The sequence below is a fragment of the Manduca sexta genome, chromosome 18, assembly GCF_014839805.1.
Source record: "Manduca sexta isolate Smith_Timp_Sample1 chromosome 18, JHU_Msex_v1.0, whole genome shotgun sequence".
Classification (NCBI taxonomy): Eukaryota; Metazoa; Arthropoda; class Insecta; order Lepidoptera; family Sphingidae; genus Manduca; species Manduca sexta.
Window position 1 is genome coordinate 1291450 of NC_051132.1, and position 566071 is coordinate 1857520.

General features: G+C 35.4%; 7 protein-coding genes across 9 annotated transcripts in view; 2 read left to right on the forward strand and 5 right to left on the reverse strand.

Annotated features, from left to right (window-relative positions):
• Nucleotides 1-5806, reverse strand: part of LOC115451629 — a 16594-nt gene extending 10788 nt beyond the window's left edge. Inside the window, exons 1-6 of one of the 3 annotated variants that reach the window (XM_037439842.1) lie at nt 5677-5806; nt 5359-5553; nt 4349-4471; nt 3270-3369; nt 2633-2730; nt 2115-2254 (exon numbers count right to left, since the gene is read on the reverse strand). In XM_037439842.1, the coding sequence (XP_037295739.1) occupies nt 2115-2254; nt 2633-2730; nt 3270-3369; nt 4349-4471; nt 5359-5442 (545 nt within the window). In that variant the 5' untranslated portion in view covers nt 5443-5553; nt 5677-5806. Of the gene's footprint in view, nt 1-2114; nt 2255-2632; nt 2731-3269; nt 3370-4348; nt 4472-5358 lie in introns of all 3 variants that reach the window. The other 2 variants (XM_037439841.1, XM_037439843.1) reach the window with 2 other exon arrangements.
• Nucleotides 5807-14419: 8613 nt separating this feature from the next.
• LOC115447622 (alpha-2Da adrenergic receptor) lies at nt 14420-401360 on the forward strand. The gene is made up of 7 exons (XM_037440030.1): nt 14420-14576; nt 118054-119100; nt 233439-233582; nt 392466-392615; nt 393695-393798; nt 396771-396909; nt 397227-401360. Exons 2-7 carry the CDS (start codon nt 118564-118566, stop codon nt 397803-397805), a joined length of 1653 nt encoding a protein of 550 aa, XP_037295927.1. The 5' UTR covers nt 14420-14576; nt 118054-118563; the 3' UTR covers nt 397806-401360.
• Nucleotides 361865-363607, reverse strand: LOC119189685 (ommochrome-binding protein-like). The gene is made up of 2 exons (XM_037440031.1): nt 363070-363607; nt 361865-362727 (listed from the first exon to the last, which is right to left on the reverse strand). Coding segments are annotated over exons 1-2 (849 nt in total). The 5' UTR covers nt 363072-363607; the 3' UTR covers nt 361865-361880.
• On the reverse strand, nt 363610-364871 carry LOC115447623 (ommochrome-binding protein-like). Its single transcript, XM_030174780.2, has 2 exons — nt 364789-364871; nt 363610-364514 (listed from the first exon to the last, which is right to left on the reverse strand). Exon 2 carries the CDS (start codon nt 364499-364501, stop codon nt 363611-363613), a length of 891 nt encoding a protein of 296 aa, XP_030030640.1. The 5' UTR covers nt 364502-364514; nt 364789-364871; the 3' UTR covers nt 363610.
• Nucleotides 401361-411975: 10615 nt separating the features above from the next.
• On the forward strand, nt 411976-416857 carry LOC115447621 (26S proteasome regulatory subunit 10B). The gene is made up of 9 exons (XM_030174778.2): nt 411976-412212; nt 412677-412796; nt 413085-413221; nt 413798-413896; nt 414078-414227; nt 414472-414595; nt 415350-415560; nt 415980-416145; nt 416727-416857. The coding sequence occupies exons 1-9, from the start codon at nt 412107-412109 to the stop codon at nt 416802-416804; spliced, it is 1191 nt and encodes a 396-aa protein (XP_030030638.1). The 5' UTR covers nt 411976-412106; the 3' UTR covers nt 416805-416857.
• On the reverse strand, nt 416833-425362 carry LOC115447620 (TGF-beta-activated kinase 1 and MAP3K7-binding protein 1). Its single transcript, XM_030174777.2, has 7 exons — nt 425112-425362; nt 424360-424524; nt 422599-422704; nt 420932-421043; nt 420453-420596; nt 419885-420041; nt 416833-418799 (listed from the first exon to the last, which is right to left on the reverse strand). The coding sequence occupies exons 1-7, from the start codon at nt 425246-425248 to the stop codon at nt 418241-418243; spliced, it is 1380 nt and encodes a 459-aa protein (XP_030030637.2). The 5' UTR covers nt 425249-425362; the 3' UTR covers nt 416833-418240.
• A 2674-nt stretch (nt 425363-428036) lies between these two features.
• On the reverse strand, nt 428037-429387 carry LOC115447624 (transcription factor BTF3 homolog 4). The gene has a single exon (XM_030174781.2). The coding sequence runs from the start codon at nt 429211-429213 to the stop codon at nt 428695-428697; it is 519 nt and encodes a 172-aa protein (XP_030030641.1). The 5' UTR covers nt 429214-429387; the 3' UTR covers nt 428037-428694.
• Between the last annotated feature and the right edge of the window lie 136684 nt (nt 429388-566071).

A 566071-nucleotide genomic window follows, 5' to 3' on the forward strand; every position in this document is an offset into this window, starting at 1 on the left:
CGCTAAATTGATTCCGAAGCTCGTAAATGTGATCGTGTTATGGGCTATAGTGACGACGCTATCCCCGAAGGGGTGGGCAGAGGCGCTAGTGCCTCCACTCGGTGAATGTAACCTAAATAATATGTTGAAGCTTGCAAATTTTATAACGATTTTTGGTTTTTATTTTAAGTGAAGATATTTAATTTTAAGATTTTACCATATAGGAATAAAAGTGCCCGCAAATTCACCGCTAAGTTAGTTAAATTCAAAGATATTTAACTAAAATTTAGTTATTTAGAAACGCCCAAGTATAAAAAATACTGAATAAAAATTTTTTATACAGTCACATAATGGACTTCGTTATCCTTTACTAGAATGGCTACTTAGTGTCTCTGAGCTCGAATAGTTTGAATATTTTTTACATGAATACCTATGATTAATGTCTATGTAAGTTTTTTACCTTTCTTTTCAGAATAAACTGCTGCAGTAATAGAGGACCTACCATGTTCATGAATGCAAATGACTCACATTAAAACTTTGTGTTAGGTAACTTAGGTATTGCGTTTAAGGTTAGTCCTAAAACCCTACTTGCCAGTATAAAAAGCAAAAACATATTCTTTCGCACGCGTTTTGTAGAAGCAATTTTATAAGATTACAAAAATACAAGATATTTTCAGAATTAATATTTTATTTATCCTAAGTTATCGTTGACGCGTTTTTCTTTTTTTTTGCCTGGGATGATTGCTGTTACGGCTAAACCGATACTGGTAGGACTTTTAATACAAAGTAGATAATTTTTCAGAGAATAATGTATACTACGTTGGATCTTGGAAAATATTTTATTAAGCCAGGGAGTCGACCGAAGGTAATAATAATATATAATGCAAGTCGTGTTTTATATTATACTGTCCCATTGTTGGACACGGGCTTCTCTACTATTGAGGGTTTAGGCCTTAATCCACCATGTTGGGCTAGTGCGGATTGGCAGACTTCACGTACCATCGAAATTCTTATGTAGTAATCTTAAGTATAGAGGTTTTCTCACAACGCTAACGCTAACGTTTTCTATATAAGCTAATTTAATCCATGAAGCATCGGAATGTTTGCCGGCAAACATGACAGCTACATGACATTTACGTGTGTCACGGGAATATAACCTTATATACTACATAATAAGGTGACACGCGTAATGTCATGTAGCTGTCATGTTTGCCGACAAACATTCCGATGCTTTAAGTAATAATTAAATATTCTCAAGTACCTTGACTTATCATAAGTGCAACTATGTTCGCCTACGTGATGAATAAAGCATTTTTTTTTTATAACGCTGAAGCGAAGCATATCTATTTTTAACGCACGTTACTTTGAAAAATTAGAGGTGCGTATCTTGGGTTTTGAACCTGTGGACCTTCGCCTTAACAATTCATATAATCCCAACTAGGCTATCGTGGCGACCAAAGCTGGCTAACAATATTTTCAGAGGCTAGATGTCAACGCTAGAAGTAAATATTCTTAACAGTTGACTCTATCTTCGACTTAAGTCAAAGTTTTTTAGTCTGAGACCCAGGCGAAACACGTAACAAGACTATGTCTGGCAGCCATCCAGGCCTTGTTTTAACACATGATTGTTGCAAAAACGTTTTTGCGACGATTTTCGTTGGCAATTTGTTTAGTATACTGTAACACTGGCGAATATCCAGTACTTACATTGTTATCGAAATTATGTGCCGTATCATTGCCTCGTGGGTATGCTAGTTTTTGGTAGGTGGGCTATTAATCGTGTTGACTTCGAGGTTAAGTCATTAAACACTTGTAGTTCTGCTCGGTTAGTCTGGGACTATTGACAGGGAGGCGGTTAACCTTTTTTTTATAGCTTTCGAATGACAAGACGAGTATACCGCTCGGCTGATGGTAATTGATGCGATTGCTCATAAACAGAAGAAAAAAACATACAGAAATTAAATTACAAAGTATTGCGTGACACTCCACTGCGCTCATCACACTGAGATATAAAATTTCAAGCCTGAGTTTTTGCAAAATGATTAATGATTACACTACATTAGAACGGGATAGAAAAAGGTGGAAAAGGTAATGTAAATAACAACTTATAATGCTAAGGATAAGAGTTAATTCACCTGTCTTGCAGCATATGTTCTATCTCTTCCCTTATCTTCTTGTTTTCGAACTGGACAGCGTTGAACCGTAGCATTGCCGTCTCCAGCTGGTTTTCAGTGGAGACTAACCGGTGCTCGCTTTGGCATCTTCTTTCGTCTAACTGGGAAATAGTAATGTATTGTCTGCTAGCGGCGTTAATCATGTGAACTTTTCCTCAGTAATAGACTTATTAGGCCAAATAACCAGATAAACAATAAAACAGTCTTTTTTGTTGTTCTGTGTTTAACAGAAAGGCCGGTTAGATCAAGAAAATAACAAATTACGACAGGCAGTCGCACCGCCAAGCGCTAAAAAAATGTATGATTGTAAAATGTAGGTAGATATTGTAATTTTGACTTTTCAGGTGACCAACACCTCAGTCCACCCCGTGATCATGAAGGCTGCAAAGTCTTTGAAACATCGCGAAATAATTTTTCGCGTAAAACCGCGATAAAGTCCGCAAAATAGTTTTATTTTAATGATTGATAAGTTATTTTACCTGTCCTTCCGTGGTGTTCGCCAGTTTCCTCAAACGCAGCATTTCTTTGCTATTCCTTCGCAGCAGTTTGTCGATCTGCTTCATCATTGTCACGCCCTCTGCGGAATTGTTTCAGTGCTACATTTTAATTATAAACTTAAATGGAATGTTCTTGTATTTTTCACAATACTTATATTGAGTGTTGTGACGTATTTATCATGAGAGAAAGTAGTGGCGAGCGGTGAAATTTTAAAGAGACCTTGACAACATATAGGCACCAATATGCTAAATGCGGTTTGCAAGTCGTTCTAATGGTAGTTAGACTTTACAAAAGAGACGAAAGGGAAGCTGGCAGTAATCGAGTTACATGAACCCATTGCCAATGAAGGGAAAGCAATAGGCTTTTCCCTAATTAGTAAAAATCAAAATCAAAAGTGTGTGTTTAGGACCTAATAGATGATTTTTGCATAAAGTTTCCCTTTTGGTTAATTAGTAAAATACAAGAAAACAGGATATTTCAAAATACAACTCCCAAGAGAATCCAAAATATTATATAGGGGAACAGTTTCTGTGGACATTTAGGCGGAATCGCGTGTAAATGCTATTAACTAACATAACAATGTAAAAATAGATAAAAGCAGTATACATAGTAATTCACCTTCGCATTCCACCTCTGATTTAGTTCTTAGTAGCAAAGCATTGTTCAGGTCGCATTTCATTTTTTTATTGTTCGTCTTGTGAGCTCCGGAACTCGCTATCTGAGGAATTTTATTCAATTATAAAACGTAGAGCAAAGATATTATGATGCTTGTGAAATAATTAGTAGAAAGAATAAGAGAAATATGTTTTTTTTTATTTATTTAGTATATTTGCTTGTCTGCGTAAAACTTAAGCCTTCTTTATATTTCTTACTTTTATAGTTTGTAATAACCGCTTATAAAATTTAAACTATGTGATTTTTCAGGATGACAATAGTCTATATGTTAATTCGGTATATTATCTATTTGTATTCCCATAACTATTCCCAAACGTTTGGATGTTTGTTAGAAGTAAACTTAGAAACAGCTGTACGGATTTGGATGAAATTTGGCACCCATATTGCCTAACACATAGGCTAGTTTATTTTTAATAAGTGACTATATGGCGTCTTATGGTGATTTAGATACTTTTGGAGTGATTAAGTGCTTGACACAGGCGAAGACGCGAGCAATTCCTAGTAATGATATAAATAATGTTAGATCGAATATCTGGAAACAAATGCCCCTTTATTTGTACTTGAACCTGTGTCCTCACAGTGCGATGCCCGTTGAGTTATGGCGCGTCCTCCCAACTATCGATTCATCTTTCTTTAACTTACTATTTGACAATTTATTTGAATGGCGAAAGTTGTTTTTGGTGAAATATGAGGTTATAATGAAGGGTAAAGATTTTTTTATAATGCATGAAATATCCTCCCATATATAGGTATACAATGTTTTATGTTCTTTCTATTGATGGTAATGGTAACTTTGCGCGTCATATTTTGTTTTGCTAATATTATAAATGTAAAGGTTTGCGAAGATTTTTTCAAATGTTTGTAAGAATAAAGGCAGTTATCACTAAAATATTCGAATTTTAGTTGCCTCTAGATAATGTCCCGATTAACTAAAATTACACGAGCGGAGTTGCCAATACCTAGTTTGTATAATTTTATTAATGTAATCCGAAGTTTAAAAGTAGTAAGAAGCAAAATGGAACCTTCAGATCCTTGATGAGGTTGATATATTCTTTCTTCAGGTTTCTGAGCTGCTGGTCTTGTCTCTTAAACTGCGGATGGACGCCCATCGAGCGGTGCAGTCTGTCTGCTTGCACCATACGGACCTTGGACAAATGTTTACGTGAATTGACAACTGTTTAGTATGGTGGGACTTTCCCGCCCTCACAGCCACCACTACAACTCCTGTAAGTCAGGATCAGTGGCACGCATTTTATGACACCGAGCAGTGAAGCTCGGCGAGTCTCAGGGAAAACTAATTTGTCATTATCCCTCAACGAAATTAATTAAATAGAAAGTTATGGAGGAGTTGGAAATGATGGTTTGGTATGGTGAGTTAGATTTACTTTCTAATAAGTATTTATTTCTTTATTATTAAGACTGCAAGCACATAAATGATGTAATAGATTTCAGAATTGCAGCAGCGTTTCCAGAGATTAGCAAGATCAAATCATTAATAATAAGAAGATAAACCATTGAAATAAACAAATTGTTTTGGGATAAAAAGTAGCTTATAGCATTCAAGGGAAATATAAATTCGGATAGAATAAAAAAAATAATGTTTACTAATTTCTGTGATTAGCGTTTTCAAACAAACTCTTCAGCTTTATATATTAGTATAGGTTATTAAGTATTATCGGTTATAGGAGGTAACATAATTGTAAAACTAAAAAGATTGTAAAATATATAATCCCGAAAATTATTATTACTAATATTATGTGTTGTAGAAATATCAATTGTATTGTTTAAATAAATTAGCATGAATATGAATATTAACAAAACAAACAAAACTTCATACTGCATGGACCCTTTGCGACTGTAAGACATTACTATTAACAAGATTCGTTCACATATATTTAATATCAATGCATCCAAGACTGTACTACCATCATGGGAATATACGATGTAGATCACTTTACATCACGTGTTCCATTTATCCGTCTGCTCACCTATAGAATAAAATATAAATCAATTTAATATAAAAATGTCTTACTTGTCTCTGCAGCCTTAAATGTTCGTCCTCCATCTTCTTTATAAGATCCAAGTCATTATGCTGGTCGGCCGTGATTGTGTCCATTATAATTAAAATTTACGAAATTAATATAGAAATTCGTGTAAATTTTCCCTTTACAAAATATTTTGACGCGGCCCACTTGATTTCATTTATCTGTATGGCTTCGAATGGGTTCTAGGAATTATGGAATTTTGTTATTTTTTAGGTTTCTTTGACATTTTAGAGCGCGTGTTTAAGTCTGTCGAATATTTTATTCTTATCTTAATTATGTAGTAAAAAGGCAAAAATGTAAATTACCAATGAAATGTGGAGAAATTTGCGTGTATTGCCCGACTGGAAATCGAAACTATAATTTTCTAGAAAAGTTGTCGAGGCAACTGGCGCTTTCCTAGTAGTGTAGTGTTTTCTTTAGAACGAATTGACGTCTGCGCGGAGTCTTATATTTCTTACGTAATACAAAAACTCGAACGACTTCTATAACAAAACAATACTTAAACGAGTTTTAGAAACAATTAAGTTAACTGCTGATTGCTTCAAAATTTCCGCAAAAACTTTAATAGTTTTTCTTTTAATTTCTTTCGTATTAATGGGCACATGAAGCGAAAGTTACAGCCGATTACATTGAATGATGTATTCGTTAAAATATATATAATACTGGTATATATAATTTAAAGGTGTTTTAATAAAAAAAAATCTAGTGTTTGTGAAGAAGACCTAATTGGTTAAATTAAAATTGATAATATTTAAATCTACCAATTAAAACTATTTATATTTCAGAGACAATGGTCGCTAAACACATTACATAGCAAACAAACTAAACTAGGAAAAAAAAAACAACCGCACAGCATTCCCGTCAAAACTTATAGTTTTTTTTTAAAGAAATCGGTGGCAAAGGAAGCATTCGGCCCAGTCGGTTTAAGATTTGATGCTTATCCTCGTAGATTTGCGCTAAGTGGAAAAATAAAGGTGGCACTGTTTTTAAAAGTGCCGGAGAAAACGTTTCTTTTAATATCGTTCAGATACAAAGGCGCTGGACGTAGTTTAAAGTCCTTTTGTACGCGCAAGCGACAAAATCTTCATTGTTATGGTATAAACACTTATTTTAGTGTTTAGTTAGACGCCTGTCTTGGGACCTTACTATTATATTCACGTATTCAATATGTCCTAATCGCTTTAGAATTTTGTGACGGCAGTACATTATGATGGTTGTTTAATGCTAGCCAGTCAATAACATCTTTTGAAAAAAGTGTAAATCCATGAATCAGTCCTTCTGGCAGTATTGATTTTGATAATTAGCTTCGTAGAATTGTGAAGCTAAACTCATTTCATTATTCGGTCAAATTATTCTCGCGTAGCTTATAATACAAATAGAAATATGTTATAACCACGTATTCATAATTTGAGTCTCCACAACTCGTTTATGAAAAGGCTTAGTAAACCATCAATATGTTGTAAAAAGATTTCCAACAAAGACACGACGCATCGATGCCGCAAGCGAAATCTTTGATTACATTTCCAAAATTAACTTCATATTCAGATTCATTGATTTTATCTGATTTTTCTTGTATTTTTATAGCTAATATGTCTAGGCTTTAAGTATTTGTCATTTGTCTTTTTAAGTAGTAAAAAAAACGATTTAGTGTTTTAAAACAAACTGCCTGATATTATGCTATACATTTACTAGAAACTACGTAGATACTTATTGATCACGTTTTGTGTTCCCCAGAATGGAAATGTATTTCCGTCCTATAGTATTGTCTATGTTGTCAAAATGAAGTTTTTTTTAAAAACTGTCAAGTAAAAATAACATATAGTTTATTTATAATTTTCGATTTTAAAATGATGACACTATGGTAAGGGTTGAATATTTACTGTTGATGCAAGCGGCCCGTTGTAAATTTTAACTATAGCTTACAGTGAGGTAAGAGCTCGTAATGTTTATTATATCCTAGCAAGCAATAGCTATAGTGTCGCGGTTTCATGGGCTATCATCGTAACAATTTTATTGGCAACTTTGTTTTCATTATCTAGAACGTTCTTGATATTGTGATCGATGTGGAAGATGATAGGGGAACTTTTTACTGAACGATGAGTCCAGTAGGAATATGGCGTGATGTTAAACTATAGGGGTTTATATTATTATATAGAGGACTATTATATGACTATTATATAGATTCAAGAAAGTTCACGGGATTTTGTGCTGTTTTAATTCGGGAGGAGATTGTTAAACTTATTTACACCACAATAAAGGAATGAGCGAAAATCTCGACTGATAGCATAAGCTATGTTTACCAAAACAATACAATTCTGAAGAAGTATTTCTAATTAAAAATTCAAATTCGTCAGAAGCAAATGGACTAACATTTTCCCACGTTATATCCCATGACAATGTTATAACTTCTAAATCCATACGGGTTAATAAGAAACCATTTACTTTGACACGGTGCCTTCGATGTACAAATTTCTTCCCCTTATGTCACTTCAAACCTGATGTCATTCGCGCAAGCACTTCTCGTGACAATTTAAAAATTTCCACAAAATGATTCGTTTTGTAAAATACGTACATTTTCACGTAAAATGTGATATCAGCTTTATAAGCTGGAGTTAATACTTTCCTGGGGACTCAATGTCGTGGATGGGGAAGCTGTCAGCGAGGGCGGGAGTCTCTCACACCGTCATGTACTTAGCAGACAGTTTTTTTGTACCTGGCATTGTAAAGTGACTTTACACCTGATATTAGGTCGATCAGAAAATATGTAACGCTTCGTGGTCTTTTGCAGAGCTCAAAACCTGAATGTTATTATATGTTGTACTTTGGACTTACTTAAAAAAATACTAAAACAGAGATTTAACTTTTCTTAAATCTAAATATTATTTATTTTCAGTCGTGGTGTTAAAAAAACATATTTATTTCGTTAGCAAGTGTAGGTTACATTTCAGATAAAGGTATGAAGTCTCCTCTTAAGCAAAATAATTGCTTGTATTAGGAAATTTCACCATATTGTTCATCATATTTTTACTCGGTACCTTAGGAGTCCCGCAAAAGTTAACTTGTTGCTCAGACGAACTACATTACATATTACGAATACTGGTAATATTTGCTTCAACAAAATAAGGGATCATAAAACATCTCTGAATTTTTAAATTTCACAAAGAATACACACATCAGTTTAGAAATGACAGAGGAGTGTGCCCTTGGGATTTGAATCTGCGGACATTCGTCTCGGCAGTCCGTTACACACCCAACCAGGCTATCGCTGCTTTTATGAATTATCGCTTGCTTTAACGGTGAAGGAAAACATCGTGAGGAAACCTATGTATCTCAGAAGTTCTCTAAAGGAATTTTGAGCGTGTGTGACGCCTACCAATAGGCACTAGGCCAGCGTGGACGCCTGATGTCTCTTAGTAGTAAAGAAGATTCGTGCCCAGTAATGGGACAGTATATAATACAGGGCTGATATTATTATTTTAAATTTACTCATCATTACGCATCGGTATGACTGTAGCCACACAGTTCTTTGCAGAATTTCCTTTCAGAATCGCTCTGTCCTCTATAATAGCTGCTTGAACCGCTTATGTAGTCACATTGATTTTTTATACACCGATTTAATATTCCTTTGTGTTTCAAATTAGCAACGTTCTTTCACAAAGAGGAGTCCTGTGGGACTTGTACTTGGAATTTTATTTAATCGGATTAATCTGTTCTTCTTTTGCCTGCTTTGGTGGTCTAGATTGTGGTATGATTACCGTGAGGTTTCGGGTTCAACCTTTGAGTCAGATGATAATATTTGGTTTTTCTGTTCAGTATCAACATTATATTTATGCTCGATACGACGATAGGCTATTTGGAAGGATAATGGACTGCCGACTCGAATGACCAAGAGTTCACAAGTCAATGGCACACGCTTCTGAATTTTCTAAAAGTTATGTGTATTCTTTGTGAATTATCGCTTTCTTAAGGGTAAAGAAAAAAAATATGAGGAAATTTGCATATCTGAAGTCAAATGTGTCAATCCACAGTAAGTCAGCGTAGTAAACTAAGGCCTAAACCGTCTGATTAGTAGTGAAGGCTTGTGCTCAGTAATGACAGTAAATAATACACACCTGATATTATTATAAGGCGATAGGCTTCCTCCCTATCACATTATAGAACTTAATATACATAATGAAAAATGAATACACTAGTTGCCCCTCCGCCTGACACAAGTGCATAATTTTTACGCAATGAATAAACGGTGTGGGGATGTGAATTGTTTCAATCTATTTGTTTTAATAAAATTTGATCTTCCTTACATTATGGGTTAATGTTTCAGGTGGTAGGTCATTATTCTTGCAGCTAAATAATATGCTCCGTTTCTCTAGTTTGTTGGAAATTTAAATTAAAAGCCAGTTTAGGTGATTAGCACTATACAATTATAAAAAGGTTTCGTTCGTGGTAAGTACTTTTTCCCTCAGAGTTCGTTTTCTATATCTTGTACCTATAAGGAAAACCACGCACGCCCAATCATGTTATTCGTATCATCATTCAGTTGTGCAAATAAAAATTTCTAGACACAATATGTGATCAAATACTCCGGATATTTTGGAGCAATAAAAATATGGATACCGAGGAACGATCACCGAATAAAATTCAAGATAGTAAAGTGATGCCGTGACTTTGCTATCGTGTTAGGCTTTATGAAGATATTTGAATGCTAGTTAGAAAAGACAGAAACGACTGCATGGAGTTGGATGTCCTCATATCACAAAACTTGTATTATCTAGTTACTTTTATCCATTGCTCGTGGCGGGGTACTTGTGTCCTCCTGGATAGCGATCACCCTACATAAGGTGTAAAACATAATGGCCTATGTAACTGTGTAGCGTACTGGGATCTTATGCATTACGGCTTCAAACAGGTCTGCATAATTATTGCGACTGGCGAGGTATAAACATATTTCGCCAGTTACCACTTTTCCCAGGTGTAGTGGGGCTACTTTGTGGTGCCCGTGATAATGCATAATGAGAATTTAATTCCCAAGAACTGAATCATGGACAGAAATGCATCTAAAACCTAGCAGATCATTTTTGAAATTATAACACATACACAAAGAGAAATACAAAAGTAAATATAATACGTATTCACCTACAAAAGTTACAATGGGACTGTACCGAATTCGGGAATATCAGGGATAAATCCTTTGTAAGATCCCGCGGGAGTTGGGATGCAGGCGATGTACTACACGCCCCCGACCCACCTCTTTGCTCCTCTATTGATGCATTCTGGATTTCAGATGATTTAAAATGTTGATGGTACACTGGTTATACACAATTCCATTTATTAGTACAGGGAATTGTGTCCCAGCTTCGTATTCTCTATCATTGTAACTGAGAGACAGACTTGGAATACTTGATACATCCAGTTTTGATGTAAGTTCGTGATATAATCAAAAAGCAGTTATTTTGTTCCGAGGTTATCGAAAGCAATTTTTTTCGCAATTACTAATATTTTTTTATAGAAAACTACATCATATAGTAACAGTTTCCAAGTTGAAGAACTAAGAAAAACGAATCCGTAGTTTCAGAAATTTGCGCTAACAATTCTATGTTCAGTATCATATTGATATAGAAATCAAGCAAACTAGTAGGTAAGGTCATTTGTTTAGAAGTGCTCATAGCTATCCATAGGCATCGAGAACGCGATAGAAATTTAGGTAAAACCAAATATTTATCGCATTTACATAAACTATGCAACATAATTATGTGAACGAGATTAAGGCTATTCATTTATGTAAACCTAAGGCTAATAAACATCCACCGTATGATACATGGAAAGCGATCCTTACGAGTAATAAGCATAGACCGTTTTCGATAAAAACCCAAGTCAATCATGAAATATTTAATTTAATTATTATATTATATTATTATATTTGCTTACAAATATTCTAAGCAATTAATATTAGTACCGACAAGCTCGCTGAAACTTCGCGATGCATTGGAGCCCTAATTTACTCCGGTAATTGTCACTGCACTTTACGTTAAACTTAAGATGTTTGCTTTTATTTGGCAATTGTGTTCCTAAGATCTGTCGTCAAAGATATTGCCCTGTCAAAGATTTAGTGACTTGTTTTTTATACAAATATGATTTACTTGGGTAAGTGCTCATTAAAATTATAAGCATAACTGTCAAATAGCAACAGAGTTTTCATATTTGCATGATATTGAAATACTTCGACATCCTAGACTCGTTCCGTATTCTAAGACAATAGTATCAAGTTTGAAACTAACTATACTTTTAATGTCTTTGGAAATAATTTATTTTCTACTAGCTTTTGCTCGTGGCTTCAACCGCGTGAAGGAGGCATTTTTTCCGACTTACTTGATATGTATCGTTATATTATGATCAAATTACACAAAATCATTATAAATTGTAGCCTCTGTGTTATTCCGATGTATAGCCAATATTACTGTAAAGTTTCATCCAAATCCGTTCAGTATTTTTTTCGTGAAAGAGGAACAAACATATATACATACATCAATCCTAACAAACTTTCGCTTTTATAAGATTAGTAGGATATTTCCTATTATTTTAAATATACATTGCGTTGTTTATAGTATATAAAAAATAAGCATGTCAATTCCAGGATGTTGAACGTTGGACCGAAAGATCAGTGACACAACGTAACGGCAAAGTTACCCCTAAACGATAGTTGTAATTGCACTATCCCATAAAAAAAAAACCTAGTAAGATTTCCGAAATACACTTGCTACGTCTAAGCAGGCCCGTCTAAGCAGGGGTCGAATATCGATCTCTCGTTTTTGTAATATTGATGCTATTCTTTGCAATAAATTCTGAGGTAGTTCTACTCATTCTATATAATGAATGATATACATTATCATCTTTTAGCAATTCTCTTGCGGCTACGAACAATCTAGTTGATATTTTCTGTGTAATTAACAATGTAATCTTCGTTTTCGGCGACTTCAAATGTGGTAACAAGCCAAAGTAACTTTTCGTTGTTCAACATTGTCACTAATGATTGAATGAATACGTCTCGTGGACAAAGTTCAATACGCTGTGCGTGCAAGAAGGGTTTTGAAACGTCTATGAAGCTACGTCTCCGTGGTCAACACGCCTTAGCGTACATTATGATCTATTTAAGCATCTATCTAACGCGTAGGTTCAATCACGAATCGACAGACGTGGACTGTGCAGCGTGCGTAATGGCCATTAAGATGCATGCTAATAAGCAATTTAACGCTCCATTTATGGTTATTAACTTGCACAGTTTATTTGAATTTAAATAATTAAAATGCATTCGAAGTGAGATTTTCCATTTACATTACAATAGCTGTTTGAATAAGTCATTGTCTGTATCTTAGAGGTGCTGGGATATGTTTTAAATATTTTAACAAAACAAAAGTTACTGGCTGATAAATTAAAAAAAAATCTATTGTATTTGCAATGTCTATTTCTGCTGCCAAGCGGCATTGTGGAAATAATGTAATTCCGGCTGGAAGGACATTGTAGCCAGTTTAATAATAGGGTATAATGAGAATTAATGTTTCAAGTTTATAGAAATTCAGTGTCCTACAGTGCTTCGTAATTCAAAGTTTGGTTGTTGTTCTGTTTATGGGCGATAGTAAAATTTACTACCAGGAGTAGTGATTTTCCAATGTCACGATAGATTTTCGGAAGTTAACTGATTTCAAGTGATCAGAAATTTCGACACAAAACGCATCAAACAGGAAAATAAATATTTTTAAATTGATTCTCAGTTTGAAAAAACTAACATGAGGTATCCGACATTCAAAAAAAAAAAAGAGTATGACGTGATACTGAAGATTACACATTCTGTTCGATATGGTGATAGGATTGCTTTACACATTATGAAAAGATAATATAAACTTGGCAATAGTTACTCCAACTGCCCAGCTCTTCGTGAATAAAAAATATATGTATGTAATATTTATAATTTGTAATACTATCACAGATTACACTTCATACTGGTTAATTGCACAATTTAACCAAGTCACACCGGAAACATACAAAAGTAAACTTCCGGAAGTTAACTTCGATATTTTTATTGGAAAACTGGACTTTCCACATAAAAATATCTAATAACTCTTTGTATCTTGTTGAAAAAACTTTTTAACCAATTAAACGAGGGTGGTTGAATGCATGCCTTAATTCGTCACTTCGATTGGGCTAAGTTTTCGCGGGCGCTGGCGGGGTGGCCCGGGGCGGCGCGGGGCGCGGCGGGGGTCCACGCAGGCGCCACTTCCCGCCATTTTCTCAGTGCGGGGATGCCAGCTTTCCGCTTAATTGTACGGGTTGCGGAGATTATTGGGGTTCAATATTTTCCCGGGAGTTTTTGGATAATAATTATGAAAATTTACCGGATTTTTCAAAGTTGGTGTTCGATTTAAACGTCGCTGAAATGATTGTTACGATGTTGTTATAACTGTCTTCAAATAGAGAATAGTTTTATCAGTCGATGTAGGTTGTGAAGTTCTAAGTATGATTTGTAGGTTCCAAACCCCGAGATGTGTGTTATGTCTAGGTTTGACTAAATGTTCAAAAGAAGATCTTGATACCAGCTACTCGATTACTCGTTAAATTATCCTACATACATTTTGGACATTAATTGACAAATGGATTAAAGCGGAACAGTGAATCGAAACCAGTTGAGGTATATTTATAACATGTAGTGAAAGGAAAAGATTTAGTACCTACTATTTATTTTATACTCTGTTATGAATATATTCGGATATATATTGTGTTCGATAAGCACAAGCTTGACGTTAATCTATATAGTCAGTTTCTAAAAATAAATGTTAATTACAATGAAATCGAATTATCCCATCAAATTCAATCAATAACGCCGAACGATAATTAGATTACTAGTTAAAGGTGCCAGCATTTTCTCAGTTAATTTTATCAACTCGAGTGGCACGTAACTTAATAATTAACCGCAACCCTAATTCCCCACAATCTTGCCGGGTAATTCTCGCCACCCGTGCTGGCAACACCACTCTCCAGACCGGCCAGTCGTTTTGGCGCCGTTCTCGCGTGCGGTCCACGCTAAACGCTCTCCCGCGGCGACATCGTGTTAACATTAAATTATTTGTGTCAAGTTATTATTTCAGTGTATTGAACGTGTTGTATTGTGTTGTAGTGCCTTCCTGTGTTGCGCCGTTGGATGTTTGTGTTGTATGTAAGTATGTTTTTCTCGCTGTATGTGTCCAGACGTCCCTTAGACTCGCGATCTCCGCAGTTCTTGTCTTCTTCGCTCGTAAATAATGCCCGTATGTAGGTTACATCTGCAGATTGCGCCCTTGTTGTGATATAAAAATATATTATCAATTTGCCTATTATGTAGTTTTTTTGCGTTCACAAAACTCGAGAAAATTTTGCGTAAATCCTTTAGAGATGTTGCTGATTTGCACATTAAAAAATTAGGTCTTTTGAATTCATAACTAGAATGTAGGTGAGGGCTCATTGTGAAATTGTCTTATTTTTCCAAAGTGCAGGAGTGACGTCAATTCGTCGACTGCACTGTCGAAAATGTAGAACGACTGAAACTTAAACTATATTGTTTTTACATTACTATCGTCAAGTAAAATATTGGTGTACCCGCAAATTATCTTTTTGAATAATATATGCGGTTCTTTTATTAAATATTTAAGTAAGACTATTTATTTTATTCGTATTAATTAAATGGATTCAATGACTTTAAGTGCACATTGATAAGTTCGCAAAATTAACATCGAAATTCAGTTTGATTAAATCTGTTATAAGAGTTTAAATGATTAATGTCTGTAGATACCTGATATAATTCGATTTCAAAACCTTTATACATTTTTGATAATGTTTTATTTAAAATATTAACAATAGAAATTACATGACGTGTATTCAAAATGTATTCAATTATTATCATTATAAATTGATGGATATTTTGTGTTCAATTTTAACAAAATGTCAGAATGATAAGGGTTTTGCATTTCTTGTCACTAACGTATGATGACTTCCAGTTCTAATAATTCTTTCGTAATGATATAAATTTTTCTTTGATGCGCTTGTTTTCGTGGATTTCACCGAGAAAAGAAATGTGACAACATTGGCCCCTTATTATTAAAATAAGTTTAATATTTACGATTTAACAAAATCTAAGGATATATTTTGATATTTACATTCCTAATTTTTAATCGCATATTTTGGCATTTAAAAAAATAATGGATTTGAACCTATGTAATTTAGTTTCCCATCAACTTTTATCGCAATTACAACGTTATCATGTTAACTAATGATCTGACATCCAAACTAGGTATTCATCTAGTAATATGTCAAATTCTTAGTAAAATACTCGAGACTAGCTTCTGCCCCACCTATGTTTAAGTTAATATTATCATGATTAAAAACCTAGACAGTGGTACAAAGGGATAATGTATTCTTATTACTGAAAGAATTTTCAGGAGCAATGCCATACATTAGTGCCTTTAAATTAAAAATATTTCTACAACTTTTAGATTTCTTATTTGAAACTACGAGCACTATTCAGATTAAAAAATCAACTTGTTTAAAGTACTGAGGTAACAAACAAAAAAATATATTTGAATTGAGAACCTCCTCCTTTTTTTGAAGTCGGTTAAAAATATTATGCTATAGTTTTTGATAGCAACTGCATGTTTGACTCTAAATGATGAGTGAGAGTGAGAGTCGATCTGGACGGTTATCCACTATCACCGTTTTGTGTTTTCCTGCCACCAAGCGTCAGTAAACGAATACAGGTTGTATAATTAGCAATATAGTTCTAATCGTATTGTGAGGATAATGTATGAGCTGATGGGTATTTTTTTTAAACTCTTTTCTTACGCCTTCTTTACTAATAAAATTCAGATAATATTTACACAATTAAAAAGCTTTATATTATCTAGTGCTATCGCAAACTTATTCTGGGAATAGACTTATAAGTAGGTGAAATCATGAGCAGAGGCTAGTAATTAATAAATGTATATTTACAAAAAAAGGTTTCCCAATGAATTATTTGTTTCTTAGCTAAACTATTTTGGCTAAGATACCGTACACAAGTAGCTTGTTACAGAATTCAACGAATTTCATAATAATTGCGGAGGTATTTCCGCTGACCTAAAATTCTATTACTACAAAGGAGCTCTCGACTAAAGAAAAAGTATCTATATTGTAGCTAATTTGACGTGTGATGGTAACTTTATTGCTTTTATATTAATTAAGTTAAATCGACATTATATTGGCTGTAATATTTTTATAATATCTTTGATCTATACATTGGTATTATGAAGGTTATTCGTGTAATATCTGAATAAAATTTTGTATAAAAATCATAATTGGAAGGCTCACTATCCCTAAATGAAATATGTACCCTAAGTAGATCATTTTATTTGGTTTGAGACTTTCTAAAGAAAATTGACGCAGGCGGAGACGCGAGCAAAACTTATCTCACTATAATAGTATTAATGCGAAAGTTTGCGAAGTTTTTGTATGTTGGGAGTAAATGCGAGACTGGTACGGATTTACGAGTATATGCAATTCTTGGTACGCATAGAGAATGTCCTGAATAAATATAATACTATGAAGTCTGCCAATCCGCACTAGGCCAGCATGGTGGACTAAGGCCAAACCCCTCTCAGTAGTAAAGGCCCGGGCACAGGGCTAATATTATTATATTCTATTATAGTTATCTCAAAAACAGTAGTAGTATGAAATATCACACTTTGCGGTGAACAACTGAACGTCAGAGACCTAATTATCTAATATTTCACATTAACATGCATAGATGGTCATCCTCTGTGTAGTGGGCGATGACTTGTAAACGTGAGGCCACCGGTTCGATTATCGTACTGAGAACATCCACGATACGGCTGTTATCGTAGAAATTAGATGTCCTGTCCCCTGTATTTTATTTGGTTTTCTCAATCATAGCCCAACTATGCTTGTACACTGCTAAAAGAAATAAATAAGTCATTGTTACAGTGTAAGTTACAGAGGTAGAACGAATAAGTCTTATTTTAGACGTATTTGTCTAGAATATGTAAAGAGTTACACACATATATACATAAACATAAAGCCTCTCATCCCTGAGACGTAGGCAGCGGTGCAAAGGAACCCAGTTTTCAACCTATTGTTCCTTCTTACAAGCGAGTTTATACTGACCATAATTTCCAGACTCCGGGCATACTAAACAGAAAAACAAAATTTTTCATTTTCCTGACTCGGGATTCTAACCTGAGAATTCAGAGCGGTAGTTGCCCCGCGCCTGTAACTACGCCACTTGCCTCGTATGTAAAATTATTAAAAATCATCGCAAGAAAATGGTACAAATATACTGATATAAAATTTAGATCAATCATAGTATTGCTGACGGAATAAAACCTACCTGAATATTTCAGTGGTAGCTTCAAAGCACGTCGTTCGGCGAGCGGTGGATATTCAAATATCGGAAGCAACCCAAGTGGATAAAATATCTCGAATGGTGTGTCGTCATGATATTACAAAGATACAGTTATGCTACTAGCCTTGAAGTAGCGCTGAGTTTGTTTCGCCGGGTATTTTTTTATATGTTCATGGCAAAATGATCCCACTGCACTGATTAGTGAAGAAGAGTCCAGATAGTATCGACTGACAGATGATTTCTGTCGCCAGTTGATACAGTTATGCCGCCCCTTTGAAACCATGCATTTGTGTTCTTAGACAAGCCAGGGCTTGATCGTAGCACAAAGGAATCAAGTACAAAAATATTAAAACAAGTTTTAAAGTATAAATCTGGTGATCATCAGTATTTTTGCCAGACTGGTGAAGGGTTCGTATTTATCTCGTAAGAAGGTTATATCTCATGGTTCTCTTTATGTAACGTCCAACCAAGTCTATTAGTATTGTTTGGATCACATATGTAGGGCGTATATTCAATGCTTTGTGTGGAAAAGCATTATCTTTTCAAATTTAATTAGTCCGCCTCTTTTGTTCGCCGTAGGTGCGCGTTTTTTAATTCTCATTCAAAAAATAAATAAAATTGCATCGGATTTCAAAATAAAAGATTCTTCTTCACCATGTTAAATGTTAGCTTACGAGATTTTAATATAATTGGTCAGGCTGTTTGACTATTTTGGTAGCATTGCGTACATGGTGCGACTGTTTCTAGTCTAGATTTCTGGCTCGTGTTGAGTAAATTGATATTAGGTGTTGAGTAAATTGATTTTGAAGGTCAGATTGAAGTTTAGCATAGTGCCCGGTTAATAGTAATAGGTACCTTTTGACAAGGAAAATGTGACTGTTACACCTCTGCCTACCCCTAAAAGAGGAAATGCTTGATGCTATCCGTTCATGTCTAGTTTTTGGTTTCAAATAACCGCAATAAAGTCTGTTAATAGTTTTATTTCAACCACGTAACCTAATTTAGACGACCTCTTATCTCCAATGTATAAAAAACACATTGGCTTAACATAATCATCATCTTCAAAATTTTTCTTCCCTTGCTTACTAACGATGGGATTACACACCCAAAAAACTCAATTTTCACAAATTCCAACAATAATCTATTTAATTACATTCCACATTGTCAAGTATCAAGGCTATTGTACTGCGAAGGCTTTGGGGGATTTGAGAATCCATTTAGTTTTACATCGAGGGACCAGGGAGGGTAAAGGAAGCCACCGTCCGATATTAAGTGAAACCGGATGTAATTGACCTCAGGGTAATGCTCTGTTCAAAGCAACAGGGTACTACAGTGCAGAAAAATGTGAATGATTTTTAGTCTTATGATAGGGGATGGTTTCAGGTGAGATGGGGTTGGGTACAGTAATATCCAGATACTAGCTAGCTTAGAGATTTGTAAATAACGTAATTTTTTCTCAACTATATTGTTAGTACATGACAAGTAAGGTGATAAGGAGATGACAGGTAAAAACTCTATTTGTATATGTGTTCAGTGTGGGATGCAGTAATTACCTTTCTGCGTAACCGTCAAAGGATAAATGCGTGAGTTTATGCAACTGGTCTCAGTATTATTAATATTAATTTTGATTTATGGTTTAACAAGTGGACTATGGATTATATGTACAATTGTGTTTTTAAATTTATATCCGGTTAGAAGGACCAAAATATTTTTGGTAAAAAGTTTTTTTATACATAAAACACACATTTATAAACAACTTATTCATATCCGGCTCGATGAAACACAAACGTTGATAAACAGTATAAAATTTTTGTTAAATGACTAGAATTTGTGTTTCATTCCCATCCACTGTTTATTTAAGTGAGTTAGGCTATCAAATAATTCGAATATGGAAAACTTTATAATTAAAAATGGAATACATGCCAATTGTAATAAAAAAATATTCATGCATCGAACAAATAAATCCATGGACATAGAAATGGATTGAACAGTATCCATACAAATTCAGCTTTATAAAAATATATAAAGCGATTGTACAATACCTGTCTCATCGCTGAATTCTCTGATTTTCTAGGGGTGATTTTAGAGAAGATTAACGTCTGAGGATGCTGGGTGTACAGAAACTGACTCGTGAAACTAATTTATCAAAATTGTACGTCCGGTCTTTGGATAAAATTTGGCATTTTTTTTTTACTTGTCGTGTACCGCATAACGGAATCAGTCTATGTACATACAGTTTTAACTGTCCAGCATAATGATGTCTACTTGCGAGGGATAAACATCTCTTGTTAGTCAGCATTCTATCTGAACCCCACTCTACTTACCACTAGGTACAGCGTGGTGACTACGTCGTGCCCTTAAAAATAAGACATCCAAATATCGAAGAGTTTAAACATCTTCTCAAACTTTACCCATTATAATATTAGTAAGAAGTGAGATTATTTAAACTAACATAAAGAAGTTTAGTTTGCGAGTAGGAGGTAATCTTTGAATAAGATATGATTCTTAAAATTCTTTCACCAATGAAAATGCTATGATCTACTTTTTACTGCAAATTTCTACTTGGACGGTGCTGTGAGCCAAAACAAGCAATTCATAATTTATGTGATTCAATTTCCTGTTCAGATTATTGTGCTCGTGAACAATAAGAAACTGAGATATAGTTTTAACTTGCAATACTGTTGCATCCCAGCTACGTCGGACCTAATCCCGAATTATCCCGGCTGCTCCTGCTATTCATTCCATTTCAGTTGGAGCTCGCTTCTTATTTAAACTTACATCTGTATGAGAGAGATTTTTTATTTAACCAGCTTTGTTTTGCCGTGCTTGGAATTTTTAGCTTAACGTAAGCTGGGGTTGACAGGGATGCAACTGGTGCTAGAGCTTATTTGGTACATCTATAGACAATGCTATAGGTATGTTGCTGTTTTTGTTCTGAGTAAGGTTCTAAGCGGCGATAGCCTAGTTGGGTGTGTTGGGAACGTCCGGAGGTTCAAATACCGAGGACACGCCTCTGACTTTTCTAAAATTATATGTGTTTTATTTATGAATTATCGCTTGTTTTAAAGGTGGAAAAATCTTACTTTTAGCTTACTTAAGATGCTCTCTATAGAAATCTTTTGACTAAAAGCAACCTTTAGTTTAAGTGGGTAAGAAGAACTTCGGATATTTAACTTGAAGGTGTAATGTTCAACGATTATACGCGTTATAACAGCTGTTCTGTAAGAATGTCTTAATACTTATTGTAATTCTAATCCGTATTGCCGTCAACTGCTAATGTGTCTGTACTTCGGGGCATAGCTGTGATAACCGTTAGCATTAAAATGGTTTTAGTACCCCACAGGACTCGTAATGCTGTTTAGGCTAGTATGTTCTTGCAGCAATATATTCTAGAAGCATTTATGCTAGGGTCAATATTTGAATAGTTGTATACTCATGTGGTTTGCTTCACGTCCGACAAGTTTCAAATTAGCAGAAGTCAGCTTGCCATGATTGTTTACGCGATAAAAATAGCTTACCGAAGTTATCGCGAGTTATGCAAGTCTTCATCTAAAGGTAAAAATAAGGTTTGAAGTCGTTGCTTTACAAGTTAAATGTCATTTCAAACGCTAGTCGGTACGCTCGTGTGCATCTAACAAGTACAAATCTATACGAGTATATTAATACATGATGATAACACTTTGTACCCTTTTTAAAAAGCATTGCGCGTCCGAAGCAATGTGAGATTTGGAGTAGTAAATGTTCCTATAGAGAAGGAGCGCAGAAAAATAAAACATGAATTCAGTGGAATATGATGTGATCCTACATTGTCTATTCGTAACTATTTCGAGCAGCGACGCTTCTAGAAGCTAATTATAGAATCTGCTTAAGTAGAAACATTTAAAAAAGTCAATTGACCAATACAAAACTAATCCAAACATTTTTACTATTGGATGATAGAAACCATCAAACTGTATCCTGAAAGCGTGTTGACACCAGTTACTTATTATGTAATTTTTCTAGAAATTTCGTGTTATCCCAGAAAATGCATTCCTGTCGAAATCCTGTTGAAAAACTTCTGTCTACTAGGCTTCAAATGATCAGTTTCGCAGTTAAAGAAGTGACAGTGATTCTGTTAGCATTTATAACGTCTGTCGATTGATTAGCGCTGTTGGAACAAGTCTGTTGCAAATTGACCTGAACGTTGATGGCGTGCCAAAAGGCGTAGAATCTGTGTTTGGCGGAGCCGTGCCAGTTTGTATAACATGAAGTTTCTGTCACAGGCCGATGTAACCGATGTGTTTGGAGAATGTAGGCATTCTTTACTTTTTTTTACGTGCACAGCAATACGACCCCACTGCATCTGATGGTAAGTGGAGTGGGGTCCAATAGAACGTCGACTGATGAGAGATGATTACCCCTTCGGCAGTCGACGGAATTATGTTGGCCTGATGGAACTGGATATACACAGGATTCTGGAAAGCGATACACTTACGTGGGAAGTGTCCCGCCATAGTGATGGCGGGAATAAAACCTTGGTCGATGGTCGCTATCCGAGCGGATAAGATATATCCTACCACCAGCAAACAATGGACATAGCAGTACATAAGGCAATGAGAGAAAACGTTAAATTTGCAAGATCACCTGAAGTTTAAGAAGAGCCATAATAAGATAAAATAATCTTTGGGAAAAGATTGATTCGACGATTCTGGCCGTATGTGTTAAATAATACTAAAATTGTAGGTGCGGTGCCTGGCTTTAAAAAAGGGTTAAGAATTATCGAGTGGAAGGAATTCTACTTATTCTAGCTATGGAAAAGTTACTTATTTTACCTACATTATAACTACTAAAGAGTTTTACGGGAATCGATTTCAAATTTAATCGTATTGAAAATATATCCACTACATAAACTGCGCAAGAATCAAACCCAAACTGCCGCTGACCATCACCCCTACAACATGTCAACCCTCTCAACTAGAAAACACCGTCCAAAATCCAGGGCTTTAAAAATCCCACGAGGTCCGTAATTAGCCCGAGTGACCTATTTAGAAGATTGGGATTTGACCTTGACAAATAGATTGCGGACCCTGAGCCGGCTTACGGCGCCGGTGATTTATCGCGGGGTATCAATCTGTACGGGGGTAAGCACGATACGATGCTCTCACAACATAAATAACGATTATAAAAAGTCTTGCGAAGGAAGACTTTGTTCGGTTAAGATTTTATGTCGGTAAATGGATGGTTAGTTTTAGCTTATACGTTACTGCCTACCCGTTAAGGAGATACGTGTTTATGATAGTCACGATTAGACGTTGCGTAAAACTGGATCAGAATAAAGAAGCCTGCCAAATCTCAAAAATTGGTTGTCATCAATTGTATATAAGCTCACGATTTTACCCGAAAGGATTAGGCAGAGACGCAACTTGGCAACTTAAGCATTTAATTTTACATAGCCGAATTAAAGAATTAAACTTAGAACTTGTCAAACTTTTCCATTTTTGTATAAAATAGACTTTGTTCATACAGTAATCTACTTTAGGCCTAACTTATAATAAGGACCATGTCGAGCGTACAAAAACGGTGCTATTTATTCTCAGTATGATCTTTATACTCAAGTTTAAACAGTCACTGAAATTACCACAGAGATTATGGGTTGAAATTTGTGGAATGGAATTCCAGCCGACGCGAAGGCGCCGAGTTGACAGTGCCTAGTAATTTATTACAAATTCTCATGACTGAATAGTTTCTTAGTAAAACATTAGCACTAAATACAGACCTAGGTATATAAATTTGAAGTTTCAATTGAAATGTGGCGTCTACAATGGCATTTTGATTATTATAATGTTGGTATTAATTTTGTGTTCGAAATTCAAACAATTGTTTTCCCGCGTGAGAATGCAAAGGAATCTTAAATCATACAGCCAATAACGTTGATCTATATTCTTATATTTGATATCTGTTTATTAATTTGAATATTTATTTTATAATTATTATCTATATAGCTATATTTTGGTGGGAACTAGGTAGTATTTTTTTGCATTTGAATATCTCACATAGAAATTAGGACCTAAACTTGAGAATTCATATTTCCATAAAACCAAAGTGACTTTGACTGCTAACATTTGTAGAACATAAACTCACTAGAAATATGACTCAATTACAATAATGCAAAAATGCCCATAAAAACATTTCATGTCTTTTTTAAAGCAATTAGTCTTGGTTAAAATGAAATTAAGATAAGTATGAAGTATTGCTCGCAGACGTGCTCGTTCGTATAAATATACGAATTACACGTTCAAACTGGCTATTTACTCTTTGTAATATAATTATGGTGTTTCTGTGGTGTGGCTGTTTTATTGAAAGTCTTTGTATTTACGTAGTATTCAGTTTTGAAACTTGTGGAAGTTGGGATCAGATCTTGAGTAAGGTCAGTGGGCCATATTCCGTCTACAGGCAAATCCGTCTATTTTCAATTACGGGCGTTCTTTTCGAAGGACAGCTCCGATTGCCGTATAGGTAAGAGAGTATAAAAATCTCCTATTCTACGGCCGTCAAAACTGTTCTTCTTTAGAACCCTCGTGATTGCAAAAAAACGGATATACCTCCGTAGATAGAGGCAGAGACGCAACCAGGGCACCCACTTTTCACCAAGTATGTTCCGTCCCATAAAGTGATAGGGGATGAGCCTATCGCCATATCGGGCATATATTCAAGACTCCGGGCTGACACTGAGCAGCAAACGTCACTTTGCCCGACCCGGGATTTGAACCCAGGACCTCAGAGCGCTGCCGTACCGCACATGCAGTACAACTACGCCACCGAGGCAGCTATAAATAGTACAAATTAGTTATTTATCTAAAGCATGCCCTAAACTCCCTAACAATGTTTGTCTGCATGTTTGCACGATCAATACATCCTTGTTACTCCGCTATTGTGCCCAGATGTCAACCGGCCTACTTGCCAATAGGGCTGGCACGCGCCTGAAATTAATTATTCTTTGTTTTCGAGATGGGTCAGTTATTGTGTGAGATGAAATAATGTCATGTTAATTTGGGACTGGGTCAGATTGGTATAGTGAGAAGATGTTTTGTGATAGTGGAGTAGATAATATCTATTCTATCTATATTGTTTTAGAGTCGGAATTGTAACTGGGCGTGTCGGCATGATTTCACTATCTTGCTAAATTTAATTTTTAGAGCTATTATTAATGTGAATGATCGGTTATTGTTTGAAGTAATATAAATCATTGAATGGATTCAGATACAATTTTACAGAGTTAGGTCAAATCGACCAAGACCACTTTTTATCCTTTTGATTAAAAGTTCTATAGTCGATTTAAAAGTTATTAGATTATGTCCGTATATCATTTAGACGCTTATTCGATTATTACTCTAGTAATATAAGCATTAAATTTCAAATTAATTCGTCCATATCGCCTTGCCTTGCAAAAATTAGCTACCAAGGACGAAATAGTATGATATACTCGGTTAGTACCTATTTACAGTGGTCAGGTAAGAGACATCGTTATAACATCACGGCATTTTGGCATCTCTATTTAATCCTCAATACGCGAAATAACTACCTCGGCGACTCAAAAGCGAAAATATCGTTTGTAACTAGAAGGAAGCCCGAAATGCGAGATATTTCAGTTTCATACCGTTTTACGTGGAATTCTGAGTTTGTTCACGATTTTCAGACGTGGTTTCGTTGCACGATACATAAACGTCCAGAGGTGAAGATTATTTCGTTGGAAAATGGACATGTGTTACATCATTATATGTTTTCGAAACGTCGCGTCGAGAGCGCTCGGAAACCTTTGAAATTATGTTATTTCTAAAGTTCTTTGCTCTATTTTTAGTTTTCGAATGTAGTTTTATGTTTGATAAGGTTATACTAGTGATGCCCATGCGTTTGTTGGGATTTAGTAATGTGCTTATACATGGCTTTTAAAAAAATAAAAGATTGACACTCCGTCCACGAAATTATGACGGTCGCGTGTCTGGAGACTGGGATGTTTTGGCTTCGATTCCCCGGTCTAACAATATATGACGGTTTTAAATTATTTTCTCCGGGATTGGATCCTCAAAGGATTTCAAGTAAGTGGTCATCAAAAGGGATCCAAATAGTTTCCGAAACATATATTAAAAATATTGCGCTGACACAATCCAGTGGGAAAAGAAGGCCAGGTGGATAAAAATACACGGTTAATTGGTTGTTCACCTTATAACAACTGATATAACAATAACAGCACTTGTACCAACAAAATACTGCTTGACACTACAGAGCCACATTAACTACGATCATTCCATTTGTTGATATAGTACAGTATCTAAAAAAAATAACCCTTTATATTAAAATAAGTTTTAAAATTAAGTACCTTTGCCATCGCAAACATGTAAAGTGCCAACCCTAGCTTTCATTTGTCGATAAATAAAGCTGGAATTACATGTGCGGACGCGACAGCGACTGTCAACTTTATCCAATGTCGCTGACTTTATACAGCGCGTATCGGAAACGAGACATTACCTTGTCATAAGGTTGGCAACACACCATGGGGAAATAATCTTTGTTGATCCTGCAGTTGAAATGTGCATTTGGACGTGGCTTACAATATTTCCTTTGTATTATTGTATTGTATTATAAAAATAATATTGCTTTTATATTAACATTCATATAGGAAGATATCTATTTGTCAAGAATTCATAGCTCAACCATTAAACTGATTTTGATAAACGCTCGGAGTAAGTGAATCCTGAGAAGGGTCATAGATTGCAGAGTTTTTTATTATTTTTCTCTAACCGTATTCTCTGTCGGCGAAGTCGCGAGCAAAAAATTGCACTAAACAACGGGAAAGTAGGATTGTTGGTTTGTCCTTTCATGCACCAACGGACAAACATATGGCCGGCATATTTATGACGACTAGCGAGGGATAACCATCTATCAGTCAACACTCTACGGATCCTATTCCAGTTATCATCAGGTGCAGTGAGTTACTTTGCCTTGCCGGTATAAAATAAATCGATTTTTGTGTACACAGAGAGATAAGATTTTATAGACGAGAGAGTAAACATTATTATCTGATTCAGAAAAGTACAAAAACGCCCTGAAGTTAAGCGACATCTAGCTTCAACTTTCGTTACCAGCTAGTTCCTAGAAACAATAATTTTGTCGCAATCGTAATTCTAAAGCGGTCAACTCAGTGCCATACGATCCCTGTGGGACTCTTATTCGCGGAAGAACTAATAAATATAACTTATCTGATATATGAAAACCACGCTTTAGCCAGTTTTATAAAGTTTATGAATGATGGCTTGGTTTGGTACCATTATTATACAAAATAGATGCGAAGAAACTGAGTTGTTATCTTATGGCTTAGGATGGATGATCAAAATTGTCTGCATTCTTAACCCTCATTCCTTTTCTGAGCAACGCAATACAATTATTGTATAATTGTAAAATGTAGGCAGATATAGTAACTTTGACTTACATGATGACCAAAACCTAAGTCCCCTCGTGACCATGAATGCTGCAGTCTTCAAAACGGCGGCAAAATATTATAATATAAAACACTATGATAAAATCCGTAAAAATAGTTTTATTTCAATGTCTAACATTCGCACAAACGTAAGAAATCATTTTGTTTTCAGGAGGTTTCATATTCTAGGCAGTTAATGTGACGTTCATTCATATTACCTGAAAACCCATACCTAGAGCGCAGTGGCTTTTCAAATATTTCGAATTCTCACACGCGGTTCAGGAATATATACTTCCAGTGTATTTTCTCGTTATAGCATAACATTTAAAAAAGTCTGTAAGATAATGAAGGTGTCTCGTATGCTTCTGGTGATTACCCTAGTTGACATGACATTCTCAAACATACCTTTAAGAATAATTCCTGGTAGGTAGCCCTTAGTGTACCCTGGACCTAACTTACGTTCATGGGCCATAAAATCACCTTTCAGGGCAGATATAATTATTGCAAAGGATAAACATCTCTCTTTAGTCAACACTATCTGAATCCCCACTTCACTTATCATCAGGTGCAGAAGGCTCACTTTCCCTTGCACGTATATAAAAACCACACGCGTGACAACCCTACCTCTCATTTGTCGTATAAAGCCGGATTTACATGCGCGGCTGATATCGACTGTCAACTTTATGCAATGTCTGATTTTATACCGCCCGCATCGGAAACGAGACATTAGCTTGTCATAAAGGAGATAATACACTGTGTATTGCCAAGAGAGCCGGTTTCTGTGTCCAATTTAGACTTTATTTGATCGTAAGTTTTCGATTGTAATAACAAGGCAACTAAGTCGTATTTGGATTGTACGAATGATCTAAAATCGAGCATTATTTTGATAGTATTTTGTTTTCGGATACCTTTGTAGTTCTTATATTTTCAGGTATGTAGGGTATGTTCATTATATTTCAGTAGGATTCTTAGGAATACAGACTTACATTTGTTAATTCATAGAGAGTCCCGTGAGTCTAGGTCGAACTCGCGACTTCCATCTCTTTAGTCTCTTTCAATCCCCACTATACAGTCTCTGTATCACATAAATAGAAAGTAGCAATAACAAAGGGCTTTTAGAATACGATTTTCATATTAAACTGCAGGATCATAACCCCTACACTTTTGCAAGTTCATCTTTCTATCCTCTAGTGTATTCAAACTTTCTTAAGCCTAAATTAAACCATAAACTCAATATTATTACAATTAAAAATTTCTAACAGCATAATTTCCGTCTTGACCTCAACCTTTTAACCATTTACGGGACAAAAGACAGAGATAAACATATTACCCAGTTAGCAACTCGGCACTATTCCAGCGTTCAACTTATTTTTAATGCACAAAGTCAAGACGGTCCATGAAGAAGTTTTAACAATGTCCCCCCTACGCCCCCCAACGACCCTCGCCCAGATATCTTTTTTTACAATTACCACTAATAACTTTTCCCTTTATATTCCAGTGGGGCTGTGTTGGCGAAATTCCGGGAATGTCGGGAATTTTTATTGCTATTTTGGATTGGCAATTAAAACATTCTTTGAGTTGTGGTTTGTTAGTTTTGTTAACTGTCTTTTTTATTTTAATAAGACTTGTGACTATCTGTAACGTGACTTTGTTTGTGTAACGAACGTTAACTAGTAAAAACAAAACCATAAAAGAAGCAAAATTTATGACAGTAAATTCGATATTTCGTCTTTAGATTTGGTTCCTCCAATTGTTTGATAAAAAATGTCATATTTAATTTGATAAATAATTATTTTGGAACCCGCATAGAAACAAAAATGAACAAAACAAAAAAAAAATCACGTCGAATTGATAACCTCCTCCTCTTTTTGAAGTCGGTTAAAAAAATCGTACAAATAATAAAATATGAATCCAATATTTTACTCAAAATTCTAACCAACATTCAAATGTAATTCTTGAATATTTATTTTGGTGATTAAGATTAACCTTACTCCTTTTACATGCTTATTATTGCAGCACCACAAAGCCTCAAAGACATTATCACAGTCTAGTCAGCTCGAAGTAATATACCTCACTTCTAAGCCTATCACCCTATAATCTCCGAAAACAATTACATCCCTCTACCTATATTCAGAGCGATTGAACACCTAGCCAGACGTATTAGCACTCATCAACAATTGATTTGGTATTCCGTCTTTAGGGAAAAATTTGCATAATAAGGCTCGGAAGAATGATTTATTAACCCGCCACCCCAACGACACTGCGATCGGGCGTTGTAATTAAAACTGTCTTCCTTTGTCTTTGAAGTCGCAATTCACACGTCGATATACCGCAATTAACGTTTTTATGCATTTGAAAACTATCGATGGGGATTTATTAATCAATGTAATTTTGATTGTTGTGATTCCAATTTCAGATAATGTACAGGTCAAGGTAATTATGGGTTTACGAGTCTTGTAATTATGGGTTGACTGGGGATTGACGAGAAATGATTACCCGTCGGCAGTCGACATAATTATGTCGGCCTGTTGGAACCGGATGTCCATAGGCTGATCCCGGAATGCAACACACTTACGGTGGTCACTATCCGGCTGGATATAAAATATATCCTAACAGGAAAATTTTAAGAAATTTATCATTAATTAATTTATTTATTAAACATTAATTGTTATTTAAAAATATGACTGGTGTTACTGCCTTTGCAGGGGTGGCGCTTATTTTCCATTTATTAACATAAATATTTTTGTATTTACGTCACTGCCTGTAACTACATTTCGTAAAACTTTCCATTAAAAGAAACAAACAGGTGAAGTACTCGTAAAAGCATCATAACATAATTTATATGGACATTAAAAAGACAATCAAAAATTTCACGGGCTGGGGAAATTTGTTGGGAAAAATGATGGCTGCTAGGCAGGGCTAGGGAGTGAGGTTACAGTGAGGTCGACCTCACAATTAAGTTTGATTGTATTAGTATAAAAAGTAATTCTTTAATAAAACGCATGAAAGAGCGGCAATCATTTTTAACTGACTTCAAAAAAGGAGGAGGTTCTCAATTCGACTGTATGTTTATTTATTTTTTTGGTGTTTTTTACGCGATTACTTCGCCAATTTCGGACCGATTTTCAAAATTGTATTTATCTATTTTAACTAGTAATTTTAATGATTAATGTTTAATCTTTATTAGGCACCGACTCCAAAATTGGTAACCAGTATATAGGTAATGTTAAATTATTTTTAATTTAATTTTGTAAAAGTTTTTATTAAAGTTCCAAATTATTTTATGACTGCTTCGACATAAAATTATTGTATTTAATATATTTTGTTTGGTATCTTTACTAATTAATTAATTACTAGAAAAAAACAGATTTCTAGTTATAAACTTTTATTTCTTCAATGACCAGTATTTCATCCCTGCCCTCTTGAGGACGGAACGAAAATGATTCAAGCACAGTGATGCTAGTCTCATGTCTTGAAGTGTAATGAAACTGCGCCTCACCTATTTATTTGAGAGTTGAGGACCTACACGTATTGGTGGCAAATAAATTCTCTTAAATACATTTACTTTCACCTAGTACTAAAAACGTCACAAGAAAGCAAAATTAGCAATGTCGTTTACTTGGACGACATTTTTGTTCTCGTTTTAAAACTAAACTACTCAAGAGATTATGAAAAAATCTTTGACACCAATCTGAAGGCATTTTTTTAATAAAAAAAGACCGAATTCCAAGGTAATAAACTTAAAAAAATATACGTCGAATTGATAACCTCTTTTTTTGAAGTCGGTTAAAAAAGTACGTACTTTCTGATCAGTACATCGAATTCACTTAAACATCTAACTATATGCGTTTCCATTTAGTTATTTATTTACAAAACGTTGCACTCAACTGAATAGTAACATGCACTTTTTAATTAAACCGCAAACTTTAACTGTTTTCTCTCAGTATGTTCAGTTAAACCTCTATCACCTGTTTACTTAAACTTTTTAAACGTGAGGCAATTTAATGAAGCCCGGCGACTTAATCCGGCCCTGTGTCGTGAAACTTATTTATTAAGCACCTGAGTCGGGCCCAAAGTTTGGGGTGGCCGCACCACTGAAACTTTTAAGCGAAACATTTTATTTTTGTCGCCGACAGGGTAGCGTATGGACTTTTTTTAATTAAAATTATCTATTGCTATTGTAATCGAGAAAGGATGGGAATATGTTTGCTTTTTTAATGCGTTATACCGGGTTTGTTAGATATGTTTAATCATGTTTTTAACTCTTTATGTTGAGTTTGGTCCCATCTTCCCATCTGTTTTTGTCTCAGAATAGTTTTCTGTATTTAGCAACCTTTTTAAGTCGCACGCAGTACGGCCTGCAGTGAACCGTGAAGTGCTGAACATTGCTACGTTGTGGTTTTATTATGATCAACACTACAAAATATAAAAGTCATGCTGTCAACTATAATAATAATAATAATAATAATAAGAAAGCCTATGATTCAGTGCCCCATACTTGGCTCTTGAGGGTGTTGAATTTGTATAAGGTTGGTACAAATTTATGCACCTTACTTGGGTCATGTATGGGACAGTGGACCACTGTTCTCAGATATCCAGGTGGTGTGATTCCCGCTGAATGTGATGAGCCGATTAGGATCAAGCGGGGTATATTCCAGGGTGACAGTCTGAGTCCATTGTGGTTCTGCATGGCCCTGAATCCTCTTAGTACTCTTTTGTTGGATTCGGGGTTAGGATACCGTCTACGGAGAGGGAGTGAGCCTATATCTCACTTGCTTTACATGGATGATCTCAAGTTGTTTGCATCAAAACAAACCGAATTGATTGAGTTGTTAAAAATAACTGAAAAATTTAGCAACTCAATCAATATGCAGTTTGGTGTAGATAAATGTGCAGTTATTCATGTGAAGCGAGGAGAGGTTGTGGTCTCTGATGACATTCAAATCTCAGAGACTGTAAGACTTAAATCCCTTTCTGAGACGGAAACCTACAAATATCTGGGTATGCCTGAGGCACTGGGTATTGTGAGTGCAGACGTAAAACAATCGGTGAGGGAACGTTTCTTTGGCCGCCTGAGAAAAATACTCAACAGTTTTTTTATCGGGTGGAAACAAGATTCGCGCCTTCAACGGTTGGGTTATGCCTGTACTCATGTACTCTTTTGGTATACTCAGATGGACTCAGACCGAATTGGACGCCCTGGACAGAAAGGTCCGGACTCTACTGACTGCACATCGTATGCACCACCCACGTTCGTCAGTGATGAGATTGTACATCCCGCGGAAATGTGGAGGCCGAGGTTTACTTAATGCTAAGGATTTGCATAACCGCGAGGTGTGCAATCTTAGGGATTATTTCCTTCACAGTGAAGTGGGCATGCATAGGATTGTAGTTATGGTGGATAAAGGATTAACCCCGCTTTCCTTGGCGAAAGAGAACTGGCGGAGACCTCTGGTATTGGGTATAAGGGAGCGCAGGGAAATATGGAAGAGCAAAGAATTACACGGTCGGTTCTATCGGGCCCTTCATGGACCTGATGTGGACCAGCTTGCGTCCGTATCTTGGCTACGTTTTGGTAACCTCTTTGGGGAAACTGAGGGTTTTGTCTTTGCAATTATGGACGAAGTTATCAAAACGAACAATTATAGGAAATACATCCTGAAGGACGGTACGGTCGATATTTGTCGGGCATGCCATCGTCCTGGTGAATCAATCAGGCATGTAATTTCCGGTTGTTCGTATCTTGCTAACGGCGAGTACTTGCATAGACACAACCTTGTAGCCAAGATCATACACCAGCAAATTGCTCTTCGATATGGTCTTGTGTCTTCTGAAGTACCATATTACCAGTATATACCACAACCAGTTCTCGAAAATGATCATGCAACGCTGTATTGGGATCGATCTATTATCACAGACAGGACAATTGTTGCCAATAAGCCTGATATTGTGATAGTAGATCGATTGTCGCGCCGGGCAATACTTGTTGATGTCACCATTCCGCATGACGATAACCTTGTTAAAGCCGAAAAGGATAAAATGTCTAAATATTTAGACTTGGCACATGAGGTTACCGACATGTGGGATGTGGACTCTACAATTATTGTTCCGATTGTCGTTTCTGCGCATGGATTGATACCAAAGAGCCTCGACCAACATCTTCGGAAGCTCTCAATTGGCCGTTGGGTCGGAGGCTAGATGCAGAAGGCAGTATTGCTGGACACGGCGCGCATTGTGAGGCGATTCCTCACTTTGAATCCCTAACCGCCGGTGGCCTGGGTCTTGCGCTTCGCCATCGGAGGGTCATACATTTTTTATATTTTTATATGCATGTTCTTTTTTTTTTTTTTTTTTTTTTAAATGTATATGTAAAAATGTAAAAAAAATACCTTTCAAATAAAGAGAATTGACCATAATAATATCAGCCCTGTATTATATACTTGCCCACTGCTGAGCACGGGCCTCCTCTACTACTGAGAGGGATTAGGCCTTAGTCCACCACGCTGGCCTAGTGCGGGTTGGTAGACTTCACACACCTTCGAAATTCCTATATAGAACTTCTCAGATGTGCAGGTTTCCTCACGATGTTTTCCTTCACCGTTAAAGCGAACGATAAATTCACAAAGAATACACACATGATTTTTTAGAAAAGTCAGAGGTGTGTGCGCTTGGGGATTTGAACCTGCGGACATTCGTCTCGGCAGTCCGTTCCACACCCATCTAGGCTATCGCCGCTTTTTTCTACTATGCTCTTAAATAATTATTAGTAATTGCATGAATACTCTCTATGTATGGTTGTCTCAGTGGCGTAGTTGTACTGATGCGCGGTACGGCGCCCTGAGATCCTGGGTCATAAACCGGGTCGGGCAAAGTGATATTTGATTTTTCTGCCCAGTAACAGCCCGGAGTATGAAATTTGTGCCCGATATGGCGATGGACTCGCCCCCTATCAATAAATGCGTTATATGTGTTTACTCCCTATGTCTAGTAATGTATTAGGTAATGATCTAATACATTTATTGATAGGTAACACTTACCGGAACGAAATACAGCATCTATTCCAATATCAACAACAAATACTTTCCGTGCTCGCCAGACCAACACTAATTCTATCTTCCTAATGCCATAAAACTTTAAAGTAGTAAAGGCAACGCTACGTTCCTACTTTGTATAAACAAATTGAATTGTGTTACAATTTTCTTTGGATTCTGTTGTCGAGGCCACGGTTCCTACTACGTATTTCGATAGTTTGAATGACATAGTGTACCTTTATGTTAATCTTGTTTTGTTTTCTAGCTTGTTATTTGCTAGTGCCGGATATTTTGCTGGCAGTTCATAATATAAGTCATAACTCGATTTAGTAGAGGTAGTCACAACTCACAAGTAAGACAGGCTGATAATAGATGATTGATGAACTTTTGTCAGTCGATGATGTTTGAATTTTTTATTTCAGTTTATTGCCCATTCTTTCCTTTTACAAATTGCTTTCCAATCTGGCGATAAAGAATCGGTATTTCAAGGGTTTATAATTATTTGCATTTATTTTAAATTATAAATCATATAACAAGAACAGAGCACATTGCACTGGAAAGCATATTTGTTATAGGTCCATATACAAATCATAATTTAGGATTACCACCTCTTTAGATTAAAGACTAGCGATAGCCTAGTTGGATGTGGAACGGACTGCTGAGACGAATGTCCTCAGGTTCCAATCTCAAGGGCACACTTCTGACTTTTCTAAAATTATGTGTGTATTCTTTTTGAATTATGGTGCTTACTTTTGGTGAAGGGAAACATCATGAAGGAACCTGCATAACTGAGCAGTTCTCAATAGGATTTTTGAGGGTATGTGAAGTCTACCAATACGCAATAGGCCAGCGTAGTGGATTAAGGCCTAATCCGTCTCAGTGGTAGAGGAGGCCCGTACCCAGCGATGGGTCAGTATATAATATAGGGCTGATATGATTTTATCATTATTATTATATATTATATATCTTCAGATGGCGGATAAAAAATTCAATGCAACGATCCCGAGGTCCCAGCTAAGACGGCTTCCTACAATTGTTTGCACCAATAGAAAACAGAAAAAAATATGGTAATTACTCATCGTAGCGACAGAAATATCACATATTTTTGTTTTCTAATAGCGTCAACGATTGTAGAAAGGTGTCTCGGCTGTAGCAGCCAGTATACTAAACTATCCATGATATTGCAAGTCATAGCCTCATAGTTCTAATGCAAATTAAAAACGCGTTGTTTGTCCAAGCCCTAAGACTAACAGTTCTACTAGGTTTTGTTTACACTAAACTGCTTTGTTACAGTTTCTGTTACGTGTTGTCTATTGTACACGAAAATTGTAGCATATTAAAATGGTTTTTGAAGCCATTGTCTTGAATGACGGGACGAGGTCGCTTGTTTGGTAAATGTATATACATTCAGCAATACTTCGTGTTTTAGTTACTAAAGTCTTGGTAACTGAGATCTGTATCCTATCATGTTTAAGGTGATTTTGCTTTATTATTATAATGGTATGTTCGCATTATGATAACGTATATTTGCTGGTGGTAGGATATAATTTATATCTGCCGAGATAGCGATTATACACGAGTTGTTAAACCCTATAGCGGCCCACATATGTCGCGTTCCGGGATCAGCCTGTGTATCCGGTTTCAACAGGCCGGCACAATTGTGTAGACTGCCGAGGGGTAATCATATTTTGTCAGTCGACGTTCTATTGGACCCTACTCTACTTGCCATCAGGTGCAGTGGGGTCACTTTGTCATATAAAAAGATATATATTAGTTAAATCTATTTGCAGTACTTTATTATTACCTTACAACATTTCTTTCACTACCAGATTAGTGTGCAAAAGAAATGCCTTTTTTATTATATTAACAGTCACATCAATATTATCTAGTTCTCCATCCATTTATTTTGCTTTTACCTTTGAATATTTATCAGTATTATATAAGGGGTTTTGATTTGTGGTGATTGCTTGAATAGAGCTTAAATTAGTTTTTATTCTAAAATGGGTTTCATTCCCTATTTAAATAACTTATGACATAAATCATGTCAACCGCTGAACGAAAAATGAGAACTGTACCTTAGAATATTAAAGTTAGGAAATACCATTTCCAACAAAATTATCAGTAATTGTCCACTGCTCGCCTCTGTAAACCGTTAGCGAGCTAGTTAAAATAGTTGTCTAACTAGAGTCCGTGCAACTTCTAGATTATTCGATAGTATACCTATTCCACTGAATATAATGACAGAACGGAGCATGAGTGTGTTATAGCTAGAGTGGTAATGAAGCCAGTGCTTGACGGTAAATGATGAGATGTAGGTTCTGAAATGGCTTTCCTTTTGTGGTCCGTTCCCATCAAAAGTCGATGACGTTTTATCCATGTTTTTCGTGAATTGTTTTAAAAATTTTCTGTTGACATTTAAGGATAGGTTTACGATCGTCTAGTAGTGTGGACCCTGGAAAAGTTATATTCTAGAGTAGAACTCGATTCCACATTAAGTACGAAGACTATATCTTTACTAATATATAAAGCTAAAGAGTTTGTTTGATCGCTTGTTTGTATCTCAGGAACTACTAAACTGATTTTGATATTTTTTTCAGTAATATGAAACTACGTTACTTCAGAGTGCTATAGCATTCTTATCTTGGGAAAATTTTTAATCGGGAAAACCTTTTTTACGCCGGTGTATTTGCAGGCAAAAGCTGGTATATTATTATTATTAAGCAAAGGAAAAATACTAATTATAAATTACATATAAACTCCCAATAGATCGATCTGGAAATGTATAAATATGCACTGAATATAAACGTCTCCCCGTTCCAAGTATCTGTATTATACTCGATGTAATTGACAGGTTCTAAGAAAGACATAATCAAGGTAAAAGTAATTATATTTATATTTGCCTCTAAATTGTATCATGAAGAAAACTAATCGAAAATTGAAATTCCCAAAACGACACAATTTTTCTACAAATATTTCACTAAAGTTAACAATTGAAGCTAAAACAACAGACTCGTAGTACCGGCCTTGCGCCAGGGTTGCCACAACAGCGAGCACAATTCCAACGAATAATTGACTAAAGTGTTGCCAGCTTCAATTGCTGCGAGCTCTTTAATATTTTATAAGGCTACTTTACTCTACGTTTTTACTCTAAATTGGCGTTTTTTGTGGAAATGGCAGTGTGGAAATAGTTCCCTCCGTATACGTTTTGTTGGACGGTTTTAGAAATTGTGTTTTAGTGGTTAATTTTTGTTTGTTTTTAGACGCGTACAACTATGGACTTTAACGTAACCCAGACGGAACAAAATGAATAACACTAACATATTTAGTTTCGGTGCGGATATCTAACCTGTGCTTTTTAGATTTTAATGCCTATATCTGCTATATATAGCGGTATTTGCTATTATATGAAGTCTTTAAGATGAATTAAACAGAATATGGTTTACATGATTTCCTTGTTAATCTAATCGTAGTTCATTCATCATCATCAGCCACACAAAGTATATCCAAAATATATCCAGACGGACCTGTCGAAAGTGGCTAGCATTCAGCCTGATCCTGCGAACTGTATCAAGTCGTCTGTCTACCTTGCATGTGGACGTCCAACGCAACGTATTTCATTAAAATAAGTAAAAAAAATCTATTGTATTAACTAGCTAGGGAATATATTATTGAACCATTCGGTACTATTAAAATAGTTTTGACAGCCCTGAAGGAGGGCCGAATCCCAGGTCAAGCAAAAATCGCGTTAGATTCGAAAAACCGCAAGTTGTCGGGGACTGGAATTTGAGGTTAGAGTGTCCTCTATCACACATCTATTCGACAAATTAGATTCAAATAATCTCCATCTATTTGATTAATTTTATAGGATTAAAGAGAGGCTTGTGGTCTAAGAAATTTTACTGTTCAGTGACATAAAAATGCGTGGTCCTAAAACGTATAGTCTGTTACATGTTATTAAAAAAACAAAGGGATTGTTGAGTAGCTTATTTATACAGTAGCCACATTACTCAGATTTTAAATTGACAATTTGAGATGTTTATCTCTACCTACTACTATTTAAATTTAACGTGGGTGGAATGCAACACGCTTTTCAAGTATGTTGTAGGAAGTATTTGCCTTAGTTTGATGACCTGTGGCTACCACCAACCGCCTCTTGAGCAAAACCTAGACAAATTACCGCTTGACCAGGAGTCAAAGACTAAACTTCAAGGAGACCACAGCACACTTCAACGAGACCTTACAGGTCATTGAGTCTTATAAAGCATGATAATTGAGAATATAACAGCGACCACTCTATTATATTAGGAGAAATTGGCATAATTAAATGAGACCCGAGGCCCTGCACAAGTTGCAATTATTTATATTCAATTCTATTTCTACTTTTTTTCTTATGCATTCGTTCGTTTTTACTACGTAACTTTTTGCTAGATGTTGCGCTATTTATATATTTATTAGCGTCAACGATTGTAGAAAATCTTGTTTAATGTCCAAACTAAAGAAAAAGTATAACACTAAGGCAAGTGAAGTCGATTGAAGCAAATAAATCAGGTGCAATATTTACTTCCCCTGGCTTCATACAAAAACTGTTCATAAAAATAAACCGGGAAAGTTCCAAAGATTCCTCGGCAGGCGAGGAGTTTCCTCACTTTTTCAATTTATAACCTTAAATGAAGGGGCAAGTTGAAGTTCAAGTAGTTTTCCCGAGGCGTTAATTAATAACTGGACGGTATCGCATCCAATTCACAGTTCGGGAACACTTTGACGTGTCATCGACTTTGTTTATGCTTGGTAATGAGTTATGTTTTAATTATTTTCTTTTTTGCTTTGGGAGTTACTATCCTATTATCCTTTATATCAATTATAGCTTATAGAATTAGGGATAATTCTTAGTGCTGGTGAAACAATTTTTATGATTTAAAGTACTTAGTATTAAAGTTTTTTGTGCTGAAACAAACAATTCTTTCGTTACATTTAATAGTATTATACGTATAATAAATGGTAGATAAAGATATAATTATAGTATATACGGTTCATCAAATACTTCTTACTAATTGATTGATAAGGGATTATCAATCGCTGTGATTATATAAGTCGCAAATAATTATTTTTTTTGGGTAATAATATAGTTCACCTAAAGTTCATTAACTAAACTTATAAATTAATAAATCTGTAATAATTTAAACCCAACAATAACTAAAAACTAGCCAATTACGGAAACCAATCAAAATTACGATCTCACACTAGCAAATTTAATTGATAACCAAAATAGCCAATTTGGTCGGAATTGATACAATAATGGGAAGGTATTGTATAGTTGATACGTCCGTGAGGCTACAATAGCGATCGTAATCTTGATATAATAGCTAGTTTTCATTCTAGATCATTAATTATGTATTGCGGATTAATTGTACATGGGTTTTAGGGAAGATGGAATGCGGTAGAAATAAGCTTCGATCCCCGGAAAGGTATTTTTGCTTCCTCGAAATTTTAATATTATTTTTTAATTTAATTTGACGTGTATTGTTAATGGTAGATGATTAAACGTTATCAATGTTTTAAAAACATTCAAACTTGTTGGAAACAATGGGTCCGTTTTTGATCTTTTGAAATATTCGGTACACAACTGATTTGTTTTGAATACATTATGCCCATAAATGTGAAAGTATGCTAAAATTTGATATAAAACTACTGAACGGTTTTGGATGAAACACGCATAATGCACGTCTTGGATTATTATATATGTCAAGAAACCTTAGTCGGCCTTTACCTTCTTGCTGGTTGTATGATATATTTGATATCCGTCCGGATAGCGAAAACCGTACACAAGGTGTTAAAACCCGTCAAAGTGGCTCACGTAAGTGTGTCGCGGTCCGGCATCAGCCTGTGTATATCCGGTTCCAACAGGCCGGCATAATTGTGTCGACTGTCGAGGGGTAATCATCTCTCGTCAGTTGACATTCTATTGAATCAGATAGTATCAGGTGCAGTAAGGTCACTTTACGGTGCCAAAAATCTATTACTTGCAAATCATTGTAAATAAAATTTAATTAATTACATACTATGTAAGCCCAATATCGGTCCGATTGTATGATTGGTGGCGTCGATTATTTGTGGTCGGATCGCGTATTGATGGGTTGCGGGTTGCGGCGGCTTAGTTCCACCGCCATCAATCTGGGGGCAGCGGGTTGTGACCCGCGGGTCATTATGACTTGTAATTAACGGTCGTTCTCTTTGAAGCTATTTGGTTTTGTGTTGTGTCAATGAAATTTGTCAGTTTGTCCATGAATGTGATAGATTTAATTATTGAATCAAAGAATTGCCTATAATCTATAATAGTTATTGCCTAAATTGAATCGTGTCTTAGTCCTAAGTCTCCTAAATTTGCTTTTATTTATTATCGTATTATCGTCCAATAATGGTTATAATTGTATAACAATAGTAAATTCGCATTGTATTATTGTTATATTTGCAATAAAATCTCTGGCTGTTCTATTTACCAGTAATTAATCAATGCGCACATTATTATTATAATTATATATATTTTTATTTGAGTGTTTACAAATTAATACGTTCAGCATTTTCGTTCTTTGCTTCAACATTTTTGTCTTTTCGTTATGTTTGCATGTAAAAATTTGAGTATTCATCATATAATTTTATAAATGATATGATATATTCCGAAGTGTATCGAGTAATGATAGACAATGGAATAATTACTGGGTATTACAGCTAACATCTTAGAATGTGTTCACTGTAATAGCGCTTTGTAATTCATTCTGTTTTTATAATCTACAGATGCAACAAGTTGACAATTCTATATATAAATTGGCATTGGGAATACACAACGGGACAATCTGTTACCAATTTTTTATTTAGTCACTAGCTGGTTCACTTTAAATAAAATGCACAACAAACGTACGTAGCTTCCCAGATATTTAAAAACAAACCCAGTTGTAAAATCCCAATTAAATGGAATAAATGCCTTCAAGAAGATCGAAGGCCTATGTTCACCAGTGAACTTTATGTGCTTGATGAAGATCATCGAGATGTAATTGCTATTGTACTGCTGTATATATGTCTGATGTTTTACTGTTTATAAGTTTATGATTTATGTCTGATTCTAGAAGAGTCATGGATGCGGAGCGGGCCTTAAAAAATTAATAGTATTGAGAAAAAAATGGGATATCTGAACTTATTGAAATCTCTGGCCATATGAAAGAAATTGTCGAATTTTGTTATCTGCAAAAATCACCATACGAAATGCAGCAGCAATTTGTCATTTCACAGCAGTTTTCTCAGTCACCCGTTCTCTAACCTCAATCATTATTCAATACCTCACAGCTTGAACACTATTATTTCCATAAACATTATCCATTCAAATCCAAACCATAATATTATCATAAATAGACTTCACTACCGCATATTCTTTATAGTAAATTAAAAACCAACCCAGAGACCAAAGTAATCTTCATTTCGACGAGCGGGTAGTTTCTCTGCTGATCCCGAGGGACGCACGGGGTAATATTATCAGTATTAAACGAGCCGCTGTCAGGGTTTCGATTGTTATAATAATCTTGAAATTATGCGAAGGGGAGCTAAGGTTCTGCGCAGACGTTAACTATTGTACGAGATACAACACAATGGTACTAATGAATTATCGATGTGTACTTTTCATAATTTGACATGAGACTGATAGATATTATAGTAAAAAAGAATCAGAAGATTACCAAAGACGACGTCTTGTTGTACTCTTTTGTTGTAATGTTTGACAGCGTCTGCGTGTTGCTTAAAAATATTTTCTGTTTTTGCAGAACTTAATCTTAGGGCGAATGGTTTACTGATACGTCACACGCAATAAAACAACCGTACTGTTCCGTTGCTAGTTTATTACTGAGTCAATGACAGTGACATTAGACATACATTCCATTCCTCCAACATTAATTTGGAAATCTGCAACAGAACAGTCAGACATACTTAAACAATATAATACAATAAAACTTATAAATATGGCTTGTAATTCACAGGGTTCTTAGGCCTCTTAGAGCGCCTGAGGGTAGTTGTACCGGAGTGAGTTGGATTAATATCATCCTGTGGTACTTCCGAAATAGTACCACCAGTCTCCGAACTTTCACCATTGTCCATATCCCCTTTATTCAATTCACTATTATTTCTACTCGCCACAATATTTTCATCTGGCGCGTAGGACATCATGTCCCTTCCCTCCTCGGCACCTGACTCTGAAACAGATGCCGAGGACGGCACAAACGCCGACGGCCATTGCCGGGGGGAAGTACTATTGTGGAGCGGATCGGACAATGGCGACTGCAGTGGAGATGGAGATGCTACTGACGTCGGCAGTGGGTTTAACACTTCCCCGTTACCGCTTTGATTCACAGAGTTACTATTAGTAACTGCACTAATAAATTTTCTTATCTAATCTAAATGTCTAATGCAGCTGATATTATAATCTTTAAAATAAATTTCAAACAATCGATTACCTACAATTTTTCTTACAGTGCCTTCGCGCCAAACACTCTTCCTCCCAATAAACCACCTAGACCACACCCGGTCACCCACTTGGAAACATCTATTACGTTTTAATATCAATTGATCATTTTTGTTATAGTTTTTATTTTGCGGTAGAATTAAATCCAATCTACATCTTAAATCACGCCCCATCATCAACTTAGCTGGGGTGACACCTGTAGTACAATGAACTGTGTTTCTAAAATTAAATAAAAAGTTTTGTAATTTTTTGTACATATCTATCTGGCACTTGGATTCTAATAACGCACATTTTATCATTTTTTTACACGTTCTGACCGAGTTCTCCGCTTGGCCATTGCTAGACGGGTGATATATAGGTGAAGTTATGTGTTCGATACCGTTAATTTTGCAAAAGTTATAAAATTCGGCGGAACTAATTTTAACATCGTTATCAGAGACAATGACGTGGGGTACCCCGTATCTAGAAAACATTTCTGAAAGTTTTTGGATAAGTACATTTGTAGTAGTGCCTCGATCCATTAGCACACACTCCAACCATTTGGAAAACGCGTCGACCACAATCAAGTAAACAGTCTGTCCTATAGACATATAATCGATGTGTATACGCTGCCATGGGCCCAGCGGGCGTGGCCAGGACGCGGGCGGCGCGCGCGGCGGTGCAGCGCGCACTGCGGAGCAAGCAGTGCACGCGCCTACCCATCGCTCGATATCGGCGTCGATTCCGGGCCACCACATCCTACCACGGGCAGCGCTCTTAGTTTTTATTATCCCAAAATGTGACGAATGCAACTCTTTTAACATTTTTTCTTTGAACACAGTCGGAATCACTATTCTATGGCCGCGGAACAAACAGCCGTCAATAACCTCTAGATCTGTTTTACACTGAAAAAATGGCAACATCGACTTACATGTAATTTTCCTTGGCCAACCGTTATTCATATACTTGATTACCATTTTCAACGTATTGTCCCTCGCGGTAGCTTGTTTAATGTTTTCGAATAGAACCGGCTCCACGCTTGTCTCTAAGAAGAGAAAATGCCTAGAACTTTCATCCTCCCTCTCATCCATTACGGGTTCTGATATGGGGGAACGAGAGAAATAGTCTGCGATTTGATTATTCTTACCGTCCACGAATTGTACTTTATAGTTGTAAGCAGATAATATAATTGCGTACCTTTGTAAGCGTAAGGCAGCCGTGACAGAAATGCCCTTACCTTTACCAAAAATAGAGAGCAAGGGCCTGTGATCGGTTTTCAATATGAACGGTTCTTGTCTACCATATAAGTATTGGTGAAAATGTTTAACTCCATAAATAATTGCCGTCGCTTCTTTTTGAATTTGGCTATAGTTTTTTTCACTTACCGATAACGATCGAGATGCGAAAGCTATCGGTCGCTCGCGGCCCTCGGTGTCCGGGTGTGCTAACACAGCGCCGAGCCCGCTTGGGCCTGCGTCCACCGTCAGTAACAACGGTGCGTCTGGTTGAAAATGGGCCAGCACACGCTCGCTGGCCAGCTCGCGTTTAACGCACTCGAAAGCCTCCTGCTGGCTTGTGCCCCACTGCCATGCTGCGCCTTCGCGCAACAGTTCGTGCAATGGGTGCAATATTGCCGAAGCTAATGGAATAAAATTCCTATAGTAGTTTACTATACCTAGGAATCGTTTTACTCCTAATACATTGATGGGGGCGGGTGCTTTTAATATCGCTTCAACCTTAAATGGATAAATCTCAATCCGTTTCTATCTATTACGTATCCTAAATAAGTAACACTACTTTCAAAAAACACACATTTATCTTTTTGCAGCCGTAATCCTGCGTCCTGTAATCTACGCAAGACCTCCCGCAACCTTGATAAATGTATTTCTGTAGTAGGACCCGTAATACAAATGTCATCGAGCCATACACTGACACCCTCCAACCCTGACAATAGTGTTTCCATTGCCTTTTGGAATATAGCCGGTGCATTCGCTAGACCATAAACTAAACGACTATATGAAAATAACCCTTTGTGTGTATTGATGGTGGTTAGTTTCAGAGATGCTTTTGATAATTTAAATTGATTGTAGGCATTACTCAAATCTATTTTAGTATATCTTTCACCACCACCTAACTTGGAAAATACCTCTTCTATACGAGGTAACGGATATCTATCTACCTTCAAATCCTTATTTAACGTACACGAAAAATCCCCCGCTATTTTTAATTTACCGTTTTCTTTTAAAACTGGTACTATAGGTGTAGCATAATCGGAATGGTTAACGGGCACAAGAATTCCTAGGGAGACAAGTCTATCAAGCTCCGCACTAACTCTATCTTTTAAGGCAAAAGGTACTGGTCTTGGCTTAAAAAATTTTGGGGTTACCTTATCTTTCAATTGCAATTCGACCTCAAACTTGCTAAAGCAGCCTAACTCGTCTTTCCAAACGTCCGGATATTGATCCAACAGTCGCTGCACTACTTCAATGTACTTGTTATTCAGACATGGATTAATATTGTTATTAGATGTTGCAAAGTAAACTTTAAATTTAGCCATAAAATCACGTCCCAATAACGGTGGGCCTCCGTTTTGTATAACATAAATTTTAATGTCTTTACACAGTGTAGAATATTTTATTTTTGCTACAAAATATCCTAGGGGTGTAATACTATGGCCGTTGTATAGACACATTTTGATATCACTTTTAAGCAACCTTGATTGTGAAAAATAAGACGAATACAACTTATCTGAAATAACTGTTGTGCCCGAACCCGTATCTAACTCCATACACAGTTCTATATTATTTACTTGGACGCAAATTTTAACCGGACTATAGTTAACATACCTTATACTAAAGAGTTCACATTCCTTACAGTCATTTTCTTGAGTAGGCTGAACATTTTCCGTAACAAAGTTATTTAAGTTACACTTTGAAACATCACATAGCTTTTTTAAATGGCCTTTTTGCCCACATTTTAAACACTTATAATTTTTAAATCTACAATTTCGCGCATTATGATTCTTTAAGCCGCACACTGTGCAACGGAATGCGACGTCACCAGCTCCATGACCGCGTTGGATCGCGCTCCCACCGGCGCGGCCGTCGCCGGCGCAGACGTCGCCGGCGCGCGTTGTCCTACCCGCGTGGAATACGGGCTCGTCCTTAATGGTTGTAATGCCGGTAGCGATGCCAGTAGATCGCGCCGCGCGAGCTGCCGACGCTTTTTGGGCAACTTGTAACGCCTCTCCGAAAGTCAGCTTCCCCGAGTCACACTCAAAAAGTCTATCACGTTCTGGGCCTAACCCGAAGCCTAGCACGAACCGGTCACGGAGGAGCGTGTCCAATTCAGTGCCAAATTCGCAATACACGGCTAACCCTCGCAGCCGTGCAGCCCATTCTTCGATGCTTTCACCGTCGGACTTAATCGCCTCATAGAATTTTTGCCCTATCAACGAACGTAGACTTTTTCGGCGTAAAATGTCCATCGAGTAATTTCACTAGCTCATTATATGTACTTTCTTCAAGCTTCTTAGGATAAACGAGGTTTCTAATTAGACGGTAAGATTCTTCCGATAAGTTGGTCAACAACACTGCACTTTTGTGGCCGTCTGGGATATTATTTAACACAATAAAATGCGTCAATTGTCTTTTGAAAACGTCCCAATCGTGAATTTTATTATCGAAAACATTTAAATTCCCGATATAATTCGACATTTTGCAAAATGCGTGGGTAGTTCGTCCTCGTCGCCAATTGATACGTCACACGCAATAAAACAACCGTACTGTTCCGTAGCTAGTTTATTACTGAGTCAATGACAGTGACATTAGACATACATTCCATTTACCATCTTCGATCTTTAGATCGCCAGCGAGAAGGAATACAAAGGAACCGCGGGTCGTTGGCATTTGAGGAAAAGCAGTTGAGTTTGGGAAGAAGGGGTGACTTATTGGGTCTTTAACACGTTGATTGTTAGAATCGCGACAACCACTTCAAGTGTACTTTCTAAGGCATTGACCCGTCGGTCGAATCGGCCCGTTCAGTAGTTAAAAATAAGTTAAAGTTCAAATATGTTTAGCAGCGAATCTCTACTTTAAATTCGCTCTATTTTAATCTCAACTTAAAAACAATCAATAAACTTTTAGAACAAAAAAATTTACGTAAGGAATTATTAGAATTACCTACAACAATATAGTAATGATATCAGCCCCCTATTATAGACTGTCCCACTGCTAGGCCTCCTCTACTACTGAGAGGAATTAGGCCTTAGTCCACCTCGCTAGAGCTGGTAGACTTCACACACTCTCAAAACTCGTATAGAGAACTTCTCAGGTCTCCTCACAATGTTTTCCTTCACCGTCAGAATTATCTAATTAATTCTTATAACACTCATTTATCTGATAAATGAACGTCGCCTATAAGCGGCCGATTCCGCTCCGGGACGGTAATAGTACATTGATTATGTTAATTAAATAGCCAATTAATTCGTAATTTCGCCTATTTTCATAATTCACCCGAATTGCTAGCGTTGTAAGGTCGTTTTTGCTTTCAATTAGAAAAATATTTATGCTGAATTTGTTTGATTTAGATTTATTAATTGAGAATGTAATTAAATTATTGGCGGCGATAGCCTAGTTGGTTGTGGAACGGACTGCCGAGACGAATGTCCGCAGGTTCAAATCCCAAGGGCACACACCTCTGATTTTTCTAATAAATTAAGTGTGTATTCTTTGTGAATTATGGCTTGCTTTAACGGTGAAGGAAAACATCGTGAGGAAACCTGCATACCTGAGAAGTTCTCTATAGTAATTTCGAGGGTGTGTGAAGTCTACCAACCCGCACTAGGCCAGCGTGGTGGACTAAGGCCTAATCCCTCTCAGTAGTAGAGGAGGCCCGTGCTCAGCAGTGGGCAAGTATATAATACAGGGCTGATATTATTATTATTATAATTGAGAATGTGACTTACAGGAGTACAAATACGAGTGTGATTGTTTCTGTATCTTTTTTTATACGGGCAGGGCAAAGAGACCACTGAATCTGATGGTAAGTATATTAGGGTCCAGATAGAGTGCCGCTCGATAAAAGATGGTTACTTCTCGCCAGTGGAGACAATCTGTATCTATTCTTTTCCCGTTCTAAATTGGGGTTAACGCAATATATTCTTTTCATGGTGCAAATACGATTTGGTTTAGTTTAACAACCAGCCGCTTGCCTGACATCTCATGTCTTAGAATCCATCTCGGCCAAATCTGAAAAATTATAACCATCATTAATTGCCTTGAGAAGCCGAGTATCGTATTAAGTAGACAAAACACAAACTTCGACAAACTGCTGGTTGTAGGGATAGTAGACGGTAGAACCACGTGGGCAAACACCTACCCGTTGGTCTGATCAAATAAAAAATATAACAGAACTTCCTATTACCAATGCCCTGAGGAAAGCCGAAGATAGGAGCGCTTGGAACAGTCCGTTATTGACTCCGTCAAAAGCTTTCAAGATGGATACGATCTTCAGTAATAAAGAATACGATTAAGAAGACTCAAAACATATAACTCAAAATTCTAAATTTAAAAAATAGCATCAAAATCTGTCCGGCAATCTAAACATACAAAGTCAACTTTGTAAGAACCATTTTGAAGTCAATTAATGATACACAGTCCCACAGGTGCTGATTATGCATGATCCAGGTGAAGTTTACAACTTTAGGGTCTGAATAATGTTCTAGAATAACTAACTTATTCATAGGTAACATTTACCCGCGACTTTGATTGAACGCCATTTGAAATGCAAGCAACTTGAGCTAAGATTTTGGCTTGCAACTACTTAATAACCTTTGGACTGGTATTGTTTGGGGGAGATTTTGAAAATAATTTTGAGACCTAGTTTTTTTAATTTTGTGTCAGTTTGTAATGCATCAGTTTGTATTGACGTAATGACAGTACTGTCAGTAAATATAGTCTCATTTATTGCATCACTCGGTACTTCAAATTACGTTACGTACGTACTATTTCTTATGTTTACGCGAATATTAGACATCGAAATAAAACTAATTTTTGGATTTTATCGCGGTTCGCCTCGTAATCATGAAGGCGTTAGTCTTCAAAGTTGGGAGATAATTATAATATAAAAAATAATCCGAAAAATAGATATATATTTTTTTTGCAAAACGCAATTATGTGTTAATGAACCTGCGACTGCTTGTTTTATAACTAAGTAACGGCCCACCGCTCTGCGTCGCGAAGCCTCTAATATGTAACATCCTCGAATTAACAGTTATAATTTAACTACACCGAGCACCCTTGGGCGGAAGCCAGGAACCCTCGCCAAACATTAAGGATGGAAAATCTATTTTACACGCCAATTGAAATCCCGCTCTCGCACCCCTATCAATAATGTGACGTCACGAAATTTTCTGCACACTCTGTATAACGACCGTTACTTATATAGATTGAGATTTATGGAGCCTTTGTATTTGGTAAAAGGAGTTAAAAGTTATTTATGCTCGCGGCTTTGCCTGCGTGAGAGTTTTCCAGGATAAAAGTCCCGCTATATATTTTTCCGGGATCGAAAGTGGTCTGTCTTTTTCAGGGTTTTAAACTATCTTCATACCAAATATCGATATTTCTTGGGTTGTTTTTGAGTTTATCGTGTTCAGACAGATGCAGTTGGCGACATTGTTTTATAATATATATTTGTTGCGGAACTTTAACCGTTTACGCAGTGGACGCAGCGGGAGTTTTCAAAAGGAATAAATTTTGCAACATTTTTCATTGATGCTACGCTACTATTGGTCATAGTGTGATGTTATACCCTATAACCTTCCTCGATAAATGTGCTATCGAACAGTAAAATATTTTTTTAAAACGAACCCAAAGTTCCTGAGATTAGGGCGTTTAAAAAAACAAACAAACCAACTCTTTAGTTTTATATATTAGTATAGATTTCTTAGAATGAGTTCTGTTTTCAAAAAAATATTTTTTTATAAAATAAATACATACCAGTGTCCCCCGTTAATACTCTTAATAAAAATGTGTAGATATAAAACAGAATTTTCATAATTATTATGTACTGATGTTCTTTATTTGAATTTTGACAATAAATGTCAGTTATTTAAAATTATCCATCGTATTTTATTAAATCTCGATGCAATATGGCGATGAACTTGATTAATGCAACCGATATGAGTTTGATCCTGAGATAAATCGATTTTGTTTGTTTTCGACTGTGGATACTCGTGATTTACTCGAAGTTGTGCCCTATATGACGTAAGATTTTCCTTCTACCGCGTCACGGGACAGAAAACGGCGAACTGTAGTCCTTTGTTTACCTCTTCAAGTATAAGCAGGATTTTTATATGTTAAATCGTTGTTAGTAATTTGTTTAACAATTTCTCATATTTTATTTACTGACTCGATTTTATTATAGTACGACAGCCGTGCTGAGGTCTCGGGTTCGAATTTAATCTTGGCGTTTATACTCCGTATCAGCCTGGAATTTATGAGTGATATGACGATAGGCCCCCATTTGTTGCGCCTCTGCTTACCCCTTCCAGGATAAAATGCGTGAGTGACTTAATTATATACTTACATTAACAACAATAACATTTACATTATAATACAATACACGTTGTTTATTTTGCTTCAAAATATAATCTATTTCCTCAAACGATCCCGTAAGGTATGTTATTGATAAATTTATTTGACACGGCAATTGAAAGCGCTCGAATCGACCCCTATCAATAACGTGACGCCATGAAATTTTCTGCACACCCGTACAGGGAACGGTCCCGTAATCGTTTTGTATTTTATAAATAGCAAGGTGTAGCTGATTCGACAGCTGAAGTAATGGAACCGTGTTGGACTTGGCTGGATACGATATTACAATATTGCAAAGTTATGTTTGGATTTGTAACGAGCATTGACATTCTATAGACACGAACGTCCATATAAACTATTTGTTCAAAATCTGAACTATAATGGCGACCGAAACGTCACTGTTAAAACCTATTCTTCACTTGAACAACGGGTAATTTTACTTATTTGACTAATATTTTTTATTCAAGTTTACACTTAGACTCGAGTTCTTATGTTATGAGCGCCACTTCGTAGTCCACACGTTGCCAGTCAGTTTGAATGGATTGCAGTTCAATACATTTGAACACAGTGAATGTTTGGAACGCTAAATCTAGTACGTAGTACATATGTATATACTTATAGATGGTAACGAGTTAGACTGGATTTGAAACTCCATGCATAGAGTATTTGTGTTTTTATTCCTTTTTTGAATTCTAATTAGTGTCAAGCATATTGGAACAACCTAATCGATTAATTTTTGTTCCAAATTTAAAAACATATTTATCGATATTTTCAAAGCGAATATACAAATTTAAAAAAGGAATTCCCTTTGTGATCGAGATCTTAATTTTGGCCGTTAGTCGCTGTATTCGAAATCAATTCATGTAACAATATTGTTAATTACTTATAGGTCTTGATCGCTACATTAGAACCTAGATCATAACTTTACTAAGCCAAATACAAACGTAACAAAAGCCTTAAAAGGGTGAGCGTTTGGAACTCTAGACATTTTTTCCACCGCAAAGACTGGACGCAGACAAATGACTAAGAGTAATGAGCCGACGTTTATTTTCGGATATTAATGGTGCCTTATCGAACACTTTAATTAAACTATAAACTGGAAACTTAATGGAATGGATGTTCTGGAATTGGGTAAGGTAATACGGTACCTAGAATTAGTCTGATCATTCTTAAGGGATACAATGAGATTAATTTCTAATGTATGTCTAGACGGAATTTTGTATAGTAATATTTATAAAATAAGATTTTGACTATTAGTCAACGTAAGGGTCATAGGGTTCAATTTTTTGTGCCATCAGAACGGCACCACGTTGTAATAGAAGATATTCGTAATACATACTTTTTAAATCTGCAGTCAAGTTTACTTTAAATTGAATTGTTTAGTGAAAACTATTAGATATATCTTAAATTTTACGCCATATGAAACAGATCTATAAAACACCGACAACATTGAGTAACGCAATAATCGAAATACAAAATTCGGAGATTATAATATCAGCTTTGTATTATATACTGTCCCACTGCTGGGTATGAGCCTCTACTACTGAGAGAGTTTAGTCCTTAGTCCACTACTCTGGCCTAATGCGGATGGGCAGACTACACACACCCTCAAGATTCTTATAGGGAATTTCTCTGGTGAGCAGATTTCCTTAGGATGTTTTCCGTCACCATTAAAGCAAGCGAGGCTTCATAAAGAATAATTAGTCGAAAACAACACGGTTTTACTCACGTTTAAAAAATACGTTTAGTAAGTAAAAGTACTCACGTTTCATAAAGAATACTTTCATTACTTCAGAGAGTCAGAGGCGCCTTTGGATTTTGAACCTGCGGACCTTTATGTCAGCAGTACGTTTCACTCCCACTCCATACACACTATCGTCGATTTTCGATATTTAAGCTAAAATAAAACCGTTAAAAATCTAAAACCAAGCAATAAAAACTCATAAAAAAGAGTGTCGAAAACAAAACAGCGAAAGAAACACCGAACCCCGGGAATTAGGTGGATTAATTGTCCCGAAACAAAACAGACCCGCCCCGTGTCACCCCGACACCGGGATTGCTTTTTTACTAAATCTATTAATCAGAACGATACGCTATCAATTAACGTGTATTTAGGGAAAAAGGACAATTCAGGGCCCAGATTTGGAGAGCATTTTCGTGTAATCCGCCACAATGGGTCAGCATACCCTCATAACTCATTACGCGTAATAGGTTTGTGGTGTCTCGTGCTGGATTGATTTCTACTTAGGCTTGTTGATTTTTAGAATAACCTCTATTGCAACTGTATAGACAGGGTTTTATGACAGGAACGGCAAAGTGACCCCAATTCACTTGATGGTTTGGTCCAATAGAATGTGATTGACTAGAGATGATTGTCCCGCGATAGTCGACACAATTATGCCGGCCTTTAGAACCGGGTATACAAAGGCTGATCCCGGAACGCGACACGCTTACGTGGGCTACTATGGTGGTTTTGTTTTGTTAAGGCATAATTTTGTTTAAGTATGTTGCACGATAGCCTAGTTGGTTGTGGAACGGACTGCCGAGACAAATGTCCGCAGGTTCTAATCCCAAGGGCACACACCTCTGACTTTTCTAAAAAAATATGTGAGTATTCTTTGTGAATTATCGCTTGCTTTAACGGTGAAGGAAAATATGTTTAGGAAATCTGCATACCTGAGAAATTCTCTATAGGAATTTTCGAGGGTGTGTGAAGTCAACCAATCCGCACTAGGTCAACGTGGTGGACTAAGGCCTAATCCCTCTCAGTAGTAGAGGAGGCCCGTGCTCAGCAGTGGGACAGTATGTAATACACAGCTGATGATGATGTATTGCAGTGGATTAGAAGCGCCCCGTACTAAACTAAACGACAACGTGCATATTTAACTTCGGATAATAAATCGCTTAACCATGGTAATAATAAACTCAAATTATTGCGAGTCGAATACTCTAAGTTTTTGAGAAACAACGTGACCTAATTACATTACTAAGGTAAATCTGACACGACCCAAGAAAATATGCCCCTGTCAAAATAGATTTACTTGATTTAGCGTGATAAAGGCAGACTCGTTACAAATCTCACCCGAGATTCTCGATGGAATCTAATTATGATTTCTATACAATTGAAACAAGTTACTTTCCTGATGACCAGCGACACCACTGTTTATGACGAATAATAATAATATCAGCCCTGCATTATATACTTGCCCACTGCTGAGGACGGGCCTCCTCTACTACTGAGAGGGATTAGGCCTTAGTCCACCACGCCAGCTTAGTGCGGATTAGTGGACCTCACACACCTTCGAAATTCCTACAGAGAACTTCTCAGATGTGCAGGTTTCCTCATGATGTTTTCCTTCACCGTTAAAGCGAACGATAAATTCACAAAGAATATATACATGATTTTTTAAAAAAGTCAAAAGTGTGTGTCCTGTGTGTGTGTGTGTGTGTTTGTGAGGTTATGACGAATAGTAGCTTACAAATACGCACATTCACGCCTTTTATACCTGAAGGGGTAAACAGAGGGGCTACTGGTGCACCAATTTTCCACCGTGTGTATTCTGTACTATGCGAAAGGTGGCGAGTCTATCTCCATATCTAGCCCAAATTTCAGACTTCTGTAGCATCACTCGAAGTTGAATTAAAATGACTGCATGTTCGGCGTTCTCAGACATGAGATGTTAAACCTTATAATGCTCCAAATTGTATTGATTATAATGACCTTTGAACAGGAACCTAAAAATGATTGTAAATTACAGCATGGCGGAAAAAAAAAGCAGGTGGTATCTAGGCAGGCAGAGTGCTGCTTACGTTCTACCACCATTCCTACCACCTAAATAAAAAGAGAGTAATAAAAAATACTTTATTTCTAGCTTAAATCCTTTTTACAAATTGACTCCGGTAATAGCGACCTAAATTCGTTGTTTAAAAAGAAACGTGTAAGGTTAATTCAATGTCCTTGATAAAGATCCCAATTCCGTAAATAAGGTCACGGGATTGCATTGTAAATTCCCCTGGCTTGACCCTGGAGTAGCGGGGTTTGTGACGTAAAATTAACATGTATTTTTGAATCTGTGGTCCGGAATCGACATTCGGCATGGGGCGCTCGCAAATGGTTTCGTTCATTCTTTATTTCGGTGTAGTACATTTATTATTGGATCATATTTGGCAGAATTTGATTTGTTTGTATTTGTATTAGATTTTGTTCACGAATCAAAACGCGTGATAGACCTTTTATAAATAATCTGATATAAAAAGTAGCCTATATATCCAGGGTTTGTTCTAAAGGTTTCTGCGTTTATTTCTTAAAAAAAACAAATATTTTTATAACCTTTCGCATTTATTATACTAATTAGGAGAGGCCGAATTAAGTCCTTAATATGCTAGAATATGCATGAAAAACTGGTAAAATATGAATGCAAACTTCAAAATATGCAACATTAATAAATGAGAACAAATTGCCTATTAGGCTTTTTACATATTATATTCCACATACAATTTATACGTTTAATGTTTACTTTCGGTTGTATAATTGTACATGTGTTGCGTGGATGATACGACTCTCACGCTTAGATCTCAGTTCGACCTCTGGGTTAGGTGATAAGCTGACATTTAAATTCTTGTCTGTGGCAAAGGTTTATTCACCCAATTAATAGGAAATTTATAGTTCAAATTCTGGATTAATTTTGGTTTAATGTACTCAATACAATCTTGAAAACCTTCGAGATTTTCTAGATACAACACTAAAGAACGAATTTAATAGTTCGAGATCTTACAACCAAAAAAATTCACAACACAAGCCATAAAATCCCGCAATATGCGCTAATAACACGACTCGAGCAACGTCCATACATCAGTGGCATTAAATTCTCGAATATTCCACAATATTTGTCCAGATGAAGCCAGTTCTCATTACTCTCATACAAATTACATTTACACTGCGCGCATAAATTTCGCGGCAACAGTGCCTGAATTAGGTGACTTTCCCGCGTCAAATACCATTACAAACGTGAATGGAAGACCGGCAATGAGTGAATGATTGAAGTGTCAAATGGCTTTATGTGTTTATAAGCATCGTAAAGCAGTTAAGTGCTATTGGATGAATGAATGGAAATGAACAAGTTATTTAACAAGAAAATACAGTGTCTAAATTTAGAAGTCAAGAGCATTATGATGAATTGATTCTGACAAATGCATATTTATTGTAAGTCGACATTATAATTTGTACATGTAGTCACCACGAGGTGAATGAAGCGTAGTCAGGATGAAAAACTATATTTAACGAATAACTTTCGCCGGCTGAATGAATGAGTTGAAAAGTTTATGCATGAACGAATGAGTGAATGGCAATATTATTTTCCGTGCTCGCCACTGTTCGTGGTGCATTACACGCCGAGACGAGCGCAAATAGTCGCTCTGTAACAAAGAGTACTAGACAGCATTGGCGTCTAATTTTGTTTTATGAGATTACAAACGAACAGCGCGCGAAATGAGCTAAAAGGAGTCATAGAGCGAGTGAATGAATGTGCGAAATGATTTTAAGCAAATGAATGTGAGTTCGACGGAGACCGGAGTATTTTGTAGTTTGAAGTTTTGTGGGTAAATTGCATAGCATGATGCTGTATCTTTGCATTGTCGACAAAGAAAGGTAATCTATACATATTATAAAACAAAGTCCTCTTCTGTCTGTGTGTATGTTATCGATTTTCTCAAAATCTACTTAACGGATTTTTATGTAATTTGTTATGGAGACAGTTTAAAACCCCGGGAAGGTTATAGGCTACTTTCTATTCCGGGAAAATATATATCAGTACTTTTATCCCGGAAAACTCCTTCACGCGGGCGAAGCGGCGAGCAAAAGCTAGTTTTTACTTAACATTACATATATTACTATCTGCTTTGTCTTCGCCTGCTCTCTTCAAACGGTCAGTAAAGACCCGAAGATTTGTTTCACGAAGTTTGCCAGCTCGCTACATAAAACAATGATAGAATAATATGTGAAGTAATCAATTCAAAAAGTTATTACAACTATCTACACTAATAAATTAATGGATTAACCTTAATTTTGTTTGCGATAGCTTCATTTAGTAGCAATATTAATGATATTATTTCATTTATCGGTTTATTTTATTCGAGTGTTGCGTATATTATTTGTAGGTGACTGAATAGTATATAGTGGGTCGTACTGCCGAACTGCCTTCTGGTATCAGCTGGTCAGGGTACCATAATTCCAGGGAACCGCGACAATTCTCTTGTTAGTCAACATTTTTATTTGACTACGGCTCTCACCTGTATGGTTTCAATTCCCAAGATGGTTTATACTTATCGTTGTTCTTTTTAAACATAATTTGCGTAAAAGTAAGTCAAATTATTGCAACTACCCAGCTTTTAAAACAGTTTACGATCACTAAAAATAACGCCTATTAAGACAAATTAACAATCAAAAGTAAAACAATTACATAAACTTTATGGAAATTGTTTAATAATACTGGAACTTTAGCAGTTACCCAATATACGAGCAAGGATTCGTTTAAACTACCCTCGTATAGCTACAGCAGCGCTCTAAATCATATTTATTTGTTCATACAATAATTACAGATTTGTGCAAATAATGACGCGGTGGGACTGATCATATTATCGATTTCGGCTTTGGCAACTAATGTTAGCAATTTTGGTATTATATGATAATATTCTGTTCAATCGATTTTGATTCTAGCAGAAAGGGAATTTTGAGTAAGCTTAAGTCCTATTGAAGGTCATGATTACATTGTAATTGGAATTTTGAGTATGTTTAAGTCTTAATAAAGGTCATGATTATATTGTAATGTTAACTACAGAGGAACCTTCTATATAATATAATTTCTTAAATTAATGCATCGCTAGTGTATTATCATTTAATTGTGTTTTTACTGTCCTGAAAGTGACTTATCTCAAAAAGTGAAAAGTGATAAACTAGTTGCATGTGCAACGGACTACCGAAACGAATGTTCGAAGGTTCAAATCAAGGGCACACCACTCTTTAAATGATGTGTATTCTTTGTGAATTATCGATTGCTTTAACAGTGATGGAAAACATCGTGAGGAAAATGTATACCTGATAAGTTCTCTACAGGAATTTTGAGGGTGACTGAAGTCTATAAATCCGCACTAGTCCAGCGTGGTGGACTAAGGTCTAACCCGTCTCAGTAGTGGAGGAGACTGGGGCCCAGCAGTGAGACAGTATGTAATACAGGGCTGACATTATTTTATTATACCTAAAGAGTGTCACTAACACATTTCAAAAGACGACTTATTATAATGATTTCGGGTTTGATATAGAGGTATAATTTACAGATCGATGTGATAGATTAGATAAATATTCTGCCAATTCTCTGGTTGATTTGACTTATCGTTTTATCTGTAATTTACCTTACATCGAATTAGAATGAACAAAGCCTAATATCCCAAGATAAATGTGTTCAATTTTAGTTAATAATTGGCTCGTTGCAGCTGATCAGAGTCCTACTGCTGAGACTTTTATCGAAGTTGGCTTATCATTGTTATTTAATAAAAAAAACTATTTAGTATTTAGTTATGCGACATGTTACATTACAGCGGCTTGATCAGATACATAAACATTTTAATTATGCTGGTGGTCAAGGTGTTAATCTCGTCATAGTGGCCCACGTAGTGTGTCGCGTTCCGGGATCAGCCGGCCTAGCATGCGCACGACGACAAAATTTTGTCGACACTTTTTCTCGTGATTTTGTCGTTTATCTCTATATGTCTACCGACACTAACATGCGCGCTCATTTTCTCGACTTGTCACGAGAAAAGTAGAGAAAAAATTAATGTTTTATTAATCTGTGGTATTTTTGTCTACAAACCCTAACATGAGCAAATAATTTTATCGTTTTTTGACACTCGTAAACGAGATATTTGTCTTCTTTAATATTGTACGAAGAGATAAACCGAGAAAATTATCAATTTAATTTATTCGTTAAAACGCGATGGTGGTAATTTACTATAGTAAAATAATATCGATATACGACAAACGAGAGGCGTGTAAAGTGGAAAGAAGACATATTATACTTAATTGATTTATGATATCCATTTGCTACAAAACGAATGGCATTGTATATTAAAGAAAAGTTTGCTCCCGATTTGGAGTCTCAAGCCAAAGGCATAGCCGTCCGTTTAAAGGTAATTGAATATATTTATTACATACTTAATTACATAAGTAGCTGAGTTTAATATCAATTGAAGTATTTTGATTTATAGATAATGGAATCATTTTTAATTTTTTTAGGTGAGACTCGTGAATTTTACGTGCAAGGTATGTTAGGGCTCTTAGATTGTACCCATATAAAAATATTACCTCCTAATGAGCCACAAAGTGCACAATATCAAAAAATGAGGAAGGATGCCTGCGACACCAAGGTTCAACTGGTAATGTACTATTAAATAATTATTAGGGTTAATAGAAATAAAAAATGAATGTACTTTGAGAAATATCTTCACAATTAATACATAGCGTGTTACCTTTCATAAAAATGAAATTAGTGTGCCAACTAATGAGGTAATAAGAGCTATTTAATCAGATTAATTGCAGTTTTAATTTTGTTTATTTTAATACTACTAATACAAATGAGTAACTTGTTTTACCATTATGTTTTGCAAAACTAGTACCTATATGTTACCAAAAAAATGTCACATTATGGATTCAAACAGCAAAACTCTTAATGTGAATGCCAGGTATCGGAGAAGATACTATTACTATGCAACTTAGCAATATAAACAAACAATATCTTGCTTTATTTCTTTATTAAAAACTTCATTTACACTGATTGTATACTGATGTACTTAACAATAATGGATATATTGGTTATACACTGTTTCAAATTGTTGTTTGACTATATTATTTTACCACTGGTACAACTTCACATTATATTACTATTGTTAAGTAACTGTAGGTAATGCAGTATTTTATGTTACAGTGTTCCAATGGAGGAAACTATTATAAATGACCATCATATATGAGAAGAACCTGTGCACTTATCAGTACCTGCAAGCGTCTCTCAAGCAGGATGACCTCAATTATAATAAACAGATATTTTCCTATGTAAAAATAATCTATATTTTATTATATTTACATTTTAAATATCAAGATAGTTTTCATTATCACAACAAAATCTTCTACACAAATTTAGGCAATAGAATATTTCATAATAACTTGTTATACAACAAATTTCCTACAATTACTGTAATTCAATACTATGAATAATTTCAAGAAACAGAAATTGCACTCTCAAGTAATTGCTGCAGTTTACTTATATTATTAATTTCCTAAACCTGTATTTTTTATCTAGTGTATAAATAAAGATACCTAACAAAATATATATACTTACATGATATTAAGTATTAAAAAAGGAAGTTTTTTTAAAAAAACTGTTTATAAAAATACATATTTTCATTAAATTATTAAGTTCAAACCGAGCAATTAAAAAACGTTTTAGGAGTAGTATTTGGTAAGCTCTTCAACATGGTGTTGGCTGCTGGGCTAGGGACATTCCAATGAATGTGGAGGGACTTGATGCACGGAGCTAAAACAAAAAGAAAATATATACTTACTTCATATTTTAATAAACACTATTACTAAAAAACATCAATTACCATCGAATAAGAACAAACTTGAGCTTTGTAGCTGCAAAGTTCAACTTACAACATTGGTGTTTTGCTAATAAGGTTATTGTTTCACTATACTTACATCAATTGGGTATTTTGTGAGGCCCAAAGCCACAGCCATCTCCTTCTCGATTGGACTACTGATTCCATTAGGCATTATGTTACATCGTTCTCACGGCGGGGCGTAGTCACCCGAGTTAAAGTCCGGCTTGGGCACCATATACTCGTACAAATAATTGTCTTGTTAGATTTAAATTTGATTTGTGTCTTGTTACTTCGTACTCCAAAATAGTGCGGAGCTGTTATTTTGTGTTAGAATCCTTATTAAGTATGTTGTACAATATATTAATTTTGAATTTGTTTCCTTATTTACGTTTTTTATTTATATTATGCTCTTTGTTATGACATAAACTGTCACATAAAACGTCACAAAAACCATAATTGGATCATAGATCTATAAAAATTGAATGAACTAAAACCATTGTAGCTATATTAGAAAATAAAATGTTTAGAATATATATTTCAACGGCAACATCGGTTTGTCTTCACGAGTAAACTTATGTCTTCAACGAGGAACTTGTCGATCGTGGTGCGCATGTTAGAGAAAACGAGATATTAATCGACATCGACAATTTGTCTACTCTCGTTCTCGAGATATCTCGTGATGCGCATGCTAGGCCGGCAGCTTGTGTATATCCGGTTCCAACAGGCCGGCATAATTGTGTCAACTGCAAAGGGGTAATCATCTCTCGTCAGTCGATATTCTATTGGACCCGACTTCATTTACCATTAGGTGCAGTGGGCTCACTGTCATATCCGTATAAAAAGATAAAAAATAAATGATGTACGATGATTTAAAAATAAAAAGAAGGAATCCATATGTTGTGGCCTGTACAATATTTTAGACCGATATCTTTCCAATCACCCTTTTTCTTTGTCAAAAAGTTCGGTAATGTTCAATACTAGCATTTGGTGCTTCACGAGTGGTAACATTGGCTTGTTTACCAAATACAAGAGACAGGTTTTACCGTCATATATTACTGAGAAAAATAAACTTTGACGCGCGTCAAACTACAATTTCCTACGTGTAGCTCCCAGGAGCGGAGTCGTGACCCCACACTCGACAAACAACTTGGCGCGAAATAGCATATCCTTAGGAAATTTTCCCGAACAATTTTCTCGTGTTCCTATATCTTATGTGCCTTAGGCAGAGGCGGACTTCCAGGTTGTCAGAATTTCACTAAAATATTTTTAGCAACTAGTGTGACTATATCGACTAAATAGTTAAAATATTATAATTGATAGAGTCCTCATGATTTTCTATAAACAGTAACTCCATCCAGAACTTTTAGTTACATAACACCGCATTCCGTAAGGATCACAAGTAGCGCATGCAGAGATACCTCGTCGCTCTGAGACATTAAATTTTTCTTATATTGCACTAGGTTTTGCCCGCGGAATCGCCGCCAACAACGTTTTTCCGAACAAAAAATAGCCTATAGCACTTAGGAGTAATGTAGCTTGCAATTAGTGAAAAAAAAATCAATATCGGTTTAGTAGTTCCTGAGATTAGCACGTTAAATGTAACAAAACAATAAACTCTTCAGCTTTATATATTACTATAGATAATACTTTGAAGTTGTAAGTTACACGTATAAGTCTACTGGAATTATTTTGGCGTTTTTTATTGTCTCTGAAGGCAGTCGAGCAAGCGAGTTACCTGATCGTAGTTGGTCATCGTCGCTGTCCGTCGCATGGACGTCGGAAACGCCGAAAACACATCTATTGAGTTTCAAACCAGCATCCAATCTGAGGACTTCGTAAAAAAGACAAGAGATCTCGTATCTCGAAGGTCCGAGCTCTGCAGTCCGCCTCTGTCTAGTCCTCGTTTCTGGGTCACGGACGGGCCCCGCAGCTTACCGATTTTGACAAACATTGTCGTTGTCTACTCGTGAAATTGTAAGCAAATATATAAGCTATTTTGTATGAAAAATTTTTGATTCCCTTGATACCGTTACGTTAAATTGTATGAGCGTCGTACAAAGGTGGACTTTGAATAGTACTAAAGTCGTTAAGGTTTTGTGCAACTAGTAAAGTATATGAGCAGCTGTAAAGCGAAACAACTCGCTAGGTGATACGCGTTACGCTGTTAGTTGCCTTGGTATCGCTATATAGGGCGGTATTAATATGGTACTAAGTATCGCTCTGAAGTGTGAAATCAGCTGTGACGTTGTCGTTACAGTCAGCCTCTTAATATCGTCGGAATTTAACAAATATCAATAACGTCACGAATGATATCTTAAGTGATAGGATATGACGGATTTCGATATTTGAGTTTTGTTTATTAAACTGCGCCGTCAACAGGCGCTTAAATAACAGCTCAAGTTTTCTTTATTAAATAGTTCAAAATTAAAAACGTCTACTCAAGATCCTACTCAACGTTGAGATCGATTTATTAATATGGCCCCTAGCATTACACATATCGAAACACCACTCTGAGGTTTTGAACCAGATGTTTCAATCTGTTGCTTAGGGTTAGAAATAGACAAATCAGTTAACCATTATTTTATTAATTGCGTTTTTTTCGGGGCACAGCATAATGATTAGGCCACGGTATTTAATTGAGAGTAATGATAAAGTAGCAACCTTCAAATAGCTAGCTTAAAGCTAGTTTGCCTACCATCAAATTTAAAGGTAGGTACCAAGGTATTCTTAAAAGTAATCACTTATAGTAATTATCAAAATAATTACCAATAGCATTGTAGTTATCCTTGATCATTAATCATAAAAAGGAAGGTAATTTCAAGGCCCACGGGTGTCCAAACACATACTATTAATTACTCGATGTAGTGTAAATACTGAAATATTTTTATATGAACAAGCTATCAACAGCACGCCACGCTCGCGGCCAAATCATTGGAGTGATGCGAGTGTTCGTGACAAAACTGAACGCGGAATATGCTAGATGTAAGCATTTTTAACTTTTAATTGTTATTCGGTGTTTATATAGGGTAGATAAACTATAAAAATTCTAGTTATTTTCTTTTTGTAGGGGGTAATATCTACATTACCAATTACGAATTTTAGAATGTAATATACAGGTATTAAAATTAACCTATTTTTCGGTATTTGGCCAACCTTGCTTTCGTCACCCCCGTGACCACGAAAGCTACAAAGAGTTCGAAACGTTGGGAGAAAATTAAAATATAAAAACCGTGATAAATACCGAATAATAGGTTATTTTTAATGTCTAATAATAATAATAATAATATCAGCCCTGTATTATATACTTGCTCACTGCTGAGCACGGGCCTCCTCTACTACTGAGAGGGATTAGGCCTTAGCCCACCACGCTGGCCTAATGCGGATTGATAGACTTCACACACCTTCAAAATTCCTATAGAGAACTTCTAAGATGTGCAGGTTTCCTCGCGATGTTTTCCTTCACCGTTAAAGCGAACGATAAATTCACAAAGAATACACACATGATTTTTTTATAGAAAAGTCAGAGGTGTATGCCCTTGGGATTTGAACCTGCGGACATTCGTCTTGGCAGTCCGTTCCACACCCAACTAGGCTATCGTCGCTTATTTAATGTCTAACATTCGCGTAAATATAAGAAATCATTATGTAGGATGCTGAATTAGGAGTTATATCAGTATCAAATATTACTCATGTTAATTCAGACTTTAAAATGAAATCAGTTGGAGATATGCAGCTTTTGGTGCACGAGTACTTTGCGCTTGGCAGTTTTTTCCCCTACAAGAAAATTACAATAAAATAGTTCACTAATACTTCTTCTATCACTCTTCATGTCCGTTACAATGCGTTTAAAATGTCTTGCATCATAAAAGCCGTTCGGTTTCCCGCCATTTCTCCGTTTGGTCCTCCGAGCCGGATGTTTTGGCGCGGCGCCAGGCATAGCATAAATAAGCTACCCTTACCTCGTGACCGTTTAGATTCTACTAGCTTACCTAGAAAGCATTTAGAAAATGGAATTCTATGCTCAACTTGATTGTAAATTTATGTCGCTGCCTGTGTTGTATTATTGACAAAATACATTAAAAAAATATTTGGAACTATGACTTTAGGATTTTCTGTTAAATATTAGTTCGAAGTCTGGAATTTGTGCCCAATATAGTGACGGACTCGCTCCCTATCACATCATGGGTGGGAATACACACGGAGGAAAGTGGGTGCACCTGTTGCGCCTCTGCCTACCCCTTCGGGGGATAAAAGGCGTGATTGTGTGTATGTGTGAAACAAGTGACCTGCTTGATGGTAAGTGACAAGATTCCTATCGAATGGTAGCAATGAAAAGCAGGCGATTTAGATACACCATCACCTACCCTTTACTCGCATAAAGGCGTAGTGAGTGCAAAAAAAATAGCTGCTGAATATTGTTCCTTATTTCGCGTATGCTTATATTACTTCAATGTAGGTTCGGCACAATACTTATAACCATGCTACATAAGGGCGTATGACCTTCCTGCCTGACGTTAAGTCTATGTCACGTCGGAAAACCGAGACAACGCAAAAGTTTAATTAAACTTAAAATCATCTAGACAGATCATTTTTCCCGTTCAAACTTAACATCGATAGCGAGTTGCGAAAGCGATAAACTTGAACTGAGTGCAATCCACTATCTGCACAATAAACTTCTTTACTTAAAACTTGGTGTCAGGCGGGTAACGATAGCACCCGCGGGTAATTCAACTTTATGATGCAGAATTTACACCGCAAGTTGATTTTGAATATTTTTTCTATATATGTGTTTGTTATGAGACGAATGTCATAGTGTCCTTTCGCAATTTTTTTGTTATTCAGTATTTATGTATTATGTTATCTACTATGGTGGGTTTTAACACCTTGTGTATGGTGGTCGCTATCTGGGCGGATATAAAATATATTCACCCACCAGCAAAATTTATTAGGTAAAAACCTTTTAATATTAGATAATATGTGAATACACTGGTTATACTAAAATATATGACGTTTCAAAGGTAGCTACCATTTAAATTACTAGTATTTACCACGCGTGAAATTAATACACACGGTAATAATTATTTCAAATGAAAATCTTCTGGTTTTCTCATAGGCTACATACCACACTATTTAGTTCCTAGATTTAGATGTACAAAAACTATACTATAGGTAGTTTTGTCTACAGCACGCATAGACCTACTCAAACCATCTTATAAAAGAAATACTCGTGTAAACTACTCGATTCCAACCAATTTTGACAGCCTTCGCCCCAAGCGGGGACAAAACCGAGGCTAATTGAACTCACGAAGCCTTTTCTAATTCAAGAATTCGATAAATTATGAAAATTGATACACGAAATGAAAGAATCCGTTTTGGTTTTGTATTAAAGTGGTTTGTTTGTGCTAATATTATTGAATTTACATTTCAATAATTTTTCGAGTACGTTTCTTTCAATAAAGAATTATTTGTTTTTGGTAAATTGTCTTTGTTGTTTAAGGATACTTGTATAGGTGTATTGTGATGAGTATTTCTGTTATACTCGAGCTGATAGCTACGAATGAATTAGATTTTGTTTAATTAAAATAATTATACGTGAGGTAAATGTGATACCAGCACCATCCCGGACTTTAGAATGATACTGCATGATTAAATCGCTGGTCCATTATTACAAGTTCCTACGTAATTGTTTATTTATGTTGAAAGAATAAAATAAAAATTGTCATGTTGGCAAAAATTCAAAAAGATAATTAGTCATGGTTCCCTCTTTATTAATCATTTGAGACTATGGGAAATTTACTAAAAACAACATAGAGTTATGTGATATATACTTCAATGTGCAAAAATGTAATAAAAGTCCTTATAATAGTGAACCAGCAAAATGTTGAGGAAAATAATATCCTATGCTTAAAATTGATGGATTGTAGACCATGTCGGGCGTGAGCTAGTTTTGACGAACATGGTTTCCGGATGAAGACCGCATAATTACCATGTCTTAGTAATGGGCTAACATCAGCCACCAGTTCCGTTGGTTTTAGTGGATAATAATCTTCAATTAGCAGTCATTAGTGACTGACCTTCGTTAGTTGTAGCCGAAGCCGAAAGTTTGCCCGAAACTTTGTAATATTTATTGTTATGATTGACAGGTGTAATTATGGATGGAAATGTGTTGATCGAAAATAGAAATATCATTTGTAGTTTTTGGTAGGAACTGTCGAATATATTTTGTGCCATAAAGTATAGTGATGGTACACATAAACAAAAATTCGTGAAGATTATTATCAGTATCCTAGTAAATAATTAATGATATAGAAGTTATTAGAATTTATTTAAATTTGCGAAATATTCAGAAGATATCATAATCGATGACTACTGATAATTCTTATATTTTTTGTTTTTTCATGCAAATATTTTTTCGGCTTCCGCTTTCGGCGTCAGCTTTCGGCTTGAGTCGTGAGAATTCGGTATGCACTGCAGTACACTAGTGATAATTAATTGACATGACGGACGCTGACCTGCTATTGCGGATTAAGGCATAGAATATTCTGTTTTCAAGTGAATACCTGGCGGCATTTATATTAAAGCTTGGAAAAATGTAACCGCGTCGAATCGTCGTGAATCGTGATTTTAACATTGACAAAAGACGATATTTGTAGCAGTATTGATAATAGCTCCTCTTGACTTTAGAATAACTAAAGATCAGAAATTATATTATGAAGTATTTAATATTGCACATTGTAGACGATTGAATTATAAATGTTGCGTATTTTTTTACTACGGGGTTTACAAGAAAAAATCTCATCTGAGAGTAAATAATCACCAGACCATCAACTTGTTGCACGACAAACAAACGGTAGCAACGAGCAAATATTTCCTTTAATACAATTAATATCAAACATAGTTGTGATAAAAAACATATACATTCCATTGGTTTCATGCCACAGTAGTTAATGCAAAATAGATTTTGGTTACATTCAAATAAATGCCGGTTTAACACGTGAATAAATTTGTAATTATGCAGAAATACGCGCAATTTTCATACCATAGGCGTGCTGAGAGTAGATAAACTGAAAATTATCAATTGGGTTTTATTGTAAAAATATTTTCGGGTTCAATCAATTCAATCGAGAGTATGGTGTTACAACACTAATAAAATTGTACGAGCTATCATTTGGATTTATAATTGAGTGCAGTAAGGCCACGTAGGTATGTTTCCCTTGCATACAGTTCCGATTTAGGTTAAATCTTAATATCCGACCTTCGAATTATTTTGAAGAAAATTTGTGTATGTGTTATTATGATTTCACGTCAAAAGCCTGTGGTAATAATTAACATGAAATACACATTTACTTTCATCGAGTAAGAGTATGAATAGTAAATCAATCGTTTAAAAAAATATTGTCTACTCACACTTACGTGGGCCACTATGGCGGGTTTTAACACCTTGGATACAGTCGCTATCCGGGCGGATATAAAATATATCCTACCACCAGCAATAATATGGAAGGTTTAAAGACCCTCGGGTACATGTCTCAACGGCAAGACATATGTTCATTGTATGTTACAGAAAAACTTCAAATTGTTATACAATTTTCGAATAGTTTTAAAGGTAAACGCAATGTTTTTAACTTGTTTTTATCAGGTTAATGGTCATGGAAGGTTTTGTGTATAGTACTTCTTACTAATGTTACGGTGGGGAAAGTTAAAATTTTCCGAAAGAGAACCCGATATAACATATAGATACTAATATGCAAAAAAGCGGCGATAGCCTAGTTGGGTGTGGAACGGACTGCCGAGACGAATGTCCGCAGGTTCAAATCCCAACGGCACACACCTCTGAGTTTTCTAAGAAATCATGTGTGAATTCTTAGTCAATTTATCGTTCGCTTTAACGGTGAAGGAAAACACCGTGAGGAAACCTGCACATCTGAGAAGTTCTCTATAGGAATTTCGAAGGTGTGTGAAGTCTACCAACCCGCACTAGGCCAGCGTGGTGGACTAAGGCCTAATCAGTAGTAGAGGAGGCCCGTGCTCAGCAGTGGGCAAGTATATAATACAGGGCTGATTTGATATAATATGCATAAATGCGGTCTGCAAATAGTTGTAATGATAATTAGATTCTATATAAAGGGAAACAGGTAGGAATCGAGTTATATGGACCCTTGGCCATTGTAATGGTATAAGGACGAAGTTCTTTCGAATTATAATAATAACATTGACGTATATTCTATAGACACGAACGTCCATATAAATTGTTCAAAATCTGAACTAAAATGGCAACCAAAACGTCACTGTTATAACCTATTTATTCACTTATATAAAAATAATTTACTTATTTGACTAATATTTTTCATTCACATGCAGATTTGCACTTAGACTCGCGTGTTTATATTATGAGCGCCACTCCGTACAAGACCAAAAGCATCAATATTGACACCATGCTAAAATCAGTTTGAATGGATTACAGATCAATTCAATTGAACTAAATGAATGTTCGGAACGCCAAATTTAGTACGTAGTACATATATATCGATGAAGATTAGGTAATAAAACTTAATACTTTACTTTTAACGTTACATAAATTGTGTTTGACTTTAAATATATCACTTAAAAACGAGTTTAACCAAATGACTAAGAAATAGTCACATATATTACTTTTAAAAAACAAACTCACTAAAAAAACCTAGTCATTGCATTATTTGTATTCGCTAAAAACAGGAACGTTTAGACCCTAAACAGTTATTCTTTAAAAATGTGGGATATTCCGGGACAAGGAAACCCTTTCAATTCCCTTTGTTTTCTATGGTCCAAATCTCCGGGACCAATCCGACCTACGTCACGGGATGGGATAACGCCCTAATTTAACAGAGTGTGCAGCGATTGCACGCATTCATTACTATAATGGGAATTTAAGGTCTTTGGTTTGCGGATATGTTTTTTTTAGATTAAGATAGGTTAATACAAATGATTATCAGTGGATTTATTTTGCCATCAGGACGGACTTTGTTAATCTGTATCTTATAATTGAAACAGTCCGATGTCTACATTATAGATATTAAAGAGAAACTAATATGGCTGTCTTTATTGGCGGTGGCAGCAACAGAAACCAAAACAACAGTTTGTAGATTTTTTTTAATTTTTTATGTGTCTGTATGTTTGTAAACGCATCACGTAAAAACTACTGCATGGAATTGAATGCAGTTGTCATCGATGTATTTTCAGATTTCTAATTTAAAGACAGAAGCTCCATTTTATGCCGAAAAGTATAGAGCGGCAGCTTTATCCCAAAAAATTGATTTCACTCAGACAGAGCCGCGGGTAAAAGTTAGTTAATTTACAAAATGACTAACACCAGTTAAAACAGAGATAATTTCGGTCTACGGTTATTCCAGCCGACTTTATTATTTGCTGTCAAAAAGTAGCAATTGTAATACAATGAATATACATACCTAATGAGCAGCTATAGCCTAACTAGAAGTGGAACAGGCACACACCTCTGACTTCTATAATATTATGTGTGTATTCTTTGTGAATCATCGCTTGCTTTAACGCTGAAGGGAAACATCGTGAGGAAACCTGCATACCTGAGAAGTTCTCTATAGGAATTTTGAGGATATGTGAAGACCGCCAATCGGCACTAGGCCAGCGTGGTAGGCTAAGGCCTAATTCCTCTTAGTAGTAGAGGAGGCCCGTGATATAATACAGGACAGATATTATTATTATACCTAATAACCTTCTGATTCGAGAAGAAACACTAAAAATACTGACTTCTAAATCTTTTTTTGTTGAGGCTATGATTGTAATTTTTCATATTGCATAAAATAATCAAGAGTTTAATGAAATGAATATTTGCAATAGTATTAGTTTCCGCGCAGACTCTGTCAACTTATTGGATTGCATATGATACAAAATGGCGGGTTTGAGCCGGGATATGAAATTGAAAGTAGCATCAAATGTGTTCGTGTTCTAAAAGCTGATGACTAATTGAGGCTATGTCAAATAAATTAAATTGAAGCAGTTTGTTACGTTTATGTTAATTTAAGGGATCGAAATATTGACGGCTTGTTGACGTCATTTGTGTCAAGTCTCTGGTGCAACAATGTGACAAATGACTGCGGGGAGCATGACCTTTATATACTCAGTAGCACCTTCAATATCAAATATTAATCTGTCTTGCCAGCCCGAGCTAATTTCGTTGTTTACTTTGTACTGTCGTCGGTTATAATATAAAATATCTGTAGTTATATAAGCGCCTTAATAGGGGGAATTATTATTTTATAATTATAAAATATTCTCATTTACTTTGACTTATCATAAGTGCAACTATGTTCGCTTACGTGATGAATTAAGCATTTTGTTTTATTTTAATGACTTACTAGACAAATAACGTAATAAAACTTACATATAACCTGAGATTTGAACCCCGGACCTTCCTTATCTACAAACCCATACCGCAACAAGACCAAGGAATATAAAGATACCATTCTTCAGACACTATCCTAGAGTATATATCAAAAAATAGTGCCAACTACGCCACACTCGAGTACCACGGGTCTTAAATTAACATAAAGGGTCAGAATTTATATTTCCCGACGCCGTTCCTGATATCTGTACAAATATTCTGAGAACTCTTCCCGAGATATGGTGTTGGTGCGCTATTTGGAACACTATTTGGGGGGAATAGGGTTAGTTTTGTTTTGCTCTTTGCTCTTTTGATAAGATTTTTACGAGATTCTAATAATTTTGGATTGATGCGAGTGTTTGTGGGTCGTATTTTATGTACTGTAAGACGGGTTTTTGACTGACTGTAAGAAAAGGTATTGTTAGGATTTCTTAAGGTTACCTTCAATCCATATTTTAATATGTGTAAACGTAAAAGTAACTCTGTCCGTCTGTAACGCTTGTACGGCTGAATCATTGAAACGAATTTGATATCCTGGGAAAATATATAGCAGGACTTTTAGCCTGAAAAAACTTTTCCACGCAGGCGGAACCGGTGAAAAAGCTACTAATCTATAATTTTGAATAAATTAAATGTTGTTCATAGTGCCTTTGAACGTGTGTTTTTTGAACATAATGAGGAGAAGAAGAGGTAGTTCTTTCGATGGCTCCCTTTAATTGTACAACAATTACTTTACGTTCAACTCCGAAAGTTAGCAATAGCCCACATGTCTACAAAGTAACTATCTTCCTTTAAATCTATTTATTTCGTACAATTGTTGTGAATATTACAAACGATTCTTCAAACTGCGTTTGTAATTATCAAAATACAAACATTAAAGATTATAAAACAAGCTTCAAAATATTATTTGCTTGTTGGTGAATTAGACCTTGTGCGGCGATAGCCTAGTTGGGTGTGGAACGGACTGCCGAGACGAATGTCCGCAGGTTCAAATCCCAACGGCACACACCTCTGAGTTTTCTAAAAAATCATGTGTGTATTCTTTGTGAATTTATCGTTCGCTTTCACGGTGAAGGAAAACATCGTGAGGAAACCTGCACATCTGAGAAGTTCTCTATAGGAATTTCGAAGGTGTGTGAAGTCTACCAATCCGCACTAGGCCAGCGTGGTGGACTAAGGCCTAATCTCTCTCAGTAGTAGGGGAGGCCCGTGCTCAGCATTGGGCAAGTATATAATACGGGCTGATATTATTATAAATTAGACCTTACGTGGTTAAAATTAGGCGTTTGGGATACCCTTATAATTTGCACATGAAGTATATGGGTAAATGAACAAGCCTTTTACGAACTATAATATGTAAATAGACTTAATTACGTAGTTCATGGAACGGCCAGTTATAACCCTTAATTACTTATTTGGTAATGGAGAGTCTCATGTGGCGTACTTTTGTATATAATTTTTATAGTTACAGCAAAGAGACCCTATAGCAACTAAGGGGAGTAGGGTTCGGAATGACGACGACCCATCGACTAAAGACTCCTTGCCAGTCGACGCAATTATGCCGGCCTGTTTGAGAACTGAAGGACCAGACAAGCGAATCACTCGTCCGAAGTATGCGGTAAATGAATAGTAAGAACTTTGATAATGGACTGCAAGGTGCTCTGAGGACGCCATTGTAGATATAATTAGTAGCTCTTCGAAACATTGCATACTGACGTTTAGCGGCAAAAATGCACAAAGCGTAGCCCTCATCTATGTAGATCTTTTTGTCAACATGTCTGAGGATAGTATATATAGGTATACAGTATGTGTTTACCGAACAATACTTTGTAATTCAAGGTGTTGGATGGTGTTTCTACTGTTAGGCAGTCGTATCGGCATCGGCAAACTCGTCGTGTCTTTTAAAGCAAAAAAAGAATTACCGCCTGATTCCACAATGCGAATCAATACTACGGAAGGTTTTCACCATAACGGTATATCTAGTCAGGTATAAAATACATCAGGTGTCGAACAAGCAGTACCCGGTCATCCATAAACCAATGCGAACTCATCTAAACGAAATATTTGTTTAAAAACTCAACCTAAGCAAACGTAAACAGAATACAGTTTTACGCATCGATGTAAGCCACGGGATTCGGGTGAACTGGGGCCGTGTACTGAGTAAATATTTTTTTTATTAGCTTTTCCTTGCTGCTTCAACTGTGTGAAAAAAAATCCGGAATAAAAGTCCCACTGTATATTTTACCGGAATGAAAAATAACTAATGTTCTCTCTAAAGTCTCAAAGTATCTCCATACAAAATTTCATCGAAATCGGACCATTGGTCGAGCTGTCAAACCGTAATAGAGATACTTTCGCATTTATTAGTACGAATGGGTGAAGACTGCACAGGTCAGCATACGTACCATGGCGTAAACCTTAGAAAAGAAGACCGTGCCCGCAGGACAGCACGGAGTTTGTATTTATGTATGGAAAATTTAATTAGAGTTAAGAAAATAAACTCGTAGCCTCTCGGGTTTTGTAATATATCTAATATGGCGGTACTTATGATAATGGAATGGTGTTACGTTCATTCTGTAAGTGTACTTAATAAATAAGTAAAATAAAACAACCCTTTAATTTTTTGCAAGTTTTACTGGGTAAAAGTTAATTCTTTTTTTATATGTATAGGTAATTATAATTTTATTCGGAATTTGTCTACTATTTCATCTTGAAAGAACTCCTCCACAGGTAAAGACCTTCCAACAATTACCAATATTCTCTTAATTGTGCTATTTCAATCCAGGTTAGACCTCCTATTTTGTTTATGTCTTCGTCGCTTCTAGTATAAGCCTTCGTTTATTTCGGTTTCCTTATGGGCCCTTTCATGTTGTTCCTCTTTAAGTTCATTTCTAGCCCTAAAGGCGTGCTAAAAGTCCCGTGGTTGCACTTCTTCTTAATTAACTGCCTTTTAATACATAAAACATAACTGAACGCCAGCCAAGACGTTGGTAACAATGCATTTAATAATAAGAGGATAGCAGCTTTAATTACTTGAAAGACGTAAACCAGCCGAAACAAAACACGTGTTGCTGTTTTAAGCCAGCAATTACCTCAGTTGATTGCAAGAGGCCCGTGGGACTCCTCTCAATTATATATGGATGAAGCGCCTCGTACTTAAATCTATCTTTCTGGGTTACTTCTCTTGGGCTTACCTTTTTCGGGGTAAGTACTAGATCTTACTGTGTCAGTCGAATATATACTTAAGTATACTGTTTTTAAATATTAATTAACATTATTTTCTTATACGACTCAAGAGAAGACTGTTAGAGGTAATTATTACAAAGTAGACTCTCCCAAAAGAAATCGAAAAATGGCGTTTATATTGAGAAACTGGATTTAACATCTAATGCCTCGGAATAACGAGCGCACTATGTAAATGCAATTCGAAGTTGAACTTCATGAATTTCATTGGTGACGTTGGTTGTTAGTTCAAAGTGTCATCTGACTAATATTATTCACCTAATATTACTATAATATAAATGTGAAATTTTGAGATCAAGTTTGGTTTGTTAGAAGGCATTTAAAACCAATGAATTGGTTTTTTGATGAGAATTAGAGCAAGGCCTAGATTAATTAATAAAAATATCAGTCCTGTATTGTATACCGTCCCATTGCTGGGCATGGGGTTCTTTATTAAATAACCTTTAGGTTAGATACTATTTAATACGGAAAGAAGTTAGATGTAGTAGCTTGGTAGTGAATAAGGCTTTTATGTCAAGCAGAGATAAAATAATGAATTTCGTTTTTATTTTACCTAGCGGCGATAACCTAGTAGTTAGTGGAACGAATTGCTGAGACGAATGTCCGCAGGTTCAAAACTCGAGGGCACACACCTCTGACTTTTCTAAAGTTACGTGTTTATTTTTTGGGAATTATCGCTTGCTTTAACGCTGAAGGAAAACATCGTTAGGAAACCTGCATACCTGAGAAGATTTCCATAATAATTTCAAAGGTATGTGAAGTCTACCAACCCGCACTAGGCCAGCGTGATGGACTGAAGCCTAAACCGTTCCAGTAGTAGAGGCCGTACCCAACAATGGGACAGATAATAAAAAGCTGATATTATTATATTACATTTATTATAAACTATTCCACTAGACCCCACCATCCTCTACTAGCAAGAGGGATAAGGCCTTCCGTAAACTAGTCTTAATCTTAAAATTGCACTATATATCTTCGGGTACGCCGGCAATACGCAAATTAACATCCATCATAATTTGATCCTCGGTTCCGCAAACGTTAATTACAAAGTACGCGGAACCGTTTCTTCGGTTGCGCCGGTGCGTGTCCGGATTGCCGGAAGTATGATATCGGTAATTCAAGTGTGATAAGGGCTATTCCCGGGGGCGATCGTGTTGCATATTTATTGCCCAGGCAATAGGGGTTTAAATCTTCCTAGTTTTGATGCAATATGAGTTTTATGAACCTCTTTTGAGTAGCATATTGGTATGTCAACTGATGGTCAGTGGTGATATTGCTAAATTAAAAGGAGTCTAGCATTTGCGGCTACGCACGCTTTGATGTTCGTCTTGGAATATTGGTAACTAACCAGTTACTAATATTTTACCTTGTATCACATAACCAATGGCATTAACCAATGCCATTGGTTATGTGATACAAGGTATTTGAATTGAGACATTTGCCACGAGTCAGGGTAGCGATACCAAAATTCTAATAAATTGAAATAAACTAATTTTGCTGCCTTGATGGCGTGTTGTATTACGGTAGAACTGCAGTGCTGACGTCTTGGATTCTATCCCCGGGGCGGGGAAAGTGTTATCGGGTTTTTCTACTTAGTATCAGCCCGGAGTCCAGACTCCCAACAGACAGTCCAAATTCCCAGGAATTGTGCCCGATATGGCGATAAGTTTGCCCCTATCTCGGCGGAAAGTGGTTGCACCTCCACCTCTGACAATCCATTCGAGGATAAAAGACGTGTGAGTGTAAAACCAATTTTGTGTAATAATATAATAATATCAGCCCTGTATTATATACTTGTCCACTGCTGAGCACGGGCCTCCTCTACTACTGAGAGGGATTAGGCCTTAGTCCACCACGCTGGCCTAGTGCGGATTGGTAGACTTCACACACCTTCGAAATTCCTATAGAGAACTTTTCAGATGTGCAGGTTTCCTCACGATGTTTTCCTTCACCGTTAAAGCGAACGATAAATTGACAAAGAATACACACATAATTTTTTTTAAAAGTCAGAGGTGTGTGCCCTTGGGATTTGAACCTGCGGACATTCGTCTTGGCAGTCCGTTCCACACCCAACTAGGCTATCGCCGCTTCAATTTTGTGTATTTGATTGATATTTTTCTGCGTTTCTGAAGACTTCTATTTTCTAATACCGTCTTAGTTATTGTGACTTTCAGAGCAAGGTTCATAACACTATTTTATATTAGATAAACCATCAACCCTCGCAAAAAGACACTGTTAACTACCTAAGATGATCAAAAGAGTATTAAACATCTTTCCAATAGAGAATATGGTTGGAAGATTGCATAAGTCTGTGATCTAATTAAATATTTAATTAATATTGCCAATATATTCTGTATGCATTACACGTAAGTAGTGTCGCGAGCTCGAGCTAGTGGGTTTATATTTCAGTAGTTGTCAGTTAAATTCTAATATTTGCGAAGACATCCCGCGCGCGGCTCAAACTTGAGTCAACACGCGATTAGAAGCACGACACAGTTTCATTTTAGGCTGGATGTGTTATGACTTATGACTTAAAAATATACTGAGAAGGCTTTATATTTAGATCGAGAATTGATTGACACTGGACAAACGCTGGTTTGGTTTCAAAATCACTTGAGACTTGTTTATTTATTTATTTATTTATTTGAACAGCCAACAAAACATACACCTTACATAGTTTTTTTTAAGAATTCGGTAAGTAATTTCTGCAGTGCTGTTTCAATTACAGGCTGTCACAGTATGAACATTTTAAATACATAACAATTAACAATTGGCTGCACCATAAGTGCAGTATATTCTAAATATAAGACTGAATATAAAACTAAATTTAGGTTTCAACAAGCGAGTTCAATATTTTCTTATTTAGTTATTAATAAGTTGTTGTCCAATGCTTCGTTCTGGTTAAATACCTTTCACGGTATAAAAATAATGTGTACTTTTCCGAGATCACTCGTAGTTATATGTTATTGCTATGTTTTGTATGCTCCCGGATAGCTACCACCTTACACAAGTTGTGAAAACCCTCCATAGTGCTCCGCGTAAGTGTCGCGTTCCGGGATCAGCTAGTGTAAATATGGTTCCAACAGGCCGGCATAATTGTGTCGACTGCCAACAATCATCTCTTGTCAGTCGACATTCTATTTGACCGTACTTCAGTTACCATTCGATGCAGTTGGGTCACTTTCCCGTGCTTGAGGAAAAATATTCAAATCCAGTCAACGATTTCTGTTATTACGTCAAAAAATATCCAAGCATTTATAATGTAAGTCAGAATAGTAAAATTTACTGCTCATTTCTTGGCTTGCAGCAAATATCCGTTAAAAAGATCTCCAGTTGACTGTCAAATAAAATGTAAACGAGAGCGGTTTATGATTACATGGTTGTAACTTGCAGTCATAACTTCAGGGGCCTTATTCTCTATCCCGCACGTTATTTTGACAGTGCGTAACAAGCATATAACACAACCCATCATGTTTAGTACTATAGAAATTTGGCTTACAGAATACCATTCCACACACATTTCTCGAAGATAACATGACACGGCCGCGTTACGCGATTTCACTATCATACAGAATAAGGGCCCAGTTATGAGGATTAGTACACGAGATAATATGGTTTGCCTTTGGAAGTTAAGGATAGGACGACTGGGTCTGTTTTTAGATACCTACTGAATTTCTTGCTGTAATTAAAGTGACGTAGTTGGGACGCAAAAGATTTTTTCCATATATTATTAAGTGAAGATAATCTTTATACTCTTTAAGTACATTGCGAGTATAAAGGAGTATGAGGTTTGGCATAATTGAAGTTCATATAGAATGCAGATAAATAAATGTATGTATGTTTTACAAATATATTGAATTCGTCGCTCGACTTTCAACCACTAATATATTTTCAATTTGTGTGGTGTTGCTACTGTTGAGCAGCTGTGACAATTACTCTTGAGATTAAGTGGTTGTATAAACTCAGTTTTCTAATAATTTGGTATTTCAACGAGTTGAAAGCGTCTGAGTGATGCCTAAGGGAGGGGAACGTATGCATTTCTCTAGCGTCATGGTTGATAAAGCCATTAGTAAGCATCTACTATCATGACCCATTTGCTACTTTGCTGCTATACGAAAAGCACATCTGGATATCCAATATAATTGGCGATTTGTGGGCTAAATAACTGCCACAACAACCTCGTAACAAGGCGCATTTTTCGAACAGTTTCCCGCGCAATTATTTTTTAAGGTTATGTTCACATATTTGCGAAGTAATACAACAAAAAGCAACCAAACAAAATCCCTCAGAGGCTATATCAACTGTAACTTTATAAAAGTAGAAGGAATATTGAAAAAATAATGCCCGAAATACCTTTACCAGTTTTAATAAAACTGTATATTTTACCCCTTTTCGTAGACGCGTATGTTCCTTCGTTTTTTATTTATCACAACTTTGCATACGTCTAGCCGTAAAATAAAAATATGAGCGTATTTTACAAAGAATTCTTGTGTTTGAATTGATGAATGTTGTAATGTTTTTGCTTCTTGTAGTTTAATATTAGTGATTACGATTGTAAATGACAAAAGAATCTTTGTTTTTGCTTTTACCTGTCCTTATCTAACAATTGAATGGCTGCTTAATGCAACACACTTTTCGCTAATGCTGTATAAACAATTTGGAGTTGTTTTAACTGATTACTACGCAACATTAATTTGATAATCAAAATAAATATATATTCTGAACCTTGAGAAAATTCACAAGGGCAGCCTCATGAATTACGTCAGTAAGTATTGTCTTAAATATTTACTTATTATGAAATACCCCATATTGTCGCAGAAAGAACCAGTTCAACACAAAATATAAACTATATCGAAACGCTTGACAAAATGGAATTCCTAAAGTAATTTTGGAATATTGGCCACGATATCATATGAGAACTGCCGTTCGTTGTCCTTCCAAGGAACATTGTAATCGAGGCGTCATTGGCAGAATGCCCGCATGCGTACTTTCCTTTACAAATAAGATGCTAGTATCTGCTCCATATCTGTCATTCATAAATTGCCGTCACTTAGATTTTATTGGCCTGCTCTATGAATAGCCAATGAGGTTTTTTGTTATACATGTTATATGTCGAACAGATTTATGTAGTGGATGATTGATTATAGAAATGCATGGGGTAGCCCATAATATTTATTTAAGATTATGCAATTTTAATGGTCTGTTCTTATTCGGGTTATATAAGCATGTATTTGGCTGAGTTATATGTAAAAGAAGTTTGAAGAATATTTTTGCTGCATCCAAAGCGTAAGTAGAGTTGATCAACCCATTTAAAACTTTTCAAACAAGCGAATAAAACAATGCGGGTAAATGTAGGCTGAGTAAGATTTGTAGTAGCTTCCAAGACTCCGCTGTTTTAAGATCATCGGAATGGGGTAAGTTTTTGATTAATAATAGATTGAGGGGAAGTTGGTTATAAAAGTACTTGAGGTCAATATTTAGGGTAAGTTTGGAAGTGGGTCAGATGTTAAGTGAATGGGGTAAATTATCGGATTATATAAATATATATAACACGGATCACCTCACTGGCTTTTATGTTATACCGGTTTTAATTATTTATGTCACGTGATTAACCCTTTGGGAAATTTGCAATGCACGTATTAATCAGAGATACGTGGTATCATGTCTCTTTTGTCTATTTTAAAACAACATAGCCACAACACAATTACTTGGCCTATCACTTTAGTATGAATGATTTGGTAAAGTACAGAATCTACTTAAATTCTTATATCCAATGCAGTTTTAGCGGAGTCATTTTATGCACGGTGTAAAAGCCTTGCTACAATATGCGAAATCGACGTTTCCAACCGTCGGTGCCATTTTATTAATTGAAAACGGTGCTTTCAGAATAAAAGATTAAAGAAAATGCGATCGCGATATTGTCTGTATACATTTCAGCTTCTATATAGTACTATTATAACCGAAAGTATCTCAACTTTGCAGAAATAACGCTTATTTTGAAGGCAATATTTTAGATTTCTTTTTTTATATTTTTGACTATTTAGTCAATGGATTTAAATTGAAATGTATCTCGAAGATGCAAGAGATCTATTGCGAGTTTTGCTATAATTACATCGATTTTGGTGGTTAGTAACCTTACTATCGTTCTTATATTCATTTTACTTCCTTCCAAAGCGAAAGAATCGTTTATATTTTTAGTGCAAGGTTTTTATTAGCTCGTCTCTCTAAACCACTGTCTGGAAGTAGCATACCATAAATAACAGTCACTAGGATGCCAGCCACACCGAGATTTTGTCCCTTAATTGAGTTTTACGAGTTCAGAACGATGTACCACTAAGCTAAAATATACAAGACAAAGAAAATAGAATTTGGGGTAAATTAGTATGGTTGGGGTAACAGTCAAATTATATTAGGATAACTATTGGAGATGACCGATAATTGTTATTCTCATCATAGTTGTTAATAATTGAATAGAAGCTCAAAGTAGATTGCTTAGATGAAAGGGAATGGAGCTGTTTAGGTAATTATTAGTTTGCAAATTTGTAAATTTATATTACTCAACTACAATTTGATAAATTATGACAGTTTTTTGTAATAGTCTAAACCATTGCGTAATTGTAAAATTTGAGTAATTGGATTGTAATTAATATAGCTCGATTGGGGTAGTATCACATCTAATCATAGTAATAAAATAGCCGCTTCCTCTCATAAAGTCAAGAAAAAAATATCAACCAAAATTCAAATCTTCATTACATTCAAGAAAAGCTCATTACCGTATTCCCGATTCTTTGTGGTACTGAAAAATTACTACGGGTTCGACTAGGTAGCTTACCGATCTTCTGCCACAAAAAATGCTTTGTGTGCTATGTTATGGATGACCAAACTTTATTGGTGAAAAACACTTATTTACGATTGTATTTCGAATGCACTTCACGCGAACAAAAACTGAAATAAATAACAGTTCAGAACGCAATAGTGAGAGAATATTGAAATTCAAATGAAAATATTGCAAGTGAGCAATGAAATATCCAATAGTGCATTGGATAACAATAAATTGTTTCGATGTATGAAAGTAGGTAAGTTCGAATATTAGATGTCAAATAACAAACCTAATTCAAGCCAGTAGTCGTCGTCCCGTCATTTTAAAAATATTATGTCTGTATTTTCGAAGTGGTAGATACTATAAATATAACTAATGCATACAATAATTCCTGATTTTTTGTTGCGTTAGTAGGCAAACGAGAAAGCGGTCCGCCTGATGGTAAACATTGAGCATGAAGGCTGCAAAGTCTTCGAAACGTCGCGACAAAACTAAAATTATTAAAACTATAAAATCCGAACAATGGTTTAATTTTAAAATTACACGGTATGCAAAAATGTTGTAAAAAAGGAAATCAATCGAGTGATCGTTGTAGCCACTAAAAATCAAAGCTCGAAAAGACAGATTTGATTTACAGGGTACAGTTTTTATTTTGCTCGTGTCAACAAACGGATGTACGTATGAAAAACATGAAATTCGAAATTGAATATAAAAACAATGTACGTGATATCTAAGTTGGCTATGTTGAGTGCGGTAAACAAAAAAATGACTTGCTCACATCGATTTGGGGTTCCTTTTTGTTTATACGAGTTAGTAAGAATATGTATTTGTTAAATAGATATTTTTTTAAAGAAAATAATATTTTCTGTGTACGAGTTTAGTAGGAATAATTTTTGTATAAATATTTAAAACGTATCGAAATATTATCATTTTTTTATTTAAATTCAATTGAGGAATGAATCACCTTTATACTCATATCCGTTAGGGTATTGTTTATACATGAGTATTCGTGCCATTATCTTTAAAGTATACAGTATTTCAATAAATTAACATCTAATTTACATTATTCTTTTGCAGATATTCAAATCAGGTAAATACCATTACTTACTTTGTAAGAACCTCAAAAAATACGTTGAGATTGATGTGCGACTGACTGGGTAAGATCGTGATGTCTATTTCGGTCCTCAAACAGCATTGTGAAAGCTCTGTTCTGTTCCGATTTGCCATTATATATACCATGGGTATTAATAGCTATCGTAAATTTTAATTCATACAACAGGCAAACAGCAAAAATATTGAGCAACAACTCTATGAGTAAATAAAGTTTTTATAAATTATTTAGTTATGTTATAGTTTTTAATGTTTTCTTGGAAATTAATCTCTGGTTGTCGTTCGGGTTTTGTCCGCGTGACAAATTATTACCGGTATGAAACTTCCACTTTGTAATTTTTAGTGTAAACGGGGATTGAGCCACGTCCTCTTGAAGTTGATTAAAAACTAGGATACACATTAATTCACGACATGGTTCATTTGTGTGCCAAATTCCATCTGAATCCGTTTAGCGGTTTTGGAATTTACTAACAAACATCAAAACCGCTCTACATATTTATCATACTGTGGCATTTATAATACAGTAAAAAGTGAACATAATAATTTATGTTATTCCTCAAATAAGTGAACCAAGCTTACAGAATTCCCTGAGATAATAAATTCATGATACTCAGGCTTACATTGACAACCATATGGATATGTAAATAATTAATAGCAGATCTAATGCACGCATTTGGGGTAAATCACTGTATCTATTTAATTAGAATTAACATGCGATTATGCATTAATAATTAACTGGCTTAGTTAATAGAATGTGTAGTACATATGCGGTTTGGAATTTACGTAAACTGGTATTTTGTTTAAACAATATCATATAGGAGTTTAAGGCGTAAATGCTGTCAACTTTTTGCGGCGTCAACACCTATTGTTAAGATATACTACATTATAAAACTAACAGCTGCTGATGTTGCCAATCAATTTAGTATTTTATTTCTTGGTAATAAGATGACAGCGTTTACGCGTCGCCTAATTTATATCAGACGATCAAACTCGTCTAGGCTACATTGGTTAATAATGATTACTGTTCGTACCCCAGCTTAGCAATATAGCTTACTTTACCCCATTTTGTTAACATGTACACGACAAAAAATATTCCACAGCGTAACACTTAAATTGAACTGAATTCATGAATGTAAAAAATTACAATTGTAAAGGAAACTTTGTACTGAACCTATACAACACTACCCCATTTTAAACTTACCCCAATTTTATTTTAACTCGAATACCGGGCGGAATGGAAGTCTAGATTTGTATTGAATATTTTATACGAACACTGTAATGGCCTCCCGTTGGACGTATATTGAATGTGAAATATTAAATGCACCAACTTTAACTGTTTTAAGAGATATCTTACATTCCAAGTGTTCTGATCAGTGTAATGGGGTTTATTTGAAACTTTAAACAGTGTCAGGACCTAATGCTAGAGATCTTTACCCACAATGTGGGTGGTTTTTTAGATCAAAATACTAGTGAGTAACAACATATGATAGGTATATTCTTACATGCTTATACATAATACCTCTATACTTACATAAATACCATAACAAAATTATAAAGTAATTAAATGCTACATTTATGACTCCGCTCTTATCAGGTCACTTGTTGCTGAAACACTACACTACTATAAAACAGAACAGAGTAGTTTCTGAAGCAGTAGCGTCTGCGCGGCGCCTTACCGTAGAGCATCCAATGTATTACATATTTACTACGCTTGTTTTATCCGAATAAAATACGAATCCATTCTCTAACGTTACGTGTTTCAGTAAGCTCACTCTGGGGCAATACACTTTTAACCGAAACTACCAAAAGGACTACTTCTAGGCTAGTGCTGCAAGTTAGCTCTAAAACCTACAGTAGAAATATTCCCAGGGTGAGCTGTAAAATTTGTTTTTCGGGATTAGAATCTGTCCAATACAGCGACAGTCCTAGTTGGGAGTGCAACGGTCTACGAAAATGAAGGTCGCACGTTCAAATCCGGCTTGTAGCCTAATTTCTGAAACTATTGCTCCGATTTAGAAAATAATTTTACTAATAAGAAGTCATTAGCTTTAGTGGCTTCGTAAGTAGAATATGCCTCTGATATAAATTGCTTAGCATTGGAACTAACATGGTATACAGCAGTGGCGAAGGTTCTATATAACCCAATTCCAGCCGACTTCCCTTTTGTAATTAATTAAAACTGAATTATCATTAGAATGATTTGCAGACGGCATTCATGCTTTAGTACCTAAATATATATTGTGTCGAGTTACCTTTAGGAAAATGTCACCCTTCGCCAATGGTATACAGCTTTATGGCAAAAGCAAATTGACTGCCTCCATGGCGTAGTTGTAAGGATACACTGTCCACGTTACGACTGCAACCACCGCGTTGAGGTCCTGGGTTCGCATCCCAGGTCGGGCGAAAATAATTGTAAGTAGGATAAATTACTCAGTCGCAGCTCGGAGTCAGGCATATGGCGGTGTGATAACCTCGTGCCTCTGATAGTACGTAAAACCGTCGGTCCTGCGCCTGACTTCTCTCTCTCCGGTCATGTCGGATTCGAATAAATAGTGCGCCTGGGTATTACTCACACACTTGTGCACTATAATATCTTCTGCGTACATGGCTGATCTCCATTGAGATTGGCCGCTGTGGCCAAAATTCAGTTAGTAAGGAATCAAACAGCTTTATGTGATGTACAAATTAACAAACACACACTCACTTATACAAGATTATTATAATCTCCGCACAGCCATATAATCCATTGTAATCAGTAAATTAGCTACACAATTAAATCAGTTTATGGTTTCTAACCCGAGGTGACTTGGCAGGATTCAATAATGCCTGCGCCTTAGTATTCGTAAACAATAGCCGTCCATTAGACTGTATATTGTTACTAGCCTGATTAGCGTCAGCCGTCGGCTTTGAATTGTAGTGGTGTCTTGTGAATGATAACTTTGTATTAAAAATCATTGATTAGGTTTAGAGGAATACAGTCTTACTTATAAAGAAATCGCATAGCTATGCTTATAAAACACAAATTTACTCGATTAATTGTAAGTCAAAACCCGCTTGTCTCTTAATAAGGTTTAAACTAGGAAACCGGTGTTTGGCAGCTATTTAAGCAATTCTTAACCACCTCTTAACGCTAAAGAAGTTTATAAGTACGACTGTTTAGAGAGACTGGTTAGAGAAATATGCTAAGCTAGATTTTGCATGTCACTCACTTATACAGACATAGTTACCAGTAAAGGCCTGTTTTCCACAAAACTCAAGATGTCGTGCATTTTTCATTAAATTAAATCTGAATTAGAAGAAACCACTCGTACTCCACTCATAATATCTCGTAAGACCAACGAATTAAAAACTAAAAGCCCAAGTATTCCGTAATGAGGCAACGTCTATAAAACAGTAAATGATTTACGAAATTTTTCATAATTTTCATACATACAAAAAGACCGTAAAAAACTTCACAAAATGTCCCCCTAAACATAAAAAATCCGCTAAAATTTCCCGCTGAAATTGCACTCCATTGAGTAAATTAAGCAAACTTCCGCTTCAGCGCTGAAAATTAAAGTCAACTTTTTTTCAGGCCTGCCGTCGCCTTTTGCCGGGTTGTTTACATGACGTGGGATATAAAGGGCGGATGGAGGTGCGACTACCGGTTCACACGAGGACTTTAATATCACCTCAAAATGTAATGAGTTTGAGACACTTTCTGAAACTTATTTACATTAGCTAAGCATTAGCAAGATATGTTATGCATTTTTTATACGTCGCTAAATTAGTTGAAACTGATAAGTCATCTCACATAATATAATAGGAAGTTTGTATTGCGCGTTTAATAGAAAGAGAAGAATGCAATAGCATACGACGGGCAATATAGGAAAGTCAAATAGCAAGCTGTTAATTTACTTTAAGCATAGTCTTTCAACTTCTTTTTGTGTCGCATCTTTCTCCAACTATGGTCTTCTGCTATCCGCCTTCATCTCCCTATAATATGTTAATAATTTTACAAACATGTAGTAAGGTTTTAGTTTAGTTGCGATGTCAGTCTCCTCGAGGGATCAAACAACGCAATCTAGTCGTTTTACCGTGTTTTTTTGAGTTCGTAAGTTTGTCCAACAGGTATTGTATAATACGAAAACTTAACAACTTTTATAGTAGACTTAATATATTATGAACTGTCGAAATGTTGACAAAATAATTATATTATCGGTACAATTTTAATTTTTAAACATTGTTCAAAACAATAGGGATTCGGTAATCAAATGTAAAATTCATTCGAGTATTGCAAAATCAAAATGGCCGAACAAAACGTCATTCGATAAATATTCGATGAAATGAATTATTTATGTGAAATTATCGATGTACCAACTGTGATTAGTGTAAGTCACTTCCGTTTCCGTTTGTTTTGCCAACATTAACATAACGAATTGGCCGTTTCCTTGTTTGTGTCGTTTATTGTGTGGAGACACTTCATCAGCGCCATCTTTACTCATAGTGCTGCAGGTGGAATCAAGTGAGATATTGCTAAGGCTGTTCTTAATTAGCAATAAATTAATTCTAGTGGAAGGATATATTTTATATCCGCCCGGATAGCGACTACCATACATAAGGTGTTACAACCCGCCATAGTGGTCCACGTAGGTGTGTCACTTTTCGAGATCAGCCTGTGTATAACCGGTTCCAACGGGCCGGCATAATTGTGTCGACTGCCGAGGGGCAATCGTTTCTCATCAGTCGACATTCTATTGGACCCCACTCCACTTACCACCAGGTGCAGCGGGGCCGCATCCGTATAAAAAAAAGTAATATAATTCTTGGAGCACTCTGTTTCCTGCGACAGTATGTCTGCTTTCTCCATTCTTAATAGAAATGTAATAAATGCTGGTGTGTTCCAACTCCAAGGACACTACCCTGAAGTCAGAGTAACATAAATAACTAATAACTAGAAATTAAAATCGAAATATTTACGAGCGAAGCAGTATCCTGATCATTGTAATCAAAAGTTCCAAGTAGTACTATTAATGCTTAAACGCTTATTCTTGTGAGGAAAAATATCCTTGCCAATTAAATATATAAAGATAGCGCTACAAAAACATAACTTGATGATGCTTATCAAATTCTACTACGGTACCTTAAAAGACGTGTCTAGAATCAAAAATTTATCATGATTTCTGGATTACCACGAGGGGTCAAAATAAAATGGTCGTACGATCCATGGGACCTAAAGCTAAGCCAGATAAGTCATTGAAAATACAAACTTATATAACGAGATCCAGGGTGACCAACGAAAATGAAGGGCTACAGTCCGAATTATAATTGCTAATTGTAAAACAATCGGGTTTCGGATTAAATTAAATTCTTTAAGGTTATAGCTTAAGGTCCATTTTTCATACATTTTGTTTCACCTTTAATCTGGGTAACTAAACAAGTATTGACAAGTAAAGAATTTAAATTCACGTCTAGTTAGTGATTAGTTCTCGCAGTTGAAAGAAAAAACGTAAAAATAATTAATATGCATGGATATTTCGGCCTTTAAAATTTCGTCGTATTAAATTTTAAAGGCCGAAATATTTGCGAGAACTAATCACTAACTAGACGTGAATTTAAATTCTTTACTTGTCAATACTTGTTTAGTTACCCAGATTAAAGGTGAAACAAAATGTATGAAAAATTGACCTTAAGCTATAACCTTAAGGGCTAGCGCGCACTACGTGCTGTACCAGGGTTTTAGCACTAACTCTGCGATATAATTAGTGAATTGCATTTGTTAGAAGGTAAAGAAACCATTGATGGCCCACTTAATTTAAAAATCTTTAATTTCATTGCAACATGTCACTACATATTATAACATTTAATAATAAAATAAATAACGCAATATTTTACTAGATTTTGAAATTATAACAAAAATAAAACAAAAACGCATGGTAGATCATGTTAGGAACTGGACCACCACTTACTGCCTGGGTAGCGTAACTACGCTATTAGAGTATAAACATCACAGGAATTCATTCTTTATTGTGTTATATAATCATTTTATATGTATATAATTATTATTATTATATTTTTGATGAACTGCAATTCATTGCATTTAAATTTGTGTAAATAATATTGATTTTTCATTAACATTTATACATATTATCACAGCTTATTATAGTAATACACAAACGTCGAGCAGGCACATTGGACAGACACATAAGTCCAACCGACAGCTACAACGCCGCTCGCGGCTTTCAATTTCTGATAGCGTAGTTACGCTACAATATATTACAACTTTATTACGGTACGACTGCAGTGCTGAGGTCTCAAGTTTGTTGCCCGGGTCGAGCAAAATTATATTGGGTTGTCTATTAGTATTAGCCCGGAGTCTGGAATTTGTGCCAATATGGCAATAGGCTCGCCAACTATCACATCATGGGATAGAATATACTCGGCGGAAAGTGGATGCAGTTGTCCCTCTGCCCACCCCTTATGGGATAAAAGGCATGAGTGAGCTTGTGTGGTTGCCACTTACAATTTTCATCATAACTTCGAATTAAATACAAAGCACTACGCAGGTTCTTAACGAAATGTAATATTTTAATACTTAAACCTCTGCCTATCCTTTAAAACTGTGTGATTTAAGTTAACAAACAGAAATCCAAAGAAATCTATGATATTAATGAAATCAATGGCCCCACATTAACGGGACGGGGTCGTTTTGTGCGATTTTTCAAACCAATTGCCGGAGCTTGTTATTGGCACAAAGAAAATGTGTAAAAAATAACTTGTACACATCGCGTGACTTCGCTAGAATACTTTGATATGTTTTATTTATATAAAGGATATTTCTAGTATACACTGACGCCTTTGTCTCAGAGGGTTTGGCGGAGAGGCAACTTAATTTTTTTTATGTATATTCGTGCCATTTAATCAGGTACAATTTCCTTCCTGATAATGAACAGAAATGAGAACATTTATAAGACCGAGGCTGGCATTAAACCCGAGATCTTACCACAGTCGTACCAAAATGCAATTCCGCTTGAGTCCCAAGTGCTCGGCACAAGAGCTCGTCTCATTTTAAGCAATGAAAAAAAAAAAGTCAGCGCTATGATACAGAAAATAGATATATAGGCCGTACGGACACTTTGTCCCTTTTTAAATAAGCACTACAATACAGAAAATAGCTGTAGGCCGCTACGATATTTTGTCTTTTTTTAAATAGTCAATTTTGGTAGGATATTGTTGCAGCCCGTTATATCTGGTTGTACAAAATAAATCATGTATACGATTTGTAAACTCACCTAAAAATATACTAGAACTCACCTTTTGCGTACAGGTAAATTGCAATCGGAAAATAATAAAAAAATCCACATTTTCCTTCTTATATCAATAAAATCCACTAGAACGCGACGCGCTCCCATGCCGTCCCTTAATGATCAGACCATCGGCTCCCATGCTAGGTTGTTAAATCCTATCGCTCCATCAGTTCCTAGCATGGGATTATTATGCAACGACTCTTCGAGTCATTATTTCAAACTGTATTTTATCATAGCTTAGTAATCGTAGTGATTTAGGTGTTTGAATTTGTTTAAAATCTTGGAATATACTGTTGAACTAAATATCTTGGAATATACCACTTTGAAGGCTTTTATTTTGATTGAAGAAGACAAAAGGTTCCTTATCAAATATTTATAATTCTCTGAAGTTAAATAAATTAAAATTTATTATCGATATTAATCTCGAAAAAGTTTATTTTTTATTAACATTAAGATTTATTTGTTAAAGAGGGAATTTGTATATTTATTTATATTATATTAATTTATAAATGTAGTAATTAAATCTGTATCAGTATTTCCGTACATACAAGCTGAGATTCTAAAATTAATTGCAAAAATAAAACTTTGTAACCTATAATATTAAAAAATCCATCAGTTTTAATTAACATCTCGAATTCCCTTTGCCTGACACCTGCCGCCCTCAATTTAGTTTGAGGAACACGAAGACGCGTCTCCGAATTTTTATGTCGAATGACGAAATCTGCACCAGGTATTAAATAATACTGGTAATTTGCTGGATTTAATATCCACGGCATTTTTTATTCCTGAGCTATGAGATTACTAGCTTTTGTGTGCGGTTCTGTCTGTGCCTGGAATAAATGATAAAAAAGTCATTGTATGGTTAAAAGATATTGTAGTTTACTATAAATGAAAATAATTGTGTTGAAGAAATTATGCGACCATATTACTCGCTTGAGAGTTTCTTAACGACTGTGCTTATAGTACTATTTATGAACAGTCGTGAATAATACTACGATAGTTTCTCTATATATAAGATACAATTTTAAAAAGAAAAAAGGTACTGCATACACCACCTATATCAGGCACAATTACGAAAAATCATACTTACATTTTTTGACTAAATTTCACTCTAGAAATAGATCAAATTTTGTCCTTTACAAATATATTATAAGTAATTAATTTATTTTTTCGTTCTACAGACTACTAGGACTACAGAAGTAATTTACACCCATTAAAAAACCCTAAATCAGTGTTTAATGTACAACACATTAACATTGAGGATGCATTACCCCAAGTCACAACCTTTATGGGGTAACATACGTTTTTATCGCCGCCTCCACGCAGTAATGTAAATAGGCCCATTAATACACCATAATTTGCCGAGCCACAACACGGCTTTACCCAAACGACCGGCCCAATGCCGTAGGGGAAGTAAATATGGGGTATATATTGCAGGAACGAATGGGGTAGGAATGTAGTGACAAGTATTCTTTAAACGACTTAAACTGTCCATGGCGGCTTCTTGAGGACGAGAAAACTTCTCGAATCTTATGTCGATAGGTTATCCTAAGCCCTTTTAGTGGTAAAGAACTACCCGGCTGTGATAGATACAGGGCTGGTAATCTTCGCGGGGTGGTCTTCTACTGAAAAGATTTGTGAGTTTTCCCCATCAGCATTCGGGTTGGCAGATTTGACGTTCGAAATTGCTTGCTTTTGAATCACCATTTTAAATCACAAATAAAATACAAGTCACTTCCATAAGATATAGGGGTGTGCCATGAAACTGGAATCGAACTTGCGACTTTTGTATCATCAGTCCGTTGTACTCACAACTAACACATGGCTCATTTTCCTATTACCCCGACCACAAACCCAAAACGCGTACACTCAATTCATTTATCATATTGAGATCGATTTCCGGATGAGTCACGTCGATCAAAGAAAAACACACTATGAAAATCTTTGGATTCCATTCAAATTTATCCAAAGACCCTTTTGATATAATTGGTATTAATGTGATCAAAGGAAGGGCCTGAATCCTAAATCAGATATAAGGTGAACTCCCACTGCGTAAATACAATACCAGATATATGATGTGTTTGCTTGTGTATGAGTACCTACTGAATATATCGATGGCTCCTACGTATATAATCGTATGTTTGTTTTGCACTTTTTTCAGGACAGAGCTTTAAAGGTGTTTTCTTGCACCGTATCGTTAATTTTAACCCTTTTGTTTTGAAATTTAATCTATGCATAGATGATCTAGGGAGGCACAATATAGAGTAAGAATAAAATATTAATTATTTGTAGTTTTGTAAATATTGCAGTTACGATGATTTCTGTCGGAAATGCATATGGTAAAAAAATAGTAAGTGCTACTTACGATTTTTTATGCCTGCTTAAATTTATATAGAAATATCGTATATAAAAGTTACGGTAGTATACAATGATCTTATTAAAGTAAAATTGAGACGTAACACATACATGCCATAATTAACTGCGTACATTGTAAACTTACTTGATTAGTGTATGTGATGATTAGGTGATCAAAAATGTATTTATATTATAAAATTATATTAAATAAGTCGAATTTTTAATATAATAGTTTAATAGTTAAAATAGGTTTAAATAAAAACAGTAAATTTTACCTTAAGTTATATTTATTATAAAGTATTTAGGTGGGTACTATTCTTATACAGTCATAAATAGCCAAAGATAATTATGAAATTAACACAAAAATTCTCGTTTTTTTCTGGGTATACAAGTTGAAATTTATGTAACCAATGTATAGGTAATTTTTTTTACCTACGTACATGCAACAAGGAACTAAATGTTATCTTAAATAAACAAAGTGACCCTTTCATTACCCTTAATTTTCTAGAATCACAATGACATCTAGATATAAAAGTTTAATTTATATACAAGATATTTATTATGTATAGATTGGCAGTATTATAATTGAGCATCACAATTTACGTAAAAATCTTCTTATTAATTAGGTTTTAACAGTCGTTATAAGAAAGATTTAGTAGGTAACTTTCATGAGGAACATTAACCCGTAAAAGTAGTAATAATGGCTATCTAAAATCATTTAAAAGCTTATTTAATATCATATAAAAACATAACAATAAACTCTGTTTGCCAGTAAGTTATGAGTACTCTGCGTGTTTTTTATCGTTCGAAAAACTTTCTCCCTAGCAAAACTAAGGCAATGCTTGTGTAATCCCTTATCTTTTCTATAATAGACTGCGGTGATGCGTGCTATTTTGATCTGAATGCAGACCAATTCAATGAACTTGACTGCCTCCTGAATAACTGCATTCGATTCATTTTGAATCTCCGTAAATATGGCCATGTGTCTTCCTACCGCTCACAGTTGAAATGGCTGCCCATACGTCAACGCCGTTCTTTGTGGGCACTCACTATACTTTCTCTATACTTTCACATCCCAAGTCTCCTTCCTAATTACCTTCTCAATTCCAGTACCTAAGTAGTACTCATAATAAAAACCTTCGCTCCTCAAACAATCTTCTGGTTAAGTGTCCCTATCACAGTTTCGACTTTAATCACCTCTTCCTTTGCAAATCAATCCATTCTTCTCCGGAATGCACTCTCACCCCGATATTAGGACGACCACGAATCGTTTTGCATCCAAAGCTAAGGTTCTACTGCTGTTGCCTAACAGATGTATGTCCGTGTAGTTATATTTTTATTTATAACATTTTTAACATTTAACATTTATTTTATTATTTTTAGCAATTTTTATTCATCCCATATTATATTTTTTACACTTATCTTTATTGCCTTCATGACTCTATCAGACAAAGGTTAACTGGTAGAGAATGCCTTTTACACATTTTACGTATATTCAGTGTAAAATAAAAATAAAATAATAATTACATAGATCATTTTAAGTGTCAAGGATTAGTATCACATGATTTACTGTACTTAAGATAATCTTAAAATCAAGAATAAAAGAGATCTCGTAACCGTCATAAGGAACAATCGGTATCTTCTATAACGGTTTGAGAAGATAATGTTGTCTTATTCTGAATCCTTCTCATAAGTCTCTCTCTCGATATCGAGAGGATGAAGGTTCTAATGAAAGGCCTTTGTAAAAACTGTGGTAAATTTTAAAATGGCACCACTAGTACAAAGACTAATCAAATCATTTTTTTCGCTTAATGTGTGGCCAATGAATTGTAGTAAATTGGATTTACAGAAACGTTGCTTTGTTGTCGACGCCGGGTATTCATTTTCATCACAATTTTCATACAGTCTAAGGTGGTTTGGGCATTTGAAGAGGATGGATGACAAGAGACTGACAAAGACGGTCTATAAGGCGAATGTGGATGGAAGAGCTGATAGGGGTCGACCGCACCGTACCTCTGAATGTCAGATATCTGACATTCTTAGTATAATAAGTCAGGTCAAAAGTACCCGGAACCGGCGGGAATGCATGAAAAGATTGATGAAGGTGGAGACAGCGAGAGAAGTATGTCAGCATCTTTCAAAATGGCAATCCATAGTCTCTCTCTACCCCTATGGGTAGAATTATGGTATGAACAATTGTCATATACTTCTGTTCATATGTCATATTTGTGTAGAATGATATTAAGGCTAGTAGTTTTAATTCTTTAATCTTAGACCACTGAACAGTATTACCCTGCAAAAATTTTCACCAATTTTTATCTTGTAGCGTCAACTTAAAATCAAGAAAATTTACATGATTCATCTCATTTACTTTGTATGGAGAAAACAATCACCATACAAAATCCATCAATAATAAAATAATAATAATAATACCGAATTTTTAAATAACCTCATAGATAATATCACTAGTAGTTAAAGTCGTTAATGTTGGTGATATACTTTCAAAATCTTCGCCCAAGAGTTCAGAAAGGGCTGAAATTTCAATAAGTTTGGCCCCGGCTGGTAACGGAGAGACTGAAACATTAAAAAACTGACATAAGACAGCATTATTTTTGTTTAGTTCCATGTATACTATTGTATTGATAGTTACGATAAGAGATAGAGCGACGTAAATTATATTATGTTATAAATACGATAGTAAACACTTTTTTGCGAACTAAGTAAAATATTGCATGTATTAAATACGATAAATAACTTTCGATAATGATCGGTTTAAAAAAATGTATGTGTTACATGCGATATAATTTTAAAAACAAAAACAACGTACATAATCGTATGTGCTACTAACCATATTCTTACTTGATTTGATTAATAAGCATTACTAAAAATTGTATTTTATAATAAACTGCGTAAATATTACAAATATAATTCAAAAAGACTTACCCAATAGCCTGTTTTCAGTGTAATTGTTTGAAATGCAATGACCCTCTTCATTTTTATTTACAACGTTACAAACATTGTCGTCATTTTAAACCAATCCACAAGCAAATAACACAGAGTTTTTGTGTTCGTGAATATTTCTTGATAGGTAGAAATACCTATATGTAATTACGTATTACTAGTAGAACCAATCAATAATGCTCACATAGAGCCAAACTAATATTTTAGGTTCGAACATGCGTATGCTCAACGTATCGACCGGTAAGTGATAATTACGACGCGCGGCGCTTGACCCTTCTCCCCTGTAAAATGTGGCCAAAGTAAATACGATCAGTTACGTCGCATGCAAAAACAACATACGATAGAAAACGGAAATCTAAAATACTTAATTTTCAATATTGGACTTTCAAATTTACACAGTTCATGGAACTCATCTAGTTCATTTAGAAAACACAAAAAAGTAAAAACAGCAAAATTGTGGGATACGATAATATACGTAGGAGCCATCGATATTTCGTACACGATTAGTTGGATATGATTGAAAACCGATACCACGAATCGTTAAAACGAGGTTTAAGGGCGAACTGTTATACATCTAGTCCGGCATAATATTTACAACCGTTGGCAAACACTACGACTTCCATTGGTCGACGAGTTTCAATTACGCTTTTCTTATCATCAGGTTAATAATTTGCCTAAAATGTTTAAGGAGTCGGTATTAACATGTGTAAGGGAGCAGAGAATCTCCTTTCAACCAGCTATTGGTCGAAATAAAAAAAATACATTTTGACCATAATACTCTTCTAAACAGATTTGCTTTATCAAGACATAAACGATCGAAGTATTTAAAATAAATTTTACAAATTCAAAGGCAATTCGCTGTATTTACCCCATTCGCCATTCCTACCCCATCCGTCTTGTTTATAGATACCGCGGGCAGAAACACTAATCCTTTATTTAGATCCTATGAAAGGGCCCAGCATTTAAATCATTCTATCGGCTCGATACGATCCCCGTTTATTTACGGCGTAGTTAAATTGTGGCCGTTTGAGAATTTACAGGGATTTAGTATTGGCTGATCGACAAATATCTGCAGTTGTATTTGTATTTCTGGTCTTGTGGTCGTGGAGATTGATTTCGTCTCGCCCGGTAGATGTTTTCAGTGGCCGCGCAGAGTTGAAGCTGGAAAAATCAATATTCATTTTATATGGACGACTACGACCTTAACTACTATCAATCATTACGTTTGAAATATGTGATTTTTGATTTAAAAATCCAATAGGAACCTTATTAATATTTTTTTAATCCTAATTAAAGGGTTTTTTGTATTATATAATTTTACAATGAATACCTATGTATTAAATTAATTAATGCATGCACTAGATGTTGACGATAAACCTCTTTTTTTAAGTCATGTTACATTTAATAACCAAAATTGTGCTATAACTATTTATAAAATGATGTTTACAGTTGAGCGAGTTTCTTACAAAGATGAAAAAAATGCTTGTTTTAAAACAAAAACGTTTTAATTTACTCAGTCGGTACAATTCGTACATTAAATATTTGAGGGTACGTAGCGAAAAAATTTATGAATGACACAGACGGCCCAGCTTTTATCTTTATAAATATATGATTATTTGACGTCGGAGATCTTTTATCTTTGTTATCTTTGTAAAACTATGTAGGACTAAATTCAGAAATATTTTCAGTGTAATCTGTCAGAATGAAGCGGTATGAAATAGGACTTTTGGGAATTTTTGTATTCATGTTAAGTGAATTGTTTTGTGGAGAAAGTGTTGGTACATGAGCTCTTAAATTGTATTTAAGGGCACACACTTCTGACTGAAGTGGTGTATGTAAATTTTTAATGGTTTCTTTAAACGGGCGGCGATAGCCTAGTTGGGAGTAGAACGGTCTGCCGAGACGAATATCCGTTGGTTCAAAACCCAAAGGCACGCACCTTTGACTTATCTAAAAAAATCTGTGTGGATGATTTGTAAATTATCGCTTGCTTTAACGATGAAGGGAAACATCGTGAAGAAACCTGGATACCTGAGAAGTTATCTATACAAAGATGAGGGTGTGTGAAGCCTGCCAATCCGCACTAGGTCAGCGTGGTGGACTAAGGCCTAATCCAGGGCTTCCCAAACTTTCTTATTATTTTTACCATGACGCTCTTTCGACTTTGCCATTACCTTGCGACGCCCCCTTCTCTTCTGTAGCTAAAAAAATCCACCAGTGTGTAGTTCTAGCCCAGTAAGAAGTTATAAAAAAAACTCCAAATAACATTTACAGTTTTTATTAGAAATTAGGAACATACAAATATTAAGACTTTTTAAATACATAGAAATTAAAAGAGATAGATTAGGTAAAATAAATATCTATTTTAATTCTTAGCCGCTAATGAGAAGGATGTGCTTGCTTTTCTGCGCACAGTTTGTCAAAACGGGGTTCAAGTTTGGAAATAGCCACTCTCATCTCTTTCTCTAAATTTATTTGCAACCTGTATCAATCGCTTCGCGACGCCCCTAGGATAAGACATCTGTATATTAAGTGTTTTGTATAAAAATTACGGAGCTATGCGAAGCCTATGAAAGCATTGTTAACGTGGTGAAGAAATAGAAACTTTTTAAAAAAGAATAAAACCACCTTCAATAACCACTAAAAACCAAAAATAATTTAACATTTCATACTGGTTACCAATTTTGGAGTCGGTACCTAACACAAAAAAAAACCTACAGTCGAATTGAAAACCTCCTCCTTTTTTTAATTTAGTTAAAAACAGCTTTGTAATTATAGTAGGCTCATGCCCAGCAGTGGGATACAACATTAAACAAAGTACATTACATTGAAAGTCCTTACAATATCTTGATATAATGTATTTTTCTGTTTCATAAATATCCAATTTCCCTACCCGTCAGTCTGAGGCGCGTCTGCAGCGTGTTGAAAATAAAATGTGTCACGTGTGCACGGGGGGGGGGGCGTGGGCGTTGAGGGGAAGGTAAGACACAACATGCCCTGATTGAGTGTAAGAGTTCCTCTGTAATGTTTAAGCTTTATTTCCAGTGTATAAAGTCTATAATTACGTTAGGTAATACTATAGTGGTTATGTAATATGCATACAACATATTGACTGCCTCGGTGGCGTAGTTGTACTGCGTGCGCGGTACGGCAGCGCTCTGAGGTCCTGGGTTCGAATCCCGGGTCGGGCAAAGTGATATTTGGGTTTTTTTGCTCAATATTAGCCCGAAGTCTGGAATTTGTGCCCGATGTGGCGATAGGCTCGCCCCCTATCACATCATAGGACGGAACATACTTGGCGAAAAGTGGGTGCCCTAGTTGCGCCTCTGCATACCCCTTCGGGGATAAAATGCGTGATGTTATGTATGTTATGTATGTATACAATATAGTAAACTAATTAACTATCATTATTACGCTGAATTTTGTGTTGTTAGACAAAAATATAGGAAGGTGTTATTAACCTTTGAGTTTCACTTTATTGGCTTTTGTGATCTGGATGTCTTCTCATTCATCCGTGATTTTGGTGCATGATTTGCACGAGGCATTCATGATGCTCGTTGGCTTTTAGTTTCTCACAAATTTTCTTGCCTTTGGCGCCCATGACGTCACAGAAGGGCCCAGCGGATGATCAGTGGTAGTTTTTATCAGCATATGAGTTGCATTTGTGATGAGCAAATATATTTACTTAACTGTTTTTTTTTGTAATTATTATGAAATCTTGTTTGTTACAAATACATATTTTTTTCTTGCTCTCAGCACCGTTCGCATCACACATTGTTTCCAGAATAAAAGTCTCATTGTTTACTTTAGGGGGATAAAAAGTATGAGATTTATCTAGAGCTATAATTATGTCAAAATCCATCCAAATCAATTCAGCAGTTACTGTCTATTCTTAACCAACATCTAAACATCCAAAACTTGAAAATCCTATTGACTGTATTTACATAAACCACTATTTTTCATGTAAACTCGTATTTGAATTTTTCACCGTAGTGCGAAGGTTGTGCCGCATGACCTTCAGCAGGCTTTGATCACTCACCCGCACCGACCAATCACACGTCCTTTAGGTTTGGTTGGACACCCTGCACTGTTTCAGAGACTAACCTTTTGAGTGGTTAAAAAGATTCGATTTTAGGTGAAACATGGTAACAAATTACGTGAGTGTTAATGTTTGTATGCAGTATTGGTTAGGTTTTTATTGGGACAAGGCAAAGTGACTTCACTGCACCTGATAGTACGTGGAATGCCTTTTTACAATCGTTGATGCTAATAGAAAAAGAAAAATATATGAGAATAATAGGCAGTCGAGGAAAATAACTAAATTATAGTGTGACTTTTGTATTTGGTCGGGTTATATGACGAGTGACGAGTAGATATTTATGTGACGAGTAGCATTTACTTAGAGGCTGTGATGCAGACCCTTAGTCTTACAATTCCAAGTAAGTAATTTCCAAAACAATGTAACTAAAATTATTTATAAACGAGTGAGCCTTCATCTGCAGTCTTCGAAACGTCGGCAGAAAATAATAATATAAATAACCGCGATAAATCCGTAAAATAGTTTTATTTCGACAATGTAACTAGACGATATCACACAAAACAATGTCCAGAATCCTTGCACCAATGCTTGCGCATATAAAAAGTATACTTTTAGTATACTTGTACGTAAAACTTAAGTTATGCAGCACAAGATAGACGTGAGATGTCCAGTGGAGCAGAATGGAACCCGCATACTTAGAGCTGTCGTGAAACCCGTCTGGGGTATTTGAATATATCCAACAATTTTATATTATGTTTACACGAAAGTTGTAGACGAATTTGTTTATTAAACATTTGCTGACCTCTTTGTTTATATTAGAAAGAAGAAATAAAGAAAGAAGTTTATTGTTGAAACAAAGACAAAAAATTAATAACACAAAATCCTACAAAATATAAAAAAATATTGCACCAACAAGTAATAGTCTTAGTAGTAATAGTAATAATATTAATAGTAATAGTATTAGTAACCAGTTACAGTTTTTTTTGGGTGGACAGAGAGGCAACTTTTTTTCACCGATTATATTTCTATCATTAGTAATTGGGGTATACGTGACCCTGTAACGGCTATGGTTTCAGATAACTGGAGTATATTAATTTTAACAAGAATTGATTTATTTATTAAAATCCATAGCCCTTAATACTAGAGTGATACAATCTGATTGATTATGAAATAGATGAAGTTCGCTGTTCCTCTGTAGAACACCTTTCTCTAAGGCACACTAGTTATGGGCGGAAATATGCAGATTTAAGAATAATTACTTTGAAATATAAATTTTAGGTTATAAAATTTGAAACTACTTACATATTCCTTATGAAGTTGTCTATCTGTGTTGGTTGCAAATTAAAATGTGTATTTCAAGTGGACGTGCACGGAATCAACAATTTTAGTGACATTTTCATTATAAAATTAAACAATATAATTACATTATAAAAAAAAATTAAGCAACTAAAGCAAAAATAACACATGTAGTAGAAATAGGGCGTTCATTTATTTCTATATGCATTATAAATTTTGAATAGATAATTTCTAAAAATACGATTACAGCGCCATTTTGATGGGATGCTGCCTAACTATGGATTACCTAATCATACTATGTAACTTGACAAGATATATATCTATAGATATTCATAAACTATCCCTTATAACTTTTGTGTCCGAGATCCGGTAGTTATAATCCCCTTATGGTCAAACTTGGTACGGACCTTGTCGGTGCGGCGTCCCAAAAGATATTCCGGATACGATAATGAGTTTGCGACAGTCCTTGTTACCGATATAAGTCATTAATCAATTAATCAATGTTATATACTGATTTGTAATGACATAAAATTTCCGACGGTAAACCCGATACAACATGTAGGTACTAATATATGTCGGAGTGAAACTATTTACTTGGTTATTTTTTTACATGACCGGTAAGGTATCACCGGTGTATATTTATTTTCCAGACAGTTATTCAATTATTGAAACACTAATTTACTTCACTAACAATTTACTGCATAGTAACACTAGCGGAATACACAATGTGCTCGGTTCGAGCGTCGAAACATGACTGCTGAAGACTTCTACAAGACTCGTACAAGACTGACCTCTTCGTTCGTTCGGCCGGTCCTTATATTGACAGCAGTCAACCTCCCTCATTTTCTAATACTTCCTCGATGTAATGATAGATGGCGCCAGTATTGCTCCGGAAATTCACCAATTCCACGAGTAACGAGGTGCTGCGGCGATATATACATTAATGCGGTTTGTAAATCGTAATGATAATTTGATTTTACACAAAGGGAAGCCGACAGGAATCAGGTTATGAACTAAAACCCCAAGAAAAAATAGCGAGACTTTTAGAAAGGTCTTTCAGAGAGGAACAGCGATCTTCATCCAGTGAATAATAAATAAAACATGAATTTAATACAAAATATATGAATAGCACACATCTTTATAAACCTATAAAGCCAATTTAAAATATAGTTAGCCCTCACAAAGCGACTTAAGCCCCGAATCTCTCAAAAACGTATCACTAGCGGATTTGCCGGTTGCGGCGGGGCGTGAATCGGCAACCGGGCTAGTGTCGGTAAGCCGGAATAAATGATCGGTTTGGACGGCGTGATGAGCGAAGCGGGCTGTGGTTAATCGTTGCTCGTACTGTATCGTTAATTTATATTGAAAAACTTACTTTTTTTCCTTATCTTCAGCATGTGATGTTAAGCGAAGTGAGGTCCAATAGAATGTCAACTGACGAGAGATTATCCGTCGACAGTCGACACAATTATGCTGGCCTGTTGGAGCCGGATATACACAGGATGATCCAGGAACGCGACACACTTACGTAGGCTTATGTCGGGTTTTAACACCTTGTGTGCGGTGGTCATTATCCGGGCGGATATAAATATATCCTACCACCATAAAAACTATATGATAAGTGACATCTTGCTATTGCGTTCCATGGATATGGTAAGTAATATATTCGAAGTCTCACTCACTGTCCTCTTATCTCATCCATATGTCTTTCCTTTAAAATCAGCGATTTCTTCAATAAACAAAATCTCCACAAACTTTAACATGTGTAATATTATTTTGATATAAGATTATTTGGTTAAATAATTTGTAGGCACGACTAAAAATAATAACATTAACTGATTAAGTAAACCTTTTTGTTATAACTGAATTTAGCTATTCGTGTGTTCTGAATTAATAACGAATAACCTTGCATTACATGTTGGGTAAAGTTGTAAGAATTAAGAGGGATAATAATGTTAGGGCTTTTGGTTGGTTGCCGCTTCGGTTCAGCTATTTACATGTTTAATAAATTTTTAATTATTAATACAGAAAATTGGCTTTGTTGGTATCCAGCTATCGAGTGAATATATTTTTTTTATCTCTAAATTATTGTTGAAATAGTGCATTTGCATATCCTTATACTAGCTAATGCTCGCGGCTTTGCCCGTATGAAAGAGTTTTCCGGGATAAAAGTCTCGCTATATATATTCCCGGGATAGAAAGTAGCCTATGTCCTTCCCAGGGCCTCAAACTCACTCCATACCGAAGTTCATCGAAAATCGTGTGGTAGTTTTGTGAGTTTATTGCGTTCAGACAGACAGATGTGGCGGGGGATTTGGTTTATAATACATTTTTAACACGTTGAACGCCATGGGGATCACCACATGGGCAAGACTTATTTAGTAGACGGGGCATGTTGAAAAACGCTTGAATGCTAAATATTAAGAACTTTTTAAGAGGAAAAACACAGTCATACTTGTTTGTTATGTAACTATATCGTTTACGTAGCGCATGCAGAGAAAGCTCTGAAAAGAAATAAGATTTCATCGTTTTCGCAACATTTTTCATTGATGCTCCGCTCCGTGATGTTATGTAGCCTATAGCCTTGCTCGATAAATGGCCTATGCAATGCAACACTAAAATAATTGTTCAATTTGGACAAGTAATTCCTGAGTTTCGCGCATACAAACAAACCCTTATTATATATAATATAATAATATAGATATAGATTATGGAGACTTGTTACAGCAATGTTTGTTGTTCCATATTTCTTTTCTTTATGAGACTGTAAGCCTTTTAGCATAAATAAATAAAATATTTGCAGTAAAGTGTGAGAGAGATAAAGCGAACATGCGGCCAATGTTTGTGAAAGTTGGCTAAGCGCAATAGGTAAGCAGTGCGCATGTGATTTCATCAATAATTCATAATGAATCAAAAGTCCCAACTGATCGTCGAATCTCGTAGGTACTTCACAAATTTTACAGAATAATAACATAACCGCTAGACCAGTTAGTCTATACTTAACATAAGATTTGAACCAACGTCCTCCCGTTCTATATTTAATGTTTAGTACTATCCAGGTGACCTTTAGAAGAAGTTATGACCTAGGAACGTCTCGGACTCGTGACACTCGTCTGTTTTACGACGGGACAAGATTTACTATCCTTTACTGTTCAGGCGCGCAACTTTTATGATAGAATAGCTTTTGAACGCCCAAATGTACACTTCTGTTTGGTATTTGCTCCCAATATGGTGAGAGGCTTGCCTTTTATCACCTCGTGGAATACATATAATTAGGTATTGTTTGCCGTAACAAATTTCAAGGTGTTGCTCTCGGCTATGCCCACGTGATGGTCCTTCTTGCCACAAAAGTCACTAAAATACAGTGTAGGCATATGTGGCCTATACATCAGTGCCATCTATGTAAATAATAATTATTATGGGAGTAAATTACCGGAATACAAAGTTGGCTTTTTGCTAACATTCGTAACAGTATAAGTAAGTTATTATACAATAGGTATCTATACAAATAAATCATGATCTGGAGGTCAAATCAGGTCAAATCAAGGTCAAATTTTATCCAAAACCGTTCAGCTGTTTCGGCGTTTACTGCTTACAATTATCGAACATTAAAAAAATACATTTATAATATGAATAACATTAGTAGTGTACACGTATTACTATTTTAACTGTATCAACACTGCTTAAAATCGCTTTTGTGCACCTACTGTCTTTGTTTCCGTATCGCTTCAGGTTCAGTAGTAGAGAATAACTCTGCCTACCTCTTCGGAAATAATAGGCATGTCTAAATTTGTACAATAATTTTTTATCAAACGATGTACCATCTCAACGCCTCTTTCCAGGAGGCGTAGCGGAGTCACTATACCTTATAAAAAAAATGTTCGGGATAACTAATTAATACATCTATATGTTAAGTTTTACCCAAATTCGTTCAGCTCTTTAGTTGCAATTGGGTAACGTACACCTAAATACCCGAACATTTTGCTAAACATCCACATGTATATTATGAACAAGTTCGTATCAAACACGGCGCCAGCATTGAGATCGGTTCTCGGAATAACAAGTGGCCTATAGTAATCAGAGATAATGTGACTTCTATTAGTGAAGGAATTATCAGAATCACATCAAAGTCGGAAATCAGAGCATTCAAACAATTTTAGCCTTACATGCGTAATTACCTCGTTATTATTAGAATATACTACTATTTTACAATAGTAATGTTTTAGATTCCTGCCTACAATCCTTCGAATAGAACGTTCGTTATTGCAACAAGACTGATTTTCTCTCTAGACGGAACAAGGCCCCCTGACCTTATACATAACTGCCACATAAACCATGCTTGTAACTTGTGAAACAGGTCCAAACTAATGTTAAAACTCCACTAGTAACTAGCCATTATAATTGAACCGATAAGTAATTATCGACACGTGTGAACCCACCCCGATCTGTCTGCAACTGGTCGAGTTTTAGCGCCCTAATTGAAATCCCCGTGAAAAACGTCCATCCGACACGAAATGTTACTGCGGTAACACGATTTGTTTGAGTCTTCGTTGAAACTTTGATTCGAGATTTGCGTAAAGATTAATTTGTTAAATATAATGTCACTTAATTTCGTAATAACTGTGGTTGTATTAAAAACTCCCGAAGGGACAAAATTATAATATAAAGACCGCGATTAATTCCACAAAATAGTTTTATTTTAATGTCTAAAATTCGCATAAACATAAGAAATAATTGTGGATATATTATTCTGAATTGTACAAAATTTAAATTCGAGCTACAAAGATTTAGAAATTATCCGGCACATAATAGTATTTTTGTAAAGCGACAAAATTGGATTAGTAGCATTTCTATTTTATAATTCGTATCTTGTATTTAATAAACTCATTTCACAATTTATTTTTCTAAGCAAAATTGTAGGTAGATAGTGATTGTTTAACCAATATATTTTGGCTTGTCTAAATGTAAAATATTAAACAACTTTATCGACTTGCAAGCGAGTTTAAATCAAATAGTACCGGCCCAGATGCCATGAACTGGGGCAAAGAGAACGTATTTTTTTCCTTCAATTGAAACAGTCGTAAACGGACAGATGAAAAGTGCAAACTTTTATATAGCTAGCAAATAGATGTGGGGCGACGGTAATTAGTGGACATTTATTCAAGTGCTACAGATATATCTAGCTCTCTTTACAGCGTGGACTTGGATGGCGTTGCTATGAGAAGCTTTCAGCTTGGTACTTCAAAGTGGTTTCTTCTTAAGAAGCTGTTAGGCCAATGCGGAATATGAAAGAATATCTTAGACATAAAAAGCTCAAGATCAGTGGGATAATGTAAGACGACTGATAATATTTTAAATATTGTAACGTGACATACATAAAAGACCTTTTTTAATTCCACACTCCTATATCAACATCACAGCCTCTAACTCTCTGAAAATGACTTATGATGTATTTTTTATTCTAGCACGACAAAGTGAAGGCATTGCACCTGATGGTAAGCGCAATGCCGTCCAGATATAGAATGGCAACAGATGGCTATCTCATGACAATCGACACAATCACGCTAACTAAATTACCTCTTCAAGCTGCGGCCGAAGACCCAGGATTACTTATACAGAACATTGATGATGATCATTTTCTATACTAAAAAGACATAAAAATAAGTGATAATTATATATTTCGTTTCCTCATCGAATGGTTATAATCACTCTAATGATTAAGTTTAAGTCTCTGCTAATTATGACGCACAGGAAACAGGAAATGGGAGGAGAATGAGAAAATTAATGAGACTTCACGAGGAATGTGTTGTTAATTGGATTTTTTATCGCTTAGCTTTTGTTCTTGTGAGTGGTTATTATTTTATTATGAATAATAGCATTGGCTTAAAACTAAAATTGAATCCGAGAGTGCAGCGGCTCTGTTTTGCCACAACACAAACGCCGCTAATGTGAAAGGTTTAAGGGCGTCTTTAATTTGTCGCTAAGTGCCGCGCGGCTGCAGCGCGGCAGTCGTGCGTATTTTTTTGTATAGATTTACTTTGCCGCGCGATGAACGTAGGTAAAGTAAAGTGCGTGTTTGTGATTACAATTTTTTTTTGTATAAATTATCGTAAGCGCGGCGTCGGACGTCCACCCACGGAGTAGATAGAAGACCTCATAAAATTCGCTGGAGGTCGCTGGATGCAGGCCGCTTACAATAGGGCGATCTGGAAATCTTTGGGGGAGGCCCATGTTCAGCAGTAGACATCCTGCGGCTGATGATGATGATGGTAATTGGCATGCTATGAATATTTTACACAGGTCTAAAAAAATCTTGTCTGTAAAGAAAACGCGACAGAATTAAATTAGTATTATTAGGCAATAAAATAACTACCATATACCAACTACAGGATGACAAGCTCAGTAATAAAGTACTTAATTCCTCGTTCCGATTTTTGGGTTCATCGTTTCCCAAAGCGACATTCCCATCTCATAAAATCTCAATCAAACAACGCTAGATTCAGTACTGGACAAATTAAACTGCAGATGCTGTTAATCAATAATTGACAGTAGTTTCTCCGTGACAAGCTTCCGAGGGACGAGCAAAAGAACTGCGCGTCAATTCAATGCGAAACTCGGTCACCTGCCGCTAGTGATGTCTTCTAACATTATCGATATATCGATAGAGAGATTTGGAATATCAGACGTGACAAAATGGACCGGTTTTGTACTCTGGGTTTTGATTGTAAGTTATCGATATATCGATGTATGAAATTTTTCACCATCGACACTTATGTTTGATGAAATTAACGGGTTTTTGAGTGCGAAGTAAGATTTTTTACTCTTTTATTACTAGTAAACGAGTATCTGATAATTACTGAAATTGTTAGTTTGAATTTGAAATTTCTTGCACCTATAATAAGGATTTTACGTTATTCCTTAGTGTTTTAGGAAACTTATATGCTCTTTACGAATTTCATGGAGAAATTAATACACTATAGTTCAAATTGCTAATGAACTTACACGTTCGAGAGGCAGTCTTAGAGAAAATTACCTATGACTTTGTATGCAACAACTAAACCATTCCAATATTAATTTTACTCTGTTTGAGTTTGCAAGTATGACCAAGTTGTTCCAACATTACCCTATTACAGTTACCTGCACTTGCACCTCAATTTGCTGAACATTAAGTTTTCACTGTTGTCTTTGACGTGGGTCTGGGTATATTTTCTTTGACTGTTGTAGTTTCAAGTTGGCTTCCTTATGGTAATTTGTGTATTAACTGTTGGACTTGACAGTCGAGTTTTCCCGGAGTAAAATGAACTAGAGCGTGTATTTTTCTAGGACAAATGTTGCTTAGATGCTAATCCAGCATATGATCTGCCTTTATACCACAATATATTTAATTCTACCCAAGAGTTTTTGGGTAGCCGGCTAATAACGATCTAAATTCTTTAGTTTTCTTTGCTATTAATTACAGTAAGGACTAAGAGGCTACAAAAATCTAAGTTTTAAATTATTCTTGCATCAGGTAAAACTGGTTGAACGGATTTCAATGCAGATTTTCTATAACATTATGCGTACAGGAAATAAATAGCGAAAAAAAGAAAAAGACACACGTATGTACATTATAATGAGATGTCATACGTTCACGCATGTCTAATTCCATTTTATTAGAGGTAGAAGAAGAAGTCTAATGTGAGTACTTAATTTTTGTTGGGCTTTCTTTCGACCTATTATGTGAAGATCCCACCGTCATATCAGTCACAGTTTTTTTTCCAATGAAAACAAAAAGTGTTATCACTTATCTGTTAACACTTATAGTGTTATCAGAAATAGACTAAGTTGTGGTCTTCAAATGGACATCTTGTACGAGAATCGTAAATCCAATATTGGAAATATTAAATTAATACTATACTTTTACATACGGTATTTCTCATGACCTGTCAGTTAAACAAAAATGGATAGATATTTGTTTCCTCTCTTTTTCTCCTTCAATGTCTACAGTAAATCCAACGTTTTAATCACTTAAATAAAGATCCGCATCAATCCGCCTCCGACCCAAACGCGGGTTCTGCATTAGTGCACCGTTTTTTCTGCCACAAAGAGGTCACCGAGCTCGTTTTTGGCATTCAACGTTTTTCCAATTGATTCCAGATTTTTTTCGTATTTTCGCCGACGGATAAGGACAGTTTGTTTTATATTTAAACGCTTATAAAGGCTTGTTTCGTGAGCTGCTGTGAGTTTTGCATCAATGTTTTTTATTTTTAAAAACATATTCGTGTAATTTTAGGGGACGTTGTTTTTAGTCTTTGCTGTGTTTTAATTATTTTTTTTATTTATATTTATTCTTGTTTAAGTTTAGGGTTTATTTAAGGCTCCACGCACGACGCTGTCAGCTGGTTGCTTACTAACACTATACTACTATGCATCTTATAGAATAGACTCCTGAAGTTGCTGAAACAGTTGCCCGTTGACAATAGTTGATAAATAAATTGCTAATGTATAGACTCTAAGGAAGTTTAGAGAGATATAAAGATTCTGGAGAAACAAGATCAAAATGTACCTTGTATACTTAATATTGTCTGTGTTACTAAAGGTCATTTTGTCATAACCACGAATGCAAATCCAAAGATATATTTTCCATCAATAAGGAGATCCATTCAACATCATTTGGTATAATGGTTTCTTATATTTACGCAAATGTTAAACAATGAAATAAAACTATTTTTCGGATTTTATCATGTCTCGGTCCAGTGGGAGGGCAGGTTCAATGAAGGCTGCAGTCTTTGAAAAGCCGGAAGAAAATAATATAAAAAACCCTGATAAAATCCGGAAAATTGTTTTATTTCAATTTCCATTTCATATATTTATCGGCTCATTGCATCCGCTACGTGGGTACTTACTTCTCTTGTCACAAAATTCCATATTTTCTGTACCAATACTGACACCAAATAAAAGAAATAAGTCAATTGACTTGTACGGCGACTAGGAAGTGACGACACAAGGAAACGACGTAACAAGAAAAATGGCGCCGACGCGACGTGTCCGAGCGTTGAATTGCATGGACTCTATGTACCTCATAGAAAAATATATCAGTGATTATTTTTGTCTTTTATATCTCTATAATTTGGCGTAAAGCATATAAAAAGATTATTTAAGAAAAAATACGATGAAATAAGTAACCTCTTTTTTGACGTAGGTTAAAAACTAGCCTTTATTAGCCAATATACCTGATTGCAAGTAGTGTAATCCACATATAATGTGAAGCAAGGAGTGAGGTCTCGTCCCTCACCGATCGCCAATATTATGCCGATCTTTGACCAGACATACTGCTTTTGGAACACGACTTTTCGGATAAGTCACTATGGTTAATATAACAAGTTTATCATTGCTTACGTAGTTATACAGTTATAAGACTGCATAGTTCTATTTATTAATAATACTATACCTTTATTATACACTTCCCACTGCATGGGCATGGGCCTGCACTATTGTTGAGAGAGTTTACGTCTTAGTCTATCATGCTGAACTAATGTGGGTTGGCAGACTTAAAATTTTAGATTTTTTTATGGAGGATTTTCAGGCATATTGAATAAAAAAATACATACGTTACTTCGAAAAGACAGCTGTGTTTACTTTGGATTCTAAACCTGCACACCACACCGTTACATTCACAACTAAGCTATAGTCAGTCTATTTCTGTTTAAATTTGAACAACCATATCAAATGCACAAAATTCCCTTCATATCAATTTCTTCTGGTACAATCATTGTTAAATTTACCTGTTTATGATAATCAAATATTTATTCAGCGTGGGTCTATCATTTCGTGGTGTATTAATTCAATATTTTACATTTTAATTTTCAATATTAAAAACGTGTACAGACGTTGTGGGCAATGAGCCGGTGAATTTAAATGCTCATCAGGTTGGTAATAAGGTAGCTCGTTTATACAAATAATTTATCGATACCGCACAATCGAATCCCATCATCGGCACTACCTACCGGAAACTTGTAAATTAACCCGCGAATACAATCGAAATCGATGAATTCGGCAATTTGTCGATAATCACCCGCACATCACTACGCGAGCGTGGTTTATCGGTTTAATAAAATGATCAAGATGGATTAATGGGATGTTTATTTGATTCTTAGGAATTGAATTTGTGTTGTTACTTAAGTTGTGAAACAGAATTTATTCTTAAGGCGATACCTCAAGGTCCATTTTCATACATTTTGTTTAAAATTTAATATGACGAAATTTTAAAGGCCGAAATATCCATGATTATTAATTATTTTTACGTTTTTCTTTCAACTGCGAGAACTAATCACTAACTAGACGTGAATTTAAATTCTTTATTGCCAATACTTGTTTAGTTACCCAGATTAAAGGTGAAACAAAATGTATGAAAATGGACCTTGAGGTATCGCCTTAAATTAAAAATTTTAAGTTTGACGTTGACTATTCTGAAAAAGTAATAACATGACTGTTATGTGAAACTATCTATCGTTCTGTTGTTTATACTCTCTATTCCAAGTTAGCTTAGAATATCTATGCTGTGTAGTCATTATAACACTTCACTACTTTATTCCCTGTTGGTGTGGGTAATTTTTTTTCATCACGCACATGAATTGGGTTACATAGGACGACTCATTGCGAAATGATTTTTTTATAGCTTAGCTAAAGCTAAAGCGAAAGGCAAGTATGTGCCTTTGGCGTGATGCTAAGCGATACGACCGCTCATAAACAGTAGAGACACCACCCAACACCTTGAATTACATATTTGGATTCAGTAGCTTTGTATAAATATATAAGTAACCATGACCCGCAGTTCCACCCGCGTGAACATGTGTTTCTGGGATAAATATTTTCCCGGCATTAAAAGTAGCCTATAGAACTCAGAAGTAATGTGGAGTAATGTAAAGTCGGTTTAGTAATTCTTGAGACAAATTAACAGACAATAATTCTATATTTTTGTCACTTCATTTTGATGCAGTAAATACACGCAAGTTCCTCATAAACCTATTATTAAAAGATGATATTTGAAAATTGAAATAAAACTATTTTTCGCGGTTTTTTATACTATACTTTACACCCGACGTTTCGAAGACTGCAGCCTTCGTGACGGAGCGGACTGAGGTATTGGTCATCCGAAAATTCAGAGTTACAATATCACACATTTTGAAATTAAACAATTGTATATAATATAGTTTTATTTCAATGTCTAACATTCGCGTAAACGTACGATGTTTGAGAGTTCAAGGGTCCATCGCCGAGGACACGTAAATACACAACTCAAACAGCATGTAAGTTCTGTAAGCCAATACTTACGTCAATGAGCCAATGGGTTCGAAACATCGATATCGATAGGTCGCATCACTAGCCGACGGAGTGCACGGCAGTCGGTCAGCAGCCAATTAATTAGTGAACAGTCCAGTGAGCCTTTACAACGTTTACTTGGCCATTTGCTTTTTTTAACGTTTTTCTCTCGCGCCCACCGCGCTGTGATATTGTTTCAAACTATTTCTAACGGAAATAATACGGATGTATTTTATTATGGATGACTTGATTGTATATAGAAAAGTGGTGATCGTTGCCTTTGATGTAAAACAAAGATGCTGTATCTATCGAAGCAATAGAATGAAAGATCCTTGAGTAAATCGTTCAAAATATTCAAGACCCGTATAATTATGTCGGTACCAAACAAATTTCATAGTCTCTTTGTTTATAACATATCACTTTGTATAAATGGTTCGACAAAATAAAGCGGAAGATGGCTTGAAAGGTGTTCTAATAGACATGAAAATATGACTTCTACAAAAGTATCAACATTTTCGAAGTATTGAGGAATATCCATTTTTTGTTTTCAAATAATTACCTTCTTGTCCTCGTTTTTGTTGCTGTAAGCACAAATAACTACTTACTATTGGTTATACGTAATATCGTATAACTATTCGAAAAAATCTCAAACACAGCATTATTCTTCGAGTAGAATAACATTTTCAATAACCTACTCGAACATCAAACGGGAAACCTCAGTATCATTCCCTGAACACACTGTCTCTTCACAGGGAGCTGTATATAAGTTAATTTAAACTCTAATACCTCTAAATACAGTCTAATAAACGCGAGCAGCCCTAGCGTGTAGTGACGCAGCACTCCACTAACTAATAAAGCACAACGAGCGTTATCGACAATGAGCTAGGGATGTCATTCATCGATAACAATATCGATAGTTTAATTGAGGGCGGTGCGAAAGACAGGTTGCAATTACCGGCTGATTGGTTGAAAGAGCGATTGTAGATTTGTTTTGTTCTGATTCTGAATCTACAATTAAACCTCTTTCAATAGGGAATAGGGATGAACAGTTTTTATTGTAATTCTGGAATTTTCTTCAAACTTCATTCACATTATAGTACTTTCACGTAATAAAAAGTGCATTGTCCATTTTTCCATGATAAAATTAAATTAAAAATTTAAATAACCCCGACACAATAAACCTCTAAAACATGAAACAATGACTTGCTAATATTAAGACACTGACATATCGGGGTTTATTACAATTCACCTTTATTTCAATCTTATTAAATGCGTTTTGTTCTCTATCATGAGTATCGATCATTAACTTTTACTAACACCCATACAGTGAGACCATTCTTTCGAGCCCAAAACCGTTATACCTACTGTAAGTTGCTGAGGAGTTAGATACTCCGCAGACTATTGTGCTGCAGCTTAAGCTCAAGTTTGCCTAGACTTTGAAATACCATTAAATTTTGAACAAAATTTCAAATCAATCGGACCATGTTAAGTAGGAAAAGAAATGTGGATTGAACATATGAACAGATTTTTTTAATTATAGCTAAGGACCGTGTCTGTGACGTCAGCTTTTAAAGTAAAAAAAAAACATATCAAATTGGATTCATTCATTTGAGAGCTACAGTGCAGACAGACATATAGATAATCAGTTTGATTCCTGCCTTCGAGGTATTATCATCATCAGCCGCAGGATATCCACTGCTGAACATGGGCTTCCCCCAAAGATTTCCAGATCGACCTATTGAAAGCGGCCCGCATCCAGCAACCTCCTGCGAGTTTTATTTGGCCTGTTCACCTCATCGGTGGACGTTCGATGCTGCGCTTGGGAGCTCGTGGCCTCTACTCCAGAACCCTCGTGCCCACATAAACTTATAACACCCCTCTTTTGGTTCGGAGGTTAAAAAGTAGAGTGTTAATCTAAGTTCAACTCTGTCTATCTGTGTGCAAAATTAAGATCAATTCATTTAACTGCTTCCATACATGACGAATATTAACTTCACACTTATTATGTGTATGAATGGTTTTCGAAAATAGGTCGGATTCAATGCCGCCCAACTTTAATACTGTCCTCAAAATATTCAGCTGATTTCATTTATTTCGGTGTTAATGTGCGAACTTCCGAACGGTTCGAATCCTATCTGGAATTTGAATTCAGAACCTTTCAGTTCCCAGCCAAGTCTGCAGTCATTTCGCCAAGAATTGATCAACTGTTAATTGAACAACAAAGATATACTCTATGTTCTAATCAATACAGTGCGGTTTCCACTGTCCGTTTCTTAATAAAAAAAAAATCCCAACAGTTCTATCGGCTTACCGACGTTAGACCATTGGCATTTTTAATTACTTACTTTCTTTTAAAATCTCTTTTTAAACTGACAGAACAAAACAACGGCGCGTGGAATGTGTGCTTGTGTTTAATTGCTGGGCTTATTTATGGGACGGACTAAGGCAGAAGGGGGTCGAGGCCACAATGTTAATTGTAGATATGTGCTGAAGTGGTTTTGCAGTTGGCTTAGGTTTGTAGTGTCCGCAACATGTTAATAATGTCTATGTAGTGTTGGGTTATGCTTAAATCTGTATTGTCTAAGGGGGGCTTTATATTATATCCCATGAGTAACTTTTTTGAATGGCTAGAGGAAGAAATATATAGTTGTCTCTTAGTAGTTTCATCTGCCGATACAATAGCAAGGAGTTATTTGGACTTCGATGAAAGGAAAGCAAATTTTTTCGTCATCTGTCGAATAAGTTTCCCAGAATCCAAAGCGGGTCACGAGCCCCCTTCCAAACAGAATCTATCCCATCAAACAATATTCTGGCTGGGCAGATATTAAATTTTATAGCTCCAGCCGTGCCACTGATTCGATATAGTGATGTCATTGTTATCGATAGTCGGTGCGTAGTGTTGCGCCGGGCAGTCGATAAATTAATCAGGGACGGCGCTGAGTGCGCTATTTATTACAGGCAGCTGTGATTTAGTCACGTCCCTTCGACCCTTTGTGTTTGGAGATATGATTATGAACATATTTCCTTTCAAAGGAGAATTGTTGTGAAAAATACTAGCTGATAACATGTATTGTATTTTACATTCTTTTAAGTATTCATTTAAGTCAGCTATACTCTAAGTGTGTTCCGCGGAACCCTAGGGTTCCGTGATATCTCTGTCGGGGTTCCGCAAGAATTTAGAAAAAAAAAAATCAAAACACCTCTCTCAATAATAATTAGTAACTGTGACATTGTACTTTTATTATGCTGATTAATAAAAAATACACTTATAAAATATATAATTGTTTTATTGTAGGGTTCCATCAAGTATTTTGCTTCCCAAAAGGGTTCTGTCATTTAAAAAGTTTGAGAACCACTGATTTAAGTTATGCAAGGAGTTCGTATGAAAATTTCAGCCGTCTCGTTGTTTAACCTGTATTTTTTCTGTTTGTTTGAGATTGGGGGAACAAAGATTACTGAACGGTTTTGGATAAAATGGTACACAATTTTAAACCATATTGTTCTCGATTAACATAAATGTTGCTTTGTCTCAAGGAAAGAACATCTGGGATTATTCTACCGGGTTTTTTTTCACGCAGACATCCGCGACCTGAAAAGTCTTGATAATAATATTTAAATACGAATGTCTGCTTGTTTGTAAGAAGTAAACGCAGTAATCACTGAAATGAATAAGATAAAATTTGCCATACATATAGACTTTGTCCTGGATTCACATATAGGCTATTCTTTATCTCGGAAATTGCTGCCGAGGACAATATTTTAATTTTTAAGTTGACAGCATTGTATAGTTAGTGCTATTGCTAAAGTAACTGGGATTTTTGTAACGGGAAAAGATTTTTACACGGGCAGAGCTGCGAGCAACATCTACTTGTTCGTAAATCTTGCTTCAGCAGAGAATATCATAGCCAAAGTATTAACAAAATATAATTATGAGTAGAAGTATAAATTATTTTTTTCTGTTAAAGCGATAATGATCTGTACAACTTCAGCAATTAAATATTCTGCGATCGATGGCTCTTAATGAGTGGAAGTTGAAAAAAACGGTCGCGGTCACTAGCGCTCGGTTAGGAATTATTTGTTTTAATGCTTTACTTTGATGATTGAAAGCGTTGATACCAGGACCCTCTTCCAAACCTTTCAGGGTTCTGAGGAACAATAAGACTTTTAGATTTTGTACAGTTATATAATGTGCAAGTTAAATATTTTGTAGAAACACATCCCTGAAGGGTTAGGCTGTCACTTAATTATTATTAAGTCTCGTAGACAGAGTACACCTTCGAATTACAAAGGACTTTAAGAAATTGGACTATGTTCTACATTCATAATGTACAGCAGTTGTGCGGAGCTTATAGTATCTTTATGGGAGAATGATATTGATCATTATGAATGCGAGGAAGTCCCTTTTAGGGATCCATACGTCAAAAGGGATCAGCGTGTGTATCCGACATATAGTATCAACTATCGATAATCAAGCGGCGATAGCCTAGTTGGTTGTGTAACGGACTGCCGAGACGAATGTCCGCAAGTTCAAATCCCAAGGGCACACACCTCTGATTTTTCTAAAAAAATTATGTGTGTATTCTTTGTGAATTATCGCTTGCTTTAACGGTGAAGGAAAACATCGTGAGGAAACCTGCACATCTGAGAAGTTCTCTATAGGAATTTCGAAGGTGTGTGAAGTCTACCAATCCCCACTAGGCCAGCATGGTGGACTAAGGTCTAATCCCTCTCAGTAGTAGGGGAGGCCCGTGCTCAGCAGTGGGCAAGTATATAATACAGGGCTGATATTATTATATCGATAATCTTCTCTTGTAAGATGGCACATTCTTAAGACCCCATTCCACTTACCATCAGGTGTAGCGGCGTCACTGCTGTGCCCGCATAAAAATGACTGATGAGTTAATTATTCCAGTGTATGCTTGGTACAGTAATTATAACCTAGTTTCATAACAATATTGTCTCAAAATTTAATTGCATTTTTGCTGCCGAAGTCAGCTAAAAACCCATCTGATGGTAAGTGATCACCGTCGCACATGGACGTCAGAAATGGCAGGGGCACATGTTGGTGTTTACTGTGAAAGACTTCTTTTAAACCCCATTTGAAGAAGGACAGGTCATAACGCCCAGGAAACACTTTGGGACGAAGTTCATTCCAGAGCGCACAAGTTTGTGGTAAAAATGATCTCTGGACCCAGAATTGCTGGCAATAATAGACAGATAAGAACCTAAAGACGACTCCCGTATACGAGACAAACACTTACAAATATTCGCAAACCATACAAACATTTGTCCTGGAGACGGCGTTCATTCTACGTCACTCCATTTCAGTAGCTGTCAAAACGAAAATAAAATTATGCAATTTATTACCGCAATTCACAGTCGTGCAAATAATGTTATTTGAGTAATTAATTCGCGTAATGAGCTAAACTGGCCCGTTTATTTTGTCTGGGACAAAATGGGACAAGAGTGAAACTAGTCAGTTGGGAGGTTATGTCCTGATATTTTACATAGTGATGTATAGTAAAGCTGATGTTTATATCTCAGGGGTGTAACGACCTGCTAATACACCAACTTTAGTTTTAGTTTCGAACATAATAATTAGTGCATGTACGTTAATTAGTGTCAGTTTTGAACATTACGTTACACCTTTATCCTTGCAAGGGTAAGTAGACGTACATATTGAATGTATGTCTCGTCCCGAGCAATGCTGAATGGCGAAGCTATTGTCACATCGAATACCAACTGCATTCGAGGAGGTGTAACCAATGTGCATGTTTACAACCGTTAACAGTAACAGAAAACAATAAAAATTTATAAGAAATACTTATTATATCGATAAGCCTATCGCTAGGAGACGTCATTCTTATACGAAAAGTTGGCGTTAACGATTGTAGGAAGGCATCTTAGGGTTACGGCTCAGATGTGTATTTTAAATTATAACATTCATCAAAATCATATTTGCGTAAATAGGGAATTGAACTCAAAAAAACTGCTACTAAATAACAGCCAATGCCTTGGTTTAAAGCCTTCGTCCCAATCGAGAAAATAAATCTAAGTCCACAGGACGCATCAACGATCCTTCTATGAACATCGATCATTAATATCAAAAAATACATTCACATTTCCATTAAAATGACTCGATAAAAACCACACATTAAAAAACAATAATGGAAAAATTGACACTCACGGTGCGTGGAACACTTGACTCAAGCTAATTGATCGGCATTAAGCCGTGGCTTAAGCCCCTTCACCGATGGATAATTTTATTTATATCCTTTATGTTCCTGACAGCTTCCAAATGGATCAGGAAACATGGTAAGAATGTACGCGTTGTACGGGCCATTACCCTGGCCTATTGTGGGAATTAAATAGTGTTTTGGATGGTTGTGGTTTCGGAGTAAGTTTGGAGTGTATGGGATATATGTTGTATGTGATTGTTGTGCTTGGTTAAGTCGATTTAGCGGTTTGTTTTGACGACTGGCTTTTAAAGGTATGTACATCCAGTAATATAGACGACATTAGTCTGCTGACCGTGAACATTAAATATTAGTATATTATAATATAATTAGAATATCAACCCTGTATTCTATACTGTCCCACTGCGGGGTACGGGTCCTCTCTGTTGCTAAGAGGGATTAGACCTAAGTCTACCACGCTGGCCTTATCACTGTTGGGCACGGGCCTTCACTGCAAGGGATGAGGGATTAGGCCTTATTCCACCAGCGCGGTTTGGTAGACTTCACACACCCTTAAAATTCCTATACAGAACTTGAATGAACAGAATGTAGGTTTCCTCAGGATGTTTTTCCTTCACCGTTTAAAGCAAGCGATAACTCACAAAGAATACACACATCATTTTAGAAAAGTGAGACGTGTGTGCCCTTGGGATTTGAGCCTGCGAAAATTCGTCTCGGTAATCCGTCCCACACCCAACTAGGCTATCGCCGCTATTATATACCAATGATAATCTCGACACAATCTGCTGTTTTAGAGATTTGAGCAAAGACAAAACCGAAAAAAAAATACGTATGTTTAGGTTCAGTACCATGTGACTATTATGAAAAGAAAATTGCTCCATTCGGAAATCACATGCAAACATTTCAATTTTGTTTATGTTGGTTATTACAGGCATAATATTTCGCAATTCTAAACGCTCATAACAATATATTATTACATTGCCATTTGTATAACGACACGTAATAGTATGTTTAGTGAAGTAATCATTGTAAATAACATTGTTGCAGGTGCCGACTTAGCGTGACACCATGAAAACCACAGTGAGGAGACATACGCGCACGCACCACGTCGCCCAATAAACCCCCACTACCCACCCACCACATCACAGATACAATGACAGCTTAAACCAACATACAATGTGATTCGCAACTGGGTGAAGATGCACGCGAAAATACGCATTTGGGAGAGGCGAAAATCGTATCCGCGATGACACCGCTTCGCCATAACGAATGCATTAAGTGAACGCTAGTATAGATGCGCTTCTTTGTGTGTGCCATTTGCGAAATTCGTGTGTTATATTCATTTGCGCGTAATATCATTTTTATAACCGGTATTTAATTTTCCGGTCTCATTATTTCGTCCGGAAGCAATAAATAGGTTAGTTGTAACGTTAACAGTAGCGCTTCAGCAAAAGTTCGGGAAAACGGGTATTAATTGTAAAATGTAAACGGTAAAATTTAGTTGTCCGAACGGCGGGGCCAAATAATTTCGATTTTGTAGTTAGTTTAATTTTTAAAATGGTGTGGAACACTACGATATTGGCGAAGACTACGATGAGCAGCCACTACAACACTACATACGGGCAGAATTCCACCTTTGTAGTCCCGACGTACCTCAGCCAGGAGGAGTTTATAGCGCTGCAGATGACAAACACTTCAGAGGCCAACACCACACTAAACGAGACGCATATAAACCTGGTGCTGAAGACTTGGTATCCGAGCGGGTACTCGCCAGCACATATCATCATAGCGTCAGTGGTGGTGACGGTACTGATGATCATGGTGGTGGTGGGGAACATGCTAGTCATCATAGCAATAGTGACGGAGAAGGCGTTGAAGAACATCCAGAACTGGTTCATAGCCTCGCTAGCGGTGTCGGACTTTTTCTTAGGGCTGGTGATCATGCCGTTCTCTTTGGCGAACGAACTGATGGGGTATTGGATTTTCGGGTTCTGGTGGTGTGAGATACATTCGGCGATGGACGTGCTGTTGTGTACGGCGTCGATTATGAATCTGTGTTTGATATCGCTCGACCGGTACTGGAGTATAACTCAGGTAAGTGCTAGATTTAATTTTAGTTCTTATAAGTAGAACATAAGTATGATAATCGGATATTTCTATAATCTGGATATCATGTAGGTCGAACTAATGTTTAAGGGTTTTGAAGATGAGACTTATCAATATAAATCATTCTACTTCCTAACAAACTTCCTTTAGATATTTAAAGAAGCTTGGAGTAATGATAATATCGGAATTGTTGCTAGGTGCCTTGACATAAAATATATGGAACGATTTTTTAACCCGAATATTGCTGTAAACAACGTTGAATATTCAAAACATCTGCCATCAAGCACCGAAAATATATAGCCTTTATTCAGAATGAATGAAACTAATGATAGAATGCGGTGCACATTTATTTGGTGAAATTTTGTCGAATTCAAAATCTCGGCTCTTTCATTTAGCGGGAAATAGTTTTAAATGTAGTCAAATGAGCATTTCATTTACATTTTGGCTGCATCTAATCTCATTTGGGACCATTAACGCCGAAATGCAAAGTTCCCAACTCGTGCACTGTTGTCTTCGCTGAGTGATAAGATTTGATTTCGTTTTGTTTCCTTATTCCGATCATTGCGTTCTGTGAACTTGAGTGTTATTATTAGGGAATTGATTTTTTTTATATTAAAATAATGGACTACAATGATTATGAAGGGACCTTGTCAACTTGTTAGATCAGAAGAGACACAATAGCAAAATATTTCACAAAAAATTTTCATTTTCCATTAAATTTCTACTTTAACAGTTGCTACAAGTACTAATTTATCAAAAGTTGATAACTCATTGAAATTGCCGAATCGATATAACTATTTTAATGTTCTCTCTATTCCTGTTTATCACTTCTTTGTTCAACGTCCTTGCCTTAGCTGTTTTGTATATTTTTATAAAGTGAACCACTTCCGAGCAGCTATAAAATGCATTCTTACCAAGATTGTTAGTAAAAAAAGCGGTAAAAATACAACTGTAGCACCGCACAAACACTTAGCACGAGCAATTTCAACAGTTATTATTAGCTTAGCGGCCGCCATGCAGCTAATTAGCGAATTAACTGAATAGAACAATTAAACACAATGGTTCATGCTGTTTTTAATGGAATAGTGTTGATATTGGCGTTGGGTTTTTTAATTTAACCTTTTTTTGCTGGGTTTGTATTTATTCTGTAAAGATCGGTTAGTTGACGGTAAATCACAACTGCCTTCGAAGATCAATAACAATTACAAATATGTGTCCGTTGAAGACCTTTAAAAAGTAATGAGAATTGAGAAGAGAGGCTTGTGAGTCCGGCAAAAACTAACCCAAATCATTTTTACAACATATTTGAAAAATGTATACTAGTAGAATAAATAGACGCAGAAAAAGGAAATCTCTCATTATATGCAAAGAATCTCAGCAACGGTATTATATTAAAAAGAACAGATCCTATCGTAAAATACATGAAACATTTCCAAACTGACGCATAGTTTATCGTCTAAGGTATATATTTTCTCAACATACTATATTTGCTTTGGATTCGCTCACGTGTCAAGGAGCGCACGTCGAGACAATATCTTAGCACCTTAAGCTCTCATGTGCAGACTTGCTGATGTGAAATTTCTTCAGAACTTCGCTGTCAATGTAGAATGTAGTAAGCGATATCTATATAAAACAAAGTCTCCTTTTCTGACTGTATGTTATCCTTTTTCTCAAAATCTACTGAACGGGTTTTTATGAAATTTGGCATGGAGATAGTTTAAGACCTTGAGAAGGTTATAGGCTAATTTCTAAAATATATAGAAGGGTCGCAAACAGAAAACAGTTTTTTGCCGATTTCTACAAATTATCAATTTTGAAATAGGTTTTTTTTTTATTGAGAGTGCGAAATTATTACTGTCTCAAAGAAAATTGCAGTTAAAAGCTTGTCATTACGTTGGGTTAGTAAGATTTGTTGAATCCCAATGATTCTCTTATTTAAATTTTATGTTTTCGTATTTCCTCTTAATAGATTTCTATGACTTCCTCTGCATGTATGTGCATGGTCGCTAAGAATTTTTTCGCCAACACTAACCGTAACTCCACGGGTATCGTATCCAGCATCTCACCTTCAATGATAATCAATCACGTTATCATAGAATTAATCTGCACGCTAGTATGCCCCAAAACTAATGGAAGTGCGAGCGGCTGGCACTTAATCAGCGGCCACTATACATTTTCATTGGACTATGCTGTTTCCATGACTCCTAGAATGAACAATGCTGCAGGAGTGACATTGTTTATTATTATGGCTTCGTGTGTACCAAATTTTGAAAATGGATGATTGGTTTTTAGAAAATAAGGCTGAAGTTGATGTCAAAAGCTAGAAAGTGTTTATTAGTGGATACAAATGCCGGAGCCTTGCTGCTGGTTTAGTTTTAAAGAGAAGGAACGAGGATCATTGGTAATAAGGCCCCAGCGATAGACTTGGGTTCTATGATCTTTGGTTTTATGATCAATGATAGCGAATTACCTATAATCTTAAATTTAGCAGAGGTTAAATTTAGTACAGTGGGTGGACCAGATACTGTTATTATTGACTACTATATATATTAACAAATGACTGACTCTACCTGTTGTAAAATTTATAATTTTATTTGTCATTCTATTTAAACATTGGGATAATTTCAAAATGACTGATTCACTATTGTGATTCATGGAAGGATTTTGGGGAGGCCTTTGCTCAAAATTGGGACATTATAGGCTGATACAATACAATACTATTCTATTTAAAATGAAGGTGACTACAGACTACAAAAATCTATAAAGTATTATTTCACCCATTATACCGGGACGCAACCCTGGCAAAGTTCTGTCCATGTTAAATAAAATCTAGCACTTATTTTGATAGTCTATAATTTTAACAGCACCTAAAACGAGTGGGTTATTCCAGTATTTATGTCGTTTAAGCCCACATTTGTATGCATTTTACTATCTCCAAATCTAACTTATTCCGGCAGCTCCGAGACTTATTAAAATAGCCCAGCGTTCGCCGCTCCCGGAATAGTTTGGCATACATTGTGGTCAGTTTAGAATATTAAAGCTAATAATAATTGCTGAATTGGTGTGAAGGTTCACGCTTTTTCATATTGACATAAAAGTATTTATCAAATTATGCAATTATACCAGGAGCATAGATTAAAATGCGTTTTCTAGTTTAGCTTGTATGGTGTATAGATCATAGGTACATGCAAGCAAACGTAGCTTGGGGTTTACATAACATACTTTTTATATGATTTAGAACTAAGAGTTAAGTATGCCTGGTTGGACTAGTGAGCTGTAAACTGTGAGTTAGTGGGTTCAAAACACAGTGAGGATTCTTAAAATGTTCTTAAATTTTATATTCCATACTATGTTGTTTTTAGTAAGTCGAAAGGATTTTTTTATCCGGATATGGTAAGTACCTTAATCTGATGGTAACTCCAGTACAAAACGATATATAGACTAGTAAAATATGTAAAACTACAGCAGCGAAAGGTGAAATTTTCTGAAAGGGAGCCCGACACAACATATTGTAGGCATTGATATGCATAAATACGGTTCGCAAATTGTTCTGATGATAATTAGATTTTACAAATGTAAATTACGAAAGGCAAGCAGGTAGGAATGGTATGGACCTTCGCCACTGAGCTACAGTCACCACAAATATAACATTATTCTCTCAAACTCAAATATAGGCACCGTTTGAAATTATACATTGGAAAAACGATACCCAATTCCCACGGCAGACAATAAATCAAAACATTCCGATTAACCAGACAGAGTATTTGGAGCGCTATGCAAACGGTCCCCCGGACCCCATTGTACGCGTATCGATGTGTTGCCGAATTATTTCTGAGCGGCAATAGCATAGCCTTGTAACAGGTTTATGCTGGGTACCGGTTTAGCCGGGCCCGGTTCCCACCGGTTAGTCCGGTGGTCCGACATCGGCTTAGTCTGTTGTGCACCGGGACAGGGTGTGCGGATTTGGAGTGTTTGTTTTGCGTGTGTTGGGTTACAGGGGGTTTATGGGCAAATAATTTTGACGATTTCGTGTATTGTGTCTAAGATTATTTGCGTATACAATGTTTGAGTAAGTCACGTTATATTTTAATCATTAACGTTCTTTGAGAGGAATTATATTTTAATTTATTTGTAATAATAACAAAAACCGCACATAAAAATTTGTGGGAAAGTTGTATTTATATTGAAAATAAAAGAGATTAAAAATTTTCAATTACAATTTAGACAATAATTCTCCCTTTTTTATGCTTTGACATAGAATTTTGTTATAATAATAATTATATATAACCTTATATCAGCCATTGATTTGCTGATCAATAACTTCAAGTACAAATCATTAAATGGAAATATTTTAAAACATAACAATCACGAGTGCAATGACGCAGGGTTCATATAACCTCATTCCTACCAGCTGCTCTTTATGTAGAATTTATGTAGAATCTAATTATCATTAGACCAATTTGCAGACTGTATTTATTCATATAACTTTGCAATTCTTGTTTTTTTTTTAGTATTTCACTGTTATTTGTTTATGTCTATTCGTGCTTGTGTCATATATGTTTTGTTTTTATAATTTCCTTATTTTGTTTGTAAGTAATTTTGTGTCATGGTGTTGTGCGAACAAATGATTTGTATTTGTATTTATATTAGTACCTATATGTTGTGTCGGATTCCCTTTTGGAATATGTCACCTCACGCCACTGCAAGATTATCAAGAAAGAATAATTAAACCAATGCTACTAACTATTTTTAAAGTTTCGCCTATGTTTATTTTTAGCAAGCTTTTCACGAGTCAGTAAATAAATAAACATATTAATTGTGAAATAGCTAAACTCAGTAAAAAAATCCAATCATATCCTTCACGTATCACGAACCAAACATTCCGGATCGCATTCCCATATAGGGTGATAAAATTTAATTTCTATCGACGTCGGAATGGCCGGTTATGCCTCAACCGGGGCGGCTTATCGTCCCCGGCCATACATAAGTTTTAAATGTATGCGCAGGGCATTGTTTAGACTTTAGATAGCATTGTTTGAACGGTTAATGCATTAGGTAAATATTTTCGTCTGCAAGCTTAGGTTGCAATGTTGTGGATACAAAGCGTACAGGGTTTTGACATTGTGATACTAAATGAAACCACGTAGTTATCTCCTTGAAAATAACGCTTTATAATCATTTATTCGAGATGTAAAATAAATAGCGTAAGTTTCGAACAAAATAAATATCAATAAAAAGTGATTTTAAATTTTTGCGCCCTAATATCACTACTACTACTCTAAGAGAATTTGTCGCAGCGGCAACTTACTTACATTTAGAAATATACTCACGCCCGCCATATTTGCACTAAACTAAAAATTTATAAACAACTAGCTTCCGCCCGCAGCTTCGCCCGTGTGGATTTCGGACTTAAAAAATGGAGGAGGTGCTCAATTTGTCGGGATGTTTTTTTAATGTATGATAGTATGCATCCACACGCGATGGAAGCTTAACAAATGGAGTAACTTCTCCCGTTTTCCCAACATTTCCGTTCACTGCTCTGCTCCTATTAATTTTAGGGTGATGAAAAGTATACTATAACCAGCTCAGGAGCATGAAAAATAATTGTACCAAGTTTCGTTAAAATCCGTCGAGTAGTTTTTGTTTCTATAACGGTTATACAGACAGACAGACAAACATTTTACTAATTGCATTTTTGGCATCAGTATCGATCCCTAATCACCCCCTGACAGTTATTTTGGAAATATATTTCATGTACAGATTTGACCTCTCTACAGATTTATTATAAGTATAGATTATAAATAAGAAAAGTTAAACTGGGATTTTTGTGTGGAAATATTCGTTACTCGTGGATGGTTTTTGGCACAATGTTAGTATAGGTAAAGGTGGTTTCATTTGTTAACATAATGAAGAAATTACCCTGTAATGTGTTTAACGTAAGTAAATTATTTTAGAGGCATTATCTGGTGGTAGGATATATTTTATATCCGTCCAGATAGCGACCACCGTACACAAGGTTTTAAAACCCGCCATAGTAGCCTACATAAGTATGTTGTGTTCCGGGATCAGCCTGTGATCATTGAGGGATCAGTATCCACTTCAGGGATAAAGGCGTGATGATATATGAGTGTGCGTCGGTTTCCTATCGAAACTAATGGAATTATTTTAAAAACCTGTCTTTTCTCGCATTTATCAGCAAAATTCTCTTATATTATATACTGTAAAAGTAAATAAAATCTTAAATACAACAACAATAATCGCACTTAACCAGTTATAATTAGCGAAACAATAACAATTTATTGCACTTTTTTATCGCTCGAGTTGTTTCTGATTATTATGACAAATTGCCAAAGACTGGAGGAACAATTAATGCTAAGAGCAATTATTAGCAACTAGTGTCATTACAAGTTATTTTTCTGAATCGATGCTGTGAGTTCTGTATGGAAGTTTTATAAACTTGCTTTTGCTCGCGGTTTTGCTCATTTCTGTAACTTTTCCCGCCACAAAAGTCCTTAAATACATCACTGTGGAGATCCATATCACTCTGCTATGATATATATGATGTAAGCAACTATTTAAATAGACAAATTACTGATGGGAGCAAATTACCGAGATTAAAAGTAGCATATATATTAATCTTTCTTTCATTACTTTGAATGACGAGACGAGTTTGTCGTTCGTCTGATGGTTAGCGATACGACTGCCTATAAACAGTAGAAACGCCACCCAACACCTTGAATTACACAGTGTTGGACATGAGATGTTAAGTCACTCTGGCTAAAATTTTTTTTAAACTGGAACATAACAGTGACTCCAGACTGCTGCTTGGCGGCAGAAATAGACATTGCGGTGGTACCTACCCAGGCGTACTCTCACACATGAGAGACCCACTACTACTTACTAAATTAAATCCAAATTCGTTCGGTTTTTGCATTAACTTCTAACAAAGATCCAAACATATTGTAGGCTAAAGTATTTTTTTTTAGTTTTTCTAAGGAAGTTGCATACTTCCTCGTATCTCAGGGGTGTATATATTTTTATTTCCATAAAATCCCGTACACATGCATGTTCGTAATAACATCAGTATTTTCCCTATTTCTTTATCGTCAACGCAATAAATCTGCGCCTTAAAAATCCCCTCTTTTCTTATCAGTTATCGGCAGTATACCATATAGTAACCATTCGGAAAGCATTGATAAAGCCTTGTCCACATTGCATGGGGGCAAAAGTAACAGTTTTATATTAGCTTTTGACCTCGGCTCTGGTTGCGCAATAACAGATTTGAAAGGACACAAAAATAAATCAGGATAGGTAAAAATATATACAAATAATAATACAACACGCTTGCTTTATACTACAGCTTCGTAATACGCAGGCGCAAACACAATATCTATTAAGAACTACTAACAAAAGAATAAAAGGATGCAAAATGCACCACGTAGGCTGGTTGAACACTGTTCCTTTTTGAACTATCGTGACGTATTTTCGTTTCATCGAGTTTCAAATTATAACAATTCTGAAGAAGTTTTACTTTAAATATTTTATTAAATACATTGCTTTTAATTGGATATATTTAGGAAAGCCAAAGTGGACGACCAGAAAAAATATATAAAAAATATCACGTGCGTTGCAAGTACATCATTCTCGGACTCCAAATTGCCCCTCGTCTCTTACTTGACCATATTTACAACTTCATATTGACTGACCAACTTGCCTGTTTTTAAAAAATAGCTATTATTAATACAAAAGTAGTTATAGTTAAAAATAGTTCAGGGGTCGATGTAATCGCGATATTTTCGTAATCTTTGGCATGAAGGCATCCTAAGACGGCGCCAATAACTATTCCATTGTTAGAAAAAACGGCAGAAATAAAACACGCCGAATATATATCAATAGTATTCAATGGACGTTATTGAATTGCTTGTGAGGGACCTTTGTTACAGAATCAATATTATTCTGGGTGTTAGCGTAAATCGGTTTTTATTATATGAAGGCTATTATTTAATATTTGCTAAGTACATATGACGTATGTAGTACATAATAATTCAATTTGTATATGACAATTCGTTTATTTTGCTGGTGGTAGGTAAAAGCTGGTAGATAATTACACAAAAAATTGTCCCGTTTGGATTCAACCCACTACCTCTGGTCTCATGCTCATCAGCGCCACACCACGGCATCGTTAATTATTAGTTCTGTAATTTACTTGTGCGCAAAAAGGAAATTGAACTATGAAACTTTTACTATCTCGTAACTAATTTATTACTGACAAATTACTTATACCTTATTTTATTTTCTGAGGATATTTCTCTAACTTCGATGGAGAAGGGCATTTACACCGAACTCATCAGCTTTGTGACCTTACCTTAGCAACTATCTCGAGACCCTAGCCGAAATGATTTGCTAGCTAGAAACTGTAGTAATCAGAAACTTTTGTTCATAGTTGAGGGGTCAAACGAGCAACTGCTTCTCATGATGGTAAATCATCGCAGGCCCTAGAAACATCAACAGGACCAGAAGAATTATCACTGAAGTTACTATTAGGTTTACGTGAACTTTTTATAATTAATCAATGTGTTATCCGATTCCAACAGGCTGGCATAAGTGTCGACTGTCGAGGCGTAATCATCTCTCGTCAGTCGACATTATATTGGACAGCACTTCACTTATCATCAGGTGTTAAAGGATCATTTTGCCACGCACTTATAAAAAAATGTGCTTTTAACCGAGTTCAAAAAAAGGAGGAGGTTCTCAATTCGACTGCATTTTTTAAATGTTTGTTACCTCAGAACTTTTGACTGGGTGAACCGATTTCGATGATTCTTTTTTTATTTGAAAGCTGTTGCTTTCCGTGTGGTACCATATATTTCATTGATTTTGCACCATTGACTTCGGAGACACATCAGAAAACTCTTAAAATGATGTCGTCAGCTATAATGTCCACGTATACTAACAAAAACAAGCAAAAAATAAAAATATTTTAACAAAAAATTATTAACAGCCCATTATGTTTAAACCAAAACCTACCACACAAACGTGTCGAACGTAATCCAAACAAACGTTAATCAGATTTGTCTCAGCCGCAGTTAATAATAGCTAAGTTTAACCGTAGTTAACAAATCCCTGGGCCCCATTAAATCACCGCGTGGTCTGAATATAAATTTTTGTACAAACTACTCCAGCGGGCTTGTAATGGCTGCGATCTCCTTTGTAACTCTTATAATACCCTCGTTATGTTAGTGAAATTCACTACCTATATTCAAAAGAATTCATATTTCTTTTCATAATATTCTTTTGTTCTTCACTAACCAAATACAAGAGTTTATTGAAAAGGTTTAATCTTTGTTTTTTCGAGCTTTAACGATCTCAGGCAGTAAATTTATTGGCTAATTATTAACGCGTGTATAGTTCGCAGTGGCGAAAGGTCCATATAAACCCGATCCCTACCGGCTTATCTTTCGTAATTTATGTAAAATCTAATTATCATTTATGCATATTAGTACCAATATTATGATGGGTTCTTTTTCGGAAAATTTCATTCTTCGCCACTGATAAGACTGTTATGTTTATTTCTAACACCGAGTTTGCATCTATAGACATTAAAGGACATAAATAAAGGATATCTGATATCTAAGTATCTATACACGGGAAACTACGCTTAACTATTGGTGTTGATTTCAAACGTCAACAAAAAACTTCAAAGAGAATTCAAAAGCGAAAGCATCAGTCAAATTCCGTTTCGTTTTACACGGTGCAGCCAGTCTTTACGTCTATAAAGCCACGTACACTAGGTTTATTCCTAAATTCGATTGACGGGGGCGGTGTGACGTGTTTTTACAAAGGCACCCGTTTATTTAAAACACCGCAATTCCGTGGATGGTACAAAGGTCTTGTGTTGCGTTATGCAGTATTTCACTCGGCTTTTTATGGTATAAGCAAACAAGGGCACTTGATGTTGAGTGATATATGCGGATATCCACAATGATATATGCACCTGAAGTTTAAGGAAAAACAGGATTTAAATAGTTTTTTGGGTCCTCGAAATATTACTATGCGTATGTGTAAGCTGTTATTTCTGAAAGACTTGTTATAGGTATATGTATCTATAGGAGTTGGATTACCTCGATGGCGTAACTGTATTGTGTGCGAGATACAGCCACCAATCCGATGTCGCGGGTTCAGTTTCAGGTTGGGCAGTGGTTTTGGGTTTTTCGGTTCAGTATCATCTTGAAGTCTGTAATTTGTGCCGGATATGGTGATAGGCTCGCCTCTATCACATCATGGGATGAAATATGCAAGCCGATAAAACGGTTCTCTAGTTACACCTCTGCCTACCCCTTCGAAGATAAAGGAGTGGTGTGTATTTTTTACCATCAGTTGACGTAAATGCTAAAGTTAAAATTAAATATGACATCTAATAGCATGTAAATAAGAAACACGACCTATTTAGAGAAACGGATAATGCGAGGAAATATCATTTCTCGCTATAAAATACGTGATACATGGTGTCCTATATCGAGAACATAAAAAACTTTTTACGATTCCTGAACTACCGAATATTCCCGCAACTTGTCACATACTACGCGTCATAAGTTTTTTGTTTTATCTTTTTTCATATGCGTTTATGGCTGCAATTGCTTTTTATTTGGAGGAATAATAGTTTGCATAAGCTCACATCTTTATTCTTTAGGGGTTAAAAGCAGGCACTATTAGTTTATGTCATCGAGTTTATATCCTTCCTAATTACCATTGTTGACTACCTATCACATACAAGTACTTATATGATAATCGCACCGCCTGGGTTCGAATCCCGGGTCGGGTCAAAAATAATTGTAGCTTCATTTTTGCATATAAAAACTACTCGTAGCTTGTCAGGAAGTTGGCGGTGTGATATCGCCGTGCCTTAGAAAGTATGTAAACCCGTTGGACCTGCGCGTGATTTCTATCTGGTCATGTCGGATTACCGTCTCACCGGACTATGAGAGTGAAGGAGTAGAGAGTGCGCCTATGTACTGCACACACACTTGTGCACTATAATTTCTCCTGCGCACCTGAGTAATCTCCGTTGAGATTAGGCGCTGGTCATTCCCATGGTAAGAAGGCAATATAATACTTATTGATGGTAATGTTAACGAAATTATCAACTCATCACTTGTGTTAGGTTAGTTATGTGAAAAAAAAATTGGATATCCTTTTCATGTAGAGACTTTTTCGGCCTCACACCCACCACTACAACTCCTGTAAGCCAGGATCAGCAGTGGCACGCATTTTATGACACCGAGCAGTGAAGCTCGCCGAGTCTCAGGGAAAACTAATATGTCATTATCCCGCAACGAAATTAATCAAAAAGAAAGATAGGGAAGAGTTGGAAATATTCATTGTCCACTTCCCTCCAGAGCAATGCGGGTGACAAAATCATTTTCTAAGGAGGCGTTTTAACCTCAAGGATAGGGACGTTTAGAACTAGATAAGCTAGTTATAAAGCACCACGGATAGAATTAAAAGAAAGGGTCCTATCAAATGAGCTTCGACCTCCTTTTCAAGTAGTTGCAACTTTTTTTTGATTTCAAGGATATTGAAGCTATTTATGTTATTGGGTTTTAATTTACATCTATTTTAGATGCACGAATGCAGTATTTGTATTTCTGGTTATTTTAATGAGGCAAGCGACCAGCTCTGGATGCTGACGATGAAGCGTCACCCCTTATTACCTTCGTATTATATAAAATTTCCCTTGATGCATCAGAAAGCACGTACCTAGTTGCCTAAAGGAAATTGTCCTTAATCTTTACAAGGAACCAAGGCATTCCTAACCAACGAATTCCAACAAACTATCCACTATTATAACAAAGTAACTCAACACAAACATGAAGCCACAGAATTGCGGTCAAAAGAATTTCGAAATAAAGAACGGCCGTCCTAAAGTTATTTAAAACGGTCCGCATTAAATTTTAAGATATTTTGAAATATTAAATTTTCACTTATCCAGAGCGGAGTCCACCGAACGGGTTTTCACTGCATAAATCAGTCCGGGTTTTTGTCGTAATAAATATCCGCGGCATTAACAAGACGCTGTTGAAAAATTGTCCACAGCGAATAATAGTGGAAATCTTGCTTATTAATTGAGGATGTGCTGTACCAAGAATAGATGCTTTAGTTCGTGTTATCGCGTGCTGGGGTCGGTTGAGGGCACGCTGTCATATTTTACTGATGTCAAGTCTGGTATGATTTTACTAGACTTTTTACCTACTTTTTTTCTAGGATAAACATTATCACTGAGGGAGTGGAAAGGTTATGGTGGTTTTGCTGGTGTTACCACGTAATGTCGACGATAAGCAGTATAGCATAATCCAAGCTAGCATTGGGACGACTCCATAACACTGTACGTAGACGTATAGCATCATACCAACCAAAACATTTATGACTTCTGAATTTTTCTTGAAACAAAAACGAGAATTTCACTAGGTACGATTAATATTTTTTTTAATGGTAAGTGGAGTGGGGTACAATAGAATGTCGACTGACGAGAGATGATTAACCCTCGACAGTCGACACAATTATGCCGGCCTGTTAGAACTGGATATTCACAGGCTAATCCCGGAACGCGACACACTTACGTGGGCGTGGCGGGTTTCAACACCTTGTGTACGGTGGTCGCCATCCGGGTAAATATAAAATAATCCTACCACCAGCAAAATGTTTGGAATATCTAAAAAAACTTTATTAAGTCCATATATATTATATAACACACAAGGTTAAAGTTTATTGTTTATAACTGAACTATGCATAAATAACAATAAAACATAGAACATATTAAAAACAATTTTATTGCAAAATGCAGTTGGATATAACAATTTTAATGTCGACGCACGGTCATTAAGTTCATTCCTCGTTTTATAGTTCAACAGTTAAAAGGATTTTGTTTTAAATCGATAATATACGATTTGGAGCGCAGTAGATACTAGTTTGTGTTGAATATTATTATGTATTATGGTCAGTATTTGGGAGGTTAGGCACCGTATGGACGTCAACAATTTTTGTTAAGAATAACTACACTAAAAACAGTGTTAAATATATAAGAAGTTGACAGTTGCTAAAGCAAGTAGTTTTAATGTAATATTTATCGAAAACGTGACAGCGTTTGTGCAGTGACTTATTGACATATATCAGTATAGGTATTGGAAGATATGTTTTCCAATTCATAGAAGCGACGACCTTTTTACGATAATTCTATATCAATAAACCTACTTAATCACTTACTCATTAATGAAACAGAGGATCACAGATTTTACTACCATAACTAACCAGAACCAGGTAATTAACATTCAACATCAACATAATCACGGAGTCGTAATGTCGCGTTTGGGGGGCATTACAAAAGTTTTATTATAGGCAGTTAATCAAAGGACAAAAGATTAAGTTACGAAAAACGTGACCCCCCACCCTTATTAATGGCTATCTGGGGGGTCATCGCGCCCCCTCGTGAATTATTTTGTCTTATCTCGAACGAGATTTGAATGGATATCTTTTTATTTTTCAGTAGTGTATGCCAAGAATTTTTTGGCATGGTTAAACTGTCTTGTATCGTTTGAATAGAATATTATGTTGTGCAGAACATTCTCCCGACACAATTGATACGACTATATAGATAATTTAATTAATACTGTTTAAGACAATTGTACAAATATAATTTATTGCTTTATGGACAGACTTGTTCAAGGTCACAAGAATACTCTAGATACAGGACGCATTTGACAGGTCTGTCTGGAAATCTTTAGGTCTATGTTCAGCTGTGGACTTCACGTGATGATTGTTGTAGAATACTGTTAGCTTATTGGAATTAACATTCGTTATACTTATCTACATATTTAAAAAAATGACTAAGTTTTTTAATCATAGCGAACGCCTTTACATTTATATATCAAAAAGGTAATATTTGTGTTACCTAAAATACTTATGTTGATTTTAACACTTACATAAAACAAGGATCAAGTTTGTATTAATGGCAATTGTAAAATTACTTATATTAATTTAGTGGTTCAACGAATTTTTTTAGGTACTTCTCAAATACCAAGTCAATCTAGTGCTTGTAATCATAGATGTAAACTTTAAAGACGACTTAATTAAAATATAGTTAGTTGTCGTTCAGCCATTAATGTAGTATGTAAGTGACAAGGACATACGATAGAAACCATTGTGAATAAAAAAAAAAAGTATTTAAAAGTGGATATTATCGAATTTTAATATGTAAAGACTATGTTATATTAACAATACAATATAATGATGTGTACAATGTTACGAAGAAATTTACATGTCCATACTCTGTTTCCTAGATCGTTATCCTTGGCGTCTTTTATCAATTTTATTTTTCACAACCATGTGATATTTATTAGGTGCAGATGGCTGGCATATTTTACACCACACTGGTTAGCGACAATATTTAAAAGTACTATGACTCGTTTCGAAAAGTCACTTTTTGAGTTAGCTAATTCCAAGGCCCCTTTTAAATAGTCTCTCTGGAAATCTTTAGGGGAGGCATATGTTCAACAGTGGATTTCGTAGTGCTAATGATATCTAAACGTCATATCTTAGGCTAATACTATAGTTAGACTCTATTGTTATCAGTCAGTATAGTCCCTATTTCAGAATAAAAATAAGTCACTTTAACACAAAATGACCGTCTTCAAATCCGTCAATTTCCAACGTAACGGACTTGTCAGTGTATTTAGATTAAAGGTAAAATTAATGTAAACACTTGGTTAATCTTTCGAGTTTCCCTTAAGTCGAGGGGCGACAAAAAGGAGCTATTTTTATTCAAATCTGAACGCATCCATCTTGAGAGGGTAATCAGGGGCTGTCGAACTGAAATTATTATGGTAATAAGTGGAAGACTTGCGTCATCTTTCGCTAATATGAAAACTTCCTGGTTTATGGTTTAATTAATCGAGTGAATGGTTTTTATTATCTGTTTTGTATAAGTTAAGTAGATAACATGTACCTTATTTATCTGGAATAAAATCATAGAATAAAGTTTATGAAGTAATGATTAGTTATATAAGATATTTAATAAATAATAAAAACAGCCCTGTGCTATATACTGTCCACTGTCGGGCACGGGCCTCCTACTGAGAGGGATTAAGCCTTAGTCCACCACGCTGTAGTGCCGAATAGTAGACTTCACACACCCTCAAAATTCCTATAGAGAATTTTTCAAGTGTGCAGGTTTCCTCACCACGATGTTTTCCTTCACCGTTAAAGCAATTTCGTCAGTATTTTATAAATACTGACATAATTTATGTTCTAAAATGAATGTCTTGCTAAAAACTTTATTAATTTTGTGTCCTTAGCAATAATCGTTTTGTCTTAAAATAGACTTCAAATGATTTACTTTATTTTAAAAAAAGAATATTTCGACTTGAGTCAATGAGTAGAAACATTTTAAAGTTTTGAATTTGTTCAGCAATTTTTCTGGCTGACTGTACATAAGAACATGGTTGATAACTATCTTGGTCTTATAAAAAATATACCAACTCTAAGTGGCACTTCATAGAAATAAACATCTTCAAATATAACACCAATAAAGCAATAAAAATATTCTCAAATATGAACCAAGTATTTCTATGTACAATACTTTTTCTACAAAAACGACAGAGTGTAAAAATATATCCTCAAGTACGGCCGTAAGTAATCCTCGTGTAGGCCGTATCGTGTGTAGGGGCAGGTAAAAAAACTGTAAATCACAAGCGAATTATATTGTTGACGATATAATATTAAACGATATTTGTTTGTTGTAGTTCTGTGTTTTTTTAAACGGCACGGTGTACAGCAAAGTGACCTCTCTACACCTGATGGTAAGGGAAGTCGGGTCTAATAGAATGTCGACTGACGAGAGATGATTACCCCTCGACAGTCGACACAATTATGCCGGCCTGTTGGAACTGAATATACACAGGATCTTGAAACGTGACACACTTACGTGGGCCACTATGGCGGGTTTTAACACCTTGTATACGGTGGTCGCTATTCGGGCGGATATTAAATATATCCTACCAGTATATTGTTGGTTCTGTATAATATTATTATGGTACAGTAAAATTCATTCTACCAGATAGTAAGTTTTTCGCGGTTAGCAGCGCCATGTCTATAGCTTTGCTAATGTCCACGGACGACGGTGAGTGGTGGTCACCAACTATTAGGTAGCCCGGTACAATTTGTACACATATATTGAATACAGTATGAATAAAGGTACCCAATCAGAGTAGTACCATTATCTCATAAACGTATTTATGTCAAGCGACATCTTGCATTTTTGATGGTGGATAAGAAATATAAAAGATCAAGCATATTTTTTCATAAAAAATTTTAGATGTAGAATCATGCACGTATACCTTCATAGTTTATATCCAATATCCACGCTATCCAATATCCGCGGTACTCTAACCCTTAAGAAAGGACCCTCATTCGAATTTAATGTGAGGCGGTGACCTCGGTGACCTCCGGTGGGCCTGGTGGGCAATTCTCACAGATTTCCACTCCGGAGGCTGTAATCTGAGTCTCCTAATCTTTATCGCGGAAGGTATTGATGCTCTCAGGCCCTTGGGAATACGAACCTAAATTGCTTACTGCAGTGCTGAATATTAATTTAATATTTAATTTAATTGAGTAAAATATTTTAAATAATTAACAAAAGGTAATTAATAATATATTGCTAGCTTTTGTTCGCTGCTCCATCTGCGTGAAAAAGTTTTCCAGCATAAATTATACCATTATATATATATATATATATATATATAGCTTTTCCTTCCCAAAGCTTCAAACTATCTTGATACCAAATTTTATCAAAATCGGTTCACCGATTTAGCCATGAAAGCATAACATATCATCATAGTTACTTTTGCATTTATGAGTGTGGATATGTCTTGACTCTTATTACATAAGAAATAAAGAAGACCTTTCTTCAGCAGAGGTCAGGTACTTTGTAATTCTCATGATGTAGGCATTTTTGTCTTCACAAAATATGTCTAGTGTTGAATGCAAAAAAAAACAAGTGAATGTCGTTTATTTATTAGTGACTATGGTGTAAGTGTTAGACTAAGAACGAACGAAATTCGTAAGCGACATATGACATAAAACGATCTTTATACAAAACAATAGTTTATAAATCATTTGAGAATTAAGTTTCAGGCGTATTTTATTTATTTAGAATCAAAACAATTGTACGATAAATTTTATAACACTAGGACATCAATTTAATAAAAGTAACCACAGTTTATACATTTGTATTTACAAATAAACCAAAAATATACCAGCGTAGTGGACTAAGGCCTAATCTTTCTCAGTAGTTGCGGAGACCAGTGGGACAGTAAATAATACAGGGATAATATTTTTTTTTACATTTTTACATACACATTTAAAAAAAAAACATGATTATAAAAATATTAAAAAATAATGATCCTCCGATGGCGAAGCTCAAGACCCAGGCTACCGGCGGTTAGGGATTCAAAGTGAGGAATTTCCTCACAATACGCGCCGTGTCCAGCAATACTGCCTTCTGCATCTGGCCTCCGACCCAACGGCCAATTGAGAGCTTCCGAAGATGTTGGTCGAGGCTCTTTGGTACCAACCCATGCGCAGAAACGACAATCGGGACAATAATTGTAGAGTCCACATCCCACGTGTCGGTAACCTCATGTGCCAAGTCTAAATATTTGGACATTTTATCTTTTTCGGCCTTATTATTATATTTACCAATATTAGAAGCACAATATGTACGTGGTGTGACTGTTGCCTATGTGTGAATGTTAGTATATATTACGATTACCCTTCGATCTTTACTCAAATACAACACACATTTTCCTTGACCGCGTCCCTTACGATATTTCTCAATCAATTCCGCCACTTAGTTAATTAGGACGTAGAAATACACACGACGGTTGTAAGATTAATTGTGTTAAGCGATAAGTACCTGATATCAGTGTATTTTTCTGCGTCTTATAAAACTAGTTTAGATTTTCGAAACATGTGTCGCTTAGGTTTTGACTTGCAATCATTGATCATACTTTATTGAACTCATGTTTATAGTTTTTTTGTTTCAAATTGTATATACACAGGCTGATCCCGGAACGCGACACGTAGGCCATGGCGGATTTCACAAAAAGTTCTGAGCGGTTACTACTGTTTTTGGACAAGGACGTTTAGAAATAGTCGTTTTGGCATTTTCTTTATAACAGAACTATATTAAGATGGGCTAATAACTCAGCCTAAAGAACTTGGCTTTGGAGCGTTAAACATAATTTGTTACATAAATGGAAATATTACCCGTAAAGAAAGGGTTGCCATAACACTTTGTAGTCGGGATTTTTGGCATGGGAACACAATATGAAGTTCTATACATATTCGTATTTACGAAAATAAAATAAATATAATTATATGATAAAATGTTATGGAAAATAAAACGAATCTGGTAGTGGATCTCTTAAATGTGAGGGTCCGTCCCGGTAGGTACCACCGCAATGTCTATTTTTGCTGTTAAACTATAGTGTGTAATCACTATTGTGTTCCAGTTTGAAGGACATTGTAGCCAGTTTAACTACTGGACATAATAAGATTTAACATTTCATGTCACAGGATGGCAAGCGCTGTGGAATACCAAACAATACAGTTGTAAATCAAAGTGTTAAATGAATCCAATCTAAAAAATATTCTTCTAAGTATGTAACGTTAGGATAATCTAGGTTTTTTTCTTCTAAAAATTGTTTTTCCTCTTGGCTTAATATGGAGTCCATATTCGAATCTAGGACTTAGTGATAATAAATTTTAGTAGCTACCTTTAAATCTGTATTCATGTCATGAACTTAATTTCTTTTTAATTCCGACCATATTGTAAAAATAAACTGACCGTGATTTACCGGAATCCGTCCCGGAATACCGACAACAGCCCTATTCCACTACCAAGTTTACTCAATCACTTAAATTCGACTACTCCGACTTAATATTGAGGCGTTTAAAATAAATGTACCCGAATTTAACTTTGTAAGTGAATTAATGCCCGCTGTTACTGAGTTCCTCAGGACATTTGCCGAATAAGTCAATTTATGAAAAATAACAGAGCGAAATTCTTGATATTGAATTAGCAAATTGTAATTTAGGCGTGAGCTGGTGTAATGCTTTAATTTAAGGGAATGGTTTGATTTGTGCCCAATGTTCGTACGGAGAGCGTATAGTATTTTTTATTGCTTTGAATGACTAGACGAGGTTGCCGTTCGTCTGATGGTAAGCGATACGACCACCATAAACAGTAGAAATACCATCCAATACCTTGAATTATAAAGAATTGTTTGGTATTCCACTGCGTTCGCCTCCTAAGACAAGAGGTGTTAAGTCTTATTATGTCCAGTAGTTACACTGGCTACAAGGTTCTTCAAACCGGAACACAACAGTGACTACACACTGTTGCTTGGTGGCAGAAACAGACATGGCGGTGGAACCTACCTAGGCGTATTCTCACATATGAAAGACCTGTATGGTGCTGTAATAAATAAATAAAAATACTTTCCTAGAGACTTTCCCGCCCTCACACCCACCACTACAACTCCTTTAAGCCAGGATCAGCAGTGGCACGCATTTTATGACACCGAGCAGTGAAGCTCGGCGAGTCTCAGGGAGAACTAACATGTCATTATCCCGCAACGAAATTAAACAAATAGCAAGATAGGGAAGAGTTGGAAATATTCATTGTCCACTTCCCTTCATAGCAATGCGGGTGACAAAATCATGATCTAATGAGGCGTTTTAACCTCAAGGATAAAGACGTTTACAACTATATAAGCTAGTTAAATACTTTTCTAGTATAAAACTTAAAACCTATTGTCTATTAATTCCAATAGCGATGCCACTGTTATAACAATCAGTAGGCAAAGAGTCCATAAAACCCGATTCCTGCCGGCTTCCTTTTCGTAATTTATGAAGAATCTAATTATCATTAGAACGATTTACAGGCCGCATTTATACATATTAGCACCTATATAATTTGGATTCCCTTTCGTAAAAGGACATTGTCGAAAACGGCCCCAGAACCAACAAAGGTTTGACTAGCACTATAATTATTTATGTATATTTTTATATTATTTGCAAATATGTGTATAAAACGGACAAGCTGCTACATCCAAAATGAATATATAAAAGTATTGTAATGACTTAAAGTCAAAGTCGCCGACATGTTTACAACTAATTGTGTATAGAGATGTACCGGTTTGACAAAACGATAAATCTAATTACCGATAATTGATTATTGAAACATTTTAATATATTCGATTTGTGAGGCGATATGTTCTTTAATTATTATAATAATATTTAACGAGCAGTGGATGCGTCTCAAATAAATAAGTAGTTAGTTTTAGGACTGAATTGATTATAGATCAAGTCGTCTATTAAAAAAGTTTTTTTTAGTTTTTTAATTCATATTGATTTACTTTGTTTATTTAGATTCTATATTAGCGACCCGCCCTGGCTTCGTACAGATAGCAGAGCATAATATATTATACAAACATTTATTTTTCTGTCGTACAAAATATTTATGAATTATACACATGAAAAATAGCGTTCTTCTCTCTCCCTCCATCCGGGAGCCTCAAACTCTCTCCATATTAAATTACTATCGGATCCGCCCGTGTGAAAGATTTTCCGGGATAAGGGTCCCGCTAAATATTTTTCCGAATAAAAATAACCTTATATTGAATAAAATCGATTTTTGTATAAATGATCGATATAATCGATCCAGAATCTAGTCGAATAGTATCCCTAATTCTTACTTCATTTTTCAATTCAATTTAATGTCACTCACACTTCACTCATCAGAGACAAATAAACTAGACTCTCATTTTCCATATAATATATTATTAAATAATTCTCTGACTCTCACTATATCATTGACGATTCGGCTATTATAAAGACTCTGTGCAATTGATTACGATATCGACATACACTGGCTGTGATTTCTGGACTTTGTGAACTGATGTAACAATTTACCTGGCATTGATAACGGATACGAAATGGAAATTGCTTTTTGCATTAATTGTGGCTCTGCTGGCGGATCCATGGTGTTGGAGAACGAGCAAATTCGCCATTGTATACAACAATGGACAGCGCCTCGTTTGGCAAGCACATTTTTCTTTAATCGTACAAGTTTAACTGCCGCCAAACTTCTAGTTCGCTCCTCAGTTCCTGTTCTTGGTAACTGCGTGGAGACAGCGAACAGAGTCTGTATACTACTTACTACACACTTTAGCATGTGGCTGTGGCAACTTAAGAGCAAACTAGCAAGTATATTGTTGATTAAAAAATGTGTGTCATATGCTTGAAGGTGTCTTACATTTAATTCAGCTGGCAGATTTGAATACATAAATCTGCTTTCTGTGTGACACAATATTAATATGTGTTTGATTGTTTTTTTTTCAGGTTGTAGCCCTTGATCGTATATGTACAGCATGTTGGACCACGGCCCAAGAGCCTATACAGTATACATACTTCAGCTGTAACAATGTTAGTAGAAGCTGCGTGCTCTGTAATAGAATGTTGCAACTCCGGACTCGGTGACTGTGATTGGCAAAACTGAATTGATAAATAATACCATAACAACAACCCTCCTGCACAATACTCAGATAATATTTTATAAAACAATGTAGGTGATGAGGAAATAAATAATATGAACTAAAAATATTTTTTATTTGTTTAATTTAATCCTACATGCCCTAAGAGTCTACCAAAAGTGTGTAAAATATGCCATGCTTCTGAGGAAGCGTGAATGCTCAATAGTGCGCCTCTGTCTGTCTCTTCGGGTAATACGTACGACGTACGTATATATAGAAAAATACATAAAATCTTAAGGTTACTTTTACAGGATGTAAATACTATAACTACATAATTAGGTACCTTTTTACTTATAAAAAATTATATGAATCAAGTCTTAAAATAGCCTGATTTAAATAAAAAATAATCAGATACCTACATAGTGATGAGTCTTTAGGGCTTATATATATTAGATAGATACTTATATCAATAAAAAGCATATTTAAAGCGTAAATGATAGGACTATAAATCTTCCTTGAACATTGAAAAGTTTTCAATGTTTACTATCAATTATAACCTCAAAATCTCATCGTTTTTTTGGATTAATGCGATATCCCAGCTTGTCCGTTTTATAAATAATATGTCATGAGAATTTATTAATGATTCTAAATATTACAAACATTTTTCCATTGCTGTTGGTTCCAGGGCGAATTATGTATGGGCACAGAACAATGTCCTTTCAGCCTTTGCCACTGACAGTTATCATACAAGCGAGCTCATCGTTCAGTAAAAAGTAGCTATATACATAACAAGACGCATGACAATGTTTGCGGTCATGTTAACGTCATAAAGGGGGCTTGTAAATATTGACTCGTCGGGACGTCGTAAAACGTTTTATGTAGTCGAACGTGATCGCCATAGTACGTCCATACTGTTGACTGATGACCTGAGAAATAACATTAAAGGTTCTTTTTATCTTGGCGCGGCGAAGTGAATACAAAATGTTGTCAGAATATAATGATAAAAAAATGTTGACTGTGATCTATCTGCTATAACAGTCCTGTATTGTACTGTCCCGCTGCTGGGCAGGGGCCTTCTTTATTACTGAGGGGGTTTAGACCTTGTTCAGTACTAGCGTAGTGCGGGTTGGCAAACTTCCCATACCCTCGAAATAGTTATGGAGAATTCACAGGTATGTAGGTTTACTCACCATGTTTTCCTTGCCAACCTGCACTAGGCCAGCGTGGTGGACTAAGGCCTAAGCCCTCTTAGTAGCAGAGAAGGTCCGTACCCAGAAATGGGGTGGTTTATAATACAGGGCTAATATCATTTTTTAATTCCTCATTCGACTACAGTTTTTACCATTGCTATACTATTCAGCGGTAGACGATTGCTGGAATTTGATATCTAAAGAAAGAAATCGCTATAATAGTGGCGAAGTTAGTGTATACTTACTGGTCTGTTTCACATTCCATAATTTTATTTTTGCTATACTTATATAAAACAAAATGCCCCTTTCTGTATGTCTGTATGTTATCGATTTTCCCAAAATCTACTGAACGGATTCTTATGAAATTTGGTATCGAGATAGTTTAAGTCCCTGGGAAGGTTATAAGCTTATTTTCTCTCCCGGGAAAATATATAACGGGGCTTTATCCCGAAAAACTCCTTCACACGGGCGAAGCCACGAGCAAATGCTTTTATTATGTTTTATAATATTATTCACTCATTTTTGTACACGAGTAATAATTTAAAGAAACAAGCAATACTTAAACATAAATTGCGGTCCTAACGCAAATACTTAGTTCAAAAACAACGTATAACCCTGTAAGCCACAGTTCGCTGACAATTTAAGAAATATAAAAACAAGGTGAGCGGAACTCGCAAACACAACTGTCGCATCATAAACAATTCAGTAACGAGTGACAGACGGTCCCTTGTCCGATGGTTTATTTATCGGACCGGCTGTTGGACGTGTATATACGTCAGTTTAGTTTTTAACAATGTTCGGCTTGTAATGGTGGATGGATGCTGCGAAGGTATGTTATGTGCCGTTTATAGCTCTGTGATAAACCCCTATCTTAGTGCGTCATTCTAAATCTTAATATGTCGTGAATTATTCTTCTCAGAGACTCGCTGAGCTTCGCCGCTCGGTGTCATAAAATGCGTGCCACTGCTGATCCTGGCTTACAGGAGTTGTAGTGACGGGTGAGACGGGAAAGTCTTATTCTAAATCAGTGTCTCATCCAAAGCTCGTTCTGGGACTGGTCTGGTTTTTTTGGACGTCGTAGGACGCTACGTATATCTACATGTGCTACGTATCTCCGTATTCTAACTTAAAGTCCGAACTTTGCAAAACTGCAGATGCAAAAGGTGAAATTTTCCAAAAAGGAACCCGACACAACATATAGGTATTAATGCACAAATACGGTCTGCAAATCGTTTTAGAGATAATTAGATTCTACATAAAGGAAAGTCAGCAGGAATCGGGTGATATGAACCCTTCACCACTGCTAAACTGGGATAAAAAGGAGCCAGTTCTGGAGGGCCTAGTAGTGGCAGTGAACGATGTTACTGATTCTAGAGTTTGGAAGCCCAAATAACCCGCCTTCCTCCCTAACCCTTATTCATTTTCTTTAAACCCGCCATCGCATCAATGAAATCTTCTAGCATTGTATTCATGAGCAGTGAAGATCTGTTAATACGATTTGATTCGTTTACTCATTTACCGGTCTACGCAATATGTTTGGGGCGCTAATTTTATTAACAAATGATGAATATGCTCGTCACTCATGGTATGCTTAATAATTTATTTATTTAAGGACCTCCAACAAAGGATACACGGCATATAATAAATACAATTTTGTACAATTAACAATGTGACGTGCCTCTTCAATTATAGGAGACCACAGCATGCAAAGGACATTGTTCTGTGCCCATACATAATTCGCCCTGGAACCAACAGCAATGGAAAAATGTTTGTAATATTTAGAATCATTAATAAATTCTCATGACATATTATTTATAAAACGGACAAGCTGGGATATCGCATTAATCCAAAAAATAAGTAAAAGGTACCTAATTATGTAGTTATAGTATTTACATCCTCTAAAAGTACCCTTCAGATTTTATGTATTTTCTATATATACGTACGTCGTACGTATTACCCGAAGAGACAGACAGAGGCGCACTATTGAGCATTCACGCTTCCTCAGAAGCATGGCATATTTTACACACTTTTGGTAGACTCTTAGGGCATGTAGGATTAAATTAAACAAATAAAAAATATTTTTAGTTCATATTATTTATTTCCTCATCACCTACATTGTTTTATAAAATATTATCTGAGTATTGTGCAGGAGGGTTGTTGTTATGGTATTATTTATCAATTCAGTTTTGCCAATCACAGTCACCGAGTCCGGAGTTGCAACATTCTATTACAGAGCACGCAGCTTCTACTAACATTGTTACAGCTGAAGTATGTATACTGTATAGGCTCTTGGGCCGTGGTCCAACATGCTGTACATATACGATCAAGGGCTACAACCTGAAATATATACAATCAAACACATATTAATATTGTGTCACACAGAAAGCAGATTTATGTATTCTAATCTGCCAGCTGAATTAAATGTAAGACAACTTCAAGCATATGACACACATTTTTTAATCAACAATATACTTGCTAGTTTGCTCTTAAGTTGCCACAGCCACATGCTAAAGTGTGTAGTAAGTAGTATACAGACTCTGTTCGCTGTCTCCACGCAGTTACCAAGAACAGGAACTGAGGAGCGAACTAGAAGTTTGGCGGCAGTTAAACTTGTACGATTAAAGAAAAATGTGCTTGCCAAACGAGGCGCTGTCCATTGTTGTATACAATGGCGAATTTGCTCGTTCTCCAACACCATGGATCCGCCAGCAGAGCCACAATTAATGCAAAAAGCAATTTCCATTTCGTATCCGTTATCAATGCCAGGTAAATTGTTACATCAGTTCACAAAGTCCAGAAATCACAGCCAGTGTATGTCGATATCGTAATCAATTGCACAGAGTCTTTATAATAGCCGAATCGTCAATGATATAGTGAGAGTCAGAGAATTATTTAATAATATATTATATGGAAAATGAGAGTCTAGTTTATTTGTCTCTGATGAGTGAAGTGTGAGTGACATTAAATTGAATTGAAAAATGAAGTAAGAATTAGGGATACTATTCGACTAGATTCTGGATCGATTATATCGATCATTTATACAAAAATCGATTTTATTCAATATAAGGTTATTTTTATTCGGAAAAATATTTAGCGGGACCCTTATCCCGGAAAATCTTTCACACGGGCGGATCCGATAGTAATTTAATATGGAGAGAGTTTGAGGCTCCCGGATGGAGGGAGAGAGAAGAACGCTACTTTTTATATGTATAATTCATAAATATTTTGTACGACAGAAAAATAAATGTTTGTATAATATATTATGCTCTGCTATCTGTACGAAGCCAGGGCGGGTCGCTAATATAGAATCTAAATAAACAAAGTAAATCAATATGAATTAAAAACTAAAAAAAAACTTTTTTAATAGACGACTTGATCTATAATCAATTCAGTCCTAAAACTAACTACTTATTTATTTGAGACGCATCCACTGCTCGTTAAATATTATTATAATAATTAAAGAACATATCGCCTCACAAATCGAATATATTAAAATGTTTCAATAATCAATTATCGGTAATTAGATTTATCGTTTTGTCAAACCGGTACATCTCTATACACAATTAGTTGTAAACATGTCGGCGACTTTGACTTTAAGTCATTACAATACTTTTATATATTCATTTTGGATGTAGCAGCTTGTCCGTTTTATACACATATTTGCAAATAATATAAAAATATACATAAATAATTATAGTGCTAGTCAAACCTTTGTTGGTTCTGGGGCCGTTTTCGACAATGTCCTTTATATATTAGTACAGCGGCAAAAATAATAATAATAAGTTATCCCACGCAATCCTTAAAACAGTCCCAAATCACACAGAATTTTTAATCACAAAGAATTATAGTCTGATAACGTACCGATCTCGGGTTACTGAATAAAAAAATACAATTAATTTTTTTAATAGAATGAAAAAACCTCATTTAAAATCATTAAAAATGTATTCATTTCTATTTCAATATTGTATTTGATTATAATTATTCGTTTTAACAAAATTAATATTCTAAATAATTTATACTTGGTATACATTTTTGCAAAAGTGAACTTTATTCAATTATTTTTTCTTTGCACAGCCCTCTGAAACACCTGAACCTCAGTCTATACAAATAAAGCCTATGATGAAGGCATTGTGAAAATGATTAATTAATTTCACCTAAAATAATAAGAAATTATTACTTTGAGGACCGAGCACAGGACTGCATTTAGAAGACTTAAATGGAGATCAATATTACCCCCTTTAAACTATAAAGTTAGTTGGAATACAGATTTTTTTACATCATCATTGTACAGTACCTATCACCGGGCGCAGTGGTGTGATTATGGTGTATTAAAATAAGAAAAAAACTCATAAATTATATACATATCAATGTAATTGTTTTAACAAAAAAAATAGAGCATCTTTGTTGTCACCAAAAATATTTTTGTATACCTGATATCACAATATAGTAAACTTATCTAGAAAAAATCTCAAATTTCCAGCCACCCTCGTCACATAGAACAATTGCCTTCCCTCTCCAAATCCCCCACCCCCAAAAGCCTGAATCCGTTCCCGGCTAAGCCTTTCATATTTTATAGCATAGTGTTAATTAAGAACAAATAATTGTTTCTTCAGCCAAATTCCATTTTGCAGTGGATGAAGGTGATAAAATTTAACTGAAATGCTTTATTTAGGCTATAATGGGGTGTTTGGGAAGTATCCAGAATGTAAAGATTTAAGGGATTTAGGACGTGTTTCACTTGGCAGGGGAATGATTGCCTCGTAGGTTTGGCCCATTTGAGTCATGGTTCGTAAGGTTGTGGATTTATTTCTCGGGTAGGAAAATGAAAAAAAAAAAATTGTGGGTTTGAAAAATAATGTAAATTGGCATTAGGACCTGTGGCTGATATTATGGCAATAGCATCACCCATTGTTATATCTCGGGACAGAACATCACTGCAAACTGTGGAAAAACTATTGGTTGTGTTGCGTAAATGGCGTATGGATAAATGTTGATTAGCATTAATGGCACATATATTTAGAATGCTTTAGAGTTGATTTTCACTTGACCAGTCAACCGTTTTATCTGAATCCTCCACCTTACATCCACAGTTATTGTACAGTGCTGCAAATTCACAAATCGCCGGTCAAATTAGAGATGTTAATTTTGCCTGTACTGTGGTGCCATGCAAATGTGATCGCGGGTGCGTGATGTGGGATAGTACCATCGGTTGAAGCCTGTGGACTGTGCTGCAATGTTTTATGATATCCTGGTAGATTTTTATATCGAAACGAAAAATTGACCTCACTGCACCTGATCATAAAAGGTCTAGATAGAGTTATTGATTGGCGAATGACGATTACCCTTCCCCACTCGACAAATTTATGTCGGCCAGAATTTGTCAGTTAATTCCGGAACGCAACACTTACGTTGGCCACTATGGCGTATTATACACCTTATGTAGGGTCCTCGCTATTCCGTTAAATATTACCAGTCAAGTCCAATTAGCATCACGCAGTTTCCTCATTCTGGGATAGGCAAAGACGTAACAAGATCTAACAGCTACGTCAGGTCCCTCCTAACAAGGGGCGAATATTCCAAATCCTAAACCAAACTGCCAAAAACCAAAGCGTTTCCCATTAACCAACCACACATTTTGATGTGCCTCGCGTGGCTACGTAGCAAAATTAATGGTCCGCCAGGAACGATGGTCGGATTGACAGTTTAATTAACTCAATGCATTGTCACAACAGGAGCCGTCGGCTTGCATTAAAATAATGGGAAAGATAACCTATTTACAACATTAATGGATTAAACGAGCTTCGGACTTGTGGCAGATTTATATGATGTCGTGTCAGGTTACTTCGCTGTCAATACGGAAGCGTTTCGCCCTACAATTGTATTGAAAGATAGTAAAATTAATTTAATTCTACTGCAAGTACCCAGCCATTATAGCCAGTGTAACTACTGAACAGAAAACTTAACATCTCATGTCTAAAGATGGCAAGTACAGTGGAATACCAAACAATACTTTGTAATTCAAGGTGTTGGATTGTATTTCAACTGTTTATGGGCGGTCCTATCGGTTACCATCAGGCGAAAGCCATGCTTGTCTCATCATCCAAAGTAGTAAGTAGTAAAATAAAGTAGTATGAGGACAGGAAAATGATAATTATGTTAACCGAGAGAATGAAATTTCGTATTATAATAATATAATACCAGACGTATATTATATTGTTCCACTGCTGGACAGGGGCTCCTAATACTGAGAGGGTTTACGTCTTAATCCATAATGCTGATCTAGCACTATCTTGTTAAACTTCGAACAACATTTTTTGTGCGCTGCCTTTGACTAGTTCACGTTACACTAGCCAAAAATGGACCCACTTCTCATGATGGTTTGAAATTTAATTTATCTGGTTGGTAGTTGCGATGTTGAGCATTAAGATTCACCTGTTGCAGATGAAGTTTAGGTCCTAAAACCTGGTTAATTTATAAAACATCCTACCTAGTGTCTACGCAGAGGTTTGGAACTTTGGTACACAAAATATAGTCACAGCCAAATTATATACAAAACAAAATACTATTAGTAAAATTGAATATTAAATTATATGAATAAAATGATTGTGATGATAATATTAATGTAGGCGTAAGTGACAGCGCCTGTCATACAGCTGTCAGCCAAGTGTTTATGTAGGCAAGGCTCAATCCATTTAGATTATTAGATATTCAATTAAATACCACTTTTAATATACAAAATGTACGCTAGAATTTTTTTATATCGGATAGCCTTAGCGACAAGATATACTTATTTTTAAAATTGTTTATATAATTTTTTTATTAAATACATGTTTTATAATTGTATTTTTGTTTGTCTAACAAATATTACTTGATCAAATTAAAAGCCACATGGTAATTGACGTTTATTGTAAATAAGTATTTTGTGCAAGCTATTTAATTTAGGCATTTTTGAAACAGCCCCTTCAACGTCACGCAACAGATCCTTTAAAGTGGTTTTATCAGTCACCTGTCTCGTTACTTAGTCGCATAAAACTCACATCTTACACACAAAACCCCAAAACAAATAGTAGGGGTCACTAGAAACGTCACAGCATTTGGCATAACCACTGTTATGATAGTGGCCGTCAGACGGTCCAATTCTGCAAGTCAGATAAATAAGAGAGATCTTACGCTAATGGCCGATCGTTTTGCCTCCGCAAATCCGACCGAATCCCGTTGATTTCGAACGGCTTGAGCGAAAACATCGTAAGGGATTCCGGCAGAAATCAATCTAGTTGTTTGTTAGTGTGATACCGGGGAATGTTAGGTAAGAATTTGTCTAGAGGAAAAAATCGCGTTTAGTCGCGAAATGAAGACGGCGCGTTGATGATCTTTATAGAATTGCGGATGGGAAGATTTCTAGGGGTTCCGCCGGACTTTAACTTCGCCAGGACAAAAAATCCATTTCAGATGCATGTTAAGGTCGATATAAATAATATAGAAATTTGAACTTACGTAAATACTAACCCTCTTATTCATAAACGTTTTTTTATCTAAGGACGAAGTAAAGCTGTGATAACAAGCCTGTTTCTCAGTGCCCAACACTGAGAAATAGACATAGGGCCGTTGTGATTGGTTATTATTGTTGTATTTCAAGATTAGCCAATCACAACGGCCCTACGTCTACGCACTGCGAAGACTGCCATGCCGTCAGCACTGAGAAACAGACTTGTTATCACAGCCTTACTCGGTCGTTAGATAAAAAACGTCTATGAATAAGGGGGTTATTTTTCAAAAACTATATTCTAATTAGTCGACTCGACAGACGATGTCCTGTCAACTATGAATTTTCAGCGCGCATTCTGTCAATCGCTGAAATTAACTTTTCTTAAATTTTCTAACGTTCCGCTCAACTTCTTTAATTTTTTCTTTCATAAGATCCTTATCCTGACAATAACAAACACAACAAAAAAAAATGTAAAATCGGTTCAGCCGTTCACGCGTGATGGCGTGACCAAGGGAAATAGGGATTCATTTTTATATATATAGATAGCGACTCCGGCTTTTCCCAGGATTAAAATTAGTCTCCAGCATTCAAAGATAACATACCCGTCTATGAACAAAACAATTTTCAGAATAAGAGCAGTACTTTTAAAGATTACCTCATTCCAACATAAAAACCTTAAGCTTTAGTGAGTGTAAAGAGACAATTTTATCATTCTGAATTTGAGCCCAAGCTGTCGTCCGAATTATGTTCTGTATCACCATTATTATATTGTAATAAATAACTTCAAGACCATCATTACGTTCGTTATAGTTACTGTCTGACTTAATGGACTGCAGAACTCAACCACAGTGCTTGGAGCAAATATTTGTCGTTAAACAATTGTTGGCCGTTGATCGGAACTCGCTTGTTGCCGCAGTTAATGACCATTGCCAGTAAGGCATCTAAATTCTATTTATACTTACTGGATTATAGATTCAGTGGACCTTGAAGATTACATCTAATACTACTTTTAATTTTACTTATATTATAAATGTGGAAATGTTTGTATGGTTGAATTTTGTTAGAAGTTAACGCAGTTACCGCTGAACTGATTTTGATGAAATTTGACACATGTGTATGAGCTACTCTATCTCGATTATTTATATTAATCCATTACTTAACTGTGAACTTTTAAACGGCTGCCGGCAGCCCTTCGGCAGCGACTTTAATTAACACGCAATAAGTATATTTTTGTTAAACAATTTTTGTCACAAGGTGACAAGCGTACTCCTGTGCTAACCAGATAACCTAAATGACAAGAAATAATATACAGAAATGTATTCTAAGACAATCCAACAGGTACTAAATCACCAATCCTCATCAATGATCTGATGGGCCTCCATCGTTGAAACAAAATTATTCACTTAAACAGTTTTTATACGAAATGAACGAGTTTAGTTTAAACACCGGCAGCTTCCGCAATCCTGAAAGCTTAGACATCCGATTAAATTGGATTTTATAAAGTTTTTTCAAAGATTTGCAAAATAAAATTTTATTGGATTTCCTTCGGATGGCTTTCGTTCACTGTTATCGAGGATTCATTTGTTATTTTCTATTGTTATTTGAGTATTTCCTCATTGATCTGTTCTAAATGTCCTCAGTTGGGGACCGTGATATTCAAGATTCAATGCTCAAGGTCAACTAAATTTGGTTTAGTGTCTTGATTTAAAACCAACCACAACAATTGTGTAGCCATGTCTTGTATCTATTTTCTCTTATGTTTTTTGTATGCTTTATTGCTTGTGGAATAATAATTCTATTATAATTATTATTGAATTCGTTAGTTTGGATTGAGTGCTTAATTTAGCGACTGGCTCGCCTCTTGTCACAACACGTGACTTATGTATAAGGACAGAGTCTTAGTTGTGGCTGTAAAAAGCGATATGAACAAAAGAGATTAATCATAAGTTAATAATGTTGAAACAATGATTCAATATAATATTTGATGGTATAACGAATTCACTCGTAGAATTTTACAATCGATAATTCGTAAAGGCTTTATAATTCATGAGGCACTTATCATTGAGAGGTTTGCTCGTATGAGGAGGCACACTCAGATAGATCACGCCAGGACCTTGTCGAGTTTTGCTCTCCGAAGTGGAGAAAAATGCACCGATGGAAAATTATAATTATTTATTTATTATATATAATTACTAAAAAAATATTGGAGCAAGAACAGATTAAAGTCACCCATAAAAAAAATGGCTGTAGTAATGTCAAACGTTTGACCTATTTTATACACATCTATAATTTCATATTTATGTTAATTTATCCCATAAATGATTTAATTATTGAAAAATCAACCCTAAGTCTTTGATAATAAATATTATCATTCACGAACAGAGTAACTTCTTAAACAGAAACCATACAACTTTAATTATAATAATGAATGTTGAACCAATAACAAACATTATTCATGAAAATATAGTATTAAATATTTAAAGTGTTAGCTTTAATGATCTTATACATGAGTTATATTTACCAAATATTAAGAGGATTCTTGGAAATCTTTGTAACAACGGGAATATAGCGAAGGATTTATGAAGACATTTGATGTGTTTATTGAGGAAGAGTATTGTCGTTTGCGGAAAATGGTCACACCGGGAGATTATTGGAGATATAGATATTTCACGAAATAATGAGCAGTGTCTCGGTGACGTAGTTGTTTCTATATACGGCTGCCGTGATGTCGCGGGTTCGATCACCGGATTGGGAAGTGATATTCGGTCTTTTAATTTAGTGTTAGCCCGGAGTCTGGAATTTGTGCGCGATACGGTTGGTAGAGCGATTTTTACAACTTGTGTACGATGGTTGTTATTCGAATGGATAGAAATTTATGGAGTATGTTTATAAAGAACATTGTAAGCGACTTTTTACTTTTTAGAGCGGCTTTTTATACTAATCCATATTTACAATCTGGAGTTAAAAAAATTATTATATTTTTAATATACTACAAATATAACAAATGTTAAAGATAAGTTACATATTATAAACCATAGTCCTCCGCCGCGTCTGTCTCTGTGTCTCAAGGAGATAAACTTCAAAAATGAATGGATTTTAATGAAATTTGGTATAGTTTAACGCGCTAGGAAGGATATGACTATATCTTAAAAAAACTTTTTTCTTGCTGAAAACCTCGAAATTTTTTATGGAGATACTTTGAGGCCCTGATGTTCTGGTACCGAGGCGAAGAAGGGTCAGATCGCTAGCTATAAATAAGGAAAAAGCTGTTATAAAAAACTCCATAAGTCGTTTACGATGTTTTTCTGGTAAAGCTCAATATACCCTACCAACAATATTTTCTGTGTACCGCAATAATTAGATCATTCAGCGAGCGGGAGATAACAATGATCCGTGATATCGACTGGGATGATTCATTAGCGTTCGAAACGCGGAAGTGCGCCCAAATTACACGGCTTTGTTCAAATGCATTGTACATTTCACTTGGACTGAAATTCTGATAACAACTTGGTATGGTTCGAAATTGCACAGTATTTGATAATAATTGCGTACTTACTACACGATCCGGGTTCAAAAGTTCAAAAGGCCTGGTCAAAAGTGCCCTGAACCGACGGGAAAGCATGAAAAGATTTATAAAGGTGAAAGAAGCATGCCAGAATTGTGCAAAGTGGCAATTCTTAGTCTCTGCTGACTCCTATGCGACAGAGGCGTGATACTATGTATGTATGTACGAGCCTAGTTGGAAATAGAACGGTCTGTTGAGATGGATGAAAATAGGCACAAAACCATAGACTCGCGTCTGAAATTTCGAATTTATGTTTGTATTTTATCAATTGTCCATCGCTTAAACGATGAAAGAAACCGTGATGCAACGTTCATACTTCATACCTTACATTACTCCATTAGAGTTTTGAGGGTATGTGAAGTCTGCCAATAAGCACTAGGACAGCGTGGTGGACTAAGGCCTAAACCTTTTCAGTAGTTGAGAAAGCCTGTGATGAACAGTTGTCAATATTTAACTAGGACTTATATTAAAACGAACGAAAGAACAGAAACGAATTGTCCTTAAACACGCCACTGCAACTCCTAAGGATAGCAGGAGTTTTTACACACCGAGCAGTGAAACTTGGCATTTGTGAAAATCTGCATTGATAAAGAAAAATTATTTATTTATAACAGACATCCATAAGCACCAGCAACAACAATATTGTCTAGTTGTATCACCAATTAACAGCTAAAAAGTCCTGTTTAGTTACAGTTGAAAGGCTAACGTCGTCCGACATTACTATATCAAGTTAATTACTGTCTTAAGTACTTTTCGGATGACCAACAATTCAGTCCCCCAGTGACCATGAACACTGCAAAGACTTCGCGACGTCGGGAGAAAAGAGAGAGATATAGGAGAATAATATCAAAAAATAGTATAAAATGATAATATAAATAATATAATATGAATAATGATAAAATAGTTTTATTTCAATGCCAAACATTCGCGTAACATAGAAATCATAATTACTAAGTATTATGCATTAATAAAACCTCCGTATGTTCGGGTATACATACTTGAGCATATTATGTTATTTATATATGTAATTATGTTATCATGCAAGATAAAATAAAGCTTTAATAACTAAAATATAAATCATATCTTACAAAAATTTTATAATTTAATGTATATGCGCATAACAAATTACATATTAATAAAAAATCTCTTTTGAATGTCTGCGTCACCAGGGAACGGCTCCGTTGTTATTTATGTATTACCGTCATGTGCGCCATCCGACATTTTGTAGAGAGTCTAGTCATCGAATTAAAATCAGTTTTCGGATTTTAACATTCTCGAAAACATAAGAAATCATTATGAGTGTTAGAAGTTTGGCAGACACGGCCACTGTACCTGATGGTAAGTGAAAAGGGTTATAGATTATCGGGTAACGGTAGATGGTTATTCGTCGCCACAATTATGCCGGCCAGTTTGAAACAGGATATACATATACTGATCCCGGAACGCTCAACACTTACGTGGGCCACTATGGCGGGTTTTACACCTTGTAATTGCAACAAATAGCAAGTTATTGCTCGTAAGATTCACTTGCCATAAAACCTAGCACTAACAAGAGTTTAAATTACTCCTGGGTGGCTTAAGCTGGTCACTGTTGGTATTTTCTCTCATAACACTCAACAATTACAGAGATAAAGCAAATTTTAGGACTGTTATATGTTTATCATGTAATGGTCCTTAAACGACGTAAGCATTTAATGAGAGGATCCTTTTGGTAATAATTTGGCAGAGCCAGAAGAGCCCAATGTAGGCGGGCCATTGTCTGATACTTGGTAGATTCCCCGAGGTTTTGTAACAAGGGTTTGTTTAAGTTGATGACGATAACATTATGAACTCTACTTCATGATCATTGACTATGTATAAATTTGCTATATTTGATTATTATCAAATATACATTTATAAAACTTTAAAATATATTGTAAAATAAAGTTACCGCCGCAACTGTCTGCCTGTCTGAACACGATAAACTTGGAAACCATCTAATGGATTTCGATTTGATTTGCTATGGATATCTCCATACCCTTTGAGACCCAGGGAAGTACAAAGGCTACTCTCTATCTCGGAATAATATACCCTGGAAAAACTTTCACACGCGGGCGGAGCCGCGAGCAAATGCTAGCATTTAAATATTTTATTAAATTAATTCTTGTTCGTCAAAATAAATAAAAATAGTTATCTGACTTTTAATCAAATAAAAGCAAAACACACATTCAAATTCATATAAAAGATAATTAAAGGCTTCAATAAAAATAAATTGGAAAAGAAAATATATTTTATATTTATAGTAAAACCCAGTACCGATAAATGATCGGATATTTTACAAAATATCCAAAGAGCGTACTTTGTAAGTAACGTATATTAATAACCAATTAAAAATGAAAGGCTTTGTATTAACCCCATTAATACTGATACACGTTTTTAATATGGGGTAATCTGATTTTTTCAGAGCTCTTTTGTATCTCGCTTTGGCATCAATTTATTCATAGATTGGAGTTTTATTTCTAAAATTGGAAATTTTTATTGGCTTTTGAGTCAAGGGAAAAGTGTTCCTCACCAAGAGACTTTACAAGTCGTAATTGTATTAAAATTAATTTGGTGGTGAATAAGCTGGTGTCAGTTTGGGTAGGTATCATGCCAATGTCTTTTCCTGTCGCCAAGCATCATGCAAGTACTTTTATATTCCGATTTGCGGAATATTGTACAGAACGTAGTTACTGGGCATTATGAGACTTAACATTAATAAAAAAAAAATATTATATGAAATACAAAGAAGCACGTAAGTACGTGTACCCCATTGATTGGTTGCAAGCAGAGAGATTAATTACTTCATCGTTTCACTTGCTTAAATATACAGAGCAATATGAAAAAATACGTCAACCGCCATATTTATCTTTCACAACACTCCTAATGCGCCATCAACCGAATTCCAAGGCCTTTACCCCAATTTCCTGTTTACCCCGTGTCAATTGAAAAAGAGATTGGATAATACATGCAAGCTTACGGATACGTTTTAATGGACGAATTAATCATTTCACAAAGAACGCGTCTGCGTAATTGATGATGATTAATGAAGGTTTCCCTGGGATAAAGTTTTTTCGGGATATCGCGCCGCGTAAGAAACTTTCCTGTTTTATAACCAAACAGATTGTGGGTATCGGAAATAAGTTATTAATGTTATAATTATACCCTGTCAAGGTTTCGGGTAAAAGGGAATTGAGTCAGATTAAATTTAACCGATGTTTGAACGGACTATTTAACCTAAGGGTTGAGGTAATAACGCTAAACGTATTTGAAATACAAATTTTCAGCAGAAAATTTGCAGTGTGGAGTACTTTAGCGTATGTAAGTTTGAAACTTTAGAACATTAAGTTTTGTAGAACATTTTTATAACTTGGTAGTTTTAAACTAGGATGTACCATGCAGTTGCTTTGTTGAGCAAATACAAAGGGATCACGACACAAACACCATTGTTCGATATCTTTTAAAAAGGTTCATTATAGCCATAAGTTTTAGAGTAAGTAGATTAATAATATGTGTACACGTTATGGTTCCTGAACTTAAGATTCTTTTACTTAATTGTCATTATTAGATCAATAATTGAAATAATAAAAAAAAATGTAGGTGCCAGAGCATCCGCCAGCCTATAAATAGCTTACAGGATGACATAGATCATATTATGCTACTTTGCTATTGCATTTTGTAGTTCAATGAGTTTCATGAAATATAAAAGATCCTCTTTTCTCTCATTAATATTCTGACGATAAAGTAGCCTAGACTTGCTTCGTGTTACCACTGTTCTGCTAATTGACTCTACTATTTCATTAACCTGTTGCTATAAAAAACAGAAGGTAACAAAACTCCATAGTTTCAGATGCAAATATTGAAAACATTTCCACTCCATAACAAAAGATGATCGTAACAGAATAAAGTTCATTATTTTTTGAATTATGTATCGCGAATTGGATTTATCAGATACCGACGTCGGACGAATTACAATGAGGTAAAACTGACGGATACTGTTCGATACGTACATATGTACGCCCTCACGAAAGGTTCAGATTTACCCCAATCAACAAATTAGAGGGGAATTTAGGGATCCGATACTGTAGTGTGGGAAAGTGGTTGAATTATTTGGCATGCGTTGTTCGAAATCATTCGTTTCTTTCTGTTTAGGTGATACATGTATGGGGTATTCGGGAATTGAATTGCGCTTTCTTAATTAATTCGCTTTGTCATCACTAGATCATTTGTTACCTTAATCATTGGTAAATTTTTATTCGCTGGGAAAAAGTCTCCTCACAGATTTATTGACAGAGTAAGTCTATAATGCCTTTAAAGTTCTTAGAACCAACCAAAACCATGTGACGTGTTAACATTTCAATCAGGTAAGCATATTGACTTCCTCGAGTTAGAATTATACATGATATATAAGCTCGATTAAGTTCTGCGTATTGATGCAATTGGTTGCAATGCTGTCTAAAGCAGCTTATTTATGTATATATATATGTTTTTAGCCCGTTTGATGGATGAGGGAGAATAATTTATAGAATCTTCCCCAGCTACAATCCTACAGAGATATATGATTATTGGGGTGTTTATTTACTAGTTTTATTTTGGGTAAATGCATTTGTCAAGTTTGGTACATCTCATAAATAAATGTAGTATGAAAAAAGGATTCAGAATCGATACTGTTTTCTCCCGTATATAAGTTTAAATCTACCAAACTCAATTGGCTCCGTCTATCAATCAAAATTTTTTTGGGACAAAAAGCGTATGTTCTCTCCTTATCTGAGACGGTTCATGTTCGGCATTTAGATATTTTTACATGATTAGACATGTCATAAATAAAATCCCGTCTGGACAGGTAGGTGTTCTTTAGCTAAACTATTTATATTCATTAAAAATAATCACCATTCGCTTCCTAGAATACAAAAGCTTCATAGATTTTAATATGCACCACATATTCCGTTGTAACTTTAATCAACGTCCAAATCCAACGTCCACGTCAAAAATTTGCCAACAGCCATTTAACATTTTAGTTTCTCAGACGCTAAGCTAAACTCCAGTTTATTAACGCGAAACTGCAAGTCAGTACCCGCTGAACAGATAAGGGTCTACCCAGCAGAAGGATTCTTTTGTAGTTGCCGCCGCCTAATTACTTCCTGCTTGATTGACATGAGACTTCATTAGTTTGCACTTAATAATGTGTTGATTTGACACTAATTTGATTGGGGTAAGCGGTCTCTTAATATAATAAAAGAATTAAATATCATCTAGTGTATTTGCTTAGCTTGGTAATTATAATTTTATTTTACTCAGATGTGCGTGACAAATTTAATTAATTTGATTGTCACTTGCGATAAAGACTTCCTTATCATTGGCTTAGTTTGTTTATTACATTCAACTCTTGGGTTGCAGTGGTATTTTATATTACATTTATCCGAAAAATATTTTGCGTGGTATCATCATGATTAGTAATTCTCAGCCTTAAGTTAATTACATTTGGTTGATTTCACTCAACTATGATGCCGGTAGATTTAAAATTCACCCGACACTGCTCAACTCTTTACGGTCTGCTATATTTACCCTTTTTGTTCGTGAAGTTTTCCGGATCGACTTACGGTATGTAAACAGTCTAAGTGCATAAAAAATACTGCTTTATAATGTTCAAATACCCGAGATACTGGGAATGTTTAAAAATGTTCTTCATTTTAAATCACGAATTTTCACATAAATAGTTTTGTACTGCAAAACGAATATACCTTAGTTAGCTATAAAAACTCTGCTTAACTATTTACTTTCACAATACGAAGCAAACACTGGAAAATGCGCTCGAATTTCTGGCACTGAGTGCCGCTGCATACGTAGCACAGAATATTCGTAGCCCCGCTACGAGTATCCGTAGCTTATGGTAGCTGTTAACGGTTATTACTAGCGTGTCAACACGTAGCCAGGAGTATTCCTTCGTAGCGATTTTGCTCGCAAGAAAATGAATAACGGAATACATTTATACGTATTATGTTATATAGAATATATTAGGATTATACAAAGGTTTTAGAATATTATAAATGCATGAAGTCACCCAACCATACCTGCATTTTTGGTTAGTTTGGTGCTAAACTCAGTAGAGATTCGTGAAACACTATAAATCTTGTTACCACACACATTTCCTGAAACTTTATTGGGTTTCAGCAGTTTAATTGAACAAAATGAAAGAATCAAGTCATATAAAGTTTTCTTTTAAGGGATTTCATTTCCTTTAAACTTTCTACACGCCGCTGGTCCTGTGTATTTTAACCTGTTTCACAAGTCATAAGGGCATATCAAGTAAATGTGTAGCAATTTTCTCAAAATATTATTAGTACCTATTACTGTAAACAATATAAAGTTCATACTAATCGTTCTCATGTGTACATTCTTATAATGTTAACAATAAAGCTGTGGCTCGATTAGAACAAACTCCAGATATGATAGATGGCAAACCTTTCGATAAATTACGAGCACTTTAGAAATTAATATTCCGAGGGGATGCGTGTTTCCTAAATTTATTTACATTATCGATTACGGCGCGGCTTTAACACTAATATTACTTCGGCGTTACATATTACCCCAAATATATAGGCGTCATTCAATAAAAAAAGCAGTGATAGCCTAGTTGGGTTTGGAACGGACTGCCGAGACGAATGTCCGTAGGTTCAAAACCCCGAGGGCACACCTGTGACTTTTCTAAAATTATGTGTGTATTCTTTATGAATTATCACTTGCTTTAACGGTGAAGGAAACCATCGTGAGAAAACCTGCATACCTAAGAAGTTCTCTATAGGAATTTCGAGGGTGTGTGAAGTCTACCAATCCGCACTAGGCCAATGTGGTGGACTAAGGCCTAATCCCTCTCAGTAGTAGAGGAGGCCTATGCCCAACAATGGGACAGTATATAATATAGGGCTGATATTATTATTATATAGGCGTCTAATTTTTGAGGTTAGGAATTAAGCTAAAAGGCAAACTAGTACATCAGTGACATTATGTATGTATTAACGGCTCTTGTTCCCTGTTCCGTCCAGGCGGGTTGTGTGAAAGCCTTTTACGGAATAAAAGTCCAGATGAATTCTTTTTTGGGATTATTAATAGATAAAAATATCTTCGTGTTTAATTCCATTTAAAATTATTTACCGGTATGTCTTTACGTTTAACACCCGAACTATAAATATCTTAAGTCATCTTAATAACATAAGTAGGATATAAACTAATTCCACGGGGTTAACACATCCACTTACAAAGAAGCTATTACATATAAAACGAATATGAATCCTAAAAGTACCCATAAAACGTAATCAAAAACGCGCGGAATTCCCATTTACCCCATCGCTTGTAAACCCCATTGTCTCCTGACATTTGAATTATTTAATGCTATAAAACAATTTTAATGCTCACCGGTTTCATGAAAGCCTCTATTACGGGCCTACATCAACGTGTTGATGCTATCTGTACGTCGCCAAATAGTTTGGAAAATGGGGTTTTGATAGCCCATTGTTACGTCCCCTATTTGTGATAACAGGTACAGAATTAACAGCGGTTTTGTATTGGGGTGAAATGTAACTGCTCTTTGAGATATGAATGCATTTCTATAACTTAACGATTGGCGTGTTTTAGGGCGCTGTAAAGGCGGTTAATATTTATGGTCATTGTTGTAACCCTGTGGGAGTTTGTTGTTGAACTTAAGTGTTAGGTGTTAAGTCATAACAACTAGATTATTCTAGATGTATTTTAAGTGTCATTGTTATGGATCGGTTTTACAATGTGGAAAGATATCTAGACGAGACCTTTAACAAATTAATGTTGATTATTTTTACTCTGGCGTGTAGCTTGTCTCCTTCGTTTAGTGGCTCTATGTAGTTTGAGCTATGGACCAGAAGGTAATGGGTTTGATTTCCAGATTAAATACGTACAATGTTACCAGGACTACATGTTCTAGTAAAAAGTTGACTTCAGGCATGTGACCAATTATAAAAACTCTGCTAAGTCGTTTCTGCAATTGATCTGAATGGCGTCAACCCCACATAGGAGAGGCAAGTGAAAGAACAATACTTAAAGATATTATTATTATATGGAGTAATTTTAAATAGTAGTAAATTGGACCACCAAGATCTAAAAATTTTAAAAAGTTGTATATTTATAAAATGTAGGTAGATATTGTAACTCTGACTTTGCGGATGAACAACACCTCAGTCCCTCCCGCGACCATGAAGGCTACAAAGTCTTCGAAACGTCGGGAGAAAAATAAAATATTAAAACCGCGATAAACTCAGAAAAATAGGTTAATTTAAAAGTGTTAACTTAGATTTCATCGACCATAATTATCAACAAGTTTTTTATTAAGTTATGATTCAAGACAATTATAATTGGGGTAATAATGAACATTATCATATTATTTACATTTACAGTGTATACAATCAGAAAACAATACTCGTTCATCAGTTGATTCTAAGAGCTTAGAGCACGTATTTCTGTAATTGGAATCAGTAATCAGTGCTTTAAGACGACCAGATACAGATCTGTTTAATATTCTAGCGCGCTTTGTTGCTTTCACGTTTTACAAAATCTTATTGGGATACACTAAGAACAAAATACGATGTTATGCATTTTAAGTAGAATAATATTTCTACTTATTGAGCAATAGAAATTTGGAAAAATAAGTATTTATTGTCAAAAATACCTACATATATAAGAAATTTTATAAAGAATACGTTAGGGAGTATTTGTTTGGGTGTAACAATGCCTGCATCAAAATTTTATGGTAGAGTTGAAGTTGGAGTATAATACAGTGGTGAAGGGTTCATATATCCCGATTCCTACCGGCTTCTTTTTATGTACGATCTATTTATCATTAGAACGATTTGCAGGCCGAATTTATGAATATTATTAGTACCTATATGTTGTGTCGGGTTCGCTGTTGGAAAATTTACTATTTCACCACTGGTGTAATGTACACAATCGTGATATTTAGTATAGCTATAATCTTACCAACGCTGCATAAAAGCCCCTTCGATTTCATCATAATTGGAACTGGACCCACACGCTGGTCTAATTTAGTTTAGCGGGTTAGTAGTCTCTGTACTCTTACACGGTTTGTATTATGCAAGCCAAGATTTTGACATAAATTATAATTAATTGATTAGGTAATTTGAAGTCTGTTTCACTCAGTGTGTTCCTAGCTTAGTTCTTGAGGTTTTGTTTTCCTTAATTTAAGAAGAAAGTTACGGCAAACAAATGATCGGAATACGTAATTATTTTTTTACGAATATTTAATATTTCGCCTAAGTAGGTGTTTTACCGAAACATCTTTTTGTGGCTAAAAGTTTTTATTTGACGTTGGTTTGTTCAACAAACTTGGTAAATGTAAACGGTTATTAGGGAAAAAAGTAAATGTATTAATTATTATAAGACTGAACATTTCAAATTCTAAATAAGGGTAGAAAGAAATTCTTGTTACTTTGAGAGAATATAGTTTTACGAAGGCCAGGAATTATATCTTTTTTTAAGTACGCAGAATTATAAGCAAATTTCGATCTTAAAAACAAAAATATTCGCAAACGATGAGCACTGAATTCTCAGTCTTTTAACCATCTACGCGAAAGACGGTGTCCTGTCCAAACACTCAAAGCGTTAAAACAAGTAAGGATGAGGTAAGTTTTACAAAATTCATAGAATTTACTGCTCATCCGAGTTTGAAAGTTTCCAAAACTACTCTTTATCTCCTTTGAGTGTTATTTTAAAGTTTGTTACAAAATTTTCGTCTTAGAACCTTACACGATAGGTAACGTGGAAAAGTAGCCAATTTGTGAAGCTCTTTGTTTATAGCCGGTTCCAACAGGCCGGCATAATTGTGTCGACTATCGAGGTGTAATCATCTCTCGTCAGTCGATAGTCTATTGTAACCCACTCCACTTACCATCAGGTGTAGGGGGGTCACTTTAGAAACCGAAGCCTCTAAACAATGATATTTTCCTTCTCAATATATTTTCTATTGCACCATTCGTACTTACTCCAATATCGTGCTAAGAGTGATGACGGATCTTATCTCACAATGCGTGGTTTGAACCAACACGTAAAATGAGTTTGCACTGGAACTCTTTGTGCCACACGACAATAGAAGATTCTAGAACGAATGAAAGAACTTTCCGCATTAAAGTTGATTTCAATCTTCGAATGAGGTTCTATAGTTCGAATGATTGAAACTAGAACTTAACAGAATATAAACTGTAATGAGTTTTGTGAAAATGGAAATTCTACGATTGGGGGTGTAAAGAACTAGGTTTTGCACGCAGCCCTGGTCATCTACCGCCAGTCGACACAATTATGCCGGCCTGTTTGGAACCGGATATACACAGGTATTTACACTTTGTATACTGTGTATGTTGTTTTGTTGTTGTATTTACACTGTGTATGTTGTAACCTGAGCGAATCCCAATCCGACTACCAGCAAATTATAACTTACTCAACAATACACAACATACATTCCATACCGATATTAATGGTGGTAGATCTCTCATATGTGAGAGTCCACCTGGGTAGGTACCACCGCGATGTCATTTCTGGCGCTCAATGTTGTGTTCCGGTTTGAAGAACATTGTAGTCAGTAACTACTGGGCATCTCATGTCTTAGAATGGCGAGCGCAGTGGAATACCAAACAATACTTTGTAATTCAAGGTGTGGATGGTGTTTCTACTGTTTATGGTCAGTCGTATCGCTTACCATCAGGCGAACGGCAAACACGTCTCGTCATTCAAAGCAATAGAAAAAACCATCTACGTCTTTAAAACACCTATCAGCCGATATCGACACTGTTTCCTAATCTTAAAAGCTAAGCTCCTTACAAAATACATTCTCATACGGAATTCACCGAACCAGCAATTACCATTCAAAATTCGTTTCTTTTTCATTACGAAAAGGAGGTTTTATTCAATTTATTCCAATTATGCCGGCTGTACGAGGCGGTGCGGTCGGAATTTTATCTCTCCTCACCACAGCTTAAAATTTCTCGCGCAGTCTCGTTTTAGACACTGATTGTGATGTATCGACTCAGGTATCTGTTCCATGGTCTGGAATCCAGAGAAGGGTCCATATAACCCGATGTATGCCGGCTTCCCTTTATATATATTTTTTGTAGAATCTAATTATCATTAGAACGAGGCAGACCGTATTTATGCATATATATTGTGGGTTAACTTAAGGCAAATTTCGGCTTTCGATACTGGTGGAATCTAGTAGTACCTATTTTTTTTTATTTTAATAAAATTAAGACGCAAAACAGATTACAATCAAAATTAAAGCTAATTATAAAATATACAAGCATAAAAACTAGACTGTATTCCTAAACATTGCGCCCTTATACTAGTTAATTACTTAAAGTGCGGACTAAAATAAATTAAGACTATTAAGTACTGTGTAAAGTAAAAAAAATTAAACAAGAAATATTTGGAGATTATGATTATTTTTATATTTAAAGACATGAATATCAGTGACATGAGATATCTTATCCTTGAAAGGTAGGCAGAGGCGCAACTGGTGCACCCATTTTCGGTCGTATATATTACTTCCTATGATGTGATTTTTAAACGCCACCGCCATTATTAATCGAAGCTGTCTTAAGTCTTCTTAAGAGCGTTTACGCATCCGCGCGCCGTATGTCTCAAAAACAGCACTTTTCGAAGGAGATAATATCCATCAAAACATTATTTTAAAAACATATGAATTAGTAATTATTATAGAAAATTTTGTTGTCTAAAAAGTTAGTAGAGAAAATTTTTAGATTTATTGAGTATTTGTAAATTGTTTAATGATTACTGAACAGAGGTTTTCAAATTTGCGCTTCGAACGTCTATTTCGAAGCTCAAAATATCTTAAACCACTAAGGAACATAACAATATGTTATTTTTATCTAACTAAAAAGATCCTGAAGAAAAAAAGTTAGTAGAGAAAAAATATCTTTTTATGTTTAATTCATGAGAAATAAAAATTCAAAGAATTCGAAAATTTCAGAAATGTTGGTCATTTAAATGATTTTTTTTTTATCACTATATCTTACTTAATTGAATATAATATTGGATTACTATAATAGAAGAACATCTCCTTAAAAACATACAATTTAAAAATTCTACAAAATTAGTTCTGTTATTTTTCTATAAATATTTTAAATACCACTATAAAACGCAACGCGCAAATCGTTTCAAATTAGTCCGCCTTGAGGCTTTCTAGAGAGAGGACGTATCGCTCGTCGCTCCGGCGAGACTCCAGTTGGACTTTGCTGTGCGTAGAAAAAAATAGTCACGTGTATACAGTGATTGCCACATCTTAGTACTTTAGTAAGTAAAATATATTTTTTTTCTTTAATGATTGACAATAATTTTAGTAGTTACTATAAATTATTATTATATTATTATGTTTCAGACACAATGGGAAGTAAAGCTATTTCTAGGCAAGAAAAGGAAACGTAACAACGCTGAAACTTCGGCTAAAGCAAAAGCTAAAAGATTGATGTACTAATGTTATAACATGCGTCTGTAGTATGGTTGTTGCTTTTTTTACTCATTAAACACTTGAGCATAGTTACTCGAAGGAAAAAATTGAACCTTAAGCTAAAAACAATTAGCCCATTGAAATGTTACATGAGCTTTGTATTTTTAGAGGACCCAATTTTATTTTTAGAACATGTGTCGGGGGTCAATAGAAGCTTAATCTCAAGTTTGTGAGGTCGCCCCCCTTGTCCCCTGGCCGCCATCATGGAAAAAGGGGTGAAAGCACTTTTTTCGCGATATCTCAGAAATTATGCGTCTTACATAAATTTTTGTAAAGTCATAATTTGTAGCAAATTGTTTTGCCTACAAATATGTTTATATAACTTTTTGCCCTAAATTAAAAATTAAAGAAGTTATAAGCAAAAATGTGAGAAAATGTTTATAAAAGTTTTCTTTTTTGCTCTATAACTTTTTTTTTACATTTTACAAAAAAATTACCTCAAACTAACTTGTAAATGATCTTTTGAGGAAAATTGTTCCCTATATTTTTTTTATTTCATTCATTTTAAAACGCTGTTACAGCGCTCCAAAGTTTACCGGGTTCGTCAATGCTCATGAGAATCCGGTCGAAACAAAATGTTTAACTTATTTTTGATTTTTTTTATTGTAAATATATTATTACAATTTTTTTGTTAAATTCGTACAACTTTACTTATTTATTCCTAACTCTTTTCTTTGCCATAGAACTTACCAAATTTAACTTATCGAATGTTATGCAGGTAGAAAAGGTATGAGTTACCATTTGGGGATAAAGGAGAAAAAAAACATATTTGCAGCAAAACAATTTGCTACAAATTATGGCTTTACAAAAATTTTGTAAGACGTATTGTTTCCGAGATATCGCGAAAAAAGTGTTTTCACCCCTTTTCCAAGATGGCGGCCGGAGGACAAGGGTGGCGACCCCACAAACTTGAGGTTAAGCTTCTATTGACCCCCACACATGGCCCAAAAATAAAATTGTGTCCTCCAAGAAATGCAATATTCGGTCCTTAAATTGTAACATTTCAATGGACTAAACGCACATTTCAAAACTCGTTTTACGCCCGCGGGGTGCGCGGTTGTATGCGGTACCCGCTGTATTGGCGGCCAACTATTAGAATCGTGCGGGCCACGGTAGCACCAGCGCGCTCTGTGGTTAGTAGGTGGGCGACTGAAGTAGTCGGTAGGGGAGGGGTGGTTACAGACATCTGACGCCATTTTCCTCCATCGTGATCGTTTCTGATATGATATATAGCAATACCTATTAAAAAAAAAAACTATCCAAAAAATATAACCAACTTCCGAAAAAAGAAGTCTTTTATTTCTCACTTTTTAGTTATACACCTAAAAATGACATCTCATTACATACACCTTCTGACTCAAAATATAAATTCCAATATGTGATTTCTAATGACTTAATTTAAACTTTCAATACGCTAAATATTAAAAACTGCAGATCTATGGAGTAATTATGTGGTCCATTATAAACATCGTAGCACAGTAATTTTCCTGATTTATTGTCTGATTACGGAGTTCTGGTGCCTATCTTTCGGCTTCATGATGAGCTCCACTTTACTAAAGGGTACTTTCTAAATGCAAATGCATTTGCATTTAAAAAGTGAAAAAATCAATTTGTAATAAAGATCAAAATTGGTTGGTCTGACTATAAAGATAGCCGACGCGCTAACTCTACGCACACAGCTACGCAACGGCTCTGTGTGAGTGAATTTTGCGAAGAATTACCTATAGTTGACTTCACGCGCGGCACGTAAACGCTCTTAACTACGCCCATATTTAAGTTCTCTAGTCGATTTGATACGTAGCCCGGGTCCTCTCTAACGGGTTGTAATGAAAATAATATAAGACAAATGAAGGTACGTATGTTTGAACATTTCCCAATATGGCAACTTGCTCGACCTGGATTAGGTGTGGTGCAGGTCATGGGAGGCAGCGGATTGGAACTTCAAGGTCATGTGGATATTGTAGAAAGTTTTTTTGGAGTCCTTATGCATAGAAAAATTAATAGGAATTTGTTAAATGGCTGGATTATCGGGGTAAAAGTAGTCTATTTCTTAATCCGGGACATGGCTATGTGCTATTTCATCCAAATCAGTTCAGCTGTTTGTTTTTATTTCTTAGGAACATTTTTATAAACTTTCGCATTTATATTATTAGTAAGAAGTAAGAAGATATAATACGTCTACCATGTTTGAACTTCAACAACGTAACTCTATGTATTTAGAACTTTAGCAACATATGAATTGAAATCAAAATCGATAAGCCATTGAATCAGGCCAGAGGTTTATCCAAGCTTAGTTTGAAAGGAGTTGCTCGCAGTGAAACGTCCGGGCCGCCAGATTAATATCTAGATATTATATAATCTCCAACAATGCCGTTACAGGTATTAAAAATCTTCAAAGTGATTAGATTTTTGAAGCAGTTTTGCTAACCTTATAATTGTGTTAATTTCTGCCTGCTTAGTAAGGGAATTTTAAGACACAATGTTATAAAGCTACAAGAATGCGGCTATATTTTTTCTATCTAACTTATTTCCTAGGATCAATTTTTTTTTAAACAACTAAATGATGCTCAATGAAAAAAGACGTTCAAATTTTTTTAGTTGATAATATATGTATATATACTTAATCAGTAAAATACTTTGAAATAAAACATTTTCACATTTTATCGCGGTTTTTTATATTATAACTTTCTCTCGACGTTTCGAAGACTGCAGCTTTCGTGCCATGGAAGACCATGAAGGCTGCAAAGTCTACGAAAAACACTATTATTTCAATGCCTAATATTAGCGTAAACATAAGAAATAATTATTTAGTAAAACATGTTTTTCTCGATATAATAAGATATGTAAACAGATCATTTTTCCTTACAGCGATGGAATTTGTCTATAATCATAGTAAAAACACGGGCATTTTCAAGTCAGTATAATCTTAAACGTAAACCATTAAAACGACTACACACTGTAAGTACAGTGCAAGCCAAAGGAGCAACTGAAAGGCGTGAGACTCGACGCTTGTCATTAATTATGCCGGCATGGGTAATTGCTTGTTCACGCTCGGCTTCACTTGCCTAATATTGCACGTTGGAAACGTAAATTTATTTGGCCAGAGATCATGGTGAATGAGGATATGTCGATTGATTAGTGAATTCTGGTACCCTCTTATTTATAAGTAAGGGTTTTGTAATTTTGTGCTAATGTGAAAATTTGGGAATATGTTTGGGGGTGTACATTTTTTTTTATTATAAATCGTAAAGTGAAGCCTATGTTCAGCAATAGGCTTCATATGGCCGATAATGATGGTACAATTTGGAACTTAGTTTTGGAATACACAGACCAATTACGGGTGGTAGAAAGTTATATTTTATGTCGGGAGTTTAATAGTAACAAATCCGCGGGCACCATCTAGTATCAAATGTTTATAATATGAACGTAATTTTAATTAGAGTTAATGAGACTTTAGCCTAATTTTTTTTATATCCCTTCTCTTAATATGAAAATAAATAAATTGCTAAAAATAAAATTAAACACACCGTTATACTAAAACTAATTTAAATCTACTTAAATTTTTTACTTTTAAAATTGCCACGCTAATAATCTTCATTAATTATTCTTATAAGACTCACACTCATCGTTTAAATTTCATCCTTATTAATGGACGTTATCAGACGTTTTTCAATGACGTTATTCATTAAATTACTCGTATCATCTCTAGAAGCAGGGTTTATTACTTTTTAAATATTTTAAAAATATATTTTTGAGGAGAAAGGTTCGTAGAATCTGAAAATAAATACACTTATACAAATATATAATATCAACTGGACGACAATTTGACTGTGCTAAGCGGCGATAGCCTAGTTGGGTGTGGGAACGTACTGCCAAGACGAATGTCCGCAGGTTCAAATCCCAAGGGCACACACCTCTGACTTTTCTAAAAATCATATGTGTATTCTTTGTGAATTTATCGTTCGCTTTGACGGTGAAGGAAAATATCGTGAGGAAACCTGCACATTTGAGAAGTTCTCTATTGGAATTTCGAAGGTGTGTGAATTCTACCAATCCGCACTAGGCCAGCGTGGTGGACTAAGGCTAACCCCTCTCAGTAGTAGAGGAGGCCCGTGCTCAGCAGTGGGCAAGTATATAATAACAAGGCTGATATTATTATTTAGTTATTTAATTTGACTGTATAAGTACCACGGTCTTGTATACTTCTGCTATTTAAATAAAACTATTTTACGGATTTATCGCGTTTATATATAACGTTTTTTTTGCCGACGTTTCGAAGACTGCAGCTTTCGCGGTCACGGGGCGGTCTGATATGTTGTTGTCCGCATGTCAAAGTAACAATATCTACTCATATCATTTTTTATTCTTTAGCTGTTGACGCAGAATGAGCTCAGTGTCTTGACCACTTACCTCTATCACAAAATTCTTCGACTTGCTTTGCTTGAATGGCAGAGTGGCCAATATAAGTAGATTCCATTGTGAAAGTATTCTAATGGCCCAAAATGTAGAGTACTATTTTAATATCTTTGTGAAATTGGTCTTGGATGGTATTCTTACTGCTAAGAACAATCGTCTTACCAAAAAAGCTACCTCCTCTTCTCGTCATTCCGTTGTTATAAACATGGTCATATTTTTCGAAGTAGAACTGCATAAATACCGACAAATTTTTGACTTCAACATCAAATATGGTACCAAAATTATCACGGCTCTTGTAAACCTACCTTGGTATATACACAACAAGCGTTACCATACTCAGTGGAATAGTAACCGTCGGTTTGTCGTCCCAATAAACTATATAGCATTTAAATCGACCGCGCCGCAGTACATTACGGATTCCTCGGTGAGTATTCCCTTTGGTAAGCAACGTAACCGAGCCAGAAGCGGCGCCTTTATGTTGTGGTCCAAAGGATAGGAGAAACCGATTACGCTATATAAACGGTTTTAAATGTCTTATATTATATTAGGTTTTGTATAGGTTTCCGCCCACTTGCAACATCTTTTCAAAGATAAAAATTCACTACCTACAATTACGAAATAAAAGAATATGTTAATAAAAAGTTTGGTCTATTTATAATACTCGTGGCGAGTCTCTCATTTTGAGAGTCCGCCTGGGTATCTAACACTGCAATGTCTATTTGTGCCGCAGCAGAGCCAAGCAGCAGTATGTAGTCACTGTTGTGTTCCGGTTTGAGTAACATTAAACTTAACATCTCATGTCCCAGGATAGCGAGCGCAGTGGAGTACCAAACAATACTTTGTAATTCAAGATGTAGGATGGTGTTTTTTACTGTTCTCGTATCGTCATTAAAGCATAAAAAAATATGATCTGGCATATTCATTCATACTCGTTTACTTGTAACAAACATAGAACTATTTCCACGTAGTTTCGCATTTTCTATCTAACATTAGTAACGTTGACGTGCGGAATTGTTTTTTTAATGGTTGAATTGTATTTAAGCACGTCCAGAATACTGTATTAATAGTATATAACGGACCAAATATATTGCCAAACTATGTTACACATTGCATAATATTCGCAATCTCTACCTCCACGATATGTTTATATTTATGATTAAATAATAAGACAATTAGGTTAGTCCATTGATAATTTGAACTAATAACTTTAAGTTACAAGTGATTAAAACTATTTTCTCGTTATCGCTTTTTAAATAAACCACACGTCATATTCAAAATCGTTTTCACAACTTAACCAGTTTTAGGAAACCGAGGAGCATCTTCACGCTCGTTGCTTCCTTTACCTTGCACCGAATATATTAAATTCAGCCGAAATGGAAGGTGTTAGAAAAATTTACTATACACTAGTCGATACTAATCCTAGATCAAAGTCCTAAATAAATAAATAAGTAGTTTATATATCAAATTACAACGGTATACAATCTTGCTTAGCGAAGTTGAGCATTTTCATAACATTAGTTTAAAAAAAAGTACAGTAGTTAAAGTATATGAGTTATATCTCTACCTAATATATAATACTAGCTTTTGCCCGCGGCTCCGCTCGCGTTATAAAGTTTTTCAGGCTAAAGTTTTCCGTTATAAAAGTAGTAGTTTCCCGGGAGCCTATGTTCTTCCCAGGGTCTCAAACTGTCTCCATACCAAATTTCCTCTTAATACGTAGTTTTTGAGTTTAACACGTTCAGGCAGACAGATGCAGCGGGGGACTTTGTATTATAATATATTTTTTAGAACTTTTTAAGAGGAACAATCCCGTCATACATCATTGTTGCATAACTCTAACCGTTTACGCAGCGCACGCAACGGAAGCTCTCATAACTAATAAATTGTCCCCGTTTTTGCAACATGTTTCATTACTGCTCCGCTCCTATTGGTCATAGCGTGATGATATATAACTTAGAGCACTCCACAAACGAAGGGCTATTCAACACAAAAATAATTTTTCAGTTTGGACCGGTAGTTCCTGAGATTAGCGCGTTCAAACAAACAAACAAACAAACTCTTCAGCTTTATATAATAGTATAGATAATATATGAATAGGGTAGTTGACTACTTTAAAAGAAAACATTAATCAAAGATGTATACCACCCCTATTCTAACGGAAAATGAATTTTCAATCCATGCAGTAATGAATAAGTTATAAAGCTTTGAAATTTGGTAAAAGGGGTAACTGCCAAATAACAGTAATAACAAACCGTGACGTCAGCGAGCGTCACCGGCCATAATAAGAAAGAGATAGCGCGATAACCACGCACTCACATTTGCTTACAATAATTCAAATATGATTGACTGTTTTATTTTTCAACCAATTTTGATTCTGGTTCATTGATGAATTTATTTGTGAAGTGCGTTACCGACCTGAAGACTAGACCGGTAAGCCTTTGTAAGCAAAGTATGCATGCATATTCATATTTCAATGAGGGTTAGAGTTTGTCACACAAGTCGGTCGGGAGAGTATTTCGTGGCTGCAAACATTACTTCATTTTCTGAGACCCGCACAATGTAGTCGTTAGGTAGGTGACATACGGATAACTAGGCCGGCGAATACAGCAATCATTGGCTTGAAAAGCATTCTTTAATTAATTTTTAACCTAATTACGTTGGAAAAGCGACAATTGCATCTAACAATGTAGTTGTAGTTCAAATGTTACATGGGCTAGTAACGGCTACTTACTTTGATGTAAAAGGCAAATAATGTGACCCCAGGCGTCGAATCTTCGGGGCCATTATGGCGGTATTTTTACCGTTGTATGTTCGTTCGCTATCTTGCGGGGTACATGATATATTATTCTGTCCTCCTTCGTGTATGTTTGCAGAGACTGAGACTTCGCATTATTATTTTTGAAACAATCATAAATATTAATATTGTATTAATTTATTATACCGTAACATAAAGGAAGTTGTTGGAAATTGCAACATAATTCTTTTGCAGCTCCACGTATACAACGTAACAGCCAATAAGCAACAAAAACTAAAAGTTCTCGACTGAGTTACGGGCGTAGAGTGTAGATAACAATGTGTATTGTTACATTATTTATACAGACATTTAGTAAAAGTTCTAATACTATGATTTAGAAAAACAGAAAATTGGTGATGATGAGATGGAAATATAAATCCGTAATAGAGTTCACAATGTTTGATGGCCAACAATGAACACAGTAGTCAGAACGTAGCGAACATCTTTTGATTTTTTTTATAGATGTAAACTTGGTGGAAAGTGATCATCACCTCCTGTAAAGACATAAAAAAGACAAGCTATCGGAATTAGGATATAAGGGCTATTTAAGTAGCCAATAAATCCGTCACTATCAGCATGCCGTCGTGCCTTGTCGGGTTGGTCATCACAAAAAGCCATTTAACACCAAGATTTTAATAATAAGACAAGAAAAACTTACCTAACACGCTGATTAAGAAATTATATACGAAAACTGGTGTAAACCAACTTTGAATCCAGTTAATTATTCTCAAAGATACATGCACGTGCGAAAGTAACTTGCCTACTATAGGAATTATTCACAATACCCAGGGGGTTCAAGTTAGCGAAGCTAGCGCCAGTGTTGCGAAGTGTATGCACAATGTAGTAACTCAAAATAAATCAGCTAAATACACCTGCTGACGTGACTAAGGGGCTTCGAGACACACGGGCGCGAAGTTTGGCGAGCGTTAATTACCTGTTTTGCATTTGTAGCTTGTAGTGTGGATTACTGTGTAATGACAGTTAGAACTTAAGATTTTGCATGGGCTATGAGGTTGAAATATTTAAATGGTTGTTTGAACTAAAAATTATAATCTCAACCGTAGACAACCTACTGAATGGCTTTTTTTTATACAATTCCATATTTCTATGATTCAAATACTGTCTTTATTTTGTATATATTGAGTCATGAGCCACGCAAACTAGTGTATTGGTGACTTCACAGTCACTTATTTATAGCCACGAACTCATAATGACAAAACCACGTCAATACCATTGTGCGTTATAAAACGGTCTAAATTAATAAATACATAGATATATAAAGTTAACAAAACGATTTAAGTCTCTCATACACTGTAACAAACGAATTCACATTTTAAAAACATTTTTCTTTACAGAAAGTTTTAAAACTAAGCAGTCTTAAACTAAAACGTCTAGCAAAACCAAGCAATTTAGCTCACCGCCCACCCGGCCCGTGTGTATCTCGAAGTCGGAACAATACATAATGCATATGGACTTAATCTGCAGCCACGGCGAGCGCAGCCGTTATATTAAACCAAACCTGTGGCTTACGGGATTTTGATAAACTCCCTTCCGTTCCGAAGCGAGATGGACGAGATTGCGAGATTGCGGGATTTGTACACGTTCCGTTTTGATGTGGTTTTGAAATGTCTTGGTCATGTCGCTAATTGCGGTGGAAAAAATATATTTAAGTACATATATTTTACTGCAACCTATCGTCTTTTCTTTTTTATCTTTGCTGTAATTTTTTCAGAGAATTTGACAAACATTTGATAATTGCGCCTGTATATTACATAGTTACCGGGAAACCATTCTGGGATTCGGGCTTACAACGCCCTTGTGCGGTGCCTTGGAAGACCGTGCTTTGGCATGCATCGACGAAACTGTTATTCGAAAAGCCGGGGTCTCCCGTTAGTTTTTTTTTAGGTCCGCACCGGGCATCGCGTCGATATTTTGTGCTTAAATAACATCGAACTGGGCCATGACACATTAGGTATTATAAATGCGCACCACGGCCGATAAAGTTTTTAAAATCGCACAATTACAGCGTAAGCTTAGGCCTACTTATTGCTTGATGACAAAATTTGAATATCGGCGGACCTAATAGGAAGTTTATTGAACAATGTTTCCTAAATCAAACGATAGACCTTAATAAATCGATTAAAGAATGAAGACACGAGTTAGATAAGCCTGTGTAGAAGTAGTTGTACCCTAAACAGAATGGATTTTTATTGCTTTGAATGACGAGACGAGCTTGCCGTTCGCCTGATGGTAAGCGATACGGCCCATAAACAGTAGAAACACCATCCAACACCTTGAATTACAAGGTATTTTTAGGTATTCCACTGCGCTCGCTATCCTGAGACATGAGATGTTAAGTCTTATGTCTAGTAGTTACACAGACTATAATGTGGGTTTGCGACGTTCCGGACATTTTAGCATGCGATTTAATTTCGTCTGTTTCATGCATGGTGTGGTCGTAAGGTCGTTTCGTATTTCAGCATTATCACACCAGGTTTTGCGTAAAAAGCTTTTCCGAGATTAGCACTGTATTGACCTGGAAAAAAGGAGCTAACATGTTGATCCAGTCATAGTCTATAGTCATATTCTGTAAAATTGTATCTAAACCCTTTCAGCTTTTACGACTAAGGAACTTTTATACAGAAATTTATAGTATAAGACGTATTTGTACCATTAGACTTGACTGTCTCGGTGGCGTAGGTGTATTGCATGCGCGGTACGGCAGCGCTCTGAGAGCCTGGGTTCGAGTCCAGGGTTGAGCTGTAATATTTAGGTTTTTCTGCTCAGTAACGGCCCCAAAAATTTGTTCCTGATATGGCGATAAGCTCGCCCTTTATCACATCATGGGACGGAATTCACTTGGCGAAAAGTGGGTATCCTGGTTGCGCCTCTGCATACCTTTTCGGGATATAAGAGTGATGTGTGTGTTTGTGAGTACCATTAGTAGGAAGTGAGATTGGTAGAATTATCTTTAGACTTAGGTGCTGTTTCACAGGCTTCGATTAAATTTTGTTTGACTGTTATCATATTAAGCGGCTAATTTAGAAAGTACTAATTTTATAACCAATTATTTGGGAGCATAGATTAGAGTGACTTTTGTATTGGTTCGGCTTAGGTGTACATTTATGTGACGAGTAGCATTTATTCGGAAGCTGTGAAGTATGCCCTTATTCATCGGATAATATATTCGTAGTTTTTAAAAAATACTCAAAATAAAACTATCAGATTCTAAAAGAAATATTAGTGTCATGTCATGTACCAAAAAACTTCATCATAATTTATAACTATTACTTAAAACTGTATAATTTATAACTAATATGTAACTTTGAATCTTAGAAAAAATGTCACTACCAACTTTCAAAAACAAAAATGCAAATAGAGAACATGTTTCTTCTGTTTCGATTCTATATGCAAGTGATTTATTACCGAAATTGTCTGGAGCGTAAACTGGTCGCGAGGAAATAAAGTAACAGATGACCTTAACGCGAATATTTATAGAGCTCTGTCCACCCCGCACTGTGTCTGGTCATTTTTCAGTTGATTTACAGCTTACACAGATATATCAGTGTTGGGTACCTCGCTTGGATTATTTATCTTATCGATTTTATTGTAAAACTTATTTTATATTCACAATATCTGCACTGCTAATAGGCAAGACTGATCTGTAGTGGTCAATTTGATAACCGTCATATGATGTGATTCGATATCTATATTTGACTCATTAGGTCTATTTTCGCTTCATAATATTAGGCAATGTTTTATTGTTAAGTCTTTTAATATTGTTTTCGTTCAATGGTTTTTATAATATACATGCAGACCCACTTTAAATCTTCTCCTATATCATAGCGTAAGAAAACTAAGTGTCAAAATCAATCTCACTTTTTAGTGGAATTTTACGGAGACATTTAATGTATTGAACTATTTAATGAACCAGGTTTAAGCTGTTATTTAAGAGCTCATGGTCAGCTGAGTCGGCGTTGTAACACAAAAAACTCATAGTAGAGGAGACCGTGGCGGTCGATCTTCGCTCATCTGATAACTCGATGTGACATTTTTTTATCAAATATAATTTAATGACAAATAAGTCTATGATAACTTGCGTATCGAAAAGCGTTCATAGCTATTTTTAATTGTGTTTTTTTTCATCACCTTGACTCTTTTGATAACCGAATGAATTTCATCTCATTTGATAGTTTTTAAGACAGAGAATATCCCTATAAATCAAGGCATAATTGTGTCGACTGCCGAGGGCTAATCATCTCTCGTCAGTCGACATTCTTAAGACCCCATTCCACTTACCATCAGGTGCAGTGGCGTCACTTTGCTGTGATCGTATTTAAACAATCTTGAACATTATGAAACAAGCCTTAAGAGCGTTTACGTGCCGCGCGTGAAGTCAACTATAGGTAATTCTTCGCAAAATTCACTCACACAGAGCCGTTGCGTAGCTGTGTGCGTAGAGTTAGCGCGTCGGCTATCTTTATAGTCAGACCAACCAATTTTGATCTTTTCGCTTTAATTATCTAATTGGAATGTAACTTATGATTTATGAATTTATGATAAATGAAGAATTCTATTGTTAAATATATAAGAATTCATCATGAAATAGTTTATATGTATCATTTTGTAATTATAAAAAAAAATAAACATTTTTAACAAATTTTAACGGCAATTTTACAAATTGTTTTTTTCACTATTAAATGCAAATGCATTTGCATTTAGAAAGTACCCTTTAGTAAAGTGGAGCTCATCATGAAGCCGAAAGATAGGCACCAGAACTCCGTAATCAGACAATAAATCAGGAAAATTACTGTGCTACGATGTTTATAATGGACCACATAATTACTCCATAGATCTGCAGTTTTTAATATTTAGCGTATTGAAAGTTTAAATTAAGTCATTAGAAATTACATACTGGAATTTATATTTTGAGTCAGAAGGTGTATGTAATGAAATGTCATTTTTAGGTGTATAACTAAAAAGTGAGAAATAAAAGACTTCTTTTTTTGGAAGTTGGTTATATTTTTTGGATAGTTTTTTTTTTTAACCCGTGAGGTAGCTGAATGTTTGCCGGGAAACATTGACAGCTACGCGTGTGACGGAAAAATAACCTTATTATGTAGTATATATGTAGTATATAAGGTTATAATCCCGTGACACACGCAAATGTCATGTAGCTGTCTTGGCTCGCCGGCGATTCACGAGAGACCAAGAGTTAATAGCTATTGCTATATATCATATCAGAAACGATCACGATGGAGGAAAATGGCGTCAGATTTCTGTAACCACCCCTCCCCTACCGACTACTGCAGTCGCCCACCTACTAACCACAGAGCGCGCTGGTGCTACCGTGGCCCGCACGATTCGTAGTTGTGCAGGTTACAAGGACCTGCCTTACTTAAGCTTAATAATATATTTACAATAAAAAAAATCAAAAATAAGTTAAACATTTTGTTTCGACCGGATTCTCATGAGCATTGACGAACCCGGTAAACTTTGGAGCGCTGTAACAGCGTTTTAAATGAATGAAATAAGAAAAAATATAGGGAACAATTTTCCTCAAAAGATCATTTACAAGTTAGTTTGAGGTAATTTTTTTGTAAAATGTAAAAAAAAAGTTATAGAGCAAAAAAGAAAACTTTTATAAACATTTTCTCACATTTTTGCTTATAACTTCTTTAATTTTTAATTTAGGGCAAAAAGTTATATAAACATATTTGTAGGCAAAACAATTTGCTACAAATTATGACTTTACAAAATTTATGTAAGACGCATAGTTTCTAAGATATCGCGAAAAAAGTGTTTTCACCCCTTTTTCCATGATGGCGGCCAGGGGACAAGGGGGGCGACCTCACAAACTTGAGATTAAGCTTCTATTGACCCCCCACACATGTTCTAAAAATAAAATTGGGTCCTCTAAAAAATACAAAGCTCATGTAACATTTCAATGGGCTAATTGTTTTTAGCTTAAGGTTCAATTTTTTTCCTTCGAGTAACTATGCTCAAGTGTTTAATGAGTAAAAAAAGCAACAACCATACTACAGACGCATGTTATAACATTAGTACATCAATCTTTTAGCTTTTGCTTTAGCCGAAGTTTCAGCGTTGTTACGTTTCCTTTTCTTGCCTAGAAATAGCTTTACTTCCCATTGTGTCTGAAACATAATAATATAATAATAATTTATAGTAACTACTAAAATTATTGTCAATCATTAAAGAAAAAAATATTTTACTTACTAAAGTACTAAGATGTGGCAATCACTGTATATACGTGACTATTTTTTCTACACACAGCAAAGTCCAACTGGAGTCTCGCCGGAGCGACGAGCGATACGTCCTCTCTCTAGAAAGCCTCAAGGCGGACTAATTTGAAACGATTTGCGCGTTGCGTTTTATAGTGGTATTTAAAATATTTATAGAAAAATAACAGAACTAATTTTGTAGAATTTTTAAATTGTATGTTTTTAAGGAGATGTTCTTCTATTATAGTAATCCAATATTATATTCAATTAAGTAAGATATAGTGATAAAAAAATCATTTAAATGACCAACATTTCTGAAATTTTCGAATTCTTTGAATTTTTATTTCTCATGAATTAAACATAAAAAGATATTTTTTCTCTACTAACTTTTTTCTTCAGGATCTTTTTAGTTAGATAAAAATAACATATTGTTATGTTCCTTAGTGGTTTAAGATATTTTGAGCTTCGAAATAGACGTTCGAAGCGCAAATTTGAAAACCTCTGTTCAGTAATCATTAAACAATTTACAAATACTCAATAAATCTAAAAATTTTCTCTACTAACTTTTTAGACAACAAAATTTTCTATAATAATTACTAATTCATATGTTTTTAAAATAATGTTTTGATGGATATTATCTCCTTCGAAAAGTGCTGAGTTTTGAGACATACGGCGCGCGGATGCGTAAACGCTCTTAAGTAACATATTTTAAAAAATGTTCTGCTGGGCTTGTTATCTGTTTCATGATACCTTATTGTTAGTTACATCGCTACAATAATAGTACATCAATCACTCCATCTGTAGGTCAAACAGTCGAACTAAAGTCCTTCACAACTCGCCGATCTAGGTTCAAGTTCGTCCATTGTTATCTAGACAGAGATTGAGTTAATACTATTGTAAATATTTATAAAGAATTTGATATTAGAGGTGGCAATATTATTATGATGAATATACAAGGTCATCTTGTTATTGCGTTACGAAACAGCGTATACTTATCTTCTTGAAAATAATATTTTACAATAATATACTCAAACGCTAGAAGTACAATAAAAAGTGTAAGTTTCAAATAAACTAATATTAATTATTTAAATTTTACACGCCCTAATGCCACTAATACTCTATGAGAATTCGTCGCAGCGGCAACATCATACTTTCAGTCAGAAATACAGCCACGTCCACGCCATATCCGCACAAAACTACAAATTTATCAAAAAAAACAACAAGTATTATCCCAATTTTTATTTTCACCACAAATCCATTCAAGATTTATGGTGAAAATATTAGTTATTCATGAATTAATTTTAGCACAATGATCGCAGAAGTCATGATGAGTATACGGTTTCATTTATTAACGCAATGTTACAACACCATATATAATATATTTATAAGACACAATTTCATTAAGTGGTTCAATTGATGGTAAATCATTGTGACCAATTTGAACCCATTTACCTAAGAATTTAGTCTATCTCTTCACCACCCTAACGTTGACTGGAAGAGAATGTCCTTGGCATTAAGTCAGCCTGTATACTATCAGTCTTACTTATAAAAAAATCACAAAGCTATGCTTAGTTACGTCTTGAATAGTCTGCTTTTAAATTGAATCACCTACGATGTTTAATTTTAGCTATTTAAGCAATGCTTAACCACCTCTTAACGCTAAAACAAGTTTATAAGTAAAATTATTGGTAATCTGTGGCAGAGTAATTGATTAAAACAAAAGACGACTTCATAAATAAGAGTGTTTGAAATGAAAAATGAATAATATTTTTATTTAACACAAAAGATCTATTCGTGACCAATATATAAAGCATGAATTTTGCAGTAATGTACGAAATTAATCAATGTATTGTAATTAATATATTGTGTATAAAGTGTATTCTAACTAAAATAAAGTAAAGTGTGTGTAGTCTCCCTGCATTGGAAGTGTTGTGGGCTATGGCCTGAACCCTCAATAGTAAAGAAGCCCCGTTTCCACCAATGGGATTTGACGCTCTGTGAGCGAATATTCGAGACAAGGCTGGTATTATTTATATTCCCCAAGTTGAAGACATTTCTCCCGAGTTAGAAATGTCAATGCTGACAGCGCCTCGCTTCGGCGCGATATAGCGTGACATTTACAACATCCGACAGTTACGGAGAATTCAACTGAAATGTATCGAATTGTCAAGGTCGCGTGTTTGTTGATGCAAGTGGCTGTTTCTTCCAGTAAGAGCTAGTTGTTAGTAACAGTAGAAGCTATTAGGACAACATAAACGTCATTTTACAATAGCAACAGTACTTATGACCCTATTTTGTTTCTGATAGATAAATGCCTTACCGTTTCCACAACTTAGGTTTCAGTGGTTATTAGCAACAGTAGAAGCTATAGTTGCAACAACACAAACGTTATTTGACAACAGCAACAGTAGTTTAGACCGTTTTTGTTCGCGTAGAAAAAATGCCTTATCGTTTCCACAACATGGGTTTCAATGAAACGGTTATGTTGGTTTTACGGGTCTTACGGTCCAATGTCGACTCGGGAGTAAAGCTACCTACCCTAATTCTATTATAGCCTAGATCGTCATACTAACCAAAACCAGTGGCAGCCTTCTTCGGCGCATACGGGCAGCCCCGGGGTATCTTGTTGTACTAAGATAGCTGGGACTTTTGGCTGCTACTGTCAATAAAATTGGTCGTAAATTGTAAGGGATTTTTATCACGGAGATTTGTGAACTTTGCATGGACAGGGGCCTTATTCTCTATCCCGCACGTTATTTTGACAGTGCGTAACAAGCACGTAACACAACGCATCATGTTTAGTACTATAGAAATTTGGCTTACAGAATATCATTCCACGCACATTTCTCGAAGATAACATGACACGGCCGCGTTACGCGTTTACACTATCATACAGAATAAGGGCCCTGTATGTTATGCTTTTAACATAATGAACGTACCTATATTTCGCAAGAATGGATAGATTTAACACCACCGTCTTATAAAAAATCAAGGTACAGTTCCTGTTACGTTTTTATCCTGATAGAGATTTGCGGAGGTCTTAACTACCTTCTTATACAAAGCTACATTTCTTTCCTTTAAAACTTCTCCTTATACTGAAATCTGGTATATGTATAAATTGTCTGAGCATCACTTAATGTCTGGTGGACTAAAAGATATATTACAGGATTCAGATGTAATATTATGTGTAATTGAATCAAATTACCTTCTATGATACTGATATGACTTAGTATACTTACCCATGCAAATCCTCATTCCAATTTGGTATCGTTTGATGCCCGCCGGTACAAATAGACAAATATTTTATACACACGATCAGTTGCCGTGTCTCATCGTAATTTGCGGCCTAATGTCGCCGTCAACCTTCCCCTAATGGACTGTAATGATTCGATACATTTCAAATCCTTTATATCTTTGTTGTTTCGAAACGACTTTGCTTTAATTTTTATTCGTTTTAAATTTCTATATTTATGAGGTCGTTATTGATTTAGTTGTTAGTGTTTGGCGTTGTGTATAATATATAATACATTTACAAATCTTACTTATACGAATGCGAAACCGTATGGACACGTTTGGATGTTTGTTAGAAATAAACGCCGAAACAGCTAAATAGATTTGGATGAAGCTGACACGAGGATAGACCAAGTCCTAGATTAACTCACAGGCTACTCTTTATACGTTTAATTTACTTCCTCCTCTACCACTGAGACAGATTAGGCCTTAGTCCACCACGCCGGCCTAGTACGGATTTAGTAGACTTCACACACCCTAAAAAATCCTATAAATATTTTTTTATTGACGAGAGATGATTACCCCTCGACAGTTGACACCACTATGCCGGCCTACTGGAACCGGACATACAGGCTGATCCCGGAATATGACACTTACGTGGGACACTATGGCGGGTTTTAACACCTTGTATACAGTGGTCGCTATCCGGGCGGATATAATATATATCCTACCACCAGCAAACCATCACTACGATAGTACCATTCCTTCGTATCAACTATCAATGGAATATCGTTTCATTCATATATGTATCACGAAAACACGAAGTATTCCCAAAACACAACTGGAATTACATTTCTTTTGTTAATAGTTGCATAACCGAAATCTTTGTGAGCGAAATGGCCGGTCATTCCGGGCATATGTCCGAAGCATGATTGATCGGCGTTGTAGGCCTATTACGTAACGAGCCAAGCGATTGCTAAGCATATTGAGTTCAAAGATATTATATAGGGATATTTTTACATTGCGTTACTCAATGAAACTAGGTATTTGTTCTTGAAAATAATACTTTACAATACATTACTCGAAACGTAGATGTAACATAAAAAATGTAAGTTTAAACAAAAGAAATATTAATAAAAAGTAATTTTAATTTTACGCGCCCTAATGCCACTACTACTGTAAAAGAATACGTCAGCGGCAAGATCACACTTTCAATCAAAAATACACTCACGCACACACCATAAACGCATTAAACTACAAAATGAGCAAAAAATCAGAAAACTAAAAAGAATCATCAAAATCGGTTCACCCAGTCAAAAGTTTTGAGGTAACAAATATAAAAAATAGAATAGATTTGAGAATCTCCTCCTTTTTTTGAAGTCGATTTTTTGTGAAAATATTCGTTATTAATGGATGATTTTTGGCACAATGTTAGCAGTGGCAAAGACGAGTAAGTGGTTTCATTAAATAAAATGTCAGAATGACCCTGTATAAAGTTGGCAATACAATTTGCATCGGTGGCGTACTTGTATTGCGAGCGGGGTACACCGCTCAGATACCGGGTTTCAATCCCAGGTCGGGTGCTATTGGGTTTTTCTATTTAACTAGCCCATCTGGGATTTGTCCTAGATATAGCGATTAACCCCTATCACCTCATGGGACAGAACACACACAACCTTTTCTGAGAGAAAGGCGTGTTTATGTAAAGTTGGCAATGATTTTTTAAGATAATTTTTTTTTCTCTTTTTTGGAGGAGTTTTGGCACGAGCTCCAAGTGCAGTGTGATTAACAGTACGTTTATGATATATGGAATGAATAACACATTAGAACTGTGTTTTTTTTAAACAGGAACGACAAAGTCAGCCCCCTGCACCTGATGGTAAGTGAAGAGGGGTCCAATAGAATGTCGACTGACGACAGATGATTACCCCTCGGCAATCGGCCTGTTGGAACCGGATATACACCGGCTGATCCCGGAACTCGACACACTTAGTGGGCCACTATGACGGGTTTAACACCTTGTGGGCGGTGGTCGCTATCCGGGCGGATATTTATACGGATATATACCGGCTGATCCCGGAACTCGACACACTTAGTGGGCCACTATGACGGGTTTAACACCTTGTGGGCGTTGGTCGCTATCCGGGCGGATATTTATACGGATATACACCGGCTGATCCCGGAACTCGACACACTTAGTGGGCCACTATGACGGGTTTAACACCTTGTGGGCGGTGGTCGCTATCCGGGCGGATATTTATACGGATATACACCGGCTGATCCCGGAACTCGACACACTTAGTGGGCCACTATGACGGGTTTAACACCTTGTGGGCGGTGGTCGCTATCCGGGCGGATATTTATATTCTACCATCAGTATTTTGTTTGTTTGAATACGCTGTGACTCACAATATTTTAGTTAGAGAAAGCCGGATACAAATATAAATGTTTCCTAAACTTCGATACAATGGCGCGTTATTTTGGCACTAAGTCCCATGCATAAAGGAAATAGCCAAAAGCGATTTCGGTTATAGATTGCAGAAGCTTTCAGTACGCGATGCAACCGATAAATCAAGACAAACAAACACATATCACACCTTTATCCCTGAAGTGGTAGGCAGAGGTCCAACAAGGGTTTCTCATCTTCGCCAAGTGTGTTCTAAGCCATCGTGTGATAGGGGGCGAGCCCATCGCCATTTCGGGCACAATTTCCAGACTCTAGACTGATAAGTACGCGGTCTGCCAAAACGTAAACCCGTAGGTTCATAAATATCCTATTGATTTGTCGAAAGTTGTGTCTATATTGTTTATCAATTACAGTACGATTTAATAGCGAAGAAAAACATTGTGAGGAAACCGACATACCTAATGAATTTTATGTTATTAGAATTTGAATGTATATGAAGTTTATCAACCTGCACTAGGCCAGTGTGGTGGACTTAGCCTTAGCCCTGTTAGTAGTAGAGGAGACCTATTAGGCAGTATAATATAATACAGGGCTGATGTTATATTATAAAAATGAGACAAAGCATTTTAGAATATCAATAAAATTGCTATCGCTTTACACGTAATTAGTGACTGTGTTATTGCCTCGACTCGTGTTTGTTACTTATTGTCCGAAACTACATTTCATTGCTATAATATATGTGTTCTGATTATGTCTATTTCAGTTTGCGCCTTATGTCTGTAAGAACTGCTTCAAGTAGCTAAAAGTCATGATTTAATCTATACTAATATTATGAGGAGGTAAAGTAAGTATGTCACTTTGTTTCTAGGTGGTAATATCTGAAACTACAAAACCGATTTTGAAAATTCTTTCACTAATTGGAAGCTACATTACTCCTGAGTGCTATGGGCTTTTATTTATTGTTTATCCCGGAAATATTGTTTCACGTAAACGGACCCACGGGCAAAAGCTAGTTAACAATAATTTTGTTTAACATAAAGTTTACGTACATAAATACTTTATATCGTCGTTGTAGGTGGAGAACTAAATAACTCGGATTTTGGCCATTTTGGACTTTCATCACTTTTGTGTTGCCCAAAACATGGCGCATATTTTGGCCTAACAAGCATTTCATTATCTTATCCCGTTTCGAAATTATAGCTTTTTTATGTTAAAAGTGGAGAAATAAATATATTCAAATACTATATATTTTGTTGTAGAAAAAGTAAATAATTAAATAATAAAATCAATAAACTGCGACTTATAATCTGTTCGATAGTAAAGAAATTAAATAAAATGAGTTGTTTAATTCTTCCTCCAGTCTATTGTTTGTAAACAAAATTAATCAAGTGTGTAGAAGAACTAAACAACTTGATTTGTTTAATTTAGACATTGAAAATCCTAATGGTATTCACTTTAATAAACTCTATAATTGTAATTATTTAACCTTATAATTACTTTACCATATGGTTTCTAGTGTGGCAAAACTAAATAACTATACGAGTTATTTAGTTTGTTTCAGCAAACTTACAAAACATTGTGGTGGCAGAATTAAATAAGAAGTTTTTATTTTTTATATTTTTATTCTTCAGGTCAGAGTTTTTTTTGTTAATGCATAATATAATAGATAATAAGACCCAAGACATATAAAAATACCTACGGTAAAATTATTTATAGTTTTTTAGTAATGCTTAAAAATAACGAAAAAAAAAACAGTTAATCGCGTTTATCTCGAAACTAGAAATTTTGAGTTATTTAGTTCTCCACCTACAACGACGATATTTTTAAATGTAGGCACAAGTGAAATACATGTTTCGCTATGATAGTTCCCATATAGGACGAGCATTATAATATTCTACGCGCACAATTCTTAACATCGTGATAAAATCTATTCATGTTATAAAAACAAAGTCCCTCTTCCTGTCTGTATGTCATCAATTTTCTCAAAATCTTCTGACCAGATTTTATGAAATTTGGATTGGTGATAGATAAAGATCCTGGGAAGGTTTAAGGCGACTTTCTATCCCGGGCAAATATAAACCGGGATATTTATCTCGAAAACTCAAAAGCTAGTCGGCTATAAAATTTACATACATTAAAACTTCCAATAAAATGATTACAAAAGAGTATTTTTTTTATTACAACCCCATTAAAAACAAATAAATTAGATGATGAATAACAGTCCATCGACAAAACAGAGTTGACAGGTAAGGCATGAATAACTTGGTATATCGAGCACAAATGCAATTCCAAACACGTTTCCAAATACCAAACATTAGTATCAAGCTAGGTCACCTGAATAGCATAACTTGGAGTTTCCTCACTGATTCCAAGTATCATAAGGTGTCATCGGAGATATCAATTTCGCCGGCTCAATGACGTCACTAATCTCTTGGATGTAGAGTAAATTGACTATAGACGGACGTGCATTTGAATTGGGACTTTATGTTAGAGCAATAGTGGCTAAGGTCGCATCCTTGCGGTTTTATCTAAGTGCGTCTAGTAGCTGTTACACCGAAGCTGTGGTTTTGAGTATGGAAATGGTTAATTATATATCAATATAATATTCCTAAACGTTCTTAGCAGTTGTGTATTTTAAAGATAGTTACGATCTTGCTCTAATTAGCATATTTGATAGAATTTTAACTCTTAGTGGATACATTTTGGAAATCTATTTCGGTGCTCACTTACGGTTAGTATGGAACACGAGGTTTTGCAAATGGCAGACACAAAGTGCAAGCCACTATCTATAGATAAGCGACTTGACTGCAACACAGCATATCGTCGCTGTCATATAAAAATATACGTTTGGTTTTTATATAAAAAACCTTTTTAACAAAAAATTATACCGCCTTCGAAAACCACTAAAAAATAAAAAAAAACATTACTTTTATACTGGTTAATAATTTTGGAATCGGTGCCTAAAGAATTAACTACTTACCTTCTTCTTTTTTTGAAGTCGGTTAATGATTTAAGCGGTCATAATATGTTTACAATCTATTTTTAAAGATATTATATTTGAATATAGATGGTAAAATTATGCCCTCTCAGAAAAAATACCTTTTTAGAGAGTACTATTAAAAATCAATTTTTGTTTCCTGAAGCAGGGTTCTTAAACATACATTTTGACATGACAGTGATATACGATTGTTATGCTTTTTACCCTGAGACCCAGAAATTTCAATACAATGTCCAGCAAACCAGAAAACAGCGCTTGCACAATATTGCTTGGCGAAAGAAATAGTTATTGCGGCACTTACTCAGCAGGGCTCTTGAATGTGGGAGACCAGCTTAGTAAATAGATACATGTGCAAAGTTTAGACTTAAATTTGTAGCTTTTGCACCGCGGCTCTGCGCGTGAAAAAAGAACCGGGATAAATGTCCCGCTTTACATTTTCTCTGGATAAAAGCTTTGCATTCGTTTAATAGCTTCCTATTAGTGAAAGAATTTTCAAAATCAGTTCAGTAGTTCCAGAGATTAGCCCTTACAAACCTACAAACAAATTAACAAACTTTCCCACTTTATAATATTAGTACAGATGACGTCGCTTAAAAGCGCTTTTCATGCTCTAAATTCGAAAAAAAATATCGAATTTTAAAAATAAATCTCACTTATAAAAAACCATGTCAAAGCGGGAAACATACATGAAATGTTCACCATGTTAAAAAGGGATAAAAACGGATATAGTGAGCGTGTATCGGTCGAAATCCAACTGGTATCGGTGTACGCGGCGTACAGACGGACCGCACGCTTGTTATGATTGAATTAGCAAATCAAATAGCGTCATTTGTTGGCAATAATTCCATATCGAACATGATTCCGAGTTCCAGTTCGTGGAACTGTGTTATGGTTAGATTGATTACATTCGAAGTTTAGTCGCCTTTGGTGTTTTGGGATTTATAGTTTTAGGTTGTATTAGGTCTTGGGTATATGACGGTATATGAAAAATTGTGTTAAGTTTAAAAAAAAATAGTTAGAACTATTGTTGAATTATTTGTTATAATTATAACTATTATGGGTCTAGCATCTTTTGGACGATGAAAATATTTTCTTTTGTACGCAACCAATGAAGAAAGCAAATAAACGATTTATTAAAGACGTATATATTTTTTGTACAACGGTTAATACATTGGACAAGTGATAAAATAAAATCAAAGGAAATCGTTGGGGAATTGAAAATGGCAATCTGATTTTATAGTCTTTTTGTTTTGTATTTGCTAATATTACCCGACATAGGCAAAATCACCGATAAATAAACGGTGGCAGCCATAATATAAAAGAAGAAGAATGAAATCATAAAAATTCCCGGCCAATATTGATATTCAAGGAATTGCTGTCACAATGCAATACAGTAAAACTCTTTACATAAAAACTCGCGGGAATGTTAAAACGTACGAACGTGAGGCAATCCTTTTACCGTAATGCGATGTACTTGTAAATATAATGTTTTTCATTCGTCGCTTTGAGTGGTCTTTTCCATTGCATCTAATTTTATTTTCGGAAATGCGTTTCAAATTGAATTTGTACAATGATTTCTTTAGAGGTTCATTTCTAAGTAGATTTTATTAAGGAGCTTTACCCACTTTTTATACTTGCACCGCAAAGTACACCTGATGGTAAGAGGAGTGGGGTCTTATAGAATGTTGATTGACGAGAGATGATTACCCCTCGGCAGTGGTCACAATTATGCCGGCCTGTTGGAACCAAATATACACAGGCTGATCCCGGAACGCGACACACTTATGTACTTGGCCCACTATGGCGGGTTTTGACACCTTGTATAAGGTGGTCGCTATCCGAGCGGATATAAAATATATCAAACCACCATCATGACGTAAAAGTTAGTTACCGTGTAAAAGGCGCATTTATACTTTTGTAGGATAAAAATTTGTCTATGCCTGTGTTATTCCCAGACGGTCTGTATTACCTTTACTAAAATTCAGCCAAAACTATTCATCAGTTTTTTGCACTTCTTACATTCATACATCTCCTCAAAGATGCACATTTATAATATGCTTAAAATAGTAAATAACATAATAAGAACACAAATATAAACCCTTATTGCCAAAGAGGTAGGCAGCGCTGCACCTACTTACTTTTCGCCATGTATGTTCCGTCCCAGGACGTCTATCGGCATATCCGATGCAAATTCCAGACTCCGGGAATATACTGAGCAGAAAAACCCGATAAGAAGTAATATGAATAACCATTATATGTACATATAGATCTGAGACAAAATAGTTTTATTGACAAGAGAAGCATAAATTCGCTTCACCATTCTCGCTCCTATTTAAACGCAATTGTTGACAAATCTATTAAGCGAGAATAAATCAATCGATAACTATTTTCTCTGCCTTTTGCCGACGCAAATGGAAAACCGGCCAATGTTTCTCGCCGATAAATCGTAAATTAAAGGATTTCTGGACACTGCGGCCTTCGGCTATTCCCTCTCTAGTGATAATTGAAGGATTTTGTCGTTCATCGTCCATTTTCCTCTATGATAGATTGGGAATTTAGGGAAGCTTTGGGTTATGGGAATAATGTACTAATTTTATTCTTTTATATGTTTGTTGATCGGAGTTATGTGTGATAAACCTTCGTCTTATCTTTGGAGGTGTATTCAATGTTATTGCTCTGGTATTATCTTCATATGAAATATAATGCTTTATTCATCACGTAGGCGAACATAGTTGCACTTATGATAAGTCAAGTTAAATGAGACTATTCAATTATTACTTAAATAAAGTCGGTTATATACCTAAAAAAGACTATAAAGAAAACAAAGAATATAATAGGGATATGATATATGATGTAATTGGCGGATCTATTATCATATCGCAGATACACGGCAAAATCGTCTGATTATAAACGGTAGCAACAATAATAATTTAGAGTACGAAATAATCTGAAATTATATTCAACATAATATGGGTAATTTTATCTTTGCTTCATTAACAGAAACCACATACTTATTTTCTGGAAAATAAAATTACAATAAGTTACTCAAACCAAAAACTCAATGTCAAAAAAACAAGTATATGTTTCGAATAAAATAAATATCAATAAAGAGTAATTATAATTATAGATATAGTAATGCCCTTACCTTAAGAAAATTCTTCGCAGAGGCAACAACGTGTTCAGTTAGAAATACACTAATAGTTAGTTTCAAACACCATATTCGTACTAAACTACAATCAGGAAAGTAAAACGGATTTTTGGTGAAAACATTAGTAATTCATGGGCGATTCTTATAAAAAAAATAGCAGTGCCATTGTTGACTATGTGGTTACAATAATTAACGAAATGACAAAATTACCCTGTATAATTCTTAAGACGATGCTATTGATCATAATGCTATAATTTATAAGGCTAGAAATAATACTACTTTGTGGATTTTTATCGCAGTACTTATATTATAATTTTCTCCCGAGACTGCAAAGACTATCAAGAAAAAATAATTATAATTGTAAAATGTAGGTAGATATTGTAATTTCGACTTTTCGGACTACCAACACCTCTGTCCTCTCCGTGATCATGAGGGCTGCAAAGTATTCGAAACGTCGGGAGAAAATGATAATATAACAAATATAATAAACCGTGATACTATCCACATTTTTTTTTATTTCGATATCTAATATTCGCGTAAACATAAGAAATCATTACTAGTCTAGGCTCAACTATATTTTCTACCACATGTACTTATACAAATAAAACTTAGAACCACATCGTCCTATTTATAAGTAAAAATGAATTGAGTTGAACCGTAACACTGAACCACTGAGGACGCCGCGGGAGCCCTCCATGACTCGCAACGTAAAGCGCTACATAATCATAATTTAATTTCAATTACAATTATAGCGTAATACTGATTGCACTTGACTGTGCCCTATTTGCACGAGTACTTTTTATACTTACCTTTACACACACTTATGTCTTTTTTCCTCGAAGGGATAGGCAGACTCTTCGCCATTGTATCTGATGGACATAATAAAACTTAACATTTCATGTCTCAGATGATGAGCTTAGTTGAATAAATCTAATATTTCGTACGATGGCGAGCGCAGTGGAATTAAAAATAATTCTTCGTAATTCAAAGTGTTGGATGGTGTTTCTACTGTTTATGGGCGTATCGCTTACCATCAGGCGAACGGTAAGGTAGTCTCGTCATTCAAAGCAATAAAAAAAAAAAATAAACCAATTTTCGAAATAATATTAATAAACAAATAAGGAATCATAGAAATTGGACTATACATCTCAGAGAAATCGATATAAATACATACAAAAAATAAGAACATTAGAATAGGGAAGGCTTCTTTGTTTAGGTTTCGGTTAAAGAAGTGTCGGCAGACCAAGGCATTGTTACCGCTCTTTGAAACATAAACCGCTATTAAATATAATATCGTTCGATATTTCGTATTCATACCCATGTCATTTTGACAGCACTAACTGACCCAAAATGCTCGCGAGTCATTTTTAAAACATTTCCCCATCGAGTCGACGTCACTTTGTGTTATTTGTCATCTTCAAAGGGATATATTTTTCTGCCGTTATTCCTCAAACGGGCGTCATGCGACATTTTGCGTTCAATCGAATTGTCGAAGATGGTACATCAATCACTCGAGATAAATGGATGTTGGTCTGTGTGTTCGCGACCTGGGTGGACAATGGACGGTATGTCTGAAGTTTGAATTGGGAGTGCTGTTATTTTAGGATTTTTCTTTTAAAAACGTTTAATTGTCTTTCAAAATAATGTCCGATTCTATTTCTATTTTTTTCTTCTTTGAATGACGAAACTTGCTTGCCGTTCGCCTGTTGGTAAGCGATACGACTGCTCATAAACAGTAGAAACACCGTCCGTGTTGGATGGTAATTGAATTACAAAGTATGGTTTAGCATTCCACAGCGCTCGTCGTCCTGGACCTGAAATGTTAAGTCTCATTATGTCCAGTAGTTATACTGATGTTTATTACATTGGATTGCTGAACGTTATATGATGAACGGTATACAGATAGACCGTGTCCTAAAGTATCTTTTAAGCTACTTATTACTTTGGAAAAGTAGATAGGACTTTATTTAGACAAAGATATTTCATCAGAGTAGAGCTCCAAGCAATTGCAACAAACAAATTACTTTCATTGCTAAAACCCAGAACTACTTAGTAAAGGACCGGTATAAAATCTCCAAGTACCCGTCAGTATATAATTTAATATGATTTATTACATAAAACGTTTCAATGTGGGTGCGAGAAAAAGCCCTGTTCAGTGAACAAAAAAAAATACCACCTTTAATATTTACTCGAATTGATAGAACTGAAAAGAAAATAATATATAATGGAAAACGAGGTATACAATCAGAGGTATTCTCTTTTTAAGTTTTGTTTTTTTATTCCTATTCTATAGTTTGAAATACGCACCAGATTTAGTTTCTCCTTTAGAAGATCGTGATGGTATGACGCAATGTCCAAATAGGTCGCGTAATCCTTTTGTTGGCTATTAGAGTCCCCTTTAACCAAGAGTGGGTCAAAGCGGAAAATCAAAATTGTATCAAAACATTCCTTTGTCTATTTGCACCGGTTCACTGCAAAATGTCCTTCGGAGATACAAAACGTTTCACATCTACATTGCGCGAACTTTATTTAAAACAGTGTTGGACGGTGCAGTTTAAGTACATTGTGAACTTTGTCATACTTTCGGGGTTTCGTTCTTAATTCTTGATGGATGGCACGTCTCGCAACATAACTTGTTTTAAGTTTGCCTCAGTACTTTAATTTTTATGCAAATTTCTGTTAAGTTTTGGAATATTCTTAATGTTTTTGTACACGTGCACGGCATTGTGGACCTACTGCACCTGACGGTAAATGAAGTAGGGTGGGAAGAATGTCGACTGACGAGAGATGATTACCCCTCGGCAGTTGACACAATTATGCCGGCTTGTTGGAACCGGGTATACACAGGCTAATCCCAGAACACGATACACGTCCGTGGGCTACTATGGCGGGTTTTAACGAGTTGTGTACGGTGGTCGCTATACGGGCGGATATAAAGTATATCCTACCACCATTACTTGGCGAAGATGTGAAGAATCTCTAGCATCTTACGATAACTTAAATTAGATATATTAGGGCATTTTTCAATTTCTTATTATAGTTTTATCTTGATGCAGTTTAGAGACTTTGTGCATCGCAATTGCGCTGTTTTCTGTCTTTTTCCTTCGTAGTTTCATTTTACCCCTTAACAAAGCACCTTAAAGGTATGGAGTGATTATTCGTCATTTTATATGCATAAAATAACGCACGTAAATGGTGTAGGAAAACATCCTGAGGAAACCTGCATACCTGAGAAATTATCTATAGGCGTTTTCAGGGTGTGTTAAATCTACCAATCCGCACTAGGCTAGCGTGGTGGACTAAGGTCTAATCCCTCTCAGTAGTAAATGAGGCCCATACCCAGAAGCTGGCTGATATCGTTATTATTAAATATAAAGCAGGTGAAATAAATTTCCATAAAAATTAATTTACATGTTCTATACTCTAGAACATGTTTGAAAACAAAACATTAATTAAATGAGTAACCAAAACAAAACCGAGTCAGGTAACATGTTGAAATGTAACTGAAATCCGGCCTAAGCTGTGCTTGCACCCGCTGGGCACCGAATATAAAGCCTGAATAACAAAACGCGTGAACAACCGCCAAACAAAGTTACGTTACAACAGTGCTCAACCGCACTAGATAGGCATGGGACGCAACCATCGATTTATGGAACAATCGATTTTGAGGAAGTAAATCGATTTAGTATCGATCTATAAAATTAGACTTGAGATTCAAAATTAGACACTTTACTCTGATTTATAAATCTCCAGTTTTTTAGTACAAAAGCTTTTTTGGCGACTTTGTTATGTCATAATCGGCTTGATAGCTTTAATTGGAGCAAGAACAAGAAAACAACCTTTAAATTGTGTATTTAGATTTCGTTTCTAACTCTTGGATGTAGGAAAAAGTGTTTCTTACAAGTATACAATTTAATTACACTACTCTACAAAAAAATGGGTATGGAGCGCAACATAAAGCTGAGTACTAAATTCTGGTTAAACCGATATCGCTAAAGCCAAATCTGATGCCCAAATTTTTCCATCACGTCAGGATTTTCTGTTAATGTACATTCTTTTTTTTACTATTTTCAGGGCTATTTTGTGGTTTGGTAATGTAAAAATTAAAAAAAAATAATTAATTACAAATATTTTTTATGGATTTTTAACGACATTCTGCAGCCCATTTTTTGGTAATTTTTTAATAAGTCTGTAACGATTTGTTCATAATTTTCTGATTTTATGTTTCCCAAAAATTGCCTAATGATACATTTCAGTGAGTTCCAAGCATTTAATTCAATGTCGTTGAGTTTTTTTTCAAAATCTGTATCTTTCATAAGTTTGCGTATTTGTGGGCCCACAAAAATGCCTTTCTTTAATTTGGCGTCGCTTAGTTTTGGAAAAATTGTTTTTAAATATTGAAAAGCCGGGCCTTCCTTATTGAGAGCTTTTACAAAATTTTTAACGAGTCCAAGTTTAACGCGGACTAAGTCGTTTAGTTCAGGCTGTTCTATCAAATGGGGTTCTCTACTTCTATCATCATAAGATGGAACAAACGATGAAGCTGTATCTAAAGATGCCTCGGAAACGATTTCCATTGCCACTGGAGGAACTGGTATCGGTAACTCTTCGCTATGTGGAAGCGGTCTTGTAGCTGAAGAAGTGTCGGGATAAACAATGTTTGTTTTTTCTTGAAAAGCCCACGACATTTGTTAAGCAGAAGTAACAGTCCACATCATGGCTAGTAGGCTCACGCCAGATCATTGGGACAGCAAATGGCATTGAAGAACGCTTTCCATTCATCCAGTTACTTAAATTTGCAATACACGTAACACAACATCGGTGAGGTGCCCATTCTTTGTCTTGGTGACCGATAGTAAAACCAAAATAACTCTCGTATAACATCTTAACATTTTCACTGATTACTCTTCTTTGTGTAGAAGTTGTAAACGAGCCACAAATAAAACAAAATGAATCTGCAGAATTAACACAAGTACGTTTAGCGATTTTAGCCATTTTGAACTAAAAAAAAGTAAAAAGCTACTCGAATTCACCGAGAACAGCTCACGGAAAAGAGTTAAATGACAAGTGACAATCGTAATAAACGATTATGGACATTTATTTTAGTATCTACCCTCAATAAGAAATTAAAATGGTTCGAATCGTACTTAATTTGGGCGTTTACCATACGTTTACATTTATAAAAAAAAACCTGACGTGTAGGAGACTTTTGGTGATTATATTCGTTATCAGTAATGTTTAACTAGACAGAAAGTAAATGCAGTTACTCTGTTGCGAAATTTTGTAAAGTAGTGTTATTCTTATTATACACAAACATATTTATCGATATTTAATAACGTAACTAAATGCAGTTTATCCGATTAATTTATCACTACAATAAAATCAATTTATATTTATCGTGAATCGATTCATTGTATTCCAGAACATCACTATTTTTTCGCCGAATGTTGAGCAATGAACGACGAGTAACAGTTTTTGCACCTCTGGCCCGTGCATTAAACTTTGTATTCTGTCAGCATTTTAGTTCCCATTTCTGTTGAAAAGTTTATTGTATTGTGTAGTTTGTATGGACGTGTTGTCTGTATTATTTTTATGTAGTTATTTTTTAGTGATAATGTAATTATTTTTAAGCAATAGGTCTCCGAATGCGTCTCTATTCATATGTTTAGCATTGCCTTTTACTTTTAAATTCTACACGGGCTACCTTGTGTCAGTTTAAAAAAAGAATCTAATACTTTAGGACTAGTATAATGCAATATTCTATAGAATTTGTTGAAAATTGTGTAAGATTTGTATTGCTATTGCTGGTCTTGCGCATACTTCTAAAACTGTTAGTTCTCATAATATTTTATTCGTTTTTTTATTGGCTCTGAAGGCAGAAGAGCTACCGGCTTACCTTATGTTCAGTGGTTACCATCGCCTATGGGCGCCAGCAATGGGGGAAAATCTAAGCCGCTCGCTACGTTAAAAAACTTTTTTTAAACCTCGTCTGAAGAACAAGTCATCGCGTTGAGGAAACGTTTATTAAAATATTATTGGGCTCTACGGGGACATACGGACTTGCACAAGTAATTGTACCTAACCTACTCCTGTTATTTCGTTTATCTCGCCAAGAATCATATCACTTTAATCGACATTTGAAGAGATTATCTACCACAAAGATTACTAAGGTCCTTATAAACCTAATTATATTCCATACGGTACGGAACAGCCATAAAATCTTATCCAACTAGTCTAGACGTTTAAGTGCATTTTAGCTCGACATCTTAACTGAACGATTTATTTTCTGCTCGCCAGAGCATTTTTATATTCTGAATCTGTGATGCTTTTAGGGCTGTCTTCATAACTCGCTCAAGTGGTTCACTCTGACCGAGAGCGAATGAAATCGGATTTTTAAATTTATAATTGAATTTAGTTTTGTCGCGCTGTATCCAGTTTTCTTTGCAGCATTAATGAGGGACGTTGGACTGTCAGTGTAGTTGTGTGGTAGTTTTAAGTTGGATACCTAGGTGACAAATTTAATGAGGTTTTGAATTATTTCATGAGTTTTCGTTTCGACAAATCCTGATTTTTTGTGTGGGCATGACCACGTGTGACCCCACTGTACTTGATGATAAGCGGACTGGGGTTCACATAGAGTGTAGACGGACTTATTATATGTTTTATACAATTTACACTTATATTTATATTTATGTATCTATGTAAGTATTTTTGAACCTTTATTATATAAATACGTATTGTGTACGTAATTACTAATGTCCCACATTATCACATCTCTGCATAACCCAAAGGTTGATTGTTAGGAAATCGATAAAATCCATCGGTATAGATTTACTTATATACATTTTAAATAAATAAATAAATTACAATTACAATCGAGAATAGAGTCAACTACGTACCCTTATTTCTGCTATAAATACCATCGTGCACCAGCGACTCTCCGACTTCATCATCATCATCATCATCATCATCAGCCGCAGGATGTCCACTGCTGAACATGGGACTCCACCAAAGATTTCCAGATTGCCCTATTAGAAGCGACCCGCATCTAGCGACCTCCTGCGACTTTTGTGAGGTCATCTGTCCACCTCGTGGGTGGACGTCCGACACCGCGCTTGCCTGTTCGTGGCCTCAATTCCAGAACCTTCTTGCCCCATCAGCTATCAATTCTGCGGGGTATGTGCCTCGTTTATGTGTATTGTCCGGCTTATGAGTCACTAAACACAAACACCCACTATTCCACTGACCCAGAACGAAAAATGCATCGACCAACGCCCAAATCCACGATGTTTACAAACTTGATGCTGTGAACAGAGCAAGTTAAATTCAATATGACACTCCAATGACACGTATCGGACGAAGTTTCATGCTCGCGGGACGCCCTGCACGCGGCGCGGGTGTGAAATAAGCTTTATGTAACCCCTACTAATGTTTAGATTATGAGTCGAGTATGTGGGAGATAGACTGAATTTTAATGCAGCGATATTTGAAACACATTTGTTGATAAGATAAATTTTATATACGTCCGAATAACGGCCACCGTAGCGGTGTTAAAACTCGCAATAGTCGCCGAGCCGTGAATGAGTGATGTTTTTTAAAATGGAAAAACACAGTCACAATTATTTTGGGCCTGACCCGGGATTCGAACCCAGGACCTCGGCGCAGTAGTCATACTCGTATCGTGTACAAGTAAAACTACGCTACCGAAGCAGTCAACATATTAGTACCTATATGTTGTGTCGGGGTCCCTTTCCGAAAATTTCGCCTTTCGCCACCACACATTTGCTTCAGAAGTTTAAACAACTTCAGCAACTGTCAGTTACAGTAGTGCTGTCTCAGCAACAAGTTGATAACGTCTGCGCAGCGTCTAACCTTTGTACCGACCTTGGACATCTACGCGCTAGCATTAGAGTGGAGACAATTTTCTCAACTACATTGTAATTAAGTACAGGCTGGCCTGTTATTTGGTAGCGTCTTTGTGCCTTTACTGCTCAAGCTAGTTTTTTAATCTTGAAGACAGAAATTCTGCGATGTCAATTTGGTGGTAATTATATTCTAGGGAAAAGGCTAAAATGCGTTTACTATTTCCTTAAAAAACTCGTCACGTAGTCTGTAGACAGTGTCATATACTCGTAATTTCTAAGCGTATTTTAAACGTATTTACAAAGATTACTCAGATATTTTTATCTCTTACTATAATAGCGGCGATAACCTAGTTGGGTGTGGAACGGACTCCCGAGACGAATGTATGCAGGTTAATATCCCAAGAGCACATACCTCTGATTTTTCTTAATTATCTATGTTTTCTTTGTAAATTATCTCTTGCTTTAACGGTGAAGAAAAAAATCACGAGAAAACCTGTATAACTACGAAATTCTCTATTTGAATTTCGAGGGTGTGTGAAGTCTACCAATCCGCACTAGGAGAGCGCGGGGGGCTAAGGCCTAATCCCTCTCGGTAGTAGAACTAGTAAAGGAGACCCGTGCCCAGCACTGACACAGTATATAATACAGGGCTGACATTACATTATATTCTAAGATTTAATGTTTTGCGTGAATTTATATGATAAAAGAAGCTCTCACCGTAGATCAACAAGATAATCTCGAATCTAACTCGAAAGCATTACATCGCCCGTAGTAATATAGCGTCAAGTTGATTGTATGCACCGAGAGATTGAGTTTTGGCTGGCTTGAGCCTTGATGTGTGCGGGGATTAACTCTCGCTGCATATCAAACGAGTGCCGGCTTTACGATAATGCACAAAAACTACCAACTGGAGCGGACTTGAAACGTAAAATAGTTTTTGGTAAGTTTTTCTTTAGAATATTGAAGCGTTTTGTGTTAGTGTGTGTTCATTCTGTTGACTGAGACATAGTTGACATGGATAATAATATTAGCCCTGTATAATATACTGTCCCACAGCACGGGCTTCGTCTACTACTGAGAGGGCCTTAGTCCATTTCTTCTCCAGTCCTTAGATTAGTAGACTTCACACACCCTTAACATTCATGTTGGTTATCATCATCGATACATTTTCATTCATCATACTCGATAGTAATGACGTTTGTAAAAAGAACTGCCTTTTTTTTGTGGGAAAAAAACGCGTTTCCACTACCACCACCTCGGGGGTGAGGGAAACGGTAATGTTGATTTCACCGGTCTTACGGCCCCATGTCGACACTCGGGAGTATTGCGTGATCCGAGCGAACATTGGATTGTCCCTACCCCTATATACATATGCCCTACACCAGTATACCGAGCAAAACCCGCGGTGGACTTCATCAGCGCATAGGAAGTATTCACGCGTAACAAAATAAAAATTCGATGTGAAATGACTTTATCTTACGCTGACACTTATATTTTTATGCTTTGAATGACGAGACGAGATTACAGATCGCCTGATGCTAAGCAACACGACCGCCCATATACAATAGAAACATTATCCAACACCTTGAATTATAAAGTATTGTTAGGTATTCCATTGCGCTCGCCATCCTGAGATATGAGATGTCTCAATATGTCCAGAAGTTACACGTACAAAGAGGATAAGCAGATATTATACAATCAGTGTCTTACGGCTTACCAACCATGATGTAATAAAAGACTTGTCTGTTATGTATAAATACCGACCTCTGACGAATTATGCTTCATTTCTAAACAATGAAAGTACTAATTACCTGGTCAAGGAATTGAACTCAGCATATTAGTAGTAGAGGCCCGTGCTCAGTAGTGGGACTACTACAGGGCTAGTATCATTAATATATCTAAAAACCCATTCAAAATCTATACATAGTTCTACTAAGACACAGTTGACCTCTATTCCGACCTTAACCCGACTCTTGGATCTTAATTAAGCGGACTTACACGCGACTTAACCAGGGCCCTTTACCACCCTTATTACGTAGACTTTAGGATGTTAAGGAATTTTGTAAATAATTGTTATGGATACTGGTCTTTGAAAATTATGGGCTGGGGTTATGTTACTGATTTTAGGGTGATAAAAAGCTGTTGATGTACCTCGGATTTGTGAGGTATTACCACGGTTTACTATGCTTAATCATCTAATAAAATTAACACGTCATTACTTTTTTCTAAACTTATATTACTTTCTATAATTCAATAAGTGCACGTCTATTATCTAGAATAGGTAGGCAAATGCAAAAATAAAATAAAGTCATGATTAGTTGAATTTTTACCTGTCGATGAAAGCCATAGCGGAAACATATTCTAATTCTTACAACTCCGGTAATTTCCCAATACGCAATCCAATCGAAATGCATATTAACCTATCTTCGTATCGAGCCCAAAACTTCACAATCAGGGCCCAAATACTGCAAGTAGACCAGCAAGACAATATCATTCGGAACACCGAATTTATCATATAGTTTCACCACGCCATCAAAGTTTGTTGGAGTGTAGGCACACATCGAAACTTTACCGCGCGTCGTAAACTTGTCCACATATTGAATATGTTTTACTGTCTTTCCGTTCCCCTTTGTTTATTGATATTGGGAATGATGGGTTGGTTTGAGGTTAGGGTAAGGGACGATTTGGGATGAAATTCTGCTTTTGATGATAGATTTATATAATGGCTTATGTATAGGCGGACGGGAAGGGCCATGATCCCTGTGTAAAAAAATCATAATAGCAAGGTATTAAGGGATAACGTACTTCTTGGGTATTCAACTGATAATACAGTTATGTGTATTGAAACTTCATACAGAACTGGACTGACTGGTGGGAGGTTTCTCATATGTGAGAGTCCGCCTGGGTAGGTACCACCGCAATGTCTATTTCTGCCGCCACGCAGCGTGTAGTCACTGTTGTGTTCCGGTTTGAAGAACATTATAGCCAGTGTATAGTTACATTGGCTAATCATAATAAGACTTAATATCTCATGTCTCAGGATGGCGAGAGCAGTGGAATACCAAACAATACTTTGTAATTTAAGGTGTTGGGTGGTGTTTCTACTGATAGGCGGTCGTATCGCTTATCATCAGGGAAATGGCAAGCTCATCTCGTCATTCAAAGCAATAAAAAAATGTTGAATACCTGAGAATCTAACTAAGAACATGATTTATTGCCCTTTTAAGGTGCTACTGAGTCACCGCGCGCAAATCATATTATAAATAACACACCATATTTGATGCTTCGCAAAAATTGGATGTCTGCGCGATAAATTTATTTTTACTCCCGAGTTTTCGAGATTCCAAACTTCGCGAAAACATAAGAAATAAAGATCAGTTTCCTGTATCTATTTATACGATATATTGCAACTCAGTGGTAGGCGTAAAACAATGTCAGTGGCGCCATTCATCTCATGTAAAAAATGTACAAACTTTATTTCAAAATTCCGCTTGATTGTCGTGGGAGTTGGTATGAAAAACAATGTAGAACATAACCCGTGCGCCAATTCCACAAAAAACTAAAAGGAGACGTCAAAGTTGCTAGACGGGGTCGATGGGATGTCGTGGGAATATCGCGCCAGCGCCCCGGCGCAGTTTTTATTTTCGTTTATAAAAACAGAACGCAAGGTACAAGACGCGTTTATTGTGGAGTGAGATTTTGATCTATTCGAGTTTCCATGATTTAACTAATGATGAAAGAAAGAAAGGAAACTCTACTACTGGGGGGGATTAGGCCTTGGTCTACCACGCTAGTGCGGATCGACATCAAAAACCCTCAAAATTCCTATAGAGAACTTCTCAGGTATCCAGCTTTTTTTCACGATGTTTTCCTTCACCGTTAAAGCAAGCGATAATTCATAAAGAGTACACACAATATTAGAAAAGTCAGAGGTGTCCCTTGGGATTTGAACCTGCGCACATTAGTCTCAGAAGTCAGTTCCACAACCAACTAAGCTATTTTAGCTTTGACTTACAACATATACAGCATACTGATACTACTAAAGATACTTTAAAATAAAAACAAAAAACGGGATGGGGGTGTTCGCACGCCGCCTCGTCGCTTTGACATGTAGGTGACCACTCAGCATAAAATCTTCCGCTGTAGCGCAAACCACAGCACAATGTTGATTTTCAGTAGTGGGTGAGATGGGTGACATGGGGTGCTAATCAGATCGTTTAGTGGCTCAGTAATTTGGTAGTGGAATGGGAGTTGAAAGGGTTTGTTTTCCACTGGACAATAGGTATTTGTGTGGATAGACTTCTAGGCTTCGGTAAATCGCTTACCAATCCGCTTAATGATAACCGATTGTAATAATTATTATTACTAAGATAAAGAATATATAGTCTCGTTGTAAATGGAACAGATTGCTGAAAATAAATTGCCAAGTTCAAAACCCAAGGCACATCTGTCACTTACAAAGCTACGTTTTTATTTTTTTATTAATTGTTCGTTTTAACTGTGAAGGAGGACTGAGGAAGACATCATGAGGCATTTTACTTACCTGATATTTTACATAAGAATTTCGATGGTATGTGAAGTAATGAAGACTTACCTTTTAGTAATAGAGGCACAGTATATATTTTATTCCATTTAAATGACGTCACAAGTATGCCCCTCACCTAATGGTAAGCGATGCGACCGCCCGTAAATAGTAATAACACCGTGCAGAACTTTGAATTACAAAGTACAGAGAGTCATCCTGAGACATAAGATGTTAAGTCTTATTATGCCCAGTAATTATGGCTACAATGTCCAAATCGGAACACAACAGTCCAACAATAGCTGTAAAAATTGATATTGTGCTTGTACGTAATCAAACGGACCCTCGTATGCTGTACACCTACCACATAAGATTCATATTCTCAGCAGTAGAGGAACAGTATACCAGTGGCGAAGGGTAACGTTTTTCAAAAGGTAACCCGATTAAAAAAAAAACGCCTTAAACATATCATGAGTAAACAGAAAACAAAAACTAAGATGAACGTAAATGAACCTAAAAGGGAAGCCGGTAGGAATCGGGTTACATAGAGGCTTCGACACTGCAGTATACAGATTAGTATTTATACCAAAGGAACCATATCGCAAGTGCGTACATTAGCAGAAAGGTGGCGTGCGCGGCCCGTTTGTGGCATAACGGATTGTTTCACATGATTTATCGTAGCCGGCGGGCCGAGAGCTGTCCGACACACGCGCGCAGACAACGCGCTGCTGGATGTGACTTACTGAATGACATTCGAATACCCACTTTTACGGTAAACGTAGTCACGCAGATGAATAGTTTTGGAGGATGCGTGTACAAATTGAAAGAATTGTAGTTGGTGCATGGAATAAGCCAATAGATAACGGGCATAGACTAAGGAATCAATGCCGAGAAACATCGGCGTGTAGGACTTCAAACCAACCAATGATAAGTGCGCTCACAACTCGTACCTTTATCGGTGCTAGAATAATTGAGATATATACCAAGAGCTGATGAAATAAAAATCGCAATATAAATAGCAAAAATAGTTTTTGCATTCGCGTAAACTTACGAAATTAATGGCAATAAAATTATGAAGTTAACACGTGTATTGTATTGAATTTATATCAGACATTATCAACTTGCCTCGATTGGAATTAGAGACCTTTTGAGATAAATTTTGAGTTTGGAAGCGTAATTCATTACTATTCCTTATCCATGTAGGTTACTAAAAAAACGCGTACTTCCAAAAAATAAAAACAAATCTTACCAAAATAAAAACCGCTTCTAGCATAAGATTCTGAATTCGCAGTCCAGTTTCATATTATTTTCTATTTTATCACAACATCGGTTGACTTTTCCGAGGGTATACATTAATAATAATGACAACGTATTAAGGAAAGGGACGGCAATATACCGAACGTGTTGCTAGAAAGAGACAGAATTTAATAAGTTTTGCGTGAGAAATGATTTTCTTAATTAATGTATTGCGGGTTGTCTTAATTAGAGTGGACAGTGATTCTGCGAGACAGGAGAGGGAGACGCCACACTTTAGTCTAGAGATAGTTTGTATCTTTTATTTTAATAAAATTCTTCGCATTGATGAACCAATTTCGAAATAAAGTTAGTTTTTGCACAGATATCACGCATTTATCCTCGTAGGGGTATGCAGAAGCGCAACTAGGGCATCCACTTTTCGCCATTTTGTTCCGTCCCATGATGAGATGGCGAGCTTATCGTCCTATCGGGCACAAATTCCACACTCAAAGCTAATACTGAGCCAGAAAAACCCAAATACTTTGCCCGACCCGGGATTCGAACTCAGGACCTCAGAGCGCTACTGTATCGCGCATGCAGTTCAACTAAGCCACCAAGGCAGTATAGTTTGCGTATTGCTGTTTTTGAGGTTTTGTTTTTTATTTGACGTTTCCTAAATGTAGAAGGAGCTATTTAATAAAACAAAATTCAACTCTCAAAACGCGTACTATGACTTAAGATATCACTTGAGATGTTGATATCTGTAAACCGAACCCCTTAAGATGCTGACTTTAATTGCACAGCGTCTCAACTGATATCGCAGTTTAGCTAGAAACAGAGTTGCATACTAAGATGTTTTTATTACATAGATACGTTGTCCGAGCTCAATACTGGCAAGACGAAAGTAAGGCAATTCCCCGACGTTCACTTAGTCAACCTCGAACCACTGTCGCGGCTAGTCGGCTTACTACCTATTTGTATTCTATTAATTAAATGCCTTCGTGTGTTTTTAGACGATGTACAAATTATACAGCAACTATAAAAGAAAAAAACGTTTCATTTCATGTGTAAGTATACACTATTTAACTTATTATTTATCAAATAAACCGAATGAATTTTATTCGACTGTCATGGCGACGGCGGTCGACGCTCGCGCCATGTCAATGCGAGCTGCTAGGGGAAGATGGGTAATGACTGTCTCAGGCTTTATAAACCTACTATCTCTGTTTTATAATAACACGGTATGAAATAAAATCATGTATTTAGGTAATAGTTTAATTTAAAAAATACATCAAATACTTGTAAATATTTACGGTTGTGCTTTTGTTTGAATTATAGAATCCCTAAAGATGGACTGCTAAAAGAAAAATGGTTGTGTGTGATTAGAACTCAAAGGTGTGAGAATGATTGGATACCAACTACATATTCTACTGTCTGTTCCGATCATTTCCTAGAGAGTGACATATACGTAACCAAAAATAATGTTCGGAGGCTAAAAAAAACTGCAGTTCCTATAGTAAGTAAAAGTTCATTATTTTAATACCTCTAAGGTATTTTTTGCTGCGACTGTCGATGACAACAGACTTCAGTCGTGATTACTATTGGTGACTATCAACTAAGATTCAATATTAGTAGTTAATTTTTATACATACAGGACAAAAAACATTTTTTGAGAGCTTTATAATTTTGTCATTAGTATCAAATAAAAAAATCATTATTTATGTTATTTACTCAATTATTATAAAATGTTGTTTTATAATTATTTTAGCAAGAAGACCGAAATATTATAACAACAAACAGCTTGGAACGAGATAGTTTGTCTGACTTAGATTCGATTTTTGATACGCCAAGAAAAGCATTTTTGAAGAAAAGAATTAGAAAAATTTCTTTTGATAAACAAAACCTGCAAATGAAAAATTATAATTTGGTAAGAAAAAATAAAAGACTCTATGAAAAAGTTAATTATTTAAAGCACAGTGTATCAGAACTACAAAAGAAAAAATATTTATCAATAGATCAGTTTAACGAATTGAATCTTAAAGCTGACGCCGTAGAATTTACTAATAGACTGGTTCAAAATAGCAAATTTAAGGGATATCGCCGCAAATATACACCAGCTTTAAGAAAATTTGCAGTCACTTTACACTATTATTCCGTAGCTGCCTACAAATACGTCAGACAAGTGTTTAACAAATCTTTACCACATCCTCGCGTCATTGGAAAATGGTATGAGAACAGCTCTGGTGATCCGGGGTTCAACAAACAAGCTCTGAACATTTTAGAAAAAAAATATAAAAATAATGGGAAGAGAATATTATGCACTTTAATAGCTGATGAGATGGCTCTTCGCCATCAAACTACTTGGGATGGAACGAAGACTGCGGGTGTCGTAGATTTTGGTGCAGGTCCGGTAAAATCATGTGAAATAGCCACTCAAGCATACGTATTCACTCTAGTATGTATGAACGAAAGTTGGAAAATTCCTGTGGCATATTTCCTAGTAAATGGATTATCAGCTGAAACTCGGGCCAATTTATTGAAGATAAGCTTGAGTGAATGCTACAGTGTGGGGGTCGACATTGTCGCTATAACATTTGATGGCTGCGCACCTAATATAAACGCAGCAAATTTATTAGGTTGTGATTTAAAACATCCATCACGTCTCAAAACAACTTTCAAACATCCAGAATGTGACTTGGAGGTAGCAATCATGCTTGATGCTTGCCATATGATAAAACTGGTGCGGAATTCGTTTGAAGCCAAAAGATTAATTTTTGACGAGAGCGGAAAACGAATTCGTTGGCAGTTGCTTATTAATTTGGTAAAGTTTCAAAAAAACGTGGGACTTAATTTTGCTAATAAAATTAGTGTGCGTCATATTCATTTTCGAAATGAGGTAATGAAAGTAAAACTAGCAACACAAATTATGAGCATGAGTGTTGCAAATGCACTTAGATTATGTAACGAAGTAGTGACGTCTTCTCTTTTTAAAGACACCGAAGGAACGATTGATTTTTTAACAATTTTTAATAATTTGTTCGACATACTGAATTCAAAGTCGTCAGATTTGTATGGGCTGAAAAAACCCCTTTCAGCAAAAAACGCTGGCGAAGTTTTACAATATCTGGAGAAAGCCAGGCAATACATATTGGGACTTAGCATATTTGTAAAATACAGACGTGAATTTCGCCAGCGCATTACGATGAAAGTGATGAAGAGAAAAATTCTTGAATCTAAAAACAAAACAGGATTTTTGGGCTTTCTCATATGCATAGAAAGCTTAAAGCACCTGTATTCTACTTTGGTTGAAACGCAACGTTTGCAATATATTGCAACTTACAGGTTATCTCAAGATCACCTTGAAATGTTATTCGGTGCTATTAGGCGACATGGGGGTTATAATAATAATCCAAACGCCATACAATTCAAAGGCATTTTTAAAAAAATATTTCAACACCTGGAAATGAAATCTTCATTTTTGGGCAATTGTATCCCGTTAGAAGATATTCCAATGCTAATGTGTTCTTCCGCGGTCGAGAACATTAATTCAACAGTAAGCAAAAGAGCTGTCAATGATGAAATTGACTCGGTCAATACTAATTGGGACCAAGACAATGAAAGAATGTTAGAAACTGACCATATAATTGACGCAAATGCTGAAGCATTTTCAGAACTCCTGAATACCGAAAGCGTTAAAAAGACAACTGAACAAATTGTTGGCTATATTTCGGGATGGGTTTCTAGGAAACTGGTTAATAAACTTAAATGTGAGACATGCACGGACAGCCTAATTTCTAATGATAAGTTGTGGTTTCACAAATTGATCATTTTGAAAAATATGGGAGGACTATATTTTCCAAGTATGGATGTTTTTAAAATATGCCTGAAGTCAGAAGCAGTTATTAAAAATCACATAAAAGCAAAAGGTCACATAATCCTTCCTAATGTCAAAGATATTCAAATTATTAAAAATCGGATTTTAAAATCGTTTGTAAATTGTAACGACCTATTTCAGTCTTTAAATGTTCATTCCTTAGAGCAACACCCGACGTTTAATCATAGATTACACCTTATCCGCGCTGTTATAGATAAATTCATTAATGTTCGCTTACATTTCGCACACAAAACTAATATAGATTGTAAAACTGATTATAAAAAGACAAAAAAAGGAATAAATTAAGTTTGTTTGAAGGTATATAAAGTAAACACGCTGGCGCTAAATAACTAAAGTTTTATGATGGAGACGATGATATATTATATCTTAAAGAATTTTTGTATACCTAGTCTTACGTATATAGAGCATTGAAAGCAATGAATATATTTTTTTTATATAGTTCACCTTACTGTCTAAAATAAATGTTTCTCTGTTCACACAATAAATTGTTTTATTAAAATGAAGTGTCCAATTTTCCCCAAATTTCTCTGATTGTAGGTCACACGCGCTTTGGCCAATGAGCGTGCGGCACTAACGTTGTTACGTAACTGTCGATGTATATATATCCTTTTCTAACGAATGTATGCTGCATCTTTTATTCCTTCTTCGAACCAATTTGTAATTATATGTACAGGTACGTGACTATAGCACATAGTGCGCCGTTTTTTTGTGCCATTTTGTTAGTGTATGCCGCGTCTATTTATAAAATGTCATTGGTTGCATATATTTACGGCCCCAACACGACGTAAACACGTAGTAAACATTCCAATACGAATCGCATTGCCAAAGTACACGTCCGATGATCCAGACAAAGTCTCGTCTATACATAGATTTTATTGCATCCAGGAATGCAGCAGTTTGTCACGTGCAAACCGACTTGCATTTGCATATTTCCACATTAATATAAAGGGAATGTGGTGGTCACGTTTGAGCATGGTATTCAGTACTGTGTTGGGTGCAATGGTCGGGAGATATGTCAATCCGGGTAATGGGAGGCGGCTGACGTAACGGTAATAATGCTGTTCGATTTTTGAAAATTAAGCGATTTAAAAATCGAATTGAAACGCAACGGTCAGTCGACGACGAATAGGGTAGTTTCCTATGTTTGATTTAGTTTATTATTTTATATCTAACTGAAAATAATATGAAAAAGAAATTTTCTCTGAAATCAGCATCAAAAATGGTTGAGGAATAAAGCAAACAAGTGGAAGGGTTATAGCGCTGTCCTTTTCTCACTCACGCAGCGTTATGGCCGGTGGCACTAGGTGACGTCCCATTTCAATAGTACTGTAATTTGACAGTTTCCCTTTACACCAAATTTCAAAGCTTTATAAGTTATTTATTAGAACGTTAATTAATCGTTAATCGTAGAACGTTAGTTAATCTGGGGATTTTAAAAATTATTTTTCTGATTGATTTTGGATAAAAATCAGTTTAGATAAATGTATTTTAAAAAGGTTGACAACTAGCCTATTGGCTTGAGGCTAATAGGTTTCATAATTAGACGCCCTGAGTTTTAAGTGTTTAAGATTTTTTTGTACTGTTAGAATCTTAGAATAAGCGTTCATCGCGTCTGTCGGTTTCCGAGTCGCTTCTGATACCGTGTGACTGTATTACTGTGATACATTACCTGTATTACCGTGATACATTGAACGTCATATTTCACAATGTTAGTGAAGTGTTCTCGAAATGAAAAAATTATTAAAATTTTTGAAATAAGTGTAATTTTTACTATTATTCATATCGATTTATATAATGGCCGCCTAAGTCGTAAAGTTGGTATTCCTGTATGGCAAAGTAAATTGGATTTTATATTTTAATCGGGAACTCTATTTCTTCGGATCAGAAAATAAATTTATATGTCATAATTATAAAGGTCATAAACACTTATATCAACCCATCAGGATAAATACTTGAGCTTACATATAATATATTGCATAAAGCTTCCCCTACAAGTTCAAACAAATTGTTTAAATCAACGAACTTATCACAACGAAAGTTGAAATTGGCAACAAATTCCCACTTTGTATCCCTAACTATGCTTTTGGGAACCATTGAACCATCCAAGCTTACAGGACGTGTTCCAACGAACATTCTGAAACTAAACCTCACCTCTAGAATGTTCGATTGGATTTAAACGTTAAACCTCTAACCAATATAGGTTATTAAATCGTGTTTCTTAGTATTGTTTTGTTATTTTCTTACTACAAATATTTTAGGTTAGGTTAGGTTATTTTAACGTCGTTTATTGGTAAAGCTTAGGCTTTATTTAGGCACCACGCAGATGCTGTTAAATGTTGCAGAAACACGTCACAAATGGCGGCAACGATTAACCACTGTCAATAGTACAGTTTTATACATTAGGTAATTAATAGTTACTTTAATGCAGTGAATCAACAGTTGATTAGTTGATAGTTGCTTCAAATAATTGACAAAATGCAACCGTAACAAATCAATAAACTGTTTAGACAGTGCGGTGCTTCATGCTATAGTACACTGTATTTTTTTAACGTACGCGGTAAAATGACCCTACTGTACCTGATGGAAGTGAAGAGGGGTCCAATAGAATGTCGACTGACGAGAGATTGCCCCTCGGCAGTCGACACAATTATGCCGGTCTGTTGGAACAGGATATACACAGGCTGATTCCGGAGCGCGTCACACTTACGTGGGCTACTATGGCAGGTTTTAACACCTTGTCTATAGTGTTAATTTAAATATTTATTGCTACTGCTTATGGGAATATCGCTATCAGGCGGGCTTCATGCTCGTTCGTCATTCAGAGTATCAAATCCATCGACGTGTTTCCACGTAGTGTGAGCTCACACGACCCTTTTAGCCCAAGCTTACGATTTTACTCCAAATGAACGTCAAACAGATCAAAACTCATATTGTGTGTGGTGTAATGCATGAGATGGAGCGAAAATTTCCTTAACAAATACACAAATAAACAAAATACATGACGCCGTTATGCCGAAGGGCTGGCAGAGGTGCAAGACTCTTCGACGTATGTTTTCCGTCCCATGGTGTGATAGGGGGCCTATGGCCATAAAACTGGGACATATTCTAGGCCCAAGCCGATAGTAAGCAGAAAAACAAAATATTTTTAATAATTTCCTTTAGTTGTTGTTTATAGTTCATAAATATGACTAGTTGGCGCTGAATAATCGTTACTTAACTTTTATTGGACACAATATAACTTGGACATTTTGACAGATTCCATATACAAAATAATATGTTAAAATAACAAGACTAATCAATAGAAATGTCTGATGTTTGAATAATTTTCGCTCGCACATCGCATCTTCGCTCGCATGGAATTTGTTTTCAATATTATAATATATTTAAATAAAATAGACGGTTATATGTATTATGTGGTATCAAAACAACGTCACGTGACAATTCGATCTATTCATTCTCAATAAAAAGCGGCGATAGCCTAGTTGGGTGTGGAACGGACTGCCGAGACGAATGTCCGCAGGTTCAAATCCCAAGGGCACACACCTCTGACTTTTCTGAAAAATCATGTGTGTATTCTTTGTGAATTTATCGTTCGCTTTAACGGTGAAGGAAAACATCGTGAGGAAACCTGCACATCTGAGAAGTTCTCTATAGGAATTTCGAAGGTGTGTGAAATCTACCAATCCGCACTAGGCCAGCGTGGTGGACTAAGGCCTAATCCCTCTCAGTAGTAGAGGAGGCCCGTGCTCAGCAGTGGGCAAGTATATAATACAGAGCCCTGTATGATATTATTATTATTATTCTCAATCAAAAATATTAGAAAGTATAGTTATAAACCGGACATAAGGACGATATAAATATGCTCCGAAAATTTATTACTTATTGGCAATAAGAAAAGATGCATATATGGGAGAAATATAAAGAATTTTACATTGGTGTTTTGCTATATCGTGGTAGTTAGAGTAACCATTGCATGAGTGCAAACTTTTCGTATGCCAATTTTCCGAATATCCACTTTATATAATCTTACAACTCTGCTGCCAATAATCAAACTGCACTCGCCACTTCTCGTTCTTTATGCCATATCTATATTGGTGCAGCGATAACGCGAGCCGGCATAAAACATGACGTACAGCGCTTCACATCGACAATAATAACAAACGATAAATACATTTATTACCAGAGTACAGGGGTATACTTCTTGTAAATGTATTCTTATAATAGCGAAGGGTCCATATTGTTAGGTACGGGATATGTTGCAGAGTAATAACGCCCTTAGAGTTTACAAACAGAGCAGACTTTATTTACTATTAATTGAGTTTGATGCTACATCGTATGTATCACAGTAACACCATTTTTGTTCTCGTTATTTTCCATCGCTATGGCAACTACAATGACATTTTCTATATCAGCCAGCTAAATTGATACAATACATGTAAAACCTTCAACACATATAACGCGGTTCCTACCGGCTTCCCTTTATATACCTACTGGACATAAGACTTAACAACTCATGTCTCAGGATGGCGAGCGCAGTGGAATAACAAACAATACTTTGTAATTCAAGGTGTTGGATGGTGTTTCTATTATTTATGGACGGTCGTATCGCTTACCATCAGGCGAACGGCAACTTCGTCTCGTCATTCAAACTAATAAAAAAAATGTAGAATTTATGTAGAATTTCATTATCATTAGAATGATTTGCAGACCGTATTTATGCATATTAGTATCTATATGTTGTGTCGGGTTACCTTTCGCGACTGGTAGGTGTTGCTCGGTGTTAATGATTAAGTAAATTGTAAAATAGGAGGTCATACCCTAGTTGGGAGTGGAAACTGCTGCCGATACGAATGGCCGTAGGTTCAAAACCCGAGGGCACACACCTCTGACTTTTCTAAAGTCATGTGTGTATTCTTTGTGAGTTATCGCTTGCTCTAACAGTGAAAGGAAACATCGTGAGGAAAGCTGCATACCTGAGATGTTTTCTAAACAAAATTTGAGGGTGTATGAACTCTACCAATCCGCACTGGGTCAGCGTGGTAGACTAAGGACTAATCCCTCTCAACAGTAGAGGAGGCCCGTGCTCAGCAGTGGGACAGCATGTAATACAGGTCTGATATTAAAAAATTGCAAAACTATTTTAATATCAATGTTTAACATTCGCGTAGCCGTAAAAAAATCATCAGCAGTGTAAAAAAAAAAATTATATAAATATTATTAGCTATGTATAGCGGCTTTGCCTTGGATATGTGTAGTGCAAGCGATGATTCCATATAAGTACTTATATTTCTTGTTTTTTGTCTTTAAATTTGTTTTTAAATGACATCGGAAGAAGGCAACCGAATTAGCTTTTTTTTTGTAATAGATACAATTAAATAATTATTTAAATGATTTCTATTCCAGCTCGTGAATTTGTATGTGGATACGTCCCTTATGTAGAGGCTGTATGTTTTATGTTTAAAATTGGGACTGTCTTGTGCAATTTGTTATCTTGATCAACATTGGTGGTAAAGTTATTATTTAGTGACAAATATGTATTTTGTTCGTCAGTAGATATAGTAATGTGTAGGCATTCTGTAGATTAGATATGGACATACAACAGTTTTTTAAAAAGAAACACGAAAATCGGCTCATAAAACTTAGAATAATTGCTGTATATACATAAAAAAAATTAAGCAAGCATTGAAAATGTTTCCTTTTTTGGAAGTAAAATATCTGCTATGCTATTGTAATTATTGGGCTCAGAAAATTTGTCTGAGATTATAAAAAATATTCCTTGAATGCCCTATTTATTACCAAACGTAGCGATCGACACCCAAGATTTCTCTTCTACAATATTTGAATACTGCGTTCATAATACTTTAGTAGGTTAGTGTACTCACACTCAATCATAAATTAAAAAAAAAGTGCCGCAAGAAAAGGAAATTCCAGTCTCATTTAGTAACATTTCCATGTCGTAATAAAATCTTACAAAGGCTCGAAATATTTTTAGATCAAATATACACATTAATCATTCCACATTCATTAATTTCATTATTTTTTCGATGACTAGAACATTGACCTCGCGAAATGGCAAAGTAAAAATAATTACCCCTTTTTTCTGTTGAACCGGCATTCTTTCTGTACACAAAAATAGTTTATATGGCGAAGGTAATATGTTTTTATAAAATGTGGTCACCCTACTCATACAGTCACAATGAAACGAGAACGGTACTCTGCTTATTACGTCATCAGTGTATTGCCGCGTTTGACGCACTTTATAAAACCTTTTTGTTATAATGCACATGTATTTAAATTTAGAATGAGTTGTCATTGTTTCCAGCCAGTATCGAGGTGGAATGTGTTTTATCCATATTGCAATGAGTTTATGGTTTATTTTTGCATGACCGTCTCGCGACGTTAATACTGAGATCAGATTATAGTATCTACGTGGCGGTTGAGTTTGTGAGTGTAATGAGATTATTTTACACTAGTATTATGAGGTGTTTGTAAGTTTTAATATTATTATTATCTCTGTTCTGAAATTGCATCTTAGTATTTTATACGGAATGGCAATTGCAAGTGATGATTGGCAGTCAAACAATTTTGTTTTCGATAACAATACATTTGTTTTTATTTCACTGTCAGATATAAAAAAATAAACTAAAATATTTCATTGTCCCTGTTATCGAACTAAAATAAATTATAAAGGAAAAGTATGTGACACCTTTTGTTTTTCTATTAGTGTGTTTATAACTTAGGTGAAAGTATTAATGTATTTTTTTATAAAACATAAGCATGCTACAAACCCAAATCTGAAACAAATATTTGCAAAAAAACATTATGATAAGAAAATAAAAATTTTGATATAGTGCATGAAACCACTTTGCCGAGCTCCAGTAAAAATAAATAGACTTCTAAGCTCACGTCGCTTAATTCGGTAAGCTTTTTTTTTTAAAAAAAACCTTGGGTCACTAGTCAGTTGTTGATAAGCGACACTATCCATAACATAAGACATAACATCACGCATTTTATCCCCGAAGGGGTATGCAGAGGCGCAACTAGGGCACCCACTTTTCGCCAAGTATGTTCCGCGTCCCATGATGTGATAGGGGGCGAGCCTATCGCCATATCGGGCACAAATATCCATAACTTTGATATTTCAAATCGAATTTGTCCGCTGGTCAGCACAAAGTTTTAAAAAAGGATGATAAAGGGTGGTGCGGGTGCCGTGGGGGGTGACTGAACGAGCGACATCTTGAAGTCGATGTACAGGAGTTAAGAAGAGCCCCGGGCGCCACCAGCTTTTATTTGTGTTCGCGATATTTCCCCGAGGTACCGTCGCTGGCGAAATTCATTCGCGTCCCTCCTAGTCATTTTTCAGTTAATTTTTGTTTATCTGTTGGTTTAAGATTTTTAGAGTTGAAATAGGTGTTTGTATTGTTCCAAAATAGTAGTGTACATTTATTACATTGTATATTTAATAAATATAATTTTATTTTTGTTATATACAGGTTAGGAACAGTACATATATATATTTTCAGCACACACAGAGGTAATGAATTACTTATTACAATTTGTTTTTTTTTTCAATGAAATGTAACTTTTTTATTTATAATTTATTTTACATACTAATAAACCATACGTGTTATATAGTCTCTGTGACGAACTGTTATAATTTGTACTCGAATCAGCTCGTAAATGCTCCCACGTTTGAAGTAGTTTAACAGTTCAATAAATATTTGCTCAACGTCAATTGGTAATAGAGTTTAGTACATCCATTATCTAACCGATTTTCTGTATTTTGCCGTTTAAATGGCGTCATTGTTGAAAACTAAACGACTATTCCAAATTCAAAATACATTCTAAATTCAAATAATTCTGCGCACGCCAGTACACGATTTACATCAATATTTCCATGTCTCGCGAACATTTTTCACCGGCAAGTGCCATCTTAAACCTTTGGCTCGGCACTCGATACCTCGTATTTGTTCACAAAGCGGCCGGCCGCTGGTCCGGTCCGGTTCGGACGACGATCCGGTCGCCGGTCCGGTCGTCGCCGGTCGACTTCCTCGCGTATTTTTATTGAAATGAACCCTGCAAATGTTTGTTATGTAAAGTTGAACGCGGAACCAAAGTGTGCTGAATTTACATGTTTTTATTGTAATCCTTTGATTTGTTTGCTATGATAATATGGTTTATGCATGCACTCACGCCTTGATGTTAGAGGGTAGGCAGGGTAACTAAACCTATGTTTGCTGAATTTTCTGTGATGTGATAGATAATCCATTTTTGTGATGGTCATTATCAGTTATTTGTGCTTAATTAAAAACGTATATATAGCAATGTCTCAAATCGAAATACAACGCCTACGTAAAGACTGCTTTGTGATAGAAATAGACTCTACTGTACTAATTATATTTATTTTTCTAGACATTTGTTTTTCAAATATTACAAAAAATCACTTGTAGAGGAAATAGAATAATTCATACAAGAGACCTACCTAATGAAATACAAGTGTTGTCAAGAGAAAGTCGATAAGTGACGTCGATATATAGAGTCAATGATGTCCGTTGAGATCGCGCGTCAGATAAATTTTAATGGAGCGGAATAAAAATGAACTTCGTTTTGTATGCACTAGACTACTTTTTGTTTATTTTGTTTATATCGATGATGGTTAATCGAGATAGTAGTAATGAACTCTATGATTTTCATATTTGATTTGCTGGTGGTAGGATATATATTATATCCGCCCGGATAGCGATCACCTTACACAAGGTGTTAAAACCCGCTATAGTAACCCACTTAAGTGTATCGACCAGAGATCAGCTTGTGTATATACACTTCCAACAGGCCGGCATAATTGTGTCAACTGCCGAAGGATAATCATCTCTCGTTAGTCGACATTCTATTGGATCCCACTCCACCTATCATTTTGCTGAGCACGTACAAAAAAAAAAAAAATGTCTCCACCGCTTTGTTTTCCTGCGTGTAAGCACTGTTGAACTAATATCATGGTTTAAATGACAAAAAACAAACAAACATTTCGCCTTTATCCTTAAAGGCGTAATCGGGTGCAACCAGGGCATCTATTTTGCATAATGTGTATTCCGTCCCATAATGTGATGGGATATCGCCATTTCGTACAAATTATCTCGCCTGACCTAGTTCAAACGATGTCACATTGCGTTTAACCAATATTATATCAATTAAATAATCTTGGCAATACCATAAAGCGATCATTCTAATAAAAGAAGTTAATTATTAAATCGGCCACATTTCCAAAAACTTTCAAAATGTACAGTCTACCAGTGAAGCGTTCATACTACCCGATTCCGTTTGTCTTCGTTTTTGTTTTCCGGCAAGTCGATCGAAATATGTTAACTAAGACAATTTCTCCTACCTCGAGTTATTTTCGAAAAATGTCAGCCTTCGCCACTGCAGTCTACCAAATTTAATTTAATTTCATTACCTCAGTGGCGAATTTGTAAAGCAGGACCTGTACGACTACTGCGCTTTTAAGTCTTCGAATCTTGGGTCGGGCAAACTGATTTTTTTATTGCTTTGAATGACGAGACGAGCTTGCCGTTGGTAAGCGATACGACCGCCCATAAACAGTAGAAACACCATCCAACACCTTGCATTACAAAATCTTGTTTGGTATTCCACTACGCTCGCCATCCTGAGACATGAGATGTTAAGTCTTAGTCCAGTAGTTACACTGGCTACAATGCGCTTCAAACTGGAACACAACAGTGACTAAACTCTGCTGCTTGTCGGTAGAAATAGACATTGCGGTGGTACTTACCCAGGCAGACTCTCACATATGAGACCTATCAACAGTAAATATTGATATTTGGTTTTTCTGCTCTTTATTAACCAGGAGTCTGAAATTCGCGTAGTCTGGCTAGTTCTCTATCACATCAGGTGACGGAACACGCGATGGAAAGTGGGAACATTAGTAACGCCTCTCCTTACATCCTTTGGGATAACAGAGGTGGGTGTATGTATATATATATTTTTAAATTTATTCTACACTCCACAATATTAGTTTGTAAATGGAATCAATTGGAACACGTATCTAAACCAATACAAATATTAGTACTAAGCTATAAATCTAGAGCTGATCTACCCCGACTGCGTGCCTCGTTAACGGCTGAGTTCGAATTTCCCTGTGGAACACGTGTAGCTGTTCGTCAGGTAAAAATATAACTGTACAAAAGGTACCTACATAGTTAGACATCGGTTTTTAATGATCCCGGAAAAGTGACCCCACTGCCCCTAAGTGTGGTCTTGATAGTGGTGAATTTTTTCTAAAGGGATGTCATAACATAGAGGTTTATTACCTTCGTTCGTCACCGCGAGACATTAGGTGTTTGGTCTTCTAATAGCCAACAGTGGGGAAAGGTTAAATTTTCCGAAAGCGAACCCGACAGAACATATAGGTACTAATATCCATTAATGCTGTCTGCAAATTGTTCTAATGATAATTAGATTCTACATAAATTCTATGTAAAAGGAAGCCGATTAGGTTATTTCGACCCTTCGCCATAGATAGTATCGAAACGAGAGTTGATTATTCCTAATCAGTCGACATAATTATGTCAGTCTGTTTAATAATAATTATACACAGGCTGATCACAGAACGCGACACACGTGGGTCACTATGGCGGGTTTTACACCTTGTGGACGGTGGTCGTAATCTGTATGGATATAATTGTTCTATCTCCAGAGAATCCGGTATAATTGTTATCATCAAAATGCTTTCTCTGATCTCTCATAAGAGGTGAATTGTTTTATTTAAAATACGATAAAGAGCTATAAAAAATCAAATTGTCAAATGTAAAAGCTTCAAGATATTTATTTATAATTCAAGGAACAATACACGCTTATTATTAATATATTGTTAGAAACTAAAGTGATTTAATTTGATATTAAAATAGCTATCACTGACTCCTGATATACTGTCATAAATATTACACAAATTAAACGACCGGTACAAACGCCCAATGTTTTTATAATAAAAAAAATCACAAATACCCTCTTAAAAATATTTTCATCTTAAATTTATCATAACCATCGTCATCAGTCGCAGGATGTCCACTGCTGAACATGGGCTTCCCCCAAAGATTTCCAGATCGCCTTATTGGAAGCGGCCCGCATCCAGTGACTTCCTGCGAGTTTTATGAGAATATTTAATCAGAATAAGTTAAATCGTCTTATGGTAAGTCACACGCATATCAATAATGTAACTTATTAAATTGAAAGTCTACTTGAAAGACAAATATTGTAAAAAAATTTAACTTTTTAAATTGTCTTCAGCGACTTTTACTATTAAAAACTTTCAAAACACCTTAAAGTCTACAAACAAATGTTCCAACATTTCATGCTTCGCTCCTCCAAAGGTGTTTCCTTTTTAAAGAAATAATTACTTTGCAACGTTTTAGGTTATGTAGTTTTTGCTATAAATCTCGTTTAATCCCTAATTAGAAACCCTTAGCGGTGGGCTTTCGGATGATTTACGGGGGTTGTTTTAATTTGTTTTATTTGTTGTGAACATTAATTATTTTTGAAGCGTATTATTTTTTTTAAATATACGTAGCTGTGGCGTAGCTCGTAGCAGCTACGGCGTAGCATTCGTAGCAAAGTTATGTAGCTACGAATCTATAAGTGTGAAGTCTAGTATTATGCATTATGTAATGAATTAAACTTTAATGATCGTTCAGCAGTTCATTCGTCCAACAACCCACATTGGGCCAGCATTTTGGCCCAAAGCCAACATTCTACCGTCATTCCAATAGCTACTTTAGTTCCTATTAAAATTGTATTGGCGAGTATTTACTATCTATCGGGATAGACACAAGTTACCTTTTAGGCTCATATTTATTATCTAAGGTTTTTAAATTAGCTAGACAGCAGTGGCGAAGCGTCCATATAACCCGATCCCTATCGGCTTCCCTTTTAGCTTTTTTACTTTTATCTTAGTTTTTGTTTTCTTTCATTCGCTCCGATATGTTAACCAATTTTTTGTCTCAGGTTACCTTTTGAAATGTTTAACCCTTCGTCGCTGCTAGACAGTACACTTAGAAGTAAATTCAAAAACACTAAAATATTTTTCAAAGAATTCCAATCAAAGCAAAGAGTGATATTACCTCTCTTGCCACTATTTATCCCCGTTTCTTTCGTTCAGACGTATCCAAGAATTTACTCTTCACAAATCCCCAAGAGACTGATACCTTAAAAAACTGTCTAGACATAAAAAGTTCAATCCAAACATAACCACTTAATTATTCCCTCAGACTGGATACATGTTTTAAACATCCGTTCATTAATATTCGACGATTGTGAATGCCTATCGTGCTGAATAAGTAATGTGGGTAACGTTTGAGTTCTCTGTGACTGACTCAGATGTGCCGTAGGGACGTGGGTTCTAATCTATGTAAATAAGTGTCTATGACTTTGATATGAAGCTTTTTTTTGTACTCATATTTTGTCGTTTTTCGTGCCTCGGAAAGCACGTAAAGCCGTTGGTCCTGCGCCTGATCTCTCTCCGGTCATGTGGGCTTGCCTTCTCCCCGAACTATGAGAATGTAGGAACAGAGAGTGCACCTGTGTATTGCGCACACACTTGTGCACTATAATATCTCCTGCGTAGCTGGCTGATCTCCGTTGAGATTGGCCGCTGTGGTCGAAATTCGGCTAGGAGGAGAGTTGGGGTTATTTTTTCTAAAACATTAACAATTTATGTGTCTGTGTTGCCGAGATTTCAATACGGTAGTTTCTTATGTTTGATTTAGTTTATTTTATATGTTACAGAAAATTATATGAAAAAACAAAATCTGTGCAATCAGCATCAAAATTGGTTGAAAGATAAAGCAGTTTATATTTGAAATATTGTTGGGAGCAAAAGTGGGGACGTTGTGGGATTGTCGCGCTGTCCGATTCTCACTCACGCAGCGTTATTGCCGGTGGCACTGGGTGACGTCACATTTCACTGTTACTGTAATTTGAAAAGTTCTCTTTCCATCAAATTTCAAAGTTAACCTAGTTACTTATTTATTATTGCGTGGATTTTGAAAATTCTTTTTTTGATAGATTTTGGATGAAATACATTTTTGATAAATGCATATAAAGAAAATTCGTCAATAACCCTATTGCTGAACTCATTTGACGAAACTTTCATTTGAGTTATAACACATGTATTAAATAACAAAGCAATCGTAAATACTCTTAAACCTATTCTGAAATACGTTTGCGTGCAGGTTGTTAAGGCCCTATCTACGAAGTTGCTTATATTTGGCAAATGTGGTAGATATCAACTCTCAGTGATTTGATATCACAAACCCGAAGCAAATATTTAGTTACAGAATAGTTTACCTCGGTAACGATCGATTCCCTAGAGCCTCCTACTACAAGGCTGATTCTTGTTATATAAGAAAAATTCTATGATTAATTAAAAAGTCTAAACATGCTAGAAAACAGAACGTAGAACTGATGGCCGATGGGGCACGAAGGTCCTAGAGTGGAAGGCACGGACTTGCAAGCGCAACGTCGGACATCGGAGGTCGCTGTATGCAGGCCGCTTTCAATAGATCGATTTGGAAATCTTTGTGGGGGGGGTTCATGTTCAGCAGTGGACATCCTGCGGCTAATGATGATGAGACTTGCTAGACTAAAAAAAGTGATTCAAAAGTGTTACCGTACGCACCCATATATATTCTTGACGTTGACGTGTCATGTGAAATAATTGACGTATTAAACTAATATGAACAATAAAGACAAGTACTTTCGTCATTTACATGGATAAGTACGCAAATGTTCCAATTACGACAATTTTCAAATCTTCAGATTCCGTGTATTTATGGCATATCTACCTTTTTATTATAACACTAGCTTTTGCCCGCGACTGCGCCCACGTGTTTTTTCTGGGATAAATATCTTCCCGGGATAAACTGTAGCCATGTACTGTACATTAAGGAGTAATGTAGCTTGGGAAAATGTAGTCTTTAGCCCTTAGGAGTAATGTAGCTTCCTATTAGTAAAATATTTTTTAAGATCAGTTTAGTAGTTCCAGAGATTACCCCCTACAAAGTTAGAAACATTAGCTCATTATACTATTAGTATAGATATATCATTGAAAAACGAAAAAATATACATTAACATATTATTTTGTGCCACTACTCGAACATAATTTAACGTATAACGATCTCGTTACTGCAAAGTACAAACCAATCAAAAAACTCTCTGCCATTACTCAAAAATATTCCGAATGAAAATATAAAGTACATGATGCGAAAATAATCAGAAACAATTACCTAGAAGGCTTTACGGCATATTTTATAACCCATTGATTTTGAGAGCAGCGTGCGCGGCCTCTATTTATTTTAATAACTAGCCTCGATAGAAAAAGGTCTTTTTAGACGTTGAGCACGTTTACTTATTAAAATAACTAGTTTTTTATCTGTCTTTCGTCTGAAAACCTTGAAGGCTTTAGGTGAGTCAGTGATATAGTTTTACTAAACATTTTTTTATTGCTTTTATTGCTGACGAGACGAGCGTGCCGGTTGCCTGATGGTAAGCGATACGACCGCCCATAAACAGTAGAAACACCATCGAACACCTTGAATTGCAAGGTATTATTGGGTATTCCACTGGGCTCGCCATCCCGAAACGTGAGATGTTAAGTCACATTATGTCCAGTAGTTACACTGGCTACAGTGTCCTTCAAACCGGAACACAACAATGACTATACACTGCTGCTTGGCGGCAGAAATAGACATTGCGGTGGTACCTACCCAGGCGGATTTTCACATATAAGAGATCTACCACCAGCAAATATACATGTAGTCTTACCAAGCAAATAAAAAACCTGGGCAAGTTTTGCTTTTACCTTTTTATAGTTAACGCCGCTAGTACAAGAAATTAATTCCAAATGCTACAACATGGTAAGGTTTTTATTGTCCTAGTCAGGCTATATTAGTGGCGAAAGATAAAATTTTCCGAACGGGAAAACGATGCAACATATAAGTACTAAGCATGAATGCGGTCTGCAAATCTTTCTAATGATAATTAGATTCTACATAAACGGAAGCCGGCAGGAATCAGTTGATATGGACCCTCCGCTACTGGGCTATACATAAATATACAAAATACAAATAAAGATACTAATCCCTAGACTGTATCATTAAAGCCGGGCTGCGGACTATCCACTGTAATATTTTCGGACGAATGATATTATTGAATTGGGAACAGAATTATTCGTCTTAAAACCGAATTGTTAACTGCGACTTTATGTCTCTTTTATTACACTGTCACTATTGAAAGCCAAATGCCAATCTCAAAAACTAATAACAGCTACATTATTCCTGAACGCTATAGATTTTTACACAAATAACGAACATATATATGGAGGATACAAATTGAAACCCCACAATTTACCAATCCAACATGATACATTCGTAACGACAGCACAGTGCGCGATCCACCGTTCGTTAGCGACGCTGCATTCGCCTGCAGTCAGCTGCTACTGTCACCATTATTGTACCGACAGCATGTTAGACGAAACAGGATATTTTAAAACCCGCTATAATGTTTCTTCTGCCGCGGCCGTGCAAACTTTGGAATTTATTTATTTATTAGGTACAATTACAGACTACAGACTAAGCAAATATTAGATCATGCTACACAAAAAAAAATGTGAGTCTGAAGACTTATTACAACTATACACAACAATTAACTTAAACGGTAGCACTTAATTAACTAGCTGCTTCATGTCTCCAAAGCGCTATGACTTCTTTTTTAAACGAAGTTAAAAAGAGTGCTCACCTTCCGATAGGCAACGGCTTGGCTGTGCCTCTGGCATTGCAAAGTCCATGGTCGGTGGATGCTGCTTACCATCGGCTGGACCCCTTGCTCGTTTGCCTATTAAGGAAATCCCAAAAAAATATGACCAATGTGTGTCGTAGGAGCAACCGGTTTATTATGAACAGACGGGCATTTTGTCGACAGGCATACTCTCTCATCAATTGATTAGTATCTGGAAACCATACTACTTGGTATCAGATGCGTTGGAGTCAGTTTGATTTCATGTATAAAAACATATTTTGGAAATATTGAAGGTAAAACTTTTACATGAGTTTAGAAAATCCTTCCTTCTACTGCGTCATTCAGATGCAGTGGAGTCAGATAGATTTCATGTATTAAAACAATTTTGGGAATATGGAAGGTGCAAGATTTGCATACGATTTCTAATCCTTCCTTCTACTGTGTCAATTGTGATGAATTACTATCATGGTAAATCTTATATGAACCAACTTAGATTTCTATATTATCCTCTAGCTTCATAGATTGTATACTCGTTAAACCAGACAGCGACTAAAATAAAATAAACCAAGACAATATACAGTCTACAAAATGAAACACAAACATCTTACTCAAATTGTCAAATTGCATCTCAGTTAAGACCAGTTAAGTCCTATATCCACTCAACTAACCGAAACTAATCAAGCGCTTCCTGAATGTAACTCAAGTTAAATGAAAAACCAACAGGTTTGAGATTTCTGCTGACGGTACTCGGAGTATTCCGATACATTGTGGAGTATGCGGTATTATATAAAAATGATTTGGTGTCGGATTTTATTTCCTTGAGTACTACATACGTTAGTAAGTTAAGTATATGGTAAGTACGTAGTTTTATATACGGTAACAAGAAAGTGAACCCAATACACTTGATGATAAGTGTAGTAGGTCCCAGGTAGTATCGACTGAGGGGAGATGATTACCCTAGGCAGTCGACACAATTATGCCGGCCTGTTTGGATATACACAGATTGATCGACTCATCACTATGGCGAGCATTGCGATTCAGGAAGTTTGAATTAATTAGATTTAGTTGTGGGCTAAACCCCTATCACATCATGCGACTAGTTGCGTCTCTGCCTACCCACCATATAGGCATATCTATGTATATAAATACACCAATTCAGCTGGTACAAAATAAGTGCCATCGTACCCACGTGGAGGTAACCTAATCAGAATTTATGGCTTTGGAAAATATTTATCGAAGGGCGATAGAATTTTTGCGTTATTACGTTAACTTGGAGGGTTCTTTGCTTAAGGGAGTAAGTACGGCAGTATATTTGTTTCAAGTATGAACAGACAAGTGGGAAATGATGAGGCCGCACTCGGTCGGGTATTTACTTGGATATGTAGACGTATGTAAGCTCACGCTATTGTTCAGTAAAGGGTAGGTTAAGTGAACTATGCTACGCCACGAAAGTAGCGGAACTAATTCAACATTTTTATAACGCTTTGAAAGTTTTGTTTATTAACATTCTTCACTAAAATAAAATTAATGTTAAAATTTTTTTATATGCGCACGCAGTGGCGTAGGTTACATATCACCCAATTCTTCTGGGCTTCAACAATTTGCAGTGCATTCATACATATCAGTACCAGTATATTATGATGTCGGCTTCTCTCTTGGAAAATTTCACCATTCGCCAATGCGCGCACGTCAAAGTACCACTGGCTGATGGTAAGTGAAGTGTAACGGATATTAAATATATTCTACCACAGACGGTTTAAAGTTCTAATAAGATACGTTTATGCAATTTACAAGTTTATTTCCGTCTCATAATTACATAGGTATTAAGCTGTTTTTTTGGTTACAATGTACACTTTCCAATCGCTAATGTGTTTTTCTATGTAAATTCTTACACAAAACTCGAGTACTCGGTCTGGGAATCGAACATAAACTCATCGGTTCCACAGCAGGTCACTTTCAGTTACAAAGCGCAATAGAAAAGGTAAAACTATGCTTTATAAAAACAAAGAGATAATTAGTTCAAAACACTGTAAAGAAAAAATGCTGTAAACATATTTTACGGGCAAGTAAGTTTTCTATGATAAATTGGGTAATTAAAAATTTCGCTCCTGAGGGAAGCCGGGAAGCATTATGCACAGCGGTGATTACGTATTTGATAAACTTAAAGGATACTTTGCAATATTTCTAGAAAGTTCTATTTAAAATTTCCCGTACAATATTATTTATATCATATACAAGCTATTATAAGCTTTTATTTTTTAAAGATAAATATTTTCCCTTTATAATATATTAAAATGTTCCCTTTATAATATATTAAATTTTTAATCTATTATGCCTAGAGCACTCTGATGTAATATAACTTCTTATTCGTGAAAAAAAATCAAAATCGGTTTAGTAGCTCCTGAGATTAGCGTGTTTAAAGAAACACACAAACTTCATCTAAATATGTATTAGTATAGATTAGACATATGAAATTAAAAGAAGCTAACATTTTTTTTTGTTTAATTAATACTTATCATAGTGCATGGATAGATTTCAACCTCTTTAGATAAAGATTCTTTCTTAGTTACTACATTGTTATGTAAGGAACCTCTGCAATATTTTATTTTAAACCACCGGTCTACACTATTTTTTTTTTTCAGTCTGTATGTACGAGTTTAAAATAAAATAAAAAAAATACTTTACCAAAATAAAAACTATTTTACTGATCCGTAATGTTTAACATTCGCATAAACATAAGAAATCATTTTGCAAAATGCTTTATTCATCACGTAGGCGAACACAGTTACACATATGATAAGTAAAGGTACATGAGAATATATAATAATAATAAAATGCGTCCGTTGGCCAATAGTGTTCAAAAGTCATCTAGAGCCAGATTTCAACTTAACAACCCAGCATAAGACGACGGTCGTTCACCTAAAAAAAATCTAAAAAGAACCAGAATAAATGATAATTGTCCTCACCCAAGGCCTCGAGGAAAAAGCTACGTGATAAATTATTTATAACACCTCAAAAAATCTTGATCTATGAGCGAACATTTTTGTAGTTTATTTTCTTTGATTACATTTCTTGCTCCATTTAATTTGCAATATTTGTACAGTTTTGTTTTAGTTGTAAAAGTGTTTTTGGGGATTAATTTATATCAAAATCAGGAAGATAAAAATTATTTAATTTAAATCGAATTAATGATTTCTTATGTTTACGCGAATGTTCCAACATTAAAATAAAACATTTTTGCATATTTTATCGCGGTTTCTATATTATTATTTTCTCCCGACGTTTCGAAGACTGCAGCCTTCGTGGTCACGAAAACAAAAACACGTTAAAATTCATAAAATAGTTTTAATTTAATTTGGATTGTTTTAATATATTTTGAATATACTAGTTTCCGTCTGATTATATGTATACTGTATTTACTAAACTACGTGTCTGCCATCAACCGCTGTTTTTATAAACTATCCAATTCGCATTTTTCAATTCTTCGCGAAAATGGACCAATCAGACCAACGTTTTTTAAACATACTTACAAATGACGTATTTTGATTGGTTCATTCTCGGCATCGGATCAGAGATTTAGATTGGGATCATTTATTGGAAACGGCCGTAAGTCAATCATTGTGTTTTTAAAGTCTAATGTATCACCGTGATGAGCACGAATGAATCCTCTTAGCCTAATCTCAGCCACGGCCAATCTCAACGGAGATCAGCCAGGAAAGCAGGAGATATTATAGTGCACAAGTGTGTGCGCAATACACAGGTGCATTCCCTGTTCCTTCACCCGCATAGTCCGGGAAGACGGCAGTCCGACATGGCCGGAGAGAGATTAGGCGCAAGACCAACGAATTTACGTGCTTTCCGAGGCACAGGGTATCACATCGCCAACTTCCTGAATCCGAGCTGTGACTGAGTATTTTTTTTAATATGCAAAAATCCAGTCACATTTATTTTTGACGAGCATAATATAATAGTGTCATACAATCGGAGATTCTAGGTAATTGTTAGTGTATATGATCAATATTGAAACTTACATTAGGCAAGCTGCACGTCTTTTCATTCGATTTAAAAAAAAATACTAGAAAATCTTGGAAGTCTTGTAAAATTAGTCGCAATAATTTGCTTAAGAATTAATTTATTGTAAGCGTTTTCTTTAATAAAATTCATAATTATAACACGACGTCTAAATTAGAATAATCTGTAAATTAATGAGCTAAATAGCCGTAATCTGGGGATATTGGATAATTAAAAATAAACTCTAAGGGCGTCTTCACTTTCGCCGTGCGACAACAGCGCGGCGGTCGCGCGGCAACGTAAATACATTTTAAAAAAGTCACATTAGACGCGCGGCACTTAGCGGTAAATTGAAGGCGTTCTTAGGTTTTTTAAGTTTTGGCAATTCTTATGGCTTTACATTGCCTCGCGACTGCAGAGCTACGGCCGCGCGGTTGATTTGAAAGCGCCCTAACACAACGTACAGAAGTTTATTTTTAATTAATTTTAAAATGTACAATGTTTTATTAAACTATTCATTCTTCTTCTGTATTTCGTTTGAAAAACTCAGGGATATACGTGGGCAGTAAAATAAGTAAATATACTCATTTGTTCATGTTTAAAATCAATTCAATCTTGCCAAACCATATTTCCATCTCAATATAAAGAGTGTCTATCACCAGACCTAGCATATTTCAAATGAAAATAACCCAAACAAGTCTAGAAGCACTAAACTAATTTTCCTTCCTAGGCACAAAGCCTACGCCCTAAAGTTTCGTGCAAACCAAAACGGCACTACACGAACAGCCGCATGATCCAAATACAAACTAAAAGAAAATCTTGAAGCGAAGAAAACAATGTCAAGAACACTGTCGGGAATCGAACCAAACGCCCCGCAGCTACAGCACAGAATTACAAAGTTGAGGTTGATTTGGAGAGAACCAGTCGCCTCAGGCCGGACGGAAACAAAAATATAAGGCATTTTCAGTTTAATGTTTCTGAAATGTTGAAGTCTCGTAATTTCAAAGATTAACTATTGTTTTAGATTGGAAAGTTCTGGGTTTGGATTTTGGGTTGAAATAGTTTATTGTACAAGTTATGTGGGTGTACATCTTGGAGATAGTTTTCTGTATTCAACACTTAGATAGCTAGTCAAAGGCTGGTAGGTTAGCTAGGTTATGGCTTATGTCCTCACCGGCGAGGATCGCGACGAGTTATCGCTTTATTTCCCCCTACTTGCCAGCCCGAGCTGGTTATTTTGATTTATACCTTATTATTCCTTATAAATTTTATCCCTTATTTAAAAATGTCCATAGTTATATAAATATACTTATATAACTATGACTTTTCATAGTTATATAAGTAATTTTAATTGTTATCTAGAAATAATAGTTGGTATTCCTAAACATTCTTTGGACGTATCATAAGTGCAAAATTGTTCGCCTATGTGATAAATAAAGTATTTTAATTTAATAACATTCATATGACAGTCCGGCATATTCTTAGCGACGGCCGACAAACACGTAACCCGGCTCCACTATCACACAGAAAATGTTGTCATGTATGTCAAAATTGCCACTTTAGTCTCAAGACTTCACCCAACCCACTTTCAGGAATAAAAATCTATACAAGGTAAATAATCCCGTAAAATGAAACTGAATCCCATTTGTCGTTCCCACAAGTACGCGAGCTCTCGCGTCAAAAATGCAAATCTTTTGAGACAACCGCAAAGGAGAAATTTCATATTTCACACGAGGACGTTGGTTTACTTAGTTTCGCGTTTCGTAGAGTTGCTGGATATGGTTAATAGTTTAGGAAGCGTGGTTGATTTATCTTTCTATCTGGAGGTTTTGGTTTCGATTCCCTGGTCAACAGTTTATGTGGTGTTTAAGATATTTTACCCGGCATAATGATTAACGACGTGGAAGAAGTTGCTAAAGGCGGATCATGTAACTAATTTAATTGTTCTACGTAATTTTTTTATTGTAGTTCATGATTCTTATAACCTATGTTATGTTTATTAGGTTTGCGATTTCACTAATTTTGAAACGTGTAATATAAAATGTACAGCTATCCACCTGTTGGTATATCATAACAATCCATACATTAAAACTCTATTAACATAGTATATTAAGTTACATAAAACCATACAAAAAAAAAAATACCACTTCCAGGCATAAATAAGATATTCCCAACCAATTTGATCTCACTTCGAATTCATGGAAACGTCGCTTCCAGCCGCCCGACATCGCTGACTTTAAAGTTCGGTAATATTCTAGGGAAAATATGATTTGAGTATGACAAATTGTTTCCAGAACAGCTGCGGCACTGACTTCCAGTACTGCATAAGTTTGATTTGATTTTATTATCTCGCTGTGATATATCTGTTTCATGCCTATGCACTTTTTTAAACAAAGCGATGGGCTTCTTCAAAGACCAAGAACTGGTTATAGAAACCGGGGCAGACCTTCAATGAGGTAGACTGACGACCTGGTCAACGTGGCGGGACGAAGCTGGATAAGGACTGCCCTGGACAGAACAACCTGGCGTGCATTGCAAGAGGCTTACACTCAGCATTGGGTGATTATATAGGCTGAAGAAGAAGAAAAAGATGGGCTTCTAACTCAGTTACGTGTTCACTGTGTGTGTTGACCTATTAGCACACGTATCAGATGCTGTACCTTATAGCTTTTTTGTATTGAATGATGTAATATGTGGCGCTGTTGGTGTCCCTTATCTATATATATAAAAATGAATCCCTATTTCCCTTGGTCACGCCATCATGCGTGAACGGCTGGACCGATTTCACTAATTTTTTTGTAGTGTTTGTTATTGCCAGGAGAAGGTTTTTATGAAAAAAAAAAATCAAAGCTAGCGGAAGTTTAGAAAATTTAAGAAAACTTAACGAAAATATTAATTTTATGTAACTGTTGATTGTTTGAAACAACTGTCAACGATTGACAGAATACGCGCTGCAAATTCATAGTTAAGACGGGACAACGTCTGTCGGATCAACTAGTTACAAATAAATAAATAAAGACGCGCACTAAACGTACACAACTTTGGAATGGACTCCCTACATCGGTGTTCCCCGAGCGCTATGACTTGTCCTTCTTTAAACGGTTTAAAGAGTGCTCACCTCCCGGTAGGCAACGGCTTGTCTGTGCCTCTGGCATTGCTTTACTCCATGGACCGCGGATGCTGCTTACCATCAGGCGGATCGCTCGCTCGTTCGCCTACTAAGGCAATAACAAAACACACACACACACATACATTACACCTATCACTAAGGGTTATGCTGCCATATGTTAGTTCTAAATATGCTGACGAAGCGATGTTCAAATTTATTTACATTAGTTTACTGAAATAATACATAACGTATACTGCAACGCGAAATAACGCAAGGGATACGGAATCATTTTGAAATTAAAAAATGACGTGTATTTCTAATTCTTTATATCATTTATAATAAGGGTTATATTCTGCAGTGGTCCAGAGAAATTGGCTTCATTCCTAAAGAACCTACGGTCTATAATGTTCCTTATATAACGTATCCAGAACTTTTAAATTTATTCCTTTTAATACAATTTTATTCGTTTTAGAATTGAAACTAATATTTTTCGACAACAAACTGTAACGCTGCGTCACGAATGTTATTAGAAGTTAAAATTCAAGAAAATTCGCCGTCCGATTTCATAAAATACATTTTACTTCGACTTAGGAAACTGCGTCGGTTATCGCGGAACTCTAATTTAATACCGAAGACTAACTGCTAGCCAAGACAAGCTGGAAATTAACTGCGATTGAATATAAGTGAAAAAGAATTAGGTCGCGCCTTTCAGGTTGTCATTGCATTTGAAAGTGTGGGAAAATGTCGATAAGGGGACATTGTTTTTGAGATTTATTGGTGGTAGGTCGCTAGTATGTGAGAGTCTGCCTGGATGTCCACCGCAATGTCTATTTCTGCCGCCAAGCATCAGTGTGTAGCCACTGTTGTGTTCCGGTTTGAACATCGTAGCCAGTGTAACTACTGGACATAATAGACTTTACATCTCATGTCTTAATAATCAGTTGAACAATGTTAATTCTTTTTATAACAAGACACAGAAATTTCTCCAACGTTTCTGAACTTAGTGTTTGTAACAAAGTACATCGCACTTGTCAATAAAAAAACAAATCAATTAACAAAATTAATTGATTTTAAAACGTGAAACTTTATTTAAACAATAAGGTATAAAAATAAGCCACATGCTGTTTCGTCAGAATTTAATTAATTTGCGAATTTAAACGATCTGAAATTTTATTGACAAATAATTTTCTATTATTGCAGTTTGATATCTAAAATTGGATTTTTTATTGGAATTTCTAAGTTTTCTAGTGTAACTTATAAAATATACTATCGTTAGGTGATTATTGAAAAATAGTTTGGATTACTTTGATTTATTGTAGAGTAGACATTTATTCAAATAGCTGGGATATACATTTGTATATTTGTAATATAACTGTAAGCGACTTGGGTATGAAATACTCTCTAACTGTCTGTACCTGCGGCGACGTCGTGTGACGGGTCGGCCACTTCCCTACAATATGGTTGAGGAGGCCGATGGCTGGCACATGCGTCATACTCGTGAACGGGTGCTGCTTGTGTGGACTGTTCTGCCCATTTCGCTTACAATTTCTAATTTCTAATTGCTAGAGGTGCTGGGAGGAAATAATTATAAGGATAATAGAGAAATTTCATGATTCCTCAGAGGGTTGTGCAGTCATATAAAAATTTAAATTAATTTATTCGTTATTTCACGAGCCTATAAATGAAATGCTCTAAACTTTTTTTTTCTCTTCTCACTTTATCATGTACTGTATGTAGTCTTTACCCTAAACTGATTTAAAAGAGCAACACCAGAGTTTCTTGCCCGTTCTTCTCTGGTAAGAACTGCTTTCCGAACTGGTGATAGAGTTAATACTGACGGAATCTAAATAATGTATAATATTTTACAGATTCAAATAAATCATTTCATTTCATTTTATTTACACTCTTATTACTAATTTAACTCTTGGTCTCTCGTGGCTCGCCGGCGAGCCAAGACAGCTACATGACATTTGCGTGTGTCACGGGATTATAACCTTATATACTACATAATAAGGTTATTTTTCCGTCACACGCGTAGCTGTTTGACAAGTCATGACGGGTTAATTACTTCGTGACTGTCTTTGTGGCGTAGTAACAGTGCGAGGAGAGCTGAGGTCTTGGGTTCGATCCCCGGGCTAGGCATAGTGGTTGTACCTACCTAAACAGCCCTTTGCCTACGAGTAACCTACCAGTAGAAGTCGATAACTAAACGTTTGTTTGAACCACTTGTTTCCTTGTTCCAGGCGGTAGACTACCTGAAGAAGCGGACGCCGGCGCGCGCGGCTCTCATGATAGCCGCTGTGTGGCTAATGAGCGCGCTCGTCTGCATCCCGCCACTCCTGGGATGGAGGGTAAGCCGGCCTCCAGAGCAATTCCCACAGTGCAAGGTACGTGGGGATAATTCATTTATAACTATAAAACACGTGGAACTATATTTAAGTGTGTAACTAGACTACATGTTGCTCGAAGCGTTTTAGCTCTACATTTATCATATGTACTGCTAAAGAATGGCTCTTTGCCAGAGTTTCTATTTCGCGATATTTATAACCTGGGCATCTTCAAGTCACGAGTGAATAGGTATCTTCTAGGCAAACATACTCCACCGAAGACCACATCATCACTTACCATCAGGCGAGATAGTGGTCAAACGCAAGCCTGTATGCAGTAAAAAAAGTGTTCTTTTGCCTGGTATTGTTCTGGTCGACTACCATAATCAGATATCTTGCTTCGATCTTATACGTGTCCTTAGTAATACTAGAAATGATTTACCGTAGCGTTAATAAATTGGTAGAATGTTTTTGGTCTGGTGTTACCCTGATTAATACCTTATTGATCTCAAGGATCTTATTAGTGATACAATTGAATTGATAAAAATCGCATGAACTGATCTACAGTAATGATTTTTCCGGAGATTGTTAAGTGAATATTTATGATCGGGATCAGAAATTGTGCATTATGTACAAAGTGTTTTTAAATGAAAACAAAACATATTATCCTTCTCATCCATAATAATTTATTTATATATTTAAATAAGTTTCTCCAACAGTCCACACATTTCTAATTTCTAATACAAAGTATTAAAGTCACATTCTATGTGTGCCAATAAAAGGATTACCATAAGCTCAATAATAATACATTAAGAACAATTAAACCATATAACAATCACTTTAAACTCATCAAAAAAACTCCATTAAAGGAACATTTTTAGAACATTACCATATGATCCGTAGATTAAAATATCTGTCACGGTTTGTAAATTCTCGTGCGGGTTGTGCGGGGAAATTCCCAAACTGCTCACAAAAGGGGCGTCCTAAAAGGGAATTAGGGCAGCGCGGGCTTTTTAACGGTTTGAGGAACGTATGCATTCTGCGTTTACTGGGATAACAGTGTTACAACACAATAAACTTGGGGACAACCTCACCAATAACACGGATGATGCAATTGTATAACTATCTTTCACGGTCACTTGATATAGATATATTTCACGAAAAATTCATGCATTTAAGAACAAAATGAAGTCTCACTTTATAGTAATACTTCTCATTAGTTTGTATACCTAATTATTGAATTTAAATCCTATGTTATACACTCTTACGAAATGTTTTCCTATAAAATTTGTTGTAAACTATTTAGTGGTGTAAGCTAATACATGTAAGCTGTGGTTGCCTACTGGAAAAGCACAGAATTTAGCTAATGTTGTATGCGTATTGTTTTTTTGCTTGTATTGTTACTGTGCATCATCTACTGGTCATCCGAAACAATAAATAAATAACACTATCCGCCGTTTTCGATAAACGATCTCAATCGCTTTTTCAATCTATCTCAAAAATTTACCAATCAGATCAAAATTTTTGTTGACATGCTTTTTCTTACTTATTTTTATTGGTTCGTTCTCGGAATCGGATTGAAGATTGAAGACCCTAAAAGGGTAGATAGAGGCGCATCTAATATAGGTACTCATCTCGCTACATATACCTTCCCGGGGAATCTCCGAGTCGATTCAGAATATCTCATAGCCACACCCTTTGAAATCTTCGGCAGCAGATTTATTTCACCTTTAACCTTTGCAGAAGAGCTCCGCCGTACATTTTAATCAATTTAAATTATCGCCTCCATTAATATTTATTCATTTATCCAGTAATAGGCTGATAGGCGTTTAATTATTAGTCATTTATTAGGTCTTAGGTATTTGTAATGGGCTTGCTTACCAGCAAATTAGTTATTTACGAGAATAATATTGATTTTGTATATTTATTTATTTTAGGCAGGGTAATCATTTCTCGTCAGGCGACCACTATCTGGACTACTCTACTTACCATAAGGTGCAGATGATCCAAAATTCAGTTGTGAACCGTGGGGTTCTGGGTTTGATTGTCAGGTCGCAGAACATACCTAATAGTACTATTTTTCATTGGCAAATTATGTGAGAATCCAGAATTAAAAAATAGTGGCCAATATAATAATAGACTCACATCTGTGACATAAAATAAATAGGAGTTCAGTTCAAAATGTAAGTAGAATTATAACGCTTCTGTCTACCCCTTCGTGAACAAACTTTTGAGTAGGTTTGTGTAAAATAATATTAGAAATAGATAGACCCAACAATCACTACTAAGACTTTGCTTCACGGGAAACATTTTTGAATTCTACACTTACCTTATAAAGAGGAAACTTTGTCTCTTTACTTGAATCCTTTGTTTCTTTACTTGACTCGATACGCTCAACCATAAACTCTCTTATCACTAACGGACAGGCTGCAAATCAACTTCATCGAAAGAAAAACCGGTCCGATACGAGTCGCATGAGGCACCGTCGGTTCCGCAGCTCAACATTTTGTGTCTATTATCAATATATAAAACAACGTCGCAGCGCACAGCGGCACGATTATCGTTCTGATATCCCGGGTTAGAATCCCGTGTCGACCACGGGATTGAGTTTTTCTTTTTAGTATGAATCCTGAGTGTAGATTTTGTGCCCAATATAGCGATAACTTTGTCTCCTATGAAATCAGGATAGAACACACAGCGGACGTGGGTGTCTTAATACCTCTGCCGACCCCTTCGGAAATGAAGGCTGTTATATTTTTACATGTAATTAATTAATACAGCTATTTCATGGACCACGGTTTTATTAATTACTAGCTTTTGCCCGCGGCTCCGCCCGCGTTATAAAGTTTTTCAGGCTAAAGTTTTCCGTTATAAAAGTAGTAGTTTCCCGGGAGCCTATGTTCTTCCCAGGGTCTCAAACTGTCTCCATACCAAATTTCATCTTAAAACGTTGGGTAGTTTTTGAGTTTAACACGTTCAGGCAGACAGATGCAGCGGGGGACTTTGTTTTATAATATATTTTTTAGAACTTTTTAAGAGGAACAATCCCGTCATACATCAGTGTTGCATAACTTTAACCGTGTACGCAGCGCACGCAACGGAAGTTCTCAAAACTAATAATTTTTCCCCGTTTTTGCAACATGTTTCATTACTGCTCCGCTCCTATTGGTCATAGCGTGATGATATATAGCCTATAGCACTCCGGGATCAAAGGGCTATCCAACACAAACATATTTTTTCAGTTCAAACCGGTAGTTCCTGAGATTAGCCATTACTGCTCCGCTCCTATTGGCCATAGCGTGATGATATGTAGCCTATAGCGCTCCATAAATGAAGGGCTATCCAACACAAAACGAATTTTTCAGTTCAAACTGGTAATTCCTGAGATTAGCCATTACTGCTCCGCTCCTATTGGTCATAGCGTGATGATATATAACTTTTAGCACTCCACAAACAAAGGACTATTCAACACAAAAAAAAAAAAACAGTTTGGACCGGTAGTTCCTGAGATTAGCCATTACTGCTCCGCTCCTATTGGGTATAGCGTGATGATATATAGCCTATAGTACTCCACGAACAAAGGGCTATCCAACGCAAAAATATTTTTTCAGTTTGGACCGGTAATTCCTGAGATTAGCCATTACTGCTCCGCTCCCATTGGGTATAGCGTGATGATGTATAGCCTATAGTACTCCACGAACAAAGGGCTATCCAACGCAAAAAGAATTTTTCAGTTTGGACCGGTAGTTCCTGAGATTAGCGCGTTCAAACAAACAAACTCTTCAGCTTTATATAATAGTATAGATTTAGATTGACAAACGTCTAAGAATATATAAAAACTACCATAGATCAATTATGCATAAAGATCTTCACTACATAGTATAAAACAAAGTCGCTTTCTCTGCCCCTATGTGTGCTTAAATCTTTAAAACTACGCAACAGATTTTGATGCGGTTTTTTTTTAATAGATAGAGTGATTCAAGAGGAAGGTTTATATTTATAATGTATATAACAAAGGCATTATTTTACTTAGTGCGTTCTAATAATAAAAAAAACGTATAGACTACGGAACCCTGAAAAGCAACCTGCCTCCAAAGGCGGCTATTAAAATTGATGACCCAATTATAAAGGAGACGGGAATAAAATATTCCCTATATATAACGTGTAGTCACTAGTTTTCGCCGAAGTTATTGTGAATTATTTAACAGTCCCTTCTCTTTGAAGTTTCAGTGCGGAAATTAAATATACATGTAGGGTTTAACAGCGTATAACGTACTGGAAAGATTTTTTGAGAATTCGTGATGGACATTGACTTATTGAGAAATGTTTTATCACACTAAATATTGAAATGACGGTACAACAGATCGTCAAAGGAATGTTTAAATGGTCTATTTTAGGAATTTAAACATACGTAATGATTTCTTATGTGTATGCGAAAAATAGGCATTAATATAAATGTTGCAGATTTTATCGTGATAAAATCTGCAAAATAGTTTTATTTTAATGCATACATCATTTCACCCCTTTATTTGTGTAAGGCTAGGCAGAGGCGCATTTAGCTACATTAATGTCATAATATGACAAATTAAAAGTTCTCATAACGTATTGTAACAAAAATATATTATGTTTATTTTTGGGTTATATAATTATGATTATAAGTTATACAAAACAAATTTTAATTCCTAAAAAACAACACATAAATAACAATCAAATTCTAAATTCAAATTTCACACAAACAACATTTAAATTACAACAAAATTCCAAATTCACATTTTTGTTCATATTTGGAACACGTCATCTGTCTTAAAGTAACATCTGTTACTGACTCCAAAACTTACACAGTCGACCGCACAAGTCTAGACCGAACTGAGCTAGTTAGGACTTGAAGGTAGGCGACTTGATTCGATGTGTAATTGACGGCTCGACTATTAATTTATATCGGAAATGATTTATTTATATGATTTGGTTAATTGGAACAGCCTGTATAAGGCAGGGTTTTCAATCCCGTTTTGATTTTGTAAGTTTACGACTGTGTTTTCCATAGGTAGGTATAAGTGCATGTTGTGTTCTCACTGTTTGGGTGAATGATCGTCGTCAGATATTGTATTTAGTAGACTATTAACTATTAATACCTATGTTAAAAATAAAAAACCTGCACTAACAACAAATTGCAAGTGTTAAGTATGCCTGAAAGTGGCATGCATATCAGCGAATTGTTTACTTTCAATATTGTCTAGAGTTAACGATATGTATGCTGTTATTATTAAATAAATAAATAAACATATTTTCCTTAGCCAGTAATCGAATCAAGGATTTCAAGCGTCAAGACTTTTTAACATGCCGATGAATCTTTCTACACGTATAAGCTATTATCATCAATGTCATGAGCCATATAAAGTCCATTGGTGAACAGAGACCTCCCCCAAAGACCAAGCTAAATTAAAAAATAGCCTAAACACCATATAAATATCGATATTATATTTATACTTAATATGTCTTAAAATAAAAGAAACATTGTAGATAGACTGGTGAATTCCGAAATCAACATTACCTCAAAATCCAGCAATTTTCCGCATAAAAAAAATAACTCCAACATAAAATTACTGTAAATAATCTCTGCGTACCATTTCGCAACTTTTGCCATGACAAGCCATTACAAAACTTGTTATAACAAAAACAAATATCATTTTATATTCATTATAAAAGTTTAATTATTCATAAAAAAATAACTCTGAAGGCTATTACTAAGTTAAATTATTTCATCGCTTTTGTGAAACAATGCCTAGAGTCTATAGGGATTAGTTATCGTAGCAAATGTAAAGATAATGCAAATAGTAAAGAAATTGTAGACTTTGTACACTACGCTGTCGATTAACACTAAGGCCCATACTCACAACGTTACTCAGCTAATTTGTTCATTACTTTGAATAACGAGACGAGCTTGCCGTTTGTTGGTAAGCGATACGACCGCCCATATACAGTAGAAACATCAACACCTTGAATTACAAAGTATTGGTTGGTATCAACTGCGCTCGCCATCCTGAGACATGAGATGTTAAGTCTTATGTCCAGTTACACTAGCTACAATGTCCTTCAAATACACTGCTGTTGACGGATATTAATAGACATTCCAATAGTACCTACCCAGGCGGACTCTCACATATGAGACACCTACCACCAGGAGGTACTACATGCGACATCTGGTGTCCACACGAGCAATATTAAAAAATAAATAAATTCATAGTTGGACAATAGTCATGATACAAAAACATTATTATTGAATTAGATGTTACACCATCTAAAAACCCTAACAAAAGTTTACGGCCCAAAATTTCATTAGGGCGGGCGAATAAAACGCTCATCGCGTATAAATTGTAATTAAATGACATAAACCTTCAATATTAAAGTTTAATTCTTTCTCGTGGTGAACTTTGCTCCTTAAGCCTAGTATATAAGCCGCATATTTTTTCGCATTCCTTCTTTTATTACGCGTCTGGTTAAGTCATGAGCGACAGCGTCGTGATAAGCGGCAGCGGGATTAATAAAGTTTATTGATTGAATTGTTTCTCGTATGTTTTTGAGTATAGTTGTCATTTATATAAATAATAGAAAAAATGTTAAAATTAAGTTTTTTTTTAAATTCCACATAATCGAGATAATATATTTACTAAATAAGAAACAATCTAGTTTCAGCGTTTGAACCACACGACATTTACATCACGTTGGGAGAAAGTTATAATATAAAAAAACACGATAAAATCTGTATATACTTTCATTTCAATGGGTAACATTCGCGTAAACATAAAAAATCATTACTTTTAGCCTTTTAAATGTTTTATAATAATAATAATAATAGCCTTTATTCAGACACATAATTTACAAAGCATGTTAGTAGTTGTAAGTCTAGTTGTTAGTTACTAGACATCGACATCTCGGTCTGTTTGCCCCACTTTGGCAAAGGCCTCCTCCAATTCTTGCCATTTTATCCTGTCGAGCGCTGTTCTGGTCCATGTTTTCCCCGCTGTTATCTTAACATCGTCTTCCCATCTTCGTAACTGCCTGCCCGGTTTACGTTTTGCATTTCTGGGATACCAAAATAGAATGCTTTTGTTCCATTTTTCTATTCCTCTTACAATGTGTCCTGTCCATTTCCATTTTAGTTTCTTTATCCTTGTTGTAACATCGTCTACTTTCGTGCGGGATCTAATTATCTTATTCCTTATTATGTCTGTTTTAAATGTTTTAATCCCCGCTAAAGTTTTTAACTTACGACAAAGCCTCGTCGAATAAAAGATAGACCGCGTGCCCGGCGTTCTTCGCTTCACAATATACGTTCGGCGAGAACGTGGGGGTTGTTGCACCCGCGCGCCAGTTCGGTTCCCGGGCGATGCACTTCGGCATGTATAATGCTAATTTATGCAATGCGAGATGGTATTGGATATTTGTGGGTGGTTTAGGTTTTGTGTACTCGCTTTGAGATACGTTAATGAAGTATTAAGTGAGTTGAATTATAGTTTCAAACGTTTATAAATAAAGGTTGGGCAGAAGCTGAATTAATATCTGTAAGGATCTAAAGGCCTATCACTATATCGTTATCAGGGACAATTCCCTGGCTCTTTAGTATTTTTACTAGACTATACTTTACTGGTGGTAGGTATCATATGTGAGAGTCAGCCTGGCTAGGTACCACGCAATGACTATGTCTGCCGCCATGCTGCAGTGTGTAGTCACTGTTGTGTTCCGGTTTGAAGGACATTGTAGCCAGTGTAACTACTGGACATAATAACACTTAACATCTCATGTCTCAGGATGGCGAGCGCAGTGGAATACCAAACAATACTTTTTAATTCAAGGTGTTAGATGGTGTTTCTGCTGTTCATGGGCGGTCGTATCGCTTACCATCAGGCGAACGACAAGCTCATCACGTCATTTGAAGCAATAAAAAAATGCTGTAAAAATTCTACAAATTACCATATGAAGTTGCTCTATTTTTTGTATTAGGTCTCTACTCTCTGCTTATCTCTTCGAGGTTCAGGTGTAAGTTTATATTAATAACAGCTCATAAATCAATTCACAGACAAAAGTCATAAAGCAGAGATTTAATGCTTCTTCAGATATCAAAATGATCTTGAAGTAATTCAATTAAAAAGTTATCCGAGGCGTGCGTGAATTACCCCGTTTTTCGGTTAATTACCCTAGTTCAGGGGTAATTTCGCAGGTTACGTGCTTTATGAGTAATTACACTGTTTCAAAGTTATTTTTTATATCAATTCTGACGTGGATACATTTAGCTTTGTTGACGTGTACCTTTCGCTTCTAATTTTGAAGATGACTTTTTGTAATTGTTTTCGTTGTTTTTGAGGGGATTTTTAGTGATTTTGATTTATTAGAGACGCGCTTATTGATTTTTAAAATATTTTGCTGATTCATGAGTAGAGAAATTGTGAGCGCATTACCTTCTTTTCGGGAGAATATATTGTAATAGGAAATCAACGAGCGTGAAGTGTAATCAACAGTACCCATTAATATCATTAAAATTGGCCACTAACGCCGGATATATACCTTACTTAAGTATAAGGTCTTCAGTTTGTGCCATCCTGCGTTCGAGACTATTTTGAGAAAACAAAAAACGTCCCTGATTGCAACCTCAGGTTAGGTACACAAAATGTCCCGCATTAAACTTTCATGGCTTTCATTTTGCCGTTCCCACTTCAAAATATGTTCATTAACATATCCAACACTGCTGTCCATTTTGTAGCTAAAAATCTCCAATTCAATGTCGCATGACCTGGACGCGGTATCAAACTTGTGACCCTCTTACCAGACCGTTACCCGCTAGACCAAGTCTATTGTTATACATTTACAAGGTAAAATTGTTGGCTGAGTCGTCAGCGGCCGATGCGATCTGCCTTTAGGAAATTAAATCTGCAGCCGTCCTTCCTCGAGACTTTACATTTTAATGTGGCCCGCTGTTACACCGTTGCCCTCCCGGTAGAATATTTATATCCGGATAGCGACAAACGTACACATGGTATTAAAACTCATTCTAGTTGCTCACGTAAGTGTGTCGCGCTCTGGGCTCGGCCTGTGTATATATGGTTTTAAACAGGCCAGCATAAAAGGGTAGTTGACACTTCTTTAAATATATTTATCAAAAATGTATTTCGTCCAAAATCTATCAGAAAAGAGTTTTCAAAATCCATGTAATAATAAATAAGTTATAAAGCTTTGAAATTTGTTGGAGAGGGAAGTCAAATTATAGTAATAGTGAAATGTTGTCACCAAGTGTCATCGGCCATAAAGCTGTATGCGTAAAAAGAAAGCGCGATAACCTCACCACGCTCCCACTTTAACTAATAATATTTCAAATATGAATAACTATTTTATTTTTCAACCAATTTTGATGCGGATTTCACAAAAAAAAATCTTTTTCTTATTATTTTCTGTTACATATAAAATAATGTGCAAAATCAAACTTAGGAAACTACCTTGTTGTGTCAACTTGGACATTGAGTTATTCACCTCTCGTCAACTAATACTCTAATCGGACGCCATTATATATAACATGAGGTGTAGTGAAGATATTTTGTTGTACTTGAATGAAAGAATATATTAAAATTATTGTTGATTTATTTGTTCGTCAGTCACGCGTAATTCGCTGAATTGTTGTAGATCTTTGTTACGTAGATAAAATCAAATCCTGAATCAAAATATTTTTGTTTTTTTTGTAAATACTCATTGGAGATTTATTCCGGATGCTTTACTTTTATGCCAAAGTTCAAAAAACTGTTAATATAAAAGTGCTTCTGTATAATTGTCCAAAATAAAAGTAACCTAGGAGATATTCCACTTTTACGCTACATTTCATCCAAAACAAGAAATTTGTTTGTTGATTCCTTAAAAAATCCTTCTAAACCCATACATTTTATAATCAAGATTACAAAACGGTGTAACAGAGTCCAACGATAATGTATTTTGGCGAAAGCTGGGACGATTGCGAAAAGCGGCCGCATTAAATGATGTGGGAAAAATTATAATATTCCGTCCCTTTCACTCGTGATTCTCTCTCACTCTCGATAAATCGCGGCCTCGCCAATTGGCTCACAGTTCACTGTGCCTGTTCAATTGAATTGATTAAACTAAATACTGTGGTTACTTTGGGTACTTATAATTCCTTTAGCTTTTTATCTTTGTTTTTTTATTAAGCATACTTACCACTTGATGGAAAATGATGCAGTCAACAAAGTCACATTTCGAGAAGAATTATAGATATTCCAACCGTAATGGAGAAGGAATAAGAATTGGATGTACTATATTTACTGTAAGTATATATTTAATCAATACGTTCCCCCCAAAGAGGTTGATATTAGGCAACAGGTATCAACTAAGCCAAAGTTTACTGCTTGAAAAATATTGCGTCGACCTCACGTTCGAGTGGACTAGCAAGTAGAAGACTTTAGATACCTATAATTAAAAGGGCGAGGGTCGCCTGTGGTTAATTTGAACACCGTCCCTTCCATTGGAGTATTGATTCTTAATACTTACCCCTAAGACGAGGTTATTGATTGTTTTTAAGTAAGTCTACCTTTTTCTACAGTAGGTTAATAAAGTAAAATACAGGCATTTCTCGGCTTACGTCGTTTCGATTTACGTCGTGTCGAGTTACGTTGAACAATGTTTTGACACTAAACCTCAAGAATACGTCAACTGTTTCGATTTCTTGCATAGGAGAATTCATTTGTCGCTTATTAAAGTTACGCACATAAACCAAAAATAAGTACTAATTTTATAAGTACATAATTATTTCAGGAACTTGCTTTTGCAAAGGCAGTTTTATTTTTATTTTGGGTTCTTGTGGAACCTAGCCCTAAACCATGTAAACATATTAATAAATATGTTTCGACTTACGTCGTTTCGATTTACGGCGCGTATTTCGAGAACCTTACATGCCGTAAGTACGAGAACTGCCTGTTCACTAATTTTGACATTGCATTAATAAATGAAACCACTTGTCTTCGTAAAAACAACTTTACCATAAGTTATTCTAATTATAGGCGTAAAATAAAAAAGTAAAGTTACGAAATAAATATTAATAAAAAGTAATTTTAATTTTAAATGCCCTAAAGCCACTACACGAAGCTTGTCAGAGTGGTAACATCACAGTTTCAGCGAGAAATACTGTGACATAAACGCCATATTCACACGAAACTACAAAATAATAAAAAGAAAAGTAAAACCGTGACTTTTAGTAAACACAATGTATTTGGTTACGTAAAACCTTAATTTATTTGAAACCGGGCCTCTTGTACCATTGAGAGGGATTAGTCTTTAGTCCACCAAGCTGGCCTAGTGCGGGTTGGTAGACTTCACACACCCTCAAAATTCCCTTAAACAACTTCTCAGGTATGCAGGTTTTATCACGATGTTTACCTTCGCCGTAAAGCAAGCGATAATTCAAAAATAATACACACATCATTTTTTAGAAAAGTCAGAGGTGTGTCTTTGGGATTTGAACCTGAAGACATTCATCTCGGCAGTCCGTTGAAGATCTAACTAGGCTTTTGCCGCCTGGTTGGATTCATGGATTATATTATTGGAGTACCATCAATACGTCCGTTACATGGTATTTACACGGAGAGAAATATTAAAAACCGATTCTAGTGACAAAATCAAGAATACTATTCTTTTAAATTAATACGTCAGCATACATGCAAATATTAGAACCTCTATTATATCTACAGAATTTACTTTCTAACACATTCGTTATTCAAAGATTATTTTTGGCACAATGTTAACAGAGGTAAAGATATGTACGTGGTTTCCTTTTTTAACGCAGTTACTATGGAACATGTTTAGGCTGATATAAGGTCGACAGTTTGTATTTCTAAGAGATTTTTATCATCGATTATCAAAAAATATTTATGATCACTACGACAGGACACAAATAGAAATAAATATTCGGAAAATAGATTACGAGTCCGTTTCCCGTAAGTTGAATTTATTTTCCTAATGTATATTAGCCCTGCTTCAAACATTATGGAACGGAACTAATCTTGGCGAAAACATACAACTCTGCTTACCAGTTACCACCACATGATAGTCGCGAGCTTATGAACATTAATCACATAAACCAGAATAATACCATGGAACCATGTAATTATCACCATCAATTGGCCCCGAAATATCAATTCAAAGCTCGTAAAACTATTAACGGCCGTTTCCTGTGAAAAACGCGAACGGAAACGGTTACCGCGGCCGTTTCCGTCGGCGACAGGAAGCTCGCGTGTTCGCGATAATGGCGGCTTCCGGTTCCCCGCAAATCATTAGTGGACGGATTGTTACGCTTTTTATATGAGTTGTGGGTTTATTGATTGTGGATTATTGTTTTTAAGCTATTGTTTGAGATTGTTAAGTACGGAGGACGCCCGACCACCAGCGAAGGTCATTGTTACGCATCATAGGTGGAATAGCCACCCGCAGCGGCCCGGGAAACTTATATTAATTGGTTTATTAAGTCAGTTTAATTCCTTCTGAGTTAGACTCACGTAAAAATGATTAACTATTGTAACCTTTTAATAAATAAGTTAAAGTAGTTTGGTTTTTTTGGACATTGGTTCGCGGAGCAACATAATTAGATGAAATACCCAGTGTTAGTAAGAACAAGAAGATTGTTTTATATTGTTTGAGTTTATGATGAGAAAGATAAACAAATTAATATCTATATTGTATAAGAGCTGTATGCGGGTTGCTTGCAATAGGTCGATCTGGGAATCATTGTGGGAGGCCCATACTCAGCAGTTGACATTCCGTTGATGATGATGATGATACAGCTTTCTTCAAGTCTAAGTTTACGTACATTTATTCATAAATTAATTACACAATTAAAATAGTCATTACATTTCTGATAAAATTTGAACATAATTGTTATCGTACGTACGTTACCTATATTAATACTGACAGCATAACCTATTCTCTAAGCAGTCATATTTCCATACAAAAACTCTACTACCTATCAATGATCAAATTATGGCCATTTTATTTCCTTTTTTTCGCTAATAAAATAACGTCACTTTTAAAACAGGACATCACCCTTTTGTCACCTGTGGGTTCTATAAGGACAAAGTCCACGTGGCGGAGTGTGAAAACAAGCCAACAATACCTATTTGCGACTCAATGTGTGTCGCGATAGGTGAGATGTGGCGCGATTTGTAAGACGCTGGGATTAGGTTTTTATTTATTTTAATTAAATTATGTAGACTGCCTCGGTGGCGTAGTTGTACTGCATGCGCGGTACGGCAGCGCTCTGAGGTCCTGGGTTCGAATCCCGGGTCGGGCAAAGTGATATTTGGGTTTTTCTGCTCAGTATCAGCCCGGAGTCTGGAATTTGTGCCTGATATGGCGATAGGCTCGCCCCCTATCACATCATGGGACGGAACACACTTGGCGAAAAGTGGGTGCCATGGTTGCGCCTCTGCATACCCCTTCGGGGATAAAATGCGTGATGTTGTGTGTGTGTGTGTGTGTATGTAGGAACAAACATAATGGCTATACCTTACCCATTGGGATATAACGAAATAGGCATATTTTTTTTAAGATTGCGTACAAAGTGCTCCTGTTTGCAAATAGCTCGCATAAGACATGCACATTCGCCACTTTTTAGGCACACCTATAAACTGTTTCCTCAAATTAGTGTTTTAATTGACTTTGAAAAAGGAGGAGGATATTAAATCGTATTGCTTTGAGATTTGTGGCCTGATTTGAATGTTTCCTTTTTTATTTGTAAATAAGAGTTCCAAAATAGCCCCATTATAATATATCTTAGTTTCCGATTTCATAATTTTTAATGTACTTATTTATTTCTTTTTATTGCTTTGAATGACGAGACGAGCTTGCCGTTCCCCTGATGGTAAGCTACCATCCAACACCTTTAATTTAAAAGTAGTATTGTTCGGTTTTCTACTGCACTCACCTGAGACATGAAATGTTAAGTCATATCATGTCCTGTAGTTACACTACCTACAATGTTAAAACATTACAAACCTCAACAATATTACAGTACAACCAAACAGTAAATTCCCGCTGAACGTCAAATCTTGTACCATAATTTCAGTTTATTATTCCGACTCGTATTGTATATGGCATCTGTGACCCCTTAGCAATGAACATTTTCGTGCAATAACGGTGTTTCAATTTCCAATAGGGGAGAGTGGGGATGTAACACGTTTTTTCTCCGATGTGTTACCCTTTATTGTGATTTTAATATATTGAACTGTGACAGCTTGGCTGAATGATTGGAAATTGGAATACTGAGATTTCTTGAGGAATTATATTCGGCTGAATGGTGTCGATCTGATATCCATATCTATACTAATAGGTAGAGAAAAGTGTGTTTGTTAAGATAATATTTGGCAAATGGTAATCCAATAGCTTGCTAGATATTATAGATGGTCGGTTTGGAAATCTTTAGGGCGGCCATGTTTGGTAGTAGACTTTCAAAGGCTAACGAAGATGAATTGGCAATTTGTTCGCCCTCTATTAGGGCCTAGCATAGCTGGCGTAATGTAGGAATTACTCCTCTGCTTACTCCTAAAACGTGTGATGCTTTGTTTCATTGTCAACTACGCTCCCAAATATAATCAAATTAGTATTTACTGTCTCATAACTACCGCGTAAACTTAAACCTTAGAAACTAGTCCTCAAAGACGATTTTTGTTTAACTCTATAACACAAGCACTTGCTTAGCAATAAACGCGTTATATACATAAAATACTCGAAAATGTCTTCAAATTTACAAATAGCCGAGTTAGGAACTGAGTTATAACCATACCCCCTTATTCATAAACGTTTTTTATCTAAGGACGGAGTAAAGCTGTGATAACAAGCCTGTTTCTCAGTGCCCAACGGCACTGAGAAATAGACATAGGGCCGTTGTGATTGGTTATTATTGTTGTATTTCAATATTAGCCAATCACAACGGCCCTACGTCTACGCACTGCGAAGACTGCCATGCCGTCAGCACTGAGAAACAGACTTGTTATCACAGCCTTACTCGATCGTTCGATAAAAAACGTCTATGAATAAGGGGGATAGTATTTATTACATCGCATAACTTCTAACATTTAGCATAGTTCGACACTGCGATATAGTTTGCCGCTCCGACATTCCGACCCTAAACGACCTAGCTCCAAACATGTTTACGCAAAATTGTACTGTAAGTTACGATAATAGGGTTTATTTTGTCGCGGCTAACGACGTTTAAAATACCTTTTAAGAAGAAATATCGTTTTTACAAGCACGCATTCGAGATGGAAAGTTGTGAGGGACTCGGTGTTTTCAATTGTACCAGTTTTGCGACTTGAGTTGAAGTGTTCGAATGATATATTCTGAAGTGCCTATTTTGTAGCTATTTTGACGAGTTTTAGACGTGATAGAATTATATTTTTTTTAATTTATTTGGTAAGAACTATAATAATATTTATATTCATAAAAAATATTGAGGTTTATAGTTATGCTGTAACACTAAACGTCGGATGACTGAATTAGTTTTGGGGTACGTTCTTTATTGATGAAGTATTTGGTTGTGTTTCGAACGATTAGTAAGATGGGCAAAATCTCCCTCAGTGTATATTTTTTTTATTTTCTTATGTAAATTAATGACGATACGCCAGCGCTTTGAGGTCCTGGATTCGATCCCGGGTCGGGCAAGTGATATTTGGGTTTTCTATTCAGTATTAGCCCGGAGTCTGGAGTTTGTGCCCGGCAAGGCGATAGGCTGGCCTATCACATCATGGGAAGGAACACTTGGCGAAAAGTGGGTGCCCTGGTTGCGCCACGCATACCCTTTCAGAGATACATTCGTGATGTGTATGTGTGTGAAAATGAATGACTAAACGAGCAATTAGCTCGCCTAATGGGAATTGTTGTAAGATACGTCTGTCCCATACTAATCCGATCAAAACTGCATGGATTGCACTGCGATAACGCACGCCATCAGACACTTAACCGCTGGCTCACTATTACAAGGTTTTATGTTATATTTGATGTGCAATTTTTTTTATATATCATGATTCTAAGACTTATTAAGTAAACATTTTACTAATCCCAAAAGATAAATAAAGAAGAACCCATGAATAATCTTTTTTAATTTTTATCAAAATTAATTTTACATATTACCTTGTAATAGTGAACCAGCGAAATATTACACGATACGTCTCATAAGCTATATATATATAAAAATGAATCCCTATTTTTCTTGATCACGCCATCACGCGTGAACGGCTGGACCGATTTCACTTTTTTTTTGTTGTGTTTGTTATTGTCAGGAGAAGGATCTTATGAAAGAAAAAATTAAGGAAGTTGAGCGGAATGTTAGAAAATTTAAGAAAAGTTAATTTCAGCGATTGACAGAAGGCGGTGCAAATTCATAGTTGACAGGACATCGCGTGTCGGGTCGACTAAAACTAATAATTAGCCTAGTTGTAATGTCCTTCAAACCAGTACTTGACAAGTATTGCACAATGACACTTGACGCCTGAAATTGACATAATGTTTATCTATCCACTTAACCGAAGTACACAAGTCTTAAACAATAACGTTGGAAGACAAAAATTTATATAATATTGATACCCACTTATCCGCCCAGGTCCAGCATTTGAGATCATATTTATCGAGTGAGACTGTTTGAGTTTAAATTGACGGGACCACCTCGACGCGACACAGAGATATATATATCGCTGAAGAATAAAATGTATTTTTTATGCGAAATCTCTCATCTATACAAATAAAAATACAATGGTGTCTTTCTAACGGAAACTATACATACTATTTCCATACAAGAAGCAACAGGAACGCGGTTATTATCCGCGCAAAAACTTAAACAGCATACATCGTCACGGTCATTGCACTCACGTACTCAAATAAATACGCACTAATTCGCTTTTAAACACAATGCGAAAAATACCGATTTTTTCCGGTTCAAAGAACACCAGCATCTCTTTACACACTTATACAGTGTGCAAAATATAAAATTTTATAGCGCGTAACATACAGCCAACGATAAAACTCGCTCGCTTTATGTCGAGAGCAACGAACGAACGGAATGAACTTACTGAACGAATGAACGAATGAATGAATTAAGTTAAACACCGACGGTATCGAGTGGCGCTTAAATTACTGCACACGATATTGTGCATTTAATTTTTTGATTTTATCACGATGCATTTTGATTGAATCCTTTGATCAGAATGAACGAATGATACACTGGTGAGTGGCTGTTACATTCCTTTTGATCTTCAACTGGGTGGCAAAAGCATTCTTCAAAAATGGCCCGATAAAATTTCAGCACAATAACTTGAAAACATCGACAAAGAATTGAGAGACTGTCGCAATCATTTTGGCAAAAAGCGACTGGATTTATGTACACTGACAGGTCCCGAAACACGAACCACGGGAGCGAGTCACTGCGACTGTTTTCACCTTTTGTACCAGTACAATTTCTGTACCTACTCACTAAACAAGTCTATTCTGTTGGTGTCATTCAACATGTTTAAGAAAGGTGATCATCTTGAGTTGGTCTCAATCAGAGCAATACTATACTTCCCATGGCTTTTTTATTGAACTCTACATACATATATTAATCCGGTCAAAAGACATATGTACACGTGAAGGTTACAGACAGAAATAAACATCAAATTCGGTCCTTTAATTTGAGAGCTACGATGCCACAGACATATTATAAACGCCCTTTCGTTGGGGTTTTAAAAATAACATTTTTAGCACAGTAAAGCAAGCCGCAGCGCGGCCCTTTGGGGTTTGGTATGCCCGTGTGCTACAGAGCCGGGCCGTTTTATAATGTCTATTATAAAACTACAAAAATAAAACTTGAATTCTAGTTTGTAATAATATAAAGAGGAAAAGTTTGTGAGTTAGTATTAAGTTTGTAGAGGCTAATCTCTAGAACTATTGAACCGATTTTGAAAAACTTTCAATAATATAAAGCTATATTACTCCTGAATGCTGTAAGCTTTTATCCCGTGAAAATACATTTTCCGGAAGAAAATTTCACGCGGACGGAGCCGTGAGTAAAACCTAGTCTTTAATAAAATACTGTTCTAAACGTAGTGTATTTAATGCTGTTAGTTTTATCGTGTCATGAAGTTTGTCGTTATCTGTTTGATGGCTTTCCATCGGTCCCCGCTGTGGAATTAAAAAATATTATTTAAAATGTTTGTAACTTCTGTTGCTTTTTTCATCTCTAGTATTTTATATAAATTATTTAGTTCAATATTAATTTAAAACTTTGAAACGATATAAAATGATTTTAAATATATTATTCATACGCTGGATACCCATACTGTGAACATGAACAAACCTACTTTTGTAGGTCTTCTAAAGACCTGAAACAACTTAAACGTAACAACTTTAATACAGTGACATCTAGCGGGTCACGTCTGAACTTTTATAGCACAATGACGTCATAGTAGCGAGCGCAATCATGTTGCCCATCTGTGTAACTGCGTCGTTGTTACTTCTGTATGAGTTTTGATATCGCTGTAGTTGTCTCGCCGTTAGCTATAAAGTTTAACTATTACAAATATTGTTCTGTGTTATTTAAAAATAACCGGTTAATAGTAACAACGACATTTAATGAGTGAGGATGATTTAAGCCGCTACTACTGTAAATAACCTGTTTAATATGGTAATAATGAAATAATAATATTAGCTTAATATTTAATATTAGCTTTGTATTATTAACTGTCCCTGTGTACTGATAGGGTTTAGGCCTTAGTCCACCACGCTGGACTAGTACGGGTCGGTATACTTCACATATCCTTGAAATTCCTATAGTGAACTTCTCAGGTATGCAGATTTCCTCACGATGTTTTTCTTTACCGTTAAAGCAAGCGGTAATTCACAATACACACATAATATTTAGAAAAGTCAGAGGTGTGTGCCCTTGGGTTTCGAACCTGCTGACAATCGTCTCTGAAGTCCGTTCCACAACCAACTAGGCTATCGTCGATTTTTACTTATTAGTTAGATGTAAAACCATAAGTCAAATATTTCAAGCGAAATAAACCATTAAAACTGACACAGCCAGAATGAGGGACAAAAGGCGCGGTCGGCGGACCTCGCAGCGCACCGGAGCATACAGTTTTCAATCAACCAAAAGTTTATTAACTCTCAACTGTCGGTCGATGACTCATTCGCTTGTTTATTTGCGCTTTGATTTATATGGGTTTTTATTGAAGATTGAACGTGCACAAATATAACTCTTGAGAAGCTTTAGAATGCGCTGCGTTGTACATTAGATACACATTAACGAAAGATAATTACAAGTTGTTGTTTGAATTAGTTATATATATTTAAATGCAATATTTATGTTTCTTATAGTTATCCGCCTAACTATAAAAATGGTAGTTTTTGCTCCCATAAGTACCTAAGCAAATTATGTTATTCACCCAAGCAGTGGTCAATAAATGTTTTATTTTTTTTCATCTTTCTTACTTATAATTACAATGTCATTTAGCTAGGCTTATCTATATAATATTGTGGTTTTTTTATTACTATATAATGAAGTACATAGTGTTGGTGATAAAAAAACGGTTAAGAACATCCTTCTTATTAAATTCGACTAAAGGAAACTCTAACCACTAACTCTGATAGCTGCGTTTAGGTATCGGCTGATTAACTATGCCATGCAGAGGAACAATATATGGCTAATATTTTATTTAAAATCCCACAATGACCGATTGAAACCCACAAATTATGTTGCACATACCACAAAAAGCGGAATAGAATTAAACATAATCCCGCATAGCTGACGCGGCGTAATGGATTAATCCCGCGCGAGACTCCATGATTTATATGAAATTTATACGAGATAACGAGAAATTACATATGCTGCGCCAGAATTAGAGAAAATAACGTTTTCTTGATATGTGTTGAAAGTGCTGAGGTCTCACTATGTTTGCATTGTGTAATAAAACTGCAATTTCTTAGATTCGAATGCTATTTAGACTGCATCGAAATTATTATAGTTATAATTTCTTATTGGCTACAAAAATCAATTTTCTTCTATTAAATTTTATATATAAAAATGAATCCCTATTAACCTTGGTCACGCCATCACGCGTGAAAGGCTGGACCGATTTCACTTAGATTCCGATGATTTTATCGTCAGGAGAAGGTTCTTATGAAAGAAAAAATTCAAAAAATTTCGCGGAAAATTAGAAAATTTAAGAAAACTTAACGACAATATTAATTTTACATAACTGTCAGTGGTTTGAAATAACTGTCAGCGATCGACAGAATGCGCGCGTGCATACATAGTTAAGACAGGACAACGTCTGTCGGGTCAACTAGTTTAAAATATAGTAATTGCCCTCATGTTTTTAGAAGGTACTTTGTAATCGTATCTTTTACGTCATAAAACGAAACATATTTATGTCACCAACACAAATGCCCTTAAAACCCCGATCGCCCGTTCTTTAAGGCTCCAGTAATAAATCTAGGATGGGACAAGTTCAGGGTCCCGAGACTGGCGGGAGGCCAAATTGTGTGATAAAGGGCTGTCCACGTCCACTTTATGTAATGAAAACTAGTCTGTACTCTCTGTAATTGTGTTTTTTCTGTTATTTACTTGGTTTAGCTAAGCGTTTAGGATAAATTCTGATTTCTTGAGTTTTGTTCGAAAAACTAGTATATTTATAATCTAAGAGCTGATAGGGAAAGTGTTTGAGGCAATGTAAGACATCGTTTAGTATTCTTTCAGTAGTTATGCATGAATACGATAATGCAGACCTGGTTGAAGGGCCGCAGGTGATTTATTAAGTATTTAATCTTTGTCTTCTAGCATCCGTGTGGCGCTCCTGTGGGCCTCGCTGAAAATCATTGTCAAGTGGACCCCTACCGGGTCAAAGATTGTCCAAATAAATATATTTTCTTTCTTTTTCTTTGAAGCAGTATTACAATTCTAAATTCTGCACTTTTTGCTGAAAAGAAATCTTAACGCTTATTGTAAGGAAAGACTCATTTAAACCGTTTAACTATAGTTTACGGATATAAATCATAGTAGCCATCAAGAACTTTGAATTATTTAATTCGTCACTACGAGACATTAGGTGTTTGGTCTCCTAATAGCCAACAGTGGTGAAGGGACCCACTACCCCAAAGGACAATTCTTGTGCGCTCGGTCTCCACACCGAATGCACGGGGGATATTTGTCACGGTATTAGGCAAACAATTAAGTGTGTATACCTCATGATTGCCAATCCACATTGAAGCTCATGAGTTCGTACATTTCTTGGCCTTCTCCTCTCCTCTCAAAGGGAACCCTACAAGATATATAAGTACTAAAATGCATATATGTGGTCTGCATATCTTCTAATGATAATTATGTTTGACGTAAATTATGAAAGGGAAGCACGCAGGAATCAAGTTATATGGACCCTTTAGCACTGATAGCCAATAACACATTTGTTGCAATCCTTTAGACTCTTATGATATGGAAGTATTAATCTGAAGCTAAAACCTCATCAATGTTTGAGAACGTGGCCACTGCTTATAAAAACGTGATAATTTCAGCACATTACTCATGAAACGGAAATGCTGTTGAAATTGAGACGCGCCCGTCCCAGGCGAAAGGTTCCGGTACACGCCGGAAGCGCTGACTGCTCAAGGCAACACTTCCTGTGATCTGGTACTTTTTTACGACAACAACATGGGAACCTCGCCTTTTTAGCCTTACGTTTAAAGTCTGTAGTCCCTTGCTGAGATTCTAGTATTTTTTCTGGCGAACAACACGATAATTTAGTTTTTATAGCGAATGTAATAAGAGTCATAATTGTGCTGCAATATGCTGTTTTAGATTCGTTTTAAACAGTAGGAAATGTGAGGGAAAGTTGTCTTTATTGTCGTGTTTTTAAGGTTTATAATTGGGTGAGTGTAAAATATGAGGATCCAACATTATTTAAGAATGTTGGTGGACTTCCGAGAAATATTTTTATGCAAACAAAATGATCCTTATTAGTGCCGTAGAAAGATATTTCTGAGAATATTATAAAAAAATATTACACCTAATTATCATACACTAAAATTCAGTTTTCGTTGCAAAGAAGAATCAAGGTGCAAGAATCATACCGAGTTTCTTACCATCGCCAGCTGGTACGGTATAATAAATTTGTTAACAAGTTTTCTTGACAGTCACATTAAAACAAAACATGTTACTTTATAGTGACAATAAAACTTGTCAAAACATTAGTCTTAGAATCTATAGAAAGTAAGGACTGCCTATATTAATTAAATAGAAAAATATTCTTCTTTCTGTGTCTGAAAGGGACTATACAAGCACGGGAAGAATAATAGCTGACAAATTAAAAACAGCATCTTAAGCTAGTCGCTATTTAATTAAGATATATTTTACATCAACTAAATGATATCTTACGTTTCGATATATGACGGATTTCAACGCTGAGTATTATTCCCCAATTCAACTGAGAAATAGCTTTTATATAATATCTTAAGGTTTGTTTGTGAAATAATTGAATACATTAACAGTTTTACTTATAAACTTCTTTTAGCGTTAAGAGGTGGTAAATAACTGCTGAAATAGCTCCCAAAAGCGTCTCAGGTTTCCTACCTTAAACCTTATTAAGAGGCAAGATGGTGGGTTTTGACTTCAGCCGATCGAGTTTTGTGTTTTAACTAAGCATAGCTTTGCGAATTTTTTATAAGTACTGTAAATGTCTATTTGAGATTTTATTATAAGAGATTGATTAATTAATACGTCCCTCAAAGTTTATTATGATCAACAACTATTTTGAAAGATGTAATATTAATTCAAATAAAGTTCTTTGAAATGAAGTTGTCCTTTACTGTTATACTTATTAACGAAAAATACATCTATATATATATATATGTCGGAGGAAGCCATGTGTCCGGTTGATTGTTGTTTGCGTGCATAACGCACAATAATTGTTAATCTAATTATATTTGATTTGTTACATTTTTCTATTACTTAAAACCTTACGCATTAGCCATAATGTAATAGAAGTTTATTTAAAAATTATAATTTACGAAACGACCAATCAGAGCAAGGCACGTGCCTCGAGCGGGGTCGAGGCGCCATCTTTACTATTCAGGTAGGCCATGAGTGCTTTGGACATTCGTTGAAGGAATCATGATAGTGACTGGTCGAGTTGATCGAGTTGGATCGTTGAGAATATTTGTTGATTAAAGTAAGATCGGTGCCCTGAACCCGCTGCTCGGTCTTATTTGTCTACTTTTCTATCTTCATTATTGTAAAGTGACAAATATTGTTTAATTTGAATTCGAATATAAAAATATCTGTGATCATTGTGTTTTGTGCTCGCATTTTACCCTGATAACGCCCACTAAGTCCGCAACCACTAATGATGATGTCGACGGGAATAATGCTTCTCCGACATATATATATAAAAGAAAGTCGTGTTAGTTACACTATTTATAACTCAAGAACGGCTGAACTGATTTGGCTAAAAATTGGTGGAGAGGTAGCTTAAAACTAGAAGACATAGGATACTTTTTACTACCATATAAATCTGAAGTTTGTTTGTTTGAACGCGCTAATCTCAGGAACTACTGGTCCAAACTGAAAAAATATTTTAGTGTTGGATAGCCCACTTATCGCGGAAGGCTATAGGTTATATATCATCACGCTATGATCAAAAGGAGCGGAGCAGCACGTGGGCGAAGCCGCGAGCAAAAGGTAGTTTCAGTATAAAAATTTAAACTCGCATCAATACTTTGGGTCAAATATCGAGCAAAAGGCGTCAATAACACAAGCCTTGGTAGTAAAAACTTTGAGCGGTCTGCGCGTGAAACTTAACTATGTACAGACAGAATAAGTTGAAACTTGTATAGGATCTGTAACGAGCTCGAAAACAATTACTGTACGATGTAATGTACAAAATGTGTGGTAAGAGTTGCAGCGTTTTATAATTATACGTTTTTCTTTTTAATCTTTATTTAAGGAGCTTGGTCGTTATTTCACGACAATGTGGCTCCGTACGTCCACTTTTAATTAAACGATTTATTGAGAGCGTCAATCTAAAAGATTAATTATGGTTTCTCTAACAAATATCGGGTATTCGTGTACCCATACAGGCGGACTGCCTGCCGCCCTGTGGACTGGGGACGTTTGGAGAATTCCACCACGGTATCCCCTGCCTGTCGTAAGAGGCGACTAATAGGGGCCACGAAGGGGGTCGTCGGCGGGCAGCAGGGGGCTGGTTGTGGTTGTGCATGTTTAGCACATTGTGGTGACCCCCGCGATGGACGGCAGTGTGTAGTTGGCCTCATGCTGCCGTAGACGCCGAGTGCGTCAACCGCTCAATCAACCCCCACGAAGGCTGGGCGTTAGTAATAAGGGACATTCTCCGCGAAACCAAAAAACAAAGGCCGACCGCCTCGCTGATATTATAATTGACAAAATTTTTCAACCTATAACGATATTTGTATATATGTATTCAGTAATTATTGCTTAAGATATTATAAGAAGATATTATTAAGGTATTTTATATAAATTTCCTTCTACTCACTTATACACCGCTTCGCACGCAAACTTCCAATAATATCTACGAGTTACGCACTCGACTCAACGTTCAAATGAAATTTACTAAACATTCAAATTGAAATGTTTGTTATACGAATATAAGCTGTCCCACCGGCCTTATTCAACTAGTTGCTCACTTTGTAATTAAAAAACAAGACGAGCAAGTGCTCCGTGGGTAAACACCATTACTTTACGTAAACATACAAGTTCTATAAAATAATAGGACTCTTTTGCTTTTAAGAAACACTTTTGGTCCTGTTGTACAAGCTCACGCCTTTACTCTAAGGAGACCAAGCAGAAATCTGGTTCGCCCACATCATTTGTGTGGTAAAGAAGCAAATTTATCGTCATATAAGCCAGAAATTCTAGGCCAATTGTGTACCTAACACGAATGAATTAAAACATATAACGCAAACTCAGAATAAAGGACATATCATCTACTTTGCAACTTCTGTCTGCTCAGATTAGAAAAGATACAGAAATTTTGATTATCCAAACGAGTATCGCATTGAGAACTTCGGTTACATAAGTCCTAAGTAAGTTAGTATTACACTTTTGTAACGATTTTCCATATTATGGTAAAAAAATGCAATCCAAAATGTAAACAAAACCGCGGACGAAGACTACTTACGCAGACAAAATGTAAAATCGATTTAGTGTTAAACAAATTCCAAACTGCCAACATTAACAAAAACTGGAGACGAAATATAACAAAGGGGGAGCTTCTCGAACTTTTTCTTGTAACAAGTTCCGGGTGAGCTTCCTGCAACTCGCGTACAAGACGCTTTTACAAAGCTTCCGTTTTTTAAACAAACACGCCCTGATGTAACTTAATGAAGCAACGCAGTGTATTCGAAACGACAGTTTGCGAACTCAGTGGATGAAGAATATTGTTGAAATATTATTATTTATTGAGGACAGCTTTTAACTGGTCCGTTTGGAAATCTTAAGGGAGGTCTACGATCAGCAGCGTTTCGTGTAGCTGATCATGATTGAGGATAGCTTTCAGATTTGCTTAATTGTAGTAAATTTTGCTGAAGGTATACTAGTTAAACTTTACGTCTGCAGTGGCAGCTTAGTTGGGTTGTGGTCGGTGGGGTACTGGGTTCAATATCTTGATTCGAAAATAAAATATTGTTTTAATGATTTCTTGTGTATACGCGAATGTAAGACATTGAAATATAATATTTTTCGGATTTTATTGCATTTTTTTTATTTTTTACTTTGCAGCCTTCACGGTACCCCCGTGACCTTGAAGGCTGCAAAATGATCGAAATGTCGGGAACAATTATAATATAAAAACCGTGATAGGGTCCAAAAAATAATTTTATTCCAATTCGATGGTTTTGATTTGAAGAAGATTTATATAAGAATTTTATATAGCAATAAAGTAAAGAAAGACAAATTTAAAAAGGTAGAATTAGAACCGACGACCTCTCTATTCACAGCCCAACGTTGGCTCCAACACAAACGCTCTCCAAACATTCACTACACATACAATGTTGCTAAAAATAACATCAGGCATTACCTAAGCGAACCCGACACAATCCGAACAATAAAAACAAATTCAACAAAGCAATTTCCAAAAATCACGCTCCAATAAAAACACGAACTACTATTGTTCACTTTGTGTTAATTCATAAAAATTCGCAACAAAAATGAATATCACCCAGGATAATGAGTTTGTGAAACTGATATTGGAGGAATAGCTGAATCATTGGGAAGCACGTTGGATTAAGGGACGGCCGTTGCCTTTTAGGGATACAATTTGACGGTGAGAGTTGCTATGTCGCATACTTACCAGTGGCGCAGGTTCAAATTTTTCAAGAGGTAACCAGATTAAAAAACGTGCCTTAGTTAACATATCGCGACCAAATTACCAAAAAAAAAAAATCAAACAGAAACGTAAATAAACGTAAAAGGAAAGCCGGTACGAATCGGAATGTATGGACGCTTCGCCATTAATACTCACACATATTCATATTTTTTTCCAACCAAAACTTAATTGAAACTATAAAACATACTTTAGAACCGAAGGAATAGGCAGAGGTACAGCCAAGGCACATGTGTTTCATCCCACGATGTGAAAGGGAGCGACCAATAATTCCAAACTGGGTAGATATTGAGCAGAAACAATCCAGTACCACATTGCTTCAATCGGGATTCAAACGCCTCAGAACGGTGATGTGTTTCGAATTCAATACAACGTCACGGAGGCAGTTTTAATTAAGTATCTCCAAAGCTTTTTTTCAAACGGCATATAGGTATACAGGGTGCTCCAAATTTTCAATTGCTAGAGTTATTTTGGTGTAACTGTATACAAATATATTTGGTTCTAAAAAGCTATTTGATGTATGAAACTACGATGAATTTTCAAGCTATATAAAGCAACATAAAACTGCCACTTCGTGTATTTTCGTAGAGGCAGCATGAGCTAAAACTCCCAAGTATACTATAAACAGATCAGTCCAAACTCTTGTATATTTTTTTCTTGTAAAACCATTAAAACAACTTGTAAAACCAACGTAACGCTTTAAGCCAGATCGTTCTATATTAAATATTTTAGAAGAAAAAACCGTTTTGATATTGCGGAAATCTTTGACGTTTTTGCTTCCACCTTTCAACCTCTATAAGGGTCGGGGCATACCTACTTATTAAATATATTATGTGAAATTATTTTTATCCCGTTCTGTGGTAGTGTTTATAAGTTGAAGATCAAAAGATTCTAGGCACGATACCCGAGCTGGACAACACTTAGTGTGGGTTTTTGCCCTGAGAGGTTAGCGAAAGATGGATCATAAAATCAAGGCCACATTAGTCTATCATTAGTATCAAAAGTCTGTTATGCCGAACCCGAATTTAAAATGAAATGAGACCAACAGAGTTATGAGCTTTGATTTAATTCACGAGGTCTTACCTCTCCTGTAAACTGTATAAACTTTTGTCTATTACTGACAAAAAGTTCAAGCATTATTGTCATCCAGTATTAAGTTTAACTCTTGGTCTCTCGTGAATCGCCGGCGAGCCAAGACAGCTACATGACATTTGCGTGTGTCACGGGATTATAACCTTATATACTACATATATACTACATAATAAGGTTATTTTTCCGTCACACGCGTAGCTGTCAATGTTTGCCGGCAAACATTCAGCTACCTCACGGGTTAATCAGTGTCGATACTGTATTATGTAGTAAAAATTAAAAGTAAAATGCTGAGCGCATTCCAGTACTTGGTTTTAATACCTATGCAAAGTCATGGCGTTGGCAAACAGACGTCAAAATTGCTAGCCTCGTCATTCATATTTGAAAACAGAAATAAGCAAGATAATCAGCAGTGTAACTACTGCACATAATAAGAATTAACATCTTATGTTTCAGGATGGCGAGCGAAGTGGAATACCAAACAATACGTTGTAATTCAAGGTGTTGGATGGTGTTTTTACTGTTTTTGGGCGGTCGTATCGTTTACCATCAGGCGAACGGCAAGGTCGTCTCGTCATTCAAAGCAATAAGAAAAAAACAATCAATTAACAAAACACCAGTGTACCCCTAACCTAACACAGAAGATTTTCTTCACAATTCAATGCTTTGAAAAGTGCGTTTTTCCTTTTATATATTTTTTTACGTTAATCACGAAAGGAAGAGGGCCTATCTGGCGCCTTTTTTCTTTTTGTCCAAAAATATTAATGTCGGGCGACAGGGATAATACACTTCAAATAGAATTCGTCTCGCGATGTTTGGGAGGTCCGCTTTTTAATTAAATAGGTGGGAATGGTTTCGATCTTTTTTCCTTTTTTTTCCGGACTGCGGCGGTTTATTAAGCGCCTGCCGGTGTACAGCCCGGAGCGGTGTGGTTTTTTCGTTTTTCACGCTGTAAATGACGCGTCTTTATTTCTGAAGCGTAATATTAGCAGGTTCGAATCTCGGGTGATGTTTATGGTATTTTTTTCTTTCTTTGATGCATTTATGGTGCAATTTTAAATGATATCATAGTACACAAATGACTCTTAAGGGAGTGAGAAACAATAGAACTCAAAGCCCTTATTTATAAACCCAACTCTTACATAATTCTGACACTAACATCCGCTCGTGTATTCCCACGAATATTCGCAAATCACACACAATGACAACATAATAACCGTCAAATATAACTCTACACCGCGAAGATTCGAGTCGTGACTCGAGTATTTACGAAGACTCGTGTACTTGTACAGGGTAGTGTAATAGAGTCCGGCAAGTGTCGCGCAAACTGCAGCGGAGAGTGTGGTTCAAACTTGTTGAAGTCTCACAATTTACTTTAAGGGTAGAAATCATGTGTGGTAGATTTTGGATGGTATATATTTTTGATAAATTAAAAAAGTAGTCAAGTACCATATTGTCCTACTGTTTAACTGAAATAAAAAATATCAATTTCAATCCAGGACTCAGTTTATGTGTGTCCATTGTCTAATTTCATCAAAATTCATTCAGCAATATGGAAACGTATGCTTGATTTTGTACATTATTCTATATGTAATGGTTATTAATACGAAAAAGAAGCACTCCTGCGAAAACTGAATTAAAATTGGTTAAAAAATTAGCCAGTAATTAATATTTCAAATATTGCAATGTGTAGAAGTGGGCGCGTTGTGGGGATATCGCTTCATCTCTTTCTTTCACACATGTAATAATTCCCAATGACGTCACATGTGGGTATTGCGCCTCTTTTCTGCTTTTTGTTACTAACCTCTTTCACCGAAATTGAAACTTGAAAAAAGACTTATAACTTGTTGATTTTTTACCGGATTTTAATGATTCCTTCTATGTTATAACGCAAATATGTGATAACAGTAAAGAACAAAAATGATTCCGGTACCCTATTTATGTGTTTCCTTCTAAGAAGAGCATTACTAACCATCTAACGAGAAGCCAGTAGCTGGCTCGCGCAGCGCTCTACGAAACCAATGGCGTGATAAAGTAAATAATAAATTGATTTAAATTGGTGCTATTAGTCTCCCGGCGTTAGTAACGGTCCACTGCAATTACGTGCAGTTACTAAGACTTAGCAAGGCACTAATAGCCACTTACTAACTGCATTTTGTTACAAAAATTTCTTGGAACTTTCCGATTGGTAAATTATAGTTATGTTTGTTTGAAATTAGATATATCGTCTATTGCTTCTTCTAGGGTAGATAGTAGGCCATACAGCCCTTCCTATTGGGTTCCCTTTATTTAAAATTTATTTATCATGAGAAAAATTTGAAGATCGGATTTATGCATATTAGTACCTATATGTTGTGTCGGGTTTCCTTTCGGAAAATTTCACTTTACGCCATTGAAGGAGTGAAATACTACATTTAAATAACTTCGATATTATAAATCAAGTGATATCAATAACTAGATTCAGATGTAAACTAGTCTGCAGCGTGAGGGAACGATCTCCTGCGATTGCATCGCGATTAGCAATTAATTACCCAAATTACCCGATCGGGAATAGATTCTGTGGGCTTATGCGCTTTGCAGGAAGTAAATGGGGGTAGTCACCTCATTAGTCTAGTAATAGCCGGGCTATAAACTGTTAAGTTTGGAGTTTGATAATACATAAATGTGTTTTTTTAATAAAATTTGTCCAAGAGTTGAAACCTGAATTTTAGCCACGTTTAGAGTGGTATCCATATATTGGCATAAGAATAACCTATCTCGAGCATTTGTGAGTTTTTCTATCAATATATGTCTGGAATTGTGTACTCCGGAAAAAGTAGTCACATTACCCTGTAAGCAAATATCTACAGTATGCCTCTGTCACATTAAACATAGATGACGAGGATAGCAAGATGCAGTTTACAACTCTTTCCCTTTAGAATATAAAAAGTCATAAGAGTCTGTATCGTTTCGAGACTAAAATGTGACAATTTTTTTTCAATACCGTCACTGCATAGCGACCCTACTGCACCTGATGGTGAGTGGAATGGTGCGATGGAATGTCGAATGATGAGAAATGATTACGCCTCGGCAGTTGATACAATCATACCGACCTGTTGGAACTTGATATACACAGGCTGAAACCAGAACGCGACACACGTGGAGCACTAATGCGGGTTTCAACACCTCGTGTATGGTAGCTATCTGGACGGATATAAAATATATCCTACCACCAACATACTCATATAGGTCTCTCGACCAATCATAAGTATCATAATTGAACGAAACGAACCTACGTGTTGTGTTTCTTACGTCACATTCTAAAGGATCTGAATAACTGCAAATATCGTTTTTCCATGAATAAGGTTTCTTTTTTTATTGATAAACAGCCCTTACTGGCAACCATATTGCCCAATCGTAAAACATAACAGTAACTATTATTTAGTAATGCTTACTAGCAAGAGTTTTATGAAATATTGTTTATATAATATGTTGTCAAAAAATAGTGGGGTTTAAATAAATACCAAACAATATCAGTTGTTCAACGTCAACCAATATTGATTTAGTATTACACGTGTAGCCTAAATACACAAAAATCCAGATGAATTGGTTTTTGGTTCGGTAAACACACAACGGCTACACTAGGCTGTAAGCGTATAAAAACATTGTTTTTTTTATATTTTCATTAAAATTCTCAGGCATAAAAGTATTTCAGTTCGCTAAGTCTAACCTAAAAAGAAACGTTGTGATTAGAAGTATGTTTTTTTTAGCATTGATGTTATTGTTTCATTAAAAAAAACGTATTATTTATTAGTCATAGTCGTTTCGTATTTTTAAATATTCTAAAGTACGAACTGGTTGTTTGTATGCTGTTGAAAATACCAAAACAAAGGCCGATTTCTCTCACTTTATACGCAGTTATGTTTCTATATAGAAAATGTTTCTTTTTTATTTCAATCATCCGCCATATTATTTTGGGACGTGATCTTCTATCTTTCACTTTTAAGCTGTCAGATGTCGTTTAATAGTTTAACCGACTTCAAAAAAAAGGAGGAGGTTATCAATTCGACGTGTATTTTTACTTTGATCAACTTAGTTTTATTCACCCAATAACTTCCACAAGACATTACCAAAACCAAACCTCTTTAACATACAACGCCAAAATACACTCAAAAGTAGTGTAGTGTTGCTACTGTTTACGGACAGTCGTGTCGAGTGAGCAAGGTTAAGACTAGCAAGATTACTTGCATAAGTCGACTTCTGCAAGCAATTGTACCATGTAAACAATCATGGCAAGCTTACTTTCAAATTTTGACGATTACATTAGCAAGGCTTATATATTTTTTTATTGCTGCTTGAATGACATTAAGCTAGCCGTTGACCAACGGTAAATGGTAATAAACGGTTTAATGGTAAGCGATACGACCGCCCATAAACAGTAGAAACACCATCCAGCACCTTGAATTGCAAAGTTGTTTGGTATTCCACTGCGCTCGTCATCCTGAGACATGAGGTGTTAAGTCTCATTATGTCCACTAGTTACAATGGCTACAATGTCTTTCACAACTCACAAAGAAGACACACATTATTTTAGAACAGTCAGCGGTGTGTGCCCTTGGGATTAATATACATTAATGTAAATTCATCTGAAAATTGCACAACATATTGACATAACTTGATGTCTAAACTATTACTATCACGCAAGCGGTCCACTTATTCTCATGAAATAAAAACTAACCGCCCTTTTTGTTGTGTAAACGAATGAAACAGTATGTGAACTCAAGTGCACTCAAGGCGGCTGTTGATTCGAGACGATCGTTCCCCCGCCGCGTGCCGTGATGGCACAGCCCTGCAGGGACCACGCACTTTCACAATTATTGTCGAGCACTTTAAATTGTGTTTATGAGAGTACTTTGTAGTCTGTTTAAAATGTAGGTAAATGTGTTTATGTGAATTTCTTTTGTTCAGAACTGGTTATAGACAAAGTGACGTAGCTGAAATATATAAAATCTGGTATTATATTTTTCGGTATCCTATTGAAATAGAATGAAACAAGGCCTATATTCTGCTTCCAATTACACCCTACTCACCTGTGCCAACTTAATGAAAATCCGTTCAGTAGTTTCGGAAATGTGTACTAACAAACAAACAGAAATTATAAATATCACTAATTTGTGTCACAACAGAGTCATAGATGGCTTTTATTATATGTATAGATTATAATATCCGCCCTATATGCAGTCCCACTGCTGGACAAGTCTTTTCTACTTAAATATAAAGAAGTCTTATATTCATTTTTTTTAATTACCTGAGTATGATATCGATTTTTTTCCTTGTCGAGCATTTATGAGGTCCCTGGAGTACATAATACAGGCCGGCATTATTTTAGCAACGAACTAAAATGTTGATTAAGTTGCAATATTGTCTTTGGAAAGATTTATCAATCAACAGACAAAAGAAAATCTTAGGGTAAAACATAACACATAAAAATTAACAATATAAAATAGACACCGGGTGATCCAATACAAAAGGATAACATAAATTTAACACAGAAAAATATTTAAGGCGAATTAAATTATGTAACAATGTATATAGAGTCTACATTTTATCACCAATCGGAACCGATAAATAGGGCGATAGCATCGGAATCCGAAATATGTATTCGGTACGTCGGTGCTATCGATTTGCGACCGATGACGTCACAGCTAAATATAAGTCCAACTTATGTCCTCGCTACGTGCCCTGAGAAAGTCATCTGTAGTTGTAGAGAGTCTTCAAATGTAGACGTTGTGAAAAAAGTCTAATATTTGATTAAAATAGTAAGTTTAACGCCGCTCATTCGAAAATACAAAATAAAATATGGTAAAATTTTAAAAGTGGATGTATTTTGTACATTACATACTTAATTCTTATGTATTTTAGCCTTAATTCAAGTGAAATGGTCTAAAGATATATAATGGTTGGTCTCGATTCCCGCAACAAAGGTGCAACGAGTCGTAAAGATTTTATACAAAAGCAGATTATGAAGTCGATTATTGAGGCTTCTTTTTACCTCGATATAATGCTATATGTATGAAACATTTGCTCCAAGACTTTTCTTATTCTTCTTCAGCTTTTGTAAATCTACTGCTGAACGTAGGCCTCGCCAAATATTTCCAAACTAACCTGTTAGAAATGGTTTGCATGCAGGAGGTTCCTGCAACCTTAACGAAGTCATCTGTCCACCTTGTAGAAGGCATCCAACACGAGCAAAAGCTACCGAAGCAAAAAAAACAAGTTGAGACTTTTCTTACTTTTCCTAACTTTCTATAACATCCACAACATACATGAACCTAGAGGGGAAAGTAATCAAAGGGTCTCTTATGAGATACCTTCGTTTGTGTTGGGGACAAACAAAAAGACATTGTCGTTTAGTTGTTAACCCGATGGCTGTGTTCGAACCAAAAGTATGTTTTCACGGTAGATATGGGGATAATGGCATTGTATTTATATTTGTTTCGAGTTACGTTAAACGTGAGTATTTGTCCCCGAATGGGTAGGTTTTATCTCATGGTTTACTAGCTGTATCAAGAACAATTAAAACAAATCAAATTTTCTTTCTGATCGAATCAATAAGTCAATTGTTATTTTTTGAGACAAATATTATTGAAAGGTTATTTTTACCGACTCGACGGCGTCATGGCATTGCTACTACAGTGCGTCCCGGGTGCGGTCTCTGAGTCCGCCAAAGTAGTACTGGAGTTTTATACTTAGCATCAGCCCGGAGTACGGAATTTATCCCCGATATGGCGATAAACTCGCCGTTATTACATCATGGGACGGAATATGAATGGTGAAAATTGAGTGCAACAGTTGCGCCTCTAACCACCCCTTCGGGGATAGAAGAAGAGTGTGTGTATTTTTTACTTACAAATTATTGTAAACAGTGTATCGCCTCTTTTACTCTTCACAAATTTAGAAAACAAGTGATAATTTTTAAAATGTAGCCCGTGTGTCATGTGCATAGTATCTAACTTTATCGTAGTAGATAACCAATATTGCATACCAAAATTTATAAAGGTGCTAAGTAAATATGTCAAGTTTATTATTATTCCTAAAAAAATGTTATGTTAGTAATTTTCAACTCTCTGTAACATTAATTCTTCTACGTAAGTATGCCGTGGTTGCCTAAAATTAAAGTAATTGCGACAAAATTTAAATCAAAACTATTAATAACTATACTCATTACTAATTTTATTGTATGTCATGTCGGCGATCCTTAAATAAAATAAATACATACACCAAGTTTAAAGTCAGATCCTTTGTGGTTAAAGCTTCATCAAAGTCCATAAGTCCTCTATCAGATACCCGGCACATTACAAAAGGTAAAGATCACAAAGGAAACACGAAACCCGTCTCGGAGCAATTTTAAAACATTTCCACACTGATCCGCGTTATCCGGGACAAGACGTTGTAGGTAAGACGGTAGACGTGCCCCGGGCAACACGCTCATAATACTAGGATTTACAGACGGATGAGGGAACTTTAGCTATAGTCTAGACTGACGTACGGCTGTTGAGGTTTCGGTTCGATACCCGGGTCGGCTTTGCAGGTTATAATATTTTCGTAGCCGAGGATGAGGGAACTTTAGCTATATTAGACTCGATGACGTAACGCAGTACGGCCGTTGAGGTTTCGGCTTGATACCCCGGTCGGTTTTGTTGTATTTTCGTATGTGAGGGGCCGTCTAGATATGGACCATGGCAATCTCTATTTCTGACTTCTAGCAGTGTGTATGGACTGTTGTGTTCCAGTTTGAAGGACATTGTAGCTAATTGCAGGGCATTATGAGACTTAACATCTTATGTATGGTGACTAACGCGGTGGAAGGTCAGTATTTTGTAATTTATGGTTCTGTATGGTGTTGCTACTTTATAGGCGCTCCTATCGATTGTGAAGTGAGGTCACTACGCCACAATCATTTGCCTCTAGCACTGTATTAAAATAATGCGTGAGTACATGTAATTAAACGAAATATAAGTCATTTTTTTTGCTTTGAATGACGAGACGGGCTTGCCGTTCGTCTGATGGTAAGCGATGCGCCCATAAACAGAAGAAACGCCATCCAACACCTTGAATTGCAAAGTATTGTTTGGTATTCCACTGCGCTCGCCATCCTGAGACATTAGATGTTAAGTCTTATTATGTCCAGTAGTTACAGTTTTTTGTATGATATTGGTACTATCGCGGTCGTACCACTCCATTCCTCCTGTAGACAATTGTCTACAGCATGGTTCTACCGTTTATTTATAGATGTTATCTTCTTCAGGCACAATGGAATCATAATTTGTATTTAAATTATAATTTATATAATATAAAGATCTCAAAACATGATTCTTTTAGCGAACACAATTCAATTCATGAGATTGAAAGGTATTTTTCCGTTGAAGAACACAACGTTATATGATTTATTTGATATGATTACTTGAATGTAAGTCAATATTGAGGGCTAGCGTATGAAAAAATAGGGTAATATATTACAATGCAATGTGTTAACCGACTTCAAGAAGAGTTTTTATATGTTCGTCGATTTCTCTATAAATTGTGTACCTGTTTTTGTTGTGTACAGTCAGTCACAGATTCAAAACGCTTCGACAAATTAACTTTAAACTATGTATTATTTTTGATTTATCTATAAAATAAAGTGAACTCCTTGAAGTTTATTTTAGTTAAGAAAAAAGGTTATTGATAAGGGCTCAAAAGTTTAAAACAAATTTTAAATTTTCGTAACTTTTGGGGTTGACTGTACATTGAAAGACTAGGTACTAGGTGGTGCTCATAAACAGTTACACCACTTCCAAATTTGAATTGCTAGGTTCTGCTTATCACAGCACTGGAAACGCACTGAGATTCTATAAATTCCAAAATACCCATAAACTATACTGTTTGGTATTTTGGTACTAAAATAGCACCGAGACACGCTATAAATTCCAAAATACACATTAACTAGACTGATTAGAATCCTCTTTAAAAAGAAACAATTACTGAACACAACTGTTTAGTTAACGGGAAAATAAAATATTAAATTTAACTACCCAAGATTGGAAATCGTATCCGTTATAAAATATAAATTCAGCTACGTGTTGCTTTTGTCGCATTTGTACCTAACCTAAATGACATTCAAAGTAAAGGCGAAATAGAATAGACTCTGCCTAAACTATTAAGGATATAGGCATGAACTTATATAGTACTAGCTTTTGCCTACGGCTACGCATGCGTCAAAATGTTTTCCCGGGATAAAAATTTGTCTATTATACTTAGGAGTAATGAAGTTTCCTATTAATAAAAAAAATCGGATCGGTTTAGCAGTTCCTGAGATTAGCGCAAAACAAACAAACTTATTATATTAGTGCAGATAATATAATACTGCCCATTGCATGGCCCTCTACTGAGAACTTATATTGTTTATTTATTTATTTAATTAGATCCGCCAGCGATAGTTCACAATAATATTAATATAAAACCAAATATGAAACTTAGGACCGTGTGTACTCTCTCTACTCTCATTATAGGTCGATACAACGTTATTGTTATTTAATTCACCAAAGACGGCCATTCTCACAAAACTAAAAGCGGCCCCATTCACGGGGTTCATTCAGGAACGCAACAAAAAAACACGTACTGCAGGGACTAATTCAATTCGCGCGCCATGTTGATTTATCACCGACGTACGGACCGACACATTTTCCTTTATATCCATGGACCATGGGAAAATTAGTTATTTCTGGTTTGCGGAAATCGTGGGTTCTCTTTGTGAAAACTTTGGGGAAAGATATTTTAACGTTTCTAGAATGTTTTGGTATATAAAATTATGTTGTTTGTGAGCGTAGGTATTTGTTAAAGAGAGTTTAATATCAGTGGCGTAAATAGCTCTTTCTACTTCTATAACTGCTTCCATTCATGACCCAAATCTTGTTCCTGGTCTGGTCATTTCTGCTTCCTTCCAGGGTGTACGTTTGCCTGGACTGAGCTGAGTCTACCCTAATTGCGGCACTGGTTCATACTGTTACATGTACTGTTTACATTACTAAGTCTTTCGTAAGTAAGGACCGTCTGGGTAGGTACCAAAACATATTACGGCCGACAAGCAATATTGTGCACTGTTTTATTTCGATTTGAACGACAGCTTATGATTACTAAGACCAAACATAATCAGTCTTACTTATAAACTTGTTTTAGCGTTCAGAGGTGGATAAGAATTGCTTAAATAGCTGTAAAAAACATCACCGATTTCCTAGTTTAAACCTTATTGTTGTAATAAATAAAATACGATTTGTAATAATTATTGTTAGTTATAATAAGAAAAGACAGTTACAAGGGAAGAAGAAATTTTGACAGACAATAACATGAAGTTTGGTTCCACAAGGTTTATGTCTACATTCCAATACTTATTAAGAAGCAAGATGGCGGGTTTTGATTTACAGCGAGTAAATTTGTGTTTTAACTAAGCATAGCTTTGCGAAATATTTATAAGTAAGACTGAATAAGACTTGACATCTATTGTCTTAGTGATCAGCGCAATTCAATGTTTAGTAACTACTGATGAAGAGCAGTCGTGTCGATTTTTGAATGATGAAAGACTCGGCGAGGTTACAGCTCGCTTCATGGTAAGCGATATTATTGCCCATAAGCAGTAGCAACATCAAGAACATTGAATTGCAAAGTCTTGCGTGGCACTCTACTTCCCTTTGTTAGGCAGTTCTTTTAGAAAGGGTTTTTAAAAAAATATTCGGGAATTAATTTTAAAAGACAGTCGTCAGAAGGATAGGAGAAGACTGGCCAGGAGCAAAGGGAACCTGTATATATTATGTATGGGAAGAATGAGTAAGCAATAGGAAAGAGTCAGGTAGGCACGATTGGGTGCATTATATAACTATAACAGCTCGTCATTTACAGTTGACGGGCTCGCTTCTCATCATTCATTAAAATTGTCGATGATATATGTCAGGAATGGAAAGCCCCTCATAAAAATGTATTTCCAATCACGGCTCCACATTAAAAAGTCAATCGTTTCAACTGCACGCGTTGCTCTTTACCCTTATTTATTTTGCCGGCCATCCGTCATCCGGATTAACCGGATGAAATGTACCGCCGTTACTCATTTCGTGTTAAAATAAATGAAAAATTTTCGCGGACCGATTTTAAATACCGGTCAATTTGTTTGCAATATTGTTTAATATTAAATTAGCATGTTTTATGAATATTAATTATTCATAGTGATTAAACAAAGTATTTATTAATTAGTTGTGCACATACGTTGTACTTTTTGTGGAAACATTGTTTTTTATAACTTTATCACGAGACGAGTAAGTCGTTCATGATAAGGCGCCGCGCAGACGCCTTCCTTATTTTACCCTGGACATACAACATGATATAAATCAACTGTTGACGAGTTTAGGTATTTCGTTGAATTCACGGTAAATCTTATTGTAATTATATAAGATGAACAGCATGTTTCGTAATTCTTTGTGTCTTTTGCAACCAATCGACGTCTGCGCGTTGTCTTATTGGTATCCCCTATCATTTTAAAACTCAACATTATACCCCTACACTATGCAATCAATCAGTATCCCCACTCAGATTTGTAAAATAATGATATACAAATACTTCGATGTAATCTTTTAGATCCACGCAACATGTTTACAATTCCTGAATCGTGATATATGGGCCGCCCAATCGAACGACCCTGTTTGATAGAGTGGATGGATGTGGCATGGTCAGACATTATGAGGTCAAATATTCCTTGGTCTAATACTTTCACTTACCCTTAGGAGCATTATTCTTCTGATATTTCAGTTGTTTATGGGGGGCATTAACTTATGACATAACCTACGTTTGTTTGGGAAGAATCAAAAACTAGGAAAAGGAGTATTTAGAAGGGAGGGGTGTTTGCGCCTCTGGAGATCTCACTTATTACATGTAAGAAAAATGCATTACTTCACCTTGGTATTCTGTATAATATTAATACGTTGATTTAATCCACGAAGATGCAGCACACTACTTTCTTTAATCATTGATGAATAGTATTGATGCTGATGCTTGGATCGGTCTCCTTACTCCGCGACACCCTGCCATACCCCCGCTCAAAAAGTGGCGAATCTCATCTTCATGGATGAAATGACCTATACGTTCATACTGTAGACATTATATTACATTCATATTCTACAACTACTAAGGAAGTATAAAGTAACGTATAGGAAATAATCCCATGTCCCATCCAGCGATGCTACATCTCTCGCCCATCCCGCGGCCGTCAGTCAAGCGCGGCTCGATGATAAATGTTTTGCCAGTTTTTATTCCAGTGTTTTTTTTCCCATCAAATTGGATATTTATATGTGTCGAACCGTAGGGCGTCGCGTGGCCGCCTCTGATTACGCGACGGATTTGCATGATACATTTTTTCCGAGATTTTGTAATACGCGAACATTCTGAGTCGGAGGTTTTGGAGTTAGGGGATGGAAAACTTGGATTTGTTTGAGTTATATTGGTGTTCTGTATCTACAAATTGATAAGAAGAGTTAATTTCTTCTTCAATTAGTCCACTTTATTTTGTCCGAAGTAACGGATATCTTTGTAACATAAATGTTATTTAAGGGAACTATTCTATTCTTCTAACAGCGGAGGTTGAGGGTGAATTTTTCCGAAAGCGAACCTGAAACAACACAAGATAACTAATAATATACATAAATATGATCTGAAATTTGCTGTAATAATAATTATATTTTACATTAAATACGAAACTGTAGCGGGCAGGAACTGGGTTATATTACCTTTTGCCACTAAAACAGCAAACTGAAATAACTAAGCAAAGTAACACAATCAGATTAGAGCAACGACATATTATGTAAATAAATCCTTCGAAGAATAATGTCGGTGAATGAAATCTGCGAGCACTTGCGACAATCCGTCAAATGTTGAAGGGCCCGCGACAGCACGCGACGTGTATAAATCCGCGGCTCTCCTTATGTTTGACGCGGCACAATACTCGAACTGAACTCGACAATTCTTACCAAATAATATCCCATTGCGATATAATACCACTACTGATTGTTCTCGATTTTTTTTATTTCTTGGTATATAAACCTTTTATTTATTAACCTATAAATTAATAAGGTAACAGAGGAACTGAAATAAAGTTTCAAATTGCATACTTGTTTACAATTAGCATTATAGATTGGCCAGGAAACATAAATCTCACCATGTTGTAAAATATGGAACTAATTTTTGTACTCACAACGTTAACTTTAAAACGAAAAAGCGAAGATGGCGTCCTGAAAGCAGGTTTATATTTAAGTTGTAATATATCGTTTACTGTTTTCTATAATAAAAACGTGCCAGTACTAAACTAGAATGACCTAAGTTAAATTACCGGGAAACAGGAACTGTAATAAGGTTACGAAGTGCATCTCGGAGACCCGTTGACCCAGCGGTCGTATTTGTTGTAAAATAAGAAATAGTTGAGATAACTCACGCGAGATGGTGACACAACCGAGTTATTGCAGCTGTTAAATATAAAACATATACAAAAGTAAAATAAGTAAGTTTACTGGTGTACATATAAGGGACGGTGTTATTATATAGTTTAATCGGCAATTGATAATGGGGCCTTTTTAAGTTATTAGATGACCGAAATTAAACCATAGCAAAAGTGAAAATTCGCATAGCACGGACAACACTTTACAATAATCTTAATGAACAAAAACCTTTCAATAGTATTTATTTTGAGTAAATTTACAATAAATTTACGTTAGGAAATAGTTTTTATGAAATATTATTATATTTTTCTGTCTTAATACAATCATTTTATACATTATTTGATCTATAACAACAAAAAGATATACATTAGACAGAAAACATCGTAAAAACGATTTCGTTCCGTACATATATAGTGAGAAATACTCTTAGGCGGAAGACAAATAATACTTCCATATTTTGGCAGTAGAAACAGATTACCTGATTGAAGACAGCTAATTCAATTGCAAGACTCACAAAATTATCATTCAAATCAATGCAAAAAATAATCATGGTTGCCTAGTAGGGGATGATGTTATTCAGACTCCCACAGGATATTGGTTTATGCAAATACGGAACGCGTTGAAGGGAGGAAATCGGCGGGCCCCATCGTATACCTCTTACGTGGATCGACCTTTAATTTATAAGATCTAAATCGGTTTTAAAATGCCGCAGGATGTAAGGAGCTGTCTTGAACGCGGTTTCGAAATTAAATTTGAAATGCTTCGGTAATGTTGGTGTTGTGATGGCTGGTAGTGATACATTAGACGATGTACAATATAATAATATATCAGCCCTGGGGCCAGGCTGGGCAGGAGCTCCTCTATTACTGAGGAATTAGGTCTTAGTCCACCACGCCTAGTGCTCATTGGTAGACTTCACATAGTTCAAAATTACTATAGAGAACTTCTCAGGTCTGCAGGTTTCCTCACGATGTTTTGGTTAACTGTGAAAGCAAGTAATAATTCACAAAGGAAACACACATGATTTGGTGTATGCCCTTGGGTTTTCAACTTACTGGCATTCGTCTCGACAGTCCGTTCCACTATCAACTAGGCTATTGCTGTATTATCTCAGGGTAATTCATGTAGTTTAACGCTATATAGTAATGTAATTCATGATATTATTAAGATGCTAGTGTTTTAAACGATATTTTGAATGTAAATATAGCATCGCATTTTTTTCCGTTTCTTAGTGCTGGAACTATTTCGTAGTAAAGTTCTTCCATTAGATAAACGGCTTGCTTACCTGATCAATAAGTTATAAACTAATTTCAGCTTTCGTGTCATAGCAATAAGTGTTAAAAAGAGCAGCATCAGCATGTCGTTTTATATTTGAAGACAAAGCAAATAAAATCAAATTGTTGTGCACAATGCAATATGTGACGAACCAACTTCGCGGTAATCGACCAACTACTGCTTCCACGACATATCTGATTTGGAGATCCTTGGTGCTGACAAAAAACCTTTATAATCTAATAATATCAACCCTATATTGTATACTGTCCCACTGTTGGGCAAGGGCCTCCTCTACTTCTGAGAGGAATTAAGCCTTAGTCTATCACGCTGGCCTAGTGTGATTTGGTAGATTTCACACATGCTCAAAATTCCTATAGAGAACTTCTCAGGTATGCAGGTTTCCTCACGATGTTTTCAAGCGTTATAAGCTTTTTATTTTGATGACGAGATGAATATAGACATGAATTCCAATTCTTAAATCAGTTATTACATTAAGTTTGCGAATTAATGAGCACAAAAGAATATCAAGAAGTTAAACCATTATCCTCGCGGTTCATAGCCCAGACTCAATAGACACTATAGATTTTAAATTAAAAATATAATATCGGGAATCACTCCAGTACACGCTTGACCGCAACCAGGCGATCGAGTTTGAAGAAATTTTACAATTCGCGGAAACTTTTGTGTCGATCTGTTGGCGCTGTGCGATTCAATATCACAAATATGAGAGGCGGATTCTTTGAAAATGGGCGACAGTGGAAGGGGAAGAGACGAATGGCGCAGGACTAAAACTCTACGGGAAGTATACAGGGTCGTTTTGACCTTGCTTTACTAAATGAAACCATATGCTTATCTACTTGGAAATAACACTTTATATGTTACTTGGGCTATATATAAATAAAAAAGTGTAAGTTTAAAACAAAATAAATGTTAATAAAACGTAATTTTAATTTTAGGCGACCTAATGCCACTACTCTAAGAGAATTAGTCGCCGCGGCAACATCATACTTTCAGTCAGAAATACACTTACACACACCATATTCGCATTAAACTACAAAATGATAAAAAAATCTAAAAACTCTAACCAGGATTTTTGTGGAAAATATTCGTAGTTAATGAATTATTTTTGGTACAATGTAGGCAATGGTGAAAACGAGTATGTGATTTCATTTAGTAACGCAATGTCAAAATGACCCTGTATTAATATAAGGCGGGTAATATTATAGTACATACCCATAAGGATTTTACTGTCTTAAAACCCGCCATAGTGGGCGACGTAAGTGTGTCGCGTTCCGGGATCAGCTGGCAACTTACCATCAGGTGCATGCTGGAACCACGTTAGCATGCAAGTATTAAAAAAAACGTAGGCATTCGCTTACAATATTGACATTAGCGGACACGTAACAATTCTCATCATGGAACTGAATACACACGGTAGAAAGTGGGTGCACCTGTTGCGACTCTGCCTACCTCTTCGAGGATAAAAGGCGTGAGTATACACAGCTATTTGTGGAAGCTACAACATTATATCATAAACAAAAGTAGTTTCATTCAATAAATCACCGTTAGTATATAAGGTAATTTAGGAAACTTTTTTACCTTACTCAGCCTGTTCGACCCTCGCATCGCATAATCAACTCTATACCCAACACATTGGGTACGTTTTCGCATGATTCTAACTTTATGGAAGTGTGCGTACGTAATTGATAGAGTTTTTTTCGCTGAAATAATTTTATTTTACGGTCTATTGTTACAAGAACGGGGATAGGAGTGAGTAATGCCTTTACAATTGAGTATTACGTTGTATATTTTGTAGCAGCTAGGACTTTTTTAATGCAGATGAATGAAGAGACAACAAACCTCTCGCCTGATGGTAGCGATACGACTGCCCATAGACAGTAATAACACCATTCAAAACTTTGAATTACAAAGTGTTGCGTGACCTTCCACTGGGCTTGTGAGCCTGGGACATAAGATGTTAAGTCTCATAATAGCCTGTAATTACGGCTACAATGTCCTTTAAATCGGAATATAACAGAGCATATACATTGGTGGCAGAAATAGGTGTTCTAGTATGATATCTACTCAGTACGAATTGCTTTGTGTAACTAATCATGAGCATTGGTGGTAACTTGCCCTGTCTACTATATGCAAAAAATGCTCAAACTTATCTCAATTTACACGCCGTATTAAAGTCTTGAATGAAGCAATGTAAACACTGTTAAATATAACATTAATTAAACAAAAATAATTTAAAAAAAAATTAAACCGCCTTCAAAAACCACTCAAAACCAAAAAATAATTTCACATAAAAAGTATATATTGGATACCAATTTTGGAGTCGGTGCCTAATTAAAATTGCTAGTTAGCTGTGTTTGTTGCATAGTCCATCTATGAGCTAAATTTCTTTCAAATCAATTAAAAGGAGTAGGTTTGCGTGTACTACAACAGACACAGTGAAAGGTGTAATACCAAACACATGTATGGTGTTTCATCTTTTTATTTCCTCTTTTTTCGAGTCAGGGAGTGTAATACACCCACATTTGACCAGCTATATGTAACAGGGGAAGAATTTGGGTAGTGTACAGTTCACAAATTTAAATATTTCCTTAATAGCTTCCATTTGCTGTGCTGCGGCGATGTGTTTATCTCCGGTGACGATCTGACTTGCTGACTTTGTATGCTGGCAGCATATTGTTTTCGTATATTCGTCAATGTATTTATCTAGCTTAACTAGCAAATTTTAATTAGGCACCGACTCCAAAATTGGTATCCAATATATACTTTTTATGTGAAATTATTTTTTGGTTTTGAGTGGTTTTTGAAGGCGGTTTAATTTTTGTTAAAATTATTTTTATTTTTGCTTTTTGTGTTAGTAAAAATAGACCGTCTCAATGGCATAGTTGTGTTTCGCTCACGATACGACTATCGCGCTGAGGAGTTACACCTCTGAGTACCACTGAAAATGGGAAAAGGTGTGATGCTATATATATGTATGTAAGAAGTAGATTCAAGCAAACCTAACGCAAAAACACAACTGATATTATTTGGCTCACAGTACGACTATCGCGCTGAAATGTTACACCTTTGCCTACCCCTGAAAAGGGGAAAAGGTGTGATGCTATATATATGTATGTAAGAAGTAGATTCAAGCAAACCTAACGCAAAAACACAACTGATATATTTGGCTCACAGTACAACTATCGCGCTGTGGTGTAACACCTGTGCCTACCCCTGACACGGGGAAAAGGTGTGATGCTATATATATATTTATGTAAGAAGTAGATTCGAGGAAACCTAACGCAAAAACACAACTGATATATTTGGCTCACAGTACAACTATCGCGCTGTGGTGTAACACCTCTGCCTACCCCTGAAAAGGGGAAAAGGTGTGATGCTATATGTATGTATGTATGTAAGAAGTAGAGTCCACTAAAGGCAATACAAAAACACAACTAATGTGTTTCGCACGCAGTACGACTATCGCGCTCAAATGTTACACCTCTGCCTACCCCTGAAAAGGGGAAAAGGTGTGATGCTTTGTATATGTATGTAAGAAGTAGATTCAAGCAAACCTAACGTAAAAACACAACTGATATATTTCGATCATACTATAACTATTGCGCTGTGGTGTTACATCTCTGCCTACCCCTAAAAAGGGGAAAAGGTGTGATGCTATAGACATATATGTATGTATGTAAGAAGTAGAGTCAATTAAACCCAACCCAAAAACACAACCGATATGTTTCACACACAGTACGACTATCGCGATGGAATGTTACGCTTCTGCCTACCCCTGACACGGGGAAAAGATGTTATGCTATATGTATAAGTATGTGAGAAGTACAGTCAACCAGACTCAATGCAAAAACATAACTAAATACGTCGCAGGAAAGCTAAATTCGCGATTTCGTTTTCTTAGACGACATAATTATTCTAGTTTTTTTAATTTTAAAACCAAACTACCAAAGCGATCTTAAAAAAAAAATTATGGGACCAATCTGGAGAGAAATTCTTTCGAATAAAAAAAGAATTTTCCAAATCGGTTCATAAATGAGCGAGTTCTGAGGTAACAAACATAGAAAAAAAAATAATAATAAAAAAAAAAAAATTCACGTCGAATTGATAACCTCCTCCTTTTTTTTGAAGTCGGTTAAAAATCTTTCTGTATGTCATTTTAAAACTGACATGAAATGTTTAAAACGTATGTATGAAATGTTTTACATATTCGTTAAAGGAAATAATGATGGTCCTGTCTTACTTCACTGAAGGTTCTTAAAGTACGCATAATGATATCCATGCTTTCCTAGCGACAGAATCACCGTGAACCATAAAATCCTAGATTCGAATCTTAAGTTGTGCAATACTTTTGAACTGTATTTTAACACAATTTTCCCATTACTGGTCTCTAAAACTATGCCAAATTCCTTCTAAAACATGCTTGAAGTTGTTACGTCGACCCCATTCGAGCATAGGGTCAGTTAAAAGACCAGTTATTTTCAAGTTTTACAAGAACACCAACATAACGTTTAACTACTTTCTAAAAACGCTACAAAAAGATTAAAAACATAATTCCTGAATAATTTACCCGTGACGAGGCTTAACATAGCCCGTCTGTCTTATTTTTGTTAAAGTTGGTTTTAAACCGTTGGAACCCATCCAAGAGGGAATTTTAAACGAATCCTCTTTTGTACAGTTTACTTCACGTTATCTTCTTTGTTGCTAATTGAATAGTACTGGAGTTTTAACTATTTTCACATGATTCGGCGTTTTTTTGCTGTCATTAGTAGAGGTACTTGTGAAAATTTTGTGTATATTGTTTTTTTATAGAACTGGCAAAGTGACTGCACTGTAACTGATGGTAAGTGGGGTCCAATAGAATATCGACTGACGAGAGATGATTACCCCTCAGTAGTCGACACAATTATGCCGGCTTGTTGGAATAACACAGCATGAATACGGAACGCGACACACTCACGTGAGCTACTATGGCGTTACTATTACCAAGATTTTTTTTTCTGTGTGTTGTAGTTACTAACCCCAACGAAAAGCTTATTATGTACTAAGTAAGACAAAAACAGGTAATACCAATTTCGCGCATAATATTTTGTCCCAAATGTTCTAAATTCCTATTCATGTAAATTCCATAGTGTTTACAATACCATTTTATGATTGTGATTTTTTTTACTATTCAATGTTAAGATTTGTGAGTCCGTTCATAAGCTATCGTTTATTATAAAGGAACCTGGACGTCTACTGTTGAATATAGGGCTCCACCTTAGTAATATAATAAAAACAGCTTTGAATTAAATTCTGTCCTACGGCTGGACATAGGCCTTCTGTACTGAAGGATTAGGCCTTAGTCCTCCACGTTGGCCTAGTGCGGATTGGCAGACTTAAACACCCTCAAAATTCTTATAGAGAACTTCTCAGGTATGCACGTTTCCTCACGATGTCTTCCTTCACGTTAAAAGCAAATGATAATTCACAAAGAATACACACATTTAGAAAAGTCAGAGGCCTTGGGTTTTGAACCTGCGAACATTCATTTCGTCAGTCCATTCCACTCCCAACTAGACAATCGTTACTATGTGTTGTCAACTCATGAAATTATTTATCAAGCCCCATAATTACACAGGCTACAATATATTTGAATAGGTTTTTCTGTACCAATATTCCAACCTCAAGGCATAACAAGTCCTTCCATCGAACTACAAGCCCGTCGAAATCCAAAAACAATGTGAAGTGAGATTGCGTAACGCGAAGGAAACTGGCGGACCTCCAAAGCCCGACACTTGTACTATATATCACTGGAACATATTTTTTCGTAAAACTACGTGAATTATGGCAGATTAGCGGATAAGCTGCTATCTGACAGATGGCCATGTTGAAATCGGCTTGTTGCGATGGTTTTAAATGAGTTTTGGTGAGCTTTGGAAGTGGGCAAGTAAATATGAGTGTATATTTTACGTATTTTAATAGCGAACGACAAAGTGAGCTTTTTGCACCTGGTTAATAGAGTGAGGTACAGATAGAGCGTTGACAGTGTAGAAATGTTTCTATATATCCAGTTGTCACAATTATGCCGGCCTGTTTGAAGTCGTATCGTACCGTATTGAATGTTGTTGGGGCCCGAGCCACGAGATCATTGCTTATATAAACAACATGTTCCATTGTTCAGTTTTTATTGGCCGGAACTATTAGAAGGGTCGGGGGACAGGGATATGGCGAGGTCCTCGCCGGCGAGGACGGAACTGCGGTCTTGTGGAGTGTATGAGTTTCAAGAACTCGTTTTTACAATGAATAGACAGGGTGATAGGGTCCTGTGGGTCTGTCAGAACTGAACGTGGCAATTACAATATGTACCGATATTTTACAATTATACAAATTTTAAATATGTCTAACATTCGCGTAAGCATAAGAAATGTTTAAGCAAACCCTGTGTTCATCAATGGGAATTTTGTGGCTGGTACTAATGGTAATGTTGAAAATTCCACCATGAACAAGTAGCATCCTATAAAATTCGAATCTGGGTTAGTACTGAAATAAAACGATTTACTGATTTTATTGCGGTTTTTTATATTTATTTTCTCCCAACGTTTCGAGCACTTTGCAGCCTTAGATAAAATCCGTAAATATAGTTTTATTTCAATATCTTACATTCGCGTAAACAAAAGAAATCACAGATATTAGTACCAAAAAAATCGCACAATCACAAATCCATCTAAAGGGAGTCTTCAAACAAATGGCGATGATAAACTATACCAAGCCCTGCCGTGTTGGTACAATACCGCTTGTGAGCGTCCTGAGTGCATTTTACTGTTTAGGACATAGTGTAATAGTAGCCTCAGGGCAAGTTTTAGACAATTTTAGGTCCAAGTTGTGGGCGGAGCGAGTTGAGCGGTAATTACGTTTGTTATAAGCAAATACAAGTATATAATAATAAGTATTGTTAGGAACTGAAGCGATTTTGACTAAAATAAATAGAACTATCACTGACTCAAGATATACTTTCACAAATATTTCATTTACCAACTGCTTCGGTTTATCAAACGCTCAGTATTTTTATAGCAAAAAGGATTACAAATTCCTTCACAACAATATTTTTATCCCAACAATATAGATACAAAAATACTCTTAATAAGTATAGGCTATATTTTTTTTTATTGCTGTGAATGACTAGACGAGCTTGCCATTCGCCTGATAGTAAGCGATACGACCGCCCATAAACAGTAGAAACACCATCCAACACCTTGAATTACAAAGTATTGTTGGGCATTCCTCTGCGCTCGCCATCTGAGACTTGAGATGTTAAGTCTTATTATGTCCAGAAGTTACACTGGCTACAATATAATGAAAAAGACATAGATAACAAATATTTAAGTGTTACATCATATATCCTGATATAATTATATTGAACCACTGTTTACGTGTTGAAATTCATAGAGATGTAGCTGAAGTTAGAGTGTCTACACTCATTTATAACAAATAAATAGACGATTAATATCGTTTTTTTTTTTATCTTCGCATTCTTTTCATCTTATTTAATATATTTTTTATTACCTTTGTAGACTTTTATTCCATTTGTGACCATAATTCAAATGTGTTTCATACAAGAAATCACAGTGATCAAATATTAATGAAAGATAAGGGTCAATCAGTGTCTTGCATAGAAATCCATTCGATTGTTACTGCCCCTACCTCCAAGACCCAAACATTACAAACTTTATAATATCAATAAAAATATATATCCGCTACCCCTCATAACTCGCGGCGAACACTTAGAAATAACGTTACGGAAACTTAGTTCAGAAATTACTTGCGATTGTCGACTACAGTTTGGGTAGTTACATATAAGTGTCTATAGTATTATAGCTTGTGCCGGTGACACTTATTAGAAGTGTTTCCAACGCTGAACGCTTTCTCCGCTAGCCTTGTGAGTACACGTGCACTGAGAATGCACTCACTTTGTACTTATGTACCTTCGTGGTGTAAAAGTGAAACGTGTTAGCTTTGGTAGATCAAAGGTTTTTGCGTTAGGATATTTGGTGTTGTGTATGTAGTGGAAATGATTCGATGGCACTAATGTTGACTGATTTAATTACTGTTATTATAATTTTATATTAATCAGGAAGAGTATAGGAAACACGACAACTGTTATTGTAGATCCCAGAGCTGTCTATGTAGTGTGATGTGCGGGAACTAGGTGATGGTGCGGTGCGTGGGGATGTAACATTTGTAGTGTAGGGACTCGACCCCTAAGCCGTGAACTTTTACCACCTGTCATAGCCGATTAACGTATGAGCGTAAGACTGACGAACCCAACGAAGTCGCTCAGTCGTCCTCCTCAAGGCTGGGTGGTAGTGGTAAAGACTGCACTTTCTTCGCGAAACAAAAAAAGGAGCAAGTAATCTCTGAAACTACGAATCCTATTTTTTTCACTTACCCAAAGGTCGGACAACAGGAAGCCCCGGGCAATAACTAACAAATTATGAAAAAACAGTAGCTGGTGGCTTTAATTGCATTATTATACATAACAATAACTATGTATGACGCGACATCCGTTTATTCACCATAGCATAATTTTTTTTCATAAAATCCACCCGCCATTACGTGCCCCGGGGTTCGTTTAGCCCTCATTATGGCCCGTCAAGAGTAAATTAACCATTCACGGGTTAAAATTACCAAGTTTACTGATCATTAGCATTAAAATTTTTGTTTTTATAAAAGGGTATTTCAGGCCCCGTTGAGATTTACCGGAAGCATTATTAGACTCTAGGTGTACAGTTTTGAGCACTAAATTATGGTAGTTAAATTCGGGGAAGGTAAAAATTATATATCGTGTTTTTAAAAAAATGGCGACTTATTTTTATTTAACAACCAAAAGTATCTATTCTTATACGGTTATAAAATGACTTCACTGTGCCTGATGGTAAGTCCAGATAGACTGTGGACTGTAAGAGCGACCTCCCGCCAGTTGACAGAATTATGCCGGCCTGTTTAAGCAAGATATCTATCAATTTCGCCGTGACCCAAACTAAACTTTGAATGCGTTTGTTAAGACATTAAAAGGCTAAAAAAATCTACAAGCATTTTTTACAGGATTGAGGATATAATACTAGGATCTCAGAGACGTAGAGTATCTATAGTCCAGTAAAGCAGGTTTGCAAAATTTACCCTCCTCTGTATTCGGAGGGCGTTGCGAGTGAGAGGACCGGAGTGCCGCCCGCCGGGAATAATACTGAACGCTTCTTAAATTGTGAGCCGGGCTGCGTTGAAAACAGGACAGTTACTTGCCTATATTACTCTTAATTATTCTAAAACGGTAAAGTTACTGTATTAAACCCGATATTGAGTGATACTTAAACAAAATGTCAACTGACAAGATATCTATCACGTGGTGATCGACATATTACGCTAGCCTGCCTAATTATTTCACACTAGATATATTTTTTTGAAGAGTTGCGCTACGAAAATGTAGGTTATTGGTAATTAATTCGATATGGAATACTATAGATATAGTAGGCGTCCCAGCTTAGCGACTGCAGAGGCCCAGAACAGAGTTGGGATGGAATTTTCGGGGAGTGATATTTGGGACAAGGATAAGAACCTTCTTTTAGAATGACGGAGGTTAGGAGGGAAATGTTCGCAAGCTCTCACAGGCCTCAAATTGTCTACAACCAAGAGGTATACACACTTATCTGTGAGCTTAGAGCGATAAATGTCCCTCCGTGCATAAGCGTGCATTCGGTATGCAGACAAGCACACAAGAATTGCTTCGGACTAGGGGTATATTATATACTATTTAATAATGCTTTGGCTAGTTTAAGAAAGGGCTATGGTTTACCGTTCTCACATACGTTCCTGTACAATTAGACTTAGGTTATACGACTGGCCGCCTGCGTGAAGTCAACCCACTCTGGAAGACCAATTCTAATCCAATCCCGAACTGATTTGCTAAAATCCCCACAAACTATGACTCGGCCTGGAAATTTGTAACATAGAATTTTCTAATCCACATTATTTTATAACCTACCATTAGATCATATAAGCGATCATCTTTCTTAATAAAAAACTAACTACTTAACAGTATAATTTCTAGCCAGTAACTGGCGCGATTAATTAACTCATACCAAACTCACAGGTACCTATTTGTAAAGAACAAGGCGTAACGTTCACTACATCGATCGGGCATATTGTGCCTCTCCCGCGGGATCCCATGTACGGGTCACTCGAGGGTTTGAAAAGACACGTCCCAGTTGAAGTGCAATTGGACTCGAATGGGTCCCTATAAATCATCTAAAGGCCTTTGTGAAAGCATGCTGTTTTTGTATAGTCAAAAGCTGTTGAAGATAATCTAATAGTGCTGAGGGACATGATTTAGGAAATTTAAACTTGGAACCCTTTTTTTACCATCTTCACAAAAAGGAGGAGATTCTCCATTAGACTTTTTTTTTGCTCTTGGTTTTTTTTTTATTTCAGAGCTGGTTTGGTCAGTGATAGTTGTGAATCTGGGTTACTTGATTCGAATTCCAAGTCATAAAATACTATGTTTATAGTGGAATACTCTAGTACTTACACTTTACTGTCTGGCAGCATAACAAAAAAAATACAATGGCGACTTAGAATTTGGGTAATGTAGTAAAGTTTGTGATTGTATTTACCATCTGGAAATCGAATTATCTTCGTTATTATTTACATAAAAAAGTCTACCTAATTTTCTTCTTTTCACCTAAAAGCTCAATTTTATACAACAAGCCAATTCCCACCTTAATTCAATACAATAAAGCTTGGTTTAACAAAAATAAACCACATTTTGTAAGAGGAAAAAGTGATTGATTCGCCCAATTATTTCGGCACGATTAGCGAAGACGCGTAATTATTTTATTTTCTAATTATAATCCATCAACTGTCGGGCGGTATTAGAATTAATGATAACAGGTGCAGAATAATTTAGGGCATGTAATCCTTGCTTACAACTGGCAACATTTAGGTTCACCAAGGAGACTCCTAAGTCTTATTAGAGTATGTACAGTAGTTACACTGGCTACAAAGATAGATATTGTAACTTTCACTTTTGGATGACCAACACCTCAGTCCGCCTCATGGCCACAAAAGTTACAGTCTTCAAAACATCGGGACAAAATTATTACCATAAAAACCGTGATAAAATTCGAAAAATAATTTAATTTCAATGTCATTAGCGTCAACATAAGAAATCATTATATTGCATCACACGACAGATAATGACAGACAGGGCGCTATCAATATTTCGTTTCCATAGAATACGTTATCATGATAGGCCTTAAACTATATTTCTAAACTAATCCAATAGTTAAATCAAGTGTTAATTAAAAGCAATTAATTGGAGCAGCTCTCAGTTTCATAGTAATTGTATGCAAACTATATGTATATTGACAGCTGATTACAGCCGTTTGTCTTATGACTGGTGCAAGAGTAGACGGCGTCTGTTCAACACCTACATCTGGTAAGGAATCTTAGATAAGAAACATACTAGACTAATCAAATGACAAATGATATAATGGCAAATTAGTTTTCACTACGACTCGCCGAGCTTCTTTGCTTGGTGTCATAAAATGCGTCCCACTGCTGGACCTGGCTTATAGAAGTTGTAGTGGTGGGTGTGAGGGCGGGAAAGTCTCGAAAGAAAATTAAACGTCAATGTCACAATAGATACGTCACGACTGTCACTTGTCACTTTATTTTTTCTGCAAAGCAAATTACGTCTTAAGCTGTACATATGACGTCATTTGTATTTGACAGTGCTTACGACGTTTTACAATAAAATAAAATTCAAAGTGAAAATTATGTACAGAATTATCGTTTCATAATTTTAGATGTAGTTTCATAAAATATAAACATTTGAATATGTTTAAAAATTTACTGTCAATTCTAGCAATCATCAAAGTGATTTGTCATGAACATAAATTGCTAATTATTTATGTGGTGTAGATAAAAAATTGTCGGGAGTAAAATTTTACATAAAATTCAAAAACTAGTATATAAAAAAAAATCAAGTACCTACTACAAACGAACAATAAAAAAGACGAGAGAGTTTTCTTTTGTTTGGGTGTCCCATAAATTAGGGTCACTTTACTATACGGACTAGTTAATCAACATACGACTTATCGAACCCAATTTAGCAGATGGTGAAGTTTAATAGTCGGTATCCGATAAAATTCCGCAAATATATCGGTTAGGGTGTCCACTATATCCTTGTTTTTTCGGACAACCCAATATTTCACCGTATTTGCACAAAAAATGAATCAACTAGACATATGGACAGGGGAAGCGTCCGTTTTTTACGAACACAATGTTTTTTTTTTTATTATTTTGCCCGTGACGTAATAAATGTGCAGTTTGATGTATGGCCACGGTTTTTCTCGTTTTGCTTGAATGGAATGCGTTGTTTTTTTACATTCGTCATGGTTTTTATAGACATAATTGGTTTATTGATCCTTAAACCATCTACCTATATACCAATGTTATAAACAGGAGAAGATTGTTACTTTGTTTGTACGCGCTAATCTCTGGAACTACTGAGTCGATTTGGTGTTTTTTTCACTCATAGGAAGCTACATTACTCCCGAGTACTATAGGCTACTTTTTATCTCAGAAAAAAAAATTACACGGGCAGAGTCACAGGTAAAGACAAGTGATTAATAAAAAGTAATGTATACTATTTTAATTTATATTGATATTAATGGAGAATGTAAAGAATCGACTGCACGGGGTATTCTTTTGTTTCAGTGTGAATAGTGTATGATGTCTATATGTAGTACATATAATAATTCAATTTTAGAAATTAATATACACAATTGCTCGTCTCAGCGCGGAGTTAAAACAGAAAAGCTTTAAAAATAACCGCTTAATCCATTAATGTATGTCAGATATACTTAGTAGAAGTAACTTCTTTAGACACTAATCTATTCACATTTATTATTTATGTGTTGAATCAGCCATAAAAATATTTCAAATAAACAACGTGTACAGGCGATTTGAAATATTTTATTTGATCAGCCATTTTTTCGCTGACGGCACTCACAGTTTAAGGGATTATTTACAGGGTGTGTTTATTGTTTTAGTCGACTCAACCATTTTGATTTCGTTTTTGACATTCCAAAGGTCTAAATAAAAGATAAACAAGCTTATTTCTTACGTAAAATAATACTTCAATGGTAAATTAGAACGCTCCCGGGCCGCGTGATGGATGGCCGCGCCGAAGCCGACAGCTTTCGGTTTGCGAAATATTTTCGGCTTTTTCACCAATAGTTGAATGACAGCCTCGTTGGCTCGAAGATTTAAAAAAATAGTTTTACTTTATTTGTCTCGGTTTTGAAGGATTAGAAAGAAAAAGGGTATTGAGATAAGTTCAATAAGTTGAGACAAATAAACACTACAAATAAAGGTTGCAGATTCAATTCCAAACTTAGATATTCGACTTTTGAAATATTATGAGGACTATTAAAGGACATATATTTTTTTTTTGGGGGGGAAAGGCATTTTCGCTACCATTACCGAGGTGAGTGGAACGGTTATGTTAGTTTCGACCGGCCTTACAACCCCATACGTATATACGTTTATTATAATATGTATATAGATAATGTCTGAGAATAACTCTTAGCAACTGAAGTGATGTTGATTAAAATAAAAATAACTATCACTGACTACAGAAATACTTTCCGTAATATTTTACCAACCAACCGACTTATAGTTGTCAATGACTAAATGCCTCGATCAAATAAAAAAAAAAAAACGCTCTGTGTTTTTATAGCAAAAGGTGTCACAAATATCGTCACAAGAATATTTTTATCCTAAAAATACTTATTACTTAAATCATTATCATTCCTTAGCATTTCCTTGATAGGCTAAAATAATAACATAATTGAATTCTCATTACGCTTCGTTACAAATTAATATCAATAAACGAACACAATTCGACACTAATAATGAAATATAATTGATTTTATTACGAAATTTAATTATACCGTAATTATTTCAACTGACTGACAATTTAAGCTTATTATATTAATTTTATCAGTAAATATAATGAGGGTTTTAAATGTTTTACAATAAGATTAAATGGCGTCAACCAGCGGTGTATTGTGTTTACATTATTGTGATCCAAGTTTAAGAGTATCGTAACCTTTTACTAGACATTATGTGGGAAATTCGCCGAGCTTCACAGCACGGTATCACAATTTAGTGCAATTTACAATCCTGAACCACAGGAGTTGGTTCCTTCTTAGCCGAATTTCAGCTACGGCAGCTAATTTCAATGGAGATCAGCTAAGTATGCAGGAAATATTATTATAGTGCACAAGTGTGTGCGCAATACACAGGAGCACTCTCTGTTCCTTCACTTTTATAGTTCAGTAAGACGGCAATCCGACATGACTCGAGAGAGGTTCAACGATTTACCGTACTTTGCAAGGTACGGGAGTTCTTTCAATATCCTGACTCCGAATTACGACTGAGTAATTTGAAAGATGGAAAAACCCAATTACAATTTTTTTTTAGCCCGACCCAGCATTCGAACCCAGGACCTCAGTGCGGTAGTCGTACTCGTATACTACAACTACGCCACTGAGGCCATCAGTCAGGAGTTACAATGGGTGTGAAGGCGAGATAGTCTAAAGAACATTATGTGGACCGCTGTGTTTTTGCCATTATCAGATGTAGTGCGGAGCGTAATGTAGAGCTGTTTATCTTAATCCAGTTATTCATAGCGTTGCCACATTATGAGCATTCGTAACGTTGGTATTTGGCGCGCGTCTTGCTAGTCTCATAATAATAATAATATCAGCCCTATATTATATACTGTCCTATTGTTGGGGACGGGCCTCCTCTACTACTGAGAGGGATGCCTTAGTCCACCACGCTGCCCTAGTGCGGATTGATAGACTTCACACACCATCGAAAATTCCCAATAGAGAATTCCTCAGATATGCAGGTTTCCCCACGATGTTTTCCTTCACTGTTAAAGCAAGCGATAATTCACAAAGAATACATACATATTTTTTTTAGAAAAGTCAGAGGTGTGTGCCCTTAAGATTTGAACCTGCGGACCTTCGTCTCGCCAGTCCGTTCCACAACCAACTAGGCTATCACCGCTTTCTTTTGATCTCATCATTGAGTAATAAAAAAATTATACTATGTATTATTACTGGAAAGGCCATCTAACAAACTCTATGGAAAGACGACCTATACGGACAGGGGATATAAACTCAATATTTTTATTGGCTTAGTAGGCAAGTAATCCGTAAGTAATCCACCATCAGGTGAGCAGCATCCTCCGCCCATGGACTAAAGCAATGTCAGAGGTACAGCCAAGCCTTTGTTTACCGGGAGGTAACATTTTAAAGATCGTTTAAAAATAATGTTATCCTCTCGGTAGGTTTTATTTATTAACTTAGGTTTCATTTGAGATTTATCATTAATGGGTTCGTCCAAGAGATTTTTGGCATAGTATGGAATGGGATCGTAAAAAAATACTACAATGGGAATATCTCTCCGTCGTAAAAAGCAGCCAATTTGAGCTTTCAAATATTGTCGGGAATACAAGTGATATGGTGGCGTCAAAAATTACCCTGGTAATCCTTCCCGGTAGTGAAAGGCAACTAATTGGTCCTATCAAGGGTTACAGGCCGTAAAGAACGCGGTTGTCAAAAAATAAAGATACCGTAATATCACTGGATTTTGACCTTTCTCGACTTATTACATACGAACATACATCTCAAATATACAGACCGAAACAGAAAAATATTGGTTGCGTTCTAGCTTGCCTTGTCAAAAGAAACTAATTTCAAGAAATTTTAATGACCTAACTATGTTTGGTTTTTTTTTATCGGGGCTCGGTTTGTGGCTTCACTGCACTTGATGTTAAGCGCAATGATGCCCAAAGAAAGATACTTATACAATATATAACATACTACTCGCGTGCCCGAATTATTTTGTTAGGTGCCACCACTGGCACGCTTGCCACTGATTCGCCATCCCTGCCTTACACATGACATCCACACGAGCTCACTTACATGTCGCGTTAAGTTTCCATTTGTAAGATATCCATGGGCGAGGTGCAAAACACCAAATTACTAATAACGCCTACATGAGATATGTAATTAATTTAACGGCAGGTTACTGGACAAGTAATAAGAGATAGAGTTGTAATGAAAATCAATAAATAGATAAATGAAATTGGATAAAGTCCCTCTGGAAATATTTAAGGAATGCTTATGATTAGCAGTGGATATCTTGTGGCTGATGATAAGTTAGTTTTTTGGACACTTATATATAGAAACGTGATGTAGAATTCTTATCATAATTGTTTCGAGTGAAAATGTCTCCGAAAATAATACTACGCTTTTTCATAACGTAATACTCTCTATATATAAATGGTAGCAACGTCAACGAAGTTGTATTACAAAATATACATTCATCAATGAGACATAAAAGGTCTCAAATCCCAATTCATAGTGATTTGACTTGCTTGTATGTCTTTTATACATTAGAACACAGCAGCTTGCGAAAACTACCTATTATTTAAATAATATTTTCATCTTACTTTTAGGAACTGCTTGAGAAAACAATCTGTCATTGAAATTATTTAACATTTATATTTTCATCTTACCTTTATGGAAATATAACATAATATCATCATATTCGTATTAAAACAGTTCCACAACACTCTCAACGCTTACAAATTAGACCCCACAGCACTCAGTGGCTCAGTACATCTGTCCGGAACGCAAAAACGGCACTTCGCTCATCCCAGAAATTAATGCCGGAGAGCGAGCCGCAGCTCGAGCGAGCGAGCGCTCTGCAGCGAGCGCTCTGAGCGATGGAGATGTAATTTATGCGTTTAGAGCGACGCTTCCGACTGTCGTAATGTCTGGTAATTTATTACTTATTTTGAGGCAAATGGAGTATTTGTTTCGCTCAGTAGCGTTGCGCGGAGAATTAATTTAGTTATAAGTGTGAGGTGCGGTGATAGTGTGTAGTGGGAAATGAGCTCTGAAACAAGAGGATTAGGGTTCTATCTTTATTTTGAAATTAATCTTTGGTCCAATATAAGAGATTTGGGCCTATTAATATATTCACGTTTGGTAATATGGGGTGTTTAAGCATAAAAAACACATGCAGGAAATCTGGCCACAACGTTAAAAAAACAATACAACGTTGTTTTTGACAGAAATATACAAAGTGATATAGGAATTTACTGCTAGGTATCAGCTGATGTCTGCAGTTTGTGCCTGATATTGCAATAGACTCTATCACATCATGGGACGGTATACACTGTGGAAAGTGGGTACACCGGGCCCTTATTCTCTACGACAGTGTAAACTCGTAATGCGGCCGTTTTAGGTTGTCTTCGCGAAGTTACCGTGGGATTGTCTACTGTATGCCAATTTCTATTGTCTTAAACGTGACGCGGTGCGTTACCTGCTTGTAACGCAAAATGACGCATAGAGAACAAGGCCTCAGTTATGCCTCTATAAATATGATAATAATATCAGCCCTGTGACCTCAGTTATGCCTCTATAAATATAATAATAATATCAGCCCTGTGTTAAATACTGTCCCACTGTTGGGTACGGGCCTCCTCTACTACTGAGAGAGATTAGGCCTTCGTCAACCACGCTGGCCTAGTGCGGGCTGTTAGACTTCACACACCCTCGAAAATTCCTACTAGATAATTTCTCAGGTATGCAGGTTTCCCCACGATGTTTTCCTTCACCGTTCAAACAAGCGATAATTAACAAAGGATACATCATATTTTTTTAGAAAACTCAGAGGTGTGTGCCCTTGAGTTTTGAATCTCCGTACATTCGTCTCGGCAGTCCGTTCCACAACCAACTAGGCTATCACCGCTTTTTGTCTATAAATAGATAAAGACAAAGTACATTAACAGAGTGATATCGCACATTAACAGTCATACCTTTGATCATAAAGCATTACATCATACAGTATGCATCTGACAATCGGAAATTAGCTACGAATGTAAAATAGGAACGCGTCGCACACGATGTGCTAGACGCGAGATTAATGAAGTGTAGCGAAGCGACGCCGCTATTCTGTGGGAGGTAAGTTTCTTAGAATGTTGGTGAATTTGGCAAAGCTGACAACTGTGCTGACATTGTAAATGCATACTTACCGCGTTGTTAATAAACGTTATATTACAGTGTATACGTTTACTATGGCACTTAGTTGTTAGTAGTGGTTTGAGCCGCTACTGCAAGGTAACTTAATTGCACTTAATAAAAAGACTGTAGTCATAACCAATGAGAGTTTTTGGGTTACTCGCCAGTCAACATAATTATGCCGGTCTATTTTCCACACGCAAGTACACAAAAAAAACTGCAAGAAGCAGGACTCTAGGATGACGAAATAAAAATACTAAAGGGTTATTTAGTAAATACAACATTGTAAATATAAGGTTTGCGTACACGCCATCAACTCATTGCATCAAATTATCCTCATCAGCCACGTAAAGTCCACTGCTGAACATAGGCCTCAAAGATTTCTAGATGGATCTGTCAAAAGCAGCCTGCGACCTTTATCAAGTCTGTCCACCTAATATATTACTCAACATGACAATAACTAATTGTGGTTATTTCTTGCAATTACAATAACTAACAGTTCCATCCACTAACGAACAATACTCAGTCAATACCAATAAGTCTTAATCAATTAAAAACAATTATTCTAGACCTCGATGAAGCAATCTGAGATTATTGTCTACATTATTCACTTCGAAAGCTATTTAATTAGATACAATATAATTTCAAAATGGCGGACATATTAAACTTAATTCCATTAAATTTTAAATACTCGTGATCGACCGAACAATACACAATCAAGCTTATATGTACAATCGGCGAAGTTACTGCAAAACTTTGGGGCTAATTCACAACAATGTTATTTAGTTTAGTTGGTCGGACTTTAATCTAAGATCTGGAACGATTTTGTTCGATGCTTTGAAAGAATATTGTATACTCCGAATAAGAAATGCGTGGTGTTTTGAGGATGAATGTAAGTTATTTGTTTCATTAATATAATTTGAAATGAGTTTAATTTAGATTTTTTTTATTGCTTTGAATGACGAGACGAACCGTTCGGCTGATGGTAAGCGATACGACCTCCCATAAACATTAGAAAGAGTATCCAACACTTTGAATTACAAAGAATTGTTTGGTATTCCACTGCGCTCGCCCTGAGACATGAGATGTTAAGTCTGATTATGTACAGGAGTTACACTGGGTACAATGTTCTTCAAATCGAAATACAACAGTGATACATTTATATACTCCTATATGTTAACCTCCTGGGATCAGAATTTATGTCAAAATGTGCTAGTTGCAACTTTACGTAAAGCCTCAAATTAGACGGCGCGAGTTTCTTGCGGCAAGTATCTTGAGAAGAGTCTCGCCTGTCAACGTGGGCAAGAATTGCCTGCTACTGTATTTAGGCGGGGCAACGTTCTTATGTCCTTTGAAGAAACGTACTACGTGCGAGGCGATAAAATTGCTCACTCTAATTGAGCCTTAACTCTTTGGTAATAAAGGCGTGAATCTATTTGTATTTTAGTATATCTTTAACTATAACCTCTTTGGATATAGTAGTACATCAACCCTTGCTAGTTACATATCTCCACTTATTCTGATTGATGGGACGTCTCGTAAAAATATTTTGGAATATATCATGTTATTTATTTACTGGACTGTTTATTAGACATGTAATAAATAAAAAAAGCTCAGTACATACTGGACAGTACTGTGCTTTATACTGTCCTACTGCTGGACACCATCTTCGTCTACTGCTAGTTCTTAATCCACCACCCTGGCCTAGTATGGATTGGCAAACTTCACATACTTTCGAAATTCTTACGGAAAAGTATGAAAAGCGAACGATAATTATTTATTACACACAACCTCTATAATTTATAGGTTTGGAACCAATTTTGTACCTAAGATCTACTTCTCCCCAGTACCTTTTAGACATCATTAAGCTATCGCCCATTGACGTATATTCTATAGACACGAACATCCATATAAACTGTTTTTTCAAAATCTGAACTAAAATAGCAACCAAAACGTCACTGTTATAACAAATTTATTAATTTTTATTATGAGCGCCACTCCGTACACAACCACAACCATCAATATTGACCCCATACTAAAGTCAGTTTGAATGGATGACAGTTCAATTCAGTTGAACACAGTGAATATTTGGAACGCCAAATCTAGTGCGTAGTACATATATATCGATGCTATCGCCATTTTTAATATTAACAAGTGACGTCAATCAAAACTTAAAACATAACTTTTCTCAAATAGAAACTTCTTAACTTCTAAATATGCATGTAGACACAAGTTTTAGATACCGACTTGTCCACCAGCACGATGCACTCCCCTCGAGTGCTTATGATAATATAGAGAGATTTTGCTCTTAGAAAATTTATTTTATTCCCTCTCGGAGTGAAAATCCCTCATTTACCGTATTACTGTGTTCCCAAAATTGAAGTCTCGTGTAAGCGCGGCGTTTGGTTTGCCGGCGAATGCAACGCAACGATTTATATTCAAGCTGCGATTCCCCAGTAGTGGTGTTACTGTGTCGATATATTGACCTAATTTTGAACTTCTTTGTCTGGAGAAAATAGAAAAGTATTATAGTTCGGATACTGTTATGGTTGTCCGTAAAAAATGCCTGAAATTTTTTTGTATGGTATATTTTGTATTTTTTTACATCGTAGACTTAAAATAAAAGACTTTTTTATTGGTAGAACGCTTTTAACAATGTATATTAATCGTATTTTTTTAATTATATAATTATTACATTTTTTATTATTATAATTATTTTAAGTAACCATTTCTCCTAAAACCTACCAAATAGGCCATCCCAGACCATACCTGGCGCAAAGGTGCCCATAACGTTGGAAACATTACTCATTGTATAGCACGAGATATGTGCACTAGATATGATTCGGCACGGAAATCGTCACTGTTTTTCCTTAGACGTTATCCCAATTCGCAGAGAAACTCATTTAAAATAAAATACAATAATTTCCGTAATCTATGACAAAAGTAACTACATTTTATCAGACCGTAAGTCGTATAGTATCTATAAACGATAACTGTTTTGTTTTTCGACGAACACCAAATTATGGCGGCCATTTTTGATAAAACATATCAATAAATTGTTCCTTTTTACTAGGTTTAGATTGCTGTTCCGTCCGCATGTAAATCCTAACCTAGAAAAACATTTAGATTTTTTTATTTGTCGTCATTATATTTGAAGTTATCATTAATATTTCCAACCCTCACAGTTTTAGAGAAAGACCGTGCTCAGCAGTATACAGTATATAATACAAGGCAGGTTTTTTATTATATACCAACAGATTGAGAGACTTCACCGTGAATCAAAAATAACTCAAATTTGATAACAACTTGCTACGATATCTAAGCCAGTCTCCGGACGTTGTTAAATGACCTGATATCCCTGTTTAATTGTTCTCGCCGAGATCTACTTGTTACATGACTTTGACTAATTGCCTTGTCAAACGTATACTAGAAAATTTAATATCTACACTATTAATTATGCAAGTGTTTGGCTAATAACCGCTCAGATGTTACATGCTGGGTAATATTTTATGTTCTGTCGTAAGTTCCAATGATATATGTGATTTGAAATTATTGTTTTGTAACATAATGGGCCAAGTAACATAGGTTGGGAAATTGGAATTAATCGGGCAAAATTACATATTAAAAAAAATGCTATCTAAATTTTTATAGGTTATGATTTGCAATGAAAATAACTTCGATCTATTCGCTCTTTAGTTACACTTTTACTATTGAATTCAAGGATCGTAGTGGTTTTGATACTATTTATAGTCTTTGGCTAAGTTAAGTATAAAACGAACAATGTACCCTCTAAGTTGTATATCACAATAATACACAAAGGATAACAATTTTATGAGTCTCTAAAATATTCTCCATCACGAATATACATACATCAAACAAAACATAAAAATGACATATGCATACCGTCTCTGCGTTGAGACACATCGATAACAATTATTGCGGTCTTTTCATATTTATCGATACTTAGGTTGATGGACAGCACTATTAGAAGGGGCGACGCGATGGCGGCGCATCAAAATACGGTTTTATTTCGTGGTGTCACAATTGTTTTATCTTCACGGCACGCGTCGGTGGTAGAGTTTATTGATAAAAACTTACCTTCTGAGTTGTCAACAATTCTGAACGCGTGGGTACTTCACAAAATTAAAAATAATAAAACGCGCCACTATGGATCTGCCGAAGACCCGATAATTAGGAGTGAGTTCTTGAACAGAGATCACGAGAAGGCAAGCATAGTGCAGATGGTCCTAGAGAAAAGTGAAGGACGATTTGTGAATAGGCGTTGGAAGAAGTCTAGCAGAAGACAGGGTTAATTTATGCTAGGCTGATGCTGATGAATGCAATAATTAAGCCAGGATATTGACGACTAACAATGCAACGTCACTTCTTTACTCAACTTATTATCGACTAAAGAATTTTCTGTATCCGTAAAACTAACCCTTACTATTGCAATGTGGGCGTGCATTTCTTTATTAACAAAAATATTTTTCGCAAAATTAAGACGCGGTTTAAAATACATAGAAAAGTATAATGGTTTCTAATATGAATATAACTAAATATCTTAATATATCGCATCGCTTAGCCTTAAAACTTTCGTTAAATTTGTATTTGTATTGCATGTTGACACATATATTTTGAATATAATAAGCTATATTTAAGACAAATAATTCCTTTATTGATTACTTATAAAATTCCCTTTAGATTCTAATAAAAATGATCCTTTAGTGATATTATACCCCAAGTTGAGTAGCGAGCCAATTTTCCAGATTCCCACAGCCAGGATATTATAAAATTCCCGGTCAGCCTGGTAAGGCGGTATTCCCTTGTTACGCCGAGCTATTCCAAATAACATTTTAAACCCATTTTTGTATTAAATTGTTACTTTCAAAATGCAGTTTCTTTTGAAATGCATTCTCTTTTATTAGCTGTGGAAAACTGATTGTATTACGCGACTGAATAGGCATTGAAATTTCGAAGTAGCAGTAATGCATTCATGACTTTAAAGTTAATATTATTATTTTTTTTGTTTCAGGTATGTGGATTACTTAATTGTGTGGGTATTTATATTTTTTTAAGCCATTAGTAGTATTGCTTCGCTGCCGATATTGTATTACGGTACCACTGCAGTGCTGAGGTCTCGGGTTCGATCCCCGAGTTGGGCAGTGATATTGGGTTTTTCTGCTCAGTAACAGCTTGGAGTTTGGAATTTGTGCCCAATATGGCGTTAGGCTCGCCTCCTATCACGTTATGGGACGGATTACACAGTAGAAAGTGGGTCCACCAGTTGCGCCTCGTCACACACTCACAACCTTTGAGAATAAAAGATGTGAGTGGGTGACGTAGCCGAGTATGAATAAAAATATTTTATATCAATAAATAACAAGTAGAGCAAGCCACTTAACCTATTACTTAACCGTCAACTGATAAGCGCTTACTGGCGGCTCTTTGAGAGCGATTTTAATGGACATGAAATAATGTTTATATTTGTTAAGCAATTTTTGACAGCCCACATAATCCCTGGTTTAATGGGAAGTACTACTGTCCAACAAACCGTAGCATCATCATCATAATTTCATAAATTTTAAAATTATAGAGCATTAAACTACATTAATTACCCAGAGATATACAGCAATAGCCTAGTTGGCAGTGGAACGGACTGCCGAGACGAATGTCCGCAGGTTCAAAACCCAAGAGCACACACTTCCGACATTTCTAAAGTTATGTGAGTATTCTTTATGAATTATCGCTTGCTTTAACGGTGAAGAAAAACGTCGTGAGGAAATCTGCATACATGAGAAGTTCTTTATAAGAATTTTGAGGGTATGTGGCACTGGGCCAACGTGGTGGAATAACTAGTCCCTCTTAGTAGTATAGGAGGGCCGTGCCCAGAAAGAAGAACAGTATATACACGGCTGGCATTATTATACAGTGCACTCTTACAGCACCCAATAACCACCCTATCAATATATCCCTAAAATAACAGCGGACAGTGGACAATTAATATTTCCAACTCCTCCCTATCTTTCTATTTGATTAATTTCGTTGCGGGATAATGATATTAGTTTTCTCTGAGACTCACCGTGCTTCACAGCGCGGTGTCGTAAAATGCGTGCCACTGATCCTGGCTTACAGGAGTTGTAGTGGTGAGTGTGAGGTCAGAAAGTCTTTCTAAAACAACAGCAATAAACGAACCAGACTCTTCAGATTTAACCAGATGTAAGGCCAAACTTCAGAGCTACCACGCCCAAGCAGCCCTAAAATCTATATTAAAAAATAACAATAAAGGCGTGAACACGAGGACGCGCTAACCGCTCGTAGACTCGGATGAGGTAATGCCCGGCGGTTGTGCCCCCGCCGCATTTCCACCCACCGCCTCCCAACACTTGTGGATATCCAACTGACTTTTATTAGATTGCAAAAAATGAGGAGAGAACGGGCGGTGTGTTTAGTTTCGCTATTGACTATTTTTAATCGTATTACATGAATGTTTTCAATATTTTTTTTCAATAACTGTAAATAAATTCTGGTGGTAGGATATATTTTATATCCGGCCGGATAGCGGCCACTGTATACAAAGTGTTGAAACCTGTCTTAGTGGCTCAAGTAGGTATCGTTCCGAGATCAGCCCGTGTATATGCAGTTCCAACATGTCTGCTGTCAATGGTAATCATCTCTCGTCAGTCGAAACTCTATTGGACTCCACTCCACTGCGGTACGTTTTTAAAAAAATCATACCGTCAAATGTCTTATGTATTTTATTCCATAGTAACTCTACATAAAATGGCTTGGTAAATATTTTAATTGTGAGACCAGTAAAACTTAGATCTTAGGTCGATAAACCTTCTCATCTACCTCTAAAGATGCCAAGAGATTACTTAGGAGATAAAAGATATAAGTATTTATAATTTTTCCGACAGTATCATACGAGATTAGAACCCATATAAGTGCATTAATAACGTCCATGTAACAACTGTTCTAAGATATTTTACCAAAGAATGGTGTGAAAATTCAAATCTGGCAACACGCCAGGTCAAATGGAGCGAGGATGCTTATTATTAAACCACTTTTGAGGAAGGAAGTTAAACGATTATTCTTCTTTTTGTCACCTTATATGAATTTATATTCTGCTGTAACTTAAATCCGTTGTTTGTATCTCCTTTATTACTTTTGAGTGCGTGGTAGTCTATTTAAGATTGGAACGGAATGCTAAGATAAAGGTTTGAGGGTTCAAAATCTAAGGCTGGTACCTCTGACGTTTCGAAGTTACGTATATATGTCAATTATCAATTATGATTCGCTTTAATGGTGAAGGAAAACATCGTGAGGAAACCTTCATACCGAAGGATTTTCTATAAGAACTTCGAAGGTATGTGAATTGTGAAGTATCCGCACTAGGCCAGTGTGGTGGGCTGAGACCTAAACAAGAGAGAGTATAAAATACGGGACTGATATTATTTATTTTTAAGACCATATTGATTAACTTTTTATAGCATAGCCAAGTCAAAGCTACGGCGAATCAACCTCACTGGATTGTACCATCAAAATCGGTTTCTTGGTTCAGCCATGAACTTATAGAGTTAGTTTCTTTCGCATTTATCATACTAGGTCTTACTCGGGGCTTCATTCTAGTTTAAGACCTTTCCCGTTGGAAAAGTCAACCTTTTCGCGAAAAAAATAAGACATGTTAATCCAGTGTATGGCCTGTCTATGTGACAAATTTCATCCAAATTCATTTAGCGATTTGTACTTACTTCTCATATCTCAGACTTTCACATTTAAAACATTAGTAAGTTTTTTTTTATTGCTTAGAATACGAGACGAGCTTGCCTTTCATAAACAGTAGAAACACCATCCAACACCTTGAATTACTATGAATTGTTTGGTATACCACTGCACTCGGCATCCTGAGACATGAGATGTTAAGTCTTATGTCCAGTAGTTACACTGGCTACAATGTCCTTCAAACCGGAACATAACAGCGACTACATACAGCTGCTTGGTGGCAGACATAGACATTGCGGTAGTACCTACTCAGACGGACTCTCACATATGAGAGATCCACCACCAGTAAATAGTAAGAAAAAGTAGATTAGTGTAGATTTTACATTGAACTTCAATACACTGAAAATTTCATTTAAGAAATGTTTGTTTATCAGTCCAAAAACCAAGTCAATTTAGACTAAACTTCCTTTGTTCCAACACACATCCGAACTCGGTTACTGCGACAAGTTTGATTGAATTGGTTAAGTAGAATCAGAGATACAGGTCGCGTAGTCACGCTGTTCATACCAAGCGCTAGATTTATCTAAGAGTCGAAATAGAACTTTGAAAGACAACCCATGTCATTGAACTCTGGTTGTTATCTTGAAACTTTTAATTTTAAGTCTCCTAATATACTACATTTATTGAAATGGTATAGGGGTCCTTCAAGTATTACGTAACGCAATTTTAGAAGATTTTTGACCCCCCACCCTCCATGTAAAGCGCCGTAACGTTTTCCTGTACGCTCCCGACCCCCCTCAAAAAGGTATGTAATCTATAGTGACAATTTATTTGTAATATTCACAATTATTTTACGTAAAATACTGGAAAGTCCCTACAATACCTTTGTTATTGTTTTAAAATAAAAAAAAGCAATGTTACATGACGTTTTGTACGAGACGCCTCCCCCCAAATTGCGTTACGTAATACTTTAACGGCTCCATATCAATAAAATACATATTACAACATAAAAATAAAGCATAACTTAACTAAAGTTTAGTTTATATGTTATTGTCGTTACTCAGTACCTTTTTTATATATCGGACTCCGTAGTCAACACCGGGGGAAAGCTGCGAATAGAATATTGCGATCCCCTGGCTTAGCAACTGCTGGCCCTGCAGGAAAGGGAATATCTGACGGTAAGTGGAGTGGGATCCAGTGGCGAAGCGTCCATACAACCAAATTCTTACCGGCTTTCCTTTTAGGTTAACATTTGTTCTAATTTTTGATCTCTGTCAATTTGGCCGCGATGTTAACTAGGGCAATACTTTTCCTCAGGTTACCTTTTGAAAAATTTCACACTTCACCACTGGTGGGATCTAATAGAATGTCGACTGACGAGAGATGATTACCCCTCGGCAGTCGACACAATTATGCCGGCCTGTTAGAACCGGATATACACAGGCATGCCGGTTTCAAAATCTCATGTATGGTAGTATATCCCACCACCAGTAAAACTATAACCGCCATGAAATTAGAACATCACAAGTTATAAAAAATACAAAGTTTATGTAAGCTGACTGATGTTCTCAAAAATCACATTTTCCCACCCATTTCCTGCAATAGTTTCCCTGCCAAAATACGCATTTAAGTCATTTGTTACTTTTCGACAACTTTGTAAAACAATTTTATTTTTGTAGTTGAACAATATTATGTTCAAACTGGCAGAACGCCACCCAACTTCGACGGAAAACAGATTATGATACTAAAACAATGATAAATGAACTGTTTGTGGTATTGTTAGAAATTATGATGAAACTAGTTCACAGATGTGCTTCAATTAGGCGAATTTGGTCGCTTCGCACGATTCTTAAAAGGTCACAAAAGATGCCCCGACTGAACACAATGGTAGAGCAATCCTTGCCCGCTATGATGGGCGAGACTCGCCTCGTGAACTTGCTGCAAGAAACTCGCTGCATCTAATTAAAGCTTTAGTTTCATAAAAAAGAGATTATGGTTGATTTTTTCTCACTAGAAAGGTGTGTCGTATGAGTTTGGTAGGTAAGTATTGTCTATTTGTCGCCAAGCAGAAAGCGCTATTGTGTTCCCTGAGGCGGTATAGCATCTTGTAGGCGGTGAGTAATGTGAGAAACAATACAAGACTTGATTATGGCATTATATAGGTAATTCAAGATGGCGAGCATAGTTTTTTTTGTATCGGACCCCGAAGTCAATACCAGGGGATACCTGCGAATGGGATACTGGAATCCCCCGGCTTAGCGATGGCAGGGACCTGGAGGAAAGTAGAGAGGGGATATCTGGGGAAAGAAGTGTGAGGGAAGAAGAAGGAACCCTCATTGGATGGGAAAAGGGGAGAAGACCAGAAAATGTTCGCGAGTCCTCATAGGCCTCAATGTGTATTGGGAACCATGAGGTATACACACTTAACTCTGTACTAGGGCCGCGACAAATGTCCCCCCGTACATGGGCATGTATTTGTTGAGGAGACAGAGCATACAAGAATTGCCTCGGTGGGAAGGTGAGCAAAGTTCAATGTCATGCATTGTAATTCAAAGTTCTAGGCATTATTGCTACTATAGTCGAGTTTACCATAACACAAGCGACTTACAGTAATCATAAAAAAATCAATTGCGATTGAATCAACTAACCAAATGTATTGAATGGTTTCTTAAAAGATATTTCAGAACAGTGATTAATATAAAGCTCCAACTTTCGCTCGCCCTTCGACCCGTTTACGTTGTAATTTACACTCCCGAGCTTTTGTTATAAAACCTTTGGATTGGAGTATTGAAAAATTAGAAAGATATTTTTGTTTCCATCTTTTTTAATCTTTGTCTGGCGTTATTTCGAGGTGCTTCGATCGTTTTTAATCTATGAAAGAAATTGCTATTTTGTCGATATTGAAGTTCACTTCGGTGTTAGAATACCTAACGATCTTATTGTATAAAACATTATACAGATTCAATTTGACATTGCGTTACTAAATGAAACCACATACTTATATAAAGTGTGCTACTTGCTACTTGGAAATAACATTTTACAATAAGTTTCTTGAGCCGTAGATGTAAAATAAAAAAAGTGTTAGTTTCGAGCAAAATAAATATTAATAACGAGTAATTTTTATTTTACACGTCCAAATGCCATTACTACTATTCTAAGAGAATTCGTCGCAGCGGCAACATCATACAGAAATACATTCACGCACACGCCATATTCGCATTAAACTACAAAATTATCAAAAATATCAGAAAACTAAAACCAGGATTTTAGGTGAAAATATTCGTTATTAATGAATAAATTTTAGTACATGTCAGCAAAAGTATAGGCGACTGTGGTTTAATTTAGAAACGCAATGTCTAAATGATCCTGTATATAACATGTATGTTGTTAAACTCGCTTTTTCAGTTACCTTATAAATCGAACTGCGATCATTCGTTCGCCGACTTATTGGTACTTTGGCAATAGACCTCAATCACATCATCAGGGATCAAAATCATCTAAGTTATTATTTCGTAAAGAAGACTTATGGATTTTCGGATATATTTGAACCGACGGTAATATAGCTCCCTACAGGCTGATATTAACAAGTCAAACGCCTGTACACCGCTGCAAGTTATTAGCATAAAGCTGAATTATTTATCCGTGTCATAAAGGATTAGCCTTTAACTTCGACTTGACAAGTGACCTCTGTGTAGGGTTGCCAGGAGTTTAAGAGAATTTCGAAGAATTTTATAATTTTAAAATAATTGGGTTATTTCATATTGAAAATAAGATGATTTGCTGGCATTAACTCAATAGCAGTTTGAAAAATAGCTGTTTGGAGATTTATTTTATAAAAGCCAGCCTATTGTGAGTAGTGCCAAGTGATAGTAAATTATTACCATTGCCGTCGTAAAGCTAAAAAAATGAGGAAATCAGGAATTCACTGACGTGTGACTCCACGAGGCGTAAGAATTAAAACCGTTAGGTATTTTTTTTTTCTTACAGTTCATTGGCGGAACCAATAAAGCCCGGAAAGTCACTGACAAAGCAATAACGTTACTACTTTATATTACTGTATAATTCAAAGTTTTAGGTTGTATTGATTAACGGATAGTATTGGCTATCGACCGTGTTAAATAGATAGTTCGTCAACCGACCGTCCGTCCGTCAACCCCTTCATAAAAAAAAGATTTAATGAACATTTCGCCCGCTCAGCTTGCAACCCCGACGTCAACTGTCATCCACTGAAGCCGATCTAATTGACGCGGCCCGTTTGGCAGCCCGCATTTATATTGAATTTTATTACATTTTAATATTAGACGCGTCATAATGATTGAACTTTTGACGCGGATTACTCACAATGCATATTATTAGTAACGTTATTTAATTAGAGAATAATAATTTTATGATTTATGACATTCATAATAATGTTATTCAATATTATGCTATGTGATTTATAGATGGCCTCAGTGGCGTAGTTGTAATGAATATGCGAATAGGATTACCGCGCTAAAGTCTTGGGTTCGAATCCCAGATCGGGTGAAGAATAATAGTGACTTCGTTGTTCCATCTTAACATTACTTAGCCTAGCTCGAAATGGGAAAATTTGGGTCGTATAATACCTCCGTGCCTCGGAAAATACCTAAAGCCATTAGTCCTGCCCCTGATCTCTCTTCGGATATATTATGCCACGAAATTTTCGATAAATTAACCCTTTTACTATTAAAACAGAAAGAAGAGATGAGCATGCCGTCCGCCTGATGGTAAACGATACGATCGCCCATAAACAGTAGCAACACCATACAAACAGACATAAGATGTGGAATCTCATTTACTTGTCACCCTGTGAGGTAAGATATTTAATCTCGTTTTGCCCAGTAATAACAAAAACATACCTAAGTCCGCTATCAAAATGAATGCCTGATGCGATGATAATCTTCCCCTCACTTGAAATGATACCAACGCGAAAGAATTAATGAAAACACTTTAACCAAATGCAAAATGCTACATAGGTTACGTTTCTGGCTAACTCTGATCATAAAGGCGTGATGTTATGCAAATGTTATCTATACAGAAAGATGCCCTTAGGGAACTTTCTATTGGTCTATCAGAGTTAGTACATATTTCAAGAGAACTCCATTTGGAATTTCATCAAAGGTTCCATAGTTAGTTTACAAACTTACTTGTGAATCAATAATTATGTTGCTTAGTTTTGTAACGGTTTAACATCGATTTTAGAGTGGCGTTTACTAGTCTCTCGTGTACAGTCAGCCACAAAACGGACTGAACAAATGCAAAATTTCAAATCGCCTTTAATCACAATGTATTTATCAACAATCGTTTTTTCTTCACTAAAATTTCGGTTAAAGATAATGTGTAGACGTGTTTTGAAGTTTTGAATTGTTCAGGTAATTTTGTATCCGACTGTAGAAGTCTTTGTAGATATTGTGCTGTACTATTATCCCCAAACACGAGTGTGCAAACATTTTATTTTCATTGCAGTAATTATGTTTACTTTTCGTAATGACTAAAGAATTAACTGTAAATCTCAGTGTCGAGCGCAGTGCAGTACCGTCCAGGGCTCTGTAATTAAAACTTCTAGTAAATTGTTATTACTGTTTACGTTATCATTCAGTTTATATAATTTTGCCTGTGGTAGGATAGATTATATCCGCCTGGATAGCGACCACTGTACACAGGGTGTTAAAACCCGCCTAAGTGGCCCACGTATTTGTGTCGCATTCCGTTACAGCCTGTATATATCCGGTTCCAACAGGCCGGTATAATTGTGTCGACTGCCGAGGAGTAATCATCTCTCGTCAGTCGACATTCTATAGGACCCCACTCCATTTACCATCAGGTGCAGTTGGGTCACGACACGTATAAAAAAATACTTATGTCAGAATTTTAGCAAAGTGCAAAAGAATTGCTAAATCGGCGGTACACACTTCTGCATACCACATCTATTCTTGACTTACTGCGCAATAAGTCGCAATTTCTGTATCCAACTTTACAACTACCCTCATAGTAACAATTACAACGTTTTTGTAGGATATCATTTGTCGGCACTCAGAGAAGCAGAGTGTAGGCTCATTAGGAGTGTCGCGCCCCTCTGAGGTGCTCTCGACTTACCTCTATTTTCTTTTCACATTTCTTAAACTGTGAGGTCCCTATGTAGTTTTTAGAACGATTTAGATATTCTTAGAAGTGCCTACCTTATGATATTACGTAGTGTTATTCAGTATTCTGTGATATTACTGTTAGGAAAGAACGTATTAAAATAAAACAATTTTAAAATTAAAATAAAATAAAATGCTTTATTCATCATGAAGGCGAACATAGTTGCACTTATGATAAGTCAAGGTACATGAGAATATTTAAATATTATTTAATTAAAGTAGCTTATATAAACAAGACAATTTATATTGAATTTTATTTGCGGATTTTGGCGCGGTTTTATGTGATGATTTATAGACTGCATTGTTTATTAACTAAAATCTCCCACTGCTATTATTCGCTTCAACAAAGAATTACGTCTACAAACACAAAAATAATCCGCACCCAGCACATAAATCACAGACTGCAAACAATTAGACGCGGCACATTACATCAGATAGGACAAAGCATATTTTCGCAGGCTGCTGTTCGTGTTCCAAGATAAGCTTTCCAGGTGTCAGCGGGCTTGCTGACAAATTACTGAACCGATCTGGGTGGGATGGATACGGTATTCGAAGTTTATAGAGTTGGGAATCGTGTAGAAAAACAGAAAGCTGAATAAATTGTTAAAGGTTTAGGAAGAGATGCTACTAAGCCCTCTCATGATAGGAGTTCTATTGTTTATTTATCTTTATTTAGAAGCTTGGTCATAATTTCATAAACATTTCCGCTCCATCCGTCCGCTTGTACGGGTGTTCGCTCTCTTTTCACGATGTCAAAATATTACTTTATTAAAATCCTATCCCCTTCCGAAGCAGAAACCAATAAAAAACTATAATTATTGATGACGTATTCATTTATCCTATGGGCTAATTTAGTCAAGGATTTTCAGCCTTTGGTGACAAACAAAAATTTTTCTAACTGAAGTCAATAGATGGAAGTATAAACCAAAACATCGAGACGGCGCGTGTGAGTACAACTTCTTTTTAAGAATATGATATTATGTTTGATGTGAAAAACCTGATTTATCTGTAGTTCCCTATCACATTTAACAGCAATTTTGTTAAAATTTCTTTAAAACATTTGGTTTAATACACGATATCATACCAAAGATCACAAATAATCATATTTAAAGTCTTATAATAAAATACCTTATCCATTTAAAATACTCTTACTACTCCAATAACAAATTAGGACCAAAGTGCCAATCATTTATCAAAACTAAAGGAAAGTTAGGCGACGTCTCCAAGTGACATAGATGTTTATCATAGACCGAGTTATAATGACATCCAATAGACAACATTGCTAAACTAAAAATAACTTACATAATATATCTTTAAGGTCGTCATTTGGGTGTCCCTTTGTGTATTTACCAAGTCATTGTAATTACTGGTAATCAAGCTATGTTGATAAAGGCATTGTAGCCCTAATTATGATTAAGACATTTTTCTAATGTCCCTGACAACGCAATGGCATATTATATGTAATTAAAAGGCCCGCATAATTGTGTCGACTGGCGAGGGAATTCATCTTATCAATCGAAACTAATTGGACGCCACTCCACTATCATCAGATGCTGTAGAGTAATTTTTCCGGCTCATAAAATATGTAAGTTTTGAGGAAAGATAAATATTTATTCGGCACATATTTTTTGGTTGCTACTGTCTATGAGTAGATATGTCGCTTATCACCAAGTAAATTATTTTTAAAGGAATACATGTTCTTTTGAAAGTAATTTGCTTGATGATTGCTTTGTATGTACACATACGCACAAGTTACGTATTTATCTCGAAAGGGTGAGCACAGGCGCTATCAGGGCACCTATTTTTCACTAAGCGTGTTACGTCCCATGATGTGATAGGAGGCGACCCTATCGCCATATCGTGCACAAAGACCCAGACTCCGAACTGATATTGAGCAGAAAAACCCAAATATCACTTTTCCCGACCCGAGATTCGAACCCCGGATCTTAGAGCGCTGCCGTACCGCGCAAGCAGTACAACTACACCAAAGAGGCCAATATTTCCAAAAGAAACCCCCCTTGAACCAGAAAACACAAATTTTAGTTAAATTATCGTTATCTTTAAGACAAACCCATTCCAACACCAAACGAAGGGTCAATATTCAATATCTTCAAATCATATTCAAAAGTTCGAAACAAATAACATCAGAATTAACGCGATAACCGACTTCGGTAAAGCGAGTTCGACGTTAACGTGGAAGTTTACGTTTTGCGTAATTCTCTTTCAATGCAATAAGCGCTATCGTAATTTAGCCGTGTTTATTATTTTGAAGTTTGTTCCTATAAGCTTCGAAGTTTTGGAGTGGTGCGAGTGATGTACTTACGGTGGGTGCGACACGTTTTATTATGAGATAGCAAAATTACTATTAGGACTTTTAATGGCACATACATGTTATTTTTAAAAAATCGACCTTGGTAAGAAAAGAATCTATATTTGTAAAGTTACGCAAGAGATTTCAACTTACTAAACATTATAGAAGTTTAATAATATTAGTTGTAATTACTAACTATTTTGAAACATAACACCTGCCTAGCAACAATATATAACAATAATAACAATGCTTCGGGATAACAAAGGTAGTGTATTGCCTTTAATTTTTAAAATCTCAGTCGAGTCAATTCATCGTCATACTGGATATTTTCTAGTTTCATTATTTAATCATCCAAAAAATTTAATAAATGCATTCGATTTATGTACAATATTGCGTTACGTTCATTTATAAATATCAAATCACTAGTAGATTTTTCATTCGTGCTATCACTAGGTTTTTTTCAACAGTTCTTGTCGTCGTCAGCAATTTGTGATACTGACGGCCATTTGAATACAAACTCTACGTTAGAAAATATATGTACTAAAATAAAATAATTTCAGTTAATTTTGATTATTGCTATAAAATCCTTCGGAGAATTTTACAATTGTCTTCCCTTTGACTAAATAATATTATAAAAGCTAACGTCCACACTCCAAATATAATTTTGTAAAAAATCTTTTTAAACACTCACCGCTTCTAATATACGGCAAACACCAAATCCTTCTCACGACGGCAGCCAGCCGTACGGAATACTTTGCGACGTTTGTTAATGACTCAAGTTTGAGCCTCGAAAAGGTTTAAACTGAAAAGTTCGCCCGTGTTAGACTTCTTATGTTACCTCCAATTATGCGGTATTGGCTCCTCGTAATGTACGGCTCATATCTTTTCTGTTAGCGAGTTGTGCGTATATTTACGCTTGTATTGCAAGGGTAGGCAGAGGTGCTATCGGGGCTGATGTAATCTGGTACATTAGTATTTACAATGAGTCTAAGTTTCTAAAAAGCGGCGATAGCCTAGTTGGTTGTGGAACGGACTGCCGAGACGAATGTCCGCAGGTTCAAATGTCAAAGGCACACACCTCTGACTTTTCTAAAAAATTATGTGTGTATTCTTTGTGTGTGTGTATCGCTTGCTTTAACGGCGAAGGAAAATATTGTGAGGAAACCTGCATACCTGAGAAATTCTCTATAAGAATTTTCGAGGGTGTGTGAAGTCTACCAATCCGCATTAGGCCAGCGTGGTGGACTAAGGCCTAATCCCTCTCAGTAGTAGAGGAGGCCCGTACCCAACAGTGGGACAGTATATAATACATGGCTGATATTATTATATTATTATTATTATTCTAAGTTTCTACCCAGACAGGGACTATAGGCCGTGATGACAAAATCTGAGTTAGGAATCGAAACAAGTATTTCCTAGAGTGGTCTTAGGTATCTCGGAAAACGATTAATTTTAGAAATGCCTTTGGCCCATTTGTCTTATTGAAAAAAAGATACATAGACTCTGAAACGGGCAAAATCCTAGGTTGGCAGTCCTAATATTTGTTAAAGGACTGACTTTTCAATCTGCAGATAGAATTTATTCTTTAAATAATTTGGAACCTGGCTGAATACAAACATAAACAATAAGGGTAACTTTATTTATACGACTATCATTTTTAATTTGTTCATATTATATTTCATCCCACGAATTATTTTTATCAGATGTATGAAAAATTTACCCTTAGTTACCTTAAAAAGCTGATAATAACTAATTTAATCACATTTGGTGCATGTCTTAGCATTGAGACCATAGTCTCTAGTTAACTCTAACTAATCTCTCTACTCTACCAGCAAAAATAAACTAAATAAAAAATTTAAAACTAATTCAATTTCAATAGGGCCTACAATTGCAAATTTTCATTAATCTACCGCTATTCGAGCAATGTTAATATAATCTAGTTTTCTAATGAAATAAACTGAAACTAACGCATTAACCATAACGCTGTGGGTTAACTAACAAATAACTAAACGCTAGATAATATGAGAAGCATTTCCATATCCACAAAGTATCAAGTATGCGGAGTCGGTATTATCTAAAGTGCAGCGGTGATGGTGCAGCGCACAGGGGACCGGCAGGGGATTTATTATTCATTTTACATGAGTTCGTGCCTTTAACGCAACTCTTGGCGTGTGAGAGTTTATTTTCATGTGAAAAAAATGGAGAAAAAGGAAAAACAGGAGCCTTGAATTAAAATTATTTTAGAAATTTTATCGTGGTTTTTAATGTAATATTTTTTTCACGACGTTTTTCAAGACTGCGGTCTCGATGGTAGAGGGGGGGGACTGAGGTGATGGTCGTCTGAAAAGTCAAAATTACACTATTTACCTACATTTTACAATTAAAGAAAATTTTAAATTATTTTATCTTTTGACGGTTCGATCTACGCATCGTCAAGATTTTAATCGCTGTTTGGTAAATTATTTGAATTTAATAGGGTTATAAAAAGATTTCTGAAAATCTACCAATGACAAGGTGCTTATTCAAGTAAATTTTTTGAGAAACAGTAACATCCAAGTAAGTTCTTAGCTCCCTCTCCTATGCCTACGTAAACATAGGTATAATATTTACCAAATCTATTTAATTTTTTTATTTTTATACATTAATCAAGAAATAATTAAATATATGTTGCTGACATTATAACTGTATAGACTCCGTCCCACATGTCATGCAAAATAAGCAAACCATTGAGCCCCTTTAGTGTTTACTTCAACGGCCCCTTCTTTCTTCCAATATTTATTATTCCTGCGTTTTTTGGACCCTACTTAAATGGACCTAGTGCACTACAAATCATGTTTTTTAAAGAAACCGTTCTTCAAAATCTTTAAAAAGTTTATCTTGCAGTCAGTACATACTAAAATATTCATAAAGTTTCCGCTGAAAGCTCGTCCCTTACGCTACGTCTATGCATATGAGACAGGCTCTAAATAATCATACTCAAGTATTTGTGTTAACTTAACTGACCGAAAACTATCGCTATGCATCCTCTATATGATGAAGTATTCTAATATCAAATATTAATACCGTATTAATATTATATTAAACTGAAAAAGACTGAAGAAGTGTAATTACGAAGCATTTACTTCTTATGTCTCGTTATGAGCTTAGTATAAATGTAAGTATTAATTAGAAACTTGGAGATGAGAATAGTCACGACTATTAAATCATTTTTCCAAGTTTTCGAGTTCCTTGTCAAGTTATAGATATGAAAAATGTTGTGACTTTCTGACTATCACCAAGTCAAATATCCAAACATACAAAAAATTTCAAACAATTTTCAAATATTATTTTAAATGATAACAAAAGAAAAGGAACTTTGTATACGTAAAAACATGTAGCGCAGTTTATGTACTAGAAAAAGGACATTTTCTATATAAATCACTCGCGCCGCCGTTGGCGAGCCCTGGCGTCATAACTCAAAGGCAGGGGCGCTAAACCTTTTTGTTAATTTATTAACATGTGACGCGCGGAGGTTGCCCGCACTGGAATAACGTTACGCCCTGACATATTTAATTGGATTTTAAATTTGGAACCCTTTATTAGATTTTAATTTTTTAAATGAATTCTTAATTTCATTTGACGAAGGATTGCAACCCTGTCAGGTCTTTAAGGATGATAAATTTAATTTTCCACGCACTTTATGATATGCTTGTCTGTAGAGATATATCTGGACTATTCTGTTAACTTACTCACTGTAACAACTGTTTTAACTAAGGTCTTTTTTCTGAATGCATGCCATTGTAACTAAGGGTGATAATGGCATGCATTCCAAATACCAAGAATTTCGGCAAAACGTTAATAAATATAATGAAAAAGGATTTTTAACCTAACTTTAAGCTGAAACAAATTGAATTAGTGAACTTTTATTCTTAAAATAAACTTTTTTCTAACGCACCACACCGGCAACAATGCTTGTTTCTGAATTGCATTCAAATATAATATCGACAGTTTTCCTTACGTATTACGACGGTCGGCAGAATTATGCCAGGGGAAAAATGACACAAACTATGCAACTAATTACAACAAAAAATTCTCTACTAATACGAAACAAATTTAACTCAGTAGATCCAGAAACCCAGTGACCTCTCGGTGTCACAGCATGCCATTATCTACCCTGGCTTATAGTGGCAGGGTAATCTCAACGCAACTCCTCATTCCTCTGGCTTTCTATGTATATTGTATGCAGTGGTAATTACTTTGCAACAGGTAACCTCTCGTATGCCGCCATTCTGACATAAAAAATGCATTTCATTCTTTGCCGCGATATAGCATGCAATTTCCGTGCGCTGAAGCTGAAATGTTTCAGTATTTTAAAATCATTGTTGCTGAATAAATATTGGGAAAGCTAAAAGTACTTTGATATGCAGAACTTTTTTATAGTCGGGTTAATTGTGCTTTGTTGGTGTTAGAACGTAATATAATAGATTGTGGGTTCGATGGTTAGGTCTAGCGAAATATTTGAGGTTTGGCGCGGTCTAGCAGTGACGAAGGGTATTAATTTTCGAAAAGGAACCCAACACGATATATACTTAAGTACTAAAATGCATCAGCAAATCTCAGACCGCATTCATCATTATATGATAATTAGATTTTACATAAATTACGAAAGAGAAGCCGATAGGAATCGGATTATATGTATCCTTCGCCACTGCAGTCGAGAGACAGTATTACTTATAAACTTGTTTTAGCGTGTAGAGGTGGTTAAGAATTGCTTAAATAGCTGTCAAAAATATCACCAGTTCCAGTTTAAACCTTATTAAGAGGCAAGATTTTGACTTACAGCTGATCGAGTAATTTGTGGTAAATGTTTGTTTTAACTAAACATAGCTTTGCGATTTTTTATAAGTAAGACTGTATATGTTATAGTAGCTTCGTAAGGTTAATTGAAAATAATCTAAATCAATGAGAAATATTGCCATAGCCTAGTTGGGAGTGGTACAGACTACCGAGTCAAATGTCCGCCGGTTCCAAACTCAAGCTATGACATTTTTAAAGCTATGAGAGCTATAAATATATTCTTTGTGAATTATCGCTTGTTTTACCGGCGAAGGAAAACATAGTGAGGAAACCTGCATACTTAAGAAGTTCTCTATGAGAATTTTAAGGATAGCTGAAATCTACCCATCCACACTAGGGCACTGTGGTGGAGTAAGGCCTAATCCCTCAGTACAAGAGGAGGCCCGTACCCAGCAGGTGACAGTATATAATACAGGGCTGATATTATTATATATTGAGTGACCTTGTGTCTACTGTATCGGTTGATCCCCGATCAATCCACTATAGCGGATTCTTCACCATTATCCCTATCCAGAAGTATATAATACATATTCGAAAGCCTACTAGCAAAATATGTGTCAAGATATTCCATCCTTTTGTATCCTTTGTACAGAATCCGAGGCCCAACTCGTAAAATACTTTAATCCCAAAAGGCTCGCATAACACGACCTCAATAAGCAAACGAAGCCGCGCGCAAACACATGTATTCATACTCGAGCTCCCATTTATGCATTTTTAATCGCGGCATAGTTTTCGTTTTAATATGCTCTCACGACCCGAGACATGGCGAATAATCTCTCAATCCACACAAAGACCAGACACATTCGAAAACACAAACTTTTATATTAAAATGTACCATAGCTAAGCGGGACCTCTGTTGCATTCGGTGTAAGTATTTAAATTTCAACTCTATCACTTCGGTTTATGGTGCACGTTGGATTGGTATTTAAAATCAATTAGGCCGCTTTAGTGCGCGCGATTCTTATTGATCACTAGTTTTTTTCTCGCTCTAACTCGTGCGCTGTGGATGGGTTTGTCGTCTGTCTCACTCACACGTTATGCCTGAGTATACTTTAGCGTCACTTTTCATTTCATCCGCCAACAAGTCTGTACGGTTGGCAGAGAAATCTAATTTATTTTAGTTATTTTGATTCATTAATATCGTTCTGTGTTACTCGGCAGAAATGTGAGCGTACTAGTTGCGCCTCTGTCTAACTCCGCAAGGAAAGCCGTGAGCTTATGTTCATCAGTTTATGTATGTCTGTGGATATTCTTAATGAAGTAAGGTGCACCTAAGATATTGACTACTTAATCAAAAAACAAATATAAACTAGTCTGGAAATCAAACCTACAACCTCGCAATTACAGCTTAAATACCACTAAACCAAACAAATTACGTTCAATGTAGTTTTATTATGAAAAGAAGTTCAACACTTTCAATAACCGTACGGAAGTTTGTCGAGTGCTCTTAACTTGTACTTTTATATCTATCGCTTATCCTCTCACCTGCGCTATGAAAATCCTCGGGATAGCCGATGAAATAGTTGAAAGAAAAATCTTTACACAATTTAAATATTTAATGTTACATGATGAATATTTTTAAAAATGAATAATTATAGTTGTTTCTTTAATACCAAATTATTTAAAGTAGGGACTTTAAATATTGATGTATACCGTAATTGGAGAGACTTAATTTTTTGTTTTTCGTTGTTTTTTTTACGTGTACGACAAAGTAACCCCCACTGCACTTTGTAGGGGTCCAATTGAATGTCGACTGACTAGAGATGAGATTACCCTTTAGCAGTTGACACAATTATGCCGACCTTTTGGATCCGGATATACATAGGCTGAGCCCAGAACGCGACACACATACGTGGACTACTACAGCTTCCATACCTTGTGTACCGTATTCTCTATCCCGGCGGAAAAAAAATATTCTACCAACACAAGACACAAATAGAGAGCAACACTACCTGTAAACACTAGTACTGTCACACTGAATTGCATTATAATGCACTACATAACATGGCTATGGTTGCTATCTCGCATTTGTTCGAGATAATGTAGATATTCAACGAATTGCTTCAATAAAAATTAATAACATACACAGTGAAGTCTAATTTAATGTTTTCACAAAACAAAAGTAGTCGGTAAAATCAAAAGTTAAGACAATCAGCGAAGTCAAATTTTATGATGTAAAATTTACTTATGTCGCAACTCCTTTTAATGTTTCGTATTCTTCACCATAAATCTATTGTATTTAATTAAATGAGTATATATGTTTCAGGAAGACAGTGAATCAAAATCCATCCTGTATAATTAAAAACAAGCTTAGTATAATTTTTTTTTAGTTTCAATACTTTTTTTCCAACGGTACTTCGAAAGCGAGCCGTTTGAATCAATTTACGTAGTCCAACGTGAGAACGCGGCGCGGCGGAGCGGTACAGTCAGCAACAGCACTGTTAGGACCAAATTCGGCGCCGCGTTAGCTTAGTAATTTGTTGACTGTCCGCGCCAACCTATTTGTAAAGCTGTAAATATATTAGGCGGAAGTGAGAGATATATGCACGTTAGGGTGCTTTGGCGCGTTTTTTCTGTACGAGATAATTAGATAAATGGTTTCGTTTTAGGTGGTTTTTTTATCTCTGACTCAATAAAAGGCCCTATGTTCATTTTTACTTATCTTGAAAAAATGATTATTAAAATTTTCATGTTGAAATAACAATTAGAAAAGACTATTAATGGTTCCTTCTTTATTTATCTTTCGGGAGTATTGGTAAGTTTTATTGAATTATTACGTATATTATTTAATCATAAAAAAATGTCATAGAACCTTGTAATAATAAACCAGCGATATAAGAACTACATACTAACTCGCGTGGACAAGTGTCAATATATTTCTAACTTTATTCATAAGAAAATAATAATAAATTCAACAAAACAAAGAAATAACTAGCCTTTATTCTCTTAGCGGTAGACCAAGGTGCAACGATGGCAACGACCTTTCGACATGTGTATTCCGTCCCATGATGCCGTATCATAATAATATCAGCCCTGTATTATATACTGTCACACGATCGGGTACGGGCTTCCTCTACTACTGAAAAGGATTAGGCCTTAGTCCACCACGCTGGCCTACTGCGGATTGGTAGACTTCACACACCCTCAAAATTAGAAAACTTGTTTGTTATGTAGCTTTCCTCACGCTATTTTTCTTCACCGTTAAAGCAAGCCTCAATTCACAAAGAATACACACATAACTTTAGAAAAGTCAAAGGTGTGTGTCCTTGGGATTTCAACCTGCGGACATACGTCTCTGAAGTTCGTTCCACACCCAACTATCGCCTAAATGTCATTTATCAGGTACAAATTCAAGACTAGGTTGGTAGAGCAGAAAATACTGCTCGATTCAAAATAATAGCCTATTATATGTTTACAAAGTAAATCCTCGGCTAAACCAATAAGCGGACTAACTGAAAACAGACCCTATCCCATAATTTATAACTATAAACAAACGTCACACAATGGCACAAATAATTCCGATGCATTACGCTATAAATTTAAGCGCTCTACTAAACGGAGCGACGAAACGGTTTCGAGTGGATAATGAACCATTAAAATAAACTTGCCTTGCATATTGTTTTGTTATGCTTGGCATATAATGAATTGCTGATATATAATACTAGCTTTTGGCTGCGGCTCCTTTCGCGTGAAATAGTATTTTTGAGATAAAAATTTCTATAGCACTCAGGAGTAATGTAGCTTTCTATCGGTAAAAAAAAACAAAATTAGTTTAGTAATTTCCGAGTTTGGCGCGTTCGATCAAACAAACTCTTTTGCTTTATATTACTATAGATAATACTATCTTACAATATTGTTAATTATTTATTTAATAGCGAGTGCCCCGGTGGCTAGTAGTATTGCTTACATAATAGATCAATTTGGGGTCCCGGGTTCAAATCTCGGGTCGATCAAAGTGATATTAGGTTTTTCTGCTCTACCTACAGGACTCTAGAATTTGTGCCCAATGAGGCGATAGGATAGTCCACACGGATGTCCATATGGAACACGCAGGCGAAGAGTGGGTGCCCTAGTTACATCTCTACCTACTCCGTCTAAGATACAGGCGTGATGTATTTATTTAATGTTACTTTTGTGAGTTTTACCATCTGAGTATTTTAAAACCATTTTTTTTTGTTAATGACGAGACGAATAGTTAACTCGTCTCATATTAACTGCCCTGAATTCGTTATATCGTACGATTACAATTCAGTACTCAGAATTTCATTTTGCTCTGCAGCGCGCTCGGCATCTTGAAAATGTATATCAAACGTCATAATAGTTATTAATTAAACTGAGAAGAATGTTCTTCGAAGCGAAAACTAAAGTGTTTTGACTACTGCTTGACGGCAAAAAAAGAACGTAGTGTGAACTACCAAAAGAGAAAAATATTATGAGTATGCTGGTGATAGGATATATTATTATATCCGCCCAGATAGCGACCACTGTACACAAGGTGTTAAAACCCGCCATAGAGGCCCACGTAAGTGTGTCGCGTTCCGGGATCAGCCTGAATATATCCCGTTCCAACAGGCCGGCATAATTGTGTCGACTGAGGGGTAATCATCTCTCGTCAGTCGACATTCTATTGGACCATACTTCACTTACCATCGGGTGCAGTGTGGTAACCTAATATACACGTATAAAAAAATGTATTCCCGTTACCATTATATGTTAATGATATTAATCATTGTTTATACTAATCAAGATTTTTACTTTCATCTTTACTAGTCCTTATTCTTTATTAATCCTTGTAAGAACTAGTTTCTTTACAATAAATTACAAGCAACTATAAGGCTTACAATATTATTATTACTTAATTTTCTAGATGTTTAGTACAACTAAGAATAAAGTCATAGGCACTCTCTTAGAGTCTAATAACATGAAAGTACTTTGTTCGTGTGTTCGTCATATAATTTGTAAAAAAATAAATATTAATTACTAATTACATCATTAAAACCAAATTTGTATTACTCTTATCAAATCTAAAATATTACCATGCCGATAATTACAAGTTATAAAAAAATTGCAATAAAAATACTAGAATGATCATTAAAGCGGGCAGACACTTTTTCGTTTCGCCCCCGGTCCCATTTCGCAACCCCAGGGACCTTATTGCATTCCACGGAGACCTCGTAACATACATGAAGGTACGTGATGGGCTAGGAAAACAGCGGGGCAGCGAGCGAGTTCATAAGCTGTAGCGAGTAAATTCAATGTTCGTAAATATATAGCCATCGAGGAATCTTTGGTTTCTGAATGTTTAGGATTTATAATCAAGAACTAGTACTACTACTACTTAGGACTTATAATATAGATCCATTTATTTTTAATATCGCTAGAGGGCTAAAACATGTAAGTAGTTTGATTGCGTCTTCGGTATAATAACAGTGACCATTTCATTGACTTTTCGTGTGTATAAATTTAGAAGATCACGAAAGGTCTAACGGTGGCGAGAGGTGAAATTTTTCAAAAACCCGATACAAAGAATAATGCCTTTGCTAACAACGGCCAATTTACCAAAAATCGAAAACTAAGACAAGCGTAAATGAAGCTAAAGGGGAAGGTATAGGACGCTTCGCCACTGGTCTCTGGTGTTTCTGCTGTTTATGGGCGGTCGTATCGCTTACCATCAGGCGAACGGCAAGCCCGTCTCGTCATTCAAAGCAATAAAAAAACCTTACATCAGCCCATCCTGGGGAAATAATATTAAAAAATTCACGTAAAATAATATCATCTATTTCAAAACTATAAAAATAACTACAAATCGCTGGGTTCGTGGCCCACTCTGCCCTCGTTTATTAAGATTATATATCCACAGTAACCCACGCATTTAATGCTTCAAGTTGGAGAGAAATCCTCGTTTTTTCCTTTGATTTAAACTAGAAAATATTTAGTTGAATTTCATTTTGTATCTTCGTGTTTTGAAAAATAAATTGCCGTATGACGTTAGGGATATATTTAAATAAGTATAGGATAAGTATAGGATATATTTAAATAATTTATATAGTAAATTGCAGCTTATATTTTATTTCCAGGAACTAGATAATATTACCAGCCCTATCCATACTTCTATACTTATATAAAAATGCGAAAGTAGCTTGTCTGGCTGTCACGCTTTCACGGTTTTACCACAGAACTGATTTTGATGATATTTGCTTTGGAGATAGTTTGAGATCTTGGGAAGGATATGAGCTATTTTTTTCTCATTTATTATTCTCTATTTTCAAGCAAAAGCTAGTTTGTAATATCCCATTGTTGGGCAGGAGCCGAGAAGCCTATATCTTTGAAAGGTCTCTCACACTATAAATGCAAAATGGTATGTCCACTTACTTTTGAAATATTTTTGGAGAACTCTGAATATTTCCTACGAAATTTAATTTCCGTCACAGTTAAAACGATTGGTAATTTTTAAAGGTTATCCAGCTTTAATAACCCGAAGGTGGCAGTGGAAACCACCCTATCCTACCGTTTATGCCATAATACGCGTCAGTAGGCTCCCACTGAACATTACACACAGACATTAAAATGTTTATTAATACATTTAAAGTATTTATACTTATTACGTGTTCAAGACACTGAACTCAATTTGCATAGATCTGACCGTCAACAGCTACAAATTTAAAACCTTTAGAATATTTGTAAAATATACATAGATTTTGTAGCTTTGACTTTTCATACGACCAATACCACAGTCCTCCCAGTGACCATGAAGATTGCAAAGTTTTCGAAACCACAGGAGAAAATTATAATATAAAAAACCTCAATATAATCCGAAAAATAGTTTGATTTCGCTGTTTAAATCGCGTAAACATAAAAAATCATTATTACGTTTCACTTCACGGAAACATATTAAGATAAAAAAAATCCAAAGTTAGAATTCGGGCTAGATAATCGGCAAGAGCGACCCATTTGTGAAACGGAACGAAATAACAACTAATATCTGTGCCAAAAGTCGTATTTGTTAGGAATGCGTTTACTGATTTTTTACAGTAATGGTAGAATTTATTATATCACAATCCAACCCTGTAATGTCCCACTGTTCGACACAGAACTTTAAGCCTCGGTCTACTACTATGGTCAAGTGAGAATACTTCACATACTTTTGAAATTATTATAAAAAAATCTTCGATGTGTAGGCTGATGATGTTTTTCTTCATCGTTATAGCGAGCGATAATTGACAAAGAATGTAGTCCTAAGTTATAAAACTCAGGTATATTGCCCTTTTAGTTTTGATTCGACTATATTCATTCGGTAAATATTCGGATTTAACTTTTATGTGTAATCCGTGATTTATAGGGCTAGTGATACTTGAGTTGACCCACGGGTTTCCGAATGCGTGTTCATCCACTAGGCATTTTTTATTTTATTTATTAAATTAAGACGCAAAACAGATTATAGAATCTTAAACTATAAATATTTACAAAATATACAAACATAAAACTATATTGTAATCTTAAACTTTGGCCCTTATACTAGTTAATTACTTAAAGTGCAGACATATTTATTTAAATTATTTGATCTATGGGAGATTTATTTATTTTCTTTTTCTTATTTTTATATATTGACGTGTACCTATCATGTTTTTATCTTCACAATACCTCAGGTTGACTGATGGAGAATGCTTGTGGCGCTAAGTATGCCTTTACATCTTAAAACATAAATAAAACTGTATATTCCAATACGTCAGACATTAACTCTCCCACTCGTAGGATAAAGTGACTACTTTGTCGGTACAAAACTCCTCTATTTACCTGATTCTCTCCAAGATCCAAACTTGGAACACACATTACACAGTTTCCCGTGGGATACGAACGGGTAGTTTTTCATCCCGCTCATCAAAAAGCCGCGCAGGCAAGACAAAGTAAATGAGCGTGAGAATATCTCATTGTAACCATTTCACATAGAACGTGCAAAGGTTTGTTTGAACTGCGCTAGTATTTGAGCGAGTAGGAATAGAGTTTTTATATATAATTAAAAAATACCTGCCAACACTGTCTATAAGAGACGAGGTACTGAATTAGTAGGCAATGTGTTCAATATTGTATATATTAAAACTATTTTGGGCGGCGTCCGCCCCGTGACCACGAAGGGTGCAGTCTTCGAATCGTCGGGATAGAATTATAATATAAAAACCACGATAAAATAGTTTTATTTTAATGTCTAGCATTCGCGTAAACATAAGAAATCAGTTGATGTTGTAATTGGCTTTTTTGCTACAATTTTTTTTAATATCTGCAATCCCTTTAATTATTGCACTGATGTATCTAGGTACCAATGGTATTCGACCAAGGGTCATCACTGTTTTCCTTACTATATACAGAAGATCTATGTAACTGCATTTACAACATAATATTGTAGCGGAATAGGAGTCAGCAGAATTAACCACGATAGGTGTTTTTTTGCCATGTAAAAAACTGAATATCGCTCTCAAGTCCTATACAAACTATAATCTAAGAATTCGCTGGTGGTAGGATATTTTGTATCTAGCTGGATAGCAATCACTCTACAAAAGGAGTTATACCTGCTATAATATACAAGGGTTTCGCGTTCCGAGATCAGCCTGTGTACATCTGATTTCAAACAGAGCGGCATAATTGTGTCAATTGACGAAGGATAATCATCTCTGACACTCAATAATATATCTGGAGTCCACTGCGCAATTATATTGAATTTCAAAATAAGCTTGCCATTCGCCTGATGGTAAGCGATACGACTGCCCATAAACAGTAGAAACACCACCCAACACTTTGAATTAAAGAGTATTGTTTGGTATTCCACTGCGCTCGCCATCCCGTTACATGACATATTAAGTCTTATTATGTCCAGTACACTGGCTACAATGTTCTTCAAACTGGAACACAACAGTGACTACACATTGCTTCTTGGTAAAAACAGACATTGTGGTGGTACATACCCAGGCGTACTCTCATATCAGAGACCTACCACCAGTGATCAGTGACCATTGCCAAGCCCCTAAAAAAATACTAACCGGCACTGTACCTAACCACTTGACTGGCGCAGTCCGGAGCGGCCATTACGTAAGACCCTCGCGCGCACTCCGCACTCACTCACGCAAACGTTCGCTTCTTAATTGCCGAAACGTGCCTCGCAAGAAACTCTCAATTGCAGCACACACCTCTGTATTAATCTCACCTAATGTGGAACTGTTTACATCGTAGCGAACAATAGGGAAATATTTAGAAAATTTATAGAAATTATATGATAATTGACCGACTTCACCGACTGCCTCGGTCGCGTAGTATTACGTTACGATCGCCAGGTTTGATTCCCGTGGCGGGCAAAGTAATATTGAGTTTATCTACTTAGTATCAGCCCTATATTCAATGGACTAGCGCCCTATAACGTCAAGTGACGGAATACACATGACGATATGGGGGTACTTAGTTGCACCTACCTACTACTGAATAGTGTAGTAGTAAAATAAAATTTTACATAAATTATGAAAGGGAAACCAGCAGGAATCGAGTTTAACTCTTCGCCACTGCAATGTTTATAGCTTATTCCTTAACATTTTATGCTAAGTGACAAACGTAATGCCATGGTACGTAATGCTACTAATATTATGAATGCGAAATTTCGTGCGGATGGATGTATGTTTGTTCTTCTTTCACGAAAAAACTACTAAACGGATTTGGATGACACTTTTCAGTAATATTGGTTATACATCAGAATAATACATGGGTTACAATTTATAATGATTTTTTTTAATTTGGTCGTAATATAACGATACATACATAGATAGCAAAAGCTAATACATAATAATTCAAATTCCTGGTTTTGCCGCTTTTTAGCAATCGAGAAGCATATCAACTGACTGTTATATTCGTTTTGCAATTCAGTTGTAATTAAAGGTAAAATGTCCCCGTGTTACGCGACGGTCTAAGAGACGTCCATCATAAACAACAGTTGTGTTGTTCTTGCAAATAATTTCGCCGCTGTGTTTTCTCTAGACGTATTAAAGCTATTAATTAGGCGCCCGTATCGCACGTCTAGCCGGCTTACGTTTGTGCCTACGCCTATAATTTTAGTGTGTTATAATATTGTTTGTTAATTAGAATTGTATGTGTTATTTTAAAGTATGTTTGTATATATAAGTCTAATATTTCTAGGAAGCGAAAGTCTTAGTAGGTGTTATGATTTTTTTAACAAACAATATTATGTTAACGTTTTAACTTCTGCTTTCGACGACACTGTATAAGTAATGCGTATTAAGAAACTTAAGACATGATGTATAGGTAAAAATAACGATTTTTATTGTTAACACAAACAACTATAAGTTTAAATATAAAAAAATGTTCCAAATTGTATTATATGGTGTCATCAATCGGAACCTTTATTCGCTCCTTACTACAGCACTGAAAACAGGATAACCAACTTAGTAAAAGCGTGACGTGTGTTTAGTGACTAGCGCGCCGGCCAACAAATAATTCTACTTAGGAGTGAATTAAATTACTTAATAACAATATGAAGACTTGGTTAATAAAATATTCTGTTCTTTAAAAAAAATATACCGCCTTCAAATCACAATAAAACCAAAAAAAAAATTACATAACCTTTACACTGGTTACCAATTTTGGAATCAGTGCCTAATAAAAATTGATTCGATAGATGAATATCACTCGACAGTCGATACAATTATGCCAGTTGAAAACGGATATACATAGGCTGATCGCGGAACGTGAGACGCTTACGCCTGCCGCTATGGCGGATTTTAACACCTTTCGTGAGGTGGTCGCTCTTAGAGCGAATATAAAATAAATCCCACCACCAGCAAATACACAAAACGTACATACACGAGCTCGTATTCAAGAGAGTTAGTAACCCTTTATTACATAATAGCCTAGATTAAAGTCCAACGCTTCAAATTAAGCAAATTCACAGTTGAAACTTTGTTTTCTTGCGTCATTTTAATATAATTGCCCTGAGTTACGTGAGTACTTAAGTTAAATCATAACACGTAGAGTGCGAAGGTTTAATTTATATCCAAGGTGCTGTTCCCGCACCTCGGCTAGCCCACTAGTCGCACTCCCATCCCACTGTCATATATCTTACTTGTTTAATGATTTATGTTTACACGAATTTTAGACATTAATTTGAAACTATTATATCGCGGTTTTTATATTAAATTGTTCTCCAGACGTTTCGAAGACTTTGCAGCCTTTATGGTCACGGGGGGAGTGCCTACATTTACAATGCATACACACAACATCACGCCTTTATCTCTGAAAGGGCAGGCACAGGTGCTACCAGGAAAGACATATTTTACTACATTCTTTGAATGTTACATATCTATAACTAACTAGTTGACCCGACAGACTTTGTCCCGTCTTAACTATGAATTTGCAGCGCGCATTCTGTCAATCGCTGACAGTTATTTCAAACAATTGACAGTTATATAAAATTAATATATTCGTTAAGTTTTCTTAAATTTTCTAATTTGCTGCGAATTTTTTTGAATTTTTTCTTTCATAAGAATCTTATCCTGACAATAACAAACACAACAAAAAAAAATTTGTGATATCGGTCCAGCCTTTCACGCGTTATGGCGTGACCAAGGGAAATAGGGATTCATTTTTATATATATAGAAGATTTTGTATATATTCGATTTAAAATAAGTTTTTTTGTATTCCATATTGTAAACAAATAAGTAACTATAAATTAAAATATCAAAACTGGCCTATATATCATATAATATCCGTAGAACATTCGAGATGCGTGTTCTATCCGTCAGCTAATGAGACCGCAAGCTGTTAGCAAAAGTTAGGGACACGTTATGGCGGCTAATTACTGTATAATTATGGGGCATAACACCCCACGGATTAGCGGCTTCAGTGTTATGATACTTCAATTTACGTACTGGGAATTAGGGGTCGTACAGAACTGTAATTTTTCTGTCAGAATTATAAACTCTTAAACTAAGAAGCACATAATAAAATCCAAAAAAATATACATGCAATAAAAAATTATACTAGCAAAGATTTTTTTTTATCGCATTGAATGTTGGGACGAGCTTGCCATACCCCTGATGGTAAGCGATATGACCGTCCATAAACAGTAGAAATACCATCCAACACCGTGAATTATAAAGTATTGTTTAGTATTCCACTGCGATTGCCATCCTGAGACATGAGATGTTAAGCCTTATTACGTCCAGTATTTATACCGGGTACAATATTCTTTAAACCGGAACACAACAGTGGCTATACACTGCTGTATATGTATGTAGTAGTATATATGTATAGCAACATAACTGGCGCTGTCGAAGAAAAAAAGCTTTTATGCTCGAGACTAAAAGCACAAATTCCACAAATTGATCAACGAAAGAACACAATCGCATACCAACTTTGATCAAAAAAATATCTGATATTCAACAAAAATTATATCATCGACGTCAAAACGATCGCTTTCTCTCCCTAATTTCGAAAGGGTTGATGAAGTGACATTTCGCCGAAAAGCCGTACGACAAAAGACGACCGGTCTTTCGGAATAACATCGCGTTTCACGCGTGACCGCATTTCGTGAGGACATTTTTGTGACGTTTTTTTGTTAATTTTTCGCCGGACGCGCGTTTATCTGGTCTGCTTCGATTGGCACAAATAAAAAAGGCATTTATTGTTATGTCGCTTGTGAAACGAGATAGTGGCCTATTCATGATTAGAACAATAGAGCTCGGTTTAATTTTTGAGTGTGTTTTAATGTCATGCTAGATAGTCTGGGGTGAGAGAGTAGGGTGGGTTGGGTAGGTATTATAAGTTTATGTCTATCTAAAACACTGTCCCAATCTCCAAGTACATGATATTCGAATATAAGATCAAGTTTGAAGGTAATTATCAAATATAATTATAAGTTTTTGTAGTCATTGTTGTTTTCCAGTTTGAAGGAAATTGTGGCCAGTGTAATTACTGAACATAATCAGACTTAACATCTCATGTCTCAGGATGGCGAACGTAGTGGAATACCAAACAATATTTTGTATTTCAAGGTGTTGGATGGTGTTTCTACTGTTTATAGGCGGTCGTATCGCTTACCATCAGACGAACGGCAAGCTCGTCTCGTCATTCACAGCAATAAAAAAAAAAGTTAAATAACTTTTAATTACTTAGAGATAAGCGGTGTGTACTTCAAGTTTAAAATACGTTTTGCCCGCAGTGACAATATATGCAGGCTCCAGGGCCTGAAGCTTCCATCTATAATTTCGCGAAAATATTAAATTAATCCCAACAACCCTCATCCCATAATTATCTTAACAATTGTTCCAAGCCTTTCAATTTCCACGAACAAACAGAAATCTTGACTTGAACATATGTTTTTGAAATGTTTAACCTCTCAAAGCTGGATCCAAGGGGACAAAAATTCTATACAAATCCGACGCCATCCCTCTCCTCCCTCAACACCCCTAAATGTCGTTTTTCTTCGGGTTTAATGAAATATGCTAATTTATATAATAGAATACGTGGCGTATCGAATCCGGCGGACGTTAAAAAATGTTTTGTGGAGCGAAACTTGTATTTGGCTTTTGAAATTTGTGTGCCGATGTCCTGAATGAGAGGACATTAGATTACGTCGATAGATTTAGTATTATAGACTTTTTGAAGGATTTTAATTGGTAGAGTCATTTTGTAAAGTCGACAGAATGAATAGGCCGGCTTGTGGTGGCCACGGTCTGATGAACCCAATATGTGGTGATATCTTTCTGTTACCATATGTCTCTGGTGAATGAGATTTCGGCAGGCTAATACGCCTGACTGTCCCCTAATTTCTATCACATTTCATAAGAGCTGATAGATAAGAACTATCTTATTGCATTTAAGATAAAGTTTAAATTTAAATGCTTGCTTAGTTTTTAATCTAGCAGTGCAACGACTTTAACGGTGAAATATATATTTCATTAAAAATCAAACATAAAATTTATATTTTCAATTCCAAAACTAGACCTGTTTTAATCTTGGGCAGTTACTCTAAATACCAACCTGAGAATGTAGCCCATCCTGTCCAACCTGAGTACTGCACTAACATTACAAATAAAAAGGGAGAGCAAGAGGCGACAGTAAAAGACGCAATAAAAGCTCGCAGCGGACAGCTATCAGGCTGTTTATAAAGCTCTCTGCCGGGCCAGTTTCGTGACGAACATAAAGCCAACGATTTCCTTCAAGTACCCAAGCCTTCGTGTAGACGTATGGTCATATCAGCCTGAAGACTTTTTTAAAAATTTAGCTTTAAAACTACAAAATAAAAAGAAGGGTTTAATTAAAAAAATAACTTTAACATGTAATAATTAATAAAATTGTATAACATTTTGATATAATTTTTTTGTCGTCGCAAAATAAATATAATGAGTGACAAGCAATGTCACTCAAAATTTACCAACTTAGGCCGCGGCTTCTGAAATATAGTAACATAAATACAATAGCATGTTAGTTGACTGAAATATTTATATAATTTTTTTAACTTTATTATTATTTGTATCATAAGATTTATAAAATATTACATTTCGTTGACCAGTATCTGCACAAAGACATATTGGTCAAAGACTATCATCCAAAATAGTTCCAGCAGATCCTACCGCAACTGCTAGGTATTCAAAAGCTATTAAAAATATGTTTGCTGGCATTAGAATATATTTTATATCCGCCCGGATAGCCACCACTGTACATAAGGTGTTACAATGGGCCATAGTGACCCACGTAAGTGTGTCGCGTTCCGGAATCAGCCTAGGATATCCGGTCCCAACAGGCCGGCATAATTGTGTCGACTGTCAAGGGGTAATCATCTCACGTCAGTCGACATTCTATTGGACCCCACTCCACTTACCATCAGGTGCAGTGGGGTCACTATACTCTGTTCGTATTGAAAAAGAAAATGTTTTTCCATATAACTCCTCCTTAATCGGAACGTAACACCTAATGTTTAATTAATTTAACACCAATTAACTTAAACGGAATACAAAGCTTTTAACTAAATTATGTTTTCTAATCACACGTAATAGGTACGTAAGTTAAACGTTACCTAAGTTCCAAACTTGTGCTTGATTGATGATCGCTTTCGAACAATAACTTAAATTAAACTTAGTCGCAGCTTCGGAGGTTTCGTTTCCAAATGTGTTTCTAATTCGGTTAATATTGATATGCGTTTGGGTTTTTGATTGGTATAGAAAAGTTCAAGGGAACTGATTGGTTTTTAAAATAAAAGAAAAAATAATATAAACTATTTTGGCCACAAAATGTAATGTCAGTAAAATGACTGTACCTCATCATCAGCCTAAAACTGTCCACTGCTGAACATAGGCTTCCCCTAGAGCGCGCCACGTTGCTCGGTCCTCAGCTCTCCTCATCCAGCGTCCACCGGCGATCCTGCGAATGGCGTCGGACCAGCGGGTCGGAGGTTGTCCTACGCTACGCTGTATGTCAGTACAATGACTGTCCGTAGTATAAATTAAATATGATTGATGATTTCCTTCCTAACCAACAGCAAACATCAAAAGCTCTCAGAAACAAAACTCTCGAATATCTCATGATTAACAAACGGATTAATCTCAATGCTTTAGGGGATAGCGAACTGGTAAAAAATGTATCCCGCGGGAGCTTAGTGATTAATAATGCAGGTTTAAAAGGATCCGATCCGGGTTCTCACTGGCCTTACTAATCGCTGATGTTTCGTTGGCATTAGACCAGTGTGCGGTAAAACCCTGGATTATGAAGGACTCATTTAAACTAAAACCGCCTATTTTCGTAATAGTTTAGTGGCATTCTTGATATATTCATGTTGGAAAAGCTTGGTTCCTAAGTGAGGCAATACTTTTTTTTATAAACTGTAACCGTGGATTAATATATGTGCGTGATATGAAAACAACACTAATCATTTGAGGTTTATCAAAACTCTTTAAATGGTAATAATTTTATTTTGAAACAAAAATATTACTGTCATGACAAAGTTTCATAATACTTTTTATCGTAACTCCCACTGCCATTATTACAATTATCTGATTAATTAATCCGTGTTCAAAAATTATTAACGATCTTTCAAAGGAATGGTAGTAAGTGGGATATGCTGGTTATGGCGAATTGTGAAATTTTCCAAAAGGGAACTCGACACAACATAAAGGTTATATGCATAAATACGGTCTGCAAATCTAATGATAATTAGATTCTACATAAAGAGAAGCCGGTAGGAATCGGATTATGTAAGCCCTTCGCCACAGTTAATATAAAAATTCTCTGAAAATGCTATAAAAAAAAACGTTTCGCAGAGAATGCGTTCTTTAAAAACGTTCGCTTTACTAAACAATGGACGGTATTTGTCGGTTGAGGAACGAAAGAAGACAGTAGCGGTCGCATTATTAGCATATTTTCCATTAAGTACCGGCCCGGTGCTTTTAAATAAAATGTTTTAAGGTGCCTCATTGTTTGTTTGCTGTTTACGCTGTCGTTCAATTTGTAAAATCAAGGATGAGTGATGGGTTTTCAAGACTTTCAGATTTACCCTTCAGTGGCGATGGCTAAATGTAAGCCGATTCCTGTCGGCTTCCCTTTTGTAACTTATATAGAATCTAATTATTAGAATTTGTAGACTGCACTTATGTATATTAGCATTTATATGTTGTGTCGGGTTCCTTTTCGGAATATTTCACCCTTTGCCACTGTTACCTTAACATAAATTATTCTGTTCCACTTATTAATAAACGTTTTCCGCCGCTAACTCTGTAAGGTCTTTAAGGCGTGGTAATCAAAAATAAACTAGACATGATGACATATTTAACATTTGTTTTTGATCGATAATTACCTTGCAATGCATTAACCAGCAAAATCACTGTTTAATAAAAAAGTACAAGTCCCAAAATCACCAATAAACAGCCCCACGGGATAACTTTAGAACATTATCTCCAAAGTAATACAAAGAACAAAGAAAACAAAAGAGCTTCGTTAGTCCATAAAAAGTAATTCGCTCCCAATAACGCGCCTAAATACGTTAATTTGAAAACAAAACGCGAACTGGAAAACTCGTGAAAAATCAACTCGGATATGGCTGAAGTTGAGAAGCGACGAACTGAATAAAAGTGTTGTATTGCTATTGCGAGTATTTTACTCCTTATAAATGAATGCGAATTAAGTGAGGTGTTGGCGGTAATTGGTAAGTTCGTTTTTACTATGAACGATGTATGATTATAAATAATTATAATCTGTGTATATTAGCGAATTGAATTTCTTTATATACGATTGCAAAATGGTACTATTTGTCAGTGACACTACATAAAGTTTCTACTATTATGCGTAAATGAGGTCTGCTAATCGTTCCTATGGAAATTAGATTTTACATAAGTTACAAAAGTGAAGCCGACAGGAATCGGGTATATCGACCCTTCGCCACTGCTATTTGTCCCTATTGCTTTGAAGTAAAATACGTTTCTTTGTTAAACGTGTAACATATTCTGTATAAACAAAAATATACAAACAAAAATCTTTTTGCCTTTTTATACACACATAATACTGAACAATATATTTTAGCGCTCATAATAAAAGTCTCGTAGCAGAACCTACGCCGTAGAACGTCTACGTGTTTCCGTAGCCACGTAGCTACGCCGTAGCCCCGCTACGTGAGGACAAAATGTCTGTATTTTTCTTCATAACTGAAAACCTTTTACTGAAGCCAATTTATTGTGAAGGTGTCATTTATTATTGTGAATACAGAATTCGACTGGTAAGTGTTTGAAAAATGATATTTTATTATATTATCTCACACAAAAGGTAAGGGTGTCTTTACTTTGCATTTTGTGCTTTTGGAAAGTTCGTAAAAGTTAAATGAAAATACGTTTCACGCCATTCTCTTTCTGGTAGACAATAAAGTGATTCAATGGATGTCATAAATTCAAAATTGGATTCACATTTCAGTTACAGTTACAGAACACAATTTTATTTCCAAATCACCGTGAAGTGACTACAGAATGCATCACATTAACGACCCATTTATTTCAAAGTTAGTTTGCGCTTCCCGCGTACCGTAGATTCCGGTTTGGATCTAGACTGGGGCAAACTTTTCTTCGGAGACAGGTGTTCTCCGGTGTGAGTGTGATGCACAATGTCGATGCCAACCTCCAGACAGAACATTTTCTAAGAATAGTATCTAGATGGACATTTAATCGCAAATTGCAGTAGAGTCTGTATAAAAACTGATGGGTCTATACTATACAATGCCATCTAGTTTATCTTCACAACATTGTCAAATAAGTATTATTACTACTATAAAATATCACCATACCTTTTTTAAAACTGTGGCTTCTCGTCATTATGGATACGAATTTGTTTGTGTTATAGGATCTTACCATTATAACATGCGCTCACTGCACCACCACCTATGGGCTAGCTTGATTAGATAAAAAAAATATTTTTGTCATAACAATTATAAGAATTAAAATCTGCTCTTAAAAGTGAATGTAAATAAATGTATATCTGTATAATACATTATTAAAGCTTAAAAATAATGAAACAAAAAGAATATAAAAATCTGCGACCAAATTTGTAAAAGAGTTTTAAAGTATAAAGTAATAGTGAGGTGGCAGATTAAGCGGGGCCAGATTTTGGATTCAATTTAATGCTCAAACGAAAAAAAATGTGAGGATTTTATATTTGACAAAACAGACACTAATTGCCCCGAAAGAGATTAATAGAATAGTCAATAATAATAACAATCTGGAAATCTTAACGGAATGTTCACGAGTAGATATCTCGTGACTGTGATGATATGTAATAGTTTCGTCCTGATTACATCATCTGACGGATATGATCAGCGACCGTTATTGCTCTAGATGCTAATCCAACCCCTGCTGGATAAAGGCGAGATCTAATATTAAATCACCTGACGCTTGGGGGACAAAGTGGTCCAATGCTAAGTTAAATATAAAACATTGATTAACCAAACAACAATCGATTAGTCCCCACGCATTTGAAATATCGTTTTGAGTCTCGCCAGCATGTAGGGCACACGGCAGGGCGTGAAGAATCGCTCGCCGATGCGCTCAGTCTTTGAGCCTTAAATAGATTGTATTATTATCTTTGCCTAAACCCTTACCGAGGGGAGATTTAATAACAGTTATCGATTACTTACGAGTTGTATATTTCAGTTTTCAATCAAAATAAAGTTTGTTTATATAATTTCTTTGACAAAAATTGTTTTTTTTTAACCAATATTTAGACATATTTGAGTGACTTTTGGCTTTGCTTTATGATGGTCTATCTCATTGATATTAATCCACTTTAAAAGACATAATTCCAAGAATCCAATACATAATTTTCCCAATCAAATAGCACACACGTTTTCACTCTTTCATCATATTAAACAACTAATCATATTAAAAGAATTGGTACGTAAAATATCAAACGAATTGTAAAATCAAAACCACCTGCGGGTGAAATTTATTTGAACCAATAAACCCCGCAATTATGTACATGAGTTTTGATATGGGTGTTTAATAAAAATGGGCCATCTGTGGCCGCTCGGACCCGCTCCAGGGCGAGCCTGGTCGGTCACCTTTTTAATTTATCTTGTATAAGAATGAGTCGATGTTTAGCAGGTGTAAATACTTTTGGCTTTGATAGGACCACTTATTGATTTGGTTTTGTCACATCTATAGCTTGGTCTAGTGATAGTGTATAAAGACTATGGATTGGAAGGTCTGGCTAAGCTTGAGTTTGATTCGCAAGTTAATCACCACTCTGAAAGTTTATTCCATTCCTTAATACATTCCTTGAAAATAAAATGCTGATTATACAGCTAACTTTATATCACAAGTGTGTCAGAAACTAACCTTTATATCCAGTTTTAAATAAAGCAGCTTTTGTATTAACTGGCAAGGAATATTAATCTTTCATTAACTGATACTTTATATGGACATCACTCCAATTACCATCAAGTACAGTAGGTTCATTTTGGCGTATAAAAGAACTATCACTCAACCATGCACACCCACAAAAACCTCCAAGAACAGCGGCTAAAATACTTCATATTTCCAACATGAAGAAACTCGGCAACCGATTACAATATCCTGATCTGTTTGTAATAATCTCGGGAGCAGGTGCGGTCCACCTGACGCTGTCTCAGATTTAAGAATACGAAACTGCTTATACAACTGGTTAGTAAAAATATGGAAACTAGATTCAGATTGCTGGGTTGTGCTTGTTTTTGAATGATGCGGAGTCAGGTAAATCATGATAATATCTACCAGTGGCGAAGGGTCCATATAATAAAATAATAATATTATCAGCCCTGTATTATATACTTGCCCACTGCTGAGCACGGGCCTCCTCTACTACTGAGAGGGATTAGGCCTTAGTCCACCACGCTGGCCTAGTGCGGATTGGTAGACTTCACACACCTTCGAAATTCCTATAGAGAACTTCTCAGATGTGCGGTTTCCTCACGATGTTTTCCTTCACCGTTAAAGCGAACTATAAATTCACAAAGAATACACACATGATTTTAGAAAAGTCAGAGGTGTGTGCCCTTGGGATTTGAACCTGCTGACATTCGTTTTGGCAGTCTGTTCCACACCCAATTGCATATTAGTACCTATATGTTGTGTCGAGTACTCTTTTGAAAAATGTACCTTCCGCTACAGATATCTACTAATGAATATTCGCCTAATGTGTATTGAATTATGAGTACAAAGTCAAATTCTACTCAGTGCGTCGTAAGTCCTTATTCTATATGGCGCTGCTATATATGGGTGGTCATATCGCTTGTCATCAGACCAGTAGCATCCTCGTCTAGTTATTAAATGACAATAAATAAAGGTGTGAGTAAACTAGCAACAGTATATCGTGAAATAATTATAATCACGGCGCGTCTTCTAGTTGCATCTCTGACTACTTCTTTATAAAAAAAAAATCATGAACTTAATTTTTTATCAAAATACTTCTTATTGGTTTAAATCCCAAGTTGGCTATTTCCTTATATAGATTTTTCACGAATAGTCGTTCAACGTACAGACACCTTTACAGTCCGACTCGTATTGAATATTTAATTGCGTAACCCGAAAATGCACGTTTAATAAAGTATTGGCCACACCTGTGCCCATTTTGGGTGACAGCCAGGCGGAGTTAAATTCTTAAAACAGTATGCGCTCGAAAATATGCTTTTTTATAACGGGACAAAGTTGAAAATCGAGTGAAAATTTGGGGGGATTAACAATTTTTTTAGGTAAGACGTCCTCTTTATAAACGTACCACTTGTTATAATGTTCAGTGAGTTTGTATGTTGAGTGATTTTATTTAACTTTGCGAGGTTGGTGCGGGTTTGTTTCCTTAAATTATGTATGAGGATAATACTTTGATAAATTGTTTTCTCTCGCTGAAACTTTGTCGAACTTTGTCAATTTTTGTTTAATGTAAAAATCGAGAAAGGACTTTCTTTGTAATTTGTTTCTGCAATTAAATCATTAAGTATATTTTATATTACAATAAAAAAAATTAAGGATAAAGCATACTTATATTATTGAATTATAAACATAAGCTCACATCTGTATTATAAAGGCAGGCATAAACTCAAATTACGCACCTATTTTCCACCGATTATATCCGTCTCATGATATGATAGAAGTTAAGTTCATCTTATCGGTCACAACTTCGAATCCTGGCTAACTTACTCAATATTTATCAATTTACAACATTAACACACTTTGCCCTACTTAAAAATCAAACCTCATTACACAACCATACAACAAAACAAATAAGCAAATAATTACAAAAAATAACCTCAAAACAAAACAGTTTAAAAACAAAAGCAACATTAAAACGATTCAATACAAAACGAACGATGGAAGCTGAAAACATTTTTACAGCTACCCACAACGTCGAAAACATTTTAAATTCGTCGACATAAGCCCGAACAATATAGACCTGGGTTTCAGACGTTAGCATTTAGCCAGGCGAAACGGTTCGAAAATTAGCATAACACGGCAAAGCGAAAAAATACAGTTCCCAGTGGTCTGGAAGTCCGATGTCACCGTTGCATGAATTGTTTGTAAAAATATGTACTGTTAACTATGCAATATTTAATTTTCGGTTTGGCTGCGTTCCGGGATTTGGGTCAGCCGGTATCGCGGAGACGTGGCGGTGTTTTTGCTTTTTTTTTGTGAGTTATGTTTACGACTCTATGTACAGGTTAAGTTGAGACGTAATTATAGCGACACTTCATTAAGAATATTTTTTTCTTATCATCAAGCTCAAGATCTCCTGCCATATTAAGCGTAAATTTAAATCACTGGTAACCTCCAAGCATTTTTTAATTATACAAATTATGGTAAGAAGCTTAACCCTCCAACAGAAACATTACTACGTCAACAAATTATTGCGAAACACTGTTTGTCACACACACTGTCCTAAAAATTAGATACAATGCTCTTGAACCTGACACATTTTATTTTGCTGGTGGTAGGATATATTTTATATCAGGATAGCGACCCCCGTACACAAGGTGTTAAAACCCGCCATACTGGCCCACGTAGTATGTCGCGTTCCGGTATCAGCTTGTATATATCCGATTCCAATAGGCTGGCCTAATTGTTCGACTATCGAAAAACAACATTGTTTTCCGAATAAAACAAAATTCTCTACCCCATATTTCATACAATTCCTTAACATTAGATTGTATAACAACCAATCAATAAATGAAAACACCCATGTTAACCCTGCTTAACATATAAAATTCATCCAAATCCAATCGTGTGAAATAGAAACCCAATATCATAGCGATAAAGTTCAATCTACCAAAACACCAGAAAATTCACGTATGCATTATGTTATATTAATAAAATATTAGCGTGCAACATCGGTTCATTTTGTTCTGAATAATGTGTTATTTAAGGTTGTATGTACGGTTTAAATTAATTGTATAAGAGTTGCAGAGGTTCGCACCCTTTTTGGATGTTTGCCAATAATGCAATTGTGTTCTTAATGTTAACGCTGTGTATCTGAAATATAAGATCTTTGGCTTGATTCCCGTGAATTCGGAAGTTACAATGTTCCAGATTTGTGGTGCTTAACAAATCCTATCAAGGGCGTCGCCAAGGGCTGGGGGGAGTAGGTAGCTGGGACTTGTTTGGCACAGGCCTTCTCTACTACTGAGAGGGATTAGGCCTTAGTCCACCACGCTGGCCTAGTGCGGATTGATAAACTTCACACACCCTCAAATTTTAAATAGAGAACTTCTCAGGTATGCAGGTTTCCTCACGTTGTTTTCTTCCCGTTAACGCAAGCGATAATTCACAAAGAATACACAAATATTTTTAGAAAAGTCAGAGATGTGCCCTTGGGATTTGAACCTGCGGACATCATTCTCGGCAATCCGTTCCACACCCAACTAGGCTATCGCTGCTATAATCTGCTCTCAAATGAACATAATACCAAAACTCATACATAAAACAGTTAAATCAATAAATGGTCCGAAAATATTTTGGGGTTCCTCAGTCCGCGGCCGCATATTACAATAACTGCGGAACCCACAGCACCCGCGGGCGAGGCCCTATTCACACCACTTATCATTTGAATAAGTGAATTATTCAGTAGACTATCCGTGATATTCGTTTTGGGAGTCCGTTTTGTATGTTTTTCAAACTAAATTATCTTTATTTCAAACTGCTTTAGAGACGTAGTTGTATTCTACGACTGCAGTGCTGAGGTCTCAGATCGATCTCCAGGGCGGGAAAAGTGATATTGGGTTTTTCTAAGTATCATCATCAGTGGAAAGGAAAAGAATGAATCGGAAACTTAATAAACAACATTAAACTTACTTACTTCGCTTACCTTACTCTATGATTGATTATATGATTATATAAAAGGTTATCAAGGGATTATATGGACCAGAAATACTAAAGTTGACCAGGTCGAGCAACACTGTATAAGTTCAGAATTTATACTTGAAACTGGACACTGCAAACGCGGCTTCAAGCGCCCAGGCTTCCAAACAAATCTTTACTCCAACATTCCTGGAAACTAGCATTCCATCAACTGTGGGATCAAGGTATTGAAGACTACCAGACATCAAGGTGGCGAAGGTTGAAATTTTTCAAAAGGTTACCCAAGACAAAAAATATTGCCTTAGTTATATTTAACAGAAAACAAAAACTAAGACAAAAGGAAGGCTGCAAAGTCTTCGAAACGTCGGGAGAAAACTAAAATATAAAAAAAAAACCGCGATAGATTCCGAAAAGTAATTTAATTTCAATGTCTAACATTCGCGTAAACATAGGAAATCATTAAACAAAAACTAAGTCAAACATAAGTATACCTAAAAGGGAAGCCGGTAAGAATTAGGTAGCTTCGCCACTAATCCACAATGTGATCCTAAGTCCCGTCATAGCGACACCGGCGATAATTGGAACAAGTGACACCCCGCATCCGCCCCGCATCCATCCGTAACGCAGCCTTGAAAAGTTTAACGAATAAAGTTCCGACCACGTTAAGGAATTAGTTTCTTCCGCTGGCGGACTTGTGGAGGATAGGGGATGGGAGGAAGCGAGGGCGATTTTTGTATTGATATAGAAAAGTGTTCACGCCGTACGCTACAGTACAGTTTAATACAGTTCTATTATACTGCACTGTATTAAACTAAGGATTACACTACTACTAACTATTATTACGTATCATGTCCTGTGAATTGTGTAAATGCTACAGATTTTCTGTATAGAATATGTTAATATATTCCTAAATCCGGGATAAAACTCGTTCTACAAACGAGTCCCTAATACTTTTTAAGTTAATCGTTTAGTTCTCACAAAATGGCTAGTATACTAAACCTATCCCTTTATTTAACATTAGCTTTTGTCTGCGACACCGACCGCGTGCAAAAATTTTTTCTAGGATAAATATTTTTAACAAGTAACTTACGAGTAATATAATTTTTAATTAGTAAAAAAAAACAAAATCGATTTAGTAGTTCTTCGAGATTAACGCGTTCAAACAAACAAAACAACCTTTTCAGCTTTATAATACTAGTATAGATTAAGAATCCTAATAAAAAATCTTTTATTTACACAAAAAATGTATATTCTGTTTTAATAAAAAATCGTTGACGCTCATACTTTGCGCCGTGTCCTCGCCCGTATTGTCGCGAGTACGCCGCGGTACAAGTTATGAGACGCGACTGTTGTGTTGCCCGGATTAACTTTGTGTTGACGTGCGCTGCTGAAATGGACAAGAGCGGCTGAAAGACTTCAGTCATGAAAATAGGAGAGTCGATCTATGGTATTACTGGATATTTTTTATTATTTTTCTGGTCATTAGCTGTTGTGATGCTGTTCATACCTAGTTACTTATACTAGGTTTTGATCGTGACTTCGCCCGCGTGAAGGAGTTTTCCGGCATAAAAGACCCGCTATATATTTTCCCGGGATAGAAAGAAGCCTATAACCTTCCCAGGGTCTTAAACTATATCCATACCAAATTTCATACAAATCCGTTCAGTAGATTTTGAGAAAATCGACGAACTAATTTTGTCTAAACTAACATTAACCTGGACAGCCGAGATGATTGTCAGCAGGTTCAAATCCCAAGGGCACACACCTCTGACTTTTCTAAAAATTATGTGTATGTTCTTGGTAAATTATCGCTTGCTTTAGCAGTGAAGCAAAATATCGTGTGAAACTTGCAAACCTAAGAAATTCTCTATAGGAATTCTGTGGATGTGTGAAGTCTACCAATCTGCACTAGGCCAACGTGGTGGACTATGGCTTAATCCCTCTCAGTAGTGGAGGAGGCCCGTGCCCAGCAGTGGGACAGTATATAATACAAGGCTAATATTATTATATATTATATAACATTAATCATGGGATTTTTTCCAAGAGCAATATGAACTGTATTTCATACCAGGAAAGATCTTTAGATAAATATCGAAAACTAGGTATAAATATGAAATAGATATAGAAATTCAATAAGCCGCCTATCGAACAGAGTAAGGCAATTATAGGGTCACTGCGACACCCGACCCTTTCGAGTGTTGACGATGAGGGTCTGGTGTTTCTCAACTGGGACTCGCCCTTTGCGACCCTTCAGACGGGTTTTAGTTCAGTGAGTAACGTGAATGGGGTGTGGGTTCGATTTTATAGAACATTTATTTTCAAAATTAGATATGCTGATGTACCGCAAACATACCTATCATCACACCTTTATATATTTTCAGGGGTAAGCAAAGGTGTAACACACTTTTCAGCAACTATTTTATGTCCCATTTAATAGGGGGCGGTCTTATTGCATTTTACCGGACACGTTTTTAGACTTCGGGCAGATACTGAGTAGGAATAACCAATACTTATCTCTTTACCTTACCTGTTATTTGAACCCAGACCAGATATTACGTATCAACACATCGTCCGATCATCTACTTGAATCATAAATTAAAGAGCGGATAACTTCAAGGTCACGACGAGGAGTCTGTCGTGATGGGATGGCGTTAATCAATTATAGTCAAGTTATCCGGTTATTTGTTAGGGTTCGGCTTATTTGCCTACATGGCTTAGTTTAGTAGTTGCACCTCTGCCTAACCCTACATGGTTGAAGGTGAGATCTGTACAAATATAAGAGTTATTGTAGCCGCATTAAGAGTTAGCTTCAGGTCTCTCCAGCGTTCATAACACGTCGCTAATGCCGCGGTGGGTTTTATGATGTCTAACGCGCCCACATTCAGACGTGGATGTCATGCTCGACAGATGTAATGGACCAGTCGTTTTAGCAGTTTCGGAATTTATTTTTATAATATAATTCTTTTTTATTCTTTAACAATTTATCTTTGACAATAATTTTTGAGAATAAAAGTTCTTTAAAACAGTGATTCATAATAAACTAATTTATTAATTTAATCACTGTTATTTGTTTTTGTCAATTTATTTTTGGATGAAAAATGTTTCTTAAAATACAGAAGTTCATCAAAAACTAATTAATTGTTATAATCACAGTTATTTATTTTTGATAATAATTTTTGGAAGAATAAAATTTTCTTAACTAACAAAAATTCATAAGAAACTAATATATTTTTTCAATCATAATTATTTATTTTTGACAATAATTTTTGGATGAAAAATGTTTCTTAAATAGAAGCCTATAAGACAGACGATTTTAAGTTTTAAGTTTATTTTTTATTGTCTTCTAATGGTTTAATAATTCTTAATAATAACTTTAACTAGGGTAATTATTTATTTATTTATTAGGTTTTCCAGCAGACTTAACACTAAGATTACAATAATTTAAATATTATGACTTATAGCTATAACGTAAGCCCAAGTTAGGAAAACTCAACATGCACATATTATATATAATTATGTATATTAAGAAAAAATAAAATACATTTTTCATTGCTTTTATTCCCACACTATTTAGAATCATTTGGAGTAAATAAGGTTAAGTTAAATTGGCATGAAATGAAGTTTTTCTAACCTAGATCGTAAATTGTTGAGCAGACCGTTGTCTATAGAGTTCAAATTACATGTTACTTGGAGTTTTTGCTGGCAATGGCTCTTACTTTTGAAAATCATTTGACCTAATTTGATAAAAGTTTAATACTAATAAACCTTTAACAAATATTCACATCTATACATATTATAAAACAAAGTCCCCTTTTATGTCTGTATGTTTGTTATCGATTTTCTCTAAATCTAAACGGATTTTTATGAAGTTTGGTATGGAGATAGTTTAAGACTCTGGGAAGGTTATAGGCTACTTTTTTTCCCGGTATAATATATAGAGGGACTTTTATCCCGGAAAACTCCTTTACGCGTGAGAAGCCGCGAGCAAAAGCTAGTGATTTTGTTTTGTAAACGGCAAGATGATTTTCATAATTTTTTGAATTAATGAATAAAAAAGATAATATATTCTGCGTTAACTACTCCTCTGATCAAAGAAATATCACAATAATGGTTTTAGTTACATTTACACGTTATATAACAATAATTATTCGTGCTAGCAAGCAAGATGAATAATAATAAAAAAGTAAAAAATTGATCTAAATAATGATATTAAATTATTAAACTGTATCAAACCTATAGATATTGGTAACATGCACGAAATAAAATGTATTTTAATTATTTAGTTTTAGTGCCAGTATTTAAAGTACAATGGAATTAACTCACCGTCTCGATAACGCAGTTGTATTACGGTAAAACTGCAGTGAGGTCTCGGGCTCGATCTCTGGGTCGGGAAAAATCATATTGGATTTTTCTACTGAGTATCAGCCCGGAGTTTAGAATTTTATGCCGATGCATATCGGACAAAAATTATAGGCTCATATCACATCATGGCACGGAACATGAAATACACACGGCGCAAAGTAGGTGCACCTGTTTCGTCTCTGCTCACCCTTTCAGGGATAAAAGGCGGTAATGTGTGGAGTTAACTTTACCCTCAATACGATTTGTAGATCTTAGTAATCCAAATATAATGACCAATTACACTAGACGTTACTTATCTCGGCGGATGGCAGAATAACTGATGCTGCAGCGGAATCCGTTTAACTAGATTAACCAGCTGATCTCAGTATATTATTGTTATCACTAGAAAGACTCACTGTGGCGATGTCCAGACAAAAGAAACTACCAGCAAAATTACTTCACAAGACAGTCAATTCCCCTCGAAATAAAAAAGGCTAGTTCCCAGCCTATTGCCCTAAGGCGCAATTAAAAACAAACAACTTTCGCAGCCAATTTATAAGAAACGTCGTAAAAGAAATTAACACAGAACTATTTTTCGAGAACATCTCGAATATTCTTGGGGAATATTTTTTGCGAGCATATTGTTTCTTTTTTCGTTACCATAACGGCGTCGCTAAAAGCAAACGGTCGTTAAAGGGCGCGTTAACGACGGCGTTAGGGGTGACAAAAAGTAGGGTTGCACTGATGAGTTTTTATTAACTGTTGTGAATATTTTAAATATGTCTGGGTTGAGTATGTTTTTTAGAAATCTACTCCTTTTTTTCACTTTTTATATGTTAGTGAGGTGCTGAGTCGTATGGGAGATTTCGTGTGAGTATCTAGGTCTTTTTATCACATAGTCCTTTTTTATTGCGTTAGTAGGGAAATGAGCAAGCGGTCCGCCTGATAGGCAGCGTCTGTTGCCCATGGACTAAAGCAATGCAAAGGTACAGCCACGCCATTGCCTACCAGGTATAGTGCAAACAAGCTGTGTTTTCAATATCATCATTAATCAGCCACATGAAGTACACTAATGAACATATGAGATGCCTCTTAAGATTTCTAGACAGAACTGTCAAGAGGGCTGAGCAGCGCCTTATATTAATATTTGAATAATATTACAATTAATATAATCTTCACAATATTAGGATTATTATCTTTGTCTAACATGAGGAATGCAATGCACTTTGTTATTCACAGTTAAGACATTAATTGAATACTTGTATGGTATTATTATATGGTATGTAATAATAATAATATCAGCCCTGTATTATATACTTACTCTCCCACTGACGGCCACGGGTCTCCTCTACTACTGAGAAGAATTAGACTACCGCCCTGGCCTAGTGCGGATTAGTAGACTTCACACACCCTCAAAATTCTTATAGAGAACTTCTCAGGTATACAGGTTTCCTCACGAAGTTTCCTTTTACCGTTTAAGCAAGTTATAATTTACAAACAAAACTTACGTTATTTTAGAAAAGTTAGAGGTGCGCCTTTGTTTTGTACCTGCGGACATTCGTCTTGTTACTCCGCTCCACACCCAACTACGCTATCGTCACTCTATCTCTTGACATTTCTGTATATTAAAGATTTTCTCCCTAAAATATTAAACTAAACCTTTTTCGAGAGCTTCCGCGCATTACTTTCCTTATACCAAAGAATGTTGCGGTCATTTTCTTTTAAAGTGTATAATAATAATAATAATAATAATAATAAATGTTTTATTTGCACAAACAAAATAACAAATAGGAACACATAAATACTTAATTAAATTATTATTAGTATGTAATGTTAGTGCTTATAACTAATTTAAAACAAAACAATTGACAGGGGGCCCCAAACTAGGCAATGCCTGTATCTTGGGGACCAAAATATGAATATAATATAATTTAAATAATGTTCTTTACTTTTTTGTTTTTATATTTCACTTAATTTATATCTATTTTAAATTTATAATCCTTATATTAAAACTAACATAAAATTTAGGTGTAAACTAATATATATCTATCAGACTTATTTTGAGATCATTAAATTGCTTTTAAAGTTAAATTATCTTATGATATTTAAAATATTTTCAGTTTCTGTGTAGTTTAACGACAATAGCCACTTTGTAATCGTTAACTTAGCTTCTCGTGTTGAAATGCCTTTAAGATTGCAGTATCCTAGTACTGAGTTATAAGTGTGAGCTCTAAGAAACTCACCAAATCTGCGTCCAAAGGAAGTGTGTACGCTAGGCAAAGGCAATCGAAAGACTCTTTTCTGAGACAAAGTGGGTAAACTTTCTAATTTTGAAAGGTGTCTATGGGTATATAAACAGTTTCTGAGGATAAAAAGTTGACGCACAGTTAAGACCTTCGCTTCTTTATATAAGCTTTGAGTTGAATATCTGAAAGGTTTCATTAACATTATTTTAATAACTGATCTTTGTGATCTCTCTGCAAGAAGTAAGTTAGATTTAGTGGCACTTCCCCAAATAGAAATACAATAGGTGATGATTGATTGGCAAATGGCTGTGTATATAAGTTTAAGTGTTGTGTGGCTAGCATAATTTCTAAGTTTTTGAAAATGGGTGATGTTTTTCTTATACGTTTGGATAAGTTTTCAATGTGGGCCTTAAAATTCAAGTTTTTGTCGATAACAACGCCTAAATATTTTATGGTGTCGACCTGTTCTAATGTGTCGCAATTACAGTTGTTGATCTATTTACAATTATTGTGGATTTTTAGGATATTTGACAAGGACGGTTGTGAGGCAGCGGTCTTGTGAAAACATAAGTATTTAGTTTTTTTACCGTTGAGGGTTAAGAGGTTCTGTTGCATCCAGATGTTAATTGTAGACATACCATTTGTAGCGGCATGGAATGTGGAAGTCCAGTCCTTGCCTTTAAAAAGAATTACCGTGTCATCAGCGTAACATATTGTATCTGAGTTAGGAATATTTATATTGTGGATATCATTCATGTAAATAAGAAATAAGGTGGGGCCTAAAATGCTACCTTGTGGGACGCCATAATTCACTGGAAGTATTTCGCTTTCGTAGTCACCGACCTTAACTAATTGTTTGCGGTCCTCGAGGTAGCTCCTGAACCACTCCAGAGCCAGGCCTCGTACACCCAAATATTCTAACTTAGTTAGCAAAATTTTTGAGGATACCGTATCGAAGGCCTTCGCTAAATCAACAAAGACACCAAGGCAACAGTTACCTTTGTCAAGGTTGGCACTTATAATATCAGTGAGAAGAGATACGGCGTCTTCAGTGGATTTACCAGTGCGAAAACCAAATTGATGAGGGGATAGATGGCCATGAGATTCTATAAAATTAATTAACCGTTTATTAACTATTTTTTCTAGAATTTTTGAGGGAATGCTAAGTAACGATATTGGCCGGTAGTTAGTAGCTATATTCTTAGCACCATCTTTGAACACAGGCGTAACCGAAGCAGTTTTCCAAAGGGAAGGAAACTTGCCAGTGCTGATACTTGTGTTGAAAATTCTAACTAAGGGCTCACATATAAGGTTTAAACAAACTTTTAAAAAACGGGAATCAATCCCGTCTAAACCTGGTGCGCTATCAAGTCTTAGGCTAGTAATTATGCGACTCACTTCATCAACATCAGTAGGGGAGAGGAAGAGAGAATCTAAAGATGGATTATTGATTTTAACTTTTGAAGCTAGGATTTCCTCTGTTTCGTTTGAGTGGTTTAATATATTAGAGGCTAGTTTATGACCTACTGAGGTAAAGGAGTGATTAACTGTATTGAGTGAGTCTTTTGGATTGGTGCATGATGTGATTAGGTCTTGTGCATGTTCATTCGTTGTTCTTAGGTTGCAAATATTTTTAACTGTTTTCCAAAGCTGCTTTGTGTTAGTACTTTTAGACTGTAATTCAGCGCCTTCATAATCATGTTTTATTTTGCGTATCAAGTTCCTGTAGAAATTTTTATATCGTATATATGTGGTTTTGAGTATTTCATTATTAGGGTTTTGTTTAAGTCGTAAGTGTAGTTTGTCATGGTGGCGGGAACATCTAAGAAGGCCGGGGGTTATCCACGGTTGGATATTAAACTTTGTGCGACTAATACGTTTCAATTTAGTGTTTTGTTGGATAGTTTTTTGGATGATCGACATGTAGTTTTCAGCTATCGTATCTACGCAAGAGACTGAAGTATCAAAATCCCAATTAACTTGGCTCAAATCCTTCGCTATTCCGGTATAATCTATAACTTTCCTGCACCTAGAGAGTTTTGGGCGGACCTTATTTGTTTCAATACCAATTATTGTTATTTTGTGATCAGTGATGTCTGAATCACAGATAATTCCGATTGCAGAGCGTTGGCTCTTAACGAAAATGTGATCGAGACAGTTGTTGAGTCGAGTGGGTTTATATATTGCAGGCTCTAGACCATGTTCCGCATTCAGGCACATGTAATCTATGGACTCTATTGAGAGTATGTCAATATTTATATCTCCAGCTAGAATAATAGTTTTTTTGTCTTTATAGGAGGTGAGATTTTGATCAAGCGAAGTTAGAAAGTTTGTTGTGTTTCTAAATGAAGGTGATCGGTATAAACAAAATATAGTTGCTAAATTTTCGATATCTAAAATTAACCCACAAGCCTCGGAAAAAATCGGTTCCGTCACAGATATATTAGTTAAAGTTTTCTTTGCATATACAACAACCCCCCCATTTTGGTTAATATTATTTTTAGTATAGAAAGATGTGTACCCTGGTAAATCATCAATAATCGTAGACTCACTTAATCTGCACTCAGTTAGTATCAGAACATCGAAAATTATTTTAGCTCTTTGCAAATACACCAGAAGAGCGTCAAAATTTTTGCTTATACTCCTAATATTTAATGAAAGAAGTCTAAAATTGCATACATTACTTATAAGCAAGTTTTGACATTCTTCAGGGGTCTCTAAATTATAACATGGGATACCTACAATTTTATCAATGTTTTCCATAAGTTCTAAATTACCCATAGTGACGTTTTAAAAAATTGTTATCATAGTTGTTTGAGACTGAGTTAAATTTGCAAAGAACTTTAACAGAAATTCGTACATGTGCAATTATAAAGAGACTACGTTTTTTGTTAAATCGTGAATTTAGGTACAAGTCAGAGTCTTTGAAACACTTGCTTTTATAACATACTTGATATTTAACTACGCTGAAGGGAGGGAGAGAATTAATGTAAGGCTTATAGGAAGCCGAGAAATATTCTATCGTTATATATATAAATCTATTAATAAGTGGCAATACTTTTTTTACTAATATTAGAAAAATATTTAAATCTAACAATATGCATAAAAAGAGTACATGAGTAAAATACAATATTTTAAATGGTATACAGTGGTTAGGAACAATTCTTCTGAGCTTGTTCGGTCGACGAGGAATTGGCGTTCAGACGTAACTTGTCAAGTATATCTTCAGACGTGACATGCAGCACGGAGCTAGTTTCCGATCGACGCATGAAGATGTTACCGTTAGAAGACCACACATACTTGTAACGAAGATCGGAGCCGGCTTTTCGAGCTTTGCTGAAAAGAACTCGGTTGTCTTTGGTAAGGTGTTCATTTATGAAGACTTTTTGTGGATTTCCGGGAATTTGGAACATGTCGGTGGAGAGGCCACGCCGTACACGAGCCGCTCGCAGTAGTTTATCCCGTGGCTCGCGGCGCGTAAAGCTTAGAACCACCGGCCTGGTACGCACAAGACCGTTATCACCAGCACTTTGTCTGCCAACTCGCTTCACGTCGTCGACGTCTCTAGGATCTACTTCAAGACCTAATTTGTTAGAGATCACATTTATTATCTGGGGAAGATTTTCACCTTTAATTTCCGTCAACCCCGTAATTTCGACGTCTTTACTAAGATTCTTTTGTTCCTTGGTCTTAATTTCTTGTCTTAATTGGGCCACTTCAGCTCTTAATATGGTGACTTCCGCTTTGTAGGAATCGAGCTCCTTTAATCTATTCTTTACATCACCTAGATCTTGTCTGAAGGTCAGAATTTCTTCAGCCGTGAAATTTAGGGACTGAGTAAAGTCGCTCATCTCTTTTTTCATAGAAACAAATACATCCTGAAGAGAGCGCAATGCAGTGGTAAAGGTGGTAATGATCTCAGATGGGACTTCCATTTTCGATAGTTTCGCAGCTGACGTGACAAAATCTTGTTCAGGGGTATTGGCTGGCTTATCATTTTGCTTAGGCCCCACAGGGTATTGACAGTTTTGGTGTCCTTTCCTTTGCCTTTACATCCCGAACAGCAATAACTATTTTGTTTCGTTCGGAGTTGTTTATGTTCTTCTCTATTCATATTAAGACAGTTCACATGAAAATGTTGTGAGCATTTTGAGCAGCGTATAGTTGGAGAGTGCCCGTCCTGTCCAACCTTGGACGTACAGGACTTATTGCAGATCACACACAACATTGTGATTTCGTTTGTCGAGTGAAATTAGTTGGTTCCAATGAAACTAGATGTCGCTAGTAGTTATATCGAAACGGGATTGCTGGATTTAATTAAAAGTTCTGTTTTCGTAGTAAATCATAAACTGCACTTACTGATTAGGCCAGGAATTTGTTTTTGTATATACACTTAATCATACAGAAGTATATTAAGTGTCCGGCGCACAGTTTACAAACTTGCGGAATTCCGTTGGATTTCAAAAACTCGAGGTGTTGAAATGTTTTTACCGCGCACTTCGGTAACTTCCACTGAAGATAACGTTTACACAGCTATATCACTACACAATATACAACTGAAGCTTAAATTTTTGTATCATAACACTTTATTTTACTTTTTATTGTAATTATTTACTAGCAACGGTTTAAACGATGTTTATAAGAACAGCGCCACCTGGCGAAAAAAAAAAAAAAAAAAAAAAAAAAAAAAAAAAAAAAGGGAACTATGTTGAAATTCCACGCAATAAATTCACAGCAGCTTAACGTTATTTCTCTGTAATTTAAGCAACCATTTTATTTCTTATTAAACTGTGTTTACAGGGTATACGTTTAGTATTTTTATAACTTTGTATTCTAGAAATGGAGATTTAAAATACTAGTTATTAGTCAATGAAATAGGCTGTTTTCTGATTTGTATGTTTGTTTGCTGAATTTTATTTAAATAAATTGCTCGTCGGGTTTTTCTGTATAGATAAATTATTTTACCACAATGAATGGATTTAGAAGAATGTTGGCTCACTGGTAGACATTACACATATAGATATATCGGATTTTTTCATCTGATGTTTTTAAATTAATTTAGTTAGTTTTAGCGGCTTTTGTAACGAAAAAGGCTTTTCAGGCAGGCAAAGCCGCTAACGATAGCTCATTTAATATATTTGTAACACCTATTACCTATAATTTTTATATTTTTGTACACCTTTATATGTACTTAATCATGTTTAATCTCACACTCCTCCGCACGTAATATGCTGAAAAAGAGTACATCGTTTTCTTTCACATATTTATATACAAGAAGAACAAATAAGGATTTAAATATAGAACTAATAAACTCAATACTTTATGAATCAAATCTCAAAAAGAATTTATTATTTTAAAAGATACGAATAGCGAAGTAAATGAACGCATGAAACTAGAACTTGAAACGCATTGTGGAAATTTCGTACGCATAGTTCGCTTTGGCAAGTAAAAAGGGATGACCTTGAAATTCCTGTGGGATCGTGCTAACCTCAACCTTGGGACAAAAGAATGGGTCTTATATTTGCAAATGCGAGGAAAAGTTGGCATTAAACATACGTTAAAAATATAACGGATTCAGTAAACTCATCTTTTTTAAGTTGGTTATAAACTTGTGAATATATTATGCTAGGTTGCGCTCCCAGCTTCGCCCCTATTAAAAACCTTTACTGCTACAAAAATCTTTATATCACTAGTTTGACGCTAACACCATCGATGTAAAAATCAGATTAAAAATTCAAGTATTTTCCATGAGACCAATTACAGGGATGAAATTGGCTGATTTATTAATCCAAGAAATAGTGTATACGTGTGCTAAATTTCATCCAAAACCATTCAGCAGTTACTGCGTTTACTCGAAACAATCATCCACATATTCACTAATATTCCCATTTATAATATGGATTAAGAGGTTAACTTACCATATATACTTACTTTTATGACATTCACATTCACAGCCATGAAAGAGGTTCTTCTAAAATGAAAATATAACTGCTAAATCTTCAAATATTTCCCGTATGTATTTCGCGTGGGCTGAGGAACCTGACATTTCGGGTAGCACTAACGTCTAAAGCGCTAGATTTAGGCACAATAGCGTCACAAATGGCTCTATTAAGGAGTAAATCTAGACGATATCGGTCTAGGGCACCTACGAAATAATTTAGGGTATCGTGTTAGGTAAGTTTATTTTATTGTTATCAATTTGAGATTAGGTGGATTGTGGTGATAAGAATTTATTGTAGGTTCTCCAGCAGATTATACATTCAATTTATAAATGTAATGATAAACTTTGGATAACGTAGTTGTACAATTATCTTCAATATATATGTAATTTCACTTTTATATAATTTTAATTTAATTATTTTTTATCCCAAATAAAAAAAATAAAATTTACACATGAGTAGTATAACAAAGGTCATATTCTAATGCACAACCAACTTAAAATTAACCAACTTAGAATTGTTTTTTGTGTGTTGAGTGAGTCGATTGTCGATGGATCAGTGACGAAGAGTAAACATTTTCAAAACGTAATCCGAGGCAAAGAAAAAAATCCTTAGAGTTAACATATCGCGGCCAATGAAAACAAAAACTAAGACAAACGTAATTAAACCTAAAAGGGAAGCCGATAAGAATCGGATTGCATGGAGGCTTCGCCACTGCGATGGTTAGTTATATCTTTTGCTGGTGGTAGGATATATTTTATATCCGCCCGGATAGCGACCACTAACAAGGTGTTAAAACCCGCCATAGTGGCCCACGTAAGTGTGTCGTGTTCCGGGATCAAGCTGTATATATCTGGTTCCAAGAGGCCGACATAATTGTGTCGACTGTAAAGGGGTAATCATCTCTCGCCAAGTGACATTCTATTGGACCCAACATCGCTTAACATCAGGTGCAGTGGGGTCACTGACCCGTAAAAATATATTTATAAAATCATTTTTGAACACAAAACTGCGCAATACATTTCCACTAAACTAAAAGCTATTAATTCAAAGGCAACGAAATCCAATTTAAAAGTTCATCCATAAATGGTTTAAAGGATTTTTTTCTCATATTTCACACGGGCCGAACTCGGTAGCCCAGCGTCTCGGGATCCATCAATTTTAATAATTCCGCAATGTTGGCGGCAAGTAATATGTATTTTAAATATTCACACGCGTAGATGATGCGGTTTTTTCTCACATATAGTGAATGTAAAGGCGCATAGAATATTATATCTACCAGTTATTGGTTTTTTACTTCTTTTTAAGGTTCCGTAGCTCAAACAGAACCCTTATATGATCACTTTATTGTCCATCTATCTGTCAAGTTCCTTTTTCTCGGGAAAGAGTAAAGATATCAAGTTGAAAATTTTATTAAAACTTGGGTCTGCGGTCTCTTTTTAATAAATGAAACTTGCAAATCAGCGCAATCAAAAGACATGACGTTTTATCTTCACAAATTTTGAGATTTCAAAAAGCAAGTCTACGATCTTAAGTCTTACAGCACATGTAAATATAGAAATGTGTAATGTCGTAAATATATCGTATTTTAATAACAAAAAAATAGTTTGTACTCAACCCTCTGTGCGCGAGTCCAATTCGCACTTGTCCGGTTTTTAAAACGTGCACGACAAAGTGACCCCACTATGTCTGATGGTAAGCGGAGTGGGGTCGAGATACAGTGGCGACTGACGAGAGATAATTCGTTTGATTGATGAGACATTCTATTGGATCCCACTACACTTACCATCAGATGGGCTCACTTTACCCGTATAAAAATATTATCTTCCACTAAACCACAAAATGTAACTTTATTACCCCCAACGTGACGTACAAAAATATGCAAACCACACATTGAAATATTTACAAAGCGATAAAAAGCTATCGTAAATCTAAAATGGCTTGTGTGGTAATATAGAGGTTTTATACGGAACTCTAAAGTTGGTTTAATGCCTCGGGAAATATCTTTTAAGTTAAGATATGTAGTTGATAAAAACTGTATTCATTTGGATGTAGGTTTTTCACGTCAATGTATTTATAATCCACAAACCATATTATAATTGCCCAATAACAGTAATACTATATAGCAGTCGCGAAGAGTCAATATAAACCGATTCCTATCGGCCTACCTTTATGTAGTATTTATGTAGAATCTAATTATCATTAGAAGTATCTGCAGACCCCATTCATGCATATTATAATATCAGCCCTGTATTATATACTGTCCCACTGTTGGGCACGGGCCTCCTCTACTACTGAGAGGGATCAGGCCTTAGTCCACCACGCTGGCCTAGTGCGGGCTGGTAGACTTCACACACCCTCGAAATTCCTATAGAGAACTTCTAAGGTATACAGGTTTCCGCGCGATGTTTTCGTTCACCGTTAAAGCAAGCGATAACTCACAAAGAATACACACATAATTTAAAAAAAAAATCAGAGGTGCCCTTGGGATTTGAGCCTGCAGACATTGGTCTCGGCAGTCCATTCCACAACCAACTAGGCTATCGCCGCAGTTTATGCATATTAGTACCTATTTATTATGTCGAGTCCCTTTTGGAAAATTTCACTTTTCGCCACTGCTAAAACATATTAAAAAAACATTATCCAACTCCCTAACAAAATGACTGTATGATTGTAAAAGTATTCCTGGTTTCCTTCACCGCCCTTTGCCACTGTTCTCGGTGTCGTGAGCTCGCACCAACTGCATGCACCATTGACGCGTGCGCGTGTGCTCAATGCTTTGTCCAACCAGATAGATGTTCATGCTCTTTACCAGAATTCACATCGGCCACTTATGTAATAATAAATAAAATAAAAGTGTAACTATTGTACTGCACTGCTATATTGGGTATTGTAAAATACTTGTATGTGGAAATAAATACTATAAACATTGCGCAAACCTATCAAGCATGTATTATAATCCCCGTAAGTGATACCTATTTTACATTGTTACCAAACACTTCGCTTTTTTATAAGCTCCTGGCTATTTGTTGTTTGTGAAATTGAAAAAGCCTTTCTCAGTTCTTTCAAAGAAAGTTTGACGATGTAATTATATGAAAAGAAGAAATAATTTTACTTAAATCATTTTATACAACTCAAATTGTGAGAGAGACTGTACTGTGATGTGACTGTCTTGGTGGCGTCTTCTTGCGCGGTACGTCTCCTGCTTTTAAGTCTCAGGTTATAGTTTCGGGTCGGGCAGTGATATTCAGTTTTTCGCCACAATATCAACCCAAAGTCCGGAACTTGTTTTTATTTTTATTACTGTGAATGACGAGACGAGCTTGCTGTTCGCCAAAGGTAAGCGGTACGACCGCCCATAGACAGTAGAAACACCAACACCTTGAATTACAAAGTATTGTTTGGTATTCTACTGCGCTCGCCATCCTAAACATGAAATGTTAAGTCTTATTATGTCCAGTAGTTATACTGGCTACAATGTCCTTCAAACCGGAACACTAGCGACTACACACTGCTACTTGGCGGCAGAAATAGACATTGCGGTGTTATTTACCCAGGCGGACTATCACACCTACCACCAGTAAATATATTCTCGCCCCTGTCACATCATGGGACGGAACACATACAACGAAGTATGTGCTTGTTTATTTTGTTAACTTGAGAGTAAGAAAGCGATACATTTTTCAACATATCACATATTTTTTCAAGATCCACGTCACTTAGTTAAGTAAACGAATACTTATTGGTAAATAGAAGTGTTTTCCTTCAGTTGTTGCTATTATTGTGTAGATGTCGCACATGTCTGTGAGTGACAGGCATATGAAATCCATTTTATATAGAAACGATTTATTGATAGGCAAATATATTTACAAACTTGCGCTTTATATACAAGAGGGCAGAGGTGTAATTAGAATAACTAATACTTGTGTATGAATTATAATATATTATGTGAAATGTGCGGCGATATCCTAGTTCGGTTTAGTACGGATTGCCGAGACGAATGTCCGCAGGTTCAAATCCCAAAGGTACACCTCTGACTTTTCTAAATTATGTGTACATTCTTTGTGAATTATCCCTTGCCTTAACGGTAAAAGAAAACATCGTGAGGATGAGCATACCTAAGAAGTTCTCTACAGAAATTTTGAGGTTATGTGAACTCTACCAATTCGGACTCGGCCAGCATGGTGGACTAAGGCCTAATGCCTCTCACTAGTAGAGGAGGCCCGTGCCCAGCAATGAAACATAATTATATACTACAGGGCTGATATTATGTATGTGAAAGTTGGCAGTGCTAGTAAATAAATAAACCAAGCGTAACTGATATTTTTGCGTTCCATGATAAACGAGACTGCTATGTCGAGTATAAATTCCAATTCTAAACAAATTAGGTCGTATGTTTTGTTTATAAAACTAATTGAATTGCCTCGCTAGTAATCCAACCCCGAATGGGCATTCGTAATGCAAAGCTTCCATTAGTTCAGTAGAGAGATTTTACATAAAATTGAATTTGAATTAACTCTACTAATCAATTATCTTGCTTTGAGTTAACATATCGCGGCCAATAAAAATAAAAACTAAGACAAACGTAATTATACCTAAAAGGGAAGCCGGTAAGAATCGGATTTTATGGAGGCTTCACCAATGCGATGGTTAGTCACACTTTATCTTTTCCTGGTGGTAGGATATATTTTATATCTGCCCGCATAGCGACCACTATACACAAGGTGTTAAAACCCGCCATAGTGGCCCACGTAAGTGTGTCGCTTTCCGGGATCAGCCTGTGTTTGTTCGGGTGCCAGGAGGCCGGCATAATTGTGTCAACTGCCGATGTGTAATCTTTCGTCAGTCGACTTTTTATTGGACCCAAATCCGCTAACCATCAGATACAGTGCGGTCACTTTCCCATGCAGATATTAAAAACACAATAAATTTTACATTATAAAAATTTGGACATTTATTTTCACGCTCTAATATTTTTCTAATTCCGAACATTAGACTTTCATCTAAGAGCATCCTAGCATGAGGCGATATAAATAAAATATAATTTCAGATGTCCAAATTTCCCACAACACTCCTGGCATATCTTACAATCTCACGCCAAACACCAACTAAGCTCAAACCAAGGTCAAGTTGGTACAAAACTAAGCTGAATAGGCAATAAAGCCAGTGTATCGCTGTTACGGCCCGATTTATGAGTTTAGTTTGTTTTAGGCATCCGCGCCGATATTGTACTCCAACTTTGCCAGTAAATGAAATTGTTTTCTGCTTTAAATCAAGAACTATTCGTCGATTGTCTTCTGTTTAGCGAGTGATGCGAGGAACGCGTTCCTGGAGCATTTAGTGTACATCCAGTGTAGCAAGTTCGGTAGAGGTGTAGGAACGCATTCCTGGTGTACTTGGTGGAGATCCAGCGAGTAAGTGGTAACCTGGAAACGAATTTGTAGTAACCGAAACACCAACAACTGCAAAGGCAGTTACGTTTAGCGAGTAGAGGTGTAGTAGGAACGCTTTCCTGTACGACTTAGTGTACATCACGCAAGTAAGTGAATCACCTGGAAACTAATTTACACTAACCAGAAACACCAACAACTACAAATACAGTTTCCATGGGCTAGAAGAAACGAAAAAGGGTAAATGTGTGTGTATTTGGAATTCCGGATGCTATTGACTTTCCTGTGTTGACAATGCTTCCTATCGGTGTAGTTATTTACTGCGTCAGTGTAAAAAGGCTAAGGAAATGTTCACTATAAAGGACTCAAAGCATGATGGTGAATGAGTGCGAGGAAGAAAGCAAGACATTCTATAACTCTCTCTTTTGCTTCTGAAATAATAATATCTGTCTATTTTTGCTATCCTAATATAGAATTATATTTATATGAGTTAGCGAAGATGTTTATGTTTCAGTTTGGACGCTTGTTATTTATTTGGACAATATTTAGCACAAAAATAAACCTAACTCCTAATAAACATATGGTCTATTTAAAAAAAAACATTACATCCACTGGCAAAATCGCTAACAAAAGCGATTATACATTAAACATAATTGTATACAGAACCCACATAATTCAAGTGCGTCATTCACATCTTACGAGAGAGTAATGATTAATATTGTTGTTATTTGTTACAGGTAACAATAACTGTTATGCGACGTAACAAATAACGTTATTACGTAAGTACTAGAGCTCAGTTTGCGACCTTATGTCCTATGAACTGGGATTGGCTGTGATAGTATTATGTCGTCCTCCATAAAATGCGTATGTTATTAGGAGTAAGTGGTACGTTTGTTTGTATCTCTGGAAGTACTGAACTTATTCTTAAAATTATACTATTACTAGTTTTTGCTTGCGCCTTCGCCCAGGAGTATTTCGGGATAAAAGTCCCGCTATACATTTTTCCGAAATAGAAAGTAACCTAATATCTTCCCAGGGTCTTAACCTATATCCATACCAAATTTCATAAAAATCCGTTCAGTAGAATTTGAGAAAATCGATAACATACAGACAGACAGCTTTTGGGGCGTTTGTTTTATAATATGTATTCATAATAAAGCTACATTGTTGCCTCATTAATCTGGTTCCTAAATGAAGATCGGTAAGGTATCGGAAGTATTGTATGCATTTTATTGATAAGAGTTGCCCAGGACTTGATTTCTAACGGAAGTTAACGTCAAGCAATCTAGTCTTAAAAACTAAACCAAATTTTTTCAGAACATGATTGAGAATATGTGGCCCCAACCCCATATTGGAGTGGGTAGTGATAATAGGTAATAGGTAGTAGATAGTAAGTATTTACTAAGAATTGAAACCACGGTGGCCAAGCTACTATACCAAACAAAGATTTGAAAAATAACCAATTAAAAAGAAACACAATTTTATTAACTAGTAATTCAGTTATCTATTTCGTTTAATTTGAAGTGAAAGCCCGCTTTTCGACACGTTGCTGGAAAATAAAAGGAAACTGGTGAAAATGCGGTCATGACGTCACCGCGTGTGACACTTCCATTCAAACGATGAAAGGAAAAATTGAATGAACCTCAGTGAAGCTCGCGAGTGGTGGAGTGATACGCGTGGTGCGAATTGGGAGTTGGGTTGTTTGGGTCTGTTTTTTTGGATTGCGCCTTATTGGTCTTGCGACAGCGTGGGCTGTAGTCCAAAGGTCATTGATACGAATCTCACGTAGGGCAATACTTTTTATAGTGTTTCTAATAGAACTTGCACGGGTCTTTCCGATGACAGTCAAGCGGGCAACCTGTCTTGAAAATTTGAATAAAATATATTTTTAAGTTCTGATTATGAAGTACATATGAATTGTCATGTGATATCAAAATCTGAATTTTTAAATCATAAACAGACACACACATCACGTATTTATCCCCAATGAGGTATGCAGAGACGCCACCAGGTCACCCACTTTCCGCCAAGTGTGTTTCGTCCCATGATATGATTGGGGGTCAGCCTATCGCCATAACGAGCAAAAACTCGCATCTCCCGGCTAATACTAAGTAGAAAAACCCAAATATCACTGCCCGACCCAAGATTCGAACCCAGGACCTCAGAGCGCTGCCGTGCCGCTCATTCATGACAACTACGCCACGGAGGCAGATACGTGTTTTTTTTTTAATTCTGGCAATAGCATATTACCCAGACCCCAATAAATATTTGTCACTCGTAAAGAATGGTGCCGAAACACCATCGCTGACCGCGTCTCATTCGGATTCCGGATGCGGTCACGCGGCCACTGCTTTGTCCCGGTCGACCGGAATATGCTTTCAGCATACAATGTTTCACCAATATAATCACTTCCCGGGACAATACAATAAATGTTATGGAAGTGCTGTGTTATGTTAATGTGAGGGAAAATGGAGGGGTGGTATTGTACCGTGATAATTATAGAGAACACACGACGGTATATGATGTTATGTTAAATAATATTATCAGTCCTGTATTATGCTAGGCACGGGCCTCCTCTACTACTGAGAGGGATTAGGCCTCCACCACGCTGACCTAGTGCGGATAGACTTTATACACCCTCAAAATTCCTATAGAGTATTTCTAAGGTATGCAGGTGTCCTCACGATGTTTTCCTTCACTGTTAAAGCAAGCGATAATTCACAAAGAATACACACATAACATCATTACATCATACAAATATCAATCAATCAGACTGTCGCTTTCCACTTCTGAATGTAGGACTCCCCAGTGAGCGCCAACCATCCCGGTCTTACTAAACAAATATATCAAACAGATATACAGTCTTTCTATATTCCGCCATACCCATGGTATCAAGGGATTTCACACGACACAACGAAATAACAAAAATCTCAACACTAAACACCTCCCAAAGAAATACATCCGAAATCACAAACATCGTGGAAACAACTTACCCGTATACACAAAAACAGCGCGCATATGTGATAAATTGGACGTGCAGCGACGTCCGGCCAGCTCAGATCGTTTTCCTATTGCATTTTTTCCGGTCGATAAACGGTTTCGTCCCTCTGATGAACGTTAGATGACGTTTGCAAATAGATTGCTGTCTGTGTACATTAGTAGGGTTGGTTTAATCCGGATTGGATGTGAGTTTTTGTGGGTGTTGATTTTGTTTAGTTTATATTGTTCAATAAGTGACGTGGATGTTAGATGACGTTTGCAACTAGATAGCTGCCTGTTTATACATAAGTCATAGGGTTGATTTATGAGACATTTAATTAGGGTCCTTTTGCGTGGATTTTATTTCATTGTATTTATAAAGTGACGTAAACGTTAGATGATGTTTTCAACTAGATACTTAGCTGCCTGTATATAAGTCATAAGGCTGATTTATACGGCATTAAATAAGGGTCCTTTTGCGTGGATTTATTTCATTGTATTTATAAGGTGTGGACGTTAAATTTGATTGCAACTAGATTGTTGTCTCTGTACATTAGTGGGGTTTAATCTGAGTTGAATATGGGATTTTTAAGTGTTTGTTTTGATTATTGATCAGATAAAGATAATCCGTTTGTTCGTGTGACTGCCTCGGTAGCATATGGCGAGCGGGGTACGTGATCATTCTGTTCTCCTAGGTTCAAATCCCTGTCCTACAAAGTGCAATTTTTTTTTATTATCTTCTTTAATTGACGTGGACGATAAATGACGTCTACTGCTCTATGAGTTTCAAATATTCGACTCGTTCATTCCATTAATTTTTACATGCAAACTGAAACAAAAATTAATAAAAAATCTATTCGCAGCGTAATAGGACTGTTAGAAATCCCGAATTCGGTCCCGGGAAGGTCAAAACAGTTTTTTTAGCAACATAATTTAAGCGACTCCGCCCGCGTAAAAAAAATCCCTGATAAATATTTTCTCAGGTTAAAAAGTAGCGAATAGCACTCAGAAGTAATGTATTAGTGAAAAAAAATCAAAATCGATTAAATAGTTGCTGAGATTTGCGCGATCAAAAAAACCCTTCGGCTTAGTACAGATAAGAAAACTGTCCCTCTACCCGACCTGGGAACCAATACTGTATATCTTAGCACAGCGTACCGCGTACATACTACTTCACTATCTCTATGTTAACCATAATGTTGTGCTAATTTACCACAAAAAACACTTTTTCATTAACCAGCCTTTTATTATAAAAATCCAGTACAAAAAAGATTTAACAACGTTAAGTAGTAACTCAATGCTTTAAATCCAAAAAAGAGGTGCAATCAAAATAAACTGCAATACGAATCCGGTACATGTTCCGGGAAACCGGGATAAACACCGCACGGTCCCGGCTGATCCCGGTCGCGCCCCGGGACTCGATTAAGTCCGGCTCGATTCATACGCAATTAAAAGTGACTATTTTAAAACACAGGTAATGTAACAGCTTTATTGCATCGTCATGTTTAACAATGTTGTGTATTTTCGATATTTCTTACACTTCTTGTTTTTATTTTAATTGTGTAAAACTTTTTGATGTTTCATGCCTGGTTTATTGTATTCAAATTGTGAAGAGAAAGAACAAGGTTTTTTATATAAACGTGCACGACAAAGTGACCCCTCTGCACCTGATGGTGAGTGGAGTGGGGTCCAATAGAGTGTCGACTGACGAGATATGATTATCCCTCGGCAGTCGAGACAATTATGCCGGCCTGTTAGAACTGGATATACACAGGCTGATCCCGGAACACACTTACGAGGGCCACTATGACGGGTATAAACACCTGGTTTACGGTATTCGCTATCCGGGCGGATATAAAATATATCCTACCACCAGCACAAACTAGTTATAAATATCACGCAGTTAAGCAAAATTGATCCATACCTAACTTAATTGGATTATAAAAAGGATTATCTTTAATAACAAATTAATTATTCTCTCATGAAGACAACCACCTCAGTTTCTTTAGCGATCGACTGAATAAGATATATTTTAATTCAAAAACTAACTTAACGAAGTATATTTGATATTAAACTGCGACCAACTAAAGACAACCTTAAAATCAGGGAAATAAAACAGAAAATAATAAACACCTTTATTCACCACTGCGAATTATTGACAGGACATCCTTGCACACTATACAACAACTTTATAATACTCCTCTCGTCAGAATATATCAAATTATTGTCCCTATCAAAAGCTATACCGAATATATTCTTTATATCTATAATCTTCTTCAGTCCTTCAAACTTCACATCAACGAAAACGCCGAAATTCGTGCACACATACAATTCACCATCATTGTCTTCCATCACTTGCCTTACTGTTATCAGTTCGTTGATAACAACGACTTCTAGATTCTTCTTATCATATTTATAAAGGCCAGTTTTGTTTGCAAAGTATATGACGTCATCGTTAGTGATGTGAAAATGATCTATTTCAAACCGTTCAAATTCTTTGACGACGGCAAATCTTCCATCCACTTCAATGTGTAATATTTGATCAGGATAACTGATGTAAAATAAATTTCTCCTATAAAACAACGACCAAACATTCTTACCTTTCTCTTTGTAGTAATCAGCTAACTTCGTCAGCATGTTGTATTTGTAGATTCCGTCAGATCCTCCAAGAAATATGTCATCCGTAGCCTGATCTATTGCCACGGTACATCCTCCCTTTATTCCAGCAATGGTTTGGTACTCTTTTGAATCCATGTTGTAGAAGGCTAGTTGAAAATCAACGTCGGAATATGACTCTGGGACCGAGTAACTGAAGAATAAAGTGTTTGAAGTCTTATGGACGTTCAAATTATACGGTCTTCCGAAATGAGACCATAGGACTTGCTTTTCGTACCAGTTGTCTCCTATTTTCACTTTATGACACGGCTCCAGTTCAAGAGCTGATGTTGTAGCGAAGAGAAGGAAGATTTTGAACAGCATTTTTTCCCTAAAATTAAATTATGTTAATCAGAAATTCCGACAAAGTTTATCCTGTCATATTTTCTGCAAAAATCAACTATACTACTTCATTTACATCAGGGTATATTATATACCTAGTACAAGAAGTAGAATGCAACTAATGCAAATACAATTTGCAGTTTTAATTCTCATTGTCTAAAATCAAAATAAATTTTATTTGCCTTACGAAAGAATTTGACTCTGGGCTGTTCAAAATGCACTGCCAGGAAATAATTTAAAATTAAATATTGTTTCACATTCCAAAATTGAGTAAACCACAATCCCCTGGTATTAAAACTGGATATTATTTATTATTCCAAAAAATACTCACATTTATAAAAATCGTACGATAAAATTATTTACACGAAAATTAATTAGTCGACACATGTCTTCAATGAGAGTACACATTTGGCAATGTCAGTCAGTTGTTATTGTTCAAACAAAACAAAAGAAGACATGTTTTTATACATCGCTGCATGTTTATTAACATCTGTCATGATGACATTTTGGGCTGTGATTCAATCCGACTGTGTGAAGTAAAATATACTAAGGTATGAAGATGAATGGTTGGGAAATGCAAGAATAGCATATTATACAGTTCTTAAGAATATTCTGGAGCTAATCAATATATTACGTTTGCTATATATATTGGTCAAGAAATAGTAACTATAGAGGCCATTGTAGATAAAACGACCCTTGAGAGGAAAGAAATAAATAATTTATAACATTCGAACGTGAGGCAATAATTTCGAAGATATTGAAAATAAATACACCAGGTCAAAATGCAAATTCGATGCTGATGAATAAAAAGATATAGAAACGAATCGGTAAAACACGTACAAATATAAAGTTAATATATCATATCCCATGAATTATTCAGTTGCATCCTCCGACGTTTCTCTCGGGACACTGAGCGCCTTATAACACAGATTTCCATATTTACTAGGAACCAATCTGTATATAGAATCCTTATTCGAATATATCACATGATCGTTCTCGTCGAACGTCAGGCCAAAGGCGTGATCAATATCCGCGATCTTCTTCAGTCTTCTGAACGGCTTGTCTTCAAAATAAACGCCGTCGTGTGCGCAGAAATAAACGTCACCGTAAGCGTCTTCTACTATCTGCCGAATTATGATCTCATCATTTAGGATAGCTGCAATCTTCTTGTTCTTAGACACTCTGAACAGCGCGGTCTTATTTGAGAAATAAATGTCTAAATACTTTGATATGAAGAAATTGTCCACCTCAATGTTAAGTGCCTCTGATACTTGTACGAACATGTCGTTTTGGTACACAAATAACCTCTGCGATGGGTATTGGATGTAGTAGAAGTGCTTTCTGATAAATATTCCCCATATTGACTTGCCTTTTTCGGCGAAGAACTCAGCTGACTTTGTTAGAAAATTGTACTTGTACAATCCGTCATGCCCGCCAAAGTAGATATCGTCATTACCAGAATCATAGGCAATGGCATATCCACCTGGAACTCCTTGGATCTCCTTGCAGACGCTCTTTTCTAGATGGCACGCTGTTATCCCGAAATCTACTAAGGATCCATTCTGGATGGTGTGGCTGAAGAAAAGGATACCAGAATACTTGTGCATGACCAGATTGTAAGGCCTCCCATAGTTCGTCACCAGGAGTTCCTTGTCGAAATACACGTCGTGGAACACCACTCCGTCGCACACAACAACTTCCTTCGCGTGGATCTTCGACGTGTGCAGGATTACGTACGCGAATACGATTTTGTATTGCTCCATTTTATTTTATGTTCTGCGAAATTGAAATTTAGATTATCGTTTTATATTCCTTTGTTGTTTCGTTGGAGGCTGAGATACCATTCCATTGAAGATTAGTATATCAAAATCTGACATTTGTCTGTGGGTTGCATCCATTACCATCAGGTAAGACATTTGCCATCAAAAAGCAAAGATTTTTTTTTGTTATTTTGCATAAACTACAATGTCCTAAAATATGGACTTCAATCAATCATTTCCCACCACAAATAATGCGGAGAAAATACATTTTTCACATCTATAAATCTCACCTCAGTGGCAATAATGTAACGAAAACATTTAAATATCTCCACAATTTATCATACACGTTTAATACGAATAAACGAGATGATACCGACCGATTAAATGATTGAACGGTTGCACAAAATGTTTATATTTGTTTTTAAAACACGAAAGTTTGTTTAGAAAACAAAGTGTTTGGCAAATGTTTGTAATATTGGTAATATGGGAGGGAATTTATTGGTCATACATATTATCTAACAACGTTTTATATAACAGTATAGGACTAATGAATGACTCGCTGTGTTGGTTTTAACGTCTAAGACTGGCCAGTCACCATACAATAATACCATGGATTACGGAACACTGCATCGTAATATGCTCGTCATTCTATGAGAAAAGTGATAATCTCATAATCATACTTCAGTTATTAATCCTTCAAACTGCAATAAAAAAGTGCTTTCAAACTCCATAGAAGTAAAAACAAAGCGGTAACTTCCAAATCTGAATCTCCATCTGTATAATAAACAATATATTATGGCTACATAGAACGCCTTACCAATACACATTTTTATTTTTTAACTAGGTGTTACTCGCGGCTTTCGTCTGCATGAAAAATCTTTTCGACTACAAAAGTCACTTAAAGGCTATACAAAGTCAGCGCCATCTATTTCAAAAATCAGATTAAAAATTATATTATTTTTTAAGCAAATTACCAAGATAAAATGTAGCTTATGTGTTAGTCCAGGATATGGTCTAGCCGTGTGTCAAATTTCATCTAAATCCGTTTAGTTATTTTTGCGTTTACTTCGAACAACATCGAAATATCTTCTCAAACTTTCGCATTTATAATATAATAAGAGTAAGATGTAGGACAAGATTAATATCAGTGATTAGGATAACTAATATTTATTCATTAAAAGAAAACTATTTTTCGGATTTAGGATTCGCGTAAACATAAGAAATCATTAGTCAGTTCAAATAATATTTGTACTAAGAAAATCACAAAACCGATTACAAATAACAACACGTTCAATGACCTATTATTCCACAACATCTCATACTCATTGTATACTGAAATTACACGTCTGTCATTATAATTAAGTGTTTGATTACAGTAGATGCCGGGGTAGTGACCCGATCGAATTACACAAGGCTATATACGAGACATTGATAGGTTTCGGTTAAAGGCTAGGTTACATTAATAGGCAGAGACCGGTTATATGTTCCAGCTTTTGATCGCGGCTTCACCCTTGTGTACAAGTTTTTCTGGGATAAAAGTCTAGCTTTATATTTTCCCGGAATTAAATCTGGCTATATTTGAGGTTAGACCCCTAGCAATATATTGGTGAAATCTGCATCCAATTCCATACAGTAGTTTGTGCGTAATGCGTGTTCAAACATACAGACAAAAATTCTGAAACGTATGTTGTGTTTTTTCTATTGTACCTGTAAAGACCCCCGTGTTAGTTTTTCTTAAATAATTATAATGTATAAACATCAGTCTATTACAATTTTATTATATGTAAAGATGACTGTATAGCTAAGAAGTCGTGGTTAGAAATAGAATGAGACGTTGACCATTGGCTAATTTCTCAACCAGTTATCAAATAAAGATATTAAAAAAACATTTCACCGTTTTGCCGGCCACTTAACATAAACATAACAATACTATGTTTAAAATAAAATATACCTTTGTTTCCGCAAGACCGCTCTAAAACTAACCGCAAATTACAAGTCCGTGAAATGGAAGGAAAAATAAACGTCCATATTAATTTTCCTTTGCACACGTATTTCAGAATTACTCGGTACACACTACAAGATTAAAATGTTTGTGACAGCGTGAACACACGGGGCTAATTCGTTTATACTGAATTCAGGTATTACAACGTTTTATGGAAGAAATTAAGGGTGCACATTTTAGGGTTGTGGGTGGTCATGAGCGGAGCCGTTTGCAGAGCGGGTTGATCAACTTATAAACAAGTGTATAATAATATTACTTACGATGTTCTTCAAGGTGTGTGTTATCCACTTCTGGGGATGAGCCTCCCCTATATACTGTTCTTCCAATCACATTCACCATATGTTAAAGAGTCATTTTTTACTTCTTGGAAATAACACTTTAAACTAAATTACTTAAAGTTTGAATCATCGATTAAAAATAAAAGAGTGTAAGTTTCTAACAAAAATCTATGAAAAGTAATTCTAATTTGACATGCTCTAATGCCTCCACTTCTACTCTAAGAGAATATGTCGTAAAACATCGTACTTTCAGTCAGACATACACACCATATTAAACTACAAATTGATCATAAAATTAAAAAGTAAAACTGCAATTTTGGGCACTATGTCCACAGACGTAAATACCAGTATATGGTTTAATGTATTAACACAATGTCTAAATGACAATCCTCTTTCTCAGTCTTCTATCATCCATCAAATCCAAAAAATAAGAAACAAGTCACTAACAGCAAGGTAAAAATGGAATTGTTAAAAATGAAATACAATTATTTTTAATGCGAGTGTAATAAGTATAATGAAATTCAGCAGCGTGGTCAAACCTTTGTTATTGAAAATGTTTTAATTCGAATTCAGAGTTTGATATCATCCCAAGCTTAATATCGAATAACTTTAATTAGAAATCTGTTTCGAAATAAATTCAATTAAATGTATTTCAGTAGTAACAACCTTTACGATTTAAAGTTATAACTCGATTGTATCGAGTAGTTAACAGTTTAATGTTATTAAACCACCCGATACAGTCGAGTTAGTGAAACTGTAATACAAATTAACAAATAATTAATTGAAACAAGTTTTTAATAATATTTATTTAGCTCTTTATAATGTATTTGACTATGGAATTAACTTGAATGTCATTATATTTTATTAGAATTATATTCTTGCATCTTTCCTGTTTTAATCTCAAGAAGACTGCTTAGGTGGGTAGTAGTATTACGTTCAAACCCGAGTCGGGCAAAGTGATATTGAGTTTTTAACCGACTTCGAAAAAAGGAGAAGGTTCTCAATTCGATTGTATTTCTTTGTTTTGTTACCTCGGAACTTTTGATTGGGTGAACCGATTTTGATGATTCTTTTTTTATTTTAAATCTGGTGCTCCTCGTGTGGTCCCATATAACTTCGCATGTAACTGGTTGCACCACTGCCTACCTTTGTGGATAACGGTGTGATGTGCGTTTGTTTTTTGTTTCTTTCGTAGAAGACATATGATAGAGTTAAAAACCCGCTTTCCGCCCCGCTCGTGACAAGGAAGCTACTAGTTAATAATTAAGTGGAATTATCTACCGTCTCCAATTTGTACATGTTGTTCCGTATATGTTGTTATAATGAATGGCATGGGCGACATATTGAGGTACTTATTGTACTTAAAGTCGGTAATAATTTAAAAAAATCTTACCCCCTTCTAATAAAATGTAGAAGGTTGCAAAAATTTTACATTTAAACGCAAAAACTTAATGAATTTTGTTGACACTAGCTTTTGCTCCCGGCTTCGTCTGCGTGGAAGAGTTTGTCGATGATAAAAGTTTTCTTCTCTGGTAAGAACTGCTTTCCTAACTAGGGTAGACTTAATATTGACAGAATATAACATAATAATATATAACATTTTACAGGTTTAAATAAATTATTTTATTTCATACCAAAACAGACTTTCAGGATTAGAGTTTGATGATAAAAATATTTTATTTATTTATTTATTTAAACTTTATATACAGTAAATGTATACAGGCGGACTTAATGCCTGAGGCATTTAAAATATTTATCGTTCTATCACAAAAAAATTAATAATCTAACAAACGATATACCAGAACCAAAGCACTCGGACAAGCCAACAGAAACTTTTACTTTATGAACAACAAAAACACGTAGAATTTGTTTCCAAATTAAATTGCTCGGTCTAGTGTGAAGATGTTTTTAACGTGTTTAATTAGAGTTATGTAACTGCCTGACGCTTGGGCCTATATCAAGAGTTCAGAAGACCGTGCAATCTTTCTGTATTGCTAATAATCTTTGTATATTGTGTAATCATTGTTTTAGTTCGCCTAGCGTTAAATTTTATTTAAAATGATAAATGTAGATTTGAAAATGTTTTGAGCAATGTCTAGGCCCTACGGCTTGGACTTAAATTGTCAAACAATCTAGAACTACTTAATAATGTAACTATTATTCGTTTGTCTCACTAATGTCATGTCCTCTCTCTGACTATAAATGCGAAACGTTTGAAACTGTTTGGATGTTTGTTTGACGTAAATTCAGAAACAACTGAACGGATTTGGATGAAATTTGGTATATGAGTAGACCATGTCTTGGTTTAACACATAGGCTACTTTTTTGTTCCGGTAATTTGTTTCAATGGGAAATAATAGGATTATTATTCAGCCTTTTAAAATAAATGGCGCTGTTGTGTCATGGCGATATGAACAGTTTTAGAGACTTGTAGCGCGAATGGCTTCATGTGAGTGAAACCGCGAGCAACAACAAGTATCTAAATCATATTTTATCTCCACTAAAATGTCACTCAACTGGTCGACATCTTTGAATACCAGAATTGTTGTTTAATTATGACACTCGGTTATGTATTACGTATAAAATATTATTTATTAATAAAGCTTGGTGAGAGGGTTTATATTTATCCGGGAATACGAAACTGATAGAACCTAGTCCCAAAGGAAGGAAACTGGATAGGTCAAATATTGTTAACGAAGTGTTTAGGAACATCTGCGTCGTGATATAACGTATGTATTACTAAAATTTATTCGCGTCGTCGCCCGCGTATGTAGAAATGCGCACTTTTCTAGGATAAAACCGCCGTGTAGTCCACATAAGTGTGTAACATCATGGGTGCCAATAGCCTGAGAATATCCAATGGTGACGAATAATCTTTAGAAGGAATCTAAGCAAAGGTTGCGAATAATCTTTGGTAGGACTCTATACCATGAAGTATTGTGCCCATTTTACTTTGTCCATCTAAAAATTAAAAACAAAAAGTGATAACATATTCCCAGCATCAAGTTGCACCTATTTCAACAAAATCTGCCACTTACAAATCACAAATGTTTTCGAGGAAACGTTTAAATCATAACTTAATAAGACAACAGTTGAAAAGTCGCGAGGGCTCGTCACAGACGGCGGAAATTTCACCAGTTGACTACGACGACTTACTTTCATTTCCTCATCACAATACCACTTGATATTACCTCGCGTCTGTTTTTTGAGAGGTGTAAGTCGGGTGAGATTTTTTTATTGCTTTGAATGACGAGACGAGCTTGTCGTTCGCCTGATGGTAAGCGATATGACCGCCAATAAACAGTATGTTTAGTGTTCAACACCTGCATTATAAAGTATTGTTTAGTATTCCACTGCGCTCGCCATCCTGAGACGTGAGATGTTAAGTCTTATGTCCAGTAGTTACACTGACTACAATGTCCCTCAAACATTATTATTTTCCTTCATTTATTTATATTCTAACATTGTAATGAGGTCCAATCAAGCCAGAACAAAAAGAATAACAAACCAACAAACAAATCCTTTAATCGCAACAAAAAACCATGATAAATACTTGAATACTCAAACGGGGTTGTCACTGGAAGAAAATAATGGGCCGGGTGTGACGTAATGAACTCTGTTACACCCTCTGAGGGGTTAATGGGCGTAATGTGTGTTTAAATCCACCCCGACGGTTTGAAGGTGCATCGTATCATTGTGGATGTTACTTCGCGGGTTTCTGTGTGAGAGAATGTGTCTGTATGTGTGTCAAGGTTATCTTATAATACGCCTTGCGTGAAGGTAGATGTTACACTGTTATTTTGGTGTTAAATAATATTGTATACGTGTGACAGTGTGAAAGTGTTGGTTTATTTTTTCATTTTTAACTTAGGGAACATAGTGACATCTATCGGCGCTGTGGACACAACTTCCAAACCATAGATTTATTATTGTTATTGTATTTTTTTTTTATTTGTGATTGTGCACTTTTTAATTGTTATAACTTGGTCGCATGGCAGCTGTACACAATTTGTAAAAGGCGAAGTATCGAAATACATTAAATTCAAGCTAATAAAAGGCTTTATTCAAGACTAGCTTCCGCTCGCAGCTTCGCCCGCGTGGATTTCGGACTTCAAAAATGGAGCCGTTCGCGAACGTTCGAAAATGTTCGTTTTACGAAGCTACTCGCTAGGTGATTCGCTAGCCTCTAGGTGCCAAGCAAGCCGCCTGCCTGTGCGTTCGCGACCTTATATATATAAAAAATAATCCTTATAGCATGATTCAGTATTCACGCATGATGGCTTATTATTAGCGTATTTCATGTATAACTTTGGTGTTTCTATACCGATTTCTATGATTCTTTTTTATGAATATTTAATAATGTTAACTTTTTTAATTAGGGGATGACTGAGAGTGTTATAACCGTAAGAGTAGACAAATATAATGAGAAAGCTTCGAACTGCTAAGCTATCGGGAGTTACCCGTATTATTGTGAGTCAACCATAAAAGATAGACATATGCTGTCATGGGATATTTTTTACATAATTTTAAGGAGAACATTTCCGTCATACATGATTTTTGTGTAGCTTTAACCATTAAGGTTGCACACGCGACGGAAGCTTAAAAAATGGAGTAACTTCTCCCGTTTTCCCAACATTTCCCTTCACTGCTCTGCTCCTATTAATTGTAGCGTGATGAAAAGTATACTATAACCAGCACAGGAGTATGACAAATAATTGTACCAAGTTTCGTTAAAATCCGTCGAGTAGTTTTTGTTTCTATAACGGTTATACAGACAGACAGACAGACAAACAGACAAAAATTTTACTAATTGCATTTTGGCATCAGTATCAATCCCTAATTACCCCCTGATAGTTATTTTGGAAATATATTTCATGTACAGAATTGACCTCTCTACAGATTTATTATAAGTATAGAAGAAGATATCCCCCTTCCCGCCCGAAAACCTACTTTATTCCGATAATGTGAATCTTGTTCCTGCAAAATTAGTCATTAAAGAAGAAACGATCATCCACAATCTAGCTTGTTATAAATGTATGAGACAATAAAACATAGAATAAAATGAGAATATCTGTTTTGTTCTGTAATATGAGATAATTCCATAGCCATACAATATTGCACTTTCTATTGAAAAATCTTGTACACCCAATTACCCAAGTTAATCCCATGTCTTCACAAGTTCCTCACAGCTACAACGAAGTCAATATAAGTGAAAATTCACGAGTCTACAATTCACTCTAGTTTCCACATTAACCTCTTTACAAGATAGTCAAGTAAACCCATTTTCAAAGTGACCATCTAATGACAGAAAATTGAGGCCCCGAAGTACGTCCCTCAATAATCGCGGGCGCGTGTAAAAAGTACACACGCGAAAGAAATTCTCACTTAACTAGAGCTTTATGTAAATTTTGTCGTAATACAGCGAGGGTCCCTTTTTGTCCGTGTCCGACATTTTGTCCGAATGGAGGTTTGATGATGCGAAGATAATGTGGTAATGGATGCGGCGGGACGTAGTTTTTGTCGGATTTAAAGCGTAGTTTATTTAGTTTTAGCAGTGTGTTTATTTTGGTATTACGAAATTCCATAATGTATTTTCTAGATTTTTATGTGTAATAACTTCTCCCGTTTTCCTAACATTTCCCTTCACTGCTCTGCTCCTATTAATTGTAGCGTGATGAAAAGTATACTATAACCAGTTCAGGAGTATGAAAAAAAATTGTACCAAGTTTCGTTAAAATCCGTCGAGTAGTTTTTGTTTCTATAACGGTTATACAGACAGACAGACAGACAAAAATTTTACTAATTGCATTTTTGGCATCAGTATCGATCCCTAATCACCCCCTGATAGTTATTTTGGAAATATATTTCATGTACAGAATTGACCTCTCTTCAGATTTATTATAAGTATAGATATAGATAATGACACTGGTTTAATGTATCTTATTAGCCAGGAGATTATGCGAATATAACCTAAAAAGGACCTGTTACATAAATAATCGACAGTGTATTAAAATGGACCGTCATGTACTATCACAAAGAACTAGTGAAGTATTTCGGCTTACTAACATTCCTTCTAGCTAATTCCAGCTTAACGAACTATTGAAAATTGATCACATGTGTGTTTAAGCAGAAAGTATTAAATAGCATCACGCCTTTTTCTCTTTTTAGGGATAAGCAGGTCTGTAACTAAAACACCATCGCCAGCTGTAATTAAAAACAGACTATTGTATAAAAAAAACTTTTGATGTGGTTAAGTTGATTTTATTTTTCATCAAATTCAACGAGGAATATATTTAAATTTTTACATTTTTCCTCATCCTGTCGAAATGTTAAATTCTCCTGTGGCAATTATTATCTAGCCATTTTAAAATCACCTCTAATTCATATCCAGTAAATCTAAATCTGCCAAAGCAGACCCACTCGAGAACAACTGTGAAAGGGTTGTCACAAAAACCAACAAATGAATTCGAATATAAGAGATATTTGTTACGCACAGCCCTTCTCCGTTCGATTCGGGACAACCCTATTCAAAGGGACCCATATTTTTTGATTCCAGAATGTTTGTGAAGAGCTTAGATAACATATTAGAATTATATTAAAGGAAACCGGGTTAGGGGCACGATATAAGGAATGGGTTCCATATATTGTTAAAATGTCTCACGAAGTGAGATAAGTTTACTAGGATGAACGCTCTTTCGGCAGCCTTCTAGGCGCAAAATAATATTATTCAGATATCCAAAAGTTACGGATTCATTCTCGCACTGATACCAAGGCTTGATTCGATAATATTACCGAATCAACAATATATTATAAAACAAAGTCCCATTTACTGTCTGTCTGTATGTTATCGGATTTCCCAAAATGTACTGAACGGATTTTTATGAAATTTGGTATGGAAATAGTTTAAGACCCTGGGAAGGTTATAGGTACTATCTTTCTCGAGAAAATATATAGCGGGACTTTTATTCCGAAAAACTCCTTCACGCAAGCGAAGCCGTCAATAAAAGCTAGTTATATCATGGTAATCGCATTGAGTAGTTCAACGTAGTTAGTCTTAGACGATACGAAACGTCAAAGAATTGACATATGCTGTCGTTTTTTAATACATTTAGACACATGCTAGTCTATGGTTACACAATTATACTACTCGAAGTTTACACGCGGGGAACGTTCACGCTGTCACACTTTAGTTCCGACTACGCTCAGGTGGCGCTGTTCAAATTAGGTCAATAGATATGACGGGTAAATTTGTGCTAGAAGTTCAGGTGTAAGTTTTGTAAATAAAATCTCGTAGTTGACATTTAGTATACATTTGTACCCTAAAGACAGACTACCAGGAGATTGTTTTATAAGTAGTAATGGGGTATTGTACTCATTTTTATTTTTTACGCTATCAAATATTTATCTAATAAAAACTCTAACGCAGAGAGATTGATTAAAATCAAATAAAAAATAAGGCTCCGTGATGTTGACGCAAAACATGGTAATAGCATGCTCAATTGAATACAAATAAATTTCATGGACATCAGTTCAATGGTTTTCGCGTTTACTTCTAACAAACTTTACTGGTGGTAGGTTTCTCATATGTGAGATTCCGCGTGGGTAGGTACCACTGCAATGTTTATTTGTACCGCCAAGCAGCAGTGTTTAGTCACTGTTGTGTTCCGATTTGAAGGGCATCGTAGCCAGTGTAACTACTGGACATAGTGAGACTTAACATCTCATGTCTAAGGATGGCGAGCGCAGTAGAATACCAAACAATACTTTGTAATTCAAGGTGTTAGATGGTGATTCTTCTGTTTGGTCGTACCACCTTACCATCAGGCAAGCTCGTCTCGTCATTCAAAGCAATAAAAAAAACATCCAAACATTGCCACATACATAAAACATTAGTAAGATATCCCGAATCTTAACACTAAAGCTAAAGGTACGCGTGAACCCGGAGTAATCCCAAATAATGATATGACTTACATAATATGCAGTAACGTGGGTTATCAGTGAGTGGCCTGTAAACTGGGGGTGCTGTTAAAAATCGTCCTCATGTATCAACCAACGAAATGTTGCCGCTTTTTGTCCGGGTGGAATTGTAGGGATGGGTGTCAGTCTCGGATTTATAGATAAGTTTGAGTGCAGTTAGGATTTAATATTTATTTTTGTAGTGTATAATAAAAAGGGTGAATTGTTATTAATTAAAGTTAATTTATGAGGAGCGACTGATAGTTTTACTTACTTAAACAGCTGTGTAACAAATAGGTGAAGCATGTGCCGGGAATTCATGGCAAAATTAATAAAAGTAAATGAAGCAATTAGGATGAAGTTTATCAAGGTTGTGCAACGTGAAAATCTATGGTAGTCTAATAGGTAACGATGCGTTTTTAAAACTAACTCTTCCCTGCAACTCCGCCCATGTGAAAAAGTTTTCCGGGGACAAATACACAAATTCAAATCCAGTCCAGTACTTTCTGAACGTAACGCGTTCAAACAAATAAACTGTTTAGCTGTATGTATAAGTATTGATGGATTAATTTTATTCTTATCTTTCATGGAGTTAAAAATTAAAACTACCCTTTAATAATTCCATAGCATGGGTAAGGTTCTCTTAGAATTTAACTGAACCAATACGTATTTATTTCACTCGCTTTAGAGTAAAACAAAAACGTATCGACATTTTAAATTGTATCGACATAGTCCCACCCCTACTGTCACGCATCTATAGTAATTTATTTTACGAATGTATGTTTGTACGCATAGGCTTTCACGGCGGATACTCGGCTGTACCTTTTTTCTCATTTATTTGTAGATTAAGGTAAAAGCTGTAATGCAAACGTATTAATATAAGAAATACTCAACTCTTTTGCATGACAATGTTATTTTTGCGTTCGACGAAACGTTGCTTGCGTGGGTTTTAATATTGAAACACTTTTTGCGTCTGTAAAAGTAAGTTTGTTTTTTGCGACCCAGATTTTTATTTAAATATTAACTTAGCTATTTTTAGTCGAGGTATTTTGTTGAAATATAGTTTTTAGTGAAAGTTTTGAAACCTAATTGCCAGAGTTTGCGCTTTTTTATTGTTTCATAAAGTTGGAGACGGTTCCTATTGTGTTTACTATGCCGCAGTACCTAGATACCTACTTTCAATTTATTCTAATATTAAAAAGGTAGGGTACGTAATAATTTCTTATATTTATACGATAGGTAGACATTGAAATAATACTATTTTTCGTCCTGACGTTTCGAAGACTTTACAGCCTTCATGGTCACGGACGAACTGAGGTTTTATATGTATATGCAAGTCATAATTACAATATCTACCTACATTTTACAATTATACGAAATTTTATATTTTTGACTATTGACAATGTGGAAACAAAATCGAAACGCCGTGAGAAAATATTAATATAAATAAAGATAAAATCCGTAAAATAGTTTTAATAAGTACGATACGGTTTTATAAGACATCTGGAGATAGAGTTCAGGATCTATTATTGATTTCGCTGACAGATGAGTATGATAGGCAGACCCTAGACATTTTAAAATTGGTTATTTAATAATTTTTTTGGCACAATACTGTTGATATGAGTATGATAGGCAGACCCTAAAGACATTTTAAAAGTAGTTATTTAATAAAAATATTGGCGCAATACTGTTGAATTTCCTTCACACACACATACATATTCTTCATGACTTCAATTAAAACAATAATTTATGTTTTCACGCGCCGTGTTTGGACCTCGTAAAAACTAATGTTTGTAATTTGTTTCGCGAACGGAATATAAATGGCAAATAAACATTAGGCTTCCATATACATTATACATGACAGTCTTTACTAGGACTCCTATGAAGGATTTGGGGTCTTTTTAGTATTATAATATAAGTAGAATTTTAGTATTTTTAACCCCTTGTTCCCCATATCATCAAAAGCACAGTTCTCTGTCATGCTTATGTAAACAGGTATAATGTTTAGAAAATCTATAATATAAATTTCGTTTTTTTTTTATTTATTAATAAAAAAAAATTAAAAATGGTTTTTGAAATAAAATAATTTATTTGAACTCGTAAAATGCTATACATTATTTAGATTCCGTCTATAATACCTCTACCACCAGTTCGGAAAGCAGTTCTCACCAGAGAAGAATGGGCAAGAAACTCTGGTGTTGCTCTTTTCAAAATCAGTTTAAAGTATAAAGTACAGTACATGATAGAGAGAAGAAAAAAAATACAATTGGTCTTTTTATTATTGTTTAGAGCACTTCATCTATATACTCGCAAAATAGGTAGTAAAATGTTAAATAAATGCCATATAAAATAAGCAAAATGATATGCCCTTATAATAGGATTTTTTAATTACCTAAGATGCAAAGGTTATAGCTTAAGGTCAATTTTTCAATTTTTTAAATTTAATACGACGAAATTTTAAAGGCCGAAATATCCATGCATATTAATTATTTTTACGTTTTTCTTTCAACTGCGAGAACTAATCACTAACTGAACGTGAATTTAAATTCTTTACTTGTCAATACTTGTTTAGTTACCCAGATTAAAGGTGAAACAAAATGTATAAAAAATGGACCTAAAGCTATAACCTTAAATTCTTATTTCTAATTGTATGAAAAATAATTTATTTTGCTTTAATCAGTAAATATTTATAAAGTATATATGTTTACATTGGTGTACTACAAGTGTACTAACTTAAAAATAAAATGGTATCTATACCACTCCAAAGATTTCGAATTCTACATTACATACATTTTCTTTTACAAATTTACAATTAAATTAGATATCTACGTCAATTATTGATACCCTCTTTCAGTTACAACTTAAATATATATCACTAGAGCGATGAAAATTATATTACGTTTCACGAGATAAACAATAACATAATTACATGGTACTGGCGTCTGTTGTCGAAACGTAATGTAAAAATAACATCACCGGACCGCTTGCGCCTTTATTGTTTAATTTGAAAATTGTTTTCTTGAAGAGACAGTTCGATGGGCCCTTGTTCACGCCTTGTCACTAAAGCTGAGGTACAACAGCACCTACGTTATTGGAACTAGGTTGAATCCCCGAGTCACAGTCTAACCTTGCTTTATTGACAGCATATGCTGAGTTGGAGCTCTGTAGCAAACATAGTTTTAAGTCTTTAGGAAATTATTGTTACAGTTTCTGCATACTAATTATCTATAGTTAGGTGTCGATACTGTTGTAAACTATTATAAACTTATGTGGTTTGATAAATGCTATTATTGTGTTATTTTTTTTTATTGCTTTAAATGATGAGACGAGCTTGCCTTCGCTTGATGGTAAGCGATATGACCGCCCATAAACAGTTGAAATACAATCCAACACCTTGAATTACAAAGTATTGTTTGGTATTCCACTGCACTCGCCATCCTGAGACATGAGATGTTAAGTCTTGTTATATCTAGTAGTTACACTGGCTACAATGTCTTTCAAACCGGAACACAAGTATGACTACACACTGCTTTGGCAAAAGAAATAGACATTGCGGTACGTACCCAGGCGGACTCTCACAAATGAGATCTACTACCAGTAGTAAATAATAATAATAATAAAGTGCTTTTTGTTATATATGTATATAGATTGTTGAAATTAAACTATTTTAAGGATTTTATCGCGGTTTTAATATTTTACTTTTCTCCCGACGTTTCGAAGACTTTGCAGCCTTTATGGTCCCCCCGTGACCATGAAGGCAGCAAAGTCTAACATTCGTATATAGATTGTGTTTGTTTTTTCTTTCTAATGGATTTATTTACCCTTGGTGTAATGCTGGTGGTATTTGTATCCGCCCGGTTAGCGACCACGGTACAGAAGATATAAAACCCGCGATAGCCCACGTAAATGTGTCACGTTCCGGGATCAGCCTATATAAATCCGCTTACCAACAGGCCGGCATAAAAGCTTCGATGAGCGAGAAGTAATCTCTCGTCAGGCGACACTTTCTGGACCCTACTCGTCTTACCGTCAGTTGTAGAGCGGTCATCTAGTGCACTTAGAAAAGAATTGGACAACATATATTTAACAGTACAAATGTAAATGAATTTATCCCTTACCACTGTCGGGCTAGTGCTAAACATATTCCACGTATAATAGAGAAACGAAAATAAAAAATCTTTACAAAATCGAACCTATGACCTAGTCGATTTTTTACGCATGTACTAAACCAAGGGAAATATTAACTATTATTTGCCCTTACTTCAATTATAATATTTCACACGTACCTCTCACGCGAAGGGCTGGGGGTCAGAGCTCGTGTTAATTTATATAAACCCTTAAGATTTCATATCCTACGATTTATATGGTTCCTTGTCTTATATAATATTCATCGTGGGGTTCTCTAGGATATAGCTGTGGTTAGTGTATTGTTTGTTATTTGGTCAAATTCTCTTTCCTGGTTATCTATTTTACTTTACAATTGGATCTTGACGGGGTTTGTATTCAGTACACTGCTTAGTGGCAGATTTAGACAATGATTTTATGCCTAGATGGACTTACGTAACTTAACAGACGTGTAGGCAACAATTTAGGAAAAAGAAAATTCTATTTACAATAACTATAATAAAAGTTTATTCAGAAAAACTAGGCAATAACATTTTTACAGTATTATACTCATAACAAAATATGCCAACGCTTCCACTACGTTGAAACACGTATAAATATACGAGTTTATCCAGCTCGAAGGATCAAAAACATGGTTGGGTGAAAATGAAAGGCAATAGAAAGCAAGGCCGAGCAGGCGCTACCTATGATGTGCTCTCAAGGGAGGAGAGCCAATATTAAGGTCAATCTTCTTCATCGAAGAAGTAAAATGATTGAATGTCCAGTGATATGCCAATATTCCCAAGTATGTTGCTGAATAAATGCTGGTGTTAGGATATATTTTATATCCGCCTGGATAGCGACCACTGTACACAAGATGTTCAAACCCGCCATAGTGACCCATGTAAGTGTACCGCGTCCCGGTTTCAGCCTGTGTATATCCGGTTCCAACAGGCCGGCATAATTGTGTTGACTGCTGAGGGGTAATCATCTCTCGTCAATCAACATTCTATTGAACCCCATTAACCCCATCAGGTGCAATGGGATCAATTTGCCGTTGAAAAAAATGCCGGCTAAAGTTACCCATAGTATGATTGTCATTATCTTCTTGATTCGTACACTCAAGAAGCTTAACGCGTTTTTTTTTCTTTTTATTAGGTCCACAAAATTGGTTTCAAACACTTAAGTTTTATAATACAACCTTCAAATTATTTGCAACCTTTTTGAAGTGAACAGGACATGCACAAATAAGAAATAACATAAATGAAAACGAGAAATTGATAGATCCTTATAAAGTACGCGGTACAAGTTGAGTATCTAGTTTGTTGTCAATGAATTGTTCCTGCAGCAAGTTATCAGCAACACACCGGTTCACATGGCTCAGGTAATGCCTTATTAATCCGGAAAGCTGTTCGTACTTTGCTGTATGCTAATGTGAAGCGGAATGGATATGGTTTACACCCAATTCATTGCTATACAGGGTTATTTTGACATTGTATTAATAAATTATATCATACTATAAATTATTATTATTAAATCAACAGTTTCCCATAATATAATATAATATAATATAATTAATATTTCCGACTCCTCCCTATCTTTCTATTTGATTAATTTCGTTGCGGGATAATGACATATTAGTTTTCCCTGAGACTCGCCGAGCTTCACTGCTCGGTGTCATAAAATGCGTGCCACTGATCCTGGCTTACAGGAGTTGTAGTGGTGTTTGTGAGGGCGGAAAAGTCTCGAAAAAAAATTGTAAATTAATAAACTTTAAGATTCGCAAAAATAATTAAAATTTTAATTTTGGCTGTTTAGGCCATTACTACTACTCTAAGAGAATTTATCGTAATGGCAACATTACACTTACACATACGACGTAATCCCACTAAACTACAAAATAATCAAAAAATCAGAAAATGAAACCGATATATTAAGCTGAAATATTCGTTACTCATGAAAGATTTTTGCAGCATTTTTTAGCAGAGGTAAAGACGAATATATAGTTAATAATAACGCAATGTTAATATGACTGTGTAATACTAGGTTCCAGAAATATCCAATGCGTAACAGAATGGATACGGTATGAAACAATAAATAACCTTCTTGTACAATATACTGAATACTAAGAAATGTGAGGAAATTACAATCCCAAAAACAAAGGACATCAATTACTTTTATCCAGGAAAAATACTCTCACACGAGCGAAGCTGCAAGCAAAAGTTTGTTATAATTTTTTGAAGATAGTTTAGTCAAAGTAAACGCAGTAAACAGCTCACGGATTTTGCTAAAATTCGGCACCCTGATCAACCAAGCCCCAGATTAACATCTTGGTAAGTAACTGAGCGCAGTTTAATTCATGTTTCGTGGCACGTCCGCATCATACAAAATATGAGCGAGATAATATTTACGTTTAATATATGTATGTATGCTTGAGTTTTAATTTCGCGCAAGCCGATTATAGCGTAACTTATTTCGGCTTTAAAATTCACTGAAATGCGGGAGATTTTTTTTAAATCCATCGATGGGTTAACGTTAATGCAAATTTTTGAGGTTAAGTCAAGATAATACGAATCATATATGGACTCTAACAGCCAATACAATGGCGTCCCAAACCATTCCTGGCTTCTAAATTACGCATTTACTTAATAATTGTTGATTATCGTCCGCCTTTATATGGTCTTTATAATCGAAAAGCGTATATTGTATATCTGAAAGTTCTTTAGAATTACGTAGATAGTAAAAAAAAACCTTTTTACATTGTAGTCCTTTTCTATACCTAAAGATCACCATCGCCCAAAAATTCCTATAGCATTTTCACCATGCACGATCAGTGGTTACTTCCCGTCATATAACTAACTTATAGTCTGTTATAAATATTTAAAAAAATAAAACAGTCAGCGTGACAACCCTAAATATCATAATAAACGTCGCTGCGCAGTTTGTTAAGGCATCAAGTTTCACAATTTGAAAGAAACAAGACGTGAATTCAATAGTTTGGTTTTCTTTAAGATTTACTTTAAAACGCCTGCGTAGTTTCGGGAAGGCTCCGACCAACTCCGATAGGGTTGCCTGCTACGATTATAATCCTACTTACTATAAATTTGATGGTTTATGAATGATTGAATATCCGTTATCACAACACGTATCAATCACTCAATTGTTATGGAGAAAATTTTGCATTTTTTCATCTTAATTTTACGTAGTGTAGTAGCGAACAGAAGTTACTGAGACAAATCTATACATATATATAAAGCTGAGTTTGTTTATGTCTTTGCACGCGCTAATCTCAGGAACTGCTAAATCGAATTAGATTTTTTTTTTCACTAATACGAAGCTACATTACTCTTGAGTGCTATAGGCTAGTTTTTATCCTGAGAAAATATTTATTCCAGAAAAAAATACAAGCAGGCGGTGCCGCAGGCAAAACTCAGTGAAATATAATACTCAATTCCTTAGCTTTTAGTACTTATTACGCTATTATTTCATCATAAATAAATAAAATACAATAGTAAAACGAACAGGCGCGGCGGTTCATTTATAATCACCACTGCTCTTAAACATGTGCCCAGTTAAAGAATGGTGGATTTATTTATGTATTTCAAATACAGACGTAATAAACATGTAGGTAGTATTTGCTAGTAGCACCCAAATTAAGCTGCGCTTATATCTTATAATACTTACAATACAAGTGATTAGCTATAAGGAGAAAACAATGCAATTTAGATGAGTGGAAACTTAAAAAAAAAAACACTTTTTTAAGTTCACAGTCAGCACTTTGTTTTTCAACGTTAAATCCAAAATATCACTTTACTTCGACAGTTCTCATTACTGTGTTTATGGTTCGACGGTTTAACGATGGCAGGTTTCTTTTACTAACCCTATGCCCGTTCACACAGGCTTCTATTTTTTGTAGTACGTCCATACGTAGTCCGACGCAAAAATAACCCGATGACTAAAATTGTCTATGTAGTTAATGTCTAAGCATAACTATGATAATAAAATTACAGCGATTATTATTGAAGAAGGTGTGATCGAGATCACTTGTAGCAATAAGACTGTCCATTATTTATTTTTTTCAATGTAAAAAGTATTCGAATGGTATTGTATGAGAGCTAACATAACTGCTAAACTTTGGGTGTAATAACATCTCTGCTTACTCCTGAAAAGGGAAATAAGTGCGATGCATGTATGTGTCTATTGTATAATTAATAATAATAATATCAGCCATGTATTATATACTTGTCCACTGCTGAGCACGGGCCTCCTCTACTACTGAGAGGGATTAGGCCTTAGTCCACCACACTGTCCTAGTGCGGATTGGTAGACTTCACACACCTTCGAAATTCCTATAGAGAACTTCTCAGATGTGCAGGTTTCCTCACGATGTTTTCCTTCACCGTTAAAGCGAACTATAAATTCACAAAGAAAAAACACATGATTTTAGATAAGTCAGAGGTGTGTGCCCTTGGGATTTGAACCTGCGGGCATTCGTTTTGGCAGTCTGTTCCACACCCAACTAGGCTATCGACACTATAATTATATAACTATTGTATAATTATATGTACAGAACCCTCAGCGCACGATACCTAATCGAACTTGCCCGGTTTTTTGTAAAAACAGCCGCTTCGATATTAGTTCGACCTCCTTCACATTGTTTTTATTAAATGTCGAAGTTTAGAGGGTCCTTGATAGTTTTTAGGGCAGGCTTGATAGGTGTTTTTCGTTCGGAGACTAAGTACTGCAATAGCTTTAGCGATAAATTAGTTTTAGCATGATTACATATGGAGCTATATTTATTTATTTATTTAATATATAATATATTTATTTAATAGACTAACAATGCTTAATTTAAATAACAACCTATATGGATGAGACTACTCACTAATCACAGCTGTTAAACAGCATTTGTATAAAAATAACAACAATAAAAAGAAATCGAACGAATATTAACCCAAATTAAAAAAAAAATAAGACAATCAAGCATAACACACATAAATAACATAACTACTGAATAATACTAAGATATATAATAAAAAGAATATAAAAAATCTACTTATATTGAAAATAAAAAAAATAACTATAAAAATAATATCTTTCACCATCCCTAAAAAAACTCTAATATCTCGGGCTTACTATTACAAGGTTCTATCTTTAAACACTTTTTTTATAATATATCGCATGATTTAATGTCCCTCAGACAAAAATCCAATAATCCCGAAAATACGGGGAACAATTATTGTCTTATAAATATTATACAAGAAAATTTTAAATTTTATAATAAAAACATTTATTGCACGCAACATAGCAAGAATACAATTTTACAAGAAAACACAAAAAGGAACGTAATGCAACCTAAAATATATAACAGACACGCGCAACGTTAAATATTCTAAAATAATATATAAAAATATCATCTCTCTTATAAATAAAAATTAACATAGGTCGTTGTAATAGTAAGCCAACGATATAGGGCAGCCATAACATTTTTTTCACGCATGTTAGATAAATATTGCCTGATATCTATACATAAAGCTTTCCAGTCCATTATCATTACACGGTGCCATTAAATCAAGCCGACAATTATCGACAAAATATGATAAGCATATTATTAGTGAAGAATAATCCATCATAACAGAACATAGAAAATACAATACATACAAAGGCAAGTTTATTCCATTACCTAAAAATACATAGCTGACACACATACTCACATCTTTTATTTATTTACTAGTTGACCCGACAGACGTTGTCCCGTCTTAACTATGAATTTGCAGCGCGCATTCTGTCAATCGCTGACAGAAATTTCAAACAATTGAAAATTACATAAAATTAATATTTTCTTTAAGTTTTCTTAAATTTTCTAATTTTCCGCGCAATTTTTTTTTTCTTTCATATGAACCTTCTGACAATAACAAACACAACAAAAAAAATTGGGAAATCAATCCAGCCGTTCGCGTGATGGCGTGACCAAGGGAAATAGGTAGTCATTTTTATATATATATATATATATATATATATATATAGATTTATTTAGAATTGCAAATTGAGTTCACAATGATAATTTACAAATATATCACATATTCATAAACACCTAATATTTCAACTCTGATTATATGCAACCACAACATGAGCTACATAGCAATTATACTAAAAGAAGTCCCCTAAGGAATAGGCAGGAGCGCAACCATGGCATCCACTTTGCTATATGTGTTCCATCCCATAATATGATAGGGGGAGCCTATTTCTGTACCAGGCACAAATTCCAGACTCCCGTCTGATACAGAGCAGTAAAACCCAATATCACTTTATCCTACCCTTACTTACACGAGCACGGGAAAGTAACCCCATTACATGATGGTAAGTGGAGTGGGGTGTAATAGAATGTCGATTGACGAGAGATGATTACCCCTCGACAGTCGACACAATTATGCCGGCCTGTTGGAACCGAATACAGGATAATCCTGGAACGCAACACACTTACGTAGGCCACTATGCGGGTTTGAACAACTTGTGTAAATATATCCTATCACTAGCAAACCTAAGGCGAAGCGCAGCATAGGCAGGACCCCCACGAGATGGACCAACGACCTGGTGAGGGTCGCGGGAGTCCGATGGATGAGGGCGGCCCAGAACCGGTCTCTATAGCGCTCAATGAGGGAGGCCTATGTCCAGCAGTGGACGATTCCCGGCTGAAATGAGGACTAGCAAACCTAGGGATTGTATCTGAAACCTCATCCATATACGCTGCCATTAAAGCAACCCGATAACCGTAACGGACATAGACGCTACAATGAATAGACAAGTTTATCCCATTCCCCCCACAAATTACATCAGCAAATAAAAGTGAACAGATTTACAATTGTTTTAAAACACGAATCCGTGAGTTTGTCGTGTTTTTTTTTATTACAAATTGTTGCAGATAAAGGAATCCGCATTCGGAGTTTTATCTTACGTTACTTTGTTTTTATCTCAAAGATATATTTCAGTGCTCTCTCGGTTTATTACGTTGTGTGGAGGTAAACGAAACTAAAGATTGAATTATTAAGGAACAAGTAGTTTATTAGCTTGAATTTATGACGTCATATCTCCCATTTTTTTAATGCATTTGAATGTCGAGACGAGCATGCCGCTCGTCTGATAGTAAGAGATTCGGCCGTCTATAAACAATAGAACTTAACACCATACAAACCTTTGAATTGCAAAGTATTGCGTGGTGCTCCATTGCGTTCGTCATCCTGAGACGAAAAGATGTTGTCCAATAAGTTTGAAAAAAGTGCTCACTATTTAGCAAATTTAGTACAGAATAATTGAATAAAATAATATAATTTGAATAAACGCAAAATCCAATTAAAAACCCTTGCGAATCTTACATGACAAAAAACAAAAAGAACTCCAACAAATTAAATTTCCAAAAAATAGATAATGTTAAATACTATTTTAAACGCATACTAAGTAACACAAAATATTTCAGCACATTTTCACAGTTCCCCAAACCTCCAAAATCAATGACTAACATCCGAGGACCCGAAATAACTTTTTAAAATAGACCTCGCCGTCTATCCGCCGGCAGTCCCCGCAGAGGTCAATTTAAGGTGACACGCCGAAAATAGCTACGATATTTAAAAAAACCTTTCAAACATCCTCAGGAATATTAGATGGTAAGTTATCGCAGGTTTAGTTGCAATTAATTTAGTTTAATGGTTTCAGTTGATTTTGCACCGTATTTTCCTACGTATTTAATTTATGGTGGTTTTTCGCCACTGCAACTGTAAAGGATATTCTGTCACATAGAAAGGTTCTAGTGTTTACATGCGATTGCATAACCAAGATACACAATATTGAAAATCTTGTTTTATAGTTTATCCTTTAGATGGGATTAAAAATAAACTGGTCTATAATTTAAAATAAATAAAATAGTCACTTAGGCAAATATAGTCGCACTTGTGACAGGTCAAGGTATAAGTTATTAATTATAATTAGAGTTACTTTTAACCGCATACATGTTAGAGATAAAATTATAAAAGCAAAGAATAATATAAATGAAAGCCAGCTCGGGCAGGGAGGTAAGAGGAGCAAATATATACTTAATATATAAAAAATATAATAATATATAATATCAGCCCTGTATTATATACTTGCCCACTGCTGAGCACGGGCCTCCTCTACTACTGAGAGGGATTAGGCCTTAATCCACCACGCTGGCCTAGTGCGGATTGGTAGACTTCACACACCATCGAAATTCCTACAGAGTAACTTCTCAGATATGCAGGTTTCCTCACGATGTTTTCCTTCACCGTTAAAGCGAACGATAAATTCACAAAGAATACACACATGATTTTTTAGAAAAGTCAGAGGTGTGTGCCCTTGGGATTTGAACCTGCGGACATTCGTCTCGGCAGACCGTTCCATACCCAACTAGGCTATCGTCGCTTCGTCGTCGTTCGTCGCTAATATATATAATATATATAAAAGGTCGCGTCGCAATCCTCACCGGTGAGAGTATGCCCTAACCGACCAGCCTTTCACTAGCTACCTAAATGATGACTACCCGAAGAAGAAAGCAGAAACTACGCATAAGTTCCATAGAAAAGGCCGGCATAAATCTAGTGACAATTAAACCCAATATCGTTAATCTATATTATATGTATACTATACTGTACTTTATCAGCTCCAATAGGGTCACTTCAAGGTGATGGTTAACTTAAGTTCCACGACGACTTGCAAGTAAAAGATGACGCTTTAATCCAAACAATTCTTTGTTCGTCGCTGCGTGACCACAATGTAATAAAAAAAATGATCCAATTTCGTATTTCAATTCATTTATTTTCGCTCACCAGACATAAAAACCTAGCTACTAATATACCACTATCATAAAAACGAGCGCAAAATTGAAAGAAGCAAGTCCATGCCACTAAAACCGTGGGTAACATACGAAATCAGCCGTAACGTCTCGGGTTATGCTTTCTTTACTCCCTAATCACCCATTACGGGAATCTACCTCCGAAATCCACTTACAACTATTGCCATTCCAACCTGGCTACTGTTCAGTTCTGAAAATAATCGTGTTGGAATTTCAACTCTGTGTTCGAGAGTTTAAAAGGTAAATTCGATTTGTCGACCGATTGAGGTTAGGGTTGTCAATTTTAGATTCATTTTAAGTTTCAGTTTTACTAGGTCTGTCTGGATATTAGGATCTATTTGTGGGTATCATCGGTTTACTTGCTATCAAGTATCAAGTAATTTTCGTTTAAAATATAGAAATGACTAGTCATAACGAAAGCTAAAATCGTAGTGCTAGAAGTAATGTAGAGCCAAACTTGCTCTTTCATTCAAGGGTCAAGTTGTGTTAATGGTATTTATGTGTGCCTAATTAATGCCCTTATCTAAGTCGACCGTATTATTTGTCTCTTAATTAAGTAGGCATTTTTTATTATTATTTTTTTATTTAACAAAAGGCATAGCACAGAACACAATCATGATAAAGAATACTTAAGCACTAAATTACATATTAAAGAAAACTGGAGAAATAAATCATTTGGAATTCATAATACATATTTATTATCTTCTCCGATCTATTTTTTCGCACTGACAACCCTATATCGTACTCCGCGGCTCAAATGACTTTCTCCCTTAGGGTCGAATGCGCAGACCTTATGCAAGTTGCGTAATTATGTGGGGGAAAGTTTAATGTCGTCATTAAGGGTTATTTTTCCTTCTGTAATAGTGTAATGAGATCCCGGGGGAAGAGATATAGGATTCTGATAATAGGTTGGTGGTTCGATTTGAGCATTTATTTAAATGCAAAAGTTGGAAGAAAATAAATTTAAGAAGACGATTTACTGATATCTTATTTTAGATAGTTTGAAACGTAAGAGCAAAGCTACGTGTTTGATAAGACAGAGGTGCTACCACGGTCGAGCGGACCAGTTCATGCTGTAGGCGATACTATATGCAACGAAACTACCACTCAATTATGTAATAATTTTGACATCTTTTTAAACCAAACGTCAATAAAAAGTAACTTTTAGAAGATAATTAATACTATTTGCCGTCAAACTTTGAAACAAAAGCCTGCCTCAAAATTCGAATTTCGTACCAAAATTTCAAGCTTAACTTTAATATCTAAAATGATAATATAACCTTAACTAACTCAGACCATTATGAACAATTATCTTTTAAAACAATTGATCCGTTATATTAGTGGTCCGATGGGCACCAAATACCCCCCAAAAATCTGTTTAACAGACATTTATTTCGGAACTGCGCGAAATTAAAGGAAATCACAACGGGTCCCATTGAAGCCGATACCAAATTCAATTATGATTGAATCTGTTACAGGGTGGGAGGCAGGGATCGGTGGGGGGTAAATTTCGTTTGCGGATTTAACAAAATTATAGCTAATGTTTAAAAATTTTACACGATTTTAGAGCAAAAAGTAATGCAAATCTATTCTTATAAGGCTGATGAGTTTGTTCGTTTGAAAAGGCTAATCTCAGGTGCTAATAAACCGATTTTGTTTTTTACTCTAATAACTACTCCTTCTACCCCGGATTTTTTTTCATGTGGGCGGAGCCGCAGGCAAACGCTAATTTATACAAAATTATACATTTATTGGGTTTTATTTTTTCCAACCTGCTCTTTCTTACAAAATAATAACAGAATGTATCTGGCCTGTCTATCTGCTGCCAATCAGCATGCAGGTACTATTGGGTTTGCATTTAAAAGGCGTTGTAGCAAGAATAACTACGGGCATTATATTGAAGTATAGTATAAATAGTACCTAGTCTCGAATAATGAACGCAGTGCCTCAGTCTCATTAGTCTTTGTTGTTAAAATTTCTGCGCTACCTCCGGTCAAAGTGTTTACCATCAAACAAGATACTAACTATTATCGTTTATAAAAAAAACTCCTAGGTAATATAAAACGAGATTCGCCAATTCCCAAGTTTTGACGTGACGAAAAAATGAGCCGCTGAGCCCGATGTATCGCGAAAACTTATTTAATTTAGTTTCAAACGCAATTTGTTTACAAAATGGCAGTTAAGCAAATTCCATAATTTATTTACGTGTCTAAACATTATAACTGTTTGTAAGTAGTTTTTGTTTATTTAATATCGTTTGGTTTGTGAAACAGTCTGCTGTTTTGTTTAGGCTTGAATTTTGCTGCTGACGACTAGCAAATTCGTAGTTAAATGGATATTATAATAAATATTTTTCGATTAGCCGTTGCTGACAAATATAGTCATTGTTTGATCAACTTTATAATTGAAATAGTTTTTTGATTCGATTAACAAAACTAATGGACGATTTTAGAATAAAATACGTAATCAAGATATCGTTCTTAAAATTACTTTTGCAATAATTGACATCTACTTGTATGTTACGTTGCTTCTTCGGCTGACAATTAAATTAAGTATCAATAATAATCATCTAACTACTTCGTATAAAGTACTCATTATTATTTTTTGTCACTGGCTGACTGATAGTTAAACCTAGTACAAGGAATAGAATTTGCAGTCACTCGCATTACCTACAGTTTCATGTATTCTTACTCACTACACAATAAGGCCAATAACTCTAGCTTTTGCCCCTAGCAATTGGAGCAATATATCAAAATCTAGCGAATTATTATCTCTTTAAAATTTTAATAACTATAAATTAACAGATAAAGTAACACATCGGTCGACATAAAACTGTCCATATTCCAGCCTAACCGAAATAATTAATTCACAAAACCAAATGTCATTTCGACTGGCTTAATATGATACCGTCCCGTGGGAGGTCCCGTCCACTCAATTTCATTTCAGATCCGTCCCAGTCGTCACGTATTGTTGAATTTTAATAGTGAATGTAAAGACGGGGTCACAAAAAGGGACATTGAGTTCTGAGTAGGTGTACCATTCGGTTGGATTTCGTCGGATTAGTCCTGGGAAGTTTTCGAATGTTTTCTTGCACTGTATTGTAATCATATTCGCGGAGAACACGTTTTATAGTCAAAAGCAGTTTGGAAAGGATTGGCAGCGGTGCAACCTTGGCATATACTTTTGACCCTATTTATTTCGTTCTTTAACGTCTTAGTAGTCTATCATAATGATTTTTTAAAAAAATATAAATATATTTAGATCTTCATTGCACAATAGACTGTACTATAAATCAGTATCAGCCCGGATTTTGGAATTTGTGCCCGATATGGCGATAGGCTCGACTCCTATCACAATATGGGAGGAAATACGATGAAAAGTGCGTGTACCAGTTGCGCCTCTAGATATCACTGGAGATAAAAGGCATGGGTGTGTGTGTATAAATAATATATGACACACTTTACCAATTAACACCCAGTTCACCCCTTACTATACCTAAGTCAAAACCTTAGTTCTCTTTGTCCGGCATTCACCGTATGCATGGAAGTCCTAATTTTAGAGGGCGCCACGTTCCAAGACAAACAGGCGTTTAAATTGTGCGTAATGGGCACTCGTCTTAGGGAACGTTTTATGCGACATCTTTTTTAATATACCGTCGGATAGATGGCGCTGTTAGGTTTAATTTTAATTTCGGCAGACTTGCCCTTTCCTGAATGAGTAAAATTAAATGTTTTTATATGATCTTATTAATGAATTTCTAACAATATTTAATTATTTCAAACGCAGTTTAAATTACCTAGTAAAAGAAGCCATCATTTAGCAGTAAAATCGTTTTGATAATAGCGCAAACTCGATTCCGAATCTGCGTATTTTTTAACACAAATGATTGGTCAATGTGAGTCACTTGATAATGGGTAAAGTCCACAGTCCATAAAGTGAATCTATTTCAGAGAATCGTGACCGCATTCCCTTAGAAAGTAATAGGGATTACAAAAAAAAAATATAACCCGCATCTTACACCTGCTCATCACCATGTCGTCTGAGAATTGTAAAGATGTTCGAACAATTTAACAATTTTCGACCATCAAACTCGTAAAAGCAAGTAAAAAACGCAACTAGCGTAACTATAGCATTTGTGTTTACATATATTAGTGTTATTAAACAGTAATCTGCAAGAAAAACCATAACATTTTTAAAACAGTGTCACTAGACTAATAAAATGATAGTTCACATTATTAGCTTTCGAACACAATATCCTAAAACAGTTTTCTTTCGCCGAAAGCAATCGGTCATCCCTCTGTTCTATTTTACATATGGGCTCCCAACCCACCCTATAATTTACAAGGTCTATTGTGGTCCGGACAATGGCGTCATAGATTAAATTCTTTGAAAAGAATATTGAAAATGAGAATTATTCGTGGTGTAATGGAGAAGCGGTCAGCGAGGCTGTATCGACGTATGTCTATGTTTTATATTAATCCTTATATTGATTCAGACCGCTTTGAACAAGTGTGAAAATCTTCGAGAGAGGCTTACTACGTTCAGCAGTAGCTTATGATGATAATACTACTATACTAATTATTTACCTGTCCTCACACTTTAATCTAAGCTTGGTGCAAACAAAATATAAGCCATACACATCTCCATTCGAACAGGCCGACATAATTATATAACGATGAAATTATCTCTCAGCATTCGATTCAATCTTAACTCGTCCACTTACCATCAGGTGCACCTGTTTAACGAAGCTACGTTTTGTTGCAGGTATCCGACGACATCGGATACGTGATTTATTCGGCGCTGGGCAGCTTCTACATACCGTCCTGTATCATGGTGTTCGTCTACATCAGGATATACTTCGCTGCGAAGGCACGGGCGAGGCGCGGCATCAGGAAGAACCCGCGGCCCAGGCCTGTGAGTCATTATTTCCTCAGTACCTTCATTGATCCTTATTGCCATCTTCTTACGGTTGAAATTGACAAACTATCTCGATCATCGGTATCATTGTTCCAGATGAATTTCACACCTTTTATCATTGCTTACTAGCCTTAAGATAGGATATGAATGATATTGATTTCGGTAATAGGCCAGACTATGCTGTTTGGTTTATGTTTGGGATTAAGTAATTGTTCAAGGGTTAACCAGTTCAATCTCCACTTGACATTGAAAAAAACGTATAAAACAGTGAGCAAAAGGCTTTTAAATTGTTCTATTGAATGGTATCTACCTTAAGTAGATTTTCGTTTATAGAACTCAACTTTAATAATTATATTATTTAGTGTACATTTTCTGAAAACGTGCTAAAAATCTTTTTAGTTTTTATCGTTCAAAAATACAAATGAATAGAAAGGTCGCATCGTTTATGCAAATTGAAACTTAACAAAACAATATTGAATCTTCCATTTTCTCGCCATCGTGAGCTAGATTAGAAAATGATCTTACAAGCTCAAAATGTATCAACGACATCTATTAACGAATATTGGAACTACAAAGAAAGACAATTTAATTTACTTGAAAAAAAAAGTAAAATACACTGTGACCGTGTTTACTTAACAAGAAAGAAATATTCTTTAAATTTTTATTATAGTAGCATTATGCCATAATTTAAAAAAATATACTAATATTGCACAAAATACTTAGCTAAGTATTGTGACGTCACGCCCTACGACTTCGTATGGAAGAGAACGTATTGATAAATAGATTATCATATTGACTATTTCTGCAAAGAAACAGTAGTATGCAAATATATATGCTTCATAAAGTATTTAAATATTGTTAGGATATACATATATATATATGGGATAATTTGTGACGTGACCTGCACTTTTTGCTATGAAAACACTTGGCTTTTGACAGATTTTGACATCGATTTTGACAGAGGTCGGATGGTTGGTGATATTCTTGTAAAATTATTTCTGTCCAAGAGGGAGTTAGATCTTTTTATTTTAATCAAAATCGCTTTTATTCTTAACAATATATTATTTTTGTTTCAGAACGAGCAGCAAACAAGTTTTAGCAATCCGCCGAGGGGGACGCGGCCCATGCCTTCCACGCACCCCATGCCCCAGGGCCATCTTAGTAGTACTAATAATAATGGGTAACTACTTCATTACTAGCTAAACCATTAATTCCCAAAGTGGTCCAGTTGAACACCCTGGAATCCACCGGCGACTTGAGGGTCTACGCTGGCGTGACCAAAAGATAGGTGTCCACAATTCGTAAGCAGGGGTCCACGAATAATCTGGTTTGATAGTAAAGTACTCACATTTTGGCTTGACTTCATCTCTCAATGTAGGCAGATAATATTGATGGAGGTCGTAAGGCAGATCCCAACATAACTGTCCAGACGCCGCCCGCGTTGGCTTGGCAGTAGGAATAATGCATTTTCTTCGCGAAACCAAAAAAACGGTCTGCTGGACAGCAAAATTTTGAAAGTGGTCTATGAGAAAAAGGCACCTCTGATCTAAAGCAATGTCTTGCAATTCAACTCTAATGAAATAAATTAACTTAATAAATAAACTGGTGCTAAGCCCCTCATATGTGAGAATCAGTCTGGGTAGATACCACCGCAATATCTATTTCTGCCATAACTACTGGACATATAAGACTTAACATCCCATGTCTCAGGATGGCGAGCGCAGTGGAATAACAAACAATACTTTGTTTATTCAAGTTGGATGGTGTTTCTACTGTTTATGTGCGGTCGTATCACTTACCATCAGGTGAACGGCAAGCTCGTCTCGTCATTCAAAACAATAAAAAAAATTAAAAAAGGACGCAACACCCTTTTCCTTGCCCGTTGTAGAAACTATTTAACAACCTGCCATCTACAATCATAGTAAAGACCTCATTCTTAAAGTTAATCTCTTAAATTCCAACTATAAACATAAAGAGACAGAGCATCACACGCAAAATATGTTGTAAAGTTCAGTTTACAAGCTATATAATATTTCTCTCATATACTAGCGTCTGGAGACAACTACTACCACTATTTTTGGTACAAAGATTAGAGCAAACACTTGTAGCCAGGGTTTACAAATTAATAATATAATAATAATAATAATATCAGCCCTGTATTATATACTTGCCCACTGCTGAGCACGGGCCTCCTCTACTACTGAGAGAGATTATTAGGCCTTAGTCCACCACACTGGCCTAGTGCGGGTTGGTAGACTTCACACACCTTCGAAATTCCTATCAGGTTTCCTCACGATGTTTTCCTTCACCGTTAAAGCGAACAATAAATTCACCAAGAATACACACATGATTTTAGAAAAGTCAGAGGTGTGTGCCCTTGTGATTTGAACCTGCGGACATTCGTCTTGGCAGTCCGTTCCACACCCAACTAGGCTATCGCCGGTTTTACAAATTACTAACCATTAATTATTAAAAGACCTAAACAAAACTAGTTCTCGTATTTTATTGTGGGGTTTTGTTAAATTTTTACTCGCGTAAATTAAATATTTAAAACGAGTATTTCTCAACATGAATGTACGTAATTAAATTTTTTACGAAATATTATTACGTTTTTTTACGTCAGGGACTCGGTTTAATGCTCGCTCGGATGATGCTGTACTCCCAAGTGTCGACATTGGGCCGTAAGACCGGTGAAGCCAACATAATCGTTCTACTCACCCCCCAAGTGGGAGTAACAATAACGCGTTTATTGCCCGCGAAAAACAAGGCGGACATTATGGACTGTGATATACCAAGACCAAAGAACTGTTAGATGTCTTTGGCCAAGACTGATTATAGGAGATATCTACCAACTCGTAACAAGTCCAATGACACGCATTTGTAATTCAAAGTTCTTCATGTTGTATGGACAAACATTTTCCAGAAAAGACCAACACTCGATTCACTTGCACAAATAAAATCGATAGCACAATAGAATAAATGCTAACGTACAAAGTTTACAAATCTCCCAATAGCATTCAATTCAAGTCTTAAAAGATTTTCATTTTATCTCTCGCCATTCTTACATAAATTTGCAGAAACTAGCGCTTGGCTTAGACCGCTAGCCATTGTATAGTAAAAACAGATAATCTAGACTCCAGAACCGGAAGTTCATTTAAGATAAGACCTACCTTCGCAGATTTCATTTTGATCTGCTCTTTTCAGTTTTTTCGTCTTAAAACCGTTCTTAGTATCTTTTGAATTTGTAACTCATTTAAATTCTTCTGCAATATTAAAATCTTTAAGGTTTGTATTTGGTTTTAATAGTTTCTTTAAACGTTTTCAGTATTATTTTTATGTTCTCTTTTCTAGAATGTCACGGAAACCGTAAATTATCCGGTTATGTAATGTTTATTATTATTTTGGTCAGGACAAAAATGTAAACAAAGACAATTCTTAATGTCTTCAAGATCTCACAATTTCCCAAAAATACAATTGAATAGTTAGTAGGTATTAATGATATACAATTGACTTTATAATTGAAAAGTAAAAGGTATTAATTATTGCTATTCCCCAATGTAACACAGGTACAAAAAATGTCAAAATAATCACACTGAAACAAAGAAAAATTAAACCAGACCCAACAAAGATCATACAATCAGGCCCGCTGAGGTCTCGACGCAAACTCTTAACAAGTCGGCTCCCAAGGTATTAATACGCGCAGGAAACCTCTCTTCCACCTTATTGCTCTTGTAATTTCATTGAAGTGCCGGCATGCGGTGGCTATTCCGAGCAGGCAGTTTACTTTTAATAATGTAGATCACGTTTCGTCTCTTATTGTGGAGTCAGATTTATCTGATAGAATGGTTGCAGGAGTTTAAAGTCGATCGAGCTGGTATGATTGTTTTTTTTTAAATATGCAGTTGTGTACAAAATAGGGCTCTTCGTTGTCCATAATGGTTAAACGTATGGTAAACCACTGCTACTTCACTACCTCTATCCTTTGGTAAGGCAAGCGTGCGTTTATAATAAAATCATCTACAGTACGACGTTACCACGCGTATTTTGTTCATTTTTTCTAACCCTACCCCCTATTAACACTACAGCTCTTTACACCGATTTTAAGAGTTTTTCTAATTTTACTTCGTGTAATAGAAAATTGGTTGTTTCCAGTGAGAGTCAAATATCGACAATAGAAACACCCCAGGTGCAAATACCGACGGTGACTTGCGACCTAGCGTCAGACATATCGACCAGTGAAGCGGGAGACACCGCGCCGCCACCACCTGACGAGAGGAAAGACACTCTCAAGGTATAGACAGATATAATTTTGGACTACTGACTACACAGATCTCTTGCTGACGTCCGTGTATTGTCAAAGCTTTATCAATTTGTGCTTATGATTTTAGTTCTAATTTAATTTAACCGTTGACGATTGTGAAGGCCATATTAGAATTGAGATATCTAGTAGATAAACAACGGAAGACTGAAAATTACCTACTATATTGAAAGTATTTAGATCATATCAGAATATTACTTTAAGCGCTATAATTTAATAAATTACCAGTTTCTCTTAAAATACCATCTTTACTCCTTTTATCAATCCTTAACAAACCTCCTCCCTTCCAGGTGGTGACAGCAGCGCAAGTGACGAAAAACCCTCTCGCCGCGTGCCCTCTCAGGAGTTCAACCCTCTCCGTCAACGGAGAACTAGCTCTCCAGCAGTCACGGGGCAGAGCGCCCAGCGTCGCCATCGACGCGGACATGGTCTCCGAGCTAGAGCCTTCATCCTCAGACTCGGGAGTCGTCAGTCGCTGCGGCGGCGTCAAACCATTAAAACTTAGAATATTCAAGAAAACAGATAGGAGACAAGAGAAATCTCAACCTAACAAATCAGAATTAGAGCCAGCGTTGCCTAAACAGCACAAACCCCGCGACCCTGAGAGAGAGAAGAAGAGGCTTGCGAGAAAGAAAGAGAAGCGAGCGACGCTCATCCTAGGGTTAATTATGGGCAGTTTTATAGCGTGCTGGCTGCCTTTCTTCTTCCTTTATATCCTCAAGGCGGCGTGTAGGAGATGCGTGATACCCTCCAGCGCTTTCGCGATAGCCTTCTGGCTGGGGTATATGAACTCTGTGCTGAATCCGGTGATCTACACGATCTTCAACAAGGATTTTAGGAGAGCGTTCAGGAGGATACTGTTCAAGTGATGTTTGGCCTACGTGTGTTGTTACCGTTGCGTCGCCAACAGGATCCTGGTGGCACAGCAGCGGGCAACACCGGCTCTTTATAATGTGCGTTAATCATTCATTCATAGACTCTGGTGGTTCGGGTTACAGTGATACAGTGCGGTTGGTCGGTTTCCAGAATATTCTTATCTCTTATTGACCAATGATTCAACAAAAATTATACTTAAAAAATAGTTTTTTCTAAATGAAGTTAATCTTGGAACTCTTGAAGTCTTGTGTCTTTATGCTCATAAAAAAATGTTGTAACCAATATTTTGAAAATCGATTGAACAGAACGATGAAACAGTAGTGTTAAACTTTCAATGCAATAATTAATAATCCCACAGTATTAACTTGCTTATTGATATTTTAGGCTTATTATGAAGGTCACTTCGTGTTTAACATTTTTTTATTGAAACAATTGATACGTTGTAGTGTGTACGTGTAAGTGGCAACTTAACGTATGCCAAAAAAGAGTCAGGGTTACTTAATCTTATATAACATTTAGCTAAAAGCTATGTTTGCATCTCAAGGCGCGCAATAGTAAAGGGATATAGACTACTAGGTACCTTTCTTCTTATTTCTTCTCTGGTGCTAATAATTGTTTTTTTTTTTTGTAGCTTTAAAACGTGGAGTGATCTTGAACTAGTATTATTTGCAAATAAAATGGAATTGTAAAAAATATAAATATTTTCCTTTTTTTGTAGACTTTTTGATATTTGTAGCGAAAATTAGTAAATATAGTATATAGTACTATTAATTGAAACGGAGAGAATGGAAAAAATAAAAGCGGATTTAAGAAAGTTAATAAACAATTTTCTTTTTTTTTTAAATCTTAACAAAAAATTTGGTATACTTGCAGTGACCAAAACAGGTTATATACCTGTACATTTTATGTCTTTCAACAGTTAAAACATTATTTGGTCTTATTTAGAAAAAAAAACGAATGCGTGGTTCTCAATGTTTTTTCCTTTTTTTTTTAATTTCCACAAATTGATGATATTTTCATTAGCTCTGTCATTGATCATAAAGTCTGTTTATTATGAACATAAAAAAAACTTTAAAAGATAATAAGTAAATTTTCCGCTAATCTCCGTTTCAATGAATAATTAAATCAAAACTGCAAAACACTAAAGGATTTGAAAATTGTAATACTTATGAATAAAATTCCTCAGACAACTGTACAATATAGAGAAGGAATTAATATTTGATATTTTCTTGGTTAGCTTCTAGTATTTTTGGAATATCATAAAATTGCTAGAGTTTTTTGAATATGATTCTGTAAGAGCAACAATATTTGACGCAGATAAAAATGTTCCGAAATAAAAGGGTATAAGGTGTTACTTGCAGTGTATCCATTGTCTAAATTGTTGATGGTAGTGATTAAATTCTCTTAATAAAGATAAAAAAATATATATGAAACACTGCCAAATATGATCATAATATAGGTTCAGCTAAAACGTAAGAGCTTACAATTCCTATAAAACTAGACTAAATATATTTAAAGGATAACGTCACTATTGTTGCTCTTTGCAAAATATGTAAATATTACCCTTGCATTAATACTCATACGCTTAAATACGTACAAAGTATGCATATTGAAAACATTTCTTATAATTATCTAAATCAATTAATATAACTCCTATTCAACTACATAAAATGTCTACTTCAAAAGTTAATTTTAACAATGTTTTTGCAAAAATCAATTTTGAAAAAAATTTATAAAATAATCAATCATAGAAGAGCCTTTCTCTTCTGTCAAAAATATTTTTTTAAGCTATTTCAATAAAACACATATTAAAACAATATTAAATTCGTATCGACATCAGTTTTTTCGTAGAATTAATAAACGCACGGCTTTCATTTCAAAACTTTTGATTGATTTTTTGCAAAAACATGAAAAGTCACGTTTCATATAAACTCATTCATTAAATAATCATTGTAAAGATACGGTGTTATACCTATGTAGGGCAGAACTTGTTGTGAATGAAATTCCTAATACCGGTATAATTTAATAATATTTTAAATCAATCGCAAAATATTGGTTTATCTGAAGTTATTGCATATACCCGATTTTTAACCGGAAAATAAATTCCGGTATTTTTTAATTTGAAATGAATAGTAAAAAAAAAATATTCTATTTTATTCACAACACGTTCAATGTCTGTAGAATAATATTATATTAAATAAATTATTGACTGCGCCTCTGTGCCTATCGAACGAGCACTCAACAACATTACAATGCACTTAATTTATAAAAATGTAAATATACTTTAAAATGTTTTCTTTAAATTTTTAATAGCGAATACTAGTTTGGTGTAGTGATTTGTTTAAGCGCTGGACGCTTTTGTATAATTTGAATATATGTAAATATTGTACTTAGAACTAGTGTATAGTAGGTTAATACATTTTAAATTACAACCAAAAAGGATAACACCAAAATACTTCCTGTAAATTTTTTCTAATCTTATGATGTAAAATTTTATTCGATAAAATTTTATCCACATATAGTATTTGTATACGTGATCGTTAATTTTAGATATTGTATAAAGTTCCTTCGATAATATATAGTCTTCTACGATATAATAAAATGTACTGAATATTTCTTTTTTTTTGCATATACTACATATATTTAAAACTTAATTTTCCCTGTTCTCGCCATACTATTCTAAAATACTCAATATATATTTTTTTTATAATTATGTTTCATCTGCAATAGTGCATATACTGTTTCTCTGTAAAAACTTATGATTAGATTTTAAAGTTATTTTAAATGTTCTCAACTGTACCTACGACTGATGATAGTTTTTAAATCTTTTTCCAAAATTGTAAATAAATTTCTGAATTTACGCAAAAATATATTGTATACTTATAAAATTGAACAACAACGACAATTTAATTCTAAATCGACGTAACTAGATTCTTGGATTAGTTGATAGGTTACATCGTATAAGCTAGTTGTTATTCGATAATAATTGCAACACCATTGACGTAATTATAGCGTAAGTATTGTACTGAAGTCAAGCAATAGAAAACTTAGAGATTATTTTTTTTTCGTGTTTTTCTCTGAAAAACCTCTCTCATATAGTCTTCCAACGTGTGCGTGGTTGATTTTGTTTTGATGTAAGTAATGCGGAGTAACGAACCTTTTTTGAATCTAGAACTCCATAATCAAGCACTGAGCCCTGGCTGGTTGTGGGGTTTTATTTTATAGAAAAAATCGATTCAAAATCGATTTTTCTAGAATCGATCGTGCGATATTTTACTGTTAGTAAAATTTGTGCGAATGATAAAATTGTTAACATTATGAAACTAATGGCTGTCTTGCGACGTTCCAAGTGATAGAGGAATGCAGTATTAAAAACAATTTGAAATATCTAAAGTTGAATAACAGGAATACCTTTGTAAATATAATGTTTTGAAGTTCGAATCGTTTTCTAATAACCTCTCAAGTCAGCCAATGTGCAATAATTTATTTTATCTAGTTGAAAATGAGTATTAAATACATAAAATGTCTAAAGTTACGTTGTTTCCAAATGTTTATGTTGTACATCCTACCAAAGTGTATAAATACCATTCTTCTTTAGTGAAAAAAAATATTTAGAACATTTTTTAAATCTAAATTAATGACTACGGCGTTTGATTCTTGAAGCTAGCATGATTAACATTTTTTGTCGCCTCCAGAATCGAACCTCGTATAGGCTAATTCTGTACTATATAACAAAAACCTTGTTCAATAAATATTGTTCTAAAATTGATATTTACATATACTTATAGATTCTGTAACCAATATAATATATATGATAGCTAATGTGTTGAATAATTTAATTTAATATATATAAATATACGTTACGTTTTTATTGTACTTTGTATAAATTATAGCTATAATCGATTGATTATACGATAATTAAATTCTTATCAAACTCAAAATGTAAATGAAAAAAATACGAAATACCGAATATACAAATTTTAATCTTTACGAGATGTTTTATTTTTCTATTCATTTTTTTCCACTGCACCTGATGGTAAGTGGAGTGGGGTCCAATAGAATGATTATCCCTCGTCAGTCGACACAATTATGCCGGCCTGTTGGAACCGGATACACACTGGCTGATCCCGAAACGCAACACACTTATATGAGTCAATATGGCGGGTTTTAACACCTTGTGCACGGTGGTCGCTATCCGGGCGGATATAAACTATATCCTACCACCAGCAAATTATTAATTATCTTCCTATTCAAAATGTTATAGGTAAGTAGTTTCTTAAACCTTCATTGATTTATGTACGCAACTGGACAGCAAGTCTGTGACCAGCCATAATCGCTTGTCGACACACAGAAAGATAGGCCCAATATATTATTTATTTAAAGCTTTCGTGAATATTTTATCTGTAACATAAAAATAACATACGATAAAGATTATCAAATTAACATATTTTGTCTGATCATACGCGGTAAGATTTTCGCTCTGAGGTATCAGGTTTGAATCCCGGGTCAGGCAGTGGTATTAGGTTTTTCTTAGTATCAGCTGGGGTCTAGAATTTGTACCCGATATGGTAATAGGCTCGCCTCCATCAAATTTTGGGATAGAACAGACATGGTGAAATGTAGCTGCCCTAGTTTCGACTCTGCCTACGCCTCCGGGAATAAAAGGTCAAGGGGTGATGCCTGTGAGAACCCGAGATCTCTAATTTCAAGGCCGACATTAATTCATAAATTCTATTTATCCATCATTGCTATTATCAATGAAAGCTTACTTGGCCTCTAAATAGGAAGATTCGATTCCCAGCTCGGGCAAAATATTTCGACGATGCACTTGTTACATCTCTGTCTAACCCTCAGAGGATAAAAGTCGTGAACTTGCGAGATACACAATTGAACTTAATTTACACATTGTAACAACTAACAATATAAGACAAGTTTACATTCAAGTTAAGGGTAGTTAGGAATTAGTTAGGAAGTGCTGACTGAGACACACGGGTGCGGCGTTCGGGCAACAATAAACCGCTAACATATTTTACACTTGAATATATAATTGGATATTTCGTGGCAAATAATCATTAGCTGTCATAATTAAATGAGAGACACAATGAGACGATCAAATGGCTCTGATGCTAAACGCCACGCTTGTAAGTAATAGTACAGAACTTTGAGTTATAAAGCACTACACGACCGTAACAAAAATGATCGCTTACCCAGTATAGTATCTGGCCTATTTTACGCTCGGTGTGAGCTTCTATAACTGCGTAAATGTATGACCAATTTCGCTCTGGTCTGATCATTTCTGCATCTCTCTGGGGTACACTAGTAATAATAAAAGTAGTAATACCTTTTTAATGCTTTGAATGACGAGACGAGCGTGCCGTTAGTCTGATGGTAAGCGATACGACCGCCCATAAACAGTAGAAACACCATCCAATACCTTGAATTACAAAGTATTGTTTGGTATTCCACTGCGCTCGCCATCCTAAGACATGAGATGTTAAGTCTTATGTCCAGTAATTACACTGGTTACAATGACAAACCAGAACACAACAGTGACTACACACTTGGCGGCAGAAATAGACATTGTGGTGGTACCTACCCAGGCGGACTCTCACATATGAGAGACCTACCACCAGTGAAATAATGCACAGTCAAAATAAGTTACCATGTAGGAAGCAGAAGTAATTAATGTTCTAGCTAGTTAAACTTGTGGCCCGTGTATGCCCCTCGGGGGAAATGCGGCGTCTTCCACCTATCCGATTGAGGATTTTAAATTTATGTTTATCCCACAATAATAAAGTTTTGCCGTTAAGGGACTCGGGCATAGATTAGCGAGAATATAGGAAGAAACATGGTATCTCGTGCACTGAAATTATAAAATAACAAAAACAAAGATGGTGGGCCTCATTAGGAACCGAACTTGCTTCAGTCGCACTACTTTACATTATTATAAAAGGTTCTTCGTAATATGGATGCAGGGGTTATCTCTGAAACTGCTTATGCATTTTTTTTTCTCGTAGTAAGCCCCATTATATCTGCATTCTATAACTTACTTAATCCCAAGAGCAGACCAGATCGCGGACAGAACTTCAGACAAAGGCTAATGGAAAATAACTCAATAACTTTACAAATAGCCATCTTTACAATATTTAAATTGTAAAAAAAAACCACAACTATTATTTATTTATTTGTAATCAGGTACGCCAACAGCACTACATATTACAAAATTCAAAGCAATAAAATATTACCTACGTTACCTATCGATGACAAAGGGACCATATAATCCGATTCCTACCGGCTTCCGTTTATGTAGAATATATTATCATTAGAACGAAAATTATATACTTAGCATTAGAATTTACAGACCACATTAATGCATAATAGTACCTATATATTACATCGAGTTCCCTTTTGGACAATTTCACCTTTTGCCACTGCTACCTATTACCTATTACCTATACTGCCGAGACGAATGTCCACAGCTTCAAAATCCATATCCAATCCATATACCTTTGACTTTTCTAAAAATGATGTGTGTATTCTTTGTGAGTTAGCGTTTGCTTCAACGGTGAATGAAAACATCGCGATGAAACCTGCATAATTGAGAAATTTTTCCATAGCAATTTTTGAGGGTGTGTGAAATCTACCAATCCGCACTAGGCCAGCGTGGTTGACTAAGGTCTAATCCCTCTCAGTAGTGGAGGAGGCCCGTGCCCAGCAGTGGGACAGTACTATAATACAGGGCTGATATTATTATTACGTATACATATCAACTGACAGGCGGCTCTGCAAAACCGAAATGTTACTCTCTGTTAGGGGTTGGGTATAGATTAGTCCACTCTGTAAGGTACAGATTAGATCTTCGTTAACTACGCCCACCGGAGTGTGCCTGTCTAAATTGCCACCTAATTCATTTAGCGTTTACTAATTCCAGACCTTTTCGCAATCAAGATACATTTTAATGTGTTGGTTTCTAGCTTTCATACTAAATCCTTTCTGGGATAAAATTTAGGATAGGAAACGTCCCCTTGAAACTGTCTCGCTTTGATTAGACTGATAAGACAAACACATTTAACTTGATTTTAGTGTTGTGTTGTTTCAGTTTGAATTTAGTAATATACGAAATGTGAGCACAGAAAAGTCTACTAAAAATCAAAAACAAATTAATCGTAAATGTACGTTTTTCTTGAACTTAGATTTCTATTGTACTAATAAAAACTTCAAAGAATAATTATTACGGTTAAGGAATAAATAATCTGCTCTTTATCAAATTGTGCATTGTACTTAATTGCCGATAGTAAATTTGTTTTGAAAAGATTAGGGCTTTAGTTTTTTTAACTACTTTGTAATCAGTCGATACTTAAAATGAAGGAATGAACTGCGAAGGGGTAGTCGTATTACGGTACGACTGCAGTGAGGTCTCCGGGTCGATCCCCTGGTTGGGCAGTGGTATTGAGTTTTTCTACTCAGTACCCTGAATTTGAAATTTGTGCCCGAGATGGCGATAGATTCGCCTCCTATCACATCATGGGCCAGAACACCCTTCACAAAAATTGGTGTCCTAATTGCACCTCTGCCTAACCTTTCGGGAGTAAAAGGCTAAGGGTTGATGTGTGTGAGAACCAAAACCTATCGTTTCATGATCAACATTCATACATAAATTCTACTTCCCCAGGTATACATCGCCATTATTGGTCTAATGAGAGCTTACTTGGCCTCTAAACACGGAGATTCCATTCCCAGCTCGGGCAAGGTAGTTTGACGATGCTTAGATACACTTATTATATCTCTGTCTAACATTTCAGAGATTTATTAATAAGATCTATGTTTGAAACACACCGTTTTTGAACACGCAATGCAATATGGATGCTGTATACACCTTTTTACTAAAATATTATATCTTGAATTGCAATATATTTACAAACCGCATAAACTCTAAAACAATGTCAGTAATACCCTTAAACATTAATCCAATTCCGTAAATCAATTAGTCCATCCGAATAATCCAAGAATTATGAACTGTTTCGTCCACTCGCCACGTACAAACTGAATTTAAAACTTCGCGGCGGTCTGTTTGCCGACTTTGTATTTTGTTTGTCGTTGTTTGTATTTGAGTTGCTTCGGATTATTGGGATCTGATTAAAAAATTACACGATTCAATGTTTAGTGAGTAGGTTTATGTCTAGAATAGTGCAATGATTATATTTACATTCAATATTTATTGTCAGCGCAGTGCAGTTCCTAGCTTTAGAGTAATAATTATTATAGTAAGAAAAATGCATGTGTTACATAATTAATAAAAACAGAATAATATATCAGACCTTTATTACGGAAGTAAATAGACTATTTCAAGTCCTCTTCATCTGTCGCGCAACAACCCACCAGGCTCGGGCAAATCACCGGCAGACAAGATATAAATGGACTCAAAAGAAACGGACACACCGCTGCACACAACGGGAAACAGCAACACATTTGAAACTAAGCATGATTTATTATTCACATAACCATTTATTCAAACTAAGCTCGCTTATGTATCTAGCTTAGTTTTTGTTACGTGTTCCAGTGTGCTTAATCTTTGTTACTTTTATTATCTTTGGTCGTTTTCGTCCGCTACAATGCTGTTCATGCAACAGTCGAAGCACGGTATACACGAGACGAAAGGACTCACAATTAAAGGCAAAATGTACACAAGAAGGCACATTTGATTTTCTGTTTCTTCTATATTGTTGAACGTTCAGTTAACTATTGTTTTTCCCTTTTTATAATTCCTTTTCTGTTATGTAATTATTGAAGCACCTTTTATGGGTATTTTTGCTGTGAACAAAAATAAGATCAGTTTCAAGTTTATGTCAACAACTTTTGACTCGTAGAAACATGTTTCCAGAAGTGGGACATTTTGATAGGACTTCTAATATAATTTCATATACCAAAGAATACTATAAACAACTGAGCATTAGTGGTATAATAATGGATTCTTTTAACAACACTAATCTCAGTTAAATACCTTAATCAATAAGATCGAATTCACTAGATTTAGCTTGCCACCCTAAACACCAGCCTGGTATTAATGGCAAACAGGAAGGGCACAGAGGTACGCACAGGATCCAGGGACAAACTATGAACAGCGGAAGCCAGCAAATCCAACCACAAAACGGAAATATACAAAGGCACATGGAAACTAGAATTTGGAAATTATTGAAAGAAGTCTGTTTTGATAGTATTTGGCAATTTGTCAAATCAGTTTCCGAAGAAGTTTTATTGACGAATATAGATGATAGACCGTAAAGGATTATAGCATGATTATAGGTATCATAATGAGTTATAAAATGTTCGTTTGATTATCTAACTACTATACCAGCTATATAATTTGTTTCTTGTGCCGGGATCAGCAAATGTACTTCCAAGAACACAAGACAGAATCAAACATTCCAAGAGAAATGTCTTCATTTAATCCCCTCACAATACATTAGAACAACGCGCGCCCAAAACTGCAATTAAAAAATAAACGAAGCACAATGTTACCAAAACAACTAGCCAAAAACACTTTAAACTCCAGAATCAAGAGGCACACCTGGCCGCTGCCCAAATCCGCACCGGCGCGGCGGTAACTTTTAATTTTTTCATCGCCCAATCTCGAACTTTTCACATTGAACGCCTAAGTGTAAATTTTAAAATGTTATAAAAGTTGGGTCATAAAATAGAGCTGTGGGTTGATAGGACGATAGTTCTGTGGACAAGTATGATAAGTTTATGGCTTTATGGACCATAAAATTTTGAGAATAAGGGACGGTACGTGGGCCGTAAGTTATTGTTGCGATAGGTGAGGAAATGTTTATTTTCTTGTAATAACGACCTATGGGATATAAATGAATGAAAACCTATTATCATTTTGCGGTGAGTTAGGTAGAAATCAAGAGGGTGGCAGAAGGTGGCAATTACTGTCTTGCTCTCGGAGTTTTATAATTTTTCAATGGGATTTTTTTGCACTAAGTAAATGTCCTGGTTTCAAAATCTTCACATTATTTAGTACTTTCACTCTCTGCAACTGTGGTCATCTCCAGCTGCGAATTATGTAATCACACTTACTAACTTATATTTTTACCATGGGAGGCGAAAGGGTAATGTGTTAACTCCTTATCGATGTATCCATACTATGTTCCACTCTAGCATAACTTCCACTGAACCGATTTTGACAAATGTGTCTATTGGTTCATGTTTATTCTGTGATGACTATAGGTTATACATTATTATTTATAAATTACCTATCCGCTAGTTACTTGCTAGTATTTCGAGAAAAAGCCACGATCGCGCCTCAAGCAAATAGAAAACACAAGTTCCGCATGACACATGATGCATTTTCCATTACCAGGTTCCCATACAAGTTCGCCAATCTCTGCAAATCGCTATCGCATTGAATAGTTTAAAGGCGCGCGTCTCACTGACATGTCTGACTGGCGATTGTTATCTCACATGCGAGTTGCGACTGCTTTACAATTATCTTTGTGATCGTATTAAGGTGTTGTAAAAAATGTTTATTCAGTTATTGTGGGTGTGATGCGAAATGTAATTTTAATGATAAATGCAGCAGGAACCTGGTGAAGACTGCTTTATATGTTGTTGTGCGTGGGAGGAAGCAGGAATTTTATTTTATTATAGGGATTAACTTGGATGCAATGCAAACTCCATATTGACCAGCGAGGAAGAAGACTATTTTTTCACTCCACAGACTACATATACATATAATTGACAGTTAACATTTGGACTTAATACAGATTATGTTACAAAGACTACTTATAACTTATAAGGGATACGTCTGGACATCTTTAGGGGAAACAGTGTTCGTGTAGTTGATAATGATAATGATCCACATGATAGTAAGCGCTACATATTACAAACTAGATTTTTATTATACAGCACAGCAAAATAGCTTCACTGCACCTGATGATAAGTGAAAAGATGACTAAAAATATGTCGACAAGCAAGATATAACATCATCAAACATCCCCTGACGGTTGGCACAGTTATGCCCTTTAAAGTTTACAGGCACGCCAAAGTGCACTGCACTTGATGGTAACCGAAGTGGAGTTCAGATAATGTTGACTGACAAAAGATGATTGCCTCTCGCAAGTCAAATGCAATATATACACAGGCTGATCACGGATCTTGGAACACTTACTTGGGCCAGCATGGCGGGTTTTACACCTTGTGAACTGTGGTCGTTATTAGGGCGGATACAAATCAACATATTTTGATGAATTGATTCTACAAACTTTGAAGAGTACGGGATATATTTTTATATCCCTGTTATAAGTGTACGAAGGCCTAATAAATCGTGTCCAACATTGGTTGACGATGGCCAAGTTAATTGAAGAAGCAATTATGTTTTACACCATGGCTATCAGTTTGTAATGACGCCAAGCCTGGTTGGAGGACAATTGCTGGCCGTAACTTAGCAATTCCGATAGCAGTAATAAGAACTGTTTGATAGACCATAAAGGAACAACAGTTTAAATTGTCATATTAAAATGTGACTACCTAATATTCTTTATAGCTAACAAAACTTTAGCCGCGGTTTCGCCGAGTTTCTTGAAATACAATTTTCCTATTTGTACTTATCTGGAACAAATAGGAAAATATCTGGATTTTACGTTCGAATTTTTTCAAACCTTGATAAATCCAATCCTGATAATATTTATATTATAATACACCTGGCAACACTTTACAAACCGCTAACACTCGCAACTTCGAAGTTTATGTAGTTATTGAATTAACCTTATTTGTGGACTAGTTGTTTAATTTGTTTTACTGACGGGAACAGTTATTTTTTTAATTTATATTCTTTATATTTCTGTGTTAAGAAAATGTTACTCGCCACGTGATGTTTCTAATGAGTACAATTTGCAAGAAACAATATTATAGAGAAACAACTTTCGCTTGTGAAATCTCAGGTCACTAATGATTTACGATGAAGTTATAATTTAATTTCCAATTTGGCGTTTATCGCACTGGTATATTCTTTTAAATAACTTAAAAGAGAGTTTTGCAACGATATCAGTTAGATGATTAATCTAGATCACCAGTAGGTAACAGCATGGTTAATTATAGTCCTATTAATAATACTTCTTGAATAGAAATTAGGTTTTTCATGATAGTGTATCATGTAAACCTACCTAAAAAAACATTCGATGAATATTTATTTGCGAAAGGAGGTGATATATTTCAAAAACTATTCTCTCGGAAAAGGACAAAGTTCAATCTAGCGTTACTGATAACCCTTACTTTAGCAAGTTCCCGCCAAACACGCGGAAACAATATTTACCGTATGCTAAAAAACTGATAAAAGTGGAAAAAACGAAATAAAGACAAGTTGCGAGCCAAACAGTTGTTTTATCTTGAAAATGTTGTATGAAGGATTTCTAGGCCGTTTACGGCGCTCATAGTTCAAATAAGATTATGCTTATCCTATAATTTTCCGTTGTAATATCCTAATAAATATACCGCAATGGATTTTAAAAGATAAAAATATTATGATGATACCTAATTTTTTTAAATATCCTTATTTCACTAATTTTAAAGACGTATTATAAATGCCTGAATAAACACTCATATCAAACAGTTACATTAGTGTGATGTAATCTTTTATCAGGCACTGTTCTCTTGAGATCACAATATAATAATTAATTCCACGTCAATATGCCACTGAACGCTTGAATATCAAAATATTCCTTAAACCATTGATAGCTAGAATCAATGTAACAAGTTTATTTGCTGTAACTAATTTCTCACGTATCAAGCGACCGTTCATTAATGAAAATCGAAATCTTTATGATGATTTCATTCAGACTTCAACCTATGCAGATTATAAGCTAGACTATAGAGCCACCCATCATAATTTACCTAGATATTCTCAACTCAAGAACGCTGATAGTTACATCAAATAGCTCGTAAACTTGCGATTCTCTTGAAATAATGTCGTAAACATTCTACAGTAAGCTTTAATAAAGTTTAAATTTTTCATAGCAAATTGCGACCGCGGCGTGATGTTTTGTTCTGTGAGGAAGCGTTTACGATATTATTTTTATCTGTCTCAATCTCGGCGAGGCTACAAAGCACTTGTTATTGTTTCATTTTGTCATTGCGTTCAGAAGTTATATAACACTAGATGTTTGTTGATATTCTTGTGGGTTCGCCTATTTCAAGTATAAAATTATCACTATTTAAATTCGTCTTGTGGTACAAAGAAAGGGCAGCACCTCTTCCTTCCTTAGAAATTAAAAAATATATATCCAAATACAAAGCGTAACAGTCAAATGTTTACTGTTGATCAATCAATCCTCTACGTCGAAACTCAAATGAATTTATTAAATCCTATATTTCATTCGTGATGGTTTTTGCCTAAAAATCCTTTTTTTTTTTGTATAGCTCCCAATGGAAAAATATTGGCGTTGTAAGTGTGTACCTGTTATATGTCTGTCTGTGATATCGGTGGTGTGTGGTAACTGTTTTTAAAGTTATTTTTTTAACTGATATAATTTATGAAGATCTATTCAGGCGTCAGCTTATTTTCTACTTTCACAAATCCGATTGATTTGAAATTCGATGTTATTATTGCTTCCGTGGTATTTCCAAATATGGCAACCTGAAGCTAATACTGCAGCATTTTATTATGGACTTTTTTTGCAAAATTGATTTTATTTTTACGTTTCAGACATGTGTTACCTAAATATTGATGGCAATTTAGGACGTTTCTGGTGATGGCCAGAGCTGGTAATGCAATGATTGATTTAGTAGATTATAAACATTTATTACATATTATTTTAATCAACATTATAAATCTCGTAATCTAAAAGTAGAAACTGTCATTTCGATTCGTGCGATTGTATATCGAGTTCACTTTTGTCGGCTGAAGCTTTCTTGATAGCCGGCTTGGAGGCCTTGCCTGCGGAGGCGGCGGCGGCCTTATTGGGCTTTGAAGCTTTCGGTTTTTGGTTGGCGATTTGGTGGAATTCGCAAATATTTTTATCTGACAAAACCTAAAAGGAATGCAGTTTCATGAACTGAACGCTTTTTAATTTCTGGACGAATTAAAAAGTTAAACTGTTTGTCTATAGATTGATGCTAGGCTGTATGGCTGAGAGCCTTTGCCTTCTCCTTAAGGAGTAAATCAAACCAAAAAAAAAAAAAAGATTGATGCTGTCAAATTCTGTCAAATCACAAATGCCAAACTGGAATAGTGAATTGTAAATTTTGCCAGTAATTGTTTAAATCGGATATAAATAATACAATTTTGAATCAAAATGCCTGCCGGACCTTCCGCGGTGGATACGCCGAGAGAAAAGGCGTTCCAAGATTACAGAAAGAAGTTGATGGAACACAAAGAAGTCGAGTCGCGGCTCAAAGCAAGTAAGTTTGAACAAATGGCCGAAAATTGTCAAATCATCAACAACATTACTGTGATATAAACTATATATTTGTGTATTTGTATGTTTTAGCATCAATACAAGACCATTTAACAATCTATTTCTTCTTACAATATACCCTATATATGGAATATATGGAAAAATAAATAGGTTAACTTGATAGAACTGTTTTTCCAATGGTATATTTTTGTGTAGTTGTAATTAGGTAATTAATAACTTTCAGTGATAATGCAACAAACTCCAGCTATACTCTTATACCACTAATATTGAAGAATTCACAGGTATACATTTCATAAGTAGTAGCAGAATCAGGCATCCTAATAATGTCATCTCAAACAAGTACTACTAAGAACATTAGTATCTTCCCTACTATACATTCGTACGATCCCATGTCATCATTAATTCATTCTACAAAAATGAATTATATTTATTCATAATTTATTTCAGTGCGAGACCAGCTAAAAGACCTAACAAAACAGTATGACAAAAGTGAAAATGACCTGAAAGCCTTGCAGAGTGTCGGTCAGATTGTTGGCGAGGTGCTCAAACAGCTTACTGAGGAGAAATGTAAGAACTTATTTATTGTTGATTTCAATCCACACACATTACTACAAGTAAAGTTACCTTAAAATATGTAAAATTGTGAGTCTGAAGTGTATTCTACATTAACAACTTTTTTTTACATTATAATGAAACTTTGTATGAATTAAACAATCTGTTTATTTAGCAATATAGCAAATAGTGTTATTCGTATTTTTCACAAATATTTGTATTAATAAAAGGGTAAGGCCTTACAATTTACTCTTTCAACAACAAAACATCACATAAAATTAACAAAATGGAAATAATTTCCAGTCATAGTGAAAGCAACCAATGGTCCCCGCTATGTGGTGGGCTGCCGTCGCCAGCTGGACAAGAACAAGTTGAAGGGAGGCACCAGGGTCGCACTGGACATGACCACACTTACCATCATGCGTCACTTGCCTAGAGAGGTAACCTTATTACTCCCATGTTATATTTATAACTTACTAGCTGACCCGACAGACATTGTTGAATTTTTTCTTTTATAAGAACCTTCTGACAAAAAAACACAACAAAAAAAATAGTGAAATCGGTCAAGCCGTTCAGGGATTCATTTTTATATATATAGATTCCACATTTTATGTGTAAAAGAAGAGGGGAAAAGAGCATGTGCATGCAAGCCAATACAATGGTTTAGTCAAATCTGCACCACACTGGACACCACTGTATATGACGCCATACAGTTGGTCAACAGTTGGGATCCATAGCATGCAAAACATCACACAGTAGATACTGGTATGAGGAGGTCACAACCCTCAGGACTGCAGAAAACAGTGCTTGATGACCCTATATTATTCTGCTTATGCTAAGGTAAACTACGGTAAATGTTACTCAAGGTGCAAAAAAAAACAAATTACATAGTAATTTTAATAATAAGCTATTCTGAAAATTTAAATTTTGCCTGAACATAGCTACATAACTTTTGCAGCTGATGGAGATAGGATTATTTATTTAGTAAAAACACATAAAATTTATGGTATCACCAGGTGGATCCTCTAGTATACAACATGAGCCACGAAGACCCTGGAGATGTCACATATGCTGCCATTGGTGGTCTGCAGGAGCAAATCAGACAGCTGAGAGAGGTGGGTAACCAGATCCATTAAGATTAATTTCTTTAAACTATCCATATAATTTAATATAACAGATTTGTTAAAGCTTGTACGATTGGATGTAAAATAAATACATCTTAGTAACCTCGCTTGTTTGAATTCAAGAGTCATTACATTGTGCTTTAATTTACATTATGATATCATTTCCCACCAGGTTATTGAGCTGCCTCTTCTGAATCCGGAACTGTTTGTACGCGTCGGTATCACTCCACCAAAGGGTTGCCTGCTGTATGGCCCACCTGGTACGGGAAAAACTCTGCTGGCCAGAGCTGTCGCTTCACAACTGGATGCCAACTTCTTGAAGGTATGCTGTCATCTAGAAACACTAACTGTAATAGTGTTTTATTTGCTTTACTGTTTAGTATAAACTTAATTTTGTAACATCAATGCTTCTACAAGAGGAACACCTCTTCAATACTCTTCACCTCGAAAATAAGATATTTTGGATACCTATTTAACCTGTTAATTAAATTGTTAATTGCAGCTAGTTTGAATTGAGAAATATTCATATATTCATAAGAAGTATGTAATTATATTGTAATTTCCAGGTGGTATCATCAGCCATAGTTGACAAATACATAGGCGAGTCGGCGCGTCTGATCCGTGAGATGTTCAACTACGCGCGCGACCACCAGCCCTGCATCATATTCATGGACGAGATTGATGCCATAGGTTGCTACTCAAAATAGCCTTATATTAATATATTGATTGCGGCCCAGACACCTGCTGTGTTTTTAAGGGGGCAATGTTTGCACACTTAAAAACACAGCAGGTGTACTGTACTTGTAACGGGTTATGGTCAGAGCTACTATAGCGCGGCAAAGTACACTTTTTTTGTGAAGACAATGTGTTATGTTTAAGAAAACACCATATTTTTGTAGATGAATGCGTTTATTCAGCTTTGTAACTGACAGTGACAGTGAAATTTTCTTCTATCCACTTCAGTCACACTTTTTATCAACAAGTGCCAAGGAAATGAGTAAACATACTAATGCTAATACATAACAGAATGCGAACAAACTATTTTTGTGAACACCAACCCCGTAGCCCCCATTTTCACACGCTAGGTGTGTGTAGCGGCACTGGCGTGAAGTCAAGAGTGCCCTTAACCAGTGAAAATGTGTGTGAAGTATGATATAGAAGAGGCAAGCAAAATAGTTGTGTCAAGATTATCTTGATGATGTTAATGTATAGAATGTATTCTGTCTTCTCTAGAATGTTAAATTGTTGTATGCTATTATAGCGGGTCATAGCTGTACTGTAATATAAATGTATAACACCTTAATCCTACCTGTGTACCACAATAAATATAATAAATAAATAAATAAATAAGATTGTAGCAATGGTCTTTAGACTCTGCCTGCCCATATAGAGAGGGTGTGAGTATGTATGTACGTACTGATGTACAATTTTTTTCCATTTCCAGGAGGCAGACGTTTCTCAGAAGGTACCAGCGCTGACCGTGAGATTCAGCGCACGCTCATGGAGCTACTGAACCAGATGGACGGCTTCGACTCCTTGGGCCAGGTGAAAATCATCATGGCGACCAACCGACCTGACACGCTCGACCCTGCGCTGCTCAGACCCGGACGTTTGGACAGGAAGATTGAGATCCCGCTGCCTAATGAGCAGGCTAGGTGAGGTTTAAGTCTTCATTCTGAATGGGGTGGTTTAACTAGTTGGTCTCTATCTTATCTAATAGATAGATAGATAATTCTTAACTGAACACCACATAAGGAAAAGAAAAAAACATATGTACTAATTAATTATAGCTAGTGCAACAATAGGCGGTCTTATCACCACAACGCCTACTATACTATTTATTTATTTATATATTCAATCAAAGTTTACAGCACTTGGCCAAAACACTTACATCTAACAATATAATCTATATTACATTACTTATAATAAACCATCCATAAATATAACTTTGTCTTAATTGTGAGAAACTACATTATTCTCTCAGACAAGAAACTCTGTTAAAATCTAGGTGCTCATGTATTTTAGGTAAAAAATATTCCATCATATAACAAAAACTAATATAACATAAATACAGACTGGAGATCCTGAAGATCCACGCGGCACCTATCGCCAAGCACGGCGAGATGGACTACGAGGCCGTGGTGAAACTGTCCGACACGTTCAACGGCGCCGACCTCAGGAACGTTTGCACTGAAGCCGGCTTGTTCGCGATCAGGGCGGAGAGAGAGTATATTATACAGGTACTGTCATTTTAATACAATTCAAGTTGTCACTTTTTTTTAATATGAGCACAGCAAATTGCACTGCACCTGATGTTAAGTAGAGTGGGGTCCAAAAGAACGTCGACTGACGAGAGATGATTACCCCTCGACAGTCGTCACAATTATGCCGGCCTGTTGGAGCCGGATATACACAGGCTGATCTTGGAACGCAAATACTTACGTGGGTCACTATGGCGGGTTTTATCGCCTTGTGTACATGCTCGTTATCTGGGCGGATATAAAATATATCCTTCCACCAAACAGAACTGAAGTGCATCTAATGGTGTTATTGTATAATGGAATCCGAGGGATAAATTAAGGACAATGGTTACGTTGAAATATTCAAATAAACTCTTACTACACTTGCAATAATCAAGCTTTAAATAACATTAATTCAGTTAAACAATCTAGTAATCATAAGATCAGTCCCTTTTCACTCCATTTATCAAATTTGTAATCTATCAGCGAAGTATGTTCGAGAACAGTCAACGCTTTAGCCCACCATTCATAGACAATGTATTTCTTATCACTAGTATTTCTTATTATCGATGTAATTCTAGGAGGATCTGATGAAGGCGGTCCGTAAGGTGGCCGACAACAAGAAACTCGAGAGCAAGTTGGACTACAAGCCCGTTTAATGCATTGTTATAATAATAATAGTCTGTCTTTATTAAACCATTTATTAACAATACATAGTACATTTATTTTACAACACTTATAAGGCATTAATGAACCCTGTTATTTAGAATTAAGATGGCCAGTAGACTCCCTTTAATGAGGAGACCAAATAGGCTAATACATTAATAAATCACCATATTTTGGCATTGCGTCGTAGCATAGCAGTTATGTGATCGTTATATTTGGAGTAAAATTATGGAAAAGTTTTCTAAAACGTACCTAATCTCAATCTTTAATCCGATTCCGAGAATGAACCAATCAATGACTCGTATGCAATCGTGTCAAAAAATCTTTGTTCTGATTGGTCAATTTTGGATATAGATCAAAAAAAGACGATTGGGATCGTTTATTGAAAATGGCGGTAAGTTGAACATGAGTGTTTCAGTAATAAATTACAAAGTGCCTTATATTGGAGTGAGAGTGCCTCGCGAGTCCAGTATTAATACTTTTTAAAGTGCATTAATTTATGGCGCTTAGCATTTGTAGTGACTAGTTTGCCCCGGAAAACTCTTTTACTCAGAAACATTAATAAAATAATAAGATTAAAAGCATTTTACTCAAAACCCTTCATGTAGTTTGACTTACTTTGTTAACTAAGGTTCCATCTTATGCATTATTTTGCAATCAATTTATTCACAAAAATATCTACAAAATAAAAAAATATTAACTGGAAACATTAAAATTTTCACAAGTTTTATGATTATAAGTACCACTTTATGTTCAAAGTTTATTTATTTCCCAAAATTTTTTAGTGGTGTGTCCATTAAATGGTGATGGAAATTAATACATCGAATCTTTAATTACATTCAGAAATACTTTATATGAAGCGGAAAAACATTGACTGACTTTTTTTTTATATTTAAAGAATTTTGTTTCGTAGAAGTAGCCTCCTTTATGCTCTGGTAATATATTAGTACTAGAATTCCAGACCGACTTAAACAAAATCTATACAATTATATAAAGCTGAACAGTTTCTTTGTTTGAACGCGTTAATCTCAGGAATTAATGGGTGGGATTAAAAATTCTTTTAGTGTTGGATACCCCATTTATCAAGGAAGCCTATAGGTTATATAATATCACGCTATGACCAATAGGAGCGGAGCATCAATGAAAAATGTTACACAAACGGACCAAACGTATACATACTTTATTTTATTTTTACGGAACTAATCCTCACAAAAAGTTTAAAAATATATATTTTAAAACAAAGTCCCCCACCGCATCTGTCTGAATGCAATAAACTCAATAACTATCATCGAATTTCGATGAAATTTGGTATGGAGATAGTTTGAGTCCCTGGAAAGGACGTATGCTGCTCTCTATTCCGAGAAAATATAAAACGGGATTTTTATCCCGGAAAATTCTTTTACGCGGGCGAAGCCGCGAGAAAATTTAGTTATTTAATAAAATCCGGCAAGTTACCATTCCTACGCGCTTTCGCCACATTCTCATAATAACAAGAAAAATCCACATAACCCTTTATCTTCTTATCTTTCTCGTACAAACGACCGCTCGGATAAATATCCGACGACGACTCCATCGAACGATTCGTATCCGCCATTGAATCATTCGTTCCCTCATTCGTTCCTGATGAATAAACTTCCGAATCGATCTCATTCAGTAAGGTGTTTGATTTGGACTGAACTATCGGATTGAAGCGGACTGACGGATTTTTTGGTATCGGGTTAGTATCTTCGGCTGGTGGGAGGAAATTGAAATTCCTTATTAGCAGAGACACGTGGGTATTCGATTTCGGTGTAAGGCTGTTTTTGACGCAGTAGGAGACGAATTCTTCTTCAATCTCCTCAAGGACTGACTGACTGACTCTTCTGAAGTCGGTTTGCTTCCTAAAGTTCTCTACTATGATCTGCGCGAGCTCTTTGTTGGTTTGTTCACTGCTGCCTTTCGTCTCTTGGATTCGTTTGAACACACCAGCGCTGACTAACACGAGGAATCTGAAATTTATGAATAAATTTTATGACATTCAATGACGAAATTAATTTTTCGATTACCACTTTAAAAACTATGACTGCTAGTAGCACAGTAAATGCTCGTGGCAAAATATTCAGAACATGAAATATCTGTACCTTTATAAATTTTATCCAGTGATTTTAAGTCCCAATACACAAAAAAAATGTAGCACATATTACAACATTTTTGGCCCCTTAAAACCCATGGCATTTTGCCTGTCATGTCACGCTTTAGTTACTATTATAAATGTTAACCATACAAATAAAAAAATATAAACGAATTATAGTGTATATGCCTAGCGTGAATACCATATGATATATTCAAATGTAAAAATAGGTTTGTTAACTTCGAAATAAATAAATAAAAATCTCTATAAAGTTCTTTATGTTACTGCAAGGCGCGCGTCACCTTGAGAAGTTAGAAGTCAAGTGTTATTATTCCCAGTAGTTATAGAGCTACAATGTCCTTCAAACCGGATTACAAAAGCTCTTGCATACCAAACAAAGCAGTACCTAGTTACTACTTATTTATGAATATTAATCTACACAGGCGTATGATAAATTGAATTTAACTAAAATGGAAATTGATAAAATATCTGTGATTCCACATTACGTAATCTATCAAATACCCACAATAAAATTGTATAACATATGCAGGGATATTATAAAGTTTTTTTTTATTGCTGCTTGAATGACGAGACGAGCTTGCCGTTCGCCTGATGGTAAGCGATAAAACCGACCATAAACAGGAGAAACACCAACACCTTGAATTACAAAATATTGTTTGGTATTCCACTGCGCTCGCCATACTGAGACATGAGCTGTTGAGTCTTATTATGTCCAGTAGTTACAGTGGCTACAATGCCCTTCAAACCGAAACACAGCAGTGACTGCACATTGCTGTTTGGCGGCAGAAATAGACATTGCGATGGTACCTACCCAGGCAGACTCACATATGAAAGACCTACCGCCAGTAGGATATTTTTAATATAGACAATTTCAAAGACCCTTATAATTTTTTTAGAATAATGTTTTACATTTAAGTCAAATTGTGTAAAAATGGAATATACCTGCAACTTTCATCGAGTGTGATAGGTCCATGTATCTCGGGGGCTGCCACTACTGGCTCGGAGGCGGCCGCGCTTATGTTAGGAAATGCCTTGTAAAGCCCTTTGACTAGATAGTTGCCCAGGCATCTAGTACCTGTCTGATTGCCTAGGTATTGCGCTGTGGGGTGATAAATAATAATATTAGTATCGTGATAATAAAATAATTAAATATAATCTAAGTACAATACCATAACAAACAGGTACATTACGCCTTTTAGTTTTAATAGCAGCGTAAATAGGTTAAATTGGGTCTGGCTAAATTCCTAAGCCAAATAACCATGAATTTTTCTAATAAAATTTTCCAATATTGTATCTTCTGGAGGGTTTGAAGTTTGGTCACATCTGCAACACAATTGCCATGTATGTTTTATTCCTATGAATGTCCTATAATGGATAGGAATAAAGACAGATAATAGTAGACTATCGCAGAATAACATAATATTGAGCTATATCTTATCAATTCGATTCAAGAAAATCCAGTCAGAATCGCGAGCAAAAGCTCTAGCTTTGAACTACATATAAAACATACCATTCCTCAACTTATTGACGTCCAGGCCAAGTTGCGACAGCCTGAGCAGCTCATCCTCATTGTTGAGACTGTGGTCTACCGTCAACTGCACCACTCTTAATACTGAGTTGTCATCCGTCCTACACAACAGTGCTCGAGTCTCACCTTAAAATTTAACAACAGCTATTACAAGAGTTCTCTCTACATGACGTTAAGGTCTACTTTCCTAAAGAAATTATAGGCATAAAAATAGGTATCTACCCAATTTATTAACCCAAATGAATGAATGAATTGAACGAACCGTGAACACTAAACCTTGATACTATCAACAATCTAGGCTTAAGCCGGTGCATGCTGGCACTAACCGGTCTTATGGATCGAGCAGGAAAAATAAAATCAACAATACTTTATAGTTTACTGCATTGGGCACGGTTGACCTTTACTATCGAGGGACTTTAGATCTTGGCCAAACATGCTGGCCTAGAGTGGCAGTTACTCACCAACATTGGCGACAAATAATTTGTTATTGTGAACCAGAGCGATGACCACCGTGGCACCTCCGGACAAATGCTGGTCTATCTCCTTCAAACGAGCCAGTATTGTGTCTCGGTTCTTGAAAAAAATTGTACACCCACATAAAATTAGGTCAGTTTCGAAACTAGATACTCTGTTTTCAATTTTTGTTAGTCTCAGAAACAGAAATTGTTTACTTTCACCAAATGTGGATATAAATATAGGATGTGTAATTTTAAATATTAATTCCATTTGATCTCCGGAAACAATACATTGGAACTTGTGGTTAAATTTAGACTGGATCAGTAATGCAACAGCTTACATTTTTGGAAAAAAAAGCAAGAATGACTCATGTGAATTATCTCTTCAAATATAGGATTAGAGTTTAATAACGAAGATTGTGATGAGATAAGATAGGAATTACTTATGACTCATTGCCTTTACTTAATATGCAACATTGATATGTATACAATATTTATTTATCTATACATATTATAAAACAAAGTCGACGATAGCTGCCTGTATGTGATCGATTTTCTCAAAATCTACTGAACGGATTTTTATCCTTTTTTTACTAAAAGATAAAGCAATTCTTGAGGAAGGTTTAGGTTTATAGTACATTACGGTTTTATGCAAATTGAATGAAATATAACGATTACTGCTGAAGAGAAAAACTTTGTCACACACTGATATCCACGCGGGCGAAGTCGCGGGCACAGTTAGTATTACATAATATATTAAGAAAGCAATGAGTTACAGTTGAAAGTCCAAATCATTTTTGGTAAATTGACTTGCTAATCGGGATGGTATAATATTTATAAAATTAACTTTGTTCACAAGATTGCTAATCTACCCGAGGTTGTCCTTGCCATTTGTCTAGATCAGCGTTTCCTAACGTGGGGCTCACGCCCCACAGGTGGGCAATTTCATAGATAAGGGGGGGCAATTTAAACAAAATTATCAGTTTTTCATTATATGTTTTGAAATTTGACTTACGATGTTTGATAACAATTTCATAGTGATTTCTTCCTAAAACTTATCATTTATATTTCCTAAGGAACAAAACAATTTTTAAAGATTAAAAATTATGTATGGGGAGCATGAAATTTTAGAAATGATAAGGTGGGGCATTGCCTAAAAAAGGTTGGGAAACACTGGTCTAGATCATTGATTCCTTGGTTCATGTGGACCCCCAGGGACCAAAAATGAGGGTTTACAATTCGTAAGCGGGGGTCGACGAAAATTTATCGTGTTTGATAGTGAAGAACTAAAATATTGGCTTGACTTCAGCTATCAATGTAAGTAGATAATATTAATAGGGCTCGTAAGGCACGGTGACCCCAATATAACTGTGCAGCCGTCCCATGCGTAGGCTAGGCGGTAATGGTAGAGCACTTTCTCCGCGAAAGCAAAAAATCCACCGAAACCCGCAAAACTTTGAAAATGGTCTAGGAGAATAAAAAGTTTGGGAACCTCTGGTCTAGAAAGTGAATCAAGGGACCAAGATGGAAAAGATTGGAGAATGCCTGTACTGATAGGCAAACAGACATGCGAAAAACAAACAAGCAAATGACAAATACTTAAATAATCATTATTTCATAACAATAAAACTAATAATCCGCATAAAAGACATATTATTGTTTGAGACACTTACTTGTGCTTCGTTTAAAGTCTGCAGTTGATATTGGAGACTGGTTCTCTCTGCTATCATGCCATCATAGTTCTCTATGTATGCTTTCTCAACTGACACAAATGCATTTCTGAAAAAAAAATGGTATATTTTATTTGATATGAATGTTTTTAAGCGACTTCAAAAGAAGAGATGAGGTTCTCAATTAGACTTGTTTTTTTTTTAAATATTTTCTAACTCAATCATTTATTAATCAATTTGGAAATATGTTTCTTTATTTTTTAAAAATATAGGTACTTCCAGATTAACCCACTTAAATATTTATAAAATCGGTTTAGTAGTTGGGTTCTTAAACCGACATAACTGGAATAAGTGTGTCGTCCTTGTAAACGAAATTTCGAATTATGCTTGCCCTGCACTTTTGCAGTGATGTTCTTATACTAGGTTTTGTTGTAGCCATATCTTATTTCATACATACATAGATCGCATGACACCTTTTTCTCAATTCAGAGGTAGGCAGAGATATAACACATCCGCTCGATAATCGTGCCGAGTGCGCATTAGATCTACACCACAGATGCAGTACATTTCTTTACAACACGGAAAAGTAAAAAAAAATACTAGTTAAACTTTTTACAAAAATTAATCCAACTTCAAAAAGCACTCAAAACCAAAAAAATATTTATTTAACATATGGGGCATACCACGTGAAGCGGGCACGCAAAAAAACTCGATGTCTCAGATTTTCGTAATATTTGATTATGTTATATCTGTATATGTCCTCGATCCAGATACAAAACATTTTTAAAGTATAAAGTCTGGTTAGCGAGTTTAAAGACTTTGAAGTTTTGACTGGCCGGCTGGTATACGCCACTTCGAATCCAATTATCAAGTCTTTAAATGTTACAATAAAATAAATAAAGCAATGAAATAAATACTCCATTTAATGAGCTTTTTTATTGTATTATTGGAAATTGAAAAATGATTTTTTTTCTTTGAAAAAAATATGTTTGAAAGTTTCAAACTTGAATTTCACAAAGTTGGCATATATATATATATATATATATATATATAATAAAATATATATATATATATTTTTTTTTTTTCTAAAAATAGCTACTATTGTATAGATAATACCTGCGAAGTTTCATAATGAGGGCTGAGAAGTCGTTTAGGAGCTAGACCGATTACAGTGCCGAAGTGCGGCGGTCGCCAAAAAGAGCGAAGTAGTAAAAACTTTCAATTAAACTAAATACTGTATATCACAGTATTTTATTATGTTTTGCATTGCTTTAAGGATTCAATTAAATCTGATTATAATATAAAAAAATATATTTATATTACAGTGGTTTTTGGAGGTAGTAAAATTTTTTGTTACTCTTAGTAGTTTAAATCAGTATCATTTGTTTATTACTGATTTTCATAAAACGCACTCAATAACTGGGCTATATACAATTCAAAATATGAAAATGCATGTTTAGGTGTTTCTGCCACAACTACATCTTATTTTTTTACTACATTGTTGGCTAAACAGTGTCCACGTCATCCAGCCATGTACCTTTAATAGTAGCATACATACTTATAAACTATGGGGTTCTGAAATAAATTCCCAGGATGACAATTTGTGATTTAAAAAAAATAAAACAAAACAAACACACATTATGCATTTAAACCCAAAGGGGTACGCAGGGGCGCAACCAGGGCACCCACTTTTCATGTTTTATCAATTCCAATAAATTCAAAGAACTGTGCAGTTTCAGTTTTGGTATAAAGTTGCAATCTCACCTCAGCCTATCTCTTATTTCTTCATCACTGTATATTATTGTGGTGGCCATGAGGTTGTGCTGGTCTGCAGAGGGGGGCGGGAACAGGATCTCCGCAGCCATTCTCTGCATGATGAACCGAGCTGCCTCCAGCCCATTGTGCGGCTCAAATACTCCATACAGGCAGCTGGGTGTGACATAATTATAGATTAAACTTTCTTGGGTTTTTTGCTATTAATATGTCTAAGTTCATTTATATATCAATGACATGGTGTCTACCTTATGCAATGAATTTGTATATTGTATTTTTATTTAGAATATGGACAATAAAAGTCATTACATTTCTAAACACAGTAACATATCGCTGATAATTACAAGTATATTAATTAAATTTAAAAATATTAATATGTAATAATGTAATGTGTGATTAAAATTGTATAAATTGTCTGCAAATTTAATAAATGCGCCACTTTACATACAGTACATTGGAAGCCACATAAGATAAAACAATTTTTAATATTTTTAGTAATGTCTTTCCTGTCAACTTCTTTACAAAAATAAAGAGTAACAAAATAATATGAGGTTTATGCTTTTTTGTATTTGAAGCTATTACTAAATACAATATAATACTACTTATTATGAATACCCAATAATGGTATATCTGATATTACTATAAAAAATAATGTTAGAAAAATATTTTTAAAAGATGAAAACTCATTAAAAATTTACAAGTCATCTAATGTCTGTAAGAGAATAATTTCGATTATTACTCACAAATTGTCTTCAGTTTGGCAATAAAAACACAGATAGTCATCTGTGTTGTTCAAACTTCCTCCCAGTCGCGAAAAATATGACGCGACGCAAGTATTCCTGCATTTTGGTAGATCATCAGTCCACGGACGTGCTATCATAATAATTTGTAAACACAAACTGCGAAATTTTATACAGAATTCGTCGTATTTCCTCTGGAATTATCTGCCTACAAGTATCTTGGCAAAAGTTATTTTGGTATTTGTATGACAGATGATTTTGACGTTTGCATTTCGTTCAATAATCAATCATGAGAGCATGAATCTCAATCAGTAAATAATATTCATCTCCACATGTCATGCATGCTTCATGATAAATATTTCATGAAAAGTAGGTACAATGTACATAATGTGATGATATACGTTTGAAGTCAATAACAATGTTTATTCAATATTATTTTATAATTTCTTTTGTATTATGTAGATACGGGATATTTAATATATTTTTTTGCGTTTATGTTTGCACATATAATATTTCAGTGTACTTAGGTGGCCTAGGTCGATACAAAGGATCTCGACACGTAAATAGAGTCCCTCATTTAAAATTATGAATTGGATGCCAATATTTGTAACTTTCGCTCATTATGTATGTCGGAATTGTTCCTCTTAAAAAGATCTAAAAAATATATTTTAGGCATGTGTCTGCCTGTCTGAACGCCACAAACCCAAACCCAAAATTTAAACAAGCGGATTTTTATGAAAGTTTGTATCGTGATAGCTTAAGACCTTAAAAAGGACATAGGCTACTTTCTATCCTGAGATTTTTATCTCGGAAAACTCTATCACGTGGACAGTCTCAAGTAAAATCTAATGAATTTATAAGTCTGAATGGATAGGCATATTTTTTTTTAAATTGCTACAGATGTTTTTGATCAATAATATACGTACTTTACTAATTTTGATATTTTGTATTTTTTTTTGTGTTAATAAGAATCCTATAACCACATTTATATCCGTTCTCATGGACAGACCGCAATACGATAACATTTTTTTATGATAATAGGCCTGCCTCAGTAGTGTAGTTGTATGGCGTGCGCGGTATGATACCGCTCAAGGTCATGGGTTCGAATTCCAGGTCGAGAATAGTGATATTGGGTATTTTTACTCAATATCAGCCCGCAGTCTGGTATATGTACCTGTATGACGATAGGCTCGCTCCCGATCACATCATGGGACGGAATACCTACACACGGCGGAAAATGGGTGCACTAATTGCGCTTGTGCCTAACCATCAGGAATAAAAGACGTGTGTACGAACTATACCTACAGTAGGTATACCGTGGAATATATTCCATACCTACCCTAACAACGTAGTAATTTCCATAAAAAATGTACCCCCTTAAGGCAACAATAGGAGTATTTGCTATACTTAATTAAATTAATTCTGTAGGCGTAACTCACGGCTCACGGCATTGACCAACATAGCGAATTACTATATTTCTATTTGCTTACCATTTATAGAGTGGTATGCGGTTTTAACCTCTATAGTATTATTGATACAGTATAATTTCAAATGAGTGTATTTAAGGAAATTTAAAATGACTTAAGATTATTTTAAGGTGATTTACGGCATTTTGTCGGCAAGACTTAAGTCTTAAACAGTCAAAAATCTAATAATATTGTTTTTAATCGAATTTATTAACCTTCGCAATCTGCAACCAAAGCTATGTCCTACAGTTCAATGTGGTGACCGCCTTCGAACTTCCGTAGGTCATCACTCAACCTATCTACTTATAGGAAGCGTTACATTATTGTACCTCGCAATAAGTTACTTATTCTCTTGTTTTTGATTACAGATTCTAAATATTAAAATACCTATATTATAGCTTTGAGATGCAAGATCTCTGCCCGCGGAGTCTATGGAAAAAAGTTGGTGTGTATACAACTGCGCACTTTAGATGAAAAATAGACCATTTAAATTCTTAAAGTGCGAGATTTTCTTATTTGCTTTTATGTTTCTTTGATTTCTATACTAACTCTGGTATTTTTATATTTTCGTTTGTGACTGAATTTAATAACATGGCTATAACCAGGGTAACTAAATGGGGGACTCGTATCTCAAGCTATGGCACTAAATAAAAAAACTATACAAATTCTCGTCTAGTTAAAGTTTTACCAGAATAGTAAAATTAATAACTGAATGTATTACCTGATAGTAAAAAAATATTTACATACACTGACACAATATGGCAAATAATTGGTAGGTTTGATGAAAGGAAAAAATATGATAGGTACTTATAGCTAGATTATATTAGTCATACATAGCTAACCAGATGTATGTCAGTCAAATATTAAATTTATGAAAGTACTGACGCTACTGCATGACTCTTTATTCCTTTTTTTTTTGATAATTGACCCCCCTCAGGTATACAGCCTTAGTACCCTACTGTCTAGTCCCTAAAGTTTCCTCCCTTATTTAAAAATACAAATCCCTTCAAATAAAGATCCCTTATTTAAAAATACAAGAGTCATTCATCACCTATAATTAATTAAAAATATAAATCATTTAATTGTGCTGTTAAAAGGCAATGATTTATTAAAAGTATTTTTGGGCGTTACATTGGATGACATCAGCATGAATATAGTGATTAGATAGAGAATTCCCAATATTACATATAGGTTAATTTGTAATTGCAGCTAAACACAGAGTTCAATTACAACTTATGACTTGGTGATGCAATTAATCACTTGGTGATGAGCCAGTGCGAAAGAGTACAGGTTTGATTCTTGTGAAATAAGTGTATGATTGACCAGTTTAGCAAAGTGTTATAGTGGCATCAGGCTCTTTATAGAAATTACCATATAGTTTGGTATTGAGTGTATCAGGATCATGTATTGTGTGTGTGTGTGTTTGTATTGTTGTTATTATTTATATAAAATAAAAGCCAAATTCCTTTGATCAAAGTTTTAATGTTTTCACATACCAAAACTCTAACCGTACATATTTTTACATTTTTTTGTTGTTGTATTATACAATCAGCTCTTGTAACCTACAGAGCTACCAGTGACTAATATAAACCTATTTCATTAAACTTCTTTTGAAATGAGAAAGCATGACCGGACATGAATCAACAACTTTAGAAAATACCATTATTTAAAAAATACAAGGTGCATACACCTTATTTTTACTATATATATCAAAATAATATATTCCTATAATTTAGTAGGTGCTGTCACGAAATCCAAATGTACCTTGCCAATCTCAACAACAGGTTCATTAACACTTAACTAGGTCCTATTTAAGAGAATCGACATTCTGCATCCCATCGTAAACTATAGTGCATATCATGGAAGCTTCAGAAAAAATGGCTGAATACAAGGTTTCCAAAGCCATCATAGAACTAATAAAAAAGTTAAATTAAAAAGTGCCCCTGTACCAACACAAACACGATTTACAATAAATGCTAAAACAATTCGAAAATACGTTTATTTAGGAACACAAGATGTCTAAATTATAAAAAAAACCACGTTGAGACACGCTCGGCTTTGGAAACCCATCACTGTGGGGTGAGCATAATTAAAAACTAAACCATTCTGTTGTCGGTTATTTAATCGGTTTTTTTGTCAGCTTTGGTTTCTGATTCTGGTTTTTTCTCCTTTTCCTTATCGTTGGTGATCACCTCCTTCGCCTCCTGCTTGGAAGCTTCGTCGAAATTTCCGACGAGGTTAGGCACTTCATCGTCCTCGTCGAGCGGTTTTGGCGCGGCCACGCTCGACGCGAGCCTCTTCAGTTGATTCAGACCCTCCGGACCGAGCTGGCTCAGGATGCCGGGCAGCATCTCTGCGATTTGCTTGTTTTCGCCATGGCCTGTGATCGCGAAAGTGTTCGCCGCCAGCGATGCTTGCGCCTTTGGATTGTTGAAATGTATCACTGTTCCGTCATCTTTTATCATATTCACCTCCTCGATGCCGGGAATGGTGTTCACCGACAGCTTTTTGAGTGATGATTGGAGTTTCTTGTCATCTGTCGCCGCGGTAACGTGCACAACCTTCTTCTTGCGCCTCGGTGTTCCCTTGCCGCCGATGCGGACTTGCGACTGTAGTTTTTTAAGCTTTTCCGTGTTCATTCTGTTGTTTTTTTATGTGTTATTTGTCGTCGGACACGCGGGGCACTTTTTAGTGATATTTAATGGTTAATATCAATCCCGATCGTACAAGTTTTCCATGTAACTTGATCGTAAGCACGTGTTTTGAACACCGGTTAGTTACAAAGGGAAAATGGAGGATTTGAGACAAGTTATTTCTGATTTCCCGTTTTTATTACTGGCAGCACTATCATTGACATTTGGACATGAACATTTTTATTTTATTGAACAGCCAATATTCATAATGGAAGCTTTTGTCACAATTATTTTTTTATATTCACCTGTTTTACATATTTTAATCCATTACAATCAAATTATTTATATAAAAATACTTATTTTAAATTTTTAAACTTGTGTTGCTATTTTTAAGCAGCATGACATCACATTACGAGCAACATACATGCTTTAGTAGTACACAATTTTTGTACTAGATGTCACTGCTTGTGTTAATTGATAGTAGTAAACTATATTTGTAACTCATAAACAGATGTCACTAAATTACCAAAACATTATATTCATGAATTAGTTTCTTATTTCGTATTAGATGACGCTACTTACCACAAATTAAAGTAAAACTCATTCAGGTTATAGCTTAAGGTCCATTTTCATACATTTTGTTTCACCTTTAATCTGGATAACTTAACAAGTATTGACAAGTAAAGAATTTAAATTCACGTCTAGTTAGTGATTATTTTATACGACGAAATTTTAAAGGCCGAAATATGCATGCATATTAATTATTTTTACGTTTTTCTTTCAACTGCGAGAACTAATCACTAACTAGACGTGAATTTAAATTCTTTACTTGCCAATACTTGTTTAGTTACCCAGATTAAAGGTGAAACAAAATGTATGAAAAATGGACCTTAAGCTATAACCTTAAATGAAACAAAATTATTTTATACTTATTACTATTATTTAATATTGTAACAGCACTAATTTATTGGTTTCTTTACATTGCGAGTTAAAATAATGTTATTTTAAATGTATTAGATACTTACATTTTTTAATTTCTTATCGGTGCGGTGAGAAAAGACGGCCAGACGGATTTTTATTGAGTGATTTGAAAGAGGCGTAGTACACAGGATAATGTTTGTTAGTAGAGAAATCATAAATTTGGTTTTGCTAAAACCTATCATCACTTGGCTATCATAACAAAGGTAATCCAATTATATTAAATATTAAAAAAAACAAATTTTAAAGAGTGGCCGAAAAGTGAAATAACTTTCGAATTTTACATAGTAACCCTTCCCCGCCATTTGGTAAATGTTTAACTCATTTGTCATGTTGTATTTGTTTGTTATAAATGATCTTGCGTGTTGTTTTAAAGGATTTTTGTATAGAAACATACCAAAACTAAACAAAAGAGGTAATTAAGCACAGAAGCGACCTCAAATCCCACGACCGTTTTCTTTCTAAACGGACTATATGTAACTGAGTAAATTAAACTGAGAGTAGGTATCTTCTGCTTATTTCTTCATAAATTCACTTTTCCTACTCTGGTGAAAAATAACAAAAGACCTACATTTAAGCTTAGTCTTCGTTTTTATCTTCCTACTTACTTACCTGTAGTTTTTTCGCAATATAAATTATTTTGAATATTAAGTTGTAAGTGCCTGCCTCGGTGGCGTAGTTGTATTGCACGTCCGGTACAATAGCGCTCTGAGGTCCTGGGTTCGAATCCCGGGTCGGGCAAAGTGATATTTGGGTTTTTCTACTCAGTATCAGCCCGGAGTCTGGAATTTGTGCCCGATATGGCGATAGGCTCGCCCTCTATCACATCATGGGACGGAACATACTTGGCGAAAAGTGGGTGCCCAAGTTGCGCCTCTGCATACCCCTTCGGGGATAAAATTCGTGATGTTATGTTATGTTAAGTTGTAAGTGTAACCTGGCTTTAAGGTGATTATTAATAAGTATACTTGAATTTGAATCCAAGAAAACAGAAAATAGATCGTAAATCTGATGTAGATACTTACAAAGGTTGTAGGAAGGCATAATTTCGGCTTAAATTGATTGGCACCGCGTATTCGTAACCTAATAAATTCCATGTCAGGGTACCTTTCATTCGGGAAAAATACTGAAACATACCGAACTAAAAATACTGAAACATACCGAACTAAAAATACTGAAACATACCGAACTAAAAATACTGAAACATACCGAAGTAAAAATACTGAAACATACCGAACTAAAACTAGGTTTTTTTAAACCTTTTCAAAACGTTTGTGATAAAAATCTTGTTTTACAGCGTACTAAACGCTATTAATTTCTCTTAAATAATACTTACCTCTTTCAGTTTTCCTTACGACAAATAAATTGAGAATCAAATAAATTAAACACACATATCAATATATTTTCTAGATTTAAGGTCTCAACATTTTTTTCATTATCCAGGTATCAAGGTAATTAGTACCTAACTGGCGCTTAATCTGATGTAACGGAAACCATACATTACCTTGAAAAATACACTGATTAGAAACGTTTCTTACACTTCTTTGACCAGTAATAAAAAAAACTTAAAATCACTTGATTTAAAATAAACCAGACTATTTACAATACAATTAAGGAATAACATCTTCTGATGCTTCTGTAGTGTATTATATATTAGAGACTTATTCCTTAATTATTTTATTAAGAAGTGATAATTGAAAACGGATATTAATTAGGTAATGACATTAGGAAGAGAAATAAAGACAGTAATTAACAACCTAAGAACGTACTCATGATTAGGTAATAGATTATGCTTTCAGGCGCGAATTTGGAGAAGACCTCTGTTTCAATTAACCATTGTCATATAAAACTGTATTTTGTTTTAACTATTGTCATATAAAACTGTTTTTTGTTTTAACTATTGTCATATAAAACTGTTTTTTGTTTTAACTATTGCCATATAAAACTGTTTTTTGTTTTAACTATTGCCATATAAAACTGTTTTTTGTTTTAACCATTGTCATATAAAACTGTTTTTTGTTTTAACTATTGCCATATAAAACTGTTTTTTGTTTTAACCATTGTCATATAAAACTGTTTTTTGTTTTAACCATTGTCATATAAATCTGTTTTTTGTTTTAACCCGACATCTTTGTGAGTCTGGCAAGGATTGGCTTATACAAACACGTTGGACTATCGGGTGAGCGCTGCAGACGCAACCTTAGACGAAAATTAGGCGACCATGTTGAGGACAACCCACTAACGGGTAACCTCGACTCAGTACGGTCGCTGGGGGAGAGGATGAGACACCAACCATTAGGGTATAAAACTGTATTCTTTTTTTTACTATAGACCTTCTTGGAAAAAACAATTAATTCTCAATTCAGTTATCAAAGCTTGTCGTCTCACCTCGGCGAATTCGTGTCGATATTCGATATCAGAAATGGATGGCTTTATAGGTAAATAAGGGATTTTTTGACTCTTAATTATACGCATATCGAAGCTATCCTTCGAATAGAACGCCCGTAGTTGAAAAAAGACGGATATACCACTGCAGACGGAATAAGGCCCTTACTGCTAAATTCAGACGATAAAAAAACTTTCAACTAAATTGATCAAACTCCTAAATAACACTAAACTGTATTACTGGATTTCATTGAAAATAACATGATGTATAAAAATAAACATTTCGTATTATTGGTAATAAATATTTACCAGCATTCACTAAATGGAGTTCTGTATTGGCTGTTGTAAAACTGTCGTCGGTGGATCTCTTCGCGCTGTGTCGATATGACGGCCGGCAGGGAGGTACCCAAGGGCATAGATTATTAGTTTTTAGCTGAGATTTTATAGTGCAATCATATTTAGTAGCTATTTATTTATTTATTTATTTTAATAAGGTTCTCCAACAGTACGCACATTTCTTATTTATAACATAAAGGTCATATTCTGACGTGGGTACCAATTATAGTAGTACACAACATTCACAAATTAGTAAGTGATGTTAATATTAAAAAAAAGACAAATTAAAATTATAATCTACCAACAATTAATTACAAAGCAAACGTAACTATGATATAGAGCCTTTTATTAATTTGTACTTAATCATTGTGAATAATTTATGAGGGTACGCTATGATTATGTCAGTAGGTATACTTATATTAGATACAACAAAACCGTTTGTGAGAGGTGCGGTCGTAAAAAGGAAGCGAAACCCTTACGTGAAAGTGTGTAAAAATGTATAGAAATGTTATATGAAAAAGGTAGGAGAGTCGTAAATAGATAAAATGGATATTTGTCTATAAAAAAAATTCAATATGCGTATGAATAACTAATTTCTTTTGACTACCCAGGCGGACTCTCACATGAGAGGCCTACCACCAGTGCATTTTTGACCTAACACATATTAAGCATGTGATATCATTACTGAAAAGACAATATAAATACTACAATCGATCAATTCGACGCCGAGTGCGCCACTGGGGGCCGCGTCCCCCAAGGCCGCGCGCTGAGTGCCCAAGTTATTAATATTTGGTGAGCACATCCGTTGTAGCGTTCTCGGTCTATTATCGCCTGTTTCGCTAAAACCCGGCCGCACTTACGCTTCGTGCTGACAGATGTACTGTCGCGGGGAAAAGTGTTGGACACTTTTAATATTGATGTTGTAGCATAGCTCCTATTGAGTTCTACCGTAAACACTTAAAATTATAGAAGAATTTCTTAGGAGAGTATTAAAAAAAAACTACCATGGTGTACTGCCCCTCGGTAAAACCTAAAATTACAGAAATCCTTTGGGCAGAATTAAAAAAGGAATTGGCATTCAGGAGGGTGTTTAGGTGTTTGGGATACTTATATTAATGAACTAGCTTCCGCTCGCAGCTTCGCCCGCGTGGATTTCGGACTTCAAAAATGGAGGAGGTGCTCAATTTGTCGGGATGTTTTTTTAATGTATGGTGGTATGCAGGTGGTCCGATTGTCCGGTCAGGGTCTGATGATGGGATTCAGTATTCACGCGAGATGGCTTATTATTAGCGTATTTCATGTATAACTTTGGTGTTTCTATACCGATTTCTATGATTCTTTTTATGGAATATTTAATAATGTTAACTTTTTAATTAGGGATGACTGAGAGTGTTATAAACGTAAGAGTAGACAAATATAATAAGAAAGCTTCGAACTGCTAAGCTATCGGGAGTTACACGTGTTATTGTGAGTCAACCATAAAAGATAGACACATGCTGTCGTGGGATATTTTTTACATAATTTTAAGGAGAACATTTCCGTCATACATGATTTCTGTGTAGCTTTAACCATTAGGATTACACACGCGACGGAATCTTAAAAAATGGAGTAACTTCTCCCGTTTTCCCAACATTTCCCTTCACTGCTCTGCTCCTATTAATTGTAGCGTGATGAAAAGTATACTATAACCAGCACAGGAGTATGACAAATAATTGTACCAAGTTTCGTTAAAATCCGTCGAGTAGTTTTTGTTTCTATAACGGTTATACAGACAGACAGACAGACAGACAGACAGACAGGCAGACAGATAGACAGACAGACAGACAGACAAAAATTTTACTAATTGCATTTTTGGCAACAGTATCGATCCCTAATCACCCCCTGATAGTTATTTTGGAAATATATTTCATGTACAGAATTGACCTCTCTACAGATTTATTATAAGTATAGATAACTAATAGGCACATTGATCCCGCGTAATTTGTAGTTCAACTGGTATGATAAACAGATAGTAATAAAGATAAAATACTGTTTTTTTTTAAATAATAATAAAAAAAATTAAGAATCAATGATTGGATTTGGAATTAGTATTCACATAAATAAAAATATATTCAAGCACTTCCGTACACGACTGTCCCTTTGTGAGTAATAAACTAATGCACTTAATTTTAGATACCTTTACGCGTTTATTGGTTTTTTATAATCATATTTTAGTGTTGTTACGATGATTTCGTGTCTGAGTGGGGCTTTCGTTTTTGACTAACGATCTTATGATTTAAAATATTATGCTCAGAGTAATGTGGTAATGGTTTCTGAGTTTCACTGAGGAACTGAATTATCTGTCAATATTGAGCTGTTGGTTGATATAACTGGCCTTTATGGTGTACTATACTGCTGGGAACTTATTATTACTAAGGGTTCAGGTCATACACTGGCCTGGTACGGATAGACCCACAGGAAATTGTTATGGCGATTTTTTTTTGAAATGATAAGTTTTATTCGAAGTTTCTCTACTATTTACTTTGTATAAAACAAGATTAGGTTAATGCATTTATCATTGATTAATTGTATTAACCACGAGCTATGTCTTGCAGCTTCGTCCGCGTTGAAAGCCTTTCCTGCTAGTAAAGTCGCTAAATCTGTGCCACACCAGTGCCATATATTTAAAATTTTAGATTAAAAAATATATTAATTCTCATTAGCGCAACATATTGGGACAAAAAGTAGCCTATGTATTAATCTAGGACGTGGTCTACCCGTGGGGAAAATTTCATCAAAATCCGATGAGTCGTTTCTGCGTTTTTTTCTGACAAACGTACAGACATCCAAACACTTATATAAACATTCGTATTTATAATATTATTAAGATTAGAATCAGTGGGGTTATTTCTGCCATAATTTAAAAAAGAAAAAAATTGCCAAAGTATAATTTATATTTAGTTCCCCCTAAAAAGGTTTAGGTTTTATTATACGCTAAACGCTCCCGCTCTCGCTTCGCTTATGACCACGCCACGTGCCTTACAGTTTGAGTAATGACACGATGAACTGAGAAATAAACTCACAAATCGAAACTTATCGATTCTGTGAGTGCATCGCGTTAATCATTTCGTCCGTTTGTTTAAAACGTTTAACTACACTGACTGTTGCACGCGACTTTACTTGATATCAGGAAAATATTTTTAGGTTAGTATCACAGAGTTATAAGTGGTAACTATTAATATCTTATGTCTTGTAAAAAAACTTAGCATAGGAATAAATTATTGTATGTTTCCCATCGATATATATTCACTACGTACTAGATCTGGCGTTCCGTACACTCATTGTCTTCCACTCAACTGTACTGTAATCCGTACACCTGACTTTAGTATGATTTCAACATCGATAGTGTTCACAATATACGAACTCGAGTCTAAGTGTAAACCTGGGTGTGAATAATAAATATTAGTCTAATAATTAAAATTATTTGGTGTTCAATTGATTAAATAGGTTATAACAGTGACGTTTTGGTTGATATTTTAGTTCAGATTTTGAACAAATAATTTACATGGACGTTCATATCTATAGAATACACGTCAATGATGTTTCCTAAATAAATAAATTAAAATAGAAAGCTAGACAATAAATATAATTCCACAAAAGTTAGTTACCGTTTATGTTAAAGCTATTAGATGCTCTACATCGGCTTTTGTTTTGCAGAGAAGAATTAATATTGTTATTCCATTATTATTGCCTTGTGAGTGCACCAAGTAGCATAAAGTATCTACTGTCATGGTATGTGAGATAGTGTAACCACTAAACATTATAATACTAAGGGCTTGTTTCGCAACTGAGTAATCGCTTCTCGTCAAATAAATGTATGAGCCGACCAAATACAAAAGTCACTCTAATCTATGCTCCTAAATAAATGGTAATAAAATGAGAACTATCTAATTTAGTTGTTTAATACGACGACTGTCAAATAAAATTTACTTAAAACTTCTGAAACAGGCTATTAGCATTGAACGTCTCAAGAGGATGAGAGCCACGTAGTACTTATAATTCAAATTTCTTGATGGTGTTGATGTTGTTTCAGAGTGGTTCTGCTGCTTACCATTAAGAGAGCGGTTTGCTTGTTTTGCTTTACAGTTGTATGAAAAAAATATGTGCCGAAATTCGCTTGCCTAGCCTAAACATTTTTATTACTTGAAGAAAGCCCGTGTTTATTGTCTACTTGCATTCAACACAGCGCTAATAATAATTATAATTATATAGCTCACTTACGTACGTACGACGAGATACATTAAAATAATTATTTAGTTCAATTGTTTAGTTGTCCGCAAACATTCGAATTAAAAAAATAACCACGTCGATAATTTCCGAACGTGTTAAGGAAACGTTCCGTCAAATTAAAAATAGCATAGACAAAAAGTCAAGCGTGTGTCGTGACAATCGTCGATTCCCGCCTTTTTTTGGTATGTTTTTTTATCCGTTTCTCGTTAGACTATTTATCAGAACTCCATTTTGGTTGGTTTCTGTCGTTTAAGCAATTATTAAGGCTCGTTATCATTCTGTCGGTGTGGATCGTAAATAGATTTATTAATAGGAGTTTATATTTCGGTGACAATTCAGTAATTGTGTTGGATTAGTTGGTTAATTTTGTAGGAATGTTAATTTGATTGTAATGGACGGACGAATTTATCGTATTTTTTTGGATAGGTAATTAATTTAGGTGCTAATTTGGAATGAATTTGCTGCATCGCTATACATCCCAGTTGCTATCCGGCGGACTACTTGCTCGTTTGCCTACACCAATAAAAAAAGTAAAGTCCGCCCTCATACCGACTGAAATTTCTGAGGCTTTTTCACATCCTCGCGATAGACTTATAATATAACATATAAAATAATTCCCATATATATTTATTGCCATAGATATATTTTTTGGTTTCTATTAGCGATTGCAGAAAAATCTTGTCTCAGGCCTCGCCAATTCAGAATCGACAGGCATATATTTTTGGACACCGAGCGGTGAATCTTGGTAAGTTTCTGAGTATACTAATTTATTTGACTAGCATATTGGTGACTTTATGTGACATAAATGAGGACACAAGTAACTATTTAGTCTTATGCTAGTATAGTAAATATAATTACCACGCAAAATTATCATTTGGAATACGACTATGTATGAAGATTATATTGTGACGTTCTATTGTTTTGCCTATTAGGCTGGTTGGTTGGCTAGGTTAGGGCTTTTATCGTCCTCACCGGTGAGGATCGCGACGCGTTCCTCCCTTTATCTTTATTAAGATTATTTACATCCATTTTATTTCTTCTTTGTTTACTTTGTACTCTTTCAGATTTTTTATGTCCAATATAAAATGTATGTAGTTATATAAGCGACTCAATTTAAGTAATAATTAAATATTCTCATGTACCTGACTTATCATAACTAAGTTCGCCTACGTGATGAATAAAGCATTTTTTTATTGTTACATCTTTTTCTCACGTCATGCTATTAGTTTTCCCACAAAAATATAACTTAACAAATTCAAAATTATACGACATAGTCAAATACCAATAAATTGAAGACACGCCCTCTCATCCACTTCACTTAAGATGTCCCAAATAATTTATGGTTCAAACTGTCATATTACACGGTTTAACTAGTTTAATCCCTGGTTTTTGCCAAGACAGCTCATTAGACGAGATTTTGAATGGATTAAGTGGGATTCTAGGACCACCTTTGAGTCGCAGATGGTTATATTTTTTCAGACTATCGCTTGAGGATTTAGTCAAGTATTTTGCGAATAAGTTGACATAGATATATTGCATATAAGATCACACTAAGGTTTATGGGTAACGTATTTTATAGCAAAGTAATACGTGATAATTCTGTTAGAAAACGTAAATTATTGATAGGGTCTGAATACCTTTATGATTCGAATCTATAAACGCGTTCGGCTTGACAACGTCTAATTTATTTGTTTTTATAAAATCAACACCACTTTTTGCTGTTGATAAGTTGTAGATTATATTTTGTATCCGCCCGGGTAGCGACCACCGTACACAAGGTATTAACACCCGCCATAGTGGCCCACGTAAGTGTGCGATCCGGGATCAGCCTGTGTATATCCGGTTCCAACAGGCCGGCATATTGTGTCGACTGCCGAGGGATAATCATCTCTCGTCAGTCGACATTCTATTGGCCCCCACTCTACTTACACATATGAAAATAAGATTGTTAAACGGTAGCGTAGTCGCTATCCTATTTATAAATAACTTTATGTGGATTATTTTAACTGATGAATCCATAATCAAACATCGTATTTCATCTAAAATAATTTTACTGTTTCAACGTAGAGATAAACGTATAATACTGTGGAAACAAATTTTCATGAAACCTTTTTTGTTTAAGGATGTAATAAATCTCATCGTCGGGTTCAAGAGTTTTCTGATGTATTTTGAAGTAAAACTCTTGGTATGTATTTTTATCGATATAGTAGTGTAGTTCTAGATAACCTTTTATCATAATATAAACGACTTCTGGAAATATACAAGAAATAATCTATTCCAAAAACTGAAATCAACTAGTTGGAACTTGGGATGTGTTTGAAATGGTTTCCATATTGCTCAACAAAAACTTTGACTAATAGCGGTTTTTGTTAACGAATGTTTGATGTGGAAGCGACAAATTAGTTTGGGTTCGAATTTCTTGCAAAAAATTAAGTAAAAAATGGGAAAGTTAAAAATCAGTTTTCGGTTTGCATTAGTAAACCAATTAGATGCTATTTAACTTTTTTATACTGCTCTAGATTTTTATTTGATTTACTATTTAAAGATGTAATTTATAAAATGTGGCGACTATTGATCATATTTAATAACATAAAGCTCAAAACAATTCATAATAAAAAATATATATTTTATAATGATTTCTTATGTTTACGCGAATGTTAGACATTGAAATAAAACTACTTTTCGCATTCTATCGCGGTTTTTTATATTTTAGTTTTCTCCCGACGTTTCGAAGACTTTGCAGCCTTCATGGTCACGGGGGGAACTGAGGTGTTGTTCATTCGTAAAGTCAAAGTTACAATATCTACCTACATTTTACAATTATACAACTTTTTAAAATTTTAGCTGTTGGTGGTCCGATCTTCGCAGAATGAGCTCACAGTGTCTTGAAGCCTAGCAGCCGTCAACGTCGGGATAAAACTAAAATATAAAAAACCGCTATAGAATCCGAAAATTAGTTTAATTCCAATATATTTTATCAGTTATTACAATTCGTCATAATTAGAATTCACAGAGATAAAACCTATTATGTCATTGAAAACACATCAGACATCTCCCACCACTCAATATAATTTTATCCACCCCATAAGAAAAACATGGGCACGTGACCACAGCAATTTCACAACAAATTGAAACGAATACGTACACAGAAAGCCCTTCGAAAAAAAGTTGAACAAACGCGCCAACACGAACACTGTATTGTGTTGAACGATCAAATAAAATAAACTCAAAATCGTATCGGAACAAATTTCAATCTATCGTCGGAGTGGCCAGCCAATTTGCAAAAACAATATACTGGCTGTACCTTTTTAACGCGCCGCCAGTGTAACTTGAGCTGTGGGCCAAGAGCTAGGGACGGTTTTGTGTTTTTAGTTCTTTGTGGCAAAGGTTTTGACAATTATTAGATTTTGGTTTTTAAAACTATGTGTGTATAAGAGCTACGGACTACCATGAAAGTAGAGCCGATTCTTTCAGTAATACTATGATTAAAATATATACTGGGCGTTCACGATATTAGTGTAGTACATAAACATCACACGTAAAACATATTTGTAAAACTGAAATTTTAAAATATATTTTAGAAGGAATATTATTGATCGCAACGTATAAAAATAAACAATGTATGAGTACTTGCAGACAAAAGAAAACGCAGCATTACACCCCGCCATCCTCATAATATAATAACTACAGAGACCATAATCACGCTGGCCTAGTGTGAGTTGGCAGACTTCACATACCTTTGTAAGTAGAATGTAGAATTCTTAGGTACATAAATTTCTTCACGACGTGTTCCTTAACAGTTATAGCAAACGATAATAATTAATACACACATACTTAACCTCGAAAGCCGAAAATGTTTGCATTGCGTTTCGAATGTACGGATCTTTGTTTTGGCAGTCCCTTCTATTCCAAATTAATATTATAAGTCATTGTTATGTCTTAATAGTTAGTAATTGAATTTGTTATAATTACCTTCAAACTGAGGATAACAGCGTTCCCAAACAGCTGAAACTGAAAAAATATTTTAAGATAATTTATTATTTATGAAAAAGCGGCTTACTAGTCCTGACACATAGTTGCATTGTATAGTATTTAACGCACCACAGACTAGTAGCGTGGTTGTATTCCGGTAAGACTGCAGTGCTGATGTCTCGGGTTCGATCCCTAGGTCGGGCAGTAATATTGGGTTTTCTTACTCAGTATCCGCCCATATTCTGGAATTTCTACCCCCTATCACACCGTGGGACGAAATACACACAGCGGAAAGTGGGTGCAGCAGTTGCGCCTCTGCCTTACGCTTCGGGAATAAAAGGCGTGAGTGTGTGTGTTTAATCTACACAAATTCTTTAACTCCTATTATAATATTTTTACATCTTTATGGACATTAATTTCATAGTTAGTTGGAGAGCAGCTTGCCCATGTCATAAGAAACATCTGTTTCAGATAAAATTCGCAACACCAAGCTCTCGGTCTCGCTTTGCCCCCAGATTTCCATCGCACCGCGGCGTGTCTCCCGAAATTGGTCGCGTTATTTTTTTGCGAGACGAAAATCTTTTTGTCGCGAATCGATCCGTGGGGAGCAATGTACAGCCTCTGGAAAATAAGGATCAGGTTAACAGATTTAGTCGGGTCATACTGGACGGCTATGTGTTCTACTGATGTTCTTTAAAGAAGTTTGTAGTTTGTACTTATGGTATACTATGTAACTTGTTTTATATGTGTCCCTTGGATGGGGACAAAGTTAAAATATTTAGAGGAGGGGTTATTGTAATGTAAGCTGTTTAACTGATTATGATGAATGTGGCGGCGCTACGTTATGTGGGTGTAATTGATGCTGGATCCTATTTTAAACTGTAGCTACCTATAATTTAAAAAAACTTTAGTCTGCTATATTTTGTATCCGCCTGGATAGCGGTCACTATATGCAAGGTGTTAAACCCCGCCATAGTGGTCCACGCAAGTATTTGCGTTCCAGGATCAGCCTGTGTATATCCGATTCCAACAGGCCGGCATAATTGTGTCGACTGCTGAGGGGTAATCATCTCTCGTCAGTCGATATTCTGTCAAACTCCACTTACCATCAGATGTAGTACGGTAACTTTGCAGTGTCTGTATAAAAAAAAAACAGTTTAAACGCTAAGAACGGACTTAGCTATATCTATTATGCTTTCACATCTAAACGATTGAATAAATTTTGACTAAATTTACGACGAAGGAGCTTGGACTCCAGAAAAGGACATAGGCTATTTCCTCATAATTGTCGCAAATTGAATTCCATATAAAAAACTGCAAAACTTAGATAATGCCGTAAACATCTTTCGCGAAAGTGGTGCAGTCTGAAAACGATTTGATTCCCCACCCGCTCGCTATTTGAGAATATGGTTATAAACTATTTATTGTGGAAATTTTATAGTTTTCCTTTGAACACAATTTTCTTTTTACCGTCTACTGTGTATTGAATCGAATCGTAGTTGTCGTGAGTTCCACACGGCTCCTTCGAGAACAACCCTTATTTGCATTGGAATATTATTGGATTTTGTATGGATTGTGTACGTTTGTATCTATGTTTTTAGGTCTGGTTATAAGTGTTAGAATTATTCAGGATGTTAAATCGGTTGATCTACTTTAGACTTTAATAGCTGGATACAAAATATATTTATTATTTGAAGACCTTTAGACATTTTTTATATGATATATCTAATTGACAAATACAATTATTTCTAATGATTTCGTATTACGCGAATGTTAGACATTGAAATAAAAGTATTTTTGGATTTTATCGCGGTAATTTATATTATTATTTTCTTCCGACATTTCGTACACTTTCCAGCCTTCACACGGAAGGGGCCGAAGGAAGCATGAAGGCTGCAGTTTTCGAAACATCGGGAAAAAATAATAATATACGCGTAATTTCAACAGTTACTCATATTTATTTGTTATTTTAAGGATACAGCGTCATTTATACATTAAAGTAACAGTTAAAATACCGTTGCTCCTGAAATCCATCGCATGAGTAACAAAATAAACGATGTAAGTGAGAGGTCGATAAATATACTCAATAATTTAACATGAAAGGTGCACACACTCAAATGATAAAATATTACAATAAAATCAATAACGGAACACATTAGTTAGGAATATTTATGAATATAATTTTATTGTTATTTGTATTTATTAAATTATTATGACTCGTGTATAGTACATTACATAATTTAATTTATTTTAGTTTGAACTATTGTTTTATTTTTCTTACTCAAGTTCACTTGTAATTTAGATATAACTATATATACCTATAACTATATATGCATATATATATCAGCCACTAATGTGTACGATAGAAATAAATAAATATTTTCCTAAAATATACATAAGTACTTTTCTAAATATATATGCTACAGCCCAGTTTTTCGGCATGAAAAGTATGATAACCTAAAAATTAAACTATAGATTTATCAAATTATATTAGCATCCGTTCATCGGTGTCTACTTTAAGTTGTAATGAATACCCAAATATGAAAGAACACCTTAATTAAATCATGCCTTATTTAATATTAGAATAAAAACATTATAGTGCGGCGGAAAATATTCGGTTCAATACAAAAACTTTGGATGTCAGAAACCATGCTAATACACCCAAATACTACCAAGCTTATTGTTTAAAAACTAACAATAAAAACTAAACGCCTCGTCCCAAGCGGAACAAATCTTAAACGAAAACGAATCCACCGCTTTAGGATTTATTATGTCACCCCAAAATTGCTTCCACAGCAATAAAACGTGATTGGAAGTGTCGTGTTACGTTTTATGTACACTGTCTTGGTCTTGGTTTATGTTTACGCGTGTGGATTAGCTTTAATTGGTGTGGGGCCTACCGATTTATGGAAACGGGACCTAAGTCGAATTAGAACGGATTTTTGAAAAATAAGAATTGTTATGTGTAGACTAGCATCTTTTCAGTGCAGTAGATATTGCCGTAGTTAGTAGGCTCTTGTAGCTTCTAGCATTATTACCCATTAATTTGTGTCATCTCTGCCAAAGGTTGACTGTTAGAGAATGTCTCACGCCCATGCACGGGGACAGTTATCGCGGTCTTAGACACACAGTTAAGTGTGTACACCATGGTTGCCGATTCCCATTGAAGCATATAAGAGCTCGCAAACAGTTCCTAGCCTTCTCCCTTCCTCCTAAGAGGTTACTACGAATATGCATAAATGCGGTTTGCAAATCGTAACAATAATAATTAGATTTTACATAAGTTACGAAAGGGAAGCCCGCAGGTACCAGGAATAAGGACCCTTTGATAATGGTAAATAATTTAAATAAATAATTGTTAAGCATCGAGATATAACTTTTAATTTCAGATGATGCTCGTAAAGCAATGCCATGCAGTTTTGTAATTTATATTTAATCATAATATTAACACAAGCCCTGTATTATATATTGCCTACTGTTGAGTACAGACCTCCTCTATTATTGAGAGGGTTTTCCTCTAAATGTATTCCTTCACTGTTAAGCGATAATTCAGAAGGAATACTAACATAATTTTAGAAAAGTCTGAAGTGCATTTTTGCATTGCCCTAATGCTTTGACCCTGTGGGCCTTCGTCTCGGCAGAGAGTTCACTCCCAACTATGCTATTACTAGTTATTATAATTAATAGTTATGGGTAAATACTGTTCTGAGCAATTATAAAAATATATTGATATCTATACGCAATATAGTGGAGTTTTCTTTGCTGCATTTTTAAACCAATGATCCTCCTTGATAAATGCCCCTTCTCTAGACTAAGTACACTAACATCACGCCTTTAACCTTGAAGAGGTAGGCAGAGGTGCACCCAGAGCATAAATTTTTTGCCAAATGTGTTTTGTCTAATGATGCTATAGGGGGCGAGCTTATTGTCATATCCGGCACAAAAACTCTGGCCTCCGGGCTGATACTTAAAACCCAATATAAGTTTGCCCGGCCCGGGATTTGAACCACCTTAAAGCGGTGTCATACCGCGCACGCAATACACTTACGCCACAGAGGTAAAGTAAAATAACATTTTTCTAAATCCAAGGATACATCTTCAACTCCAATTCCGGCGATCTGTACTCGTGATATCCATATTGTGTGCGAGGGAGACAGATATACGAGTGAACGAGACGGCAGCTATATGATCCATAGTGTTACAACCCCATTTCAGACAAGTGGCGCTCCTTAGCAAATACCTCCCACTTATGTACAGTGGGGGAAAGTAGTTCGGATTAACTTAATATTTTAAGTGCAACACGCGACGTTTAGAAAGAGCGGTGGTAGCCTAGTTGGGTGTGGAGCGGACTGCCGAGACGAATGTCCGCAGGTTCAAATTTCAAAACCTTAGAGCATCTGTGACTTTTCTAAAATTATGTGTTCTTTGTGAATTATCGCTTGTTTTAAGGGTGGGAAATATCGTGAGGAAACCTTCATACATGAGAAGTTCTCTATAGGAATTTTGAGGGTGTGTGAAGTCTACCAATCCGTAGTAGGTCAGCGTGGTGGACTAAGGCCTAATCCCTCTCAATAGTAGAGGAGGCTCGTGCTGGGGCAGCGGGACGGGGAATAATATATTATATGCGACGTTTTGAAGCACTAAAACAATTATTTATGAAAAATGTAAGTTTTACTTTTAGAAAAGCCTTTGTTCAATCACAGACAAGGAAATGAAGAGGTTTTTAATATAAAATTAAGGTTATTAGCTTTTAATTTAATTGTAACTACATAAAGAAAAAATTATATGTTTCTACATTAACTATTAAAACGTTTAACGATAAGGCATTGTGGGGCTTAAAAATAGATATCAGGATAAGCAGTACATTAAACACATTTTACAATATCAACACTCCGTAATTCATTGTCGGCATTGCTATAAATATAGATGGGCTGAAATTGAACAGAGTCAAGCAATCTAAAACATCTCAGTGGTGTTAAAAAAATCAAATATAATAATCAATGTAACACCATTATTATTATGTATTGATGTTGTATTATTGTATAAATGAAACACTTCAAACTGTAACATTGGTATAATTTAACCGAGTTCAGAGGTAACAACTATAAAATACACTACGCATTAGGAACCTACTCCTATTCTAAGTCGGTTAATAACTGTTCTACAGTACCTAGTCTATATAAAGCTACCACAGATCAAGGTTTTTGGGTGACACACAAACTTTTGATATGCAAATACTTGATATCGTATTTTATTCAAAATGGATATTTGTCACCTGCGTCAAGACATTGAAATACTATAAAATAATATTATAAAATCGCAATATTATAAATATTAAGTTATAGGGTTTTCGAAAATATAACAAATGTATTCAAATAGATATAGATGTTTTGAGATTGTTACATTCGCAGTTCTGCACCTGCCGTCGTTAAATATTTACGATTATTTGTTATTTTATTTTTAAAATTATAATAACAGTAGCTTTTGCTCGCGGCTTCGTCGGCATGAAAGATTTCTCCGGGGTAAAAGTCCCGCTATATATTTTCCGGGGATAGAATCCTTTTTGTCCCGGGAAAATATATAGCTAGCAGGCTGCTACCTATAACTCTCTCGGGGCCTTATACTATCTCCATACCAAATTTCATAAAAATCCGTTCAGTAGATTTTGAGAAAATCGATAACATACAGACAGACAGAAATGGGGACATTGTTTTATAATATATATAGATTACTATCTTAAAATATATCTATTCTCTGATTTGAATAAGTATAAGTAATAGCTATAAAAACTCATGTTTCATAACGTCACTGTCTATTTTAACCACCAAGCCCATTGCGCATGTGCTGTGCTCAAGTTTGAGACATTATAGCCAGTGTAATTATATAAAGACAATTTTATGTCTTAGGATGTCGAGAACATTGCAATATCTCGTTAAAGTGTAATCAAAAGTTCTAGAAGGTGTTGCTATTATTTATTGGTGGACGTTTCAATGAATAGAGGAACAACTTACTCGTCTAGTCCATCATTTTTATATAAAAAAGTTGAAACTTCCCTTTATAAGAAAAAATACATAGTACACATAATGATAATGTTGACGTGAATGTTAGACAGCGAAATAAAACTATTTTTCGAAATTTCTCGCGGTATTTTATATTATTATTTTCCTCCGTTTCGAAGTCTTTGCAGCCTTCATGGTACTCCCCGTAAAAACTGCGTTAAAATCCGAAATATAGTTATATTTCGACCAAAAATGTACATATACATATTGAATAAATAACCTCCATTTTTGAAGTCGGTTAAAAATAGAATAAAGCTATATAACGTCATTTCCCCAACACTCCGACACGGGCTAGGGTGGCACTTATCTCAAGTGTCCTGGGGAGGGTGGGGTCGATGGTAGGGGGGATATTTGTCCTCCATTACAGCGCTGTTAGACTAAGCGTTAACGGGTGCTGTTCCGTCCTATAATGTTTGTGTTGCTAACTACGAATACTTGAGACACGGTTGCTAAGAGAACATAAGAACGTCGAAAAATAGTTAATTTTATATTGTTACGATAAAAATATGCTTGTGAGGGTATTTGTGACAGCATATACACATATTATAAAATAAAGTCTTCAAAAGCTATCTGTCTGTATGTGATCGATTTTCTCAAAATCTAATGATTTCTTATGTTTACGCGAATGTTAGACATTGAAATTAAACTACTTTTCACATTCTATCGCGGTTTTTTTATATTTTATTTTTCTCCCGACGTTTCGAAGATTTTGCAGCCTTCATGGTCACGGGGGGGACTGAGGTGTTGTTCATCCGTAAAGTCAAAGTTACAATATCTACCTACATTTTACAATTATACAACTTTTTAAAATTTTAGCTGTTGGTCCGATCTACGCAGCTCCGATCTAATGAGCTCACAGTGTCTTGACGTCTGGCAGCCGGTCAGTCCCCAGCCTCAGTCCCCCCCGTGACCATGAAGGCTGCAAAGTCTTCTCAAAATCTACTGAACGGATTTTTATACGGTTTTTACTAAAAGATAGTGCAATTCTGTCGGAAGGTTTAGGTTTATAGTACATTACGGTTTTATGTAAATTCACTGAAATATAACGATTACTGTTGAAGAGGTTGTGTGGTTGTAAAAAATCTAGTGGGTCAGGATTTACGCGGACAAACTTCGTGACACCCTCATGTCAACGCGGGCGAAGCCGCGGGCACAGCTAGTTTATAAAAACACTAAGCGTTTGACAGACCGAAGCGATTGATCATTGACAAGGCGTATAAGTCGGTTGGGTGGTGAAATATTTGTGAAAGGATTTCTGAAGTCAGTGATAGCCATTTTTATTGTAATCAGACATAAAACAGTATAGTTAAGGAAAACATAGTTAAGTGGTGAAGGAAAACATCGTGAGGAAACCTGCATACCTGAGAAATTCTCTATAGGAATTTTCGAGGGTGTGTGAAGTCTACCAATCCGCACTGGGCCAGCGTGGTAGACTAAGACCTAATCCCTCTCAGCAGTAGAGGAGGCCCGTGCCCAACAGTGGGATAGTATATAATACAGGGCTGGTATTATTAAACAGTATAGTTAGTTATTTTAATCAAAATCACTTCAGTTCCTAACTATATGTAAAACCAATTTCAAGGGTTTTTAATTATTTTAAAAGGCAGCGGATGGATCCGGGCCGCTCCAGACCGGGATGGCCCAGACCTACGTTCAGCAGTGGACGGATACAGAATGACTGATTGAATATCAGTTTTATTATACTACTAGGTGTCGCTCGCGTCTTCGCCCGCGTTAAAGCCTCTCCTGCTTCCAAAACCCTAAAATCACTGTAGTGATCTATAGCGCTATCTGTACGACGACAACGGCAACTACTTATAAATAAATACTTCCCACAGACGTATATTACAGGGGTAAATGTAGCCTATATGTCAATTTAGGACATAATTCATTCGTCTGCCAAATTTCGTTCCATATCCGATCAGCAGTTATTGTGTTTACTTTTAATAAATAAAATATATATTCAAACATCTAAACCTTTTCATAAATATTCGTATAATAAATAGTAGTAAGAAGTAAATTTCCACTATTATGCACGGACCTCTACTGAGAGTTTTAGCTCTATTTTAGACCTTAATCCACTAGGACTAGTGCTAGCAGATTTAACATATCCGAAATTCCTATGAAAAATTGCCAGTACTATAAATTAACTATTTGGTGAAATACTTATCAATGTTGCTAAATTTATGTTATTTTAAGATGTAAAATACGCCTACGAAAAACAAAATATTTTCAACAAGGCTGTATTGCCTGGATATTATTAACAGTAAAAATTTGCTTCATAAAACGCTATTCCCGCTATCTCAATATGTCAAGTTTTGCTCAGCAATATTGGCTTTATATCAGTCTTGTATTATACTGTCCCACTGCTGGGCACGGGCCTCTATCACTGAGAGGGATTAGGCTTTAGTCCACTACGCTGGCTTATTGCGGGTTGGCAGACTTCACATGCCTTTAGAATACTTTTGGAAAACTGCTCGTGTATGCAAGTTTTTCTACGATATTTCCTTTCGTTAAAGCAAGCGATGATTAATAGGTACACACATAACTTTTTGGAAAGTCAGAAGTACGTGCTCTAAGGTTTGGAATTTGAACCTGCAGAACCGTCTCTAAAGTCCATCCCAATCCCTACTAGTATATTGCCGTTTCCTAGATATCTTAATTAAAAAACCTCTTTTTGTTTCGAAATAATAAATAACTAAGAACGAAAAAGAAACAAGTTTCACAACACATCAACAATTCCTTTAGTGTTGTAGTCACTTATTATTAAGTATCATAGATATCGCGTATTTCTTTACATAAAGGTTTGTCTATTTTCTTTTTTATCTTCATCATTGCATTTAAAAAGATTTATTTATTTTGCTGTAGTAGGATATATTTTGTATCCGACCAAATCGCTACCACTGTACAAAGTGTTAAAACCCAACAAAGTGGCCTATATAAGTTTGTCCAGCTTCGGCATAAGCAATACACCCGGTCCGATTCCATTCCACTATTAAGTGCATTAGTTACTACTCCGCAATAAAAAAAATGACTACCAGTTATTGTGCTGGACTAAGGCCTAAATCTTTTCTGTAGTGAACGGTTCGTCACACCCAATTGCAGCTGTATACTGCAGCTTGTATAATGATTATATTATTTTGGTTAAAATTACAAACATTTCTCCAGCTTCGTGCCAAGATATGCTGTATATAAAGTGATTTGGGTATAATCTGGTAACATTGGCACATTCGCAGCGCGCTCCCTCTGAGGGTGGGAGGACGCGCCCGTACAGTTAAACATGTCATTACCACTGCAACTACAGGTTGAGGCTTTTTGCGAGTTATACAACATATTTTTTGTACGGTAGAATTATTTAGATTGGGAAATTTGTCTTGGGTTTTTTTTTCTTGACTGGGTTTCGAAATTTGTAAGTTTAACAATATTAAAATACTATAATCTCTCGTCATTAGAATTTATGCTTGTGTTACGATGTGGCGAGAGGATTTTGCATCATAGGCCGGCTTTTACTTTGACGAAGGGAGCTCTAATAATACCTCTGCCTATCATATCAGAAAATAGGATTTATAATTTCTTAAGATAATCATTTTTGGTTATCGGATTGATTAGTAAACGCACTTCGTCGTACCTCTGATATAAAATATTGGAAAAAACGCTTTAAGAGTAATTTTGATAATGTTTAATTTGGTTCGCATGATTATAAACAAGTAAACGCTAGCTCAGTGTCACTAAACTGCGCAGAAATAAAAAAGACATGTATATTTTATTAGTTGCAATTAGTAACATCTTAAATATCATATTTTACATCATTACACAAATATTCCGTATTTTTAAACACCCTGTACAAAAATAGCTTCTAAGTATGTGTGCAATCGTCACAGTCGACCAATTGGCGTCGCGCGTTGCCTGTGTGCGTGTTTCGCCCAGTGTAGCGGGGTGGTACAGGGTGGTTAATAGGTAGGTGGTGCCGCGTTAAGGGGGCGATAGCAATTAAACTTTAATATTGTTATTGCTCGGTAATTGGCGAGTGAGTTTTACGATTCGCTTGGGTTTATTACGAATGGATTTTTCATTTAATTAATGTTATTTGTTTGGTATATGATTTATTGTGTTTTATCTGTTGGGTTAAGTGTTGTGAAATTTTTAGTTATGGTGGTGAGTGTTGGGTAAACTTATAATTGGTAACAGACGCCAAAATTATTTTATTAAAATTATAATGTAAAAGTGATAAATGTACAATTTTGATTATTTATTGAATGAATATAAATATTTTTCATTGATACAAATTATTATGATCGAAGATTTAAAAATATATGTGTTATTTAAGTTTATTTGTTCATCGAGCATTATGCTGACTGATAGCTAAATAAACGAGGTACCTCTAATTACCAAGTGGCATCAAAATATAGCAATCCCAAAAAATCATGACGCATGAAGACAATCCTACCTTACCCTACCGTTACCTTATAGCGTGAACATTCGTATACTATTATCTCAATAAATTGCATTATGCAAATATCGTCCTCTTAAGTTTCCTCTGCTCTTGGGAAAATCAATAGAGGCGGGAGTGAGTGAGACGGCCATATATCATTTTATGAAGTAGACAGAAAAAGGAACATTGCCTCTTTCCACTGAAAATCGCTCCAGAGGGGTTTGAGTTACAAAAATACGAAATTCAGTCTTATACTGAAATTTTAAAGTAGAATTTCGGGTGACCTGCTCTGGATTCTAAGGAATTTCTTTTTCTTTGTATCAAGACTTAGCGCTAAGTGAATTTGTATTGTGTTATTTTTGCGAGGAAGCTCATTTTCGCTTGATTCTGTTAAGAGAATTTTCTAGTATGTACAGCAGATTTTCTAATAGATACATTTTCAATAAGAGCATTAATTTTCAGTCAACATTACTTAATAATAACAGTAAGTGTACGCTTAATGGAAATGTTCATTATCCTATATTTAATTTTCTCGTGGGATGATTGTCTAAAATAACCGTAACCGGAAAACTGGGGTGATATAAGTTATAATCTGTTATGTTGATTAAGTCAAGCAGAATTACTTTAATCAAGTAAAACACCCCAATCCGATATGTTCAACAAAGCAAATACAGCTAAAGAAAACTAAATTTAGTCCTTTCCTGACAAAAATATATTAAAAAACTAGCTAAGTTGCATATAACTGAGAAAAGCTATATTTAAATGTAATTTTTCATAACATTTTAAGCATCACAGCTGTCTATCTCCATGGGGAGAGACGTGAAGATACATCCAATCATTATTCATGAAGCTTCAATCAAAATGACACCGGCAAACAAATTCACAAGTCGTTAAATCCGGGGAGCCGAGCGCCCTCCAAAGTAGGAGATGTCGATAATAATGTGTTGAAAACATACGGGCGAGTATTGCGCGCGGTTACGCTGCGTTTGTTACACAATGCGACGACGAAATCAAACCGCGTTGCATGTTAAAGTATAATTAAGTGTAGCAAGCGGTGGGTTGTAATATGTATTTTGTACCTGCTTGAATGGCATTCTCAACATTCAAAGCGTGAAATACCGCCGTGGTTGGCCATGTAAGCGTTCTATTCTTGTCAATCGAAACCTAATTTATTAAGACCCTAGTCCCAACTTAGTATCAGACGCAGTAGTAATAAAAAAGTAGGAGAGCAGTAATTATGCATTGTGCAATACTCTGATCTTATAAATAGAAAACACAAAATAGCTCTGTCTTAATACTAAGTATTGTGAATACTATTAACTACGATAGTTTTTTTTCACAATACCCAGACATGAAATATTTGCAGAGCTCTCAATCAAAAGATAAATAAAAGATATTTTGTTCTGGCACGCTAAAATGACAGTCCCGTTTCACACAGAGTAAATTAAACATAATGATTACTAATGAATGTGGTCACATTTTTTATTTACCCGATTTATGCTAGCGTGTCTTACCAGATATATACCGAAATGTGACTAGCATTAAATAGTTCAAAGTATTGCAGTGTCGAAATTAACTTCTATACCGTGTTACAAGTTATCGCAGCGTTTTCCAACGCTATTTCGTCCCGTATATTCCACCCCGTTGTCTCGCCGGCCCGCCGTATGGCTATCAGTGTATTTGACTCTCAAATAGGTTGCGTTTCGCACAACCGCTGGGCCCGACGCCTTAGACCCTATGAAAAACAACTCGGTATTTGGTTAAAAGTTGTTATTACTACATTTGTTAAGGTACGTGTACATTGAGAATATAAAGAATATATTTTAGTTAATAGTAACAAAGATTTTCGGATATTTAAAAAAGGTTCACATTCAAATAGGTGAGCTGCTTAAAGTTCATGAATATATCAGTGTAGAGTTCGCGGGAACGTCGCCAATGTTAGAACGGAATAGGAGTTATTATAGCCTGACCAGTAAAGTAAGCTTCACCATATGGAACTTATTTCTTATACTGAAAACTTTAACTTAAAAAAGATAGAAAGTCTAATTGCTGCATTCAAGGCAGGTGTTATATTTTCCTGGTCAGACTATAAACGTTGAGAGTTCACATGTTATATCTTAAGGTGACAAACTCGTGCTGACTATTACTTCCATATTTTGTAACTATTATGTTAGTGTTTTTAGAGTGATGCCTCTGTTTTCTATGGGTAGTTATATTGCTTAGCATCAGGCAGGCAACCATTCTCATAATACAATATAAATTACATTAGCTTAAGAGCCCATATCCAAAAAAAAAAATGTTATCCCTAATAAAGCATAGTTTATACAAACAGGTCATTAATTCTCAATTTTCAAGTGGATCATCACCCTAATACGGCTAAGCAGGGCCCGATTATACGCGCCCTTATAAAGTCCGTCGCACCGGCGATTTGAAAACAATCGGAGTGGCCGGAGTGCCGGAGTGCCGGAGAGGCCGGTCGGTGATTGACGGCAGACGCGCACCGACTCGTGTAAACGGCAAAAAAATAAATTATTAATGGAAAAAAGGATGACCAGCATCACCTACACGGATTTGTCCCGTTTTGTTTTTTTTACCTTTTGTTGTTGCGGTTTTTTCGCGGATTGTAAGGTAATGGTGATTTCGTTGGTTTTTTTGGACAGTCTTAGATCAGACACTTGATATTTTGGAAAGTGTTTTGGAATTGCAAATGTATAGGCAGAGTTAGGAGATTCTTTACTTTTACGGAACGATGTGGGTTCTGATAAACATTGTTATAGTAATTTCACACAATAGGTTTTAAAAAGCAAAATAATAGTTATTTGAAGCTGCCATTAAATTAGTATTTGATTTAGATAAATACTGTGTGTTTATAATGTCATTAATTTTTAATCGAGCATAACAAAAATCTGTAAGGTATGTTAACAAATGATGCCTGAATTTTTATATTTCAAAAACGTCAATCACCTGTATCACGTCCCGTTGAAATCAATTTCATAATTTAAATAATTGTTACGTAAATAAATTGTTTCTTTTGTGTAGACTTTATACGAGCGCTTTACTTGTTTACACTTATTGTACAATAAAACATATCATATTTAACTCTCCCTTTTATTCCCACAGCTTTTATTCACACAGGCAGACCGAAATAGTATTTCTAAGCGCTTGTTTTCATAATAATAGCCAGCAAATCGAATAGGAATTCCATCTCTTGGTGTCATAAATTAGAATAAATCAACAAATTATATTGCCTGATTTGAAAACAGAATTTACCACAGTCCCAACCCAACCTAACCTAACTGCCATATCATCGAATGTCTTGATATGTCAATAAATCACAGATAAATTTGTTGAATGTCGTTACATTTAACTCATTCTTTCGCCACCATCTTCGAACACCCTTACATGTTGTAACAACCCCCATGGGGTGTGTTACAAATCCCTGCTCCCCGCCGTTCCGGGGTTCGATTAAGTGACTTGATTGAGAGGGACGCTGAATTTGTTAGGGTGGGAGTTAATAGAGCGTAGTTCTGATGGATTTAGTGTTATGTCAATGATAATCGTGAGAGTATTGCGTTACAAAAGCCAATTCATTTGAAGTATTTTTATAGTAATTTATTTCCAAAGAGGTAGGTAGAGGTGTAACCGGTGCACCTACTTTCTGTTGTATGTATTTCATCCTATGATATGATAGGGGGCAAGCTTATCGCCATATCGAGCACAAATTCGAAACTCCTGGCGGTAATTGAGTAGATAAATCTCATTTTGTCCGTCTTGCGGATCGAACCCAAAACCTCAGCACCGCAGTCGTACCGAGATACAATTATGCCACTGACGCAGTCTGAAATAAGTATATTATTATATAATAATAACAGTCCCGTATTATATAATATGCACTATCTTGCTTCTCCCTTCTGGAATTTACTTAGTAATTTTGAGTTTTACTAATCCTGAATTATGTCTTTTTTCCGATCTTATATTAGCTAGAAAAGAAATCGGATTTTTATTTACGTTACACACGAGCGACTTCTTTGTATGTATTATTTGGTATAAGATATTACAAATAATAAAACTAATAATCTTAATGAGTTTCAGCACAGCTTCTTAATGAGTTTATTTTTAAGCAACTTTGTTTTCAAGTTGCTCGAAGATATTTATCACCAGATCTACAGTAAAACAAAAACTAACGAATGACCGAATTAAAAGTGCAAAAACAGATTTACTTTCCTAATTAAACATAAAAACTGGACTGTAGACCGTTAGAGTTGACAATATAATAAAAGCGATGTTTTCGTCCGTCTGTCCGTCAACGGCATCCGTCAGCAAAAACAACGGCTAATGAAGTGATTCGCACGAAACCTGAGGAATTTTGGACGGTCGGCAAAAAAGTTCGCTCGGTTTCATATAAATTTAACGTGTAGCGGACATTTGGTCTGGAGATTAAGTGTTGGCGAAACGAATGGGAAAACACCGGGTTTTTACAAGACCTTAAATAACGCTACGATAACATTGTTTTGTACAGACAAGCGAAGTTTAAGCGTAAGTAATCATAGACAAAGCCGATAACATGATACCTTTATGTTTGAATAGTCTACTATCCTTTAAAAAATTTAATCGGACGAGCCTATCCTCATGTCGAACAAAGTCTAGACAATTTTAAATTAAATACAAACACAGGGTTATCAGCTAAAGTACGTCATAAGAATAATAATATTCACAATCAGGTAAGTTGACGGTGTAAGACTTTCGGTAGTGTAGTTGTGGGATGATTTAGCAAAACGATACCGCTCTGAGGTCATGGGTTCGAATCCTAGGTCGGACGGTGATACGGGGTTTTTTGCTTAGAATCTGGCTCGAGACTGGAATTTGTGCCGGTATGGTGCCTTTATCAAAACATGGGATGGAAAATACTTGGCAGAAAGTAGGTGTCCTGGTTGCGTTGGTTAAGGATCGCTAATAGAGTTCATAATCCAATATTATTAACTAAAGAACGTGAAGTCCTTGCGTCTAATTTCTCTCAGATGATATCGGATTCTTGTCTCACCGGACTATGAGAGTGAATGAACGGAGAGTGCTCCTGTATATTTCGCGCACACTTGCACTATATCTCCTGCGTATGTGGTTGATCTCCGCGGAGATTGGCTGCCGCGACCGAAATTCGGCTAGGAAGGCAGTTTATTATTAACTAAGGTTTGCTTTCTCCCGAATAAAATGTCTCTGCTTAGTTTAGGAAATTATAACAAGCCATGTTACATTATAAGTCTTGGTCTAACTATTATATAATATAATCCGAATCCATTCAATGATATGAACACAATATAACTAAAAGACTAAAATATTTCACATTCTTTAAAATTTATTTTTAGTGCCTAAGTAGAAAAAACAAGCAAGCGGTCCGCCTGATGGTAAGCAGCATCCACCGCTCATGGACTTTACAATGTCAGAAGCACAACAAGCCGTTGCCTATCGGTAGGTGAGCACTCTTTTTAAACCTCGTTTAAAGAAGGACAAGTCATAGCACTCGGGGAACACCGATGCAGGCAGTGCATTCCAAAGCAATATTATTAGTAGGATCATTTTACGTACATGACTGCTTCGGTGGCGTAGTTATACTGCATGCGCGGTACGGCAGCGCTCTGAGGTCCTGGGTTCGAATCCTGGGTCGGGCAAAAGTGAACTTTGGGTTTTTCTGCTCCGTGTCAGACCGGAGTCTGTAATTTGTGCCCGATATGGCGATAGGCTCGCCCCCTATCATATCATGGGACGGAACACGCTTGGCGAAAAGTGGGTGCCCTGGTTGAGCCTCTGCATACCCCTTCGGGGATAAATTCGTGACTTTGTGTGTGTGTATTTTACGTACATACCTTCGAGCTTTAAATATTGTGTTTACGTGATGCAAAGCCATATTTTATTCCTTTTAAAAAAAATATTATTCAAAATCACGCCACGGTTTTAAATAGTACAGAATTAGGTGTTGGAAATACGTTTAAATGTGTTGTAACTAAGGCTATGATGATAATTCAATTTGAACATTTAAATATTAGTTGCTATTACATCACGCAATTTTATTTGTATATTTTATTATAACATTAGCTGCTGCTCACGGTTTCGTTCGCTTTAATTTCTGTATTGTGAATAATAGCATATGGATTGTAGTATTGACTATATTATATATTTTCAAATTATTAAATAGTAATACCAGCCCTATACTATATACTGTCCCACTGCTATGCACGGGCTTCCTCTATTACTGAGAGGGATTGGACCTTAGTCCAACACGCTATCCTAGTGTTGGTTGATACACTTCACATACCTTCGAAATTATTACAAAGAACTTCTCAGACACGCAGGATTCCTCAGGTTGTTTTCCTTCACTCTTGACACAAGCGATATTTCACATAGAATACACACACAGCTTTAGAAAAGTTAAAGTTACGTACCTTTGGGTTTGAACCTACGGACATTTGTCTCGGCAGTCCGCTCCACTCCCAACTAGGCTATTGCCGCTTTTCCAATAATAATATGTGTTAAATATAAATAAAATATAGAACAGTCGATCGTTGTTGTCAAGTTACTGTGAGGCTGAAGGATACGCGGTTCCGTGGAATTAGCGTCTGTCACGAAATTGCAGGAAACCTATACACTCCATAAAACACACACATCAAACTTTTATCTCCAAAGGGGTTGGCAGAAGTCCAACCAGGGCACCCACTTTTTCATAATATGTGTGCCATCTTATGATGCGATGAGCTCTGGGCTATTGACTAAAATCTATATGACTAAAATCCAATATGACTGCTGACCTTTTTTTTGTTTTCGCGGAGAAAATGCCTTATGACTACCGCCCAGCCTTCGGGGGGGCGACTGAGCGGTTATGTTGGCGTCACCGTGCTTTACGGCCCGGCGTTGAGCCACCCGGCTTTGATCTTGACCTTCGGGTGACCGCCGGGCCGAGTCCCTAACCTATATACAACGCACGGCATACCAACTAAAACTCCGCGGTGGCCCTCTTCGGCGCATTAGGGACGACTGTGAGCTTCCTCTGCCTGAAATGTCTAAGTTTTCGTCCGCAGTCGTCCCTATGACTGCCTGACCTGGCATTCTAACCATGGTCCCCAGAGCGATGTGGAGATATTACGTGACTGGGCAGTCCACAGAATAAAGAGAAATCTCACGTCTACGCCAGGCCACAAACGTAATAAGGGATTCCAATCCCAAACCCCACGTCTCAAAGCTTTTGTCACCAGACCTGTGAGAGGAATTAGTTCATGGACCATATACCAGCATTATCAATAATTATTCCAATAATCGTCTTCGATCTATCCCAAAATGGATCATTCAGAACAAAGTTTTTTTTTAAATGTATAATTTGTTTTTAATTTTCTTATCATGTTTAAAATATCACATAATAAGCATTGAAAAACTTCAAAGATTAGTCAACAATGCCATGATCTGAATCTGTTATCGAGTAATCAGTTGACGCAGAGCACACATAATATCAAATAACAATATAGTCTATAACAAACAAGAGCTAGACCGTAATAATATGTTCAAAATGACTTGTTTTGATTGGTTCATTTTCGTAATCGGATTAAAGATCAAGATTGAGGTCTTTAGCTATTAGACTCTAATGGCTATTTATTAAATTGGTCTAAAGAACTAAAAAGCTCTCACGGCCGGCTATCGTTTAACAAATGACATTGTAAATTGTGCGTAGAACCTTCACAATTTCCAAATCACGGCGCGGAATGGCGTAAAAACATCACTCCATTGGAGCATAAATCCGAGCAGAGCGGAGGCGGCAAAAACTAGAGTCCTTTGGAGATCCTTGAGCCTCCTTCTGGCTATAATGGGGTATTTGTAGATGTTTTAATGATACTAGGTGGGAAAATAGGAATATTAGTGATACGTGTGAAAGAAGTTGTGTGTGTTAGAGAAATTAAAATTAGAAAGGATGATGTTTTGGATCTTCGACTATCGGGGTGTTCTATGTGATATCAGTAATGCCTCATTCGACCCGGTTCATTCATGAATCTTGTTGATATAATAAAGAGATATAATAAAAAATCTTTAGTGTTTCTAATGATTGGATTACTATTATAATTTAATCTAGCTAAAAGAATTGTGTTTTTTAGAATATATTATTTTGCTGTATAATACTTCATTACATTTTTCTGTTAGGATTAATCTTTTTTTATAAAAAAAAATCACTTTACTATATGTGTACTCTCAACTTTTGACGTAAACATAATATACAAATAAACGATCCAAATATGTTTTTCAGATTTCTTCTCAGAAAATGTAAATATCAAAAAATCCGCGCTAATATATTGACAATGATCCCGCGGAAACTGTTCAGTTTTTGTACGGGCCTCGTCATTGCTGCTTGGCTCCCGCTTATCAGCGTGCTGTTAAGTATTCAGCGGCATAATATAACAAATGTCCTGCGCCCATTACGAGTGTGTTTCACGGCTTTTTCCCGGTGTCTCATGCATTGGTGACGCGGTGTTGCGCACCTCACATGCGGCCCACGCGCACAGGCGACTGAGGTCTGGAATAGATCTTATTTTTGTCATAATTATTTTATAATAAAAAATAAATTATTTGCTATTATATCAACCACAGAGAAGGGCGCGACGTCAACCAGGCCGGTCTAAAAATCTAAAAGAAATATTTTCTGCAACAATTTTTTTTGCCTAGTTACAGCATGTGCTATGAATTGAGAGGCCATTCGTTGGATTTCCAAATCTAATCTACAACATACATAAATTTTACGTATTACAACAATTTCACATTGGCATTAGGGTGGATACTAATAAATAGCAGTAAGAATAGAATCAGTTACTTTAAAACCGAAATAGTCAATATTTAAACCATAAGCAGTACAGTCGTCTTGCCTGTTGCTACGAGAGCTAAATTTTGTAAAATTAACCGTAACACAGATGTTTATTTCTTTAAGGTCCTCCAATAGATTATAAATTAGGTTTACACAGGAGTACTATAACGATGATCATATGATGCAAAACCAACTTTAAGGAGTACACAGCATTAATTAAAATAATGCGTACATTGTTAAATTATACTATTCGACTTATTGCCGAGAAACACCACACTAACTGTAATTCAGCAGTCAATATCAGTAAGCGATACACACTGCTTACTAGATCCTTTACGTCTGTAAGCCGCATAGCTCATACGCGTATGGCAGTCTCAGGCTATGCCATAGACCATACCCAACAATATGTATTTATTTATGAGCAGCGCATTTCGCTGTCGAGTCGACGCGTTTTTGCCCGCGAGTAAATAAGCCCGGTTGGGCCGCGGCCCTCAGTCTGGTGGCAAGTTGCGCATTCTTTCATTGTGTGAACCTTCACGCTGTCTATTTGTATTGGTTCAGATTGCCGATATTATATTTCCTTTTGAAATGTTCTTTGCTTTTTTAGTGGGTATTGTGCAATTTATTGTAATAGTTGATATGGGATTATGTATGGTTCATCTATTTGGAACTACGTGAAGATTTAAATGCTGGCAAAAATGTTGTTCCTTGAAGTTAATCATTTGTGGTTAACTTTGTTTGAACTTTTTTTTATACTTGCACAGCAATAAGACCCCACTGCACTTGATGGTAAGTGGATGTCGACTGACGAGAGGTGATTACCCCTCGGCAGTTGACACAACTATGCCGGCCTGTTGGAACATATATAATACAGACAGGTTCGGGAACGCGACACACTTACTTGGCCTACTATGGTGGGTTTTAACACCTTGTGTACGGTGGTCGTTATCCGGGCGGATATAAGATATAACTTACCAATCTTATTATAAGTATTTTGTTATAATCAGCAATAGCAAAATACTCGTCGAATACACGTACTGGTGCTTTCAATACTTTTATTAAATAAAAGGGTCATGGTTGACGAACTATAATATAATTGATTACCAATAGCAATTTCAAAATTTATACTTATTACTAATTATAGTTTTTTATTAGTTTTATTAAGACTTATAGTAGTTGTCACTGAATATTCTACCTTCATAGTAAAAAAATAGATATCCTTTACAGGCTAGCGTAGCAACCTATGGACCAGACACTCAAACACCATGTTCTACGCTAAAAATTCATTTCATCATTGAGGTCCTATATCCTCTAGATGGGGCAGAAGGCATCCATTTCGCACGCCTGCTTGATTTCGGTCCAATTCTTCCCAACACTTTTCACTTCGACGATCACAGTGCGTCACCAGGTTGGTTTATATCAGCCCTGTATTATATACTGTCCCACTGTTGGGCATAGGCCTCCTCTACTACTGAGAGGGATTAGGCCTTAGTCCACCACGCTGGCCCAGTGCGGATTGGTGGACTTCAAACACCCTCGAAAATTCCTATAGAGAATTTCTTAGGTATGCAGGTTTCCTCACGATGTTTTCCTTCACCGTTAAAGCAAGCGATAATTCACAAAAATTACACACACAATTCTTTAAAAAAGTCAGAGGTGTGTGCCCTTGGGATTTGAACCTGCGGACATTCGACTCGGCAGTCTGGTTCCACAACCAACTAGGCTATCGCCGCTTTTAAGTTGATTTAGGACTGTAAAATTTAGATTAACATTTTTCATTCACAAAACGCATTTTTTAAAGTAATATTTTATTTTTATCACTTATTGTGTTATATAAATATTGTTGACAATTCCAGACATATTTTTACCAGTATTTTTTTCCTAACACCGGAAACTGAACTCAAACATAATTTAAACCATCGTAACTAAAATTGAGAAAGTAACAATAAATCTGACTAGTATTATAAATGGTAATTAATTACTAAACTAATATAAGTTCTAACTTGCGCGCATTAACACAGCGCCTGCGGGTTGTCTAAATTGATCTCATGCTTGTACGGCCTCAGTCAAAGACGCGGGCGGGAGTTAGTCCGATTTAATAAGGTTTATTTTCTTCATATCTTTTGTCATACGACGTAGTAATTATTGAATTATTATAGGTTTTATAATCAATGTACCTATTTTCAATTAGAACTACTTAAGAGATTTTTTGCAATAATGTGTATAATTTCTACTTCCACGATCAGAGGTTTTGCAGCCACCATGCTGCTGTCTTATATTAAGCAGTTTCTTTTTCAATTTTAAATATTTTATTTAATGTATAAATTTATCCATATTAGAATGCTAACTGCCCCTTATGGATTTTTATTTATTTTCGTTTCTTTATCATAATGTCTATTTAAGTACCATAACATTGTTTTTTTCTATTGTAGAGCAGTTATGTGAGATTATGCATCGAATGTCTTACGATGACAAAAGCAGTTCAGCGATCCATGAGGTCTATGCTTTATTTTATTGGTTGTTATTCCTGTGGATGAGCTGTCTTGGAGCTTACCGTCACGTTATAGATGCTACAGAACAAATAATATTAGCACTTTATTTTTATTTAATATTATATGTATAGGTATCAGTTATCTATAAAAGAAAACTTAAAAAAATAAGCTAATCACGAATCACCACAATTTTTAAATGTTAATACAATTTTCAAGTAGCTTATAACTTGACCCGCACAATCCCAATAAATCCGTGCGGATGGTATCACGCGTTAATCGAACTGGACACGTCGGAACAAATAGAGTTCCAACTAACAAGCCGCTTTCAAGAGCAACGCTAAACTGCGGCTGTTACTCAAAAATGATGGGTCTCGGATGTGGTGGGTTCTGCAGGAAATATGTTTTAAGAGGTGTAGGAGATGCTGGAGATGTCAATTCTGCGTAGTATACTCGAGGCTATGAGGTATTTTGTTAGATTCCTAAATCGAGCGACAGTGTACGGGGTTATGTAATTTACACTAGATTGGATCTTTTAGAGGCAGTGAAAGTTAGGCTGGTAAGTCCTTAAAATTAAGACAAATAATTTTTGCCACAATTGTTAATAAGGGTGTTGTGTGCCATTCCACATTGGAATTTAAAAATAGGTTTATAATGTCACGAATTTATTTTCGTCCCATTATGTGATAGAACTGAAATCCATTAATCACAGCCTAAACATGATGTGATAGAACCGAAATTCATCAATCATAGCCTAAATACTAAACTAATACACAATGATGTAATAACCCAAATCCAACCACTTCAATAATTCTCACAAAACCACAAGGACCATAAAAAACAGATAAGGATCCATTGTAATGTGCCATAACTTAATTTTTCAAACTAATAAACCACACGGGGACCCCTAAAAGGCCTGCAACACCTCGCACTATTAAAATTACCGAAATAATAGGTGATTAATCTTGGGCCCACAAAAACTGGTTGGATTTAGTGGCGCTGTCAAAATAAATATAACCAGATATACCCTTAACAAGATGATGGTTTGGAGATCCGTGGGATGCTGAGAGAAAACCGTTCGTTTTAGATCATTTTTATTGGGTGCTTTTTGCTTATATTTTTAGTGTTTGCGTATTTATTTGATGTTTAAAAGAGTTTAAAATTAAACTACTTTTCGGATTCTATCGCGGTTTTTTATATTTTAGTTATCTCCCAAAAAAGAAAAAGGCGAACTCTATCCGTTTAATTTTAATGTCTAACATTCGCGTTAACATAAGAAATCACTATTTAATAGAGTTTTTTAGAAAAACTAATAAAAGTATTTTTTTAATTGAGTCTTTATTTATTATACTCTCTTTGCGGTCGTTAGATTCATTTTGAATAGAAGTACATTGTATGCCTAATCGGGAATGATTTTAATAAAAAAATATTATTACTCAACTGCACTGTAATATTTTTTGTAAGTCATATAAAAATTAATATTAATACCAAATTATAACAACAAATCAATCATCCAAATAATTTGTATACGGAACCAAATTTTTTATCTATCACCCGAAAAATCTAATCGAATTTCCAAAGCCCAAATTTAGATGTTTAACAAAACATTACAAAAGAAATATATATATTTTTTGTTCGATGTTTTTATCGGTGTATGATAGCGCCTGTTCGGAATGATCGTCCGTACGTACGCGTATGAGCGCGTACAGATTTTTTTAAGCTATATGCACATGGAATGAACGAATGAGGTTAGTAATTGTAAGGTCTGTTTATTCATGCTCAAAATGGAAAAAAAATATTGTTTATCCAAATGTTTTGGATTAAGTTTTAAAATAGCTAGCAATTAATATATATTATTTTGTTTGAATAAATGAATTTAATTTTCCAATATTTTTTTTTAACATTTCCTTTTATACGTAGCCAAGCACGTATCGGGCCGCTAGTATAATATAAAAATTACATATTATAGCATATGATAGCAGTCGTACGTAAAGATTAAGATCATATTATATGATGTATATATTGAAACGAGATTACATTAAACATGGTGATACAGTCAAGTAACTGAACTACAATCTAATCCAAGGTATATACTGTTCACCAATTATGTTTTTCCTCTTATTATACTGTCATTTGATAATTTATGTTATTTTATCTTAAAAACAATTAAAAAAGCAATCTAATTATACTATTAGGTATCATTATCATTGTCCTGTTTTATCAATATTTATGACTTGTCTATTATTTAAAATTAATTAACATTTTCAACAGGCGTTTTATGGTCAATTAAGATTTTCAATAGAGTATAAATTGGCAATATTATCTGCGACTTTGTTGTCTATAAAAATAAATTCTTTTGTGAGTCTGTTTTTACAATACTGTATCAGGATAATTATCTTAAAAATGTTAATACTGTGATAAGTATGTAAATGTGTTTATTATTCGTTGGAATCGAGTTTCTATCACATACAAAACGGTTTTATAGACGTTATAGAGCCTTTGTGAAATTATATTATTCAAATTATATGTGTATGTTTATTTTTATTAGTTAATTAGATGAAAAACTGATAACGAATATTGATAAGAATTTAGATACTATTTATTAAAAACAATATAGTTAAGATTGAACATCAAATGAACGATTGTTAAATATTGATGACGGCTCGCAATAATAAAACCATTGCTGATAAATAGAATATGAAAACAGATTAAAACCGTTCAAACAAATCGCATCTTATCAAACATCATTCAATACATCTGGCGCAAACAAAAACTCGTCTATTATCAAATTACAAAAGAACGAATGAAAAGAGCGAATGGATCGGATCGTGCCGCGGTGAGAAACGAGCCTAACGCGATCTTATCGCCACGTTCCGGGAAGGACATGTGTCGCCCAATAAACTAATTGGGCGCGGAATGCTCGCGCAGCGCGCTGGACGAAATTTATTTGATTTTTCATTTTATATTTATTTTATTAAGATAACGTATTGGTAAGTGTGGACGTGCCTTTACCGGTGAGTTCCGTTGTTCGAAGTTATTGTAACGTAGGTGTAGACTTTCTGAATCAAAAAACAATGGCGTGTTGGATTATCTTATATTATAAAGCAGACAGATCACCTGCAGAACTGCCAGTGCGTAAATCATGAACATTATTACACTACACAAGAAATTGTGTTGATAAAGCAATAAAGCAGTTTGAACATAGCATTTGTTGCAGCTATCAGCTACTTCTAACTAACTCTGATCATAATTATGAAACGCAAATATGCAGTAGACTCTTCCCTAGTATTCTATGGACCTAATACTAAACAACCCAGTCGGACCATGTCACTAAGTTACACTGTATACAACATTTTCTAAAAGAATAATACTTATAACTAACCCGGTCAAGTCCGCCTCTTTGTTGTAGCAAAATTGTCAAATAGCCAATAGTAACTACATAATAATATTTTTTCTAACAATCTCTAACGAGTTCAAAGCCAAGGAACCCCAAATCCCCAGGAAGATGAGGCGTAACAAAACACATATTCGGCATTTAAAGATTTGATCTTGAGTTAAAAATGTCTTAATTAATTTATATTTAAGTTTCGGTCGCGTTCAGGTAATTAGGTGTTCCTCTGACAGCGAATAATTCACAATTTGAATTAATTTCATTGGAATATGTTTAACTTTATCGCTGTATCTACGAGTTTTTAAGTTTTTTGAGGTTATGTGTTTTTGTCAACGTGTTCTCAGGCGCGTGGTTCATAAATAACAGTGTTGCTGGACTTTTTGATATGTTTGATTAATTTGTTTGGTGGTTTGGTAAACATTATGTACTTAAAAATAAAAATGGATGTAAATACACTAGAAAATACAAGGTCGAGTCATGCTAGTGGTATTATATGTCCCGGTTATCAGGTAATCGTTTAAGTGTTTACATTTTTTTGGATTTTATTTATTAGGTTTTCCACCAGACTTAACAATATGATTACAATATATATAACATTTAATTTAAAAGGGAATTTAAGGGTAGCGAATCAAAAAAAAATATAAATGAAACTATTTTTTGGATTTTATCGTATTCACCGGGCGGACTGGCCATGAAGGTTGTAAAGTCTTCGAAACGTCCAGAGAAAATTATAATATATGAACCGTTGTAAAATGCAAAAAAGGTTTTATTTCAATGTACATTCGCGTAAATATAAGAAATCATTAAAGAAATATAAGTTTTGGTTTCCCCTATTATTTCCCTGTATTTGTAGTATCTTTCCTTTTTGTGTTTCATTGACGCTCTTTGACAGTAGTTTCAGTAGCATTTGCTGAATCTGAAATCTTGCTATGAAAACTCGATCGTTATACCCAATACTTCACACTTACATTCGTTTACAAGCACCAATTATTAGAAAAATACCGACCACTGATCATTTTTTTTGGGTTATATTTTCTCTTTACATTCAATAAGGTATCTTTTTTAAATGTAATATAAAATATAACTATTTCTTAAAATAAATGTGCGTGACTAAATATTATCATGATTTTTTCTGTCTCAGCTGTTTTTTTAACATATTCATTCTATATATCTGACAGAACAAATATGTCAAATCAAACAAAAACAGACAGATGAGACAGATAATTTCGTAAAACCTATTTCTTTACTTACATTTATTTTCTGAAATACTCATAATAAGAACAGTTCCGGTTGACCGTGTGTTTAAAATATATTTTCTGTGCTGGTAGGAAATGCAACAGCGAAAGCTTCACCATAGTTGTTACGCCATAGCGTGCTGGGATACTGATGTTACGTGTTAATTTAGCTAGTTTTGTCCATTATTGATGCCTAGTCTAGCTGAGGTCTCACTGTCTCACAGATTAAAGATATGCGTTCCTAATTGAAGTGTATTTTATAACTTAATAGCTTATGTAAAAAGTTTTTAAATGGAGCCTATATTTTAAGTAAGACCTCTAGCAATACACAATTGTATCTGGCCGATTGTTGTACATTATGGATATTGCAGGAATACTAATATGGAAGATTTTTTATTAGGTCATTGCCTCGGTAGCATAGTTGTATTGCATGCGCGGTACGGCAGCGCTCTGAGGTCCTGGGTTCGAATCCCGGGTCGGGCAAAGTGATACTTGGGTTTTCTGCTCAGTATCAGCCCGGAGTCTGGAGTTAGTGCCTGATATGGGAATAGGCTCACCCACTTCACGTCTTGGGACGTAAAGCACTTTGCGAAAAGTGAGTGCCCTGGTTGCGCCTCTGCATTCCCCATCAGGGATAAATGCGTGATGTGTTTGTTTCGAATCTATTGCATCAGGATAGATACAAACTACTACATCACCACACCATCACAAACATTATGAGATGTAATGTAGTAGTTAATGTTATTAAAGATATAACAGCTTTAATGGCCTTCTTAACGAATTTCGTTTGATTTAATTAACTTTTATTTATTATCAGTCTTACTAAAAACTTGTTTTAGCGTTAAGAAGTGGTTACGAATTGCTTAAATATCTGTCAAAAATATCACTAGTTTCCTAGTTTTAACCTTATTAAGAGGCAAGATAGCGGGTTTTGAATTACAGCTGATCGAGTAAATTTGTGTTTTAACTAAGCATAGCTTTGTGAATTTTTTATAAGTAAGACTGTATATGTTTACGCCAAAGCCTATAAGATATAAGGTTCTCAAGTGTAATGAGGTTTTGAGAGGCAGCAGGTTCGATTCCGATATTCACATTTAGCCTTTGAAATACAAAATAGTGTGTTGCATTGTGAACGATAACCTATCATTACTCAAGGTCAATTAAACAACGGCCATTAAACTAGAACAATTACTTAGCAGCAGATATAGACTCGATGGTGGTTCTGTATATAGAGATGTGGAAATAAAGCGGCGACAACCTAGTTAGGAGTGGATGGACTGTTAAGACGCATTTTCGCAAGTTCAAAAGTTATGTGTGTATACTTTGTGAATTATCGGTTGCTTTAACGATGAAGGTAAATATCGTGAAGAAACTTGTATATCCGAGAAATTCTCTAAGAATTTTGAAGGTGTGTCAAATCTACCAATCCGCACTAGGCCAGCGTGGTGGACTAAGGCCTAATCCCTCTCAGTAGTAGTGGAAGCCCGTGCACAACAGCGGGACAGTATATAATACAGAGCTGATATTATATTATATTTTTTATTAAACAGGTGGTCACACTGAATGAAAAACACACATTAATCATAATACTATCAAACCGTTTATCAGTTTTAACGTCATATCAGGCATTTAGCGTCCCATCTTAATAGCATACATTCTGTCAGGTTAATATTTTCATTTCCATAACTCCTATGATTTAGTTGGGCCAAATAGACCGTTATAGCTCAGTTAACCGTTGAATAGTGGGTTCGTATCTAAATCATTTAAATGGAGTTTTTAATTTATATTTATCTTTAAGTAAATGAATTTTAGGCACATTTTTGAACTTTCTAAACGTACCTTAATGGTGAGGGAATCTACATATCTGAGAATTCTTAATAACAAATTTTGAAGGTATGTAAAGTCTGCAAACCAAGATTGGACCAGCGTGGTGGACTAAGTCCTCGACTCTCTCAGTAGTAAAGGAGGCCCTGTCCTGTCCAAAGCCCATGGTCCAGTCAGGGATCCCTATACGGAGGCATAATGACATTGCGTTAAAATGAAACCACATACTCCTCTTTAATAACATCCTGCCAAAAATAACGGCTTGAACAGCAAACCCAAAAATTCCAGTAATCCAAGCAAATAATAAGCATTATTATTCACCATAGTCTGTTTCAACAAGGTGGTCGTTTGTTTTTTAAAACAGTAGACTGATATAAATTGTCGCTGAATCTGTCGACTCATTGTGGGCCCATCGATCAAACGATCCCGCAGGAAACCACATTGGTCCTTTAGACTCTTGAGACAAAGGTTCATGGATTCATTACTTAGTTATTTGTAGGCTTGTTTGCAAGACTTAGTCTATTCTCAAATGTTCAAGTACTGTTGTATTTTGTAGCAAATGCAAGTGTTAATGAACTGTAAGTTTCATGTGTATTTCTAGGCGATAAGTGGTAGGCAGTGGTGCCATAGTGCGCCCACTTTTCGCCATGTGTATCTATTATATTAGAGGAGTCGAGCTGATGACCATATCAGGCACAAATTACAGACTCCGAGCTAATATTGTGTAGAAAAAGAATCCAAGATGTAGGATGGTGTTTCTACTGCTTATGGGCCGTCGTATCGCTTACCATCAGACTAACGGCAAGCTCGTCTCGTCATTCACAGCAATAAAAAACCCAATATCCTTATTGTAACAAAATTATCCAAATAATTATAAGTAGATTAGTTGACAGTTGCTTTAACTTCAAGTTAATTTACGATTTGAAATCAGAGTGTGCGCAGCTCCTAACAACAGGAAAATAACGTCCAAGCAAAACCCTCAGAACAAATATCCCAAACCCAGTTAAATAAGATGTTAACTAATTAACATACGTCCGTCTGTCCGTCTCGCGGAGTGAGTACTTAATTGAAAGCCTTCGGGCTTGTGTGACTAGCCCGTGTGCCCGGGCGCGACCTTTTATTAGGCCCTGGATGAAATAATATTATAATTATGAGAGATAATGGTTTGTATGTTCTTTGTGATGTCATTACAAGACTTTTAAATCAGGATTGAATCATTCAGATCTGAAATATGTATATGATGATAAGAGTTAGTATATATTATGATTAAGCATTAATCGATTCTTTCATTCAAGATTTTTAAGTACTGTGTATTTTGGATTAATAATTATTGTTTTTATATAATGAATTTTATTCTAAGATAGATCTATATATTCTTTATCAATAAACTCTAATAACCCTGTAAGTTTGGAAACTTTTATATTTGCTTTCGTCACGCTTTAAGCTAAGGAATAGTTTACTGGCAAATGTGATTTTTTTTAAATAATTTTGGAGCCTTTAAGTTGTGGGAAACCATTAAGCATATTTTTCCGATCATCAAGGGCATGGTTCAAAAGTATCAGCCAAACATTTAACGTGGTGTCAGCACCTTTACCATACATGCAAAGTTCATAAACTTTCGCTTATGTTAGTAAGATTATTACTGAAACTCTATAATTCTTTCCCAATCAAATTTCGGCCACTGCAGCCAATATCAATGGAGATGAGTCAAGTACGCAGGATATATATATAGTGCACAAGTGTTTGCGCAATACACAGGTGCACTCTCTGTTCTTTTACTCTCATAATCTGCTGAAACGGCAATTCGACATGCTCGTAGAGAGATCGGCTTTACGTGCTTTCCGAGGGGGTATCACACCGCCAACATCCTGACTCCGAGCTGCGACTGAGTAATTTTAAAATAAAAAAACCTAGTCACAATTATTTTGGCCCGACCCGAAATTCGAACCCAGGACCTCAGCGCGGTAATCATACTTGTAGTGTACAATTACAACTACGCCAAGGCAGTCATACTAAACTCTATACGACCTCTCTTAACCCCCAACTTTCGTACACGACAATGGCCAGGCCTACTGTTCATTTTTTCGAAGGTGACGTGTTTGTTTTGAAACGCTACCTACAATTATACGGATACAATAAATGATTAACGTCACAAACAGTTTGGGCCCAACAAAGGTTTTGGAGTTAAGCGCATACCGCGGTACTGCTGAGTCAGGGGATGTCGTGAGCTCAGTTTAGGGGCGTTGGTGTTGGTTCCGTATAATATAATTCCAGACCTTCATACGTTCGATATAACTGTCAATTCGATCTTAATTAACCGACTTTAAAAAAGGAGTACATTACATTTGTTCATGTATTTAGCTTAACTCGCAATTTTAATGACTAATGTTTAATTTTTATTAGTCACCGACTTCAAAATTGGTAGTATATAGGTAATGTTATTTTTTTTGGTTTTTAGTAGTTTTTAAGACGGTATAATTTTGACAGTTAATTTCAGTAATCCCTGTAGGAATTTAAGGGTGTATTAATAGAATAAAACCCAATATACATGTGTCAGAATATACCGATTGTATCTATTGTGTTGTCCAAATAGATTAATAAAGAGATCCAATGCAAACAATACATGTAGTTATTTATTTAAAAATTATAATGTCTAACTTTTGCTCACAGCTCTGATGGCATAAGTTTAACCTCGTTTGACTGCGTCACATCATAAATCATTAAACTGTATATTTTTAAAGAGACAAAACCAAACTTTACCTCTCCTTTGTATTATGAAACCGCAAACATGCAAGAGGTTACTTCCACCCAAATCGTAGGCAAATAACATTTCCATATATCAAAGGAAATCTACTGAGTTTTATTTAGGTTTTTATATAACACTTGCAATTTACTTTTAAACGTTTCAAATACACACACGCATTTATCCCCGGAGTATGCAGAGGCGCAACCAGGGCACTCACTTTTCGCCAAGAGTGTTCCGTCACATGATGTGATAGGGGGCGAACCTATCGCTATATCGGGCACAAATTCCAGACTCCGGGCTGATACTGAGCAGAAAAACTCAAATAACACTTTGCTCGATCTAGGATTCGAACCCAGAACCTGAGAGCGCTGCCATACCACTGGAATACAACTACGCCACCGAGGTAGTCGGCAGCAATTGCGTTCCAAACCCAAAGACCCTTAAATCATATCGTGACCAACAGAACCCTGAACACTTAAAAGGCGCAAGTCAACGCGACCACAAAAACAAACCTGTATCATTAGCAATCATTACCTGCGTTACGTGTGTCGTTAATCATTAAATCATTATAATGACGATGATTCCGAGATCATTATCGCACTCACGGCCGCTGACTCATGCTTATATCTAACTAAGGTTTTATAAGAAATAAGCAGGTGAATTAGCTAAATAAATATAGTAGTAAATATGCTTTGCAGTGGCGAAATATTTTTCAGGTCCATAAAAACCCGATTCCTGCCGGCTTCCCTTTTATATAGAATTTATGTAGATTCTAATAATCATTAGAACGATTTGCAGGACGTAAATATATATTTTAGTACCTATATGTTGTGATGGTTTCCCTTTTTGGAAATGTCACCTTTCGCCACTATGCTTTGTCCCCCCGCATTGCTATAGAGAGAAGTGCATAATATAATTTCTCCCTATTTTTCTATTTGATTCATTTCGATGTTCAGTATGATTGAATGCCTCCCACTGTCGATCCTGACAGTTGCAATTGCGGGTGTGAGAGCGGGATAGTAAAAAAAATATTTCCGAATGGGAGGTAGAGGTATATATATGTGGATTTATATTATTAGTTCATGATGAGACTCTCGTTGTATATAGAAAAAAATCACACAATTTATGGCTCAAACTTTCATAAGAGTATATCAATACAGGAAATAATGAAGACACTTTTTATACAATTTTGTTTTTTTTTACTAGGGGAAAACATTTTCATGTGATAAAGGTATTCTGTTCTGAAAAGTAAGACAAACACCCGATTCATATCCTAATACTAACCATTGAATGAAAATACCGTGCTTCGCGAGATATGTAAGTTAGAATCACCTTATACGCATATCATTGTCAGTTAAGTAGTAATAGTGGCATCTATAGAAAGAACAACCCTTATGAGCTAATATTTTACACTGCACTTTCCTTACAATCGGGTTTTAAAAAAAAGTAACAAGTCGCGTCTATCTTCTATCTTCAGCCTGTATCTTTGTCCACTGCTGGACATAGGCCTCCTGCAATATGCGCCATTTTGCCCTGTCTTCTGTCAGCTTGTCACTCCACCTAGCTAGAGGGCGTCCTACACTACGTTTTTTAAGTCGCGTATTATGCCCGAAACTTTAAGACCTATGATTGGTCGAATATGGGGTTGTTTATCAGAGCTGTGTCTGTCGGTTACCTCACATTGAACAAACATCTGTTACTGCAATCACAAAGAAGTTTTGAAATATTCAGTACATCACGTTCGCTTTGCTCTAAATGTGTTTCTAGCGATTCTCATTAAGCCATGGTAAAACTGTAAACCCAGAGGCTTATAGTTCCATACCTTATGATTTCTATACGTCTCTCCAGTAGTATTCATAGCCGTTTAAATATGTAAATAACATCCAACCTGCCAAGACAAAGACAAACTACTAAACACAAATTGATCTGTCAAAATTTGACTGTAACCTTCGCTCAACCCGTCCAGTGCGTTGAACTCCTAATCAACAAGGGTAAAAAAGGCCAAAAGAACAACATAATAATTCAACATGGTTGCCCCGGTGGAAATAAAAAAATGAGCGTAAAATAAACACTTTAAAGCGTGACTTTTAATATCTTTATTCATTTTAAAATATCAAATTATAATATTAAACATTCTGAGAGACGATTCATTTGTTACGTTGGTACAATGGACCCCTGCCGGGCGGAGTGTGGGACGGCGCTGCCTCCGATATGGTCGAGATTGTTACGATACACTAGGCGATAAACGCGGGTCTGTGTGACTTTTTTGACGTGTTGTGATGGCGTGATCGTATCTAGTTACAGCTCGATTGGTATGTAACGTTTGCTTTGTGTTCTGTCAATAGTTTGGTGATGAATAATTGTGTTTTAAGTTTTAATATTGACATACCAATTATTCCACCAGTTACTGCATTTTTTTTTCAAAAAAATCGAGGCAAAGCTTGTCATTTAGCAGTGGTATTAGCAAGAAGAATCTAAAGTAATTCTTGTGACACAAAATCTAACATTTTAAGGTAACAACTGAAAATAATAATGCTGTTCAAATGTTTGGAAAGATATTACTGCTAGGGTGTCGTTCTCTAGGACAATGTAAACTCGTAACACAACCTTGTTATGTTATCTTCATGAAATTACCGTGGAATTGTATACTGTGTACCGATATCTATTATCTAAAACGCGACGCAGTTCGTTACGTGCTTGATACGCACTGTTGAAATAACGTGTGGCATAGATAATAATGTCCCTGGTTAGTTTCATACTCATCTATTAATTTATGTATATAAGAATATCAGCTATGTATATAATCTTACTGCTGAGCACAGGCCTCCTGTACTACTGAAAAAGGTACGGCCTTGGTCCACCACGCAGGCCCAGTGTAGTTTGGTAGACTTCACATATCCTAAAAATTCCTATAGAAAACTTCTCAGGTATGCAGGTTTTCTCACGATGTTTTTCTTTACCGTTAAAGCAAGCAATAATTAGAGTCGTAATCCTCAGAAAATAGGGAAAACTAGGTTAGGTTAGGTTAGGTTTGACTTAAACAAACAAAAATAATGTAACAAATTTAAAATAAAATTCGGTACAAATATATTCGACTTCATAATGTTAGTAGATAGAAACAAGTAAAGCCGGGTTGCATCACAACACTAGCGTTTAATAATACTGAAGTGTAATCCAACGCGTACTGCTGGTATTTAATTTTAATAAATTAAGTCATTCGAGAGATAATCGCGATTTGTTCTTGCCTGGACCTTTTTGCAAAACGTTAAAGACGCGTACACAATATTGAGTGCATTCTTTTGTGGATTTCTTTAGTTCTTTTTAAATTTCTTTTATAGTAATTGTTTGCTGTTCATTTTGTAGTAAGTATGCTTAAAGTAATTCGGCCTGATTAAGTACTCGGTAACAAATTTCTAGAATGTTCAAAAGTATGGCAGGTAGTTAAATTCTTCATCACAGTGTTTAAAATCATACTTATTATTTTTATATATACACCGCAAGGTGACCTTACTGCATCTGATGGTAAGTGGAGTGGAGTCCAATAGAAAATCAACTGACGACAGATGATTACCCCTCGGCAGTCGACACAATTATGCCGGCCTGTTGGAACTGGATATACACAGGCTGATCCCGGAACGCGACACAATTATGTGTATTAAACACATGGGAAATGGCTATTAAAATCTGTTAAAGAAAAAATCCCTTACATCTTAGACATGTTAGAATCATACATTAATTTTGAAGTTAATTCTTCAACCGTGTGTTCTAGACTTTATATTTTCACACCAGCAGTCTTGATGTCACAGACATAGCGTGCATTTTACAATGACTTCAAATTTTAAAGTTAAATGCAATTATTAAGCCGTTTTGTTTCCATATAAATTGTTACTTACGTAAGTACTATTTTTGGTATTGTATTAAAAATCAATAAATGATATCGTAGCATGATTATTTTCACGCGACATTTTATGCTCTTTGTTACTAATTTTAGCTTGGTTTTACTTTTAACGCTTAAATACTGGCTTTCCAGGGGGCCTATAGTAGGTACCATTAAAATATTTCAGAAATAAATTTTGCTTTTCTCTACATACTAATTCCTTTATAATAGTACATTGGACTACTAAGATTACAATAGTCCAAACATCGAAAGAAATTACCGATCGATAAAATTATGCCGGCCTTAAACAATCGAGACTTATTATATGCCTCTTAATCTAGTACAAAAATTTCTCTCTTCCAAGCAACTACAAAATCAAATCTTGAAAGCTACAGTTCATTAGTCAATCGGCAGTAATATTGAACACGAGGTTGGACAGTTAAAAAACGCTACCGAAGCCGCCGTAACAACATCATTAGACCGGCGCGTTTAACTATAAGAGCAAATAACTAAGCTTGTACCTTATTATGGTAGAGTGGCCATGGTTGATGGTTTGTGCTTGCTTTTATGTTGAGCTTGGTGTTGGAAACTATATATGCCAATGATCTGTATGTTTATATTGTACTATGACATTGTAATTTACTTATTGTACCTAACGGAAAAAATGATATAAAGAAGAAAATAGAGATAAAAGGCACATGTACTAATGGCGGTCTTATCGCTCTAGGCAATGTCCAGACAACCATGGGATGGATATAAAAACGGGAAGTAGAAAGAGAGGAATGTAATCTCATTATAGAACTTTAATTTCTGTAATGCTGGTGGTATGCTAAATAAATAAAAAAAAAATTATGTGTATGGTATAAAAGCCTTTATAAAAATACGTTTTGTCGGCTTTCATTTTTTTTGTATGGTGTTTTATTAGCCAATATTATAAACTCTACATACGTGAGGTTTTTTTTCAGTGATTGACAGCTTGGGTATAAGTTTCATTAAATAATCTTGTTTGTTCATTTATAGTCGACAAATCAATTATAAACAATAAAAAATACGATTTTATTAATCCTTAAATCACAAGAAGCATTGTCGCCCGAGTCGAACTGCTTGAATAAACGTCGTTAACAGTGATAGATATGGGTAGTTAACAAAATAAACTAAAAGATTGCGACCCTAACGAGGCGGCTTACTACGAGACACTCTTAAAATAAACCATACACTCACTTTACAATACATTACTCGCTCAGTTCCTATATTCTTTAATTCATGTAACTTAAGCCAACATACACAGCGATGGACAGCGTTCAATATAGAAAATCATACCTCAATTCCAAGAAGGTGTATTCTGGTTGGAGTCGCGGATGATATCCCGCTGTGACGTAATAATTCTCAGTTTATCCCCTTCACATCAATTGAAAATATATTATATTTGTCTCTTTTTCCCGTTGATAAACAGTTTAGTGGCGTGATTGCTTCGAGAGATTACGAATTGTTTAGAATTGGCTCTCGTGTTGGTTAAGTTATTGTATACTGTCATAATCTCAGTAACATTCAGTATGATCGCTGGAAGCTGGAATTTTATTTATTTATTTGGTAAGCACACTAGCAACTATACAGCTGATGTATATGTATCATACAGATTCATATTAATATCTATTAACTAGTCGATTTTTAAAAGTATGCAGTGAAGATGCCATGACAGAGTTTCTGGAAGTTTGTTCCAATCAGTAACGACACGATTGGTCATAAAATGTACGCAGATTGTATTTCTGATGCTCTGGATATCTTAGGGATAGGTTTGTGTTTAGCAGAGGATATTCTATAGCTGATGATAATAAATAGATTATTACTCTTATTTATTTGTAACATAGATAATAAACAGGTTCATTTTTTATATGGCAGTGAAGGGTGCATATAACCCGAATCCTGTCAGCTTCCCTTTCATGTAAAATCTAATTGTCATTAGAATGATTTCCAGACACAATTTACGCTTATTAGTACCTATTGTATCGGGTTACATTTTGGAAAACTTTACTCTTCACTACTATTGTATGGAAGAGCTTTTTCTTACCACGTTGGTTGAGAGTTAGTACATCATTTATTTTGAGTAATTTCTATTTTAAATGGTAAGTGTAAACAATAAACAACTCTTGAAATAACTTTTATTTCTAACATAGGTAGATGCTTTGAAGCGTTACTAGAACTTATATGAATCTATATTATCACAAAAAGGATACATTTGTGAGTTTGTAGGTGTGTAGAGGTTAATCTTTGGAACTACTGAATTGATTTTGTATTTTTTTTCCCGTGGTCAAAAGCTAGTATGTTATATAATTAAACTAATAAATAAAATTAGTGTAAAAATACCGCTTGTAGACGAATCAACAACCATAAAAATATGTATGACTAAATAAAAAAAATCTTGTCTATAAATCCGAAGCTCTGCAAATATTATGATATACGTTATACATACTCGCGTGTCCGTATGTCCGTACACAAGTAACGAATTAATTACACGGCACATCGCACCACACTTATCATGTTAATGTATAAATCACGTTTGTTCGTCTGCATGTCGGTCTATTTTGATGGGACGACAAATAACATGGAATTTGACAAGAGAATGACATTGTTCGCAGTTTTTCATAGAACATCAAAGGTAGTTATTAGTTAGCTAAGTATTAGAAAATTATAGTAATTACTCTCAGGTCAGCGTGGAGAATCAAAGATTCTGGAATTTGACAGGCGAATGATATTCTTTGCAGTTTTTTATAGAACATCAAAGATACAAAGTCAATTTCAGTATCAGATAACTACAGGAATTACTTTCAGATCAACAAATAAAGGCCAAGTAGAACAGAAAGAATATAAAAAAATAGAAACCTCTTCCAAGAGAAAGTTTGCCTTTTTTGGAAGTCGATGAATAAAATACGTAAATACGGAATTCGCACTATTTAAATAATTTATTGCATAACAGATGATTTACGTATTAAGAAATATTAAGTCAACGTTCATTTAAATATATCTTCTATTCTACTAGACACAGTACAAAATCTATAAAAAACTGATACCCAATTTATTCCACCCAATAACATATCTTCACAAATACTCATTACAGTAATCACGTAGGGAATCTTTGTCTTAATTTATAAAACACGATGTTAATTAAGACGCGAGCGAACGACTTACGGGATGAACGAACGGTTTAATTTGTCCGGAGCGAGTGAATGAATGACCGGCAATTAGGATTGGGGGCTTATTTGAATGGACCCAATTTGTGTGAGCCAGGCTAATGAGCTGGGCTATCTGATTGTTGGAGTGTTTGACAACATTCTTTGGGTCGAGTTGTGATAAAAATCGTTGGAATAGTTCCTAATAGAAACGGTTTATCAGTAGTGTAGAGATGAATGCGTCAAGGGTACTGATTTAATTTGTATTAGGACTGTTATACGAATTTATTAATATTACAAATGCAACAACAGACTTAGTTTGGGGTGTATAACAGTGGAAATATCTTTCCTCTCTTCTTTATGTATTGTCACTTAAAATGAGGAATATGGGTACATTAACTTTTTCTTGACCATTTTGTAGTATAGCCATTTTATTTAAAAAATATATTATTATGTAGATTATAAATTCAGTTGATGGCAGAGTTACAGTATACTAGTTAACAGCACGAATAAACTGACTTGAGCGGATTGTATTCACACAGTATTCTAGAAAATCATAATAAAGTTCCCACCTGCCCTTGCTTTATTTATTTTATAACTATAATCACCAAAACACCGTGAAATCATTCACGGTGTGTAGGCGGATTTATTGCCACAGGTATTTTCTCCCAGTCAATCGTAGTAGTGTGATATAGAAGAGGGTAGCTATGTAAATAATTGGGTTAATTGGGTATTGTGAAAAAACGAGTAAAATATTTTTAAAGTATACTTACGGAATAAACATACATAAAAAACACTTATAATATTTTGTACATAATATATATACATAGTCATTTTGACATTGCGTTTCTAAACGGCCTCACACCCTTATATTTTTAAAAATAAAAATATACAATAAACTACTCGAACAGTAAACGTTAAATGAAAAAAGTGTTAATTTCGAACAAAGTATCAATAAAAATATTTTTTTTTTATTTTACGCGCCCTAATGCAACTACTACTTAGTCTAAGAGAATTTCTCGCAGCGACAACATCACACTTTCAATAAGAAATGCACTCCATATTAAAATTAAATTGCAAAATGAAAAAAAAAACGAAAAGTAAAAATTTTAATTCTTGGTAAACATTTTTAATTTTAGGTACCATAGAGGTAAAGACGAGTATGTCGTTTCATACAATATCAAAATTATCCTGTATATCGTATGGTGAGGTTCGATTCCTTTCAAAATTGGTGATTAATGTGCAATAGACATCATTACATATTAAGTGAGCTATTTAAATTTGTAAAGTACTTTGTCTTAATTTATTTCGGTCTCCAATCATCAAATTACATTATTGTGTTCTTAGGTCAACGACATTGTATCTAGTGAAATTATTGGCAATTAATGAGACTTAAATGTAATGTCTTGGAATTTCGTGTCCACGGAGCTTTTAACAAAATAAATTTATGTGATTGCAAAGTATTAAAAATTATATTGAACGTCACAGTGTGTGATATTAGCGTGGTACTGAGTTTAACTCTCAAGTCAGGAAATTCAAAATATGTGAGCTTTTTCTACAGAGCAGTTTGTATCCGATATAAGAAGTTCCCCACCATCATAATATGGGACGGATATAAACTTGTCGAAATATAATTACACCTTGTCCTAACTTTTAATTCCTAGGTATGTGAGCATATATTACGTACATAAATAATAAATACAGCTAATAAAACAAAATGAATAAGCGTTAAATTGTTCTTTATAAATCCTAATTACGATTTTTTTTTTAATTAACCACACCATTCAGACCTTACTGGACCTTTAATTAAAAAAGAAAGAGGTCTAATTAGACTAATTGACTGCAATCAAGGGATAAAAACGTAGAGCCTATTTTCCCATAAAACTTTGGAAAGAGATGGATATATCTCAACTGTCTGAGACAAAAAGAGACAACATAATAGACAATGATACTCGAGTACGAAGCACTGCTATTGGCCGGTACAAGTGTTCCAATTATGCGCAGGAGTGTACTTACACGATTACTACTATCCAAATTTTATTTACTGTAAAAATATACAAAATTTCACCTTATTTCAAACAGATAGAGTCTATTTAAACTGCACAAGTTAATTTGGAGAGCACTTACAACAGTACTACAAGTAAGGTTTTATTTACCATCGATCTATGCCAAATTGGACTCTATCGTATACATATAAGATCTATAAGAACAGTAACTAATTAATAAATGTTAACGTAATTTAACACTTAAATGGAAGAAAAATGTGGTATTGGGTGGGGTTGATGGGGTAGTAAGTAATGGAAATTGACCTTTAAAATGGTGCTTATTTGTTAAGTGGAAAAATTATGGAACTTTCTCGTGCTCAAAAGATGGCGCTGGTGTCGACTTTCTTTATGACTATTAATCGTCTTGCATTAGTTTGGAGTACAATTTATGCTATAAACTTGTGACTATTGAGTTCTGTATTTTAATTTCTAGTAAAGTAATCAAAATTCATATACGTTTTTCGTTTTGAGGAATACCCAATTTACCAGGGATTTAATTTTAATTTGCTATAGGATTTGAAATATAATAAACAGCACTATGTCATACTGGATAAAAGGTGTATACTCTTACTAGAATTCTGAGTAAAATCCATCACAGCATGGAAATAAGTTCAGACTTTCTGAAGGAGACGAAAGCTTCCTTACAAGTTCGATCATTATGCAAGAAGTGTTTAATTTTTTGTAGCAGTAAAAATATGTATTTTTCCCTTTGTAGTCGAAACCCCTTTATTATATCTCAAACCTTGTCCATTCCATTCTCAGGTTGTCTATAAGAAATTGTGGAATGTGATAATACCCCCAATTGTACCATTGTATTAATTTTATTAGTTCTATTTTGTTTGTACTTTCCCCTATGATGTACAATAAAGTATAATAAATAAAAATATAAACATAGAATATATAATAGCCTAATAACTTATACTAATACTTTAATTAAGTTTGGCATACTATTTGATAGTCACAAACACGCCATTGTAATAAATTGTGTTAGTTTATTCGTACAGGATTTTAAACATGAAGGTTTTCAATGTGCACCTGGCGAAGAACCATTAAAAATAAATTAGCAAAGGTCCTTTTCCTTTCATTTGAAAATAGGAAGTATTTAAAGAACAGATGTTATTTTATAGAACAAATACCAAAAACTTTACTTTATACGGTTAATTTTATACTGATTCAGTGGCGTAATTATATTGCGTGTGCGGTATGACAGCACTCTGAGGTCCTGGGTTCCAATCTCGGATCAGACAAAGTGATATCGTATTTTTCTGCTTAGTCCCAGTAGTAGCTCGGAGTCGAGAATTCGTGCCTGATATGGTAATAGCCTACATCACATCATGGGATAGAACATGTTGAGCGAAAAGTGAATGCTCTGGTTGCACATCTGCCTACACCTTCGAGGATAAAGGCGAGATGTGTGCCTGTATTTGGGTGTAAACAAGGTATAAATATACCGCTACGTGTGTGTGTTCATACCGCTACTAAAATATACTATTTTGGACTGATATAACAATTATCAGATATATTTAATTCGGCGGATAAAGTACAACACAAAATGTAGTTTTGTATGTAAAGTTATCAATTTATCTCACTTTTATATTCAGTTAGGTTATAATTGATTTAATACATAAATTTCATATAATGATTGAAAAATGATCCTTAATTAAATGTTTTAAATTTTAATAGTTAACGAAGTAATTCTTGCTATACCTAAGTAAGTTATTAAATACTATTTTTTAATATAAGATAAAAGATTCGTAGCTCTCTGTCCACTACTTTGTAAGCTGAAATATAAATTATGAAAGTCCATACCAATTTAACGTTATACAAAAATTATACACCGTTTAAACAAATAGTTTAAAATCCATTTGTATAATGAGAGCGCGTTGATGTCTTTATAATGGCAACTTTAACTTACCAACGATACGTTGTAATTGAGTAGGAATTATTCGAATTAAACCAATTGTGTTTATGTAACGGCCTGTCTGTTAACGTATTAAGGTTAATGGTTGTGCATCTGCTTTTTCAGATGAAAGCTTTGTGAACTTTTTTAAATGATTAATGCAGGCAATTTTTTGTTTAATGCGGTTTTTGTACTTAATGGCATGAAAAGGAAATTCGTCAGATGGTAAAAAATATCAAAATATAAAATATAAAAGTCGTATATATTAAATTCTATTAATAATAATTGTAGAGTACGGCCTGAAATAAAGAATTTGAATTACTTAACTTGACTTAAATATAGAGCACTTGTAGGAGGTTGTTTTATTTAATATAGCAAATCAATTAACATGTTAAATAATACTTACAAGAGTACCATAGGTAAGGTTTTATTTACCATCGATCTATGTCAAATTGGACTCTATCGTATACATATAAGATCTATAAGAACATCATCATCATCATCATCAGCCACATAAAGTCCCCTGCTAAACATAGGCCTCTCCCAAAAATTTCCAGACGGACCTGTCGAAAATGGCCTGCATCCAACGTGTTCCTGCGAACTTTATCAAGTCGTCTGTCCACCTCGCAGGTGGACGTGCAACGCTGCACTTGCCGGTACGTGGTCTCCACTCGAGAACTTTCTTGCCCCATCTGCCGTCAGTTCTGCAAGCTATCTGCCTGCCCACTGCCACTTTAGCTTGCTAATCCGCTAGGCTATGTCGGTGGCTTTCGTTTTTCTACGATAAGAACAGTAAGTAATTAATAAATGTTAATTTAACACATAAATGACTAAAAAATCTATTGTTTTAGCTTAAAAAAAACGAGGTCTAGAAACTGTCATGTTATAAAAAAAGGCTTGTCTGTTTACATTGTTCCTTAATTGTAACTGTTCGTATTCAACAGTGTTAGTTATTAAATGAAGATAAGAAATCTAGGGCATATTTATCCCTAGATTTCTTACAGCCTCCATGGCTTAGCGGATGAATGGCTGTTAAATTAAAGGCCTTAAAAGAATTTCGCCCAGAGACAAAAGCAAACTTTTGTTTCGAATTTAGGTGCTGAAGTGATAGGTTTATAACAGCAAAATGCCCAGTGTAGTCTATTTAGTTATCTGGTTATTTATTTACTGGTGGTAGGATACTTTTTATATCCAGCCGGATAGTGAACACCGTACAAGGTGTTAAAACCCGCCATAGTGGCCCACGTAAGTGTGTCGCGTTCCTGGATCAGTCTGTATATATCGGGTTCCAACAGGCCAGCATAATTGTGTTGACTGTCGAGGGATAATAATCTCTCGTCAGTCGACACTCTATTGGACCCCACTCCACTCACCATCAGATGCTCTGGGACCACATTATCGTGCCCGTATGAAAAAAAAATACACCATTATACTCATAGAATATGCATAGAAGATTATCAGCTTGGATTTTGGAAATTATCATCTCACAGCAACAGTGGCAGTATTGGGTGTCAATTTAGATTAGCATTTAATAAATTTCACAAAATATCGAGGAATTGAATCTCTTGTATTAACCACTCAAATACCTACCTTGCTATAATAACGACCTATGCAAAATCAAAACTATTAAATAACAATTTCCACTTACCACCTATTATTGAATAAACAAATTTTTGATCCCAGAAGCACTTCTCATTAGATCATGTTTACTAAACTACCCACAATAAACTATCTTACAAATCCGTTAACCCTTAACACGAAGCTGTGAGGTATATTTTGCTTTAAACATCATAAATGCCAGTACAAAAGCAATAAGGGTAATAAAAAGGTTATAATTAAATACGCCAGTGTTTATGAGTGTACAAAACTGGTGGGTAGTGTTGGGCTGTGTGTGTGTCGATTATTTAACGATTCACGTATAAATTATTACGGGGAGAATGAAGGCACGCCCAGCGTCCAACCGCCGCCGGCGGTAGGGGTTGTATTTATCGATAAGATTTTGTCGATATGTTAAAATATCGATTAATTAGTAATAAGCTTATATGAGAGGGGCCCGTAATAACTCTTTTCTTTATCCAATTACCATTTTTCTTAGATGGTCACTAAAACTCTTAATGTCATTGGTTAAGAACGTATTTGTGGTTAGCTAGCACTCGTCTCTATGTCAACGACTAGATACATTGACAGTCCAGTAAAAAAAAAAATTACAATATTGTAATAGAACAATAGTCGTAGTGTTATAATAAAATCTCTTTATACTGAGTAAAAGAAATCACTGAAATTTATTATTAGAGTACTTTTTTACATTATTATAACAAAATAATTGCATAGCATATAGCTATTTCATAAACTCATAATTGCTGAAACGTGTCATGAAGTATTCGCATTTTACTATAAATTGATACCACCGGCTATTGCCACTTTTATTTAACATTGCCAAAAATGTATCGATAAATCCAACTGTCTGTCCCATCTCTATCGCTCAGTAACAAGGCAGCATCAGACGATGTTTTCGTGTGATTAACCATTATTATATAAAGTAAATTCAATAATGGCCCGCGTTATGGCAATATTTGCTGATGTGCAACGTCACATGCATTCAAATTTGTACTTTAACATGTATAAATTACGATGCAAATTCGTATGTTAAATGACTGATGGCTTTCGCGCCCGAACAAATTAAAGTTTGCAGTCGTGAAAACACTTTTTTAAATGTTTTTTTATGAGGTTCGATGAAAGTAAATTTCTTAAGCTTGTTTTCTCTCGCGCTTGTCTCAGGACTGACCTAATGCGTTTTCTCTAACCTGGTGTAGAGAAGTTTAATTCGGTATCTAATATAGTGTAGAAGAAAACCTAGATTTACTATTATTAGATTTATTTATCACCAAAATTATCATCTGTTAAATAGTTAAAACTAAAATATTGGTTACATATGACCTATAACCTTCTGAAATAGTGGCTATGGACCTTTGATACAGCTTCATAAAACAACAAACTATAAAGGCGAAAACTACTGCTATTCTAATGGAGAGTTAACAGCATTGGTAGAAAAAGTTCCTGCTTATACATTATGAAAGAAGCCTGTCTATGATCCTAGATTGTCTTGATATCCTAAACATAATAAGATAATGATAGATTATAGGTATGAACTATGAGGATGATTAATGCTCACAAGTTTTTTTTTTATTTAAATTATAATATTAGCGTAGTGTGTAAAGCCTTGCATTTTATCTTCTAGTTACTTGAATCTAGTATTATGCATATTTTATAAGTTAAATGATGCACTTGCTTATTCACATATAAATACGATTTATATCTTATTTTATAATAAATAGTTCTATCATTTCATCGTCGATTTCGCAAATTTGTAGTATCTATTATTTAATAGTTTTCAGAGTTACGTCACATCAAATTGCATGTATATTACACATAATTAGACTCCAGGTAATACAATGTTGCGCAACCGCAAACGTAAGTTTGTCGAGCAGTGTCGGCCAGTTATCGGGCGCTGTAATAGTCGATAATTTCGGGGTTCCCGTTTATAAATGTGTTCGTCTCGTGTATAATGAGTTAAGTTCCTTTACGGCCCCACTCGATTTATTGATGTAATGTTTTCGGGATTTTATTGAGTTTCTGAAACTCTAGGTTTTGTTTTAGATATTTTGTGACTGCCTCGGTGGCGTAGTTGTACTGCTTTCACGGTACGGTAGCGGTCTGAGGTCCTGGATTCGAATCAAAGTGATATTTGAGTTATTCAGCTCAGTATCAGCCTGGAGTCTGGAATTTGTGCCCGATATGGTGATAGACTCACCCTTAATCACATCATAGAACGGAACATACTTGGCGAAAAGTGAGTGCCCTGGTTGCGCCTCTGCATGCCCCTTCGGGGATAAATGCGCAATGTGTATTTATTTTGTGACTTTAGCAGTTTTTTTTGTACGTGGACACGCAAAGAAACCCCACTTCATCTGAGAAATTAAGTAGAGTCTAAATGAAGCTTCTACTGATGAGAGATGATTATTTCTCCTGACACAATTATGCGGAACTGCTTAAAATAATATGTTTATAGATGACTTGATAAATTGTTTGCCCGCTTACAAACGTTACTTTTCATTCAGAGTAGCAAACTATCCACTACTATTTTAAGGCTTTACAATTGCACTGCATTGGTTACCCTGAGACTTTAGACGAATTATAATTAGTGTAATAACGCTGAAATATCTTTCAAACTGGAATATAGTAATACTTGTGCACTGTTCTTGGGTGCATAAATACATACAAGGCGGTAGGACATATTAAGGATAAACACATACAATATATCTTTAGAAAAAGGAGTATTTAAATTGGTATAAAATAATAATGGTATCAATCTTGTATTATATACTATACACTGTTAAGGACTCCTCTACTAATGAGAGGGTTTGAGCCTAAGTTCACTACGTAGGCCTAGTGCTGGTTAGACGTCACATTACTTCGATTTTTTATCAAATGGACAATAATTATTGATAAACAAGATATACATAAATTTAAAAAGTTTGTGGTGTGTGCCTTGGGTTTTGAATTTGTGAACATCCGTCCCGACAGACCGTTTTATTCCCAACTACGCTATCATGTTCTTTAAATTGTTATGTTCCTATGTATGTATCTAATAAATGCCACGAGCTAAATATTTCCTCTATTCTGTCCGCGTTATATTTGCTTGCAAGAGATCGTTGTTGTGATAGCTCTCAATGTACTGCGTCTAATAAATTCTGTTAAAAGTTTTGCACGGGCCTATTTTAAGTGTCGTTTGTGGCTGAAATTCGACTGGCTGTTTTCCTGTATTGGGCAATGTATTCTCTTTTCCTGTAGGCAAAAGGTAGAAAAACTATATATGCATGTTTCATGAATTTGCTCTACGTAAGTGTTTTGTTTGCTTGGTCTCTAATCTCAGTAGTTCACAGTCTAATTGTGCTAGTTCTGAACAAATAGTTGAATAAGGATATTGTGTCCTACCATAAGGCTCAACGCAGACGCTTCTACAACTGTCTGTTTCATAGTAGTGTACGTAATAAGTTCGCAGCATCTACACGGCGCCTAAATGCTATCAAAATGTCTCCGATAGTCCAAACCCGAAACCTTAAGAAAAACAAATGTAATTTAAACATTCCGCCGCCATCGTCGGTGTAAACTGAACACAACGGAACACATTATTTATAATATTAATAACAACTAATTATACGTTTAAAAGAAATATTTTATGCATAATGATACGATATAAATCTCGTTCGGCGCTGTAGGGATGGGCGCGAGTCGATGAGCGCTATCGACACGTCGATAAATTAATTGCTTTTATTCGTTGTAATTTATTTTAGTTATTAAAAATATTGTGTAAGTCTCATGATTTGAGCGAGCGTTAATTTCATTTGCAAACTTATTTTATTTTTTAGTTATAAGCACGTCCATAATGTTTTAAAATACGTAGAAATATAATTTATTAGGTTCTTTAATTTATGATTAATGTGTTCGTCATTTAGATAGAACAGTATAATATAATCAAAAAGAACTATTTTTCACCTTGATTAACTGAGATACCATTAACTTTGACTGTGGATTCGCCTACGGGTTTCAAATATTAATCTATCAAATAATAATCAATCTCTTCACACATATAAAAATAACACCTTTCCTAAGATGATCAATATCATCTCCAGAATATCCACCCCGCAGTTTTTTAAATCCTCTCTAGTACGACTTTGTAAACAACCATTTTTTAAAATCGGTTTACTTGTTATTACAAGAGAATTTATAAATTCTTAAGACCAATTAATTAATTGTTAAATTTAATTACTGGGCACTGTCCATTATTATAGCCCGGAGATATGGACCCCAGTTTAATTATAGTGTATATTATTTATTTTGTAGTAAGGGTATGTAATTAATCTAAATCATCATATTATGTTAATATTTTATTTTACATATTTTGTAACAAAACGCACTGGCCTGAATCCCTCCTTTTCAACCTCCCATTTCGTCGACTCACGATTTCTCGGTTTTTATAGCCAATATGTATGATTACTTACCTTCAGGTAATCCATTTGATTGGCTGATTGATATTGTCTTTTTGTTTTGGATAAGTCAAAATACACTATTTGTTTAAAAATAAATTAATTGAAACAAATAAATTTAGATATCATCTGCCTTTGGAAGTCAACTGCTGAACTTAAGTCTTCTCTAAATTTATAAATGAGAGACGCGAAGTGCACTCGAGCCGAAGTGTAAAGGTTATACATTAAAACTATTAAAACACACGCTAACAACGTCGGTTGTGATTTAGCGCCCAATGTTCAGTGAGCATCCAATAAAACACTCGGAGCAACGCCCACGCGTTTGATTCCATCAGAGCCCCTCTCGCGCAAAACAAATAGTTCTCAGAAAAACTTTCATAACTTCGCCAAATTGACACCTTGTTGAGACGATGCAATCCTCGACAATTTGCGGTGCCCGTAAGTGGCCCATTATGTGTCGACAAAGTTATATTTTATCATTAATTTAAGTTAAAATAACCCTTATTACCGGTGAGTAGGGTAGTGTAGAGATCAGTCGATAAGTTTGTTTAGTGTTACTGCGGGGCGAATATCGACTCCGAAAGCATCTTATCGATAATTTTGTATTTTTTTCCCATCACGATTATCAATGTAAATTTGTTCGAGCCCAATTATTCGTGCATACCATCATTTTGTATTGAACGCGGCTCGTTCGGATGTTTTATGGATTTTACATGTATTGATACGTTTTTATTACACACTGGTTATTTACGATGGCATTATGCTTATTAAAATATAACATTCGATCTAATCTATATTTATTGACTAGTCGCGGCGAAATGTGTTTCTCTATCTATATTTTTGGTGATTTTGTGTTAAAGATTGCAACTAATTAGTATAATAAAATGCTATTAAAAAAGAATTAGCATATTTTGATCGTTCTTTTGAGCATTGAGAGAAGGCTTGATTGAGATGATAGAACCATTTAATTAGACAGTTTTGTAAGATGAATAAATATACTCAACTGTATTAGTACCACAATATTGGAGAAAATTGACATAAAATAGTTTTGGTATGTATCAGTTCCCCGTAATGCCTTAACTCCCCTTTTTTCGGCCAATGTTATCTTCTATAGCTGCGTTCGCGCATGACGCAAAACTTGGCCTTGGTCTGGTTATTTCTGGGCACCTCCAGACTCTGCATCCTGTACCTGGAAACAAGAAGCACTGCCTAGGAGCCGTTGTTTCAACTGTGGTCAGGTAAAGCAGTCTTATTATACTGGCCAAGCTTCGTCTCACTGTGAATTCGCTTGCAATGCGCCAATGATTAGACCCTTAATATACTTCACCATGGATGAAACGGCTCCTTTGTTACAGCACTGGTTTAGATGTGATATACTCGTGCCTAGCGGCAATAGCTTAGGTGGGTGTGGAATAGACTGCCGAGACGAATGTCCGCACGTTCAAATACTAAAGGCATCTCTGACTTTTTAAAGTTATGTGTATTCTTTGTGAACTATCGCTTGCTTTATCGATAAAGGAAAACATTGTTATGAAACCTTCATACCTGAGAAGTTCTCTATAGAAATTATGAGGGTGTGTGAAGTCTACCAATCAGCACTAGTCCAGCGTGGTAATCCCTTATTAGTAGAGGAGGTCCGTGCCGTGTCTATATAATACAGGGCTGATATTATTAAACTCCTTCCTTCTAGCAACATCCATTCCAAGTCATCAACGCAACATTCCTCTGTTCATAGGTAGTGACCGCGCCATAGTGACCCACCTGCCCACACGGTGTCAAATTAGCCTCACGTACCGTTAAAATTGTCTAAATATATCACTTTTATTACCATGACTAGATACAATGACAGGTGTAAAAAAATTTGTTATGCAAACTATAAATGTAACACGATGCCAACTTTCACTCGGTTATAGCGTTATTATACCAATGATCTTGTTTGTGGCGCAAATTGATAAAAATTACACGTATTTTGCATACTTAAGAATTTTTATGATTTCTGTTTTTATAACTTGATGTCTGATGGTATGTAGATTGAAGTTTAGATGGTAACGTATTTTTTATTTTTTTGGATGTCGGACCCCGCATTCAACATCGAGGGACACCTGTAGATGAGATACTGGAATCCCCTGGCTTGGCGACTGCAGGGCCCTGGAGGAAAGTTGGGGGGGATAGCTGGGAAGGAAGTGTAGGGGAAGGATAAGGAAATCTCCTACGATGGAGAAAGAGGAGAAGGAAAGTTCACGAGATCTTATAGGCCTCAAAGTGAATTGACAACCATGAGGCTAGAGGTATACTGAACTATATGCCTAGGGCCGCGACAAATATCCCCTTATTGCTATACTGTCAAGGTTCAATTTCCTTGTTGAGCACCTAAGCTTTATATAAAGTTTTGAAGTTTTTTTCTTTAACGTGACCCTACTTGGCTAGCCTGATAGGGGCCGGCTTATACAAACATGTCGGACTCTTGGGTGAGCGCTTTAGGCGCTCGCAACCCTTGAAAATTAAGCGATCATGCTGAGAGCAACCCACTAACGGGTAACCTCGACTCAAGATGATTACGCTTGAAGTAAAGAACTCCTGAATGGTTATGGCGATAAGATCGACATCTATACGCATCATGGGACGGATATAAACGCAAAATGTATCCAAAATAGCTACACCTCTGCCTAACCCTTCGGGGATAAATTCTTGTAAAGGGAAGACATTGACCCACCCTGAAACACATATTATTAAACATCCCGCGGTTCCTGCGGGCCGTACTTTTTGTTCCCATAATATGTTTAAATATTTGTTAATGCCGTCGAGCGGTAACAACGGGTTGTTATCGACAAACGACACGCCCAGTATCGATAGCATAACAACACTACACATTCTAATCGATCATTGTAGTTTCATTTTGATATTAATTTACTATCGATTAATTTTAATAATAAATTTTGGACACAATTTTATTATAGAAATAATCGATTGATTTTGTCAAATTGTTGTATATATTTACCGTATACATATAGTATAACAAAGTAAATTTCTCATGTTGAATGTATTTATTTATTACTATTGAAAGCAACTAACTAGAGAATTAATATTTCTACCTCCTCTCCATTTTTCTATTTCATTATTTTCGTTGCTGCACAAAGATAGATTAGTGTACTATCTGAGACTCGGCGAGCTTCACCGCTCAGTGTCATTTATGCCACTGCTGATCCTGGCTTACAGGAGTTGTAGTGGTGGGTGTGGGTGCAGAAAAGTCTCTTTTGAAAGCATCTTTTACTTTACCCACTTTCTCCTTTTTACAGTATTTTTATTTTAACAAAACCTGCATCAATATCGATTTAGACTTTATGATATATCCAAACAAAACAGACAGAAATACAACACTCAATGTAGATTCAAATATAGTGTCATATAATATTAAAATACTACGCAATGTAATAATTCAAGACAGTTGTCGCTTTTTACGGCATCTTAATGGGTTTTAGCGCTTTTCTACAAAACATTATGATAATGTGACAGATGTTTATGCAGAATTCATAACATTAACGGGACAAACATGATTTGAAAGACGTGAGAAGGTCGCGGGTTCAAATCTGGTTATAATTTTTGTGGGATTTTTGTCTAGGTAAAGTTTAGTATCAAGCGCAGCGTCGGACCCACCCACTAGGTGGACAGATGACCTCATAAAAGTCACAGGTTGCTGGATGCGGGAATAGGTCAACCTGGAAATCTTTGGGGGAGGCCCATGTTCAGCAGTGGAGATTCTGCGGCTGATGATGACGATGAAAGTTTAGTATCTATAATAATATTAACAGAATTGTATACTGTTCCACTGCTGGGTTGGCCTCTACTACTAAAGAGTTTAGGCCTTAGATCCTATTACCTTCCTATTGCGTTAGCAAATTTCATATCTGTATTCCTAGAGTTAAGCCGAGGCGCAGTTGATGCATCCACATTTTAGATCATTCCATGATGTTATAAAAATTAGTTGTACTTCCATTATTATTTTTAATTATTTAATAAACGAAAGATTTAAATGTTTAAGGGACTATTTAATATTCTGCCTTTATAATGATAAAAGACACATCCCACACGTTCTTTTTTTCAAATTTGATATAAATACATATTCATAACCAGTAAAAAAGCGACATCAATTTATTATTCTTTGCATAAAATTTGATCAAGACACATCATTGTCCTTATGGAAACAGTAGTGTATTTTGTCATAATTATGCAATGTTTTTTCTCACTACCTCTCACTATTAATATCATTCAAAATAGCAAGACAAAGATTGAATACCTCAAAATTAAATGAAATAAAATCCTCCTAGCCGATTTTTCGACCACGGCGGCCAATGTTAACGAAGATCAGGAGATATATTATAGTACATAAGTATATGCGCACTACACAGGTGCACTCTCTGTTACTTCACTCTCATAATTCGGTGAGTCGGCAATCCAACATGACTGGAAAGGCATCAGGCGCAGGATTAACGGCTTTACGTGCTTTTCGAATACCACACCGTCAACTTACTGACTTCGAGCTGTGACTGAGTAATGTTTTTAAGATGGAAAAACCCAGTCACAATTATTTGTGGCCCGACCCGAGATTCGAACCCAGGACCTCACCGCAGTAGTCGTACTCGTACCGTGTACAATTATAACTACGCCACCGAAGCAGTAAGTCATTTAATACCTATTACAGTACAACGTGTATGTTAAGCATTAATTTTTATTTTAATAAAAGAATATTGTTTTGCCAACCGTAGCGCGCAGACGTGTCCGCATTACTCGGGCTCAGAACCCGATACTAACCCTAATTACTGACGTTAACAACTGGACAATTGCCGCTAAACTATCTACGTGTTTTACAATATAACTGGAAAATATATCTTCAATATTTAAAGGAAATGTGTTTTGAATTATGTAAATAATAGAGTGTTAGAATTTGTGTTTTTGTATGAAGTAATCTGTAATACTATTAGATTGATTCTAAAATTATTTTAGGAAATAAATGCAAATTTTCATTATGTATAGGAATTATTTTATTAGAAAACACACAAATTTTGCTTATGTACAGGTAATGTTTTATTCTGATTTGGACAAGCTGTCATTCGTTTTATTCTAAAAGATTTTTCTCATCTGAAACAGATAGAAAATTAGTATTATAAATAAAGCGAATTTCATAAACTTGTAGAATCATGAAACTTGTAGAATTTGATTTGTATCGAATGTAGGTCTAACATAGTATGATGACATAGTTATAGTTTATAGTATTTCTATCTTTTCGTCAAAAGCGTAAGCGTCAATATTTAACGCATCGAATCTTATTGTCCAAATTGCCACCGGCTTAGACCCTCGCATATCCAATATCCAAAAAAACTAACAAAAAGGTTCCCCGCCCCGGGCCTTTTTCGAGATCATTATTTTATGAAGATCAAATTTGGCCTTAAGTCCTATTATTTGGGCCAATATTGGCTCAATTATTGGCCTTCTTAGAATACATTTGTTATAAGGTATAGTTAATGTTATTTATGTTTTGGATTATTAAATGACTCATTTGTTATTTGTTTTCGTTATGTTGGAATGATTTTACATTTATTGGATAGTTCTTGTGTCTGTTTGTGAGGATACTACTGTTTTATCTATTTTATTAAGACTCTCTCCAGAGCAAACGGTCTTGAGCATTCGTTTCATACATTTTCGGTGCACGAAATTTCACACGCATTTGCACGAAATTGGTTAAAAAATAAATTACAAGCTTTTTTCAAAATCTTAAACTACCAAAATATTCCTTATTAAATTGTCTATTTAATAGTTTTGGTTGCAAATAAACATCATGTTAACTTTAAGAGATACATGGAAACAACAATTTTAGTGGCATTTTTATTGTAAAATTAATGACACAATATCCACATTATAAAAAATGTAAAACGACCAAACTTAAGATAACATATTGTAGGAATATGATGTTTAATTTTTTTTCTATATGTATTACAAATTTGAAGCAGATAGCCTCTAAAAATACGGCCAGCGGACCAATTTGTTGAGAGGAGCACCTAAGTAGCAGTTTTCACTGTTGTGTTTTAATGCACATTATAGTAAGTTTTATTACTGAGATACACCATTTATGTCCCCAAAATGAAGAGAATAAACTATTTGACCTATCATTACGTGCAATTATGTTCGCCTAAGTGAGTAATAAAGTATTGTATTTAATTTTTAAATTGGTAATGACACGATGTAGACCAGTCAATCTTAAAACTGCTCATGGTCGGGCAAATTAGCAGGGAAAAGGCCACAAAACCCTAAAAAATGGGTAGCAACCAGCTAAAGATCAGAAACCAACCAGCTAAAGGCTCATGATCGGAAAGTTAAAAGATAAACACGACGAACCATAAAAGATCGGTAAACTAAGTTGCCAATGCATTGAAGGTCCTCATTAATGCAGCACTTCGTCAGACATTAGACTGAAGCCAATGAAGAGACACCACCGTTAAATAATTCTTTAGAGTCAATCCTCAATAATGAATGACCGACTGGAGAGAGAGAATGGCATGACATTTCAATATTATAGGTGATTTGCAACTATTTACTGTGAGTCAGTACCATCATCTCAGTCAAGCTGGGATTCATTTCCCAAAAATTTATACACCGACTCTACAATTTTTAAAGTATACATATTATACCTACTTAAGCGGCGATAGCTTATTTGGGTGTGGAACGGACTGCCAAGACGAATGTCCTCAGGTTCAAATCCCAAGGGCACACACCTCTGACTTTTCTAAAATCATGTGTGTATTCTTTCTGAATTTATCGTTCGCTTTAACGTTGAAGGAAAACATCGTGAGGAAACCTGCACATCTGAGAACTTCTCTATAGGAATTTCGAAGGTGTGTGAAGTCTACCAATCCGCACTAGGCCAGCGTGGTGGACTTAGGCCTAATCGCTCTCAGTAGTAGAGGAGGCCCGTGCTCTGCAGTTATTATTATTGTACATACTTAGCCGGACTTACCACACAGCTCTTAAAGCATAGTCTTATGTGTTCATTTTGCGTACGCTTATTAGTCATATACCCGTGGATACATAGGCTCAGTGATTAGCGAGCTGGTTCGGCGCTCGGTGCACGCTCCCGCTGTATTTGTTGGCTGTTAACTCATTTAATTTATAGCTGTTGAAACGTTCCTGTTAAATTGTTACTGTGATGGGCCGGAGCCGATGGGAATAGGGTTGCCACTTGGGTGTGAATATTATTAATAATCTTATTTTTGTATGAAACCATTTCGTTTGTTTTGTTATCATAAAAAATCTTTCAAATTATATATTTACGTAAAGATATGAGAATTATTCGTCTTGATTTGCAACTTACCTTTTCATCTCTTTTTATGATTTTTAATTTACTAGATATATTTAAGTAAAGAATGAAATCAGATCTCAATCAAAAATATATAGTTTTGACAATCTTAAACTTTTCATTAGTTGGTTTTAAAGTTTTACTATACGACGAACTATTTTAATTTCCAGCGCATATAAGCAAGAGTTCACACAAATCGTGATGTATTTACAAAAAAACATGCGCGTGACAACCCTAGAGCCTCGTCCACCTATTAGTTCCACGGCTCATGCTCGGAGGCGAAGTGGGAGCCAATTTGAGCACTCACACACACACACACTTGTATGTGTAATGTATGGAGGTTGTTTCATACTCTACGAACATTTTACTGGGATGAAAATCTGTGGAAGGAACATAAACTTTGAATTCTCTCTGCAGGCGTTGATGAGACGACTCTGAAAGGTATAGAATTCGATTCCTCATTGAGTGAGTTTATGTCATAAAGTAAAAAAACGTATTGGAAAAGTGTTCTAGTTTTGGATGTATCTACCTATTTATATAATCATTATCTATGATATTGATAGCACATAACTTGTTTTTCTTACTTGGGAGTGACCCCCTGCACCTAATAGTAAGCAAGCAAGCAAGTAGTAGCAAGTAATGGAGTAGGGTCCAGGTACGTTAGATGGTATCTACTGACGAAAAATAAATCTATAGTAGGAATTTTATTCTTAGACTAAAATGTACATACATAAAATTGTAACAGGCCTATGTGTGTGCATTATAGATATTGAAGAAACTATAATATGGGGGGGTCTTTATTAAAACAACAGAATCAGATCAGATCTCAGTGATCGAGAGGCCTCCGCGACGCAACGTCCTGTTAGCACTCCCCCCTGAGGATGACCTACTTAATAGGTCAAACTGGTCGGCGATTCCGACTACTTTAGTACGTGAGTAAAACCGTTGTTTTCGACTAATTTAATATATCTCGCGTAAGTATTAATAATATTATTAAAACAACAGAAGCCAAAACATTTTTTAGTATATTTATCTGTATGTTTGTACACGCATCACGTAAAAACTTCTGCATGGAAAAGAACGCAGTGGTCACCTATGTAATATTCAATTTTAAATTAATGTTAGAAAAATACAAAGCGGTGGAAAACCTTTTCAGGCGAGCGGAGCCGCAAGGAAAAGCTACCTTATATCTATACCTACAAAGGGGAAAGTAAAGATCATAAACTGTTCGATATCCTCACCCAACAACTTTTTACTTCAGACGATGTGTACCGCTTTTTACTGTACTAGAAAAATACACCCTTTGCAATGCAATTAGAAAAAACTCCATTCATAGTCGAAGGCACGTTCTTTGCTTAGTGAGCTATTAGACGTTCCCAAAGCTTGCCATAGAAGCCTCGTGTTTACACAAGTTGCCGCTTCCTGTCTGTATGTTTGTACCTTATGTTGTGATACGAAATATTTCATTTATTTGTATGTTCTTTTGAAATTTCCTTAAGTAGGTAAAAAGACGGATATTTTTATTATGTTTATAAATATTTGGTCCATTTCTGATGTACAGTAAGTCTTATTTTATCAAGTATATGGTTTGAAAAACAAGGTACCATATGTAGTGGACATTAACTTCCTTATTCATAGACGTTTTTTTATCTAAGAATGGAGCATTTCTGTGATAACAAGTCTGTTTCTCAGCTTTGTTTATCTGATAGCCAACTAGATTCAAGTTGTATCTCAATATTAGCCAATCACAACGGCCATATGTCGACGCACTGCGAAGGCTGCCATGTCGTCAGCACTGAGAAACAGACTTATTATCACAGCAATGCTCCGTCCTTAGATAAAAACTTCTATGAATAAAAAGATAAGATACTAGTATTTAATGTTATGAAGGGACTATACAATATACACTACTAGTTTTTAATTACCAAAAAAATAGCCTTATCCGTTGCCCTTAGTGAATATATATGGAGAAAAAATTATGATAAAATAATTCCTAAGGAAAGATAAATTTTGGCCAAAAGTTACATTGATCTGTAACTCTAGTTTCCTAGGATCCATTAGTCAATCCCAATTACTCGATAGTTTTTACTATGTGTTATTGTTATTCATTAAATAATCGTCTCTTACAGACATTGAAGTATATTCCATTTTTTTCCATTGAAGTATATTCTATAGACACGAACATCCATATAAACTATTTGTTCAAAATCTGAACTAAAATGGTAACTAAAACGTCACTGTTATAACCTATTTATTCACTTGAACAACAAATAATTTTAGTTATTTGACTAATATTTTTATTCACATCCAGGTTTACATTTAGACTCGAGTTCTTACACTATGAGCGCCGCTCCGTACATACTCGTAAGCTGATGTTGGTATCATACTAAGTCAGGTGTATGGATTGCAGTACAATTCAGTTGAACACAGTGAGTATTCGGAACGCCAAATCTAGTACGTAGTACTTACATATATTGATGTAGTATTATTTGATGAACGCCAATCTGACGTTAAGTTTTGTCCATAACATGCATTTGTGAAAAATTTAATTCGACATAGCTTTATCATTTGCATCTAAACAAAAAGTCTGACTGCACATTTATAATATCTTGAACAACTATACGAGTGTTTAGTAGTAGTAGTAGTAGAGAGTTTAGTAGTTAAAACAATAAATAGTTAAGTACAAAAGTCACGATCGAAATGAGTAAGTAATAATTTTAAATTATTTAACGATAAAAGGTGTTGAGTTAAATTTGTTTTATTTATGTAGAGTTGTGTTCGATATGGGTCCGTTCTTATTCGTACTTTCGATTGTGTGGAAACCAATATAGAGGAAATTATATTTATACATATATATTATAACTACCTAATAAAGGTTTAAACAATCCTATTTTCTATTACAAAATAGATAAAGTTATTAAGAGGATGTTTGTTTCTCCTGCGTAACTATCACAGAATAGAAATCGTTAAAGCCACCTTAGTGACTCCGGCGTAATAATGTCGACTGGCGAGAAACAATAATTTCCGTAAATTTTCCTTTACAGCTCTTAAATAAACCTTTCTACAATCATTAATGCTAAGAGAAAACAAAAAAAAATTGGAAATCAAATTAATGTGGTTGGAAGCGAACCAATAAATAAGATACAAATGCAAAAAGAGAATAGAATAGAAACGTTTACAACTTGTATAAGGCTTCTTTAAGCTAAATGGGCTTACTTTTGACCGCTATCCGCCTGATGTTAAACATTGATACAGCCTAATGTACAGTACTCAGCTTCAGGACGTCACTCCACTTACTATTCGCTCAACACGCTCAAAACACCACAAAACAAATCCTTTATTGTAAACTCTCCAAACGTTTCTCAAATAAAATTGTGCTGTAACAGCAAGGACCTGTACGGAGGGCGTGCCCTCGATAATATATTGGTTTTAATTAGCTATCTGACGCGGCGATTTAGTTCCCCGACCGAGCACAACTCACGACGCGCCGCCCGATTTCAATTACCACTAAACTATCTGTTCCTGTATTATTTAGTTATACAATGGATTTTATTTCGGAGTTTGTATGGTTAGGTTTATTTGTCTAAGAAATATAGATTATAATTGTGACTGGATTTCCATCTTAAAAATTACATGGTCGCAGCTCGGAGTCAGGAAGTTGGCAGTGATACCCTCGTGCTTCGTAAAGCCGTTGGTCCTGCACCTCATTTCTCTCCGGTCATATCGGATTGCCGTCTCACCGGACTATGAGAGTGCACCTGTGCATATCGCACACACTTGTGCAGTATATCTCCTGCATACTTTTATTTATTTGTAATACGGTACACAACAGCACTACATATTACATCAATCAATATGAAAAACAATAACGTACAGCAACTGATATGTGTGCTACTAGTAGGTGAACACAGCATTTACCACTAAGCTATTACTGGCTCATCTCCGTTGAGATTAGCCGCCGTGGCCGTGTACAACTAAACCATATTAAATTAACGCAAATAGACTTCAACCAGTAACTGTATAGTTTACGTTACCAACTCATTGAATGCATTTTATTATCTACATAAAACACACTATTCCAAGTTGTAAATACGTCTGTTAATTTAATTAATATAAAAAGTAAACTATTACTGCCCTCTACATAAAACTTGAGAATATTTCAAGTTATAAACACGTATGCTAATTTAATTAATATAAAAAGTAAAATAATCATTTGTGCCAGGGTACAATTCCCCTGGACACCACCTCGGATGATAAGTTCAGTGGCCAGTGTACATATAATTAATTTTCCGCGCCGTCTGTCGCTGTAGACGGTTGAAGTTGTGTTGCTGACGTCTTGCTTATAGCGTGAAATGCAACTGACGTGAGATTTATAGCGATTAATACAATTGTCATTTAAATGTGAAGATTAGCAAGGATACATGCAATTTGCTGAAGGTACCTGATATAGTACGGTCTGCAGAAGTAGTTGGACGTATTCAAAATTGAAGTCACTTCTACACGTTAATTTTGTTTGAATTGTTCTTTTCTGTATGCAAAATTAAACTCTGTTATTTTTTTTAGTAAAGAAATAATATTGCTGTTAAGGACATAAAGTTCAAAAAAAAATTTGGTTGACTGTACCCGAAAATAATCCTTATATTGAAGAGTGCTATTCCAAATTTTAAAGTATTGTTATTGTTTACACACACATTACTATTTTATAAAAAAAAGACTAAGCTAATTTAAATAATTTTAAGCTGGTGTAATGGAGGATGGATAGTTTTGAGACGTGTTGATGGTTTTAGACTCTTTATTAGACTGCGCTCATAATACTAACTTAATACTATAAATAACATGTCTTATACACTAAATACACACACTACACAGGCTACGGTATTTACTAAGCTTTTGTCCATTTTTCGTAGCCCTAGTCTAGTGCCTGCACATATAGACTGTGGTCCAGGAAGGCCTAGATTCAAATCCCAAATCAAGCAACACTTTGTGCGGGATTTTCTAGCTTGTAACCCGTGATTTAATACAGAATATTGTCGTCACATACGCAGCTAAAAACTAACCCTAATTATTTCTGAAAAGTGCTTGAAAATGTGTGCCGCTGACTACAGAATAGCATGGGATAACAAATGGAAGATTACGGTACAATCCATATGGATCACATAACATACTAAAGTACATTTTTTACGTTAATTAAAAAATATGAGAATGAAACTTATTTATAAAATACATTATAATAACTATTATACTACTCCGTACATTATATATGGTATACATTATATAATCTTTTAGTAAACTTATATTAGCATTAACACCGCTTTGCCTGTGTAACTAAAGAGAACCATAATATCATCTCCCCATAGACACCTTATCTCTAACCTTAAACCAAACAAAACACCGCTCCCAGATATATTAATCATTCCAATCTTGATGAATCGAAACAAACCGAAACAAACTTATTATAAGCGAAAACCTTTTTTTTTTTTTTTTTTTTTTTTTTTTCGCGGAGAAAGTCCCTTATTACTACCGCCCAGCCTTCGTGGGGGGCGACTGAGCGGTTATGCTGGGGTAACCGTGCCTTACGGCCCGGCGTTGAGCCGCCCGGATTTGATGACGACCTTCGGGCGACCGCCGGGCCGAGTCCCTAACCCGAGTACAATTAACCTATGCACGGCCTACCAGCTAAAACTCCGCGGTGGCCCTCTTCGGCGCATTAGGGACGGCTGCGGGCTTCCTCTGACGGAAGTGTCTAAGTATTCGTCCGCAGCCGCCCCTGCGCGGTGCCGCCTTGCGGCCCGTCTCCTATGGGGGGGGCTCAGAAGCCCCACGCACCGAAGGACGCCTCGGCGTCTACGGCAGCATGAGGCCAACTACACACTGCCGTCCATCCCGGGGTCAACCGAAAAATGTGCAAGGATGCACAAAAATGCACTAGGGCGGACAGCCCCCTGCTGCCCGCCGACGACCCCCTTCGTGGCCCCTATTAGTCGCCTCTTACGACAGGCAGGGGATACCGTGGTGGAATTCTTCAAACGCCCCCAAATTATAAGCGAAAACCTAACAAAATCCAATGTAATTATCGAACCAGTGATCAACAAACAGACACAACGAGGTGTTAAAAAACATCCACGAATAAAACTAGCACGAAATGTATGGATGGTAGTGGGGTGTGCGTGGTACTGGGGGAAAATGTGGGATTCCGGCTTTGGTTGGGTTGATAATTTATTCATGGGAAATTGTTGAAAGAATTGTCATTTTTATTTGATTTGGATTATTTAGAATTCGGTTATATTTGATAAAATATCTTACATTTTAAAAGGTAATTTTCTGGCCGTGTCTCTAGATTTTGTAATGTACGAAGTAATGTTATAGATACCTATTATAATGTATTTCATAAATATTCAATAAATAACTTTTTCTCATATGTCTTAAGTAACGTAAAAACAAGTGTAGTATATTATGTAATCAAATCTAATGATTCTAATAAGAATCTCTACCTGGACCGTATTCCACTTACCATCACGTGTAGTGGGATCCGTTGATGTACTTGTATCTAAAAAGAGACAGGATAGCGTGGAATAAAATAAAATCCTAAATATTAATTTATTTTGAACAAAAATTTGCTAATTTACATCCAAATACCCACAAATTTAACGATATCCAATATTCAACTATTATTAAGACAGCTTTTACCATTGCATTAATAAAAAAACGGCTTGTACTTGTCTACAATGCATAATGTCCCATAATAACATTTCTATAACATAAACACAATACCAAACCCATAGTCACACTACACACGGACAAAAAAAGACGGGGACAATCTTTCGGGATCTTAATTGGGCCGGACGGTATGCGCGGAATCTGCGCGCGTCGCCCGCGTCGTTGTCGTTTTGGCCGCGTCCGTCCCTCGATTGTTTTGGCCCCTGCGTCTGTCTCCGTCAGCGGCGTCCATCAGTCTCTCAACTCTATTTCACTTTTAAAACGCCCGCCATCTTTGTTTGTCTGTTTGAATGTCTGGATAACGGTATTTTTTGGTTTTGGGTGATTTTTTTTTTGTTTGATTTTGTTAATGTTTGTTGGGGAAAGGGTGGTTGTAAATAGTTATTTCTTACAATACAAGTTACTTAATAGACGCATGTTATAGGTATTATACATATTAATGCTGCTCAATGTAAAAAAGGTATGATAACTTCATATAAATCGATATGTAATTATAGATTTTTTTATTTCAAACTATAGAATCTTTATAAAAATTATCAAAACCACGTCAGATGTTTAAAAAAGCATTATCTACAATGCCACTTTTTTTTTTATTTTTTAATAACAACCAACCATTCTCAAACGCGTAAAAATTCCACGACAGTGTCCGTCGGTGATAGACGAGCGATTCTTTCGTGACAGACGAGCGACTCCGCGCGGGAGTTACCGCCCGTCTGTACACTAAACGTTTTTCGGACAGTTCGCTAATTGAGACCGCTAATTTATGTCAGCTGCGGATATAGCTGCGCTGGTAGCGGGTTTTAAGTGGCTGATTATTTTAGGAGTAAATGGAGTGACGTCATTTTCAAAATACATGTTGAGTATAGAACAGTGTAAACTATATTTCTAGATTATACATGTAATATTGAATTTTTAGTGGAACATTTTGACTGCAGAATTACAGCGAGATTAGTGGAATATTTCGAGTGCAGAATTACAGCGAGATTTCATTATCATTCAATTATTCGATATTTTACAATTATTCGTGTAGTCGTCTACTACACGAATAATTGTAATATTTGAAGATATCACCATACTCCATGAACCGTCACTGCCAGGAATTGGCGACCATGAAAGAAGAATTTTGTTGGGAAGGCCAGTCACTGCCAGGGGGTTTGGACTTGTGGAATCTTCAGCAATCTCATCGTACAAACGAGCGTTGGTTTTATAACGTCCTATGTACAATTCCATTCTGTAGATAAAAATGTCTTCGACGGGACCTTCTTTCTATATATTATTTCACACTAACTTTTGCTCGCGGCTTCACCCGCGTGAACGAGTTTTCCGTTATTAAAGTCCCGCTTTATATTTCCCCAAGATATAAAGTAGTCTATAACCTTACCCATGGTCTTAAGCTATCCTCATACCTAATTTCATAAAAATCTATCCAGTAAATTTGGAAAAAATTTAACACATAGACAGACAGAAAAGGGGACTTTCTATAGATCATATTTTCTTAAATAATTTTAAATTAAGCGTGTAAACACTAGATACCCACAAGCCAAGCGTCGACAACCCATCTTCCCTGTAGACAAAACCGTCCACAGAAAAAAGTAATAATACTGGACACAAATCATCTGTCATTAAACCGGAGAACATAAATCCATTTCTAATTCCCGTCCGTTTTATTAGTTTTAATAACGACTAGGTGTTTGATGAATTCCACGTATTTTATTGGACAATAACAGTGGTAACGTGTCTTAATTGTTACCAATATATTAATAGTGACTACCTATTCTATCTTCGGCTGTGTTTACACCGTAGTGAAAGCAAAGATTCGTTGTGTTCGGAGCTTAAATTATTATTGTGTGTATAAAAGTAAGTTACGTGGTATTGGGATTTATACCTGGTATTTTGTATTTAAAAACGTAAGTTGCAAGATATTAGGTTTTATAGCTAATATTGTTTTGATCACGGCTATAATTTTTATAAAAAAAATATATTTATTTATTTAGCTTTGATGATATTGTGTGTAAAATGTTAGTTAAAGCATTGAGATTTATAACGAATATTGTTCTGATCAATGTAATTTAATTTTGAATAAAAATGTGTATGCGTAATAGTTATTTATGATTTGTTTGGTAACTAGGATTTTAGATGTGTTTCATCAGTGGAAACAAACAAATTTGATTTTCTGTACAAATAGCTTGGCATTATATTATATAATATTTCCTCTGAGAATAACATTCCGCTTTCGAAATATACTTATCCTTAAGACCTTCACTTCCATGAAGAAGGAAACATAACTTACTTCTCTTTATACACTTTTAAAAATTGAACGCCTATATGATATTCTTACCCGACTTCGACGAAACAAATAATTAACTTCAAATTAAGAATGCTCTCATTTCTTATTATTTATTATTATTAAGAATGCTCGTATACGTTACACTCCGATGTAAAAACAGCCCGAGCTAACAAGTCCCGCGAGTGATACAGGCGAGCGGCTAACAAGGTGCTAGTAAACCAATTATTAAGGGTTGTAAATGCCACACAATAACGGCCGGGGTTTATTCGGAAAAAAATACCACGCCCGCCATAAATCGAGCGGTCAAGAGTGAGTGGGGACTGATATAGATTTTTAATAGATATTTGCGGTTCTCTTGCGTGTAAATTTTTGCTGGAATAAGTGTTATCAAGTGTTTATTCGAGATAAATGATTCAAGAGGACTATTTGCGTGACCGACTATCATCCAATACGCCATATAATTTCTCGATTTAAAAAGTGTCTCAAAAATCGAAGTTAGTTTAAGTTTCTAGGTTTACGGCATTTCTTTTAGTTAGATTAGAAGTATGGTATGGCTTGAGAAAGTAAAATATTTTTAGCCGGAAATCATTGTACATCCTGTTTCGGCGCAGGGATCCCAGGAGGGTATGGCCAGGGTAGCAGCTAACTTCACAATTATTGTTTAACGATCACTTGCTGTAGTCTGGTATGCATAAAACCTTCAAGGATCAGTAATTATTCATTTTTAAAAAAGACATACCAGAAAGTCGCTTTCAAAGAATTCGAATTTAGGATCCTACCCTCCGTGGTCTCATCACTAAACCACAAACCTATTAAGGCTCGCATATTTAAATAAAAGACGAAGGGACCCTAAGGGTAGTTAGCCGTTTATACCGTGGTATGTAATTAAAAATTGCCTCATAAACATTAATGGTTATATAGTTTTAGCTGGACCCTTACAAATGATTTAATTACGGACCTTCGGTTTTGTTCTGTTTGTCTTGCCTACGTGTGTCGAGTTTTGGTTTAACTACCAATTAATCACTCAAATTTTGGGTAGACTGATTTTATGTAGTAGACGGGAATCTAGGGCACTTGATTATAACATGAACAACTGCGTTACTTCATCTAAAGAAGTGGAGTCCGTTCACCACTTCACGTATCACGAAAATTACAATAATAATTTTATTAGGGAAATGAATAGAATCGTTACAAAAATTCAAACAAGATAAAATAGGTTACACACAATCCAATAAAGTTTCCACTAAATCATTAAACAAAATAGAAGACAGTAGATAAGAAAGAAAGAAATGAAACTAAGCACCCAATAAAACAATTAACATACTAAACTAATGATAGCACAATATCATTGAATGACTCAATTACACCATAAGTCCCAGGCATTAACATTAAATATTTACAAGAACATTCCTGACAGATACATATTATTATTGAAGTGGAATACCAAACAATACTTTGTAATTCAAGGTGTTGGTGTTTCTACTGTTTATGGGCGGTTGTATCGCTTACCATCAGGCGAAAGGCAAGCTCGTCTCGTCATTCAAAGCAATAAAAAAATATGAATGAACCATGAAAGAGATCAAAGTGGAAAACCTTTCATTGCTTATTAAATATGTTTTACTTATCGCATATTAGACCTATAATTTGTTCGCGTAGGATAAAGCCTTTTTATTTCCTTCATAGTCATCATCATTTCAGCCGGGAATCATCCACTGCTGGATATAGGCCTCCCCCATTGAAGCGCCATGGGGACCGGTTCTGGGCCGTCATCCATCGGACTCCGGCGACCTTCACCAGGTCGTCGGTCCTTCACCATTTCCTTAACTTATATAAATTAAATTCAATATTTATAAAAATTATACTAGGTATTATTTGTTGTTATATTTTCTAGATACGTCCCCGATGTTGACATGTTCTTCAAACAAGGTATAAAAAGGATTGTAAGGATAGGCAGCGGCTTAGCTGTAAGTACTACTGGCAAACCGACGTCCATAGGTGATGATGACCACTTACCATCACAAGAGTCTTTAGTTCGTTTGCTTCTGAGGCAATAAGAAATATAAATTAACACTGGCACAGTGGCGTTATTGATGATAGTACGGCTTCAATACTGAGGTCTCGGGTTCGATCCCCGGGTCTTGCAAAGTAATGTTGGGTTTTTCTATTCATTCATTCATTGGTGATGCACACTTTCTACGAAACCAAAAAATGACCCACCGAGATCAGCAAAATTTTTAAAGGGGTCTATGAGAAAAAAATGTTTGGAAACCTCTGGCTTACCCCTTTGGGAAAAGGCGTGACTGTGTATATAAATTTAGGCATAAAAAATCGCGAGAGCTACAATCACTATATTATGTATGTCATATTACTATTTAAGATCTACAGCTTATATGTGCAACTAATGAGCCTCAAAAAGTTCAATCATTAAACCATTAAGTAAGTAATATTACGAAAGTGGGTTAAAACGAAACTTTTGTGGTTAATGGCGCAATTCATCGGGTTATTTGTTATGGTATAAACAATAATAAAGAAACTGGTAATGCTTTGAGTTTCCGGTGGAAAATGTCTGCCTAACTACCCGGTTAATATGGGGGGACTTACGGACGGACAGGATGGGAAGCGATTGTCCGATCAAGTATGCGTTATGTAAGTAAATCTAAGGTTTAAGAAGAGATTTATTTCTCACTAGCTTTTGCTCGCGGCTTCGCCCGCGTGAAGGAGTTTTCCGGGATAAAAGTCCCACTATATGATAAAAGTCTTGCTACATATTTTCCCGGTAGTGATAGGTTCAAACTAATTTTACCCCCATGGGGGTTGAATTTATCAAAATCCTATTTAATCGAACGTCTTCATCATAGTAGCTCCAATCTTTAATTTCAGTTCAATCAGTCGAAAATCTAAGAAGATTTATACAAACTTTCATTCCCTATTTTATCACCTTAGGGGTGGAATTTATCAAAATCCTTTCTTAGCTGATGCCTACGTCATAACATCTACCTGCATGCCAAATTTCAGCCCGATCCGTCCAGTGGTTTGGGCTGTGCGTTGATAGATCACTATGTCAGTCAGTCACCTTTGAGTTATATATATTTAGATTAAGAATTGTATACATAATTCACTTACTGAGAAACAATGTCTAAAACTAAGATTAATACTTAGAGCGCACAAAGGTACGTAAAATAAAAAACGAAACAGAGGTAATAACAAAAATGTGAGTAAACATAATAATTAAGTAAGAAACTCGATCGTAGTCAAGCTCAACATGAGTGCATGATTTGATTGTACTGGATGAGGCGTTGATGGCATAGACTCTTGTCCTTGTCTAGTGTGCTTATGTCAAGATGTTTCCACGTAAAAATATTAACTTGAAACCAACTGGTGTATTTTTCTGCTTGTAAATTCGTCTCTTTGTTCATAAAAAGTTTAATAACTTGATATCAAGTAGACATATTATTTTTTGTCAATTCAGACAGAGTGTAAAAAATTAAGTATAATTTTGACAATTTCTGCAGTAGAATTTACATAAATTAGCAAACCTACACCTCATTTTATTCGTTAAGATTATAATCAGTGTCATGTTTCTAGAAAATGACGATCTTATCTAATACATTACGTTAACTGGATGCGCAGAAATAGACCTCAGGCGATTCGTTGGAATAAGCCATTACGACAGAGTTTTCATAAAATAATATTACTTATATAGTAGTTATAAAGACAGCAGTAAAGAGCAGTAGTCAGCAAAAAAATAAGGAAATTTTCTAAGTATGCTGTACGTTGTTACATTGAACTTTTCTTTAGTTGTGTGAACTCCACGGCAGTGTGTCACGGCGCACGTCTAGGCTACGTTCTCGTTCATTTCATTAGCGATCGTGAGCAGATATCGTTATTGCATGGTGTTTGCTTACGTAGTACACGCTAAACTAACACATTAAACACAAATGGCCGTTAATTTGAATTTTGAATTTCGAATTCGATTCCAGTAAGTGAAGGGTTAATAAGTAAAGCAGGCCATGTAGTTAGACGAAGCCAAGGTAGAGTAAGGCGCTGACTGGTAGTCAAGACAAGGCAAGCGTAGCGTAGGTCCAACAGCCAGATAGGTGACAACATTGTGAGCATCTTGGATCTTGAGTCGAACCTGGATGTGATTGGCTTGAGACCGAAAAAGGTGTCATGGTATGAGAGGAGCCTATACCCAGCAATGGCACTATAATGTTGTGGATGGAGTAAAGCAAGAATTTTACTGGTAGCTGAAATATGTATATCTCAACTGGCGAGTCTTAATTTATAGGCCGCAATGATTGAAATTGTCTGATTTCGAATTGATTAGCCTCTGAGTTCGTATAACCACATATTATAGCTAATCATGCCTTAAATTATGTTATGGTCAAGGTCTACAGCAATGCATCATGCAAGTATATTTAAAACATAAACCTTATATAGTCGAATGTAAAAATGATTACATCCAAATAAATTTATTTGTACTATCTTAGATTGTTTGACATAGCACTTTTATTCTAACATATCAAGATTATGATATTCCCTAAAATAATTTTACTATATCTAACATCCACACATATAATTTGTGTGCATACACAATATCCAATATCCATAAACAATCTTACAATTCTCCATATACTAAGTACAAAACACACTCGCCTTTAAAACATAAATAAATAATTACATGATTATGTTGAATGAACTTTAATCACCTGCTAATCACAGCTTTTGATGCACCAGCGGGGCTAATAGCGTAATGGAGGGAGAAAAGGACGGAGCTATTTACAAGACAGAGATAGATATACGCAAATACGAGAGAAAGTAAATTACCCCTTTTGTATCCTTGTGTAAGTGAATTTGAAGTGACCTTGTTAGGGGGATGACCTGTTTGTGAGTGATAGTGTATAGGATGCAAGTTTGGGTGTGTTTTAGTTATTTCTGGCAAACAAGCGTTAGTTGAAGATGTAAATAAAAGGTTTTTATGAAGTTTATCGCGGTGTTTTGTATTATCATTTTCTCCTGACATTTCGAAGACTATGCTACCTTCATTCACCTCCCCACGTCCCTCCATTGAAGTCACTTCGCCATGCCCGTATTAACAAAAGTTCAATTGTAATCTTTTAGAATAAAATAAATTACCTAACTACCAAATAATACAATTACTCACATTTGGTACTTTGTACTTTGTGTTTGACTAGAAACCACGTTTAGCTACACACCGTTTTCTCTACTTAATTTTGAAATGTTATTTATTTTGTTTGAAAAATATTGAAATGTTCCTGCGCATTGAGATTTACGTGTCTTAACATAAAGATCTCGGTCAGTTCTAGGTATACAGAAATATAATTTACTACTCATCCAGAGGCAGCTGTCAGCGAATTAAGAAAAATGAGTGAGAAAGATGCAGTTATCGACTAAATACTGATAAAACAATATGAGAGAGAAAGAGAGAGACAGACACATTCTTTTTAACTCAAAAATTAAATATTTGTAAAACAATCTTTCCTTACCTTCCATGATCTATGAATTAGTTTAGTTTATGTCACTTCTATTTACGAAAGTATTAAGTTACTGTCAATGAATGTATTCGAAGACTTGCTAATTCCCAATACAAGTCGTAAATTGACAAGCGATTGATTTAAACGTACAAGATTCGACATTGGCACGGTAGATAAGGCTCATATGTAACCAATACACGTGTGCTTGCTCGAGAGTGCGATGGTGAATGCCTAATGACAGCTAAATATAGGACTTTACGACTTTCTAATTGCAGTCAGAATTGTATAGCCTAGAATACTATAGTTGTGTCAGAAATAGATCCAACATATAGAATAGTATCGTTGTATAGGAAATGGACCCAACACAAAACAACGCTAAATAGTGATTGGAAAGAAAAATTGGCAATTTCGTTTACTTGAATGACACTTATTCTAGGTATTTCGGTTTAAAAACCAAACTATTCAATCGATTTTAAAAATATAATTTTGGGACCAATCTGGAAATATATCATTTCATATTAAAAATAAACTAAGTTTTGACGTAATAAACATTATAAAAAAAACACATCGTATTAACAACCTCCTCTTTTTTATGTTGGTTAATAAACAAAAAAAAGACTTAACAACTAATGATTCGGATTGATGAACGTACAGACTGTCTTAATGACGTATTTGTAGTGCATGTAGGGTACCATCACTCTAAGGTCCCGGGTTCGAAGCCCAAGTCAGGCAGGAATATTGGATTTTCCTACGCAATATCAGCCCGGAGTCTGGAAATAGTAGCCGATGTGGCGATAAGGTTGCCGACTATCACATCATGAGACAGAACACTCATAGCAAAAAGTGTTTGCTTTTCTGCTTATCTCATTATATTTCTGGATAGTGTTGCTCCTGTTTACGAGAAGTCGTGTCGCTTGTTATCAGACGAGAGTCTTGCTCGTTTCGTCATTTGGATATTTGGATTAATGCAGTTCAACTTAGCGTATAGAATTTCTAGTGAAGACGAGTTGCCAGAAATAATAACTATTCAATGCAACAACTACGTCACGCCATTTTTATCGTTGTTTTGTAAGTAATCAATAAATCAATCTGTAATAGTTAAGTATTCATGATTTATTCACCAAATATATTTAACAGTAGTCATATCTACGGAAAATCTTTTAAGATTTCGAATTTGAACTAAATCGTGATTACCTACAACTCCCTTCCTTTTCTAAATTGTACTTTCGTTATATGCCAAACATCAGGATAATGTGTTTCTCAATAATCGCCGGAATTAATATGCTGGCCTATTATTACCACTTTCGCGAGAATTTCACCATGTAGAAACTACACACCCACTAAATAGTAAGAAAGTATAACAGTACCTTCTAACACAATCAAATTTAATACGAAAACATCACGTGACACAATTTATCAGTTCTTACCATCTCACTGACATTAGACACATCGAGTGCATTCCCATTCATATATTCCACACACACACGTCGTATTAGTTATGTTTAAATACATTGTGGCACTCCTGCGCATCGCCATTACCTCCTTGACCACACCGAGAGTTCCTCGAGGTAACAATTGAATGCCACTTTGTTTATTGACGGGACGTGGACGGAATAATTGGTGTTTACGTGAAACCATAGAGTAGTTTGGGATGTCGTTAATGTTATTTTGGTGAAAGAAATTATGGGTTAGACGCGTGTCATTATTCTCAAAGGGTGGGCAGGGAATTAGATAGATTGCTGTTATCTGCTATTATGGGATCTGGGTGATCGTCTATAGCTTATGGCTAGCCCATTGGCTATTGGCTAATCTGATGTCGCTTGAGACAGTCTTGTCTCTTAAATCAGTTTCTGGTAGGGATCATGATGTAATGATCATATGCTTGAGTCATTGGTGTTTATTTCATAGTTAAAATGATCAAGATATGTTCATATTTTACACATTCTTGCGTGCTTCTATCATCATCCATAAAATGTCATCGTCTTATACGAAATTGTCATGATCCAGCATTAAACTTATGCCTTAGCATTGCCAATTTACTGTTGCGTTTTGTATTACGTTCAGATATCCAGAAACACATATAATTCGCCATCCTTTTACCTCTGGTCCTCTCCTTGTAAGACGACAGCACATCCTCTTCTTTTGATATCGTGATTTTTTATACTTAACGCCAAATGATTAGATATAAAATCTTTGAAAACTGGATACATATTACACTTCTAGAACAATCTTATGGATGCACCTTTATGCTATTGTTTAACCAGAGACTCGAAACCATAAGTTATAGAAGCATTCTATGTTTTTTGTCCGATAGCGTCACACGTTGGGCCATCAGGATGCGCGCTGCGCCCTTCTAGTTATAATTTAGTGGCCACGTACTTAGCTTCCTGCGAGCAGGGTGGGGCATGCATTATACATTCGCCGCTGTTATTTGTATTTGTGTCATTTTTGATACAATAAATACACGTGGATTCGTTATTTATAGAGTTATAGAGTATCTCAGAAACGTAATTAAAGTAAGGATCAAATTAAAGACAGACCTAATTAAGGTGAAGATTAATTTATCTGATGTATGCTGTTTGCGATTTGACATTCAGAACCTAATTAAAAACTGATAGATATTCCATAGATCACCATTGCTTCTGTATTTTGTTAATAGGCTTTGCTAAAAAGGTAAATAACTTAAAGTAAGTTACTTATAAGATATTTAAATCTTAAATAGATAATAGCAGTCGATGAACTATTTCGACCATAGTGAAAGAATGAGAGTAAAATTAACTCTATGGTATTCAACAAAATTAGCCAAAAATCACCTAAATTATCACCGAAATCGTTTCTCCTAACACCAAAAAAAGGAAAACAAAAAATGGTGTAAGTTACACGCTCCAAATTCGATCTATCGTTCAACAAAAACTGTTATTGTGGGCGTGCTGACGGCACGTCAGAACCTTGTACACTGCTGCCTTTTTAATTGGCCGTATAATGTTTGGATTCTATTTTCAAAATAGGGACACGAGTTTGAAAAAAGAATGTGCATCTGTCATTTTTAATCTTTGTAATTTGAGGTTATTTTGTTTTTAAGGAAATTTTTTAAATTGATTTTAGAATTCTTTTAGTCTTTAATTTGTTTGAATCGTTTACGTGTTTCTTTTTTATTTTTTATGATTAAATAATTTATTCGATAATGCAATTGGTATTAAAAGCACGCGATTTTTCCTTTTTTCTATTGACATGTTGATTATATACCGATTTAGAAATAATTTACGACCAACTTGTTGCCGAAAAAAAATCATTTTGAGATATCTCATTACCCTTGTAGAAGCTATAGTTTTTTTAGTAATATAATCTAACAACAGGTTCGGTAAATATGGTAGGCTTTGATCAGAGACGTGGATAATACGAATCTACCGACTACGTACAAAAAATATTGTAATATATGTATGAATGAGCATGCATGCAAGATATCGTTTGGAAAGCTGACGATATTATACAGGGTCATTTTGACAAAAGGAAGATTTTTGGCACAATGTGAGCAAAGGTGAAGACGAGTATGTAGTTTTATTTAGAAACGCAATGTCTTAGAGTAATGAAGACAATATCATGCTGGGAATGATTCGTGATTTATTTCGTATTGTATGTGTGTGTGTGTTTTGTGATGTCTATAATAGTATCATTTATGCAGTCTTGGAGCTTATTATGAGACAATTATCTAGCTCGGCCCAGTATAAAAAAATATCTTTTTTATTGCTTTGAATGACGAGATGAGCTTGCCGTTTGCCTGATGGTAAGCGATACGACCGCTCATCAGTAGAAACACCATTCAACACCTCGAATTACAAAGTAGTGCTTGGTATTCCACTGCGCTCGCTAATCTGAGACATGAGATAGGTAGGTAGTTAGGTCGTGTGTCCAGTAGTTACACTGGCTACAAAGTTCTTCAAAGCAGAACACACCAGTGACTACACATTGCTCCTTAACTGCAGAAATAGACATTGCGGCTACCCAGATGGACTCTCATAAACGGGAGACCTACCACCAGTAAACTTCAAAGGAAAAATTCGCGGCAACCAAACAGCTATAAACCAAGAACCTTCAATGAATCGATTCATAGCACCAATGACCTCCAGCGACGAATGTACGTGGCCACATTACCACACAAGGCTATATTATGCCAACACTATTTAATATGTATCTATCGAAAATCTAATCAAAACAGTAACTGGACGGACCCAAGTGGAACTGGACTCTATGAATAGCATAGTAAAGTTCGAATTAAATTAAAACTAAATAAAATATTTGCTCGATGATCAATCAAAATTCATCGGAATCGCACTAATAAAGATGATTCGATAAAAACAAATGTAGTAGTACGATCGTTAACTCTCAATTATAAGCTAGTCATGTGTAAAGCATAAAATTCGACCCCCATTTTTACTGTCGCCGCTTCCTCGAAGCTAATTTTACGCCTAACTAACATTCGGTTCGCAATCATTGTCATTTGTCACATTTTTTTGCCGGTACAAATATTAATTTTATATTAACGCACCCGTGAAAAGGGATTGACACTTCGGACTGTATCGTTTTCCACTTCATCTAAGGGCCATTATGTTATAATACTCGCGCTGTGTTCACAACTTTTTATATGCGGTCACATTTTTGCGCTTAGCCTCCATTTTGTTTCACATAAGGACTAAAGTCGTGTATCCTTACGCTAACACCCGCAATTTGAAAATAGAACGCAGCGTAATTTATAATATGGTAGAAAGAGAGAAAAAACGGCGCGAAGAGATGCGGTGCTTTTTTTCTATTTTTTTTTTAATCCAACGTTCGGAGTCCAACTGCCAGCTTCCAAGAAGGTGTAAAGTGGTTTATTTTGTTATTTATTTTATTGTATTGTTAATAAGCATGCTAAGGGGGACCGTCGCCGGTTCGTAAACTATTATTAAATGGTTATTTTGAACTAAATAGAATATAATGGCCGTGAATAATCATTGAATGGGACGTGGCAATCAGCGGCCATTGTTGTTTGACGTTTGACGTCTCCATTCTTATTGTCATTGACAAAGTTAATGTTGTCTATGGTCGGATTCAATTTTACGGAGAGGTTTCATGCGTCGATATATTGTGTTTTATTTTGCACGGGAACTTATTCGATTTATTGACATCTGGACAGATTGAATTTAATGTCGAAATAATATAGCATGTATTGGCGCCTTCGTAGAATCTTTTGCGGGGAACAATTTGTTGCAAATAAAATTCTTTGTTAACACATTACAATGTTCTTGTTATGGAGTGTGACAATAAACTGGAGTGCTTCTCAAGGCAGAGCGATAATGTAGTTGAATAGACATCTTAATAGATCGCTTTCGCCGGCTTTTGTAATGTTTTGTATTTATCTTGTTAACTTAAGCGACAAAATTGTGTAACGTATGGCATATTTCCATAGAAATATTATAGTTATATTAAAGAATATTTTGGTACAAATAACATTAGATGTATAAGTTAAAAACAGCGTTAGGAGATATAAATCATTCGTATATACTACTGCACTCTTAGTATACTCAGCACTAACAGTAGATAAGGTTGGACCTCATTAAAAATCATTTTGTATGAGTCATTCTTAATACGCAATCTTTTTGACAGAAACTTCGTTCTGAATTTGAAATAGAATTTCTATGATAGCTTTACAACTACAGATATATAAATATAGGTATAATAATAACATCGAAGAAAGATAAATAATACGCACATACACGCATTTTATTCCCAAAGGGGTAGGCAGAGCTGTAATTGATGCACTTACATACCGACATTTGCATTCCCTCCCATGATGTGATAGGGGCGAGCCTATCGCTATATCGGGCACAAATTCCAAACTCCGTGCTGATACTAAGTCATCATCATCATTCCAGCTGGGAATCGTCCACTGCTGGACATAGGCCTCCCCCATTGAGTGCCACAGGGACCGGTTCTAGGCCGCCCTCATCCATCGGACTCCGGCGACCCTCACCAGGTCGTTCGTCCATCTCGTGGGGCGCCTGCCTACGCTGCGTCTTCCGATTCGTGGTCACCACTTCAGAACATTTCATCCCAACGGCCATCAGTTCTACGAGCTATGTGTCCTAAGGGCTATAAAATGAGGAGATCCGCAGGAAGCGGATTCTGATTCAATCCCGCAGGGAAACTTCGAGCATAGCCCTCTAAGTAGAAAAATCTAATCTTACCTGGCGGGATCGAACCCGAGACCTCAAGACTACAGTCGTACTATAATACAACTACGCCTCCGAGGCAGTCAATCAAAATCCATAATGACTTACAAAAGCAAAGTCAATAACACACTAAAAATCTTTAAAGTTGTCCGCCCAAATTTTTATCTAATTATACGAAACTTAATGACCAAAAACAATATAGAGCGAACCATAGACACGACCACAGACAAGGGCCTTTGTGGCCATTGACAGGCCATTAAATGACCATATATCTGGCCGGTAACCATAAATTAGACACGGTCATTATATCCGAAATAATTAGCAGAATCGCATATTGTTTGGTTATGGGAACCGGGGTGCGTTTTTGGGTTGTACAGGGGTGTATTTAGAACTAATATTATTAAAAAAATTAAGGATAGTACAGTTTTTTTATAACGGCTGATGCTGCAGTCAACACCGGGAGGAACCTACGAACGGTATACTAGTTCCTCCCGGCTTAACGACTGCAGGGCCAGGAGGAAAAGGGGAAGAGGAGAAATAGGGGGAACGAAGGGGAAGGAAAAGGAAGCAATCGGATGGGCGGAGTGAAGAGGAGGGTAAATGTTCAACGAGTCCCTATCAGACCCTCCATGTGAACTTGCAACCATGGGGGTATAGACACACTTTTTGTGTGTCTAGGTCCGTGACAAATGTCCCCCCATGTATGGCCGTGCATTCGGTGTGGAGACTGAGCGTACAAGAATTGCCTCGGGGAAGAGAATAGTACAGTTGTATTGAGATGTAATATTATTAAAAACTATTTTAACAATAGTACAGCTCTTGTTATAACTGTGTGAAACTTATTAGAATGGGTCAGCGTAAGGGTTACTGTGAAACATGTATTGTTGGCTGGTCAGGCTGGTAGGTTAGCTAGGCTAGGGCTTTTATCGTCCTCACCGGTGAGGATCGCGGCGCGTTCCTCCCTTATGTTTATTAAGATTATATACATCATTTTATTTCTTCTTTCCTGCCAGCCTGAGTTGGCTTCGTCAATATAAATTATCTTTAGTTATATAAGCGACTTTATTTAAGTAATAATTAAATATTCCCATGTACCTTGACTTATCATAAGCGCAACTATGTTCGCCTACGTGATGAATAAAGCGTTTAATTTTTTATTGTAATTAAAAAATAAATTTTTGAAACGTGTCCCTACTATTTATTGATAGTAGGGCAGCTTCAATTAGCAAAATTATCAGCAATTTAAGAGTATGAAAAAAGTAATTAATAATTCACTTTACTTTCGTACACATTCTAATTTTTCAACAGTAATTTCTTCCCATTTGACTTACTTTAAAAAATCTGTCATCCTTAGTCCGTCCCTGTGCTAAACAGCAATACGGGTCTGCCCACCGGGGGGTCCGGCGGTCCGCCCGTAACGCCTGATGTCAAATCGTTACACTTACAAGTAGAGGGTCGCTGTTAATTTTATACAATGCGTTTCAAATAAATAAAGTGAACCGATCGTATATTAGGCGGTTAAATGTAATTTAATTTTGTTTCAGAAAGCTGGCTAATGATATTAAGTTATCAATTATTGTTTGTAATTATTTTTATATTCTTAATGTCAGAGAAATATTATATTGAAGATTTTATCGTAGTTTTTTATATTATATTCTTGATTGACGTTTCGAAGTCGTTGCAGCCTTCATGGCGCCTTCATCACGAAGATACTAGTAAAACAAAAATCTCTATAGAATTCATAAAATAGTTTTATTTCAGTGTTTTACACTCGCGTAAGCATAAGAAATCATTAACTATTATATGATTATTATAGCACTACTGAACCAATCTTAAAAATGATTTATAATATGTACTTAACAACTTATTAAATCGTTTTCTATGTATACTTTAGAATCTATCCCCACCCCCACCACTCAAGTCCATCCCTGCACTAACCCGCGGCCATCCGTTGTAATTTCGTTAGTGCGAGTAAACTTTGTCTCGCCTACACGTCCCACAACAAAATAAACTACATTGTTACCTCGACTATTGTAATCTGACACGGGTTGTGTTGGGTCGCTACGTGCTGGATATGTAGCTAGATACGCATGTAGCTACTGGGCTACAGCATAATACCATCTTAAGTATATTTTGGTGCCGTTTGACCATGTTAGGCCCTTATATGATTTTGGTTCACTATCTTGTTTATTGGGTGACAGGCCGTAGATAAGAAAGACTGCGCAAAATAATTTACTTTTTAACCGCTAAATAAGGTGCGGAGATACTTATGTTCCTGTAGGATAGTTACTTGGAACTATTTATTTCTATTATTTATATACAGGGAAATGTATAGGCAGACTTAATGACAGAGGCATTTTCTAAAAGTCGACCTTAGGTAGGCGCACAGATAAACAAGGTGAATCTGTAAATGGTGAAATATTTTAAATAAAAATAATAATATATATAGTAATTATGCGACTTAACATTTAATTACTTAGCGTATAATGGCATGAGGATATTTGTAATTCACAGCCGTTGCTTGCTCATCGTTATTTACGCGAAATAATCACTACAAGTCATTTTTATAAGAGATTAGTGGCTTCATCCGCGTGAAAATATTTTCAAGAATAAATAATTTCCCGGAATTAAAACCTCTAGCACTCAAGAATAATGTATATATTAGAAATATTATTTCTGAGATCTTATATTCCGAGATTAGCGCTTTCAAACAAACAAATATGACAGTTTTTTTATGTTAGTATAGATAAGAATTAAGCTAAAACCCACAGCTAAAACAATATTTCTTGTGACCATAAAATATAAACATTTCTTTTAAAAAAAAGACACTAGTGTGGTGCACCTACTATATGTAGTATATCACCAATAGCCAAAAATACAGTATAAACTATACACTTGTTAAATCTCTGTACACCCTTCAAAACAAAGGCTTGAACAGAAAAAATAAAAATAGGCCCTTATTCAATGTTCATAAGATATGCAGTTAACTATAGGTTTTGAAGATAAATATCTCCATCCGAACATACATTGCCCAATAATTCCGTTTCCTCCTCATTACATAAACTTTGTTGGACAAAAAGAAAACACAAATAGAAGGTTCTAAATAATAGAGACATCACACTGAACACGACGGCAATAACTTATTCAAATTAAGCGTAACACGATACGTGTTGGTGGTGCGGTGTGTACGTGCCCTTCTGATCGCTGATCTTGGGGAAGGGCTGGAGTAAGCGGTCTAGGGGACTACGACCCTCACATTAAGCTGGTAGTGTTTTCCCTGACTGTAAAGTATTATGGAAAGACGATTCACTAAAAAATTTAAATTTGGAACATGTACAATTTAAATTGTTTATTCAAAGTGTGTATTTTTTTGATTTCATGTAAAAAAAAATAAGCAATTTTGATAATTGAATAAATACAATTGTTTAAATTGCGTTAAAAAAATGTTTATATTGTCTTATTAATGACGATGCAAAACATTTCTAGTATAGTTATATTCTCAAAAGAATTTCACAGCTACACTTGTATACAAAATTACGATACACAACTAAACAAAGTAACATTTAGCCCCCTATCTAGGACCCTCCAAGTCCGTCTGCGGTTATGTTCCGATGCCTTTTTCTTGTTTAGACGGCGCTTAGAGCGACTTGATTTATATTTTTAGTTATTTTTTAAAGAATTATATTGTATACGTGTTTTTAGATAGGGATTACTTTTTCTAACCGACCGCGTCGGTGGTAAAATCAGTAATGTTTCTAAGCGTATGTACAAATGATAATTTAAAATACTTTATATCCATGTTTTTCTACAAAGCAGATCGGTTTTATTTGAATAAATCGGTTTGAATGGATGATACCATTGATAGGTTGTCGTGGAGTTATCTTGGGACAATGTAGCTTGAGATTTTTGGAAAGAGGAAGTGTTGGTATTTTTATAGGAAACAATTTAAATGAAAGAGTATAATTGATTGGTATTAATGTTGATTTAAAATATTTATGTTAAAAATATTTTACGCAGACATTTTTTTAAGAAATCGTGTATCTCGAATTTTTTTCTTTAACATATTAGAAAGTCGTTATTGGTGGAAACCTTGGTCAACTTCATACCATCCTGTCACCAATTTCATCAAAGCACTCCCATAAAAAATAATTACTTAGCAAATATAAAGTTGCCAAGTCCACGCTATGAAAGAACATCTTACATCTAAATTCAAAATTTAAAAAACGCTACCTGACCATAAAAACTTCATTTTTATTTAAACGTGACATTTGTATGGGAAATTATAATAAAATATAACACCAATAACATAAGAACTCCTGCGGTTTTACGCAGCACTACAATGTAAGTGCGGCTACTCTATACTTGATATCTCTATACTCGGTATTTTAACCATTTTTTGTGACATAAAAACGTCTATTTTATTAGATATACTATTTGAATTTGATGGTAGCGTTTGAATTCATACGATTCGATTTTTGGATTCATTAGAATATTGTAGTTTATATTGAATTGAATGAGGAAATGTGTATCTGTGACTTCTGAATAACTTATTTTAGATTTAGTTTTAAAAAAATATGATGCATGACGTACCTGGCAAGGTACTATGTCTTAAAAAAAGTAAATATAATGTTAATTAGTCTAGGACTCTTTGAAAAAACAACATGAAATGACAGCTTTACTTATTTCATGCATGGTCAAATAAGGCTTAATATAATATTATACTCTACCTAATACTCATCCTTCTTTTCAAAACTTGGTAATGTATTAACAATGCTGGTAGTGTGGATGGTTACCGGCCTGGTGGTCACTAATCATATTCCATTTATGACCAATTTGAATAAAAAAAATAAACACAAAAAATACTGGCTCCTCTTAATTAAAAAAAATATATATATATTTATAAAAACAAAATCTAGTACTTTATATTTTAAAAAAGGAACACATTCCATAAACAATTGAAATCCATTGACAAACCATTTTTAAATTGCCACAAAGGAAGCTAAACCGTACAACACGTATTTATCAACAAAAACCATTAAAATTTCGTGCCATATTAAATATCTATTGTAATATAATTGGTATGAAATTTGCAGCTAACTATTGTAAGGATTGTGCGTAAAATTGGCTATTGGACCGCTTTAGCCACACCTGGCTGTACGCGTCATTACTTTATTAATTTATGATGTACGATGACTTCATAATATTTAGGAGTATATTATTTTCACATTTTTATATGAATAGACGTAATATCTATTTTCAAGACTTGCATAAAAATATAAAAGTGGCGTTTTTTTCATGGTTATCTAAAGGTTTGCTTTAATTTTAAATTTCAAATAATTGTGTGATTTCTAATAAAGATCATTTAGATGCAAATGGATAAATTACTTCATGAATTAAGTATATAAAAATAAAATACAATGTTTGTTGATCACTAAATGGCCACAAGTAACTTTGATGGTAAGTAAGTAAGTAAGTTTAATACTAAATGCATGCGTAACTCCATCACTACATTCATTCTACACACTGGATGCAAGCCGCTTTCGACAGGTCCGTCTGGAAATCTTTGGGGGAGGCCTATGTTCAGCAGTGGACTTTATGTGGCTGATAATGATGATGACATTCACTCTATGCCCTAAAAATTAAGGTCAACGGGTATATTTTGAGTTTCGACCAAGGCCACTGAAATGCAGAAAGCTAACACAGAAAATTTAATCTAGACCTGATATTTGTATGCCAAATTTTATACAAAAGAGATATCTCCGTGTACTTCTTCAAACATTAAAGAATTTTCACAAACTTTCGCATTTATAACCTTAATAAGGTAACATACACATCACTTAAAACCCATCGCAATAAGTCACGTCCTACCGACAAATAGAAGTACAAATTGAATAAGATCCACACCTCATACAATAGCGAAAAAACGTTTTTTCTAAGCGCCAACAATGCCACAATGGTTGGGTAATTGAATGGCCACTCGAAGTCAATAGACGGGCGGACAGAAAGTCAACTGGGACGAGCAAAAAATATACATCTGCTCAGTTTGTCATGCGACTTTGAGAGCAAATTGTAAGCGTTGGTTCAAGCAGATATGCGTTTTTGGTGTTTTTTGCAATTGATGTATAATAAAAACCCAGGGTGGGCACGGGTCTCCTCTATTATTGGGATTGATTAGGACTAAGTTCACTACGCTGGCCTAGTGTGGTTTGGTAGACTTCACACACCCTAAAAATTCTTATAGAGAACTACTCAGGTATGCAGGTTTCCTCACGTTGTTTTCTTTCACCATTACAGCATGCTATAATTCACAAAGAAAACACACATGACTGTAGAAAATATATAAATTTTTCTTTAGTTCTTAACAATAAGTACATATCTATTACGAGTTTTTGAACTAGATTTATAGTAGAAATAAATGCAGACGCTAAATGGATCTGGATGAAATTTGGGACTTAGATCATCATGCCTTGAATTAACATATTATAGACCAATTTTCAGTCTCATAAAGTAACTACACACATTTGTTTCCTAGAAAATATCTTTTAAGCTGGCTGATCTCCGACCAACACTATTAAATAACACGAGAAACAGTATAATTATTACCACGATTTAATAAAGTAATACATGGCACCCTCTGAATACGTAACGATATAAAAATAATCAAATGAGTATTAGTTGAACCGGTAGCGAGCCACCCTCGAGTTATAATTTGCAAGCAATTGGGCGTAAAGTGGCCTAACGCACCCTTATTCATCCCTCATGATACTATGACCATTTGTTCTCTAACAGGAATTTATTACACCGATGTGTATTTCTATTCAATACTTTGAATTGGCAAAAATAAATGTATCAACTTTAAATAAAGTATAAATTACTTTTGCAGAACTCATATTTATAATAACCAATTATATTTTTATAATACTTAGGTTATTTGGGTAGGTGACAATTAGTTATGTTTATTAGGGCCCCAATTAAGAAAAAAACATTAAAAGTGCTCCCGTAATAATGCACACAAAAATGAGATCACTGTAAATACTGTGTATTATTGGTAATTATTATTATATTTAGGACCAGTAATTAATTCTGTCCTGTAGGTTAAAAAACACAAATCAACTATAAACGCCTTTTCCCAATACCTGTGTAAGGGCGCCTTCAAATTAGCTACGTTGCAGTCACGCGTCCATTAGCGGAAAATTGAATGCGCTTTTAAGTCTATTACTTTAGCGTAGTTTTTGTTGTGGCATTTCCCATGTATTTACCTCGCCGCGTGACGATCGCACTGCAGCCGCGCGAATAATTTTAGGGCACCCTAAATTCCTTTATATTATCAGTAATTGTCCGTATGTTACATTACGGTGTGACTAGAGGTCTGTACATGCGAATTTTTGTGTTTAATCATCGTGGTACGGGCAGAGTGTGGAAGAGAAGGGAGGGGTGTAGTTGGCCAATTTATTGCTATTGCTAACCTATTTACCAGCATTTCGGCTTTGTTAATATTATTATCTGACGTCGTTGAACGATATCGAGGAATTAAAATTTTGTGTGAACAATGAACCTATCTCTTTATTTAAGGGTAGTTAATATGTGCGCCCTAGACTGGCCTTTTTCGTTACTTCCGTTATCTTCGTACCATGGTTGTCTGTAAGAATTTTGTCGAGAAATACGACCGCCAGTTGTACTTACCTTCTTACTATTAATTTACATTATTTTAGTATTAAGCACAAATGTTTTTGGGGTAAACTAAAATTCAATATAAATAAAGACTTCTTTTACGTTTACGGACATGGCAAGGTACTCTCATTGTACCTGTTGACGCATCTCGAGAACAAGCCACACTTAGAAAACCGAGTCACTTTCAGAATAGAAGACTGCACCAAAAGCGACATTCCAGACAACACTTTCGACCTGGTCCACTCGAAAGAATCGTTTGTCCACATTGCCGACAGTCAGTCTCTTCAAAAATGACCATTGTTAGACCGGGATATAAGTATACAGGCAGATCCCGGACACTTACTTGAACCACTATGGTCGGCTTCAACACATTGAACGGTGGTCGCTATCAAGGCGGATACAAAATATATCCTACCAGCAAATCCTTTTAAACTTGGAACTATATGTTTTTTTTTATATACTCTCCATTCCTGCGACACAAGGCTTTTCACACCTGGCCATAAATCTATGCATTTCTTCGTCGCACTATTAGTAAGACATGCACAAGATCTTTCAGACTTGGTTTCGCACACAAAGTGTTCTGTAAAACCTCTATGACATTATTTCACTCAAGCGTCTTGGTGCATTTCCACTGTAAGCTTTTGTGATACTTAATTGATAAATAAATAAATTAAAAACCGCCAAATTATCCCCAAAATGCCAAGGCATTTATGGCACAATTGTTATCTCAACAGTAGGCATCATAACCGCTTATCAAATAATAAATAACAGTTGTTCCATACAATACAAAAACCTGTTCTTAACAACCTTTTTCAAGAAGTCTGAGTTGTGAGAACGGTATGTTTCCCCCGTAAAACGTCAATTTCCATTGTAGAAAGAGCATTATTGTCGCGCTAATAGCTCTTATGAACAACGAAATTATATAAAACGTTCGAGATAAGCGCGTAACGTGTTCCGTTGCTTTTGTCACAACATGAGCTTGGCTTCTGACCCTGGTCGGGTTTACATGGAGACGCTGTTTGGTAAGTAGTTTTTTAAAGGGATCTCTTATGTTTGAAAACTAGCTTTTGCTCGCAGCGCCGCCCGCGTGATGTTTTCCGGGATAAAAGTCCTGCTATATCCGGGATAGAAAATAGCCTATAACCTTCCCAGGGTTCTAAACTATATCCATAACTACATACCATAAAAATCCGTTCGGTAGATTTTGAAAAAATCGATAACATACAAAGAGACAGCTCTATCATTTTGTTTTATAATACGTATATATTAATTTATGAGGTATGATTTCTAATCATAGGTTGTGCAGTTGTATTATTTTGACTGGATTGATGAACAGAGCGAGCATTCATCTGATATCCAAATAGTTTTGTATAAAGTATTTTGTCAATATTCCAAAGTAGGTATTATTGGCAATATACAATTTTAATATCTATAAACTCTTACGAAATGATTTTGCAATTTTTAGTATGGTACTGTACAGTAACTTAGCGACATGTAAGCCTCGTCATTTAGGTAACTGAAGGAATTCCATCAAACTTGTCACACGCCATATAAGTCGGGCGTTTGTCCACTGTCTCATCCGTGTCGACAATACATTTGACGAAAAATTAAATTAATAACTAATACGCAAGGATATCGGAATCTTGAAGAATTTTAAGCCTAATTTTGTTTTGATTTGAAACTAAAAACTTATAATGCAGGTAAAAAAATATGAGAATTTGTTTACTTGTTGAACGGCACGGTTGCTAAAATGAAACGGCATGGAAGTTTTTATTATATTTAACAAAACTATAAGCAGAAGGTATAAAAATGAAGTAAGAATTATTCATATTTTGTAGCGAGCCTAAGCAGACATTATTGTTATAGTATTCAAATCATTCTTTATCTGAAAACGTTACGCATATATTGACCTAAAATCTAAACCTAGTGTCCAAAGTCAAAACCCCTAACATAACGCCCAGCCATCCCAGTCGACACAACGTTATGTCGGAACAAATGGACAAAACACATCCAACGGGGCTTATCTAAACTGTTTCCGAGTAAATACGTGATGTGCCGAGCGAGATTACGGCCAAATGAGCCATCCGAGGCCCACCGGACCCGACCACTTTCCTTTGAAAACATTTTGGCAGCTTCCATTAAATTTCATATGTGCGGTTTTTTGTGGAATGGGTTGCTTAGTGGTTAGACGCTGAGATAGTGCAGGTTCGATTAAAAAATCTTACTAATGTAAGTATGTTTGTTTGTTCTTGACGAGGTATTGGAGCAATGAATAATATGATTTGTTTCGTATACTTAACTAATGTATTCTTGTGGTGTTTATAAGAAACAAAAAAGAAAGCCCGGAGTTTCTTTCTGCCTTTCTTCTTCGGGTAGTCATCACTTAGGTAGCTAGTGAAAGGCTGGTAGGTTAGCTAGGTTAGGGCTCATGTCCTCGCCGGTGAGGATTGCGACGCGTTACCCTTCTATTTCCCCCTACTTGCCAGCCTGAGCTGGTTACTTCGGTTTGTACCTTGTCTTTTGTATAAACTTTATCCCTAATTTAAAATGTCCATAGTTATATAAGTAATTTTAATAGTTGTTTAGAAATAATAATTATTCTTATGCTTTGTTTTGACGTATCATAAGTGCAACTTTGTTCGCCTACGTGATAAATAAAGTATTTTATTTTATTTTATATCTCGGGAGCTTTTTTAACAAGAACTATTAGCAAAAGACGCTGCAGTTCTTTTTTATACGTGTACACCGAAGTAAGCCCATTATACCTAATGGTAAGTGGAGACTATGATTACCCCTCGGCAGGCGACACAATCGTGCCGGCCTGGTGGAACCGGATACAGACGGGCTGATCCCATAACGACACACTTACGTGGATCACTACGGGTTTTAACACCTTGTGTGCGGTGGTCGCTATCTGGGCGGATACAAAATATATCCTACCACCAGCCTATTGTACGTCCATACTCGTATATCACATTTTTATAGGACTCTACTGCAAAGCAGAGCAGTAGGTAAACGAACACCAACTGTAACCGATAAAATAAAAATAATGAAATGTAGGAATCAAATTCAATCTTTTAATTTACTGTTGTATTGCAATACTGAAAACATAGTGTCGCGTCGTGTTGACGTAACTTAATTTCTTATATGAATGCCATTCCATTGCAAAAACTAAAGTGTCCTTTTATCAGTTGCATCATGGTTTATCATCCAACTGTCCCAGAAACTTGGGCGACATCTGCAAATATGCGCAGCTGGCATATCGTATTTGCTACACATATAATAACAGTAGTTTGTTAATTTGTTCAAACATCATGTAAAAGCGGCTGAACGGATTTTGATGCTAATGTCAAATAAAATTCTGTCGATATCTGCATAAATAAAATATGTTTTAGAGAAAATAAAAGGGAATTACGTTTGTTGCGGCCGGAGGTTCGATTTTTTTCCCTTAAAACAAAATTTAATTAAAAGGAAAAATTACAGCATTATTCATTACGATAATACGCGCATCTGAAGATTGATGACTAGTATATAGAATAAATCTGTGGCTCAGTACTTTCCTAAAACAAAAGGATTTTCAAAACTCATAATAATATACCGAAACGAAATTTTAGGCGCATTTTATGACGGTTTCCTTTTTAGGCATATTTTGAAACGAATAAACAAGTATTAATGTTTTTTTCATTGACAAATACAAGACTTTTCCGTCGTTTTACGCATGAATATTATAAATTATACAACATCAATAAATATGATTGAGTAAATAATGCAAATATAATGCCACGCAAACCGAGTCGCTGGCGCAGACAGTGACATTTGCATTTAAATGTATCGCGGAACTGTGTAACTTTTTCTATTATGTTGTGTGGGCGGGAAAGGTGTCAAATATTCGGTAAACGTCACTTTTGGTTGTAAATGTCATTATTTAAGAGCGGCAATGGCCTAGTGGCGTAGGTTGACTGTGAGGTTTTATTTTAGATTTAATAGCATTATTTTTAATACCTACCTACTTTTATTATTATCTATTTTATTTCTATGGCCTTTATTTTCAAGTAATTAGGTTTGGCCAAAATTTTAAATTAGTTAAACTATTTTCATACCTCTAAATTTAATTTTATTGCTAAAATACACGATCTAGCGGCTTCTTAAGGGATGGCAACAGATATTATTAGACTACTGGTATTATCACTTCCTAAGAAATTTATTTTATTTTACCGATTGGAAGATTTCCTCAGGATTTTTCGGGAACAGTTTTCCGTGGTCTTAATTCTACCGTCCTGTTCATCAAGAAGCTGTTTGCTAATATTTGGTCCAGTTACGATAATCATATTATCTAATCGTAGTTTAGTCATATGAAAATTTTGGATATTTATCTCTAGCTATGCAGCATCCCGCACTGTTTACATAAGTCTTGCTATTATTAAAATACAAATTGTTTATTAAAAATCAGACTTATATAATATCTTAAACTTGTACAAAAATAAATAAAATGACAGGAGATTATTATGAACGTTATTGCATGACGTGTTCATTTGTAGTATTTTTTATAAATTATATATGCGATGGTTCATAGAAACTTTTCTTACATCCGCCACAACAACTGTAAACTAGTATCAGCAGTGACATACATTTTATGACAAAAAGGTAAAGGTGAAACATGTTAAATGCGATTTATGAAGATGTGTAGATCTTTGTTAAAAATAAACACATACATCACTGAATAGATTTTGATTAAATTTGACACACAGATAAGCCAAGCCCTGGATTATCATATAGCCTATTTAATAACAGAAAATACGCAATAGAACATTGTGTTTTTTTTTTATATTGGTATGGATAAGTGACGGCACTACACCTAATGTTTCAGACAAAGAATCGCCTAGGGGAAAATCTAGGTGTTAATTAAAGCCAATAAGTAATTTTTTGAGTGATTTACCTACATATATAAAAAATAATTAGCATATATATGTTCTCTGTGAACTCCAAAACAGCTGGAGTGATTTTAAAGAAATTTTTAGGTGATATTCAGATTCCCTTACCAAGTGATACTGTAAAATTTGGTAACGTCGGACCACCAAAACTCATAAATAGATTATAATTAGTGCTACCCGTTCGAAGTAGAGCCTGGTCGTTAGTAAGTAATAAAACGTAATCCATCCTAGGTTCTTACACCCAACCCTACGGCTGTTTCCAGAACTACATGCATATAAAAATAAAACGCACATTATTGGAAACCATAAACGGACAATACAACAATCACGCATTACCATATAGAAACGAAATTTCTTAAAAACCCCACGCACACGTGGAATTACAATTTCATATTGTTATTCGTTGTGTGATGTTTCTTGTTAATTTTTACTGATCTATTTCTTTGTCACAGTTTTTAGTGATGTTAAACTTTGGACTTGGAGCATTTTGTGGCTGTGAGGAAGTTCAGTAGTTTGGTAACTGGTTTGGCAATGAATTGCGTTCATCAGACATTGGATCTTATATTTCATGATGTCTAGTAATTATATCAGATAATCTTAAAACAAGAATCGCTTGCTGTAAAATAAGTATTATACACATCTAGATAATCACTATAAAAAATATATGCCACTTCTTCAAGATATTTTCATCGTTAAAGCAAGCGATAATTCACAAAACATACAGACATAACTAAAAAAGTCAAAGATAGATTTGGGTTTTGAAACTTTCGTTTTGCCGTCCCTGCCACTCCCACCTAGTCTATCGCTGTATACAATAACATGATAGAACATTATTTAAACTTCAAATTCTTCCACTACGAGTGATGATATCATGTTTATTCTATAGTCCATGTAGTACGTGGTCGACGTGAGTGTTTGAAGAAATGACAGTTGCCACCTACAGTAATATTCAAATTAACGCAACGCCCGAATTGTTTTCTTCCACGAATGAGAAGGAGCATTTAATTGCGTATCACAGTACTCGATGGCCTTTAGACTTGTGCCACACTGCTTTCGACAAGCTATGAGATGGTAAAGATATTTTAGCGTGTTTTATTTTATGCCAAAATAATTTGATGGCATAGTAGAATTTTTCACGAGCATTTATTGGTTTGAGGAAGATAAATAATTCGCTTTCCAACGTGTTTATTTGTTAATATAAAACAAAAAAATAACAACACTTTCAGTAACTGCAAAGTTCTTCTGCGATACTTTTCATTATTAGCGACACGTTAAAAAAAGTTCTTATTTGTCTTAAAAAAATTTTTTTGCTAATACAAATAAATGTACGTTCTTTCTCATTTATTTTTCCAAGCAGCTGTAGCTATAATTATATGATATTTAGCATAGGTAATTCTTATGCAAAATAAACAGTTCTTGTAAAACATTACGCGAAAAGGTTTACGTAGAATAGATGTCGAATAAAGCTTGCATAGTTGCATAGCTTCCACTATCTTCAGCATATCTTGCAGTACAAACCAGCCTAGTATTTACTATGCGTAAAGGACGAGCGTTATTGCCCGCCACTAAACTGTGGCGCGTGTGTCGACGTAACGGTTAGGCGTCGCGCACACGTACTGCTACTGGAAAATCACCGAGACATAGCGAGATCCATAATAACCCAGTATGGTTTTTAGTCTGACTTCCTGGACCTAATGGCTACTCATTATCTTACTTCTTACTATTATAAATGCGAAAGTTTTTGATTGTTAGAATGTTTTTAAGAAGTAAACTGAGAAACAGCTGAACGGATTTGGATGAAAATTGGCACGCGGATAGATTATATCCCAGATAAACTCAGGCTACTTTTTATCCAATTGTCTCCCATTTACTACCGTGGGGAATAATTGTAAAATTTACCTGCTTTTTTAAATAGATGGCACTGGCGCTGGACTTTCGTAGCGACACGCTTTCCAGTCGAAGGAGCCGCGAGCAGCACCTAGTGGTCTAATATTTTCAGTCGTAAGCCTTCTAGGTAAATGAAGAAGCCTGTGCCTAGCGTGGTTCAGTGTATATTACAGGGCTGATGTTATTGGAGTTGCACGCTTACATAGTTGCAAAAATAATGCTGTCATACCGCTTACCTTGACCAAATTTTTACTGATAATAGGATATATTTTGTATCTGCCCGGATAATTATCACCATACACAAGGTGTTAAAACCCGCCATAGTAGCCCACGTTAGTGTCGCGTTCCGGAATCAGCCAGTGTATATCCGTTTCCAACAGGCCGGCATAATTGTGCCGACTGCCGAGGGGTAATCACCTCTCGCCTATCGACATTCTATTGGACCCCATGTTACCATCTAGCTCAGTAGGGTCATTTGGCCGTGCGCGTATAATTTTTTTTTAAATCATCTTACAACTTGCCAGCACCTAATAGTTCACACACGTACATCACCTAGAGATGCAAATAGGGCACTCATTTTTAACCATGTGTGTTCCGTCCCATGATGTGATTGGGAGCCCGTCGCCACATCGGAACCGTATGGTTCAACTAAAGCTAAACCAACATAACAACCAACACTAGAATTTTCTAGAATCTCACATAAATATGATAAACTTGCATAAATTATAAAAGATAATGTATACCAACCCTAACAACCGCGAGCTAATATCCGGAATTGTCCGAATTTATAAAGGTGTTAAAAAATTTAATGATCGATTCAACAATTGTTCTCCGAAATGTATTGTCGCCTCACAGACCAATAGCGATTGTGTTTGTATCCTGTACCGAGCGCAATTTAGCCTTTAAATTGGTTAATTTTCTTTATATATGTACATTTAGATACATAATGTGGTATATTGTATATTCCCAGAAGTATGTAACTGGTAATGTGGTGTTTCGAGAATTGGTTATTGATTGATTTTAATTTTGTTTTATAGCTGCGTTGTGGTTGCGGATACGTTTGTCGAGTTTACAATTATTCGCGGTAATTACGTATTCTAGTTTTTTTTAAATTTAATTATTAGAATAATATGTTATTGCGTTGTCACTGTGAATATTTTGATTAAAATGTTTTTTATACTTAGTTTGAAAATGTATCATAATATATAAAGTTGAATAGTTTGTTTGTTTGAACATGCTAATCTCAGGAAGTACTAAACAGATTTTGATAACTAATAATAAGCTACATTACTCCTAAGTAGAGGCCCATGTTCAGCAGTGGACATCCTGCTGATAATGAAAAACCTCGTCTTTTAAGTTCAAACATATGCTAAATTGTTATAATCTCAGTCGATACAAAACACCTCGAACAAATAACATTTGAAACTAATAATGCCATTTTAAATAAAAATCCTGATTCAATTCTCGATACCTTTATTGATTCTTATAATGAAATTAACATATTTACTTCGCTAATAAAAATACTTTCATATTACCTTAATTCATAAATAAAATTAATTCAATAGCTACTGAGAAGGTGCAGTAAATAAAACGTACTTTGTGGGCATTCCAGAGGTCCACGGTAGTCCGAGACGTCACACTGTTTTAACGAATAAAAATTTGAAAGACACTAAAATGTATAGATTTGTGGTCGTCTTCTTATCCTTTATTTGAATATTTGGAAGAAGGGTCTATTAGTTCAGGTAGGGTAGATAGTTTGAAATACCTTTAGCAGAAGTCTGTAGAGATAAATAGTAATCCTTTGATGAAATTGTGATGAGTATTATATCAAGGGACGTCAGTTTTATATAACCAAATATTATGTAGTTCGTTTTGAACTTGCAATTTATATATTAATTAGTTGGAACGGCTCATAAAGCCACCACCAATTTCAAAATATTATTACAAAATTAATATAATTCGATTCAAAAACTCAATATGAAAAATGACTGCATGATAAATGCGGTATGCAGATGTTGAAGATACAGTGTGCACGAAGGAAATCAGCACTTCATTTAGTTGTAGTAAAACAGGAGTAGTTATTACCTTTTTTTACTTCGACACTATTATATATAAGCATCAACTGCAACTCTGTACCTACCGTCAACCTCTTAAAAATCCAAAACGACATATTATTTTTAATAAATTTATTATTTAATAACGTCATATTCCATCAGAACATAAATATAATATCCACACCCAATTATTTCTTAACTTTAGTGAATTTTAATTGAAAATTTCTACTGAACGAGTCGAGACACTCATAAATAAAATATAATGTCCATGCACACTATAAAAGTTTAAAACGTATTAAAAAATACAAATAAATCCCACGTTATTCATCACGCATAAGCAAGTGGGCACCGGGCAGTGTACACAAAAAAGACGAAAAACCTCTCGTCTCCACTATAAGGCATAATTAATGGCTCTTTATGGCTTATTAATGGGCATTAGAGGCGTTTATGGGCATTTGGGCGAGAGCTATGCATCCGCTGAGTTTATGTGACATCTTATGAAGCTATTTTTCTGTTTTGAATAAGGTATACGATGTTTAATGTTGCGTTGGTTTCTCGGATTTCGTTTGTCGTTAAAATATAAAGTTTTTGGAAATTCCAGTATGTAACACCATTGTTTATTAAATGGCAAATCTGTGGTCATTTTGGTATTAGGCAAGATATAAGGTATTTCTTGCAATATTGAAACGAATGGTGATTTTAATTTTGACGATGGTAACTTAATTGCATAATTAGTGAATTATATTATTATTTCATTCATGAGTTCGTGAATGACGATGCACGTATTTCTTAGTTACTGACTTTATATATCATGCCTGGAGTACCATAATGTGCTATCGATAGTATAATACGTATAAAAACATTCACGCCTGTCTTCTCGAGTGATTAGTATTTAGTAATCCATTACGTCATAAATTAGAAGCCTAGCACCACATGGAGCACAAATTCCAACACTAAAGTATTTTTTATATATTTTTTTTTTCAAATCGTAAAACACAATATATATTTTGCTACCCAATTTGAAAATCGAACCTCAAAAATCAAGACGTTACAAATATTCTGCCATTAAACTAATAAGGCATAACACAATCACTATTGCATCTCTACGTCAAATTGAAAGTCAAATAACACATTAGTTTTTCTGCTAAGCCCTATAATGTTCTGAGCTTACCGAATATATATAAGTCGTAATGCCCGAGTGACGCGTTACAGACGGACATCGTAACTCTCTCGCAATTATCATGGTGAACAAAACTGACGTGCCCATAGCGCACCTTGTCGCGGCACGCATCTGCTCGTCCAGTGTGGACACTGCTTTTTATTATAATTTTTCGACGAGTGTGGACACAGCTTTTTAATATGATTTTTCGGCGAGTGTGGACACAGCTTTTTATAACATTCGTTAGATTAGAGTTGTCATTTCGAAATACCAGAAGTAATAAAGTTTGGTCTCCCAGTGGTCGGAATTTACCGTCGAATTTCATATATTTTTAACATAATATATCGTGTATAGTATATGAACTTTAATTATACCAAATATCATAGCATCATACACGCACTTGAAAAGGGGTACAAAGTTTTTTATTAATACATTAGATTTTGAAAACTATAGTTATTTTCTATTTATTTTAATGTCTCTTATCTATCCATCCTAAAATCGGCTGGGATGGATATGTCGATATTAAATAATCGCGTTAAATTTGAGCTAATTCCATTAAACATTAGTCTAAGCATAAGATGTATTTAAAAAAAACATTCACGTCGAATTGATAACCTCCCTTTTTTTAAATCGGTTAAAAATACGCCTTACTCACCCTTTTTAAGAATTCAATACGATAAAATGACATACTTTCCTTAATAAGTCGGTTATGTAAAAATCGGAATCACAAAGCTCGCTCCACAGCTCCGCGCGCGAGACGTTTATATTAACCGGGAATAAGTTATCTCGCTTATCATAATCTAACAAAGGATCACAATAGAGTGTTACAGCATCATCAATATATTACTGCGTGTACAACGATTAACACTCCTTGATACTTGATCCTAAAAGGCTTTACAAATTACACTGCTCATACTCAGACTTATGGTGGACTAAGGCCTAATCCCTCTCAGTGCTAGAGGAGGCCCGTGCCTAGCAGTGGGACAGTATATAATACAGGGCTAAATTTATTATTAATATTACTATTCTCAGACTTATTTTTCTGATGATCCCTGATTAATTCGGTAATAAATCTTCTGTCTTGAGTTTCAATCAGAATATTTTTATTAATAACTAGTTTTTGCTCGCGGCTTCGCCCGCGTGAAGGAGTTTTCCGGGATAAAAGTCCCACTATATATTTTCCCGGGATAGTAGCCTATAACCTTCTCAGGGTCTTATACTATCTCCATACCAAATTTTGCTTTCTTCTACCACGTCTTATGTCACATCCCGTTCCCGTGAGAACGCGGTAAAATGTATCCTATGTCCGTCTGGTGGTTCTAAGCTACCTCTCCACCAATTTTCAGCCAAATCGGTTCATCCTTTCTTGAGTTATAAATGGTGTAACTGACACCACTTTCTTTTATATATATATATATATATATATATATATATATATATATATATATATATATATATATATATATATATATATATATATATATATAAAATAATAATTTATATTTTATAGACTATTTTTATCTCGGTACTCTGTAAAAAAAAAAAAACAAATAAAGTAACAAAATTGTGATTCGTTAACATTTTATAATATTCTTGCTTATAGGGTTACAATCGTATTCCAATTTTAATATGGTTTAAGATATTTATTTCTCAAAAAAATTATATTCACTTACATTAGAAATATGTTTGACTAATATACCAAATTATACTGCATTATTGACGTTAAACTATACAAATAATACTTTTTTTCCATTGCCAATATAAGTAAACGATTTAACGGTCACCTATAGTATGCGACTACCAACTCTCTTTAACGCAGACAGCTCACCTATCGTGAAGAAAATAAATCACAACAAAACCACAAGTATCAAAACCGTTCCAGCGCCACTACATCACAATCCAGATTCACGGAGGTGTGAGCCGCGTGAATTACCGCCGCAGCGGGGGACGGGCCCCCGGACCGACCCCCACTCCGGCCCTGTTCTAAGAACTGATGAGACGATACCAACAGAGTCATTTGTCTACGCTCCCTAGTCTTAAATGTTTCGTGATCTCGCATCCAATCGGATTATAGGTTCGATTCCTAATTTGGGTAGTTTTGAAGATTGTTTTCAAAGTATAATCTGAAATTAACATCATCTGCCACTTCTATAATAGTAGGTTTATTTAGAGAAAAGGTCGAACTTGGCAAGTACCTCTGCATTTTTTATTGTTGTCGGTAAGTAGCCAAGGACCCTTATACTCTGGTTTGAAGGACATACTAACCAGTTAAAATTCTGGGCATCAACAGCACATCAATGACTCATTTAAAGGCAATCACTCATTTATTTCGAGACAGGAATTGAACTCCAAACCCATCGATTTCACAATCCCATAAAACTGAAAAACATTTAAATAGTATCTCAATCAATATCGAAAGCATTACACGAGAAAACGCATCAGTAACGCGATACGTTCATACATAAAACTTAAACGGTTTTATGTGTTTGAATTGTTTTGTATGGATAGTTTAGGGGTCCGTGTGGTACGGGAAATAAGGTTCAAAATACGGCCAAATTACTATCTTTGTATCTGTAGGTTAGTAATTTGTTACTACAGTTATTGTTGTTGATTCAAAAATCATCCTAAATCTGAATGAGATTTCCTTGGCCGACTCAAATAAATTTTGTTGAAAGTTCCTCTTATCAAGTTCTTTGGATACGTATCTTTGATTTGAATTCTGCATTAAGTCGACCTTTAAATATAAGCTGAACAGTTGCTTTATCAGAGGCAAAGCAAACCCACAGTTTTAAGCAATATTTGTACCTAATATATAACACAAAACTGGACTTGTCAACAAGACATTAGAAATCTCATAAGAGACAGATATAATACTAATCACAATACGACAGTGGTCGCATTGAATCAGTCCAGGAGCAAAAATAGTTATTCATTTTAAAAAAATATAGCAGTCCAAAAAATTACAAACTAACGGAACCCTGTGTAAAATTAGTGGGCGTTCAGCCCACCTAATTTTAAAACCTCTAAAAATCGTTTCATGAAAAAATATAAAGTAAATCCTTTGATTAGTTTGCATACCATATCAATGCTCAAATATAAAGCTGAAGAGTTTGTCTGAACTTGTATGATAGGAACTACTAAACCTATTTTGAATTTATTTGATTAATAGAAAGGTTCATTACTCGTGAGTGTTATGGGCTATTTTTATTCCGGAAAACCTGTTTACGCTAGCAGAGCCGCAGGCAAAATATAGTTTAATAACAAAAGAACTAGCTCAAAATCGTAGTATGTACTACAATATAATAATTAACAAAACCCTGGATGGTAGGCTTTGTCAGGAACCGGCCTATTGATCACACTACACTATTAATAGTTTGGTCAGCTTATGTATACAGAACCCCACACCGATCTCAACAAGGATGTTTTATTGCTCACCTGCGGGTGTTGGATTGAGTTATCCTCTCCAAAAGAATTCCAATAATCGTGTACGTGATATATTGTACGAATTAAAAACGATATACCGGTATTTTTAACGCTTTCGACGCACGCTATTTACAAAAAAAGCGGTTATTTATACAGTCGCGTATTATGTTACGCTAAACATGTTTTATCGGTGATCATTAGGTTTTAAATTGTTAACTGGCTAAGGTCGTAGTTTGTAATGTCAAGTTTGACAGCTGTCATAAAAACTAAATTATTTTTCGAAAGTACGTTACGTTCTAGTTCAGATTTTTTTTCACATTGCAATCGTGTTTTTGGCAGTTGTAGAATTGCAATCATCCGTTTATTTATATATTTTATCGTATTTATATGTATAATCGTTATGATCATCATCTTCATCTTCCACAAGTCGATTGCTGAAAATAGGCTTTCCAAAATGATTGCCAGACAGTAAAGTCGACAGCCATTGACCTAGACGACGCAGCTCTCTCGATACTGATTTGTGGATTGAATTCAAACAACCTGGCATAATTGTGTTGAGTGGGGCGAGCTAATCATCCCTCGTCAGTCAACCCTCTATTTAAACCCTACTTTTATAACCATTATGTGTAGTGGGTCACATAGGCTTAGTGATAAAACAGAATTAGCGCTGGTCCCTAAAAACTATATAACCAAAATGCATGCTGGAATGTTGTTATAAAAATCTATGTGAGTAGTTACAACCACTTAAAACTAATAACCACATTTTTATACATCAAATGGGAATCAAACCCAAAATCGGCCTCTGCAATTAGACCAATAAAATATTTCCCAAACGAAAATATTTTTATTAGCTCATCAAAACTCAAATGACCAATAAAGATTTTCAAAAACAAACAACAATAAACAACGTGAATACGTCTATCTGTCAGTACGTCTGTGCCAGCACATACATTCACATCAGCTGTCTCGTCGCGAGCAACTTTACTGCCGGTGTCACGTTACACGGCGTGATGATAATGACTCTATTCGGAATATCGTTTGGAACATCGGTGTACAATTTACATCGATTGTGAGACTCAATGGGCACCACTTATATTGAAATGGAGATGTCGGAGAGTATAGGCCGCTGTTACTATTGCTTGCGGCTTCACTCTCCTGGGATTTGGTTTGGTAAATATAAAAGTTGTTCATGTCCTTTCATGGGATTTAAGTTCACTACGCTTCGACAGGTCTGTCTGGAAATCTTTAGGAGAGATCTATGTTCAGCAGTGGCCTTTTATGTGGCTGATGATGATGATGGTGACGATAAAGCTTACTACATTCAGTCAGCCACAAAAACTGAAGGTGAAGTATTCTTTTTTCTTTGTAATTTTAATTCCCTTTCATTTGATTTCTATGAAAAAAAAATTTAGAGCACAAAAGTATTTGAAACTTTGAATTGTAATTAAAATGTACTACATTTTATCATAAGGAATTCGGTGGATAACCCCCGAAATCAAAAAAGATCGAGTTACTTTCGCAATTATAATATTAGTATCAGTTTTAAATTATACTTTTAATAAATAGTAACTTCAAGAAACGTCAAGAAAATTCAGTCTTACCAAATGTTCATAAGACCAGCGATAGCTTAGTTGGGTGTGGAACGAACTGATGAGACAAATGTCCGCAGGTTCAAATCCCAAGGGCATACACCTCTGACTTTTCTAATCATTATGTGTGTATTCTTTGTGAATTATTGCTTGCTTTAACGGTGAAGGAAAGTATCGTAAGGAAACCTGCACACCTGACAAGTTCTCTATAAAAAATTTAAGGGTGTGTGAAGTCTACCAATGCGCACTAGGCTACTGCATACCTGAGAAGTTCTTTAAGAATTTTAAGGATCTGTGAAGTTTTCTAATCCGCACTAGGCCGACTAAGGCCAAATCCTTCTCAATAGTAGTGGAGGCTCTTGCCCAGTAGTGGGATTAATAATACAGGGCTGATTATTATTATATTTAAATTTTCATGAGCTAATCTTGAAACACGTCTCGGAGTGAATAAAAACCTCTGAAAACCATAAACACTAGAATGAAATTAAAACACGAATTATTAGATATTATGCCTTGAAGACTAGATCTCCTCATGCATCAATTTGTGTCACCAAATTCCGAAATAAGTACTTAGTAACAAAGGATTCCCCGTTTTAAATCATTCAGCATACTTACTGCGTAATGTCACGCGGCATACGTTTTGTCTGTCATGCGGGACCAGCTGGTCTAGGTTGGTACTACTGTCTTCTATGCATTTTGTATATTTTAAATTGCCAGAGGTCCATTCCATCTAGCTGTGTTTCATAAGTGATGATCCATTTACCACTAACTTCCTCGTTTATATCCAAATAATATGTCCTATTCCTAAAACATAGATTACTTGAGTATATAGAGTTACCCAGGATTGGCATTCGTGCTCGACATAGCGATATACTTAAACCATCACAAAACCAAAATTAATTTTGGTGCGTGTATTAGATGCATCTCTGTCTACCTCCTAATAAAAGCGTGTACCCATGTCTATTAATCATGAACACCGAAAATTCCAACATATCATTACACATTTTAATATTTCCCCAAATCATATAGTTAATCATACAATAATCATATTTTATTATACGCCATTATAGCTTGTACCGTTCCTAAAGATCTCGGCTTTGAGATGGGGTATTACTGTCTCTTTTCCACGTGTTAATCAGGTAATATTCCATCCCTCTCTAAACAGCAAGTTGTGTCCATTCACACCTGCGCATTATATAGTTTGTTTATTTGTTTGAACGTTTAAACGATCTTATTTTACTGTCTTGTTAAACGGTGGACGTTGGTAGAGCGGTAATTACAAAATATTTGGTTTATTTCTTAATTTATAATTATTTTTAATAACACTCTAATTGTATATAAAGGTGAAGATTCTGAGTTGGCTCATAATGGTAAGTATGGAAGTACCTGCTGACTCGAGTTTATTTTTTTTAAATTATGTTAACGCCATGAGTAACTGAAGCGAGAAAATATTTGAATACGTCTTAAAAAGTCGCGAGTAAAAGATAAATGGAGACCAGAATAGAATAATTATAATTTCAAAACGTTAGTTTTCTTAACTAATGGGTTTAATGTAATTGAATGTGTGACGACGATCCATAAACGGTAGTAATTAACGTCTTGGTATAGCTTATTGCTTAATTTTTCTGCCTGGATTAAAAACTTACATAATATCATCGTAATAGTATTATCGGACAAAGTAATAGTGAGGTTTTCTCTTCATTATCAGACCTGAATCTAGAACGTATATGGCGAAAAATGGTTGCACTAGTTGCACTTGTGCCTACCCGTTCAGGGATAAAAAGCATGATGTGTGTTTCTTTTGTTGTCTCAATAATTTTACCGCAGTAACTTTATTAGCCTTTAACATATTTTTTCCATCTAATAGATTTTACACCTATAAAATAGGTGTTTTTTTTTAAATAAAATATATCTGCAGCTGGCCCCAGTAGCTACGAAATTACTGGGAACCAAGTGTCATCACTTCAACAAAAAAGACTTCTACCAAGTTCCGCGAAGAAAAATCAATTTCGATAAAGACATAAAAAAGTAAGTTACGTCCTGATACGCGCGCGCAGCGGGGTTGTACATCTCGTTAGCGGCCGCTTATAAATTTGTCCGCTCGTCTGTCCGTGCGCACCTCCTGCGCCCGCGCATATCTCACACCAGAGTTATTGTGATCAGTAATTAAATATTGTGTTTTTAACTCGAATTTTATTTTTTTTTTCAAAGAAATTCTGTAATTGTTTTTGTTTAAATACAGATGCCGTAGCAGTTTGGAATAACAAAATACACAGATGGGTAAGCAGCGGCTTGGCTGTATCTCTGACAATTGTTATAGTCCATGAGCGACCACGACCTTTTGCTCGTTTGCCTACTAAACCAAAAAAAAAATAAAATTCTGAAAGATCCTTCCCGTGTCCTTTACCCGTCTACTTTTTCTTTCTTCGGGGCTTGACAATACTTTCTTTTTCGAAAGTAGTGTTGATATTTCGAGGCAAACGTAATCACTAACCATTATCATCTAATTTCTCCTCCGAGAGTAGTTTCTTCTCAATATTTCATATGTCTGAATATTGATTTAGGTTCTTGTAACACTACTATAATGGGTACAGTCTTCATTGGCAACCGATGTAGTTTTTTCTTCAACAGCTCGTCCTTCGACAAAAGTTTCCTCTGAAGATATACACTTTTCCCTATCTTTTGCAAGTTACATTCTAGACCCGCCACTATTTTGGTACATTACTGCACCAATCATAGTTATTAAATATTAAAACTCAGTACATAGGTAAAAAAGGATTCAGAAAAACAACAATAAACGCTATTTTATTTTATAATACTAATAAAAAACTATCACCCGCCATTAAGTCGCTTTATCGTGAACTATTAAATTGGTTCTACAAACGGATTCAGCAGATTCAATGAATGGATCCCTTCTAGCCGAATTTTCGGCCACAGCGGCCAATCTCAACGGAGATAAGTGTTGTACGCAGGCGATATTATAGTGCACAAGTGTGTGTACAATATACAGGTGCACTCCCTGTTCCTTCACTCTCATAGTCCGGTGAGACTAGACTCAATAAGCTACCAGCGAAGATATACATAGAGATGGGCTGTTTGTCGCTTATTAGCGAAAGTTTGTATAGAGTGTCTTGGTGGCGTCGTTGTATTGCATGAGCGGTACATAGCGCTGAGGTCCCGGGTCGGGCAGTAATATTGGATTATCAGCCGGGAGTCTAGAATTTCTGCCTGATATGCTCTATCTCATCACAGTACGGAACACACTTTGGGTAAAGTGCGTGCTCTGGCACTTCTGCCTACGCCTATGGAGATAAGACGTGATGTATCTTTTTTATGTTCTTCTACATCAGCTGCTAAGCAACATCTCATGCAGCAGTGTGATACAGTACCCTTTAATTGCAAACATATTCATGTTACATTTATGACCCATCAAGCCAGTTACTCCTCTCATCAACCAACCGTCTTCATTTCGTAACAGCTCAGTAACCCAAAAATATGGAATATTAAAACACTTTATATAAAACCTCACCCAATCTCGAATATCTCAAAGTGTCTGAAGAAATATATTTAATGTTATCATCGTTTGCGGACAAAATGTTTATTATTTAATTATTAAACAAAATTACCACTTTTAAAGGCTTTTACGACAAACCATGATCGTAAAAGAACACCGAGGCATGTTTGTGCTGGAATATAGGCTTAGGACACACTGTCAGATTTGGATTACTAGGCAGACCTTTTGTTTGCGAGATTGTTTTTTTTTATTGCTTTGAATGATAAGATAAGTTTGCCGTTCGCCTGGTTGTAAGCGATACGACAGCCCATGAACAATAGAAACACCTTCCAACACCTTGAATTACAAAGTATTGTTTAGTATTCCACTGCGCTCGCCATCCTGAGATGAGATGTTGAGTCTTATTATATCCAGTAGTTACACTGGCTACAATGTCCTTCAAACCGGAACACAACAGTGACTACACACTGTTGCTTGGCGGCAGAAATATTGTGTTGGTAACTACCCAGGCGGACGCTCACATATGAGAGACTTAACACAAGTAAACTATTGTGTACAACTTCGTCTATATATAATACTAATACTACTTATTAAAGTTAATATTCGGATTCAGTTCCTGGTTCCGTTAAAGACGTAGTAAAATTCCCCGATTTAAACCCGTACTGATTCCCGAAACTCTAACTGAAGAACGAAGCAAGAAATCGGCATTATTAAATCTCCACATCAGGTCTGTGTGGTGGCGATTAATATCAGCAAAGGAGATCATTACGTAAAGATGCCACTGTAAGGCTACAATAATGTCCTCCATGACGTGCGTGGTGATGACACTTACTGTCTTGTAAGATAAACACTGCAACGAAATACACATCGACGGTTGAAAGGGCCATTGGCATAAGCGCCATATTTTTCTAAAAATTTTAACTAGTTTAAAAAAACATTAAAAAGTGCTGATTTTAAATATGTGACAAACTTAGTGTTGCAATAATACCGTCGATATGTATGAGAGAGTAGTACCATTCTTGCTAATTTAAAGTCTTTATATTGTAAGACACTTTTTACAATACTTTTACCATTAACTAAAATCTTCCATACTCTATTAGATTCTAAAAATAACGATAAACGGACAACATAAGTAGATTATAACCAAATAGAAGCCATTAGTAAAAGTAAATTCCCGTTCAATAGTCAACGCCAAGAATTACTCAATCAATCCTCCCTAGTAATTTAAAACCCCTATAAACATACTATAGATAATAATAACTATAAAAACGGTGCGGAATAACATTGTAACTCCCAAACCGAAAACGGCCCTTCGGCATTATTCGCTATCGCTCCCTCGTGTACACTCACCTTAACTGCAGTTTTATTATAATGTCTTTAGAGGTGACAATCAGATTTCATAACATGCCACTACAAAATGACCAAACTTTTACCCTCGACACTTAATTATATACCTTATATCAATAGGGATAGAGTTAAATTTACTGCAGCCCCGAAAATGAGCTTACGATCTTACTTTTTAACATGAAATTTGAGCTGCAGAGTGTCATACGGATAGTTTATGCGAAAAAGAACTTAATTTGTGTCTTTTAGTCAGTTTATAAATGACTTTTTGTGTGCGTTGCGGATAGGTTGTTACTTTGTTTATTTTTTAAAACTTCTAGAAGTTTTGCGTCATTAACACAAATGTTATAAATAGATGAAGTTTGAAAAGACGGTGGTACTAATTACTGAAACGATGCTAAAACATATTTTAATTATTAAAATAAACTTCTCCTGTTCTTGACATATGTAAGTTATTTTTTATAATTTTATGATTTAATATATCATTCACGTATAAAGATCGATGCAATTTTTTATACTATATTGATTTTTTCTTTTTCTTTATTTCTTTATGTCATTGCTAACCTAACTATATTGTCACAATACAGCTCTGCCAATAATTTTAAATGCTGTACTCTAATATTAACTTTTTTATTATGCATTATCAACAAAATAAAACCTATCACGCGTCACATCCTTCAAGAGACGGTACCCTACTTGGGAGGGGAGCGAACTGCCGAGACGACGAAGCGCAGGTTCAAACCTCAAGGGCAAGCAACTCTGACTTTTCTAAAAGTTATGTGTGTATCCTATGTGAATTATCGCTTGCTTTAACGGTAAAGGAAAACATTGTGAGAAAACCTGCATACCTGAGAAGTTCTCTATAAGAATTTTGAGGGTGTGTGAAGTCTGCCAACTTGTTTTAGGCCAGCGTGAGGTCTAAATCTCTCAGTAATAGAGGAGACCAGTGCCCACCTGTAGGACAGCACATAATAGAGGACTGATATTATTACGACTCGTCAGATCATCCTAGTATAATATCACGAAAATTTTCAACATTATATAGAATTCATTTATAATAATAAAAAAAGAAATTAAACATATTCAAAGTCTACTACACCATCACCAATATAAAACTGATGAAACCTGCCCGGACTTTTCGCAACACTTCATTTCCTTTCACCCGCCCGCGACGTAGGTTTTACCGTCGATTTGCTCCGACGCCTACACCCAGTGTTTCGGCGCTGAAGCGGGTTTATTGGCCATGGACATAGCGGATATGGCCGTTTGGGCCATATTACTCCCCAATATTCAATAAGCTAATACGAATGGGCCGAATTAAAATTAATTCGAATAAATTTTTGGAATCGCATAATTGTAATTGTTTCGAATTTTAAATGATTAAGATCAAAATTGTTAAAACTTTTTTGTCGAATTATATTTTATTGTTATTCGTTTCGTGAAACAGGCAGAATGATTTATTTATTTTAATTAATATTTTTTTAGAGTGCTTGTGACTATTAAAACAAATTATAATATTTATTTTGCAACAACTCCAGAAAGAACTTTATTTTTAAAATTAAGTACAGGCTATTAGTCCTTTATAAATTAAAAGAAGCTTTATAGCACTTGATTCAACGGTGCAATCTACATCTAATAAGCATAGTAATCAAATTTAAAACAAACAATAAAACTACTATTTATAGCTGTTACTAGCTGCCTGTTTAATTTTTTATAAATAACTTTTATTAATTGTAAATATGGCATTTGTTAGTTTTTAGGTTTTCTTTCATCTACCACTGTAGCCAACCATAATTGACTAAATAATATCCTTAGAAATTAACCACTGTATAGTCAAAGCGAACATGATGAATATAGGCTCTTAACTGCCAATTTCTCTATGCACAGTAAAATAATTCTACTTCGTCTGACAGCAAGAGGAGAGCCGATATAAAGTGTAGACTAGGCAAGAGATGTAATCACCCTTTTCTAATTATTAGCCGCACATTCGCTTTATCTCTCTCACACGTTAACTTGACACTTGGATAAACCAAAAAAATAAAAAAGGACGCGAGCGTGCAAAGCTAAATTAATTCTTCGGATGAAAAAAGTCCGATTCGAAGCTTATGCTGTTAATGTCGGAGGAGGTGTTGTTTATGGGCCGCTGCGGGATCGATCGGGTGTGGGTTTGCTCGCGTTTTGGTTGGATTACGAATAATAATATATTTAAATAGAATAGAATAGAGAGTAACTTGAAAGAAGATGACTGTTATAAATACTTTAATTCTTCTAATAAATGTGTATATGTGTGGAAACGTTTGGATGTTTGTTAGAAACAAATGCATTTTTCTGAACGAATATGGATGGAATTTGGCACACGGATAAAGCATATCCTAGAATAACATATAGACTAATTTTGCAAGGAATTTGTTTCCGAGAGACGTATAATTTTTAATAATTTTTTTGCGTAGATGGGCGCTATTGACCGCTACAGTAATTTAGGGATTTTTTAAGCGGAAAAGACTTTTTACTCGAACTCATATAAATGGAGAACATTTTGGTCTACTAATATATAGAATGTAGACTCAGTTATGTTCTGCTTTCGATTCGTTGTTTGAATTAATAAAATATTTTTAAATAAAAAAAACTGAACTAGGAAATCGCACACGTTGTAGCGAATGGTGTTTCCTCGCAGTACAGATTTTTTTATTATTCAGATTATTTTTTTTTTATATAATACAAGTAAAACGTATAAAACAGTACAATAATTATTTTTTTAGTGCTACTAGATGTGAATCCGACATGCACTCGGTATTTTTAGTTAGTCACATAAATAAATATCATCGCAGGACAGAAATATTTTTTATATGATACAAGTAAAAGGTATGAAACAATAAAATCATTTCATTGACACGTGCTAGATGTGAATCCGCCATGCACTAGGTATTCTTATTGAAACACTTAAATAAATATCATGGTTTGCAACTGCAACTGACATATTATTCTACATCATCCGGACAAACAGACAGAAATTTAAACCTACAAGTTGAAACAAACATAAAAACGGACACTTTGTTTTATTTATATTCGTTTGTTTTACTTCTTGTGATATTATCGTAATGTTCAATATACGTAAACTTTTTAAATACATACGTACGTTTTCTGATTATTGATTTAATAAAATTATTGGGGTCTTTTAATTTTATAACATGGGAAACGCGCTTTTTTATATAATTGACGAGACGAGAAAGCTCGTCTGATAGTTAGTACCAAGCCTTCTTCGAAACAAAAATCATTTTTTTTTAATTTAAAAATAGCTTTATGGACGACATCCGACATTAGATTTTAAATCTTACAATGCTTAATACACTGGCTAAGTAGTGAAAATATTCTTTATTACTATCTTGGCACAATATTTAGTAGTAGATAAAATAAAAATCAGTCCTAACCGAATTTTGGCCACGGCGGCTAATATCAACGGAGATTGGCTAGGTATGTACTCAGGAGATATATTACACAGTGAGACGGCAATCCGACATGACCAGAGAGAGATCAGGTGCAGGACCAACGGCTTTACGTGCTTTCCGAGGCACGGGGGTATCACATCGGCATTTAGTAGGATTTAGACAAAATTGATGACATAGAAAAAAATATCAATAGCCTGATTGGGTACGAAACTGACTGCCAATACTAGTTTCCGCAGGTTCAAAACCTCTATTTTTTCAGTAGTTTATGTATTCATTTGTATTTGTTATTCATTTAGCCAATTAACAACAATGTTAAAAATGTTTTGGGTTTATTCATTTAGTTTTTTTCTTATTGTAAACGATTATAAAGAATTATACGTTATAACCTAAAAAATATAAATAAACGTGTCAAAATGATTGCAAGTAAGAGACAACATAATTAAGTTTATTGTACTTTATTAAAATTATTTCCAATTTTAATAAACGTTGGATAATAAACATTTATAAACTTTCAAACGAGAAGGTACGAAATTGTTTTAATTTTTACACAAATTATGTTCGACGCTAACTACTACCCGCGTATCCGTCTCCTGCGTACCAATTAACATTGTTAAATTTTATTTGACCTATAATAATCAGACTTTAAAAAACTACTGCTGAAGGCTACCATTCATATAAACCCTAAATATATTAACCTTTCAAACTGAGAGTTAACCAGACAGAAAAATATCAACCTCTAGATAGGGACGAAAAAGAGTGAATAAGATTTTACTAATGCATACATGCATTTTTTTTTTCTTGATTCAGATACACTAGCAAATCAATGCTGCGCATGGGTTTTTAGTTACAATATAGCAGATTTTTTTATTCAATACAGTTACTTTCTCTCAAAGTTTTGGCAGATAACTGAGATCCTTAGACAATCCGTTGTGTCTTTATTAATCCAGGTGTATCGTTTAGGTAATTATTTTTTTTTAGTCTTGGTTTTTTAAGGTTTTTATCTTAAGCAGACGTAACAACCCCATCATTAACTTGTTACAATGTAAATACATAATTAAATTGAATAACATAATCTTAATTTTAGATAGGTATTAATAAATAAGTCGTCTCACTGCTGAATCACTGTTAATAAACTGAAGAAGCTCTTATTGGCGCAGCAGTGAAATAAGGATTGAAAACAAAAATATATATTAATAATATAAGTACTTAAATTCCAAATACAAAATTTAATTTTTAAAAAATCTAGCGTTCTCTGATGTAATTAGTTGATAACATTGTTTTAATATTAATTTCGTTATTAAAACCGCCTAAATCTTAATAGATTTAGGCGGATTTAGATTAAGGCACTTTCAAAATTCTGGTCATGCTTTAATAAGCATGACCAGAATTTTGAAAGTGCCTATGAGAAAAATTGAGGCCCTCTGTTTTAAAGGGAGGTCGTTTAGTAAACCCAACATCCAAAGTCCATATCATTCAAATCCAAGCTATAATTTGAGAGAACAGCGCTAACTCGACGAGTTCTTAAAACACCATTAAGGTAATAAAATTTGCATTCGCCATACGTTATAGTTCATTAATACAAGCGAGACGAAACCGCGGGACAACCTGTTATTACACACAATCAATTATTGCTGTAATAAAAATATTGTTATTTTAGTATATAATGACTATGGTGTGGTCAACAGCGATGTACCATAAATGTTAACACATATCTATAAAACCTTACCTTATATATCCTTACATATTATAAAACAAAGTCCCTCGCTACACTTGAAACTACTTTTACCTTACGAATATGATCCTTAAATATCATCAATAAGGGTCCATCGATACGCCTGTCTGTCTGAATGTGATATATTAAAAAACTACTGAACGAATTGCAATAAAATTTGGAGATAGTTGATATCTTGGGAAGGATATAGGCTACTTGTTACCCAAAGAAAATACAGGAGATTCATTCTGGAAAAATGCTTCACGCCGGCGTAGTTACATAATCTAGTATTATTAAAAAATATCCGAATGTTTGTGGAAATGTTTTGAGGTTTGTAAGTAAACGCAGAAACCACTAAATAGATTCGGATGAAATTTGGCACACGAATAAACGTATAGGCTTATCCCAGTCATTTCCTGTAGGAAGTATTTGGGTTTATAAATAAATAAGGCGTACATATGTCACTATGGGTTGCTGCAATGATTCAGAGACTTTAGTAAAAGGTAAGCACATTTATAAACTGCATTGGTGACATATTTGTATAACGTACGTGACACAACACCGCTCTGAGGTCCAGTATTCGAATCCCAGGGCGGACAAAGTTATTATGGGCTTTTCTACTCAATACTCGCCCGAAATAGTAATAGATATTTAGGATTGTTTGTAACAAGATATTATCGCATTGGGGTAACACCTGTAATGGTAATGTCTATAAATGTAATATATATAAATAAATAAATAAATAATCTCTACCACCTATGACAAAATATGACGGAATACACAGACGAAAAATGGGTACCATAGTTCTCTGTCAACCTTTCCGGGGATAAAGGCGCGTGTATATGTGTTATAGATAGAATAAGAAATGTACCTTACAATAGACCTTACGAATATAGTGCAAGTATAATGTCGACCAACGAACAACGTCCCTCATCGATCGCCAGAATTGTGCTGATCTTACTGATTTAGCTAACCCAGCATTAAGTAGATCATGAATACCAAATCCTTATTAATTTCTTTCAAAGAGCGCACGGTTGTTCAGGTACTCACGATGACCAGAGTTTTAAAACTTTGGTCAACCAATACGGTTCGGGTTTCTCTAACACTCGCCTAGGACTGAATTGTCTAGAGCGGGACAATGTCAAGCTAGTCGAAAAAGCTTGATAAAGAGTGATTGGACTCTACATTGTTCTATAATAAGGAAAGGTTGAAAATGAACATTGTTCCAATACGCTCCACTTTCCATCTTAAATCCTATATCCTAAGATCTATCTTCGAAATATCTCAACACTCTTATCGACTAATGCCATCGATACTCATAAAAAAGTGGTGTACAATTATAAAAATTAACATTTTATTGGTCAATTATAATAAATGATTTAGAAAACTGTAAGCTAACGACCCGATCACTGACGGCCGGTGATTAAAAGGTTTTAAACAAAAATAATCGACTTTGAAAAATAAATACTCGCCCGTTTCGCCTCGCCACTGCGTTGTTGCCGCGCCATTATGTTGGCTGGCCTGTTTGGCGCGAAGCGATTATGTATATCCGTCTCTCTTTAATATAGGGTTGAGGGGTGCTGTTGTCTTTATCACTCGTGTTGGCAATTTGCTGGCATGTTGTTAAGTTGCAATCAATTGGCATGCGCAAACAGACGCCTATGATATATCCAATTAAGTGGAGCCCGCGAGTAAGGGGGCTATTGTGAATTTTGGGTGTGTTTTTAATCTGGTGGGGGTAAGGTAGCCGTTTGGGTACCGTGGTTGATTAGTACTTCTTTAAACAATTTTGAATATTTAACGCCATTTCAAACCAAAATTTGCTTGAAATGTCTTTGTAGATTCGTGTAAACTTGAATTGCCTGCATCAACAAAACGGTAGAGACTATGTATAATTAATTGTGTAACTTTTTTCATCTAATGATTAACGAATGAGTATTTCACTATATCGAACACAAATTTTAATGCCAAGCTACTTAGTTTATTATTTTAACTGAAAAATACATATTCTTGTTGGATTGTAAGAAATTAGCATTTGATATGTTATAATGCTATCATTATAACATATCAAACATCTACATATCATTACACTATTGTAATGAGAGGAAATACAGTAGCGAATGTTGTATATCAAGATATTTGTAATTTATAATATCATCTACGCGAAATAATGGTGGAACTAAAACTAAATTTCATGCTAAACATACTGTAATCCCCGTCTCTGTTGTAATCCTCATAATATTGATTTCTATTTTATATAAGTAACTATCGTCGTGTGCGTATCGACGGCGTGTTTGATACGGTCCTGCAATCAAATTAGTCAATCATTGCTCACAATTTTAGATTTGACTAGGCTTGTGAATAGCTGAGGTTTAACGAATCCCACATTTCATTAACTCGTGCCTTCTTACTACAATTTATGCACCCAAAACCAGCATCACAAAATATATTTTGTAACTAACAGAAAAACATTCACTGTAAAAGATTTAATAAACCTACCACAAATGCATGTTCATTTTCAAGATCATCCAGTGTACCAATAAGGCCGACAAAAATTTACCAACCGTTAACCTACTACATATTTGTTTATAAGTTATTATTGATCGAAATTATTTCGACTACACTACACACTGTCAATAAAAAATACAGTAATTTACAATCACGGCTTTATGCGTGCAGAGCATGTGCCAGGTAACGTAAAGAAATTTACCGTGTATTAAATCTCTGAACAAACAAGTTGTTAACACTCACACACACGCACGCTTTACGATCACACATTTACATGCACGCACACTGGTGTGATTGTTCTTAACTGGAGACGAGGCGTTGCTTGGGAATATTGATGTATGTACTATATGTATATTATGTAAATAGAAAAATGTTCGGACTCTATTCATTGTCTTCCATATTATAGGTAACATGCAAACTACTTTTGCGATGTACTTCACAGAATATATTTAATAGGTACTAATTTACACACACACAACATCAGGCATTTATTCTCGAAGGGGTATGCAGAGGCGCAACCAGGGCATCCACTTTTCGCCTAGCGTGTTCCGTCCCATGATGTGATAGGGGGCGAGCCTATCGCCATATCGGGGGTACTAATTTATACATTTAAGAATATCGAAGGCATGTGAAGTGTGCCAATCCGTACTACAGCAGGGTGGTGGACTAAGGCCTAAACCCTCACAGTACTAGATAAGATCCTTGTCCAGCAGTGGGCGCTATGAAATACAGGGTTGATAGTATTATATTATAATTAATACAATCCTTTAAAACTGCGTTATTTCTGTTTGAACGCGGTAATTTATAACAACCGATTATATATTTTTCATTGACAGGAAACTATATTTATCCTGAGTATTGTACGCATGTTTAGCACCAATAAGAAGCTATTGAAGGCAGAAAGTAGGAATATGCGTTTTTATTATGTAATGTAATCATTATAAATAGATCTATCTTTTCCCGCTTCCAAGCATCCGTGTTCAAGCACTTTGGGGCTTCGGTGATAGATATTATAAGTAATAATAATGCCGAATAATGCCAGCCCTGTATTATATACTGCCTACTGCTTAACATCGGCCTCTCTATAGATTTCCAGACGGAACTGTTAGCAGATTTAAACTTAATACTGAGTGAATTATAATAAAAGAAAACAAAAAGAACATCCCACGACTGGCTACCATGATTAAAAATATTCTAGATATGCTGAAACCTGATTAGAATTGACTAATATAAGAAAAGGAAACAAACTTTTTACACAAAATTAAAATTGGATCATTCCCGTACCACACGCAAGGATAAAACTGACGTTTAATCAAACCAGCACATTGCGTAACCACAAGACTGCTTACGAAACCAAAAAAAAAACAAAATCCCTTTGTTTCCTCAAACTTAATCTACATCTAATAAGTTGTGGAATGTTTAACCAATTACCAAAAAGTGGTTATTATGAGTAATGGCCCTCCCTCGATACGAGGGGCGTATTTAGGGAAATTACCCCCAAAAATGGGGATTTAAACACCCACTTAACCCATCAACGAGTGCTGCCCGCTAAATGGGATAACGCAAACGGTGCGCGTGCGCATTACTTGACGGTTTTTGTTTGATAAAATTATGAAGTGTTGCGTATATATTTAATGAAGGGTACTTAAAGAAGTTTTAATCTTTAATCTCTTATACCGTTTAATTGTTGTTAAATAACAAGATGTTAGTGTGTTGTGTTTACTGTCAGGAATATAAATTGTTGAAATAGTTTGCATAATGGTTTCTGATGTTTACACGAATGTTAAATATTAAAATTAAACTATTTAATTCCAGTTTTTTTTTATATCGTGGTGTCAATGTTATAGAAAAGGTTTTAACTTGCTATGTCAATTGAGGCCTGATTTTTTTAAAGACTGTGGGTCTTCGTTTACGAAGAATAGATGAATAAATTTGTTTGAAAAATAAAGTAACCTAAATAATATACAAATAATTATATTGAAATCATGTTTTTTCATTATTTATAAAAAAGTGTATTTACTGTTTACACTCGAAAAATTCTGAGCTCATATGTTTTGCTTTTAAATTATTTATAGCATTAAAAACAAGGGAATTTAATTTGCGTAAAAAATATCGTTACAATGGAAACACACTCCCAAACAGTTTAGGCGCAGCCATGTTTAATAAAAATATAATTTAGGTTCCCGTTCGGTTCCCGCTCGATAACAGATCGTTGTGCTAGCCCATTATGCGTTCATTTGTTAAGTTCCACCTTTGTTTCATCCTGACATGTGTACTTTGCGGTTATTATACAAGCTTTTGATCGCGGTTCGCCCTTATAAAATTCGATTCACAATAAAATATAAAAATATGTCCATTCATGTGGTTTAAGGGTATTCCGTTATGAATTTCATGAACATCGGTTTAATTCAAAGACATTAAACAGTATAGTTATAGACAAGACGAAATTTGTGGTCCAAAGTTATTACTAATTGGTAATAAGTAATCCTATTTGACATTTCCGCGTGACAAGACGTCACAATGCTTTTAGATTTGTATACAAAAATAACATATTTACAGAAAATATGCTAATATAAGCATTAAAAACATACAAATATGAGGAACCGTCGCATGAGGACAAAATTTTTGTATCACAATTTTCACACAGTCCGCTCTATATAATCTCGGAACTCTTTGATTTAATTGTTTACCCTTCAAAAAGTAACAGACATTCGCATCTATATTAGGAAGTAGATTTCACCTTTAACATATTACGCTTTAATGAATATTTATAATGTTGGTAATGGAGTGATTCGCAAGTCTTTGTTGCCAATACAGTGGAGTATTTCCCAAATATTTTTTTTTTTAATAAATTTTATTAAATTTTTCATCTCAAGTTTGTTAGTCTTAATATAATAGTTATATATACTAGTATGTGAGAGTCTGCCTGGGTTGGTACCACGCATTATCTATTTCTGCCACCAAGCAACAGTGTGTAGTCACTGTTGTGTTCCGCTTTGAAGGACATTGTAGCCAGTGTAACTACTGGATATAATTAGACTTAACATCTCACGTCTCAGGATGGAGAGCGCAGTGGAATACCAAACAATACTTCTTAATTCAAGGTGTTGGATGATGTTTCTCCTATTTATGGGCGGTCGTATCGCTTACCATCAGACCAACTAAAAGCTCCTCCCGACATTCAAACCAATAAAAAAATATATTATTATATGATAGAACGAATGTATCACCACACACAAAAAAGACATGAGACTGACTATTTCGTAATAGCTATTTCGTTACTTACATAATCTTAATTTACGTAATTAATTAAAATTTCTGGGTGTTGTTACTACCAACCGTTAATACTATACGAGTCACTAACCAACCTCATCACTCTGTTGGATACAAATTCAATGTATTTTCATAATAACATGGCAACATTACCCAACCTAATCGATAACTAACCTAAACCCGAAAAACCACAAACATTTAATTAATCACCATAAATCTGATAGGTTTCGGTGAACATCATAGAGTATCCATCCAAAATATAAAAACCATAGACAAACTAACGCTTCATTCTTACTCTTTAAATAATAGAGTCTATGCTCAGTTTTGACAGGTGTAGTGATGTGCTTGGTAGCCGGCCGGTGACAGCGGTGACATGTGTCACTTGACAGACGCATTAATATTAATTATGGACGTTGACGTACATTAAAGTGACATTTAAGGCGCATTTATTTTTTATATTTAACAGAGTTGTTAATATGTTCTAGCAATTATGAACTTATTTATGACCTCATAATTGCTATGAACTGTTTTGAAATAATAATTAGCGCTTAAGAAAAAAAGAAACAAACTATGGAAACAAGACTCTTCGACATAATAATGCTTTACAAAAGTTTTCAAGTTATACAAAGTCTACTAACTTACTTTAGAATATTTTTATAGACAGATGCTTGGACATTTCACATTCTCGTCGTAGAACACACCCATACATCACTAATTTTTCCCCTAAGGGACATGCAGAGGCGCAACCAGGGCACCTAATTTTCACCAAGTGTGTTCCATCCCCTGATATGATAAGGGGCGAGCCTAACACCATATCGGGCACAAACTCCAACAAGCTACAATTTAACATAGAGTAGTTTATAGTTTAATATTAAATTTTCTTCGCGGCTCTTCTGGCTAAAAGATCTCCACCGATATAAATTAAATAATCAACCAGTGTAACATCCCATTATGCATTTTCCTATATAAAAAAATAGTTTATATATCCCCAAATTAGTAGATCTTTGTAACAAACTGTATCAAAATTTATCCAGTGACTCATGCGTGTATTTCTAATAAAAAATCTAGTACGATAATTGATCTGAAATAAAGAAAAAAACGGCGGGAATCGTCAAATTGTATGTAAATATACGACAAGTAAATACCAAACCCGAGTCATTGATTTAAATAAGACTCGGGTAACCCAAAGGTTGACCCAAATTTCATTTATCGGTTGTATTCTTTTAACGTTTGAGTTTCAAATATCAACGTCTCTATCCTCGTGGAATTATATTTGTATTATTTATTCCCTTCGTGCAATTTTTAACAATTTTTCGTATTCTTGATATTCACCTAAGCGGATTCAGGTAAGTTCAGTTTCATAGTTAAGTTTACTTAATGCTAATACTGCATTAAAACCTAGGTAATGATTCTTACTTAAATCTCTAATATATTAAACAATGCTATTGTTTTATCATATTACCATACATTACATATTAGAGCAATGAATATAACTACTATAGATGTTACATTTTAAATTCTTTAGTACTCACCAATTCTACTCAGGGAATTGTATGCAAAGTTTAATGTTTTTAGACACACTGATAAAAATGTGCGGTTTGTTAACAAATTGTTTCTTTAAGTATATTCAAAGAAGACAATTTATGTACAGTTGTTTACGACGTAAAGTCATCTAAAAATATAAATGTAACGCATGAGGTATTGTAATAAAATTAGGCATATTATTTTAGATTTCAGAACCTCATACTCAGCTTTGTTTGTTATTTATTACAAATTACTGGAAAATTTTCGGAGTCTATTAAATAAAATAATGTCCCAAAATGCCAGTTTTAATAGAATTGACCTAAAATTACACACTGTAACATAGGGTTTATAGTTTCGACATTCATTTATAGATACTTACCTCTTATATTTAGCGTCTGAAAACATAGCCTTTAATATTACAACCATTGTCAAAACATTCAAGGAGCAGCTCAAATAGCTGCTATTACACCTTACAATAAATATATCATTTCCGTCTAAATAAAATGTCTGACAATAATACAATAACTACAGTATAAACAACAAAAAACTAATTTAAAACTTACAATTCGCCTTAACAGCTCTCAATTCTCCACAAACCATTGTCGGCCAACTAAAGATCTTGAGATAAACATAGAAACAGACAAACATAAGCCGACACTCCTGCAAGTTTAATACGACCCTATTTCTAACCAAAACTAAAGGACACGCCGACATTTTTAATTTTGTCGACGGTAAACATATCTTGGTCGTGTTACACTGGCTATTTACTGCTATAATTTGATTATACTTATCTAGATGGAGCTGTCAATTGTCATTAGACAGACGTCAGTTTGACAGGCGCTCGGCCAATCGCAGCGCGTCTTCGTGTTCGAAATTTAATGTTACGTCAAAAAACCGTTTTTGACAATGGAATGTTCGAAATGAATTCATATTAATGGTGTATAAAAAAAGTTTTCGTATGAAAAAAAATGTAAATATACATAATATAGACTTAGATGTTTCTTCAAGATTTGTTTGCTATCAGTAAACTTAATTATAACTTAATAGCCTCAAATTACCAAGAATGTAAATTAATTTTATGAATATCGTGGTACAAAAACCAATTAAAATCGAAAATAACGTCCTTCGCAATTAGATTATAATCTATTAATAATATAACATATAAAAAAATACATTTGCATCCATTCGAGTGTGGATCACAAGATACAAAAAGTCTAGTCATTTCTCTTAAATTAATACTATAAAAAAACGCTTTTCAATTTTTTTTATATATAAAGCGGTTACAACTTATAGAAACGACGATTACTTATTAATGTAATTATTTAATCCTCAAACACCTTTACGAAAAAAACTGACTTCGAAAAGGTAAGCCCATTTAAAATAAATCGCCGCCTAAGAGGCATCCAAAATTCCATTAAGATAAAAAAAACTAATCTGCAATAGTTAAACACTCAAGGAGTTAAATCCGTCGGTTAAACGGCCATTGGAAACCGCTGGGCTGTTAATAAATTAAATAGCATTAAAGTGCACAAAAACACCTCTTTTCAGCTCAACTGGACTTAAATGGTGAAGTAGAAGATAGCATTCTGGGTTCCGTATTTTTTATAGATAACGTGGTCTTCCTTATATACAATAGTAAAGAAGCCTTATATCGGTTTTCTATGAATTATTCTGACTGTCTTGGAGCTAGTGAGCGAGTCTGTTTTTTGTAGACTTAACAGGCTACAGTACAACTCTCCCTCTTAAAAATAATAATAATTAGATTTTTACTATACTCCAAATTGGACTGTTTAATTACTTAATTTGGAAACCTAAACCTATTGTCGCCCCGTGAATTGAATTATGTGCATGCGCATGGAACTCATTTCAATTGGCATCATCCCAAATTTAAAAATAAGATTACATTTCCAACTTGCAGAGAACATTGCAAAACTCTTAGGGATCTCTAAAAAATCAAATTTCTCGCGCCCTTATCTGAATGATTTGTTTGTAAAACGTATAATGTCATTAAAATCCGCCACCCGCGATGTTTCGTGGAAACTTTCGGCGCGTCAGAGAACCGAACTCACTACCTGCGGAATGAGGTAATCCGCCGATGGGTTGACTCTATGCATCACTGCACATTAGACGTTAACTAGTTTTCTATTGCAAAATATATTGAGGTTTTTCAGTCTTCAAGTCCGCAAGTTTCAAAGGGCTTTTTATAATCATTTACCAGATTCGTTAAGGCTTAAGCTCTGATCTTATTTGAGGCTTAAAAAGGTACGAAAAAAAATTTAAAAACGTTTTAAAATTTGTTTAAGTACTTAACAGCATTATTGTGGTACTGTTAAATGAAATCGGAATTGGAATTAAAAAAAAGGTTTTTATTTTAAATATAATAAAACATTTTTTTTATGTTTTTTTAATTAAAACTGCGACAAAAGCGACACAAACAAGTCAAATTACTTAGGTTTTCTGCTATACAATATTTCTATTCCGTCAATCTGGGCCATGAATTATATATACATATATAACATTTAAGTGGTGACAAGAACACAAGAACCTTCTTTTCTTTTGGTGGAAATCCTCTTAAATTCCCACCTACGCTTCGGGACCTCAAAATGAATACGCCAAAAGGAACATTAAGACCTTACTACACTATGAAGTGCTGTGGGGTTACAATGCTAAGCCCATATAAAAAAATATGTTACACTATACCTTTACTACATTTTTGAAACCTCGTCCAATATTAAGGTAGATAAATCCAGTTCATAGAGCCTAATAATAATTATATCAGCCCTGTATTACATACTGTCCCACTGCTGGGCACGGGCCTCTACTACTGAGAGGGATTAGGCCTTAGTCCACCACGCCGGCCTAGTAAGGATTGGTAGACTTCAACAACCCTCGATTTTCCTATAGAGAACTTCTCAGATGTGCAGGTTTCCTCACGATGTTTTCCTTCACCGTTAAAGCGAACGATAAATTCACAAAGAATACACACATAATTTTCAGAAAATTCAGAAGTGTGTGCCCTTGGGATTTGAACCTGCGGAAATTCGTCTCGGCAGTCCGTTCCACAACTAAGTCTATCGCTGCTTTCATAAAATAGACTCTATATAAAAAAAAAATTAACTATGGCTTTACCACATTTTTGAAACATTAAGGTACATAAATCCAGTTAGTAGACGCGTCCTCTTCGACCTCAGCCATGCGCAATAAAATCACAACAACTTAGCGTGCTAAAACCCAACTAAGCGACAATACATCGAGCGTTTTATCGCAAGCGACATTACGTTGTAACGAAACCCGGCCGAATTAGAGACATGCTCAGTTTTATGGACTATAAACGTCACCACTCTTGGCGAACGATCTGTAGCGAACATTCTTCATGCCATTTTTATCTTGGATGCAAGTGAAGGTATATCTAGGTTTGAGTACAATTCGGGTGTTAACACATTTATTTTTGTGTAGTTAAAAAATAAGAAAACTTGAATTGATTTCTAATTTCAGTATTTTAGAATCTCTTACATGATGCTGATGGAAATACAAGGAAGGAAAACAGCACATTTTCATAAATCGAAAGTGTTAAATTATTATTCACACGACTTTGTCTTGTATTGTATTGTATCAGCCTATAGCCTGGGACATTCCCAGTGTTGGGCAAAGGCCTCCCTAAGATCATTCCATGAGTCACGACCCTGCGCTTCTCGATCGATCCTAGTTTTTCTTAAAAGTTTTATATCAACTAGATAAATTGAATAATATTGAGCTCCAATTTAATCCGATATCGTGCAAACAAAACCAAGTTTTCATTTCGAAAGAAAAGACAAGTTATCCAAGATAGTAATTTTACAGTCCAGTAATAAGAATGATATAAGTTCGTCGAAGCAGAACCGTCTCTGCATACCCCTTCGATGTACAGGCGCGACATATGTGACATGAATAAAATCACAATGCATAATGGGCAATAAAAGTCATACTAAATATAAAAATGACTCCGTTGTATTCTTTGAGTCTAAAATTAAAGATACTTTGGGCATTGTGAGTACATCTTATGTCTTAGAGTGACGAGTCCTAGAGGAATGCCTCGCAGTAAATGTATGTTCAGGATGGTATTACTACTAAGGACACTGTCTCCTTCCATCAGGCGAGCAGTTTACTGGTTTTCCCAGGATTCCTCATCTCCTTATTAATTAGTTGTATAAAAACGAACAATCATTATTTTCATGGAGAGAGGCAGAATAACGACACTCATTTACTTTGGTCATTTATTTTCATACGGCTTCTAGCAAAGGCAAAAGTAATAACAAACACATATCACGCCTTTGTTCTCGAAGAGTAGGCAGAGATACAAACAAGGCACCCCACTTTTTACCTTGTAATCCTTCCTATAATATGATAGCCATATCGGACACAAATTCCAGCGGGCTGATACTGAGCAGAAAAACCAAATCACTTTGCCCTACTTGGGATTCGAACCCGGGGCGCCAGAGCGGAGGCCGTACTGCACACGTAAGACAACTGCGCCACCAAGGCAATGATAATATTAGATCTGTACCTATACCAATATACCCTAGTAAATCACGTGTTTTCCAAACCAAATTAGAAGGTATATCCCTAGTATGCAAAAATCTGCATTAATACTATGTTTATATATACTTTTAAAATTATATATAAATTATGATGCAGCCATGCTATTTCACCAATAAATCTGTTTCTTTACAAATGCTATACATTACTGAGATTTATCGAGCAGTTTGCGTTAAAAAGCATTTTAAGACGATTCTTACGTCAATGCGCAACACAAAGCCGTCGTATGAGAAATATTGATACGAAAGTGCATATCTTAGATTAATTCCAATGTTTAACAAACACTATAAAATAAAAATTGATTTAACATTGTTTATAATCAATAAACTTCGAGAAATCAATCTGAATTTATAACTTGTTAGTTTTACGCGCGTGTTCACTTGTTTTAGCGTTGTGCATTATCTTCATCTTATTTCTACTGGTGGTAGGTCTCTGATATGTGAGAGTTCGCCTGGGTAGGTACCACCGTAATGTCTATTTCGGCCGCCAAGCAGCAGTGTGTAGTCACTGTTGTGTTCCAGTTTGAAGGACATTGTAGCCAGTGTAACTACTGGACATAATAAGATTTACATCTCATGTCTCAGGACGGCGAGCGCAGTGGAATACCAAACAATATTTTGTAATTCAAGGTGTTGGAAATTATCGGCGATCGTATCGCTTACCATGAGGCGAACGACAAGCTCGTCTCGTCATTCAAGCAACAATAACAAAAAACTATATTACCGCCAAAGTGAGTTGTCTCTTTGTTCCACCCTTCTGTATTATTGTTATTATATCTAACACCAGTCCCACTGTTGGACAAAGGCCATTTCCCTTGTTGATAGCGTCTAGACCATTGTTCAATTTGCTGATGTAATATATTGGGTGGGTGTCATTATTAGCTGAAAGATTTTTGCGTGGTAGTTCTACAGTATAGAGTATGTTTGGATAGTTCTGTCTTTGTCTATTTCTACTACCATACACCATACAAGCATTGTTGTGTTTCCGTTTGGAGTATACTGCCCGTCAATAGTGTCTGCGTAGTGTAAAATTTAAGGTCTAATTATAATTGACCAACGCAGTGTTTTAGAAAGTTCTAGAAGGTTTTGCTAGTATGTAATATATATAGATAGCCATAAAGTAACCGTTGATAACACCATCAGATGAGTTATAAGCGATTATCTCGTCATTTAGTTATATAAAAATAGGAGTCAGAATAAGGTAGTAGACTACGTTTTTTTAAATGCATTCATAAAAAAAATATGTTATGCAAACTCTAACGGGAAAATAATTTTCAAAATCAACGCAACAATACATTATAAAGCTTTGAAATTTGGTGGAAAGGGTAGCTGTCAAATAGCTATAATAGCAAACAGTGACATCACCGAATGTCAACGTCTATAACGCTACGTGCGTTAGAGAGAAATAGCGCGATAACTCCACCACACTCTCACTTTAGTCAATATTTGAAGGATAAATAACTGCTTTATTTTTCAACCAATTTTGTTGCTGATTTCACAGAAGATGTTTTGTGTTACAAATAAAGTTATGAACAAAATCTAACATAGGAAACTACTCAATTAAAAAATAAAAACTGGATTTCAGACAGCAAAAGATTTTAAGAGCATCCAAGAAACTAACCAATCACCGTTTTTTATAAAGAGCAAAGCTCTATTATAACCTATCTACGCATGCAATCAAAACTAGATTACCTAAAACTCCTAGCATGTATTAAACATAACAAACAGTCCAAAAATATAATATAAGTGCATTTTATACTTCGCAAAAATACCTTTCGCTATTCAATATCTAGAATCCGTATGCATAAACAGTTCAACGAACAAACAAACCACGCAAACAGTTAGGTATTTCCTTTTCGGATAACAAAATTCCGTCGATAAATCGCAAGGTCGTAAAATGAAACTTGATAAAGAACAATAAAATCACTACAAACAAAGGGTTTAATGCAATTTAACAATATAATATGGAAAATAACATTTATTCGGCCATCAAAATAATCGCCGAAATATTTGAGGTTAGTGTGGACGAAGTGAGGCGCGGAAAGCGGTACATACTTTTAGGACATATGGTTTATTCTTAAAACGCTTAACTGAAAAATCTATGTATTTATTTAAGTAGAAATAAAAAAAAAATATATACACTCCCTTGATTTTTTTTATTAATACTGTTTAAAAAAACTATTACTCCTTTCCAATTTTTTTACATTTGAATTTTTTATTGATCATTGACCACGTATGTGGTTAATTGATTCGGAATGATAAAATAAAAGAAAAAAAGTTAATGAAATAAGATATGAAAGAAAAAGGCATAACATTTTTTTATTTGATTTCAATAGTTTTATGTCCACAATATACTTTAATTGTAGCATTTGTCACATCGTAAAAACATAAATATAGTTTTATATTTTGCTCGTTGACTGTTTTCCGTATTTAAATACTATTTTACCCTAATTTTTTCTACTAAAACCTTGTATAAGGATAAATAAAGTTTTTTATTTTTTCGTTGACTGTTTTCTGTATTTAAATACTATTTTTTTGCTTTCTCATCTATACTACCTTAATTAAAACCTATACGTACCAAAACTTACATAACCTCAAATTCCTAATATCCATTACTGATTAACGTTAATAGCTCCTCATCGCTTAGCATTCGCGTCGCGTGCGCACTCTGCATTCAGTCGCCGCGCTGCCATCAGCCGATGCAGTGATGACGTCAGCGCAGCAGTATGTGTGGTCCACCATTACTACCTATAATAGCTTTTAAATTCTAATGGGATTGCGAAATGTGGGTGTTTGTACGACTGACGAGGAAGACATGACGCCACTTCCATGAAACGTAGCTTTAAACCACAATATGGTACGCCTGCGGTCGAAACCTTGAGACGTTTAACCTGAGAGCTGTTTGCCATAGAAGTAATTGATTCGCGCCGCTGCTCTAGCCGATGACATCGGGCGTTTCCGGAAATATTCGGGTGCGCAGGCAGACTGACAGAAGAGAAGCTGTCACGCCGATTACTCTATTATTCTCTATGGTTGCACGTAGAATTTGTTTAAAATTGTATTCTGAAACTATTACGAATATAATGTTTAAAACTATAAAAAGATCGTGTCACATAGTAGTTGTTATGATTTTGACGTTTTTTTTAGGAGCACGGCAAAATGTGTCCTCTGGACCTGATGATAAGTGGGGTAAGAGTAAGTTGACTGACGAGAGATGGTTACCCCTCAGCAGTAACACAATTATGCCGGCCTGATGGTACTGAATATACACAGGCTGATCCCGGAACGCGACACACTTACGTGGGCCACTATGGCGGGTTTTAACACCACTTCCAAAGGATATTTGGATGAACATAAATCTCTACTAAAAATGATTATGCAATAGGCTGAATTATGAATTGATTGTATTTACTTGACAACAGAATTGACATCAAGACTTTAGGTCACCTACTTCCATATTATAATTTATATATTAATACGTAAAGAAAAAACTTTGTACCCCTTTCTAAGCACATGGCGCGCACAGGAGTGCGAGATTTCGGATAAATAAAATTTATATAGAGGAGTGAACAAATATAAAATGTATGTATTTGTGGTACAAAGATATTTTTTCGACAATAGGACGTTGACTATTATTAATAAATACATGTAATATTGTTTGTAGACAATGTAAATGTTAATCATGTAGTTTCTTGCGGTTGAACCCAAAGCCTATTGTTTTGATCACATTGCTTGCTACACCACTAAGGCTAAGTATAGAAAAGGTATACCTGTTTTTAACTTAAATGCAGATATTTTCAAAGTAAGGAAGTTACGTATTAACCAAAACTTATCGTTCTCAATTCTTTAATTTGACCTTCTAAGTTGTTAACTTAAATATTTCAATAAGCTAACTGTCTAAGCATTTGTTTTTCTTAACTAGCTTAGCAGTTGCTGTGCTTTGTTGGTAATGGCGAGACTAAAGTAAAACTAGAACAGAAGCCTAAATATTAAGGCGATACCTCAAGGTCCATTTTCATACATTTTGTTCAAAATTTAATATGACGAAATTTTAAAGGCAGAAATATCCATGATTATTAATTATTTTTACGTTTTTCTTTCAACTGCGAGAACTAATCACTAACTAGACGTGAATTTAAATTCTTTACTTGCCAATACTTGTTTAGTTACCTAGATTAAAGGTGAAACAAAATGTATGAAAATGGACCTTGAGGT

Excerpts from the sequence above, each read along its gene's own strand:
- LOC115447623 (XM_030174780.2), bottom strand. The coding sequence starts at position 364,501 with ATGGAGCAATACAAAATCGTATTCGCGTACGTAATCCTGCACACGTCG.
- LOC115447620 (XM_030174777.2), bottom strand. The coding sequence starts at position 425,248 with ATGATAGCACGTCCGTGGACTGATGATCTACCAAAATGCAGGAATACT. Across the intron at positions 424,525-425,111 it reads TGCCAAACTGAAGACAATTT|CTGCCTGTATGGAGTATTTG; the intron begins GTGAGTAATAAT and ends TGTCACACCCAG. Across the intron at positions 418,800-419,884 it reads ACACTCGATGAAAGTTGCAG|ATTCCTCGTGTTAGTCAGCG; the intron begins GTATATTCCATT and ends CATAAATTTCAG.
- LOC115447624 (XM_030174781.2), bottom strand. The coding sequence starts at position 429,213 with ATGAACACGGAAAAGCTTAAAAAACTACAGTCGCAAGTCCGCATCGGC.
- LOC115447621 (XM_030174778.2), top strand. The coding sequence starts at position 412,107 with ATGCCTGCCGGACCTTCCGCGGTGGATACGCCGAGAGAAAAGGCGTTC. Across the intron at positions 415,561-415,979 it reads CTGCCTAATGAGCAGGCTAG|ACTGGAGATCCTGAAGATCC; the intron begins GTGAGGTTTAAG and ends ACATAAATACAG. Across the intron at positions 416,146-416,726 it reads AGAGAGAGTATATTATACAG|GAGGATCTGATGAAGGCGGT; the intron begins GTACTGTCATTT and ends ATGTAATTCTAG.
- LOC115447622 (XM_037440030.1), top strand. The coding sequence starts at position 118,564 with ATGGTGTGGAACACTACGATATTGGCGAAGACTACGATGAGCAGCCAC. Across the intron at positions 233,583-392,465 it reads AGCAATTCCCACAGTGCAAG|GTATCCGACGACATCGGATA; the intron begins GTACGTGGGGAT and ends GTTTTGTTGCAG. Across the intron at positions 392,616-393,694 it reads AGAACCCGCGGCCCAGGCCT|AACGAGCAGCAAACAAGTTT; the intron begins GTGAGTCATTAT and ends TTTTTGTTTCAG.